General features: G+C 44.6%; 1 long non-coding RNA gene across 4 annotated transcripts; it reads left to right on the top strand.

Annotated features, from left to right (window-relative positions):
* The first annotated feature begins 32454 nt into the window (after positions 1-32454).
* LOC116658208 lies at positions 32455-303860 on the top strand. Of its 4 annotated transcripts, XR_004313434.1 has the most exons (6): positions 32475-32760; positions 91811-91955; positions 145115-145249; positions 147436-147592; positions 241680-241733; positions 268614-268900. It is a non-coding gene; the product is annotated as an uncharacterized LOC116658208 (long non-coding RNA). The 4 variants fall into 4 exon arrangements; XR_004313435.1 differs by lacking the exon at positions 145115-145249 and having other exon boundaries at positions 32455-32539; XR_004313436.1 differs by lacking the exons at positions 145115-145249; positions 268614-268900 and adding an exon at positions 303753-303860.
* The last annotated feature ends 214167 nt before the right edge of the window (positions 303861-518027 follow it).

Here is a 518027-nt window from a genome sequence, read left to right as displayed (position 1 = left end):
AAGGAATAAGTGGATACAGGATTGAAGATGCATTTAATAAAACCCCCTTGCTCCTTCCTTTCTCTTCCCTTAATCAATAGGAAGCCAAATTTTATCATGCGCAAACCCTGACCCAAGGATGTTTGAGACTTTAGAGTGAAAGGCATTCATCTCACATTGAGAGAAGGTATTTTACTTCCTCACTCACCTAGCTGGACAGGTCCAAGAACGAGGGTCTCCCTCAAGGTCAGAAGGAAACTGAGTGGACTCTTTTTTTAAAGAAGGGTTTATAGCCCACCATAGCTTTCACCACCTGCTGCCTAACACCTGGTTTCTATTTCAAAGGAGGCATGGAGTTGTGCAGGGCAAACGGTATCACTTCCTGTGCATCCCCAGTCTCTCGATAGAACTTATTTGCAGTTAAAACCTGCCGTGATTCAGATTTGTTGTGTTCCAACAATATCTTGCCTCTGCCGAGTAAGGACTGACTTTCCAGGTCCCGCTTTCTCTGTGTCAGTCTCTATATGACTGCAGCCAAGCTGGAAAAGAGCACACAGACCTCACGTCTGCAAACTGGCAGAGACGTGGAGGGGAGTGGAGCCTGCCCTGAGTGGCCAGAAAAAGCCTTCATTCACTCCTTCACATCACCATTTATTGAGTTTCTTCTGTGTGCCAGCTGCAGTATAATTACTGAGAATTAAAAGACGACTGTGGCATGATCCACAAGCTTAACCTAAAGGAGCCCACAGTCTACACATGTTATATTTCTTTTTTTTTTTTAATTTTGAAAACAACTTTATCTTGGTACCATTTCTGTACAGTAAACTACACATATTTCAGATGGACAATTTGATGAATTTTGATAGATGTCTACACCTCTGAAACCACCACCACAATCAAGACACCTAACATAGACGTGTTGGTATTCACAGACTATGAATTTAGAATCAAAAAGAAATCTCAAGATATGACTGTCTGCTTCTTAAAAAGCTGCTCTTATTCCAATTAGCAAAACTGAGCACGGTTAGCTAGACAGTAGCGATGTATAGATATCAATCTGTTAAGAATGGATCCATCAGTATGCATATCTTGAGAAACTATAAATTATCCTTTTAAAAAATTATTGTTTCCTTTTTCTCATTTCTAGTGGCATATGAATTTTGTTTTCCCTCTCATCAAAGGAATTAGTTGACAGGAGAACATTCATTTATTTGAGTCTGGAGAAAACTGCAAAAAACCAACCAACAACAATAAAAAACAACCTGCAGGAATGTCTTCTTATTTAAAGAGCACTGGTCCAGTTAGAAAGGCCATTGTTGGGATAATCGGAGAAATTTAACTATGGGCTATATGTGACGTAGTAGTGTTGTGTTTGTGTTAACTTTCCTGATGAGGCCATTGCACTATGGTTTTGTAGCAGGAGGCCCTTGTTCTTAGTAGTGCTGAAGTTTTTATGAGTGAAGTGTCATGTTGTCTGCAAGAAACTCTGAAATGACTCAGCTGAAAATAAATAAATAAAAATTTAAAATAAACAGAAATAACTAAAACCATGTGTGCGTGTATATACATCCAGACATATATACACACACACATAGGGAGGGAGAAGGTAAAGGGGGAGGGAAGCAAATATGCAAACTGGTAACAATCGGTGAATCTACATGAGGAACATGTGGGTGTTTGTTGTACTACTTTTGGAACTTTTCTGTAGGTTCAAAAGTTTTTAACATTAAACCTCAAGAGTGAGTAGAATAGAAAAGCCCAGATTCTGGCAGGGTGATGTATCCATCCCATCGATGGAACTTTCTCCAAATTTCTGGCACCTCTTGGACCTTTCACTATTGGGCACAGTGTGTGTCACCTCTAGAAAAAAAACTAGGAGGATCTCACAGATTCTGGACCAGGACCTTGCCTTCATTCTGACCTGCTCTGTTGGTTCTGTTCATTAGAACAGCTGATGCCTAGGTCACAATGGGAACTCTGGGGGTACCAGTTGGCTGTGGTTTATTCTGAGTTGCTACACTTGTCATAGCTAAGCACTATTGATTCCAGGATCACTTTTTTTTTTTTTTAAAGACAGATGACTACAAAAGAAAAGAATCTATCAATTATAAGATGCCATCAACTGTAAAATGCCTGGTGACATGGGAGATGCAAAAATTTGAAATATTGCATCTTCAGATTTGATGAGGTTTCGTTTATCACCAGAATTACAGGAAGGGGCAAGGCAAAGTGTGGGTGCAGAGAGGTAGGTGAGTGGGGATTACTGGACTCAGTATTCCCGGGGGGCGGGGGCTGGGAATATCCATCTTAAAACCTAAACACACAGAACGTGCTCCTAACAAGAGCTACCACTTGTGAGCCTTCGTTTGGCCACTCCTGTTCCTGCCAGGGGACTAAAAGTCAGGCACTTTGCATACATGATCTGATTTTACTTCACAACAAACCTGTGGGGAATTTATTATTATCTCCTCTTTGTAGACAGAGGAACCCAGGGCTAGAGATGGAACCCCTTGCCCAGTATCACACAGGAAGGAGGAAGTGGAACTATATCTCACAAGTCAGCAGACAACTGATGTCAAAATCCACACCCTAACCACTGCTCTGCACACATTTTGTTACAAATGCTTAAAAAAAAATGCACCAAAGGAAAGGGCTGTGGTTATATAAAATTAAAAAAAATAAGAACGTATATAGAAAGAAGCCTGGAAATCTGGGTCACATCATTGTGAAGCCTTCCCAGGTCATCCTGTATTGAAAAGCTCCCCACTTTCTGCCCCCACATGCCCATCCCCACTTCTTCCACTTGAGTTTTCTCCATAGCACTTACCACCATCCCCCCTATTGTGTGTTTATTTGTTTAGTGTCCCGTCCACTAAAATCTCAGCTCCAGAAGGGCTGTGTCTTTATTTCTGTGTTGCAGGAGCTCCAGCAGCGGTGTCTGTGAGAAACTCAGGATTTGCTGAATGAAAGGGTGAATGGGTTCTGGTCCTGCCTTCGTCACTCAGGCAGTCTGATTCTGAAGCTCTTGGTCTTACCCTTCCTCTAAACTGCCTAAGACCCTCCCATCTGTCCCAGCCCTTCTTGGCTTGATTCTTGGAGCCCTTTGCAACGCAGCTATGGACCTCTGCTTGCAGTATTAGTCCCTCTCTCCATTCTTATCTTGTCAAAATTCAAGTTAGGATTCCTCTTTTGTCTCCAGTAGCAATTCCCTTCCCTCCTCTCCTTTTCTGAAGCACTGTATAGATACTTAGATAATTCTCGATGGGTTCCTTGGCTGAAAGGTGGGCAAAACAAAGGAGGAGAGGGGAGGACATTGGCCGTCTTGGTGGAGGTTCTGCATGGACGAGGGTGGAGGGCATCCAGAGACTGTCTCTTCAACAGTCCTCAGTGCCAAGCAGAACTCATCCTGTGTCCTCTACAACTTCTCATCTCCCTTCAAAGCTTTTCTCCCAAGTTACTGACCCCTTATTCTCCAAAGATGTCCTGCCCCCTACTTCTCAGAGTAGGTAGGGCACCCAACCTTAGCCACCCAACTTAAGCCTCTCTCTGTGCAGCCCCTGCCCTGCCTCTCACTGTCAGGCCCAAGGGAGCAGGGGCCCAGCTTCCCCCTGAGCTGAGTCACTGCTTCTCCCCAGTCTGCCTTCTGCCCCTTTACTGCAGCTTTGCTCTGGCAGTTGTCTGCTCTTGTCCGTATCTCCAATGTTGGCCTTTCCAGTGTGTCCTTTCCATCAGAATTTAGTTTTGTGGGGTTTTTTTTTTTGTTTTTTGGCAGCGGAGGTAATCAGGTTTGTTTATTTATTTAATTATTTTTTTAAATGGAGGTACTGGGGATTGAACCTCCCATGAACTCACGCATGCCAAGCATGTGCTCTGTCACTTAAGCTATACCCTCCCCACTCCATCAGAATTTTTTTCTTAATTGTTATTTAATTTTTAAAAAAAATTTTCAGAGGGGGAGATAATTAGCTTTATCATCATTATTATTATTTTTTATGGAGGGCCTGGGGAATGAACCTGGGACCTTTTGCGTGTCTGGGACCTCGTGTTCGCTAGGCACACAACTCTACCACTGAGCTATACCCTCTTTCCCATCAGAATGTAAACCAACCTAAGTTACTAGTGTTTGGAAGGAAAAAAACAAGAGCCTTAGCATCACCTTCCAGCCAAGTTTCAAATTTTACATATGTACACATACATATGTATGTGTGTGTGTATGCATCTGCGTGTGTATATGTACATACATAGTTTCTCACTAATACACAGTTGTGATCGTATCATCATACAGTGCCTGAACATTTCATTTTGTACAGAGGCTGCTATTTTTGTTTTAATTGAAGTGTAGTCAGTTTACAATGCTGTGTCCATTTCTGGTGTAAAGCATGATGTTTCAGTCTTACATGGACAGACATATATTCCTTTTCATATTCTTTTTCATTATAGGCTACTACAAGATACTGAATCTAGTTCTCTGTACTGTACAGTAGAAGCTTGTTGTTTATCTGTTTCTATATAGTAATTAGTATCTGCAAATCTCCAACTCCCAATTTATCCCTCCCCACCCCTTTTCCCCCCTGGTATCCACGTTTGTTTTCTATGTCTGTGAGTCTGTGTTTGTTTTGCAAATAAGTTCATTTGTGTCATTTTTTTTTTTAAGATTCCACACATAAGTGATATCATATGGTATTTTTCTTTCTCTTTCTGGCTTACTTCACGTAGAATGACGATCTCCAAGTCTATTCATGTTGCTGCAAATGGCATTATTTTATTCTTTTTGATGGCTGAGTAGTAGCAGCTGCTATTTTTGCTAATACTAAATGGAGGCCCTTAAATTTCTTTTTTTTAATTGAAATATATTTGATTTACAATATTATGTTAGCTTCAAGTATATAGCAAAGTGATTCAGTTATAGATATATAGATATATATATTTTTCAGATCCTTTTCTTTTATAGGTTGTTACAAGATACTGAACGTAGCTCCCTGTGCTATACAGTAAATCCTTATTATCTATTGTATAAATAGTGGTGTGTATCTGTTGATCCCATATTCCTGATTAAATTTCTTGTGTTTCTTAACCTTAAATTTCTGAGAGGGGCTTTGAGGTTGATTGCTCTCTGGGAGGGAAGAGCTGGCCCTTTGCCTCTTTAGCAAGACAGTTGGTTTGGTCCAGAAGACCAGCCTCAGTGGTTCACTGACATCTCCTCCCAATCTACTCACCACTCTGCTGACAGAGGGAGCTCTCAAAAGAATCAGTGTGATCACCTAGCCTATAACTTTTCAATAAGTCATCATTGCCCACAGGATAAATCCCAACTATCTTGATGTCATTTGGAAGATGCGTCTTGATTAGGTTCTCCCCCGCCTCCTACCTCTTGGGGCAGACTCTATTATTGTTCTTAACCATCATCTGCTCTTCCTTCCTTGGGGAGGGGGGATATTAAACCTCCCCTGCCCCATTAATGTCAAGCTTGGCCACACAACTTGCTTTGGCCAGTGAAATGTGAGCAGCGACGGCACTTCCAGGCGGAAGTTAATAGCCAGTGCACGGTTCTCTTTCCCCCTCTCATGAGACCAGTAATGTTCCACACAGAGGTTATTCCTACCATCTACCAGCTCCTGGAGTGAAAGCAGAACACCCGCTGATTCGCAATGGATGAGTCACATTAGGGAGAACTCGACCTTTGTAAGCGACTGAGATTTGGGGGTCATTTGTCACTGCAGTATAACCTACTCAGTCCTGAGTGATCTACATTTTCAACTTTCTCTCTTGCCATTGCCTCTTTTCATCCTGGACTCTAATTCAGTGCCTTTCAAATGTTTTTTTAATCCACCCACACTAAGAAAATATTTTACATCATAACCTGTTACTCACTTCAGAGATACACATAGATACACACATAAATGAAACAGAAGCTCTACAAAAAGATCCTTTTTGCGTGCATTTCACTCTGATGCATTCCATTCTATTCCATTTAAGTGAAAATGCTGGTCAGGACGCCCTAAGTTGACTTTGTGACTCATCCATGAGTCACAGCTATGTTTGGAAGACGTTTCTCTACCCGACTGCGTGACCTGCACTCCCCTTTATATGCTCCTAAGTGCTCCTTGGGGCTCTGCTGGGAAGACATCTCTTCTAGGGAAACTCTTACTACTGTAGGTGGCCTAAGCGGTCCTATAGCACCCAGTGGTTTACAGTTTTGTGCTTGGCTCTTTTCTTTCTTTCCAAAAACATTTTTAGCAAAAAACACGTAACATAAATTTACAATCTTAGCCGTTTTTGAATGTGCCGTTCAGTAATAAGTATATTCACGTTGTTGTGAAATAGATCTCCAGAATTCTTTCATCTTGCAAATTAGAAATTCTATACTCACTGAACAGTAACTCCCCTCGATCCTTCCCCCCAGCCCCTGGCAATCCCCATTCTACTTTCTGTTTCTATGTATTTGACTGTCTTGGATAACTCATGTAAGTGAAATCATAACAGTATTTGTCTTTTTGTGACTGGCTTATTTCACTCAGAAAAGTGTCCTCAGGTTTCATCTATGCTGTAGCATGTAACAGGATTTCCTTCTTTTTAAAATCTGAATACCATGTCATCGATTATTTGTCCATCCATTGAGGAACATTTGGGTTGGTTTCACCTCTTGGTTATTTTCAGTAGTGCTGCTATCAACATGGATGGGTGTGCAAATAGCTCTTCGAGACCCTGCTTTCAACTCTTTTGAACATATATACAGAAGTAGGATTGCTAACTTACACAATTCTTTGTTTAATTTTGTAGGGAAACTCCACACTTTTCCAGAGCAGTTACATCATTTTATATTCCTGCCAACAGTGCACAAGGGTTCTCCACATCCTCACCAACACTTGTTATTTTCTGTTTTGTTTTTTTTAATAGTAGGCCTCCTAATTGGCCTGAGGGGTTTTGCTCTGTCTTATGTGTATTCTTCTAATGGCCTATAAGGTCCTCAAGGACAGTCCTAATTCTTATCCTCTGTGGTAAATCCAGTGTTAATGTGATGTTTGTCAAGCAGTCTGTGCACAGTAAATATGTACAGCATGAAGGAAGGTATCTCCTCTGACAATAAAATATGTCTGCAAATTCTTTGTCATGCTCCTTCCGAAAGATGGTGCTTGTTTTCCTTCCTCTCCAAGGTGGGTCAGGCTTGCTACTGTCTTCTAATGAATAGAAAGTGGCAGAAGTTATATAGCGTGACTTCCAAGGCTAGGTCATAAAACTGTTACGGCTTCCCTGTGGCTCTCTCTTTTGGATCACTCACTCTGGGGCAAACTAATTGCCATGTTATGAGGACACTCAGTCAGGCCTATAAAGTGGCCCATGTGTTCAGGAACTGCAGCGTCCCATTAACAGCCCAGGCAAGCCATTTCCGATGGGGATCCTCAATCCTTCACCCCAGTCAAGCCTTCAGATGACTACAGCCCCAGCCAACATCTGTCTGCAACCCCATAAACCATCCTGAGCCAGAAGTGCCCAGCTCTCAAAGTTCTGACCCAGAGCAACCCTGAGAGAGAATAAATATCTAGTATTAAGCTACTCAGTTTGGGGGTAATTTGTTGCACAGCAGTGAATAACTAATACACTCCCACTTTACAGATAATCAACTTGATGCTTATAGAAATGAAATAAGCTGCTCTGGATCACATAGCTAATAAGTGGAAGTACTGAATCACAAATGTACAGCTCCAAACTCCTAGACTCCATGACCTTAGATGGGGAATACTTGGCTCTAGGGGAATGTGTTATGGCCCCTCACTGTAAGAGTCCCTCTGGAATGGTACCATGCAGCAATCTCACAGTATCACTACTCTGGGATTCACATCTGGGGCTGAGTCTTGGGTCCCCTCCTCATTATTAATCTCAAAGAGTAATTTTGAAAAAAGAGTAATCGGAAATGTTAGCCCCCCCACCCCAAAGCTTCCTTTTGTGGATCTGATATCCTTGGCCCTTATCTTGCTTTCTTGCTTCTCTGGAGTCTTCTTTGCCCTAGTCAATCATTTGATAACAAACCTCTTCTCCTCCTGGCTGGAACATGTCAATGGTTTTGTAGAACAATTAAGCTTCATTTCAGGGTGAGCTAATTTCATGACAGCTTTCTGCAGCTGAGAACCATCATCTGTATGGGATCAGAGCACTTGGGCTGCTCAGCTGAGGTTTGCAAGCGCTCCCTGACAAGCGCTCCTTTTGTCTTCATGCTTTTGTGTCTAGATCTCCCTGCCCCCTAGTCTTCACTGAGGTTAGGCCACGGCATTTACATCCCTTCTCTTTCCCTTTGCGTTGCCTTCCTCCCTGTTCCAGTGTGTCACGTCACTGATGGGCTCCTATTTTAAGCTACATTATGTTCCTGGGAAGTCAGCCTCTTCTCCTCCAAAGATCAGTTTGCTTGTCTGTAAAATGGATATAACAATACCTATCTAGCAAGGCTGTTTGGAGGACTAAATGATAGGGCACAGGTAAACCCCTAGCCTGGTGTCTGGCAAAGGGTCAGTGTTCATGAATGAGAGCTTTATCATGCTTCTCCTTCTACTGTGAACTCTACTGATAATGGGATAATTCTCAGTCCATCACAGAGATCCTCCGCTATTTGTCATTTGGTCTAAAATTGCTTCTTCCTTCTGTCCCCCACCCTCCTCCTTTGTCACTGTAGCAGCTGCTGCATTTTTGACCTGCCATTTAGACCTGGGATTCATCTTCCTCTTTTGCTTCTCTCCCCAGCCCCTTGGCACCAAACTGCTCCCCTCCCCCACCTTTTGGTTTTGTCTGTCTTCTTGTCTAGGTTTTCATTGCCTTCCCCAAAGGGCCATGAACCCTCTGCCATCTGCCTTCCCCTGGTCCAGCTGTTTTTAGGTTACCTAATCCTTTTATATGATTCCCTTCCCACGTAACAAACCAATGGCCATATTTTCCAAGAAACTCCCACAGATGCCTCATCCGGCTCTTAAAAGTACTTGATGTTGATGATTTAATACAGCTTTAGCTCCTGCAGATGCCTCCTCCAAACTCTTAACCCCCACTCCCATCTGGGAGGAAAGGGATCTCTCTCACCAGCTCATCAAAGGGCATGCCCTCCTGAAGACACCCCAACCGCAGTCCTGTGCAATGCTAGAAATTTCAAAGTTCTAATCTATCTAAGCTTTTGATTATAGAGACAAGAAGCCCTCTCAAGTCCTCAGGGGCAGCCTGAAGGACACATCTGACCCCTTCTGAATTTTATCACTTGTTCGCTAATTACCTGGGAACAGAGCCCTTTCCATCCAGTTGACTGGAGGAGCTCATCCCTGACCTGCTAACATTTCAGACTGACTTCAGGAATATGTGCTTTTTCCTTTTTCAGTACATTCTCCATAGAATTAGTGTTAAGGATGACATCATAGAGCACAAAATATGTGTCTGTCCCCCTCTCTCCTGCTAAATTCTAGTTGAGAGACTTTCAAGCAAACAAAAGAGTCCTAGAAGGAACTATGGAAATAAAAGAAGACGAGTCTCTTTTGCTTTTTTGCCAGGAGTTTGCTCCAAATGCTCCAGTAACCCAAAAACCACATGCTTCGTTGGTGTTTTGAGGTGATCAGTGTGGATTAGTGGGCACAGGACTGGGATGAGGTATCACCAAACAGAAGTTTGTGTGCCCGACGCCCAGTGAGGCCAAACAAATTGAAACATCAGTTTGGAGCAGAGAAAGGTTTATTGCAGGGCCAAGCAAGGAGAACGGATGGCTAGTGCTCAAAAAACCCAAACTCCCCAAAGGTTTTCCAGGAAAAGCTTTTCCTAGGCAACATTTGGGGTGAGGGCTGCCAGGTGTGTGACTTTCTTCTGATTGGCTGGTGGTGAGGTAACAGGGTGGTGTTCCAGAAATCTTGTGTTCTGCCTGAAGTTGCCATCCTCCACCTGGGTGGGGGCCTTAGTTCCTGCAGAAGAACCCAAAGGTATCATTATATACATTTGTTAAGGAGGAAACAGGACCCTGCCCCAAGGCTGCACTCACTTCTTGACTCTTCCTTTCCTGGTTAGCAACTGTTTAAATCCCTTTGGAACTCAGGGAAGGTCAAGGAAGCTGAATGGAGTCCGTTTCTAACGGGGGACATGGAAAGGATTTGGACCAGGGAGGGCCCTATAGGGTCCTGCTCTATTTCAGAGGGATGCAAGGTTGCCATTGTCACAGAAAGAAAGTCAGCAGAGTCAGACTTCATTTCCTGCCTCTGCTCTTAACTAGTTATTTGATATTGGGCGAGTTTTTAAACTGGGCTAAGCTTTCATGTCTGCCTCTGAAAGGGTAATAATGATGCTTCCTTCACTGGGTTGTTTAGTTGGAATGATTTCACGCACAGGACCACGTGGTGCCCGGGGAATGGTGGGACCTCCATGGCAGTGAGGGTAGGTGAACTCTGAAGGGCAGGCAGAGTCCTTTTTTTGAATTGCCCGGCCTTTGCTGGTCGTGGATGCACTGTGTTTGATCACTCTAGTACTGGGGAAAACAGTGAATTTCAGGCAAGGTTATATGGTTCTGCAGGGCAAAGCTGAACAAAGCCCACTTTACTGCCTATTTTATAACCTGTGACTTGTAATGGCTCCTGCCGTTCGTTGATAGCACTTCTCCCTGAAGCCAAAGTGAACTTGTTATCCTGCAGTTTATTTTGCATTTAAATAGCACTTCGGTTTCCAAGGTGCTTAACAATCATTAATTCATTCTTTCTCCTGCTAGGTCCTACTCTTTTCTTCTCTTTATTTATTTACTTATTTTTGCAGAGTGGGGAGCTGGCTAAAACCCAGAGATTTGCCCAAGGTCACACAGACCTGGTCAGGGAGCTGCGAACCTGTTCTTTTTCACATTCTCATTCTGCAAAAAGTTCGATGTAGCACGTTATTTCTCACTGCTCAGGGGCCGTCGGGCGAGATCAAAGGACATTTGGGTCTTTGGGAAAGGACTCCCAAAGTAAGTGTCTGCTAGAACAGCTCTTCCTTCATTTGGGAAATTTTGGGAGAAATCTTCATATACTGGCCCTCAACCCTTAGGATTTTGAAACTCCATATTGATTCTAAGGAAAGTTACCCTTAGAAAGTTGAGGTCTTCTGTCTGATGTCACTTTGACTCAACTTGGCCATGGCTCAGATGTTGACCCAGCCATTTGGGCAAAACAGCTAAATTAGATTTCTCCCTTCTTTCATAGCAATAATCCATTTTATAAGAAACTCACTTTGTTCCTTTGAAGTCAGAAATGACCCACCCATTGCTCCCCAAATGCTTGTCCCTCCTAGCACCCACCCTGCCTTTTCCCTTCTTTCAGGTCTGCAGCCCTGCCAGCTCCCATTTCTCAGAACCTTGCACAAATCTGCCTAGGGACTTCCCATCCTTTTCCTCTGCCCTCTCCCGCCTACCCAGTGTCAAGGTATTGGTCTCTACTTTTAAAAAATTTAAGTTCATATCACAATCAAATTATTTGCCAGGAGCAGTCAGTTCGGAGGCTAATGTGTAGCCTGATCCACATGTCACTAAAAAAAAACAAAAAAACAAAAAAACAACCACCAAAAACTCTGTAGTTTCTGCTATGCAGTTTTGTTGAGTCATTAAGTTTTTCCTTTAGCTCCATTTACTCTTCTTATTCATTCTTGCTTTTTCTCTCTCACCCAAAAAAGGCCTAATTTAGAGACTTACTACTTCCATTTTAATAGTGAGTCTTCAGTGAGCAGCATGTCTTAGTTCCTGTGACAATCTGCGGCTGATGGGGAGGGGGTTGTAAGCCAGTCCTGTCCTCCAAGCAACCCTGTCTGTACATAGACCTAAAATGCCTGATTGAAGGACTCCAGCCCCTCCTCGAGCCTAGAACTGTGCCTTAACCTTTCCCCTGTCACTGCCATGTTCCCATGGTGCCTTGCAATGTCTATTTTTCCATTGATGTTTCCATTTCTGGAGATTATCTAGCTTCGTCTAGGAGAGTTGATCAATATCTCTCCCCAACAATGTCAGGGTCTTTGAATTGTTTTGGTCTTACTTATTTTTCTCTCTAAAGAGTGGTTTCCTTTAAGCTACTCGAGAGCAAACTCCCAAGGACAAAGGTGAACATTCAGAGAATGACAGGTGAATGGCTGGTAGAAAGATAGGTTGGAGGTTGGAGAGATAAATGCAATTGCTTTTTTGCCAAAGCACAGGGACACAGTCGTGTTGCGCCTGAACAAGGGATTAAATGTGAGGTCACTACCTCTAGAATTCCCAGGATTTCTATAAGATTTTAAAAAATTTGAGAATGTAAAAAATTTGGCCTGACACATTTGCAGGTTTCCTGAGCTATGTTTAAAACTAACTTCCAAGCAGACAAAATGAACTTGAGAAAGGCCAGGGTCGGGGGAGTGGGAGGCATTCAAATGAACAATTCATAATGATAAACATTTATCAAGCACTCACTCTGAGTCCAGCCTGGGGAACTCAGAGATGAATAAAACAGAATTCCTGCCCTCGAGTTCTCAAGTAAGTGGATTATAGAATGTGATGAAAATGACGATAGAAATATGAATAAAGTGCAGAGTAACTTTATCCAGAAAGGAAGGACTATGTAATTAAAGTTCCTAGGGGGATGAAAATTCTGAACTAGGTCTCCAAGAACAAATAGGAGGTCACCAGCTGGGCAAAGCAGGACATTGTAGGTATGGAATTTCACGTGGTATTTAGGAGACTCTAAGATTGGACTGCCCAATGGGAGATGACAGCAGAGCCTCCCTAAGAATTACGAACTTGATTCCTTTAGGTGAAGGAGAACTATGAAGGGTTTAAAGGGATGTAATTAAAATTGCCTTGCTTTAGTTTATAAAGCTGCTCTCTACCAATGCTAGAAATAGAACCCATTCACAGTTTTTGCCTAGTAACTCCTCATCCTGCTTTGTGTGAGGACGGTTCTGTTGTTATCAGTATATTTGAGTTTTTCTGTATACGTACACACCCACAATATCTTTATTATTCATGGACTGATTGAGGGCTCTGGGATTGCCTCAGCGTTGCTGAGGCATTTGGCTAATTCCTAGAAGCATAGACAGGTGAAGTAAATTATAGAACTTAATAGGAGTTTAAGCTGTATGTTAGGTAATAAAGGAGGGAGAGAAGAGACATAATATTTATTACATTACTAATAAGTACTTTCGATGGTAACTCTGAGTATGCTACAGAACAGACGATGGTTCCTTTATTATATTGTATCTCTGAAATTAAAAACTTCACCACTGCACTCTCTTTAAGGTCTTTGCAATACCATGCACAAGACGGAGCATGCTGCTGAGAAAATATTCTCTCATTTAAAAAAATTTCATTTAGGTTTATTACAGATCTCATAATCTGGAGGATTCAACATTACTCTGAGCATGTTCCAAAGGCACAGAATCAGAGGAATAATGTCATGTGGCCATCAACTGAGGAACACATGTATAAAGGCTAAAGATCATGAAGCAAATTCTTATCCTGGGCTTGCTTAATGCTGGACTGTCAGCAAAATTGACTGATAACGTAGATAAGTGCCCTAGATTTCTCTTTGATCAGATGCCAGGCGGTGGTAACTTGAAATAAAACCTGGGAAATGCTATTCTTATTTTGAAAGGACTCAAAATTCACCACCTTTTTCATGTCAAAAAATTGTAGTAATAAAGCTAATTGTTCCTAACCTAGAGGAGTAGACACAAATAAAATTACATTGATGTGTGCTAAATGCAATGATATCAAAAGCACACAGGTTATTAGGAAAGGACAGAGTAGAGGTTCCTAACCACCCCCCCACCCCGCTTAGAGCGCGTTCAGTGAAGGCAATTAGTGAGAAGGTGTTATTTGGTGGAAGGGTTGCTGCAGTTTTCATGTAAAATATGAGGAAGATGGTGGGATGGGACGGTAGATAAAGCAGCTGCTGTGAATATGTGATCTTGGATAGATTACCTCACCACTCAGATAAGCCCATCTGTAAAATGGGGATGAGAAAACCGAGCTCACTGGAGGGTTGTGAGGACTAAATACATTAGTGAGGTAGCTCTGTTGGAGTTTACAAGTGTGGGCTGTGGGATGAGATACTGTACTGGGTTAAACAGTGTCCCTCCAAAATTCATGTCTACTCAGAACCCCACAATGTGACCTTATCTGGAGATAGGATCTTTGCAGATGTAGTTAGTTGAGTAAAAATGGGGGTATACTATATTCCTCTTCCTCCTAAAACTGGAAAATAATTTGTGTTGACCAGGATGTGGAGAAATTAAAACCTTTGTGTATTGCTGGCAGGAATGTAAAATGGTGCAGCTGCTGTAAAAAATGGTATAGTGGTGCCTCAAAAAGTTACATGTAGAATCACCATTTGTCCCAGCAATTCTACTCTTAGATATACATCCAAAAGAATCAAAAAAAGAAACAGACCCTTCTACCCCAATGTTCATAACAGAATTATTCACAATGGCCAAAAGGTGGAAACAACCCAAGTGTCCATCAATATATGAATGGATAAACAACATGGTTTTATCCAGACAATGGAATACAAGTCTGCATTAAAAAGCAACGCGGTTCTGCTACATGCCGCAACATGGAGCAGCTTGAAGCATCAGGCTAGACACAAAAGGGCAAGTATCACATAGTTCCCGTTGCAGGAGAGACTTAGAATAAGTCAAATTCTAAAGGCAGAAATAGAGTAGAGGGTACCAGGGGCTGAGAGGAGGGGGAAATGAATGATTGCCTAATGGGAGTTTCTGTTTGGGGTGATGAAAGGGCTTTGGAAATAGTGGTGACAGTCATACAACACTGTGAATGTAATTAATGCCATTGAATTGTACACTTAAAAATGGCAAATTTTGTTATATACGTATTTTACCACAGTTTTAAAAAATGAGGTTACATTGAATGAAGTTGGGCCCTAAGTCCAATCAGTGGTGAACTTATAGGAAGAGACAGAGGGACATACGGAGAGAATGCCATGTGAAGGCAGAGACTCAGATTCTCTGATGTGTCTACAAGCCTAGGGACCCCAACGTTGCCAGCAGCTGCCAGAAGCCAGGAGAGAGGCTTGGGACCCATCCTCCTCAGGCTGCCACAAGGAAGCAGACGTACCAACATCTGGATTTCTGATGTCTCACCTCCAGCACTGTGAGAGAATACATTTCTGTCGTTTCAAGCTGCTAGTTTGTGATACTTTGTTACGGCGGCCACAGGAGACTAGTACAGATGATCTAGGCTTAAATCCTAGTTCTGCCACATCTAATTTGCATGAACTTGTGTAACTGACAGCTTATCTGAGCCCCAGTTTCCTCACCTGTAAAATGGAGATAAGGGTACCTAACTCTTCTGGTCATTAGGAAGATCCAATTGAGATGCAAACAGACTCTTAATATAGTGCCTGGTGTGTAGTAATCACTCAATAAATGCGAGTTATTAATGCCAATTATGATAATAGCAACACGGAGAAGTGAGGATGGACTCTCAGTAGAGGCTGGTTTGTCAAGCCCTTATGTCAACAGGATTTGTTTTAAAATCAAAAGGGTTTACTTCAAAGAAACTATACTTTGCCATCTTCATCACAGAAAAACGTGGGAGAAATGGGTGTTATTTGAGCTGGCGTCATTGAAATGGATATGGAAGTTGAACGGTTTGTTTCTCAGGATCTGAGAGGCTTAGAGAAATTAACAAGAGCATCGCCTTCCTTCTAACAACCCCGGAACACCTCCCCAGACACCCACGCGCACTGTTGCATTTAGCAGAGAGCTGTGTTCTTCTCAGTGCTCTCTCTGCCGAGCGGCCTGGGGGAGGTGTCTCCGTGGCACAGGGTGTGAGCCCGCTGTCCAGGTGCGCCACAAAATTACAGACTTTGCCACCGAGACCAGCAAAGCCAGAATCGCTTGCTGTCAAATTATAGGGGGAGGGTATTTGATTTCATTTGGTGATAAGAGAGAAATTTTCAAAAATCCATTTTTCAAACAGCAGTCTAACACCCCTGACGTGCTATAAAACGGAGCTACATCCACAGGCGAGTGGGAGGCTTTGGGAATAGGTGGGTGGGCAAGACAGCAATAGCTGTTGTCTGCGGCCTCCCCGTAGATTAGCTGTGATCTCCGCCCACACGTTCATTGTCGTCAGCAGCGTTAACACGCCCACCTCTTACCGGTGCGCGCTGGGCTGGTGCAGTCCGCGTGCTCCCTGGCACTTGCAACAACTGACAGAGATGAATCCACGAGTCAGTCCAGGCCCAGTGTAATAAGCTCAGTAACCCCTTTCATTATTGGGCTCTACCATTCATAAGGCGTTTTAACACAGACATCCAACACGGTCCTTGAAACAGCCCCAGAGCTGTGATAGGACTGGCCCCCTCCCACACTGCATGCAGGGACTCTGAGTCCCGGAGAGGTTAAAAGACTAGGCAAATTCAAAGCACGAGTCAGTGGTTGTCCACTGTATCCAGGAACAAGGTGGGCACCCCGTACCTCCTGGAGGCCAGAAGGCAGGTAACAAGAACCTCTCCTGAAGGAGAGCAGAGAGATGGAGCCACCAAATACAGGCCCTGGGGGTGAAGAGTGGAGGCTGAGATCTGGGCCCAGGGCAGGGAAAGGTGAAATTGCGGGTCAGAGCCGGCACACAGGTGAGGTGCTGTAGGGGAGAGAGCGGGACTGGTAGCGGAGCTTGGAAGGCAGCATTAATTCCTGAACCCTGTTTCTGACCCTTGGGGGGGTGCTTTTACCTTCCCCAGCATGGATCTGCAAGGGCAGGTTGAGTCCCCCATCAGGGGCTGACAGAGCTGATGTCGGCGCCTGCTGAGCCCTGGTCTTCGGATGACCCATAAAGTTCTGCTTCTCCCCGGCATCCTGCTGTGGCCCCCACCTTGGTCCACTGGCCTCTCCAGGACTTCTCAGGATCTAGATTCCCTGCCCCCAAATTCAAAATTATAAAGAGCAAGACGCAAAAATACAAATTGTAATAAAATTGTCTAAAAGTTAAAAAATCAAATTACTAAAATAAAGATAACTGGCTTCTGGTGGTTCCCAGCAACCCTTGATGTTTGTGGTGCACAGCTGCATCACTCCAGTCTCTGCCTCCGTCTTCATGTGGCCTTTTCCCCGAGTGTCCATGTGTCCTCTCCTCTTCTTAAAAGGACACCAGACATTGAATGTAGGACTTATAGGATGACTTTATATCAAGCTCCTCAGGGGAGGGTATAGGTCAGTGGTAGAGTGCTTGCTTAGTATGCATGAGGTCCTCGGTTCAATCCCCAGCACCTCCATTAAAAAATAAATTAAACCTAATCACTTCCCCTGCAAAAACAAAACAAACAAACGAAAAACAAGATCTTAACCAATTACTTTTGCAAAGACCCTATTTCCAAATAAGGTCGTATTCAGAAGTCCCAGAGGAACGTGAATTTTAGGGGGATACCATTCAACCTACTACAAAATGTGAAAACCATTCTTAGCTCTTGGCTGTACAAAAGAAGTTGGCAGAGTTTGCTAGATGAGTGTCCTGATCTAGCACACTCGCTTGATTGTGGTAAATGCTCTAAATCCTTGCTGAAGACATGAAGAGTACCTCCAACAGTAGCAGAAACATAGTAGGGCCTTCAGAAAGACGTGTAAAACCTTAAACAGATTCCATACATACAAAATTAACTAAGCATTGTCAATATCTACATAATACTTTACAGTATGATCTGATCTATTCCTGATATCAGCTCTATGAAGTAAATACTTGTATTCCCATTTGTAAGTTGAAACAGAGTTAACAAGTTTAAATGACTTCCATAGGGCCAGTGGATGAGGTAGGATTCGAACATTGAACTTTCATAGCAGCAAGTACTATAGTGCATTTAGGGGGGAGGATGAAACTGGTATTAAGCAAGTGGGGTGAGTCACAGTGGTGGGGAGGGGTAAGAGGAGGTCAGGAGTGGAGACATCCCCTTATAACTTATAAAGTTAAGAAAAACTTTGGGTGGTTGTTGGATGTGCAACAGATCCCAAGACAGGGAGGGCCCTGGCTGACCTGAGAGGGGCTGTCGAAGGTCCAGGTACATTATGAGAGAAAGCCAGGGCTTGAAGTAGGCTGACTGGACAAATCCATTCTGTCTGGGAGTGAGGGAAGGAGGCTGAGTCACCCTCGTAACCTGGGTAATGGCTTGAGGGTTTTGCACTTGAGTTATTTGGTACAGAGAAGATTTTAATGACTGAAAGGGGTTAGATTAAGCCACCCTCAAATATGCCACTTGGGCATAAGGATTATTTTGAGCAGATGGCAATTGAGAATCAGCAGACACAGGGAAAGCTCTTTGCCCTCCCCTATCTGCCTAAAAGCAAGACATAAATTTCCTGTGAGAAAGGGGCCCCCCTTGTACCAGAAAGGGGAGAGCAACTCTTATCACTGGAGAAGGAGGGTCAAGGCTGAGGTGAATCTACATAAACAGACCTTACTAAAATAACCCTTATCTTCCATTAGTTTCCCTCATATATTTCCTGGTCACCATCCCACAATTTATCACTACTAAAGGCCCAAACCCGTCTCTTTTGTCTACTCAGTTCTCCACAATTTATCATCCTTTGTTAAAATGGGGTTTTCACTTATTTTCTGTGAAGCCCCTATGTGCATAAAAATATCAACATCAATAAAAACTGTATTCCTTTTCTTCTGTTAACCTGTCATTTGTCAATTTAATTCACAGGCCCCATACACTGAACTTAAGAAGGTGGAGGAAAAGTTTTTTCCTCTCTTATGGGACTTTTTCTTAATTTAAAATTTTCATTTTTTAAAAATTTTCATTTAAATTGTCCAAATTAATTGGTTTAAACTTGCTTATAGTCATCATTCTACGGAGAAGTCCAAGTGTGAAATTCTCAAAGAAAGACTGGATATTTGATGAACTCTCATGACTAAAATGGAGACTGCAGACCCCACAGCGTTAGCTGGCAGGTAGTGATTGTAATTTACAAAGGCTTTATCAATGGGAGTCAAATGGAAAGTAGTCTAGCCTGGCTCTTGTGCATTTTAGTATATTGTTGTTTTCGGACATTCCAGTACTGACAGATCTTGCCCTACCATGGCGTGGGCTGGTATCGGCAACCAATGGCCCCACGCCAAAAGCTTGAGACAGTGCCAGGGGTGGTTTCCTCTCTCAGGGCTGGAGGCCAGCTTGCTGGGCCTTTAATCCTGCAGGGGCAGGGCTGCCTCTTGTTCATGTGAGCATCCCCAGGCCCTTGCCCAGTGCTTGGCAGACAGCAGTCTTCCTATTATTAAGATCTGTAATGTTGCAACTGGGTCAAATCTGAATTGGACTCTCCTCTACCCAGCAGCCTGCTCATACCTGTTGGTCTTTCTCCTGTGGGAGCAGGAAACCCTTTGCTGCCCTATTTCTCTCTAAGGTCCTCAGGGCACATCCTGTTCAGGCCCCCTTATTACCATTATCTCCTTCCCTCTAGTTAAAACTTCCACTATCTGGGTGGGGCTGAGTTTTGCCTAAGAAGATCGCAATCTGATTAAAATAAGTCACACTGAGGCTTCATCCTTCTGGGGAAATATTTGCATTTCGAAAGGGAGTTTGGTGGCCTAAAATTCTCTGCTTGGTAGACTGTCAGTAAGAGGGGTTTTTGAGTTTGAGGGGCTTCCTGGTACATTTGATCTAATCCAGGCTTCTAGGATTATAAACGAAGCCTCCAACCATACTTTGAGTACACCACTGGTGGTGGTGGCAGCTCCTGGGAGTTTATTAGACTTGCAGATGCTCCCTCCCACCTCAGGCTACTGGAGCAGAATCAACTAAGTCAGAACCTACATTTCCATTCAAGTTTGGGAAGCAGTGCATCTTCCGACAAGAGGATCGGAGTATGGAGGATATACTCCTACAGGTGAAAACAAAAGATGTCATGATTTCTCCTTGTGAGAACTCTGTGACCCTTGCCGTGGAGGAATATGCTTTTTATAACAGTACTTTTCAAATTGTATTATGCCCAAGACTCCTCCGAGGGCACTAGTTAAAAATGCAGAGCCTCCTGATAGTCACAGCCAGTAGGTCTGGGTTGTGGTCCAGAAATCTACACATTTTCATGAGCTGCTCAGGTGTTTCCAAAACAGGGGATCCTAGCTTCATATTCTGAGAGGACTAGTCCTTACTCCGTTTTAGCCTGGCGCAGCGTTTTATGAGAAGGGCTGCTAAGCATTCAAGATCAGAGCTGGCTTGTTCCACCACAAAGAGGAAATGCTGGGATAAAGGTAGAGTTTCACATAAAACCCCTAAATTTAAGAGTATAAAGTCCTCGTTATTTACAGACTAGATCCTCTGCCTGTTAGTCTGTTGAGGAAATACAGTAACTTTAAATTTCAGGGTTGGTTTGTGGCAAGTAATTGGAAGTTATGTTCATCACCTGAGCATCTGTTTCACTCTTTGCAAGAGAAATGTGATTCTTTTTCCCCCTCCGACCACCCTGACTCCCTCTTTCCATCACTTTCCTTCCTTCCCTTGGGACCCACCTGTGGGCTGCTCACACTTTCTGGAGTCTGGGGAACGGCTGCTGAGTACAACCGGTGAGAGTTTTGCAGGTGGTTGACGGAGAAGGAGATGAGATTGCATCACTTCCCTGGTCTCTTCAGAGTTATTAGAGAAAGTGAAGTCGTTTGCTGTAGGGAATTCATTGCATACGATGAACCCAGAACAGTTAAGAAAATACCTGTCCTGAGACTTCCTGGGAAAGAACACTCTGCGTTGCTTTTCCAGGTCGTTGTTCTTTCTCTAGGGTTTGGTCCGTGGGGCCGCTGAGACAGTCGGTGGAAACGTGGTCACGCACTGGGCTGCACCCGCAGACGTAGGCAAAACGTCTGTACAGATCGGCAAAAACGACTGTCGGCTGTTCCTCACAGAGGTTCATTGAAGAATCAACGTGTCAGGATTGTTCCTGCAGCAATTCTGAAGGTCGTGCTTGTTTCTTAGGCTTTGGATCTCTCTAGGAAGAGGACTGTTGACTATTCCAGAGCGTGTGTTTTCTTAGGAATATGATGATTGCAAGCATGTGCGATGTGGCAGTTCTCTTACCTGATGAGAGGACCTTGGAGGACAAAGAGCTCAGGGAGGACACGTGCGTTTGTTGTTCAAACTAATTAAGCAAATTCCCAGCCTTCTGTCAGGCCCCACGCTGGGCCGAAGTGCAGTCATCCTGTGCCTCTGGACGTCTGCCCTGGATGTCTTTTTCCCAGTGAGACAGGCAGTTACTCTTTTGTGAAAATGCCTGAAACGTTCGCATTTTGAGGTTTTCTCAAACAGCAGTGAAAATCTCTCCCAACCTCGTTTGTTTGGACCCCTCTGCCGCACTCTTGCCTGTGAGCCCCACATGGTTCCCTTGGCCTTCCCCTTGATGGATTCATTGTTTTGATTTAAGCCATTGTGGCAGAAAATCTGATGTCATTTGCAGCTGCTACACTGAGATTCAAAGAAGCAGTCATTAACCCTTGCAAAGATCTGCATGAAGGCACCGTGGCCTTCCCCACGGTCTGTCAATAACCGTGGTGTCAGTCAGGTTTCCCTCTCGTATTTAACATTTGCTGGGCATTGGCAAAAGAGTTTTTAGGTCTTTCATACATGCACATTTATTAGACCCTTCCAGTGTACCATGTGAAGGGGAGCAGGACACACCACTCCAAATACGCCACTTTGGCATAAGGATTATTTTGAGCTGAAGGCAATTGAGAATCAGCAGATGCAGGAAGCATTCTCTTCCCTCCCCCTTTCTGCCTAAAAGCAGCATAAATTTTCCTTTGTGAAGGTGTCCCCCTCTCTCATACCAGGAAGAGGAGAGCAACTTATCACTCAAGATGGAGCGTGGGCACTGAGATGGGTCTGTATAAACAAACTTTACTAAAATAACCCTTATCTTCCATTAGTTCCCCCTTATATTTCCTCGTCACCTTCCCACAATTTATCATCCCTTGAAGCCCAAACCCCCTTTTCTTGGTTAAAATGGTATGTCTGAGTCTCCTCACTTCTTTGAGTGAACTCTCATGCACATTAAATATTAATAAAATTTGTATTCCTTCCCTCCTGTGAATCTGTCTTTTGTTAAGTTAATTTGCAATATGTCTGAGTCTCCTTACTTCTTTGGGTTTCACTTCTATTTTGTGAGCTCTTGTGCACATAAAATATTAATAAAATTTGTATTCCTTCCCTCCTGTGAATCTGTCCTTTGTACGTTAATTTGCAAGCCTCCAGCTTACGAACTTAAGAGGGTAGAGGAAAAGTTTTTCCTTCCTGACACAGGCACGTACATGAGCCTGGTTATCTCCTCAGCCTCTTTAATCTCTAGGTGCCTTAAAGATTTCCAGCCTTTAGGAAAACTTTTGGTGCATGAGCCTTGGAGAAGGAATTCTGCTTCTGTAAAGGTGTTGGGAATTTGCAATGTTGCTGCTCGAGACTTTGAGAGGTTTCTGAGTGGAAAGCTCACTCTCAGATCCACAGGCCTGAGAGCCCTCAGAGGGTAGGAGGATTTGGTGTGGACACTGATGTCAGGAGGCAGTCCCCATGGTAACAGGAGTCTCCCTGAGAGATGCTGTTGGAAGAGTATCTGGCAAGTCCTTAGATGACAGGAGCGAGGCCTGCAATACTGATATTTTACATTTAAGTTTTTGGATATCCTCAAGGGCTATTTACTTTGTGTATGAAAGATAATTTCATAGTTTATTTCAGTTTTATGAAGTAGCATTTTATTAACTGAAGTTACAAATTCAAAAATCTAGATCCTTTTTAAGTTCTTAAGAATCTTAGTATTCATTCTAGCATGTTTTAACAGTCATTTTAAAATAGCCTTTGAATTACGTTTTTTCTATATCATAAGCTCAATGAATTGAATCTCTTTTATGTATTTTAAACTGCACTTATCAATTTAACATATCCCATTTCTTTGTTAAGTGCTTAAATTATCTGACAAATCTTTTCAAACATGTAATTTTTGTAAATCTAATAAATGTATAAGTATGGTGGAACTTAAATACTCTTAAATGTTCCAATAGGGTATCAACAGTAAGATTTCAACTTAAAATCACAAACCTGAATCAATTATTCAACTGTGCATTCTAAGTTTCAGCTACCAGGCTGAACTATTATGCTAATGGGCTTTATTATCTTAAACTTCGCAAAATATTAGAACACTGCTATGGTGTTTTGTGTGAATGTTTGTGTCCCCCAAAATCTATATGTTGAAGACCAACCCCCACTATGATGGTATTAGGAGGTGAGGTCTTTGGGAGGTGATTAGGCCATGAGGGTAAAGCCCTCATGAATGGGATTAGTGTCCTTATAAAAGAGACCCCAGAGAGCTTGCTCGTCCCTTCTACCTGTGAGGACACAGCCGGAAGACAGCTGTCTGTGGACCAGGAAGCAGGTTCTCAGCCAACACTGAATCTGCATATGCCTTGATCTTGGACTTTGCTTCCAGAACTGTGAGAAATGAATTTCTGTTGTAAATGTGCCTCTGTCTATGGCCATTTTTTTTTTTTTTTTTTACAGGAGTCTGAGTGAAGGAAGGAGGGTATAGCTCAGTGGTAGAGCATATGCTTGGCATGCACGAGGTCCTGGGTTCAATCCCTGGTACCTCCATATGTAAATAAACAAATAAATAAATATGGCAGCCTGAGCGGCATAAGACAAACATCAAAATATGTATCTTACTCCCTAACACAAAAATATTAGCACTTTCTCTACTAAATTCTCAGTCTTTCTGAGAAGCTTTGGAAGGTGCTGACCCACTAAAGAAAGTTTGGGAAAACGTTCTCAGACCCTTAAGTAACTTCTTTTTGTGACCCTGATGGAACATGTGGAGGCCTATTTACAATCCATGGACCCCACCATGGTGATCAATCGATCAGATTTTGTATTTCTTTAGCTTTATGGTAATAGAAATGTCTTTTCCATCTAATTCCAAGGGACCTTTGAACTGAAAATAAAGCTGCATTCTTTTTCACAAAATGTTTCTCTCTCTGGACCATGCCAGGTATGAAAATAATGAATGACTTCTTTCTGCATATCTCTTGGCTTTTCCTCATTGTTTGATACCTGATAATTTGGCCACAACTTCCATTCTGCTGACATTTTAATTCTACGATTAAAAATGGATTATTTCCATACATATAACAGCCTGATCTAGGACCTGGCACCCAGTCCATGCTCAGTTAATGGTAATTATTATTATTTGAGATTTATGGCCAGGGTCCCCCAACTATTAAGAGGACCCCCAGTGGTTACATGAGGTCTTCAACAGACACTGAAAACTAGATGAGGTATAAAAAAAAGAAGAGATAGCTCCTAAATGGTAGGTGTAAGAACTTGGCAAGAGAAAGGGAATGAATAAGAGGGAGAAAATAGGCAGAAAATAACCTACAACCATAGAGGAATATTTATATTTAGTGAAATATTTTCAGCTTCAGCTTACACAAAAAAACCAGCGAAGCATCCAGTTGAATCCACAAATGTGTCACTGCAGGGAGATGGTGATTCACAGAGATTTTCTTCCCAAAGAAATAGAGCTAGCCTATTCAAAAGCACTTCCATTTAATGCAACACTGCATTGAACAGGGCTCTTTTCAAGGGGCTACTATTAAAGGCAAGATTATTATCTTCAGCATTTAGATGGCGTGCAGACTGGGGCCATAACACCAGAGCACTTAGACTCTCCCATTATCAATGTACAGTATGGTCTTTGGAAGTTTAAAAATAGCTTTCCCCACCTTTTATGGCTTGCCTTGCACAGGCTGTGGCTGTGCGCTCTGGAGAATGCCGGGTACCCCGCAGGGAAGGCTGCCGTGTTGGAACCTTCCTAGCATGTCGACCTTAGGGGGTCCAGGCTGCAGGACCGCCTCGGATGTATGACCCCATCGTGACAACATCCTTTGAGACCGCAGGTAAGCTAGAGTTTAAGAGGAAAGCGATGTCCCAGGGACACGATTCTTGTTCCAACCATGGCATCTGGGCAGTTTATCCTCCCTAGGTTAGATAACCAGTTAGGGACATTGTGTGATTCAGAGTTTTCACTTTCTTTTTTCAAATCTCAGTTCAGTTTCATGAATATTTCACAAGTTCCTACTACGTTCCAGATTTTCTTCTAGGTGTTAGGATTATACAGAGGAGTAAGACTCTCTGCCCTCTGGTGGGCTGGGGGTGGGAGAGAGACACATAACGGGCCCTCTCACGATTCCTCAGTTCTTCCTCTCTGACGGAGGTCCCAAGCGCAGATGCTTCTGGGGGCCACGCCTATCTTGGGAATGAGGGGACAGGCCTGTGGGGGACCACAACACATGGGGATCATGTGGGGCAGTGACTCAGTTCCATCGGCTGCCGGGCAGGAAAGCAGGCCCAACATTGCTAGGACTTCCCTTTTCTGAAAGGGAGTCCGAGGTCTGGACTTTTCTGTGAAATCTCCCCATTTTTCAATGTTGGGAACTCTTCTGGTCAACCCCAGATACATCTGCAAGCCAAGTCTGGCTTGAAGTCACCAGTCACCTCACCTCACAGTCCAGAGAATGACAGAAGGACAGGAGACTTTGCTCTGGTCCTTTTGAATTTTGCCATTTGTCCAAGATCTTTTTTTTTTTTTTTTTTTTTTTGGCAAGTTTCAGTCACTCATGAGGGAAAGCCTTCCTCATAGAACAGTCCCATGGCTTAAACGTGCTGCTTTGTAAGTGATGAGTTGCTGGGTACGTAGACGGATTTGAGAAGATACTGGGAGACACTGGGTGGGCCTGCAATGAGCAGGAGATGGACAGTCATGAGAAGTGTCGGTGAGGCTGACTTCCACTATTCCACCTTCTGTCACTTTGGATTTGTTCTAGATACCTCGTATAAGTGGAATCACACCCAATATTCATCCATTCGTGGCCGGCTTATTCGCTTAGCAAAGTGTCATCAAGGTTATCCACGTTGTAACTTGTCTCAGAATTTCCTTCTTTCTTAAGGCTGAATAATACAGAATAATACTGTATTTCATGCATATATCACATTTTGTTTATGTATTCAATGGTCCATGGACGCTTGGGTTGCTTCCACCTCTTGGCTATTGTGAATAATGCTGCAATGAACATGGGTGTGCAGATATCTCTTCAGAATCCTGCTTTCAATTTCTGCGGATATCAACCCAGAAGTGGGGTTGCTGGATAATAAAGTAATTCTATGTTCCTCTTCAGAAATGAAGAAGTTTGAGACAAATTGGGCTAATGATCTAAAGTTTGTCTTCTTCATAGGTGGAAATAAATTTCTGCAGGTTTTTTTTTTCTCCTCCCCCTTTGGAAAATCTCTCCTCTCTTTGAGTTTGGGGAGGTCAGGGCTTAGACTTCTGGGGTTTGATGAGGAGAACTGACTCCTGAAAAATAAGCCTGAGACCAGCGATTAAGATCACGACTCTTGGCCCAGGGCCCAGCAGCCATAAGAAGACTCTAGTTTTAAGTTCTTGAAGTTGCAGTTATCTTTGGTCACGCCCTGGCCTTTCGTAAAGTCTCAAATGTTCTAGTCTGTTATTAACTGACACTGGGGAGAATTAAGAGAATGGTTTATGCCCAGGCTTGGGGTGAAGTAAAGGCAACAGCAGCTGCCTGGACAGTAGGTTTCGGGGCATTAGAGTAGTTCCCTGGGTCATTACTAGAGCCAGATGGTGGTTGGGGTGGCAAGTGATAATCAGGGCAGATTTGGGGAACATGGGGGCAGTCCCTGGGGGTTCCCAAAGAGATGTGGGGAAGGGAACCTGGAAAAATTCTTGCTTTCCTGTGGACAAGCACAGTGAGACTCCTGCCATGATGGTTTGGGTGGAAGAAGGAAGTACAGTCATTCCTCAGTATCCTTGGGGGACTGTGCCTCTCAAAACCCCTGGATACTCAAGTCTCTTCTATGAAATCGGGTAGTATTTGCATATAACCTATGGACAGCTCTCGTATACTTTAAATCACCACTAGACACCTTATACTGCCTAATACAACGTTAATGAGCTGTGAACTGTTGCGGGTGTGCAGCAAATTCAAGTTTTGCTTTTTGGAACTTCCTGAAAAAATTTTTTCTGTGTGTATTTTCGATCTGTGGTTGGTTGAATCCGCAGATGTGGAACCTGCAGACCTGGAGAGCTGACTGTATGACATTGTTTTGTGGTCACAGGCTGGTTAGGTCCGAGTCATGGGTTCCACATCTCTCCTGTGGTCTCCCCTGGGTCACTCACACGGAATTGCCATGTTCTGTGGCACTCTTCTCACCCACTCCTCCCCTCTGTGAATTCTTTTTGTGGCTTCAGCATCCTAGTGGATGGCCAAATATAGTCCCCACGGGTGGGAGTGGCTGTCACTCGGCTGACCTTGAAGTTGGCCCACCAAATATGTTGGTTGTGTGTGTGGGTGCATTCTTTGAGGTCCTGCAAGAGAAAGAACAGGGAGGGAAGCCCTGGAGCACAGGCACAGCTAGAAGAAAGACTGGGAGAAGTTAAAAAAGGAGAGGTTACAAAGAGGGCTTTTCATTCATTTCTTCATTTGTTGGTGTTAAAAATGCATGAGGAAATGTTGAATTTATTTCCAAATCTTCCTTTTGGTCTGAGCCTGGGCTCTCTCCTCTGCAAATGAAAGGACTGAGTCAGATCAGCTGTTTTCAATATGTCCTCCTTTAAGTGCTGGGGTTCGGAGAAGTTTCCTGGGGGGCTCAAAGGAGGAAGCTGAGCAAGTCTTTAACCAGAGGAACTTCACTTTCCTGACTTTCAGGAAAGGTTCCATTTTAATCAAGGGTTCTGCTGCTAAGAAAGGCTTACAAACCAGGCACCATAGGCCCTCTGGGCTCATCCCCGGGCTGCACTGCTTCTAGTGCACCATGAATTCATGTGTATGTTTTAGAAATGTTATAATTATGATGTGAATAATAGAATTATTTTGTATTTACTGTCTCTCTATGAACTGATCTGTAAAATGATATTTAAAAACCATCAACAAACATTTGAAATATACCTACAGTGTGGCTTCCCTTTTTTAGTATTTTCTCCCTCTCCTCTGTGCTGGGGGTACCCAAGACCACCCCAGGTTCAAGGATTCCCTAGGAGGACTCACAGGACCCAGGCCATCATTGTACTCAGGGATGTGACTTATTACAGTGAAAGGATATAAAGCAAACTCAGCAAAAGGAGAAGGTGTATGGAGTGACGTCTGGGGGAAACCAGGCACGTGCTCCTGAGAGTTTTCTCCTGGTGGAGTCGCACAGGACATGCTTAATTCCTCCAGCAACAAGTTGTGACAACCTTTGTGAAATGGTGTATGTCAGGGAAGCTTGTTTGAGACCCAGCGTCCCGGGTTATTACCGGGGGCTGGTCACGTAGGCACCTTTGACTGGTATGTTCCAAAATCCCAGCCTCCCAGAAGGAAAGCATAAACCATGTTGTTTCTATAATCAGTTCAGGCATAATGAGCCACTCTTCTCAGGGAATGGTGGGAGTTTCCAGAAATCCAAGTTCCTAGATGCCAGCCAGGGGCCAACCTTGCAAGTGGGCCTTTCTAGATATAGCAGTCAAGCTTGCTTTGCTCTTTTCTGTACATTCTCCTCCTTTTCTTTGTTGTCTCCTTCTCATTCTTCTTCCTCTTTTTAATAATATATTGGAAACTGTACAGAATGCAAGTGGTCCAGGCTTCTGGCCACCTCTGCGAGGCCCCGTCAGACTGGGTGCATACAGCACTAGTCCTTCTACAAGGAAGGATGGAGCAGCAAGCCTATGTGGGACCTGATGCTGTGGTTCAGGGGGGAGGCGATGGGCACACTTGATAGGGATGGTGAGGGAATGGAGGGGGACAATTTTAAGAGCCACCACCAAAGAAGGATGGATAGATACATTTCAGAGAATGGTTTTTGGCTGGTATTCCCTACAATTCAGTGTGCTTCTGGGCTGTATTCTTTGGCCTTGGGTTGATTAGATAAATGTCAGTTCCTCCCCTTTCTCCAAATAATAGCACATACAATAGAATCTTCAACTCAGAGAAATATTAATTTTCTATTATATTTTACTATTTATGTCATAGTTTAACTTCTTCATACAGATACTTCAAACATGGCTACCAAGTTTTACGTACTCAGGAATTAGGCATTAGTGTCTTATTGGATGCAGAAGAGCTAATTTCATTTATGAGAAAAAATTTAATTTTAATACAACCTTCACATACAGAAGCTGATAAAAAGTGACAGTGGTGAAAAGGTATTGCTTTCTTTCTGTTCCTCACACATTTTTTTGATCAGGTGAACTTTTCCTGACTAGAAATTATATATATATTTCTTTTTTAGCTCAAACTGAGGCCAACACAAGGTAGGTAAAGCAGAGAAATCTCAGTTACGGCGTGGATGAGCTCTTTGCTTTGAATTGGGTGAGTAATTATCCTGAGGTCTGAGTTAGGTTTGTTTCGGGGCTGGGGTGGGGGGTTGCTGATAAGCTGTTGGAAAAGCCCGTGTGTGTGCCTATCAGCGAGTCTCACTTGTTAGAGAACATTCTTCAGTGTGAGGAGCCTCAGACAAGGGAGGCTGAGAGCTGGAAACACCTGATTTTGATCGCTGAAGCTGGTCTCGTTGGCTGCTCACAGAGGGGCTTTCCACAAAAGGCACACCAAGGAGGAGAAAAGGGGAAATGAGAGAGGGAAATTGCATTAAAAGTCTAAATCAAGGGGACCCAGTTTAACGAATTATTCAGCTGTTAGGATCCTAAGAACAAAAACATGTTTTACATTTATCTTGTCTTGATCCTTTAAGCTAATTGATCAGTATAATCACTTCTAATTATTTTTGGGGCTTTTAACCCTCTCACTTCTATGGTATTAAAGTCTCTCTTTATTCAAATGCGATAAAGTCAAATCACTTTGAGAAACTGATTTTGAGAATTTGAGAAACTGACCAATGTTCAGGGATTCTTAATTTTTTTTTTTTAATACTATGGACCCTTTGTTAGGCGATTGAAATGTTTGTACCTCTTCTCAGAATAGTGTCTTTAAGTGCATAAAACAAAGGAAACCAATTATATTGTATATTTATAAAAATATTAAAAAAAATTTACCAAACAGTAATAATGTGCTTTTCTGTTAGTGCATCTGACAATATTTGGTGGCAGCTCTAATACCCACCATAATTCCAAAATAGTTATATGGAAACAATATTTTGTGATATCTGTATATGCCATGTGATTTTTATTGGTAACAAAGTCATATTTACCTCTCAAGCTACTGTGGTCTGTTGCTTACATTCAGAATAGGACAAAATGCTAAACTTCAGTTAGAAGCTAGTGAAAGTAAGAATAAAAAAAATCTTTTCCCCCAATTTTTGAATCCCCTGAATTCTGTCTGTGGACCCCCTGAAGGGTCCAAGGACCTCAGCTTTAGAAAATTGCAGATTCTTAGATCTTTAATGTCTGTTTTGATTAAAATATCTGCTTCTTCTGTTGGTATTTCTCTGAGGTTCTAAGCAGAGTGTCCTAAACATACATTGTACTCAATATTTATTTATTTTACTTTTACTATTAAAAAAGAAAAGACTTACATAGATTTTACTACGTGTCAGGTATTGTCCTAAATAACTTATGAATGCTAATTGTTTACAAATATTTACTGGTACAGCTGAATTAATATCTCCAGAGAATAACTCAGTATTAGCATGTTACTCAATGGTTGTGGCAGCCTTTTCTTGGGGGTTATTGCTCCTTGGTTTTCTTGGGGGTGGTTGCTCATCCTTTGGATTTAGCAGACAGTCCTAACACTTACTTCTTTTTCACCAGTCTGTACGTGTAATTAGGACACGCAAAACTTTATATATGTTTGCATAGCTTTTCACTATTTTCTTTGTATTTATTCTTCTTGGGATTCGTAGTGTTAAATTGTTTTTTCTTCATTGAATGAAAGATTCTTTAAATTCTATAGTGCTTTATAATTTTCAAAAGTTTCACACACATGATTGCAGATAATCTCATAAAAACTCTTTTCCCCACCCCTATATTCCTGCCCCCTCAGTTTCCTCTCCCTCCACCCCTTCCCCACTTTCCCCTCCCTCCACTTCCCTCTCCCCTGTTCCCTTCTCTCGTTTCCTTTTTCCCTGTTCCCTCTTTCCTCTCCCCTCTCCTCTGAGTCTGCTTCTTTTTTGTTACATTCACTAGTTTGTTGTATTTTTTGGATTGCACATATAAGTGATAATATACAATAATTGCCTTTCTCTGTCTGGCTTATTTCACTTAGCCATAATGCCCTCCAAGCCCATCTATGTTGCTGCAAATGGTAAGATTTCGTTCTTTTTTATAGTGAGTGGTATTCCATTGTATATATACCACATCTGCTTTGTCCATTCATCAGTTAATGGACACTCTGGTTGCTTCCATATCTTGGCAATTGTAAATACTGCCGAGAACATTGGGGTTTGTGTATCTTTTCAAATTAGTGTTTTTGTTTTTTTCGGATATATACCCAGGAGTGGAGTTGCTGGGTCATATGGTAGTTCTAGTTTTAGTTTTTTGAGAAAACTCCGTACTGATTTACACAGTGGCTGTACCAATTTACATTTCCACTAAAGTGTGGGAGGGTTCCCTTTTCTCTGTATCCTCGCCAGGATTCGTAGTTTTAATTTTTTTTGGATTGTATGACTTGATGTTTACTGATGGTTTGTAGAATTCTTTGCCATTATCTCTTCCACTATTGCTTCTGCCCCATTCTCCTCCTTTTGAGGACTCCAATTACATTAACTTTTTTGTAGTTAAATCTCTTTCGGGGACATAGGCCCACATGTGTCCTATTCCATCCATTTTGCTCCCTAAACTTGAGGCAAGATATTTTCTACTGATTTATCTTCCTGTTCACTAGTCCTCTCTACTCTGTACAACCTATTAGACGCATTTATTGAGTTCCTAATTTCAGCTGTACCTTTCAGTTCTAGAATTTCCATTAGTCTCTTTTTTAAAAATTCTAGTTCTCAGATGAAACACCGTCTTTTAAAAAAACTATTGAAGTACAGTTGAATTACCTCTGTCTTTTCTTGTATATATTACCACAGCTCTTCAGAAGTTTAAGTCTGATCATCACACAGTCAGATTATCAGGGTCATAAATGAGCCACCACCGGTGGGACTGTTTCTACTGTTTTTTTGCTCTTGGTCCCGGTTTCGGTTATGCCTGTATTGTCGAACCAGGTTTGTTTCCCCGATGCGCAGCCAGCCAAAATGCTGAGACGCGGAGGTTTGCAGCCAAGAGAGGGCTTAGTCACACGGCAGCCAAGGGAGGAGACGGGAAAACAAATCTCAGATACAGCTCCGGAAAGGCGAGGGGCTCAGAGTATTTGTGGCGTAAAGAATAAAAGAAGCTGAGTGGTCGGAAGTGTGGGACCTGAAGAGTGAAAAGCTCGGGGAAAGGCAATTGGAAAATGGTGCGTGATCCACATTCTGCGCATGCGTAATAAGCTACAGGCCTTCCAACGTTCAAACACGGGGGCGCTTAGCCTGCGCTGAGGGTGGAGTCTCCGGACGCTCGCGCATGCCCAGTTGGAGGGTCGGTGGTCCTAACCAGTCTTAACCGGCTCCACTCCCCGGAGGATGCAGCTGACTTCTGGAAAACACCTCAGGTGATGCCTTATTGTTTAGGCTTATTGTTTAGGAGGACCTGCAATCCTTGAAACGACTTTAATGAGCTAAGGCAGGTGAAATGGTTGTGACTAAAATTTACCCACATTTCACCTGGTCATCTCTAATTGCGGGACGTAATGGATAGAACGTTGTAGAGCTTCTGAACGATGCTCCCTTCTTCCTCAGAGGCTTAGCCTGTTCTGCTGGAAGGCAGCCACAGGTGAGTCACGTTACCTCAGTCAGTCAGCGTCCAGACAAATTTCGGGCTGGGCTGCATTCTTTGCAAAGTTTGTTCCACCTCTGGGTCCTCCGAGCACCCACGGTCCCGCCGATAGCCCGGGTTTCGTCACTGCCCTCCTCTTGGTGGACCCCACACTTTAATTTTTGTGTTCTCAGCACCTTGAGACTTGAAAGCTCCACTGAGCTTTTCCAGCTGCTTTTAGCTGGGTTTCTGAGCTTCTTGCCTTCATAGTTTAAGAATTATCAAAAAAAAAAAAAAAAAAAAGGCAGTGGGAAGGTAATAGCTCAGAGGTATGGCACACATGCAGGAGGTCCTCTGCTTCATCCCCAGGGCCTCCATTAGGAAAACAACAACAACAACAAAAAAACTATCAAATGACTGGAGGGCAAAACCAGAGAAGAGCCTTGGGCTCATTCCTCTTCATCTCTCTTCTCTCTGGCATTTGGGCCCCAATTGCATTGTTTGTTTCCCTAGTCCTTAGAGTTTGCCAAAAGCCTGTCTTGATTCTCAGCCTCTAGCTCAAAACTACTTAAAAACCAGCCAGCAAAGTGTTGGTTCCCCTCTATGAGCTTCCCTTTATTTTTGCATCCTGGCACTGCTGGAGAGTTTAACAGCTTTCCAGTGTCCTCAAATAGATGATTATTTTTCCGAGTTTTTAATTGTTCAGAGCCAGAGCAGAGAAATTTGCAATATAGAAAACGCTTTCTTGTAAGTTCCCTTTTTTTTTTTTTAATCTTCACAAAAACCCCGTGTGGGAGAAAAGGCATAGGTCACTACTCGCATCTGACACAGTGTTGACGAGCTGCGGTGGGGAGTCTGGAGGAAGAAGTCCATCTACCTAAAGGCAGGGCTGACATGAGAACCCACACCTCTTGGTTCCTAGTATGATATGTTCCTTCATGCGATCCTGCCTCTCATGTGTATCAGTTTGCTAGGGCTGCCATAACCAAATATTGCAGACTGAGTGGTTTAAGCACAGAAACATATTCCCCCACAGTTCTGGATGCTAGAAGTCTTAAGATCAAGATCTTGGCAGGGTTGGTGTCTTATGAAGTTCCTCTCCTTGGCTTGTAGATGCTGCCTTCTTGCTGGGTCCTCACACAGTCTTGTGTGTGTCAGTGTCCTAATCTCTTCTTGTAATGACACCAGTTCTATCAGATTAGGGCCCACCTGATGGCCTTGTTTTAATTTAATTTCCCCTGTAAAGGCTCTATCTCCAAGTAGAACCCCATTCTGAGGTGCTGAGGGGTTAGGGCTTCAACATACGAAATTGTTTAGGTGGGAGGCCCATTTCAGGTCATAACACTATATAAACAACTTACGAATGAAATGACCAGTTTTCTTAAAATCTCTATAAATTAAATGTGTAGGGGCCCTCTTTGTCTTAGCCCAGAGCTCTCAAAGTTTGGCACCAGTTCCCCAATGTCAGTATTAGCATGAACTGGTTAGAAATGCAAGTTCTCGCTCCCCACCCAGGACCTATTTAGTTAGAAGCTCTGGGGTGGGCCCAGTAAACCCTCCAGGTGATTCTGATGCAGACCCAATACCTTAGCAGCAGGGGAAAGGACAGCTCTGAGGCAGAGTTGGTTCAGCTGTAAATTCTGGTCATGTTACTCCCAAGTCCTTTTGTAAAGGATGACTCTCCAGAGATGTCAGATTATGATTGATGACCAGATCTGTCAGACAGCAGCATTTAAATCAATGCTCATCTGTCTTGCGGTATCATTCGGCATTCAAATATCACCTACTCTTTTGAGGATTTATAAGGGAGGCAATTTTCAGGGGAAAGCTTTCTTATTTGAGAAATGAGGTTCTTCACTAATCTGGGCCTCAGTTTTATTATCTCTAAGATGAGAAATCCAGATTCCTTTTCTAGCTCAGACAATCTGTGCATCCATATGAATGACTCAGAGCAGCTAATATCCGAGCAGTGGCAAGTGTTGTGATTTTCTGGGATTCCCTGGATGGTCAGACTAAACACCCAAAACTGCATCAGGCAAAGTGCTTCAAGTTAGAAGTTTCTAGAGATTCTCCTTCTGGGAGTCTCTAAATGAGGCTGGTCAGGGACAGATCAACAAGAGAAAAACAAACCAAAGTGTATTAACATGTGCAGTGGGCATGTACACATAGGCACATCCAGTGATGGGTAACCCAAGGCGGTGGTTAGAACTTGAGCTTCTGCACCATCTCAGACTAAAACAAAGAAAAAGTGGTTCTGGGCTTCTGGGTGGGAGAGGCAAGTTATGGGAAAGGAAGAGTAAAGTAAGCAAGGTTGTTTAGTAAGTTTCGTTGTGTGGAGGTGAGTTGGTTCCTTCTCCATTGTAAGAATTGTGAGGAGTCCTCTTGGTATGGGAGAAGGAGACATCTTTATAAAAAAGGAAATTTTCTTTATAAATGTAAATTTCCTTTACAAAAGGAAAACTTTGCCCTGTTTTTAGAGCTTTTCCTGAGCTTGCTGGTTCTCAAAGGCATTTAGCTCAAAATAATCCATATACCAGAGAGGCATATTTGGGCTTATTTTGGGGTGGTGTATTCTGGCACCCCTCTGTTTGCCTCCAGTCATTGCTGTGTTCCCCCAGCCCTGGCTGAGTGCATGCAGTGAGTGCTTGATGAATATGGGAGGATGTAAGTCAGAATTACCGTATTGCCCCAAAGATCCTAAACTTCCTCAGACCTAGGAAGCAGCCTTACCTTTGGGGTGTCCTCAGTAAAACTGTGGGCTCAGTGTTGCTGTGTCACCAGCAGCTGTCATCATTGTGTTTCAAATTTGCAGTGAGCAGCACGCTTTCTGCCTCATACATAAGCTCTTTTGATCTCCTTATCACAACTTCACAAAGTAGGCAAGGAAGGTTATTTGGCCCATTTTACTGCCTTGCAGAATTCTCAGAAGAGTTAAATATTTGCCCCAGGTGTTCCCCACTACCCCCCGTCTTTGTTTTGGGACTGGGAATAAGAAGAAATAATACACACAACAACCAAACTCTTGAAAAATGAGGCAGTGCCTTGGAGTTTCTGCTCTGAGTGGCCACGGAGCCCAGGGCAGCGTCTCTTTCCTGATATAATCAAATTTATTTTTAAACACGTTGAGTTGATTAAAGTGTCAGGTCTGGATGGAGTGGGTGAGAAGGCAGAATAAGACCTCTTTGGCTCCTATATTAATTTCCTCCTCGTAGCTGTGCAAAATCCAACTGACTGTATTTCTGGGGGAAATTTAGAAGCTACTGGTTATTCTTACCAAGGGGAATTGTGGTTTGGCCTGTGTGGAGGGAAATCAAGAGGGGGCTGAGGAAAGCTGTGGGCAAAGCTGGCTCTGAACATGAGATTCGTCTGAGCAAGTCTTCAGCATCATTCCGTGCCTGCTTCCAGGACAGCGGCGAATTTGCATAGTGTAATGATGTATCGCCTGTGCGTTCCTGTTAATTATTTTACAATGACCGTAACTACTATTAACATGTGACGGCGCCTCATTAGAATGTGTAATTGTGTCTGTCAGTGGTGATATTATTACGTGTCTTTTACTAGAATATGGGATGTGAATTCGAGTCCCTGAGACTCTCCATTTCTAGTTCTCCAGGTAGACTCCTACCTGGAGATTCATCTGTTCTCTTATGTCCGAGTGGTTGTACTTAAACTATTTTAGGGAGATGGCTATGTATTAAAGACGTACACAGACACACAGACCCTCATAACTCCAAAAAGTCTATAGCCATTCTTTGGCAATTTGCTATAGTGTTTTTTACAACTGACTCTAAAAGGTTTCTGCCCAGGCCAAACCTGAATTTGCTTGATGGGTGTAAATCTGTTCCTTTTCTTTCTCCCAGAGCACAGCTGTTCTCCCATTAGAAGGTCACCCTGTGGCATCTTGTTCCAGGCTCCTTTCAGAGCTGGTCCTCTGCCAGGAGGGCATTTAGAAACACATAGGGGATGGTTCTGATTTGTTGTTGTTGTCACAATGTCTGGGGCACCATAGGCACTTCCTAGGCTGCAGCCGGTGCTGCCAACACTGCCTGGTTCGGCCCCACCTGGTTCTGCTCCACATGCCAGTAGCACTCTGTCGAGAACCACTTCCCTGTGCCTCTCTGTATCTGGGCTGACTCAGACATCCTGGGTCTTTTCAGTTCCCTAGAGCAGTTGGGCCTCTTACCCAGAAGTGTTTCAGCTTTGTGGGCACACTCAGGAGATGGTGGGGGTGGGCGGGGGTTCCTGCTCCTGCAGAAAGTGTTCCTGCTTTTTGCCAGGCAAACTTGGGACTGTGGGTCTCAATTTGGTGTCCTAGGCCTTGAAATTACCAAGGGTCTCCTTCAAAAACCCAACCCAACCCTATGTCCTGTGGTCCTATAACGGGGCTTGTAACTAGTGACAAGATAGTATCATGCAGATTATATAAACAGGGAAGTGGTAAAGTAAATACAACCCAAGGGGCTTGCTCACTGTGATCTTTTCCCTCTTGTGTCTGCTTCTCAGGAAGCCTTCCCTACCGAGGACCACTTGAGTGGAAAAGGTCACGCTCATTCTATCTGGGGGGCACCTGGCTGGAAGACCTGGCCTGCCACCTGTAACTTGCATGGCTTGGTTCAAACAAATGAACTAAGTCATAGTCAGGTCATTTCCTGGAAGTTTGTGCTGAGATGTTCAGCGTGGCTATGGGCCCTAGAACTGAGAGGTTCTGGAGACGCAGGCCGGGGATGGCATTCTGGATTAGGATTAAGATGCGCAAACAGAGGAAACCTGTTTGGAGAGAAGAGATGGGAGTAGAAATGCAAAGAGACAGCGACCACCTGAGGACAAAAAGCGTGACTCTGTTCTCCAGTTCCCAGTGTGGGTCCCTCTGAGGCCTGATTGTACCTTAGTTGAATTATGTGAGTGGCTGTGATTCCCTGTTGAATTCTTATGACATCTCCTTACTTCTTCTTTTTTTTTTTTTTTTTTTTTTGAAGAATCTCAGTTTGCAACCTCAAACAGGCTAACTGGAGACACTGCTCCAAAAAGAGAATGGGTTTTTATTTAATTCTGAGGTCTTAACTTCTGAGAAATGTTGCCTGGGTTCTCGAGGACATTTTTAGGGGTTCTTTTTTTTTTTTTTTTTTTTTTTTTTAATGGAAGAGGGCAGCTCGAGAGGGTGTACCTGGGAAAGATTATTTTTGGTGCTTCCTAAGTTTCTAGTTTTTATGTTTGCCAGGGGTTACCTCTCAGCATCCATATCTCTCACAATTTAAGACTTCCAGTTGCCTCCCTGGAGCAACATCTCCTGTCTTCTGTGTTTTCTTTTCTTTAAAACCAATAAAGATTATTTTTGGTGCTTCCTAAGTTTCTAGTTTTTATGTTTGCCTGGGGTTCCTCTCAAGGCTGGGAGAGCTGTTTCTAAGAAGGAACTTGGTCCCTGGTCTCCTCGACACTCTCACGATATAAATGCAGAGCAGACACCTACTTGGAGAAGGAAAAATATGCCTGCTATGTGTTTAAACCCAGATGCACTTCAGATGTTGTTGTTATTATTACTCCACATTGATAGTCTTGCCAGCCATTATGGTAGGAAGTTAAAACACCTGGTCTACATTATCATAACTTGTCTTTAGGACTAGTTTGCAGGCATTTGGTCAGGGGATTGTGAGCATGCTCAGAAAGCCACTATCTGATCCTTCCTGGGGATTTTTTGATTTATGTTTCCCTTTTTTTCTTTCCTGTTGTATTTCCTTGAAGTCGGCTTCTCTCTTCATAGCTGCTGTTGCTGCTGGCCTGGGCTGGTGTGGTCTTCCTTCACCAAAGGGACACACAAAGCCAGATGCTTAAATCTTCTGAGGTATCCAGTGTCTGCCGTCTTCTCTTGGCCTTTTCTCCCTCTGCTGTGCCATTATATTTACTCTCTGAAAGTAATTAGTAATTTAGACGGGACAGGATGTGAGTGTGTGCAGGTGGGGGGATTCCCGCTCTCATCTCTCTCTCTGCTTCTGTGCTTTGATGTCCTTGTCTACGTGCAAAACAAGAGAGCAGACTCCGGATTCTGAAGTGACTTCTGGGGACAGATGGTTCACTTTTGGGAACGATTACTATCCTTTTGCTGCTGGTTATACTAATGGTGGGAGGGGGTGGTTGTTGAAGCGATCAGCTTAGTACACTTAGAAAGCTATAGTAGGTGACCGCCTCTGAATGAGGTGGGAACGTTTTATGAGAACAGTAGTGCTTGGGGGAACCTAAAACTTTTGAGCTGGGGGTTATGGAGGTCAGTTACTGTCTCCTACCAGCCTTGTGGTTCAGCATACCAAGGTCACAACTGAGGAATGTGAGTGTGGCATCCATTGACAAGCCTTTAGATCCCTGAAGTCTTTACGTGGATAATGAATAAGACTGCACTGAGCATGGGAAGGCCATTGGGTTTTTCTGCCTCTTCCCCAGCTGGATGAATTTGGAAACTGTTTCAGCGATGATGATCCTGAGAGGCTGATGCAATTGAACCTAACTCCCAACAGGGTGATGTAAGTCATAGATTGCTGAGGTGTTACTTTATGATGGGGCTACATTTATGACGTGACCAAGGGCCTCCTGGCCGCAGCCTTGCTCCTTCTGGGGAAGCACAGTTCCCCTCTGCTCTCATTCAGTGGCTCTACGTGCAGTCTGCACCAAGCTGGATGCAGAGTTTAGAACCTCTTCAGGCTTCTTCAAAAGAGCAGCAAAGACTTTATTGAACTCTTGGTAGGGGAGATGGAGGAGTAGACTGAAATCATATATTCAACAGCAAACAACTTAAACTTCCCATTAAATATTCTATTCTCTCCAGAGTCCCTTTAATCCACCTGTGGCCCAAGCCCTTTGGCTGGCCTCCTCTCCCCCAACCCCTATTTTCCTGTAATTTTCAAATTCTTTGCATTATAATCATGCAGAAATTCATTTGCAACCAAACTAAGTCAAGTTTATGAACTCAAACCCATTGAAGTGCTTACAAAATAAAGGACCTTCAGGTGTTAAGACCCAGCTTCTTTAGAAGGCAGATCAGCACTATTATTACTGCTTGGGATCTCGTTCCTTAACCCATGTGGCTAATCAATGGATTTCTTCCTGATAAGTATAGGACTGTCCCCAGGGGGAAGTCTTATTCCAGCTGCTAAAGAAGGAAAATTTCCTCCATCTCATTACACCAGAAGCTGGAAAGCAAAACCAGTCATTAGAACATTGCTCAGTCAGTGTTCAGGGAATCAGAAGGGAAATAGTTGGACGGCATTGGGGGTGATTTCAGTCTAAGTGAAGGGCAAGCCTGGCACTTTCCCCACTATGCGGGAGTGTGTCACTCTAATGATGGTGTGACTGTGGCCAGGTTCATGGTTGGGTAAACCCTAACCATCTCTTCCTTGCCAGCTCTCCTTCTGGGCTCCATTCAGACCTTCCGCTTTCCATCTGATGTCATTAAAACACTCTTTGTTACTTCAGTACTTTCCTTATGGAGTGTCCTTCTGAATTTTATTGATTTCATGGTGTACCGTGGTTGGTTGTTTCTTGATAGTAAAGAAAGAGGCACCTTCATCTCATAGGTTAGGTTCTGCCACATCTCTCTTCTAGGATACACTCCTTCAGAAAGCATGCTTGGTGATCACCAATCTGCTCGTAGACTCATTACAGCTATTAGAACCAGGAGGAACATTTAAAGCAGAATTTCACCAGAGTAATAGGAGAGGGAAAGTCTTGTTAGTTGCAGCTGGAGTAAACACTTGGAGGCTAGAGAGCACACAGCTGTGATGAGGAATGGCCCACAGGCCACTGCGGCTGACATGGGGGAGCTGCAGTTGGGAGGCTTAAGGTTGAAAAGGAAGGTAGAGGGCTTTGATCACGTATGGAGCAGTGCAATAGTGCATTTCTCTATCATCAGAGAGAGAACCTGGCCATGAACAGGCACTTTGCAAACGAGTGTGTTCGTAGAATAAATTATAAAGTTTCCTCTGGGTCCACTGACCCCAGACATTATGGTATCCAGAGGAGGTGTATTGTTTAAGAGCGTGGATTTTTGTTTAAATCGTAGCCTTCCCATCTACAAGCTGTGCAACCTGGGAAAGGGTCCTAACTTCTCTGGACCTCAGTCTTCTTATCTGTGAAATGTAGGTGACAATAATACCCACCGCATAGGTTTGTTATACTGATTAAATAAGATTGTATATACAAATTATACAGTAATAATTTAGAGTAGTGTCTGTTCTGTAGTAAGCCCTATACTTCTTAATTATTCATATTATTACATAATTACACTGGTTTTTTTATACCATCAAAATAGGGAAAAGCCTGTCTTTTTGAAAATGTCTCTCATTACATGACCTACTATTTGAAATTCTTCCATGAGTCTTTCTTTAAAAATTCAAAGGTCTTTACTAAAAAACATAAGTAATTAGAAGCCAATTGTAGGATATTAGTCATTAACGCTTTAGCAAGAATTCACTTACCTAGTTAAGCCTAAGGAAATGGGCTACATAATGCCAAATTAGGAGAATTAATAATAGTACAGCTAAGTACCTTATCTGGAGGGAAAGGGACTTATGGAAAATACAACTGCCAGACTCTAGCAGTGTTTTACAAACTTAATGTTCTAGAAAGGCTCTTAAGGTGTCCATAAATGTTTTATAACATTTTATTTAAAAATAATCTAAACTATTAAAAATATATGCTGAAAAACAATACACATACAATGCCAAATATTAAAAAATTGGTGATTACTAACATGTTATCATTCATTATCAAATGAATACATTTTTGTGTAGACTTTATAATGCAGCTTTTTCTGCATCCTCTATGTAGGATCTTGAGACTGTAAGGCTAACTGGGAAGTAGTTGCAAATGGTCTGTTTTTAAACAAATCTTTGTGAATCAAAGACTTCTTGATATTTGGTAACTAAAACAAAATACTGAAATAAACTGGATAATAAGGTTCATGGAAGATTCCCATTATTTTCCATGACTCCCAATTTCAAAATGTTACATTTACCAAAACATCACTGTTCTTACTGACCTCACATTAGGTAAATACCATTATTTTGAATTTATAAAAGGAAAAAAAGACCACTTTTGTCACTTTCATGTGTTAAAATTCTCTATATGATGACTTTATATGAAAAAAGGGCTTGACTGCTAAAAAAACAGTTGAAAACCCAACAATAGGGAAGAGGCTTTGAACTTGGAGATGGGATCAGTGAGAGCAGGGTGACATCCGTGGTGAGGCCTGAGCAGCTGGGTATAGGAGAGGCATGGTGTTGCCCTCATGCCCAAGGGTGTTGCCTCAGTGAGACACAGAACATGCCTGTCAGCTAGAATGGCTGGGAGGGCATGATGTTTTTGTACCTCTGAATTTAACATTTGTGGCTTTAGCTATTCTCAAACAATTCTAGACGAACCATGGTCCACAACAATTTTACTGTGGCATAAATTTAAAAAATAATTCTGTACAAATGCATTCATCAAAAAATGATAAAATATAAGATAGGAATTGACACATGAACTTGACTCGCACTTGTCAGTCTGGGGCTGGGGGTGTGGGCAGCAAAAAGCAGCCCAAAGGAGGGTGCCCTGCAGATGGATCATCCAGCTTTCATCAGCCTCTCCATTCAGCTTTGTTCTCTACTGGTCTTGTCTGCACTCTAACTCTTTTGAATTGTGATAGAAATTCAATTTCTTTGTCAAAAATGGCCCTGGAGCTCTTTGGAGAAATGGCTGATTCTAGGGCTGGAACAGAAGATATACAAGGTGAACCATGAGCATCTTGTAGTGCCAGTAAGTAAGGAAGTGCTAAACAAAAGAAAACAAAACACAAGAAGACACCAAAACCCACTGCAATGATGAGAGTGTGTTAAAGGAATAAGGGAGCCAGTTGAAAGATCTCCCAATGGCCACAGCTGAAACAATTTGAGCCACAAAATACATAAAGTAGTATTGGGTTGTAACCTAAAGTATAAAATAAATCCAGGAGTCCATACTGATATAAACACATGCTTTGATCAATCAATATGTGGGGGAGAAGAAACAAATCTCCTGTGCAGAAAAATTCCAAATAATTCTTGTAAACTGTGCCTTCAAGGAAGAGGATCTTAACTCCTCACTTGATAAGTGTGGGCTGGACATAGTGACCCCTGTCCAAAGAATATAGGATGGAAAAGGGAAAGAAAAAAGCAACTTTAAGTGGAGAAAGCTGATGAACACCACCTCAGCCAGTTGCTCAAGGTCTGTAATTCATGATGATCATATGTGCCACGGCGTGATGCGGTGAAGATGGCACTTCACCTCTGTGATCTTCTGCAGAACTCACAGCTCTAGTCTAATCTTAAGGAAAACGGCCAACAAATTCCAGCAAAAGAATGTCTTACAAAATCCCAACTGGTACTCTTCACAACTATCAAGGTTATCACAGACAAGAGAAACCTGAGAAGACATGACAACTAAATGTCATGTGGTTTCTTGGATGGAATCCTGGAACAGAAAAAGGACATTTGATAAAAACTAAGGAAATCTGAATAAAGTATGGGCTTTAGCTAATATTAATATATCACTCTTGCTTCATTAAGTATAACAAATGTACCATACTAATGCAAGATGTTAGTAATAGGGGAAGCTGTGTGTGGGGTGAGGGTGGGGGACATATGGAATTCTTTGAACCATTTGCTCAATTTTTCTATAAATCTAACCTGTTCTAAAAAATAAAGTCTGTTAATTAAAAAAAAAAAAAGCCCTTGGAAAGAAATGCAATTGCTAGTGCTACAAATGGGGTGAAGGGGTCTAAGGAATGTGGTTCTTAAGCAGACAGTAGAAATTTCATGGGAGAAATTATATCTGGGTCATGGAGATCTGGGAATATATATCCCTTCTGAATGTCAAGTGTTTACTGTTTTACAGTAAAAGTTCAGTAACTTTGACTTAAGTGCGTCAATACGTACTAGTATCTTATTAACTTTGATCATGGATAGTGGCTTTTTCTCCATATGTCCTTTCTCTGATTAGTCATGTCAGAGAGGAAAAACATTTCCTGTATCTTCTTAGGTTCAGGTCTTGGAGGTCTGCAGATTAAACTGACAAAAGGCAGACTAACGAGAGAAAAGACAGATTTTTATTCAAATAAATGGGCGTTTACAGAAAAATGTAACTCAAAATGGCAGTTACAGTTTGGGGCTTACATACCATCTTAATAGGAGAAGGGGAGGGGGAGAAAGGCATGTATAAGAAAACAAATGACTTTTAGGAGGAAGAAATGGGCCTAAGAGAATAGATGGGAGATAGGATAGTTTTGTGATAATGTTTGTTTAGGTAATTTCTTATCCCATCGCTGGGCCTCTTGTCTCCAGTGATAGGAGTCAATTTTCACTGGTTTTGAAACTACCAGGGAGGGGATTTAAGACAGTTGAACTCTTTTGGGAGGCTGTGCTTTTAGGCGGCTAAGAAAAGTTGGGAGCTGGGAGAGGGACAACAAAAACTCCAACTCCTTCTTCTCAGTGCTGAATTCTGGATGTCTTCAGTTGAAGGCAGGCTTCCCAAATTGTCACCAACAATCCTGTGATTCCCATGGTGAGGGAAACACGGTTTAGAGCTTTGACAGTGTCTCCAGAGGGAATGGCAAAGTTGAAATAAACTGCGAATTGGAAATTTAGTTTAAGGCATGTCTTTCAGTGCAGAGGCTTGGTTAAGATGGGGCAAGCATCATGGTCCTCCAGTCCAGGACTTGTGGAAAGAGTAAGGTGAGGGGTCCAAAATTTTAGGGCTCATACTGTCTGTTTTCCATTGAAGAGTTAATGGGTTTTTCAGGGTTTTTCACAGTCTGCAGGAATAGTGACATTATGCTAATGGAGACAGTGGAATAGCAAGGTCATGTTAATGGAGAATGTTAAATGGGGGTTGGTTGGTGTGTGTGTGTGTGGGGATAATTTTAGTCCTCACTGTCCAAAGCTGTGTGTAGGGGTACATGGTTTTGGTTCTCAGAATTTGTTGCAAGATTAAAAAAATACAGTTGACATATAGTCACCAAAAATGGGATTCATGCTCTCCTGACTTGTGCTGCTTTTTCCTTTAACTGAATGACCTGTCGTGGCTGCCCTTCTGAGTCCGACATTCAGACATCCGTTACTCCTCTTAATGGCAGAATCATTGCAAGACTTGGAGGCCCAGCTGGCTTTGTGGCCTGTGGCTCTGGCTTACTTGAGGCAGAAGTGGCATTGGGACAGATTGTTCTGCTCCAATCTCTACTGCCCTATCTTTATTTTTAAGTGAAACAACTACTACTCTCAGATGATAATGGGAACTTTCCCAAGGGGAAGAAAGTTCAAATTTTCCAAATTTTATAGATCTTAGATGGATCAGGACTTGGCTTGGGGAAGAGCTGGGGGGATGGGGGTGCGGCGGCTCTCAAAGCTGGGCGGGGCCCCTTTACAGCTTTGGGAGTACAGGATGAGAATGCTAGGGCACTTTGCAAGCCAGAAGCTGAAGGTGGCTTGGCCAGTACCAGCCAGGCAGCTCTCTAATTTAGAAGCAAATTGCCTGTCTGAAAAGTTGGATGAGGAGGATAGCTTTGGAGTTACTCCCTCCTGAGGAGTAACTAAATCAGCTCTGTTCTGCCTGAGCAATATTGCTGAGCAATATTTTAAATTTAATTTAATATATGTAATATATTATGATACAGTATATACATAATCTACATATACGGCTGCTCTCTGGTCACCCTGTTATGTATTTTAGCCAGCCTGGGTGTTATTTTTCCCTTCATCATGCCTAGGGGGCCTGGGATATACTGCCAGAGTTTTCCAAAAAGTTCAGGAGAGGCTTTTAAAATCCAGTCGCAGGCTCCATTGCTTTTCCTAAATTGCTTTGGAATACCAACCAGCCTGCCTTCCCTCCCCAACCCCTAACTCTGTTCTCCCCTTCTCTTAGCTCTTGGCAACCTTAAACCTTTCTCCCACCCGTATTTTTTTTTTTTTCTGAGAGGGACACAATATCTCTCTCCTAAGCAGGCTTTGCACGGCCTGTAGGAGCAGCTGACAAAGGGAACAAGTAGTTTCTTAGCCTCTCAGCGCCACAGTGCCTCTGTTTTTTGTGATTGGCTGGTGCACCTGTTGTGATAAGCAGTACTCGCTTCACAAGCAATTTGAAAAGAGGGCGAGCTCGGCGCCCCACTCCCGCCCCCTTTCTTTTAAGTGGATGTTAATAATTTTAAGAAGGAGTGAGGGGCAAAAAAGAGACAAGCCTTCTGGATAGATTCTTTCATCTGACACTGGCCAAGCTGATGGTGGAGGCCCCTGGAGAACGGGAGAGAAGGAAGCCTCACCCGCGTCATCCGGGCCTGCGCTGGGCTGGGCGCAGGCAGGCCTCAACTGGGTGGAAGCTGGCTCCATGTGCAACTTGGGGCTTTCCTACCCTTGTTCTCTGTGGGCTGTTTTGGTTTATTTGTTCTCTGGTTCTCTAAGCTTCTTTGTTTGTCCCTGGCTGGTAAAGAGCCTGGAGGCTTGGTGAAAAGAAGCTTCTCCTAGCAAAACAAATTTTGGCACAAGGAGAATAAAGGACTCCCACTTATCCTATGCTAGGTGGGAGGGCATGCATGTGGCCCCTTCAGTCTTTCTTTTCTTTTTTAAATTCTATTAAACTCATGCTGGCAAAAAGGTATTGGCTTGACAGACTGAAGAGCAGAAATTCTCTTATTTATAGCCTCGGACAAGGGGCCCACTGGGCTGGCCAGGCATGCATGTCTCTGAGGTGAATGGATGGCACCACCTCCTCAGAGAAGGGTGTCCCAACACTCTGTCCATCGAGTTCGAGTGGAGCCCTTTCCTTTCTATCGCCTCCATCCTTCCCTGCCCGTGTTCATCTATGGTTGTGGGTCCTGGAGGCCTTCGTGAGCCTGCAGTGACTGCAAGGTGCTGTGACCTGCAGTGTTCTCCTGTGTGCAGTATCCCAGGAGGTCTTTGTGAAAAGACTGAAGGTGGCCGTTGTCTGTCCTTCTTTGTACCAGCTGCCCTGTGTGGTTAGTGCCTGTATTGGGGAGGAAAAGCTTTTCCTCTACCCTGTTATATTCAGTGTTGGGGCTTGCAAATTAAACTGCCAACAGACAGATTAGTGAGAGAGAGGGAAAAAACTCATTTAATTATGTCTGTAAGCATGGAAATTCACAAAGAAATGGGACTCAAGGAGAGGATTAGAATTTGGGGCCTATACACCATCTTAACAGGGGACAGGGAGGGGCAGAGGAGCCCTTCTGGAGAAACACTGACTTCTTGGAAGGGAGAGAGGAGAAAGGTCACTTAGGCAAAAGCAAATGACTTTTTGGAAAGATAAACAAGCCCTTAGGAGAATAGGTGGGAGGTATCAGTTTGCGACAATGTCTGTCTAGGTGTGATACAGACTTCTGAGAAGATTAGGGTTGCTCTAGGGAGGGGATTTATGACAATTGAATTCTTTGGGAGGCTCTGCTTTTAGGTAGATAAGGGATTTCAGGAACTCAAATGCCTTCAGCTCAAAGTAATTTTTTATGTCACAGTGGGTTATTCTAGACCCCTTCACCTTACCAAGACCTCCCTGTAGCTTGGGAATTCTTTGAGGACACCAGCCAGCCCCAGGCACAGCCCCTGGCTCCCACAAGGCCTGCCAGAAAGACCTGGTGAATGAAAAGTGAGTTTGTTACTCTTAGTAACAGCATTTAAATAAATTTAAATGGTCCTAACCAGTTTGTGTCTTAGTCACGCAGGGCTTCAGCCGGGAGCTGCAGAGGGGGTGATGGGGTTTTGAGTAGGGTAAAGCGAAGTTTGGAGGTGGGGGTGAGTCTCTGTGCGCTGGTCTTGAATTGTGGGTTTGAGATAGGGGTGTGGGGTCAGGTTGATACATTAGCAGTTTATCTGAGGCACACCTCACTTTGTAATTCTAGGTGTGTCCCCTCTCACCTGGTGTTTCGTGGCTGACCAGAGGGCACTCAGACCTTTTCCTTATCTAGGACTGGGCACCAGGGAATTGTAAGCTTTCAAAGCCAAGTGCTAAGTTTCCAGTGTTTGGGCGTTCAGTTACGTCTGGGAGGCTGTGATTTGAATCTATTTCTGATCTGCTATTGATTCTGCCAGTGGCCATGCCCAGGAGGTAGGCTTTTGTCCTCATTCTAACTTTTCCTTATGGGTTTGTTCTGCTTAACTGCCTGCCAGTGTCAACTCCTTGATAATGCCTGCTTTCAGATATTCTGAAAAATGGGACTTTCATGGGGGTTTCTCCTCTCCTGCCCCAATTGATATATAATTAATTGACATATTCTCAAAGAATTAATAGCTGCAGGGGGTTGGAGATCATTTTCAAGGGAGATTTCTGGGGTTAAAATTTGACTTAGTACTTATTTTAAAGAATAAATGTCATTATTTCTGAATAGTTCTTGCATTTCATAAGAAAATGAAACTTTATAGCGGTTATTGTGGGTAATGACGCACGCTCCTTCTCTGAGTGATGGGGGTGGATTGCCTTTCCTCTATGAACAGTTCAAGTTCATTCTGCCTGATAGCACTGGGGGGGACAGGTGTTTCCTGAAGATGATTGTAGGTGGTACCCACACTTGGCATGAAATAATTTGTTGAATTGTATAGTGAGAAAGCAATGCCTTTTCATATCTGTTGTATGCCCACTGATTAAGACAAAGAGTTTCAGTTTGGTCCTAAAATGTCTTGAACCCTCTCTAACTCCAATTCTTCTCCCTCTTGGTTTTATTCCTCTTCCTCTTGTCAAACAAAGAGGGAGCAAGCCCCAGGCTCTCTGCCTTGCGTATCTTCAGGTGGAATTCATAACATTGCTTTCATTGTATTTATTTTCCTGGTTCTCTTCTGTTTATGGCAAGTGATACTGGTTTTCAATTCACGGTTGGTGTCAAAATTTTATTTAACATGAGAATATTTACAGATAAAATGTGACTTGTTTTTAAAGAAAGATATGAAGTGGCAGGTAGAACTTGGATGTGGCATAAATTCTGAAGGTGGTGTGCCGGTGACTGTGGGTGGGAAGCAGTAGCTGGGATTGTTTCTCTTCTTTTCTGATGGTCTCTTAACCCTTCCTGTTCTTGACGGGATATTTTCTACTGCTACCAGCTTCTCCACCCCCAGTTTCTGCTGCCAGGAGATTTCTTTTCAGGAGATGAATTATTACTTCATGGAGAAGTTCCTCTTCCTCCCCTTCCCAGCCCGTGCCCCTTCTCCCTGGAGTTCACTGTGGAGTGCTAGACTGGTCACCAGGAACAGGAATGTCGGTGGGGGCAGGTGGGCTGTTTCCTTTGTCTCAACGTTTTTAACATTTGTTTACACCTCCCCTTGGGCGCTGATTACCTGTCTGCCTTGTCCTCTCCCCTGGGGAGCCAGGCTGTGCAGGTTTGGGCCTGTTCTGCTCATCTCTGCATCTTGTACAGAACCTGGGCCATCATTAGCGCATAGGAGGTCCCTAACGGTGGAGGCATGCTGGTCATTGTGGCAGCTCACCTGCTGTCAGGTTCATCTGGGCGATATTGGCAGCCTCTGGCAGTTGGCCACAGGTGGGGGTTAGACAGCTTGTCCCCCACAGCCTCATCACCAGGGTGAAAGCCAAGTCTAAGACTGAACTTGGCTAGCAAGTCACCATAGGTGGGTGAAGGGGTACCCTCTGTCCTCAGGCACGTGGACAAACACCTCACATCACAGGTTCACTCTGAAGTGATACAGTTGCTCTGATTTTGGGTCAGGTGATGGTGTCTCCAGTGACTAGAGGGACACAGACCAAAGCAGAGTTGAAGATTCACTGGGCTGCTTGTAGAATAACTAAAATTAGGGCTTACAGGGTTTTTGTGCCTTATTCATACTGGGTGGTAATCATCTAAACAATTTTTCTTTCAACCAAAATATTGCACATTAAATTCTTCACCAAAAGAAAGACAAAATCTAATCTTTTGTGCTAATCATGAACCCTCTGGTATACATTTTCATTAGGTTTTTCAGTGCACACTTGCGGTACCTTTGGTGGATTCTTTTTGTTTTGTGGGGGAGGTAATTAGGTTCATTTATTTATTTTTAATGGAGGTACTGGGGATTAAACCCAGGACCTGGTGCATGCTAAGCACACGCTCTACCACTGAGCTATATCCTCCCCGAACCTTTGGTGGATTCTTGATTGAGGAAGATGAAATGGTGACTAAGCATCTCTAGACTACCATGAGCACACACGCACAAACACCACCCTGCTGATACTGAATTATTTTAGAGTAAATCACCACGCAGTCGGTGTAATCCTTCTGCAATTGAAGAATGTTGTCAGCAGAGGTGGACATCTGGGTTTTAGCCGCTGCCTCACCTCCCTGAACCCCGGAGGGTGAGGGAACCTCACCTTGGTGGTGTCCTCACAGTATTGCTCTGATGACTTGTGCCAGCCCAGCCAGTGACAGACAGGCTCTTCTCATTAATTTCCCGGATTGTTTCTTTATCTGTAAAATGGGGCTAGTCAGCTCACTTAAATTGTGGGTTTTCTCCTCCCCTTGAGGAGCCTGTGAAGAAACGTGTGTTAAATTGCCGTGTAAGCTGTAAAAAGCTGTACAAATGCCAGCTGCGTTTGTTGTTATTGCCATGAAGTCCCAGACAGAAGCCAAGGCTGTTGAGAACTGTCTCTTTCCTGGGACAGATGACTAAATCACCGTACCAGCTAAAATCACAGAGCGAATTTAGTCCTGTCTTTCCTTCAGTGGCATGAAGCAAGGTCTAAGAAAGTAATCAGAAATAGAATATTTTTGGGTTCCAATGAAGACCTTTGTTCTGCTCTGAGTTTTATGTGTTGTCCCAAGGTTTCATAGCCAGTGTTAGGAAGCACGGAAAAAAAGATGATTTATTAATGCTGGCATTGAGGATACGATGGTTGGTTGGCTTGTCAAAAGGAAGATCATAATTTTGTGATTTGCATTAGTCTGAAACGTGTCCTGATCCTGTTCAGCTTCCTCCATTCCAATGGGCTATCCTCTTTCTGCTTCAAATCCTTCTGCCCATGGCGCTTGGCTTGAGAAAACGCACGTTTGCCTGCCTTACACGAACTTGGGGTTGTCCTGTTGAATCGGTTTCTCATCGGAAGCAGGAAAGGGAGTCGGGGGAAGAGAGGTGGAACACGTTCTATTTCTTTTAGGCAAATGCTTATTTTCTTGGCTGGCAAATCCTTTTTTCCCCTCACCTTTTGACATAATCCTAATGGTCCCGTTAGAATACATTCAGCGTTCTCTCGCATCTCTATCTGCCAGTGCTCTATGTCATTTAGTGAACGGCAGGCAGGTTTTAAGTTCCGAAAAGCAGAGAACAGGCTAAGTATTGGAACAGGATCATATGTCTCCTGTTTTTATTTTCAAAACTATCCCCCCAGTTTATTGCAGAGTGTTGAGTTGCAGCTTGACGTAGAGAAGCTGGGACAGAGGAAGACCACTCTGACTCTGAGCTTCATATGATGCCGGTCTGGGTTTTCCAAGGAGATTAAGGCATCTCTTTTATTGGGAATCTTCTAGAGCAAAATATTCCAACTGTGTTGTTTTTTGGAAGTTCTGATTTAACCTGTTTAGATGACTCTCGACATTCCTTCCATTTCTTTGAGTGGGTGAGTTTTGTGGCTGTACCTTGGGTTCAAGTTCATAAATAAATGTGAGTGTGCTTCAGCCCCAGCAGAAGGGCTGGTGGTTGTGCATTCAGGGCAAGTATAGCTCACCAGCAGTGAAAGCGAGCCGTATTTACTCAGCCTCTTTCGGCTCCAGCTCTCGGCCTAACGGTGGGCAGCGGCAGCTGGGGTATGTAAGTGATACTGCACCGGGGAGCCTCTTAAACTCCCTCCTCTGTCACTGAGAGTGACATACAATCCCTTCCAGGAAACAACGTGAGCCCACCACAGCTGGCCAGGGGAAGCTGTCTCTTCTGGCCTGGAGGGCTGTGCTGTGGTTTTAGCAGCCCGGTGCAGCAGCCTTGTGGGAAGTTCTGTGTGCTGCCAGGCAGAGCCGGCGGGAGGAGTAGGTCCACTGCCCATCTTTTGCAGGGGAACTCCAGAGGCTCGGGAATTGAGTCCAGTTTCTGACTCAGGCATTCGGCTGGGGCTTGGGGAGCCTCAGAAAATGCCCATTATGTCAGACTACTGAGCAGAAGAGGAGGAAGGACTTACTGAGAGGTGGCTGGTCCTGGCCAGGGGGTGGGAGGGTGGTTACCAGATCAGAGGTAGGTAGTAGGGGCCAGAAGCTGCAGCTCTGACTGCCTCAGAACTGGGGATACTAACACACTGCCCTTTATGGCTTATAGAGCTGTATTTCCAATGCTGTTGCTTAACTGTACAGTTCAAGCTCTCGGTCCACAGTGACACTTGGTGGCACAGTTTCTCAACCTCGTAGTGCTGCTGACATTTGGGCAGGGTCGTTCTCTGTGGTGAGGGCTCTTCTATGCCTTGCAGGGTGTTCAGCAGCATCCCTGGCCTCTACCTCCTAGATGCCAGTAGTAAATATTCTCCCACCCCACTGTGACAGTTAAAACTGGCATTGCCAAACATCCCCTGGTGGGGCAAAGTCAACCCCCACTGAGAAGCATTGCATTTTGCAGAGAACGATAAACACTCCCCCACCCCCTCCAAATTAGTATGTACTGTTTAGAAAGAGAGCAGGTGGGAAGTCAGAGAATATGTTTTTAATATTTGAATACCAGTCTCCTTTATTAGATTGAAGCTCACGACGTCATTCTTTTTGGATGTCTACATGGTTGAGCACAACAATATCAAATCGTTGAACCTAATATTAGCCCCTGAAATCAGATTTGTACAAAGCTCGGTCACCAGAAGCCTCAGGACAGGGTCATGAGCCATGTTGTTTATTAAACACTCTATGAAGTGTTCTCTGCGAGGAGCTGCATTATTTGAGGCTGGTGAGTTGGGGGAGGAGAGCCGGAGAGTGAGGCAGAGGGAACCGAGAGTGTCAGACAGAAGAGTGGGGCCAGATAGTGTTACAGGCCTGGCTGCGGGACAGGAAGGGTCCCCCTGGGTCACATTCTGAAACTGAGGGCAAGAGGGGAAAGGAGCTCGTGAGGTGCAAGGGGGCTTGAGGGAGAAGGGGCCTGCTGGGAGGGAGGCTGACTGTAGGGGTCTTGAGGCAAAAATGACCACTCTTTTTACAGCCAATGGGCAGTGGTGAAGCACGGGTACAATTCTAGGGGCAGCTGGGGACTTGCCAGGGACTTGGGAATAAAATGAGTTTACTGCAGTTTGGAGGAAAGAAACTAGCTGAGGCCAGTCCTGCCCTAGACCATTTCCCTGGGCTGGTTGGTATCACAGGAGCCTGCCCATCTGGTTTGGTAGAAGTTATCACTCCCTGGGCACCTTCTTTCATCCCTCCCACTGGCCTCTTTGGGTGTTGGCTCCTTTGCCTTTTATTTTTGTTTTTTTTTGTACAATAGCTACTGTGGCACCAGCAGGACAAGTTCCTCAAAAGAGGAGGGCTCTTGGCCTTTTTTTTTTTTTTTTTTTTCTCATCTATTCCCTCATCCCTGCCTTTGTAGGATGTCTCCATATGCTCTTTTGCAGATTGGTGCACTGAAAGCTGTTTTCCCATTTCCAAACAAAATTATTTGTTTGCAGTTTGATCAGATAGAAGTCTTGTTTGGGGCAAGAGGAGGGATAGGGCAGTGGGAGCCTGGGGAGCTGGGACAAGTGAGGTAGAGGCCTTGGTGACTGTCTGAGGAATGTGATGGCTCAAATAAATAGAGCGAATTCCAAGATGCAAATCCTGTGAATTCACAAGATGAGAGGGGGGACCTCAGGCAAGCTTGTTTCTACAGCTCCATTTCACAGATGAAGCAACCGAGGCCCAGAACACAGAGTTCTGAATTGCCCACATCATATAGTTCTGGACACCTATGTCTTCTGTGGCCTAAGCTCATTAAGCCATGCTAAATTATGCCAGCATGATGTAGTGACCAAGGGTTGTGAGGTTCCATGGTCCCTGGTCCAAGAGTTTTAGCTCCCATGTGGAGGAAAGGCTAACCATTGCTTGTGCTTTTACTGTCCTTTCATAGCTCCTAGTGGGTGCAGTGCATTCAGAAGGGTCTGGATACATGCTTGTCCAAGGCCTGCCTGGGCTGGTGACTCAGCGTAGTGACTAGGCTGTCTTCTCCAGCCAGGAGCTCATCAGGAGGCTGGATTCATTTGCCTCCATCACCAGGCAGTGGGGACCCATTACAGCTTCTCCTCAGAGGGCTATCCTTGGCTCGGCCTCAGTAAATATCTACATGCATTTGTACAGCTTTTAAGGGGGAAGGAGGAAGCAAAATAAAGAAGGATTCTCAGAGGGTGATTTCTCCTGACTCTTCTGAGTGGTTCCCGAATACCCACTTGGTATTTGGGTCAGATTTACTTGGCCCCTTCTCAGGAACCTGAAACTTGAGAAGAGCATTCATGCACTTAGATCTACCCAGATGCTGATTTACCAGGAAGCAAAGGAAACTTAAGCTTTGGGTCCCCTCACTTGCACGGGCCTCTTTCAAGACCCCACACCTAATTTGTATTTATCATTTTCTATACACTTTGCATTTTAAAAATTGTACACACTTCAGGTCTTGCAGAATGTGGACCCACTTCCATTTGCCTCTGCACCAAAAACCAGAGCCCTGGGAAGACCAGTATCTCCTAGGTTTTCATTAAACCTGCCTGGGAAAAGGCACACAGCTTGGGCCTGCCTCATGGCACAGGTGGGTGGACGAAGAGGGAGAAGAAAATGTGCACATAGGAGAAGTTGTACATAGGACCTTCCTGCTCCCCACCACGCTTACTAACATCAGCTCTATCAGTGAAGGCAAAGAGGGTCCACTTGAATTGGGCTTCCTTTTTCCCTTCTTGTGTGTGTGTGTTTTAATATTTTATTATTTTATTGAAGTATAATTGATGTACAATATTATAAGTTTCAGGTGTATAATATAGTGATTCATAATTTTTAAAGGTTATGTTCTATTTATAGTTATAAAATATTGGGTATATTCCCTGTTTGTGCAATATATCCTTGTAACTTAATTTATTTTATACACGATAGTTTATATCTCTTAATCCCCTCTTCCTATCTTCCCCTCCTCCCTTCCTTTTCCCAGTGGTAACCACTAGTTTGTTCTCTGTATCTGTGAATCTGTTTCATTTTTGTTACATTCATTAGCTTGTTTAATTTTTTAGATTCCACATATAAATGGTATCACACGGTATTTGTCTTTCTCTGTCTGACTTATTTCACTTAGCAGAATACCCTCCAAGTCCATCCATGTTGTTGTAAATGGCAAATTTTTTTCCTTTTTTATAGCTAAGTAGTACCACATCTTCATCCATCCATCTGTTGATGGACACTTGGGTTGCTTCCATATCTTGGCTTTTGTAAATAATGCTGCTCTGAACACTGAGATGCATGTATTTTTTCAAGTTAGTGACTTTGTTTCCTTTTTCCTTCTTTCACTGGTGACATCTGGGATGTGGGGGGAGAAACTAGTGAGTGGGGCATCCAGGGGGAGCAGAGCCCAGGAAGAGGCTCCAGGCTGCGTGAGGCTTCTGTGGACGATGGAGATACATAGCACATGATAGTTCCCCAGAAGAGGGACAACTGAAGAAGCCTTGAGGAAGAGCTGGAGACTAGCCAGGACTGGGATGGTGTTCAATGAGTCACAGGTGGAGAGTTGATGTACCTAATCTCTGTGTTCAACTCACACGGGCCGCAGGTTGCAGTGTCCTTTAGGGGAGGGAGGGCCAAGCTAGGATGGCTTGGGAGTAGTTTTGAGCCCTTCCCCCCTATTACCCCACAACGAGTTTGTGTGTGTGTAATTAGAGTGCCCGGCTGCTGGCTGGCTTACGAGGGGAGGAAGTCCCTCCTCCCACTGCCTTTGTGGTTGTGTTAAGTGGACACTCTATTCTTCTGTGCTTCCTGCCTTGAAAGTCCTGACCAGGGTCACTTGCAGGGCTGTTAAACAGCTGCCGCGCCTCAGCCGGGCAGCAAACAAGGCCATTCCAGGCCCATCCATCAGCTTGGCCAGACAAGTGTTTTGGGACCTGCCTGGATGAAAGATGGGAAGTGAGCGTAGGCGTGGCCCGGGCTCACCCAACCTCCAGGTCTAATTTGTCTAGAGGCCCTGGGTCCCCAGTGCAGGAGTAACAATCTGTGCGCGGAAGCTCAGACGTCCTGTGTTGTCCTTTATGTGGTGGCCAGAGTGACTTTGTTCTTCCTCATTCACTCTTTAAATATTAATTGATTGCCTGCTTAGGACTAAACAAGTGACTGTGTCACCAACCTTTTTTACCTTTTTACTTCAATAGCCAACAGTGTTGTTGACAGATGTCAGGAAGATGGCTTGGTTCTGCCGAAAAGGGAAATTTTTTTGGGGGGTGGTGTCTTGTCCTTTGGGGGTAGCTAAAATCCAACTCAAAGCTTTGGCTTTTTCAGTAGATGTTGCCATCTATTCCTAGTTTTATAAATGAGGAGTCTCAGATTTCAGATGGTCATTCTCTTCTTGAGAAACTAACAGTGAAAATTCAAACCTTTTGTCTCCTAGGCCTTTTTGCCGTCACTCTCTTGATGGGTACCGGGAAACTGTGTGCTTTTGGAACTGACACCCCCAGCCCTGGTACCACTAGTGGCTGCTGTATTTCGGGATTTTGCTGTTAAGAAGAGGGGAGGAGGTGACACGTGGGGATGATTTATGGGTGAATTAATATTCTCCTCCCTTAAATCTGTCTGTCTGGAGAGCTAGTTCTGGGATTTGTGAGCTCTGGCCCGAGGACAACCTGTGAGGTTGACCCTTAAAGAGGGGCCAAGGGAACAGAGGGGTGGCGTGGGCACAGTGGAGACTGGGGGTGGTGAATGAATAATGTCTTCTACAGACGTTTTTCAAATGTCTGTAGAAGCTGTTGTGATATTATACATATCTATTATAAGAGTTATGTAATCTATAATAGCCTTTTGTCATCGTGTTTTCTCCATCAAAGGAAATTAAAATGCAATTATTAGTACATGGTAGTCAAGGACATTATTTGACCTAAAAGAGATTTTCATGGTTGAAAAGTTCACTCATCATTATAAAATAAAATATGGATGTGTATTCTGTTTGGAAAAAAATTTTTTTTTAATTAAAGAAAAAAATCCTAGGAGATAAAATAGAAGCCACAGAAGCTGGTTATGCTGTAAAAACTGCTCAGTCTGTCTTTCACGTTCAGATCATTTGCCTTTCAACAGTGTACACGAGCTCTCGGCTTGGTACGGAAGCAGTATTATCAGCACAATAGCTTTCAGAAGATCTCTCTGAGCCAGCGTTAGTGAGGCAGGACTCAGAAGGAGGAAAGACAGCGAGGGAAAGTTAATCTTCCAGCAGCTACTGAAGTGTAGAAAGCCCCTCGGATCCCTTAGCACACCTCAGCTGTTTGCCTTCTGGCCCAGCTGCCCCGGTTTGGTTGTCGGTTAAATATTTTCCTTGCTCTCCCTTAGGCGTGATGGATTGTGGACGTGTAAACACGGGCCCTTTCCCACCTGGGCCTGCCCTTCCTTTTTCCTGGGGACGTAAGGGGCTTATTTGAAGGGCCTGACCTGGCATGGATGCCGGGCAAACAGAAGCAGGGGCAAAAGCATCTTTATGTGCATAGCGTTTGGGTTAAGTAGGTGTTTCATTGCAGTAGTCGACACCTTTTGTTGCTGCCAGATCCTTCAGGATTGATCCAGTATTAGCTGTACTTTGAGGTGGGCTAGACAGGGGTAAATATCCCCAGAGCCACTTCCAGAAGGGACACGCTGAACACTGCTTCCTTTAGTTCCTTCCTTTAGGAGATCTGCTAAGGAAAACAGAAGCTTGTTAGTCTCAATTTTTGTGATAAGTAGAGTATCTAACCAGAGACAGTAAAAACCCTTTAGGAAGTTCCCACTTAACACATTTGCTTCTATGATTGTTCACATTTTTACATCCTGCCCTTGATTTCTATTTCCTTTCTATGGAATTTTCATGAGTTGGGGGTTCCTTTTGAAAAGAGAAATCTTAAATCACACGTAATTATATTTGCTCAGACTCTACTTAATGTATGAGCTCACTGGAAGTGGAGGGGGGACCGCTCTACTTGGAAACCCCAAATTCAATCAAATGTTCCAAATGGGGTATGTCAGAAGCAGAAGCCCACTGAGTCTGGGGTGTGTTTTTCCAAGTTGCGAAGTTGCGCTTGTGAGCTGTTTAGTGGATGGGTGGATTAAAAACATCACATGTAATGACTTGCAGGAGATGAAGCTAAAGTATGGAAACCCAAACTGTAAGGAAAATTCTTCTGTCCATTTTTCCTGTCCTCAAACTCTCTTCCTTTGCCAGCACTGTCACCATACTGTCTCCAGACTAAATGCAAATGAAATATGACAAACCCCAAGCACTTTTTCCTCCAAAACACCTATCTTGATTCCATGCGTCTTCCCTTATATTACTCACTTTGTGGGTTTTTTGCTTTGTTTTGTTCTGGTTTGTTTTTTTTAAGAATGGGAGATGAAAGAAGTACCAGGAGGAATTTTGCATAAAGAAATGCTTATGTTCAAACTATCAAACCCTTTAAAAAAATTCAGATATAATTGACATACAGTCTATTAGTTTCAGGTGTACAATGATTAGATATTTGCATATATTGTGAAATGATGGTGACAGTGGTTAACATCTGGCAGACTCTCAAACTCTTGAACTTTCATTCAAATTCTGAGACTTTAAAGTCCTTTTGTTAGTATATCCACTTTGTTACTGAATTTGCAGTGAAAACCAATGAATTCCTTATGTTGGGCCTGGCACTATCTCATGTGCAGAGGCATGGAAAGATACGCATAGAATCATCTTTAAGAAACTTACCCTATAGTGGTCCAGGCAAGATTAATAAATGACTCAATTGTAGAGCAATATTTGATGGACCTAACTCTAGTCCAGGGCTCTGCTTGTGAAAGCTCAATTGCTCTTAGTCCGATAAGTTGAGTGCTAAATTGTGGTGTTCAGACAATAGAGCATCTGGACCTCAGAGAAGGGGGAGAAGATGCGGGTTGCCAGTAGTTGGTGTAGTCTGTGTGCAGGAGGTAGGAGCATGAGCCAGGTCAGGAAGGAGGGTGGAAAGAGGTTGAATGGGTGAGAAGGATGTATCAGGCAGTTAATACATCTGGAGGAAAGACCCAGAGAACAAGGCCTTGGTTGGACCAAAGGCTATGCACTGAAAGAGGACCAGTAAGAGTTGAGATGAGATTAATTGTGGAAGGGATTGGAAATCAGCTGGTATTGAGACCTGGATTAAGCCAAGTTGATAAAGCTGTGAGGGCGTGATAGTGGATTTGAAGGGAGTGACATACTTACAGTCTTAGGATGAAGCAGAACTCATTGCCCTGGATCAAATATAGCAAGGCAGTTGGTTAAAAAAGTTAAATTAACATTTAAAAATTTTATTTAATTAATTTATTTTTTAAAACATCATGATGTTTTGTTTGTTTGTTTTTGTTTTTTTACATGAACTGTTTCTGGCTTCTCTTTTATTAAATTTTTTTTTATTTTTTGGGAGGGGGGTAATTAGGTTTACTTATTTATTTAGTTTTAGAGGAGGTCATAGAACCCAGGACTTTGTGTATGCTAGGCTTATGCTCTACCACTTGAGCTATATCCTCCCCTTAACATTTTTTTAAATTAAGAAATTTAACTGTGGTAAAATATACACAACATGAAATTTACCATCTTAATGATTTTTAAGTGCATAGTTCAGTAACATGAACTATATCCATATTGTGCAATGACAATCTCCATCTATCTCCAGAGTCCTTTTTACTTTCCCAAACTGAAACTCTATAACCATTAAACAACTCCTCATTCTTCTCCCTTAGACTCTGGTAACCACCATTCTACTTTCTGTTTCTATGAATTTTTACTACTGTAGTTACCTCATATAAGTAGAATCATACATTATTTGTCTTGTTGTGGCTCACTTATTCACTTAGCATAATATCCTCAGGTTCACTCACACTGTAGCCTGTGTTGGGATTTCCTTCTTGTTTAAGGCTACGTACATGCCATTGGAGGTGTATGCCACATTTTGTTTATCTATCTGCTCATCTATTAGTGGACATTTGGGTTGCTTCCTACTTCTTGGCTATTGTGAATAACGCTTGAATGTGGGTGTACAAACATCCTTTGTGACTCTGCCTTCAAATCTTTTGGATCTATACCCAGAAGTGGAATTACTGAATCATATGATAATTCTTTATTTTAAGGAAATATTCTGGATACTAATCCCTATCAGGTATGTGATTGGCAAATATTTTCTCCTACCTGAGCGTTGCCTTTTTATCTGTGGATAGTGTCCTTTGATGCAAAAATATGTCTAATATATCTATTACTTCTTTTGTTGTCTGTCTTTGGTGTTATATTCAAGAAATCACTGCCAAATCTGAAGTCATGGAGCTTTTCTCCTCTATGTTTTCTTCTTTTATAGTTTTAGGTCCTACAGTTAGGTATTTGATCCATTTTGAGTTATTTTTGTATTTGGTGTAAGGTAAGAGTTCAACTTTATTCTTTTGTATGTGGATATCCAGTTTTCCCATCATTGATGGCTGTCTTTCCCCTGTTAAATGGTCTTGGCACCCTTACTGAAAATAATTTAATTATATATGCAATATAGGTTTATTTCTGGATTCTCTATTCCATGGTATTGTAAGTCTGTCTTTATGCCAGTAACCACATTGTTTTAATTTTGTAGCTTTGTAATAAGTTTTGAAATCAGGAATTGTGAGACCTCCAACTTCTTTTTTTCAAGATTGTTTTGACTATTATGGGTCCCTTGAGATTCTATATACATTTTAGAGTGGAGTTTTCTTTTTCTTCAAAAAACTGCCATTGGGATTTGATAGGGGTTGCATTAAATCTGTAGGTTGCTTTGGGTAGTATTGGCAGCTTAACAATATTAAGTCTTCCAATTCATGAACACAGAATGTTTTCCCATCTATTTGTGTCTTCTTTAATTTTTTAGCAACACTTGGTTTTCAGTATACAAATCATTCACCTTCTCAGTTATTCTTTTTCCTAAGTACTTTATTATTTTTGAGGCTATTGTAAATAGAATTGTTTTTTTAATCAGAACAGACAGTTTTGCTGTCTGTGATGGTTCCTATGCCTCCACTCCACTCTCCTTTTCCCAAAGGCTGGCTGATTTCAATTAGGATGAGAGTGCAGGCCACCCAGAAGGTCACCTTTGCCCTAGGAAGTGGCTGCAACTCTGCATCTGCAGGAGGAGGGAGTCAGGGCTGATTTAGTGTAGACTGAGGTAGTTCAAGGTCTGAGCCTTATAGACGCATTATCTAATATGCGTTATTCAGAGCACAAGTGTCAATAACTCTTCTCCAAATGCTACTTCAAGCAAAGGGAAGAGAGATGGAGCAGCTGTTGGGAGGTTATTCAATTTTTAAAGTTTGACTCCAGCAAAAATCGCAAGAAGTAAACAGTATGTCCTTAGCTGTGCCATCTTTCCACGCTAAATCTGCTTTGATCTTTCTCTTCTTTTATCCTGTTTCCCTGTTACCCAGTTATCTCTCTGTCTCACTCTTTTTTCTGAAGTTCCCTCTCCTCAGTCTCCTTAACAAAAAGTACCCATCCCACTGTGATTCCTTCAGGTCTTTTCTGAGCATAAGCAAGCTCTTCCTGAAAAACTAACTCTTGCAAAGCAAGAACAGGTAATGTCTTTGCAGCTTTACAAGGTGACGATGTCTTAATCTGAGCACGGTGACGTGAATCTATCTAATCCTGAGTGACTACTGGAGTCCAAAGAGTGGGAGGAAAAATGTTGTTTGGTTTTTGTCTAGACCAGGACCTGATCTGGCAGTGGACAGAGAAGCAGGGTCAGATGACTTGGAGTCTGGCCTTTGGGACAAAGCACCTGCCCTAGTGTGCCCCGGAGGTCGAGCCTCCACCCTGCCTTTGAGGGGTCGTCACAAGGTCTCAGGGAGCCTGGATCTGTAATTGATACTGGTCCCTCAGTGACCCACTTCTAACCTTAGAGCTTCCTTCAAACTTGAGGTTGGGAGGGCTCTAACCTCGGGACTATGTGATTACGAGACCCCAGGGTGCTCCAGTGGCAATTTGTTAATTAAACTTTAGAAACGGGGAGGATTTGTAAACAGTTCAGTGCTGACTGAAAACTAGAGGGCCCACAACCTGCATGGGCCCCTGACCTGCTTGGGCTGGCCAATGACCATATGTGGGCCAGTGAAGGGGCAGGGGACCTACAGGCAACAGCCTTAGGCCACACCAATGGACCTCTGTCAGGGTGGGTAATGGGCCCCCATCTCCAGACCTTCGGGCGACTTTCTTTCTCTGGAGTGCCCCCAGAGGCCAGGGCGGCACAGTTCCTCCGCTCCACATTGGGAAACCAGCCTTGGCAGCAGGCAGGACTCAGGATTCTGCTTTGTGTCCGGCTGTCTGTGATGTGAATTTGATACAAAGTCTACAAACATTTTGCTGCAAAAGGCACATTTTATCTCCCTTTCCAGAACCTCTGAGAAAGCCAAGCTTGGTGGCTTGCCAGGCAGGCTCTCTTCTTCCTGTGTGATGTGGTGTGAGTGCTGTTGGTTGCCATGCACCTATTGAACCCCACGTCCAGAGCTCTGGATGGAAAAGGAGGGAGTGTGTAGTGGGGGAAGGTAGAGGAGGAAGAGATGCTAACAATACCCCTGGCTATGGGCAATGAGCTAAGCACACCAACAGGTCTAGGTCCGGAGGAAAATAAAGCACAGAGACCAAAAACAAAGGCAAACACTTCTCTCCTACTTTCTTCTTCCAGTACACCAAGTTTGTGTTGCTGGAGGCTGAAGATTGATTACTGTTTTGGGGCCTCTGATTATAAACCCGTAGGTGTTGCGATTCAGCTGTAAGATGAGGACCTTCTTTGTTGAACCAGCGGAATCTCATGTCATTAAACCTTCCCTCTTAACTTGCCACCTGTTCCTCTCCTTCCCTGGCCCTAAGACCCTGAGCCCATTTCTCCTTTTATCTTTGTTGCTTGTTAATTCCTTTTTCATCAGGTGGAAGACTTGTTCTGGAAATTAAGGTTTTGAAGGCAAGTTTCCTCAGCTTCCTCTCTTTGGGTAGAGCAGGGAGTCCTGACAATTTCAGTAATCACACCTTCCCTGTGCCCTTCTGCACTATTATCTCCAGCCTGCATCTGATGCCTTTAATTTACAGCCTTGAACTGCAAGGGATCTTTGCCCGTATGTGTATTTTGTGTCCAACCAGATTGTCAGGTTGGGTGAAATGAGCTCCGAGGCTACCAGAATTCTCCGATTCTCCATATTTTAAGTGCTCTGACAGAATCTTGGTGACTTCATCTTCATGTGCACCCAAGCTCCTAAAAGCATAGCAAGCATTCAGTATGTGTTTACAATGACCACCCTCTGGGGGCATTCAGAGAGATTATCTTAGAAGTTTTCCGGTCAAGCTTTGGGGTAGGCATGACATTCCTCTCCAGATAAAAGAGGCAGGCACCACAGTAACCAAGGCCTTCCCTCAAAGGCTTCGTAATAGGAGAGCCTAACTGCTACTTCTTAACTACTGTGAAGCCATGATAATAGGCCTAATAAATTTTCCTTGCAGTTTCAAGAGGATGTGGTATCTTTTGCTTCCTGTCCCAAACTGCCCTACATTGTTGCGCCATGCAGCAGCTGCTTCACATCAAGGCGTGGCCAAGTTCCAGCTGGGGAAGGAGGGGTGAAGTCTGGTAGGCAACTGTTGTAGGTGGTGTAGAAGCCAAGCCTTCACTCCCAAGCTGTCTGGACACTACTGTCTAATGGAGGATATTGAAATGTTAGATTGAGAAGAGACCAGAACCATCATTCCAATTTTACAAATGAAACCCAAATGTCCCATAAGATGGTGAGACCTCCTCGCTGCATGCTAATCCACTTGTATATCATGCATGCTTTCTTTGCTTCTTTCACAAATAGAGGACAGGGATGGAGAGGTGAAGGTATGGGAAGGAGAAGGGGAGAAAAGTTCAGAAATCTCCACTGTGCTCCCTTGGTACTTTGTATATACCTGCTTTATCACACTTTGCTTGCATAATGGGAAAACTTAAACACAGGCAAGTTGTACTGACCTCACTGTAATATGATGGGCTGTTAATAAAGCGGCTGATGGGACTTGAAGACAGTCCCTGCAATGCTGATGCGCACCTTTCTCTGAATGTACCTTTTTCACTTCCATTTTTCAGCAGTGCCGTAAATAAGTACCTAATTTGTGTCATGTCTGTATAACGGGAGAACAATGTACATCCATGAATCAGTTGATTGACTTTCTAAGCTTTTGAATTTTGAAATGATTTCAGATTTTAGGAAAGTTGTATGACTAGAATAGCAGGAAGAATTCCTATATACCCTCTTCAAAGATATCCTGAATATTGAAATTTTACCACATTTGCTTCATCGTTCTCACAGGGGTGTACTGGAGCCAGTTCTTTCTAGCTTGAAAGAGCCTATTGATAAAATTTCTGGAACTTTGTGAACTAGTTGTTTAACATGGCCGCTTTTAAACATTAAATTATTTTAGATTACAAATCAATATTAAAAGCAAAGGTCAAAGTAAAGAGGCAGATGCTGTAGTGAACAAAGCCTCTTCCAAATTCCAAACTCAAATAAATATACAATAAATCAATATTCAAAACTCATCTCTTTCTGATTATTTTACTACTATCTATGCTCTGGAGGTGATTTTCTTCTATTACATCTATGGTGGAAATAGGATATCATGGTCTACTACTGTTCATCTCTTCCCAACTCTGCATCAGTGAGCTCTCAGAGACAAATCAGGGCTTGAATTACCTTTTCTTTTTAACTTTTAAAATTTTTTTAATGATTTTTTTTTTTTTTAAAGTGGAGGTCCTGGGAATTGAACCCAGGACCTTATGCATGCTAAGCACGTGGTTTACCTCTGAGCCATACACCACCCCCGAATTACTTTTTTGTTGTTTATTTATTTAGATTTAAGGAAATGATGAGACTATGATAATAATGCAGATTAATGTGTGTTGTCTGCAGCTGTTCTATTGTGAGTAGCAGCCTCAGGTTGGCTATAGGTGTAAGAGATTGGCAAAAATCACCAAAAGCATTCTGTGAGAATCAATTGATTATATAGAATTTACAACAAAGTATACTGCCTATTTAATTTTTTTTGTGAATTGTATACTATACATTCTTTATATCAGTAAAATTTATACTAAACTTTTGTGTGTACATATATATGCACATATTTTTGGAAAGCTGGTTATTAAACAGCTGCACATTACTACATATATATACTATTTTTTTCTGAGAGCAAGGTGCATATATTGCCCTGTTACCACTAAATATTTTAGAATGTATTTCCTAAAAAAATAAGGATATTCTCATATACAACTACAGTAAGTTATCAGAACTGGAAAATTAACATTAATAATATTATTAAGTAATCTACTGATGTTATTCAGAATTTACTAATTGTCCCAATAATGTCCTTTTTTGTCCAGGGTGTAATGCAGTATACTCATTGCATTAAGTTCTCATGTCTTCTTATATCCTTTAATCTGGAACAGTTTTTCATTAAAAAAAACTTCTACTACTCTGACCTTTTTGAAGAGTACAGGCCAGTTATTTCACAGAATGTTCTTAATTTTTATTTGTCTGATGTTTTCTCGTGTTTCTATTTGGATTTTACATATTTGGTAGGAAAACCACAGAGTGACGTATTCTTCTTAAGTGTTTTACATTGGAAGTATAAGATGATAAATAAATGAGCCTGGCTGTGTTCCAATAAAACTTTATTTACAAAAACAGGCAGAGGGATGAATTTGGTCCTTGGGCCATCATTTTCCAACCTTTGGCTTAGGCTTCAGTGTCCAGTATTTGATAGGGTTCCTTCTGTGAAATGCAAGACTAAAATACAGAATAAAAGCTTATTTACTAGAATTATCTGGGAGCTAAGTCTGGACCACTTCGTTTAAAGCTCAGAATTATAGGATATATAGAGATAATTTCTACAGATATATTAGGCCATATATTTTCTAAGTTATTTTTAGTCTCCAGGAGCCAATAATTCCAAGGATGCACTTTGATATGGAATAAAATAGGTCACCAGAGGAGAGTGTCCTTTCTTGTTAGTTGTTCCTATATTTGGGTGGGCATAATACTCATTGGAGTTTCCCCACGTGTGTTCCTGGGCTCTTCTGCTGCAGTGGAATCTCAGGGATGGGTTGAGTTATATGTGCTTCTATTTTTAAAGCATTTTCCAGGTGTTTCAGATGAAACCAGATGAAGGACTAAGAGTAAGTGATGAATTGAGATTCTCAGGGTCTTATCTTAATGAAGAGATGAGAATAATCTCTAATTACTGCATTGATTTTATGTAAATAGATTCTTCTAAAGGGTTTACAATATTTTAAAAGTTAATAAGTGGTTAAAATACTCTTTCCTAAGCCCTCTCTCTAAACTTGATTGCTACTACTGAGCTTCTTATCAAACTATTTTTTCATGCATAGTGAAAAACAAACTTCAGAACAGCCTCTGCTGGATTTTCAAAAAATAGCAATTATTGGACTATAAAGAGTCTAAAAAATGTAGTGGAAATTCAAGCCCATTACCATTTATTCATAAGGACAAGTGACTCAATCAAAACAGTGCCTTTGATGGATTAAATGTGTTTAAACAAATAGTTAACTATAATACCAGAGGATTAGTGTTTTTGGAGGGCTCTGTTTTTGATAGAGCTTTAGCTGATATTCTTTGGTTAATCCCTGTTTTTCTCTGGTAAGTTGATGCCTCTATTTGCTTTGGAAATAGTCTTTTAATATGTTGCATTTTAACATTATACCTTCAGTACAGAATATGAAATTCTGTTTGCAGTGCAAACGTCTATCAGGTAAGCTTGGGAAATGAGAAAGTTGTTGTTTGCAAATTGCTTTAGACTTAAGAGAGAGAATCTGAAGATATCAATCTAATTGTGATTTGTCAATGTGAGATGCTAAGTTATTTTTGCATTAAAAATTACGTCAATTATTAAGAAAGATTAAAACTTTTCAATATTGTCCTGGGACATTGTCCAACAAGCCCATCCAAGGGTTATTTAATTCACTAGAGAATGTGCTTTTGCTTGAATTATTATGTACTCTTGATTATGGCTCAGATGCTGTGAAGTTAGATGTTAACTTAGAGAGACTCTAGTTCATTAGAGTACAAAGAGCTTCTGAATGGTAGAGACAATGACCCCAGTGCTTACAGTTTTATTATCCTGTGGGTCATTAACTGGTTTGGTCTCTAACTCAGAAAACTAATTTTGGCACATCTTTCTTGATTGATCATATAAACCTCTGTTCCTTGAATTCTCCTCTGAACCAGATCTACTGCCCTACTGGTCCCTCATTAATGGATTCTGTAAGTTTCTGATATATATTTCACATGTGTCAAAGTTTCATGTCTTTCATTTTTTCAAAATTATCTATCTTGGTTTTTTTTTTTTCCTTATTGATCCAAAGTTAGCCATGTTGTTTAGTCAGTCATTTGTAAATGGCTTTTGGTCCTGAATTTTGCCATTTTCTTTTCTTTTTTTCTTTTCCTTTTTTCTTTTTTAAATGAGTGTACTGGGGATTGAACCCAGGACCTTGTGCATGCTAAGCACGTGCTCTACCACTGAGCTATTCCCTCTCTCTCCCTCTATTCCCCCTCCCTAATTTTGCTGTTTGCTAATTGCAGTTGTCAATTATTCTGTCTTTAACCAGTGAAGGTAATTTTTCAAAGTGACCATCAGCAAGACATTTAGTTTAGGTAGTAAATGATCGTTGGGTTCATATTATACGTGCCAGGTATAGGAGATGCTGAGGCAACTGACTCATGCCACAGCCTTCCTGTGGGGCCTCCACAGTTTAGTGGGAGAGACAGGTAAGCAATGCCGTGTGCTGAGTGCTAGGACAGATTTGTACCAGGTGTACAGTCCAGGCCTGTCGAACTCAGCCTGGCCTTTAAGTTCTTTCTTCACTGAAAGGGAGAGCACGGAATTATTCACGAGCTTTATTCAGTCCCTCTTGAGACGGGTAGCATGTGAATAGGTCAGCAGCAGCATAAAGTGCGTGAGTGTGGGCTCTGAAGCCAGAGAGTCTTGAAGTGTAATCCTGGCTCCTCCATTTACTAGTGCGTGACCTTGCAATTCGGTTCAACTGTTTAAGCCCCAGTTTTCTCATCTGTCAAGTGAGAGTAATAGTACCGATACATAGGATTCCTGGGAAGATGAAATGGGACTTGCAGTAGAGGGTTGACTCTTCAGGTGTGGAGTGTTCAAACCTTGTCCAAAGAAACTGGACCTTGACCGGCTTCTGGCAGATGACCCCTAAGAATATCCTGTCAGTTGAAAGTGTGTTTACTTGGGGCCGTAGGCCATGCCAGACTGTTCATCCTAACAATGTGATTTCTGATGAAGGCCTTGGGGCACACCGTACCAGTTGGAATGCTGGAGGGGATAGAGGCTGAATGAGTAGGTTCAGCCGTGCTGGTCCTTCATGCCTATCTGATGACCACCAATAAAACCCTGGACACAAGGCTCGGGCAGCTTCCCTGGTTGACAGTACTCTTTATGTGCCATATGCTGTTGCTAGGATAATTAAACATTGTCTGTACAACTTTCAAGTGGGGGAGACAACTGGAGGCTGGTGCCTGGTCTGTCCTGGACTCTGCTCTACATACCTTTTACCTTTGCTGATTTTAACCTGTATCCTTCTTCAGGAATAAATGGTAACCGAGTAAAACAGCATTTCTGACTTGTAGGAGTCCTTCTGGAGAATCATTGACCCTCAGGACGGTTGTGGGGATCTCCAAACAGTGATAAAGAATATTAAATGCTTTGCTCAGTGCCTGAAATAGAGTAAGCTTGGTTCTGTCTTTACCTGACTTCTGATTCTTGGCTTGTCCATCCTTCCCAGCCCTGTGACGGTCCTTTAGACTCGCTGACAGCTGTGGCTTTCTCTGCTTGATCCAAGGATTGTGCTCTGGAGACTGTTCTGGTGAACAAGATATCCAACCTCAGATGATTGGCTGATGACAGCACTCCTCAGGGTACCTGCTTGTTTAGGCCAGTCTGTGGCCTTGGCTGATGTTTAACTTCTGATGCTTGTCTGTGTCTTACCTCCCCCGCTAGATTATAGTTCGTGTGAAATAAATAGTGCCTTTTATTTCCTTGCCATCTGCAGTGCCTCGTGCCTGAGATGACAGCATGGTGGCCTAATGGGAAGCCTGGGTTTTAGAATCTGAAAAAGCTGGGCTTGAATGCAGCTCGGCTCTTCACCTGCCACGTCAGCTTGGGCACGTTGCTCAACCTCTCTGAACTCCAGCCTCCACGTTTGCACAGTAGGACTCATATTACCTGTTCCACAAGGTTACTGGGAGTTTGATGGTGTCATGGCTGGCTCAGACCTAACACGTAGGAATCCCAGCATTTAGAGTTACGTGCCCACTCATGAAGGTTGTTTGTGTATGTTATGTAGATGAAACCTCCTTGTGGTATGGAATGTTGGGGGACAATTAGATGAAAGTTTGGCTCCATCCTCTGATTTGCATGGGCTCCTGGAATTTCTTAGGAAGGAGCATGAACTTCCCCTATAACCAGGGTTCTGAAATAAACAAACATGGCCGATGGAGCATAGGGCAGGACAAGAAAAAAAAGCCAGGTTGCGGGAAGGGACAAACGATCACTGTTGCTGAGATTGGTTGAAATCATCTTACTCTCTGCCAGATTCTAGTCTAAGCAGTTAACGTGGGTGAACCTTTTTAATCTTCCTAATCCTGACGAAGGAGGCCAGTTTTTGAATTCAGAGATTGAAGAACAGAGAATTTAAGTAATTTGTCTGAAGTGACACAGCTGTACATGGCAGCTGGGCTTGGGAGCCAGACCCTTAACCTTTATACCGTATGGCTCTCATTGAACTAACCTCCTGCTGCGGTGCCAGCACACCCGGGGCAGGAAAAGCGGTGGTGAAACCAGGGCTCTTTATTACTAGACTCCCCTGGGGAAAGCTTTCACAGAGTTGGCTGGCAAAACTGAAGTCACTGTAGCATGAGAGGTCCCCTGCCCCTGTATCAAGAGTTAGACATCCGAGGATGAAGGGGCTTCTCCCTACTGGATGGAGAGAGAGATTAAGTCCTGGAGACCGGCAGGCAGGGTGGTGGTGGGGAGGTCAAGCTTTCAGAAAGCAGCAGGAGGACCAGGCACAGGTAGACCAGGTGGCCCAAATGCAGTGTTGGCTCCTTATTAAAGCTCTGTAGATAGTGGTGAGGAACTCAGGATGCTGGGAGCCAAGACTTACAGCTAGATACCAGAATAACACATTCCCTTTTCTTCCTTCTAAGACTTCCTATCGGAGTATATCAAAGGAACAGGAAATGCACGTGTCATGTGAGGTCAGTGAACATTTATAAACCGATCCCAATCTGTGACCCGGATCAAGAATCAAAATGTAACCAGCACCCAGAAGTACCACTTTTGCCCCTGTCATCCCTCCCCAGCGAAGCCACTATCCTGACTTCTAAAGCTTTTGGTTCATTTTGCCTGATTTTCATCTCCTCCTCCCCCTATTATCCTAATTGTTTTATTAAGTTAAAAGTTTTATAAACTGATGAAATATGGATGAGAAAAGAGAGAGATGTGGTTTTTTTTAAATGACATTTAAGCTGAATTCTTTGGTAAAGGCTAGACAAAGGCAGCTGCAAAAAATTGCTGCCAGAGTTGAATCATACTGGTTTTGATCTTTATACAAATGGAGTCATTCCTGTATTTTCTTTTGTGTCTTCCTTCTTTTGCACAGCTCTGTGTTTGTGCTCCTTGTCCACATCGTTGTGAGTAGATGCTGTTCATTCACCCTCACTGTGGCTTCATCTCCCATTGAGTAGATCTACCACATCTTCACCCGTTCTACTGCTTGTAGGCATTGGGGCATAGTTCCCAACTTGGGGTCCCCTCCCCTTTTTAGGACTCATAGAAAGATGCAAGAAAGGGGAAGTTTGAGAACTTTCATGGGTGGAACTAGGGGCAGATTCTTATGGTCACTGTCTCAGGACTCACAGAAGGGGATTCTCAGAAATACTTGCAGATGAGGAAAGCACAAAGAAGGACCTGAGTACCGCAATGTGAGGGGTTGACTGTAAATTTGCCTTCGTTTGTGGTCACTATATGGAGAAGCCTGTTCCACGTGGGTTATGAGGATTGGAAATAACATATGAAACACCTAACTTGGCACCAAGTAGGCACCTGATAAATGGAAGCTGTAGATACTGTTATACACACACGGAATAGCTGCTGTTAACTTCATGATCAGTATTTATGTGCAATAAAAATGGGATATGCTAAGGAGAAAGAGAAAGTTATGTGAAAAGTTATATGCAATCCAAGTGGATACTGTTTTCATCCTTCCTGAAGGCCATGGAGACCTACAGCCAACTGGGTGGGCTTCAGGCATACAATATAGCCAAGACGAACTCTAGAAAGTTCCACTCAACCCCCTCATTTTAGTGCACAGAAGGCCTAGAGAGTTCTGGGACTTGTCTCTGGGAGCCTCTGAGTGACTGCCTCTGTTCAGAAAGACAGAACCAGGAGTCCTGGTCCAAGAAGAGGAAGAAGCGCCCCCCACCCAAGGATGCAGGGATGAGGGGCGGGGCATTTCATTTGTTCACAAAGTCAGTTTGTTGAAGGTTAGGTGACAGATGGTCTCGGGATCATTTGAAAACAGAATCTAGAATGTTCCAGGACTCTCCACTCATCTCTTAGTAGGGATTTTTTTCTCAGAAGACTTTCTTTACAAAGCTGGAAGCAGGGCCACTGGTGGCTCTCAGCGTCTCAGCATCACTACCAGAGAGGGGCCATCTCTCTTGGTCCCTGCAATTAGGGAAAGGCTCTGACTGGTCTGGTTGGGGCTTACACTTCCCCTTGTGGCTTGGGGAGAAATAGTAGGGTGTGCTTTAATCGGCAGCCTCCTTTAGAACTATGTGTTCTTGTGGGGAGAGATCATTCCCCGCAAAAAGGGAAGTAGTATTTACAGAAGAAGCAATGGGTGTAGGCAGAAAAAACACTAGGTATTCATGGTTTCAGCTAAGATGCTTTCTGTCGCAAGTAACAAATCCTAACTTGAACTAATTTGGACAGTGAAGGCCATTTGTTGTCTTACATGACTTAAAAAGTTCAAGGTAGATCCTGGCATCAGGAACACCTTGATTATGTTCAAGCTCCTTTTCTCTGTTACTTCTTTTTGTTGGATACTTCCTGCTGTGGGTGTTAGTTTCATCCTCAGGCTAGTGTCCAGGACAAAAAATATTCATGTCATCAGCTGAAGTTCTGAGATTCATTTTGATTGGATGGGGTTAGGTCACAAGTCTAGCCCCGACCTATTTTGTTGCGGTCAGGTGATGGAATACACTAATTGGCTTTTCCTAGGTCCTTGGTCCACCTAGGAGCCAAGGTAGAATTGGCTTCCCTGTCAGGGAAAAGCACGGATGGTGGGGTGGGGGAGAAAGCACCAGGGACCCACTTTGTCACTAAAAAGAAGAGAGGTTAACGAAATTACCTAAGGTCACACACCTAGTAAATGGTAGTTACAAGATTTGGGCTAAAGTCCATGTGATCCCTAAGATCATAAGCATTTGACTAGAATTCCTCTCACATGAAGCTGTTTCTATAACCAACTGCTGCATTATACGCTACCTCAAATAGTAACTTAAAACAATAGCACGTTATGATTTCTCAAAATTCTGCAGTCTGGGCTGAGCTCATCTGGGCATTCATTCGGCTCTGTGGGGCTGGGTCATCCAAGACGGTATTTTCGTCCACAGGTCTGGTGCTTCCGCTGGGATGGCTGGAAGAGCTGAGTGCTGTGAGGCATTCATCTCTCCACCTGAGCTCACCGGTAGGCTAGATAGACGTATTCATATGGTGGCTCAGGCCTCCAAGACGAAGCTTTCCTTCCCAAAGGATAAGCCTCTGCTTATGCCATCCTGGCCCATTTTCACCGGCTGAAACAAGTCACATGGCCAAGCCCAGCATCAGTGTGGGAGGACTCTGCACAAGGTTGTGAGTATCAGAAGGCTTAGGTGACTGGGGGCCACCAAGTGTAACGACCACAGTGGTATATTTTTCATCTCCATCCACCAAGGTGGAAACTGTTCTGCCCTACAGCAAGGAGGAGGAGCCTCTTTTTTAACTTCTCTGTTCTTTGAAGGAAATTATGGTTCACAGTGATTCCAACCAAGGATGAAGCTGCTGTCAGAGGTCCCGTCAGAGGACCACGGCGAGGTGAGGCTGCATGGCAGTCCCACAGCTGCGTCTGCCGGCGGCTCTGCTGCCAGTGGCGTCTGCAGTTTCGCTCATGTACTTGTCTTCACAGAATGAATTATCCCAGATGTGCACTTTGCAGTGTGGAGTTTTGTTTTTATTTGGTTTTATTTTTTAAACACAGGCTGAACTCGGAGTTGTTGGACTTGGTTTTTCCCCCTTAGGTTTTGTTTTGAGAGCTTCATGTGTCTCTAGCTGTGGTAGGACGCAGTACCGTTCGTCATCCTTTTCAGACACCAAAAGCATATGTTTTACTTTTGGCATTCTGCTGGGACAAAAAGAGGAGAGTATTTCAGAGAGGAGACCGTTTGTCACCCACCCAGTGGTCTCCTCTAAGGCTGCTGTATGTTGTTCCACTAATAATTGTCTAACCTCTGCTTTCCCGAGGACCTGGGTGATCTGTCTACTTTGGACTCTTGTGTGCATTCTGTTTCTTCTTTTGGTAAATAAAGCAGCTTTAAAATTGGTATCTTTTTCTGATAAAGCTTATCGTCCTGATTCCGTTTCTTTCCTTTTCCCCTTGTAATGTAAAGCCAGTTTGAATATATTCAAGTTTCTAAACTACAAGGTTAGAATTTGTCAAGCCTGGTATTCTTATCATATACATTTTTGTGAGAATGTTTATTTCTGTTTTCTGTTTCCCTTCCAGGGACAGGGCACAACAGTTTTTAAAATTCAACTCCACTTCTTCCCACATATGGATGCTGTTTAAAGCTCAGTATTTTACTATCTCTCTTCTCTTGTTTCAAATACCTGCATTTTGCTGTTTTGCATCCTAGCTTGGCATTTTTGGAGGAATGTTTTCTGTTGATGTGTCCACCCCACTTCAGCTGTTTCTCTAACTCTGGCTTCATGGATCATAAAGAAGAAACAATTTGAGAGCGTCACGTTCCTGGGGACTCCCAGGGGTAAATGTTTTGAAGTCAAACAATGGTTCCTTCCAGTGAATTTCCAGACTATTTGCAAATAGTGAGTCAGATTTCTATCCTAGTCTAGAAAATAAAAACTGGATATCAGTTTCCTTTTTTGAGATGCTGAAGCTTGGAGAATGCCATTAGAACACCTATAGCTTTTGGCATCTCTGAGTCTGCAGGATGAATTTCTCAAGTGTTCATTCAGGACTGAGCCTGTATACTGCTACCGACCTCAGTAGGTTGTAGGTTTCTGGCTCAGTGCTGCTGAGAATCACCGGAAGGGAGAAGATCACATGATGCTGTGAGGTTTGTTTTTTTTTTTTTTAGGATTCATTGCCGTATCACTTGAACAAACCAACCGGAGGGTATTCCACCTGCATGGAAGTAAGATATGGACACTCTCAGGGGTAAAAAGAATTTGAGATACCAAGTCTACTTTCATTTATTAATCGACCTTTCCCAGCTAAATAGGACTCTATCCTGGCTTACGACAATTTCCATGGATGATTTCTGACTTTGGTCCCCTTTTGACAGCTAAGCCAAATCCCATACATCAGAGTTGATTGAATCTCCATCTTGTTAGGGATTGTGGGAGGCCCTGGTCAGGCTCATTTTTATGGAAAATTTTGCACCAACCCTTCAGTAATTTGTGTTCCCATCCCACAGTATAGAGCTGGTGCTTTCCCAGCCCATATGGATCTAGGTGGGATAATCAGACTGACCAACTGAGTTCTGGCCAGTGGAATGTGGGCAGAAGTGATGAAACCACTTCTAGATCTGGCTCCTTCCCCTTCCAGAATGATCCCGTATATACGTTCTCTCTCTAGGGTTGCCACTGGATGCCAGCTCCCATGGCCAAGGGATGGGAGCCACGTGTGGAAGAGCCTCTTCCAACTGTGTCCACAGTGGCTGTGTGAACCGGGGTCTGACTCCCCTGTTCCCTACCATGTCCCCTGCCCCCACCACCAGTCTCTACCACTGGGCTTTGTATAAAGAAAAATCAAATAACTCTATATTGTGTTAAGCCTCTCTGGATTTGTAGCGCATTAGTGATGACAGGCAGCATTAGCTGAACTCATACTCAGGGAATTTCTTGTGCTTCGTGGGCAGCTGGCCATCACCTCCACCTTGGGCATCCCCCCATGAGGAGAAGTCAGGTGACCTCTCTTTGGTCTAAGCTGTTCTTTCCTTTTCAAACTTGCTAAAGCTTTGAGGAGAAATGATTGATATCCCTGAGTTTCATTTCTGTCTTCCCCTGAACCAAGGGCTGGTTCTTTCCAACCTAGGCCTAAGATAAAATTGCTTTTTGATGACGATTTGCTGTTCTCTATGTAAGTGACAAACATTAATTAAGCCCCTGTTATCTGTTTAGCCCCTGAACTGGGTCTGAGAGACACAGCAAATAGGTTACTCTTCTCAAACACTTTATAAATTAAATGGAGAAGCAGGAGATTCATACAAATCAACTAGAGGAGAACGTGATGCCACCTGTGAATAGATTCTGTGGGAATTCAGCGAAGGGGGAGGTGTGTGTGGCTGTGGTCAGAGAGGCTACTAGCGGATGTACGGATTGGCCTTGAAGGGAGCCTGGGCGCCTGAGTACAGTGAGTAAGAATGGGTTCTGATGCGAGGTTTCATATGCCCTTGCTTAGCACAGAAAGAACCCAGACTCCTCTCTGGAGCAGGGGAATTAGGTTTGGTCAAGCCAAACTGAGAATTGGAGGTGAGTGGAGAGGACCAGAGGACATGGAAAATCACTGGTATTTACACTGTGTTCTCTCTGGGGTCCTCCTGGAGGAGGAATGCAGGACGGAGACAGAAGGGCTCATGGGTTGGTTTCCCTTGTTCTAGGCCTCGGAGGGGACATAACTCCTCTGGGGGGCCCTGTCCTTAAGCATACACTCCTTTCAACCAGTGCTGTGCTGAAGTCAACTAGTATTGGCTTAAGAGGGTCGATTGGTAGATGTTTGGGAATTCTGCTAGCCTGTGTGAAGCACATCTATTATTACTATAAACCAAACCGTGTAGGTTTTATACACACTTACAACTTAACACTTTATATTAAAACAAAGCTAATCAGTACTCAAAACTGCTCCCTTCCCTGGTTTTGCTATAGCTTTCTATTACCTATGCCCTAGAGGTTCCTTACAACTGTTGTTGTATGGTGGTCTTGTGGGTTGAATCACGCCCCCACACATTTTTATGTGAAGCTCTAAATCCCCCAGTCTCAGAATGGGACCTTGCATGGACCTGGGGTTGTTGCCGATGTAACTAGCTAAGATGAGCTCATTAGGGTGGTCCCCTCATCCAGCGTGCCCAGTGGCCTTATAAGAAGGGCCAGTTTGGACCCAGACATACATGGAGAGAGAGCACTGTGTAAACATGAAGAGAGAGACGAGGGCAGCGCTGAAGAAGCCGGCGGATGCCTGGAAGGTAGGAGACAGCCTGGGACAGATTCCCCTTCACAGCCCTCGGAAGGAGTCAGCCCTGCTGACACCTGGATATGGGACTTCCAGCCTCCAGACCTCAGAGAGAGTAAGCTTCCGTTGCTGAAGGCCCCGCATCTGTGGTGTTCTGTGAGGCCGCCCCAGGACGCCAGGCCAGGTGGAAACACCCTGTTACGTAGGGATGAGCTGCGGCCCGACCTCACCTCCCTGCTTCCCATTCTCAGACTTTATGTCAAGAGCTTGAAATCCGCCACAGCGGGCTGATTTGTAAACAAACACCGCAAATCAGGGCTTGATTCATCGTTTCCTTGATTGTCTAGACAAGGGGTTGGCACGCTACAGCCTGTGGGCCAAATCCGGGCCCCCCTCCTGTTTTTGTAAAAGTTTTATTGGAACACAGCTGTGCTTATCCATTTACATATTGGCCATAGCTGCTTACACAAAAAAAGGGCAGAGTGGCTTGAGAGATTGGCAGTATTTATTATCTGACCCTTTAGAGGAAAAGTTGGCTGACCTTTGGCCTAGACTGAAGAAGGTGATGTTAAAAACACAGATAAAATTTTAAAGTGTGCCTGGCATGTAGCTGTTACATGGTGATCGCACAAAAAATTGAGAAAAATCTGCTTCCAGTATTTGAAAACTGTTACCTGATTCTACAAAGAAGTTACTCTTATTGTGGACAAATGAGTGAAGTTCTTTGTTTGCTTTGTTTGTTGTTTTGGTGGGGGAGGTAATTAGGTTTATTTATCTATTTTTGATGGAAGTACTGAGGACTGAGCCCAGGACTTCATGCATGCTAAGCACGTGCTCTACCACTGAGCTCTGCCCTCCCTGCAGCACGTGAAGTTCTGACATAGATCTTTGTTGTTTTGTTTTCTTCTTACTCGTGCATGTAAAGAAAAAGTCAGTCAACGTATGTGTCAGAAGTATCCTTGTTTGTTAGTTGCAACCATAGGTTGCCTACAGACATGAGAGTTTGTCAAAAACCACTGAAAGCATCTGTGGCAATCAGTTGGCTATAGGAATGTATTTACATACTTATAATAAATCTCCATATGTAAACATACACACATACATAGTCCCTGGAGAGCCTGTTGTTGAACGTTTACCAGCACATCCTGCCCCCAGCGTCCATGCAACACCCACAGACATATGGGCTTGTTGCCACATGTCTTTGGCCTTGGCTTGGTTTCACCACCGTGTAGATTTGGCTTGTCTGAGAGAGTCCTAGGGGTGGGAGCAACTGCAGTAGAAGAGCTCAGGGGCACCAAGGAGCTTGGCCTGGCTAAACCTGCTCTGGGTGAGGAACCAGCAGGTGCCCAGCATCCATGGGTGAAATGCGCCTGCTGATGGAGGGGCTCCAGAGGAAGTCTGTATGCAAGGGAGCCGTGGGTGAAAGTGCTGATTTAAGAATCTGGTATCAGTGTGAGGGCAGAACCAGCCCAAGGGCTACCGCAATCTGTGCCTTAGAAAAAGCCCCAGGATGCGGATGACTGTGCCCCAGGCAAGTTTTCTGGCATTTGTAAGGAAGGCTTGCAGACTGTTAAGAAATGGGATCCTTGCTTGATTGTGAAAGTCTCAATGGACCCTTCTACCCCCAACCCCCAACCCCCAAGAGCCTGCAAACAGAAAAATAGAAAAGTAGTTCTGAAAAGCTTCGCTAAATGATTGCCATGTGGCTTTCTACTTTCCCTCTGTTGCTTTCTGAATGGTTAAGGCAAATAAATAGTTTTTCAGTAACTTTTTCTCAGCCACAAATAGATACGCATGGAGGATCTCGCTTTAAAACTGAGCCCATGCATCTGCAGTAAGTTGGGAAGAACTGGGGCTCCATGGAGACTGTACTGGGGAGGGACTCCCATCACAGCACCTTGGGTTCACCCCTTGCCACAGCAGCCTTTGCCTGGCCTTCCCTGGCCTGTGAGGGCAGGTACTGGGGGCCGTTCCCCTTGGTGTAGCAGAGGCCCAGTAGCTGCCTGTGACTTTGCGAACCTCTCCCTGTCCCCCCGCAAGGCAGTGACCTCAACCAGCATCTTCTCAGAGCCCCCTTCCCCATCAGAAGCATCTCCCCCCCAGTGGCTGTCACTTACCTCTTTCTTCTGGGCCCAGGCTTGATTTTAGGCAGGAGGGATATAAGGAACTCTGGTCTGATGCTCTGGCACGAAGCCCCCAGACCTCAGTTCATTTCCTGCCTGCTGAGTTGGGTCCAGGACTGGTTACTGGGCTTGTGTCTTTCTCTCGATGCAGGATGGGACAGGTCTGTCCCCAGTGGCCCCGCTCAGTGCTCCAGATCCCTAAGAACTGGGGTGCAGGCTTGTTCGTGCCAGTCCCCCTGTGGCCTTCAGAAATGGATTCCTGCCTCTGCTTCCTAGCCCACTGGCCTTGGTTGCCTGCTGACAGACGTTTGTCTAGCTGTGTGCCTTCCCACATCTCCTAGCATGGCCTGTTGCTAGATTTTCCTTTTCTTCCCTCTAAACTGGACTTCAAGTATGCAGTGGAGAAGACAATAACTCTGAACCCAGAAGCCCCAGATTGGGGCTCAAATACATGATTTGTCACAAGGTAGCTGGGTGGTCCTCGGCAAATTATTTAACCTCTCTGAGCCATAGTTTCTTAGTCTGTAAAAAGGAGATAAGACATCAGATTGTTCTGAGGATTAAAAGAGAGAGCATAGACTGAGGGGCTGTTATTTAATACTGTCCTCTAGATCCCCACACCCAGTTGTTGTTCCGCAGAAATGTGGACTCTGGTTCAGTCACTCTGGGGCTGGTTCTGAGATCTGCCTGTTTAGGCAACTCCCAGGTGATGCTGGTGCGACCTTGACACCAGCTCCCTTCTAGCACCTGCAGCCCCCAACTCCTGCCTTATCCCAAAGAGGAGGCCCTCACTTCGGGCCAGAAACCCCTGGTCTGCCCCCCGCAGTGTCTCTGTCCTGCCCTGTTAGGAGATATGTCCCTGATTTTCATAGCCCAGGGGAACTAACACCAGAGAAGGACTCTTTGCAGAGGAAGAAAGGAAATGCGGCTGTGAATTTAAAATGAGAACAATGAACAGGACAGACACAGGAATAGCTGTTCTGCAGGAGCAGGTGTGTGAGCACTGGTACTTCTATTTAAAATGCTTTAAGAACTTTAACGGTCTTGAAATTTATGATGAATGAGCCCTAGAGAGCTGGGATATGGAAAAAAAATGGAGGGAGCTCTGTCCCTGAGCTGATATAAAGTATGGAAAATTGCAGGAAGGAAGACAAAGAACGGCAAGAATGCATGTGTATATTTGTGATCTAATTGGTTTTTATTCCTGGAATAAATGCACTTTTCTTCTCCTCCTTTTTTTTTCTCCCTCCCTGAATGTTTTTGAGTGAAACCTTTGCAGCGTGCCTCTCCTTGATCCAGATGTTCAAATCCCCCTCCTTCCCCAAGGCCCAGCTCCAATCCCACCTCCTTCAAGCAGGCCGTAGTTAACATGCTGATTTAGGGCTGACCAGGGTTTCTCGGAGCCAGCCAGCCCAGGGGTAAGGCTGTCCCAGGGGGAGGCCCGGCAGCGGCTGCCTGATTCCCCCAGCAGCGCACACCTGGAGCTCTGGTACTGCCAGGCTCTTCTGGTTGGAGGCGTGGGGACCGATGGGGAATCCCTCTGTGTTTGTGATGTGATGGTGATGCAGCTACCAAAACCAGAGCCTCCACAGCTGATCTGGCTGCTCTGGGTGTGTTCCATCTCCCTCAGGGAGGCCTTGTGAATGAAGAGCCCTGTGGTTTTCTTTCTGCCCCCTCCCTGAGGCTCTGGGTTAGAGTGGGCGGGTGAGTGGGTGGGGAGTTACCAACCTGCCCTCTCCCCACACTAGGCCACACCCTGCTAGGACAGTGACAGAGCTTCTCAACTGTTCTTGAGTTCATTTTCTCCTTCTCAGGAAGCTGGCAGTGGTCCAAAGGGAGCTGAACTGGAAGAGTTTATGTCAGTTCTCTGTGTGACCCTGTTCTGCTGTAAGAAGGTCTTTGTACAGGGGTTAGTTGGTGTCTGCATGGAGAGTCTTTGCCCTTCCCATGAGGCTTCTCAGCTGCTCTGACAGACAGAGCGGCTCTTCTGTCCTCGGCTTGGGCCGGCCTGTTGGAAACTCCCTCAGAGCATCTTCCTCCCTCTCCACATCCTGAAGCACATCTGTCCCCTGAATGTCTGTTACCACGTTTCTCACTCTACTTTCTAGCCTAGTTCTTCATAAACAGGTAGCATCTCCAAGGCTAGGATGCATTGTCCTTGAGGGCAGGAGTCATGCCTGATCTATCTTTACAGCATTTTCATCGATGGTGTTCAAAAGTACCTACTCAGTGGATGACTGGAAAATTGGAATGTTCTAAAATCGTAACAGTCTTGCTGGGCCAGTCTCATTTGGATCTGGAATTGATACTCTTGTGCCATCTTTGTCCCGTCCCAGCTACTATCTTGAATCTTTTCGTGCAGCTGTGATGAGCAGATACACCGTTTGCTGTACCACACAGATCCTAAGAAAAATATCACCAGGCCATTTTAAAGTCAAAAAGCCAAATAGTTTAGTATCTGGAAATACATAAGTTTTTGCAAATGCTAAGACTAGAAAAGAAAACTGGAATGCCACAGACTTGCTTTAACATTCTTTAAATGTTATAATTGATACTTCTTATTTTTCTTGCTTTGGGAGCAGCTCTTTCTCTGCAGAGTTCGAAAAGAGCTCCCTCTGATCCTGGCAGCGGACTCAGGCCATTGTGGCCTTTGAGTGTTGGAAGACTCATCCTGCCTGGGTCTGGGAGTTGTTCTATTCCTGTTCATCTATAGGGGAGGGGACAGAGGATGGGGGACAGAAGTATAGGCCTCCTATAGAACATTAAAAAAAAAAATCAACTCTGGCAGAAAAAAAGGGTGGTGAGGGAGGACAGTATGGATCATAAATGCAAGATCTCATTAATTCACTACTTCCTACTCCCTCCCCCCTCCCAGGCCAGCTCGCACACAGCGTCATCATCAAGAGTAGGTTTGAATTTGCTTTAGTTGGTGAGACCCCAGCTCCAGCGTGACTATAAATCATGGGTCTGGGGGTGCAGCCGCTGGACCTTAAGGGGATGACCCTGTGTTGGGACCCTGCCAAGCAAACCGGCTGGGGAGCAGTCTCTGTATCCTCTGCTGGGGACACTGAAATTGTCCTGTGCTCTGTAAGCTGCAAAGGTTTCTTATCACATGATGGCTTTCGTGTTGTCCTAGTGACTCCCAGAGTTCCTAATTCAGGGCAGTTGGCTGACCTTCTGGAGGAAAGAGTGGCTTCTCCAGGCTGCCTGCCCCTCCCCCTCCCGTCAAACTTTGCTTCTCCAAGTGGAGTTTAGGCAGCAGATTGAGTCAGTGGCTCTGTTTGCTTCCATCTGACCTTTCTGTGGCTGGGCTTCCTTCCCTAGCTCCTCCCTCAGTGCCTCTCTGACCCTCATTTTAAACAAATCTCTAGGCTTCTGTCCCTGGTGCCGTGATTCTGGCCAGAGCCACCTCTTAGATCAGTTGCCACATCTCCCAGCGTGGACTGTTGCTAGATTGCTAGATTTTCATTTACTCCCCTCCAAGTGGACTTCAAGTATGCAGTGGAAAAGACAGTAACTCTGAAATCCACCAGGTTGGGGTTCAAATACGTGATTTGTCACAAGGTCACTGTGTGGCCTTGGGCAAGTTATTTAACCTGTCAGGGCCACAGTTGGGGTGGACGTATGTGTAAGCGTCGTTGTTGTTTAAAGTTTTGGTCTCTAAAATAATTAATTAACATGCCCTTTGTACACAGAAAAGAAAAGAACTTTTTTTTTCTCTCCGAGTTTGCTGGCTCTTCTTGGCTAAGCAGCCCATTTTATTAAGTTTAAATACATCTGTTTTGTGAAGAAAAGAGAAATGGAGGCAATTTGCTAGTAGTAACTGAAAAGACCAGCCCCCTCCTGGGCCCCAGCATCATTCTGGGATTCATGGTTCCCCCTGCAGGCTTATTAATTTTTATTTCTCACCCTGGAGTTTTGTAATAATGCTGCTTTAGGGTCAGGGGACTGGGTTCCACAGTCACACGTCAGTGAGAAGCCTCTTGGTGTTTCAGCTGTTTATAGGCTCATGTAGACCAAGCACCTACTATGCACATGTGCTCTGTACCGAGAACAGAAAGATGAATAGCACTTTATGTTTGAGATGCCCCGGAGTGGGGAGGGAGGAAGTTACCTAAACTGCGGATTGTAACGATTGTAATGTAATGCGGTGTCTATTTGTAACAGACTGTTTCCAGGCCCTGCCAGCCTGTGGGTACAGGATGAGGCCAAATTCACTGTCAGAACTCAAATTTCACCAGCCTCTGCCCCTCCCTGGAACGTAGACCCTCAGCCAGTTTTTCCCTTGGGCCCTTGGAGTTTCTCTTATGCTCTTTGGCTCTGTCTCTGGGATGGTCTTTGCCTCCATCCCACTTCTGAACCTGGCCTTTCTGCTGCCAGTACTCTGCCCAAGGGGTGACCCTCCCAAGGGTCCAGTGGTGTCCCCTTCTCTACCGACTTCCTGAGCCAAGCCACGTGTTGTTCTGGGCTCCGGAGCAGAGAACATCACTCTCTATTTTGGGTTACATTTTGTCACCTGAGCACAAAGCAGCATGGCTGTGCTTTTGTGTCTCACATGGTCCCTTGGCTTCTGCCCTCAGCATCTCTCTCTGCAGAATTTGGGCATAAATCCATGGGGTGAGGTCCAGGGACCATCATCTCTGACAAACACAACAAGCACCTCCTTGCTGACATCACCCTCATTGCATAACTGCAGAAAGCAGCTCCTCTCTCTTTCCTGCCAAGAATCACCTCCTTAAACAGATGGCTTCTGCTGGCCACTTGTGGTCAGTTTCCAGACGTGCCCCGGCTGAATTCTTCTTGATTATGTCCTTTCCCTCCTTTTTATTGACCTCTTGACCTCACCTGGACCGCTGCCAGAGTTTCCTAATTGGCTTCACTGCCTCCGGGCTCTGCTTCTCTCCATCCTGTAGCCAGATTACTTCAGTAAATGACCGTCCTTGGATGGGATCCTGTTGGGATCAGCCTTCTACAGGATTCCTTTTGCTGGCTAGATCAAGGTCCCACAATATCATTGCAATCACACTCCTAGTTATTGGCCTATTAAATACTTTTACAAATACTGTTTTTACTTTATCCACTTTCAAACAGAGTCTGAAGCAGTTTCCATTCATCTTTCCAGTTAGTCCCAATCCATCAGTATCAAGGGAAATGGCCATTTAGAATCAACATCTTTACTTGTTCCACCTGGATATGCATGAAATTGGGAAGGATTAGAACTGTTACAGGGAAATGGATTCTTACCAAATTTCAAAAAGGTAGATTAGATTTAGGCCAACGATGACTTTATTCACCATGGGCTTATTTAAGGCCTGTATCTGAAATGGGTTTTCTGGAGAAGGCTACCTGCCCCGGTGGTATCATGTATATGGACTGATGGAAGCCATTGGACAAACAGAGCGGTAAGAGCAAGACATCGGGGTATCAGTTAGGCAGATCTGAATCAGACTGTGATGTAACAAGTCAGGAGACGTTCTCAAAGAGTTGGCTTTTTGCATTGACCAGTCCAAAAACCTACAGTACAAACATTTAAAAAATGTTTTTTGCTAAGACCAGAAAAGAGCCATAAGGACTTCTTAGGCATTAAGTTAACACTTAGGAAGATTTGACTATAATGCACACAATTTAGATTTTTCTCTTTGTTTTCATTTTGAAGGTAGAAATGAACTTCAGGAAGCATCTTTCTTAGCAGATGCTCCACAAGAGATGGGGACCCAGGTGTGACGACTCTGGTGGGAGACACTGGAGGCCTAGGTCTGGAGGGGACTCTGCCTTCAGAGCTGGAGGATATTTCTCCTGAGTCAGTCACCCCCAAACCCAGAGGACACTGATGCAGGGGAGGGAGAAGTTTTCCTCGGCCTTCTTAGGGTCCCTGGCTGGGTCTGATAATTAAACTGACAAAGAAAAATTAATAAGAGAAAAACACACAAATTTATTTATGTAAGTTTTATGTGATACAGGAGCCTTTGTAAGGAAATGAAGACTTGGAGAGACAATTAAAACTGGGTGTTTTTATGCCAGTTTGGATGAAGAGTGGATAGTTGTGGAGAAGCATTGTCAGACAGAGGGTATGAAGTAAGGGTAGTGAACTGGAGGAAGCAGCCAGGCCTGTGTGTTCAGATTCTTGGAGATTAGGATGCTCCTCTCTTCCAGGTGTGAGGAGGGCACCTCGCACCTGAGGCTTTTATGACCTGCTTCAGGGGAGAAAAGCAGGGGGATGGTCAGAGTCACCTTCCTGCTTTCACTGTTTTCTCAAACTTCTTCAGCTTAAAATACTCAATATGCTGAAGTGCCTTGTTTTGGGGTATGAGTACTGAACCCCATCACCAAGGAGATTATTACTAAAGGAGAGGGAAGCCAGGACCTGGGTAAGGGAGGCAGGCACCTCCATCCTCATTATCAAACAAAGAAGATGCCATCATTTTATCCTTACAGTATTTCGTTGTAAGGTCAGGACTGATTGTGGAAAGAGATCCAAGCAGGCAGGGTTAGACAAGGAAATCATGATGGGAAAAGAAATTGCCCCCATGTCTGAAGGCTGGGCAGGCTTTGGACAGCCAGCGCAAGCACATCCTTGATGGGAACGGGTGGAGTGGGGGTGGATAGGAGAATGGTGGGTTCCTGAGACTGTGAGGTCAGGGGCCTTGCTGCGGGGTCAGGGGGAGAAGGACTGGCTTGGGAACTGGAACCTGTGTGTGTGGGGGGCAGGGCTTTATTATGAGGGCCAGAGAGCCAGGAAGAGAAGTTTAGATTTAACCCTGCAGGAAGCTGGAAGCCTTGGAAACAATAATGAGACAGATTTGGAGAGGAAACCCTGGGTTTGGGGGTGTCATTCGAGACGGGAAGGTTAGGCCTAGATGAATGCGGCCCAAGTGGGAAGGACTGCGGGCAAAGGACAATTTACAGAGAAAAACTATTGAGACATGGAGACTGACCATCATGGGAAGGGAAAGAAAGTGATGTTAAACGTCCCATCAGGGTTGCGGCCCGTGGAGACTGGGTCCTGAAGATGCGAGGAGGAGCTGGCCGGGGAAGGCTTATGAGTTTTGCTTTGGCTGTTTAAGGAGATGAGGAGAACCGAGTGGAAGTCCTCCATGGGGCTGCTCCCTGAACCCTTGGAGACAGAGCTCTGCTCTGAGGTGATGACTGAATCCGTGAGCTTGGAAAAATGGCCTCGCAAAGAGAGCACGAGGAAGGAAGAGTGGAGGTGGAGACGGGGCCTGGGACTGGATGAAGAAGAGGGACCTACGTACGGAGCAAACAAAATGTCCCAGCCAACATGAGTCCTGAAGGATGTCTTGCTGCCTGCTGCTCAGGGCACGGCATCCCCTGCTGCCAGGACAGTGCCGCCCCAGCTTGCTCCTGAGCCAAGCAGTGCAGGCCTGGGAGCCAGAGAGATGAGGGTAATTTGCTGCATGATTTGACCTGCCCACTTTGGCGTCTAGTCCAGGGCACGGTTTTAAACATGGTGCTCTCTGTCAGTGTCAAGGCCATATTATCAGCTGCCTAAGCTGGTGCTTGAAAAAGGACCCTGTAATGAGCTGCTAGAACTAACAAATAAAAATATAGGATGCCCGATTGCATCTGAAATTTTCAGATAAACAATGCAAAAAATTTTGTACGTCTCCAGTATTGTATGGTATGGACAGACGTATAAGATAATGGTCATTATTTATCTGAAATTCAAATTTAACTTGGTATCCTGTATCTTATCTGCCAGTTCTGTCCTCTGAGGAATCTGACTTCAGCACGAAGGGGACCATAATCATTCCTTTTCTCAGCTGAGAGGCCCCTTCCCCAAGACACAGTTCGTTCTCTTTCTTTCTTCCCTCCCGTGGAAGCAGATGATGTAGTTCAGAACCAACGACCAATTGTTTCACACCCACCATGTTCCTGACAAGGCACAAGGCATTTTCACACATATGGTATTGGTGTTTTACAACTTGTTCGTGGGATACAGCACTTGGAAATCAGGTGTTTTTGGCAGAATATCCTGAACTTGAAATAATTTTACCAGCAGGCTAGAAGAGATGATGGTATTTGCAGGTGTGCAATAAACTATTGCTGTAGAAAAGCACACATATCCAAAGTCAAACCATTATGTTTCTAAGTCATTCCACTGATAACTGGGAGGCACAGTTTATTGAGATGTTTAATTTTATTCTCCTTGTTGTATTTTCACCTCCCCTATCCTGAGAAACCAAGCCTTTCTGTTACGAGGCCAAGGCACGTTTTGTTGGTACCCGGAAAACAATCCTTCCCAGTGCTTTCTTCTAGAGACCCTTTGGGCAGGGTTACACTGGCCAGTCCACCAGAGGAAAGGGGTGAAGGAAAACATCTGCAGCTGGGGATTGCACTGGCTCAGTGTTGGTGGGTGGGGAGTGGGTGAGTCCATAAAACTAAGAGGAAGGGCAGGCTTTGGGCTTTGGAGTTACCAAGTATGGAAGGGCCCAAGCCCCTCTCCTGCCAAGTACTTCATTAAGGACGGTGGTGATTGCCTATAGAGCAGTGGTGAGGGTCCCACGGATGGGTCTGTGAACACAGTGACTCTACTTGAGTCCTTACAGAATAGATTGTCCAGAGCTTGCCAGGAAACCAGTGACAGACTTTCTTCTTGACTAAACTATATTCAGGCTCCCCTAAGCCAAGTGGACTTTGACCTTGGGGTTTAGTGTCTATCCTTGTTGGCCTGCATTGTCCGGTTCTAGCAAGAGTCCTGTTAGGTCATTTTAGAGAGAACCCCCACCCTTAATATCATCTTCATCCTCCGTATCTGATCAAATTCCTTGTCCCCCATCCTTGGTATCCGATCATACTGGTCTGTCTTCAGCAAGAATCCTGTCAAGCTGTTTTGGCCAGAATCCTCCCTTATCCCAGTGTCTCCTCTTAGTAATTTTCCATCTCTCGCCCTCCTCATCCTGCTCCTTGGCTATAAACTCCCACTTTCCCTTACTGAATGCACTTGTCTCCTGAATAAAGTCTTCCTTATTGTCTTTAACAAGTGTCCGAATAACTTTTAACACCGGTACTTGACTGTAGCAGGAAGAGAAGGAGTGTTGGCTATGATGGTGGCCTCCATAGCTCTGCCCCCTGGCACCCTCCCTGCCCCTTCTTCCTCCCTCCATCCATTCCTGGTACCATACAGCACTCATGATGCCACAGGCGGCAAAGAAGCCCCAGGAATGACCGAGTTTGCATTTTCCACCATCCAGACAGGTAGGAACCAGAAACAGAATACATTTGACTCAGAAACACAAAGAAATCCTATTCTTCTTGCTTCTTTGAATTGCAGATTAATGTTCCATCCCAATTTCCCTTCTTGTTCGTTCTTTCAGTCTGATATCACAAGAACTACTCATTTAAGGATAATCTGGACAAAACCCGAAAGTCAAGAAAATTCTACTGATTGACTCTACCCTGCCCCCCAACACCAGAGTTATGAAAATATCACCACTTAAAAATTTTTTAGCAGCTGAATTCCTCAGTTAGTTCAGTGTCGCAGGAACGTAGTTAGAAAAACTGGATTTTTTCTCACCATGAAAGGCTGGGCACAGGGTGCTGACATTTAAAAACCCCATGTCCAGCATAACACAATGACGTTATTTATAGACCAACAAGGATCTCAGACAAATGGGATGCAGAGGGAGAAACACAAAGAAGGAAGGGGCGAGTCACAGAAATCTGAGGCTGAACTGAGAAGGAAACCCCCAGCCAAATCTGAGACACGTCGAGCTTTTGTCAGGTTCCCGTGATTAGCAGGAAGTTGAGATGACTCACCGCGTCCTGTCACCCTTGCTCTGGGGTCCTATGTATCCCTTCCCAGGATTTTAAAGCCCTGATTTGTGTAGAAAACCACACAATTGGTCAGAGAGTGACTGTGCTCTGTTTTTCAGATCTGTGTTTTTCAAAAGCACAGAATGGTTGTGCGGCTCAGTATCTAAGGCTGACCGGTCTCCCCACAATGGCCTCCCCGTGGAGGCTGGTGCCAGGGTGTGGGAGGGCACCAGGGTGAGCTTTGAGGGGCTTCTTCATGTCTCCCTGCGAAAACCTGGATGCGGGGGCGGGGGGCAGACCTTGGCCTCCAAGTCTTGCTGTGCACCTCTTATTGGAAGGAAGTGGCCTCAGCCAAATAGTCAAGACCAGTTTAAGTTTAGCTTCTTTAGCTTTTCTTGTAGGTCTTAAGTCGTGGGGGGTGGCGGGGAGATCTCCTAACATAACAGGGATAAGACCAGCCAGGGAAATTCTGTTTTGCTTTCTCTTTTGGTTTTCAGATTGCCGCTCACTGGGGTTATTCCTTTCCTAGATGGGCCTCCACTTCACTCTCACCACAAACTATTATGATTTAAAAATTAAAGCTTCATATCCTGGCTCATCCGTTTCCCTTTAATAGGATGACCTGCGGTAATCAATAGAGGAAGTGCGTGAATGTATGGTCCTGTCTGAGAGGATTGAATTAAGTGATGTGTGCAAAGTAGAGAGATGAGATCACTTAGAAATGAGTTTTTTAAAAAAAGTCTTTGGTCATTATCGCTTGCATTTAGAAAGCCAATTTGAAAAAAAAAATCAATCTGAACTGAATTTTTTTTTTCCATCCTTAAATCTTTGTCACTCCTTAGGTGACAGGATGTTGTGAATATAAAACTTGGGATTGGCTATTAAAAGGAAAAGAAAAAGAAAGGATAATCTGTTGGCTAAATTTATGGAAACAACCACAAAACCCCCATTATTCACCTGGCCCTTAGATTTATACAATTTTTCTTTTCTGTCCACCTGACAGTTGACTATTGGTTAGAAACATTTAATGATTACAAGTTCTGGTGAAACACCACAGGTGAATAAAGAGAGAATTTTGGCTGAGTTTAAGGGGCTTTCCTGGGAGACTGATGTATTTTGTGGCCCAATACTTCATTATTTAACCTACAGACCTGGTTTCTTTTGAAAACAAACCTTAAGTCTGGAACTTTCCACGCTTAGAGTCCACATCACTTTCAAGAAAGCCTAGAAGATGTAGCTGAGTAAAAACAGTACTCATTATGAACGGTTACTGCTGTTCTTTCTCACTGGGAAGGCTGGGGACGTCAAGGATCAAATGACCTTTTTATGCAGTGGTGCTGTTTCTCCGTGTCTCAGCCTTTTCATCAGAATGACTGTGGCTGAGCTAGGGGCAGAAAAGCTTTTATGGAAAACAGTGTCAGCGTCATAATTGGCGTCCAGTCATCTCAGAAGTCTTTACATAACTTCCCACAGTCATGTCAGAGGGCACGGGGATAGACGTGCATCTAATTTCTTTTTGGATTGTGCAAGGAAGCACGATCCAGAGAGAAGTCAGCTTCAGCAATTTTCAAAGAGTTTGAATTCATATCCCTGAATGTGGTCCTCGAGTCTACTTTCCCATCCTTTACTGCACCCACCCAAAAGAAGGGGCCTTCTGCTCTGTATTAGGACTCTCAGACATGCACACGGAATGTGAACCTCAGAGATGAATGCTCAAAAGCTGGGCATGTGATTACTTCCTCCAAACATCCATTTGTCCTCAGTGTTCTAGGCCTTGCTGTCCAGACGTCTGACAACCTCTCTTCTCCTTTGGTTTTCTAAGTCAAGTGTGGTAAGTGGTGGCAAAAAGGAAGGGCTTCTGCCCTCATTCAGGTTCCTAGGTGGCTTCAACTCTGAGACTCCCTGGAGTTTTACATCAACTCTTGGTTCAGTCCTAAAAGAAGTTGCGTCAGGCATGGCAACTTTTGCCTGCTTTGTTCCCATTCTCTCTGGTGAATCAAGTATTAATAAATGGCTCCCTGGGGGGAGTTTGGGCAACCCACACTAGAAAACAAATTGAAATACAAAATTCTTGGACTGGTGTAATGCGATACCATAGTCACTGATGGACATCTACTTTCCTTCCCATACGTTCAGGAGAAAATCAAGAAAAGTGTATGGCTAACATCATTCCCCATTTTTCCTTTACCCACAAACTCTTTGCTTTAAAACAGCAACCCAAACCACAGGTAGATACTTCAGTGTGCAGATTAAAACCTTTTCCAGGGAACACAAAGAAATTGAGAGGATAGCCAGTTGTTTGCCACTGAATGGGCAAAGGGGAGCACAGTTCCCACTCTGGTCACTGCCTCTCCCCCACCACTGGCCTGCCACCTTTGAGCTGGGAACCACGCACAGGCAGGACCATCTGTCTAGTTTGGGATGGTAGCATTTGTCCAGTTCACCTTCCTGGGTTAAAAGTGTGTGGGAGACAAAAGTGAAACTTTAACATTAAGAAACCCCTGAGTGTGCCAGATTTTGTCTTTGCCTTCATGTTTTTCTCCCAAACACGTGCAATCTCTGTAGAACTTCACTTAAAGAAAACTTTCCTCTCTACACAGCAGGGAATAGCTTGCAAGAGAGAGAGAGAGAGAAAATCCAAGATCTACTGTATTTTATTGATTTGTACCTGGTCTTGTTCCAGAATTGTTGTTAGAGGCACATGTGATTAAGTATGCCACTGACTGCTGTGTTATGTACTCCAAGTCTTTTTTTTTTCCTGCAATTTCATTGACGACCTTGGTGCAGTCAGAGATTAATGAAGATGGATCCAAGTCCTTACTACTAAGCAAAGAGGCTCTAAACAAAGGACAGTAGACCTCAGGGTTATCTTTGTAACCATAGGGAGTCTGTTTCAAATAAGAGGCATCAGATAAGGCAATGAATGGTGTGCTAGGTGCAGTCGATCATTAACGCTCTCTGAAGGTGCTGGACTTCCTCGCCATGTTACTTGTCAGTGAACATCGGGAAACTAGACAAGAAGAGAAGAAGTGTGTGATGCCAATCATATGGCCAGTGCATTTGGCCAGTTGGAGCTGGCCAGCCTCCAGCTATTACAGGCCATGAGAGTGGTATAGAGGGGTGGGCAATTCCAGGGCCGCACCCCCTCCTCAGGGGCTCTGCTGCCTGGTCCTCTGAGGATGATGCTAACCCACACACCAGAGTATTATAGTCTTGGTGACCCGTTTGCTGGGTGTCCACAAAGATGGCTGCAACCCATGACTACATGGCCGTGTGACTCTCAGGGAAGTTTAAGGCTGGATGGTGCTTTCCCCTCGCCCCGCATTGTGACTTAGTCTCCCTTTCTCTAAACACTTATTTTACTGTCCTTTCATAATTCATCCAAGGCTTCTCACAAAAATTGCTTTGGGTTGCAGTAGAGGAGTATTTTGGAATTTTCCTACTCATATGGCATTCTATTTTTTTTTTCTTTTCAGGGTACAGAGTGAAGAAGCAGTAACTGGTCAAGAGGAAATGTCACTGAAATGTGGAGATTCCCCAACAGTTTTTTTTTTCTTTGCTAATACTCTAAGAAGAATTTCCCCGCAGAGCTCCAATAACACAGGCCGTCAGAGAGAGCAGGTGAGTGTCCTTAACCAGTTTCTGTCGCTGGACAGCCTTGTGATCACTGTATTTCTTTCTCCAGACCGCTTGACTCATTTACCAGTCTCATTCCTGTCGACACGTGTGCTGGAAAAAGCAGCGAAGTGTTAGTGCCCATTGGGGTGACGGGCCAGCTCATCCCTGCGGGCAGCAGTTGTTTGCAGTACAGGGGACACCCTCGAGCCAGCACGAACAAGGTCCAAGGAAGCCTCCCAGGAGGGAGCCAGTCAGCAGATGGCAAAAGAGACTCAGGGTCCGACTTTCCACAGGGGTCTTCAAATAGCCAGAGGAGCTGTGCCCAGGACAACACACGTGCACACGCACACACACACGCGCGCGCACGTTACCTCGTGTGACTTTCACCCCTGTCTACCCAGCGATAACTTTTGACTCTAATTTTTTCCCCTTGGCTTTTGCAGGAAGTAGCTTGGTTTTGAGAAAAACCAGGAAAAGCACCATCACGTTGGGCTTCAACTAGCCTCTTGCTTTTTCTTGATTCTCTCTGTTCTTGCCCACAAGCCACACATCTCAGGTCTGAGTCCAGGGTGGTAAATGTATTTTGCAGGAGTTTCTGTGTATCTAGGGTACAGCTCTTCTTTCAGCATTCTTTGCCCTTTCTTTCGTCACTTTTCACTTTCTCTTTGGTCTGCTTTTATGTCTGTAGAGTTGTCTCAGCTGACAAGGTGGACTCTTCAAGTGAGAAGTTGCATTTCTCCCTTCTCCACTTAGACATGTAAAAGCCTGGACTGATGGGGCTATTGAAGAAGTGATAGGCAAAACTCTCCCACATCTTTCTTCCTGGAGGGGTATCTTTAGAGGAGGCAGGTCTGTTGTGTTTTAAAGAGTGATATTTATATGTGTGTAACAAAGAACATATTTTCCACCATATGAACAGGTGAACTTGCTGTGCAGACACTTCCTCAAATCTTTAATCTCTGATTACACGTGAAAATGTCTTTGCTTTCGTGTGTAATCAGTGCGGAGACTGGCAGCACTTGTAGGATGGGATGGCATGAGAAAACGTAGATGTTTTGGGGTGAAAAATAGTTGGTGTGCCAAGAGCCTGGGGGAAAAGAGAAGAGCGAAGGCTCAGAAGTGGTTTTGATCCAGACCTGGAAGGGCTTGAAGCCATGCAAAGCAGTTTGGGCTTTTTCTTGAAGGCTGAAGGGGAGCCCCTGAAAGATTTTAAGCAGGGACCAGATTCACATTTAAGAAAGTTATGGCAGCTGTAAAGGGTGGCTGTGAAGGGCACAGGTGGTGGGCAAGGAGTCTAATCAGGAGGCAATCGAAGGCATCCACAGAAATGATGAGGGTCTGAACCTAGCATATTAGGAGATAAATGTGAAAAATGTTAAGAAAGTGAAATAGGTGGCACTGATTTCTGTCTTGCCTTACTGATAGCCATTTTACCCTTCTCTTTATGGCTAATGAGATATGAGCCAAATGAAGTGCCTTAACTTTCTTCATTCTTTATCTTTTTTTCTGTCTGGAACTTGAGAATAGACAGCTTGTAACCATGATGTGCTCTGTAAGATGGGAGCCTTGTGCAAAGCATGGTAGTGAAGAAAGACAGGAGTCCAGGGTCGTTGTGCAAAGCATGGTAGTGAAGAAAGACAGGAGTCCAGGGTCTTGTTGACACGCTAGAGTCAGTGTACTAGCCTTGGATGATTTGAGTCCCATGCTTTATGAGAAAAATGAATAAATCTTTTCTTGTTTAAACCACTGTGATTTCCATCCATTTCCATCCAGCTGCCAAAAGCTGCTGGCAGACAAAATGTTGACAAACTGGGTTGTAAAGTGTGAGCAGAATGATGGGAGGATGAGCTCTAATTGGTTGCTTGACTGATGGGGTAGATGATGGTGCTGGTTGCAGAGATATGGAATGGAAGGGGACTTTAGGAACGGTATGGATTTCCCTTGTGCATGTGGAGTCTGAGAAAGCTCTGCGATGGCCGGGCTAGGTCCAGGAAATAATGGGATGTAAACCTTGGCTAGAGACATATATCTGGAAACCATCATTTTACAGACAGCAGTTGACGTCATGGGAGTGTTTTTAGTCACCGACGGAGCGCATAAAAGAAAAGGGCCAAGGACAGGGCCCAAGGTGCCCAGCACATGAGAGTAATGTTCCCATCAGTTGGACAGTGAAGAAACATATAGAAAGTTAGGCAGAAGATCTGGAAGGAATGGTACCATGGAAATCAAATACGTTCAGAGGACAGAGTGGTTACTAATGACACAGTTACAAAGAAAACTTAGAAAACAGGAGAGAGGGGTCAGGAAGAAAAATGGCCAGAGGGTTCCCTCCTTTTCCAGAAAGGGTATTTTCTGAGTGATCTTTCCACAGAAGGTGGTCACAGGGACGTTTGTGTCATGACACCACAGCACCTGTGATTCTTTAGGAGCCTTGCAATACCCTGTTTCTTTCTTTTTTTTTTTTTAAACCATCTCCTTCTCCACCAATGGCCAGAAACATCAAATGATTGATCTATCTATCTATAATTTCTTTTGTTTTGGGGAGGAGATTTAAATGATGTATTTTATTTAAGAACAAAGTGAATCCAAATGCATTAAATATTCATTTTAAGATATTTCTTCATAAAGAGTTTCGAGGGCTCCCCTGTTGCACACGGAGGTGAAATACAGTCGAGATTAGATTATGTGCTCTGTTAATTAAATATATCACTAAGGAGTCTCTACGAAGGGCTCTCCTATGAGAGGAAAAAAAGATTTTTAGAGAAGGTTAAAAAAGGAAGAAAGACAAGGCAGAGGGCAGGAGTGCTTTGGTTTGGCGTGTGTTTGTGGCAGTGTCATCAGCAGGACATACCCCCTACCACTGGTGGCATCCAGACGTTTTCATGGCCTCTGTGGTCTCTGCTGTGGGCTGAGCTGAGCTGTCACTGGCTAGAGCTGCCTTTTGTTTCTGAAGTCAATTAGTGCGGGGTATAGGGTTGTTTTCCTGAACTTTTAATTTATTTTCTTAAACTAAGAAGTAAAGAATATGTCTTCTGGGGAATGTCCTCAGATTGCATCAGCCAGGGGCTCTGAGGACCAGCTCGCTCCCTGGTCCAGGCCTCTCAAGGTTGCTCAGAGAACAAGTTCTGGCTCTAGGCAGCTTCTTGCTCACAATGATCAAAATAATTGTTTTCACCCTTAAAGGGCAGTTGTGAGGTGAACTCATTGCTTTGAGCTTTCTAACAGTGCCCTCCCTAAGGAGCAAGTAACAGTGCTCATCTGGAATATTTTAATTGGAAAGAGAAGATCTTTCTTGATCGTCCCAAGAAGGACCCCAGGCACCACTTTCATAAGGAGTGACCTGTCACTTAAGAGTTGTGGCTCTTCCTTGGCCCATTAGTCAGCTCTGGGAGAATCAGCAGCAACGGGGTGTTAAAAGATCACTCTGAACGTTTGCTGGGAACTTCTTGGGTGTAAAGTTTCTCTTCAGGATGCCACACAGTGACACAATAAAGATATGATGCTGGCTCTCAAATTGCCAAACAATCAGGGAAGACACTGTAGTTTGAGCTGTGGCTTTTAGGCTGGACAGCTATAGGTGTAGGCTTGTATAAACACATGATCCATCACACGTATGGAGATGCCCTCAAACTTTGCTTGTCTGGTGGTCCCTTCTTCAGCCAGCTCAGCTGGCCTGGAAAAAAGCTGAGGTCTCTGAGCAGACACATAGATGCTTAAAAAAAAAGTTATAATTCTATAGTTCATACATTTTACTTGCATTATTCCAAACTCGTTTCCCTTTATTTTGGGTATATTCTAGATAGCTTTTCCACAACACACAGGATTAGAGTTGTTGAGATGGGCTGTGCCAAACAATGGCTGTATGCCACCTGCAAGGAGAAGGGATTTTCTAGAACCTGACATTAAAGCAGTAGTTTTCAGACTTGTCCGACACACGTCAGCATCACCCCAGCATCTTTAATAATTTCTAAACCCATGCCACACCCAAGGTGGATAAATCACAGTCTTCAGAGGTGGGTACACAGGAGTTGATTCCAATGTGCAGACAAAGTTGGGAGGCACTGCACTGGAGGTTAAGGCAGAACAACAGATGTTTAATTGAGTGGGTTTCTGGGGCTATTTAGTATCAGGGTAGTATTCTTCACATTTGTATAAGTAGCCTATGTCTTTCGTGGGGTGCATGAAGGTGAGACAGTGTCCTGAACAGGTAGCAGGGGTATGCTTTTCTTTCCTGGTCATCGGTAGCCCTGAGAGGCATCATTGTATTACAGATACAACCCACATGAAAGGTCCCTTCTCTGTCTTGCAGGGTTTGTCCCCAAGGATGGTCTAGAAATGGAAAAGATGGGAAATTGTGACCCTTCGAGTTGGGGCATTTTATAGTCTCCACTTGGATGATACCCTTCAGAGATGTTCCTCCTCAGCTGGTACAGTGTACTTTCCAAGAGGCTATCTCCACTTTCTGCTAGTGACTGCGTAGGACAGTGGACACCCCCACTAGTTGGAGGGCATCCCACATGGATGCCCCCCCCCCGATCTCTTTGGGGCATCCTTTTTCTCTCCTGGTGGTAGGGGTCTGTTGGGGGGATGGAGAAGGCAGATGGGAGGGGAGGGGTCTCAGTTTATTCTGCCACAAGAGATTGTCCAACAAAGGATGCTTACTAGAAAACTGTCTATCCTGTAATGTGAACTTGTAAGACAGCAAGCGATGAACTTTTATATTCCATATATTATATTTTTATTAAGGCAAAACTCCCTACAAATGGATTGGGTAAAAGCCTAGAAAGAGATACACAAAGATATTAGCAGCAGTTGCTTTTTAGGTGGTTTGACCATGGGTGATTAAAAAAATCTTTTTCAACGTTCACAAGGAGCATATTGTTTTACTAATTAAAAAAGAAAAGCTATTCTTTTAAAACAGGATGTCCAATATGATACACCCGAATCAACAGAAATATTTTATATTTTGTTCATTCTTTTCTGCTAAAAAAAAAAAAGGCAGAGAAGAGGATAATACAGCTTAGCAAGATCTATCAAACAAGGCAGTGGAAGTAGTTAAGATGTGTATTTTCCACCCTCAAAAGGAGGCCCAGTCTTGCTCCTTGGTCTGTGCAAAGAATGCTTTCTCTTTGTTTACCTTCCTTTGTTTAAAACCTCTGTCACAGAGCACAGTGCCTGGCAGGTGCCAAGTAAGAGCTCAGTAAATACCAGTCCAGTTGAATGAATAGAATAAAGTCTTGATGCTTAGAGGTAGAGCTTTTGTTATCTAGGAAGAATCTTTCCCTAAACAATTTTGGCAAATGGAATGATTTCTGTAACAACAACAACAAAAAGAAGAGACCAAGTCTATAGCCAAAAGACATATGTTGAGTTCCTCCTCAGAAAATGAAGGGAAACTTCATGGGCTGGGTAGGACTTAAGCATGGCTTTGAAGAAATCAGTAGAAATTTTATAGAAAGAACAGGGATGTTGCAGGCATGTGGACCAGCTTGTGCCAAGATCTGATGGCTAGAGATAGGTGAACATAGAAGGTGGCCAAGTTGTTGACTGGAGCAGATGGTGTGCGCAGGAAGGGTCCTGGCAGGGATCACTGTCAGATAGAATGGGCTTAGCTGTGAGAAACCATAAACTAGGATTTTAGATTTCCTTCTGACGTTTGTAACGCAGAGCTTTTGCAAGGTTTTACAGGAAGGTGTTCCTGCAGACATACCGTGCTCACTGGTCCTTCATCCTGTTGCAGAGGAGGAGATGCTCCCCCATAGAGGGGTGCAGGAGAAAGCCATCATCCTCTTCCTTCTCTCTCTCACCCAGTCTCCCTTAGAAGAGTGAATGGTATAGGATGCGCGTGGATGAGAATGCTGCCCCCTTTAAAGATGCAATGTGGCCTTGAGCATCTTGGAGGAGGAAGAATTTGATCCCTTCCACGATTCATTGAAGGGCTCTCTCTCTCCTCCTTATCCCTACCTCCCTCACTCCCCATTGAAATGTCCTCTGTTGACCTCTTCTGTGTTCCAGGTACCCACTGCCTGTTTGGCTCTCCTGCACCGTCTCATTTCTCTCGTACGCCTCATTGCTTTCTCAGCTGAGTGCTCTTACAGTATTCCCATAGCTTCCCCTACAGCCCATACACTGATAGCTGCCAAGTCTATCTGGCTTGGCAGCCCAGTCTTCTCTCCTGAGCTTGGACTTCGATTTCCAGGCACTTGCTGGACACATCCTACTAGGTATCTTTCAGGCAACTCTGGCACAGCATATCCAAAACTAAACTCATTTTCTTCCCCCGCAAAACCTGTTCCTCTTTAGTTTCCAGTCTAAGTTATGTCCTCACCATTCACACAGAACACCTATTTGCCCTAGACTCCCTCCAGCTCACCCCATGTCTAGTCAACCACTGTGTCTTGATCATTACACCTGTGAAATGTCTGCTGAATCTCTTTACTTTTCTTCATGACCCTTGTACTAATTTTGTTTCTTAACCACTCTGTACTGGACCAGTTCGTTAACTCTTAACTGGCCCTCTTGCCTTTGATTTCTCTCTCTCTTTCCCCAGTGTATCCTCCTCATTTGCTGCCAGAGTGATCTTTCTGAAACAAATTGGATCCTGTGTGTTTTGCTCAAAAAGCATTAAAGTCTTGCCCTTGCCTAAGAATCGAGCGTGAGCTCCTGAGTGTGGCTGGCGAAGACTTCTCAGACTGGCCCAGCGTACCTTCCCAGCTTCATCTTACAGCACCTCTGACCCTACCTACCCCCTTCGCCCAGATCGTTGTCCACACAGAAATGTTTTCCAGGCCCGAAGCACAACCTGATTCCGTTCTTTACTTCTGCAACTGCTGTTTTTTTTGTTTTTTTTTTTTCCTGATACAGCCTTCCCTTGTGCCTACCCACAAACACCGTATGCAAAATAACATTGTGTACAAGGCTCCTCACTGCCCTACTCATCCTTCCTAGCACAGCTCAAGGCACCTTCTCTGTAAAGCCTTGTCTGGCCCTTTTTCCATGCTTCATTTAAAGTTTGTATAAGGATGAATTATTTGTGTGGTTCTCTCTCTTGCACGGTATCAACTCTATAGAAGGTGGGATCTGAGCTGTATTCACCTTCATGGTCTCAGATCTAAGCACAGAGTCTGTTACAAGGTAAATCCTCAATTAATATTTGTTGAATGATGCAATGAATGCATTATTCATTTTTCTCACATTAAAAAAAAATCCCCCCCGGAAGATCCCATTTCCTTTATAATTTAATCCCTAAAGATTAAACAGTTGGTAGAACATTCTTATCCCCTTCTCCTTACATTGCAGGGGTGTGAGAAATTCCTTGTCTCGGAAGGGGAGAGGTACCGGGGAGGGGCACTTCTGTGGCTGCATGTAACATGAGCGGCTGCTCTGGTTGAGTGGCCCACGTGGCTCAGCCTCCTGCAGGCTGTCCTCAGGAAGCCCACTCTCCTCCAGGGCCCCATAATAAGAGCCATGCTTGCAGGAGAGCCTGCCCTTGTCGAGGCCTGCCTGTGACTGGGTGGGCAGGTTTCATTATGGGTTGGGTTCTGTTTTTTTTTTTTTTTTGGTGGGGGTTTGGAAGGAGGTCCAGGGCAGATATTAGAACACCCATCTGTTTCCGGGTCTAAGCTTTAAACTCCAATCGGCTTTATCAGACATAAAGCAGATATTTTCATCTCCATCTGTCTGACTCCTGTGACTCCCTCTTGATTGGTCCCAACTTGAAGCTGAGTGGGATGGAGGTTGGGGAGAGAATTGGGACAGGAATATTATTTATTTGCTCTTCCAAAACCCCAGTAATTATCCTACTGTTCTATGTTGATGATGCCAGGAGTTGCTCACATCCTAGGTATCTGGTAGAATCTTAAGCCGCACACAATTTTGGAGAGACATCCTGCTTTATAGGGCAAAGGGAGGACCAGGAGAGAGCCTTATATGTGGTAAATGCCTTACACTGTTTAAATGAATGAATGAAGGGGTTTGTGGGCAGCAAGTTATAGTTTAAACTCAAGTAACCTGAGGCAAGAGAGGAAATGGATTTTCCATTTTCATCTATCAGATGGGCAAAGACCAGAAAGTTTAATAATCCACTGTGTTGGAGAGGGAAAATAAACTATCTCACACAATGCTGGTAGGCATGTGCTTTGTTGAAAATAATCTATGTAGGGCAATTTGGGAGTATCTATTGAAAATGCATATATATGCACATAGCTTGTGACTCTGTGATTCTGTTTCTGGGAATTTATACTACGGCAATACTAACATGCAAAATGACATTATGTCAAAGGTATTCATTGTCACATCATGTACAATAGCACACATTTAGAAATATTCTAATGTCCACCAGAGAATTGTTAACTAAGTGATAGTACATCGTAATGGATTACTTTTAACTTTAAAGAACAATGAGGACACTCCTTCTAGACCAGAATGGAATTATTTCCAAGGTGTATTGATAAATGGAAACAATCAAAGTGCCCAACATTGAGAATGTTCTGGTATCATTTAAAAGAAAGAGAGAAATGTATTTGCTTGAAATTCTTTTATCTGAAAGTAGACAATAGAAGCTGACAACGTTGTTTGCCTCTGGGAAGGGGTACCAGATGGCTGGGGGAACGAGGTTAGAAGGGAGACTTTGTGTTCTCTCATTTGTACCTTTTGAATTTTAAACAATCTGAATAGTTAAATCAGAAGGTGTGTACACACACATAGACACACACACAGGAACACACATAACACACTGACTTTTATTTTTAATTGAAAGGAAACATTATGTATTAGGAAGCAACCTAGAGTTAGTTTCCTTTGACAACAATCTCAGGAGGACAGTTGAGGAAGTGTGAATTAATGCAGGCTAAAAGGAATAATTGATTCGTATAGCACAGGGGCGTGTGTGCAGGCGCTGAGGTCAGACTACATAGATTCAGACTCAAGCTCTGGTGCTTTCTGTCTGACTGTGGCTGAGTTAACTCTTTAAACTTTGGCTTTCTCTTCAAACAAGGCATAATCATAGCATCCGACTCACAGGACTCCCGTAAGGATAAAATGAAAGAATGTGTGTGTAACCTGCGTGAAGGTGGCTTCTCATGGGGTCCTGTCTTTGCATGGAATCACATTTAAAAAAAAAAGTTAACAGAGAAGCTTCATCAAAAGCAATTCAAGTGTTTATTGTAATTTCTTGAAAAAATCCAGGAGGGTAGTATATGCCTAAGAAATGGCTAAACTTAAAAAAAAAATTCTCTGCCTTCAACTTGTCCACCTCTCACTTTCAACAGAGAGTAGCTGTTTTTGAAAATCTCTCTTTATTCCACTCTCAGCTGCCAACCAAAATTCTTCCTGCTCACCCTGCCATGCTTTCTTTTTTAGGGGGGTGATGGGAGGTAATTAGGTTTATTTATTTGTTTTATTTAATGGCGGTACTGGGGATTGAACCCGGGACCTCCTGCATGATAAGCATGGGCTCTACCACTGAGCTGTACCCTCCCCCACCCCCATGGTTTCTGAGAGCTGGTGTTTTTTTTTTTTTCCCCCCAGGGTTTCTCTTTATTTCAAATATAAATCTCCTTGCCTCTCAGGCTTACAGTATTTTTCCCCCAATCTGTGGATTAAAGCCCACAAGCTGAGGATGTGGGGAAATGCCAAGTGAACCAAATCAGAATTTTACTAGTGGAAGTAGGGGCGGGCAGATGTAGGAAGAGGTGGAAAAAAAGACTTTAAAAATATTCTTATAATAATAATTTTTTAGCCTCTTTTACACGTGTAAGAAATTTATAACATTACCTGGCATATTATAGGCACTCAATAAATTTTAGCTATGAATATTATTCACAATAACCACTTGCCTACAACCTGACAGTTTCCCACAGGGAACACTCACTGAGAGTCATTATGTGTCGATACTGTTCTAGCATTTTGCTTGCCTTAGCTCCTGTAAGCTTCACAGCACCCCCAGATGAGGAAGCCGATAGAGATTTAGTAACTGGGTTGGGGTGACAAGGGTAGGAAGGGGTGCATCAGGAAGCCAAGCAGTCTGACTTGAGTTCGCACGTTAACCACCAAATTGTGTTGCCTCTAAGTCAGGTTTTCTCTCTCAGTGTCATTATTAGGGACCCCGCCAGTCCGATCCTTCTGCACTGGAAGTTTTCCGAGGCTTTTCTTCTGCCAGTTTCCATAGCCCTTAGTGGTCCCAGATGAGACGTGAGCAGACAGTCGGGGTGGTGGTCACCTCATGTTCCTGGGAAGACAGTTGCTGTAACTGTCATTGCCTCCGCCCTTTGGATGCTGAAGGTTTCTGGCTGTGGACTTGAGAAAGCCCTGCCAGTGAATTCTTCATAAACAAATTTGATGATTTTTTGCATTACCTCCCTAGTTGTTCATCTACTAAGGAAAGTAATGCCAGTGCTCACCAGATCAATAAATGCCCTGAGCACGTCAGCTCCTTCTAGGGAATGTGCTAGAACGTTTGTTTCACAGTTACTAGTGCAACAGGAACTGTATTCCCGACATATCAGTGTATTTTCATTCCTTGCTATTGGGACGTCCTGGCGCTGAATCTATCAATTTGGGGGAAGGGTTTGGGGAGACCACCCAGAATAAAGAGTCTTGGCTCAGCCTTGGGTTTCATGTTAAAATTGTTATGTGAAAAGTAAGAGAGTCTTAAATCCATGTTTTGCTGAGAGAGAGAAGTGTTTTCCAAATTCCAAAAAGCTTCCATCTGTATGACAAGTGTAAACCTTGGAGGCCTGAGATAGAGTGTTATTATTTTGAACCGTGATGTTGAGAAGAGAGATTTTGACATAAGGAAGGTTCCCGTTCTGCTGGAAATGGAAAATCCTTCCCGTCCAGGGAGGTGGAGGTGAGGAGAGCGAGTGCGAGAAAGGGAATAGTAGGTGTGTTCTGGATTCTTCCTTGGAGTTCGAGCCCCTTGGTGAAGGGGGGCTGTGTGAGGTAGTTAACAGCGCAGGTAAGCTGAGGGGGAGTCGGCACAGGGGGCCGGGGCTCCCACTCCACGTTCAGAGCTCAAAGGCCCCTCTAGTGGTGCTGCCAGCTGAGGTGGGGCAGCCCCAGAGAGAAGGGAAGGACGTGTGGGGTGTTAGTCCAGGGAGCCTCAGGCCCTGGGGCCCTGCTGCTGTCATAGGGTGACTCAGTGGGAGACGAGGACAAAGGCTGAGGGGCTGACTCGGTGAGCCTGCTGAGGGCTGGCGCAGAAGGGGGCTGGAAACATGATTGATAGAGCTGAGGATCCAAAGGGAGCTGTCGCCAGACCACAGCGCATTGTGGGACCAGGGGGAGCTGAGGTGGGAGCAAAGCGGGGGAGGTCGCTGGGAGCAATGACAGCGTGGCAGCCCCTCAGGAGAACAGGCTTTGAGTCACACTGGTCTGGGGCACTTCAGCGACAATGGCTGTGGTGACGGAGGTCCAACCAGTGGAGAGCACACCCATCCTTTCACTGTTGCGAGGACACCATGCTTCCCCCCACACCTGGGAAAAGGGGTGGGCGAGTCCTTGAGGACGGGGAGACACTCTGTGAAACTGACAGTTACTGGACGAGGCTGGTTTACTCCATCAAGACTGTTCTGAGCCACAAGAAACTGAGTTTTCCCCCTGCCTCTCCCGGCTCCCACCATACCAGTTATAGTAGGAATTTCTGAGCAAGATATAAAAAAATGTAAAGTGTGTGTGTGTACCCACATATGTAAAAGCTGACCGTGGTGACATTAGGGGAAAAACAAGTGTTATGGGCTACATTGTGCCCACACCCAAATTTATATGTTGAAATCCTACCCCCTCACCCTGGTTCTTCAAATAGTGACCTTATTTGGAAGTAGGGTTTTAAAGAGGTAATTAAGGTACAGTGAAGTCATGTGGGTGGCCCCTTACCCAGTACAACTGGAGTCCTTTTAAGAAGAGATTGGGACACAGATAACATACCCCATGGATGACAGAGGGAGAAGATGGCCATCTTCAAGACGAGAGAGATCTCAGAAGGAGCCAACCATGCTGGCATCATCGTAGACTTCCAGCCTCCAGAACTGGAAATGAACGTGAGACAATAATTTCCGCTGCGTAAACCACCCAGTCAGTGGCAGCCGTAGCAAACTAACATGGTAAACAAGCCTTGTCTGGATTATTAAACATTAGGATGAAGCCAACAGTTGCAGAGGGCCACAGGTAAGTTATTGGTGTGCTGTGGGGCAGACACAAAGGAAGCAACACAGTAGGACAGAGAGGCTTGGCGTGCTGAATAATGGTCCACGTAGGGCTATGGGGCAGCTCAAATACAGGCGACTTGATTAACTTAGTGAACCTGGAATTTCTTCTCCATGATTTCCCCAAACCAGTACAGTGCCAGGAGGCAATATAAATCAGTCCTCCCTTCACAACTTTTTCTCCTATCTTTGGAGAGTAGTAATTCATGCTAGGCAAAAACAGTGATGTTGATTTTGTAAGTGGCACTGTCTGTGTCCCTATCAAGGGAGGTTGTGATGAGTGGTGCGGGTGTTTGGTTGGGAAGGGTAGATCGGATGATGGTGGAGGAAAGCCAGTGACAGCACCCACTCCCCCCACCCCCCCGCCCACACCCCAGTGAACAAGGGAATGTTGAAAGATTTTTGTGGCTAGGACTGTTTCCTCCAGCTCCCAGTAAGCCGTTTGCTCCAAAATATCTTTATAAACAGTCTTGTTTTTCTCTCTTCCTAAGATGCCAGTTGCTCTGGTCTTTGCACTGTGGCAGGCACCACCAGACTGAAAACACAGTGTGATTTATGATTCCATAAATCACAGAGCCAAACCTTATGATTATTTCTCGTACTTATAGCTAGGAAGTCAAAAGGGTCGGTAATCATTTTTAACGTAGGATTGTCAAAAACATATGATTTTGCACAAACTGAGACCAATGTCAATGCGTTAGTAAAACTGCACGCAGTGTCCACGTGTCACCCAGCAGGATCCTACCTGTGCTCCGTGTCTCTGGGCCTGCAGAGGTAGTGATGAAGCTCAGAGAATGTTCCTGTCACCTTAGCATTTTTCACCACTGTTCGCCTTCAAGTTGGGAACCATCTGGATAAAGCCAGTACCGCAGGTGTGCAGGGAATGTGGCATTGGATCAGTTACCTGTCAGGAGGTCATTCTTACTTTGTTTCAGAAAAGCCACATCTCAAGACACCATTAATTAAAACTTCTTCTGTTTTGTGATAATCCCTCTCTTCTTTTTTCTTTCCAGTCCCTGTCACACCAGCAGTTAGTTAAACTATGCCACAGCGGTGATGCTGCCGCTAATGAACTTCTCCTCACACTGATGGAGACCTTAGGCCAGTGGGGCAGATTCAAAATAAAAGACGCCCCAAACACAAGCCTTCCATCTGTCCCTGATGCTCTGGGATATCCTTCAGTCGCATTTTCTTTTCACTCTTCATTGATGGATAGGCTGACAGGCTTGTAAAAATGACATCTTTGAATAGATACAGCATGTGATTTTTTTTTTTTTTTTATAATGGAATCTCAGTTTGGTTCCTGGGGGCCATGCTCTACTCTGCTCCCATTTCTAACCTATGTGTCTCTTTGGTTGGGCTTTGTCAGCTGACTGAGTGGCCGGTATGAGCCTAAAGACATTGCATTAGGTACTTGTGAGGAAGGGACCAGGATCACACCCACAGTGTACTTTTTCCCCTAAAGGGATCAGGTCAAATGGACAAGTCTTTATTAAGCAATGCTGAGCCACACTGGCGCTAGGCTAGATCGTCAGGAGGATACAAAGAAAGGCGCGTTGAGGGGCCAAGGGGGTCTCTGCCTGCCTCAGGAAGTTCATCCTGATCCTGGGAATTAGTACTAGAAACAGGGTGTTAAGTAATTTTGCATTGGTTGTCTGACATAGATTATGTGAACAAAGAAGATTCAGAGAAAGGCAGAAGGTCTTGGAGCCCACATCAGCCATGAAGGCTTATAGATATCAACAATGAACTTGGAGGGGAGGGTATAGCTCAAGTGGTAGAGTGCATGCTTGAGGTCCTGGGTTCAATCCCCAGAACCTCTTCTAAAACAACAACAGTAAAAACCAAACTAATAACGTCCCCCCCAAAAAAAACTAAGAAGGAAAAAAGAAAAGAAATGTGGGGGAAAAAAACCAACAATGAACTTGGTAACCAAGTCACAACATCATACACTTGAATTCATTCATAGAAATAAATATTCTGACCTATTTTTTTCACCCTAGGTTTGAACTATTTGGTATGGTTCATATTTCCTTAGGGAATAAGCAAGTGAATTAGGCACATGTTTTGGCTAAACGGCAGCAAGATATTATTTAATCTCCTACGTAGAGGGACACAATTGAATTCCCAGTTCTGAGGGAAGCATCACCATGTTTTGAGTCTAATGAGCATATTTTCCCTCCAAATGCTAAAGCTTCCAGTGAGCATTTATTGGTTACTTCAAATTTAGCTCTCTTGTGGGGAAAAGAGGAGCAACTAATATTATTTCCATTTTACAGATTGGGGCTGAAGGAAGTTGCTGAACTAGGGAAAAGAAAAATTTGTCTTCTGAAGGCAAGGAAATATAGGATAGAATGAGTAATACAGAAGCATAGAACTTATTTTTCCCTTGCAATTAATGTGTTCCTTATAGAAAAACTGGAAATTTCAAACATGTTTAAAGAAGAAAATAAGAACCACTTATAATATCAGGTTGGATCCCTGTTTTTTTTCTAATAAGGATTTTCTTCATTTATACATACAAATATGAAATATCATAAATCTCTGAAATTAGACTGTGTTAAATACATAATTTTGTATTCCATTTTTCCCGCCATTACTTCCTAAGAATAGTGGTAGAAACTTTTAGTGCTGCCCCATACCTGGCTCACGTCTCCTCCTGGGCGCATAGTAGGACTACATTTTTCACCTATCTTGCAGGTAGGTGGAGCTACAACGAGCTCTGACCAATGGGCTGTCAGCAAAAGTGAGTTGTGTTCCTTCCGGACTGAGTGTGTATTTCCTGTTTGGGACCATGCCGTGTTCTCCTCCCGTGCTGAGAGGGTGGTCGTACGTTCCTCTGAGAACCACTTTCTGATTATAGAGAGAGCATCCCCATCCCTGCCTGCCTGATCTCATTTGGATGTGGAATGTGAGCAAGAAGAAGATTTTTTGTTGTGCGTAGCGACTGAAGTGTTGAAGTTGTTACTGTAGCATAACCTCGCCTGTTCCAATTAATGCGGTACTTCTGGTGTCAGGAATACTCTGACAACTTGCTTTCCAGTGATGACAATAATTTTTCATTATACGTGTATTCTAAGTTTAATTCAGTCATCTCCGTGCTGTTAGGCGTTAATTTGTTTCACGTTTTTTCCCCTTTTTTAAATAGTGCAGCTGTGAAAACTCTCAAGTGCTTATCTGATGTATTCTTACGGGAAATTTTTATAAATGGACTTAGGTCCAAAAACATGAGTGTTTTCAGGGCTCTGGAAATGAACTGACAAACTTCTCCCCAGAGATGTTTTTCAGGTTTACACTTCCTTTGGCAGCACACGAGAGTGCCCACGTCAATGCACTTTTCTTGCCAAAGTCTTACACGTTTAAACATATATTTTTTGCGATTTTAAAGGAAAAATAATTGCCATTTATTTGAATAACGAGTTTGAACGTTCTTTAAACGCCCTTTTGCCTACGTGCATGTTTTGGGAATGGTGTGAAGTATAGCCTGAGCTACTGGAGATCTTTTGTCGTCTTATCGACTTGCAACTACTCCTAACTCTTCTGGTTCTTGTTGATGTAAATATTTTGATTTTCAATATCACTCCAGGGAGAAAAATGAGACAGATTTGTATGGGGTAGACATTCCCTAATGAGAGTAAACGATCCTTCAGCACGAGGGGAGAGGGAAGGGAAGCGGTTCCGTGGTGGGCCTCCCTACCCTCAGCCACCACTCTCTGGAAAGCCTTCCTGCTGAGGGGGGAGGTGGAGGGAGGAGGCCCCCAGGGCTCCAGGTGACTAACCAACACAGAGGGAGGGGGAGTCGTGCAGCTGTGGGCAAGGTGTCCCATGCACCATCCCACCCCGGCTTGACATGACCCCCAGCACGTGAGGAAGGTCTAGGCTTCAGCAGGCAAAGATCAAATACCTTGGTGGATGAACGTGTGATTGTGGGGCACTCTTCTAAGACAGGGCTCTGTCGGTGAAGAGCTTTTGTTTTGTCTAGTAGAGAAGGTGTGACACAGACAGGCGGGACAGTCCTGTGCTGTGGGATAGAAAGAGAAAAGCAGTGCCAAGGTACCAATAAAGTCCAGCGGGGGCTCCGAGTAGGGGTGATTGAATCCACCTGTGGCCGGGGTGGGCCGAACGAGGGCATTTGGCTCAGTCATGAGAGGTGTAGGAATCTGCTGTTCTGAGACATGCATAGACTAAGCACGGGACATTATTAAAAATAATTCCCTGTTTATCTGAATTTCAAATTTAACTGGGCATCCTGTGTGTGCTGTATCTGGCCACCATGCGGGACGTCGATCGGGGTGAGGGCTCCAGGTGGCTCCTTGCTTTGGCCTCTCTTTTGCTCCATTGGAAGGGCATGGCTGGAGGAGGGCAGGATGGGGCCCCAGAATGCTGACCCCAGTTGCCAGGTCTAACCACTGTAATCCTTAAAGATGTTAGGAGGCTTAAGTTAGGGAACAAATGTAAAGTGACTTGATGAGGGCGGCTGTTTTTATTGTAAATCTCTCCTGGGTGAGATTGACAGTAGATTTATCCTAGAACCTGAAAAACAGTCAGTTGGTCCAGAAAAATATTTATTTTAAATTAGTTTTTAAATTCTTGAATAGACATTTGGATACACAACTTATAAATGCTTTTCAGAATTCTCTCATCTCTTGTTAACTTGATTTTTTTTTTTTGTCACATACTGCATGGTCTATTAACTTACTTGGAAATCTGGGCCTCAGATTCCCTAGTTCCATTGTCTGCATTCAATTGTTTACAACAGAGGAAGGAACAGTCTTCTGTAGCATCCTACATTCAAATCTGGACCCCCTGAAGGGCCTCTGCCAGCTTTTGTTTTATAGTTTTACAGCACTCCACACACTTACTCTTTCTCCAGTTGTTTTGTGGCTGTCCATAGACTTTGCATTATTCACCCTAGAAGGGCAGCAACCTTGTTTTCTTCTGCTCTCCCACAGGATTCAGCTCTGAGGTTGGCGAGTAGCTGGTATTTGTCATTTAACAAATTGTTGATTGATTAAGTGGATCTCCAGAGGAGCCAGGTTTTCTCCTTGGAACCTCTGCCTCCATCGCCAATGGTACTGTATGTGGAATTTGTACAGTGGATGTTTGAAGCTTTGCATGTGCCAAGCCTCCCCAACCATCATGTATTCACTTAATTAACAAACAGTTATTGAGCATGTCTTAAGTTCTAGCCATGGGGCTAGACCCTTGGGATACAAAGACAGTCCCTGCCTTCAAGGAGCTTGTTGTCCAGTCGGGAGAAGGAAGTCCAGATAACAAAGTTTCAATGAAATCGTGCAGTGGTGGAAGGATGGGTCAAGTAAGAGGGAGCTTGGAGGCTGGACTGGCAGAAAACACATCAGTGTCCCGGGGAGACTGATAAAGTGACATTCTTCAAACTGATGTTCCTTTAATGTATGTCCAACCAGATATCAGTGTGGATGTGGAGAGAAGGATTCTCTATTAATAAAAATGGTTTGCCTTTTTGTTCTTGTTCAAAATAAGGGATTTAGGGCAGACACTAAATGTATGAGAAGAGTTTACCCTCTGGGAACTGCAGTTTTTGAAATCGGACAACTTTGGGGAGGCGTATTAAAGCAGTTAAGCTTTACATAGCGATAGGACCCACCTGTTCCCAGTAAGTACTACCCTACCATGCATTGTGTTTCAGGGTTTCTGCAAATTCCTTGTATGACTTCAGGCAAGTGTCTCAGAGATGGCCTGTGTTTGTTTCAAGTGACTGCACACATCCAGGGCAAGCATGCTTTATGAGCGGTGGGCCAATATGAGGAAGTAGAGTGATTCCATTTATAAAAATTTTTTTAATTTAAAATTTTTACTTATTTAAATAAAAATTTGGGGGGAAGGTAATTAGGTTTATTTAGTTACTTTGATGGGGGTACTGGAGATTGAACCTAGGACCTACTGGAGATTGAACCTAGGACCTTTTACATGCTAAGCATGTGCTCTACCACTGAGCTATGTCCTCCCCTGCAGAGTGATTCCATTTCGGGTCAGCATGTACTTCAGAAATTGTTGCTAATTTCTGCTTCACCTGTTATGTAAAGAGTTGCCTGCAGAAACCTGAGTTAACTGGCACCACTTGTCTCATTCATTCCAGTGATGTTTCAGCCGAGGGCGTTTGTGAGTGTCCTGGGCGGGTGCCCAGCTGCTCTGCTCTTTACTCTGATTCTGCGAGTAGAGAGAAGCCCCAAAGGCACTCTTCCCTGGGGAGGGAAGGCTCCTGAGGGGGGAAGTCCCGAAACCAACACTTGAGGGCAAAATTAAATTTTTCCTGGAGCATGACACAGGGCGCAGGGGGAGAAAATAGCCTTGTGGCTCAGGGAGTCGCTCATGAAAAGAAGTGGGGACAGGAAAGGCTACAGCGTGTGCAGAGGCCTCCAAGCGGTCTGGGGTTCGCAGGTCACCGCAGGGCAGGAGAGGCGAGGCTGGACAGGGAGCTAGAGCTGGAACACAGTGGGCTGGGGCTAGTAGTTTCATCCTTCAGTTATGGCAACACAACATGACAACTGACAACTTTATTTATTTATTTTTTACATACACGCAAAACTTCCCCCACCCTAGCTTTCACTGTAAAAATTAAAAAAAAAAAAAAATAGAAAAGTTTAAAGCCTAGGACAGTGAACGCCAATACATGTACCGCCTTTTTTACAGTCGGTCTCTTGCTATCTTTGCTCCAGCAGTTTGCAGACGTGGCCCATGGGCCGGGAAGGGCCAAGACCCTTTCAGGGGATCTTGTCAGTGAAAACAAGTTTCATAATAATACTAAAAATGGTCTTTTCTTTCTTTTTCCTGCATTGATTTTGCACTGTTGGGGCAAAAGTGAGAGTAGGTAAAACTCTGGTGCCTCACCTTGACCTAGGGCAGTGACACCTGCCAAAGCGGTAGGAGGTCAAGTGTACCATGCACTTGCAGTTTAAAAAATGCCAGCTTCAACTGAGGGCATCCTTGATGAAGTGTTACAAGTGACTGGTTTTGTTAAATCTCATTTCTTGAGAACATCTTTTTTAGTATTTGGTATGATGAAATGAGAAATGTGCAGGAGGCCCTGAGGTCCGAATCGAAGCATCAGGACCATCTGGAGGAAAAGAACTTGTGCGATTAAATTGCCAGTCGAACTAACAGCCTTTTTCGTGGAACACTGATTATTACTTGCAAGAATGACTGTATTAGTTTGCTAGGGCTGCCTTGCCAAATGATCATAGCCTTGGTGGCTTAAAACCACAGAAACTTATTCTTTCACAGTTCTGGAGGCCAGAAGTCCAAAGGTTGGCAGGGCCACATTATTTCTGGAGGCCCCAGAGGAGAGTCTGTTCTTTGTCTCTTCTAGCTTCTGGCGGTGCCTTGATCGCCAGCCTTGGAGTGTTCCTGGCTTGTGGCAACATCACTCTGATCTCTGCCTCCATCTTCACACTGCTTTCTCCTCCCTGTGTCTCTATGTCATCTCTTCTGCTGTCTCCAATCTCTCTCTCCCTGTCTCTTCTAAGAGGCCTGTCATTGGTAAAGGGCTACTTGGATAACCCAGGATGAACCCTTCTTCTCAAGATCCTTAACTTAACCACATCTTTTGCTCGTACAAGGTAACAGTCACAGGTTCCAGGGATTGGAAAGGGAATATCCCTTTGGTGCAGGGAGGGCATTATTTCTTCCAGCTGCAGTGACTGACAGATAAACTGTGATTATTCAGACTTGGGTATTTACTGAACATTTTCTTGGAAATGAACAAAGTGAACCTATGGCTTCAAGGAAAGCAACTGACATTTTTGTTACCAATTAGAAAAGTTGAGCTTCCAAGTAAAAAGTAAAATTCTGGAAAATTTGTATTCGGTATCATGAGCTTGACAGTTTCTAAAATACTTGAAGGTTTTTCTGATGAGATCGGTGGTGATGTGAATGGGATTTAAAAAACGTTATATTCTTTAATGAAACGTGTCAGCATTTGGAAGTTCTGCATCACCCCATGAACCAGTATTTTCCAAATGGTCAGTGCTCTGATGTTACTAACTATGAGCAGGTAAAAGATCCATTCAAAGTGCAAGATAAACTGATGCGTTTTAATATAACGAAGTGGGAAAAGCTTACTGATAAGGTTGCAGATTCCACACTACAAGTTAGCATTCAAGAAACTACCACTTTCCCAGTTGTGATTAGTATGAAAAAGGGACATCCACAAGTATCTGAAAAGGCTATTAAAATTCTCCTCCGTGAACCCAGTACAATCTCTGTGAGGCTGGATTTTCTTCATGTGCTTCAACCAAAACAACATATCATAAAAGATTGAATGCAGAAGCAGACATGAGAAACTAGCTGCTCTTCTTTCCAGATATTGAAGAGATTTGCAAACATAAAAAGCACTGCCACCATTTTCACTATTTTTTCACTTAGGAAGATATAGTTATTTTTCATAAAATAGGCTTTTTATGATAACACGTAATGGTTTTTTAGAAATGATTGCTAAATAGTTTTAAACATTCTTGGTTTAATTTCTATTATGGTAAATTGACAGATATAATCCACAAAATAAAAACTGTTTGGGGTCCTTTACAATTTTAAGTATGTATAAGTGTCCTGAAACCAGAAAGTTTTTGAGAACTGCTGTTCTGGGAGTTTGACCAGAGCAGTGGGAGGTTAAGGATATGGGACTTGATGGACTTTGGATAGAGGTAGGGAATTCCAAACACGCTAAATGGTAGGAACAAGGAAGGAAGGATGGAGAGAGAATAGTGCATTTGGGGAAGGTCAAAGAAGACTCGTGTGGTGGGAGCAGAGGTTTGTGGTTGTGATGCAGTGGGAGATCCAAGTTTCAGGGCTGTGAACCCAGCACGTGGGATTCATCCTGAGGCAACAGTAAAGCACTGATGATCTCTGGGAGTGGGAGTGTCCCGGCTGGTGGTGATGCTCAGGACGGGGGAGTTGAGGGAGTGTCTGTCCTGGGGCTGTTGCGTGATTCAGGCCTGAGACAATGAGGATCACACTCAAGTCATGGAGATGAGAATACAAAAGATTGAACACATGGGGCAGACATTTTACAGAAAAAAAAAATCAAACCTACATGATATATAATGATTTATGGCAATGAATGAAAGCAATGAGACAAAGGTAAAGTCACAGTTATGTTCTGCATCAAAACAATAATATGACATCTGAAGCTATCTTCTCAAGTCTGAGACCAGAAAGAAATTTCCATTTATTTCCCCATCCTTCCATCTTCTTTAATTCTACAGACCAATTTTGATAAATGCACATTAATTTGCAAAATTCTTAGCTAAGACTAGAGTCCCACTCTTTGGAATAACTAGCAAATTATTTTCTTTGATCAATAAGATCTGGTATTTACACCAGAATTCAAAATTTATGCTCTGGTCTGGAGGGATGGAAAAGCCGGATGTGTTTGCTGAGGGAAGGAGTTTCTTAGGAAAGAATGCACACCACAGGAAGAAAAGAGAGTCCCAATGCTTTCAGAAAAGTGGAGGTCAGTAGCTTGGTTGAGTGACATGGTTACCACGTCAGAGGGGACGTGATTGAGTACTGTATGGTGTGTGCCATCCTGTCATTCTTCTCTTCTCCATCAACGATTTGTGCCAAAGACTCCTTGTGACCAATCACCTCCTCATTATATTCCCGCTTGTGGACTATACTTTTCTTGAAACTCTTCTCTTTCGGTTTCTGTGTCATTACTTTCTCTTGGTTCTCTTGCTGCCTCTCAGAATACTTCTGATCTCCCTCCAGGGTTCCTTTTCTCTTTACCCCTGAATCTTTTGATGTTTCTCAGAATTCTGCCTTTGGTTTTCTTTCTTACTTGCTCTATATTCTCTTCCTAAGTGACTTTACCACTTAATGTTTTAATTACTAGAACATAAAGTCCATATGGGTTGGAATTAATTCCTTCAAAGCTGTATTCCCAGCCCCTAGAAGAGTACCTGGCATATCCTGGGTGCTCCAAAAATGGTTAATCAGTGAGTGTATGAATTGCTAGTCACAGGCAAAATCTAAACGTAACCCTGATAAAACCTGGCTGCCTTGAGTCCATTTTAACACAATGAGCATTCAAAAGAAGTATAAACTTGACTCTAGAAAAAAGTATTTGTATGTGCAGATTGGCAGAGCCATTCTGGGAGGCAATCTGGCAACTTTTGCTTAAAATAAGTATGTGTGCACATCACGACTTAGTAGTCGCTTTTCTGGTTATATATCTCAGAAAAGAAAATCTCATCTGGGTCCATAGGAGAACATAAATAAGGATGTTTGTTCTAGCATTACTTGTGGTAAATCTAGATGTCCTTCATTGAGGAATGTTAAATAAAATGTGGCAGATGCACAAAGAGGATGCTCTGAAGGAGTTGGAAGCAAATATGTAAACACAGATGCATACATCAACCTTGAAAATATTGTGCTGTGAAATGAGGTACGAAACAGAATGATATCTATTATATGATGTCACTTATGTAAATTGAAAATATGTGCACAGAGCTGCAGAAAATATTCTCTGTCTTGGTCTGGGTGTTGGTTATACAGGTGTATACATGTGTGTGAATTCAACAAGCTGTCTAATTACGGTTATTTTTCTTTACTGTATGCAGTGATACCTCAATTTAAAAAATGCACACAAAATCAGGTAACTTATATAAGAACACTTACCAAAATAAAAGTACATTCGAGCATTTGAACACTGCTTATGGCAGGGAGGATGGGAATGAAAGGGAATGAATGAAATAATTAATTGAAAAAAATCAAACAAGGATGAGACTTTGCATGAGCCAGTGATGATAATGTTCTATGAACTGAGAAGTTTGGAGTCCATCCGTATATGTTATCTATTTATCTATCAGTCTGTCTATGGAATTATCATGACATTAACTGACACAGACGGTTCCCAAACATTATCAGCAGCCCTACTCTCTTCCTGAACTCCAGTTCTACATCTCAAGTTGCCTTCAAGCCACCCTTTCCTGGATGCTTTCATTTTTGTATCTTGAACACTCAAAAAACCCTTTATTTTCCTTCAGAGATGGTCTTTTCTAGCATGTTGAAATCCTAGTGCCTAAAAGAATCTATGTACCTCCCCAGATGTTTCAGATTGGAGCAGCATTTTGGACAAACAGCATTGGCATCACTGGAAGCTTATTTGAAATGCAGAATCTCAGGCCTCACCCCAGAACTATTGAATCACAACTTTCACTTTAATAAGATCCCAGGTAATCTGTTTGCGCATTAAAGCTTGAGAAGCGCTGCTCCATTTCTTGCTTACTTTGTTAACCTCGCCCAGATCATTGGGTAGAAATAAGTGGCAACCCCTCTCGGGAGTCCCCAAGTGAGGTTAAAGACAAACTCTATTCAGGCTTTGTGTGCCAGCATCTGTTAGATGAAGAGTGGGGCATCCAGAATTCTAGCCTCTCCTTCGGTGCGTGACCTTGAAGGGGCCACTGCTCATTATGCATTTCAGTAGCACTCTATATTAACAAAGCACTTCACCATCAATTTATCAGTGATTCTCTCGCAAACTCCCTGCATCATCTTTCTAAGCAATACACCTTGGTGAATTTTCTTTGTAACCCATAAGTGGTTGATAAATTGTAAACAAATGGGTTGAAAAGGTAACATAGCGGAAAAGTGTTTCAATTTTCCTCCATCCATCGTCCATGCATCACTTAGGGAGAAATCAAGTACTCACAGGCTTGATTGTGTATCACGAATATAATTCTAAACAGAGGGAGAGAGAGAGAGAGAACTTCCTATTACATGATATAAGCCATTAGTTCAATAACTGAGCAGGTTTGATGAGGTGGTCTGTCTATCCAAGAACACTGGCTGAGCTGAGGTCCAAAGTCAACAAAATTAAGCTAATGCCTTTTATTCTGTGTGCATAGCGACACTGAGCTACTGCGTTCACACAGAGATTAAGTATATTCTGCATTAGCTGATGCGCTGCCTCCGTTTGAGTTGGGAAATAAAGTAAAACAACAACTATGTAGTACAAATTTTCTCCAGTATAAATTGATTCTTGAAATAAGTTCCTCCGTGCTCAGAGTAAGGCAAGGGGAACTATAAAATGCCCTCTCCACCTGCCTGCACTTGTCTTGGGGAATCCCTTTAAGCTCTGCCTTTCTCCGTCTTGCCTCTCCTCAGTTCTGTGCCACAGACATCTGTCTTCACGTTTTAGACTTGGTTCTAGAGGCTCCTCTTTTCAGAGACACAGGCTTCAGTTCCCTATTGCTTCCTATCCACAGCCTCAGGCCACCCTCACCCACACTCATCCACAAACCAGGCTCCCCTCCAATCCCCAGACCCAGAATAACAGCCCAGGCAGGCAACACGACCAGTCCTGACTCCAACTCCCTCCTAGCAAGGGTTGGATGCTCCCTATTCATGCAGGTCATCCCCGTGCTTCTTAGGTTCACCCAAGATAAGCATCGGAATATGCAGACCTATGATTTCATGGCCAACCCATCAATTTCTGGGACAGTGATGCTCTCAGAATCAGTTTGTTTGATTTCCAGAATAAAAAGATTTCCATCAAGACAAAATAAGCAGTAACTGCTGGCCCATTGAGAAAGCTACGTATTTACTGTTAAGAAGAAAGGAATGGGCTGTGATACAAGTATGAAAACAAGTTTCAGTAGTGAAATAAAACTGGGGTGAGTGTGGATGAGAAAGAAAAGAAAGGTCAGAAAGAGACAGTCTTCTGTGGGCAACATCAAAGAACCTGCTGACCCTATCAGAATTTCCCTAGCACCATGCCAGCACTCAGTGGGGTAAAGCAATTATTTTAAGAAAATGTATTTGAGGGTAACATTGTCGTTATCCTTTTAACGGTGCTACTCCAACAATCCAGTGAAAGTAGGCTTTAAAAAATAAGAGATGCTCTTTTGCCAATACAATTAAGGCATTTTGGAGAGGCAGATGCTATCAGTTTAGCTTGTAGAGGCTTTTTGTAGAAAAGAACATTTTTGCAAGTGTAGTACATTGCGGTAACCGAGTCCAATATAGCTGTGCACAGCCAAATGATTGTAGGAGTCCACCAGGAAAAAAGACACACACACACACACACACACACACACACACACACACACACACACACACACACACACACACACACACACATACACACCCATTGCAAAATGGAGCTTCCTCTGAGTTAAACAACTCTGTTTTATATCAGTAGAGAATAAGTGGAAAATTACTGTGCTTTCCAAATAACAAGAAAAAAGATAACTTTTGGGAAGCTAACAAGAAGTTCCGCTGCATGTAATAAATCAATTGCCCCGAAAGTGGGTTACCTCATACTTCTCTTTCTCTGCACAGGGCAACTGCATTTGCCTGACATTAGGTGATTCAAAAGGGCTTAAAGTTGAGCTAATTAAAGTAACTTATAGAGGAAACTGGAGAAGCAGGAGCAGAAAATTGAAAAGGTTAAAAGGTTTGGTCTATATCCATTCATCACTTGAAATCCAAAATGAACCCATAGAATACTCTTCCTGAAAGTAAGCGGGGTCCTGAAAGCAAGTGTTCTTCTGGAAGCTCCGCTAGACGCCTGCTTCTGACAGGCCGGGAAAATCAGACACTGTCTCCCTCTAGCCACGTGAGATACTCCCATGGGCTGATACAAACAAAGTAGAGAGGTGACAGATAGGAATTAAGAAATGACATTGCCTGAAGATTTTATACCAACACATCAATTCCAGTTTTGGGGCATAGGTGGAAACTGGCTTTGCTGTACCCAGATACAGATGACCACACTGCTCTGAGACGCATAAGGAAATCCACGTGATCAGGGCTATCCTTTTGAGATGGTTCCCAGACTGGAATTTTCATACAACTGTGCTGGAAAGCAAAACCACCTTCCTTACTGCAAAACACAGTGTAAAGGGCCTGGGTGGTTCCTTACCAACTGCACTCTGCATGACCTTTCATGACTCACTGTCTTGACTTGAGTTCTTCAACCATAAGAGCAGGGGTTGTAGTAAACGATCTCTGGCACATTCACACTTTCACGTTCCGTTAGACTGTGAGGGCAGTACCTGGTCCATTTGTTCATGGAAGTTTACAGCTAACCAAGGAGGTAATATATATGCAAAGTGAAAGTCGTCAACTTCGGGGGAAGGTATAGCTCAGTGGTAGAGTATTTGCTTAGCACACACAAAGTCCTGGGTTCAGTCCCCAAGTACCTCCATTAAAAAAAAAAAAAGTTGTCAATGTAAGGCCACGTACTTCAGGTGTCAACTAAATACTACAGGCACTCATTTCTGTATGGTCAAGATGCTCCGCTCATGAGGCTGATCTTCCATGACCCACATCCTCTCCTCTAAGTGTGTGCGCCTTACCTCTGTCCTCTTCTCATGGCCAATATCCAGAATGACTAGTCTTTATGTACTGTTTCCATGACCTCGTCTTCCATTCAGTTCTCAACCCACTGAAATTTAGCTTCTATTTCCCTAGCTTTGCTGAAACTGTTTTCTGCCAAGGTCACCATCAACTTCCAAGTTGCCAAATCCCGTAGACTCTTCAGTGCCCTCATCTTTCTTGACTGTTCAGCATTTTGTACCATTGACAAGTTAAGTTTCCTTGAAATTTTCTCCTTCTCTTATCTTCAAGACCTCATCCTCCCTGTTCTTCTCTTTCCTCACCAACCACTTCTCAGTTTCTTTTATGGGCATCCCTCCCCTGCCTGCCCTTTAAATCCACATGCTGCCTTAAGCTCTGTTCTTGGCCCTGGCCACACACTCTCCTTCTCTACACAAAAGCTTTTCACACCACACAAACGTTACGGACCCTCCAGTCTGTCTCTCTAGCGGAGACCTCTCTGCCCTACTGTTCACCAGCTAAATTATCTGGGTGTCTCACAGGTATTCAAAAATTACATTCAGAATTCAACTTACAACTTTTCCCTCAAGAAATATTTCACCCTCCTAAAGTCAGTTCCTAACTGTTCTCAAGGCAGAAATTTGGGAGTTACCTTGAATTCCTCCCATTTCCTTATCTGGCCCTCCACATCTAATCAATTATCAAGAGCTGTCAGTTCTGCTGTCTTCTCTCTGCCCGCTCCTTCCCTGCTCTGGTCCAGGCCCTCATCATCTCTAGAAATTTGGCAAAGGCTCCCTGACTGTCCCCAGCCCTTCTCTAGCATGTCATATTCCCACTGACACCACTGAGTTTTTTCTCACCCCCAAATTTGATCGTGTGTTGAACTCAAGTTGATGCTATGCATGCTGATGTGTTCAGGGGTAAGTCTGCAACTTACTCTGAAATCCATCCAAAAAAATTAAAAAATGATGGATGGGTCAAGAGACTGATGGATGGATAGATGTGTGATAAATTAGAGTACTCACTGTCTTTTTCTTTTTCTTTTTTTTTTTTTTTTCGGTCTGCACTGTTAATAGTTGTTAAACAAATGCACATGTCATCTTAAATGACATTTAAGCTCTCAAGGGCTGGACCATCGTAATGTACTTCTGTATCTGTCATTGCTCCGAACACAGGTATGGGTCAGAGAGCTTCTCTGCCAATATTTTGGCAGAAACAAATGGAGGATATAATTTCTATTTAGCCTCTTATCTAAGCTCCAAATAATGACAGAAGAATACTAGAGACTGAATCAGAATATATTAACTGAACATATTGATCCCACTGAACATATCAATACTTTCAATTATATATGTTTTAAAACATCATTGATTGAAATATGCTTTTTGAGGCATTAAGGGTTCATCTGTATACCAGAAAGTATGTGTCTCCTCTCTGTTGTTTTTTTGTATATGAGATTAAGACAGAAGTTACCTTGAGGCAATTTTCATTTGGGTGGAGAGTAAAATGACAGATAATTTTGTCAGCAGTAAGCGGTTAACATTGAGTTCAGTAGATATTTGAAAGGAATTCACTGGAGCCCCAGTATGAAACACTACCTAGATTTTGTGCTTTGGAATCAACTAAGAGGCCACTTCACAGTAAGCCCTTTCTGCAACCCCAGTAAATAAATGCCTCTGGACAACGTCTAACATACCCTTTTATAGAAAAATCCTGCTCTTTAAGGAACAATAATATAGTGAAGGCTGAATAAAGTTAAGAACTTCTTTTGCAAATAGCACCATGCTAAGGGTATTTATAATATCTAAAAATAAGAAAGGATTTATTCCACATTGTGCACTTTGGTCATGATCTGGAACTCTTTTGTCACAAGAAATCGGAACCAAGCATACCCTAGTTCCAAGCATAATTTGGCATTATTTTATTATATGTGGTTCCAATTTCTTGGAATGAAATAAACCCAATTTGTTTCCCATGAATTCATTCAGATTAATCTTTCCAAAGGAGTTTGGCATCCGGGAGAAGGTTGAGGAATGCATGTGGCTGGGGTGTTGCAAAGGGGGATTGTTCATCGGTGCTGACTTCATTATAGTCAATACTCTGTAGGAGTAGCAAGTCGTTTTCATCACAACCTGACTTACAGGCACCTGTTTAACTTTGTGAAAATTCCTTCGTCAGTTGTTTAAAAATCATGAATCAAAAAGCAAAACCAAAAATAAGATGACTTTTTCCCCCTATCTTTTTTTTTTTAATTGAAGTATAGTCAGTTTACAATGTTATGTAAATTTCTGGTGTACAGCATAATGTTTCAGCCATGCATATACATACATATGTTTGTTTTCATATTCTTTTTCATTATAGGTTACTACAAGATACTGAATATAATTCACTGTGCTGTACAGATCCCCCTGTTTTTTTTTATGTCAGCATAAAATATGTATGGTAGGAACATTTGGGAAAAATACTATTAAGCAAGTCTTCTTAGGAGAATGTAGACAAAGATGCACTTTTACCAAATGCCAGAATTACATTGTCAGATTTGATATGCAATGCCACGAAAATGAATCTATTGCATAGATTTCCATGGTAGCAGTTCTCTGTGGGAAGGAGTATATTTGGTTAGGGAAATAGTTTGCAATCAAAGTATTATTGCTTTGAGGGCAAGGAGGATGTCATTCAGAATAATACAGCAGCAAAACATGCCGATAAATTTTTAGTTACTTACCTCATTGTTAATAGAAAGTTATGTGTGTTAGAGTGTCAACCCCAGTTAGTATTCTGTTAGAAACTGCAGCCTTTAAATTATGGACCTGGAAGGAAAGGCAAGAGTTGGGCAGGACCAAAGCAAAATCAAGGATTCATGGATCTTCTGGAAAATTAGCTCTATGAATACTGAGTTTTAGTTACTAAAGATGAACTAGCAACATTGAAAACTACTCTACCACTCTGGGTAAAACTGCCAGTCTTTACCCTCGGGCAACCTCTACCAGGCTACCTAAGCTAGAGTAAACCAAATCCCCCTTCCAACCTCTGGTTAGCACTTCTATCTGCTTCCAGAACTTTGTGCCAAGAGCATGGAATTGAACAGAGCTGGGGTTAAATCCCAGCTCTCCATATGGTGTTGGACTGGCTCCTTGATCTTTTGAAGCCTCTGTTTTTTTCATCTGTAGAAGGGAGATTCTCACTCTGTCCCTTCACACATTATTATCGAAGGTTTCATGACATAGTGTTCAGCAGCTTCTCAATAAACAGTAGTTGTTATTGCTATGATAATAGTAAATTTGCTTTTCATCTCGGGGTGATGGTGGCCATTTCCCCCAAATGACGTGGGAGTGAGTATGAATTTTGGGGGTGGAATTGTGTCACGAAGACCAGATGTTGTGATGTCCCCTCCCAGTCACTGCAGAGCAGCGTCACCTGGAAACTGCTCCCGGAGCCCTTTGGGGTTGCCCCATTTTTTCTGCTTTCCCCATCAGCCACCCTCGTGAGGCTGCATGTACAGAACCAGGAGAAAAAGTTTTAGCTACGAGCACAAAAGGGTGATGAGCATTTTTAAAACCCCATTTAGGGAGGACGCCAGGGCTAAGATTTAAAATATTAAATACTCCTCTGTGGGGTGGGGAATCGCTGCCTGAAATCCCCTGAGTGACCCCCCTTCCTACTGCCCCCACCCCCGCTGGTTAGTCTTACATGTCACTTTGGCTAGGTTTTCGTTAGTATCCAGATACTCAATCAAACATCCGTCTGGGTGTCGCTGTGAGGTGTTTTGTCGATGTGGCTAACATCTCCTCTCAGTTGATTTTAAGTAAAGGAGATTTCCCTGGATAATGTGATTGGGCTTCATCTAATCAGCTGAAAGTCTTAAGAGTGAAAACAGGCTCTCCGGAGAAGAAATTCTGCCTCAAGATTGCAGCATCAAATCCTGCCTGAGTTTCCAGCCTGGGGCCCGTCCAGTGCATTTCGGACAAGTCAGTGCCTCTAACTGCATGAGCCAGTTCCTTAAAATCCCAGTCTCTCTGTCTCTGTCTTTCTCTGTCTCACCATCTCTCTCTCTCTTTCTGTCTGTCTCTCTGTGTCTGTCTGTGTCTGTCTCTCTATATATAGCCATACCTCGGAGATATTGCAGGTTTTGTTTCAGACACTGCAATAAAGCAAGTATCGCAGTAAAGTGAGTCACATGAATTTCTTTGGTTTCTCAGTGCATATAAAAGTTATGTTTATGCTATACTGTAGCCTATTGGGTGTGCAGTAGCATTATGTCTAAAAAATGTGCATACCTTAATTAAAAAATACTTTACTGCTAAGAAATGCTAACCATCACCTGACAATACAGTGTTGCCACAAACCTTCAGTTTATAAAAAATGTACTATCTGCGAATTGCAATAAAGCAAAGCATGATAAAATAAGAGTATATACATATATATACACACATATATAGCCTGTTGGTGCTGTTTTTCTGGAGAACCCTGCATAATACACCCCTGCTGTGCTTTCCTAGAAATCCCCCCACCCAGTCCAGAGGTGAAAGGGTTAAAGCCTGCCTAGCAGGAATCCAGCCAGGGACGCTTGAGACCCTTTTCTGTTCTGATTGGTCAGATTCCAGGCTGCGCTGGTGGTTATGAGTTTTGAAAGCTCTCTTGGCTATTTCTCTGAAAGCACGTGGCCCAGGAAGGCACACAGAGGGGAGAGCTCCTGGAAAGTGGACCTCCCGTTCCCTTAAGCTTTTCTTGGTGTCTGCCTATCATCCCAGCCCTGGTGTTCTTTTCCTTTCTACATCAAGGGGGTTTCAATTTCTTGCAAAAGAAATTGCACTGCTGATAAACATTAGCTATGGAAAGGTTTTCTTTCAAACCCAAGGGAAGGAACAAGATAATTTCCCCTGGTTCAGGAAAGTCAGAGTAGAATAAAGCTTCTTGAAATATGAGCTTGATAAAAATAATATTGTCAGTATGAGATAAAAATGAGGACTTGGAGACAGTTTCATTCAAACTCACTTGATCATATATAATAAAGCCAAGAAAAACTGGGTATTGGGTGGGGGAGGGATTTTAACATGCTGAATTGAATCAAGCCGAGCTCTTAATTTGTAAGTTCAGCTTTCTCTGCCAGAATGTCAGAAGAGTCACTTGGGCAAGGCCCATTTTGTTGATCTCAGGGGTCTGGGTGGACAAAAGAATCTGTCAGGTCCCCAGTTGGAAATAGTTCTCTGAGTCTAGGTTAACTTTGCTCTCTCTCCCACCCCTCAAACAAAAAACATTTCTAATCTGTGTTAGTGGAGTTGGTCCCTACAACAGAGGACATTTATATAGATAAAATCTGTAGTGGCCAGAAGGGCCCACCTCACCAGTTTAGAGAATAAAGTAAGGTCACATTTCTTGTAATGTTCGATCCAAAATCATTCTGAGGGCCCCATTACATCTAGATGTAAGAAGTTCAGTGATTGTTTCAGGGGTCCCCTTGTGGATTGTGAGTAGCCCTGATGCATGCCAACATGTTCTACAAATTCTCCTGGTGGGGTCCTGTCATTTAAACCTGACACAGGAATCAATGCTTGTTAGTTCTGCTGCTCTGCTCTGCTGATCTTTCTATCATGGAGTTTTCCAGGTCTCGTCCTCACTTCTTTTCCTTTCACCCCAGCAGTGGGCTCTCTCAGGGTTCAGAGGTCCTGAACCTGGCTTCAGGTCAGATCCTTGCTTAGTTTCCAGCCGATCCCCACCTACCCCTTCCTTGTTGCCTCTGAGTGTGAAAGTGTTGGCGCCCCTTCACTGGGCCTTCTGCCGTGTAGAGCAGAGATGATCCTCCCGTGGCAAGGACCCCACCTTGACCAAACTAAATTTAGTGAGGCTCCTTTGAACACTCTTTTGGGCTAAGCCTTGTCCTTGGCTTGCTGAGCCCAGTTTAGCAAGAATCTCCCCAACCTTGACATCTAATCAAGTTTGTCTAATCAATTCTCTAACCATTGACCCCCTCACTCTGCCCACTGGCTATAAATCTCCAGCTGTCTTTGCTGTGTTCAGAGTTGAGCTCAGCTCTACACTGAAGTCTCTGTCCGCTACTACTGTGTGTTTTTGTGCGAGTAGAACAACTGTTGAATAAAGAGGAGGATGGCTTTTTGGCCACAGGGTCTGTGCCTGAACTCTCCAGCGCAGTCCTAGCAGGTCGTCCAGGGGAAGAAAGATAGACCGGCGTGCAGCTGGGATGTTAGCTCCTTGAATCCATGATGTCTCATCAGAACAACGCATTTCTTATTCTCCCCGTTGTAGGTGTTACCTGAACACTCTGAGACCTGTTTTCTTTAGAGAGGAAAAAAGATGAGGTGGTGGATCCATGTCTGTATTTTCCCTCCACTGTTTCAGGTTTCCTCCCAAGGTGGACTTGATGAGAAAGTGACTGGTGAACAGTTAGTTACAGTTTTAGACATCTCTGCATTTGGGGCTCGATGAGCTTGTGAGCGTTTGCATGAATTCTGGTTGTTGACAGTCTTATGAGTCTCTCTTTCCTGATGCTGGGAAACTTTGATCCTCCAAGAAGAGACAGGCGCTCTGTCTTTTCACTTCAGTTCCTTCCCTTTGCTCATCCCCAGGCCCGTGCTTGCCACCTCACGCTCGCAGTTCCGCTGGAACGTTTCTGGATGTCTTGCCCGTTACCACGATCCTCTTCCCTTCTGAGCCTGCAGCTTTAGGATGTGTGCATTTTGTTTTCCCCGGAGTCCTCCCTCTTTTCTGGTTCATCCCCATCTCTGATTAGTTACCATAGTTAGAAACTCACTCTGTCTTTTCATTCCTTTACCTATGGACAGTTTTATTAAGCTTCATTATGCTGTGTGCTGGGGATAAAGATAAATGAGACAAAGTTCTCATTCTGGAATCAAACAATGGCCAAAAAAAAAAAAATCAGGAAAATGAAATAATAGAAATTTGAACAAAATGCACAAAGGAAGAAGTAATTCCCTCCACTCGGGCTTTAGGGGAGCCTTCTCAGAGGAGGCAGCTCTTAGCCTCTTTTATGATGTAGGATCAGCCTGAGAGAGACTCCAGGAAGCTTCTCCACTCTCACCCCCATCCCAAGTCAAATTTATAGCAGCATTCATGCTTAGTTATTGGCGCTGCCTGGTTGAGTCCAAGATAGATCCCTCCCCTCCCCTGTTCACCTGTTTCTAAGCCTGAGGATGGAGATGGTAAGAGGCAGATGCTCAAATGAGTTGGTACTGAGGTTTTCTTTCTTGCATGTGATCTCAGAGCAGAACAGGAGGTTCAGCTCAAGTTTCAACCATGCCGATTCTCTGGGCTGCGTGGCCTCTCCTTCTCCCAAGACCTCTCCTGTATTGGCCCTGACCCATCCTCCGTGGATGGAACCACTCTCCTGTCCTTGGCTCTTGGCATCCAGGTACCTTTGTGCTTCTTGGCGTGGAGATCCCATGTCTGTCTGTTTGGCCTGAAGGGGTTGGTCAGGAAAAGTTTCCAATGAGCCATTCCTTTCTGCCCTACCCAGACCTATAAAATGCAACCGATGCCTCGTTAATTTTAAATGAAGCTCCCCATGTACCCACTCATCTCTGACGGCCACAATTAACCTCTGCTCCACACTCCTCTCCTTTTGTATTTGGCTGGCTGCTTCCTTGCTCAGTTGCCCTCTCTTAACTTGCACCCCAGGAGGTTGTAGGCCAGTCAGTAAAACTCCAGGAGGTACTCCAAGTTTATGGTCCCTTGTCTTTCCACAGCCCTTTGGACTCCCTCCCCCTTTCATTCTGTTCCCACTCCTTGCAGACCGTCTAAGAATGCTTTAAACCTGTCTAATCATTGGACTTCCCCAACTGGTCACTTTGACCTTGCAGTTTCCTCTCCTGCTGTCCTCCTTTGACTCTCAGACTGGCGTCTTCTGCTCTGTGATGTGGGTTGTGGGTGATGGAATGGGCTTCACCAGCTATGCCTTCCCACGGCAGGAAGGAGGAAATTCAAGAGTTGGTCCTGCTGGGGCCCCTGGGTTTCTTTGTCTTGCACTAGTCCTGGGTCCAGCTTACTTTATATTTATTGAGTAGGGGAAATCTGAACCTGTCACAAAGAGCAGAACATTCCCTGTGGCCTAGAGGAACTGAAGGCTGGGTTCTTTCGAATCGCCTTTGTCTGTGGTGTATTCATTTGTACTTTGCCCTTGCAAGGTTTCAAGGCCTTCTTCTGTGTGTCCTTCCAGCCCGTGCCTGTGGACCCTTGAGGGGAGACCTCGTTGCTCCATGTTATTTCCTTCGCCTCCCACACTTTCCTCAGCTTAGCCTGCAGGACAGGCTTTGGGGAAAGGGAATTGCTGCTGACAGCTTGCAGATGTGGCTTATATCTTGGAGGATCGGAGAATCAGCCTAGGACCCGATGAGGTTGGGGGCGGGGGGGGGGTGGTCTGCTTATATACTCAGGTGGGGGAAACATAGTAATTACAGCAAATGCAATAAGGTGTCTAGAGAAAAGCAATCATCTGAGTGCAGAAAGCCCAGGTTCTTGTTGTGGAACCTGAGCTGTGTCCCGGTTCCCTGAGAGGCTTAGCGATACTGCAATGATGATGAAACCTGGGTCCTTAACTCCCTGTGTGCTGGAAGGGACTAGTGGGAGACAGTCTTTCAAGTCCTCAGGCACTTGGTCCTGCCTGGGGATGGGGTGGGGGAGCGGGGTGACATTCTGGAGTCAATGTGTGTGAAGTGGATGGTGGGCCCCTGAATTTCTCATGGTCTGACTTTCCAAACAGTTTTCTGGATCTCTTTCCGAATTGCTTTGTTGGAACAATGCACTGGATGATCGGGGTTGCCAGATTTAACAAATAAAAATGCAAGTTGCCCAGATACATTTGGATTTCAGATAAATAGCAAATAAAGTTTTAGTACAAGTATATTTGGGATATAGTTATACTAAAAAAGTAATTCCTTGTTGACCTGTAATCCAAAGGGAATTGAGCATCCTGTGTTTTATGTGGCAACCCTGTCCGTGATCTAGGGCCCGTTGTTGGTGTGCTGCTGGGCTGTCAGCTCTTGTCCCCTCCCTTTATATGGTCAGTCTTCTTTATAGGTGACAGTCTATTTCTTTTTCTTAGATATTTTGTTTTCTTCTCAATTCTTAGCCTCAGCACAGCCAGTAGAGCCAATGGACCCTCAGACCTGTTTACCCCACAGAGTCACACCCCGGGGTTTGGGGTCATCCACTCAGGCACTGCAGCCCAGGAGGCACCCCCATGCACTGAGTTCCCGCTTAGTGGTGGCCTTGTGCCAGGCGCTTTGGATACATAGCCTCACGTCAGATCCACAGCATGTCCTTGTTGGAGTTATTTCAACCCCATTTAACAGATACGACTCAGAGTGTAGATTGCTTAAAGACAGATGGCATTTGAACCCTAGGTTTCATTTTGTTTCGAATTCCATCCTCTTTCACTCTGAGGTTATACACACACATGTCTCCTAAAAGAACTCTGGGAAGAAAATTGTTATCTACACTCATTTTTCTCTTCATATCCAGCCATGTCCCAGTAGTCCTAAAATGGACTAATTCCCAGCTCCCCTGGAGGGTATTTCCAGAGGTCAGTCCTTTTTGGATACCTCTTCTGTCTTAGGAAGGAAATGAGTCCTGAGCTTCTGCATCAGGGGCACCTGTTTTGATCGGAAAAACTAAGACAAACATGGAAGAAGTTCTCCAGGTTTGGGGAGGAGGCTCAGTGAGTTCCTGATCCAGTGAACTCTGTGAATATGCTGTCGGGGTGGGGACAGTGGCAAAGAAGGTTCCCACTGCCAGGGAGTGTTTCTTTTAGGCAGTTCCTCTGAAGGTCTGGTCCCTAGGTGAGTTTCTCTCTCTTCCAGACTCCTTTTCTGTCCGCCTACCCTTTTTATTTCCCAGACCCTCCTACGGTCTCCTTTAACCAGCCCCTCTCCTGGTAGCATCAGGGAAGTATACCCTTAGACGCCTGCCTATCTTGCAGTGTTGTTTCAGCTTTCATGCTCGACAGCTCTCTCAGATACAGGAGTTTAACACTGTTTTACACCGTCTGTCTCTGGCAAGGTTAGGTCATGTTGTGCTGTGACTTAAAATTGTATTAGCGTTTTCCTCACTGTGCAAGGGCTACCTTCCTGTAAGCCGTAAATCCCAGGCAGGAGATTTCAATGGATATGAAACTACTTAAGAGAAAACAAGAAAAAAGGGGGGAAAAAAGAAAGTGTTCAGTTTTTGTCCTTATCATGGTGCAAGTTTGTTTTCCTAATGGGGAATTTTCCAAGAACTCTCAGTGCTGTGACTTTATGGAATAAATGTGGTGGAAAAGGGCACACTTCCCATGCTGAATATCCTTTTTACTCTCTTCTGCTCCTCTGAGCTTTGCTTCTGAATACACAAAACCTGTATTTGTGACTGCCAAGAGGCCTTCTACTGTGAGGGAAAATGCATTGTAAATCACTCTTTCACAGCCAGTTAACAGGCAGTGTCTTTCTCACCAATAATTATGGTTTTGCTTTGAGTTGAGAAGGTTGTTTTTGGGGCAATAAATTGTGATGTCAGTTATCCTTCACTCTCTTTGCATGTGATTCCTCAGCCGGAAATTGGTGTTCTTAACAGTTGAACCTCTGGGGTCTCCAAGGCTTTGCAGCTGAAAATCTTGGAGCCCTCTGCTTTGGAAAGAAGAGAGAGATTGATCCAGAGAAGGCCTTTTTGTCTTTGATAGGAAATTTGAAAGTGGGGGAAGGGACCTTGGTTCCTTTTATTAAAACTATGTTATGTTAGCAAATTTTAACAAGACCTTAAATTAATAAGAAAAGTTTTTTAAAAAAATTTCATAACCGAGTACATCAAGGTTATGACCAGCTGATTGCTTACAGTGATGTGTTTTTTTGTGTCAAGGGTTTTGTGTACACACATCTCTTCTAAGAAGAACCCACATTGGGATTATCATTGGATTACAATGTGAAAGTTCATGAGCAGGAAAATTCCAACTAGAGTAAGAGAATCAAAGCTCTCCAATTCATGGAACTTGGTAGTGGAAACCTTCTTTCCACTCAATCTCACGTTTAAACTTACTGAGTGGCAGGTTATGATAAAAGTATTTGAACTCTTGAAAACAAAATGTTTCATAAGTCTGTGAGACTGTTTTGTGACTTTGTTATCCTGATCTCTAAGTCATCAGTGGGGAGGAATTGTGCAGCCATCTCTGCAAGAGAGAAGAACCGTTCACTCAGAGTTTTGGTGATCCTGGGGAATTGATCAGTCCTGGGGCCAAGAGCTTGTCCATATCCAAGAGCATGGCTCTGAGTCTTAGCTCACATAAAGGGAAGGGGGGAGGTTATTTAAGTCTCGAGGGCACAGTGCTTCTTCAGCAATCTGCTGAATGGCGCTAGGGTTTGGGCTCTTTCTATTTTCTGTGTGATGGGACGAGGTAGAATTGGGACCGTGTGACCCCTGGGATTTCTGACTTAGGAAGCTCAGAGGTTTTTAAAGTGAGGCAATGGGGCAGTGTGGTGAAGGGGATGAGCTCTGGAATCAAACCCTGCCTTGAGTCCTGGCTCTGTGGTTGTGAGCTGTATCATCTTGGGCAAGTTACTCTACCTTTAGTTCCCTCATTTGCAAAATGGGAGTAATAACACAAACAGTGATAGAGCTTGCTCTGCTTTCCAGATATTTCTGGAAAGTTGCTGTTTCTTACCACTTCCTCTGCTGCCACCTTGGTCCAAAGCACCATCATATCCCACCTGGATTATTAGCTTAGTCTTGTAACCAATCCCTCCTTCCCCTACCATATAGTAGACAGAGTGATTTGTTATAAAAATGTGATCTCAAAACTCTCCCATGCCTTCCCTGCTCCTGAAGCCGACGTCCTTGCCGTGGATTAGAAGGCGATACTTGATTTGTCTCCTTGGTACTTCTCTGGCCTCACCTTTAAATATTCTCTTCTTGATCCAGCCATTCAGACCTCTTTGCTATCCTTAGGGCACAATAAGTATGTTTCTAGCTCAGGGAATTGTCCAAGCCTCACATGTTCTTCCCTTATATCCATCCTCCTTTCCTGCTCACATATCGCTTGATCAGGAAGGTTCTTATTCTGCTTTATTTTTCTCCACAGTTTGTGTTTCTCAGCATCCTATACTTACTTAGTGCATCTATCCAAACCTGGAATGCAAGTTCCATGAGGGCAGAGTCTTTGTCTATGTCGTTTGTTTCTGTATCTCCCATACCTGAAACAGTACCTGGTTGATTAACATTTGATAAATAAGTGAATATAACCTGCTTCATAGAGTTGTTTAAAAAATTAAATGATGCACTGCTTCTGAAACTTGGCATGGTGCCTTGCACTTGGTGAGAATACAATAAATGTTAGCTATTATTATTTTTACTGCAGGGTTTAGTAACAAGAAATTCACTTAGGAGTAGAGAATGGGGATTTAACTATAGTGAATTGGCACAGCCAACTGGTGGGGGAGAAACTCACCCAAACATCTTTGTTGGAGACCAGGTTATCTTCATAATTCTTCCCTTATGTTATTTCTTATTTGCCATTTTAATGTTATACACAAGAGATAGAGAAGAGTAATAAAAATGAGCTCAAAGGGCAGCCTAAAGCAGTATCCTCAAAAGGTAAGGGTGTGCAGGGATAAGTAAATGCCTTTAAGCTGGAGTAGCTGAGATTACACGTTGGTAACTTCTCTGAGGTCACAGAATTGAGGGTTTACTGGGAAGAGGCATTGAGGTGGTGGGTCCTGTGTCCTGTGTTCTGAACACCATAGGAGACAGCTCATCTTTTGTATCAGTTACTTATTGCTCTGTAACAAACCATCCCCAAACTTAGTGACTTTAAACAACAACAACTTACTGTTTATTACAATTCTGTGGGTCAGCGAGGCAGTTCTGCCCCTTCGGATGTTAGCTGGGGCCACTGATGGTGCATTCATCTGAAGTTGGCTGGGGCGGGGACATCCCGGGGGTTGGGGAGTGGCCTGGGGACTTGATGCCGGCTGCTGGTTGGGAGGCCTTGGTTCTCTTCTACATGACCTCCCTCCAGGAGGTCTCTCATCACTCAGTAAGTAGTCTACCCTAAGCTTCTTCACTTGGTGGCTGGCTTTCAAGAGAGCAAACAGAAGCCGCAAGGTATCTTAAGGCCTAGGCCTGTAATTCACTAAATGCTACTCTGTTACATTCTATTGGTCAGAGCAAGTCACAGAGGGAGGCAAAAGTAGACTCTCCCTCTTGCTGTGAAGGGTGGGGTGCTCATGTGTGTATGGAGTTGAGAAGGGTGGTTGGCTGCATCTTTGCAGAAGACCTACTGTGTGTTTTAACTTGTACCAAATAATGGCCCCTGTCTTGGGCTCCTTACGAATCCTTGCTGCCTATGGGGGAGCTGAACTTCATAGCCTTAAAGCTGCAAGGCCAACAGCCTCAGTAACCAGCTCTGTACAGAAGATCTTGACACCTATTGGAAGGGTACAGTTTTTCTCCGCTTAAACGAGGAAATCGTTAATTATTGATTAAAAGTTGATTGCTTGGGAGCCATTTGCTCTGTGGTTAAGGTTTTTTTTTTTTTTTTAAGATTTCACAATCATTTATTAAGCCCTTCCAACATACCAGAAACTGGCTAGGCTCTTTAACATATTTCTATCATTAAATTCTCACAGTAACCCCAGTAGGGATTTTGAATGATTCAAATGGAAATTATTCACTCTGTTTTTTGAATACAGGATGTCATGTATTCAGGGTCACATGGCTAATATAGGGCAGAGATGAGCGTTAACTTCTCATACTGCACTTTGCATGCAGGTTCCATGACACCACTCAGCCTCTCTTTTATTTGGGTAAAGAAAGTCACAAAGGAACAAGGATGGGGAAAGGCAATAATACTATTTTAGACTATTTTGTTGAAATGGACCCATTTGAATACACAGAAAAAAAAAAAAACGAATTGGCAAGTACATGGTCTTTGGGAGCAAAGCTGTGTACATGTATATTGGTCAGAATTTTGTTTTGGAATTTCTGGAAATTATGACTTGAGTTACAGGTTTTGATTCTCAGGTTGGTATATCAGTTAAGATTAGGTCTAGTGGAGCATAACAGAAAACCCCAAATGACAGTGACTTAAATATAGTACATGTCTATTTCTATCTTGTAAAGTGAACTCTGGAGGTAGGTATGGCAGGGCTAGTATTTCTGCTCTGTAAAAATCAAGGACCAGGCTCCTTCTGTTTGGTTACTCCCCCACTCCCTACACATGCTTCCACTCATGGGCCAACAGGTTTGTAGGGTCCAAGTCATTCAAATGCATTTAATTATCAGGAAGGAAGGAAAGAGAAAGGGACACTCCTTTCCTTCAGTTACTTCCCAGAAGATGCGCATGACATTCCTGCTTATATCTTATGACACTCGGTCATGGCCATATCTAGCTGAAAAGCAGGCTGAGCAATGGCCAGCTGAAAATTGGGGATTTAACAGCTAAAGAATGGAGTGCACACTGGGGGATAATTAGCTGTTTCTGATACAGCAGATGTGGTTTGTAGAGTGATATTTGAATAAATGTGTGAAATAAGAATAAAGTTTTGGATTAAGTTATAAACAATTAAAGATGAATAAAAAAGATACTCTTTTCCTAGGTGCTTGCTTTCTCCAATAGTAAGCCCCATCAGTGTCATCTTTTAAAGACAGTGTTTGGTGTCATGTTACTGGATGTTTATATTTAGATGCTTTGACAAAATGCCTGGCTGTGTAAAATAGGAAAGATCTGCTTATCACCATTTCGGATAAACCACACTGATGGCATAAGCCATCCGTTTAGGCCGCATAGTCAAGTATGACGCAATGCCACTAGCTAATGACCACTTACCCTAATCCCAATAAGTGGGGAAAACAAATAGGTCTATTTAGTACTGAATTTTTCAACCTAAACCTGTGACATGATAACTGTAATGTATAGTGATAGACTTTATGATCACTAGTGTTTGCAAAGCAAGGAATAGTTGAATAAAAACTCTCATATTTTGCTTGTTGCTGTGATGGTCAAGAAAAATTGATATATAGATTAAGGATGTTTATTAAATAAATTGTTTAATACCTTTTATATGTTTGGCTTTGTTTGGCTTCCATATGTCTACCATAGGCTTTGAGGGGATAGGCAAGAGTATTAGACACCTTCCTGGTTTTCTGTGCGTTAATAATACAAGGGAGACAAGATGAAAGTTTAGCTAGACTTTGAAATAGGAGTAAAATTTGGACAGAGAGGAGGAATGTAGGAGGGATGTGGTCCAGGTAGAGCCTTGGACTTGATCAATGCCTGTGGTCTAGGGAGGAGGCCAGTAGCCTGGCTGGAGGTAATGTTGGCTGGGCAGGGTCGTGAGGAAGACCTCAAATGAGAGGATAACAAATCGGTACTTTGTCCCCTTAGCAGTGAGGATCAATGGGCTATTTCAGAGCAGACAGATGACGAGGAAAGTACAAGGATGAGGAATAGTATGAGCCTTGGGGATAGTTCATCCTCCTGCTCCCACCTTTGGAAGAGGACCCGTAAAGGAGGCAGTAGGGAAACACCCAGGTGTGGTTAAACCCAGGAGGGAAGAGTGCCACAGGAATCAAACGGGGACAGCTAGGGGGTGGACGTGGTTGTTAACCAAACTGCAAAATGTTTCAGAGAGTTAAAAGATGAATGAGAAGTGAGAAAAGGTTGTTGTTGGATGTGGTCTAGGATTACTGCTGACATTTCAGAGCTCACGGTTTCAGGGGTGCCACCTGGTGTGGGCAGGACTGCCTAGGTTGGGGAAGAAATGAGCATTAGGGAAACATAAGGTGGGTGAGATGACTTGAGGGAAGGTTGGCTGAGAGGAGAGAGGTGAAGCAGTTCAAAGGGAACTCCCCATGCCCATGCCCTGGAGTGGGGTGGGGAGAATTACACGTTTTAGGGCAGAAAGGCAGCAGCAGTAGAAAAGGCCGGAATAAAGATGTGGAAAAAGAATGGTTATGAATGCAAAGCCCCTTGGGTTTTAGTGGGCTGCAGTACAAGAGGAGGGGTGGCTGTCCTAGAGCGGAGGAAATCTGTACTTCTTGGGCTCAACTGGGAGCAGAGTCTGTGACTCTTCCTCAGGGCTCTTGGGCCTCTGCAGGAGTGGAGCAGATACGCCGTGGTAATGGCCTTTGGTGGTAACTAGATGCTGGACTTGGCAGGGGCCTGAAGGAGGCTAAGAGGTCCCCACCCCACCCCCCTTCTTTAGAAAGGATATTTAGCCATCATTTCATAGACAGCTCCAGGTGATCATTTTCTTTCACTCGAACAGATGGTGAAAGAGGGGTTCCCTTTGGCTACTGGACTCCTGGATTCTATGACACATGTTAAGAAGTAAAGAAGTTCTAAAGTACTAAATGTGGAGGAAGGAGGGGGCAACAGATAGCTTGCTCCTTCTTTAATGGTGTCCCTAGGAATCTGTGCGTTTGCGGGCAGTAACACACTGGTGTGTTACTGGGTGTACACACAGGGCAAACCTGCCACGGCGGGTAAGTCAGAGGTCGTGGCTTGCTCAACCGGCACCCTTTGGCCTGGAAACCAACAACAGCCCAGTCTGGGAGAGCTCCTCCCACTGGGTAGCGTTCTGACCCGTCTCCCTCTCCCTCCGCAGAGCCATACTCTTTGGGCAGAAGCTTCACTTTGGGTATTTGCAGAGCACACCGGTCATAAGTGGAGTGGAGGGTGCTGGAAGGGATCCTCATTATAATATCTCCCAAGTGAGCTGCCACAGTTCCCAGGGGCTCTTTGGAGCAAAGTACAGTTTCCTTGGCTGGAGACTTGCTCCTTGAGATCTGGAGTTACCCAAAAGCTGAGGGTTGATGGAGTCTCATTCATACTCCTTAGAAGCATATAACTCTCTGGTTTCTGTATCATGTTCAATTCATACTGTCTTCAAGATTCCAGAGTTAGTTTATTCCACATAGCTAAATAGTGGGATGTTAGAAACCTGAGTGAGTAGGTTTGGAAAATGTGACCTTTTTTTCTTAACCCCTGTGTTAGGTCTCCTGAGACCTCCAGGTTGGTCCCACAGAGGACAGCCTTGATTGCCCTTGGAAGCTGCAGGTTGAGATAAATAGTGCCGTGACAGATAAGACACAAGGTTAGGCTGAAATGTTACCCCAGGCTTGGCCTCCATCTGCTGGGTGACCTTGAATAAAACCTTTTTCCACTTACTCTGGAGTTGGAATGTGGGCTGATAGTACAGTCTGCCTGCCTGCTGGGGGGCTCATGGACTTGTGGGTTGAGGCTGATGGAGGTCACTGCTGGAAAGGGCTTTGGGCTCCTTGCACAGAAAAGCCTAATAAACGATGTCCAGTGATGAATACAGGCTGTTGTAATTGTTGTTTAGTCTCATGCCTAGTAGCACCTGAGTTCCAGTCACAGTACAGAGCTGCACACGAGATGGCCAGCCTCCCCACACCCAGAGAAGCTGTATTAGTCGCTCCCAGTATCACATGGGCTCACAAAACACATGGGTTTTGTGTCAGTGGACATTTAATTTGATTTATCTTGGTCTGGCTTAGGCCAGATGAAGTCAACTAGTCTGCACATCCCCAACTGACTCTAAGGAGGAGAGGCTCAAGGGCAGCTCTCTAACCACTTAATTGCTCTCAGTGGCAGGAAAAGCAGAGCCTGGGTTTGAATAGGGTATTTGCATATCTGCACAGCTTTCCTCCTGTTCAGTTTCTCCCCAGACTCTCTGAAGGCTTCTGCCTGCTGTCTAGCTCATCAGATTTCAGGAGCCCCTGCCCCCCCCGCCTTTGGCTCAAAAAGGGTGGTTATTAAGAAACCCAAACTTTATTTTTGTTTTAGTTATGTTCTGTGTTTAGTAACTGTTGGATCTGCCTTGCCATTTTCTTGAATTTTGTTTCTGTCTCTCACATGCACATTGTTGTTGTTGTTGTTGTTTTTAAAGCATCTGGTGCCTCAGATATCAACTGCTATTGGTAGTATTCAGTCTTGACCTAGAAAAAGATTAGGTTAAATAACTTGTTGCCCTGAGACCATTTCTCATTTGTAGAAGGAAAGCTGTATCTGGAGCAGGTTTCTGGGAGACTGTCTTCTCCATAGACAAAAAGAATTCTTTATATGGTCCTTTCTACAATCAGGAGTACTTGGCGAGTGGAAATCACGGACTGACTCCCAAGTCAACCAGTTACCTGTCTTATTTCAAACAATGATGGTCAGTTATTTTTCAGAGAGAAAGAATCCCGTGGCACTGATTTTGTCTCATCTTTCCTGCAGTTCTGACTCTGCGGCTGTGCAGAGTTCCATAATCTCCCTACACTAGTAGAAACAGTGCTAATAACACCACATCCTGATTTATTGCCCTTTGTTCACGATGCGGGAATGACTTCCAACAGTGATTTAGCCTTGTTCCCGACATTACTTTTCGGGTCACAAGGAGAGGGGATATTCTGTTTCTATATCCTCCGGATGTTTCTTCTCCTTCGAGCTTCTCCAAGCCTTTTCATTCTTTTGGCCACCAAAGCATCGGGAAAGAGGAACCTATAATCGTGGCTTCCCTCTTTTCTCTCCCCATTTATTTATCACTTAATTTTCAATCTGGCTTTTGCCCCTTTACTTCCCTGAAACTGCTTGTGCAAAGCAGCACGGACCTCATTGCCAATTTGGTAACTTGATTGGGGTCTGTGAATTTTGGTGGGGAAAGTACTAACCTTTAACGGAAGTTTAGCTTTTCTTTCAACTGTTAATGTAGGCAAGAAACCAGAGTGGTACTAATAGTATCCCGAGGTATTTCAGTTTCGCGTTACAGTTATGGGAGAGATCGTCGTGTCGTTTTCTTTCATCACTATCGAGAAATTGCAATGGTTTGTGGGCCTGCTGCTGGATCTTCTTACTTAGTGAATTAATAAAGAAGCACATATATGATCATAGTGTAATGTTTTAATATTTTGATAACTGTATTCCAATATAAGTAATTTATCATATGTATTATATTTTATATATTTAACAGTATTATTTTAAGAAGCGACCCATAGGTTTCACCAGATTGCCAAAGGGGTCCATGGCGCATTAAAAGGGCAAAGAACCCAGTTTTACTCATTAGCTACCTGATTTCTCTAGAGTGTTTCTCTTACAGGAAAAGCCTCCTACTGAAAGTTATCTTTTCCTTTACTCCCACGATACCACCCTTTCCCCCACCTTTCTCATTACTTTTCTCCTGGTTCTTAGTTCTTTCGTTTATTTCCTACATTTGAGATTTTTTTCAAGATTCTGTCTTCTCTCCCTCTCACCCTCCTTCCCTTCTTCCTTCTGCAAATATTTATTGAGTGCTTACTTTTCAGTAGCTGATAGTCCTGTGCGGGGTACAGACGAGCAAGTAGGCCATTAAATACAGTCTGATGTGTGCTGCAGGATACTCAGGGACACTGTGGAGAAACACCTAAACCACCTCGGGAGTTGAGAAAGACTTCTCAATGGAGGCACCCTTAAGCTAAGTCCTGAGGCTAAAGTGGAGTTAGCTAGGCTCAGGGGTGGGAACACAGTGGCAGCTACAAAGGGCTGGTTGGGTGATAAAGTTAAGGCTAGAGGCATAAGGAGTGGCCAGACTATGGAGTGCATCTTACACCATGCTAAGAGTAGCTGCCAAGGGGTTTTAAGAGAATTGCGTTTTAGAAAGATGACTAACTTGGAGTAAAGAATGGATTCGAGGTGGGGAGGCTGAGAAAGGATAACCTTTGCTTTTATTTGAATGCATCACACACATCCATCCCATGTTCATGCTTCTCTTCTTCCTGAGTTGCTTTTCCATGGTAGCTGATACTCCTGGAGAACTGTGCTTCACCTTCCTGGCAATATTTTCTCTTCAGAGGTCCTTGACTCCCATGCCACATTCTTGGAGGACATTTAGAGTTTTATTGGTGGAGGGAGTAATTAGGTTTGTTTGTTTTTTTTTAATGGAGATACCAAGGATTGAACCCAGGACCACCTGCATGCTAAGCATGTGCTCTACCACTGAGCTCTACCCTCCCGCTCTGGAGTTACTTGTTACGCATCTGTTTCCTCCTCCTTCTTTGAGTTACTTGAGGACAAGAACTGGGTCTTGTTCATCTTTACATCTCTAGCACCTAACATATTGCTGGGCCCCTAGAAGATTTCTAAACTGAGCCAAATTAAGGGAGAAAAATTTACAGAATTTGTCCATCATCATATAGCAAAGAGAGCCTGCAAAACCCCTCAGAGCTCTCCACAGAATCATGAGTTCTCAGAGTGAGAAGACCACCTAGCTATCCTTGACTTTTTGCATATAAGCACTTTGTTTTTGTATAGGAGGAATCTGCTGGGTTTATACCTCCCCAGCCACTCTCTGCCACCACCAGCCTATCAGTGGGTGTTGCCAGAATTCAGAGGTGTTTTAACAGAACTTGAGTTTTTACCATTAGATCCATTTTACCAAAAGTAAAAAAGTAAAATGGACCTAATGGTCTTCTTTCGTTTTCAGTGGAAAAGAGAGATTTTCACCCAGGAGGACAGAGTAGAGAGTAACTGAGTAAAGCGGGCTCAGTCTTAGTGAAGGGAGGTTGTAGTGCTGAGAGCCAGAATATCCAGAGACCAGAGCCCGTGGCCCACTCTCTTAGATGGTGGTGGGTTGAACGCAACGGCAGCCCTGATTGTGGAGATTTCCCCATGAACCTGGACAGAGCCCTTGAACCGCCTTGATAATTGGCAGAGGGTGTCCTTTCACATAGCTCCCACCTTGAATTCCAGGCCCTCAGTGAATGTTCTAGGGACAAACAGGGCACAGACTATTTATTTTTTTCGTGAAGGCACTTGCTATGTTTCCCAGCTTTTCCCCATGATCAAAATGGAAAAAATGTTAATGGTTTAGGTTCATTGCTCTTTATGCAGGCAGCAGCCAGATACCAGAGAAACCTGGGAGTTGGAAAGAACATTGTAAAGACTGCAGGTCTCTTTTTGAACTTACTGTGTCTGCAGATCAAGTGGAGAAAGGGCTGCTCGCTGGCAGGGATGATCATGTGATTGGCTTTCATTCCCTGACAGGGAGAATGTTGATCAGTATCAGAACCGGGCTCCCTTCTGTTTCTTCCAAAGGCAGGAATAAATGCTGGGAGGAAGAGGTAACCATTGAAGAGACAAACACAATAAGAACTTCTTCTAAAGACTTTAAAAAATAGAACATGTAGGTACTCCTGATGGCGAGTTAGGGAAGCCCAGTTTACATTTGACAAATACTTCAATGAAGTTTTCTCATAAACAAACCTTAGGCAAAATCTTGCCTTAGTCATATTTTGGCAGGGAAAGTTCATCTAGTTCTTGTCAGGCCTAATTGGTATTAGGATTTTTTTCAAGTAAGATGCTGAGCTCTGTGGATCAGAAAAATTGAGAGATACAATTTTTGAGGTAGAGAGAAAGAAAGGGACAGAAGTTGTACTTTAAGAAAATCTTGGAGTCACATCAGACACTTGCAATGGACTGAATGTTTGTATGTCCCCTCAACCCAAATTTATATGTTGAAACCCTAATTCCCAGTGCAATGGTATTTGGAAGTGGGCTTTGGAGAGATAATTAGGTCATGAGGGTGGAGCCCTCATAAGTGGGATTAGTGCCCTTGTAAGAAGAGACTCTAGAGAGCTCACTCACTCTGTCCAACATGTGAAGACAATATGAGAAGTCAGCCATCTGCAGCTTGGAAGAAGGCTGTCACCAGAACCAGACCATGCTGGCACCCTGATCTCAAACTTCCAGCCTCTAAAACTAGGAGAAGTACATTTCTATTGCTTATAAGTCACCCAGTCTATGAGCCCTTGTTAGAGCAGCCTGACTGGACTATGACAACACTACAGTTCTTGCTTCCAGTCACTGTTGAAAATTCGGCTTTGCAAAGATATGGCTTCATTGAAAGGAATGTAGCACTATCTAATGGTGAAGCTGGAAACTAGTCGTGGTGTATGAACTATTGGATAGATGTTGAGCTAGTAGTCATTTGAGCTAGTATAGACAGACAAATGTTGAGTATGGTGTGCTTTCTTCAAATTGAAAATACTCTCGCATCCCTTGAGTTTGTTGGGGCACCTTGGGTTGCCTCCCTGCCCAGTTTGGAATTTAACATTAGAATGGATATGGTCGGCTAGAGATATTGTAGAGAACCAGAGAAAAGAAAGTTGCTGCAGGCCAAAGTGGTCAATGAGGGCAGAATCTTCAAAGCCTGTCCATACCTGCCAGCTTCATAAAACAGAGCTCCTGAAGGCAGTCATCTGTGGGACTGTAAAATATTAGGGCCTGAAGAAATGGAGAAAAGGTCTGAAGCTCTGCTGAGGCACTAGCTTCATGTGCTGATTTCAATTTCAATTAATTAAAATGAAATAAGGGTAAACATTCAATTCCCCTGTCACCCTAGCCACATTTCAAGTGTTCTATAGCCATGGTGCAAATCAAGAACATCTCCATCAGCGCAGAAAGTTCTGCTGGACAGCACAGATCTGGTCTAAAGTCAGGTTGGAGAACTACATCCCAATGGCCAAGTCCAGTCTGCTGCCTGTTTTTGTACAGCCCGTGAGCTAAGAATGGTTTTTATATTTTAAAATGGTTGAAAAAAAATTGTAGACTTTAACTTTCTTTCTTAATATAACATGTACCTCTGAATGTCCTTGGTTTTGCCTTTTGGCCCCTGAAGCCTAAATATTTACTATCTGGAGCTTTCCAGAAAAGGTTTGCCAACTGCTGGTCTAAAGCATCTTCTAACTCTGGTTGAGGAAACTGAAGCCTGGAGACAGAAAGTGATTTGTGGTGGATCGCACAGCCCGAAAGGACAGTCTGCACTGTGGCTTTTGTTTAACCTGCTCCTTAACTGTGTCCTGACCTCTTTCCTTCCTAGGGTTTCTGTTGCTATTCACTCAGCAGATAAAACAATAGGTTTCTTTAACTGCCTTTATTCTGAATTAGAAAGAGAGTGATCGACTCCTTGAAGAGACCTGGATCATGTTAACTTATGAGCTGGTCACAGGGAGGATCAGGGAATCATCTGCTGGAGTCACATGTTCACAAAGGTTTTCCGATACAGACCTTGGGATTCCCTCCCAGTGAGGTTACAGACACAGAAAGACCAGGCGAAGTAAAAGACGACTGTCATATAACTGAAAACCTTTCTTTCTCCTCCAGACCATACTGCCTGGGATTATTAATGAATTAAATATTTTTTAAAAGTTTTAAAATTTCCTTGTGGTTAGTGCCAATTGCACTGCGTTATATTGGTGTTGTGAGTTTAAAGTATTAATTTGTCAAACATAACCATTTAAAAGTAGACTACATTTTTAAATAACCTGTTGATTTTTTCCTTCATTTTAAAATATGTTTTAAAAAATATACTAAATTCCCCCCTCCCCAGGAAAGTGATTTCAATGACTTTGAAGATGAACTTAAATGATGGTGTGTTTAAACATCTAGCCAGGATTCCGTGCAGAATAGCAGGGTTACAGGAAAGTTACAGTACAATCTACAGTTGGTCCTCATTATTCGTAGATCTATATGTGCAAATTCACCTACTAGATAAAATTTGTTTATAAACCCCAAACAATAATTACATTACTTTTACAGTCATTTGTGGACATCCACAGAGTGGTGAAAAATTTGAGTTGCCCAACACACACATTTTCAGCTGAGGTTGAACAAGGCCATGCTCTGCCTTCTGGTTTTGGCTCTCATACTGTGAACAAGTGTTTAGCGCCACGTTTCCCACTTGTTGGTGCTTTTTGTTGGTGATTTCACTCTTTAAAATGGACACCTAGTGTAGTGCTGAAGTGCTGTCTAGTGTTCCTAAACGTAAGAAAGCTGTGATGTGATGTAAATATGTGTGTTGGAGGATCTTCGTTTAGGCATGAGCTATAGGGGTGTTGGCCGTGAGTTTGATGTTAATGAATCAACAATATATATTCAATGAGATGTCTTTAAATAGAAACTTTAAACATAAAACAAGGTTATATGTTGATAGTTGGTGGATGTGTTGTGACCAGAGGCTCTCAGGAACCTCATTTCCCCTAGGAGCAATGGCTCAGAGACTTTATATAATATAACTATCACAAATAATGAGGATCAGCTAATATCTGTAACACACAAGGGCTTGTAAACCCTTCACTGTGCCTCTTCCTGTGCATCTCACCTGGTCTGGTCTTAGGGTCCAGTAATGCCTGTACGCACTGCCGTCTGCACAGGCATGGCTAGAACTCACTTCTCAAAGTGACAGGGGTTCCTGACCATTATAATTGGGGATACTTATTTTACAGCCAATTTGCTGTATCATCTCATGGAAGCTGCCTGTTCTCTCTGTGTCCCAGCCAGGAAGTAAAATGAGACTAATAGGACTGACCGAACTCCACTTACACCAGGTCTGGTGGAAGATCAATGTGATAGCAAAGATCCATGTGGCTGTGCTGCAACCATACATGTTTGGAATTTTCCTGGGCTTTATTTTCCACCTGGAAATTATAGTGTGCACCAGACAGGAGTGGATTCATTGAATCTGGGACAGATTAATTGATGTGAAGGTTTAGTAAGAATTGCTTGGTTCTTAGGGAAGCCAAGACGATAAGAAAAATACCTGAAGGGAAGGAGATCAGAAGGCAGTCAGTCTATTGATTGTTCAGGATTTCTTCAGAATTCAACAGGTAGCTGTCTGGTGGGACCATCGCTGTGTCTCAGAAGCCTGCTGGTGGTTCAGACTGAGCAACTGAGCAGAGACTAAGACTTTGATGATGTGAGCTTTTAAATCATTATTTAAATCATTATTCCTTTTCTTCTTTAAAGGGAGAAGAGGTTCCTTGAGGTTACTGAGAGCACTGGGGTTTCTTTCTGAGCTCTTTGGAACACATATGAGAAATGAAGCTTGAACATTTCTCCCTATTTGGAAGTCTTGCTGGAGTCTGCTTTGTCAGAACTAACTCATCAGTGTCATAGCCACTTTCTAATTGTGCACTGCTTTCCGTGGCATCTTCTGAATTAGCATCAGGTTTTCCTCAAACATGGAAATGTTCTTATCAGAGAGATGACACACCCGGAAATTTTTGGAAGGTGTGTATGGCTGTGTGATTGCATCAGACTATGGAAGAAAACCTCGTGCAAATCCCAGACCAGTAGAAATCCAACTTTTTAGGACAGATTTCCTGCCTGAGTGTTAGAACTCTAGGACCCACTCTGGATCGCTCCATCTGTCATGGCAAAAGGAAAATTCACCATGTGAAATTCATCATTTCCTTGCCCCCGCCTTCCTGGGCTCCTTTGTGTCCTGTCATGTTAGTGGAACCACCATCTCTCCAGTTACCCAAACCAGAAAGATGCAAGCCATTTAAACTTGTTCTCTCATCCTTTGTTGTCTAAGCTTTGTCTGCAGGTAGCCTACCTCCCAAACATCCCCATTAGTCATGCATCCCCTCTCACCCATAGCCAGGGCCTTAGTTCCAACCCCTCACGTCTTTCTGCTTGCCCATCTCCAAACCCTTTGAACGTGTCTTTTCTTGGACCTGTCTCTTCTTGGATCTGTCTATTTACTCATCAAAGTGGTTCAATCAGGTCTCTTTCTGACTGAAGACTTATGATGAGGGCTGCGTGCCTTTGCGTGGTATTTGAGGCGCCGCAGGATCCGGCTCCCATGTGTCAGCCCAGCCTCCCTCCTCAGCACTCTGCAACTTGTTTGGTATGTTTCAGGTTTCTTTGCCTTTGTCGGTCTTGCTCCTTCTGTCTGGAAAGCCCTTGCCGGTTTTTCTGTTTGGGAAAATTCTGTTTGGTCTTTAAGACTCAGCTTCAGGGTTTCATCTCTCTCCTTACAAATCATAATAAAAATATTTAACAATTAGTCTGCTTGGGTTCTGAGCAATTAGAACATGGAGAACTCCTGGTATGGCCTTGCTTCTAGGTACCAGGTAACTGTCCTCTGGGTAAACCCCACCCAAGCAGGGTTGATCATTGCTTCTTTGTGCCACTGCTGTACATGTGGAACGCCTGTTATTCACCCTGTGCTCATTCAACAAACATTTAATAATTGCGAACTCTGTTTAGACCCTGCCTGGATCATGAGAACACAAGAATGAAATGACAGCATTTTTGTGATCGGATGCTTATAGTGTAGTAGTATAGCATTTTTTTCTTGTTTGATTATTTTCTATAAGACTATGAGCTCCTTGGATGGTGGGGACCAGCTCTTTCATCTCAGCATCCTTGGTACCTGCCTAGCGCTGGGCGCACAGCATGCTCGTCAGTCTTTTCTGAATGAGGGTATCAGGCTGGGATCCCCAGTGTCTGGACTCAAGGGTCAGAATGTCAAGGTGTTAAAATGGTTCAAGGGATTGATTGGTCATGGGGTGAAGGGCTTCCAGCAAAAGGTGTTAGGTAACAACGTTTATTTATAACAGTATAGCCCAGAGAAAGTTCATGTGTCTTCTCTGTTCCTCCTAATTCAGCTTTTTTCCCTCTTCTTATAGTTCTTTTTTGAATGGAATAATGTCACCCACTCATTGGTTTTATATAACTCCTATTGAAGTAGAACTCAACAGAAATTGTGCCTATTAATTAAAAACACAGAATGTGGGCAGTTTTTGAACTGCTAATTAAAACTCTTACCAGTCAGGTTGCATTAGCAGTTCTAAACCTTTTTTTCCTTTTCCTGAACCTAGAACCTGCTTACCAGAGAAAATGACTTTAAAAAGGACAGTTGCCAGGAATGATAATACCTTGTCTCAAAAACTGTTTCCTATGCCTCCCGTGAAATCATAAGGTTGGAGATCTTCCCAGCACTTCGAAAGCTGTTGGTGAGTTGGAGTTGTTAGGGGACGGAGAGGGTACAAGTGGCCTCCTAGGGCCACTCCCTGCTGCCCTCAAATGATGGCTCCAGCTGTGGGTCTGTGGATGGCACAGCTGGTAGGTAAGGGCCTGAAAATGCTTTCCTCTTTGGGCTGATCGAGAAGAAAATATCATCAATTTCCAGGAGCTGCTGGGGCAACTGTGGCCTCTGAGTTTCATCTCATCCGCCGCTGATCGCCACAGCTGCCTGTGGTGGACTGAATCAATTCCACGAGGGCAGAAGGCAGAAGAATCTGAAGACTCAGGATCTGCTTCCTGTTTCGTGTCCTTTCAGGGACTGGAATTCTCTGCTGTGCCCACCAGTGCTGGTACCGGCAGAAGATGTGGCTTTCTGGGCATGGGGCCAAAGAGCTCACACAGGACTCCCTGTTCAGCCCCAGACTGCATCCTGTGCTGGTGTTTGGGGTGGGGCGGCCCAGCCGGGCTGCCCTCATGACTGGAGTCCAAGCTCACGTGGGCTCCCTCGAGGTGGTCATGGGCGAGGGCCATGAGGCTGCTCTGACAATTGGCCCCATTGTATCCTGAACCGGGAGGCTGCAGAGAGCGGCCCTGTGATGACTGCTGTGCGGTAGAGGACCCTGGGGTGTGTCAGTAGGGTTTGATTCCACTGAGCCAGCGGGAGAAGCCATGTGGTGAGCATGTGCTCGGGGCCATGTTTGGGTCCAAGGGCTGGCAATGTGCTTTGAGTTTGGGCTTCCTTTCTTTTTCAGAAGGTAGTTGATTCATGCAAAATGCTTAACCATGCCTGCAAAGCACGGAGCAGGGATCAGATCCCCCTTTGATGTGCAGGGTCTTTTTGGAGGTTCCAAAAAAATAGTTCAGAGATTTACTTTGGACACCACACCTCCAGCACATGTCAAAGTCAAGGCCTGACTCCCCAGGCAGCATGCCGGAGAAAACATTCTGTGCTGGCTTCTTCCCCTCTGCTTTGTCTTGTGCTGAGCACAGATTTCCAGATTTCACACTGGCCTGGTGGCAAAAAGGGAGGTTTAGCAAAGGAAAATAAGCACCTCTGAGCGTCCTGAGGGTCCAGAGAAGCAAGGGCGCACTGAGGTCTTCCAGTCCTGCTGAAGCTGAGCAGTGAGGTTTGTCTGCAGCAACTGGCCCTCTTACTGCCTTGGAGCTGGGAGCTATCTGATGGGAATATTGAACAAGAGCCCTCTGGCCACCCTCAGGGGTCAGATTGTGGTTCCCTCTGGGTTTGTTTTAGGTTGTTTGCTGCAGTGCTGTCTTCCCTCGTCTCTTCTCCTCCATGGGATGTGGGATTTAAGGACAGGCTTGGTGAGAATGGGGTACGGGAGGCTGGGTTGGGGGCAGGATTGGAGGCACATGAAAGGGAGGGCGGGTGTGTCCAGTTGGAGACCGGCTGGTAGGGAGACCACTCATCATGCTTCGTGTGCTGAGAGTTTCCTTGCTCGTGTGTCCCCAAGGTGGCATGGGTGTGGGGAAGGTGCCTCCAGCTCTGTTCACAGGCTGGACGCTGCGGGATTGATGGTGTACGATTTGCCCCTGCTTCTTGAGAGAAAGCAAAGTAGAATCATACCTTATGGTGGACGTGGCTGTGACCTTGAATTCAGGGGTTCGGGGAAGGATTTTCTTCCCTCTCTTCCTCTGTTTGTCAGGAACTCTCAAGGCCCTTGGGGGAGTCACTCCTCTGTTCTGTGGGCTATTTACCCACCGGCCAGTGGTGGATGTTTTTGCCACAACCTACCTGCTGTATATGGTTGAGGGCAGGACTGGCGAAACCTGGATAGCCCAGTCTTTTACTCTGTTAGAAAAAGGGATTTAAAATGTACAAGTCAAGTCATATCATAGGCCCAGGGTTCCCCGGAGAGCAGAATCTGGAGCATCACTGGAGAAGGGGTGAGACATGGAGTCATCCCATAGTGCCCCCCACCCTCCATGCCCTTGGAATTACTGTTCCTTTCTCTCATATAGTCTAGGTTACGGCCCCCAGCAACCCTCATGAAAGCTGGCATCTCTGAAACACCACACATGTTCAGTCAGTGTCCAAAGACCACAACATACGGAAGTCTCCTGGGTCAACTCTACAACAATTTGGCAAATTACAGGAATATAGAATCTTGTATTATTTTTAATGTCATTTAACTCAGGCTTTTCTATCTCTCTCCAGTTCCCTTTATAGGTTTTCCTTTTGCTTCGTTTCGACGTTGACCACAGGGGACATTCCACATGGCCCCTCCCTCATGCGTGGTTGAAAATAATCCCGATCCAGTCTCTGTTGGGGTCAGGCTGCTCCGGTGTCCTGCGCAGAGAACAATTTGGGTGAAGTATGCTTGTCCTTCCCTGGGTTCATGTCCTTGGAGATCCCCTCTGGTCTCAGAGCATTCCTACACATTTCTCTGTCACTTCATGCTGTGTCTTTGCCAGTTTTCTCATGTTTTCTGAACTCTTTCCTTTTCAGAGGATGTTGGTTTCCTCCCACAGATCAGTTTCTTAGTTTTTATGTTACCGTCTCCCTGCAGCCTTCCCTCTGTGACACTCAAGTTTCTTCCTTTCATTTTAGAACAAATGTTAGCATTTTTTGAATGCCCATTTCTGATTGAGCTAAACCTAATGATTAATTGCTCTGGGTCAGGCCGTGTGCTAGGCTCTTTCATTGATCGGTAACCTTCAGAGAAACCCTGCCTTGCCGTCCCATTTTTACACATGAAAATGCTGGTGGTGCTTGATAAGTTAGACTTGTAGCAAGTGGTCAAGCAGCTCTTTTAACACAAAACAAATTCTCTCTTCTCTGTGTTATAAATGGTTCCCCTCATAGCTTGACAGAGGTTGCTCCCAAATTCACTTAACATGTAGGAATCGTTTCAGTTCCCCCATGTAAGCAGCAGGGAGGTGTAATTAATCCAAAGCCATAGATGAAACTTCATTTCATGTGTGTGTATGAGTGTGTGTGTGTGTGTGTTAATGTTGATCAATATTGTGAGCAGTTGTTATCCTTGACTTCCATGAACAACAGAAGTATCTGATTAGTTTAAAAACAGCTCTAGCTTCACTCACCAATGGCGCATAGTGAGAGTCCGTCATAGCCTCCTCATTTCGTCAGTCCGTCTCCTGAATCTGTTCAGGCCTGTTTATCTTTTCCTTTTCTGGCCTTCATGCCTAGGCGTCCAGGCCAGCCACTGTTCTCTGGCTCCTGGAAAGCAGTCGTTCAGCAGGAGATAACTCAGTGGCCAATACAGCAGTGCTGTTTGGGTGGCAGGATAGGAGGTGCCGAGCGATGATCTCCAGCATTAATAGTGCATGACTTAGAGACGAAGTATGCAATGGCCCGGGCCCACTTCCATGTGCCTTAGGACAGAGAGAAGGCATATTGGAGCTGTCGGGAAGCCCAAGTTGTAAAGTCAAAGGGATGAGGACGTGGATAGTCACGCTGGGACTGTTTCATAATTGGAGAATTTGAGGTGGAGGAAAATGAAGTGATCTGGATTCACATACCACACTCATTTCAAATTGGGAGGCCCCTCAGGCCAAGAAGAGCGTGACTAGTGCAGGTGGAAGAAGCAGGGCTCTCCGCACACTGTTGGTGCCACCTGTGTGGAGAACACAGCTTGTGGAATATTTGTGTCTGTTGGGTCTTTGTGTCCAGATGCTAAACTGCTTGAAGGCTGGATAACATCATTTGTATATGTGGTACCAAGCAGAATGCTTTGAATAGAGCACATGCTCAGAAATAGTAACTGATCAGTAAGTCGACGATGAGTAAGTCGATTGATGTAAAACTGAAAGCTCACTTGAACAGGAGACCCAAGTAGATCACAGTTTGGGTGTATGCACTGCGAAGTCTGGTAAGATGAAGGTCCTGAGCCCCTGTAATGGGTAATGTTAGGGCACAGGCTGGATATTAAAACAGAAAGATCCCAAAATACACTGACGTAAATAGGATCGAAATTTCTTTTCCTCTTTTGTTACAGTCCAGAGGTCAGCAAGCTGAGGCTGGAGGCAAGGCAGCAGCTACAGCTGCAGTCAGCAGGAGGGAGGAACAGAGCTAGGAGGGTGACCTGGAAGTGACACTTACCCTTCTGCTCAGTTCCCATTGGCTATGATTTGATCACTTGCCCACACCAAGCTGCAGGGGAAGATGGGAAATGTAGTCTCTAGCTGAGGGTACAACTTAGAAGTTCCATTATTAAAAATGGGCAGAATGAATATTGGTGGATAATCAGCCTCTGATATAGTACCTAAGCTAAATTTTCCCTAAGAGGCTTCCCTTCCTTTTTGCAAGGAGGTTACAGGGAACAGAAGCAGCAGTTGCTGAATCCTATTTGCCAACCACCTATAACCCTATAAATGTTGACAGTATAGAGCTCTACCCAGACCCTGCAGTTTCCTCCTCTACAGGCATATTAGAGATGGCGATGGAGTGAGATGATGAAACACCCTACGGGATGCAGGAGAGATGCAACTGTTGGGAGAGCCAAAACATTTTTGCCCCAGAGAACTGAAGTAATTTTGGTTGGTAGTTGGGAAAACGTTACAAATGGGCAAGACATTATGCAAAGTGTTATAGCTTAAGGAGAACTGCTGAATACGTCATGTTCAGTACTTAATCCTCTTGTTTTTATGATAGTGTTTTACCCATTGAAAAATTAGTGCATGTACAATTTCAAAAATGAAGAATTATTCTTTATTCAACCTGTAATTTCCCAATATGTATTGTGAATTGACCTGGCACTGCTGAGATTTATTTGGGCTAAAATGAAAGGAGCTTTAGATTTTGATTTAGAACACTTGGTTATGAATCCCATATTTGAGCTTTTTTGGCCACAGTGTTAATTTACGAAAGGAAGATAATAGTAGCCAGTTTAGAGAGGTGGTGGGGATGAAATGTGCTAGGTGTGAAAGCAGTTGATCAATTCTCATGCATGGTACTGATGCTAGATTTCATTATGACTATTATTACTAATTGCCAGTTTACTTTTAAATAACTTTGAGTGGCCTGATATCAATTTGAGTGTTTTGAAGCTCAACTACTAATTGTGTAAAACTAAAAAATTTCCTGTAATGGTTAAATTGGGGCCCTAAAAATCTCAACCTAGGCTCCTTTTGATATAGCACAAGTTTTCTAAAGTATTTGAAATTGTCTTTAGATGTTTTCATGGTTCATTTTCTTTCTTAAGGTATAAGACTTATGTAGTTGTTTTGGTAGTAAAATACATTTTATAACTGAAATGGAAAAAAAAATTTCTTCCTAGTGATGGTGAAAGCGTGAGGGAAGATTCCTGGCTAACAGTGCCTGTGTGTGACTTTTTCCTTCTCCCTCAATGAGAAACCAACCTGAAGTCTTGTATCTGGATGGCAGTGTTTCAAATCGGATTATCATGTTATCTAGGTTCATTTATTGAGAGGAGGTGCCCAGGGCATTATTATGTTATCTACAGAGTAATTCCAAGATGAAAGGAAATCTATGATCAATGCAAAGGGCTCTTCTTTTGGTTCTTACAGCTGTCACCCAGAGCAGGTGGTACAGAGGTAGAAAGCCTGAAGTTAAAAAGCCATGAGTATTTCTCTGGACAAATGTGATCTGGACAAATGACTCATCTCTTTTCTATATGAGGTTCTTTATCTATCAAATAGGAAGCCCGCTGCTGGATTTCTCCCTTGGCAGGTTGCTCTGTGGGGATGCTACGTGGCATTTGAGGGTGGAGTTTGTTTAAAACTACCCTGTCTTGGTTTAGTATGTCCTCTGTGAGCTGAAAGAGATGTAATCAAACACTGGACTACACAGGCAAGAGTTCCTTTGTAGCCCACACTTTCTAGGAAGTAATATGGACTAAAACCCAAAGATCCATATCCCACTATGCCCTGGGAACCAGATGAGAACTCTTTCTGACACTAAAGTATGATTTATTACCTTATAGAACACCCAGTTTTTTCCCAAAGACCTGGCCCATTAAATCAAATAAAATGAAATCAGCTCTGTTATTTTTGTAAATGAATCTGTTCTGATGACAAGAGACCATGATAGAGAATAATTTCTTTGAGCTGTGAATGTTCTAGTTATTTTAGATGGAGGAGTATGGTTTTCATGGGATTGCTGAATGAAGGCATCGTTCTCATTGTAGAGCCTGGACATCAAGCCAGTCCTACTTCTATTGAATGCCACAGATTACAGTTTAAACAGTTGGGACCTTTAATACTCCACTGGTAGACTGCCAGTGAAGACCTGCTGTGTTCTGAGTTGCAGAATGGCGGGAGCTGGGGAGAAGGGGAGGATGCTAGAGACAGCACTGGATGTGGGGCCCATTCCTGCTGAGGGCACTAGCCCATCTGGTTGAAGGTGGAGGTTGTATGAATCTCGAGAAAGACGCCACAGTTGGCTTGGGATCAAGCTAGTCATAGTCCAGGTATTCGGTTTCTGACCTGCTTGGTGAAACAAAACCATTTGCTCTTAGTTCCAAGAAGACCAACCACTAAACAGAATCAACCCCCGGTGAAGCCATCTGAAAGTTGTGCAGGGGCTAGTGAGACTGACCTAGTTTTGCGTTTCTGCTCCCTGACTTGCTGCGTTGGCTTCTGCTCTCTCACTCTGGTATAAGAGTGGGTAATATCCTCTGGCTTTGAGGTCACACCACCCATGTTTTGACACATTTGTACCTAGTACTTGAAAATGCAAAACTCTTGTAATAAAACATGGCAAAGGGGCAGGGGTACCATAGACTGAAGGCTCCAGAAGCATGGGTCCTAGTGTCTTTTGCCAATAACAGTTCATCTCTGCCACCTGCACCCAGGGGACACATGTAGAAGGTCAACTCTGAAGGGAATCTTGGGTTCATTGTCTGGTCCACCCTCCTTTCTTTTAAAGATGAGAAAAGGGAGGCCCAAGAATTAAAGTGACTCGCCAGGACCAGGGCTGGTCAATGGCTGAGCTGATAGAACTCGTGTCTTCTGTGGAGCACAGCTGGAATGCATTGTGCGTGGTACCCCGAGCCACGTTAGAGCTCTTAGTCCACGGCCCTTTCTAGGCCATGTGCCTGGGATTGTGGCCTTTGTCTTCTTTTCCTTTTTGGGATTGTCACCTAATGTCACTGAGCCTGTTTCCTCAAACCCTCAAAATAAGAATTCCCTCACAGATTTATGAGGTTGGCCTGACTTCATATGAACTAATGGATGGGAAGTATCATTTGCAATTTTAAAGCAATCTGCTGCTGTAAGATGCGATTGTGTAACTATCTACCACATAACATCATCAGTCCACTTTTTCCTTTTTTGGCTTGGAGCACCTTAATCCCTAGGTTGGCCTTAATTAATTTCAGGTATGTGATTAATATGTTAATGGTATCCTTATTCAGCCCTCAGCACTTAATTGTTCTACGGTTTCTCGGACTCCAAGCATCCTCCGTACTCTCAAGCTCAGCAGGGCTTTTGTGGAGAGGGTCTGTCTTTCCCACATTTTGAAAATCCTCTTTCCAGCAAAAGATAAACCAAAGGATTGACAATTATTGTTGCAAATCAATTCCAAAGAACTATGAATAGGGAGCTGTGCTACAGAGGCCCGTATGGAAAATGAATCAAATTATAAAAAGTCAGACAAGCATGCAACGTCCCAGAATTCCAACTATTGCTTAAAATCAGGAGAAACATGGTTTTAACCTAGTGTTGTGGGGAATCTTAGCAATGGCTGAGGGTGAGCAGCGGTCTTTGGCAGGAGTAGGGAAAGAGTCCCCAGTGGCCTTTGCACTAGGAGCCAGGACCAAGTGCGGTCTTTGACATTTGCAGTCAGTTCCTGCAACTGGGCTTCCATGTCCTCGTCCAGCCTTTCCCTCTCCTTTACATCTCTTCTTCCTGTCAACTCCACGGCTGAGTGGAGTAGCTTGCTGTCCCTGCAGCGATCTGCCAGGGCATCTACAGGCGAAAGCAAACAAGGACATGAGTAAAAGTTCTTGTTTCAAGAGATTCGTTCAGAATGCAGCCCCAAATGTCTGCTGCTGCCGTGGTTATTTTGCTCTGTGTGGATTTTCTCTGTCTCTGCATGTCTGGCTTGATAGATAATCTTTCCAAGGTGGAGGAATTGTTCAGACTGGATACAACAGGATCTTAAACAAAAGAAAACCTTGAAGAATTCATTTTTCATACCTGGAGCAATGTGTTAATGACCAAAAGTTACACATAACACTAAGTATTTGAATCTCTTGATACGGAAAGTTAGCGAAAATGCCTCGTGCTGTCTTCCATTGCTCTTCCAAGACCACATCTGTTTGGAACTGAACCGTAGCATGTGTGCTGGGGAACCTGTATGAAATTAACTTTTATAGCTGCCTTTACAAGCAGGATCTTTTATTGTCTACAACTTGGCTGGGATTCAGGAAGTTCCCCAAATGATTTATTGTCATATGTGCCTATTCTATGGCGGCTGATGAAACTGATATATTATTGAACATATGCAGTCATTCTGGCTAGAGACAACAGATCATCTAAGCCTTTTATCCAAAAAGACTGAAGAATTCACATCGTGGAAGAGGAAAAAAAAGTTGAGCACTTTGTTTTAAGTGAAATAATTACTTGCAGGAGCAAAACATTTGTTACCAATCCTATAGTTCTTTCCTGTTTGCCAACATAATGAAAACATTAGAATCTAGAATACCTTAATTAACCAAACACTTAAGGTAATATTTCTCCAATAAATGTTGGATCACATTCTTATAATATCTGTGATGGTTAATTCTGTTTGTTAGACTATGATATTAAGAATCAAAGATCATGAATTTAAATTTCTTTCATATTACTTAATGCAAAAAAAAAAAAAAAAAGAAAACAAAAACCAAACCCAAACCCTCTCTTCTAATTTAACAGATGAACCCCTTTGTCCAACCAGTCGTCTTTTATACGGTTGCAAGAGGAATTCGATGAAATGGCAGATGATAACAACAGAAACTCTCTTTACTAGGTGAAGAAATCAAGAGCATGCTTTTCTATTGATGAATCAGAACTTCCATTCATGAAAGACAGCACCATTAACTAATCAAAACCAACAACACTGCGTTTGACTGAATTAGAGTATAGGAAAGAAAAAGATTAAGTATAATGCTAGAATCTACATTTATAGTGTATAAAATATTTAATCCTGTGGCAAAATCTGGGATTTCTGGATTCAATGTGTACTCTTTCAGCCAGATAGCTAACTGACATGTTCATATTTCAATTGGAAATGGGTAGTCAAAGATCTGGAAGTTTCAGGTGGTTTTGGACATGAAGCCAGATCATATAAAGCTATGTTAAGCAGAGAGAAGATTTAGATGCAATTTTCCAGTTACAGTGCCAATTGAAAGCATTTGATTTATAGTGTCTGTGGAAAACAAACAGACAAACCTGTAGGTATTGTATAAACATTGTCTACAGAGTCGTTTATAAGACAAAGGTGGGGATAGTTACTCCAAAGGGAATTAGAGATTTTTTTTTTTTTTTCTCTTGACAATGTAGATGCCAACTTTCTGGGAACAGAATTTGGATACTGGCTTTCGGATTCTCTCTGGTTGACACTAATCTCCTTTCTTTCAAAAGCATTTTTTTTCCTTTAAATTGAAAGTGATTCATACTGTTACCAACTCACTCATCTTCATAAGAAATTTAGGTATCAACAGATGTCATTAACTTTCTACAAATAGAAAAATAGAAACTGAATTTAAAGGACTTAACAGCAATGATTACAAAACTATTGAATCCCTAAAATTCTGATGTTACGTTTCTGTGTACCAGCTGACCACGGAACCAGAACGAGTCTTGGCTGAGTTAGTGCCTCGGTTATATTGGGAGTTTGCTTTCCCTCACTTTGATTTGTTAGGCTTGCTGACTTGACTGAGTTACATGTTAATAAATTTATGTCCCAGGCAGGTGAGTTAGCTTCACATAGTGAAATATTCTTTCATAGCTGTGGACGATTGCTAACAGTGCCAGGACACTATGGTCCTGTACCAAAATAGGCCATACACCCCACACCCTTAACTCGAGGCTGGAAGCAAACAATGCAAAGTGCACATCTCACTATCAGGCACATCGTCTTTGCTTACGAGGAGGGATAGCACATTTTCAAGGGGCTTGGAAACAGTTGAATGTGGGTAATGTTAATTTGGTGTAAAACTTCAAGTGGCATATTACTAATGCCAGAGAACAAAGCAACTGAGGATCTGGTAACTAATTACTAACAGCACTGTCACTGTTTTATGTAAGTGTGAACAAGAATCATATGTTTCTTATAGTTCATCCTTGTCGATGTACTTGGCGTTACTGGTAAAAGTGTGATAATGAGCAGCTAGTTGATTACAGAGGATGGCAGTGGACTGCTCTTGAGAGCAGTATTTTGTGCCCATGCCCAGAGGCCCTGGGGGCAGTAGACATTCTTTAAATAATTGAAACAATTTAGTAGTTGTTGTCATTTAAAGGCACTATCACAGACCTGAATTAGGAGACCCAGCCAGAACTATCTGTATCTATTGACGCTGTGATTCAGTGTTGCAGAAAGCTGCTGAGACCCACGTGGAGTTGTCTAGACTTCACAGTGTGGCTCTGCCTTCCCTGGGAACTGTAGGTCTTGCAGTGGAAAGAGAAGGAGCAGATATTGGTGAGTGTGGGTGAACTACATTAATTTAGTGTTCTGGGAAGAGATAGGGGTGTTAATATTTACTCAAGATCTATTAGCAGCTGTGGATACCTGGTTTCTTTGTTTTGTTTTTTTTTTTAAAGCCTTTTATCTAAGAATCTTAAGATGATTTATTTAGTGACCATGATAAGACAAAAAGGATCCACTCTTCAAACTGGATGATTGTGAATCAAAAGACACTTGGACCAAGGGCTGGAGGTGTGTGTGTTAATGTATAAAAAGGGATGCTGATGCTACAAAGGCAGAGTAATTGAAAGCAAAGAGCTCAGATTCACAGAATCTTAAAATGTGGAGCTAGAAGGGACCTAAAGGTAATTGTCTAATCTCCTGCCATTTAGTTGATGATGAAACTGGAGCCAAATGACATTAAGATCTTGCAGGGGGAGAATTAGAATCAGTCTCCTCACTCCCAGTCCAGTATTCTCCCCAGTACATCAGTTCCTAAAGAAAATCTAAGTCTTAATCCTCTAAGCCCACACTTATCAAGGAAGCATCCAACTGTAATTTACTCACTGGGTAGATCTCTCTCTAGATAACTGGTCTTGTGTCAGACACATGTCACTCCTCATTGCAAATTAGTAAATTTACTCTCTGGAATGACTCCATCTCAGGTGCCTCTGGGAAGCTTGAGCCACTTCCTAGGGCTGCTTGACTGGGGATCAGAAAATCTGGGCTCCTGTCTTATTTCTCTCAAGTCAATTAACCTCTCAGATCTGTTCTCTTATAAAGTTAGAGGAATGATTGGGGGATCCCTAAAGCCCTCTCAGCTCCAAATTGCTAAGACTCTATTTAAACCCATTTGAAAAAGAGACAGTGAGGGCTATTTCCTGGACAGGATGATGACTGCCTTTTTATATGCAAATGTGCATTGTGAGTTCCAAAAGGGAGGGTGGAATATGAACTGCTGGTGGAAAAGAGTGGACCCAGGTGGCTTGACAACACCAGCTAGCAAAATTGGGAAAGACCTAAGATGTTTATGTGAAAGGAATGACCAATGAAGCTGGGAAACAGAGAATCTAGGAGAAACTCATTTAGAGTCCATTGACTGAGAATGTGGTAGAAACCAGCTCTTTGATTTCTCTAAGTGTTATTTTCTAATAATGTCATAGGAACAAAATTATTCTATGATCTCATAAATTTTAAAAATATTGGGAAAACAAACGTAAGTTGATTTCTTTATGAAGGAATTCTCAGTGGCTTTAACATGAGAGTGCTTTGGGAGTGCCAACGTGCAGAATTTCCCAGATTTATTTGGCCACGGAACACATTGTTTGCTGGTACTTTCCAGGGGAAATGCTGTTCCTAGAACCGACCTGGAGAGGGGGAGAGGACAGTTCAGGGTGTGCTTTAGAACCTCTCCAGGGATGTGGATGGATTGCTGAAAGGTGAGAACCCAGCATGGAAGCAGGGGTCCTTCTCTACACACCAAAGCAGGCTCAGAGCAGATCTGAGCCTGGGATTACAAACTATAAGGAGGTCCATGGACACATATCAGAGGAACATTGGATGCATGTGTACAGTTTTGTGGGGATGTGTACACCTGGTATGTTGGGAACAGTGTGAATGGTTTTCATCAAATTCTCAAACAAGTCTATAATCTCATAAGCAGTCAGCAGTGCCTTCCTGAGACCCATTTTGCAAGGGAAGAAACTGAGGCTCAGAGAGATGAAATAATTTGCTGGACATCAGCGTATTGTTTTTATTTTGGTTGCTGGCAGTGAAGTTACCCTGAGAGCTGGTAAGCAGTAGGTGGAATGGAAAATCCACTGGGGGAGCACTGATCATTGGTCTTGGGGTGGCCCTTGCCTCTAGACTGTAGTAGGCTTTGCAGTACACATTACATTTCCCACTTTACAGGTAGAACACAGACAATACAAATGGTTCAGAGTGACCTACAACTTGAACATTTGCATTAGAAGCCCTAAGCCTTGACTCTCATAAGAAATTACTCATAATTAATTTGTCACATCTAAAAAAACCCAAAAAACAAAAATGAACTTTCATTTTAAACATGCAATAATCATGAAAGGTTTTCTCTGTGTTCAGTATCACACTGTGCTTTTGCCTCAAATATCACAAAGATTTTGAAATCAAAAGGGTTTTCATTTTACCTCTTAGAAACATGGTATAATTTATCTGCATGATTGCATTTTAATTAGCACTCCCATTGCCTATTTAAACATGCAGAGATATAAAAACGAGCCAACCAAATAGGAAGATGTATAGCCAAGGTGTTTGCTACGGTCTGTTATTGAGCACTGCCTGGGGATAAACCCCGTACCAGACTCAAGTTTAATAGTGTGAACTGGTTCAAAATAAACCCATTTGTATGCATCGCATTTTACATAAGGGTTAAGCTGCCTTAGCAGTTGTTGATAATTATGGATCCTTGCATAGCTCTGAGAATCTCCAAAGGTTCTTGGGGAGTAAATTAGCCATTCCCACAATTTCAAAACAAATGCGTAAAGAAGTTTATAGGGGGCATTTTTACACAAGTCTTGAATGGTCAGGTGACGACCCTTGGAAACCTAAAACCACATCAGAGTTCTGCTGTGTGCGTGTTGCTGTGGGCGGGGAGGGCAGGCCGAGGGAAGCAAACCACAAGAATGGACTTGATTTTGGCGGGAGGTTTTCACTCTGTAGCACATCATGAGGTGGTTTGGCACGGTGCCTACTGCTGTTCTGGGAGCCTCCACTGTTCAAATTGCGAACTAGGCCATCATGATCAGACATAAAAGTGAAGTAAAGGAAATTTGACCTTCCAGACCCAACCTTGGAAGCGTGGCTTCCAACACCTAAGACGTCTGTGTGCTGAGCAGCTTGGTCCTGATTCCCCCAGCCTTTCCAGCTGTGACTGTAGGTGGTCAGGTGAGCTGTAGCTCAGGCTAGTGGTCAGATCCCCATGGTTACCCCCCAGCAATCAGCTCTCAAAATTAGACTGAGAATTGGTTTAAGTAGTAGTACATAAATATTTCACAAAAGACTTCTCTATGATAAAGCGAAATACTTATTGTAATGTGGCTTGTTCAACTACCAGCTAGTCAATTAAATCTAGGATTCCTTAGAAGGAAATACCTAAATAAATCCTCCTAAGTCACACTGTGACCAAAAGTCTCTGGAGGAAAATTTCATATCTAGCACTTTGAAAGAAAACCTAAAGCAAACTTAGAACTCGTAGCTTTAGGGTAACACCAGTTCTTTGGCAGCCCTGGAAGCGTTTTCTTGTGATGTCTCATTGAATGGAACTGTTCACGAGAGAGAACTGTTGTTTTTGGTGGAATTCCAAACCATGCTTCTTGTGGAGCAGGTCACTGCCATCCTTGTAATAACAGATCATTATGAGGTTCATTGAAAATAATTTGGTAATGAAATCTCAGTTAATAATTGTAGATGTCTAGGGCATTCTGGGCCAGAGGTGTAATAAACAGTCAGAGAGACTTGACCTCTGAACTCTTAATGCCCAAACAATGCACCTCCAACTCAATAACTGACATCGCTGATGGTCAGGGCCCCCGCTGATGCCTGGCTTTTCCTCTCCCATCAAATTCCTCATACAAAGAAGGAGGGTTGTGTGCACAGCAAAACGAGGGCGGCAAGCCGGACTCCTCATCCATCCAGACTCCTCACCGTGGCGCTGGCCGGTGAGAGCAAGAGCCCGGACTTCCTGCTCTTTCTCTCTGAGCCCATTAAGCCTTTGCTGGTAAACAGGCCTGCTGTTGCTTTTGTGTAGTTCTCCCTCTTTCCCCGCTTTGTTTAACGCAGTGCAAGTCCTACAACCGCTGTGGCCATCATTCTCCCTGAATGCAGCCTGCACAATGGCAGGGTCACAATGGGAGAGGGAGGCTGGCAGCAAGTCCTTTGTGCCTTGGAGGGTTTCAGTGGATGCGTGAGGCTGAAGCCGCCATCCTCGTAGAGGTACTGACAGCTGCCAGGTGGAGCAGGCTCCTCTGAGCTGAGCTGCAGGAGCACACTCTCATCTTTCCAAGTGTCTTCAAGGGTGGTGGGTTAAGGAGGCTCTGGTGGAGTCGTCCTCAGTTCCCCTCGTTCTGATGTAGGCCTTGAGCACGTGCAGAGTGCTTGGAGACACAGTGCTAAGTACTACCTGCCTCTCTGACTTGTAGGAATCAGTGCCTGCCTCCCCCTCCTTTATTGCTGGTGAACCCCCTCTCCCCCTCCAGTATGTGGTGGCACTTCTCGGGCTTGGATGAAGGGGGAAGGAAGAAGGTGTAAGAACCAGATAAGATGTCTCACACGTACCCGTGAGCCACTAACTGCGATGGCCTTCCTTCAGAAGTCTCTGTAGCTCTTGGGAGCTTGTTTGGGGAGCGCAGCTACTCGTACGCCCTTGACCGAGAAGAACGGTCTTCCTCTATCGGGGATGGTCATCTTCTTCGACCAAGCGCGCAGCTTCAGGAGGGACGCACCTGGAGCAGTGAGGGAGGAAGGGGACACCCGCCTGTCAAATCTCTGTAGCTCTTTACCTCTCACTCAATATATCCTCTTCAGACCTGGGCTGGGTCGCCAAGGATTTGTATGATCTTACATAAGCCACTTGCTGTGAGATAACAGGAAATGTTTACATTAGTTTCCCTCCAGCTCTTTGCACAGAGTTTCTAAAACCCTTTTAATTTCCTAAGTGATAAGAGCACCAGGAGCATCTTTTGTTCTAATATTTGGTCTTTGACCTGGTTTCTGAGGCAGAGTTCCTAAATCTCTTGGAATTTCCTGAGTGTTAGCAGTATCTTTTGTTCTAATGAGAGGACTCTTGGTGGGCTCCTGATAGGGGGCTGATCACCAGAAAGACTAAACCGTGACTGGAAGCTGCAAATATTCAGCCCCATCCCCCATTCTCCAGAGAGGGGAGAGGAGTTGGAAATAGAGCTAATGATTGATCATGCCTGTGTGAAGAAGCCTCCATCAAAATCCCCAGAGTGTGGGGTTCAGAGGACTTCCAGCTTGGTGCATGCGCAGAGATGCTGGGGGAGTGGTGCCCTGGGAGAGAACTTGGAAGCTCCGAGCCCTTCCCGCATACTTTGCTCTGTGCATCTCTTTCGTCTGGATGTTCATCTGTATCCTTTATCCTATCCTTTCATAATAAACTGGTCAACTGTAAGTAGACATTTTTCTTGAATTCCATGAGCTGCTCTAGTCAGTTAACTAAACCTGAGGAGGGAATTATGGGAACCTCAGGTTTGTAGCTGATGGGTCAGAAAGCACAGGTGGCCTTGCGGTTGTCATTTCAAGTGGGGAAGGGAGGGCCAGTCTTACGGGACTGAGACCTTAACCTGTGGGATCTGATGCTAACACCAGGTTGTGAGAGTGTCAGAATTGAGTCAAATTGTAGGACACTCAGCTGGTGGTGCAGAGTTGCTTGGTGTGGGAAAAGCCTCCACACTTCTGGTTGTCAGAGTGTGGTGAGTGTGGTAGTCGTGTAAGAGCAAAGGAGAAGCACTGGAGGGAAGTGTATGTTTTCTTCCCCCTGCATTCTCTGGGTTTCAATTTCTTCATCAGTAAAATTAGAATAGTGCAGTGGTTCTCAAAGTGGTCCCCAGACCAGCAGCGTCAGCTTGCCTGGGAACTTGTTAGAAATGCGAGTTCTCAAACCCCAACTGAGATCTGCTGAACCCGCCGCGCTGGGTGGGGTCCGGCCGTGTGCATGGTTTGGCAAGCTCTGCAGGGGCTGCTGGTGCGATTCAGCCCCTGGAATACTTTCCAGCACTGGCATTTGTACACCTCTTAGTTTCAGCTCAGCAAGCCGGCACAGACCCAAAGCCTTCCATACACATGACAACGTTTCCAGAATGTGATTTGTCAAGTGTACCAGCTGTGAACATCCTTGCTGATATACAAATGAAGAATTAACAATCATGTGATGAGAGGAAAACTCTAGAAAGGTGAACTGGCTTGGCAGGTTGAAAGCCTTTCGGTTCAGAATTCTCTCTCTCTCTCAAGTCAAATTGAGATGATTTCACAAGACAGTGATAAGTGTTCGACTCCTGGTGGATGGCTCTAGGCAAAATCAACTTGGCTGTGCACAATTGCTTGCACTCAAAAGAGAACTAAAGCCCCCCCCCTTACCCAGGATCAGTTCTTTGTTTGATAAAGATGCCTCGGGAACATTGATAAGCACTGCACAGGCTCACCTGTTAACGCAGCTGCTGTGTTACATCTTCGGGGTGGGAAGACAGGCCCTTCTGGGGTAGATATCAGAGTTGTAGTGAAGTTCTGACCCCAGGCCCCCTGCTTGCGTGACTTCTCCTGCCTCTCACGCACCCCTCCCTCCCTCCTCCTTGCTTGTGTAACTCTTACTTATCTTTTGGGGCTCAGTACAGGCATTGGTCTCTTCTGAGGTGCTCTTCCTGAACTTCCACTATTGGGGCGGGAGCCCCTCTTTGCTCACCCCAGGGACCCTGTGCAGATCTGTATCGTAGCACAGTGTCATCACTGCTGCCGACTCAGCCACTTCCCTGGCTCAGCGGAGCTGCAGGAGGATGGGGGCCTGCCTCCTTCTTCATTCATTTCGTTCCCAGGGCCTAGCATGGTTCTTGCCATGTAGAGAGCATCCGTCATTCTTTATTTACTCAAAGTGGCTCCATGTCGCCTGGCCACCCTCCATTAGATTGTTTGTGCCTTTTATTCCCCCATTTGTTTATATATCTTTCAGTCAGATATCTATTGTCCAAAGAGTAGCCGTTGTCCAAAGATAGGACCTGGCACTGGCTGCTGTCGGGGATCCAGGAGGGAGCCCACTGCAAGCTCTGTTCAAGGGCCTGAGGAGCCGGTGCCTTCCCTGCCCCGTTTCTGTTTATTTTTGCACCTCAGGTGCAGAAGACCCATTCACAGCACACTGTGGGCCTTGATCTCTTCAGGGCCTTTCTCTGATTGATGGGTGCTTTTCTTTTCCCCATTCCCTGCCCTACTCTTGTCCTCTCTGTAGGCCATCAGTTTAATGCATTTGTATGTATTACTTTCTTTGCTTGTGCTCTTGTAAGACACGTATTTGTGTCCTGTGAACAAGTGTTTTACGTTCACATAAATGGCATATGAGAAACCTCTCTCTGCTTCTTACCCTTCCTACTTGGCATGTTAACAGGCATTCTCATTGCTGTGTGCAGTCCCTGTTTCAATCCTCTGTTCCCACAGTGATCATCACCTAGACTGCCTCCCACTCCCCATGACCACAAACACCGCGATGAACATCCTCAAACACGTTCCCTTATTGACTGATGGGAGAATCCCCAAGAATTTGTGGCATATGTGCCCTAGGACTCAGGGGAAGGACTGCTGGGTCACAGCATGTAAATGTCCTTACGTTGCCTGAGTACTGACAGATTCTCCAGAATGGCTGCCTGGATTTTGTAGGTTGGCAGGAGTTCCTTTAATATATTCTGAATTGTAGTCCCCTGTTGGTTTTGACATTGCAAATATCTCCTTTCAATTTGTTGTTTGTTAGCTTTGTCTATGGTGTCTTTTGCTTAAAAAATTATTTTTCTTCTCCAAAATGTATTACACAGATTGGTTTTGAATGGCTCTAAATGATCCTCTGATATGAGCAAAAGTGGGTAGCTTTTACCCTAACAGAAATTCTGCTGTTTTCAGACGTAGCTGTAGATAGCATCACACAGACGTGGGCCTCGGCATGCCTGAACGAGGTACCCTGGTGGGCTTTAATGCACAGAAACCCTTAAGTATTAATCATAAAACTACCCAAATGTCAATCTGTTTTGGAAATAGGGCTACAAGGGTTGTAAATAGGAAGCCATGCACACTTGTAATAACCCCTGTAACAACCAAGACAAGAGAGAAAGAAAAATGTATGAAAAAATACTTGTGACCTTGGGGCTTGGGGCCCAGGACTCAGAAGAGCTGAGAGAAGGAGCCATACTGGCTTCCCACTGGGTACTGCTTACACTCCTTATGAGAATTCAGACACGACCCTCTTAACGATTCCTTTTGGCTCTGCACATTTTACCTTGGCTGGTAGGTAGCCTGTTAGAGTTGCAAAGTTCCAGGGCTGTGTGTATCAACAAAACAGTCAGCGTTTCTTCGTATGTGTTAAGAGCCCTTATAATGCAGCCCCAGTAATCTCAATCTCATCTGCGCCTTCCATCCCCTCCCCACGTCTGTTTGATGGAAAGCCACGGCATATTCCACGCTGCAGGTGTGCACATGCTTGTGCCTCTGCCCGATGGACTTCTGCTGTACTCAAGACCCAGCCCCAGCTGCTTGTCACCAGTGAGACTCCACGCTGCCCCCATCCCATCCCAGGTGCTATTATTGTGTGAAGTACGGCACCTCAATTACTGCGTGCATCTCGATGTCTTGTACTTGTTATGCGTACGCCTGCTCCAGCTCCCACTTAACTGGAAGCGTCTTAAGGAAGGGGCAGGTCATATTCATTACGTGTCAGCAACAGAATCTCAGCTATATGGTGGAGGCTTGATAGTTCTCTCCAACATCAGGGAAATCTGCTTTCTCGCCCATTAAAGATTACCGTCTGATAGCCCAGATCTTCAAGCTTAAAAATACCAGCCATCCAATCTGAAGAGTAAATCCGTGCTATTACGTTACTAGTTTAGTGTGTAAAACCTTCCAATGCTATTTACACCAGACGAGGGAATTTCTATATTGTAATATAGAGGAATGATGATAATGATGGAATTGGCAGGTAGCAGCGTGGCAGCTAGAAAGGGTGGGGGATATTTGGGATCAACCATTCCTTCCAGTGTCACTCAGGTGACCTTACTTTTGTAAATATCAATATTTGGGGATGTCTTGGGTATGTTCACAAAAAAGCTATCCTTTCCTCCTAGGCTTTATATTTGTAGGTTTCTCAGTAAAAGTGGAGAGGTAAGTATATAGCACACGGAATTTCTAAGTAGTTATTTTAATATGGGTTAAATTTCATCATAATGAAAATACACTGATACTTTCACCCAGAGTAAGATGTGTTTGATGATATGTTTTGTAGCCAGAAGCTCATTGCTAGAGGAGGTGGAAATAACAGAGGAGACAAAGGAAAGTTTCTCCCAGGAAGATTCCCTTCTAAGGATCTGCAGGGGGTTTTTCTTTCCTGGTCCTGAACATCAGTGGAGGGACCCTCACTTCATGAGTTCAGAAGTCACCCTGACAGGTCAGTCCCAGAGACAGGATGCTCTGGGTTGTTGGACACCTAGGCCGTAGTCTCCATCTTGCTTTTCCATTTCTTTGTGTACACTTGTTTTATTTTCCTCCTTCTTTCAGCAGGATAGTTTCATCATCTCCTCAGTCCACATGGTGGAAAACAGCCACACTGTGCTCTCTACCCCTTAATTCCTATTCCAGAAGTCCCAGGGTGTAGAATTTGAGATTCCTTCTGGTCTGGAATGGGTCTGGTGCTTAGTTTTGTCTCAGTCAACTTGTCTGGGAGTAAAGGACCATGTTGAACAGACATGGCAATTGAGAGCTCCCTGTGACCAGGGCAGGAAGGTGGAGGGCAGTTCCAGAAAGAGGATAGCGAGACAATCTAACAGGTGTCTGCTGTCCCTGCAATCTTTATCGAAGAAGGAGTTTGCTAGGCACAAACCTAAGACCCACTTTTATGAAATAGCCATTTTTTTTCATCCTAGCACCGAAAAAAAAGAGAGAAAAGGAAAGAAAAAAAAGAAATGGCCAGAACTCGGTGTGTTATGAGTCCTGGTTCTGTTGTAACACACACACGTCTGTCTCACGCCACATGTGCATATGTGTGCCCGTGCACAGAAGTGCATGTTGTCAGAGACACTAGTGCAAGCATATGCTCTCCTGAGGATCCAGCATATGAGCTTTTCAACACACACCCCACACAAAAATTTCCCAAGAAAAGCAAATAATTTCAGGTTTTAGGAAAGAGCAGAGATCTGTTATGATAATAGTGTTCAACAAGTGTAGCATTCTGCCCTCCAAGCAATGCCTTGTGGGGAAAAAAGGTGCTAAAATGGCTTGATTGGGGTTTTAATGAGAAATTTTTCTCTTCAACTCCACCCCCCACCCCCCTTCCCACCCCCGGTTATTTTCTCCAGCAGTTCCGTCAAGAGCCCTGCGCTGGGAACACGGAGAGAATGTTAACAATTCAACTCTCCCAATTAATTGCCCGCACTTTCTCCATCCTGCTCAGCAGGGCCTCTCCCGTGCAGGCTGCTGAACACATAACAATGCGCCTCTCCGTGAATGCGTAATGGTTGGTTCATCAGGGGCTTAAAAATCCTTGGGGCTACAATATCCGCTCCCTGGGCACACGTTACAGGGCTGGAGCATGTCTCCCCCTTACACTTGGATGTGAGTAAATCCTTAAGTGACAGTAAAATGTGTAATAGGAATCCCCTCTTCAAAGAGAAAAGGCAAAACCCAGGGGATACAGAAATGCACAGACGCTCACTTAAAATCCACACGAATACTGGTTCCTCCCTGCCCGCTAATGAAATGCCTCGCTCATGAAACCAGATTTGAGTGCTGGGGTCACCACCATACCCTAGATCTGCATGGAAGTTTTAGAAATTGAGTCAGCCTGTTAGTTGGGTATATATCGAGAACTCCTGAGGCTGGACCTCTGTATGGGGAGAGACCAGGAGAAATCTACCAGGTATACATCCTCTGTGTGGAGCTCACCGTTGGGTTTTGGACCGAAGTGCAGAGGTGAAGTGTGAGCAGATTTAAGGGAAGCCATGAGGCTGAGGATAATTAAATACCAAATAGGAACTACTAATAGTGAATGCTGTGTTCAGCCACAGTTCAGTGTAAGAGAGGAAGAAAGGAGAAGAGAATTGGATTTCCTCAAGAGTCCTGGCTTTGTCTAATTGGGTATGATGGGTGTGCTTGCCCGGGAGTAGCACAGTGATTTAGGAGAGGAAGTGGTGAATTCTGTTGTGAAAACGGGGGCATGTAAAGGGCCCTGAAGGAGTTGGCTTTTTAAAGCCTGTTGAATTTGACTGTAAATTTTACAATTTGAAGTTGTGTGTCTGATTCAGCGGTTCTCAAATCAGGAATGGATGGTTGAGAGTTGCTGGCTAAAGGAGGGGAAAATGGGGAGAAAATTCTGGTTGAAGGCACAGGAGCACTGAGCAGCTGTGGGAGTGAATGGAGCTAATGTCTTCAGCAAGTGGAATGTTCTCCAAATTTAGAGTGACCCCAGCTTACATGTGAGTACCTGGGAATTTGAAAAAACTGTAAATAAGAAAATTTCCTTGCAATTAAACCTCATTTTGACATCTTGGCCTAGAATGTTTTGTATTCTCACCAGTGTCCCCTGGAAGCCTGTAGAAGTTTATCTATAGGATGTAGTCTTTCCTAGGTTGATCTTGGAATAAAGTACGTTTTGGATCTCATAGTGTTACTAGGTTCAGGAGAGAGGTTCTGGTAGGTTAAACTCTTTCTGCTGCTTAACACTCACCACACCTATTAGAGGACTCTGGGACATCAAAATGAAACAAACCAGGAAACTTAATCAGAGCTGGTGCTGTCCATTGAGGATGATGGGAAGAGAGGCATTTCTAGCTGCTGTGCTGATGGTTGCGTTTTATGCAGGCCCAGGAGAGAGGAAAAGTCTCCATCGTACCATCGTGCCTGAGCTCATTATTTTGAAAGGCGCAAGGTCAAAGTCATGTTTACTATGGGGATGCCCTTTCTTCACTTGAAATTACATTGTGGTGTCTCCAGTGTTGACTTGGCAAGGTGTTCTTTGCAATTACTAAGGAAATTGGCTGGGGGTTAGCCAATTTTGTTCTCCTTAACAGAACTGGAGCTCATGCCCCACCCCACTCATGCCCCCAGCCTCCACTTGTGTCAGCTGAAGTTGAGCACTTGCAAGAAGGAAGGATGAATCGAGGGGTAGAAGCCGTCTTCCGGAGAGGGCTGGACTTTCTGGAGAGAAGGAGTGAATGAATGCCCCATGTTGGGATTCTTGCAGACGAGGACTGTGGAAAAGAAGGGGGATTAAAGAGAGCGTGAGAACTGCGAGAGGAGGACTTTCTGGATGGGGCACCCTCCTTGCAGAGGCTTGGCTCCCGTAGACCTCCTTCCCTCCCTACCTGGAAGGAATAATTTTGTTAGACAAAGTTACAGTTTCAGTTCCTGCTATGGCTATTCTGGTCTTTTCACATTTAACTCATCCAGAAAATATATCTAAAAATTTAGATGCCATTCCAATAGTAACAAAAACAACATAATACTTAGAAATTAATTTAACCAAAATTACATCAGACCTCCATGCGGAAAAGCTTTAATACACTAATAAAAGACATAGAAAATGATATCAGTAAATATCATGTTCTTGAGTGAACAGTTTATTATTATATAGATTGAAGTCCTCTCCAAATTAATTTATAATTTCAATGCACTCTTAATCAAAATTCCAGCTGGATTCTTTCCAGGATCTCAATAAATGTATGAAAGAAGAAAGACTCACAAATAGCTAAGGGAATATTGGGAAAAAAAAAAAAAACCCACAAAAGTAAAAGGGAGACTTACGTACTCAGATATTAAAACATTCAACAAAGCCGTAGTAATACACATAATACTTACAAACAGATGTATAGACCAAATGGAACAGAAGAGAAAGCTCAGAGATAGACACAGGCTCAAGTGGAAGAGGTTATTTGCAATGTCTGGAACTGACAAATGATGTAGAATATGCAGAGAAGGCCTGCAAATCAACCCCATTGGAAAACAAAAAAGCTATGAACAGGCATTAAAATGCCTAAAGGAAAGAGAAAACCTAAACAGAAAGAAACACCAAGAAATGCTCATATGTATTAATAAGCAGAGAAATGCAAATAACAATGAGATTTCACTTTCCATCAACTTAGACAGCAAAAAAAGAAAGAAAAAATGGATGATGTTGACTAATGGTGGAGAATGGGATTTGGGTGATGGAGGATTTCCCTTGCATCTCCAGCTGAGTCTAGACTGATGGGTAGCCGTGTTCATGAGTAATCTGACACTGCTTAGGCAAGTTAAATATCTGCATAAACTCTAACCCAGGTTATTCCATGACTAGGAACATACCCCAGAGAAAATTTCACACTTCTCTGGACAGGGAATATAAAGGACATTCATATTAATATGTTGCCATACTATTGTGTTGACCAAGAGTTAGAGACCATCTGTTTAGTACCAGGAGAACTACCAGATAAAACGTCGTAGATGTACGTCACCTAAGTGCTATGCAGTGATTAGGGTCAGTGGACTCAATGTACAATAGAAACACAGATTCTCTTAAAAACATAATGCTGGTTGGAAAAAAGTAAAAAACGGATAAACAATGCAACACAAACCATTTCTGCAAGTTAAAAATACACGTACACCAAAAAAGCAATAAATACTTCGAGGAAGCATATGGACAGAAAGGTGGATGTTAAACACTTTAGAATAATTGCCTAGGGGAAGGAGTTAATGTGGGTAGTAAGTGGTGACAAAGGAGATAGATAAAACAAAAAGCAGAGAGACAGACAGACAAGAGAAGGGCTCCGTATGGACCGAAGATGAAGTTGTGCCCAGAGCTATGAAGCATGACTGTATCCATCAGCATTCCACATCGAAGGTTAAAGGCAGGTTTCACTGACTCGCCCGCCAGTCAGGAATTCCTTAAAGAGCATCCATCAGAGTTGGGTGCTGAAGATTAATCAGTCAGCAAGTACCTGGGGACAAATGACCATCACTTCAGTCATCTTTGGAGGCAAAGAGAAGTGGGTCTGTAGAGCACTCAGGTTATCTTGGAGGCAGAAACATGGCCACTCTTGCATATTAAAAAAAAACAAACCCAGAATACAGAGGAGAGAACAGGAAGACAAGGATGGGTTTGGGGGTGCCACAGAGAAGGGGGAACTGAGAGCACCCAAGAGCCATAGCATTGGGAAGTCTGGATATGGGGCTGTAGGTACAAAACAAGCAGGGCATGGTCCCTGCCCTGGAGGTCGTGCCCTACTTTTACTTTCCTGTTACACAAGATGTGAGCAATTCCCAGTAGATCTGACCTGATAAAACCATCCTAACTGGACACTCTTAAGGCCTGTCTGGACAGCAGGACATAGCCTTTGGGCCTTATGTCCCAGCACAGGACTATCTAGAAGATGCAGTAAATGTTTCCATATCTGTGGAATTACGTCCTCTCTCTTATCTCTCCTGTGTGCATTCCAGAAACTTGTGATGGCCCAGTCCACTTAGGGGTGTTTTTAATCTTCCCCCAGGCTCCCCATCTGCCCAGCAAGCCGCCTTCTTTCTTTCGCTGGAGGGCTGAGGTCCACACACACTCCACATTCCTCAGCACTTAGCTCTTCTTCAGAATTCTCTCAACTTCCATCTCTAGCACAGCACAACCTCCTTCTTACATATCTACCTTCTACTGCAGGTGTGGGGGCCATGGCAACTGTGGTTTCATTATAGTAACATCCTTCACGATGCTCTTGACCTTGAGAAAGCTTGGGAAAACCAAGGCTTAATACCTGGTGTAGCCTAGAACTACAGCCTCCAGGTTGTGTGGAAATGGGTCTTATTTAGGGACGGGTAGGGGGAACATAGTGTGAAAATTGCAGCTCAGCTTGGACTCTCCTTTGCTGTCCGCCCTGCCAGCTCTCAACTTCAGTGAAACATAACTGCATTGTCAAGTTCAAGAGTTTTGTGCGTCTGGTTGTACCCAGACTTTGTGTATTTTTTGTGGCTCCGTGTTTCAAAAACATCTCACTTCAACAACAAAGAGGCTTGTTGTGGCTGGGAGGTTTCGAAAATAGATCACTGATGGAGACAAGCTCAACCAATGCCCTCTTGTCTCCGCCGATGTGAATCAGGATGACCTTTTCACCCTCTTTAAGAGGATATTTATAAGAACCAGACACAGCGCACATGTTAGAAAGATAACTCGAGAGGAGGCCAAGCACAGTTGGAAAGAGGCTGAGAGCGTACCTCTCTCCGGAGTGATGTTCATGGCAACCCGCCTGTAGCTGTTATGTTTTTCTAGTCGGTCTTTGAAAGAGAGTGTGTTCTCTGCCCAGTGTACACGCACACACACACAAACACACACTCTTTTTGTTTCTGTATTTCCCTCCCAGAAGTCAGAAGCTTAATCCTGTGACCTTCAGAAGGAAGGAAGTGATGATCAGTTGGGCCTGGTTAAGGCCAGGATTATTCATAGCAGTGGAGGAAGGTGACCTCCTGGAGTAGCTGCCTAGGGGGGGTGGGGGGGGGTGGGGACAGAGTGTCTTAGCTCGGGCTGCACCACAGTACCACAGACTTGGGCTTAAACAACAGATGTTTCTTTCTCATGGTTCTGGAGGCTGAAAGTCCAAGGTCAAGATGCCAGCAGATCTGGGTTCTGGTGACTTGTAGACAGCCGCCACCTTCTAGCTGTGTCTTCACTTGGTCTTTTCTTTGGTGGCCAAGGGACAAGGGCAGGGAGGGAGGGAGAGAGAGAAAGAGGGAGGGGGAGGGAGTCTGTCTTACTTTTTTTATAAAACCACTAATCCCATCATGAGGGTCCTGCTCTCATGACCTCATATAATTACCTCCCCAAGGCCCCAGCTCCAAATATCAACACTCTGGGGGTTAGGGCTTCAACTTAAGATCTTTAAGGGACACAAACACTCAGCCCAAATCACCCTGGTAGGCTGGGAAGTGCTCAGAGTCCAGCCTGCTCCTGCTCAGTAAAGTCTAGCCTCAGGAAATTCGGGGCCTGTAGAATCCCCTTCCTGCTGGGGCCGGCACCCCTGGGGAGGGTGACAGTCATGTGAACTGAATGGAAAGGGAGGCAGAAGTGTTTTCTGAGAAATCTAGCTCAAGGGCCCTACTGTTCTACACCACATTATTGGCCTTTAATTTTGAACCAGACAGCGGGTATTGGAGCTTTCCAGTTAGCCAAACCCACCCCCACCCCAAAATTAAAAAAAAAAAAAAAGCACACTACTTAAACACTTTAAAAACGAGGCTTTAAAAAAATTATATTAACTTAATAATTAGATGTTATATCTAATGATATAATGTGATATGGATTTAAAATTCTCGTATCGTTTCTGTTTTCAAAATTTAACTTTCTAGTTTCATCAAGGTATTTTCCTTGATGCCATCTGGAAAACTTAACCTGTCCATTTAAGCACATCCCTGTGTCTTTCTTGTATCTTCCCCGTCCCCGTTACCTGGTGGTACAAAGCATTCATTGTATGGGATTGGCGATTCCTTCACAAGGACCATTTTGTTGTAAATGATCTCAGCTTCAATTTCTCTTTAGCCCTATATTTGGAAACACAAAACCGGACTGTGCTTGTAGCAGGTGTTGTTCCCCAACTCTTGAGTATTGGAGAGGACATGGTGCTGAGGTTGTGTGGCTCCTTGGTGGCAGCAGCACACCTTGGCTTGATTACCTCTTTGTTTGGAGAGCTTACCCCACTGACACTGGCCAATGTGAGGAGGGGAAGAAGGCCAGGAACAGGGACCGTTTTTTTTTTTTTTAGCAGCTGGAAAAAAAGTTTTGTTTTTTTCTTTCCCCTTTTTTGGCTTCATATAAAAGTTTCAAGTTGCCTGTGACTGAGTGTGCACAGTAACTTCATTCTGTGTCCCAGTAGCTTGAACTTGAAGACCAAACCTCATCATTTCAGGAGACACTCTAGCTGTGTGACAGAGGCCATCCATGCTCCTTCTCCTTGGAGACTTCCTGTGTCACAGCCCACAAGGCTCTTTGCAGCATTAATGCCTCATTTGTTTGAAGAGGATACAGGGATTTGCAGTTTTTGAGAACAAATTCAATTAATATCCTTTTCTTTGGGGGTGTCCTTTTTCTCCCCTTCAGAAGTCATTCACCCCCCTGTCTGTTGTAACAGATTCTTACACAGTGGCAGCTGGGGAGTGTTTCCTGCAGCCCCATCCATGCTGAAAGAGGCAGTAAAAGCAAGCCCTCTTCTCGCTGCATGTTCAGACTTACAGGAGGAAAGGGCCAAGTTATTTTTCGGAATGTTGTAAGATCTGATTTGACCCCAAATTGTACTGTGAGAAGAAACAGATGGGAAAAGAAAAGATGTCCTTTTTAAAAGAAATCCTTTCTAAAATCAAGAGGCTTCTAGAGAAGACTGTCCCGTCATTCCCAAGGATGAGTTCATGAACCACCCCCCACAACTGCCTTGTTGGTGTGAGCAGTCTCAGGGCAGAGCGGGATGCGGCATTTTAATGGATGTTGAAGACATGTTTGCATAATGGCAGTGAGCCAGACACTCCCTTCTCCAGGTTGCCTTCTATTTCAGAAGGCTGATTCCTCACTTGAAGTATTTTTCCTCTCTGTGTCCCGCAGACTTCTTCTGAAGAGACAAATTATGCCAGATCTTTAGAACCGGATCCTGGCCACAGTCGGCCTGTCCATTCTGAAAAAAAGACTTTGTGCTCAGGTATGCTGATTTCTGTAGCAGGATGGACCTCGCCAACAACTCACCTGTGTTGCCTGGAGCCAGGTCAGATATGAAGCAGATAAGAACACCATCAGACTTCCAGCGTTGCGGTGCTGGATTCAAAGTTCAAAAAAATAGAGGAAGTTTGAAGGCACAGGAAACACGTGGGGGCACAAGCATGTGTGTGTGTGTGTGTGTCCCCTTTTAAGCTGTCATTGCAGTGAGTGAAGCAGTCACTTTGGGGTTTTGCTTCCATCCTGAAGCTTTTTTCCCCCCTGAGTATTCTAATCCAGGAGCCACGCTTAACATCTCTGTCTGATGAGGGGGAGTCCACTGTGGGAATGGGGCTCACTTTCAGTCTCAGTGGCAGAGATTGTTGTCTGGGGGAGGCCTGGCACCGTGTTAATGTTGTGTAGGTGCAGAAGAGGTATAGTGTGGTGGTGGTTTGTGTGTGTGTGGGGGGGGGGGGAGAAGGGAAAGCAACAGAATTCAGATTCCCCTGGGGTATTTTTCTTATTTGGCCTTTGTTTTAGACTGTGTTATGAAGAGTTGTACTTGGCTATAAATATGAACATGATTGGCAAAGTGTGCAGATTAAATAAACTCTGTGAAGGGTGTAGAGTGCTTCGTACATCGCACATTGGCAGTGTCTATTCATAGGATGCACGTTCTAGAATTTGTTCTTTCTCCCACTCTCTTTAAACTTACTCATTCTACTTGTATATGTACCCTCCTCCTCTGTCTCCTTTCAGAATGCTTCTGAGCAGCCTAACCGGAGATGTGTAAGCAGGGTAACTCTCAAGATCATGTCTGTTTAGATCAGAGGGCAGGGCTATTCTCCTATGTTGGCAAAGGAATTATTTTATAAGAAATCCTTGTCAGTGTCAGTGTGACACATGGGGTGATATCACACTTGGGAAAAAGAAAGATTGAAGTCAGTATTCTCTCACCAGCTTCAAAGCTGGAAATGCTTTTATAGAAGACGATCCTTATTTCTTGTCTGTTACTCTCTGATGGGAGCCGACACCTGAAAACTCTCTCCTATTTTTCAATTGTGATTTTTCAGCATGCCTGCTCATTAGAAAACCGTGGCTGCAAGGCTGCCTCTTCTGAGCAGTGCAACCATCCACGTCTTATTGGTGCCCTACGACTCCCCCCTTTTCAGCAAATTTTGGAAGGAGATTTGCTTTGCTACAGAATTTGGCAAGTTCAAAATATTTAAATCCTGCCTGCTGTTTGTACTTTTTTGATTCAGAAGGGGCTGGAAATATTGGAAATCTACGTCCCATTGGATTTGCAAAACCCAGCCTTTTATAAGAGTTCTCATGAGTCTGTCACAGACGACAGCCAGCCTGAGGAGAAAGGACCAAACCACAGGTGCTCTGGAACCAACTGTGGAAAATGAACATGTCTGCTCCGAAGTGTTTAGAAGACTGTAAATCTTACTCAGTCTTTGCAGTCTCTGATTTGTCTTCTTCCCTGGGCCTGGAAGAGAGGTGGTGATTGAAGGAGGTGGACTTACAAAGAAACATTTCCAGTGTTCTCCACATCGTTGCTTCTCAGACTTGAGTGTCCATTTAAATCATTTGTGCACTTGTTAAAGTGCAGATTCTGATCCCTTAGGTTTGGGGCTGGGGCCCAAGATTCTTCATCTTTAACAGTTTCTGGTGGTGCCCGTGAGCCACATTTGAGGCCCATGAGACCGGCTCACCCTTCCTCACTTGCAGTGGAGGCGGGTGGGCTTGGGGCAGGCATGGAGCAGAAGTCCTGGAGAATTCACTGTGACTGCTCCTGGCCCCACCAGTGTTCTGCTCATTTCCAGGCCTTCCTCAGAGGTGTTTAGAGTAAAGGAAATAGCGCTGTGCTCTTTCAGGAGCCTGCATGTGGGAGGCAGAGTGGAGATGGAGAAAAGAGTGGGATCAGGCAGATGCAGAGAAAGACGGAGACACACAGCGGCAGACGGTGGGGAGGTCCCTCCTGTAATTTCTGTCTGTCTCTTCCATCCTTTCCTCTCTGTTTCACTTTCTTTCTTTTTTTTCTATCTTACTTCCCTCATTGCTTTTCTGTTTGTTGTAAGATAACTGAATCATTTCACTCATATTCAGAGGCAAGTAGGGGCTTGTGAGGAAAGTGGGCTGGACTGGGAGCCAGGAAGGTAACATCTGAGCCCCAGCTCTGCCGCTGGGCATAGTCAGGTTAGTCACTTGGGATTTCTGGGCCTCAGTTTCCTTTTCTGTAACGTGAGCCAGTTTGATTAGGTAATCTCTAGACCCTTCCCAGATCTGCAGCGCTGTGATTTACAAATCCATGTCAATATGTAACAGTATCTGTCACTTGGGGCAAATCTGTTCAACTTCCAATGTAAATGAGTCAACTCTGTGATCCCCATTCCCACCTGTGCTCAGGAAGCTCTTCTGTGAGACTAGCATCCCCTGGGCATCATTGGAGCATGTGTGCACTAGGCTGTCTGAACCAGCCACCCTCCAAATTTCTCATAATTGAAAATCTGTTCTTCTGTAGGGCTTTTAACAGCCTTTTAAAAAGATTACCATTATTATTATTCATATCATTTGAGGGGCAGATTCTTATCTTACATGCCCCAGAGTCAAAAAAACTCACTTGGAAGGTTGTAAAGCTTGACACTGTGGAAGCTGTTTTGTAAATCATGTCATTATTATTTCTTGAGGGAGGAGGAAGGAAGAAGAGAAGGGGGCGGGGATTTGTTGGTTGAGATGGAGCAAGGTGGAGGGGAGAGTGATTGACCCATTAACTTGCTTTTGTTTTTCCTTGAAGTTGTTTGATTTACAAGCATTTAAAAACCAGCAAGTAATCAGATACGAAAAACTCGGCAGAAGGGAAAACAAAGAGGAGCCATTCAGCATTGCAGAGAATAGGAGTTGTCCTCAGCTCAGCGGGGGACTGTGCTGGACACACCAGCGTGCAAAAACAAGAGTCTGTCACTTCCCAGAGTAGCGTTCACTGGCTTCTGCTCAGTGTAACCAGTTGGGAGAGAAGTAGAAGTTGTTTTGGACCGTTTGATATCAATGCAGAGAACAGGGTTCACCTAAGGTAGGGAACTTGTTATCTTTTGAGATTGCTTCTTAGGGCAGGAAGGCCAACACTTCAGAAAGTCTACATGGACCCGGTATTGTCAGATTCACAGGATGGTGCCCACCCAGGTCACTTAGCCGGTGAGGGTCTCTCCACTGGGCTGCTCATGGTAAAGAACATGTGATTGCGTCAGCAGCCTAAACCTGAAAGGCCTAAAACTCATCACCTTTTCATGTCCTAATAGCTGCCTGATGCAGATGGCAGCCTTCTATTAACTGGGGGAAGCATTCCTGCGAGAATGGGTATCGAAATCATCACTTGCCTTTGCTGGACTCTAGCCTTGACCCTTGTGCCTCAAACTGCATCCACAGATGAGTGGCTGGCCAAAGTAAACATGCCAGTTGGGAAATCAGTTTCTCAGAATTGGTACTTCAGAGAATTTTCAGTACATTTGTGGCAGTGGGAGGGAGATACAATACAAGTGAGGGGACAAAACTGCTCTGGGAGGGTTGGCGCTGTTGTTCGAGTATAGTTTTGTTGTGATTTTCTCTTATTTATTTTTCCAGGAGAGAAGAGGGTTTTCTATGATCTCCCCTAAGCTAGCTGGCCTTGCTGATAATGCTTTTAATGGTCTCCAAATCCTCACCCAGATGTGGTCTATGTTTATTCATCTGATAACACGTTTTCTAATGGGAAAGGCTTGGAGATCTGTTGGTTAAAGGCACTCTCCTGATTTATTTTCTTGTCCATCTGCCTTTACTACCGTCCCTCTCATGGAGTGTTGAGTTGCCGTTTCTTTAATATTGACACTTTAAATGTAAAAATGGACAAGTCAGTTTGAGTGAAGGGACAACACTGCCGTCTCTGCCTCAGACCGTTTCCCTGGTCTGAGGCTAGTCTTGTTGCCCGTTTACAGTGGCTTCTTGCCTGGTCCGCCTGCTTCCACTCTTGCCCTGTTCCGAGGAAGTCTCCTCAGTGCATCCAGAGAGATTGCTTGAATTACAAATCGGACCATGTCACCTTCTGTTATGAATTGCTTTAATGACTTCTCATTGCAATTACATTTCTAAAGAATATTATAAATACCTATGAATCCATTGCCCACAGAACTGGAACAAGAACATTCGTCTCCTTATGCATTGAGCCCTTTCCCATGGTGCTGCCAGCTCTCGAGCCTGATCCTTGTGTTTAATTTTTCCTTTGCTTTATTTAAATGCAGTTTTATTACCTAAATGTATTACTAAAAAGTGCCCTGTTAAATTTCAGTTACCCTTAAACATTACGAAAAGTGTATTATTCTCTGTGTTATCTTCTGGGACTTGCTTTTTTCATTTAATGATACATTGCTGAGATTCATCCACACCGTTGCATGTAGTTGTGGTAGATCTGTTTTAATTCCTTTACAGCATTCCATTTTGTGAATATGCCATAATTTCTCTATTTTCCAATGGATAGATCTTTTGGTTGCTTCTAAAGTTTTGCTAATAGGGACAGTGCTACTGAGAACATTCTTGTACAACTTCCCACTGCTGTTAGGGAAAAGACAAAATCCTTCATGTGACCTTGAAGTTTCTGCATTGTCTGGCCCTCCCAATCTCTGTATCCTCACCTCTTTCTCACTCCCCTGGGTGGAAGAAAGGAAGAGGAGTGTGTTCAGGAAATGGAAATAGGTGAACTTTCTCTTTCCCTTCTCCTTGTCAACTTCAGCATTTCCTCCAAATGCCAAATCAGTCGTTCATTTATACTTAGCCATGTCTTACTTGCTATCCCAAAACAGGAGGTCAGTTCACCTATTTTGTGTTTTTATAGCGCCATACACCTCCTGTTCAGAACATTTTCGGTCCACTGCTCTTCTACCAGACTGTGAGCTCTGAGAGCAGAGACTGGTATTGTCCCCAGATGTACCCCCAGGACCTAGCTCGGAGACTGGCACGTAGTAGGAGCTCAATGTATATTTTCAAATGAATAAAACAATAGTTCTCAAAGAGTTAGGAGAGTGCTTGAAAATGTAGGAAGACCACACAGCAGGATCCAGTAGGCTGCTTCCTCAAACCTCTAGAGCAGGAGCTGGCAAATCTTTTCTATAAAAGCCTGGAGTCAAAATTTTCAACTTGTGGCTATGTGGGCACTGACAAAGTTACTCAGCTTTGCTGTTGTGTCACAAAAGCAGTCATGGTTAATATGGAAACAAGTGAGTATGGCTGTGTTTCCATAAAACTTTATTTACAGACACTGAAAGTTGAATTTCATAGAATTTTAATTTTCATGTGTCATACAATGTGATTTGTGTGTTACAAAATATGATTCTTTTGATTTTTTTGCAACCACTTAAAAGTAAGGGAACTATTCTTATCTCGCAGGCTGTGCAAAAGCAGGTGGTGGCTAGAATTGACCTGTGGGCCGTGGTTGGCTGACCCTAACTTTCGAGTAGTCCTGTACTGTCCAGTGATGTGGAGTCCAGTGATGTCATGTCAAGGTTAGCCATCGATCACTCTTTGTAAACAGAAGCCACTGGCAGTGGAGAGTGAGAAAAGGTCCAGAGTTAGTGCCTTATTTAAAGAATTAAAAGATACCTTAGGAAAAAACTTTCCTTGAAAAGTTGCCCAATAGTTCTCCTAGCCCTCAGCTCTTCCATCGCCACCTTCCTCCTTTAATACTGAAATTAAAATTCAGGCACTTAAAAGTGCATCTTATGACAGGTTAGGTTGTCATTCTGAAACAGCCATGTCATCACCCCAAATTGCATAATAAAGAAACTACACGTCCTCTCACCTGGCTGTTGCCCTCTGGGCTGATTCATTTGGCTCCAGTGAGGCACTGACTGGTGACATCCGCCAGCACCATCAAAATGACTTGTCCAAGTCATTATCTGGTCTCTACATGGAGGCTGATGGTCTTCTGGTTCCGATTTACCTCTTTGGGTAGACTGTCCCCAGATAGCTTTCCTTCCCTGAGCAGAAGTTCTCCAGTTAAATGTGAGTCCAGTTCCTGGTCAGTTCTTTGAGAGGCCACACCTAGCCCAATGCTGTAGCTACTTGAGCACAGGTATTAGGACACTTCTGACCCAGCATCATCTCTGGCCTGAATTTCTGAACTAACTGGTGCCTCTGCTTCTCCTGTCCCAAATAAGTCACTCTCCGAATATGAACCCAAGTGATCTTTTGAAAGCAGAAGTCAGATCACACCGCTCCCTTGTTTAAAATCTTCCAGGGGGTTACTTTTAGCACAAAATCCAGACTCTGCCCTGGGTTATGGGTTGCACTGTGTCCTTCCCCAAAAGATGTTGAAGTCCTGAGTACTCGGGAATGTGAACCTATTTGGAAATAGTCTTTGCAGATGATCAAGTTCAAATGGGGTAATTGAATGGGCCCTAATCTAGTATGATTGGTGTTCTTATAAAAAGGGAAATTGGGATACAGAGACAGACATGCATTGGGGAAAGATGATGTGACAACATAAGGAGAATGTCAGCTGCAAGCCCAGGAGTGCCTGAGGCCACTGGAAGGAGGAGAGAGCCCTGGAACACTCTCCCTCATGGCCTCAGTTGGAAGGAACCCAGCTCTGCAGACACTTGGATTTTGGATTTCCGGCCTCCAGAACAGTGAGAGGTTTCTGTTCTTTTAGGTACCTGTGGTCCCTGAAGGCAGCCTGAGGAAACTAACACACCTGCTAACAAAGACGAGTGAGCTGGGCCCACCTTCCTGCCTGGCCTCCCCTTGGATTATGCTTGTTCCCAAGTCCCTGTGCTTCTTGCCTGGGGCAGCACTGCGGCTGCTCACGTGGCACCGGGAAAAATGTGTGTGTGGGGGGGGGTGAGGGTAGGTGGTCAAAACCAGGGCTTCACTAACATTTAAGTGGAGGGGAGGCCAAGGGTGCTAGAAATCCCCAGATGACTGGAAGAGCCTCACACAATATTGCTGCTGACGGCCCCACCGAGAGTCCCTGGCCTCCATCCAATTCCGTGAAACTGCCTCCTTCCCCCTGGCCCAGGGCCTTTGCAAGAGCTGCTCCCTTTGTTTGGAATGCTCCATCCACCGCTCCCTACTCTTCACATGGTTGAGACCCCACCTCCAACGTGATCTCCTTAGAGAGGCTCTCCAGACTGTAGAGTGTGCCCTCATTCACTCACTTTCACATCGGTCTTTACAAAGTACTCCTGCATAGGCAGCAGCATCATTATTTGACTTTTAAAAAGCTGTTAGTTTATCTGTTTGTCTCCTTCCACTAGGACGTAAGTTTCACGAGAGCGAGGACTGGGTTGGTTAGCCCGGGATCTAGAGCAGAGCCTGGCGCAGAGTAGGTGCTCATGTAAATGTTGGCTGGATGAATGAATCCTGTGCCCTGAAGCTGGAAATCCATGGAAGCCTGGGGTAAGGGATGGGGAGGGGAGGAAACGGGGAAGAGACAGGGCAGAAGGAAGATGGAGTTGATGAGATGTGGTGGGAAAGGTGACAGGGCGCTGGTAAGGCAGCGAATTCAACAGCAGCTGCACTTCCCAGATTGTTCTGGGGCCAAGAAACAATAGTGCTCGGGGGTCCTAGAGGGGCTTTTGGAGGATCACCCTTTCTCCTTCTTCAAACGGTGCCGAGTTCCTTATCCCCAGAGTGGTAGAGGCTGGGAAATAGAACTGCTACCCCTGGTTTAAGAGGAACTCATGGATGACAGATGACAGATGACAGGTTGCCTTTTAATGAGCTGTTGGATAATTGGGAGCCAGGAGGGGAAAACTCGACTAGAAAGTGGACGGTAAGAAGGACAAGTCCACCTTCCATGGACTGCCCTTCTGTGTCCCTGTGAGAGCCAGACATTGGGCTGGGTGGGACGTGGACTTCCCCATCCTTGCTTTTTAGAGGCTTGTGTCTCCCTTGAAAAGACGCAGGATAAACATTCCTCAAGCTTCTGCAGGGACCTTGAAACTGAGTTATTTCAAAGGACACACAGTAATAAAAACAGGGTTAAGGTTTTTCAAGCCGATTGCGACCTTCATTTTTTCCTTAGAAGTCGTCTGTTTTACTTAGTTTGCTCTACACACAGTTTCATTTTTCATCTTGCTGCACACTTAGAACGTTGGAGGCGAGAGGCACTGTTCTCAGCTGGGTGCGAGACGGCCCCCACCAACCTCTGGTGCTAATCTGCGGGGTGACCTCTAGTGTTTTGCTCAACCTTGTAAGGGCCTCAGTTATTCTATAGAAAATTCAAGGAGAATACATCACCCACCAGGGGACTGGTGATGGTGAAAGAAGGAAACAATACAGGTGAAAGCACATTAAGGGACTTGCTGTCTACTTTCTTTACTTTCGTTTTGTTATTTCTGCTCTTTGCCTGAGACCCCTCCCTCTCAGGCAGGCCCTCGTCTTTCTCGTCACCTTCCCTCAAAAGGTTTCCCAAACTTCAGTCATTCACGTACTGAATTCACAATTTGTTGTACATTTGAGTACCAATTGAGCTATTATTTGCTTACTATTTTCTTTAAATCGACTCACTTTTTAATTTGAATTGGTTTACCTGAAAAGGAAACGTGTGCATCTGTATATATGAAAATGAGACTGTAGTTTGTCACGATTATTTTGTCTAATACACATTGTATTACTACATGATCATTAAAGTTAAAAAAAAATTCCTGGAGTCCTGGTTTAAGCACCCCTTCCTCAGTGACCCCTTCACTAGCCCCCCAGACTAAGTCTGTCCCCCGGTCATATACCCCTGCTTCCTCTATTGTCATACTCTTGTCATTATCACAGCCTCTTGTAATTATCCCCTCATATCTGCCTCTTCCACTAGAATGTAATCTCTAATGGCAGGAGCGGTGCTTGTATATCCAGGGTACAGCATAGTACCTGGAACATAAAAGATATTCACAAAATTTTTGTGGAATTAGGTAAAAAGTTCATCTGTTTCCTGACCTCAGACGGTCCCGAGACCACCAGTGGAAAGCTGCGGTGCACGGCACCCTGCCCCTCTCTGTCTTCTATCTGAGTGCTTTCCAACTTGGGGACATTTGGGGTCCTGTGAGCAGCCAGGTGACAGTGGACTCGCGGGAAGCTGTAGGATACGTAGTTAGGAGTCTAGGCTCTGTCTCTATTGATCTGAATTTTAACAACTGATACGTGCAGAGAGGACAGAGCTGAGGGCTATGGAATTTTCAAAGCAATGCGTTCTTGGGATGTGTAAGTAATGGGGAACTGGCAACTCATTCTTCTGTCCCCGCAGACTTCTTCCCACATGAAGTCTGTTCCCACTGGGAGTGTTCTGTTGCTGTTGATGATGCTGGGCAGTACTTAAGTCTCCATGGGGCTCCCAGAGGAGGCCCTAAACATTGTTTGTACCTGTTGTTCCCTTGACCTCTTACCTCTGGTTCTGTTCTAAGTTCCCACAAGTTTCTGAGCATCTGAGAAAGCGATTGTACACACATGGTAGATATCTCGGCAGGTGCCTGGTTCTGCATGGGTACTGAGTCCTTGACAGTGGTTTTCTAGAAAAATGATATGCTCCTTATCTATTTGCTAATTCCTTCCACAAATCACAAGACTTTTCTGTAAATTCCCATCAGTCTTGACAAAGTTATCTTGTCGACTTACGTAGTGATTTTGATGGCTGCACAGAGCTGTTTGTCTTGTTCAGAACTAAATTAATAACACCATGATGGCACCTACTTTAGCACCAACTTCTTAAACTCTCCTAATATACTAATCAGCATGTCAGTGAAATATTTTTTTTCTGGATAAAGACAAGCCTGGTGAAATGGATTAGACACTCACATGGCATTGCATAATTCAGCATGCCAGTACGGTGCATATGATTTGCATTAATAGCCTGCACTGGAAGCTGCTGCTCATAGGTTCCTCTCATTAGGTCGAATATGGAAGATTCCAGACTGTCAATCAATTACAGTAATTTCCTTTTCCATATTTATTCCATCACGATCATTGACAGCTACCATTAAGTGACATTATTACAATACAGTATCATCTTGCATTTCTACAGAGCATCTCAGGGTGCCTAACAGTTCCTCTCCAGCCAAGAAATCACATTACAAAGGGAAAGTGCCTTCATTCTCTAGGTAGAAAACAGGCTGCCAGCTCTCTGGGGTACTGTGGAAGCTGCCCAGAATCTCTGGAGTTGTTCCTGACTTCTGGGCTCGGGTGTTTATTTTCCTGTTGTCTGAAAATACCTGAGGCTGCAGCTCTGGGGAGTGGGATGACTTAGTGGATGGTGCTGACTTTCCAGGGAGCCCACTGGACCACACTCATCACCTCCACTGAACATGGATTTAAGACATGTTTAAAAGGCAGAGCCAGTGGGAACTTGTGGAAGAAATTGCTTCCTTACAAGGGCAGCGGTCGCTGTACATCACTCTTCCGCAGTCATTTCTGCCTCCACACCTCCCTGCTTAACCCATCTTGCACCATCACGTAAAATGTCACTGGCTACCTTGACTCAGTAGAGTGGGACAAAGCCCCCTCCTTTTCCAGACAGATTATTCGTGTATGTGAAGTTGCTAGACAGCTCTGGTATATCCTGTCTTCTCCTTCTGTCTTTCCTGGAGTCAGGGATTATGAGTTTTGCTGCACAGAAGCCATCTCTGTTGTCCAGGTGTCACCAGCTTTATATATATATATACTACTCCCTTGCTCAGTTTTGGGTGACACACCAGGAGGGCTTCCAGATAAAATACAGGATGCCCAGTTCAATTTGAATTTCAGATAGGCAATGAATTTTTAAAATATAAAATATGCTCCAAATATTGCATGGAATGTACAAAAATTTCCATCGTGTATCTGAAATTCAAATTGAACTGGGCATCCTGTGTTTTTTTATTTTGCGAAATCTTGCAGCCCTTCTCACCAGGTGGGTCAAAGACCTGAGAACCAAGCCAATGTATCTACTTGAGATCCTAGAAGAAATTAAAGCAATGAGCTCAAGTACTTGCTCAGCACTTTGCTCGCAGCCATGGGGGATGCAAACTAGAGTCAGATCTGGTGAGAAAGCAGAGCAAGAGAGGAATGGCCACAGGCCAGAGAGAGCCTATGGTGCCAGTGCAGAGTTTGGCTCAAGAACTATAGAAAAGCAAGAGAGTATTAAAAAATTGTTTCTTGTGGTTTTCTTTATCCACAACCTCTTGTGCTGGCTTCTTGCAGTCGGGGCTTCTGCCACACAGCCAGGGAGAAGGCTGGAGAGACTGGAAAAGAAAGCTTTCTGACAGGCGCGGAGCCTCGTGGGCACAGCACTTGCCTTGGTCTTCTGTTGCTGGGGTAAAGCGAACATCGTCTTGATTGACGACTGAGGGAGAGTCTGGGAGAGACAGTCAACAGGTATTTCAGGATTGGATGACTGACAAATTTTTGAGCAGAGAATGCACGATGAAAGAAACTTTACCAAGAGGATTTTGGAGGTGTTATGCAGGAGAACAAGGAGAATAAGGCCCCTTTGATAACTGGAAAATAACCAGCTCTCTACCCTGATGGGGCTGCCTCTGCCTCAGTGTCCACACTGGGTAACACCCGACACTGCCGTCCCACCTCACCCAACAACCTAGCATCTTGATGCTCAGGGTACCTCGGACACTCCTGATTATTATAGCAAATTATTGCAGCTCTGTTTCTTCTGAGGACTGGGAGAACAATTATATCCTGGAAGAGGGCAGTATGGAAAAAAACAAGAGGCAGAATTGTGGCAAAGAAAGGACAGAGTTAAAAAAAGGTGACTTAGAGAAATACTATATGAGTTGGGGGAGCAGGGTGTCATTAATTTTTTTTTTCTGATCAATTAATATTTGTGTGGTTGGGGATAAAGAACTATGTGCCTTGCATTTTCCTTCCTGTTATCTGTAAGGCAGACTTCATTCTTATTTTTCATGAGATTTCAAGCTGTTCAGAAACTTTCTCAAGAGTGTACAGCAGCAAGGGCAATGCTAGGATTGGAGAACAGGTCTTTCTTGCTCTAAGACTTGTTCTAATTCCACTTCCCAGGCTGCTATCTCCCTGCTGAGAAGCCACTCTGCCTCTCCAGTTTCACAGATGGGCATATGGATGAAGCCAGCTCTGCTATCTCACAATCTATTGCTTTCATATGCATGTATTGTATTTTATTTTACCATTTGGAACAAAAAGAAACTTACAGTCTGTATTCAGCATAAAGACATAGACTCACTTCCATTTTCTGACTTGCCTGAATGGCCAACCCTTCTGGAAAAAGTAGTATTTAAGGCAACGTCAAAGAGATTATCTGGTGATTTGGTAAAACAGCTCACCATAATATTTTACAAAAAGAAGAGCTGTAATCAGATGATAGCCCATAGGAATAAGCAGCAACAGAACAACAAAATATGTGTAATCTCTTTAAAGATGCATAGATTTGTTTCTGAGGAGGATGGGAAGGCTTTTGAGATAGTGGAAAGGTAAAAGGCTGTCAGAGCAGAGAAGGTCTTTGTCACACTTAAAGCTGCTTGAGCTGCTGGAGGGAATGAATGAGATGACACCCACGCAGTAAACCTCAGACGGTCACACCTCTCCTACAGAACTTGTTTGGAGACCAAGAGAGTAGATGACTCAAGAGTTTAAAAACTTAGTAAAAGAGGAAGGTACTCAATCTACAATCTCCCTGCTCCTTCCATCCTGTACTTTGTTTCCTCTGGTCCTTCATACATTTAATTGAATCATAGTTGATAAACAGGTAACTGCTACAGCCTATGTTCTTGCCCTGGTGCCAGCCTTGATGCAGGGCTCTGCTCTTCTTCACGTTTCCCTCAATGAAAATTCACTCCATAAGGCTGAGGATGCAGATTTCACTGAAGGTTTTGTAAGGAAGACTGAAGAGGGATTTACATCTCACAGTGCTCAGACTTCATTCCCCAAATTGCCGTGAAAGGTCTCTCCCCAAGTCTAGTCTCTGCTGTTGGCCTTTGTGTCTTTTAAACTTTCTACCATGTAGCTTCTCAAATTCTCCGTTTTAAATAATTCTTCCCCTCTACCCACCCTGATTCTTTTTCAGAAACACTTAACTGTTCCTCACTTCTCTCAGTCCCTGGCGCTAGCCACTCACAGCCCTTGGGCACCCAGGCGTGGATCACGCTTATCAAAGCATTCCTCCAAAAATTACATGTTTCTGCTTCTTGCAAGAAATTCATGTAAAACTGCTAAGAAAAATGAAATTTTCTTTGTATTGCCACAGGAACATAATATATCAGGGAATAATATCTGGCAATAATTACCATATGCTTCAGGTTCTTAATTTCTAGGTTATTTGCTGACTTCTTATCCAAGGCTTAGACGTTGGGCTTAGTGGCAGTAGAGAAAAATGGATTCCTGTCCAACTGCATTTTCAGGATGACATCAATTCTTTCCCCACTGTTGAGTGAGTGCGTCCAAAGAATTCTGAGTTGATATTTACCCAGTAGCCAGGAGGGAAACTGGTATTTTGTTTTTTAGCTTCTCCATGCATGGAGAATGGCCAGCAATCATTCTCCCTTCTCTTTCCTTAGAAACTGCCCTCCTTGGAATTTCCCATTGTCTCTTGTGGACATCGGAAACTTCACGTTTCCCTGTATGATAAGAAGTCCTTAATGACCTCACTAAATGTCAGAGATCTTAGAATTACTATATTAATTTCTTAATTTTAATATTATTGGTTGCTTATGTTCTTGCGGACACTGAAGTTCAGTGATCCTGGTCCATAGCCCTGGGAGATTCCCAAGATATTTGCCCAAAAGTTGGCTTGTAAACTCTTTCCTCCCATGCAGAATTCACCCTCCTGCAGCTTAGTGTTATTTTACATGAATGGTGCTCATTGAAGTTTATATTTTCTGAGATGAAAATCAGGCATGATGTATGCTTGACATACACTAGGCTATCAAATATATTCGTTAAATAAATCTAGGAAATTCAGAATGTGGTGTTGTTGGCTTTAAACTCACGTAGAGAACACCTTTCCAGAGGTCATTGTGTTTTGCTGCTCATCGTTTGTCTTCCTTGAAGATCTGATTTCTGTCATTTTTCCCAAATAGAGGGAGCTCTTTTCTCCTTCTCACGCACCTACCTATGATATTCTTCGATCACTTCAGTATTACTTGATCACTAATCCTGCTCAAGCTCAATAATTTTGCCTCCTCTTTATCAACTTACTGATTTCTGTGGCTCATCTTCCTTCCAGTACTTCTTTCTAGGTCAGACATTTCCTCCAATCATTCTTCTTCCTCTCATTTGCTATTTGTCACATCTGAGGGAGTATCAGCTGCTACAGCCACCCGCCCACCCCGCCCCACCTCCCTTCCCACCGGACCTTCCTGTAGCTACTGCTGCCACAGTAACTGCAGTCTTCTTACTCACTGTGCTTCAGTTCTGTCCTTGTCATTCAAAAGTAACAGTTCAGTGATCTTTCCCCTTCTCTGTCCACTGAGTTCATTTACAATTTATAGTCCAGTTTCTGGTTGTCAACTTGCCTGACTGTAACCTCTGATATTTACTCTTACTGTCCCATCTTCCAAATATCCCTGTGACCTTTCATCTCTGGAGTTGTCAGTATTCATCCCAAGTCGATTCTTTCTCTTTCTTTCTTTATTCCTCTTCCTTCCTTGTTCCTTTTTGCTCTCTCTTTACTTTTTTATTTTGAATAATTATAGATTTGCAAAAAATGCAGAGTATCCTGTGTACCCTTTACTCAGTTTCCACCAAGGTCACCTCTTATGTAGTAATAGTACTAGATCAAAACTGGGAAACTGACATTGGTACAATGTATGTGGAGAGTTGTAAACCTCTCTATCACATGTGTAGATTCGTGTAACTATCAAGATACAGACTATTCCATCACCATGGAGATCCCCCTCGTGCTACATGTTTGTGTTCATATTCACTCACCATCCTTAACCCACGACAACCACTAATCTGTTCCCCAATTCTGTAATTTTGTCACTTTGAGAACACCATACAAATGATATTGTACAGTGTCTGATCTGTTGAGACTGTCTTTTTATTTTCATCAGCGTAATGCCCTTGAGGTCCATCCAAGTTGCTGGGTGTGTTGATAGTTGATTCCTGTTTATTGCTGAGTGGTGTACCAAACATTTACTTATCTGAGGACGTTTTGGTTGTTTCCAGTTTGGGGGCTTGCAGATAATCTTTGCTCTCTCTTCATATTTTTTTCATGTTGCTACTTTGTAGCAGATGTTTGCAGAAAGAGAAAATCTTTTGAAAGAGGAAGACTCGCCCACTAGTTCCTTCACCCAGCCCAGGCTTAGATTCAACCCAGAGTGATTGACAAGGTAGCTAAACTTTTCTTTTCAGAAACAGCCTTGGTTTTTCTTTTGGCATTTGGACTTAAATGTCCAGTTCCAATTCTTGTTTGTCAGTAGGTACCCTGCGTGGTGTGAATGCACTGGATTTCACCTCCACAGAAGTGTTCCAATATAAATTTTGATCGCAAGCAAAAATCAGGTTTAGTTATTTTAAGTTCAGGTGTTAATTTAGAATGACTGCATCATTACAAGGGCTCTGGTGCCTGTTCAGGGAAGTCTTCACGTTATTTCTGGCAAAATGTATTGAAACTAGTGGCCTTTAGAACTCAGTACTCAAGGGAAACAAGACAAGCTGAGTTTCAGCTGTTTGACTTGGAGGCGAGTTCACCCAGTGGCAACTGCTAACGGAAAAAATTCACAAGTTCATTTTCCAAATGAGTTTAAGGTTCAGTACTTTGTTAGCACTGCACGTGTTTGAGAGGGAACTCCTGAGCACTGGTGGGCTAGTTTTGTCTTGGTTTTAGTAAATTAGTGCATTTGTGTGACATTTTTGGCATGTGGTAATGAAGGTTGACACAAGGCTTCCCTTCTGTGAGTAACTTGGCTTCATTTTACATTTGAAGATTTCCCATATTTGCATTAAGTCAAAGTTGAGGTGATTTTATGGCGGAGAAATAAAATTGTAAATATTAAAATATTACCAGGTACTTCACAGTCTTTCAGGGAGAAGAGGGTTTTAACATATGTGACAGAGAAGTTTGGACTGGCTCATCAAGATTTTGTTTTCTCAAAGTTTGCAGGAAATTTAGAATTTTGATAGTTAAAGCAGTAATCAGAATCTTCTCAATTTTAGGTAGTTTCTAAGTCTTGGCTTTTTGGGGGCATTCGGTTTTAGCTGACACTTCTGTGGAAAAAAAGATCCTACCCCTGTCCTCCCCTGCTCCCTCCCTGATGTGTGAGTGTGCCCTAACACCTGGGGGGTGATAATGCCTTTCCCTCGGAAAACTGAAAGCACTTTGTACGCTGTATCTAATGAATCCGAAATTTCCCCCCAGACAGGCAGAGGAAGGTGAGCTCCTGCAGATCTGGTGACAAGCCCTGAGCCACCAGAGTGAGTCCCTGGCAAGGTGAGGAGGGCACTTTCCACCCAGGCTGGGATTCCCAGACCAGTGTTTCAGCACTTGTTTTCATGATATCTCAAGGACTCTTAAAGTGTTTTACGAGAGTACTGTAAGATTCACATATCAAGTTCAAGTGATCTTTAACCAAAAAATCCCCCAAAGGACAAAAACAGAACCATTCTTGGAAGGTGTCTTAGAATGTTATAGAACAGACCATTCTAAGGCAGTGTTGTAGCTCAGGAAAGTTTGAGACACGCCTGTGAATGAGGATTTATACAACTTCTCATGGGCCCAAATCCCAGAACTAAGACATTCAGGGTAAAGGGAGGGGAAATCCGGAGGTTTTTTTTTTTTTTTCAAAAGAAGTTACTGGTCAGAGTCTTGGCCTTCTCCTTTAGTGATACTGTGAACATCATAGTAATCAGAATTTTTTTTTATTAATCAGTCTTTCTGCACATCTGCAACATGAGGACTGATACTGGCAGTGATGACTCAGGTGTGAACATCCTGAACTCTCTGTGAATGACGAGAAATCAAATTTTACTGAGCTTCTCATGGTATTGGTGTTCATGCTGCCCCACCAGATTCGAATCCCTTGAAAAGAAAGAATCTGTGACTAGTCACAGTGGCCATCAATGTGGAAGGCAGCTCATTCCCTGCTGTGTCTGGGGCATGGAGGTCCCAGGGACAGTCCTCCCAGGTAGCAGGGCTTCTAACCACTCAACTGTCCAGACGCCTGCTGGGACCTGGCTCCTGGCACACAAAGCATTTCAGAAGCAGTGGTGGGGATCTGGGGAAGATAGTGCTCAAAGCTGAAAAGCAAGCCAAAGTGACAGGAGCTGACACTTACCAGTGCCTCATGTGTGCTACGTTCCATGCTAGGGGCTTTAACCCGTGTTGTCTCATTTGTCACCGGAAAATGGCAACTGACAAGTGACAGGGGCTTCGTCAGAGGGGCCTAGGGTAGGGCGATCGGAAGGCACTTGTGTAGGTTAGGCCGCTGGCATTGGCACTTACTAGAAAGTGTGAAAGCGGCCTAAGTGATTGGGACACCTGTTGAGTGAGGTCGATCCAGTGGTTCAGTGATGATCGCAAGAACCCAGGTTATCTCCATCTCTGTGTGTGTGGTGCTGACTTGACCCCGAGGCTGGGTCTCCTCACGGGCAGAGGATGATTGCCACTAGCATTAGTGGTAGTGCTCCCTTGTCGTGTCCAGAGAGCGCGAGTTAGTGAGAAGGAGCTGGTTTCCAGTGCTTGCAGGAAAGCAGCGAACCTCCCTTCCCAGAAAGCCTTTAATCCTTCCATCATGTTAGCTAGAACTGAGTCACATGGCCCATCTTTAACTCGTAACAAGAAGGATGGAATTAACCTTAGAGGTTTAGACTAATGAGGATGCACTCTGGGATCTAGGAACTGGGTCAGTTGGCTGCATGGGAGCAAGGTAAATTCAAATGGAAGTCTTGCTTTTGGTAAGAAGGAGCAAACCTGGAGCTACGTAGAAGGGAAATTAGGTTCTATGTTTGATTTTTATAAATTAATGTTATTTAGAAAGAGATACATCCAAAAATTCTTTTTTTTCTTTTATAGGGGAAAACAGTCATCTGAAATGTTCTCTTAAACTGTACTCTTAAGCACAGACATATTTAAAACTGCTTACCAGAAATCTAAACCTTGTGACCTCAGGCATCTTACATCCAACACGGTCAAAACGGCAGCACTGGATCTCTGTCGCACCTCATCAATCTTGCTCTTACTGCTGGGCTGCCTTGTTTGTTCAGTGGTACCACCATGTACACAGACAGCCAAGCAATAGATTGGAACGTTTTCTGGCAATCTCTTGTATCCCTGTATGCTAGAGTGTCTCAGAAGCTCCTTCCCATAAAGGGAAGAAGCTTGGTTGGTAAAGTGAAAGTTGGCAAACACATTTGGTATCACTTCGAAGCATGTTTCAAAATGGCTATGATGTCCTGTCTTTAATGCAGATTTTATTTCATTTGGCTCAGCTGCAGCACCCAGGGTATGTGACATCAAATAAGCAAGTGTAGCTGCTGTGTTTTTCCTCTGGGACAAACATTCTAGCAGCTGAAGTTAAAGGCACTCCTTGGGTTGAGTGCTGAACTGAGCCAAAGTTTCATCTGGTGGTTTGGCAAGATGGCTTTGGGCACAGGTGACGATGAGTGTTGGTGAATGGCACAAGTTTTCTGTAGGTAAGCTGGCTTCACCCGGTTGTGCCTTGAATATTGCACATCTGCACATCTGGGGGTGCAAACAAGGAATTTTAAAATTTTGCTACCTGGCTTCAGTCAACCTGAAGCATTTACTTTTTCAACCAGGCACTACCTTCACTCACCAAACATGACTGACACAGGAAAAAAATGAAGTTGATACTCAGCCTCTTTCCAAGTATAGCCCAGACGTCACGCCAGCAGAATATGGTTTTCTTTGGTTCATTGATGTATTTGTCTGCTAGGGCTACCATAGAAAATTACCACCAACTGGACAGCTTAAACAACAGAAATTTATTCTCTCACAGTTCCGGGGGCTGCACATCTGAAAGCAAGGTGTCTGAAGTCTCCAGGGGAGAATGCTTCCTGACCCTTTCCAGCTTTTTGTAGCTCTGGGTGTTCCTTGTCTTGTGGCTATTTAACACCAGTCTCTGCCCCTGTCTTCACGCGGCCTTCTTTTCTCTGTGTCTCCATGTCTTCTCCTTTTCTGTCTCTCATAAGGACACTTGTCATTGGATTTAGGGCCCACCAGGCAATCCAGGATGATCTCATCTTGAAATCCTTAAGTAAATGACATCTGCAAAGATCATTTTCCTAAATAAAATCACACCACAAGCCCTAGGATGTGGACATGATCTTTTTAAGGGCCACCACTCAGCCCACTGCAGTCACCATGTTTCTTCTCAGATTGTGGATATTAGGATATTTGACAAGGATGAAACCACTTAAGGTTTTGGCTTTCAAATCTAAGGTGTGGTACCACCACCAAAATCAACAGCTTGAAGAAAGACAGATCTCAGACATCAGAAATAACAAGCTGTATCCCACAGAGTTATCTGGTTTCTTTGCTGTTTTATTTATTGCCTGATGTGCTGTGGACGTATGAGAAAGAACTTTTGAGACATTTCAGCGAGTAACCATCAAAGTTCTTTGGACTGTACCTTGTAAACATTCTTGGAATCCATTGCACCCCTTCCTTGCTGCTGCCACTGCCGTGTCAAATCCCCATCATTTCTCACCTGGATTATGTCTTACTTCCCCTCTTCTCTCCCAGATCCCTTTCTCCAGGCTGTTGCCTGATGAGCTTCATGAAGTCCCAATGTAGTGTCACTTACCCAGCGCTAGGCAGCTTTCACCTGTCCCTCCGGAGCCCTACTTCTCACTTTGCCCTCTTCCGCCAAAGCTGCTTTGCTCTCTGGCTTCAGGCTGGGTTTGGCCCATGGGAGGCACTGGTGAGATGGGAGCGTTGGGAGCAATGAGAAGTGTCACTTACTTCCCTGGAGGTCCCCACACACTGACTGCGCCCGTCAGCTGATGCTCACAGCTCCTATTAGATGGCCTTCTCCACACGACTCTCTCCTCCAAGTTTCAGTAACTGTTTATTGGCAACAGGACCGCTTGTGGCTTCCCTACACCCCGCCCACACCTTTGAACATAACCCGTTGTAAACTCTTCTTAGACTCCCAGTTTCAGTGTGCCACGTATTTCTTGCCTGGACCATGACTAGTATAGCCATGCTTAAAGTGTGTTGCTGGCCCTGTTCTGCCCATAGAACAAGTGTGATGTCCAGCAGCAGGGGGACAAGTCTTCAGCCTCGCCCCTTCCTGACACACCCTTTGCACTCCCACACCCTGACGGACTACCATTCTCTGAATATGCTCTGTTCTTTTGCTTCTTGGGGATTTTGTGAGTGATGTGTTCTTTCCTGATTTATCTGCCTGGACATTGTCTTTTCATCCTTCAAGACAGCTGCAGCATCACCTGTTGGCTTTTGCTGACTTTCCCCAGGCAGGGTTAGTGGCCGCCTCCGCTGTGCCCCTCATCACCTTATGCACACGTCCATGGAGGTGCTTCTCATCACTGTGGGTACTGGTTTCCCACTAGACTCTGAACCCCTTGACTACCTGAACTGGACTCTGTTTTTCTTGGTTCTCCAAGTGCCTGCTGTTATCCCTGGTGGGCTTAATACATTTTTTGAATGAATACATTTTCGTTATGGACTGTATTATTTCTTGCTCCATTCATATAAATGAGATCACTATGATAAAATACAGCCAGCCCTCTGTGTTAGCAGATGTGAAACCCACAGATACGGCGAGTCGACTGTATTACCCCATTTTATTGGAGAATTTTGGTATTTACAGGGGATCCTGGAACCAACCCCCCACAGATACTGAGGGACAACTGTACCAACTTCATCAAGGCAAATGTGTGCATTGTTTTCTGTTTTGACGAGTACTACTTTGTTTTGTCCTCATGATAACTCTGAGAGACAGGTAGATGGGAGGCAGATTCCTCTTCGTCACTTGGATTGTTGGTGACGGAACTATGCCAAGAAGCTAGACCTCTTGATACGAGTTTGGTCCTCTTCTCAGTTAGAGCACTTTGCCTCCTGAGATGCCAGATTAAAAAAACAAGAAAACCAGGAGCAGGCTGGATGAGTGAGCACTATCCAAGAGCCACTTCAGATGGAAGGCAATTCAAGTGCCATAGAGATAGCTCCAAGTGATTATAAACACATGTCAGGAAGGCTCTTTAGAGAGAGCTTGTTGTTGGAAGGGTCCTAATGAACAGAACTGGTCACATTACCGGAACCTCACTTCCTGTTGCCTGAGAATTATGTCTCATGTAAGCTCCAGGGGCCGTGAACAGAACATAACAGTTGGATTAAAATTAGGATATGAACATCAAAAAGAAGTATTCTGTAACCCTGGGGAAGGGCTGGCAACCAATGGGGAAGGAATGGATTGTTTCTGTAATTCAAACCATGTCCCATGAGAAAGTAATTTATAGGCAGCAGCACAAATAAAGATAAATTTGAGAGCATTTGGGACAATTTCTGTTATGTCAATAGAAGGCTTACAGGTTCTCCCTTCTGTCTGCCTAGGAGAAGGATCAGCATGTTGAAAGCTCTGCTAATAGTGGAGCTCGCTAGTAAGGAATATCCACAGAGATAAAATCCGAGAATTTCAGTGGGAAAAGGAAACTTAAAGGTCAGCTAGGCTTTGGATCTTTGGATCTTTTCAGGAAAACCTGAAATCTGAACACTCCAATTGGTTGAGAGGCAGGATGGATTTGAGTTTTAGACGTGGCACACAGCCACTACCCCGCGGGGTCTCTGCACTGCCGGTAGTATCAGGGCACGAGTGTGCTCCCTGTGGGTTCGTGTCTCTGTTCCTTCAAGTCTTAAGCTTTCAGGGGAAGCTCCCCATGTGGCAAGGTTTCCTGTCTTCCACTGGCCAGGTGACTTCAGCTCAGTGGTGCAACAATAACAATCCCACAGACCTGAAATCATAGTCTCTACCCAAGACCTGTCGACTTGCAAAAATAGTGATATTTTAATCTCTATCTGTCTTATCCTTAGGCCTCTTAATTGTTGCAGAACTTGGACAGGAAAGAGGGGTCCTATTTATTGGGCTCCCTAAACCCTCAACATCAGAGAGGGCTCCTCTGCTTGGCCTTCAACAATTGCCTGATGGAAATAAAGGCCTCCTCTTGGCGGGCAGCCAAGGATCTGGGGCAGAGATTTGGAATGGGAACACAGACGAACTCAGCTAAGAGGCTCACTGGGCCAGCGTGTCCTAGCTACAGTCTGAGTGACTCAGGGACGACCCTGACTCACCTGGGGCTTATGAAGAGAGAAGAGGGGGCTTCCCAGTAAGTCATCCTCTGTCAATGACAAGGTAGTCATGGAACAAACAAGTTTCCTGCCAGGGCTCCTTCCTGTTCCCACAGACTTCCAAGTTGAAGCAACTGTGTGAGCAAGGGACTCGCTTGCTAGAATACTTCCTTTCTGCGTACTGAAATCCAGTTCATGTCTGAGCTCCCCAGCCAGAAGTAATCTCCCTCCTCCAGACTTCTACACTCATTGTCTCGGGCTTGCATTTGAGACTTACTACTCCTGACTGATTTTATTACTTGCCTAGTTGTTGTGGTAGTTGTTCTTGCTCTTTGTGCATTTTATCTCAAATCCCAGAGCTTTAAAATTTATTAAGTATAAGAACCACATCTTACACCTCCTTGTATTTTTCTCTACCTGCCAGGAGTCTAGCATAGAATTTTTTTGCACTTGGTACTGTGGAAGTAAATGAAGACCAACGAAATAAGAATAAGCAAAGTTTATTCAGAACTTGTTTGAGCAGGGGAGTCAGCCACCATCACTTATGTTGTGGCAGAGACTCAGAGGCAGGCAGAAGAGTGGGGAAGATTTATAGTGGAAAAAAGGACTCAGGTGTATATTGATTGGAGGATGTTGGCATGGGGAAGGTGGAAGCAGGCTAAGTAGAGGCAAGGCATCCCACGGCATCGGTTAGGGGTGTGTATTTGACTTCCGCTGGCTGGTCCTGAGTTGGAAGTGGGGACAAAAATTAGAAAAGCTGTCAGTTAGAGTCTGACTCTCTATAAGCCTGACTTACAGCAGGCTGGCTTCCTGGGCAGCTTACTGTAGATAATGGGTTGTTTTCCAGGCTGGTAACTGCAGATTGTAGGTCAGAACTCTATTTTTATATATGATCTGGCCATTGTTCATTTGTATACACAGTCTCTCAGTAGGCACACATGATGGTTGATTAATTGATAGCTCTGACAATGGTTTGAAACATTTCCTTTGAACTGATATCCTTTCTCTTCCTCTTGCTATTTGCTAAATAGTTTATTCAACAAATATCTTCAATTTAATTCTTGTAACAAGATCTTAGAGATAGCACAGGGAGGAGGAGACTTCCCCAGTTTTGCTCCCTTTCTTATGCCTCATCTTAGGTCTGAAATAGTGATGAAGAAAAAGAAAGGCCATGGTCTCCAGTGTTGCAGACTAGAAATAACTATAGTTCAGGTCCTTCATTTTATAATGAAGAGACGAAGTTCTACAGACTTCCCCAAGGCCATGAAGGTGAGTGATAAGCCAAGATTACAAAAGAAGTCATCACTGAAAACAGGTAGACGATCTGTCTCCAGCTCTGATCTTTTTGTGCAACTTGTTGGCACAAGAGGGTGGAAGACAAATAAGGTCTTGTATGGTTTTTAAAAACTGGAAAAAAGCCAAGTTCCTGAAAGTGGAGGCCTTTGGAAGAGTATAAGATTTGAAGTCATGGAGCAGGAGAACACCTGGAACAGACCCCGTGGGGTTCACCGCAGCGCGTGAAGTGCTGTGTTCGTTTCCTGTGGCTGCCGGGTAACAAAGGACCACAAAGTGGATGCCTTAAATAACACAAAGTGATTCCCTCACAGTTGTGGAGGCCAGAGGTCTGAAATTGAGGTGTCAGCAGGGCCACGCTCCTTCTGAAACCTGTAGGGGAGAATCCTTCCTGCTTCTCCCAGCTTTTGGTACTTTCTGGCAATCCTTGGAATTCCTTGACTTGTAGATGCCTCATTCCAACCTTTGTATCTGTTGTCACGTAACGTTCTTTCTGTCTACCTCTGTTTCTGTGTCCAAATTTAGCCTCTTATAAGGTTGCTAGCCATAGTGGATTGAAGGCCCACCCTACTGTAGTATGACTTCATCTTAACTAATTATATCTGCAAAGACCCTATTTCCAAATAAGGTTCCATTCAGAGGTATTGGGGGCAAGGTCTTCAACATATCTTTTTGGGAGACACAAATCAACCCGATGCACAGGCCTTTGTGCAGAGCTCCATCTTCTCCCTGGAACTCTGTAGTCGTGAGCTGCTGGCCCTCCCATCACTTCTCAGCCACTGCCAGCACACGGCTCATGACTGATCAAGTGCTGCTCCAAGAGCCCTGGTGACGAGCAGCGCTGCACACGGGCAGTGATGAGTAAGATGTCATTTAAATAAAGCCACCCAGCTTCTTTGTAAATATGTGTCACAGGGTGTTTAGAATCATCAAACCCAACCCACTGCTGCACGAGGGTGGAATTATTAAGTAAGTCACACACACACACGTCTTTTTTTGGGAGCCTCTTAGTCACAGTCCCCCCCCCGCCCCACCGAGCCTTAGTCCTCTGGGGGACTGAGCTCACCCACCTTCTCTCCGTCATTTAACCTCTCCTGTTTCCAAAATCTGTGCTGTCCCGAAGCTCTTTGCGCCAGCCTAGTCACCTCTGTTAGTCATCTCCTGTCACTTTTTTCTCTTCTCACTCTTCGAGGAGTAATGTTTTTACTCAGTTTAAAGAGTCATAGGAAGAGTGTTCTGCCTGCTGGATGATTCATTCCTTTGCTCTTTGCCGTCTCTAAATGTTAGAGGAAAAAAACCCTTTTGTTCAGGGCTTTGGTGAATGGGCCTTGTCAATGAGGGTGAGAAAATGCAGTCATAAAACACTTTCAACTTAGAGCGGAAGTAATCTCGTTTATTGGTCTTCTGAGAGGTGGCATCACGATGCTCACAGGCCCTGGAGTCCGTGAGATGGACGCCCCGCTTTCAGAAGACGTGCCCCTCCGTGCTGCTTCCTTCATGTTTTGCTGTGAGTGAATCACGGCAAGCTGAGTGCCATCCGAGTGCCCCACTCGCCTCGTGTGTGGGTCCAGGCCGTGGGCACAGAGTGGGTCAGAGGGGAGTAGAGCTGAGCTTATTCAGTTAACAGTCCCTCAGAGGGTATTGTGGGCTGAGTTGTGTTCCTCCCTCAAGTTCATATGTTGAAGTCCTGACCCCCAGTACCTCAGAATGTATTTGGAGATTGGGTCTTTAAAGAGCTAATTAGGTTAAAATGAAGTCATTAAGATGGGCCCTAATCCAGTATGACTGGTGCCCTTAAAGAAGAGATGAGGACTCAGACACAGAGACAAGACCATGTGAGGGCACAGGGGGACGACGGCCGCCTACAAGCCCAGGAGAGAGGCCTCAGGAGAAACCAGCCCTGCCCACACCTTCATGTTGGACTTGCAGCCTCCAGAGCTGTGAGGCAACACATTGTGCTGGTTAAGTCACCTAGTCGGTAGTACTTTGTTACAGCAGCCCCAGCAAACGAACCCAGAGGGGGACAGGTTCAGACCTGGGGAGCGGGCCTTCAAAGGTAGCACGTCCACCAGTGGGGCTCCCAGTCCAGGCCCCAGAGACCCTCCCTGCTGGTCCAGTCCTCATCCCACTTCATGATGAGAAACTGCATTTGTTATGAAAAACCTGTAGCAGGTTACCTCACCTATGAATTCAGCTCGACTGGCATCTCAGTGGTGATGTCAGTTCTTTTGCCATCTTCTGCGATGCCGAGGGTGAGTTTTTCTAAGCTAATTTATTTTTTTTAGCTGCAAAGATGACAAATGCTATCAACGATATCCAACCAGAGTGTATTTTCATCCCTTCCCTTCCCGTCAAGATAAGCCAAAAGTATTTGTTGCCAGAAATGGAAAACAGCTTGCTCCTCAGCCAGATGATCACAGCGTTCAAAAGTTCCTCTCGTTTGCCGTGTGTGAGAAGTTAGGAATTGAAAACAGACAGGCTTACTCTGCTTCAGCTGTGGGTTCCGTGAAGCAAGAAGAAGAGGTATGTGGATACTTAGAGAAGAGTGGTGGAGATGGCTTTGATGGCAGAGTGAACAGGGTCCTTTCACACCGCCCTGAGGTGCGACGCCCTCGGTGGATTTAACAGTGGATATGACGCTCTATCAACTAGATGAAAGGCGAGCCTCAGGTTACAGCTGTTGCAGGAGACCTTCGTGTTCCAGAGCAAACCCAGCGTCCTACACAGACATGGCTCCTGGGACGTTTGCTGTGATACCTGAAACAAAAATTTCTAGGGATTTCAGTTAGACTTTTTCCTGACTCTCATGGAGATCTCTCACGAGTTCATAGGAGAAGTCAGAAGTGTACGGTGGACCCTGGGCTTCATTACAGACAGTGAGACCTTGGACGCTAGGCTCGAATTGTTCCAGTATGTTTCCAAACTCATGAGGAAACCAGAGATATTTGTTGAATTTTTGTGAGATTGGGTTAAATTATCCAGTTATCACCCCATTATTATGTTACAAGGCTGTGTGTTTGCGGAGGGATTTCTGATCATTTTTATTAGTCTCTCTTTGCAACTACTTAAGGGACTTTCTGACAACTGAGAGAGCCATTTTAAGACATAGAAATGCAGGCTTACAGGGGTCAGTGATTAACTCAAGACTGACAACCCACCCCTCCAAAAAAAAGTCCTGAAGGAAAATCAGGGTTCTCACTCAGGTCTGTAATTACCCCTGCATAGGTTTCTGGAAGCACCCATAATCACTTATATTTTATGTTGTTAGAAATTATTTGCCTCTCAACACTCAGATTTTCCTCCTGTACATGGTTCTCAAGGTCTTGGAAGTTAACTTGAACTCAAGGATTTGGCTACCTAAGAGAGGGGGAACAAAACCAAAACCAAAAAAAAAAAAAAAAAAAAAAAAAACCCAACCAAACCCCCAAAAACCCCAAAACAAAAACCCAAACACCTGCCCTGATTCTTCTTTGTTAAGGCCTGTTCAAAATAGGGCAGAATAAATAACTTCTCACGGAAAGACAATGCTGCATTGAGTTCCACTTCCTATCGGTAAATTCATGACTGCCAATTTGTTTTCAGGGTGGGTGTTTTAGCAGCAGGGAATTCTGGCTGGAGGCACAAGAATAAAAAGGAGGAGGAGGGGGGAGGAGAGAGACGAGCTTTCAGGTGCACACGAAACATGCTGCTTTCGGTCCACTTTCTCGTCCTCGGCTGAGTCAGCCCAGTCCCACCCCACCCACCGCTGGCCTTTCCCCGGGGCCTGGGCCTGAGCTGGCTGTGCGCTCGGCAGTGGGCCACCCCCTTCCTCAGATGAAAGGCCGAGTCAGAAGGTACCTATTAGGAGTCTGTGAGCGGAGAAACAAAGGCCCCGCCGCCGGCACCCTCCCACTAACTTGGGTCTTAATGTTAGGTTTAATTTCCTCACGCTCCCTCAAAGGAGAGGAAAAGCTGAGCGGAAAGAGCCCGGGTGTGGGTAGCGGCCGCGATGGGGAAACGACAGCTGTCGTATTCATGGTTAATCAGGTGTGTCTGTCTTTGTGTGGCATCTGTCTGCTACTGTTGCCGGGCCACATGTGAAAGGAGCGGAGGGGAAGGGGCCATTCATGTTCAAAGGCAGCAGCACTGACCTCTGCTTCGTGCTCCTCGGGGCAGGAGAGCTTGTCTATTTAACTTTCCCCATTATAGGAAGCTGTAATTCTCCTCTGTTAGCCCACCCTACCCATTTTGGCCTGACAGACGCAAGCTGCATCCCGGATGCCGTAAATCTGCCTGGAGAAGGAGGCCTCTTCCCTCCGCCCCTGCTTTTCCTGTGGGACTCCATCTGACATGTCAGACCAGAGAAAACCAGAGTGAGAGAGGAACACGAGAACCGCGGGCATCTTGGTTCCCCTTCCACCTGAAACGGCCCCGATGCTGAATGTACATTTTCCCACACGAGCTTCAGGGGCCGTAGGGCTTCCTCCTGCCCTGGCGAGAACACCCGTTTGCTCCACATCTGTTGGTCTCACGAGTCCCACACACGTGTGGTGTTTGCATCAGACCTTAGTCATCGCCCTGGCACCACCTCCTCCTCCCGCTGCCGCCTTCCATCCCAGGCCTCCCTCCCGGCCATGCACAGAGGGGCAGCGGCAGAGCGTGTGGGAGGCTCCCAGCTGCTCCTGGGGCCAGGCCTGCACGTTAGATATTATCAGCCCAGCCCTGCCAAGCAGGGAGGGCTCTGCTCCCTGGCACGTGGACAAAGAGCTGAAATGGAAAGAACCCCACGTCCCACCTCCCAGTGCACGAGACTGTGTTCAGACTTAGTGCTGAAGAGTCCAGAGGTCTCAGGCTGGAGGCTCAGACGGACCCCCTCCTGCCAGTGGTTCTGGGGGCTCCATCTCACCCCTTTGAAAGTCCTTTGCTTCCAACCGTTCTGCTTCCGGGCCAGCCCTTGTGTTTCTCAGAGTACATGGTAGTCATCAGCCTTTTCAAGACCAAGGAACTCTCACTCAAACTTTGACTTTCTTTGAGACTCAGCCTTCATGGACTTATTGCAGGGTTCAACAGAGCTTGCAGATCTATTTTAGTTTAAGCCACTTCTCAGTACAGGCACTGCCTTTCACCCCATCATGTCAATTTTTCTTTTGGGAAGGCTGGATTCAGGCTCTGCTGACACTGTGCTTTTGGGGTGTGTGTGCACGTGCATGTGTGCATACATATGTATGTATCTTTTTTTTTTTTTTTAAAGATACAGCTGAGTTTCCTCTATCTGATTCTGTTTGGCCTGCCCTGGCTGTATTATTAACCTGCAGCTTTGCGGTCAGGAAGCTTTTGTTTCCCTGATGTTGAAGGAGTTTGAAAAACCATTCTACTGCTTTGTGCACCGCCTCTTCTCTCTGATACCCTCTGGGTCTCCAAATTTCAAAGTCAGTAGGCAAATATGAAGCTCTTACTAGAAGCCCAGCATTCTGGTAGGCTCTTGTGAGACTTTCGAGAACATATCTTGTGAGAGATACAGGATTGGATGAATAAAGCAAGCAATAACAAAGTAGAATTGAAAAAAATTTTTTTAATGACTTAAAAGAAATTAAAGTCTAACTTTCTTAAAAATGCACAATCCTAAGTGTACAGCTTGATGAATTATCACAAAGTGAACACACTTGTAACCACCACCCAGATCAAGAAACAGAACATTAGTGCAACTGGAAGCTTCTTAAAGTTCTGTGCATGTGGGGACCTCATTACATCTAAAACCATCTTCTACAACACAGTTTGGGACTGAGATTTAGTCCGTAATTATGTGGCTACAGAAGTTCAGCCTGGAAAGGTTTCTTTTGGCTGGAAGGGATTTGCTCATGGTAGGATTTGAATGTGACTTAGGTTGACCTTCTGAGGTTGGACTTTAGAGGGCCCAGGTGGGCCGATGTGTGGTGCTAATGGCTCTGGGGGAGGACATAGAAGATTCTGGCTTCTTTTTAAAAAAATAATTGTGATAAAATATACATAATATAAAATTTACTATCTTAACCGTTTTTAAGGGTACAGCTCAGCAGTGTTAAATACATTCAGATAGTTGTGCAACCAGTCAGTCTCCAGAACTCTTTTCATCTTGCAAATTGAAACGCTATATCCATTAAACAATAATCCCCCACTCCTCACCTCCCCTCAGCCCCCTGGCAACCACCATTCTGCTCTCTGTCTCTATGAATTTGACTGCTCTAGTTACCTCATATAAGTGGAATCATACAGTATTTGTCATCTTGTGGCTGGCTAATTTCACTCAACATACTGTCCTTAAGGTTCATCCATGTTGTAGCCTGTGTCAGACTGTCCTGCCTTTTTAAGGCTGAATAATATTCCATCATATGTAAAGACCACATTTTGTTTATCTGCTCATCGGTCAATGGGCTCCTGAGTTCTTCTACCTTTTGACTATTGTAACTGATGCTGCTGTGAACATGGGGGTACAAATAATCAAGACCTTGTTTTCAGTCATTTTGGGTGAATGCTCAAAACCAGAATTACTACACCATATGGTAGTTTTGTTTTTAGTTTTTTGAGGAACCGCTGTGCTGTCTTTCATAGCAGCAGCACCATACTGGCACCATTTTCACCAGGCCCTGGGTGGACTTGAGGGAAGATGAGGTATGGATTGAGGTGGTGGCTGATGTTAGGATGGTGCTCTGGACTCCATAGGGGCCTGTCCTGGGGAACTGAGAGCATGTGAGGCAGGAGAAGCTGGAGCCACTGCCATCCCTGGTGGACACTTGGAGAAGCCAGTGAATAGAGTGGGAGTCATTTACTTTGCATAAAGATAAATAATTTTGCCTTAATTTGTGGGAGAGTGGAGGGCAAAGGGGTTCTTGATTACTAGGTATTATTCAGAGGCCTAGCACCTGCTCAGTGTATCACCTCTAAATTTTCTGTGGGGCTTTTTAGGTAGAAGTGTCAGGGTATTTGTATAGCAGATGGTGAAGAAGAGGGAGGGAAATAGCAGCCAATCACACAGTGGTGGAGGCCACACACTGCTTTCCAGTAGAGACTGTGCAGATGGGGATGCTACCTGAATAAAAAGGTGGTCCTTGGAAAAGTGGGTGCTGTGCCCTGGGTTTAGTGCTGGCCCCTAATGTCAGAAAAACCCCTGTGTTAAATAGTCAGGGGCTTCTTCTGGCAATTTTAAGTGTTTCTGTTTTCTAAATCTTGATACTTTCTTGCTAGGGTCAACCTGGCATTGACATGCATTTGAGCCGGCGTTGTGTAAATCACATGGGTGGGGGGGGACCTTCAGAACTGTAGCTCTGGGGACTCAACATTATCACTAAAGAAACCTAAATAAAAGATTTGCTTCCTCCAAATCCCTTAGCTTTGGCCCTCTCCCATTTCATCATGGAAAAAAATGCCCCCTCTGTCATGGTACATGTTTTTTTCTTAATTTTGAAAGTAATGTATGGCTACCACCTAAAAGAAAAAAATAAATACCCTACCCCAGAGGGGAACCGTGATTTAACAGTCAGGTTTCTTTTCTCCTGGAATGTTCTGTGTATGTTAAGCCCGCACGTATCCATGTATAACACATACACATGCTTGAGGTGGCACTGTTTAGTTTCTACTACTTGGAGCCCAAATATTACTAATACAGATGGACAGATAACACATTTATGCAATGCTTCGCCCTTATAAACTGCTTTCACTTCTTGTTGAGTCTCATCACAATTATTTAAAGTTGGTGTTACTCTCATTTAACAGAAAAGAGGCTGAAGAGATTGTCCATATTTACACTATGTGTTGGAAATGGAATTGGGACAAGAATCCAGGTCTTTGAAGTAAACTCTGGGTCCATCAGTCTTTCTCCTCCACCATAAGATTTGTAGTGGACTTTGGTGACCAGACATCATCTTGCAGGAGAATTCAACGAAGCTAACAATTCACCGTCTTCATAAAATTTGCTAATCTTGATCTCTCCATGGTGTCAATTTAGAAGTCTCTTTATCTTATACTTGTGTGCACTGAATTCATTTAAATATAAATAAAATAAGAATTGAGGTTATTGGAATAGGCATAAAAATCTATTAGAATCTTAGGGAAGACAACTATTAGTCTGGAAAACATGTTTAGTATTCATGGGTGTGTGTGCACCGGCTTATTTATAAAGTTCTTTTTGCTAATGTATGTGCCCTGAACTTCTACTGTAGGGGTTTATAAGAAGTAAAATAGAGTAATCTCCTTGTCCAACTGAGTTTTAGTTCAGATGGCAAAGAGGTCTTGATCTGCCTCTTTGACACAGAACAATAACTATTTTTTTTCCTGCTGAGTTTATTTTTTTTTAAAGTACTTTAGTTAATTAATTAAGAACCATTTGCTAGAGGTGTGTTCTCTTCCTTATCAAGTACACACTGAGAGCAGGGCTACAGATGCTATATAGCAACGGAAGTGCTTCTGTGATTTTGAAGGTGAGTTCCTTTAATTTTTTTATCTCACATTAGCTGTACAGGGAATTGTTGATGGTTCATGTTTTATTTCCCTTTGTTATAAAATCTTCATAGTTTGCAAAAATAAAAGTTATGACCTATGTGTCCTTTATTTCCTACTCCCTGTGAGAAAGATTAAGATAGAGAAAGAAGATTCAATGATAGCTATTGTTGGTGGAGGAAATGCTGCTGGAAACTGGTAGATAGGAATGGGAAGGAAAAAAATTCTTTAGTACTGTACTAGATTCAGCATTATGGGAGACAGAAATAGAACTATGGACAGAAATATAACTATAGTGTAACTATATTAATTTCTCTCTCACATAAAAGATGTTCAGAGTTGGCAGTCTAGGGCTGGTCTGGTTTCTCGATAAGGTTTTCAGATATTCAGGTTTCTTCTAGTTCATTAGCCTGTTGTTCTTAGAAGGTAGCTTTTGTCCTTATGTTCTTTATGGTCCAGTATAGCTGCTAGAGCTCCAGCCATCATATCTTTGTTCCTTTACAGGGGAAGAACTTCCCAGAACTTCTTACAAACTTCTGCTTTTATCTTACTGTAATAACTTAAGTTATATGAGCACACTTAGCTGCAGGGTAGGCTGGGGAATATAGTATTTATTGTGGATGGCAGTAAGCTAGAATAAAAATTGAGATTCGTTATTTAAAAGGGGAGAAATGGACATTGAGAGGAAAATTGCATTCTTTGACACAGTTCATCCATTTTACTCCCTGAATACCTATGCATACCTGTCTTCTACCTTCTCGTGACCTGGATTGTGATGATAACACCTGGAGCTTCAGAACCATCTTGCACCAAGATACAAACTTGGGAATGAAAGCCACACACAGCAGAGCAATAAGATTCAAGACACACAAGTCCCTGTCACTGTGGAGCTGTGGACCGACCACCCCTAGACCTTTGTGTAGGAGAGGAATACACAACTGTTTAATTTGATTAAACCATTTTTGTTAGGGGTTTTGATACAAGTATAGTATAAACTTATAAAAGAACTTTCTTTTTATGGTTGTATCTTATTTTGCCTACCAGTGCTAATGGACTGACCATACACCCATCCATCCTGGCCCACTCTGTGCCAAGCATCAGGTATACAAAAATGGCTAAGGTGCAGATCTTAACCTGTAGGAGCTCACATTCCAGTGAGGGACAAACAAACTGATGCAAACCGATGCAATAAAAGGACTCCAGTTGCTTTAGCAGAAATCTGTGTAAAGTAGAGTGGAGCCCAGGGATGTCTGTAATATTCGCTGCTGCCATCTTTAAAATAAAATTTAAAAAATTCCCAAAACTCCTTATAAATAAATTTGGTTTACTTGTAGATGTTGGTGTTGATAAGGTTGATGTTGACTCTGCTGTATTTTTCTTTATCATTAACATCATCATCATGTTCATCACCTGTAATTATTTCTTGGACATAAAAATTTTGTTTGTTTTGTTTTGTTTGTTTGTTTTGCTTATAGTGGGTGGATGGTGTTATCAGGCTAATTTATCCCTTAAAAATTTTTTAGTATACTTGGCACGGACTATTTTTACATAAAGCTAAAGATAGACTGGCTACTTCTAATCTGCTCAAGAAGTAGTGAGTAGTTTAGGTGAGAAGAAACGTACTTTTCCTTTAGAGTAAGCCAAACCCTTATTTACTTGCTATTATTGGCGTCACAGTGAATCATCACAGCACCTTTGTGTTCCAAAGAGTTCTTACTTGATTTCTCACAGCAATTTCTGTTTTATAGCTGAAGAAGCTGAGGTTCATTAATGACGCGATTTGTCTAGGATCATGTCACGGGTCAGTGGTGGAGTCAGGATTTGAATTCAGGTCTGGGACTCTTTTTGTATTCATTCGCATGTCAATAACAACCTTCCCGTGGAGACCCAGCCATGAAGGCAGGAGAGGTGGAAGGTGAGTGGAAGCTGGAGAGGGAAAAAGGTTAAGCTCTTTTGAAGTTTCCCTGCTCAGCTAGGAGAACATGGCTGCAGTTATCAGGTAATTGAAGTGTCAACGTGATGCTGTCAGAAGGGCTGGATGAGTTTGTTCCTGTTGGCCTGTTTGTGCTAAGTGAGCTGCACAATGGCAGTTTTCAGGTGAACAACCTCTCTGGCAGTCGGGGGAGTTCCTCTTCAGAAGCAACTCTACTAACATGCAAAATCAATGTCACTGAAGTTTTGCTTACGGTACTGCCTCTGACACCGTTTGATCCTTACATAAAAGAGGCACTTGTCATTTGACAGGACCGAGACTGTAAGATTGTGGAGGCTTCTCTCAGCTTTGTTGCACAAATGTCCGTGAACTCTGCCTCCTTGGTGTGTTTTCGTGGCAAAGTCTTGGCCACTGGGGGGCCTCCCCTATCCTTTGACTTTTGTAAGTTACTGTTCCCGCTCCGGATGGGTCTGAAGAACAGACCTAGAGCATCTTCCCAGCATTGGTAATGAGGAACGCTTAACTTCTTGGCTTCATTTTTATCTCTGTCCTCCTCCTTCCTCTTTTTCTTTCTCTTGATTCTTGTTCTTCTTCCCAGAGAGACTACCTGCCTCTGTGTACCTGTCTCCCCCCTTTCCTGGTGCCCTCCCCCTTCTGTCTTGGCCACCACCCGATCTCAGTGCTCCCAGCTCTAGCACGAGAAATGGTGAGTTACGTGGAAAAGCCGTTCAGTGGTCCTCTGATTGTCAGCATCTTAATCCCCAGATTGTGATTCAGCTGCTGCCCAGACAATTGGAAGGAAATTACCTGAGCTTTTGTTTCCTCAGTGACCACACGGGTCTTGGTGTTGGTTGGTGGCATAGGTACCTTTGGTCGACTTTCATTTCCAATTCTGGGACAAAGTTTTTCTAGAAAATTGTTTCTTTCACTCATAGAAGCTTAGCTGATAGATGACTTGTAAACACGTGTTTGAAATACTAGACCCTACAGGTCATGTCTCATATTACAGACACTTAGAGAGGGGTGTCTTTTGTTTGTTGAGAGGGTAGAGGTGTTGTCATGATATCTAGCACACTGGGAGGCAGTCAAGGAATCTTTTAATAAAGAGGGAGTGAGCTTTTCCCCCCTTCTTTGGAGATATTTTTATTTATTTATTTTTATTTTAATGAAGTATAGTCCGTTTACAGTGTTGTGTCAATCTCTGGTGCACAGCATGATGTTTCACTCATGCATATACATACATATATTCATTTTCATATTCTTTTTCATTATAGGTTACTACAGATATTAATTATAGTTCCCTGTGCTGTACAGAAGAAACGTTGTTTATCTATTTTATATACAGTAGTTAGAATCTGCGAACCTCGAACTCCCAATTTATCCCTTCCCAAACCCTTCCCCCACCACCCCGTAACCGTAAGTTTTTTTATGTTGGTAAGTCTGTTTCTGTTCTGTAAACAAGTTCATTTGTGTCTTTTTTTTTAGTGGTATTTTTTAAATGTCCCCTCTTCGCACTGGCTGATAGCATCCCCTCACATCATGACTTTCCAATCCTAGTCTTGAAAATATTTCATTTTTTTACATAACATTTTAAACAATATTCCATTAAAGTAATGGATGTTCATTTTAAGGGAATTAGAAAGTTTACAGACCTACAGAAAATAAAAATAGACATCATCCATAATGATGGTAAAGCTGCATGATTTATCCTGTTTCCTTTGTTTAGAGGTAGATGGAGCCTTCACTGGGTAATCACACACTTGCTGTTGTCACTGGAGATTATGTAGTTTTTGTGACCGTGTTGTGAGAAAGAGAGAGGTGTCTTGATTCCCTCTAAAGTGCTAGGGTCTTCTACGACTCAGTTAACAGTAGCATTTATTCTTTTTGCTCAATAGTCAGATATCAGCAGTTCTAATGGGAGGCATCTCAGGATTTCTAAAAGGTCACTGTTCTCAACCACAGTGCCCATACTGGATGTGGGAAGGAATTTATTCATGAGTAATTATTGAAATATCAAAGTTTTGAGCAATTTACTTTGTTGATAAATTACAGTGCACCCCAGAGTGAGCCTCCTTAAAAATGCTGTTCTTAGATCCTTGCATTCTCATGTAGTTTCTTGAGTGGGAGGGGAAGGGGTAGGTATATATCCGGCCCACAGGCATACCTGTGGGGCCATATTGGTGTGAGCATCACCTGGGTTGTTAGCCAGCTCAGAAGAAACACAGATGTCTGCATGGGAGTTGATGCCTCCACAGCTCACACCTTTGGAGGGTATGGTTGGCTTCCACTGGGGAGTGGCCTGCCGGACCCGTCCGGTTAATGGTGAGCAGGGAATGAGGGTGGTGGTAGAGTGTGGGTCTCTGTACTTTAATCCCACTATAATAATCTGAATTTCTGAAGTTTCATTGTGTATATAGATGCCATGTGATATGACCCTGCATAGGCTGTATTCAAACACTGGTTATCAACAGAGTCAGAAATTTTCAGCAGGAAAACAGAGAAGAAAGGTCTCTTTCAGAGCTAATAGCTGAAATCTGTTCATTCGCTCCATGGAGCCATTTCTGACCGAAGGCAATAGACGGGCACCTTCTCTTTGGCAGAAGCCCCATTCGGTGGAGAGTCACCTGCGGTCTTCCTGTTGCCTGCTGCACAGCTTTCTTCAGTTCATCTTCTTCCTCTCCGAGTTTTGCAGAATCTGCTTCTCCAGAGGTTTTGTCGGGGCAGTGGCTCTGGCACTTCACACCTGGCTTGAGGACTTTGAAGCCTGATCTTTCTACTGTTCCTCTGAGCACGGAAGAACCCAGTAACCCCTGACTCTCCAGTTTACTGTGCCACTGACGGGATGGCTGCCCGCATGTGCGGGGGAAGGAATCACAGCGTTTGTTTTTACAGCAAGGTCTAGTTCAGTGTTCTTTCTTTGGGAACCAGTTGGTATTTTAGTTGAAACTACCCCTTGCCGTGTGTTTGTCAACCTGGAGGAGGAAAGTTGGAGATCTTATATTTGGGCATATATTTTTATACGGTGTTCACTTTTGCCTAATGACATACGAGGAATGATAGGAAAGTAGGGTAACATTATAGGCATAATGTAGAGGGCTGGACTGGAAGGAAATCAAACTCTGAAGATAGCTCTGTGCTAGAGGCTGTGAACACAAGAGATGAATTTGAGTGAGTAAGCAGATCCCTGCTCCAAAGGGCGGGGGGCGGGCAGATGGCATGCTTGGACACTGGCAAGCAGAGTGTGCACACAACCCACCATTCTAGGTTTTAAGGCGCAGAGAACTCCTCGGGTCGCCCGAGGCAGTGAGGATTGATTGTATCCTACACAGGGAAGTCAGCCAGCAGAGGACACGGTCTGTAGCCCTGCAGTGGATAACTGCGGCAGCTTGGGGAACACGGTGCCTCCTTCCTGCCAGAGCACCTTGCCTGGTCTTACGGGATAGTCCCTCTCCTTCCCTGCTTCAGCCGCCGCTGCCTGCCACCACCTTTCCTGTCTCTCATTCCACAGCTTGTGATTTTGGCTTCCTCGGGCGTCTGGGCTTCCCTGGCTTCTGCTCACCGCCTCCCCTGGTGCCGCCTCCTGGCTTGCTTGCTGCTCTACCAGCAGCTTCACTGGCTACTGTTGGCTGTGAGTGACCCTCGCATCCCAGTTTCCTGCGAGAAGATCTGATAGAACCAGATTGGTTACCACTCCTGCCCCTGGGCAGCTCTTGTTTGATTCGGGGGCTGCTCCTCACATCAGATGAGGGAATGGAGGCAGAACCCTCCTAGAGGAAACTGGCCTTTGAATAAGGAAGTGCCTGAGGTGAGCCCATTCCTCTGAGAAAGGCCGTGGACCGTTGTTAAGGGGAGATCTTTGTGCTGGGCGCTCTGTCTGCAGGGTTTTCCTGAGCTGCTCTACATAATGGAGGGAAGAAGATTCAAGTTCTGGGGGAAATCCTGGCGACAGCGGGGTGCTGGGTCAGAGGAGGGCAGAGAAAGAGATTGTGGGGTCACCAAGAGGAATTGGAGAATACAACCTGGATTCTTTATTTGTGCCTGATGGAGACCTTCCCTCTCGGTTTCCTCTCTTTGGTACTTGTTAGTTATTTCGCAGGCGTGATGTTGAGTGCAGGGGTTCAATAGGGGGCATCCCAGAGACAGTATGTGAAGCTGGGAACCAGAAGCAGGGAGGCTAGTCCCCCATACTGGCTGGGTTTGCAGGGAAGATTTTGGACATTCAGTGGCCTAGAGTTGGGTGGCCAAGTGGTTATAGGGAGGTCTTCCTTAGCCCTTAGATGTCATATAAAAGGCAGTCTCTGGGTATAAAGATGATATCAGACACCAAAGTCCAAATGGCTGGATGAAAGGAAAAGCCAGGAGGTCAGAGTGGAAGGGCCAAGACTATGTCCCCACAGTGGGCAGGGCCAAGAGGTCCCTGGAGCTGCTGGAATGTGGGTCAGGGCTTCTTGTACAGGGGTGGACTCGCCAGTGGGTGGAAGGCATCCTTTAGAGACACTGTGATGATTGGGGAAAAGGAAGCCAGAGTGATGGAGGGAGAACCATTACCCAAACTCAGCACACGTCCCTTCGTAGCAGAGCTGGCTCTGGTAGATGAGATAAAATGCTGAAGAAAAACGGTGTGCAGACCTGCTCTCCTTCTGTTCTCTCTCCAAGCTCAGTGTCTCTGCCCTCCTCTTGCCCTGGTCCCGTGAAAGATAGACCCATCCTCAGAGAAGCCTTTGTGAACACCCAACCTTGATATGGGCCGTGAAAACGAATGAATGAAGCTGAGGAAGTACGCTGCTGTGGGGATTTTTGAGACTGCATCCATGTTGGTCACCTGCCTCCTTTTGACTGTAATAGAAGTCCTGCAGCTTAAAAACTCTGACTGCTGATTTGAAAATTTACCCCATGCAGTGATTGATAATAGAAGCTTTCAAGAATGAATAAAAAAAGAGGAGGAGGGGACAGCACCCAAGTGCGGGGGAAACACGTGTAAATAAGATTCCGTTTGAAAAGGAGGATGATTAAAACTCTTAGCTGCTCATCTTCCCTGAGTGGTGCTCAGATGTCCATATTGCCTGTGTCAGTGTGACAAGCAGGGACACAGAGGCACAGAGAAGGGGACAGACTGGCTCTCCAGTCCAGCTTGGCATCACTGTTTAAAGAATTGCAGTGACCAGGTCACCGCTGGTGGCTTATTTTGAACCAACCAGGGGCAGAAAAATGAAGCCTGGCCTTTAACACAGATCTGTCTCCAGTTTCTTGCTGCAGCTCTGTCTCTGCCTGCACTTATGGTGGCCATTTGACTGTTCCTAAGACGATGTTGCTGTGGTTAAAAAAAAAAAAAAAAGACATTCTGTCTGACGGGGCAAACTCTGAAGAGGGAAGTTGTTGCCTTGTCTTTCCCTGTTTGCCTTTGAAGCAAGCGGCCTCTTTCCTCACCCGGAGTCTTTCATCAGATTAGAGCCCTTTTCCAGGTCCTCAGCTTTATTAGCGATTTTCTTAGGAGCAACCCGGTGGTTCAGATTTTAATGGAAGGATGTTAGAAGGAACTTAACTTGTTTTATGCTCAGTTTGAGGCTGAGATGAGGGCTGTGATCTGTCCATTGTTTTCAAGGAAGGAAGGGTGGAAAGGAGGGAGGCAGGGAAGGAAGTGACACCAAGTATCATGCATGATGTATTCTTAGAGGAACAGTCTTAAGGGTCAGCTTTGGTCTTAGCTGACTGGAAGGAATCTATCATCTAGAACAGCGAATTCTAAAATGCAGCTGTGTAGTCAAAGCGCTTGAAGAACTGTAATAAATACCGAAGCTGAGCCTCCTTCCCAGAGATTCGGACTCAGCTGGTCTGCTGGTTTCCCGGGGCTGCCATAGAAAAGGGCCACAGGCCACCGGCTTAAACCATAGAGGTTTATTGTCTCGCGGCTCTGCAGCCTAGACGACCAAAGGGTTGGCAGTGTCGCTTCCTCTGAGGCCTCTCTCCTCCCTGTGTGCTCATCTGGTCTTCCCTCTGTACATGTCTGTGCCCTAACCTCCTTTTCTTAGGACACCAGTCATATTGGACTACAGCCCATCCTAGCGACCTCATTTTACCTTTAACCCCCTCTTTAAAGACCCTGTCTCAAGTAGCGTTACATCCTGAGGCATGAGGGGTTAGGATGTCAACCTGTGCGTTTGTGGGGATGCACTGCAGCCCAGAGCATTTGGCCTGGGTGGGGCCTGGGCATCAGCACTGTTCCAGTCTCCCCTGGAGACTTCAGCTGCAGCCGAGGCTGAGAGTCGCTGCTCCAGATGGATCTGTCCTCGCATCCAGGAACAGCTGTTTGGAATATAATCCCTGGACAGTTGCGTTCTTTGCATTGTGAGAGTGTTGGGAACTTGTGCGGGGAAAGGCTGCTGTAAGCAGAACAGTATGAAGAGCGTTTGATACCAAGCGAGGTGACCGTGGACAGACTTTGTTGGAAGGTCTATCCTGTCTTCCCGGAGGGAGGGAGCTCTGAGCTCACACTGGGGGTCCAGCAGGCAGGGTGCTCACTACCCTTGAAGAAGGCAGCCCCTTTCTCTCCACGGCTGGATTTTTCTGAGCTTTGTGATCTGCGGTTGGGTTTCCTGAGTTGACCTACCCCCTAGGAAGGGAGCGCCCTTTGCAAGCAGCTGGTCTCAGTTCTTGGGCCAGGAATACAGTAGAACCTTACATAACCCTGCGGCGGAGCTCTTGGAAAGAAACACCTGCCTCATGTGAAAATGCTTACTGAGAGGTGAACAATTAGCAGGAGGACGGGGCTCCGTTCCCAGGCAGATCTGGAGCGAGTGGGGACTGGTGCGTGGGGGTTGCCGTCGTGATGCCTGTGCTCAGCCTGACTCACCCCCAGCTCCACCGGCTCACGACGGGCTCACGCTGATGTCTCAAGAGTTCATCCTGCGGCAGGGTTTCTGTTTCTGTGTTGCATTTGCCCTGCAAACTCAGTTTTGACATTTTAGAGGATTGCTAATTTTGTCTTTGTTTTTGAAGGAGTCCTTTTGTGAATCTTTTTCCCGTATCTGTTGGTTGTCTAGCGTCTCTCACTCTCTGGCCAGTTATTCACGAGTAGGAGGAGCTGTTCTTCCAACCTCGTGCCCAGGAGGCACTCAAGTTCCTCTCCTGACCTCCTTTGTCCTCAGTTTTCTCACTGAGGAGGACAGACTGCTCCCTCATTCTCCAGCTTAGAATGCGCGTCAGGCGCTGGTGTAAGGGCTTCCCTTACTTTGCTGCATTGAATCCTCACACGGGGCGGAGGCAGTCAGTATGATTATCGTCCCCATTGAGGGAATGAAGACTTAAGCTGGTGAGGAACTGCTGGGGACTACGCAGTGGTGGTAGAACTGGGTTCGAATCCACATCATCCTGACTCCAAATCCTGTTCCTAGCGCAGTGCGTTGTGAGCCGTGCTGACACATCGCTGCTGATCTCATCCCAGCACACGGCTTTAAAATCCATCCATACGGTGGGGGGTGAATCTCGCATTCATGTCCCTGACCTTGACCCTCCCTGAGCTCCAGGCTTGGGGACCCAGCTGCCTCCTGACATTGTCACTTGGATTTGTAACAGCCTCCTCGAAGCTAACCTGCCCCCAGCAGAGCTCCAGATCGCCCTCTCTGTTCATAAGCACATTCTCACTCAACCTCCCCCTCCTTCTGTGAATTTGTCTCCATTTGGTGACTCAGGCCAAATGTGGGCGTCACCCTTGACTCCTCTCTTTCGCTCACAGCCCGCACACACGTCATCAGCAAATCCAACGGGACTAACAATATCCAGAATCCAGCCACCTCCTCCCACCTCTACTGTCATTGCCTTCCCCTGTCTGTCCTGTCTGTCCTGCCGGCAGAGTGACTCAGCTTCTGTCACCCCTGCTTAAAATCCTTTGGTGCCTTCCTGTCTCATTCAGGGGGTGTCAGTTATTAAGTTATTGCCTCTCAGCTTCCACCTCATCCTTCCATGCTTGATTGTGTGTTGCCGAGGCTGGACCCCAGAAAACCACCTTTCTCCTTGGTCAGCTGGCTCCCTGTTGGGCTTGGCCAGTAGGAGATGCTAGAGGGGGACCACACCCCTGGAGAAGAGACGGGACTTGCTTCCTCCTGTTCTGTTTTCTGCGAGTATCCCTTCAGCTTGCGTCTCCTGTGACTGGGACCCCAGCCCCGCTGCTTCATCCCTGCAGAGGTAATTCCTTCTCACAGCAGCGGTTAAATCTACTTTGCAACTTTTCTCACACTCAGGACTGATCTCACGGTGCCCCCTCAGGGACATCAGAGCCAGTTGCCATTTCCCCTTCTTCAGAGGTCTGGGCTCCAGCCCTACGGGACCCTCTCCTGAACTTGCAAGTTTTCTCTCTCTCTTTTATGAGGGGGAGGTAATTGGATTTGTTTGTTTATATTTTGTAGAGGTGCTGGGGATTGACCCCAGGACCCTGTGCCTGCTAAGCATGTGCTCTACCACTGAGCTATACTCTCCCCATCACTGAACTTCCAAGTTTTAATAACTTGCACTTTGTTCTCCCAGCCTTAGGGGTGGAGACACTTCCCACAGTAGTTATCTTTTTTTACCCTTTCAGTTACCTGGTCAGTGAGTTTATTTCTAAATAATGTTTGTTGAAATAACTGATAGGGCTTCTGTCGCCTATCTGGGCCCCGACTGATATGTTGAGTCAAAGCTAAAGTCCTGAAAATGGCTGCTGGGGTCATAGTTGAGCTGGCTTCCCGCCACTGCTCTGTCTCAGCACCTTTCACTGTTGGCCTTGCTGTTCACTGCCAGCCCCTCGGGCCCCCTGCTCTTCTGCAAACTCACCAGCCCTTCTCCAGCCTCAGGATCCCTTTGCCTGAAAAACTCTTGCTACAGTTCTGCATGGCTTCTCCTGCACTTCCCCAGGGTCTCTCTGAAATGTCCCCTCTTCAGGGAGACCTTCCTTGACTACCCACATGGCCCACATTCCCCCATCCTGGGAACCCCTGGCCTTTTCCATCTGCCTTGTTTCCCCATGGCACCTAGCCCCAGCTGACAGTCTGTATAGTCACTTGTTTGTTGATGGCCTGTCTCCTCCTAACTAGAATAAAGGATCCAGGAGGGCAAAGACTTTTCTGAATTTAATGATTGCATATCCCAAACTTCAGAGCACGTGCCTGACACAGAGTAAATGCTTGATAAATACGGTTTGCGTGAATTAATGAATTGCAGTTATGGACTCTCAGGACTGAGATTGAGATGCCCCAGACCCGAGTGACTGTCCTCACGCCTTGGGGAGGATCCTAAAGAGGGTGCTGTCATCATAGGAGAATGAATATAGGTGCTTCCTCCACTGATAAGAGAGAGCAGCAGAACCGGCAGAGTCAGCATTCCCGCTGTGCAGTGGCTTGGGTGTGCTTTTGACAAGTGAGTTATATTTTCTCTCTCCTTTTTCCCAATTGCTATTCTAGACCTTAAAAAAACCCAAAAAACCCCAAATCCCCCCAAAAAACTAACAAAATTTAGAAACTGCTGAGTCTATGGCATCTCAGCTTTACCCTCACTTTCCGCTCTGTCTTTTGAACTGATGCACACGGAGGGGCTGCCTTCCTGGAATAGTGTCCTGAGGATTCTATGGAACATTCTAAGTGGTTACCAACTCCTGTGAGCTCAGTTCATAATGGAAGAGCCTGGAAGCTGGCTGTTGGCTGGTTGTCATTTGTGTGCAGACTGTGTCTGTGAGGCTGGGTCTGCTGTGGGGATCGCCACGCTTCACTTCTGACCTGCAGCGCAGCTCCTTAATCCAGGAGGGCTAACACCATTTTCAGACCAGGGAGAGGCACGCAAATTTCTTCACATTAGCAGTTAGTGGAGACCCAGCTTCCAGGGTTGACGGTTGAATTGACCCTAAATCCAGCCGTTCGCAGGCACCCGGGCCCTGCAGCATGGCTGGTAAGCTCCCTGGATCACAGTGGCACGTTACAGTTCTCACTGCTGCAGTCTATCCGTTCAGTCTTGTTTGCCCTGGATTTCAGCCACCCGGGTTTCAGAAGGTGCTGAGCTGGCCACCGTTCTTGGCCCCAGAATGCAGGTGTGATTCGTATCATGTTAAATGCTAGTGGCAGTTATGGTTGCTGATTTGAAAGGGAGCTGAACACACTGGCTTTCATCAGGTTGGCTTTGCTTGGCTACGTGCACCTTTCCACCTGGGCAAATGAGAGCTGAATTCTTGATTCGCTCAGACTCTTTCAAGGTGTTATATTTCTGGGCTCGAAGAACTAAATAAGACAACCATGGGAAGTTGGGTGTTGTCTACAGTGTCGCTGAACTTGGTGTCCTGTGAAAGGAGATCATTAAGCATATAAAACCCCTCAGCTCACTCCAAGGGCTTAGATTCTGCTCAATTTTGGCTTCAGAGTTTGCTCAGTTTAGAGCTACTACAGCCTTAGCTTACTGTGCCGTATTTGAAACAAACAAACGAATGAAAACCCTGAGCTATAGTTTAACTTTTGAAATGTAGGATGAATGTGGGCAGGAGGTAATTGAGAAATACCCTCAGAGTATGTGGCACTGTGCTGGGTACTATGTGGGGAATCTAAAATCTAAGACTTGAGTTACTGTCCTCAGGAAGCTCCCCATTTATTTAGGGAAATAGAAGCTACACATTCATAGACCCAATAAAATAAGAATATGCATAACCATTAAAATGTTTGCATAGACAGGAGTGCTATAGGAATGCAGGGAAGGAATAGATAATTGTGGATCTGGGTTTGCTGCAGAAGGCTTCTTTGGAATTTGAAGTGGCCTTGAGAAAGGAGTATGTGTTTAGATTGCTAAGGAGAAGAGGACAGGACCCTTGGGCCAGGGGCAGCCCAAGTAGGGGCTTGGTGGCACGAACGTGTGTCGCGCACATGGCGTTTCACAAGTGGATCAGCTCTCTCCCAGGATGTTGTTAGAGAGGGAGGTGAGCAGATGGGAAAGGACAGAGCTTTGGAGGACACCCAATCCAGTGGGGTAGATGGAACATGTACACAAAAAAAGATAAGGCAGACTGTTGCTTGTGCAATTTAAAGTATTAAAAGAAGATTCAATGGAAAAAAGATAAGAAATACTTGGCAGCTGTACCTTAAAAGTCAAGTGAGAGGTACAAATAAGACGTGCTTCAGGACTCCAGAGGAGGGAGGAGTGTTGGGTTTGTAGAGGGGTGTTGAAGTGGACTGGGTCTTAGGAAAGGGAAGAGGATGGGAAAGAGGCAGAATAAAGGGATTATTATGATAGGTGAATGGGGGCTCAAAGGCAAAGCTGACTCTCGAGGGTATCCAGCTGCTTGGTGAAGAAGGAGGTGGGTATTTGGTGAGCATGTGGGTCTTAAGACGTGAAGAGAAGATCTGTAACAGTTATACTGGGGGAAGGAGCCAGTGGGAGAAGGAGGGACAAATTGCAGGATTACTAAGCATGTGCCAGGGCCAAGCTGTACTTGGATGTTTGAGCCTGTGGTGGGCCAGTTTTGGGGGTTATGGGCCCTTCTCCTGTTGTGTTTTGTGATTCACGAGGTCAGGAGTGGGAGTCAGTTGCTGATGAAGGCAGCTTTTACACAGTTAAGTATAAGATTCAACAGGCTTGGGTGGTTGGATTCTGAGGAACAGGAGGAGAGCCTGCTGGGTTAGGAGACAAGGAGGTAGAGGCAATCTAGTGCTGATGAGGTCCTGGGGAGACCTTCTTGGCCAGCATAGCAATGAGTTGAGAAGAAGATGAGTAAAGGAAGCTGAAAGGAGGTTATTTAAGAAGAAAGCAGAGCACTGAGTGCTTTTCTGCATAAAGGAAGTTAGGCTGGATTAAGTTGTCAACAGTAGCATGAATAACATGATGATGATCAGATAACTAACTTAGGAGATCTTGGAACAAACCGTTTTCCAAATTTCTTTAGATTTTTTTCCCTCCAAATTTATTTTATTAAACACTCTTTGTTTAATATTTCTGTCTGATTTTACAGATTGGAAGATTCAACCTAGTTTGGAAACTCAGCTCCATCATTTCTTAATTATGAGATCTTTGGGCAGCTCACCCAACTTTCCACTCTTGATTTTATCATCTGTAAAATGAGAACAACAACACCTTTCCTTGGGGCTGTTATGAAGGTAAATGTTGGGTTGCAACAAGTGGGGAGTATTGTTATTTTAAAATTAGAATTTCAGAAGAGTTTGTGTGTTTCAGCACCAGTTGTTATTCAACTCGGCCAGTTTCCCCTACATCTTTCCTTTCTTTCTCACTCCTCACTCACTTAGTAAATACGTCTACTTAGATTTGTGATTTGGAATATGGTGTCCCAAGCTCAGATAACTGAAAGGAAGCCAGTATTTTTTGACAAGTTACAAATCATGCCACCTTTAAGCACAGTAAGGGAAGGAGAGGGAATTAACCTGTGAGTGGAGCTATGGCAAGACCCAACAGTCTTCAGAGGCCATTTGGAATCTCTCTCTCCTGGACTCACACCGGCTTGGATGACAGTCTCCTCCCATGTTGACTGAGTCAGGGGTCACTCTGTGCTGAGTAATGTGGCCCTTTGCTGGGAAGGAAGTGGGCAGCACTAGTAAGGGACACTGACAGTGAATGACGTCGCTGCTGTGAGAATCATTGGAGGAGTTCATGAACCCAATGTGTGGGTCAGAACCACGCAGTCCTGAGTTGTGTTTCCAAGTGTAACTCACATCTGTGAACTGTATCGAAGAAATTAAATGAGTCCAAGCAGGAAACAAGTTCAAATACATTTGGAAGATATTAAAGAAAGGGAAAAAATTCTTTAATGGGTCTGCTCTCCCCTTTTGCTTTTTATATAAAACATTTTGAATCTCTGGTTGCATCTTTTCTTGAGGTATATGAGCAATACTGTGTTCATTTGACAACTGTGAGATTTCCTTTTTAGTACTGTATGTAGGGTGAAGCCCTAGCTCCTAGCTCCTAGTGCCTGTTGACTTCTACTTCCTTGGCATAGAAAGTCTGTAACAGTCATGAGTTTGGCTAGGATTTTGTTCTCTCTTATTTAATTTGTCCAGAGCACAAGTGAAGACTTTGTGCTCTGGACAAAGAAATCATACTTCATATTTGCCTAACACATTTTGCCTATGGATCTCAGATCTTTAGCTCATTGACAAAGTAGTTGAGAACACACAGACTTACATTAAAACATAATCCTTACTCAAGTATTTCCATTATGTGAATTTGGCAGAGAAACTTACCTTACCTGTGTCATTTTTGATTTCTTTGCTTCTATGATTCACCTTAGAAACATCCTTTCTTTAAGAAGCAACCAAAATGTGTATGATAAAACTTTTGCACAGACAGACATTGCAGAATTGCCCATTGGGGCAGACTTTTGGTGCTTACGTGTGGAAAGGGATGGGAAAGGGTTGTCTCTTCAAAGTTCAATGTAGGTATCTATTGCTGTTTGACCTCTGGCCATCCAAAATTTCCCTCTCAGAACTCAGGAAGCAAGTTGATTCAGGTAAATCCATCACTCTCTGAAATCTCAGTTCTTATTTTCTGAAACTCAGGAGCCAAATAGATTTCTTCCTCTCCAAATTCACTGGCCAGATACTCACTGTCAGAATTTAGGAATCAAATAAATTTAGATAATGAAGGGTGCTTTCCCCACTTCTTGCTTATTAGAAAGTACTCATTTATGGTGGAAAATTAGGAAATGAAAGAACAGAGATAACAAAAATGACTCAGTGTCAGAGATACAATCACGAATACTTACTTCCTGATATTGGCTTATGTCAGGGAATGAGGAATACATTTCTTTTATCTCTTCCATTTCCTCCTCATTCTCCTCAGCTCAGAAATATTCAGAATCCATGAGAATTAAAAACAAAACAAAATAAAATAAAACCACAAAACCAGTTCGTTGAGAGATCTGCAGGTTGGTTGGCTTGGATGACTGACTGTGTTTGGCCAGCACGTACTATGTGTGAGATTTCTCTTATCGCTAGCCTCCTGCAGTTGAATTTAGATGAAGCCACTGGACCTTCTGCTGGTGACCAGCTTCTTGTTGCTCTCGGCACTGGAGCCCTTGCCCGGGCACTGGAGTATAGTCCCCTACTAGCCTGGTTTTCCAGGGTCACGTTTGCAGCCACAGGGTCTGTGGAAGTATGTGATCCATCCTAACAGTACCTCATTTCCCTACTGATAGACAAGAATGAAGATGCCTCATTGAAATACAGTTTGAAATCCAAGTATAAAGAGAGTCAAGAATGCAAATGTTGTAGAACTGCTGGCACCCATTGACTTAAAAAACCCATTTTCCCCCAACTGCTCAAAAAATAGCCATCACTGTTGTCTGGTGTCCAACTGAGTGTGTGAGCAAAACAAAGCCAGATACAGCCCCTTCACTCCCACGCATTCTTACGCAACACCGCCACGGCCAGCTTGCCTCCTGCACTTACTTTCTCTAAGTGAGTTTCATCTGCACTGCTGCGTGGGGCTGCGGCCGCGCGAAGGAGCGGGACATGGAGAATCTGGCCCAATGCTTGGTAGTGTGGCCACGGTGCAAGGGTGGCTCTCAGTCCACTGTCTATGCTTGTTTCCAGCCTTCTGACCACAAATGTTCATTGTGAATATGACTCCCACCAGAGCAGCTTTGTTTGTAAATGATTCCTCCGCCCAGCTTTCTGCAAAATGACACCAGCTTTGATAGTTGCTCCATTCCCAGTTAGGGCTTAGGCCACTATCAGTTGGGTGTCTTTAAGGGAATTAGAAAAAGTCAGCCCCTCTGTGACTGGGCCTGGAAGCAGAGAGCACTATGTGTGAAGATAAGGTAGTTTCCTCCAGCTGGACGAAGCCCTGCTCAAGGTGGAAAGAGGACTTGGCTTTAGTCCCCCCTGGGCCACAGACCCCACACTCATGCACGGCAGCCCAGGTAGGGCAACAGGGCACTTGGATGAATTTCACGCATAGACACCCTTCTCGCAAGGAGCTCTGAGCACCCTGCCTACCTTCTCACCTTGCTGTTGGTTCCTTTGCACTCAGAGCAGAATGTGGGCTTCATAGGCAGGCAAACAGAAGCCCAGTGAGAGAAATTTGTTACCTGGGGGGCGATGTAAGCCAGAGGTCCTGCCAAGACCAGAACCCTGGTCTTTAACTGGTTCTGTAAATCCCCCAGTGGGACTTGACTTACATTTAATTTAGTTTTTAAGTCTTGGCAAACTGGATGCTGTATGTTTGTGTAGACTTGCACCATTTAAAAGGTTCTTGGAGTTTAGATCTTGCATGTAATTTGCTACATTAGTTTTGGGCAAAACTATTTGCTTTTTGGTCCTTTGTGGTTTAAGTTCCTTCTCAGCATTAATGTGGCCTGTTAGAGCTGTCCTGTGGAACGCAGTGGGGGCCCGGGTTCAGGGCAGGGTGAAGGCGGGTGGGCTATTACTGCCGGCAGCCTTTGGGTTGCAGGAGCTCATGTAAGACCCTCCCAGTCTGGTTGGTTGTTTGTTCATGTATTTTGGATGTTACTGAGTTGAGATTAGGAAGCTGAAGCAGTTGGGATGAAACCTTTTCAATTTTGATTAAGGTCGGGATAAACCGCCCAATGCGTTGAATGAAGTATGAACATCCCTGTGATGTTTGTCATGCAAAGTGACACTCCCACTGTTATAATTGTCCTAACATCTCACAATGCGGCCCTCTTGGAGGTGAACAGAATCAGGAAGAGTTGTTATTGCAACCAAAATTTGGTTGTCTTCTTAGACTCTCTGGAGTGTGAAATGCTTCAGCATCGGTGACTAGATTACCTAGAAATTAGACTAATCGTGGTATTTTCTTTTGTGACAATAAGCAAGAAGCAGGTATTAAGCCCCATTTCCCAGGAGAGATCGCTGAGGCAGAGAAGAGGAAGTGACTGGTTTGGTCCTGCATTGAAACTCAAAGTAGCACCTGGACGTCCTGGGGACGGCCTCTGAGGATAAATTCTGAAGCTGTTGATACTAATTTTCCACAGTGCTTTTTTCCCCTCTTCTTTCTTTTTGAAGCTAAGGCTAGTGCTCTTGTTTTGGTGCACTGAAGCTCCCGCTCCCTTGCCAACCTCTCAACTGAATTTTCGATCCCAGTGTATATGCACTGGACTCACACCATGTGGGAGGGTTAGGTTCCAAGGTCAGCATGGAGGGTAGGAAGCTATTATATTTTTAAAAATTCGCCCTTAACTTGCCCATCTTCATGCAGTATACACAGCTCACAGCATTGGTATGTGTAGTATATACACAAATACATATACAGTTAAAGATTATGCACACAATGTTTAATTTTTCAGTGCTAGATCTTTAAACATTAGCATCTTGGCAAGAGGCTCTGAGATAAGCAGGAGCAGAGACTGATTTGGGGCAGAGAAGATTCACATCTCTCATCTCCTGCTCTCTCCAGGGCATCTGCTCACTGAGAGAGACGGTAGGTAGCATTGCCCATGTTGTTGGAAAATTTCCTCTTTCTCCTCCTCTCCTTACCCCCACCCTGTGTGACCCCGTCTCTTTCTCACGTTGCTTTTTCCCCCTGGAATGGATATAGTTGAATACATATAAGTTAAATATGCACATGATGTCATTTTACTGCAGGCCTCACAAATGCCAGCTGTAAGTCAATGAATGTCACTGTGAAATATAAGAAAAAGAAAAAGGAAAGCCTGTGGCTTCATAGTTCTCATTCGCAGGAAAACACACTGGTGGGTTTTATGTTTCTGTTGAAAGGATCAGCCTGTTGTTGAATCATGGGTTTATTGTTAATGTTAAATTAGCAGGTTACATGGGGATGTTACGTTGTCTCAGCCGAGGAGATCAACTGTGTTCTATTCTGGCATATACTGCATGGGGAAGCCTTAGTTCTGAGCAAGTGTAACACATGCTGGAAAGCAACTAGGGAAGAATTCATATACAACTGAGTGTTATATAACAGGGTCTTCACATTAAAACATCATGTTATCAGATTATCTGCCAGCAGCTTTCTTCTTAGTTACCCCAAAGCATCAATACTTTACATACTTTACATACAGACATCAATACTTTCCCTTGCTGTATACAAGAGAGCAAACTGTAAGTAGCATATGAGGGGTGCAAACAAAGTATAATGCGATGTGGATGAGAAGGAAAGTTCCTTCTGGCTGGGCAGTGTTAGTGAAAAGTTCATGGAGCAAGGGAGTATTTAAAATGGAAAAGCATGGATAATATTTGACCACACAGCTGGAGGGAAAGCCATTCAGGAGACAGTGAGTGGTTCAGTGTAGCTGGAAAGTTGATGGCCTTTAGGGGGGTTGATGATGATCACCATCGCTAACTTTGAGCAGACTCCTGCCATGTACCCATACACTGTGCTGGGTGCTTTACATGCTTTGTCTCAATATATGAGATGGGTGTTGTCATTTCTATCTTGCAGATAAGGAAACTGGGGCTCAGGAAGTTTAATAACTTGTCTGAACGGCTAACCCAGTTAGTAAATGATGGAGCCAGGATCCCACGTAGGTCTGCCTGATCCTAGGCAGTTTGTTAACCCCGAAGCCAAATGGGTAGGCTATAAAGGAAAGTAAGGAATTTACATTTAGGTGAAAAGGCATGAATAGTAAATTTAGTACTGAGTTCTCAGAGCAGTCATTAGGAAAAATGAAAAGACCTAGATTCCTGGAAAAAAGAAAAATCCTGCTATCACATTCTCACTAGAGCAGAGATCTATAAACCTTCTTGATTCAACATGACCATTACTACATTTTTGAGCATATTCTCTCAACAGAAGTATGTTGAGTCTCACGTTTGTATATGTTTGTGCACACACGCATGTGCTGTGGTCTTTATATTATGCATTTTATAAAACATACATAAAATAAATTTAAAATGGATGAAGTGAAGATAAAAATATTTCAGCAACATTTTATTTATTAGCAATTCAAAGAATCATTTTTGCCTTCACGAAAACAGAGGCTTTTAAATATCATTAAGCTTAGTCATGTTTTTATAAATCCTGACTGGGTTTCACATAACTTTAAACCTACCCGTCAAAACAATATAGACATTTGCTCTCTAGTTCTGCATGCTTTTCTTGTAATGTCTTGCTAATCATCAAGATTTCATACCATCCCTGGCTAATACCTCAAGTCATAGTAGGTACTTAGTGCAAGATTCATCATTAATGATTGTAGATGTCAGTCCTATTTTAAATACTTAAAAAAATTTTTTTAGGCTTTTTAAAAATTGGTTAACCTTTTGGAAATAAAAGCTTCAGCGTGTTTCACCTCATGGTGTGACTGTGAAGAGCTTGTCAAAGTGCGAGAGAAACGTGGGCTCTGCCGTTTTCTCGTTTGCTGGGGCTTGTGTTGTTGGCAGGACTTTCAACTTGTGGTTCCTTTCTGTGAATCTTTTACAGTTTTTTCGCTTATTTGAAGGTTAAGTTGAAATTACATATTGTGTTGCATACAGCCACTTAACCAGGCACAAGAAGACAGCAAAATGTTCTCAAGTGCTGAACGCAAACTGAGGGTCGAAGATACCTCTCTCAGCCCCTCGGGAAATCTCACTCAATCTTGAGTATCGCAGATTGGGTGAAAGCTCTAGGATAATCTGGGTAAATACATATTTGTTAAGCTTAATTAATTTATTTTTAAATAAAAACATGTAATGACAGCCCAATGGTCTAAAATGTAGGATTCCATTATGGTTGAATTATCAGAACTGTGTACCTTGTCCATTTCTTCATGATTTAGGCTTCTGGAGAAAAACATGAAAGAAGGAGGGGACGAAAGCATTCAGGTGCATCATTTTCTCTAGAAAAACCTAAGGTGTGTCTCAGAATCCCTGATAAAATTCTCTTGGAGTTCTTCTGGGTGTGAGTGAGTGACTCAGTGCTGCTCTAACTAGGAGGAAGGTATGTTTTACATGCATAAATATTCATTATTTCTATATATTAGGGTTGAAGAACTCAAACATTTACAGGAAATTAAATCCCATTTTCATTAAAACTCCCCTGTTTGGAATCTTAAAAGTGGATAGCCTTGACATTTAAATTGGAATCCACTCCCTTCTTCATTCTGTTGACCAAAGTAATACTAGAAAAATAAGGGAATTATCTGTTTACCAAAGTGATACCATCTATACCCAAGCATGCTAAACCAAACTCCAGAGCCTAGTGGATGAAATATCTGTCTTCTGTGTGAGGGCCACCAGGTTCAATTCCTGCTGGGATGGTAGTTTTTTCAATTAAATTTCCATTAACTTTTCACCTCTGTGTCATTAGACACTAATTCTTATGTATGGCAAAGATGAAAGCGTAAAGGGAAATATCTGATTCATGCATCACGTTGCTGACAAGTGAAATGTGACGATGACAACTTTTTAATGTGGGAGATAGGGAAGCCAGTGAGGGGACAGGTCTTTTAGACCCGACACTGGCCATGGCAGAGGAGTGGTGGCAGCTGCAGCTCAGGAAGGCAAGTTGGAAGATAGCGGTCTCGCGGCAGGAGCCAGGAGCGTCCAGGATGATGACCTCCGGGGTGTGAGGAAGAGGCTGGGTGGAGAGAACAGGCTGCAGTAAGCCTGAAACACAGCGCGGGGGGGGAGGTCCACGGGGCTCGGCGCTAAGGAGAGGAGATGGAGGGAGTGGCTGGTACGAAGTGGGAAAGACAGACCTCTTTCACTAAAGAAAAGAAAGGCTGGGAACCTCAGAGGTGACCCACGTGATTAACACTTGTATTCTTAGATGACCTAAATTCAAGAAACAATAGTTAACATATTAAGAAGAGCATATGACTAAGAGGTACAAGAGCACAGTCATGCACTTAAACTTAGGAATGGAAAGGGTTCCCAGGGCACAGATGAAGACCATGAGAAACAGAGGTTACAACAATTTTGCAAGAAGGAGAAAGATAAAAAGACAAAATCCAACCATACACAACCCAAAACATGTTTGCTTATGGGTGTTGTGGGGAGACAGTAATAGGTGACGCCCAAGAAGGCTTTTAAAGAAATACTCGTATTCTTTCAGGTTTTTCATGGAAGTAAGAGTAAATGAATTTTAGAATTTCATTACACAAATTTTAACCAAATGAGCTTAGACACAGAACTTAAAAAAAAGAGGCAAAAGATTAAGAACAGTTTATTCATTTGGGCTTATCTAGGCTTATATTTGGAGGGGGACTAAAGGAATGGGTGATCTAATTTTTAAATTATTCTGTGCTTTATTTGAGCATACAAAGTAAAACACAAAGGATTGCACTTACATGTACTTACACATGTACAAATACATACATTCATAGTCTGTATGAAAGTAGAATCAATTTTTAAACACCTATAATTATGCCTAAACTTATTGAGTGCTTACTATTCCATGCAATTTTTAAAACATTGTACGTCTCAGTAATTCATCCCACTCTGTTAAAGAGGATCTCTTTCTGTCCATTTTACAGATGAGAAAACTAAGGTACAGAAGTTCAAATCCAAGTTCATAGGATTTGTATGTGGTAGAGCTAGGACTGGGAGCCAGGCATTCCAATTCTAGAACCTGTCTTTATTACCACAACTTCATGGAATTGCAGTTAATAATAAAAAAATTCATCTGGAATAGGTTTAACATTTATATTTGAATATAGCTTTGCCTGATGTTCTGAGACTATTTACTTCAGAATAAAATAGTGGAGTCCAAATTGAAGTTAAAAGGCCAAATTGATTTGAGGGGGAACTTTTTTTATGGCTGGAAAGAAACCACATCACTTCTTAGAAGGATGCAAAACATCCGTTTAAAGTAAAATAGGCTTATTTCAGGAAGTTTCTGTTGAATTCCTGACCCTAGCTGGTGCTCAGCTCCTTGCTCTGTGTGTGTGTGTGTGTGTGTGTATGTAGTTCTGGAGTCTGCTTTGGAGTCAGCCTCATTACTTCCATGTGTGCATTGACAGTTTGAAGGCATCTCATGACCTCTGTTCTCAGTTTTGCTTTTGCTTCTCCTGTGTAGGCACTGACATCTCTTAGGAACTTGGTCTCCCTGAGCCCTTGTGTTGGGTAGGCATGCATTTGGCCCCAAGTAACAGGACATTCAGCTCACAGTAGCTTAAACAAATGCAGGTTTATTTCTCTCATGTAGCATAAAGTTTGGAGCGAGGCAGCTGCATATATTGGTTTAGCTGCTCTGTGTTATCAGAGTTGGAGTCTCTGCAGGACTCTTAGCTTTTCTTTCATGTTTACGAGATGCAGTTGCACCTCCAAACATCTAAGGCATGCAGCATGGGGAGTAGGTAGCTCTGGCCATGTCTGTTTCCTTTTTCAGGAGAGCAAATCTTCTTAGAAGACCTTGTGCCTTTCGCTTCCGCCTCTACCCTCCAGGGTCTTGGCTAGGATAGGGCCACCACTGGCTGCAAAGCAGGCTGGGAATGTATTTGGGCTGCAAAGAAGGAAGTTGGATTTGGGTGTTGAGTAGCTAATCTGTGGCGTTTGTCCTTGCATCTCAATAGACCTTCTAGTTTAAGGAATAGCCTGAGTTACAGAATTGTGTAGTAGATAATCAAAGAATTTTCAGGCTCATGCTTTAAGTCAAATTAGGCTAAATCATGTATTTTTCTTTTATAACCCTTTTATAACATGCAGTTTGATTCCTTAAACATTTGGCCCTGAAGTCTTATTTAAAATACTCATTTTCATTGTCATGAAGAAATGACTTCTTAAGTAAGAATGAACCTCAGTTCAGCTCCAGTCCAAATGATCTCAAATTTCCAATTGTTGGACTCCAAACTAGTGAGATTTTACTAGTCTTTGCTTATTTGAATAATGTTTATTTCTGCATCTAGGCTACTTGGATGAGATTTACAGAGCAGAACTCAAAATTACCTTTTTCATGGAACTTCTAAAAAGTCAGCATTAACTATTACTGTGTTTCATTTTTGCTCACTAGCTTGCATTCTTGGATATACAAAATGAATTTTAAAAAAATTATGCAGTCAGATTTCAAATAGGAAAATTAACACGTATGGAAGTTATGTTTCTACAAGATCTCAGTCTGTAAAATAAGAGAAAAAGTTAAAATAAATTGTGCAAAACAAGCAAATAATGCTTTTTAAGGGTGACTAATAATGGAGAAAGCAGAGAGGTGGAGTGCACAGCACCCAGCTGTTGGTGGTGGCTCTTTTTGGAAGGCAGGTTACGGGTCAAGGGAACGATCCATCCTGAGACAATTTTAACATGAAAGGGACACCGTTAATAATTATTCCAGGATGAGAGGCATAAAATGACAGAGTTTCAGGCAAAACAGGATGGATAGTCACTCTGACTGGACCTGGGTTTGAATCCAGGCTCCAAAATTATGGATTCATTAATTATGAGTAGCTTTTACTATTAGTATCATGTTTTTCTGAAATGTTTTATTTTGTCCAGTTTTGTATTACATGTGTAATTTGAAAAAAAAGTCAGTCAAGATTTTAAAAATGTGGACAATGTGAGGCTTGACTTGAAAAATATTTAGAAACGAAATCAATTTTGGTTTCTTATCAGTGCTGCCACTTCATGTAGCAAACTGCCAGGTGATGGCAGTTTCAGCATTTACATTTGTAGCTCATTTTTAGTCATTCATCCAATTCGAGTAATACTTGTAATACTTGCAAACCCGTATTGTATATCAGATATTATGTTACTATACCCCTGTATCCTTGTAATAACCCCACAAAGTAAGTATTCTTCGTCTAATTAAAAAAAAAAAAAGAAAAACCACTCTGTGAGGGTAGATGACTTGCCTGAAGTCACATGGCTGGTGAGTGTTGGGGCTCAGATTCAAACCTAAGTCACGTGCTTTCCCCTCAGTGTGTGGCTATTTTGATTGTTATTTAACACAGGTTATCTTTGCTCATTTAAACATGTGCTTAAAGTACACGTTGGATTCCTAAGTGTGCTTCTGATTACATTTCAGGGCCAAATTATTCCCATAGAAATGCACCTCTGATTTTATAATGGTATCCACAGGAAAATAAAAGAGGCTGCATGGAATTCTGCTTTGCTGCCAGCTCCATGGGAGCGATGGAAGAACTGTAAGCTTGGAATCTGAAGGCAGAAAATAAGATAGCAGTATCAAAGGACTGTTGTTATCAATATAAGGTATTTGAAGTAGGAAAGCACCTTTATTTCTAACGAGATTTCTGAGAACCCTGAACTTTGTCACGAAGCAGTTCACTGTAAAGTAGATGTGATAGAAGACAAGAAACATCCTGTACCTGCCAGAGCAGTTTAGCTCATTACTCAAGTCCCAAAGATACTGTTGTCAGTGACCTAACTTATAAAGAAAGCACGGAGTGAAATTGTTTGATAAAGATCTCATGTCTTGTCTTTTTTCACACCTTTACATATAAAATAATTTTGAAAAATTCTAGGTCAATTTATCCAGAACTAACATAAAGATGCCAGAAATAAATAGCAGCTGTTTAACCATGTACAACAACATGGCGCAACTGTTCAGGACAGGAGGCAAAGATGAGTTATGCTGATGGGCTGTGAGGTGGCAACATTATTTGTGCCTTTTTTTCTTTTTTTTTTTTTTAGTCATCAGCATTGAGTTCTCCTTTACCCACTCCTTTTAAATGATTCTACTGAAAAATGCCATACAGCTCAATTCATTCATTTTCCTTAATTTCCCTTAAAATGAAACACCAGAACTGTAATTTGTGAATCATATTTCATCATTCATGACAATCGCTGCATGGAGTTACGGTGGGTGAAATCGCTGAGCGTCTGTGTGGCTGTTACTGTAGGAAGGAGGACCGTTTTGGCGATGGGAAAATGTGTTGATCAAGAGCAATTCATAGCATCACAGATTCCATACAGAAATGTGGGTCTGGAGGGAGATTTATTTTTATCCTGAAGCAGCTCTCAATTTCCGATGACAACAATGAAGACTATTGACCTCGATGTTCAAAACAGTAGCTTAATCCACCCAGTTGGGTGAAGGCCATGGTAGTTGGATAAAAAGGGAACTCCTCAGCATGGTGGCTCCAGTTCCAGTGGGAAATGCCTCTGTTGGTCAGCTGACCGGCATGCATGCTGAGTAGTCAGGGCCGTGTGATTCTTGACACATTAACCTAAGATGCTGATGGTGTGGTTGAGGGTCACCAAGAATTCGTTCCCTTATTCAGAAGAACAAGTAGTATTTGTGAGCCAACCCAGCTTGCTAAGTGTTTCAAAAACATAGGATATATTTCATTTCATCTCCCAACAACTTTAAGAGGTGGATATTATTATTGCAATATTATAAGAGAAGGAAAGGCCCACAGATGTGAGAGTCTCTTGCCAAAGTAATTCAACTAATGAATAGCTCCACCAGGCTTGATCTCAGGTCATTGGCTTCCAAGTTCATTGTTATCTTCTTCAGATTACTCCGCTTCTCAGTTGCTGCGTAGATAAAAGATACTCTTATGGACGGATGGTAGGCTCAGAGGCAGCCAGCAGATGTAAACATAATTAACTTAGCAGGCATGAGGAAGTATAGGGTCAGTGATCTTTTGGTCAACAAGTAGTCTGTGTCTGATCCTAGAATTTCTATAAAAAGTCTGAGATCTTGGTGGCAGCTTGTCCAAACCTCTCGCTAGGGGTTCCCCAACGTTTGGCCTTCCCCAGCTTCTGCCACTCACTGGTGCACCAAAAACCTTTGCCCCCATTGTAGTTTGGGAGACTTCCTTGTCAGGCAGGGATCTTTACAGAGCATGCATTTCAGATCCTGACTTCGCTGTGTAGACAACCATGAGGTTGGCTGGCTCAAAGTCTCCTTTTCAGAGCTTTAGTTTCTCCTCCTTCTTCCTCCTGTGACTCTGCTCTCACATAGTAGTAGAAACTGTGAACGTTACGAGTGAAAACATGAGCCACTACTCACAGAGAAGTCCTTTCTGCAACATCTCTGGTACGACATCAGATTCTCCCCTCAGCCCCTGAACCTGTGTCTCTTCTGTGAATCTGTGTTGTGTCTCTTCCCTGTCTCTCATTAGCTGAGGGGGCTTTGTCAGCCCATGTCATTTCTCGGAGCCTTGCTGAAAAGTAGCCAAGCTTGTGGGTGTCATGTGAGAGTGAACTGGAATGGTGTAGATGACTGGAAACTCAAATGCTCCTCAGACTGAAGATACCAACTACCCTACAGACACTCACTCCCCACTGAGTTGCCTAAAATAGATAAAGATGAAGTAACAAAAGAATCTGAAATTACTTGAGGAATTATAATTCCAGTGATAGTGGAAATTCCTGCCCTGGCGGAATAGGGAATCTCTCTTCTTTGCTCCCACAGTATCTTGTTATCTCCCTTCCTTTCAGAACTTAACAACTGAACTGTGAGTGTGTTTACATGTCTGTTTTCCCTACTCAAGAACAAGGAATCAGTCGTAGTCATCTTTTTATCCACAGTGCTTAACATTCAACTTGGCACACAACAAGCACTCAATAAATGTTTAATAATAATATGGGTAATATTTACTAAGCATTTACTCTGTGCCACATTTTAAACGCCTTACAGACAGGCATACCCTGGAGATATTGTGGGTTCAGTTCCAGACCACAGCAATAAACTGGATCACACTTTTTTTTTTTGGTTTCCCAGTGCACATAAAAGTTATGTTTACACTATACTATAGTCTATTAAGTGTGCCATTGCATTATGTCTGTAAAAACAATGTGCATTCCTTAATTAAAAAATGCTTTTGCTAAAAAATGCTACTCATCGTCTGAGCCTTGAGCAAATCGTTATCTTTTTGCAGTAGTCACATCAAAAATCACTGATCACAGATCACCATCACAAATATAATACTAATGAAAAAGTTTGAAATACTGTGTGAATTACCAAAATTTGATACAGAGACTCAGAGTGAGAAACTGCTTTTGGAAAAATGTCACCAACAGACTTCTAGGCACAGGATTGCCACAAACTTTCACTTAAAAATAAAGCACAATATTTACGAAGAACAATAAAGCAAAGTGCAATAAATGAGGTACATCTGTATATTAATTCATTTGATTCTCACAACAATAAAATTATCCTCATTTTATTAATGAGGAAACTGAAGTTCAGGGATATTAAATAATCTGCTTAAAGTCATGCAGCCCCACGGGTGGTGGACCTGGGCTGTGAACCCAGATTTTCTGACTTGAGACCTCTCTTAACCACTGTGCTTTCCTGCCTTTAAGACGTTAATACTCATTGCAGAAAACTTGGACAATAAAGGAAAACATAGCCGAGAGAAAAGAGATTATTTCCTTTATTATTTTATTTATAATCTTAATCCCACCATCTAGATGTAACAACACTTGGCGTTCCTCCTTATTCTGTGGGTGGTATTTTGTATAGCTAAGTTTATACTGTAAATAAATGTATAACTATTTTTAACTTTTATTATATCATAGTCATTTTACTGATAAAAATATCCTTACATTAATGGGTGGGTCATTATTTACCAAGCTTTCTCCCATATCGGGCACTCTATTTTCCCTCTCTGTTTTAGAGGATTCTGTAACATTTTTTGTGCATACATTTTTTTGTATGGATTGTATTTTTGTGTGGTTCACAGAAAAAAGGCATTCTTGAGGTTTTGGATACATACTGCCAAATTGCTTGCTACAAAGATGGTACTAATTTATACCCCCACCAGCAGGACCTGAGCCGGCCTTAGACATTGGAGAGGTTTTGAAAATGGAAAATACAGAGACATGAAGATTCTGAGTAAGGAGGAGACAGCCCAGGAAACAGCGAGTTGCCTACTTCAAAGTGTTAAGCGTGACTGGCCTTTAACACTCCTGCTCTTTCCCCACTTAGACGAAATGGCATGAAACAAAAGCTGCCCAAAGAGGAAGTGGAATGCTATTGTCTTAGGCTGCACCTCCATTGTCTAAGGATTTGAATGGCTTGTTCTTGCTAAGTGTGGCAGGTCATTAGGCCCTAGTTTGTCAGCAGGATGATGACATGCCTTAAATTTCACTAAAGAATAATGAAACACATTTCAAAGGCAAAGCAACCCATCCAGACACTACTCTTAGAATTGTACGTGCATGCACATGCGCGTGCATGTCTGTGTGTATGCGGGATGGTGTGGGGGGGGTCAGCTTGAGAATGGTTGTTGTTAAGAAAAATCAACTGATCAAAGGAATCGACGTTGCCATTTTTGCGGGTTTTCCGAGCTTGTTTTGTTAGGCTTGGCACACTGCGGTGAATTTAGAGCACCACGCTGAGGCCTTTTCATTAATACCTGGGAGGCTGTCTCTAGCCCGTGGTGCTTCAGTAGAGGAATTAGAAATGTGTAACTCACCCAGTGTCTAACTTTGTATCTTGTAAGATCCCAGTTTTAATTATCCAAGAAAAGCGTTTACTTTTCTCTGCCTTTGTCTTGTGCTCTGAGTGGGTCTCTTGTCTTCCGCACCCCACCGCCGCCCCCGCCCTTTCTCCTGCCTCCTCTTTATCTTCTCTTTAACTCTCTAGCAATTATGTCTTGACTGCAGGGCAGTCATATTTCCATTCAGGGGCTCCGCTTTTATTGTTTGTCTTCTCAATAGCTATACTCACCTGTTTATATCTGTTGGCTATTTTTTTTTTTTAATCTCAGAGACCAAGTGTTCTTTGCTTACCTTGGGTAGTAAAAACAAAATGACCTCTCTTAGTGTCAGAAAAGCAGACCTGGCCACAGTGGGAATGCCACCCATGGAATCTACAGATTATTTATGCTAAAAAATTGCATCCTTTAACAAAAAGAATAAGAATCCCCTGGAGAGAACTGGTAGCATTTTCCTTGGGCTTGTGGAAACTTTCATTTTGGCAGAGAGCATTGTAATTAACACTGTGGATTTTGGAATCAGATAAACCTAAATCGGAGGGCTAGCTCCACTTAAGAGCTTATGAATTTGGCAGTGGTCTCAGTTGATTTGTCTGTGAAATGGGTATAATAACATTTAGCCCCATAGGGTGGCTGGAAGGATTAAATGAGATAAATCATATAGACCATTCAGAGCATAGCCTGTCCTGTGTGCTCCGCAAATGTCGACTGCAATTATTTTAATAATTATTCTTAACACCACCATTATTTGTTTGACTCATAAAATTTCTCATTGCTCCATCCTATAGTAAGAACTCTTTTTTTTCTTTTTCTACTTGTAGCCTTGATTTGACTGATACCCTTGACAGATGAAAGGGAAGGGACATCCTTTCCTAGCAATCAGTTACTACTGTGATGAGAATTGAACATTTGATGTATTTTTCCTCTTTTTGCAGTTGTTTGAGAAACAGCTGTCTGTTTCCATGGCTCGCCCAGTAGTGTTTGATTATGGGGTTAACTGATCCCTAGATGGATAGGGGAGACCATGGAGACATGGGAGAAAATATTTATGAGGAAGAAAGCATCGCAGGCATAAATATGTATCTAGCTTGTAATAGAATCGTTCAAACCAGTGCTTTGCCTCGCCACCTGGTTGCCTGGCTGATACATTTACACTCTTACATACTCTCTCCTAGGGTGCATACTATAAAAACAATAAAATATTAATACTAAAAAAGGGCCTTCCTGAAGATGCGGCATGTTATGACAAGTTGTAGGGCATTAACAGCAATTCTGTGAAATGTAATTTGAGGCATCTGTTTTCAAAAGAGCCTGCCCCAAATCTATGGCATGCTTGATTCAAATCGGCTGCTGTGGTCTTATGTGTCTCCTTGAATTTTTTCTTTCATTGCTCGAGTTCGCTTGCACAATTTTTTCCTTTCCTTTCCTCACATGATCAATTTCCCACTTGCACAAAGCATCAGATCTCTCAAACCCTGGTTTCTCAATACTTAGCAAAGCTTTCTGTCTTTCTATTCTGTAATTCTGTGGGGTGGGGTGAAAAGCAAGAGGCCTTTAAAGCCGGCAAGTAATTTTCTGCTGGTTTCTTTATCCCCTGAAATTAAGACCTTAATTCTTAGTTCTTATGGGTCTTGCACTATTTTAATAAATTGATAACCCACCCACTAGGGCTTTCTTCTCTTGGAATGAGCTGAGTACAGGACAGTAAACTCATTTGATTATGGAACCCAGAGCCCTGGGTTAGGTATCTGATTTCCATGCAAGTAACCCACCTTCTGCCATCACAGGCTACAGAAACACTGGTTAGCAGCAGGTGGAGAGAGTCTGAATGGGTCCCATAAGTCATCCTTCCTCATGGGCCACCCCAACCCCCGAAAGGGAGGACTGAAAAATGCTTGACCTTAGGTAGTGGAGAAATGAGTCCATTTTTATATGTAGCCTCTTAGTGGGATGGAAATAATTATCATTTGCATACATTTGTTTGCTGCTAAGTTTTGAATACTTGGTGGTAGGGGTGGTAGGTGGGTGGGAGGTGCCATTCATCTTGTGGGTGAGAAACTCTGGGGAAGATGAGCTGATGGGTCAGGCTGTGTGCAGAGAGAAGACCGATCAGACTTAGTACTCACACAGCTTGGTCTGGTAGGAGAGGGCACAAATGCTCTGCGTAAAGAGGAAACAGGTTTGGGGGATTAGCTGCTGCTCATTATTTGATGGTAAGAGGTGGGGAGTTTGGAGAGAGACTATTGAAAATAGTATATTATCTAACCTTTACTGAGTGATGACTATGTCTCAGGGACTGTTCTAAATGCTTCCTATGTGTTGACTCATTGACTGTTCACATCCATGATAGGTGTTACTGTACTTGTGTGTGTGTGTGGAGGTGAAATTCACATACCATAAAATTAAGCATTTTAAAGTGAACAATTCAGTGACACTCAGTCCACTCACAGTGTTGTACAGCCGCTGCCTCCGTCCAGTTGCACAAGTCTAATACTTGCCTCCATCTTCAAACGCATTCTTCCCGTGTGTCTTCATGTTGCCTTTCCTTTCATTTGCATGTGGAGGACCGCATCTCTCTGGCTGGGCACAGAGACGTCTCTGTCTCTGTGTCCAAATTTCCCCTTTTTATAAGGACCCCAGTCATATATGGCATTAGCCCCACTCTAATAACATTGCTTTAACTTGATTACTTCTATAAAAACTCTCTTTCCAAATAAGGTCATATTCTGAGGTACTTGGGGTTAGGACTTCAATATATCTTTTTGAGGGAACACAGCTCAACCTATGTATAATACCTGGTAAGCAGTTACTGCTCATTCCTCTGCTCCAGCCCCTGGCAGCTCCCAGTCTCCTTCCTGTTTCTGTGGATTTACCTACTCGGGCATTTCTTATGCATGAAATCGTACAATCTGTAAACTTTCGGGTCTGGCTTCTTTTACATAGCTTAATGCTTTTGAGGTCCATCCATGATGTAGCCTGTATCAATACTTATTTCCTTTTATGGGTGAATAATATTATGCTTGTTTTTCATCTAAAGAAACTGAGGCACATAAAGGTTCCAATAAATTCATAATAATAAATAAACAAATGCATAAATGCATCCAAGATGGCACAAGGAGGAGCTATCAAAGGTGGAAACTGGACCCAGAAGGCTACTTGAAAAGCCTGTGTGTCCTTAAGGAGCATTGCCTCTAAGGAGCACAGAGGAAGATGAGCACTAGAAAGAGAGTGGACCAGTAGCCAGGAGAGGAAGATGGCAGGCATGACCTTCTGAACAGCAGGAAGGTGTACAAGGGCCTCTTAAGAATGGTGCCTCGGATTCAGTTTCAAGTTGTTTCCTATTCTGTGCTGTGCAGACACTTTCTCCATTCTTCCCAAACCTTCAATAAACTCTTCCTCACTTTACTCTTTGGTATTAAGTATGCTTTGAGGATATAATGAAAGGTAGCATCCAGAGTGGAGACGGGAATTTAGATTAAAAGATGACCTGCAAAATGTAAGCCCAGGACATTTTACAAATACATGGATGTCTGACTAAGCCATTTTATTGAAGTATTAAGGGAAAGTGGGCTCCCCATGGGGCTGCAGGATTTAAAGACAGCCTCCATAGCTTTGTGCAATTATCTTGATAGGCTTTGACATATCAAAAGTAAGCCTCACCACCACATCACATCCTTTCAGCCTCCTCTTGGATGAGTGGACAGTAACGTGGTATGTGCCACGAGAGAAGGTGTATGAATTGTTCCTGTGTCAGGTCAGTTCCAGAACAGCTCAGAAGTTTTAAAAATGGCAAGGGTCAGTTTGCCAAGCCAGAGAGATGTGGTTCTCCACATGCAAATGAATCCTGGATCTGAGGACTTCGAGGAGCAAAGGCAGTGGTGTGCTAGGGCTACTGTAACAAGTACCACAGAGTCAGTGGCTTCAAAGGATAGAAATTTAACCTCTCACAGTTCTGGAGGCCAGGCAAGGTATCTTGCTGGCAAGATTGCTTCCTTCTGGAGGGATCTGAGGGAAAGCCTGATCCCCTCAGACACTAGCGACCAGGGACTATTAACTCCTTCTAATCTAAGTGGTGAGGGGTGGGAGAATCACAGCCATCCCTTGGTATCTACAGGGGATTGTTTCCAGGACCCCCAGATACCAAAATCTGCAGATGCTCAAATCCTTTACATAAAATGGGATAGTGATTGCATATAACCTACGCACATCTTCCTGTATACTTTAAATCATCTCTAGATTACCTAGTACAATGTAAATACTAAGTAAGTAACTGCAAATTCAATGCAGATACTATGTAAATATTTACCAGAGTGCAGCAAGTTCAAGTTTTGCTTTTTGGAAGTTTCTGGATTTTTTTTTTCCTGAATATTTTTGATCAGTGGTTAGTTGAATTTTGGATGTAAAACCTGTGGATGCAGAAGGGTGACCACATTCAACTGCTGCTGCCCCTGCTGGCAGCTTGGGCTACAAGCCTCGCTGGCGAGACCCTGGGGCCACCAGGATGTAGAGTCATTGCAGTCAGAAGGACGCGTGAGATGTGTGTGGTCGGGTGGATGTGAAATGTGTGCTGGAAACAGAGTTGACTCCACCACGGAGTGTAGATAGAATGGTCTGAATGCTCTTGCAGTTACTGCCTCAGTGGCTTGTCATCTGTTGCTTTGTGTAAATCTATATATTTTTATCTTGTGATAATACTGTCTTTTTCTTGTTTTATTCTTATTTTTTAAAGCCCAGCAGTATTGAGCTTTAAAAAAAAAAGTTCACGTTTAACAGAAAACTCAGTACTAAATATCCTTTGCTCAAGAATACTGATGAATGTGAAACTTGCACAAATGCTTGTTAACCTTTGCTGTATGCTCTGGGGGCTGTGGTAATATCACTGACCACAGGTAAACCCAGAGGACAAACTCTTATGAAAAAGCATCACCATCTATTTTAAAAATTAGTAATAACTATTCTGAGACAAATATGCCTGGTGACGACGATTTCACACGTGCAGTCCTCTTTTTATGTCACTCTGGGAAGTATGACTTTTCAGTTAGGTAACATGATGAGTTTTCCAAGTTAATTTTGCTTAATTTTGATTTCTTTTTTTTGTGTGTGTGTGAATGGAAAAAGTGAAGGGATATTTATTAATGGTATGGCTCCACTGGCAAAAGAATGTCACAAACAGTTAAATGATGCCATTTATGTCAGCTTTTTCAAGAGAAAGCCAGTTAATTTAAATAATGGTTTGGTTTTTTTTTTTCCAATCCAATTCATGGACTCAAAGTAAAGCTTTTGAAAGTTCATTCTGTCAAAGATATGTAACATCTGACATTATTGTAGTTCATCACTTCATCTAAAAACAATTCAGCAAGGAAGATGGTGGTGGTACTACAAATACAGATTTGGGTGGAACAGAGCATCCTGGGCAAAACAGTGTTATTACTAAATTAGGAAATCGTGGAGCAGCAATGTATTTGGAATTAGATGTAGTGCATTCATAGTTCAAAACTGCATCCAAACAAGCTGTGATAGTCTACCAACAAAATAGAAGCCATAGTTGACAGACATTATAAATATTTTTATTTATACACAGAGAAACTGAGCTACAAAATATTTGTGATAGAGATGATGTTGAATTCAAAAGTGCTCAGCCTGGCAGTATGTGCTTTTTTTTTCTCCTCTGCACGTTCTTAGATTTTAGAAATGTTTGAGCCTTTGAAGTGCTACTTTGTAAATCAACTCAAGTGTAATACAATACATACTGACTTTTTACTTAAAATTTTTTTTTTAACAAATGAGTCCTCTAAATTTTGTTTGCATTTTGTTTAAAATCAGTTGGTAGTCTTTAATCAAGTATTCAAGGAACGGTGAGCCAAAAGAGTTCAGCTCTGGAAGCTTTTAGGAAAATGTAATTATTGAAAACAGAATTTGTACCTACAAAATCGAAGAAGGATTTGAAGAAATTAAATAATTTAAATTAGGGAGTAAATAATTATACATTGAAATATCTTACTGATGGGAAAAATATTTTGATGGAGCTTTTATATTTAACTGGATGAGTTCATATCCTGTATTGGAATGGAGTAAAATGGTGAGGGTCTGTGATTTTGCAGCATCTAAATTTGGCAAAACATTTTTAAAAATCATAAATAGAGACAACTTACCTGATGAGTTCTGTCTCATAAAATATTTGCCACAGTTTCCCTGAATGACAAAAGGATGGCACCTGTGAAACAATTTGGACTGAAGTGATAACACATTTCAATAAGAAAAAAAATCAGAATTAAGAATATTTTCCGTTTATCAGGATTACTCCTTCATTTACAAGTATCTCAGCACCCGTAGAAAGAATATTTTCTTAATTAAAAATTCTGTGGTCATCATGGTCATTCTCTCCCTTGCCTTCCAAGACCGCCTGCACTGTGTCTGTGAAGAGTGTATCTACCTTTACTTTAACCACTGCCCCCACCACCCCCATGAACATCTCTCTAAATAAATCTACTTCTACTAAAAAAAATTTTTTTTGGTCAATTAAGAATCAATTGACGGTATCAACAATTTTAAGTCTATAAACTGTGAAATGCAATTTTGAAAAAGATTGCAGGCAATTTTATGAAAAATAGAAATATATATATTAAAAATACATTCTTTAGAAAAATACCTGTTACATGGCATTTGGTAAAGATAGAACTCCAGACTGGTTACAGTAAATGTCTATGAAATAAGAATACCATTCTGCTTATGTTATTTTTAGCTGTTTAGACTGCTCAATCTAATTTTAAATGTTTAGCTTTCATGGATACTAATTGTTTTTTGTTTTTAGATACGATTTTATTTTTGAAAACAATTTTTGACTGGAACTGTTTTATAGGTCTACTATCATAATAAAACCAACCTGTCAATCCATGAGTGCGTACTTAAAAACTATTTTTCTGTCTTTCATTTTCAAAATTGTCTCCAGTATAGATAATGAATTATATAGTTATATAGTTAAAGCAGATGCCTATTTGAGTGTTTTTTTTTTTTTTTTTCAAATCTTACTGCCTCATTTAAGACTTTGGACGATGATCCAGTCTTCCTTTCATTTCCAGCTTCCTGGAGGCCAGCAAGAGAAGAGTGCCCCCTAATTCCTTGACTAGGAAATAGATGCACGTTGGGTGTTTGGTGATTGCACTCACTTCTTCCCCGGCTCACGCTGACTTCTCTTTCCCCACAGCACAGCCGTGCGACACAGTGACTTCCCCCTCTTACCCGGGGAGCTCTACATTGAGTAAGTAAGCATTTAAAAATTGTTTATTTTACTTTGGTAGTTATATTTGCCCTCATTATGTATCTTTAACAAATCGTTTTATTGTTTATTTACATTACAGTGTATAGTTCCTTTCCAAGTAGAAGGAAAATATAATTCTTTTCCAGTATTGTAGCATACTGCACACAAGCGTATTCACTAATGAGTTTATTAAGAGTCAAATAATTAGGTAATTAGTGTTTTAAATGCCTTATATCCTGCAGAAATCCACAGTGTGTCGTTTTATAGGCGATGAAGGAATACATGTGATGGAGGGAACACCTTATTATTTTTCCCTTTAATGTCATAGAATATGGGCTTCTGCTGTCCACACATCCCCCACCCAGTGGAGTTTCAGATACAGATTAGATTCAGATAACAAGGGCCACCTGTATATGTTGAATGACATTATTTTTTCCAGCTTTATTGAGATATAACTGACATATAGCCCTATATAAGCTTAAGGTGTATAACATGTTGATTTGCTACCCTTATACATTGCAAAATGGTTGCCACCATTGTGCTAGCTAACACCTCCATCACACTGAGTGACTGTTTAAAATGCCAGGCACTCTTTTAGCCCTGGGGGCTCAGCAGTGAGTGAACACACAGTCTTTGTCCTTACAGACCTTACCTTTGGTAGGGGGAGAAGGACACAAAAAATAAACAAACAATGTAAACCACATCAGGCGGAGATGCGGGTTAAAGAGACAAATAACCCAGGCTAGGGGGACACAGACAGATGAGAGAGGTGCTATTTTATTTCTCAGAGAAACGGTTCAGTGGAGAGACTGAAGTGAGGTGTTGAAGCAAGCCATTCAGATACCTGGGGGAAGGGCAGCCGGGCCAGGGTGGCGCCAGGGGGATGCCTGGTGTGCTGGGGGGAGGGCGGGGGACCAGAGAGGAGAGGGATTGGGGGTGGGGGAGATCTTGGAGGGCCTTGGAGGTCAGGGTAAGGGCTTTGGATTTTACTCTCAGTGAGATGGGAAGCCCCTGAAAGTTTTGAACAGAGGAATAAATATCACTTACATTTGCAAAGGATCATTCTGGCTACAGTGTGGAAAAAATACTGTGTGTGTGCGTGTGTGTGTGCATGTATGTGTGCACGTGATGGGGAACAGAAGGGTAGAAACCAGTAAGAAGCCTCCTGCAGTGGTCCAGACAACACACGGTGAAGGCTTAGACTCAGGTAGTCGCACTGGGAGTGGTAAGAAACAGTGGATTCCAAATACATTTTGCTGGCATAGCTGACATGATTTGTGATGAATTGGAGGTGGGAGAAACTTGAAACCTTTTGGCCTCGGATATTAGAAAGGAAGGAGTTGCCATCTGCTGAGCAGGGGAAGATTGAGAGAAGCAGGTTTGGGTGAGGTGGAGTGGGGGAGTCATAAGTTCATCTTCCAATGCATTAAATTGGACATGTGTCTCAGGCATCCCAGTGGAAATGTAGAGGATGATTACTTATCTCCCTGTGCCTGGTTCCTTCATCAGTAGATTGGAGCTGTTAATAATACCTGCCTACGCCACGAGAGGACTGCTGTGAGGATTGACTTACCAGGTGAAAGTACTTTGCCAGAGCTCATGGTAACCATCAAATGTTATTGTCATGAATGTCCGTGATCAGTTTACATTTGCTGAGAAAATTCATACAAAAAGGAAATACCACATACTTGAATGCAATATTGTCCATCCCTAGAGTCATAGAATAAGGGCCAGAAGTGCTCTTTAGTACCCACTGATTCCAGCCCTCATCTTACGGATGAGAAGACTGATGGATGCCCAGGGACCAGGCAGGCTCATTGCGAGCCTGGAATCCAGGGCCGCTGCCCCTACACCCCAAGATCCTTCCATTACGTAGTACTTCCCATGGAACATTTTCCCCCACAGGGTCTCAGTTTTAAAGGGTGTTTGCTAAAAACCCAAGATGACTTAATGTTTAGCAAGGCTTCTTAGAGGTTTAACCTTCAGAAAGCAGGGAGGCCCCAGGAGAAGGCATGGGGGTGAGGGGTGAGGGTCACATCACGCCTCGTTGAGAAGTGTGAGATGTGGGAGGAGTGATTCAGCTTGTTATAACCTCCAGGGAACCAGGCCTCAGCATCCAGCCCTGCAGGGAAGGCTCTCTTCTTTTGTAAAAAGATCACATGATCCAGCTTCCTCGGCCACATGGGCCTGTTCAGCCAGAGGGACCAGAGGGCAAGATAGATGTATCTGGAAAAGTCAGTGCCCCTGAGAGTTTCCTTTTCTTCCTGTCTCACCACGTCTCCTCTTGCCCTCCATCCTCCAACTTCCAGGTTAATGCTGCTCAGAAATTACATATGTCTGATCTTTTCCATTCATCTTGAGATTGTGATTAATGCATAATTTATTCTTGAGCCCTTTTGAGGGTCTGAAGTTTCTGCAGAAGGGCTTTGTGGCAGGCCTGGAAATGAGCACGTCAGCTCCTCTTCCATTAAGGCCCGCAGCAGCTGTGAGTGCTGGGAAGTTGAGGGCCGGTGTATTCCCAGGGCTTTCTGACTCTTCCCAAAGTGGGGACTGAACCAAAGGAAACAACCAGCCTCTCCCTTGGCCCAAGGGAGCATGCACTCAGCAGATCATGCTGATGATCAAGAGAGGCTTCCTCCCTCCAGAAGCTCTAAGCTCCGCCTTGTGGTTCAGCCCTGCACCTCTTCGGGGTTGGAGGTGCAGGAAGCAGGTGCCTCAGGCTGTCCAGATGGAGCACGAGGCCGGTGGGGCTGGACCCGCTCAGAGCCTGCACTGCAGCTTCCCTGCCCGGCATCCGTTCTCCCCTCTCCATTGGTTACAGATGCCAATTTTGTTTGCAGTAGGAAAGTTACAAATTCCTAATGAACCAATGAAATGGAGAAGAAGCCTACTGAATGGGGCTTCTGGGAGAGCTGTTGCTTTTCTGATGAAAAAAAGAAAAAGCACAGGGTCTGGAGTAGGAATTTTGATCACAAAACTGAAAGTCCCTGACTAAGGATGGCAAACTGGGAGACACAAGGAGCTTGGGACTCGGCTGTCACTGAGGGTGTGCAGTACCAGTTCCTCTCTTGGCCCTCTTGTTAGGAGAGAAAACCCATCCCCTTCTGACAGTGATGGATGATATTTGGCAGTTTGGTTCATGCCACTGAGAGTAGTCCCAACGGCTGCCTGCGTCTCTGAGCTTCAGGTGGCAGCTCGGCTCTGATACTCACCTGCTGTATAGCCTTAGGGACAGCGCATGAACTCTTTGAGCCTCAGTCTCCCCATTGCTAAGACAAGGACAGTATATCTTCCCTGTCCATGGGGTTTGCGACAATTCCGGGGACTTCTGTAAGCGTGACACTGCCCTGCCCCTTTTGGGGATGGGGGAGCTGGACGTTTGACAGGGCAGGGGAGGAAGGAAGGAGCATTTGGAGGGGGAGAGAGTTGACTCTCAGAGGGAAGGAACCGACCAAGAGGTAGACAGTCTTGGAGGACAGATCAACCGAGCCCAACCACCAGAAGGCAGAACCAAAAGGTGTGAATTTGCTGGAAGCAAGGCCGGCTCCATTGAGCTTCCTCAGGGGTTTCCTGCGGAGGCAGGAAACCCGAGCCTGCGTGGGGGTGGGCGGGGTGCGCGCGAGAGGCTGCGGCTTGGGGAAGAGGGGCCCTGGGATGCAGGTGGGTCCTCATACTTCCGTCATGAGCTTGACCTTGGGCTGTGGTAGGTCAGGGAGTGATCTTTTAAAAATGGAAGTCGAACTTTTCACTCCCCTGTTTTAAAAACCCTTCACTGCTTCTAGGCACGTACCCAGGAGGAGGACAGCTAGGGAGGCTGGGGTTCTTTTTGTGGTAACGAGAAGGCTCCCAAACTGAATGTGGTGACGGATACAAAACTACGTGAATATACAAGAAGACATTGAATGATACAGTTTAAATGGATGAGTTGCGTGGTATTTGAATCTTAGCTCAATGAAGTGTTAAAAAAAAAAAAAGTAGTGCTTTGTTGGTTCCTCCTTGCCGACAGGATGCAGGCCCTTCTGGAATTGGTCCTCTTGCCCCAGAGCATCCTTACCTCCCACCAAGGGAACTGTTGTACCTGCCTGCGGTGCTGTGTGGCGCTGCGCCCCGGGGTGGTGGCGCTCATTCGTCCCTCTTCCTTGTCTGGTGGAGTTCTTGCTCTGGCCCTGCAAAATGGAGTGCTGTTACTGAGTGCCTCCTGTGGCTCTAGCACCTGCTGTATGTCAGGCACAGAACCAGGCTCCGTAAATATACTTCCTCATTCCATCTGTTAATGAAATCCATGCGTGTGTTAGATAGGGTCAGTAGCATTAACTTCTGTGACAGACTACCTTCAAATCTCAGTGGGTTAACACAGATGGTTATATTTTGTTCATATTACAGACAATGTGGTGTGTGTGTGTGTGTGTGTGTGTGTGTGTGTGTGTGTGTGTGTGTGTGTGTGTTGGGCTGGGGAGCTCTGCTCTTTGTAGTCTCTGAGGGACCCAGGACCCTTCATCTAGTGGCTTCAATTCCTGTAGGGCCTCTGAGTCCTTTGCTGGGTTTTTGCATCCAACTGGCTAACGAGGGAGAGACAATACAGGAAAGACTGTGAGACAGGTTTCAGAGGCCAGTCCTGGAAGTGACATTCAATCCTCCTACCCACCTTCCGTTAGCCAGAGCTCACTCCTCTGGGCACTGCAGAGGATGCTGGGAGATGTCTAGTTGTGTGCCCAGAGAGGCAATGAGCTAGATTTGGTGAGGACAGCATTATACCTGTCACATAGAGATGGTTATTATTGCCACTGTTTTACTGATTAGCTAATTTTAGCCATCTCATAGCCAAACAGTGAGCTTTTCCCTAAGAGAAAGCTTGTCTCTGCTGTTCTGAAATCCCCCATGCCTTGCACAGCGTCTGACACGGAGTACTCAGCACATCTCTCTTGTGCTGGATGAAATTGGAGAAGCTAAAGTTTGGAGCTCAGTGATGAGTGATTCCTAAATACGTCCTCACTTCTATGCGACGTTCTGGCTTTCTACTTTCTCCACCAGCCCTTCCCCTCTATTGGAAGGGTGACAGTGGAATCCTGGCTCCCACCCAAGGCTGTTGTTGCCTAGTGAGATTCTTCCTTGCCATGTGGGCAGCCCAGGGTCCTTTGGAATGCTGCCTTTTTGAATTTCATCAATGGGATAAGACAAATCTAATGATGCAGAAATACAAGGGAAGTCGGATGGAAGAGAAGGAGGGATGACTCTGTTGAACCTGGTATTTCTATCCTTCTCCTTAAGGAGGAGGAATTGGTGGTTATGCAAAAGCAGAGGATTATTGATTTATGATGAACAACTTGTTCAAGAGGGATATGTTTCCCCCCTCATGCTGGGCAAGCTCCAGCCCAGGTTCAAGTGCTGGTCCTGGTGGGCGTCACCCTCGCCCTCTCTTTCCTTTGCCATCTGCTGAATGTGATGAATGGCCCTTCAGGGACATTCCACCCTCTTCCTCCTCCTGGGTCCTTCCACTGGGATTTCATGTTGTTCCCGACCCAAACCCTCAACTCAGCAACATCGAAATGGCTACTTCTTTCTTTTTCTTGTGTCTCCTTTTTCTTTTCCTAGTGATCTAATCACTGATATCATGGTGGGTATCTGAGAATGGAGACAAATGAAGGAGAGAGGGGTAAAGGGCTACCGGTGGGGCAGAAAAAGGCCCCAGAGAACAGAAATCATCAAAAACAAAGACTGGAGAGACGGCTTAAAGAGCTTCATCATTATTAATTTAGGAAGCTTAAAGAGGGTTGGCGACAAGAAAAGGGCAGTGAAAAAAATCCCAGTGATAAGCCTGCCAAGCACACGAAGGTTGTCCAGCCCTCCGAGAGCCAGGGTGAGCGTAGGCCTCTCACTTCCTTTGTTCTCCCCACCGGGACCCGGGGGTGCTTGTGCCGCCAGCAGGCCCTGCAAAGCGGACAGCGGCAGGCGGGCCTGCAGCAGGGGCCCAGCCCTGTGGGTTGCTGGCAGGGTCTGGGGAGGCTCAGTAGTGCTGGGCGGTACCGTGGGCACGTCTCATCGAGTGTGGAGGCTGTTTGACCGTGGTCTGGCCTGGACATTGACCAGCAGACTGGAAGTCACCTACCATGCTGAATCAGGGTGGGGGCAGGCTCCCCCTGTGCCAAGCCTTGCCCGTTTAGTAAAGTTGCTGCATTGTTGGGGTGGACCAGGGGTTTTAGGAGAGGGGTGGGGCCTGCTGAGACAGGGTGGGAGACGGGTCAACCAGGATGCAGTATTTCAGCCTCCTAGCGACGAGCCCAGCTGACCTGGTGCGCTCCAGCTGAACTCCTGCCTTGGAGCGTCACGCCCATGATTGCACTGCTGTGGGATTGAGCTACGTTTGAGCCACCGCATAGCACTGGATCTCTTTGATGGAATCCGTCGTTGGCTCTGTTGGAGAAAGTTAATCAGGCATTGTAGCTGACCGCTTCCGAGAGTGCCAGTTTCAAGCAACACCGCTCTGACTTTCCCAAATGCGTTTTTCCTTGGAGGCCTCCTCCTGCCCTCCATGCAGTCCTCTTTGGTCTCTTTCCCTCTGGGGGCTCGTGCTCTCAATTCCTTGGGCAGGTTCCGTGTATTTTAATCAAAGGCAAGGAGCAGGCAGCTCATGGGTTGTCATTAGGATGATGGGATGTGAAATGACCACTGGATTGTTTTCATTTCTCCAAGACAGCAGCCTGGTGTTCTGCGTTGTCAGCTCATTAGAGGATGTCACCGAGAAATGCAAAATAGTCCAACTCCAGCGCCATTGGCTTCCAATTCCCTCAGCACAGGACATCAGAGCTGGGGCATGCTAATCTGATTTCAGCACTTGGGCAGTGGAGTTTTTTATTGGGCTCACTCAGAGGTGGCTGCAGGGCTTAAAAAAAAATTCCGGCCCTTTTTTTTTTTTTTGCAGACAGCAGGTGTGTTTCCACAATCTTAATATATGTCCACAAGATATCTACCTATATCCATACCCGTATCTTTATCTCTGCCATTTCCTACCTTGTTCTGGAAAGGACTTAAGGCTCAACCTGGTATGTTTCCGCTTAAACCTGAGATAGGTAGTGCTGAGATATTAAACTTTTTAAGAAAAGAGACATTAGGAGATAGTAATTCCCTTCATAAAAGAATTCTTGATGAAACAAATGACCTACCTTCTGACTTTTCAATATAATTTAAGCTACCTAAATTTATAATAAAGTGAGAGGCCCTTTATTGTAGCAGAGTATGTTCAGAATTATCTCCCAATGCTTCCCACTCTTTCTCCTAAAATCCCCCGATGCCAGAGGACAAGGGGGTCTCTGCGCCCTGGGGTCTAAAGGTAGTTCAGAGGGACCCGCAGCAAGTAGAAACCTCTTCAAAGTCACATATTCTAAATGTGAGTGGTACTCTGGCATGCTAGTTCACAGTCTGTTTTTTAATATGAAATGTGCTGTACCTGGCCTGTGATGTTAGAGAAGTTCCTCTCATTTGCCTAGACTTTCAGTGAGACTGACGCTCCGTGGGGTCTCCCCTACCCGCCCGCAGCCTCTGCCTGTGCTTGTTTGTGCAGCCGAGAGAAGGGGCCCAGGGAAGCCCTCGCCTTGGAAAACCCGGGGGCCGCAGTTCAGACCAGCTCTGGCATTTCCAGGCCTTCTTGGCCCCAAGATCCAGCCTATTTTATTGCTTTATCCTCATTATCAGGCTTTCGGGGCAGTCTGCTCCATTCCCAGGCCTGCTGATTAAAAGAGAGGATCTGGAAATGGGGGTGGGTGCACTGCCAGCTTTCCAGCATTTTCGTTTGCTTTAAGTTTGAGTTGGGGGAAAACCACTCTCTTGGGTACGCTTGACCCTGGACAACACGAGTTTGAACTGTGCGGATCCACTGATACACGGATTTCTTTCCGTAAACACCTATTACAGTAAGTACTGCAGGATCGGGGGTGGTTGGGTCTACAGATGTGAGACCATGCATACAGAGGGCCGACTGTCAAGTTATATGTGGATTTTCGATTACACAGAGGTTGGCACCCCTAACCCTCACGCTGTTCAGGGGTCAACTGTGTGAGTTTTCCTATGTGTAAAATATAGCTCAGAAAAGTTCATCCTTAGAGAGAAGTAAAATATTATGAGGGCTTATTTATGTCTTAACATACATGAGTCCCCCTAGGACCCAGATGATGATTGCTAAATGCCACTGAAAGAAAGGGACCAGGCTCCTCGGGGCAGTGGCAGACTCCAGTCCGGGAGAGTAAATACACAAGATGACCCTGGAGGATCTTGTTATCCTGAAGTGCAAGCAGACTTTTGAAGATGACAAGGGTGTGTTGTAAAGACTCAGGAACACACCTGAATAAGCTCCAGATGTCCAAAGGCAGACGCTTTAGGCATCAGTAATCACTGCAGTGGTTGGAACACATCCAATACCTTTATACTCTCATGTTTATAAATGATTCTTGTAAGAAGAAAAATCTTATAGGTCATCTTTGGAGGAGTCTAGGAAACTACCTTATTATTTTGAAAACTGGTAAATGAAAGAATCAAACGTTTACTTGCATTTACTATATGAATTCTGTATCAGGGAAACTGAATAGTTGATTAGGAAGTTTGCCTTTATAGCAGTATTAAAAAAAAAACTGAATGACGAAATTAGAAATATAACATTTTGCAATCCCAAATGAATAAATGAATTCAGGCCAGGGTTTCTCAACTTTGGACTCTTGACATTTTGGGACAGATAATTCTTTGTGGTGGGCGACCATCCTGTGCTTGGTAGCAGCCTCCCTGGCATGCACCCCCTAGATTCCAGGAGCATCCCTTCCCCCAGCTGTGATGACCAGAGATGTCTTGAGACACTGCCCCCTGTTCCCTGGGAGGACAAAATCACCCGGGTCAAGAATCACTGCTCTAGGCAATAATCACCAATGGCTGTGATGACATCACTAAAGGAGCCACAGCTAGATTTTATGTGTCTCCTGGTGGATGTTCACTACCGCTTTTGAAATTCTTGCCAAACCAGAACAGAAACAAACTGATCTGAACTAAGTCTCTGTATCTAACTTCCATAGAGATATGAGACACACACACACACAAACTAGCATCACAATGATGCAATCAGCAAAATCCTGGCTGTGTCAAATGCTAAGGACACATAACAAGGTTCATTCAGCAAAAGATCATAAGGAATAAGCAGAGATAGAGGAGGAACCTATAGATTAAAAGAGTATTCTGTCTCTGAGTTGTCAATAAAAAAATAAATTAAATTTTTTTTTAAATAAGAAAAGAGTATTATAACTTAGGGTTGTATCAGCCAGTTACACTGTCAAGCTCTTATTTGTATCACAATTTAAACAAACTTAAAAATTATAAGATTCAATGAGAAAGTTTAATGACATTGAGGAATTATCATTCTTTTTTTTGGAGAGGGGTGTGATAATGGTATTATGGATATGTTTTTAAAACTCCTTCTCATAAGTCATCTTATAGATGAAATAATAGGAAGCCTGGGATTTACTTTAAAATAATCCAGAGAGGGGTGCATAGATGAAATAAAACTGGCCTTGTATTGATCATTGTTGAAGGTGGTTGATGGGGAGGTACCTCAGGTTTGTTGTGCTTTTCATGTTTGACTATCTTCATAATAAAAAGTTTTTTTTTAAGTTAAAAAAAATGCATGAGCCCTCAGGGGAAGTTCCAGCATTAAGAGAAGGTTGCATTGAGTCTGTCCCATGTCGGGGTGCCTCCGGGATCTGACGGGAACACACAGCAGGCAGGCAGGCAATGTGAGTTCCATTCTCTGCCTTGGAGCCTGTGTGTGCATGTGGGTGCTCAGGGCTGAGTGTCCTGAGATGAATAGAAGGGTCAGCCCTGTCCTCATGTTAATTAGCTCTTAATTGTTCTAAGTAGTGGATGAACTGATTCACGATTTTCATAAATTTATTGGCCCTCCAGTTAATGAAGAGCCTAATGCAGTACCTTTTGGCATATATCATTCCTTTGCTCGACTGGCATGTCCTTTTCGCCAAACTACTGAGCTGGGCTGTGGAGGGAATGACAGCTGCTCAAATTTTGGGTTCGAGGAGACTGGTGTGTCCTGTACAGAAGGCGGAGAGGAAAAATGCAGGAATACAGGCTGGAAAGGATAAAAACGTCCAGGTGAATTAATAATGCATATATGCACATTCAGCGTGCACATCTGCTGCCCAGATAATGGTGTTGAAAAGTTAACCTCTGTCCTGTCCCCTCCCTCCTCCAGCCCATCATTCTCCCTCTGCCAGCCCCTCCCTCCTCCAAAGCAGCCAGGCCATCTAATGCTCCTTGCCTTGGGGGGAGGATGTGGCAGAATGGAGAGCAAATGGCCTACCTGCTTTTTGCCGTCTTACACTGTGTCAAGGAACCATGCCCTTAGGGAGAAATGTCAGGAGAGGAGGCAGGCTCCCTACACCCCTCATTCCCCCCAAATCTAGGGAAGGTTTTCCCTGAGGTTAAGGAAACAGTGAAGACAGTGGGTAAGTGATGATCATATGGAGAGGGGCGCCCTGCATCCTACTTCTGGGGGTTGGCTGCAAAGCAAGGCCAGGCTGGTGGCCTCAGCAGACCTTGCGGAGACTTCCATGGCCCTGTGTGACAAGGGGCGGGCCAGGATGATCCCCCTGCCCTTTCCCGGGAAGCACCTGGTGGGCAGTAGTGAAGGTGGTCTCAGTGGACCTCTGGGCCGATGGCTGCCTTAGCGCACCTGCATCCGGGACTGGTGTCGACCCCCTTTACAAGATCTTGCTCCATGTAACTGCTTCACTCAGGGGAAAGGGAGCTCCAGAGTTGACCAAGACCAGGTTTCTGCCCCTCAGGCAGGAGGGGGGCTCCAGTAGGCCCTCTGGGGCGGAGGTTCGTGTGCAGCACAGCAAACACACCCCAGACGAAGGTAGCAGCAATAGCAAGTTGAACATGATCATCTTTCTTTTTTGCCCCTACTTTTTCTCATCAGCACCACACACACACACAGTCTTTTCTTGTGGTGCACATTGTTTCTGGGTGCACACAGAAGGGTCGATTGTCCACAAGCCCCCTGTCTCTTAGGCACTCATGCAAAAAATTGCTTACAAATTCTGAGCTTGTTAGAACTCTGTGGTTGCAGGTGATTAGACCACAGTTTGAAATGGTTGCCACAGAGAGGGCCTCCATGATGAAGTCTGGGATGCAGACCACAATAGTAAGGAGCTGCAGGCAGGCCTGGAGGGCAGCTGGCACTGGCTCTCATCTCTTCTTCCCGCCCCGTCTCCTCTCTCGCTGCAGTCTCCTTTCTCCCCGGCCCCTGGCAGTGTCCGAGTTTGATCCAGAACTGCAGGGTCAAGACCAGGCCTGTGACCCACCCTACACCCACTGAGTCAGGGTCTCTGGAGAAGTGACCTGGGAATCTGAATTTTAAGACTCCTTGTGTAGTTCATTCTTACCCACTCTAAAGCTTGAGGCCCCCTGAATGACAGCTTTAGCCATTGGAAAGAGACCGAAATGATGGTGTCTTTGAAGAAAAATCCTAGGGAAAGGACCTTGTAGGTCTGGCTTGGAACAGGTGCCCTTGTGCCTGGACCTGTCCACTGGATTACGGGGTGAGATCAGGTTACAACACGACCTCTCCTCTGGAAGCACGTGGGTGATGTGAGGAGGGATCCCAGAAGCAGGAGAGCTCTCCAGGGAGAGAGGATGGTGCTGGCTGGCCAAAGCTGCCGACACCTACCCCTCATTTTGGGGCTCCATAGAGAGTGATGATTTGGGTCTCTGTGGTTCCCAACCAGGGGTTCTAGGATTCCTTCCCTAAATGCTTTCTCGCTTGACCTCAGTGACCCTGCGCCCGCTCCATTTCCCTTACACTTCATGACTCCTCATTGGATGCCCACCGTGTTTGTTTCTCTTTCCTCATGTTCTCTGTTCTCTTCAAGCCGGCACAACCCAGCGTTCTTCCCTGAACCCTCCTACTTTTTTACCTTTTTCCTCCGAAAGCATCCCAGTCTCCTGTACGCAGGTGACTGTCAAGAGCTCCACACCCTTCCAGTATCTGAGGGGCTTGTCCTCCTTCTCCTGAAAGCAACTCTGCCCCAGCATGGTGCAGAGAAACCAGAGACTCACGTGGTCCATCTAGCAGGGAAAACTAAAGTCCCAGAAGCTGCCTGGCCTCCAAAGGAGCATAAAGACAATGCAAAGCCTATATTCACATTTTCAAAGATATCAACAAAGGAATCCAACGACAGAGTAAACAGCAAGCAGTTGGTTCTTCTCCTCTTTGATTCTCTATCCCAGCCTCCTCCCAAATTGTTCAGACTCTTACTCTCCAAATTCTAGAAAGCTCTTCATCCCTCTCCTTTATTCTTTACTCTGAATGTTTGTCTGCACCCCCACACCAAAATTTATATATTGAAACCTAATCCCAGTGGTTTGGTGATGGTACTTGGAGGTGGGGCATTTGGGGTCATTAGGTCACAAGGGTGGAGCCCTCATGAATGAGATTAGTGCCCTGATAGAAGAGACCCCCAAGAGCGTCCTCTCCCTTTCTGCCGTGTGAGGTTATAGTGAGAAGATGGACATCTGTGAACTAGGAAGCAGCTTCTTACCAGACACCTAGTCTGCTGGCCCCTTGACCTTGGACTTCTTGGCCTCCGGAAGCATGAGAAATGCATTTCTGTTGTTTGTAAGCTACCTGTATGGTATTTTGTTATAGGGGCCCAAATGACCTAAGGCGGAAACTCTAGATGCTCCTCTTTCTTTCCCAGCTGACACCGTGTTGGTCATCAACTTTTGTAGATCTGATTGCAGAAATGTCTCTTGGCCTTGCTCCTTTTCTCTCCATTGCCACTGCCAAATCCTTGGTTCAGCCCTTCCTCAGGTCTTAGTAGGGCTGTTTCAGAGTCTGTTAGCTGGTGTCCCTGACACTCATCTCTCTCACCTCCAGTCTACCGCTACCATGCTGCTGCTGAGAAGCAGATCTGGTCACTTTTCTCTGTGGTTGACGGTCGTCCATGCCGCCCCTTCCCCATCGTGTCCATGGCTCCCCTTTCCTTGGCGCTCACAGCCCTTCCTATTGTCCTTCCTTCAGGCTGCCTCTCACTCTCCCCAGTGACCCTGTGCACTCAGGCTGGATCACACAGTCTGTTTACTGTTCCTCAACCTTCTGTTCCCTTCCACACTTTGACATTTTTGTTCATGTTGTTTTTATTCCCTGGAATGCATGCCTGCACCTGTCTAGTGGAGCAGCTCCTACCAGTTCATCCAGGTTGAGCCTCCCTGCTGTCTGGAGCCTGAGAACCCTGTCACTGTGTCCCCCCCTAGCCCGGGCTCATCACATGTGCCCTGCACTTCATGCTCAGGAGAGTTTGTCCACACCATTCCTATGTCCCTTGTCACACTCTGTCTTTTCTCTTCCATGGTGAGCTCAGGAGCAGGGCATTAGTCATAGTGGAAAATCTCTGCTAGCTATCGCGCAGAAGTTGTGACATAAATGACGTCTTATCCCCATGGAACAAGGTAGTGTTTGTGCCCCTTCATCTCGCCCCCTCATCATACCACAGTGAGAAGAGTAGAAGGGCTTCTGACTCCTGCTTAAGAGGACTGCAGGGGAAGAACTTCACTCTGATCTCAAGTATCCAGCCTGGCCGCTAGGCTATCTGATAAGACAGTAGAAGGAATTTATTGGTATAAAAAACTCGGTTGAGTCAAATCTGCACACCTGATATTTACTCAGTTGTAAACAAGCCTGCTCCGTGTGAAGACAGAGACTGAGAAAGCAGATGTATTAGTGTATTGTTAGTCGCTTTGTGAAATAAATCACCTTCCCACCTGTTCCTCCTCCCTATTCAGTGCTATAACCCGGAAGGTAGAGGAGACAGTCCTACCAACTCTTGTAGATTCTTTCTCCTAAAACCTCACTAATTTGATGACTTTTCTGCATCTTCCCTGCCAGTGGGCTGCTCAGGTCACTTTCATCTCGCTTCTAGATTATTCTAGACAACTCCCTCTGACTAACACCACGCATCGGCTTAGACAGCACCTCCTTTCAGACCTTCTCTCTGCTCCAAGACTGGGTTAAGTGATTTGCCTGCATGTTCCACTGCATTATCCCATGACTGTCTTAACTCTTCTGTTTCCCCGTCAGACTGCAGGTTATTTTCACTGCCACACATAAGAAGTACTCCATAAATTTTTATTGCACAACAGAATCTACCAAGGTAGGTATCAAAATATTTTGAACACTTACCTTTTTTGATCACGTCTACTAACTGGTGCAAAGCATTTTTATATCCTGGTATGAAAAAACCAGGCTATTGAGAGAAGTAACTGAATTGGATTAGGAAAGAGGTCTTTTCTTTTCATCTTTGCCTTTGGCTTCTCAACACGGATCAGGCTTTGCCTAACCTAACATATGTTGAGAGTTATGTCTCAGTTGAGGGGGCCAGGTGCGTGTACGTACTTTGTCTTTCTCACAAGTTTTCATCAGTTAATTGGGGATAATAATTGGGTCTGCTAGCAAATAGCGCTGTGAAGAGTGGGTTTCCATCTTGAAGGAGTGTGTGTTTCCTTAAGCACCTGGGTTTTCACTGGAAATGTGTCGGTTCCCTGGAAAGACTTAAGCCAGGTCTTCCCAATGGTTTTGAAGTCTCCTGTTCTCCTCATCAATGTGCTTCTGTCAAGCCCTCCATTCACAGAGGCTTCAAGGTGCTCGGAAGAAATGCTCAAGCTTTATATTTTTAAAGAAATAAGGTCAAATGTTTTATTTTTAAATACAAGTCATTCCCAACAGCATGTCTTTTCCTTTCTGTCCACGTGGATGACTTCTAGCAACTTGATTCTGCTTTCAAAGTGAGCGGGAGGAACTCTTACGAGATTTGGAGGGGATGAAGTGGCTTCTTGAAATTAAAAGTCACTTTGAAAGAAAAGACTTCATGAAAAATAGCGCTGGAGACAAAACAGGATTTCTAGAAAGTGATATTTCCATACAGGAAAGTGAAAATCGAGTACTGACTCTCTCCTCTCTTTTAACCGTGGGTGAAGTCGCCTGGGTGTTTGTCTCACCTGCGAAAGGGGCTGCCTGAGATCTGTGCCATCAAGCTGTTCAGTCTTTGCTTGCCTGGCAGCAGCTTCAAAGGTAGAACACCTGGAAGAGGAATCCGTGGCCCCAGGAAACCAAGACATGGAATGAGGATGTCAGTGACAGCTCCTGTGAGTTACTGAGACATTGTGGATAGAATGAGAAATGTCCCTCCTTCTTCCTTCATCAAATCATGTAAAGCCAGCTAGAACAACGATTCTGTCTGTTCGGATGATGTGAGTGAGAAGCACCTGTCACAGAAGACATGAATTGAATGAGATCTTAAAAGAGTTTTGTTCTTGAGGCAGAGAAAGAGGAGAAAGGAGCTGGAGGAACATCAGCAAAGGGAGGGAAGGATGAGCTTGCATGGAGTGATGAGAGAGGCCCGGTGGCAAGACCAGCAGGCGAGTGAAAGGGGTGGGGGAGACCGAACCAGAAGTTATATGGGCATCCCTGACTCCTTTGACCTCAGGCGACCCTGACAACCAGAGCATCATTTCCTGTGGTGATAAGATAATAGAAGGCCACAAAGAAATTGGAGCTGGTGCCACGTCAAGTTCACCTGTCTTCTTTTCAATACACTTATGTGGTTGGGGCCAGAGCACACAGAGTCTGGACCCTAGAGACCCTGGGGAGGGCTGAACTGATCGTGCACTGGGAAGAGACAAAGACACTTTCGTAAAAGTCAGTGTTATGGGTTGAGTTGGGTGTCCCCTACATTTCATATGTTGAAGTCTTAACCCCTGGTTAGTCACTTCAGAGTGTGACCTTTTTTGAGGTAGGGTCTTTACAGAGGCAGTCATGTTAAAGTGAGGTCATTAGGGTGGGTCCTAATCCAGAGTGATTAGTCTCCTTATAAAAAGGGGACATTTGGATACAGAGACACGCACACAGGGAGAATGCCATGACTGGAGCATAAAAATGGTCGTAGACAAACCAAGAGGCATGAAACACATCCTTTCCTCGTGATCCTCAGAAGGAAGCAACTCGGCCAACACCTGGGTTTTGGACTTCTGGGCTCTGAACTGTGAGATGATACCTTTCTGTCGTTCAGGCCACATTGGTAGTGCTTTGTTGCAGTGGCCATGGCAAACCAGTACAGTTGGCCAGTGCCGTGGCCTCTTCTCTCCGTCAGGGGAGAGCAGAGAAGAGAAGGTTTCTTGAGACTCTGCAAAGCAAGGTGGTTTTCTTCTGGAATAGTACTTGGAAACCCCAATGTTGTCTACATCAATGAAACAACTGGCCTGTATCTCAGCTGATTCAGTGATTTCTGTCATATTAACAAGCAGTGCTCACTGGCCCACGCTCATTGTGCATTCACTGCATGATCAGTTGTAAACTGGCCAAATAATCTAGCAGACACGTGTCAATTCTGTGCCCATTTTTAGAAAAACACCAGTGAACTTGGCTGAGAGGCAGTGAGAGCTGTGTTGAAAGTCTTCCTTGAGGCTCCAGTAAGTTCTATGTCTGGTCTCCCTGTGTCTCTAGCCATGGTCACTTCTGATTATGAGGTTTGAGAGGGATCTAGAACTTGGGCCGGAAAACATTGCTTAAGCTGCTCTCTCTCCCCACTGGCCTGCGTGGCACCGCGTCATTGGATTCCCCTCCATTTGAAGAGGATAAACTATTAGAGAGAGAGGAAGCATTCCTGTTTCCTTTATTGTGAAGTGATTCTTTGAAAGTGTTATTTTTGTTTCTTTCCTTTTCCCTTCCTCCTAAAAACCACGTAGAGAGTATGAATGCCAGTTAGGACGCAATTATCGTAATAATGAATCAGTTCACTGGGTGTGCCAAATTGATACCATAGGAATGTCCTGGCAACAGCTTAGTGAACTATTTGTAGGAGGAAAACGAGAGAGGGGAGGAGAGTGAGTGAACACATGGTTTAGAGAGTGCACACAAATGTGTGCACATACACACTGAATTTGGATGTGCCCCATACCCTCTTTTGCTAACATACCCATCAAAGCCTTCACCTTTTTTGCGGCTGATTCTCTAAGTATGTATCTTACATTCAGTGGTGTGTTTCCTGTCTCTGCAACTCAGTCAAATTCCACAATGCTTGAGATCTCAATAGGACTACTGAAACAGTCAATCAAAGTAATAAAAAAGGGAGACAGTGTTGGGAAGCAAAGGTAAAGAGACGTGCCCAGGGCAATGAGCTCTGTAGAGATGGGTGGCTATCCACCATATTGTGTTACTCAAATATCTTCTTCCAGTTGGCCTCCCAAATTACTTAACACAAAAGACCTTTCCATCTGTCAGAGATAGGTCCCTGCACACCTAGCTTTTCTGGAAGGCAGTACAGCATGGGCTTTGGCGTCAAGCCAGCCCAGGTTAGAATCCCAGGTCCACCATTCTAGCTTCATGAACTTGGACAAGTTATTTTTAACCTCTTGAATCTCAGTGTTCTTTGTCTTTAACCTTAACCTTCAACGTTAACCTCCACCTTGAAATGGACATGAAACTCATCAACAGCTGAGTTAAAAAATAAATTGTGGCATATTCACGTAATGGAATACTCTGCAGCCTTGAGGATGAGAAATCTACAGCTACACGTGATACACAGCTACACAAAACGAGATGGACGCATCTCACAGATGTAACATCGAAGGAAAGAAGCCAGAAAGAAAAGGGTACATATTGTGTATCTCCACTTAGATAAAGTTCAGAGAGTGGTGAAACTGATTTCTGTTATTCGAGGTTGGGCTAATGGTGTGACCTGTTGGGCAGAAGAGGGCTGGCGGTGTCCTGTCGCTTGTCCTGGGTGGCAGTTACTTGGGTATGTCCAGTTTGTGAAGTGCACTGAGTTCCATACTTACAATGTGTATAATTTGCTGCATATAGGTTCTACTTTAATAAGTTAATTAAAGAAGGCAGATGATTATAATAGTACAATAGTATAATAGAGAGGTGAGGATTAAATGAAACAACAGATGAAAAATACCGAGCCATAGTAAGTGCCTGACAGATGTTAGCGATCGGTTATTGTTAGCATTCTTGTGATCCTGTTGAAGGCGTTCCTGTCACATCTGGGTACGCCAGTGACACTCCAAGGTTTTTAAATAGGAAGGCATGTAAAATGCCTGGTTCTTCATCAGAGGTGAACCCCTTAACATCATGTCTCATCCAGAGGCATGCATCCCGGGGGAAGAAAATAAAGAAAAAAGTCACTCCCGAGTGCCCTGACTTGGGATTGAATTTTCCAAATATATATATTTTTTAACATTGATTAAAAAAACAATACAGGACAAAATCCCACCCTTCATCCTCCCAAGTGTGCAAAATAACTTGGCAGAAAAGACTAGGCTGTTTTCTGCTGTTCTTAAACCGGTTTACTTCCTCTCATTTCCTCCTTAGATAAAAATAGCAGTTTAATCTATTGACAGATGAAAGCCTTTCAAAGTACTAACTCCGTTTGGAGCTGTTGCTCCTCATTGTTGATTTTCTGTAATACAGATGTTTTTGGCGTAATGTATGCTCCGGAATGTCCCCTGTCAGCTCAGTAAAGAAGACAAACAGCAGCCAGGTCTTGAAAACAGAGCCTCTCCAAAAATCAGCTGACATAAGCTCAGTTGGGCTTCACCCCACACACAGATTTTAATAAACAAACCTCGCTGGTCAGCATAGTACGCCGGCCTATTGAAACATGTCACATGCTTCCTGCTCCTCTCCACGGCTCTGCAGCTCTTGCACAAAACAAGTTCTGGGTTAACAGAATGTAATGAGTCGGAACGGGGGAAAATGCCTCTTCTCTACAGGCCATGAGAGAGCCATGGTGTGAAAGCATTAAGCAGTGGGGCTGCCGTGTGACCCCAAGTTCAAGTCCAAGGGCTCAGAACTGCAACTTCTGCAGCTGAGTCAGCACCAAGAACCGTGAGGGCATATGTGGAACTATTCCTGCCCCGCTGGGTCTCCCCACGTGCGCCTCTACCCTGTGCCCCACTCTCTTCTTTCCTTCTCACGCTGTGTTGGGACCTCACCTGCTGTCCTGGCTTTTCATGCGTCTACCAAGTCTGTTCATCCGGCTGCCGAGTCAGGCTCCCTCTATTCCAGTCCTGGCTCGGCACTTAAGACCTCTGTGACTTCGAACATCTCACTTAATGCTTCTTAGCTTCAGATGTCTCATCTATGAAATGAGGATCACAGTGGACTCACCTGCTAGCGCTCTTACGAGGACTGAATGTGGTCGTGTATGCAAAGCGCTCAGAGTAGCACATGGCCAGTGCACAGAGGGCGCTCAGCAAATGTTGAATGCCGTTCAGTTCTGCTCCAGCCCCACCTCCAGCCGTACGTGCAGTCAGTCCCCACACACAAGTTAGAGAGGAAAACCCATCATCCAGAGAGGGTTACAGGCATACCTCGTTTTATTGTGCTTTGTGATACTCTTTGTTTGTTTTTAAACAAATTGAAGGTTTGTGGCAACCCTGCATTGTCAGATGATGGTTAGTAATTTTTAACAGTATTTTTAATTAAGGTATGTACATTGTTTTTTTTTTTAGACATGATGAGATTGTGCACTTAATAGGCTACAGTGTAGCGTAGACATAACTTTTATGTGCACCAAGAAACCAAAAATACTTGTGTAACTCACTTTATTGTGATATTCACTTTATTGTGGTGGTCTGGAACCAAACCTGCAAAATCTCTGAGCTTTGCCTGTAGTTAATTGGATTCAGGGAGTTTTAGAATAAAAAGATTAATTCTTAAATTAAGAGCAGAGTTGAGAAGCTAGTGGTGTTTTCAGCTTTGGCAGCCCTATTTGAAATTCTGGGCCAGATAATCATTGTGGTGGGGAGCTGTCCTGTGTAGAATGTTTAGCAGTATCCCTGAGTTCTACTCACCACCTGCCTCTCCCCCTAGACAATCAAAAATATCTTCAGACGTTGCTAAATGTCTCCTGGGGGGCAAAAGTCTGATCCCTGGTTGAGAACCACTGGGCTAGATCAAGACTCCAACTGTGAGCTTTGGCAAGAAGGCATAATGAATGAACAGTGAAAGGGCGGGCAGGGTGTGTTAACCTGAGACAAGTGCTCTTCTTCCCTTCCATGGAGCCTCTTAGAAAACAGATAGGAGTGGAAGCTGGAGTCCAGGCACTACTGACACCTACCTGTGTTGGTCCACAGGCAGTTTCCTGCTTTCATCAGCAAAGCCTTCCTGAAAACTTCCGTCTCACAGGGATGTGTGAAAGTAGAATAGAGGAGGGGGTTCCATTCCCAACATCTGTAAAAAGGACCAACTCTAATCGTACCTCAGCTTCAGATGCACTCTGTGAAGATATAGTACAGCATTTCATGAAAGCCCCTTAGTTTTGCTGTCTTCCTTCACCAGTTTAAACCCAGTGAGTGTTTCACCACATTGGGCTGCCCTCTTTCCAGCTTCGTCTTGATGTGTTCAGTTTATGAGAATGCTGTTTAAATGCTTTCATTTTTCCATTTCCCTGTTTATTTTTATAAAACCATAGGGGCAAAATGCAATAAAAATTTTCAAATAATTGCAGAGACATTGCTGTGCAGATAAAAGTGGCAACACTGCCAAAACTCAACTCTTGGCTGACAGCACCGCAGTTCAGTAAGCTCAAAATGTTCATTTTCTGCTGATTTATAAAGATCTAGTTTTGGCATCCAAAAACTGGTAAGAGGTGTCAGTGTAAAATGTGTGAATGGACAGGGTATAGAGTTTTTGATTTATGAAAGCTGAAAACTACTAGTATTTATGACAAGGTGAGATATGGGCACTAGGTCACAGTGTTTGTTTTATCGTCTTAATTAGATCATAAGCACTTCAAGGGGAAGAAAGGATTTTCCAAAAAATTCTGCAGAATCCTCTTTAGTATGCGTGCAATAAACACTTATTAAATTCTAATTTAATGAGTAATGGGTGGAATAAATTAATAGTTTCTTTAAGACAGGGATACGAGGCTTAAGGATTTAAAAAATTTTTAGATTCAAAAGTACTTTGTGCCTGGTTAAGAAATGTTGTATGTGTTGTATATAGATAAAGATATATAGATAGCTATTTATGGATAGATAGATGAATAGATAGATAGATATCTACATAGATCCATTGTGAAATGTTAATCTTTATTCATTAATTTCATTTGTTGGTGCTTGTTTTGGTTTTAATCAAGTTTCTCCCAAGTATTAACAACAGAAATCAGCTTGAATTGGTTTAAGCAAAAAAGAAGGTGCAAGACGTTGGAACGTTGCACAGCATCCAAGGGCTATGGGCCTCCCAGAGAGAACATGAGGTCTTGGGGAGCCAGGAGGAACCCCAGAGAGGACCCTCTTTGTGTCTCTGATCTTTGTTTTTCTCTGGCATCTGTCCCATTTTTGCATCTCCAGACTGACCTCCATCTGTAAAAACGCAGGAAGGTGGTCTCCTGGTGGCTGTTGAGTTTACTCCTCCTCCAGCACCCAGCCAGCCCAGTTAGCCTGGCTGTTTTCATCTCAGTTTCAAATCCCCATGGGCGACAGTGTGACTGGTCCAGCTGGGGTCAAGTTTCGTCCCTGCTCCAGTCAATTATAACCAGTCTACTGGGGCGGTGGAAAGGAGTCATGTAATTCAGATGTGTTTTGGAGCTCAAGTCTGTGGATGTGGGGTGTGATTTTCAGAGAAAGAAGATTAAATTGTCCAGGACACAATCTCAAAGATGTATCACATGTGTGTTTATAAAGTATTGCAGTGAAAATCTTAAGTGAATGTCTAGCAATGTTTTCTAGTTCAATTGTCTTTTTCTTGCTACAACAAATTAGTAGATTTTAAGTGTGTTTGTTGACTAATTGTTTAGTCTGAAAGATATGGCGAATTATCAAAAGAAAGGAATTTATGAGGTTTCAAATTTCAAACCTGTGAGTTTGATAATAGTGTGACTCAACCTTCTGGATCATGAGAATGTCATTTGTCCTTGAAAATTAAGTAAGGTGTATGAGTTTCCTATGACTGTAGTAATGAATCACCACAATTTTGGGCAGCTTAAAACAACAGAAATGTATCATCTCACAGCTCTGGAGGCCGAACGTCCACAGTCAAGATGTTGGCAGGGACCAGTGCTCCCGTGAAAGGTCCTGAGGGAGAATCCTTCCTACGCTGTTCCAGCTGCTGGTGGTCCCAGGCACTCTCTGGCTGGAGCTGCGTCACTCCAATCTCTCCCTCCATCTTCCCAGGGCCTTTCTCTTCTTCTCCATGTGTCTCTCCTCTCTGTGTCTCTCAGGAGGACACTTGTCCTTGGATTTAGGGCCCATTTGGATCACCCAGGATGATACCATCTCCAGATTCCTAGCAGTCACATCTGCAAAGAGCCTTTCTCCAAATAAGATTCCATTCACAGGGTCCACAACCAGACCTGTCGTCATGGAGGCCTCCAGTTAACCTGTGACCTAAGATGACAGTGGACCGACCAATAGAACTTCTTGCAACTTTGGTGTTGCGGGGTCCACGTCTTACTTAGTGCAGTGCTAGACGGCACTAGCTGGTGGCAGCTGCACTGGTGAATCTGAGGTTTGGAACCCCTGTCCTGGCGCAGGAGTGGAAGGTGGAGGGGAAGTGGGCACAGGCTAGGGCAGCAGGAGCTGACAGGCTGGTCCCCCTCAGCTGGTGAGCAGTACATTATGCTGACGTTTTTCTAAATGAGATCTGCAGACAGAATTCACCACCTGCATTTCTCTGTGTTCTTTGAAGGATGAAATTTCTTGCTTTTTCTGGTAGACTGAATTAGGAAGGAGAAATGGATTAGGACCAATTTTTGTGGCAAACTCACTTGCATAATGGGACCCAGTTTCTGGCTGGGGTCACCCTGATCTTTAAAAGCTAGATAGGGTCAGCATAAATCATCTCCTTTCAGCTGAAGTGTAAGCTGAGAGAAACTGGGAGTTAGCCAGGTCAGCCCCCTTCGTAATATTTCTCAGCTGTGCGAGCAGGTGTGTGGAGGTAGTCTCCTTTGTAGCACTGAGGATATTACAACAATTATTTTTATTTGTCAAAATATTACACTCAGGACTTAACATGAGCTTTTTTTTTTTTTTTTTTTTTTAAAAGCAAAGATTGGAATCTGTAACAGAGTGTTTTCTAACTGCCGCTTATCCCAGGTAGAAAAAGTTCTTTGCTGGGCAGAGTCACCAAAGCATAGCTTTCTAGAAAATTTCAGTCGTGCTCTCAGCTTTCTTTGGACAGCTACTGGATCTTTGCCAATTTTCTTAGAAATCCTCTTCCAGGACATAATTCTTTTTTCGAAGATAATAGCAGGGGACTGAAGATAGGGCTGGTTTAGAATGATTATCTATGTCTTATTCATTGAGTCTCAGCTATGAAAAAAGTCAGGAGAGTCACTTTACAATAAGATACTACATGTTTTTAAAAAATACAGAGCAAAGGAGTCACTCTAGCACACAAAATTGCGTTTTATTTCTGAATCACAATATTCCAGCCAATTTGCACATTGCCTACTCGCCTGTCTCCTTTATATCTGTATGTTTCAGCTCTCAAGGGTAAATATTATCCACCATTTGCCTCCTAAATTGTGGAAGGCTTTGCTGCTGATAGGAATATCTGCTGTGAGGTAGAAACCTTCTAGAGTCACTTAACAAGGTGTGTGTTTGATTTCTCTCCATCTGGCCTCATCACCCTGAATAATCTTGCACCCCTCGCCCCTCAGGAAATTTAGGAGAGGGCTCTAGGGTTCTCTGTTTTGAAGTGGAGGGAAGCACTTGCCTTGTTTCTCTGTCTATAAGCCAGGCCATCTCCTGTCTAGAGGACTAAGCGTGGGAGGCTTCACATGGGCGCTCAGACACGGCCCCGCATAGCTAAGGTCTTAAAATGCTTAAACAACTCAACAGTGAAAGAGTGAGCTTGCTTCTTGGCATTCATCCAAGTTGTCGATTTGTGCACAAATATGTAGAAGCCGTATTCAGGGAGCCATCACTTCTGTCCGCGGGTGAGCCCTTTCCGCCACTGAGATGCTCTCTGCGCAGACTTCAGAAACGTTACACCCACCGTGGACTGTTTTACCAGATGTCTGCCCTTCTTTTTAATATTCAGACAGACATATCTGTGGCCGAGAGAAATTTCTCCAGGGAAGACATCTCCCTTGTTCCCCTTGACATTCCCCTTCCTCCATCAGTTTTCATTTTTCTGGTTAAGCAGATTCAGTGGCACATGAACAAAAAGAGAGTGACACTGCTTGGAATATGGGAATTATCAGGGAAATGGGCCATGGAATCCTTGAGTGATGGGATGTTTCCAATTTTTTTCGTGTTGTAATGACCTATTTGCTTTTCTGATTTATAAGATTAAGAACTTTTAGAGGGCAGGAACCATTCATCTTGTATCTTTAGCGCCAAACTGATATCCAGCATCAAGTGCTGAAGCAAACTCAGGACTTCATGGTTGAATCATTCATTAAGTCCGAAGTACAGTGTTTCAACTCTGATCTAGGGTGAGCCCCAGTACTAGGAGAGGGTGTGGCGGGGTGACTGCTGACATCCAAAGGGCTGTGTCCATATCCTAACGCCAAGAACCTGGGGATGCAGCCTTCTTTGGGAAAAGGATCTTTTCAGAGGTAATTATGTTAAAGATCTCAAGATGAGATCACCCTGGATAATCCAGGTGGGTCCAAAACCCCATGACAAGTGTCCTTAAAGAGGTAGAAGAGAAGGCACAGAGAGAAGAGGAGAGGGCCACACGAAGAGCAAGGCAGAGACTGGAATCATTCAGCCACGAGCCATGGAGCGCCTGGAGCCACCAGCAGCTGGAAGGGGCGAGGAAGGGTCTCCCCTAAAGCCTCCAGCAGGAGAGGGGCCCTGCAGACACCTCGATTCTGTACTTGTGGCCTCTGGAGCTGTGAGGGAGCACACCGCCTTTGTTTTTAAGCCCCCGGTTTATGGTAATTTTTGTCACGGCAGCTCTGGGAAAGCTAACACAGAGGGTAACCTGCCTTCAAGAAAAACCATTAGAACCAACAGACAGAGCTGGGCTTATATGGGAAAGAGGAGGCAGAGGAGAGGCTGGCTGAAGGATTCCTGGTGGCAGAGCCTTGGGGACAGGGATTGGATTGTCATGAGAGGCTGGCAGAGGCCTTGAGGAGTGAAAGAAGTTTCAGCCTGGTTCACAGAGTTGGAGAGGCACTGCAGTTGCGGGTTAAGACCCGGATCGCGCTGCCCCGGGCACTCAAACTGACCAGAAAACTGTTTCAGGGCTTTGCACACCGGGAGAGAGGAAGCCTCTGTGAGAAACAGAGTGTGGGTGTGGGGAGGATTGCCGTTTCTCTGAGTCAGGGCCCTGAGAATCCTCCTGACACTATCAGGGCTTGAAAGAAAAGGACCCAGAGTGGGAGGGTTTGGTTGTCCTGAGCAAGCAACGAGAGCTGGCCAGTTTGCCCGTCTGTTCCCCCGAGTGTCCTGTGCTGTCCTACCTGGGTCACCCTGCACACGGGTGGCGGGGGCCTGGTTGGCTTTTTGGAGAGCCCAGCATCCTTCTCCAGAGACCAGAGTGGCACACAGCAGGGACATGTCAGAGCTGTGCTCGGACCAGGGCCATATCGGAGAGAGCGGCCTGTGTTTCTTGTTATTGAAGACAAACCTGGGGCATTGGAATTTTAGACAATTGGGGAGGTTGGCAGAGGGAGGGGAAAGTGTGCAGGACTGACCATCAGGGGACCTGGCCAATTGCTGCAACCCGCCACGCAGTGACTCAGTTACTTTGCAGAAGAAACTTAACTTCCTTGTCTTCACTGTGAGAAGGTTGGCTAGATCACCTTCAGGGTCCGTGACCCTAAGAGTCTGTGATTGCTGACTTGGTTGTTGAGTGGAACTGATTCAGCCTGCGGAAAGGTTTCCTTACCGAGATAGTCAAACCAATATGAAATGTTTTCTGATATATACACTTCCTATCCAAAAATGGAATAGAATAGATTTAAATAAAATAAAATAAACACGGAACGTTTATTCCTAAGAAAAGGGCTGCAGGATTATAGTAGGGCACAATGTGGGCATCGGTGAATGAATGTTGGAGAAACGAATGAGTGAGGTTTGTAAAAGGATCTTAAGGACGTTTACTGTCTCATACCCTGCATCTCATTGCAGTCAGTTATCTGCACAATAACTGTATTTTATTTTGTTTGGCTGTGTCTATCCTCTTTAGGTCAAATTCTTGTAGATAAGGCTCATGTAACTTCCTTTCTTGTTCCCCAAATCAGCGAAAGCGGTCCTTTGCCCCAGCTGATGCTCAGTTAGTATTGATGTCCGTCATCTGTGCCATCAACTCATCAGGAAAACAAAGAGAAAACACTGCTAGAACCCATCGAGGGGTCACTGTGTTCTGCTCTTCAGTGTTTTCCGCCTTCTTTCTTCAGACCGTGGTACCACCTGACCTAACTATTCATGTCTTGTTTATTTCATGGAAAGAGATGAGAGGGACAAATTGTTTCCAAGCTCTCCTTCTTTCTGGTGTAACAGACCTTTATTTCACTTGAAGAACAGGCAAAAATTGTGACCTTAGGCATCTTTTTTGGGGAGATTGCTAGCCTTTTCTTAAAAGAGTCAGATTATAAAACAGAGCCAGCAGGAGGCTAGACCAGGTAGCTGCAGAACCCCCGTCCACCTGGCCTGACGTCGTGATGGTACTTGGTAGAAGCTGGCTTGGAGCCAGGCCTGCCTTGCTGTGCTGGTAGCCAGTGTCATTTCTGTGTAAAATCCTCAACAATCACATTAACAAGCCATTTAACAGACGCTATAACCACCCTGACATTCGGGTGTTCATCAGATCTCTCCTCCTGTGACAGGCCCTGAATGAGCATTAAGATTTAATGTGATTGGTTTTGGCAGGCGGTGTCTCCCCATCTTCCTGGCACACCCCTCCATGCCCTCCGTCACCGCTGAGCCCTCCAGGAGGAACACCTGTTATTGAGGATGCTACCCGATTACGTGCAGGACCGACGCACACCCTACCCATACGCGCTCACACAGACTCAGCTGTGCCCCTCTGCGCCTGGAGAAACACAAACAAAGACAAGAAAATTGTGCTTTTGGCTGAGTGAGAGAAGACTTCCACTTCTCCAAATCCTGCGAGTTTGTGTAATGAACTGGAAATAAACAGTTCATGAGGAAATTTACTGGTTATTTGAATTGGTGGACACACATTTGGGTGTAGGAAATTTAGAGGACAAGAGAGCTTGGAAAATCATTCATTCATTCATCTATTTACCCATTCATTCATTCATCTGAAAAGTCCCAGATACTGTGGGGTTCTGAGATTTTCCTCTTTTCATCCCTCCACCTTCCCCCTTTCACTCACAATCTAAGGAATGATGTGCATAGAAATAATTTGAGCAATATGAGAAATTCTGGAGTCAAGGAATAATCCAAATATTATCAGAGCACAAAAGGAAAAGCACATTACTGCCTGCAGATGCCCAGGAAGAGGGCAATGTCTGATCTGAGTCTTAAAAAGAGGCGTTTGTCGATCTGGGTGTAAATTAAACTTGGCTCTCTGTCATTTGTCCCTTTTTCTCTAATTGTCACATTAGCTTGTCACGAGCAAGAGTTGTGTGTCTGGTTTCTTTATATAGCACAAGTTTGGCCCAAGGCCTGGTGCCCAGTAACCACTTGCCATATTTCAGCTGAACAAATATATAAATGGCTGGTACTGAGATTCTTTATGTGGTATCTATCCATTGGCAAGTTAAGGTCAAGATCTTATTTTTGTTTTAGGTGAGAGCAGGCAGGGCAGTGTGGCAAATATATAGGTACACAATGACTAGGGGGCCAAGATGCTGTCCACATTGGGCCTGGAGGAAGGTGACCCCAGATCTAACCACGGGGGGGCAGAGTCAACTGTTGGCTAATAGAAAACCACCAGAAATTCACCCTGCTGGCTTGGGAAGTCGACTTCCACTGGGAAACTTCTCTGTGGCCCTGCCTCTCTCTCTCTCTAGGTCCTGGACAGTGTGTGGATAACCAGGGATCAATCACAGTTACATGGATCAGAATGGAAAGGAAAAGGCAGCAATGATGAATGATTGCTTCTTCCTAGGTTTTCCTTTCTTGTGTGTTTCCCTTCTGTCTGCAGAGCATGGTCTAATCATAGAGAAGGCTCAGGAGAGTCAGAAATGAGGTGTTTGCTCACTCAGCCTCATTTCTTAGCCTACTTGCCAAGAATTCCCCAAAAGGAAGGGAGAGAACATTAGGACGTTCAGGCTGAAGTTTCCCATTGGCAATGAGGTAGTCTGATTTTCTGGGACTTACATTAGGTGGGTGGGGGGATGATGTATTGAAACAAGAAGTCAAGCTAGGAATCAGAAACCTTTTCTTATTCAAGCCCAACCTAGACCAATGAATAACCTGGAGCAAGTTATTTAACTTCTTTGGGATACAGTTTCCTCATCTGTTCCCAAAATGCAGCACCCCAAAACATTACTTATTTTCCTTCATCAGGCACTTAATATTCGTACTTAACGTATAAGTTTGGCAAATATGATTTCTAAGTAAGAATAAAGAATATAGCTTTTCAAAAGCCTGGGGCCTGTGACTGTTTTCCAGACTGCATGTTGTTTCAACCAAGCCCACATTTAGCAGTCTCCCTAGAGTGTGTGCTGCTTTTAAAAGGCTAGAGATGCTAAACGGTGACATTCTGTAGCTAACGTGGAACCATTAATTGCAGTCAGTCAGAGTGTTTAAAGTAACAGTAAAGAAAAACCCAGAGCAAAACAGGGAAAGTGATGGGAACTGTGAGGTTGGCAAGGACTTGGGGAGAGGGTTAAGAACATGGAAAAGGAAGAATAAAGTTCCCGAAGGTAAATTCGCTGTTACTTCTTTCCCACTAAAGTTAGACAGAAACCAGTGGTGTAGGATCCAGTTTCAGAGAATGTCATAGTCTCCTTGTTTTATGACCCAGGCTAATTTTCAAGACCTGAACAGCACTTCCACAAAAATCAGATAAAGCTGCCAAAGCAAACCTCAGGATCTGGAGAGATTTTATGAAATGAAAATAGTTTGTTTTTACCTCATGTTTTTTTTCCCTCGAATATAAAACATACACCCTCACCATAGAACGCTCAGATACCACAACAAAGCATAAAGAAAAAAACTCCCACAATTCCACCACTGTTAGCATCGCGACACTTTTTTTTTTTTTTCTTTTCATTTTAAAGGGAGTTTGCAGACTGCATTCATGGCAGTTTAGACTGAAACCACCACAACAAAAACAGACATGGGGCCTGGTCATGCCATGTCAGCAGAACCGGGGACCAGCTTTCTAGGGGAAAAATAAAACCACCTACCCCGTGTGTATTCAGTGAGGTGTGTATCAGGCAGAGAGCTTCCATGTTCACTCACTACTTCCTTTTTCCATCTTATATTCCTAGGAGGTAGGGGCCTGAAGAGTCCATTTGCTGCATTCAAACTGGAACTGACTTTTAAATTCGGTGAAGATTGGGAGTGATGCAGATCAGAGAAACTCTTGTGTGTGTGTGCGCGTGTGTGCGTGTGCGTGCGTGTGTGCGTGAGTGTGTGGTGCTTCCCAGCGTGAGTGGGTGTGTGCATATGTTTTTGTACCTGCGTAGACCTCAAGTAACCAAATTAGGAACAGAGTGGGTTGAGAAAAGCTTTTTATCTGCTTGCATTCTTGTTCCCATACTTACGACTTATAAACGATGTCTTTCTTCAAAAACTAAGTCATGCTCAAAAAATCTGAAAGACTGGGGGTAGTTTTTCCAACACTTCAGGCTCAGCCCCAGAGAAGAGGGAGTGTGGCTGGCTGTGCCCTCTGGACTCCAGGTGAGGCCTCGTTTTCCTGGTGGCTTTAGAAAGGGGCTGATGGCGATAATAAATATCATTTGCTGACACAGAGGCCTGGAGCTGCGCTGACCACAGGAGTCGCGGTCCCCAGGACGCTGGGACCGCTCACAAAGCAGGCATTTATGAAGTGGTTGGCTGTGCATTAATTAATTCCCCAGCCATTCACTAACAGTAACAATCCCTTCAATTAGAGTCCAGGCCCGGGAAAGCCCTGGTGTTTATTGGAAGTGACATCTGCATAGCAAAGTGTGACTATGTTAATACGGGAGTGCACAAAGGGACCCCAAGCCCCCATCCTGCCTGGCGCCTTCCTTCTTGTGTCGCTTGTGAGGAAGAAAGAGGACTCTTGTAGGAGTGTTCAGTTCGTGCTTTTCCTCTTTGGTGGGTAGCTTGTCAGCTGAAAGTTTTCTCATCTGCTTCTCCTCCGGGGATGGGTTAGTCCTGATGTGGTGAGTTCTGTCGTGTGTCAGTGGAGTATTTAGGGGACCTTAAACAACCCGGGGCCTGGCAGGCTGAGGGGGGTTGACGGACCAGGGCTGACACGCATAGGGATGTGGAACCCACTGGGAGGCCAGGCAAGGCTTGGCAAATTCTCTCCTCGTAAAGATAAGAATTTGGGGGCCAACAAATGACTCGGTGTCCCATGGGTCTTAGCATTATAAAAGCTGAAAGGGTGAGGGAAGATGTAGAAAATGGAGCTGATTGTTAATTCTGGAAGGCGAGGAAAACATCTGTTCTTTTTTTGGAAATCCTGTGTTACTGAGATATAACTGACATAAAGAACTGTATAAATTGAAGGTGTACAGCATCGTGATTTGATGACATACATTATGAAATGATAACCATAATAAGTTTAGTGAACATCTGTCATTTTACATAAATACAAAACTGAAGAAATAGAAAAAAATTTTTTGTCCTTGTGATGAGTGAGAACTCTTAAGTCTCTACTCTCTTAACAATTTCCATATGTAATGTACACCAGGATGAATTATATTAATCATGTTATACATTATTTCCCAAGGATTTGTCTCATAATTGGAGATTTGCACCTTTTGACCACCTTCATCCAGTTCCCCTGCTTCCACCCCTGCCTCTGGTGACCGCAGATCTGATTTCCTTTTCTGTGAGTTTGTTTGCTTGAAAACATCTCCTCGTTAAGGGTAGTCCTACGTCATGTACGTCATAGGCAGGCTCTTAATGAATGTTTGAGGGCAGCTGACTGATGGGTTCATTAGATGCTTGGCCCTTTTCTCCCCCAGCTTGTTTAACTGCCGGGTTGCCCAGTTATTTAGCCTCTTCCAGTTCCAGTTCTCTCAGTACCTTGCAAGCACCCACGTCTGTCGTTAGCACAGAGGATGCGCCCGTTTGCCAGGTGGACGTCCCTCAGGTAGCCTCCTGAGGGATGTCCTGGGCTGGTGCAAACTGCCTGGACCCATTATAGGTTCTGCTGGTTATTTACACATCTCAGCAAATATTCACTAGTTGATACTGTCATTTATCATTTTCAAAGTCTTTGTTTTTGTTTCTGCTTGCCCATTTAGAAAGCAGGCTTTTTAAATGTTTCACCCTTTTCTGGATATTCGCTATGTCAGCTACCAACATGGCTGAGAAAGAGTTCCCCTTACCGCTAGGAGAGAGGATGAGATGCAAGCACGTGCACAGAAGTGTAAAGCGGGAGAGAGACAGGCCAGCGCTGAAAGAGGCAGGCAAATGAGGGTAATGGGGATGCCGTGGAGAGGACGTCACCGCTGCCTCATCAGTCAGCAGAGGCTTCCTTCCTCGGGCTTGAAGGATGGTCAGGGTTCTGTAATGAAAGGGAGGGCATCCTTGTCAAAGGCAATGAGAAATTGTCTCAGAGTTTATGTTCTGGGAGGAACAAGGAGTCCACTTTGGATTAAAGCATAGATTTGGACCAGTAACCGAGGATGCTGTCAGCCAGCGTGAGAAGTCTGTAGTTATTCTGGCAAACACAGAACCAATGAATGGGTTTTTATTCTGGGCGGGGGAGCAGGGTGGGGACTAGGGTGAAGCAAGCGGAGCACCCGGAGGCACACGTTTAAGAAGATGTTCACTCCTGGGTGTGGGTCCTGCACTCAGGGCCGGAGAGTAATGCCTCCTGGCTGTCGTTCCAGCCTGGCGGGGAGATGGGGGAGCAGGTGGGCAGCAGTTTTATGATTGGAGCTGTATGTTTAAAGATTGCTCTGCAAGCTCTGTTCAGGGTAGACAGAAAAAAGAGGGGGTGGGGAGGTGAGCTTGTGTCCATGTTGTAATTGAGAGTCAGAGAAGACATGGGACATGGAGGGTGGGGAGCAGTATGAATTCCTCTTAAAGATTTAATACACAGAGACTAGCAGTCAAAAGAACTGGATGATGATCACCACGCCCATAATTGCTAGCACCAAGGGCCAGGGATGGCACCAAACACTTTACGTATTTTAATTAATTTAATGATGATGGGAGAAGCTCCCTGCCCAGGGCCCAGAGATCGGGCTTCTAGCCTGATTCTCCACTGACTAGTTGCGGGAGCCTCTTTGGCTCAACTCTGAGACCTATACAATGACAGAGTTACATTAGACAATCCCAAAGGCCCATTGGAGCTCTGACGTCCCACGTGACTCCAGGCATACGTTGCTGTCAGTTCACCTGGGAGAGCACCCAAGCCTTGGGGGCCCCAGTGTAGGACTATTCAAGGTCTCTCCAATCCACTCATGCCTGCTATTGATTCCCTTGTAACTGACTTCTGGCATTTCTAGGCTTTCGGGTTCTCCTTGCAAAAGGATTTCAACAATCTGCTTTTTCCTTCCAACCCCCTCCCCACCTTTATCCAACACCCAGTCTGGCCCACATCCCCCCGCCCCTCTATTGCTGTTGTGTTGTTAATAAAACTCCCCAGACCCTTGCAAAAAACCCTCCAGCAGAACCATCTTGTGAGAGAAACAGTGGGTTTAATAAGCTTCTCCTTAAATGTCCCCAAGTCCCTTCCAGTGATTAGGGGGGAAAACAGCTACACGCAGGTCAGAGTCTCCCAGTGCAGGAGCTGAGGGAGGGAAAGAAGAAAGAAAGCTTCCGAGACCCTGGGCCTCAGGGACCAAATTAAAAAAGCAGCACCACTTATTCCAAGTCAGATGAATGTCGGTGGGATGTTTGTCAAACAAACTTGTCACTATTTGTCACGATTTGAGGAAGCACCAGTCAGTAGGCACACTTAAGCATGTAACAGAGTTATTTATAGCTGCCAGTTTACAGTTTTAACTACTGCAGGGCCAAGGTTCGATGTTATAAACAGCTTTATTTATAATGATTGTGTGGCTATAAATAGTTTGGTTCGCTGGGTGTAGCAGAATAGCTTCCCGCTGTTCTGCCAGAGCCAGAGCCAGAGCCGGGGGCCCGGAGCCTGGAGGAATGTGATGGCGGGAGGTGAATCCTGTTTTTCCCTCTTCTGGGCAAACTAAGTCTCTGAGTCCTTGGCCAGGGTATTTCATCCTCTTCCTCAGCGTCCGTTTTGGAACGAGGTGTTGTGCTCCACCGTGTTCCCAGGAGATGGTAGAAGTTACTCACCTAATTGAGTTACTCACCTAATTGATTAACATCTGCCAGAGATCTCCCTGGAAAGGTTGAAAGGGAGCCTGTATGCGAGCCCCGCCCCTCTTGTGCCTGTTCAGGGACAATGAGCTAATTACAGTCTCTTTCTCAGGCTGGAGGGTGGAGGGAGATATCCTGTTATTCTCTGAGATCAGGCAAAGCTCTAAAGGTTTGTTTATAGCTTCAGATTTAATTTGACCGACAGTGATAGTCTCTTCTAAAAATAAGCGGTTGTCAGAAATTTAGAAATTTACTCGTTTCTTGTGTCAGCAGAACCTTGTCTAGGGAGTGGGGAGGTAGGGGGTGGTAGCAGAAGAGAGGAAGGGGAATATGTATACATAAATTTTACATGTAAAATACATAGTGTGTCAGCTCGGAAACTGATCATTATACTGTTTGGCACACGGGCTGTATTCTTTCTATCGGCCAGACAACCTCCATCCCCTCTACCCTCCAAAATGCTAATCTATTTGTCATACTGAAATTTCTGGTTCTATTCATATTCCTACCTCACCCCCGCCCTGCCCTTACACTCAGTTTTAATACTGCTTGGCTCAATCTTATTTTGCTTTTTTTTTTTTTTAAAGGAAAGGTGTGGCTATGAAAAAAATTTATTGGATCTTAATTTGCAAAATTAGTTCTGGTTCATTTTATTGCTGTAATTTAATACTCATAATGATTTTCTGACACATATGTTTTAGCAGCAAGATCTACTTCCTATTCATTTTTCATCCCGATATAGCTGAATTACATTAGTCAGGATGGTACAAAACAGAGAGCAGTGCCCTGCAAGACACTGACATCGGGCTGCCGTCTTGGCATCCTCTCAGACGCACGCTGAGCCCCCATGAGCGTGCAAGTAGGCACATCCAGGGATCTGGGGCACAAGGAGATAGGCAAGCAGTACTTCTAGAAAAGGAGACTACATTTTTTCATTATATTCTTATCAACATCTTCATCTTTGTTATCATCATTATTGCAATTCTTTGTCCGGGATGCTGGGAGATGCGTTCTATTTGAAGCTCTCCCACTGGACCTGCAGCAAGGGGAGTCTACCTCATACTCCAGGGGATCAGGTCATGACTGTGAAGGACTCAGTGCCATGGGGTACTGAGGAGGTGCTTCTCTGTCTTGACTTGGGTGCCAGGGAAGGCATCCTGGAGGAGGTGGTCCCCAGGTTGAGTCCTACAGGTGGTTCCTTGAGGCAGCGAGTGTGTCTTTTTTCTTTCTGTGTGGATACCTCCTGACATAGTAGGCATATGGTAAATATTTGTAGAGAGAACAAATGAAGGTTTACTCTCTTTTGGAATTTGACTGACCCCATGGGAGCACTTCTGTTGTGCGTTTGTGATGCATAAATACATGAATGAATTAAAGATGGTTGAAAATGAAAAAATTAAAGAGAAAAGAGATTTCTGGAGTGTGTGCATTGCCTTCTGATGGATGTCCTGGCACTCCTAATCAATGTGATAAACTCCTTGTCGAGTTTCGGCAAAGGTGTCCAAGGCCAAGGTGTAGGGAATAAAATGGAAAAATGTGTGTGTTGGGGTGAATTGATTTCAATGGGCTGACAGGCATCCCTGACACTCCCTCCCAGTTTATGGTAGGAAGTGCCTTCTCCCACACAGAGGCTAAGATTTCATCTGCCTGTGTTCCAACTCTGTGCTGAAGGAGGGGGCATTAAGCCAGAAGGAACAGGCTGAGTCCAAGGAGGTTGGTCTCACATCAAGTTCTCCCTCATTCTTTTTCACTTCTTCTCCAAGGCTCTTTTTGGTTATACTTACTGCCATGATTATTTTCACCATTTTAAAAAGAAAGATTCTCAATGTTTATTTTAAAATAAAAAAGATAAATGTTTTTCTATATTGCTTATTGGGTGAAGGGATTCAATTGAGATTATTTTTTGAGATTCAGTATTCGCGTCATCAAGCATGTGATTTCAGAGAGGATTCTTGGAATTGGGACTGTGCACGGTCAGTCAGTAGTAACTCCCATCTCAGCAGTATTACGATGACACATCCTAGACCTGCATGTTCCCATTCAAAGGGAAAAAGAGCACAGTAAATTCTGCAGCATGATTTGTAAATCTGGCAGATGGCTTATACCTGTTATTTTTGGTTATTTCTGTTTCTAAGAATTTTCCCCAATGCCGAGTACCAGCTGAGGAGGACATGGTAGAAATGTATTAGTTTAGGCTCTCCGGTGATTAATTCTTAGAACTGTAAATGTTTGGAGCTTTAAGACATTATTTGTTTCTTCGATTCCACTTCTCTCCATTGATTGATGAGGAAACTGAGCCTGAAGGACTGAGTGACTTATTTAAAGCCATTTGACTTCTAAGAGACAGAGCTGGGTTAGAACTAATGTTTCTTGCCTCCCAAGAAAGTAACCAGTATTTGTTGGAAACAGATGGACGGATCTGTTATACAGGTGCAGTGTAGAGGTTAAAGATGAGGGTTCTGGAACCAGACAAGCCTAGGCTCTGGCACTATTTTTGAGGCGCTGGCATGTTGCCTCTCTCCTTTGATCCTCAGTTTTCTCATCCAAAAAGTGGGAACAATAGTGATTCAACAGAAAGGTTGGGAGGATTAAATGAGAATATGCAGGTCAAGAATTTTGCCATGGAGTATCTCCAAGATAGGACAGAAACAAGCAGGGAAAAGCAAAAAGCAAACAACCACAACAACCCCCACCCCCAAACTGGGGTCCTTGTTCTTTCAGGCTGGCAGGGTCTGTCTCAGAAACTTTACTAGTGAGTTTCCTCTTCCTGTACATCCTTTTGTACATGTGTGTTTCCCCCGAGAGAGAAATGCATGAGCCCTGTTCCCCACTAGGCTTTGGGCTTGCAGAGACAGACTGGATAGACTGGTGGGTAGGGCCAGGGACAGGGAGGGAAGGGCCCCAGGTGAGCAGTTCCCACGAGCAAGAGGAGCCTGATGTGTTTAACTGGCCCAGCAGGAAGCTCGTGGAGGAAGGCGAGTGAGAGTCTGAGACAGTTGACCCGGCGTTGGAACCCAGCCTGGCCCTGCAGTAGGTACAGCTGCGCTGTGCGTGTTAGCTGCTTTGATCAGAGGTACTGACGCAAGGTGGGAGTGACCTCTACCAGTGGGAATCGCACCCTAGAGATGGACACAGGAAAGGGGCTTTGAGGAACTGAAACACACTTGGGAGAGAGTTCATTATAGGAGACTATAACTCCCGTAAGTCAAGCAAGGGTGGGCTTAAAACATGAGTTTGGAGCCCTTGTCTAATCACACGATCTATGTGATTTCACTCACATACCGGAAGCACTGTTTGCATAAAAAATTACCCCATTTAATCCCTTAATAACCTTGCAGAGTTTTCATGGCACTTTGCAGATCAGGAAAATGGAGGCCCAGAGAGATTTTCATCCCATGATAAAAGCCACAGACATTAAAATGAAGCCTAGATTGGAAACAAACCTCAGTGATTTCAAAGTCTGTCCTGTTCATGGCCACTGACCTAGCTGCATTTTACTTGAATGCATTTTTCACTCCATTTCCCTCCCCACTTTAGTTTGGTGATGGAGACTGTCACTTCCTGTGGCTGAGAGAAGCAGCAATTTTGGGGAAGGGAGAGTATTTGGGAGCCAGGCTGCATGCATTCTAATTTTGTCTGCTCCACTCACTGGCCTTGAGACCTTGGGCAGGGAAACTTAACTTCTCTGTGCCTCAGTCCCCTCGTCTATAAAGTGAGGTGGTTTTGTCAGGGCTCTCCAGAGAAACAGAACCAGTAGGGTGTGTGTGTGTGTGTGTGTGTGTGTGTGTGTAGAGAAAGTGAGAGAAATTAATTAAGGAATGGATTCAAGTGTTGTGGAGGTTGACAAGTCTGAAATCTGCAAAGCAGGCTGGCAGGCTGGAGATCCAGGGAAGAGCCAGTATTGCAGCCTGAGTCCTAAGGTCATCTGAAGGCAGAATTCCCCTTTCCTGGGAGGACCTCAGTCCTTTTTCTAAGACCTTCAACTGCTTGAATGAGGCCCACCCACATTATGAAGGGTAATCTGCTTTATTCAAAGTCTAACTTATTTAAATGTTAATCATCTAAAAAATACCTTCACAGCAATATCTAGTCTGGTGTCTGACCAAATACCTGGGTACTGTGGTCTTGCTGAGTTGACTCCAGAAATTAAGCATCACATGGGGCTACTGAGATCTGCCTCAGAAGGTAGATGTGAGGAGTGAATGAGCTGATGTAGATACAGAGCTTAGAACTTGCCCGGTGCGAGTGAGCTCTGGTGAAGTGTTACCTGTCATCCTTCCCCAGAAATGGTCATGCTCTCTGTTGTTGGCTGGGACACATCATTTCTGTCACTGGGCCGACGCTCCTGCAGCTGCAGCTTTTGCTTTTCTTCCATTTACTTCTCCTGGGGTGCAATAAAGTCCGTGGGCCTCCTTTGTGACCACCGAGTCTGGGAGGAGGTTGATCTTTCCTGGTCCCAAGGATAAACTAGGGTGCTAGGTGTGGACACCCTCAACAGAGGCCCAAGAAGAGAAACCACTGCGGGAGGGGGCAGCTGAGGACAGCTGACTGAAATCGCAAGGCACGAATTCCACCGAGAGAATCTTTGTTGTTGTTTATCCTTGTGGCAAGAAGCAAACACACTGCTCTTTAATTTTCCTTGGCAAGGTCTGCAGTGCCGGGTGGCTGCCAGCCCGTCTGCTGCGCCCCCACCTCTGCCAGCCTCAGGTGGAGGCCCCCCAGCCCCTGCCTTTCCTGGAGAAGGGAAATCTCCGCAGCCCCTCCCACCTGACTCGAGTTCCATTCAAACCTCTGCCCTATCTCTTCTGTGCAGCCGCCCCGTCAGTGGCCCTGCCCTACCTGGCAAAGGGAGATACCTTTTATGGTCCAGCAGCACCAGCACCGCTAGCTGAGCGCACACTCTGTTTGGAAACAGAATTTCCCATTTTGCTTTGGTTTATGGAGGAAGGTGGAATTAAAACTGGGATCAATGCAAAAGATCCTGGAGGACAATGGGAAAGGCAAACTCTGGGAGGGAGAAGCCAGGAAGCCGGTGTGGAAGGAGATGGGAGGGGGCCGCCAGGACCAGTGAAAGAATAAACTAAGCTTTCATCTTGGATCTGATCTGTTTCTGAACCCTGATGGGAAAGGTCATGAATTTTAAAATGTGTCTCTCCAGCCGACAGCTCCAGTCATAAAATCAACACTCTCTGAAGCTCCTGCTGCTGCGGGAGACCCAGGCCAGGGGAGCCGGGCCAGGGAGGCGGGCGCTGGCAGGAAGCAGTGATCAGGTGGAGTCTGAACACACTGTCCTGGGACGGCTCCTGAGGTCGAGTGCTTCTCCCTGCCAGCTTCCTGAGGTTTCCAAGAGGCCTGGCACCAACGGATAGCTTTCTGTGCGGGCCTCCCTGTACTGTGGCTGCATGCGTCACATGCCACCCACTGTGGTTCTTGTTCACCTGCTGGGGGACTGTGTGTCCCTGGGTCCAGGTGGGGTATTGGTGCCTTTCTCACCTGGGCTTTCAGAGCTGTTCCAGAACGGGGTGCCAGGTGGCTCTAAGTGTCCCCAAGGAGGGTTAGAGCCTGCAGGTTGCAGGCTGGGTTCCTGTCGGGGTCGCTGCCTGGCTGAGGGAGGGAGATGGAGATGGCTGCTGTCTTTTCTGGGCTGGGGTAGGTGATGGTGACCATCATCCTTGGAGCCCTGGAAGAGCTGTTAGTGTGTCTTCCTTCACGAGAAGTGTGTGCTCTTGAGAAATGGAGTCTGGGTGTTCTGAAGAATTTATTGTCGTAGCTTAAATAGAAGATAGGCTCATTTTCAGGGGAAAAACTCCGAGGAACTGCAATCAGGGTTTATCTGTTTGTGAACTGAGAGCTGGGAATATTGAGTTTTTTGAGGGCAGAGTTGGTGGTAATGGAAACAAGATTGCAGAGATTTCTGGAGCTGTAAAGTCGCCAAGAGAAGTTCCCTGACAACCTCCAAGAACACAGCTCCTTAGCTGAGTGGCTGAGCCAGGGAGGCAGGAGCTTGTGGTCCTGGGAAGTGGGGAGATGTGTGCAGTCCATCCCATAGAGACACAGGGGCTTCTGGAGCCCCAAGAGAGCCCCAGGGGCCTCTCTTGGCCTGTGTCCTGCCTGGCCCTACCCTTCCATCCCTCGGGAATCAGGAAGCCCTTCCCAGAGGTTGGAGGCGTGTGGAGGGGAATCACCAGTGTTTCAGTACTGGGACTCCTGGATCTCTTGAATTATGGGGAGACTCCTTTAGAGGGTGTTCTGGCTAAACCAGCTTCCCTCTCATTTAAGAAAAAATTTCAATAACAAAAAAGTAAGCAACACAATCAAAAAATGGGCAGAAGACCTAAATAAACATTTCTCCAATGAAGACATACAAATGGCCAATAGGCACATGAAAAATGCTCAATATCATTGAGAAATGCAAGTCAAAACTGCAGTGAGATATCACTAGTCAGAATGGCCATCATTAAAAAGTCCATGAACGATAAATACTGGAGAGGGTGTGGAGAAAAAGGAACCCTCCTACACTGTTGGTGGGAATGTAGTTTGGTGCAGACATTATGGAAAACAGTATCGAGAGTCCTTAAAAAACTAAAAATAGACTTACCCTATGATCCAGCAACCCCACTCCTGGGCATATATCCAGAGAAAACTAATTTGAAAAGGTAACATGCACCCCAATGTTCACAGCAGCACTATTTGCAGTAGCCAAGATATGGAAGCAACTAAAATGTCCATTGATAGATGACTGGATAAAGAAGTTGTGGTGTATTTATACAATGGAATACTACTCAGCCATAAAAAAGAATAAATTAAAGCCATTTGCGGCAACATGGATGGACCTGGAGATTGTCATACTAAGTGAAGTTAGACAGGGAAAGAAAAATACCATATGGTATCACTTATATGTGGAATCTAAAAAAAATGACAGAAATGAACTTATTTACAAAACAGAAACAGACAGAAAAAAAATTTGTGATTACCAGTGGGGAAAGGGAGTGTGGAGAGATAAATTGGGAGTTTGAGACTTGCAGATATTAACTACTATCTATAAAAATAGATAAACAGCAAGGTCCTATTGAATAGCACAGGGAACTATATTCAACACCTTGTAATAGCCTATAATGAAAAAGAATATGAAAAGGAATATGTGTATATATATATATATATAACTGAATGCTTATGCTGTACACCAGAAATTAACACAACATTGTAAACTGACTATACTTCAATAAAAAAAATTGAAAAAAGAAAAAAACTTTTTATTGTGATAAAATATGTGAAAAATTTACCAGTTTAACCATTTTGAAGTGTGCAGTTCAGTGACATTAAGTACATGCACATTGTTGTGCAGCCATCATCACTATCCATCTCCAAAACCTTTTCATCTTCCTCAGCTGAAACTCTGTCGCCTTTAAATGATAACCCCATTCCCGCCGCCTCCCGGCCCCTGGCAGCTGCCATTCTGCCTTCTGTCCCTGCGTTTGACGACTCTAGCTGCCTCATGTAAAGGAGTCACACAGGATTTTTTCGTTTGTGTGTGGCTTATTTCACTTTACATATCTTCATCCATGTTGTACCACACATTAGAATTTCATCTCTTTTCCTTTTTTTTTATTGTGGTGAAATATACATAGTATTGATCATTTTAACCATTCTCAAGTATACAACTCAGTGGCATTAAATATATTCCGAGTGTTGTGTAACCATCACCACGATCTGTACCTCAAACTTGTCATCATCCTCAACATAAACTCTGTGCCCGTTAAACACTAACTCCCCCCACCCCTGCCCCTGGTGACCACTGTTCTGTTTTCTGTCCATGAATTGGCCCATTATGGTGCTTCATATGAGAGGAATTGTACAGTAGCTCCCCCAGTCTTGGCACAGGTTACTTTAGCACACAGATTTGCGAAGACTCGTGAGAGAGACAGAAGGGCAGCAGACAACAGGATCACAGCCTGCACGTGCCTGTGTCAGCGGCCGGTTCCTCAGAAGCAGGTGGCAACCCTCAAAGGGAAAACAGAAAAGGGAGCCTCACAAGGCGGCCTAGAGAGGACTTCCTGAGCCCAGAGAGGGTGATGCTGTGTTGGGGGTGGCCTGGCAGGCACCCCCAGTGTGGAGAGGGCTGTGGCAATGGAGGGAGGCTTGAAATTCTCAAATTGCAGGGCTTCCCCTGTTTTGTTTCATCTGTGGTGAGCAACCTTCTAAAAATCCACAGAGCTGGCCTGCAGGCGGGAGGACATGGGGCACAGTGGCTGGGGTATCTCTTGGGCGTGGACTTTACACTTGTCTTGACCACAGAGAGGAGTGGTCAAAACTTGGATGTAGGAGTTGTTTGTGAGTTTGAAGACCAGCTCTTCCATTTACGGTAGCTGAGACCCGGAGCAAGTTCACGTACTCTGGGAAGTTCAGTATCCACTTGAGAAAGACAGGGATAAGCATCCCATCTCATAGATGTGAGCTGAGGAGCAAGGAAAGCAATACAGAGGAGGGATCTGCTAACTGCCTCCCCACAGGAAGTGTTTGGTAATGATAGTGATTATAATTCATGTTGATGTTACATCTCAGTTTCTCGTAAGTTTTGTTAGTATGACTCACTCTCCTAAGTCCAGACAAGGAAATTGAGTTTGGGGGTATGCATGGCCGAGGGCCCGGCATTTCTGTGAATTTACTGGGATGGATAATACCTCGTGAGTCTTGAGAAATCAGCAGTTCTCTCCTTGTCAACATCTCAGTCTCAACACTGGTTTTCCTTTTTAAGTGTTGGTGAAAATAGAGGATTTGGAAGTGTGAGCTCATATGTGGTGGAAAAATATGAAGCTGAAACCTCATTTTATCGCAGGGGCTGTGCAGTGGTAGACGGGAGACTTGGTAGAATGGTGTAGACAAAACAGCCTCAACTCACCCCTACACCAGCCAGTTCCCCTGTGGCGGGCTCCATGGCAGAGGGACGGAGTGGGCCTGGCGGGGAATTCGGCTCAAACACCCCCGTCTGTCTGGGGCGTCTTCCCTGGGTGCCTTCAGCGGTTGTGCTCACGGTGGACCCGGCTCCTGTAAGGCTCCTGGTGGGACCGCATCAGTGGTTGGTCCTCACGATTCGGTAGGCGTCTCCTTCCCTGGAGGGATGCAGGGCAAGCACTCAGATACTCTTGTGGGGGCAGCCTCCTTGCAGACAAAGGGCCATCACCCCCTTGACTCCTGGCCTTTGGAGTGGAAGCCTACCCACTGGTTCTATTTCTCCAGCCTTAGGGTGAATTCTTTCTCAAAAGCCCCTGGCCCCTTTTTGTCACCTCACTCAAGTTACCCAAAGGTTATTATTAACAGCAAATCTCGAAGCCAGAGCATCGTGGACTTGATCCATGCCCTTTCCCCAGGACCCCGTCAGGTGCACGTCAGCTCCTGGTGCCTTTGCTCAGCCCCTAGGCTCCATTTAGCGATGGGTGCGTCAAGACAGTTGGGGAGCATCCATCTGCCCACGGATCCTGGCTAGGTGGATTAATGAATGATTATAGAGCACTTTGAAGGTTGGAGGGCTAATTATTTAGCCAGTTCCCTCCCTTCCCCCACATACCCCTGACGACCTTTTGTCTCTTTCTCTCATGGGGCATCCTTTGAAGTGAAGAGGAGAGGATGAATCAGGGGTCAGTAAATAAAGCTGGCCATTCCAGATGGCCGGACCGGAGAGCCCCGTCTGGGCGTTTCTCCACCGCAGGAGCCGAGATTTCCTACGGGATCCACAACCCCAAGTAGCTTTCTCGATATCCAAGCTGGCCCAGCTTCCAGAAGACACTCAGCTGGGCGTGACAAAGAGCAGGTCTGCACTTGCTAAGGTGTAACCCAATGCCCACATGTGTCCAGGGTGGGCTCCCAGTTTTGATGTGAAGTCCTTTATCTATGAACTCATCCTCTCCTCGCCCTCTTACTGCTCTTTTGCCAGGGCATGGCCCCACAGGAAGAGCACGGCGGCTTCTGCTCCCGTTCCTGGGTTAGGACCAGGTTGGGGACTGGCAGTTCTGAGCTGTACGGTGGGAGCAGGGAGTTCACGGCCCTGAGTGAGGAGATCATTTGCTTTCTCTGCAGCCCTGTCTCCCACTGACCCAGATTTTGAAGTAAAATGTATTTTATTATTTAAAAAAATCTTGAATTGTATATAGTTTTTAGTCTGGGAAACCCAAGAATAAAATAAATGTTCTAGGTAGTGGGATTCCACTTACATATCCCCTACCTGAGCCCAAGAGTGGGTCTTTGGTGCATCTCTGTGTATTAAAGGGAGAGAAGTTTGGGGCTGACAAGTCCTGAGTTGCTTTAATTCACGCATTCATTCGTCTGTATGCACAGTGTTTATTGAGAGCAACTGTGATGCAGAGATACTAGAAAGACAGAGAGGAGACGACAGCCACTTGTAAAGGGACATCCAGTCTAGTAGGGAGGAAAATATGAAAACACGTCAGTATGGCAAAAGAAACTTTGAATGGCTATTCTGTATTTTGTTCTTTTTTTATGTTCCCTCCGATCAACAGGTAGATGGGCCCGTTGCCTGTCCTTGCCTCGGGATATTTTCAGGGCAGAAAACAAGCTGCTTGAAGTTAAAGGCTTTTGTAGAACTCCCAGGCTCTTTGAAGAAAGGATGCCAGGCGTCCTGGGGTGGCATGGAGAGAGAGGAGGTCTTTGAGGGCATCAGGAGAAAAGAGACATGACTCTGGGGGCAAGAGGCTCAGAGAGAGAGGGCTTTGAGGAAGGAGAGGAAGGAAGACGGAGGTGAGGACATGTGGACAGATCGTGAGGGTGTGGGTGCAGCAGACCTAGAGGGGCCACTTAGGCACAGGGGATCCCAGCCTCATGCTGAACTCCCAGATGAGACCCTGATGCAGAAGAGCTGCTGGCCCTGGAGGCCCAGGTGGGCAGCGGGGGGCTCTGAGGGCCAGGAAGGGCTGACCAGTGAATGGAGGGGGTTCCCCAGTGCTTTGGTGGTGGCAGAGGCCTGATCACTGCACAACCCCCCTGGGCCCAGTAATGCCTGTGCTGGAATTTCTGCCACCCTCAGGAGGAACCCACCCTGCTCACACCTTGGTTCTGGACTTCCAGCCCCTAGCAACTAGAGACAAGGAATTCTGTTGTTTTAAGCCACGCAGTTTGGGGCACTTTGTTATCACAGCCTTAGGAAACAGATACACTCCTCAGTGCCCGCAGAAACCAGAGAGACTTTTCAGCATGGTATTCGAGGTCCAGTATGCTTTCCAGACACACACACACATACACACACAATATGCTTTGACTACATACTATGCCACCAGACTATTTGTAATTCAACAAGTAAACATGACTGAAACATTTATTTGTCACAGGAAGAAATTATTTTATGTTTCAACTTACTCCTCCCAGTCTGCTAAGATCCTAATGCCTGGAGCTCCTTTCTGTCTGTGGGACACCTGTACCCCAAAAAGCAATTGAGGTGAGGGAGTGAAAGTTTGTAAGAAAAGAAGAAGAGGGAGAAAGTAAAACGTGTCTGGTTGTGAAAGGGAGTGTGTGACAGGCCTGGGGATATCTGCAGGGCTGGGGATTTGGGCCTCGGAGGCTGTGTGATCCAGGGAAAGAGTCATCTGGGTTGGTTTCCAAGGGACTTCAGATGGGGAAGACAAAGTGTTGAGGGGAGATTTTTGCAGAGAAATGCTGCCTGCTATGTGATGTGACTCATCCCTGTGCTCTCTCCCGACGAAATCTTTGGTAAAATCATTGCTCCCTCCGTGCTTGTAACACTCATTCCTTCCCACCCCTTCCCTCTTTTTCTCCCCCCTCCTCTCCCCTCTCCTTTCAATGGGTGGCAGTGGAGGACCTGCCTACAGATGGCTTAGGGTGAAATCAGAGGCTGAGTAATCCAAGGCCGAGCCTACATGCCCCTGTTCGCGCTGTTCCCTATGCCTGCGACGCCCTTTCCCTCTTTTTCTGCCAGGCGAGCACCACCCCACTCATCTGTCAAGTGTCCTTACATCTGTGAAAACTTCTGTGACGCCTCCCCTCTCCCGACCCCTGGGGAGAATGAGGACCAGCCACCACCTCTGAATTCCCACAGAGCCTCTCGAATCCTCCCATTGCTGCACTTATCTCGTCCTCTTGGAGGATGGAGCCTGGGCTCTGGCTTGTCTGTTACCCTCTCCCCTGCCCGCTCGGGCACAGAGCCTGGCCGGCAGTAGGCGCGCAAGACTGACCTGGAATTAGCCAGCGAGTAAAGGGAGGGGCTGTGGGGTGACAGGATTAGATGGGGAGAGGACAAGGTATCAAGAAGAAAATGAGATTTAAAAATGAGGAGTTGGAGCAGAGAGAGAGGAGTTAAATGACAGCCTTCCTTGAAGCACCCCTCAGAGAAGACTAATTTACATAATTAAATTCCATATAACTGGAAGACTGAATGGGGAGTGGAGTGGTAGATAGAATCCTGGAGATGGAAGGAAGGAAGGAAGCTCACAGCTGAAGATGAGATGAAGAAAGGGGTTGAGCAGTGTCTTTATGCTGGAGCCATAAAAAGAGACAAAGCTGGGGGTGAGGGAAATACCACAGGAACAGGACGGGATGAAAGGGGGCGGGGGAGAGCGAGGTCAGAACTGAGTGAGTGAAAGGTGGGGAGTTGGGGGTCCTGGGCCTGGAGAGAAACAGAGACAATCCAGGCCTTGTGCTGAGGTTACAGACAAATGGGGTGCTACTTTGCAGCCAGCTGGGTCTCAGATCTAAAGAGGGGTGTGCATGGCTGTCAAACTCCGGGGGCTTAGGCTGAATTAGGAAACCGGGGGGACTGGCCCAGAAAGGACTGGGAACACAACACAGAAGCTCACCGGCCGTTTTGGTGGGGAGGGAAGAGACGGTGGATAATAACCTACTGTAGAGATAAATTAATAATACTAAGCTACCTCGCCAGGGTGTGATGAGTGTTAATTAATTAATTATTGTTTGCAAAGCACTTTGAAGGTGGAAAGGCTCTGTAATTATTATGAATAAAATGTCAGAGATAATAATCCGGCAGAAGGCAGTGACCTCGGCACCTCATTTGCATGGACAAAGTCGAGCAGATTCCAGGATCTTCTGCCAAGGCGAGAGCTGCCGGGACCACAGATGCCGATCCCGGCGCACCTCTTCCTGGCCGTGTCTTTCTATCAGCCCCAGGGCCCTGGCCTCTGCTCCCTTGGCAGCAGATTCCTGAGAAGTGGGGTGGGGTGATGTTTCCAGGAGTCCAAACTCTGCTGCATCTGCAGTAGACTGATGGCTGGGCCACTTTCGGGCGCAGAGCCCAGGTTTGCGGAGCACTCCCTCCACCAGGCAGCTGTCCATCCTGCCCCTTGCTTTGTGTCAGAGGAGAGTAAAATATGGTGTCGGTTTGGGTCTGCTCTTCAGGAGCTGGCCGGGCAGGGACTGTAGGGGAGGGAACATGGCCTCGGCGGGAAGATGGGGCTCCTACACGTGCCCACTCTGGTTTGGGGACAAATGGCCATGAACCAACCACGTCACTGCCTCGTGGAGCTGACATTCTAAGTGAGGGAGACACACTACACTACAGACAGCCCCCGTTTGTACCTGTAATGGGTCTGGTAGCAGCAAAGGCAAAGAAGAAAATCATAATGGAGTGAGGCAAACAGAGAGGGAAAGGTACACGGGGCCCTGTGCTGGGCGGGGCTGTCTGACTGGTGTGAGGCCTTCCCCGTATCAGTCCTGGAGAAAAGATGTTTGAGGACAGTTGGTTTCAACTGATTCACTACACCCCATCCCAGGCTTGGGCGATGAGAACTGTGAGTGTTCTGTGTTTGGGAAACAAACAGTCTTGCCAACGAGTCCCCTTCCCACCAACACGGAAGAGAGAGGCGTGGCGTCTAACCCTAGGCGAGCGTCCTCAGGGTTACATGCCCAGAGGGAGCAAGCACCAACGTGGCCGCGGAGTCTGGACAGAATTTCACACCAATTTATACCAGCAGAATAGGACTTCTTTCATCTCCACGAGACGGGAGGACTCCCGTTTGTCTCCTGTGTACCCTGTGAGAGACCCCCGAGCTCACTTCTGAGCTGAGCGGTGGCAGTGCAAGTCTCATAGGACCCACGGCCTTGCTTGTAAAATCAGGTCAGACCTTCTTACTGGGCCTAGTACGGTCCTCGAGGAGACTCGCTGAAGAGGGGACGGTGGGAAGGCCCCCACCTCCCTCCTCAGAGGAAACGCCGTCATTTTGCCCTTCCATCCCTGCTGCTGTTTATCAGTCTCCTTAAACCTCAGCTAGATGAACTGTTGGAATATTGTCGTGGAAATGCCCACGTCTGTACAAACAGTTGGTTCCTGACTCCAGCGTACACCGACTGTGATCTTAGGATAAACAACAGCCCGCTGCAGGCTGCTTTCCTAAACAGTGATTCTCGAACAGGAGAATGCCGTGGGGGTCTCCATACAACAGCTTGCTGGGCCCCATCCCCAGAGCTTTGCATTCAGAAGGTTGTGAGTGGGGCCCAGGAATTTGCATTTCTGCAGCTTCCCAGGTGTGGGCCCAAGGCCCACCCTTTGAAAACCACTGATTTGGAGGACTAACGAACCTACTTTTGGAGAGAGGTACTGGGGTGAAGGTGGTGCATAAAGATGAAAGGAGATGGAAGTCAGGGTCAGGGGTGATGAGGGAGGCATCTGGTGAAGAGGGACTTGATGGGACACAGCAGGCTGGTGGGGACACAGGCATGACCAGGGGCTGCCAAGTGGGGGCTACCCCAGGTGAGGGACACAACTCTTCTCTCCACCCTGGGTGTGGGCAGCCCTCCCCACCTTATCGGAAGGAGCACCGGCTTCAGGGATACCCTCGCCAGCCTCCAGCCTCCAGGACCCTCGGAAGTTTCTCCTGCTAAACTGCGCAGGGGTTTCCAGGGCGGGAAGGTGCGTTTGTTTGCTAGAGCTGCCATCAAAAGGTACCACAACCCGAGCGGCTTAAACAACACAAATTTACTCTCTTAAGGTCTGGAGGGTAGAAGTCTGAGGTCCAGGAGTCAGCATGGCCAGCTCCTTCTGGGGCCGTGAGGGAGAGTCTGTTCAGGCCTGTCTCCTGCCCCTGGCGGCTGCAGGCATCTGTAGGTGGTGTCCTGCCGGTGTCTCCTCTTCCTCTTCCTTCTGTGCCTGTCTGTCTCTCTGTCCAGATTCCCCGTTTTTATAGGAACAGTGCTTGTACTGGATGAAGGCCTGTCCGTCCGACTTCATCTTCACTCGATCACCTGCAGAGATCCTGTTTCCAAAGCAGGCTGCCCACCCAGGTACTGGGCGGCAGGACTCCAACCCTTCACCCTTTGGGGGGACACAATTCAACTCACAGGAGTAGGTTTTCCTCTCCTACATTAAGGGTTTTGGTCTGTGCCTTTAGTGGCCTGAGGTCCACGTGGGTGTGGAGAGACGGAGGCAGGGCCCCTCTCTGTGTCCCCAGGCCAGGCCTGTGTGGAGGAACCGCATAGTGTAAACTGAGAGGCTGCTAAGAACCCGTGCTGTCACTTTTTCTCTCCACCCTGACCTTCGACCCTGCAGCTCCGTGCTGCCAGCGACAGCGCAGTTGTCCCTCAGGGTTCCTATGGTACAGTGATGAGAGTGGCCTTCCCTGGACTAGAGGATGAGCCTGGCTTGAAATCAGACTGAGAGCTGGGGACTTGGCCCCCATTTCCTCACCTGTCAGAGGGGTGACAGTATCTACCTCCCCGGGTTGTCGGTGTCAAATGAAAGAGTCTGCAGACAGTGCTCGGTCGGTGGGGGGGGGGGTGGTTATTAATAATTGGGATCTCAACAGGAAATCGAACCCCAAACTTGTCCCAGAGCCCCGAGGTATGTGTTTGTACTGAGAGTTTGCTCAGTTCCTCCCGACTTCTCTCTCCCCGGCCACCCCCACCGGGGCTGGGAACCCTACAAGTCAACGGCTTTGAGGCTTTGAACTGGGACTTCAAAGGGAAGCCAGCTCTGTTCTTCAAACAGGTTTATAAAGAGATTTTGATACAAGACAACAATACTTGTCAGCAGTGCCCAGTTATCGTCCTTCCCTTTGTAGTTTTATTAGGAAATAATTTCCCAGCCGGTGAGGCTCCTGCTGGCACGCCTTGTTTCTCTGTTTGCGATTGGATCTGCCCACCGGAGGGGCTGCCCCTCGCACTGCAGCGGTCTTGCCAGCTGGGGGCCCAGAGAAGGACGTCAGGAAGGGTCTCCAAGGCCGATTTACCATCTGCCCCTCCTCTTCCCCTCCCCCTCTTTGTAGCAAAAATGCAATTTGTTTGACCTCTGGGGAGGTTTAAAACCTCGGCTTCTTAATTGCCCCTCCCCTTGTTTCTTTGTTTTATTTAGAAGGAGGAAAAAGAGGAAACCATGACCAGAAAATAAAGAGCAATTTAAGCCTTCCTTTCTATCCTGCCCTGCATTCTAGGCCGGCAGTAAGGCTTCCCGATAGATTAAAACTTAGGAGCCCAGCTCATGGTGAGGGGATAAAAAAGCAGGACCTTTTGGCAGGGGCCAGCGTGCCCACGCAGAGGTGACGTGTGGTTTTCAGGAAGTGATGATCGCTGATTCTTTCCTTGGTGTGGTTGTTTTCCTACAACTTGGAACTCGTGACAGGGAGTCTCCTGTACGCCAAGGCACGGGGGCTAGTTCTCAGGTTCAGAAATGAGGAACACGCGATCCCCCCAGGCACGTTTGTTGGCAGGGCTGGGGGAGCTGGGTTGAGAAGCAGACTTCCTAGGAATCCTTCCTCAAAGGGCTCCGTGCACAGCAGAGGCCGTCCCCAGGCCCAGGAGCACTTCCCATAACTGCTGGGGGCCCGCTCTTGACCATTAATTAGAAGGGGAAGCAGGGGCCATGGGGGGTTTCGTGGTGGTGGTTTAAGAATGGGGCTACTGGGATGCATTTCCACACTGAGGAAAGGGGACAGATAGAGAGGGAGAGTGGAGAAGCAGGTGGGAAGAACATGATCCTGAGGCTACTGGGACAGCGTGGAACAGGGGCCAGAGGGGACACAGCCACAGAGGAAAAGATGCCTCACTTTCCTTTTTATGAAATTGGAGAGGAAACATGAGAGAGGATGTCCATCGTTTAGAGGAGGGGAGAGCAGAGGGTGTGGGCAGGCTCAGCTCTCCTGCCCTTTATTATTGGCAAGTAGGAACTTTACTGAGAGGTAGGAATTAATGGCGTCTACTGGTGGTGGGAGGGATTGGCTTAGTGGGACTTAGAAAGTTAGAGGCAGATGTTTCTTAGAGACCACTTAGTTTAAAGCCCTTATTTTAACCAATGAGGTTCAGAAGGATTGAGAAATCTCCTAAGGGGGTATGTGGATGGGGGATGGAACTGGGACTTGAATCCAGGTCTGCTGGCTCCCAGGTCAAGGACCACTGCTCTGCAGGATGCTTCCTGCATCCCTGAGGATGCATCACTGCTCTGTATCCACCTGGGAGCGTGGAGTTGCTGTGGCAGACTTGGGAGAGACCCTCTGGGATTCCTCACCAATTGGATGATGAGATTGGTTCCCTTGGTCTGTTTAGAGGAGAAGAGTCAGTGCAGAGGGAAGCCTGCTGTGTTAAGGGTCATCCAGGGTCAATCCAGGTCACTGCACAATGAGCAGAGCCCTCCGGGGATGGGAGTAGCAGGGCCGATGCCATTCCTCAGACTTGAAAGTATTTTTGCTGACCCAGGATTATTCACCTTCCCATCAACAATTTCCTTCTCTTGCCAAAGGAAATGGTAAATGCTTCCACTAAAAAGCCACAGAGTAGAAACTGACCTAAAAACTTGTAGTTTCTGAGCAGAAATGTGCCAGACCACAGGAACACAAGTAACCTATTGGTTACCGGCCAGGATCTATGCCAATGTTATTACACTCATTGTACAGATGGGGAAACCTAAGTGGAAAGATGGAGGATTTCCAGAGATTCATCGAAAGGCAATAATAAAACTCACAGTTTTATGTGTGTTACACTTATTCCTAAATCTTTTCTGTTGATTACTTCATATTTCCATGGAATGTACAGGAAGCACTGACTAGGATGTTAAGAACAGACTGTAGACCTTTTTCCATGAGGTCTGGCTGGGGTCTGGTGGACCTCAACCCCAGGCACTTATATAATTTTTTGAAGCATCCAGTGAAAAAAAGAGAAAGTATCATAAAATGGTTGTAATATATTTTATATGTTTGAATTTAGGGGATGGCAAACTATGGCTTGCAGGCCAGATCTGGCCGGCAGCCTGTTTTTGAACAGTCTGTGAATTGAGAATGGTTTTTACATTTTAAAAGGGTCATAAAAAAAAACCCCAAAACAAAGAAAATAAGCCACAGAGACTGTGCCCAGAAAGCCTAAAATGTTGACTAACTGTTCCTACAGAAAAAGTTTGCTGACCCCTGATAAGGAGTGAATGCTCTTAGCTCCCAAAGCCAATGATGTGCACTTGCATTAAAAACAAGATAATCATAGGATTTCTTAAAACTATTCATTTATTGTATGCTAAAAGTAGTGTGACCTTGTAATGAGGTATAAATACCAAGCTGTTGGACCACTGCCATTTGTTCTAATCATGTTGCCTAATCTCATTATATTCACTTGGTCAGGAGACCAAAAGTGAACCTTGGAGGCCTTTGTGACCCCCAAGGCTTGGCCACGCACCCCTCATGACCCATGGTCCAGGGTAACATGCTCTAGGTTTTCTTTGAGCTGGTGAGAAGCACCCAGGCATCCTCTGTGCAAGCATTTGGCAACTTAGTTTGCCTACCCTGCATTACAATGCTCATCCATCTGTGGGGGAGGGTCCTTCCTTAGACCTGGGGCAGCTGAGCTATGGGGTGCAGGACACGTCACAGATGGACACCCCAACTCCCTGACCAGCAAGTGTACCCAGCACTTCACGGTGTCTGTTATAAATTAACTGGAGTGCTGTGTCACTGCAGACAGGGAGAGCTGTGTTTCTGAGTGGCCAAGCCTGCTGGGCAGAGGCCCTTGTGTGCTGGAACCTCCCCGTAGAGACGGGCCAGCAAGCTAACACCTCATGACACCCAGCAGCTGGCCGGGAGGAGCCCAGGACGAGCACCTGGCATCAGGGTCAGGCAGGCCGCCAGGTCGGGGAGGGTGTGCACCCAGCTCTCCTCTTCTGGGAGCCAGAAAGCCAGTGGTAGAGGTAAGAGAATGTGGGTGGTGAAGTCACACTGAAGGGGGTTCAAATCCTGCCTCTGCCATGAATTCATCCTGCAACCTCAGACAGATGACGTCTTGCATCTTCACTTCCCTCATTTGTAAAATGATATAATAATAGTCCTACCTTATGGGTTATTGGGAAGCTGAAAAGAGGTATTTGATACAAAGAAATCAGATGAGAAGGCAAAAAAAAAGCGCAACAGTCGTTGAGGTCTTTATTCTGTTCCATCCTCTGAGCACTGGGCTTACTTCTGTGTCAGTGCTTCGCTTATAGGTCGGAAGGTGGTCTCCAATGAGGACGGGGGCTTGGGGGTGGAGAGATTTCGCTTTGCAGTGCAGAAATGGCACAGAAAAGACACATTTTGGAAGGAGAAGTTGTAGCTAAGGAAGTAAAGTTTACAAATTAGAAGGATCAGAGAGAAACAGCTGACAGCTGCCTTGGCGATCGTGAAGTCCAACCTTCCTTAGACATTTTCCAGGGAATAGCGCTCGTGGTTACGTCTCCTGAGGCAGGCAGTCCTGGGCTCAAACCTCAGCTCTGTTATTTACCAGCTGGGACTGAGCAAGGGATTGGATTCATTAAGCCGCAACTTCCTTGTCTGTAAATAGGGATAATAATAATAGTTCTAACCCACAAAGTTGTCGTGAACATATCTGTTGACCTCAAGACAGCCATATGTGCCTCCACGTAGTGACCATCCACACAGAGACCAGGTGTGACTGTGAATGGGGGACTGGGTGATGGGTCTCCAGTGGTGTCCCTCATAATCCAGGTCTCCACTTACTGGTGTTGTATGGAGATCTGAACAAGGTCTTTCTTTGTGCACAGCCAACAGACCTGGAGAGATTGGGGTCCATTGAATGATATGTACAACAGCTCAGAACCTTCTAGCCTACGTCATTGAAGTCAAATTCATGCACTTAATTTCCTGTTTCTCTTACGGGGTTAATTTCCCTTGCTTTTGGTTGGGCAAAAGTCCGTTTTGAAAACACCCCTTGTAATAGGTGTCTCAAAACACTTGAGCGTCGGTATGAGCCTATTAAATTCTAACAGCTCTGCTGGCAGGTAAAGCACATTTATAGGCTTAAAAAAAATAACCACGCTGTTTGCCTTTCAGACTGCTGGGGCCATTCTGGAGCGATTTTGTGCTTCAGGTCAGGAATTTTGAGGGATGGATTTTGTTTCCCCAATTCGCTCTCCTCACATTGTCCTTCTATGGAGTGGTGTAAATTGCATGATTGTCTGCCTCTGGCTGAAGCTGGTCTTGCCAGAAATCTACTGCTCCTCTTTAACCAAATAGATCTGCTTTTTAGTTGTCAGTACCTCAAAGGGATTATGCTACCTCTGGGTTTTTTCTATTCTAACTTTCCCCAAATATTTGAGTGTCCAAAAGCTGCTGTTAAAAAACATTCAACCCTGAGATTCTACAGGCTGGGATTCTGGCCCCAAGTAAGGCTATTTGATTGTGCAAATAAATATCCCAGGCCCTGAAGTTTTTGCTGAGGGAGAAGGATCTGGAAAAGAGGAGAGGGTGAAGCAAGGTATAGCTTTCTGAGAGACAGGGGAAAAGCAGGAGAGAATATATCGAGAATAAAAATGGGCCTTAAGGGGAGTCCAGGTTAGGAGTCTAGGAAGGCAGGGGTAACCATGGCTGTCAGTGCTCAGGGTAATCTGCGGTGTTGAGCAGGAGGATCCTCTGGGGTAAAGTACTTGGGAACCAATGCATTCCAGAGCCAGAGAGAGTGACAGCAGTGATATGAGAAATGGGAAGTGTTGGGTCTTAGGGAGCTTCATCCTTCAAGACTTAAACTGTTTCAGCTCGGTTTTGCGACCACAAGGCAGCAATGAATGGGCCACCTGAGTACCAGCTAAAGTTTTCAACACGATGTAGAGTCATAAAATGATGTCAGAGCGTCAGAAATGTGTTTAGACTAGATTCTGTTTTACTTTGTTGGGAATTCAACTCAAAGAATCGGTAATTTTTTCGTACGGCTAATGTCATTGATTTACAAAGAATTCTTCTCCCAGGCAAACGTAAAAAGGCATAAGGCCTCATAATTAAATGCCTGGTCTGACCACAAAGTCAGACTGTCTTAAACCCTTCCTTTCATGCACCTGGAAAGACGCATCTCTCAACATCCATGGAAACTTGCAAAGTAGATTTTCTCCCTTTATCCCTTCTTGGAACCCCTGTCAAACCAGGCTCCATCTCAGAAGACAAGAAGCAACAGAAGAAATTTTGAGTCAACTCTTCTTGCTCTGGGAGTGTCCTCTGCTGATTTGTAAAGTAGACTAGTAACCTTTTCTCCTCTTTCATCCGTGTCAGGTGTGTCCAGAACAAGCTAAAAGTGTAACATGGCCAGTGTAAGTGAACGATGAGGCTGGAGGTGGGGTTTCTTTCCCAACTCCACTTCTTGGAGTCAAGCAGCAACCGCGATCATTTTCGTGTTTGTGACTCTGAGGGTTATAGAGGTTTCAGCCCTGTGAGATGGGGTGGAGCCAGGGTGGCTGCCCACATGTGCTCTTCCAGGTAATAGAGGGGCAAGCTCTTGCTCTGGCTGCTTCTCAGAAACTGCTGACACTTACCTTCTTCAACCCCAACAAGCCCATTCTTCAGTTATAACATACGTCAAATCTGGTTGTGATAGCACATCAATTCTAACTCCAGTGAAATAATTAACTCGGGGCTTGGACAGTCTGGAGGGGGGTCATGGGGCCGAGGGGCCCACAGTTATAAGTCATGCCCCAGGCAATTCTGGGATATGTGGCATGTAGGCTACTCTTGGAGAAATGCTGGCTGGATTGGGAAGCCAATGGAGTGAGTAGAGGCAAGCAGTTGGGACCTTAGTTTTTGGAACAAGTTTTTCGTGACAACCGCTCTCGTGTCACTTTCTCTTTGTTCCTGTAGAAGTAGTAACTGTTCTGATCTGCCCCTGCTGGCTTGTGCTAGACAAGCTGTGCTGTGGTTGGGTTTGCTAAACCTGGGACCCATGGGAAACCCGGTTGCCCACGGGACTTGGACAAAGGCTGCTAAATTGCAACAACGCTTCCCTGGGATGCCGGGCTCTCTGGGACAGGAATAAGCAATCAGGCAAATCAGAAAGGTCCATTTAACCAACTTAGAAGATGGGCATTTTTGATGAGAGCATTAACCTTCTCTGGGCTGGCTGTCACTTCCAAATGACAGCTGCGTGCCTGGCATTTCCAAGAAGTCTTTCATCTCTAAGAGAAGAAGGGGAAACAGGGGTCACATCTAATATATTAAAAGCAGAAAGGAAACCTTTAAGCAATTTGGTACCCTTTGGCCTGTGGATTTTTTTCCCCCACTGAGGTGGTGCATATTTTCAAGGCCTAACCTAGGAGATGTTTTGAAAGAACAGGTTAAAAAAAAAAACTATCTTAGACTTGCCTCTAGAATGTCCTGGTGGTTTGGCAGGAGATAAATTCTTCTGGGAGCTGAGGCCTGAATCATTTAGAATTCTTTTGGCTGCAAGTGATAGAAAGCCAAATTTATATTTCCTTCACTAGAAAAAAAAAGTGTATATCTCAGGTATCTGAACAGTCTTGTTGCAGACGTGGCTTTAGGCCCCCGTGAAGTCAGGCTCCATGACGTCATTGAGGGTCTAGCTGGTCATTCTCCTTCCTCTGGGTGGACTTGATTTTCCTGTGTCTTCTCCCTTACTGCTTGCCAGAGCGCTGCCAGCCACGGGAAAATACACACTTCTCGGTTCAAATCCAGTCGCCATGAGAAGCTGCTTCCCTGACTAATAACATAGAAGTTGGGGAATTGGATCCCCTTGGTCCTAATTGGCCTAATTTGTCAGCCCTGAGACAGTTGCTGTAAAGTGGGCACTGACCCCTGCCCCTCAGACTTTAATGTGCACATGAATCATCCGGGAATTTTGCTGAAAGGCAGATGCTGACTCAGAGGGCCCAGGTGGGGACCTGAGATTCTGCATTTCTGACAAGCTTCCAGGCAATGCTGGGACTCCTGATACAAGGACCATACTTGGGCTAGCAAGGATAGCGACCAGGCTTGGCTTAACCTAGGTGGCATTTTCCATCCATGTAGGCTGAGTGTAGACTTGGGGTCAACTGAGGACAAGACCTGAGAGTCGGGTGGGGAGGAGGGAAGCGCATTCCCTAAAAGCAAAATGTAATATTGTTGCCACATGAAGGACAAATCCAGTTCTGATGACAAAATGACACATTTCCACCACGGGCTCTCTGGGCTTTTTGTTAACTGCAACGTAAAATTCAGGCAATGATGTTTGGGGAGGTCTGAATTTCATCTGTGCCTCAGTGGTACCCACTGAAGCAAAGAAAGAAGGGCCCCTTAGATGAAAGACAGAAGATAACCACTCTGAGAAAGTTTGTCCTGATTATCATCATTGCTATTAATTATTAATTGAGGATGGACTAGCACGTGCTTGATGTGGGTAGAGATTTTGTTTAAGCACCAGCCCAGAGAGACCTGGAAAGGAAACCAGAGGAGAAGCATGAATTATAAATACAGATCCTGCCATAGGAAGGTGGTGGAAGCATGGACGCCTGCAATGGAGAAAGAGTCTGGAGGCTGCGGGCTCCGGAACTGCAGAGTGGAGTTAATGTGCAGCCCAGGAACCTGCGCGCCGCGGCGTGTTAATGCCCGTTAGGGGACCGGCACTCATGCTGCTTATGACAGAGGATCAATGCAGAGGCAGGAACCACAGCTCTGAGAGTCTTTGGAGGAACTTACATTTCTTTGACTCCTATTATATGGGAAGAAATGATACCTAGAGTTGTTTTCCTTTAAATTTAATTGCTTTGAATATTATGATAAAGAGGTAGGTGGACCTGGGGTACTACATAATTAGTTGATAAACTATGATAACAAGAGATGGTGTTCTGGCCAGCATTTATTTAGAACGTGGCGTTTAAGGAGATTAGTTACATAATTTAGGTATTTGAACACCACCACGTAATAAATAATAATAATAACCACAATAATCCCAGCTTGATGGGGGCCCTGCTGGTTAGAGAATGTTCTAGCTAGGTTACCAGATGGAGGACTGTAATTATGCTCATTCTCTGGTAATTTAAGAAATGAAGGCAGCATCCCTTTAGCCTCTCATCACCTTTCCCTTCCCTTCCCATCTCAGCATCCTGATGCCTTCTGGCTGTGGGAAACCATCTCTCTCTCCCTCCCCCCTTCCCTCCCTCTCCCTCCTTCCTCCCACACCCCAATTTTTATCTCTCCTGGAGTCTGAGCTGTTAGTGGTTTGCTGCTGGGAATCCCGGCATTGTGCAAGGCCTTTACATGTGTCGCATCGGGTGAGCCCTGCACCAGCTCTTAAATCCCCGAGCGAGGAGGATGTCAGGACATTAGCGATGGCAGGTGAGTTGTCAAGGAAATTTCTAATGCTGTAGACATGTTTTTGGAATGATCATCTTCCATCCCCAAACATATCCTGGTTTCCATAGTAGAAGAGTTAAGTCAGAGTAATTTTTCTCTTATTTGAATTCAGCCACAGGTGGTTCTAGAACTTACCATCTACAGGTCCTGAGTGCTTACAGACCCAAGCCCTGGGAGGCCACTGGCCACCATCCTCAGGCTGCTGCCCTCTGACTTTCTTCAGCAAAGATGTTTCTTGCTTCTTCTTGTGTCTCAGCAATGTCCCCCTGTCTTTTCTATTGGAAACTCTCTTTCTCAGTGGCTGTTCCTTCCCACTTCCTCCTCCCTCCCCTCAGCAGGTATTTTAAAGGGTCTAATTCTGGCCCAGAATTAAGTCCAATGGGAGATACCCAATCAGACCAGTTCCCTATGTGCCATTTGAGGTGACAGGTTAGCAACAGGGAACAACCAGAGAACTATCATGAATCATCACACTCTGGGGTATTAACTGTAAGTGCAACTGGCCTTCAAAAGTAGGGGAGTGACATGTGGTCCCAGAGGCGTGAGAAGAGACACCTGCCCTGCTGTGTGGCCCCCTGGCACCCTGACCTTCATTCACCATGGCATTTAATACACTCTGACAGCTACTTTCAACTGTGGATTTTCCCTGTTAGACAGTGAACTCCCCCAGTGAAAAGTATCTGCCCCTTTCACTCGTCCCTTTCCAGAGCCAAGTTCAGTGCCTGGCCCAGGTAGGTGCTCAAAACCCACATACTGAGTAAGTTTATTAACTCATCTTCTCAGGGCAGGGGTCCAAGGGTGAGGAGAGTCAGCTCTTTTGCTTTTAGAGTAACAATCCATTAGAATAGAACTTTTTGAAAAGTAGTGAACAAACTTTAAATTGATCCAGATTTTAGAAAATAGAACTGAGAAAAAAGTGTGTGGGGAGTAGGGAGGAGTGGGTAGGTTAACAGAAATACTGAGACAGTAAAGTAATAGTAGTAAAGGATCTTAAAATTCTACATAATTAAAAATTACATTTCATATTATTCTTCTTCTCAAGTTAATTTCTTATTGAAATACAACAGATTGAGTGTATGAATCACAAAATATCTAGAGTACATATACCTTGATGCATTTTCATATTGGGAACAAACTTGGGTGACAGCCCCCAGATCAAGAAATAACATTGCCAGTACACCAGAATCCCCCTATGTGCACCCCCAGACTCCTCTACAAAGACAGCTCTTATCCTGACTTCCATTCCTATAGTTTTGCCTATTTTGAACATTATGTAAGTGAAATCATACAATATCTCTTCTTCAAACTTAACTTCTTTTCTTCCATGCTATTTTATCTAGCAGTAGTGCATTCCTTTTCGTGGCTGTATAGCTTTCCATTGTATGACTATGCCACTATTCAGTTGTCTACCTAATTGTTTTTTTCCCCTAGTTTTTTCACATTAATGATAGTGCTATTATACACTTTCTTCAGTGTCTCCTGGTGCCCGTATATTGGGTATATATGCTTAGGAGTACAAATACAGGGTTGTTGGGTACGTGCATTCTCAGCTTCGGTAGACACTGCTGTTTTCTGATTGGTTATACAATTTCACACCCACCAGCATTCAGTGAAAGTTCCCGTTTTCCATTTTCTGACCAGCAATTTAATATTGCCATCTTTTTAATTTAGCCAGGGGTGTGTAATGGCATCATTTTTGGCTTTGATTTGCAATTTTCCTGACATCTGATGGAGTCAAACACTTTTTATATGCCTGCTGGTCATTTGGGTATCCTCTTTTATGAAATGTCTGTTCATGTCTCTGTATGTTATTTTGCATATATTTTTGGCATGTTCATTTTAAAGGGACTTCAGACATTCTGACCTTGGCTTTCTTACTTAAAAAATGTGTCTTTTATAGCACTAGAGCCCATTCTTCAGATGAATTCTTAGGGAGAAGATTAACATGCAAACTAGGTCAAACTAGAGAAGTTCTCATAGAAGGAAGGTGAAGGAAATCAGTTCCTCTCCCACCCATGACCTCTAATATATTCCAGTGACCCTTAAAATACTGCCTTATGGCAAAGACAGTTTTTAAGAACCAAGATAACAAGTGAGCCAATAAAAGTCCTCATAAGTGGTTTATGGAAGATTTGCTAACACTAAACAGTAAAGATAACAGGAGAAATAAGAATACGAAAGGCATTTTCACAACTTGAATGGGTTTTAATGGACATTATACTATTAATTTCCATTTCTGCTCTCTTGCTCAATGGAGACTTTGCACGATCTCTTCTCCCCACAGTTACAAGATGCTTTCAGATTTACTTTGATTCATTGCAGAACACACGCACACCAACAGACAGTGTGTGTGTGTATGTGTGTGTGCATGTGCATGCATGGGTACTTGCACACTCCTTTCTTCCAGATGCTCAATGCTCTTCTGATTTTATCACTTAGATTTGGTTATTCCCATGTCCTCAATCCAGCCTTGCTCTCATAGACACCAAATTACTTGGATTTTTCAAATGGAAAAATTTTGTGGTAAGCTTTATTTAACACAGCTGGGTAGGCTTTTTTTTTTTTTTTTTGTCTCCAGTGCCAGAGCCCAACACTCTCACACTGAGGAACATTCCACTAGTCCCTTTAATGCTCACCTCGGCTCCCCGCCCCACCGGACCCTAGAGGGCAATGCAGGCACCCCGTCTTTCTCCCCCACCTTTATCTCTCCCAGAGCTTCATGCCCAAACTTCCATTTCTTTGCTGCCATCTGTTTTACCTCCCTTTTCTTTTTCCCAGTCCCCAGTTTCCTTTTTAAAAATTATCCCCAACAGGAGAGACTTGCAATCTGTAGATAGAAAAATCTAAAAGAAATATGGAAATAAATTTGCATACAATGGAATTTGGCAAAATGAAGGAACTCGAAGGGAGGGAAGGATTATCATTGTCTTTTCAAACGTGAGCCGTGAGGTTTTAGGGTAGTTTTAGGTAGCACACTTGGTGAAAGTTTCTTTAAAGATTTGAGTCATAATATATTTCCTTTAAGGGTATTAATATATTTCTTCTATTTGTGGTAAGATAGCATACCTATCTTTGTTTTTAGGTGGATAAAAGTTCCCTTTAAATATGTAAGTTTAAAAAGTGAGTATGTTTCTCTGGCAAAACTTGTGAATTAGCGACATTTGGGAAAAATTGGATGAGTCATGCTCAGTAAATTGAAAGAGTAATTTTATTAGAGGACTCCCTTCTCCCATCAGATCTAGGTAAGCAGAAGTGAGTACACAGGATCTTGAATTCTGCTTCTTCCACGTACTAATGAGCGTTAGGATTAAAAAGCAATAATGAACAGTCTGTAGTAATGGTTTTCAAGGTAGAGTGCATGCATCCCTGGGAATTCCCACAGCACTTTCAACGTGTCCATGAAGACAAAACTATTTTCACAATCATACTAAGATGTTACTTGCTCTTTGTAATATACTGACATTTGCACTGTTGATGCAAAAACAATGGCTGGTAAAATATTGGCGTCTTCAGAAGATTTCCAGGTGGTGGTACCAGACATGATTTCTAGTGACTTGTGAAAATGTAGACAACTTTGGGTGAAACCGATAGTTAAGACAGAAACAGAGACTATAAATGTTGACTCAGAAATAAGGAAGTACAATGAAAGACTTGGATCCTCTCCCTCTTCACAGCATCTTGTGGTGGGAGCCTCCAGGATGGCCTCGGGTGCGCTCACCTCCTGACTTTCACCCCATGTGTAATCGCCTCCTGTTGAGGATGTGCTGGACCTAGCGACACGCCTCTAATGAACAGAATACAGCAAAGGGGATGGGATGTCACTATTGAGGTTAGATTACAAAAGACTGTGACATGTGTATTGCTCGCCCTCTCTTTCTCCCATTGACTGGTTCTGAGGGAAGCCAGCGGCCATGTTGTTAGCTGCCCTGTGAGAGACCCGTGTGGGAAGGTATTGGTAGGTACCCAGCTTAGAACCCTTGAGAAATTCAATCCTGTCAACAGTCATGAGTGAGCTTAGAAATGTATTTTCCTTTTCCAGGTCTTCAGATCCCTGACTGACACACCTTGATCTCTGCGTTGTGCGAGGCACAGGGGCCCAGCTAAGCTACATCTGGATTTCTGACCCACGGAAACTGTGAGTTAATAAGTGCTTATTGTTTTAAGCTGCTAAATTATGGGGTAAATTGTTACACAGCAGTTAATAACGCATGCACATGTGCGTATTCATGCAAAACTTGCATATAATTTGAAGAGACTTTGAGAAATCCCTGAAGCCCATTGATGTGTGCTGTGTGGCTCTTGTTAAGAACCCCAGCTCTAGGAAGACATTAAAGGAAAAGACAGCAAAGGAAGAAAGAAAATAAGAACAGCAGAGTAAGTAGTGGAAGGGAAAATCTAGAGAGTATAATTAGAGCTGGTATATCAAGGAGGTGAAGCAAGAACCCAATACCTTAATGGGAAGAAGATTTCACTAAAACTTTTCAGGAGGACAGATCCCTGAGGATAGCAGCCAAATTGGTGAGAAACACTTCCATCATGAAATAAAATTGGCTGGGTATGTAACCAAAAGAAGAAAAGACCAATGTTCTGTATTTAGATTTGTGGGAAGAACATTTTCAACCCAGTCTGGTAGGTAGGAGAAGTGTTGAGTAACAACTGAGGATCCTAAAATTGGGATCTGTGGCCTAAAAAAAATGTACACGTTGCAGAAAGAACTCTAAGTTACCGAAGATCTCGTGATGGCCCATGTCATTTCAAAGTACAGAGGTTGAGCTGGCCTCAGGCATGACTGGATCCAAGGGTTTAGATGATGCATCGTGTCTCTCTGCTTATCTTTTTGGTGGACCTTCAAATAGCCAAGGGTTGGAGGTGGGGTGGGCAAGTCTGCAGAGGGAGCTCTAAGCCGCAGACAGGGGCACGCAAAGAAAAAGATGGTCTTCCCTCAGTGTCCACATATAAAATACACAGATGGTCTCTGATGGCTGTGCTTGGGAAGCCATTCTCTCCCCAGGTATCCCAGCAATCTGTGGAATGGCGGAAAGATAATTACCTGAAAAAAAAAAGAGGGTGCTTTTGTCAGAAAAGGAGAAATAGTATGGGGCAGATAATATGACATACATCTGCCGTGGTGAGTGACAACAACCAGAGGCTGGGAGGATTGTTTAATATTTAAAGTTATGCCAGCACGGTACAATAACCTGAGACTTCGCGCAGCTGTGTAGTGCTTGTGTCTCAGCAGTCCCTCATTACAGGAAATTCGAGTTGTGTATTTGGAATTGACTTGGAATGATGGAGGCTAATGAATGGAGTTCTGGCAGGGGTGGCACCGGAGAAGGGGCTTGGGGATGAAACCATGCATTCAGAGGCTCAGAAATTTAAGGGAAAATTCAGTCCTCTCTCCTTCTTGTGCGTCAGCATCTGTTGTTTTTCTTCTGGAACAAAGTGGCTTGCATAGCCCATCTCCATTTGAGGAAAAACTGAACAACCACTGCAGCAAACGCCGAGCCGCCAGATGCCCTGCCCTGTGGCTCAGAGGAATTTCTGCCCCTCTCTGAAGTCCCCGGGTGATGCCTTGGCTTATCTAGGGGCTCCCAATATTTTTGAAATTAAGAATTTGATTCCAAATGGCAGAGATTTAATTCCAGAATACACAGAAAGAGATAATGCCAACTATTCAATTTAGATATTCTTAGGCTGTAAATAAAGACTTAATGGTTGGGTAAATTAAGAATCACTGTTAAAAAAATGACAGTTCATCTGAGACCAACAGGAATGTGGAACTTGGCAGGAGAGATCTCTTTGGTGGGCCATCTTTTTTCCCCAATTTTCCTGCAAAAAAGTGTCACAGTGGGGTTTGGTTGGACATGAGAAAACTAAATAATTTGCTAAACAATCAACATATGATAGGTAACACATTCCTAACCTCTGTAAAGTTTTTCAAATTTTAATTACCACCATTGTGACATGTGGGCCATACAAATGTTAATAGCTTAAAAAATTACATTGTATTGAATTTGCTTACTTTTAAGAAGTGAAAATACAATTTTTAATTAGAAAGACACACTCTTGGTTACATTCTGTGCCCCTGTTCTAAGGCCTGTCCCTTCAGCAAGTACGTGACATTTTCTTACTAGCCCCGTATATGGGTGCACTGCCTTTTCCTTGACGGCTGTGGCACATTGTAGCGACCCAGCGTTTTGTTTATCCTCTCAACACTTGAACTCAGTGGAAGCCCACGGTGTATGCCTGATCCAGACTCAAGGGGTCAAATTGTGGTATTTCCTACTTGATGTGTTTATTTTGAGAATCACATCAGGATATTAATGAGGTTCTTTGTTTAAGCTCTGCCCATTCTCCAATATCTACATGCTATACTCTGTTTTTGTGTTTTCACCAACAGTCTACCCAGACTCATATTTTATAGCTCATAAGTCAGTATTTGGGATACCCACCGTTTTCATTCCAGGTGCTGCCTGACATTTTCCATGCATGAATATTCCCAAAATTACCAAAAAAAAGAGGTCAAAGAAGTGGAAGAGAGAATTTTTTTTTCAATGCAGGAAATTACAGGAGGGATTTCCTTCAGCTCTTCTAGAATATTTCCTCTGATCTCTGGAAATGACTGCCTCAGAGTCTGTCCAATGCTGACTTCTGGGAAGGAGAGTAAAGAAACATTCACATGGCCCCCAAATATCCTTTTGCTGGCTTTTCTGGCGTTAATTTTGGCTCAGTAATGATTTGTTGAGTCAAGTATGTGCCACCGCAGTGCCAGGCACTGAAGACAAAGGTGCAGGTCCTGCTTTCTGGAACCTCATGGTCTGTAGAACCAACATGAAGGGAAGAGGCCAAGGGAGCTAGCACGTACGGACTGTCTGACTCTAGGAAGATTTGGTCTCAAGCCCTCACAGGTATCCCTTCGTATCACCTTTAGAACTATGACCTTGGGTGCTACTGTCCTCTGGAAGCTCAGAGACGTCAAATATCGTCCAGGCCACACATGTTGTCAATTCGGATTTAAGCAAGATTTGATCCCATGCTTACTTTTACTGTTTTATACTATTCTTTGCTCCAGTGCTGTTCCATTCGCCCTGTGATTAAGTTCTAGGAATCCCATTTCTCTCTCACTACTTAAGTCTAAAGCTGATAATGTTAAGAATGGTTGGAAAAACATGCTTTCTTAGAGCCTAAGAACTGATCTGTCCTTATAGGTTGTGAATTTCAAATCTCAAGTGAACCTTTTGGGATCTGAGTTCATTTAAAACTTAGTTTCTATTTCTTAGAAAAAAATATAATGATCATATGCCTGCATGTTGTGGCTTCTTAGCAAAATGTCTTTTTTAAAGGAGATTATGATGAGATTGAAAGCGCTTATGGGGCAGTAAATAGCTTTTTTTTTTTTTTTTTTTTTTTGCAAGGTAACATTTGGAAGCATAAAGAGTCAGGAATTAAGGGCCTAGTTGCTGGAAATATTTTCAATATATTCCACAAATCTTAAATCACATCTGGGTTTGCCCAGCATTATCAGCAGAATCTTCATTCCAGCCTGGTTTATCCAATAAGATTTTGTCAAATTAAAGGGCTCAATCACATGCCTTAGAATTAGCATCATAGAAACGTTTCCTAGATTGAGGTAGGCAAGCTGATGTAGTACAGTATTTCGAAGAGTTCATGTAAGGCACTGTTTGGTTTGAATATAGATTAATCAGCAATTTGTGTTATAAACACAAACTTAACATTCATTATTTGAACACACAGGAATAATTGTATGAGTACAAGTATGTAGCATGATGGGCAATTGGGCTATTTCATGAATAATATATTAGTGGGTGTTTAGTTTTATTTATCGTTCAAGCCTAGGGATATTGGTCTGCTTCTCTGGGTCAGCCTGCAGCTGGGACACACCTGTAACTGCCACAGAGTCGATGAGAAGTGTGTCCAGGCTGCACGGTGCAGCCTGTGTGTGTTTAAGGAGTCTGGTGATATCACGTCGGCCTCATTCTCCAGAAGGCTCGGGAACCCGTGAAACAGCACAGCCTCCCAGCCTAGTAAATGCAGACCTGCTGCAAAGTTTTCTGTCTCTGGGTCTGATTTCAAGGTGAGCCAGGTTGGAGAATTCAAGGGGAGATTATAGATTTTTTTTTTTTGCTTCCTACATTGGTTGATTAGCCCCATATGTGGTATGTGATTAATGCCTGAGAGCTGTAATTAGCAATGGCTAATCGGGCCCACATACACCAGGATATTGATTCCTGCCTCCAGAAAACTGTTCTAATTGTGCTCCCTATCATTAGCGTATAGTTGGTGAATTGAAAGGATACTTTATATGGGAAGGCTACTCCATTATGACAGCTTCGGAATGGGGTGGTGGGGGGAACGGAGGTGAGTCTAGAAACTGCCATCCAGTGGTGTCAGGAAAAACATCATGTTTTATCTCTTTCAGACTGTTTTGATCCCCAGAGGGGGAAAAGCCATAAATATTCAGGATGAAATTTTCTTTTTAACTTTTCCAAAAGGGGAAAACTGGCATAAGACTCAGCGGTGTCATTTGGACCCCAGAGTGGGTGGAAGAAAAGCAGAGGCTTTGCTGGCGCCTCTTGGTTCCCGGGACAGGTGTCTGTCGATCTGCGCCCGCCTTCCTGCCCGCTCTCAAAATGACAGCTCATGTACTACAGTAATTAAGGCACCTCCACTGCTCCCTTTGCTGCTCTCTGGTTTCCAGGGATTGTAATGAAAAACATACCTCCCCCCAAAGGAAATAATATTCATAATATTGGCACAGCACTAAAAATGTACTCAGAAAACATAGCTCAGCTTACACGGGTTCTCTTCTCTTCTCTAAAAATTGCAAACTCCTGTTTTTCAGTGGTGCTTTTAAATCATCACCACCTAAAGCACCATCTAATAAAGATGGGTCTCCTTTGTCTCTCTAAACATAGCACTTGTCTTTTTTTTTTCCTGAAAATATTGACATCTAAAAATCTGATCATTTGGAAATTTTCTCTGGAAAAGCCCAAAGGGCCCATAACTCGAGCCACCGTGGAATAATCCTCTGATAGCCGTGTCTGCTTAGTGCCACCCTGGAGCGAGTGTTACCCGCTGCTACCTCTGTGCCATCATTCTCACTAGCATCTGTTCCTGTGGGAGCACTTATCACACTGTATTGCAATTATTTGTTTATCTGTCTGTCTCTCCTGCTAGGCTGAAAAGTCCTGGAGGGCAGAGGCTCTATCTGATTCACTGGTGCAAAAACTGAATGTCTTAGGTGCTTGTTACCAAGTGGTGAGGTCACCTTTCTATTAATACTGTAGGTTACAGTGGGTAGGAGTCCTGCCTCGTTGGGAGCAGCCTCGCCCCTTCATCTGATATCCCCGGCCTCTCCAGTGCTCTTGGAGCATCTCATGTGTCCCGCGCTCCAGGCACTCAGCAGAGATGAGGCTGTGACGCTGCCTGTCTCCCTCTTGTCAGGACCTCCTCTGTGTTCTGGCTGTCATCTCCCAACAGGTCAGGCCCACCCCCTCCCCTTGGGACAGTGCTGCTGCCACTATTCTGCCATGGAGTGGGGTGGTGCAATGGTAAGGCTTTCTTTCCCCTAAATGGAGGGTATTATGGCAGAAATGAGGGGGAGAGTGGTATAAAATGGAAACAAATTTGGAGAGTCAGGTGGGACTAGGTAATGTAGAGACTTGTAGACATGGAAAGGAGTTTGGTTTTTAGTACAAATGCTGTGGGAGATAAAAGAGGGCCATAATTTGATAAATTTTATTTAAAAGATTGCTGAAAGACTAGTGGAGTGGTGTAGCAATATGTTTTCTTTCTTTCTTTCTTCTTCTCTTCTTTTCTTTTCTTTTTCTTCTTTCTTTCTTCTTCCTTCCTGATTCCTTCTTCTTCCTTCCTTTCTTTCTCCTTTCTTGTGAGGCTTTCTTGCTTGCTTTCTTTCTCTAGCATATATTAAGACACTTCGACTTACTTCTCCTTCCTTCCTTCCTTCTTTCTTCCTTTCTTTCTTAGTTCGAGCATATGTTAAGCGCACCGTAGGGAAGTTGCCAGTCTTGTGGGATGATGGTGGAAGTAGAGATGAAACAGGGTGTGTGTGTGTTGGAGACGGAACTGATGCAACTTTTTGATCAGTTATGGATGCAGAAGAAGAGGGAAGAATTTAATTTGACTCCCAGTTTTCAATTGAGCTAATGAGTGGTAAAGGGATCATTTCCTTAGGAAGGGGATATTGGCGAAGGAATAAGTTTGGGGCCAAATCAAAGGTTCTTTTTTGTTTGTTTTTTTGCGGGGGGTAGGCAATTACATTTTTTTTTTTTTAATTTTTAAATGGAGGTACTAGGGATTGAACCCAGGGCCTCATGCACGCTAAGCACTGCGTTCTGCCGCTGAACTGTACCCTTCCCCTGAAGGGCTCTTTTCAGACCTTCAGTTTGAGATGCCTATGTGGCCATGTTGAGAAGGCAGCGGTTAGGAAGGTTTTGAGTTTAAGGAAATGGTGAGGTAGAGATATAAATTTAGGAGTCATCAAAACCTAGGTGGTAGTGAAAGCCCCTGTACCGGGGGAGAGTGCAGAGGGAGAAGGTGCAGCCGCAGAGGAGAGGAAGCTCTGCAGCCAGGTCCTGGTGTAACTGAGCTTGGGTGGAGGTTGAGGGCCAGAAGAGAAGTTTGAACAAGACCATCTAGTGACGTGGGAGGAGAACCAAGGAAGAGTGGCATTTTAGAACCCATGAGAGGCGAGAACTCCAAGAGAGGGGAAGTCCTGAAGTGGAATGTTGGAACCTTGAATAAGAAAACAGAGAAATGTGCATTGTTCTCCTCTTCACTCTGGCTTGGGACTGCTTCCCAAGCTGTCACTTTTATGTTTTAAGGTGGTGGGAATAGACCCAGCAGGGCGGGTACATTGGAACACAGCATTCTAGCACTGATGAATTTCCCAAGGTGTGTTTTATTTGGTCTTATACAACACAGTGTGCAGGACACCCACATCCTAGTACAGCCTGCGCCACAAAGAGCCTGTTCACAGTCCTCCGCCTGTATCCTAATGCTAGGATCATGCCTGGACGTCCTCTCCTGAAGAGAAACAAAGACTCATTGGCACAGGGTACACCAGATCCGTATAGAGAAAAGGCATATTCCTGCCACTCAAGTCTCTTTTAAAAAAATGAAAAGAACAATCACAAAAGAAAAAAATCAACAAAAGCTTTGGCTCAACCAGAGGTAAAAATTTACAATTAGAGGAGGCTTTTGTTCTCATTCTAAAACGTGGCATTACTGTCATTTCACAGCTTTAGTGCTGAATAATGGATGGGTGTTTGCTTTGCATTTGGGTAATTAAAGAGTCCCCCCTGGTTGTTTATTCCAAACATGGAAACAGTTGGACCCAAAGGTGACTGAATTCAGGTCTCCGACTCTTCTGCTGAGTTTCAAAATGACAGTTTCTGCAGCTTCAAGCCAAGTTATTTCACCAAGGCCTAAAGTAGCGCCTGGAGTCTGTTATGTGAGCAGTTGCTCTTTGTGGGTGAATGAGTGAACGAGGAGGCCCAGTGATAGAAGTGGGAAAACACTTGATTTAATCAGAAGATCTGGACTTGTGGGAAGGTCATTTTATACTCTCTGCACCTGAACTTTCTCAAATGTGCCACCTTAAAACCCGGGAGTTTTAAAGTGATGTGCTGAAAAAGCACAGTTCAACAGGCAAACATAATTAAAACAAATTCTATTAATTTCTCACATCTCTCAGATGAGGTCAAAGGAGCTCCAGATACGCTGTCCGTAAATATCCCTCTTCCCTCACACACCACAGCTGCTCCAGTGTCTCTCTCCTTAACATCTTCCTCCTCCAAGGGCTTCTCTTCCATCCTCCTAACTGGAGCTGCTGAGACTTTTTCACCCCACCTTACCTATCCCCAGCACTTCAGTGTGTACCTCTTTCCTGAAGCGATGCTACATCTTTAAGAGGGGAAAGGAAAGGCGAATTGGGGCTTACATATGTAGGGCTGTCTTTGGTGATCTGGAAGAAGAGGTCAGTCCTCGATGATTCTCGCATTAGTAATACTTGCACCATCACATATGCAAAATGAGAAAAATAATGCCTGCTCTCCAGGGTTGTTGAGAAGATTAAGTAAGTGCATGTAATTGTAAACTCCCCACAGATATATGGGGTCCTGATTGTCTGTGATGAGTACGTATTTTTAACATTCTAAGTGCAACTTCTTTGATCTTATTCTCACAAAAGGTAAGGTTTATCTATACAACAAACATGCATCTGCTTTTCTTAAAGAAATAAGTTCCTAAACAAATAAAAAGCCAGTGTATGCCCTTATAAAAAGGAGCCAATACAAGAAACGTCTAGAAGTAGCTTTAGTTGCATTGTTAAGAAGTTTCTTAGTGTCAGCCATGTACATAGCACACTTCAGAGTAGTGGATATCTGTGCTTTTACCATCCACTTAAAAATAATTTTAATTACCGTGTGAATTTGTTGTGTATACACAGTACCAACAATGAGCAACTGGTTTAAAAGGACCGGATTCAAGAATCGTTTACTGAGTAGAACTTCAGTGATAAAAATCTAGAAATGCTATTTTTTTCCCATTCAGAATGAGAAGTATGTTTGTTTTTAAATCACTATTTCATGAGTATTGCTGATTCTCATAATAGACAGAATGGAAAATATGGTCAATTCTGGATTATTTCTCTATTGTTGCACAACATATTCCTTTAAAATGTAGGGGGTTAAAACAACAGACATTTGCTAACCCACAGTGGGTCAGGTATGTGGGAGTGGCTAAGCTGGGTGGTTCTGGCTTGGAGTCTCTTACGGGGTTGCCATAGCAACTGTCAACCGAGGTTTCTTTCATCTGAAGGCTTGACTGGGGCTGGAGGGTCTGCTTACTCTCACATGGCTGTTAGCATGAGGCCTCAGTTTCTCACAAGTTGACCTCTCCATGGACTGCTTCAGTGACCTCAGGACATGGCAGCTGGTTTCTTCCAGAGGGAGTGATCAGAGAGAAAGAAAAAAGCCACAGTGCCTTTTATGTCCTAATCTTGGAGGTCATACACTGTCACTTCTTCCACATTCTATTGGCGAGAAGTAAGTTGCTGAGTACAGCTCACGCTTAACGGGAGGAGAATTAGACTCCACTTTTTAAAGGGAAGAGGACCAAAGAAATTTGTGGACAGAGTGTAAAACCGACACAAATTCTTTGGCATGCATTTCATTTTTTATTGTTTATATTCCAAACAAAATATGAGTTTTTCACAATAGGGGTAACTACTTACATGATTGGATTCTCAGAACACAGTACATAAATCTTTTTATTGGTTATGGAGAAATTGAATTCAGAAGCATAAGGTATAGGAAAGTTCAGTGTCCAAATCTAGATTTGGATCCAGATTTTCTGATATATAATTCCATGTGCAGTCAGATCACATCTAAATAATGATAGCAAAAAACAAGGCTCTTTTGCTATCCTGTAATTTACTATTCCAACTTTTGGCTACTTGCATGATCTCAAACATCTGGATTTAAATTGGAAACATTTCATCAAAAATCCAGATGTTTCCAAATATAGTTTAAAAAAAAAAAGAAAAGAAAAGCTACCCAAGCCCCTTGGAGAATTGAGTAATTTTGTGTATTGAATGGCCATCTTGTTAAAGACTTAACTCCCCACCCCAACATGTATTATTCTATGTGGAAAGTTTCTAATGTAATCAAATGTTAAATTGGAAGTTTGGACCAAGGCAAAAGATATCATAGGTATCAGATAACAAAGCAAGGTGTGCGACAGGGCACTGAGATACAAATGTGGAAAGAAAGAACCTGGAAGCTTTTGCACAACATTTGTGCCCTTCCAGAATCCTCCCACCCAGGTCATGATTAAGTCAGGGGTATCTTATAAGGAGGATTTTAGAATAAGGTAACCAATGCCCCCAAATCAAGGAAGAACTTCCATGGAATCACTGAGTGTTGATAAGTGTCTGCTGCTAGCAGAAGTCACAAGGAACTGGTTCCTGTCTCCTGTCTATAAGACTTCACCTGAGAGGACCAGAACAGTCCTGGAGATTTCCTGAAGTTTCATCCAGGAACAGTGAAATCATTACCCCGCAGAGCAGGTTTAAAGGGATGGTGGGAAATAAAAAATAAAGAAGCTTTTATAATTAACTACCCCTCATGCATCTTCTGTGTTTAACATAAGGTTCCATTCAACTATATCACAGGCTTTTTCTGCCTTTTAAACAAAGCATGTTGAGTTGTTAAGAAAGGGTTTAGTTTCAGTGTTATCTTGATAAATGCAATAATGAAAGAAACTTGGACTTGTATACTACAGTATCTTAAAAGAAATCAATACAATGACATCTCTAAGGTTGATGGAGATGTATAGACGTATTTACCCCAAACTCATAATTCTTATACATTTGTTTCCAACTTTCCTGTCGCCTCTCTTGGTTGCTATATTGTCAGTTGTCACTTCTCACTGCTTTCTGTATGCTTCTCTTTCTAGTCCCTTCTCTTCTACTAAGGGATGGTGGTGCTCAGCAAAGTTCTACGTAGAGAAAGTTGATGGAGAACTGACTTATGGATAAAAGATTCAACTTATACATTAGGTGAACAATAAAGGCATGGTACACATTAGGTATTCACTGATACTAAGTATTTGCTGCATAAATTTGCCTTTATTTCTAGTAAGATTTTTCTCTACATATTTTTTTATTGATTAATTGATTCAGCAAGTGTAGACCGAGTGCCTACTGTGTGCCAGTTACCGTGTTTGTATCATTCAGCGCTGGCGTGGAGTGAGTTATTTAGTCAGCTGCTTCCAGTCAAGTTCCCATGTTCAGTGCTAAACGTTGTGCTCTGTAACTTGGACCAAGAAATGGATGTTCTGTGTCTTTTGAGAATGGCAGATCTCGTATGCCACTTAAACAGATGAAGAAGTGATGGATTTAGCACCAGATGGGGAATGAACTCTAATTCCTCAAAAGGCAGAGAATTTGCCATCTGGCCTATTAGTAATACAACTAAAACACTTTACCTAAATATGATGTTTTAATTCCCCTGATTACTTTAGTAACTATCTTTATGTTGTACTTTCACAACAACCTTCTGAGCACGGTGGACAACCAGTCTGAACTCTGTCAGAAGAGAGGGTGAAGGTCCTAGTGGCTCATGGCTAGTGGCTGAGCAGGACTAGAGCCCATCTTTAGTCTTTGAAATCAAGTCTTTTCCCTGCTAAATCAGGGCTCTGGGCTCCATTTCTTTGTAGCTTGATTTCTTCTTCTGTAGTATTGGGCTGATTTTGATGCAGTGCAGATTAAGTGTTTGGAGATGTGATTGGACATCCTGGCAGGTAGCAAAATGGTTTCCCCAGAGCTTGAAAGGTGTCATCAGAATATCTGTTTGTAGTCTATGCATTTCTGACGTGCTCTGCTTAATAAAGGAGTTGAGATACCAGAAATGGAATTGGAGCTCAAGAGTGGTTTTCATGCACCGAGTCCTTGGTATAGGGTCCCCGGCAGCAAAACTCTGTCCTTTATATGTGAAGAAGCTGAGGGAGAGGTCTGCTACCAAAGGCTAGATTAGGATTTATTCCTCACCACTGGGTGCCCGGAGGGGCCTCTGCACAGGTGACAGGGAAGGCGTGCAGCTGGTGGGGTCCCAGGGAGTCCTGACTTCCACAGCTTTACCTGCCCCAGCTTCCACAGCAGAGGGAAGCCCACGGAAGGGAGAATTTCCTAAATAAATTGTAGCGCATCCAGACAATGGAATTCTCCAGTGCTGAAAAGAAATAAGCTATCAAGCCATGAGAAGACATGAAGGAAACTTAAACGCATATTACGAAGTGAAAGAAGCAAATCCGAAAAGGTTCCATGCTGTGTGAGTCCAACTATATGACATTCTGGAAAAGGCAAAACTATGGAGGGAGTAAAAAGATGACTGGTTGCCAGGGGTTGGGGGAGGAGGGGGAGGGAGACATGAATAGGCAGAGAACTAAGGATTTTTAGGGCAGTGAGAACACCCTGTATGATACCATAGTGGTGGATACACGTCTTCATGCTTTGTCCAAACCCTGGACTGTACCACACCAAGAGTGGACCGCAGTGTAAACTATGGACATATGAACCATGGTGATACTGATGTGTCAGTGTAGGTTCCTCAGTTGTAACAAATGTCCCGCTCTGGTCCTACCCTGTTGGGGATGCTCATAGTGGCAGGGAGCTATGCATGCAGGGGGGCAGAGGATAGATGGGGAACCTCTGTACCCTCCTCTCAATTGTCCTCTGACCCTGGAACTGCTCTAAAAATACAAACTCTTTCAAGGAGAGAGAGAGAAAGTTTGCCTGCCCCAGTGGTGCTCCTCACTTTTCAGAAGCTTGGATTCTGCCCACAGAGCTGTCGGGCTCCCCTTTCTGGTCAGCACAGGAGGAGCAAGCCGTTGAGACTGAAACACATTTAGGGTTTGCAGCCAACTCCAGCATTTCCCTCATTGCACATATTGTGTCGGGACAATGGTCTGATCAAACGTTTCCTAATTTCATTGTGGATTTCCTCTCTAATGAGCCTCTTTCTCCCAGCTCTAAATAAAGAAGATGCTAAAAACGTGACATACACTACAGATGGGTCACCCACATCTGGGCTTTTCATTTTAAAAGGCGGGTATGGGGGTGGGGAGGACAGTTAAGCAAGATGTGGCTGGCTTTTCTTGTAAAATGGGTGAGTGGGAGAAGGGGGCAGAGAGATGGGGGAGCGAGACCAAATCATCCACCATTGTTACCGAATGGCAGACGCATCCATTGGGACTAATTACAATGACGATCCCAGTCCATAACTGACTCAAAGCTTGAGAGCTCCTCTCTATGCCAAGTTGTCAAATCTGGGCACCTGGGTTGCACCTATGAAGTCGGCATTTACCAAAGAAACCATGTGCAGGTGGGTATTTGCCTGTGAAAACCGGTTAATCGTGTGCGTGTGAGGAGGAGCTTCTGCAAACGGTTCTTAGCCTCTCCTCGAGATGTGGAGAGCAGTTTCTGGGCCTTTGGAAAATTGGCCTTCAATTTGCTGGTGCAGATTTGAGTTCTGTTCGTGTGAGACGCTTGCACAGGTTTCAGAGAAGTAGCTCTGATGCGCCGTTACGAATGTGCTGGCCATCTGTGATGTGCCCAGCACTGTCACATAGTCAGAGCTCAGATGGTGCCATCAAGTGGACTTGGATTCCACCTCCTGCTGTGGGCATCCTCCAGGGCGATGCGGCGGGAAAGGGTGGAGTTTGTTTGAGGAGCTGCAAACAACCAGATGCGTGTGAGCGTTGGGTGTGCGTGAGTCCTGTTGGTCTCTAAGGAAGCTGAGACTTGGGGGTGTGATGTTCATTCTGTGACGGAGCAAGATTTGAACCAGGACTGTCCCTGTGAAATGTCCTACACTCGGCCGTCTCCCGAGGGTACTCAGGGAGCACTTGGTGAAAGCAGAGGGGACCCCAGGACAGAGATGTCCATCGGTCGTCACTCTTCTGTGCACGAGTTTCCCTCCTCTGCTGGTGAGCCACACGGGGTCCTGGGAGAGGAGCGCCTCCAGCCCAGGTTAGAGCGCGTGCGCAGTTTCCACAGCCCGACCCCCAGTGCTCCGCAAGGAGGGCCCCACAGGCCCCGCGATGCCCCGGCGGGTCTGTCACTTTCCTCCCTCAGGTTCCACGGCGCCCGTGGCTGACCCCTCTGTCTGCGGTGCTCCTGCGTTTCTCCTCACTCTTGTGTGTTCTGCACTGCCTTCAGGCTCAGGTCAAGGTGCACCTCTTCCTAAAAAACTTCCCCAGGGGGACGTACTAGTCGTATCTGTTGTTTGGATGAGGAGCTGGGTCACCGACAGGTTGAGAAACTAATCAAAAATCACAGCGTCAGTACGTGACAGAGCTGCGGTTTGAACACTGGCAGCCCGGCTCCCACACCCAGCGCTCCGAACCTTTACACCATGCAGCTGCCCAGTTAGAACAGTCTATCTTTTATATATAAAAAAAAGTCTCCAGGCCCGCTTGTAGTCTTAGAACCCGTGTGGAGCTGGACGTTCAGTGTAGTCAGCGAATTTTCCGTGAAGATGAGGAGTGTGTTCTGGCCCTGCACGGATCACCACCAGCCTTAGGTTTAACGTGCGTTTTGATGGTTTTACAGCAGCAGCAGAGGAATGCGGTCAGCACCTGGGAGGGGTGGGGGACTGTGGGTCTTGCAGCATTTTTATGCCACCAACGGGCTTCAGACAATCTACCAGCCAAAAGCAGTTCTCATCAGAGGCGCAGGAAGACCCAAGGGGGAAGTGATAGTATTCGAGCTGTGCTGTGAGGGACGCTGCAGAGCCATGTGTTCTGTTGTCGGTTCTGCTGGAACTCCATGATGTATTTTCGATTGCAGCTCTGGGTTTCTCCTAAAATCCCGTTCAGCTCCCCCTGGTCTCCTTTTTCCTCCGTCTGCAGAGGCTCCAGGAAATCAGTCCGCTTCCCTCTCCTTCAGAAGCTGCCACCATCCTTTGGTGTTTGTTTCCTTAATACCTTCCAAAGACAAACACAAAAGACCTTTTTTTCTTAGGGCTTTTACTGCTGATCGCAAAGGGAAAACAGCATCAGAAAGATGACAATGATGGAGAAGCAGTAAATAGTTCAGCATCTTACAAAGTTCTTCTTGTCTTGTTCCCTTGTATATAGTTCTAAGCAACCTCTGGGATCATGAGTGGAAGCCTCGAAGGTATTTTGTCCTCTTCTGAGTGGACTCACTGAATCATCCCACTGTCTTCTGATTCCTCCTTTAGCCACGTTTCCTTCCCTCGGTTTGATCCCAGACTGAACATGCAGCCTGTCTCTTGGTTTCCAGTAGGTATGTGACTTTTCTGAAGACCTCTAGAGTGAGTTACGATGACTGATGTAATTGACTGTTGCCTCTCTGGGTCTTTTCCTGAACTCACACAAGGCCCTCAAGGGCAGGAACCGTCCTGCTCTTCTGTCTCTCATGCAAGTTGATGGGTTTATTGCCCAGACCTTGTTGTCTACACAGCAAAGTAGAGATAGTTTATGGCTTGACTTGGGACGTTGCCATTGAAAGGTGCCTAATTGTCTGGTAATAAATTAACACTTTTATCCTTATTGTGACCCAGGGGCCTTTAGAGAGATGTATTTTTGTATTTTAGAATCATCTAATAGATGTTAGCAAATACAGGAATAGGCGAGTGGGTTGAGCCATCCTGTCTGGGACAAGTGTCTGCTTGGAAATGGCAAACTAGGATCTGCTGGCTTGAGTAATGAAATGAGGAATTCCTAGAATCAAAGGAGACCTGGGGACGGGTGTGGAGGTCCAGGAAGAGGACATCCAAATGTTTTTATTGTATTTACACAGTTGGATGTTCTTTGATGATTTGGTGCCAGAAAAGCAGAGAGACCCAGCTGAAAAGAGGCAAGAAAGAAGAAAGTAGGGTCAGAGAAGTGGGAGAAGGGGCAGCCAGATCTGAGAGGCAGGGTTAGAGACCGAGTACCACACGTGCGTTGGGAAAGGCAGGATTTACGGAGATAAGAGAGGGGGGGAATGACTATACTATGACCAGAGACTAAAGTGAAAGCCAAGAGCTGTGTGAAGCAAACATGGAATAGCATCCCCAAGATTTGCTCTGCCCTCTGTCTGGGTGGCCTTTTCCCCATTCCCCTGTCTGCACTTCCTCAGGCAGTCATGAGTGATGAGGCCACCAACGGAAGCGTGAGTCTTCGAAACCTCAGTATCGTTACCCTCTTTTTCCAGCTAAGCAACTTCTTCATGATATGGGGCTGGGGGTTGTAGGCACTGTTCCCAGCAGACCACCATGAGTCTCTCATGGAAGAGGATGCTCTGGCAAGATGCAAGATTTAGAGCACATTACGATAATAATGATCAGCATCTTGGCAATCATGGAAGATCGCACATAGAAGACACTAAAAATCTTATGGGGCTGGTGATTCATTTTATGGGAATCTGGCATTGATTCAGAAGACAGTGCTTCTGAGCATTTAGCAATGAATTCCAAGACTTTTTTCAACAATTGAAAAATGCATCTCTGTTCTAAAACGATATCGAGACTGCACTTACAGGATAACAACAACAACAACAACAACAACAACAACAACAATAATAATGTCAACTCGTAATTTGAAGGTGAATTTCTTAAAGTAATCTGCTCAGCACAGAGTCTTCAGTGAAGGAAGTGCATTAACGTCATCTATTATACAGATGATAATGCAGTAATGCGATACTACAAGAGCCACTTTGTGGATTTGTCATTAGTTACATTAGCTGTCCAATAAGTATATGTAAAACTAGTTAAGTGTTTCTCCAGCGCCCTTCTCCTTAAGATAGTCCATATTTTAAATTGGCCCAGTTCTGCTTCTTTAGTATCAACCTTCTCTCTCTCTCCATTCACCATACGCCAACATACATCCTCCTCTTATCCTCTGAATTTAATCATATGTCTGATATTTACTACTGGATAACAAGTTACTACAGAAGTTAGTGCCATTATATAATAAATATTTATTTTCTCACAGTTTTCATGGGTCATGGATTTGGGGGTTCTGGCTCAAGATCTCTCATAAAGTTGTAGTAATCTGATCTGATTTCAGATCTGATTTCAAGATCCCTCATGTGGACGGTCAGTTGATGTTGGTTGTTGGACAGAGCCCTTAGTTCTTCCCCACTTGGACCTTTCTCCAGGTTCCTTCGAGTCTTCATGACATGACAAGTGGCTTCCCCAAGCGTGGGCCAGCTAAGAAAGTGCAGCAGAAACTCTTTCGTGACCTAACCTCAGAAGTCACACACCATTGCTTCTAGTACTCCCTAGTCATTAGAAGCGAATCACAAAAGGGAAACAATTGGGCCTTTATGAGAAGAGGAATGTACAAGAACTTGTGGAGATATTTTAACCCATCACAGATCCTTCATAATTTATAAATTAAATAATATTTGACTATATTACAATGGGTATTGTATTAGTTTTGTACGGTTGCTGTAACAAATTACTGCAAACTTAGTGGCTTAAAACAACACAAATTTCTTTTCTGATAGTTCTGGAGGTCAGAAGTCTGAAATGGGTCCTCCTGGGCTAAATGCAAGGCGTTGGCAGGACTACCTTCCTTCTGGAGGCCATAGGGAAGAATATGTTTCTCATCTCTTCCACCTTTCAGAAGCTGCCCATGGACCTCAGCTTGGAGCCCCTTCCCATCTTCCAAGCCAGAAATGGCAGGTTGAGTTTTTCTCGAGGTGGATCACCCTGACCTCTGCTTTCAACATCATATCTCCTCTGACTCTGACCCTTTGGCCTCCTTTCCCACCTGTGATTACGTTGGGCCCAGCCAGATCCTCCAGGATCTTCTCTATATCTCAGGATTAACTTGATCACATCTGCAAATTCCTTTTGCCATGCTGATAGCACCCACAACTTCTAAGAATTAGGACTTGAACATCTTTGGTGGCCATTATCCTACCTACCACAGCTTTGTAAATGTTGTTCGCTGCTTTACACTGCAGTGTATGTTGTAGCGAATCATCATTGTATTTCCTTTCTATACAACAACTTTTAAAATTTTGTTTGGAGCTAAGAATTGCCTTGTTTCCCCCAGTCGCTTATTTTTAAAAATGTGTCTGTCATGAACTCATCCCTACCTGTCTGGTGGAGCTGACCATCTTCTCCTGGCTCCTGAACATGCCAACCGCTCTTCATCTTTCTCTTCCTGGCACCACCCTCCAGAGCACGCTGTCCTCCCCAGTGTGGAACTTCGCTCTTCGGGGGACTGCCTGGGTATGTTCTGACACTCCCTTCGCTATTATCCTGGATTTCTGCCCTCCCCGCCCTTTTTGGTTCTAGAGTCTCTGTTTCTAGGATCCCGGATCTTTTGTTTCTTTGATTGACCCCCCCCCCCCCCCATGTTACTGAGTCCCGTCTTTCAGTGGACTCTTGAGCAAGAGTACGTGGAGGGGCTCTGGGGAGTTCTCCAGCTGTCCCTCCAGGGCACCCCTCCCGCTCTGGGCCCTAGGGGACTGGCATTCATGGAGGCTGCGTCAGAAGGCTCCTTGCCTTCTGGCTGCCCATCGATTTTGGTCAGTGGGAGGCAGGGAGGTTGAGTGGGAGGAAGAGGAAGTAGGGTGCTTGTTCTTTACCTCACTTCTGTTTGAGCTGTGGGTTGGTAGTGGCCAAGCTTCTGGCAGGTGGCTGTCTCCTCGAGCTGTAGCTCTCTGCAGTTTGGGGAAGTTAGCTTTGTAACAGCTCCCTGCTCTGACCAGCTTCAGGGTACCTCACCATTCATTCCTGTTGTATTCCCTTGACCTTGACCATATGTTTGTAAATAGTGAATTCTCCCCAGTCTAAGCAAGCCTTCTGTTTTCCACACTGACTGACACAAGGAGTCTATTTTTGATCCATTGCAAATCTGAAAGTGTCCTTATTCCACCCTTACCCTTGGGTATAGAATTTTAGGTGGAAAGTCATTTTTCCTTAGCACTTTAAAGGTGTTCCTCTGTCTTCTAGCTCTCAGTGTCACTTTTCATGATGCTAGTGTGGTCCTGACACCCGATCCTTCGTGTGGGACTTATTTTTGCTCTCAGGAAGACTGAGGAGTCTTCTCTTTATCTCCAGTGTTCAAAATTTCATGATGGTGTGCCTTGGAATATGCCTATTTTTGCCTCACTCGTAGTGCTGTACACTCAGTGGCCCCTTTCAATCTGGAAAGTTCTGAGAATTTCACTTTATTTTTTCTTTGATAATTTTCTTCCTCCCCCTATTTTCTAGTTCTCTTTTTCTGGAAGTCCTTTTAGTTGAAAGATAGGTTCATTATCTTAAGTTTTCTCTCTTATTTTTTCACTCTTTTTTGTTTGGTATTTCCAAAAGACTTTACCATCTGACCCATTTCATTTTATTTGCCTATCATATTTTTATACTTTCTTGTTTTTCTTTCATAGATGCAACTTACTTTATATTATCTCCTTTTGTCTGTCATGGTTGGGACTTTCCTCAAATTTTTGGTCATTCAGATTTGCCTTCTATGTTTAAGGATGAGTTACCAAATTTCTGATAGGAAACTCTGTTTGCATGAGTGGAACTTGTTAACTGTTGGGTTTCACTTCGGGTGATGAACACATGTCAGTTTCTGTAGGTCTTTTCTCAGCCTGGTCAGTTTTCTCAGAGAGGGATTCTCTCATCCAGTGCTGTCCCACTTGTGTGGGGATGAAATGTTCAGGATCAGTGCTGTTCAGTATGGTAGCCTTTAGCCCCATGTGGCTATTCAGTGCTAGCGATGTGGTTAGTATGGCCGAAAAAGTGAGTTTTTAATTTTGTTTGCTTTTACTTAATTTAAACTTAAATAGTCACTTGTGGCTAGTGGCTGCCATATAGACAGTTCAACTGTGACCTTCTACCTTGGCTGCTAATCTCCTTCCCACCAAGCTGGAGGAAAAGTTGGGGATCTCATTGTTCAGGGTACAGACTTTCACCTAAATTTCCTTCTTGCAGTAAGGCTCTCTGTCTGCCCTCAGCTATTTGTAGTCCACAGTCTTATCTCTTTGAAGCTCTTAAACTTCCAGTCTCCTGAGGCAATGGGGAGGGACAGTCATCTGACCACATGGGGACAGAATCTGGGGATCTCGGTGCTACCTACAAAGCCTTTCAACCAGTCCCTTTATTTTCCTTGCCTTCTGGGGGACCTGTCACTCAAACAGTTAGGTTTTTCCAGGAGTCCTGAGGTTGGTTTTTGTGGCTCTCTGCTGCAGGTTTATGTTCCAGCTTTCCCCAGGCTGCTAAGTCAGCTGCAGTCTACCTGCCAGCTCTCAGTTTTTGTTGACATCAATTGTGCGCTGTCATCTGCTCTCCAAGTCTCTTTGGCCATGTGGGTTCGAGCCACTTTTCTTTCTTGCCTGTATGTTAGTGAGGTTTCAGCTGGGGGGAGGAGAAGAATGAGCGTGTCAACGCCTCCAAGCCGGCAGCTTGGATTACTTGCTTTCCAGACTCATTTGGTCCAACTCTTTTTGCCAAAGGCATGGGAGTGATTATTTTCCCTACAGATGTTTCTGTGCTGTTCTGAAATGGAAGCGATTGTGCTAGTTGCCATTGCATTATTTACTTTAGCGAGTAGTGGGATATCTGGTGAGGCAGCCAGGATTTGTTGCTCTGTTTTCATGGCACTGTCCTCAGACTTCGTCTCGTGGCTCTCACAGGACAGTCCCGGGTGCTTAACAGGAGCATCTCAGTCTTACTTGCCTGCTCAGACAAGCGAAACCACGGCTGTAAACATACCCTTCCTGGCTGCAGAAAAATGAATTGCTTCCAGGATTCTTTTCTCAGTTTTTTCCTAAGAATCCCCGGGGGTGCTCACATGTGTCCAGAAATCAGTTCTGGTCATTTATGAACCCATTGCTGAAGCCAGGACCACACAATCATCTTGGGCTGGAAATTTCCACTAGGTTGTCACTCCGAAGTTAGACTATTTCTCCCATGGCTGGTGCGGCTAGAGATACCATTGTTGGTGAAAACAGGCTCGCCCTCTCCCAAAGGCAGAGAAACTGGGGCGTGTCTCTTAGCTCCAACGGCAGTCACCCTTGGGAGGTGAGAAACAAGTTCCAGTGTTGGAATACTTGGAACTGGAGGTACTCAGACCTTCCTGTCTTACGACTTAGCTCCTAACCTGGTATGGCTGAGCGTTGACTTTCCAGCTCAAGCCCTAACAGACCCGCAGGGATGGGGCTACCATCAAGGGGAGCCTCCACCCACTCTCGTTAGATCTTTGTCACTCTGTCCACACAACGTCTCCACAGTGAGAGAGAGAATATTCCCCTAGCTCTACATTATATCAGCAGCAGTTTCACAGTAAAATTGCCTGGAGCTGATGTAGGCCGGTCCTACCAACTCACACTTACACCTCCACGCCAGCACCCACCTCCTCTCTAACATTCTAACCCTATAGTGTGAGTTCCCTCTCCGAAACCCACTGCTCTCTTTTTCCACCCAGCCTCCATCCAGGATACTTCTGTTCATCAGACATGCTTCTGCAGTCTAGAAACCCAAGGGATATTAGAATTCAATCCACTTTTTCCTCCACTGAGTTCCTATGTAGATGTCTAAGTTTGGATTAGATCTTGGGGAGAATCAGGCTCCCCCATCCCCTCTGTCTCAGCTTCACTAGTTAGCCATGTCCCACAGGCAAGTCCAGCTGTATAAGTGGAGGCTAATTTTGTCTAAGGCAGTGGTCTCCAGGGTGAGCTTAGCAGGATGGTATGGAAATTTAAAAAATGGAATTTCTATATGATTTTAAATTTCACGCTTTAAAATTTTTTGCACGCATGTTTTACATACATATATAAATGTTACAGTCTAAGCTCAAATGTTTTTTGTAAATGGAGTAAGCAAACTAGGAGTGTCCACAGTATGGACCTGTGGGACCCAGCGGCCCCAGACACCTCATTATGTTAGTGTATTTAATAATTTACATTTGGCGGTTCACCGCGGTGCAGTTTTATTTGGATGTTATGCCTGTGTACTGTTTTTATTTATTTATCAAGAGGGTGGCAAAACTTTTTTTGCTTTCAGCTTTCAAGAAACTCATACATTTGCCTATCAAGTCTTTTAGGTCTGTCTAAACATATTAAAATTGGAAACAGATGACATTTGAACTTCTGTTATTACCGAATCTTGTTGCCTTTGTTGAGATAAATTTCAGTAGTTTTTCAACTTGTGAAACAGCTGTTTTCTTTACGTTTGTTTACAACTGCTGTGTGGTTAATTGCAGAAAACTTAGATGTGTGCAGGCTCTGCTTTCAGAATTTCTTCCAAATCTTCAAAAATATGAAAAAACCCTGATAAGTGAATCCGTTCACCACAGTAAACCGAACAGCATTTATCCATATCAGCCAGGATGCTGACTCACCAGATTTGGGGGCTGGCTTATCGAGATGGGCTCGTGAGGTCATGCTGAAGCAGGCAAGACGTGACCGACAGCAGAAACACCAAAGCTGCAGTCAGTGTGACAGGAGGACCTGCGTGGAGAGAACGGGAAAGGCTGGACTCTGCTAGTTGCGTAGGATCTTAAAGTCAATGACTTATGGGTCATCGAGGCCTGAATTCAGGGTTTCCACTGTCCAGTAGTGGTGTGTTGCATTCCTCACCATCCTCCAAGGTGGCCCTGAGGATCCCCACCTCCCGTACTCACACCTTGTGTAGTTTCCTCCCACACTGGGCCAGGGGTGACCTGTGTGACCAAGAGAATATGGCAGAGGTGATGACGTGTCACTTCCAAGGTTAAGTTCTAAAAGACACCGGGACTCTTGTCCTGGACGTGCTACTTCATTTTCTGGCTCTCTCAGACCATCCACTCTGGGGGAACGAGGCTGCCATGTTAAGAGCAACTTTTTGCCGGGTCCTGTGCTGAGTGTGAGGTGTCCAGAGATAAGACACATCCCTCTTTTTAAAATAATTCAGTCTCTTAGGGGAGACAAAATGTTCTCAAGCAAAGGCAGTGCACTCTGCAAGGTACAATGGCAGTGGAATGAATGAACCGTCCATGGAGTCTCAAGGAGGCCACATTCGCTTCCGTTTTGGTTCCCCGAAGAATTGTCTTTTGAACTGAAGAACAAAATAGGTGCCCTTAAGGCAAATAGAGAAAGACAAAGGCAGACAACTGGGTATATAAAGATAGGAAATTGGGTTCGGTACAGATTTATTAGAAAAAGGAAGAGTTTATTGGACGTTTCATGGACCCCACTGTAAAAATAAAAGATCTATAAGAGGAAACGTCTGTTCTCTAAAATCACACACCCTCCCAAGACCTGAAGCTGTAACAGATCCCTTGAAACACTTAGACCAGTGCTGTCCAGTATGGTAGCCACCAGACACAAGAACCCATTCTGTTCTTGAGATTGTGGGTGGTCCAAATTGAGTGTGCTGTAAGTGTGAAATACACACCAAAATATGAAGACTTAACCGAAACAAGTAAACTATCCCATTAATAACTTTTTATATTGATTACAATTATGTTTTTTTAACATTTTTTATTGATTTATAATCATTTTACAATGTTGTGTCAAATTCCAGTGTTCAGCACAATTTTTCAGTTATTCATGGACATATACACACTCATTGTCACATTTTTTTCTCTGTGAGTTATCATAACATTTTGTGTATATTTCCCTGTGCTATATACAGTTGTAGTCTATTCTACAATTTTGAAATCCCAGTCTATCCCTTCCCACCCTCCACCCCCCTGGTAACCACAAGTCTGTATTCTCTGTCTGTGAGTCTATTTCTGTCCTTTATTTACGCTTTGTTTTTGTTTGTTTTTGTTTTTGTGTTTTAGATTCCACATATGAGCGATCTCATATGGTATTTTTCTTTCTCTTTCTGGCTTACTTCACTTAGAATGACATTCTCCAGGAGCATCCACTGTTGCTGCAAATGGCATTATGTTGTCGGTTTTTGTGGCTGAGTAGTATTCCATTGTATAAATATACCACCTCTTCTTTATCCAGTCACCTGTTGATGGACATTTAGGCTGTTTCCATGTTTTGGCTATTGTAAATAGTGCTGCTATGAACATTGGGGTGCAGGTGTCATCCTGAAGTAGATTTCCTTCTGGATACAAGCCCAGGAGTGGGATTCCTGGGTCATATGGTAAGTCTATTCCTAGTCTTTTGAGGAATCTCCACACTGTTTTCCATAGTGGCTGCACCAAACTGCATTCCCACCAGCAGTGTAGGAGGGTTCCCCTTTCTCCACAGCCTCTCCAGCATTTATCATTTGTGGATTTTTGAATGACGGCCATTCTGACTGGTGTGAGGTGATACCTCATTGTAGTTTTGATTTGCATTTCTCTGATAATTAGTGATATTGAGCATTTTTTCATGTGCTTTTTGATCATTTGTATGTCTTCCTTGGAGAATTGCTTGTTTAGGTCTTCTGCCCATTTTTGGATTGGGTTGTTAATTTTTTTCTTATTGAGTCGTATGAACTGCTTATATATTCTGGAGATCAAGCCTTTGTCGGTTGCACTTGCAAAAATTTTCTCCCATTCCGTAGGTTTTCTTCTTGTTTTATTTCTGGTTTCCTTTGCTGTGCAGAAGCTTGTAAGTTTCATTAGGTCCCATTTGTTTATTCTTGCTTTTATTTCTTCTAGGAGAAAATTTTTTAAATGTATGTCAGATAATGTTTTGCCTATGTTTTCCTCTAGGAGGTTTATTGTATCTTGTCTTATGTTTAAGTCTTTAATCCATTTTGAGTTGATTTTTGTATATGGTGTAAGGGAGTGTTCTAGCTTCATTGTTTTACATGCTGCTGTCCAGTTTTCCCAACACCATTTGCTGAAGAGACTGTCTTTATTCCAATGTATATTCTTGCCTCCTTTGTCAAAGATGAGTTGACCAAAAGTTTGTGGGTTCATTTCTGGGCTCTCTATTCTGTTCCATTGGTCTATATGTCTGTTTTGGTACCAATACCATGCTGTCTTGATGACCATAGCTCTATAGTATTGTCTGAAGTCTGGGAGAGTTATTCCTCCAGCCTCTTTCTTTCTCTTCAGTAATGCTTTGGCAATTCTAGGTCTTTGATGGTTCCATATGAATTTTATTATGATTTTTTCTAGTTCTGTGAAATATGTCCTGGGCAATTGGATAGGGATTGCATTAAATCTGTAGATTGCCTTGGGCAGTGTGACCATTTTAACAATATTGATTCTTCCAATCCAAGAGCATGGAATATCTTTCCATTTTTTAAAGTCTTCTTTAATTTCCTTCATCAATGGTTTATAGTTTTCTGTGTATAATTCTTTCACCTCCTTGGTTAGATTTATTCCCAGATATTTTATTACTTTGGGTGCTATTTTAAAGGGGATTGTTTCTTTACTTTCTTCTTCTGTTGATTTATAGTTAGTGTAAAGAAATGCAACTGATTTTTGAACGTTAATTTTGTAACCTGCTACCTTGCTGAATTCTTCAATCAGCTCTAGTAGCTTTTGTGTGGACCTTTTAGGGTTTTCTATATATAGTAACATGTCATCAGCATATAATGACACTTTTACCTCTTCTTTTCCAATTTGGATCCCTTTTATTTCTTTCTCTTGCCTGACTGCTGTGGCTAGGACTTCCAGGACTATGTTGAATAGGAGTGGTGATAGTGGGCATCCTTGTCTTGTCCCAGATTTTAGTGGGAAGCTTTTGAGTTTTTCACCATTGAGTACTATGCTGGCTGTAGATTTGTCATATATAGCTTTTATTATGTTGAGATATGTTCCCTCTATACCCACTTTGGTGAGAGTTTTTATCATAAATGGGTGTTGAATTTTATCAAATGCTTTTTCTGCATCGATTGAGATGATCATGTGGTTTTTGTCCTTTCTCTTGTTGATGTGATGTATTACACTGATTGATTTGCGTATGTTGAACCAGCCTTGTGTCCCTGGGATGAACCCCACTTGGTCATGATGTATAATCTTTTTTATGTGTTGTTGGATTCTATTTGCTAAAATTTTGGTGAGGATTTTGGCGTCTATGTTCATCAGTGATATTGGCCTATAATTCTCTTTTTTTGTAGTGTCTTTGCTTGGTTTTGGTATCAGGGTGATGGTGGCTTCATAGAATGAGTTTGGGAGTAATCCCTCCTTTTCAATCGTCTGGAAGAGTTTGAGAAGGACTGGTATGAGTTCTTCTTTGTATGTTTGGTAGAATTCCCCGGTGAAGCCGTCCGGTCCTGGACTTTTATTTGTAGGGAGGTTTTTAATTGCTATTTCTATTTCCTTTCTAGTGATTGGATTGTTCAAGTGTTCTGATTCTTCTTGATTCAGTTTTGGTGGACAGTATGTTTCCAGAAACTTGTCCATCTCCTCTAGGTTATCCAGTTTGGTTCCATATAGTTTTTCATAATATTCTCGTATGATATTCTGTATTTCTATTTTGTTTGTTGTAATTTCTCCATTTTCCTTTCTTATTTTGCTAATTTGTGCTCTCTCTTTTTTCTTCTTTGTGAGTTTGGCCAGAGGTTTGTCGATTTTATTTACTTTTTCAAAAAACCAGCTTTTGGTTTGGTTGATTTTTCCTATGGTCTTGTTAATCTCTATTGTATTTAATTCCTCTCTGATCTTTATTATTTCCTTCCTTCTGCTGCTTTTTGGGGCTTTTTGTTCTTCTTTTTCTAATTCATTCAGGTGGTGGGTTAAATTGTTTATTTGAGATTGTTCTTCTTTTTTGAGGAAGGCCTGTATCGCTATAAACTTCCCTCTTAGCACTGCCTTTGCTGTGTCCCATAGGTTTTGAGTGGTTGTGCTTTCATTATCATTTGTCTCAAGGTATTTTTTAATTTCAGCTTTGATTTCCTCATTGATCCATTGTTTTTTCAATAACATATTGTTTAATCTCCATGCTTTCCTTTTTTTACTCCTTTGTTTCTCTGTTGTTGATTTCCAGTTTCATAGCATTGTGGTCAGTAAAGATGCTTGAGATAATTTCTATCTTCTTAAAATTGTTGAGGTTTCTTTTGTGCCCAAGTACATGATCGATCCTGGAAAATGTTCCATGTGCACTTGAAAAGAATGTATATCCTATTTTTTGGGGGTGTAATGCTCTGAAAATATCCACCAAATCTAGTTTTTCTATTGTAGTATTTAATTTCTCTGTTGCCTTGTTTATTTTCTGTCTGGAAGATCTGTCTAGTGATGTTAATACAGTGTTAAAATCTCCAACTATGATTGTATTCCCATCAATATCCCCCTTTATCTCTGTTAGTAATTCTTGTATGTACTTAGGTGCTCCTATATTGGGTGCATATATATTAACGAGTGTAATATCCTCATCATGTATCACTCCTTTAATCATTATAAAATGTCCTTCTTTATCTTTATTTATGACCTTTGTTTTAAAGTCTATTTTGTCTGAAATCAGTACTGCAACACCTGCTTTTTTGGCTTTTCCATTTGCATGGAATATCCTTTTCCATCCTTTCACTCTCAATCTATATGTGTCCTTCTCCCTAAAGTGGGTCTCTTGTATGCAGCATATTGAAGGTTCTTGCTTTATTATCCAGTCTGCCACTCTGTGTCTTTTGACTGGAGCATTTAGTCCATTAACATTTACAGTAATTAATGATAGATGTGTGTTTATTGCCATTTTGAACTTATCTTTGCAGTTGAATTGGTATATCCTCTTTGTTCCTTTCTTCTTCCTTTTGTGGTTTGGTAATTTTCCTTTGTATTATCATGGATTTTATTTAATTTTTGTGACTCCTTTGTAAATTTTTGGCTTGTGGTTACCCTTTTTTGTAAATCTATCAACCCATTACTATAACTGTTTTTATTAAACTGATAGTAACATGATCTCAAACCCATCCTACTGTTAAAAAAATTTAAAAAAGAAAAGAAAAAAATATTCTATATTTCCCTGCCTCCCTCTCCCACTCTCAGTGATTTGTGTGTCTTCTTTTATAATTTCATGTTTACTTTATTTGTAGTTCATGAGTTATCACCTTTCCAGTTGTGTGTTTCTCATTTCTGTAGCATCCTGCTGCTTTTCTATTTAGAATAGCCCTTTCAATATTTCTTTTAGCATGGGTTTAGTGTTGCTAAACTCCTGCAGCTTTTTTTTGTCTGTGAAACTCTTTATTTCTCCTTCTATCCTCAAGGATAGCCTTGCTGGATAAAGGATCCTAGGCTGCATCTTTTTTTCATTCAGGGCTTTGAATATATCTTGCCACTCCCTTCTGGCCTGTAGTGTTTGTGTAGAGAAATCAGCTGAGAGCCTTATGGGGGTTCCCTTGTAACTTACTCTTTGCTTTTTCTCTTGCTGCCTTTAGAATCATTTCTTTATCCTTGACTCTGGCCATCTTGATTATGATATGTCTTGGTGTGGGTCTATTTGGGTTCTTCCTGTTTGGGACCCTCTGAGCTTCCTGTACTTGGATATCTGATTCCTTCTTTAAGTTTGGGAAGTTTTCAGTCATGATTTCTTCAAAAACCTTTTCAATCCCCTTTGATCTTTCTTCTCCTTCTGGGACCCCTATTATGCGAAGATTGGGACGCTTTATATTATCCCATAGGTCCCTTATGCTATTTTCATTATTTTTTATTTGGTTCTCTTGTAGTTCTTCTGAATGGGTGCTTTCTATTGCCCTGTCTTCTAGATCACTAATTCGTTCTTCTGCATTATCTAGTCGGCTTTGCACAGCTATTAGATCATTCCTCATCTCTGTCAATGAGTTTACCCATTCTACTTGGCTCTTCTTTATAGCTTCAATTTCATTTTTGACATATTTTATATCTCTAAACACTATCTCTTTTAATTCCTTCAGCAATTCGATCACTCCTTTTTTGAAATCTTGATCTAGTAGGCTATCGATGTCTATTTCGTTGATCTTTCTTTCAGGGGATTTCTCTTGTTCTTTTAATTGGGAAAGGTTTTTCTGCTTCTTCATCTTGCTCATACCTCTTTGGCACTGTGGTTTATGGAGTATCAGTTGTTTATTTTGGTCCTTAAGGATTTTATCTATCTGATGCCTATTTAGGAATAGAACTTAGGAAAAAAAGAAAAAAAAATAAGAGAGAGAGAGAAAGAATTTTAAAAGAAGGGAGAAAGAGGGTTTGAAAACAGTGTATAATGAATAATAGAAGAGTGAGTTGAAGCAGAGTATTAATCGGGTTGAGACGTCCTTTTAAAACCTTGACAAAAAAGGGGGGGGAGATGAATAGATGTATTTGAAACCTGTGTCTAATCAATAGCAGGACATCAAAACCCCAGAGAAATAGAAATGAATTAAGAAGTAAAGATTAAGAGAGTAATAGAAAATAGAACAGGTAAAAACATTTAAAAAAAAGGGGGGGGGGGTTGTCGGTGTTCTCCTGGAGTCTGTGTGCTTTTAATGTGAAGTCTTTCTGTCTTCGTCCTGTTTTGGAAGCTCAGCTTGCTGTTTTCAGAGGCCCTCCGTTGGCGCCCTCTTCTGTGCTGCTCCCAGCACCCGTCGGCAAGCAGATCGCGCCTCCTCCTAACACTGGGTCAGGTGCCGCTCTCTGCTGTGGGCGGGCGGGTCGCTGCCCCTCCGGATGCCGCAGTCAGATGTTGCAGACTGGCCGGGTAGGAGGGCGGGTTGTGCCCCCTCCCAGCACCTCGGTCAGGGGCTGTGTTCCTGACCTAAAGGCGGGGGGCCGCTCTCACTCTACCTGCGCCGCCGGTAGTTCCGCTCTCTGTGCGGCTGCGCGCTCTGCCCTGGTCGGCGCTCCGCGGGTGGGCTCGGGGAAGACCTGTCCCTGCTCCGAGCCAGAACCCAGCTCCTTGTTTGTCTTTGTGGAGCAAGTTCTATGAGGGACCAGGATGGAAGGATCCTATCTGCCCCAGGCTGCAGGCCAGTCTCAGTCTGGCCTTTGAGGCTGCTAAACTCTTCGGTGTGGATGCAGGTTTTGTCCCTGCCCCCGCCTGAGTGCTCAGCGCGGAGGATATGGCGGCTGTGCCTGAGCGCCGCCTCTCTTCCCCCAAAACTTTCCGCGGGTTTTCAGAGATGGGGGTGTGCACCCTTCCCCCGAGAGCACATCAACCTTGCTGTTTTATGGAGGGGCCAGGTTGTTCTGCCCTGTGCACCCACAGCCACGGCGCGCAGCCCCTTGCGTTCCCCCGGGGCTGCCTCCGTGCAGCCGCCCCCATCCTCCGGCCCGTTTGTGCAGCCTGGCCCTGCCCGCCGCTGCCGGCCGCGTTTCAGGCTGGGTGTCGGGGGGACGCTCTGTGCCCGTTTAACTTAGTTCTGTTAGTCAAGGGCTGCTCTGTACAGATCCGAGCCTCGGAGGCTCCCCCTCCGTCCCGCTGGCCTCTCAGTTGGAGAGGGGAGACCCACCGAGCGAGCGCCAGTCCTCCTTTGCCGCTCCCTCCCCAGCGGGACCCGTCCCGCGCTGCTTTGCCTCTTGTTCTTTCTTTTTTCCTTTTCTCCTACCAGATTTTTGGCGTCTTTGTCTTTTGAAGAGGGCGATGTTCTGTCGGAGTTCCACAGGTGCTCTGGTTGGCTGAGTGGGTCTGTAGGTGTGGGTCTTGGTGTATTTGTGGGAGAGGGTGACCTACGAGTGTCCTTCTACTCTGCCATCTTCTCCCGGAAGCCGCACAATTATGTTTTTGATATATTGAATTAAATAAAATGCATTATTAAAATTGATTTCACCTTTTTTTCCCAATGTTTTTAAAGGGGCTAACCAAGTTTAAAATTCTGTGGTCTGTCTTTGTGACTCACCTGGTCTCCCTCTTGGACAGCGCTGGTTTGGAGGCTGCTCTGGCATCAGCACTATGGAAGAGAAAGAAGGAATGGGGTCAAGGGATGTTGGGAGGACCACAACCAATGTGCTTTCCTCTGTACACACTGTGCTGAGAAAGTCTAGCGTGAGGCCTGGGGAAAGCTTGGTTGGTGAAGAGGTGATGCCAGAGTTCAGGTCCCAGAGGAGGGTGCATGTGTGCCAAGCAGCCCGAGGACATGTGGGGTCGACATGAATTCTCGGTGAATAGTGTGTGATAATGCTTTAATTACACCCTCCCCCATCTGAAGATTTTCTGTTCAGGATTCTCTGGAGCATCTGCTTCCCTTTTGCCTCTAATGCTGTAGCACAGATGGGATGGAGTGGGATGGAGGAGAGCTGCTGGGAGAAATGGACGGCTTACACATACCTGACAACAGGGAAAAGGTCTATCTTATTTCTTTAGGAAAGTTGATTCTGGTTCTGGACATGTTCCATTTGCTCTGCTGGAGGGTCTGGGACTCTAGCAAGTCTCTACACTCTGCATGATTTTAGGCCCTTGCTAGGTGAACTGGAGGTAACCCTTACCTTGTTTATCTTTTTAACTTGCGAGAGAATGGAACTGGGCTTTACTGTCTAACTGGAGCTTTCCGGTCTGAAGACCCTACCCATTGGCCCGCAGCCTCAGGGACTGACAGAGTCAATTGTTGGAGATTATCCAGGCCCTTGACCATGCTCGCAATGGAGCATTGATTCTCTTCTCATCTCTGGCACAGACTGCTCTGCGACCTTGCCAAAGCATCTCTCTGCGTCTTTATATCCTTATTGGTTAACCAGTTTCCGGATCAGAATACCCAGCGTGCCCTGGAGATTTACTTCAGAACGTCTTTCAGGTGCAGCCTCAGTAAGAACATCGTGCGTTTTCAGGTAGAGAGCGCTCTGAAGGAGATAATTGGTGATAGTCCAGGCCCTCTCTGTGACACCGAAACACTGATAGAAGAGGACATTGCCCAGTTCAGGGAATGTTGCAGAAGGTGTCAGTGAACCTTTTGCCCCCTCCGGGTTACTCTAGACTGTTAAAGAATGTGTGGTCTGGACCTGCTCCACACTGCAGACTAGGTGGGCTGTCCCCCCTGGAAGACATCACGTGGAGTCTTAGGGGGTAACTGTTTTAGTTTGTTAGGGCTGACGTAACAGAGTGCCCCAGGTTGGGTGGCTTGAACAGCAGAAACTTATGGCCTCACAGTTCTAGAGGCTGAAAGTCTGAGATGAAGACGTGGAAGGGGCCGGTTCCTTCTGAGGACGGAGGGAAAACCTTCTCCACGCCCCTCTTCTGGCTTCTGGTGGGCTGCTGTTCCTCGGGTGGGAGGTGCCTCTCCCCGATTCCTGCCTTCATCTGCATGTGACATGCATGTGTCTGTGCCCACATTTCCCCTTTTAGAAGAATGCCAGTCATTTGGATTAGGACCCACTCTAATGACCTCATTTTAACCTGATTACCTCTGTAAAGACCTTGTCTCCAAATAAGGTCACATTCCGAGGTACGGGGTGTGAGGTATTAAGGATATAAATTTGGCAAGCGGGGCGGTGGGCGGGGGGCGGGGGAACATAACTCAATCCATGACAAACTCTATTCAAGAAAAGTATTATTCTATTTTGCCTTACGTGATTTTTATGTACATGTAGCAGGTTTGACTGAGTAACCTGCTTTTGTTCAGGAAGGAATGTGAACTGATCTTACTCTTCTGTAATTGCTACCATTTGTGTTCTCTCAGATGTCTCTCCCCTCGGGGTCCTGGTTACTCACGCACCCCCCACTCTGATTCCGTAGCATTCCATTGATTAAAATGGCCTCATTTGGTTATTGTGATTCTGATCTCTTCTCCCCCAGGGGGCTTTGTTTCCGGTGGTTATGGCAGGGAGGGACAGTTTTTTAAGGGTTCTTCTGAGCTGGAATGGCAGCAAGACATCATCAAAGGTTCCTTTTTAAATAAGCTGCTTGTTTTGGAGTAATTTTCGATTTATAGAAAAGTTGGAAAGCTGATACAGAGTCCCAGTGTCAGTTTTCTCTCAGGTTATCCTCTTCCTTACGGTACATTTGTCACAACTAAGTTAGTAACATTGGTACATCGCTATGCGCCAGACTCCAGGCTTCATGCGGCGTGGACCAGCTCCTCCCGTTCCAGAATCCAGTCCAGGTAATGCGGTGCATTAAGTTGTCATGTCACTTTAGTCTCCTCTGGACCAGAACGTTTCTCAGTCTTCCCTTGTCTTTCATCAGCTTGGACTGTTTTGAAGAATGCTGGTCAGGTATGTTGTAGAATGCCCTTCATGTTGGGTTTCTTTGAGGATTTTCCTCAGGTTGTAGAGTTTTAAACAAAATAAAAGAATTGACACTAGAAAGTAGGTGAGTAACAAATCTCCCAGGACCTACCGCTAAGCCTCGATGACCTGTGATCTTAAGGGTTGGCTTTCGTGGCCTTACAGGGTGAGTGGGGCAGGACATAAAATCTAGGGCTTTCTCATGGTGAGGAGTAGAATAGAAAAACACCGTCAACCCCCGCCAAGTCTTCCCCATCCGTGGTAAGCTGGGATCCCAAAGTACTACCCCTGTTAGACTGATGGGAAATAGACTCCACACACAGAACGGGACAGCTAGCAAACTTGTCTGTCTCGACCCTAGGTGCTGGGTGGAGGACCCAGGTCCTGCGCTCCCCATGAGACCCCATAACCAGAAGCCAACCCTCATGTGCACTTTCAGTCTGAACTCACGCTACATTTGTGGGCTAAAAAAATTCCACACACACAAAAATGTAATTTGAAGAAATGCTGTGTTAGAATCACCACTAGGTATATTTGCTATTATGTTTAGCATTTATATAGTATTTATGTATTACAGAACAGCGGTATGTGAGATGGGAGAGCCTTGATCACTGTTACAGAAAGATAAGGTTCTTGTCTTATTTAAAAGGAAAAGTAAACACTAAAGAACAGAAAGCCTTTAGCTTTCAAGCAAGTAGAGTCCATAAGTGGAAGAGAAAAACAAATAAATAATAACTCATTCAGAAGAAGGGATGTAGAAGATTTGATCAGCACAATTAGCAACCTTGATCAAATGGACCTGCTTAGAACGTGGCACCAAGCTGTAGGAGAAAATAACCTTATTTTTCAAAACACACAAAACAGTAATGCAGATTGTTCAAATGCTGGGCCATAAAACTCAGTTCCAAAATATTGTACTCACCCACATTATGGTCTCGAACCACAAATAAGTTAAGTTATAAATAATATGTTAAATAAAATACAGAAAATCTCCATTCACTTGGATATTAAACATATACATGTAGCATACACACATGCTTCCAAATAACTTATGGGTTAAAACAGAAATCCTAATGAAAATTTGAAAATACCTGGGACTGAATATACTTAAATTAATGCCTGTATTAGAAAAGCGAGATCAAAATTATTGAGCCAAGAATCACACTTAAGACGTAAAAAAGAACAGCAGAATGAAACCCCCAAGAAAGTAGGAAGGGGAAAAAAAACCCCAATATCTAACAGTATAGTATGATATGGCTAGGACCCTTGTTTATTCATTCAACCAGTATGGATTGAGCACCTAGTACATCCTAGGAGAAGATAAAGTCCCTAACCCTCAAACTTTTCCTCTAATGGGGGAGCAGACAGTACACAAGAAAATGAATGAATGAATGAATGACTAACTGTTTCAAGGGGTGAGAGGCACCCTGAAGCTGAAGAACGTACAGCACAATAAAGGAGCAGAGAGTGAGGAGAGGTGGCGAGCTGGGGGCGGCTATTTTAGACTTCAGGATTTCTTCCAAGGACAGGAACCCATGCAGCTATCAGGAAATGGAAAAAGCCCACATCCTAAATAATAGAGTGATGACAGGCTCCCAGGCTGATGCCTTCTGCGTGTGGCCATTTGTGGCCGGGCCAAGGGGGTGGGTAGGGAGGTTGCAAAATTACGGACAACAGGATGAGGCAAGTAGATAATTGCTCTCCAGGACTTTGGCTCTGGAAACTCTGCTGAGCCCTTTGCCTGATTTGTCTTCCCTCCCTTGGACCCATGTCCTCATGTTGCCCTGGCTATACTGCCCTCCTGGCAGCCCCACCAGCCTTTGGAAACCCTCCATGCTCAGGCCATTGTCCCTCAACCTGCCTCCACTGGGCTTCGTCCTAATTTTCTAGGAGCCTGGCAGTGTGGACGGAACATCGGGCAGGTAGTCGCAGCATCCTGGTTCTAAGTCCAGCCACGTGACGTTTGCAAAGTGGCTCCCTAGGCCTCAGTTTCGTTATCCGTGGAAGGTGCAGGTCAGTACATGGCCTCTAGGAGCCCTTCCAGTGCTCTGATCCCCCCATGCTGGGAACTGACTGAAGATGCAGCCACGTGGGAAAATGTGAATCCCTCTCCGCACACATTTACATTTGTAACTATGCTTTCGTACACCTGAGCCCGAAGAAGTGGAGATCTATCCACCTTTTGGGGAAAGTGAAGAAGATGGGGTGGGGAAAGGTGGGGTTGCCATCTGAGTCACCCAGTGGCCTCTCAGATAGCAAAGAAGTTGAAGTTTAACTGTAACTGGGAGGAGCAGCAAAGATTCCACGTAGCAGCAGTGTTGGAGTAGGGTTTTGAAGAACATATAGGACTTCAATAGATAGAGAGAGGCCTTCCAGAATGAGGGAGTGATGTGAGCAACATCGAGGAGGTGGGGTGGTGAGTGGCACTTACACCATTTATCTTATTCCTGGACAGGGGCAGGCAGCCCCCGGGAGTTAGTGTCCAGAGTTGCTTGTCGAGAGAGTGTGGAACAGTGGCCACCTCTGCTTTCACGCCAGGGACTGCTGCGTGCTTTACGTACATCTAAAAGTTCAATCCTCAAACCATGTCTGTGCGGTTGAGTGTTACCACAATCCCCATTTTATAGATGATGAGGGAACGCTATAGAGATGAAGCCAGGATTCGATGTGGGTCTAAGTCTAACTCTAACTCTGACACCAGGAACAGAGACTTCATCCGGACTAGGAGGGATGAAAGAGCTTGGGAGCTGGGAGCTGAGAATTCGGGGCAGGAGCCAGCAGACGTGAAGAAATGCTGGATCTGTCTGTGTGCGACGTGACCACAGAGTTGTGCGTCAGCTGACTTTGGCAGTTTAGTGCCTCTTTGGAGTGAAAATGTTCATAATGAAAGTTCTGCTTGACAGATGATAATGACTCTGGAGGGAATCATGAGGGAAGACAAGTATGTGCTGTGCCTTATCCTAAATACAGTTACTGGAGAGAGGGGAAGGGCATGAGGCTTGTCATTCCATCTCTCGTCTCTTGGGGAGGCGGCCAGTGGCCAGTGGTATGTGGAATGGTGGGCTGGTAAGCCTCTACACACACACACACACACACACACACACACACATCTCCCTTTGATTTGTAGCATCTGCTGACTTCATGATGTAAATACTCCCCCAGTGGCTGATTTCCAGGTCCTGCCCTGATGTTGCTGAACTCAGAGTTGGGAAGAGATGTATGCAGTCACATCTGGGCACAGCTCTGGGATTTGTCATCAGAGTGAGTTGGGTCTGAGGGGAGACTCCAGAAGAATGCGATATCCAATTCACAGCTCTTCACTCCTGCATCTTCTTGTCTGGAAAAAAAGAAAGAAAGAAAGCAGAATAAATGGTAGAGAAAAATGGATACAGGAAAGTATTTAGACGTGGTGGTGGCAGGAGTTCTGAAACCTGGACAGAGACCTGTTGAGAGGAAGTAAGGCATGTGATGATCTGGGTAAGAGAGAGCAGCAAGTGCAAAGGCCTGGCAGTAGGGAGCATGACATGCTGAAGGCCAGCAAGGCTGGAGCAGAGTGGATGAGCAGAGATGGTTAGGGGTTCAGCCAGAGGACCTGGAGCTGCAGGCAGGGTCTAGAATATGTAATGTGGGTGGGCATGGAGACAGCTTGGATTTTATTCTAAGCGTGACTGAAGGATCTGGGGAGCGATGAGTTCTGATACATATTTTGGCAAATTCCCTCTGGCTGTTGTGTAGAGACTAAGACTAAAGAAGGATAAAGAGGAATCAGGGAGATAAGTTGGTTGGTTGTTTTAAGGGCACCCAGGATTTGTTGTAACCAGATTGGTAAGATACACAGAGACATGGAAGTAACAGTCTTGAAGGAAGAAGTTTATATTCACAGTTACTTAGAAACCAGAGGCACAGCATGCCTGCAGGGCCACATGCGGAAGCACCAGGGTTGGCAGGAGGCAGAGGGAATGGGAGAAACATAGGCATAGCCTTTATAGTGGTTTCACAAGAAGGAGTGAGCAAAGCAGGTAAGCAGACTTAAGAGTGGATGCTTTGAATAATTTTGATGGGCTCTGGGGCCCTAGTTGTCTGGGACCTGGCCCTGGGATAATTAGGGTAGATGGATAGTGGACCAGAGTATGAGAGCCCAATAAAGGCTGTAGTCAGAGGTCTGGGCTCTGGACTGGTTGGGTTGCATTTGAAAAGTGGGGTTGCCTTGAGTTGTTTACTATCTCTAGGAACTGGTTAATCATGCAAAGAGCAGTGCCTCCATGATCAGAAAGGCCCCAGATGTTACAGCATCAGAATACAGAAAATAAGACATGCTTAATACAGTGAGAGATGATGGTTTTTAAAGACCCCCAGCAGAAAAGAGGCAAATGAGTAATAATATAAAATAAGGCCAGAACCATTATTTTTCAAGGAATGGGTCAGAGGCATGTCTGTAGGAGATATATGCACTCCTACCTTTGAATCTGTGGTCTTTAGGAGATAATTTGATTCTTGATCTACAAGTCTATTCTGTATTCTTAGCACCATGATATATCAGGATCTAAATGTCCTCCAAGGTCATTCAGTTTTCTCTGATGTCTGATTTTTCTGTAAAACATCCCTGGTAGTGAGCACTCAGCTTCTGCCCTAATATAACCAGTGATGGAGAACTCAGCTTCCTGAGGAAGCTGCTTCCATTTTTGGATAGCTTATTGCTAATGTTTGGTTCTACATACGGAAAGCCTTTCAGCCTTCCCAAGGCTTCCAGATACTTGTTCTAGTTTAAGCACTTTGGAACACACAAGTTAAGTTTAATTTCTTTTCCATAAGACAGTCCTTCAATTATCTGAAGACAGACATCTCATCCTTCTGTCTTTTCTTAGTAAGCAAGGTGATTCCTACATTTGTTCTTTGAATAGCTTGGTTTTATGTTCCTTCACCTTGCTGGTGGTTCTCCCTGAAATATATTTCAGATTATATATCTCACCTTTAAAATGTGGAGCCCAGAAATGATTGCAAAATTTCAGGTATGATCAGAGCAGCACACAGTACAGACTGAAAATCCACCCCCACCCCGACTTTGTTATAGGTTCTCTACTTTTATTAGAGTCAGAGTTGGTCACTTTCAGTTTTTTGCAGCCACATCACTTTTAACTGGTATTGGGTTAATTGTTGACTCAAGCTTTCAAGACTCTTAAAAAATTTCAGCTGCCTCTATATCAAATTTCTCCTCTACATGTACTGTAAGATTTTAGGACTCAAGTGCTGGATTATTAACCTTATTAAATGTAGTTATTTTTAGATTTTGCATATCTTTCCAACCCATCAAAAATATTGAGGCATACACAGGGCTGTGAACTATTTCTCTGGCAGATCACCAGGACACTAGGAATAACTCACTAGGTTTGACATCAATCCATTAGTGAGTATTCTTTGGATATGATTTCTGAACAGTTAATAACCCACTAAAATGTTCTAGCATCCGACCCATTTTTCTCTATCTTAAGCACAAGTATGTCATTAGAGACATCACCAATTGTTTTGCTATCGTCCAGATGCCTGAAGGAAATGAGTGAACAGTGTCTTTATCTGCCAACCCCCCACTGATGGGTGGAAATGGGCCGGACTAACGGGATGTGTTCTTGTAAACCCATGCTGGGTCCTATAATCACTTCTTTGTCATTTGGGTGCCTATTATAACATCGCTTTAGTAATACATTCTGGAATCTTGTCTGAGATCCATATCAAGCTCAATCATCCGTAGTTTACAGAATCCATTTTCTATCCATTTTAGAAAATTGGAAGGATATTTACTCATTTCCAGCCTTCTGAGATCTCTTGACTTCTTCCCAAACAGCCTGCCTGTCCTGTCCCTGATCACCCACTAGTCCCAAAAAGAGCTGAAAGGTTTTTTTTGTTTGTTTGTTTTTTGAGTTTTTGTTTGTTTGCCCGCCTTAGGCCATTTGGATAAAATTCTGTCTGTGTCTTTCTTACAGACTTCTTAAGTTTGTGTCCTTCTTCCCATCCTGTCCTTTAAAATCTGAGCTTCCAGAGTGCAATGTTTTGCAACCATAAGTGAATATTGGGATCACTTGGTGAGATTAAAAAAATGATTTCTGCTGGTTACTCACCCTAGACAAATTGAATCACAACTTCAGGGAGTGATGAAGCATTTATATATTTTTGAAGTCTCCCAATGGACAGCCCAAGTTGGAACTACAATGGAGTGGCATATTCATTTTGTTTGTTTCTGGTTATGTGTGCTAGCTTTTGTTGTTTGTTTTAGATTTGTTTTTTTCTCTTTATCATTGGTCTCAACTGTATCTGCATTGTGAGATTTGAATGTTTGAGAAATTTCTGAAACATTTTGAGTGCAATGGACCTTCCTTCCTCATGCCTCAGAATTTTGCTTTTCTTTACCTTCGAATCTTATCTGTGAGTCATGCTGTCTTCTTGCCTGTTGGCACACACTATGCGAACTCAGTGACCTTTGCCCTAAGACGCCTTTCTCATTCTTTCTGATAAACATTGCTTTATCCTAGTAGGTCAAAATTAAATTGAGGCCAGTATTTTTTCCTTTTGCATGCTTGATCTTTTTGGATATTTAGCAAGGCACGTTTTAGACTACTCTGCTTTGGGCCAAATGAGGCTTTTCGTAGATGTTTATAGAGTTGAAATCCCCCATCATTACCAAATCGTGCTCAGAGTCATTTAAAAAAATACGTTGGGAACCTACTGCCTTTTTAACTTATCTGGCTCAGTGGCCCTGTCTGGGTATTAGGGATTCACAAACCTAACTGATCCTCAGAACTGCTTAAGGAGTTGTAAACATGCGTATTTTAGACTCCAATCCTAGAATTCATGATTTACTAGGGGCTTAAGAAATTACATCCTGAAGGTCCCCTAAACAGTTTTGATGATTGGCCAGGTTTAAGAAGTACTGGCCTGTACCACAACCATACGCCTTCTATTCTATCCCCTTGTCTCTTGGCTCTTCAGCTCACATCCACCCACAGGTCCATGGATTTGCACAAAGATATCTGTCCTTTTGGCCTAGAGTTCTAGTCAGTCTCTTCCTCTAACAGGCTTATTTGTCTTGAATAGAGCATATGCTTCCATCAACATATTTCTCCTCTCCCAAGCTTGATGAAACAAGTTCATATTTATTGCCCTATCTTGTAAGGATTTCTTTCAAATTTCCCCCAATTCACTTTGTTACTCATGCTCTGCTGACTGGCATGAAAATAAGACTTCTAAGATTAGAACAATTTTTTTTTTCTGTTCCCCACTGCTCAGTTGCTTTCTGGTTAAAAAAAAAAAATCACCAGACACGTTACTCACTCTTACTTATTTTTTCTATGTTATGTCTTCTGATTTTCAGAGCAATTAGTTTTATGGATTTATCTGGGCATTTTTATTTCTCCTCATCTATACTTCATGTTTAAAGCATTCCTTTCCCCCATTTCAGTTCTCTTTTCTTTTAAGAAACATTTTATTGTGAAAATGCTCAAAAATACTTTAGAGAGACTAATACAGTGAGATTTAACACTACTCACTACTGATACACCGGAATCACTTGGCTTCAGCGGTATGTCAGTTGATTCCTTCAGGAAGCAGGTGCTGAGATGGAGCTGGGAGAGCAGAGGTCTTATTGGGGAGAGACACCACAGAAGGGAATGGAATGAAACAGGACCGGGCAGAGGGAGCTGTCAGACGGTGGTGCACATCCGACAGTTTGTCACGGTTCAACAAGGAGCCCAGGGCCAAGACTGTCTCCAGAGGAGTCTTCTGTTGGCAGAAATGGCTGGGCCCTTGGACCAGCGTCTAACTTAGTCATTGTCTGAGGCCATCCTGAGGAGACTGGGATCTCTTGTTTTCCTGAAGGAATTAACAGTTAAAAGATACCAGCTGACCACACACCTCAAAGCTGGCGGAGTCCCCTGTTAAACACACCCTTCTCAAGCCAAACTTGCTGCACTTTTCCATTCATAGTCGCAATTGAGTGAGGTTGGCCCAGGAGGCACTCAAGTGGGTCTCCTGGGTCCACACGTGTTCCCTTCTGCCTCCATTGTGTAACAGCAACTCTGTTTCTTCCTGCTGAGCAAGGTCAGTTACGAGTGCCAAGGTGGTGGCCACTCTGCTTGCCTGCTGGTCACTGGACACTGGAGTTCAAAGTGCCAAGTGGTCGCCGTGGATTGTGGTTGAATCGGACCTTTGGGATCCTGCCTTTTAACCCTGGAAAGCCCACAATTCCATGGACAGAAAGCATAAAGATTCCCAGTGGATCATTGGGAATGAAGGTAAAGGGGGCACTCCTGATTGCATCCCTTGGCTCACGCATTTCCCCTGTTGGGGACTCAGCATCGTAGAGATGTCTGATTCAGTGCACACGCTGCAGCCGGAGGGGCTTGTGGGTGGCACGTCAGCTGCTTCAGCAGCCCACTCAGTTTCTGCAGGGGTCAGACTGGGGAGTTAAGCCAAGCTACGTTAGGGACCACCACTCCTGCGTGTTTAGAGCTTTAAGAGGGGCGCTGATCTTTAGGGGGTAGAGTCGCCTTTCCCCTTTATCAGACCCAGTATGTCCCCAGCTGGGATATGCTGAGAGTGACCTGACTACTTAAGAGGGGTGGCAGGGGCAGATTCTGGGGTGTGAGAAGTGTAGAGGGGGCTATTGCCCTGACAGAGGAGCCCTCCTTCGTGTCTTCCCACCCGGAGGAAGTGCTAGCTCTTAGATGAAGGATGGGCCTCTCTGCAGGTTTGGAGAGGTTGGAGGAGGCTGACGAGCCAAATGCTGGGGGCATCCGCCCAGCTGTCCCCGTCCCCTGAGTCGGAGCCCCAAGTTATCCTGATCGGGACCTTGATCTTGGCATATCAGATATTTCTAGACTTAGCACTCTGTGTCTTTGAAGCTGAGGCTCCACTTATTAAAACCTGAACTTGGTCTTCAGCTTTTCTGCTCTCCTGCTGCAGGAGAGGAAGGCCTCTTTGTCGGGGACCTGGGCATCCCTCTGGCCTTCACACTTAGATTTCAGTTGTTTGTTACCTGCCCTGCCTTACCACGATCCCTCTGGAGGATGGCAGTGAAACTTAGTAGCAGGCAGCCTGTATTGGACTTGTAAGCATTGTTTCCTTGACCCCCATACTGTACTCGCCCACACACACACACACATACACACACACACACACACACACACACACACACACACACTTCCAACATCAGAATGACTGCACCATCCAGGGCTTTCCCATCCACTGCAGTATTCTCTCAAGTTATCCCTGGTAAAAATGTTAGCAGTTGGGCTATAACTTTGTTTCAAAGAATATCCATGACCCATATACCTGGGGTGTGGTCAGTTATCAGTCAGTTGTGAGTGATCCAGTCCCTAAACCATATCTTTTAAAAATTACTTATTTATCTTTAATCGTCGTAAAATATACATAACATAAAATTTGCCATTTTAAAGTATATTTCATATATTTTTATATATATTTGCCATATTTTAGAGTATATTTCAGTGGTATTAAGAACATTCATACTGTTGTGCAACCATCCATCCATCTCCAGAACTCTTTTCACCTGCGAAACTGTAATTCTGTACTCATTAAACAATAACCCCCCCACCCCCATTCCCCGCTTCTCTTAGCCCACAGCAACCACCATTCGGCTTTCTATCTCTGTGGATTTGACTGCTCCATTTATATCATATAAGTGGAATCATACAGTATTTGTCATTTTGTGACTGGCTTATTTCATTGAGCATAATGTCTTCCAGGTTCGTCTGTGTTGTAGCATATATCAGAATTTCCTTCCTTCTCAAGGCTGAATAATATTCCATTGTATGGATATATCACATATTTTAGTCCATTCATCTGCGGATGGGGACTTTGTGCAAACCTCAACTTACTGCCTGCTTTCTTGGGTTGCTCCCTGTACCACTTCTGGGATGTGGATGCTGAGGTGGAGTTAAGAAGGAAACACACTTGTGAAAGGAAAAGAGGGGAAGCAGGATTGGGTAGAAGTGCTGTCAGAATTCTGCGCACATCTGATAGTCTCTGCTAGCCCAAAGGAGAGGTCTGGAGCAAACCCATGTTTGGTTTAAATGGCTAAGCCCTTAAACCACAGTCACTGGCTGGGGCTACTCTGAGAAGAACATGGCTTTGACTCAAAAGCTGGGGTTGACCTGAAGGAGTTAACAGGAGGAGCTGTCTGTAACCACCCTCTTTGCAGCTGGGCCCAGCATCCTTTCTTAGAGGCAATCAGCGTGTCTCTGTGTCTACTCTAAAAAGATCATCAACATTTTGCCAGTCTTGAATTATTAAAGCACTCTTGATTGAATCAGTGAGTTTCCGGGCAAATTCTTTCTTTCCTGTCTTCATGCAATGCATTCTATTCTCAGCTGAGATTCCATCATCTTGGCATCCTAAACCATGGTCCAGCAATCTAGATCCTGCCCCCCAACACTACCTGCAGTCAACTGCTCACCTCCTCGACGTCTGTCTCTCTTCCTAAATCCCAGATACCGATTTGCAGGAGCAGTGAGAACACTACCTGGGCTTCCAAATCCTTCAGTTTCTTGCTTCAAATTTTATAACCCTTAAAAGTGTATTTATGGTCACTTCAAGTGACATTATTTACACCCCTATGAATAGTAAAGATGGATGTGGTTTCTGAATTTTAAAACTCTGTAAGAATTCCTGTTACATCCCAAACACTTCATCTGAGAAATTGTCACGGCCATTCTACAAGGACTCCCCTCCACTTCTCAGCAGAGAGTCCCAGCACCATAGCATGCACACCTTTCATCTTAAGCCATTAGGGAATTCGCTCTCATTCACCAGGGATAGGTCACACTCCTCATCATTCCATGTTTTTCTCTGGAAGCTTGGGCTTCACCTTCACTGAACAAGTCTCATATTACCTGTGAAGCTCTGAGGATGAAGAATTTCTTCCCCTTGGCTTGTTTTGTGACACATTTTCTTGATCTCTTTCTCTTGACCCTAGTTTTAATTTTTTCCCCTCACATTTTGAACTTCCTGGTTTTCTTTTTGCGTCATCCTTTGCATTTTCTCCAAAGTTACCCCGCATATGTGACGTACACAGAGACAGTCCTTGTGCCCTTCATCTAGTTCTCAGTTACGAACGGTGGTTTGCACTTGCAATGAATGCTTCCACTTGTAAACATCTCCCATGCAGCGCGGGTCATGGGCATTATTCCTGCTGGCTTCTGTTCTTCCTGGTTAGGGTTGGGAGTCCAAAGGGAAGAATGCCCATCCCAGACTCTGGTAAACCTTGTTCTCAGGGCTACTGTTTATAGCCAACCCATCATCCAACACCTCCCACAATTCCCCTGGACGGAGAGAATCACTTGGTGATTTTGCACCATCAAATTACCACCAATTACAAATGTTGATTTAATGTTTATTGAATTGTCAATAATTAACACCACTCTGCCACAGCTACCAGAATGCAAAACGCCAAGGAACCAAAGGGAAAAACTCTAAGGATTTCAGTGATTCATTCGCTTCCCCCACATGCCAGCCTCTGCTGCAGTGTCAAATTTAATTTCTGTCTCCCCAGGCTCAAGCCAGCAAGAACAATTCCTCTAAATTGACTATCTCCACATGCAAAATGGGATCAACATTTTTGTCCACGTGGAACAATCAATTCTTACAAAAAAGTAAAACAATCAGTTTGAGTCCTTTTCTTCCCACTTAATTGTTGAGCTGAATTGACTGATCAAATAGCGACAGATTCTAAGGTAATGAAAAATACCTCTGGCCCCTAGTCACACAATGCAGGAAGCTCTTGTATAGGAATCCCGACAGATTCTTTATCGTCCCGCCTGGGCTGTAGGGTGGTTGAATACTTCCAGTGATGGGGAGAACTCTCCCTCATTGACACTCTGCTGAGTCTGTTTATTAATAATTCGTCAGGGTCAAGTTGCCCTGGAGTTGGCCTGGAGACACTTAATGGACACACCCCTTAGTTTCACCAAGAAGTGTTCCCTTCAGCTTAGTACCCTTCGAGCCCAGAAATAAGCTTCATACCTATCTGGGACACTTCCTTCAGGGTCCACAGTTTTGCTCTGTAGTCCCTCCCCTAGTGCCCCACAGCACCCCCTACTTCTATCTCAACAGTGCCTAGGACCCTTCCACTCTTTCTCCCAGTACCATCTGGACTCCGTGCAGGCAAGTCTTCTTCTGTGCCAGATATCTGGGAAAGGGCCTTTGAATTGGCCACCCAACCCTCTCTACACTTATGAGAAAGAGAGGGCCAAGGAGTGATGCTATCTTCATGTTACAGAAGAGGGTGATGGGGTCCCATGACGTGACAGCATCATTGCACCACCAGCACCAGCACCCACTGTCAGGCTTATCTTACTGATTCGTTCATTCACCCACCTAGTCTCTGTCTTAGAATTTAAGGCAACATATATGACACATACGAAAAGAAAAGAAAAATTAGAAGTGGTTATCAGAAAAGAAAACAACAGCATTAAGATCTGATGCTAAAGGAATAATAAATTTTAAAAAAAGATGGGACTAAAATCCAAACAAGTAGAAGACTTAAAAAAAAAAAAGACAATACCATATACCTCTGCATATAATAAAACCACAGGTTTCTTCTCAGCTTTCCCTTACATGCTCAGCCTGGTAATTAACAGGGCCCATGGAAATTAATGAGTACTTACTGCATGTCACATGTCTGCTAGGCGTCGTGTTAGCCAATGAATGATATTTGAGTCATAAGAGTCAGTTACAAAAATAAAGGTTCCTACTTTTCGACCATTTGATTGGCAAAGATAAAGAAGAACAATAACGCCTAGAGATGACACCCTAGGAATGGGCACCTGCAGGGTCGGCTGTCGGGACCTGGAAGGACGGCAGCCTTGCTGTAGGCTGTGTGTCATCTTGCATCAGAAATGCACAGAACTTTTGGCCCAGGAATTAAAAGGAATCCTAAAGAAATAAAAGGACAAGTGGACAAAGATATATGTCAAATGGTATTTATCGATGTTATTTTTAATAGTGAAAATTGAAAGCAATCTAAATGGATTTGCTCAGTAAAAAGCTATGTAGTCATTGAAAATGAAACATCACTGTATCTACACTCACCTGGACAGACAACCACAATATATATGATTTTGAAGGGTTAATAGATTATGTAAAATACAGTCACATTTTTGTAAAAAAGGGGAAAAACTATTTGCAAAAGTATCTCAAAGAATATACATATTAAAGTTAATAGTGGCTATTTCTAGATGGCAGGATCTTGGAAGAATTTTCCTTTTTTTTTAATACTTTTCTGTATTGTCTTAATTATTTTACAATGAGAATCTACATTACCTTTTATTGTCAGAAACAAAAAGAAAACCTTTTTCATGGCTCTGAGACATCATAGGGTTTACCTAGTTCCGTCTCCTTATGTTACAGATGAGGAAATGCTGATGCAGAAAGGTGATCATAATGTTTTTAAAAAATTTCTGTAGGACGTCCTAATTACTATTGAAATAAAGGGACATACTGGAGGGAACGCTGGATTATACTCATCAGTGTTCACTCCACCACAGATTATATTCAGCTTTGGCTTTTGTGCTTAGTACAGGGACACAGAAGATTTGTTGGAGTGTTGCCTTTGCATATGTAACTTGGCCTCCGTCCGGTAACTAATGATCACAGGAGGGAAGTTTTCCTAGCAGTGGTCACTCCCACCTATGAACCCCCTCAACAGTCATTGCTTCTTCCACCCATTTGGAACTCAGCCCTGTCTCCGGGTTGCTATTCATCTCTGGGTTGATCCTGTATCCCCCTGACTATAACGTTTGCTGAAAGAAGACCAGACCTTTCTTTTGTATCTCTCTGGCCTCATCAGTGTGCCAATGCTTGTGCAATAGACAGAACACTGGCCTGTCTAATAGATAACCCCAAACAGGAATCCTGTCCCAAGTTGTGAGTGTAAAATAAAAGTCAGCATGGTGTCCCCATGCAGTGTGGTCGACTGGGAAGCTGGCTTCTGGGAAATGGTGTGACTGCTCAGACTCAGGCAACTGTTCTGATCCGGATGCTAGAAAATTGTGCTGTGTTGTGGGGAGGAGGGGTGGTGGGGAAATTCTTAGGCTTCCATAAACCTTGGCTTGGAGATACAAGCAATTCTTTTTTTACTCTTGTAACACTGGTAAATCATTTATTAGGGCAGGCTTTTCATTCTCTCGCCCTTTTGAAAAACATATCTCCATAAAGCATTTACAACAGAATGAACTGTTCTAGGTGGGCTGGTACCGGCACTGGGCTCCACTCATAATGCACCTTCTTCTGCCTGGGCTTGGCCTTGGGAAGCTTAAGGCTAAAGAGAGTTCGTGGTAATTGGCAAAGACCTCTGCTAAGACTAATGTTCTGAGAAGCCGACTGATCATCTGTGAGCTTGCAGGATGGGGCCCAGGGTGTGGGGTTGACTGTCTGGCTTGGGTTAAGGTCTGAAGATCGGGTCTAGTCTCTGGAGGGGTGAGAGAGACCCATCTGGAATATTGCTTATCTACGTTCTGAAGGGTGCCTGTGAATTGAGCCTGTCTATGTGCAATATCCAGCGTTTGAAGAAAATCTGGAGAGTCCTCTGAGCTTGTCTAGACCCTTGAAGCCCAAAGTCCATTCCTTCTTCTGCTCCCTAGAACAGCAGAAGCATGGGCAGGGTTGGGCCTCAGCCAGGCTTGTATCTTCTTTGCCCCTACTCTTCCCATGCCTGGGCTTTGGAAATGCAAACCATTGTTTCTACGAATACCCCCACAAATTATCCTTAACCAGTAGAGACAGAGGAGCGATGAGGCCAGGAGCTGAATGCGCTGGAGGAGGGAGGAGAAGGGAGTGGAAGATCCTTTCCCCTTCTCTCCACAAGTCCCAGCAGTACAAGAGCCAGGGTCCTGAGAAAGGCCATATCCAGAAAATGCCTCCTCCCACACCTGGCTGCCAGCACTCGGCACGTCCCTCCCTCCTTCCCTTGCCGCATTACATCGCTGGGGATATGATAGAAACAGACCTGATCTCAGCCCTCATGAAACTTACACAGGCTGGCAGAGAAGCAGATATTAACTGAAGGATTGTAGCAATAAACACATAGTTTAAAAATGCTGTAAGTGCACAGTGGAGAGGGACATAGTGCCTTGGGTTATAAAATAAGGGTATTGGCCTCCTCATGGAGATCCAGGGAAGAACTGATCATTAGTACTCGCTCCCTTTAGTTCAAGGAACTGACTCCAGTTAAAACTGACAAGACCCACTCAGGGGACGCTCGGAAACGAGGGAGAAAGGTCTGTAATTTGCTGGGTGCTGTATTAGAAAAACCCCATTCCTTTCTCCTGTGAGTCTTTCTCCGGTGTCTCCTTTACTATTTACATAAAACAATCACACTTCTGACTCTTTTGGTCACCAAATATGTGGAAGATTTCCCCCCACACAAAGCAGTTCTCTGTGACAGCAGCAGAGCGTCCTGCAGTTTAACTCAGTTCTGACAGTCTCCCTGGGGGTGGTGTCCGATCCCGCAAGTGGAGGGCTCAGTCTCGCAGGTGCTGCCACCCCACTTCAAGTGACAGCCGCCAGCCCAGGTTGTCACCTGTGCTTCAGACCAACTGGCCGTAGAGGGGAGGTTCCCACAATCCTCTGCTTGGGTTTGGTTATCTTGCTATAGCAGCTCCCAGAACTCAGGGAAATGCTTACTTACATTTACATTATTAAAGGATATGATAAAGGCCACAGAGAACAGCCAGGTGAAGAAATACACAGGGCAACGAGGTCTGGGAGGTCCTGAGGGCAGGAGCGCCTGTCCCTGTGGAGTTGGAGTGCGTCACCCTCCTGCTGTGGGTGTGTTCGCCCACCTGGAAGATCTCTGAACCCCAGACTGTTGGAATTTTATGGTGATTTCCTCATGTAGACATGATCAATTAGCCCATCTTTCCTCTCTGGACAAGTGAGGGGTCTAGGTGAAAACTCCAAGCTTCCAATCATGGCTTGGTCATTCGATGACTAGCGCTCCTCCAGGAGCCTCCCAGCATTGTCTCTTTAGGACAAAAAATGCTCCCAGTGCTCTTATCACGTAGGAGATGGCGAAGGTTTTAAAACGGACCTCTGTGCCAGGAGCTGGGGCCAGAGACCAACTTATATTTTCTATAATCTCACTCTGTGCACGCGCTTCACACACCTGGTCCACTAGGGTCTCAGAAAGCCCTGTGGATTTGGGCCCACTACTCCTGACTGACAGATGAAAACCTGAGTTCGGAAAGAAGTGACTCACCCACGGCCACGTGCTCGTGGGTAACAGAGCTCAGACTGAAGTCCAGCGCGTTAGAGCAGGTGGGATTCGTTTACTGCGTTGTGAAGAGGAGGCCTCGGGCGTGACATGTTTCTTTTGGAGCTTTAGGGAGGACTTGGAAGCCTGAGGGAGAGAGAAGAGAACAGAGTCCCAAAAAAAGGGAGAGGGAGAGAAAGGATGTGGAATCAGGACTCTGGTCAATTTAAAGTCAACTCCGGGTGGCACAGCCCAGTCAGCCCTGCCCTCTCCAGCCAGCTCTGAGGGCAAATGGAAAAGCCAAAGCTCTGGCCACAGGTAGAACCTGTGACTAGTACAGGGTTAGAGTAAATAATCTGCCCACCTGGAGGGCACGGGCACCAGCTATCCTGGATGGCAGGGCCAGAGCCAGAAGGGGTTGCTGCTGCCCCAGGGGCCTCTGGAAGTGGGCGCGGGGGAGTCCTCTGGGTCCCGGGGAAGGGAGTAGGCAGTGGGGACAGGGGGGACCTGGGGGTGGGGATGGGGCAAGGGGCAGTGTCTGTTTAACCAACTGGCACAGATATATTTCAACATTTCACAGCTGTACCCAGGCCCTTCTGTGGAATAACAGCCCTGGATCTTCCTACTTTTTTTTATTACTATTTTAATTACAGCTTAGCCAGGGGCAACGAATATAAAAATGAAAACCAAAAAATGTATCAGTGTCTCTTGGATGGAATCTGGCCTGAAGTCTCGCCTTGTTTAACCCATGGGTAATAATAATAATAAAAAAAATACCTTCAAAATGAGGAGATTCAAAAGTCTGTTTCCTTTTAAAAACAGATCACAAGGCCTGGCATCCAGGGCCCCCGAGGCCCACAATTTCCACCTGGCGATAGTTGCTTGGAGCTGAGTGAAGGCTGCCCCCTGTATACAGGGTAGGCTCCCCAAGGTGACCCCTGCTCGCCCCCCGTCGGCCCAGCCCTGAGGCCTAGTGTGGTGGCCATTCAGCCTGCTCTCTGGCCTCATTGTCAAACCTGAGTTCCCTGTGTCTATGTCTGTACACAGTGAAAAGCCAAAGAGGTGCGAGAGTGGCCTGTTTCAGGAAATACAGACAAGAGCACATCTGCTCATAGAACACTCTTCCTACTTATTCTTAATATCACAAAATTGCATGTGTGCCAAAATGACAGATCTGTCCTGCTTATTCGAGTCCCCTGCCTGGCTGCAGTGGGCGCTGAGTTTGTGCCCCATCACAGGTGGAGTTCCTGTGGCCCCCTGCGGTGCAGCATGGTCGAGGCTGGGGGTGAGAATCTGCACCCCAACGTCTCGTGCAGGCACCCCAGATGTAACATCTCGGAGCAGGGGCTGGCGGACTTTTTCTGTAAAAGGCCGGATCGTAAATATGTGAGGCTCTGTGGACCGTACACTCTCTGTCACAGCCCCTCAACCCGCCGTTGTGGTCTGTGAGCCGCCGTAGACAGTAGAGAATGAATGAGCCTGGCTGTGTTCCAAGAGCACACTTCATTTACACAGTAGGAGGCGGAGGGGCAGGATTGGGCCCCCAGGTCTTACTTGCCGACCCCTCTAGAGGATAAAATGCGGTAGCTTGTGACAGTGCCTGGCACATGGTGGTTCCTTGGCCCAAGCTCCCCAAAAGAAGGGCCTGAGACAGGCCTGGTGAGTGGTTTATTCAGCGGCAGGTCCCAGGAAACAGGGCTGAGACAGGGAGGGAGGGAGATTCCATACAAAGATGCATTGATTCGGCCTCAAGCGGAGCAGCTGGAGACTTACTTCCCAGAACTCCCTGCCAGGCTGATGGAACATGTCTCAGACCTGCTCGCTGAAGGGACGTCCATTTATCAGATAGCTCCCATCCCTCATTGGCCAAGGTTTGTCCCATAAGTTCTCCACTGTCCTGCACCGCTGGGTTGTGTGTGGTACAAGGTGGGTTCTGCAGACTTCATAGAGTCAGAGGTGTCCAGGGATGGACGTGAAGGGCTTGAGGAACGTGCCTAAGGTGAGGCACGGTGATGAGGTTGTGCCGGCAGAAACCTGCACAGGTGGGTTGTTGAGAAAGTGACTAGGATTACGAGTTGAGGCCAAAAGGATTTGAAACAGTGGACAGGCAGTGTATGACTCAGTGAGCATTCACTTAACCTGAGAGCAATCAGTATCTTAGTTCATCATTCTCAGGAGGGGACCTAAGAGGACAGCAGTGACTTCCAGGCTTATTGCGCCCAGAAATGGTGATGAGCTACGAGGCTTGATCGAAATCTCTGGTGTAGGATCCACTTTTAAGGGTCTCAAAGCATTAGTTGATTAAAACAGTAGACATTTCTTGTTTCTTTTTCAATTCTGCTGTATCGTTTATTTACAAAAATATCTATTAAGTGTGGATCATTGCAACAACCCTGGAATGACAGTAATTGTCTTTCCATTTTACAGATAAGACGTGAGCACAGAAAAGCGAAATCACTTATACAATTTAACAAGTATTTCTTGACCTTTCACGTGCAGAGGGAGATTTAAATCCAGGCCTCAGACTCTAGCTTCTTGTTCTCCGTAGATTTGGAAGGGAATGAAGAGGCAATTTTCTTCAGGTTTTTACCCAATAAAATAATTCCCCTTGGAGCACCCCTGGTGTTGAGGAGAACAGTAACTCACCTGCCAGCTTAGTTTTCTTTTAAAATGTATTTTGTGTCTGTTTACATGTTCTGTCAAAGGGTTAGAACCAGTCTAGACACAGGAGAGGATGTTGAGGTAGCTGTCTGCACAGCCTGCATGGGGGCCCGGGAGCGTGGCCACCGTGTAAAGGAGCCCGGGTGCCGAAGGAAGGTGAAGGAGTGCGCAGGCCTCCAGTCTGACGTCTCGGGCTGTGGTCGGTCTGAAGGGCCTGTGATCCCTTTGAAAGTCACCTGTGTTGGGCGTGGAACAGTCCCCGAGAAGAGAGCTCTCCTGGAGTCACCCCACCGAGCCCTCCGACCCACACTTAGCCTTAGACGGGGCAGCGAAGGGGCCACTCCTGGGCACTCTCTGAGCATCATCAGCGCCGGCCTTGCTGGAATGACTCGGCTCCTCGGTGTGCGCAGCTGTGGGGTCCCCAGGGAGTTGTCTGGCTACATGTGATTTTACATATCTGACAGCTAAATCAGAGATCCAAATGCCAGATCCGGCAGTCAGGAACATTATGTGGATTTGTGACACTCCCAAGGGGACTCTGGATCCATAAAGCAATGAATGGATTACAATGAGGCATAAATATAGCATTTTCATCTGTGACATACGTACCCGCTCTATTATTTCTCACATTGTTCTGCGAAAGAAATCTATACTCACTCTTTCAGGTCTGTTCTCAGAAATTAAAAGAAAAACAGAAAGAGCTTTAAGATAGAAAGAGGGGGGAAAAGCTCTTAATGCATCAGGAATAAACTAAGAACAAAATGGGATAAGTGTGACATTCCATTGAGTTGATTTGCAACGAGGGGTCAACTCCAGGGTCCCACACGTTGTCAGGAAGCGGCAGTCCCGCTTGGACCGGTGTGTCAGCTGTGTCACCAATTAGCTGTGTGGCTCCGAGCAAATCACTCCATCTCTCTGAGCCTCAGTTTCCTTTTCTGTCCAGGGAATTGCAGAGTTCCGGGCACATACTCTCATGCGATGGGCAAAATGGATCCGCTTTGTACTACAGGAAGAGCCTGTTAGAACTTTCTTTGAACTTTTAAGATTTCTAACTGTGTGTATGTTTTTACAATACGTGTTATATATTAGCATTAGTACATGTCTGTCGTTTATAAGTGAATCAGTATGCATGTATTGAAAAGGTGTGCTGGAAAATTACTGCTTGAAGTATGTGAACAAAAGTTTGGAGGCCACAGAGTTAACCCATACTGGTCATTCCACCGATAATGGGAAGGCCCCTTCGGGTCTAACTGTCCACGATTCTGTATATTTGAGGAGCAGCCGTGGTTGCCGTCCTTAGATTCACCCATGAAGGCTGAGTGCATCAGCTGTCCAGGGAAAAGAGTTTGTACCCATTTGTGTCAGGCCGCAGGTATGTGGGCTCAGAAACCACAAGATGCAATTAATGGACCCCTTAGAACTGTGCCTTCCATGGTCAAGGGCAGCGCTGCTCTATCTTTGCTAATAATTTAAAATCCCTCCTATTGCTTCACACTTTATAGTGCACAAAACAATTAGAAAAGACAATTCTATAGGTCTATCCTGAGAGGCAGGGAACAGGTATTACATTTGAGGAAAGAAATTCAGAAAGGCTGAATGACTTCCCCACGGCCACCCAGCCGGTGTGTGACAGTCACCACCAAAACCTCCATTTCCAGGTAGGGACTCCAGGGCTCTTTGCACGTATAACCAAGTGCAAACGTGCTCCCTGGACCCAGGGAGAATGCAGTGACAGTGGGTGAGCAGGCTAGTGTAAATGCAAACCCCAGCTATTAAAAAAAAAAAAAAAAAGGACCCAGAGCTTGGGGCCCAGTGTTGGCAGATCAGTAGCGTCATGCTTGTGTACACAAGACCTCACATTATTCAGGGAGGCCCGGCAGAGAGCAAAAGGCAGATGCCTGGGCTCCTCGCGCCACCAGCTGTCATGGCTTGCTCCACTGCAGTTCCTGACAAGTGCTGTTGTGACAGTCTCTACACACACAGTTGCAGGGAGCAGCTGGGTGGGACAGGAGCAAAAAGCCGTGTTTACAGAGGTGTGAGGGAACAAAGAACATATATATACTTAGACGAATGTAATTTTGAGGAGGCCTTTGGTCCTGCCAGGTGTGTTAGCACTAGAGGATGCCAGGTATGGCCGCAACCCTGAACTGGCCACCCCCCTTGGAACTGGGACCTGACACCTGGGGAGACACTTTCCCCATTGCTCTTCTTCCTTCAATCATGGATAATGACCCCCAGAAACATTTTATCCCTTTTAACCTCAAGTGGCACCACTGTAGTAAGACATGTAGTGTTTTGCTAACCATGATGGTACTGATAGGCTTGTAAGAGAATTTAGGTGGTAATTTGTCTGTGTCCTCCTTCAGGCTGCACATCCCTTAAAAGTAGAGATTCTATCTTACTTATTTCCATATCCCTAGACTCTCCCCACAGAGTCTAATCCATCTAAGATATGCAGTATTTGTCTATGGAATGAATTGTAACCCACATGTCGACTGTTTCTCTGGGAAACCTCTCTTTTTGCCCTGCATCAGCCTTTCATCAGGACCCAGAATCTCCTAAAATTCACTATAAAAGATTACTTTAATTAATATTTGCCATGATGCATATCACCAATAAAGGATTACTATCAAAATATGTAAAGAAGGACTACCGATTGATAGAAGAGAGATAAATATCCAATTGAGAAATAGATGGATGGACCAACAACTGAACAGGAAATTCACAATGAGGGGAACCCAAATGGTCCATGAAAATAAGAAAAGAAAGCTTTTTCTTCTAAGTAATCATGGAAATGCAAGTTCAAAGCACTGAGATACTATTTTACTCCCTTTAGAGTAACAAGCGTTTAAAACCTCTGTGCCATTGGTTGGCACCACTGTGGAGCAGTGGATCTCACATTGTTGGTATGAGTATGAACTGGCACAACCACTTCAAAGAGCACTTTGGCACCATCAAGTAAATTCGAAATTGTACAAACCCAGCAGAAGTTCCTCTCCTACAATATATCCCAGCAGTTTTTCTCAACCATTTATTCAGAGAATTAAGCTCTAATGTTCTCAGGCATCATTGTATGGAATGAATTAACTTCTTGTTTGAGACTCTAGAGTGGTGCTGGTTATATGTCATCCATGGGAGCTTGAGAGTTACTCTGATTATCTTCTCTGTTCTGCTGTTCAGAGGAGGAGCCCTGGTTGAGAAAGGCTGTCCATGTGGCAGGTACACAAGAAGACATGAAGACTGTCCTAACAGCATTGTTTGTAAAACAAAAAATTCCAAAACAACCAAAATGTCCATCAAGAAGAGAAAAACAATGTTCATAGCAGCACTATTTACAATAGCCAAGACATGGAAACAGCCTAAATGTCCATCAACAGATGACTGGATAAAGAAGATGTGGTATATTTATACAATGGAATACTACTCAGCCATAAAAACCGACAACATAACGCCATTTGCAGCAACATGGTTGCTCCTGGAGAATGTCATTCTAAGTGAAGTAAGCCAGAAAGAGAAAGAAAAATACCATATGAGATCGCTTATATGTGGAATCTAAAAAACAAAAACAAAAACAACAACAACAAAAAAACAAAGCATAAATACAAAACAGAAATAGACTAATAGACATAGAATACAAACTTGTGGTTGCCAAGGGGGCGGAGGGTGGGAAGGGATAGACAGGATTTCAAAATTGTAGAATAGATAAACAAGATTATACTGTATAACACAGGGAAATATACACAAAATCTTATGGTAGCTCATAGAGAAAAAAATGTGACAATGAATATATATATGTTCATGTATAACTGAAAAATTGTGCTGAACACTGGAATTTGACACAACATTGTAAAATGATTATAGATCAATAAAAATGTTTAAAAAAAAAGAAGAGAAAAACATGGATCCTAGTATATTTCTGCAGTGGAATACTATACAACAGTAAAAAAGAGACAGTTTAGAACCACATTCATTAATTAATCAAGACAAAAATAAAAAACTTCATGGTGGATGAAGAATCAAATTTCGGTAAAATACAGAGTATGTCTCTATTTGAATGAAATTTAAAAATAGGCAACAAACCATTATCTATTGCTCATATATACTTATATACATAATAAAAGTATTAAAAAAAAGTGCATGAGGAGGATAAATTCCAGAGTCAAATGAGTGGTTACCCTTTATATTATTCTTTATGATATATTATTAATATGTAAAAATATGTAATTATATATTAAATATATTTTATATAATAGATTACACATAAATACATAATATAAAATATATAATACAGAATTGTTACATGTTATTAATATATTATATTATTATTTGTATTATTCCCTATATTTTTCTATATGTTAAAATAGGTGATTTCAGGAATGCACCATGTTAAAAAACTAAGTAAAAAATATATATTACTTCCTAACCTCCTCCCTCAATCCATCTGCACTGAATGGTAATAAATGACTCCTCTTTCAGAAGAGAGAGGAAGTTATTTTTGAAATTATTTTAGACAGAATCTGATTATTTCACTCCCCAGTTCAGAAACGGATGCTGGTTTTTGAGTGCTGCTTAACAGAATCTACATTCCACAGTAAGGCATTTGAAGCTCTCCACAGGCTGGCTGCAGACCACTTTAGAGGGAGCCCTTCAGCCTCTTGCCTTCAAACACTTGACATTCCGTTCAGATTGGAGTATTTGCCATATTCCAGACATACGCGATGCTTTTCCATTTCATGCTTTTGCTGATCACATTTTCTCTTCCTGAGAACTCCTTCCCTCGTTCTTGCAACTGGACATTATGTACCAAAGCCTTGATAGCATGCCTACTCTTTGACACAGCCACTCTCCTGCAAGGAAAACAGTTCAGGGTGTGCACAAAGATTTAGCTTAAGAACATTTGCTGCAGCATTGTCTGTAATGTCAAAAAGTTAAAGATAATCTTAATGTCCAAGGAAAGTTCAAATGCACCCATTTCACATGGAACACTGCACAGAAGAGCACAGACTCCTCCTGTCAAGTCCCAGCTCCAGGCTGTCCTGGCCTGTTCCAGCTCTGCGATCGTGGCCTCTCTGTGCCCACATATGCTAGTGGGTAAACTGGTACCTCCTCCTCAGAGGTGTCAGGGGGATTAAATGTGTTGATATTTGTTAAATCGCTTAGTATCTACCACACTGCAAATTTGTCTATGGATGTATGTCATCAGCAAGCTCTCGAAGTGACGGAATGTCATGGTCTACTCTGGTGTCCTAAACCCAGCATGATACTTGCTTCTCAAAGCCAGTGTGGTACTTAGCACGATGAAGGACTTGTGACACGTGTGTTAAATGTAAGGCTCAGTACTATTGCAGCTGGGCCATTCTACATTTCAGGTCCTAGATCAGTGAACACAATTTGAGAGATGAACCCAAGGGTTGGAAAGCGAGTCTTTTAAGGAAAGTAGGAAGGAACTAGATTATGATGTAAAATGAAGTCATTCTAGACGGAGTGTGGAAAAATGGGCTAAAGGAAGTACATGGGTTCTGACTCCACCCCTTGTTAGCTGGGTGTCCTTAGGCCAGTTTCCCCACCCTTCAGTCCGGGTTTCCTCTCCTGTCAAAGAAGGACAGTAATGCCCACACTTATAAGCTTGTTGTAAATTTAGAAATAGTACTAATAGTCTGTGTTACTGTGTGCCGAGCACTGCTTATGCTCTTTGCACATTATCTCATTTAATCCTCAGAACAACCCCATGAAGTACTGTGGCAGGCTGAATTGTGTTTCCCAGAAAGATGTGTTGAAGTTCTAACCTCAGGTGCCTGTGAATGTGACTTGGCTTGGAAATAGGGGCTTTGTAGATGTAGTTGGTTAAGATGGGATCATACTGGATCAGGGTGGGTGTTACAAAGTGGTCCTTATGAAGAGGAGATTAGGATACAGACACAGGGAGAAAGCCACGTGATGACAGAGATGGAGACTCAGTGATGAACCTACAGCCAAGAAACACCAAGCATTGCTGGCAGACATCAGAAGCTGAAAGAAGCAAGGAAGGATCTTCCCTTAGAGCCCTCAGGGGGAGCATGGCCCCGCTGACAGATTGACCTTGGACTTCCAGCCTCCAGAACTGTGAGAGAATAAATTTCTGTTGTTTTAAGACACCGAATGTGTGCTAACTTGTTATAGCATCCCCAGGAACTCACAGAGGCACCTGACGGAGGTGAAAACCGAGGCACAGAATTGGTAAGAAGCCTGACTGAGCGCCCACGCAGCTAGTGGGCTGGTTAGGGTTTGAAACCAGGGCTGACTCTGGAGTCTGCTGTTAATTGTTAGATGGTATTCAGCTGGGTTCTGGGTAGAATCATCGTTTTCTTAGGGAATACGACAGCTGTTCTTTTCAACTTTTACCTTTTGAAATACTTCCCCATCCTCCGATCCCAAAAGGCATCAGCATGACTTTATCACATGGCTATAGGAAGTTTTGTCCTCATAGCCCTGCTGAGTCTGTGTTCATGTCACGCCATTTTCACATGCGTCACATAGCAAGACCCCAGCCTGGCTGGGGCCAGCCGTCTGGCACTGGGGTTCTTCCTCCATGGCTCCTGGAGAGATCATCCAAACAGCTAACGCTCTCCAGACCCCAGCAGAGGGAAGCTGCTAGATGCACAGCACTTTATAGCTACTCTTAGAGGGCCCTGCTGATGTGGAGAGAGAACAAGGAAGTGAATACATGAAATCTGAATTACTCGCCAAATTCCATTTTGCCCAAACTTTACCTTCCTCTCCCATCAAAATGATTTTTCTCATTTGCAAATAGTAGAAAAGATTTTCAGATTTAATCATCATCTTCGTTTACTCCACATTCTCTGTGTATGTCTCTGTGTCTGTCTGTCTCTCACTCTCTCTTTGTCTCTGGAGATAATGCAGGGAAATGCATGCCTGAGGAAGGAGACTGGAAGAGCAGAGGCTATCCAACAATGGATTTCCAGCCCTGGCCTAACCTAGGCTTTGTTTAATTAGTCATACCTTCTAAGACAGGCGAAAGCACTTACTTCCTTGGTTCTTTTTACCTTACCCCATGACCTACAACTTTACCGGGAGCCTCCCCGACCCGATTCCCCAGAGAATATAGCAATCTGAGCCATGCTGCTGATCGGACTTGTGGTTTCCAGATGCAGGGCAAAGAGAAACCTATTCATCGACCTCCGTGGGCTCCAGGCTGCAGCAGGTTATTATTCAGGTTGATAAAAGCTTCCATCCCTGGGGGAAGACTCCTCCATTCTAGCAGCCATGACCCTGGCTCCAGAGTGTAAGCGGAGCCCAGGCACACCTGTACGTCTGACAGACGAGCCAGGCGCAGGATAGCCTTTGCTGACAAGCTTATCGGACGGCAGACACCTGCAGAGGGGCCCATGCCTTTTTCCGTGAGGTCTCCGACAGCAGTCTTGATCCAACAGGTCTGTGCGCACGGTCAGAGAGACAACGTGGGGGTGCACAAAGGAGCTGCATTATGCCAAGCCCGAACAGCTTGCCTGGAAGGAAGTACAGCCCCCCATTCATAACACAGGCTCTGTTCGATGGAATTTGTTGTACACTCCTCACTGCTTTTGTTCCAAATAAAATCCTTTCTCTGTCTTGGGGAGAAAAGGGTGAAGACAAAGACAGTTTTGATTTGTGAGGCCTACTATGTGCCTGCACAGGAGTAGGAACTTTATATTGAACATCCTGTTTGATCCCCCTAAGAACCCGTGTGACGAAAGTGCCTTCCCGTTGCCCTGATTTTACAGACAAGAAAACTGAGCTTAGAGAGGTTAAATCACTTCACAAGACTTCACATCTAATTAACATCCAAGCAGGAATGGAGAAGGGTTCCCCCAGGGTTTTATGTCCACTACCAGCTGTTCCCAAGCAAATCAACTCAGGAAACCCAAGGTCCAGGAGTTAGGGGCCCATTTGTTCTATTTTGGGTCTTTTCATTAGTGGGACTCATATTGTTACACGTCGGCTTTATGAAGGGTCAACTTGCAGGCATGACCCTGTTTCCCAGAACTCTGGGCAGATGTGCAGAACGGCCCAGGATGACCTAAGTCCACGCTGACGGGAGTTGCCTTCAGACTCCGCGCTAGCCTGAACTAGAGGCACGTGTCCCACTGTGTCAGTTCAGAGGCATATCAGTTTATACCTTAAAACAGTGGTCCTTGCCTGGGGGCAGTTTTGTTACCCAGGAGACATCTGGCCATGTCTGGAGACAGTTTTGGTTGTCGTAACTGGGAGACGGTGTGCTACTGGCACCTAGAGGGGAGAGGCCAGGGCTGCCACTGGGCATCTTCCATGCACCGGACAGCCCCTCGGGAATGAATGATCTGGCACAAAATGTCAGTAGTGCCAGGGCTGAGAAACTGCTTTGAAATCTTGTGCCACCGTGCATGGGAGGTTCTTAGCCCAGTGGCTGGCACACAGCGATCAACAAATGTTAGCTTACTTACCATCAGTGATCAGTTTCCAAGCGTTACTGCGTGATGGCTGTCGGCGACCCTCGGTAGGTGATCATTCCTCCTTCCCGTGGCTGCGCAGGCCGCTGGAGCCAGCCCACTCTGGAATGCGGCCATCACACCAGTGTGCCTTCACACCAGCTGTCGCCATTGCGTGTATAGCTCCATATGAATCCCTGCAGTCATTGAAGAGTTTTTGTTCTTGTTTCTTAAATAGAGGAGGCAAGCTAGGTGACCGCAGTGGGTGGCATGAACTGATCTCTGAAAAGATGTTTATTGAGTCTGAACTCTTAAGACTTTGGCAGACGTGGGGGTGAGGGTACGGCTCTAAGGGCGGGGTTGCCGAGGGGAAAGAGCAGTCACTGGGGTCCGAACTGGTTTTTGATCCACAGCTCAACCCCTTCTCAGAGCCGCCATTTCCTAATGTATAAAACAAGAGTCATAACTCTTACTTTCATGGGTTGGCATGAGAATAATTGGAATGATGAACGCAAAGTGCCTAACACAGCAGGTGGCATCATAGACCCTTAGGTGGTCCTGTGATTAGGGAAGATTAGGAGAGGCTGGCCTTGGGAGAGTGTCTGGGATACAGCCTGTTTGCTAAAAGAGTGGCCTGAGTGCTCTTTGGAGGGCTTTGCCCACCTTCCCACTGGTCACCACACACCCAGGCACTTCTGTTTGGTGCCATGGGTTGGGATGTCTCCAGGGCCACCTGGGTGTTCTCAGTCGGGGAGTCGAGCCAGCCTTTGCCAAGGCATGTCTTGAGGATGGGAAAAGTACCTCCATCGCCTGAGGGGGTTCTGAGAGCATGTTGGTCGTGACCTTGTTCTGCTCCTGTCCAGGGAGGCAGCTGTAGAAGACAGAGTCCCACCCCATACCAGTCACCAGGGTGACCCTGGGTGAGAGACTTACACTGTTTGAACCTGAATTTCCTTCCCTCTAAAATAGATATTAGCCACTTCCCAGTAGTCATGTGAGGATTCAGTGATGAAGATGAAGGCGATGACAACAATGATAAATCATCAGTAGGAAAGTAACTGGCCATAGTGGGAATGTGAAAAAGTTAATTTGTTTTGGTTCTGTTGTTTTCTTAAGGAACAGCTAAATTCCCCATGCAGGTGAGGACCTGCCTTGATGGTTCCATCTCACGCACCTGAACACCGTCTCACAAGGATGTGATCCTTCTGCCCACGCAGGCTAGCCACCCGCTTTCCATCCATCCTCATCACCACCTCTGCTCCTTGGCCACCAGAGCAGCCTTCTTTCTCTTTCCATGCAAATCCTCTTCCTCTCTTGAGGCACGGCTCTGGGCCCATCTCTCCTGGTCACCCATCTTCCCTAAAAGCTTTGGTCACTCTCCCCTGAGCACCTGAGACTGACCACTGTGCCAAGTGGGACCACCATGCCTCATGAAGGGCTGAGATGAAGAACTTACGGACTTGCCACTTAGCCTAGAATGCTGTTTCTGGGGAGAGCTGTTTCCCACAGGCAGTTCATGCTCTTCCTTCACCTGCCATATGCTTTCAGTACTATTTCCTGAACTGCAACTAATACATTTTCTTGCTATAAAATCCTACTTAATATAACTAAGTGCACCACATAGATTTTTCCTTCTCTAAGCCTCAAGGGCCATGTGACACTGGACCCTGTATCTCCAGACTGTAACAAAGAATCCAAAATAGGGTGGACAAGCTTAGCAAACACCAATGAATGAATGAACCAGTTCCCTCCCTCCTTTGGTTTTTGCCCTGACAAACTTACCTCCCCTCTCCACCACCAGTTTCCTTATTTCATGAAGGTCTGAGAAGATGACTAAAGTTGTGGGCAGGCAGATAGTCAGCTTCCTCGTGGCAGTCCTGGAATTGCACTTGGATCTCTGACATCTGTAGTCCTCTCAGCAGAGTCCTGATCACAGGCACACACCACGGTTTTCCCCTGAGTACTCCCTGGGTGGGGAGGTGCTCTGCCTTCTATATATGCATTCTTTTAAATTGAAGCATAATTGGTTTATAATGTTGTGTTAATTTCTGGTGTACAGCATAGTGATTCCATTACATATATATATTTCTTTTCATATTATTTTTCATTATAGGCTATTACAAGGCATTACTGTATTACTGTGCTATACGGTAGGACCTTGTTGTGTGTCTATTTTATATATAGTAGTTAGTGTCTCCAAACCCCAAACTCCCTGTTTATCCCTCTTCCTCCCCCAATTTCCCCTCTGGTATATATGCATTTTTTTTTTTTACCAGCCAATCTACAGGCTATGGTCCACATTAAATGTCCCGCAGTGCCGCTGACCTCCAGGGACTTGTTCTGGTTGTCTTGCCCCCCATCTTGGCCCCTCACCTACTCAGTGGAGGCCTTCACACTGGTTTCTGTGATGCTCCAGCTGGTTCTGTTTATCTGTCGTTTTGTTCTTCTTTTTCTTTCTTTTTTTTTTTAAGTATTCCTCCTGATCGACGATAAATTCTCAGAAGGAGGCATTGACTTTGCCACCATCTTCTTCCAAGTGGAACCCAGGCCCAGGCACACTTGGAGCAGGTGCTCTGTCAAGTGTTGCTGAATCCAGCGGAATCAAACAAATCTGACCTTTCTAAGTCATCTTTCTCCAAGCGTACCCTGATGACTAAGACCAGAGCGTAGCAAGATAACCTGGAGTGGAGATTTTCAAGAAAAAAAAAAAAATCAGGTGAATTGAAAAGGAGAAGCGGATGGCGGGCATAGGATGAAAACACCGAGGCTGACAACCACCCCACCTGCCCCTTCGGCTCCCGATGACAAGAGGCCGAAGCCGTCGGATTCACTTCAATTGCTCTCCTGGCCTGAAACGGTCCCCTCCCCCGAGGCCCATAGGAAAATTCAATTAAAGGGTCCATCTGTGAGGCAGCAGCTGAAGAGGGATGACTGTGGGGAGGCCCACATTTTCATCAAAAAGAGCCCGTGTCCTTCTGCCCACCCCCTCCCTCCTGCTCCCCTCTCCCTCTTACTTACTAGGCCCACCCCTCACCCCTAAACCGCAATTCTCTCCAATTAGGCTGACTCAGAGAAGCGGCTTTCATCTGCTCCTTTCAAATGTGTACGCGCTGAAGACGTGGTACGTCCCACAGACACGGGACTTGCTGGGAGAGAGCTCGAAAACCCACAAAAAAGCCCATGGAGGTTGGGGATCAGAAGCCTCGTGCCCCAATTAATCTGATCTCGTCAGCTGGCTTAGTGGCCAGGCACGGCTGTGCCTGAGTTCCGCAGGCTACTCCAGGCCAAAAGGCAGGCTGCGATTTAAATAAATAAACAAAAGTCACCACTGGGCAGCCTTTCTGGGCCACAGTGAGAAACAAAGGCAGAAGAGAAGGGCTAAATGGAGCGACCTCCAGAACGGCCTTGACCCTCCGAGCCTTCTCACACAGCAGGCTGCTGTCCTGCCTTAGTGTTTGTTTGGGATAAAATGGGTGAGTGGGCCACGCTGCTGGCTGCAGGGACCACGGGGCGTGGTGGCCCAGGGGCAGGTAAGAAACCCACCACCCCTGGCCGTGGGCTGTCCTACCAGGGTCCGCTGAGGCCATGTGAGCAGGAAGGACATCCCTCCAGGGACAGGTACCTCTTCCTTCTCCCCACATGCCCTTCATAATAAGCAATGCTTATGACAGTGTCTTGAGGCAGGTCTGAGCATAGAGACCACAAAGGCTCTCAGCCCTGCACCCAGTAGTGTCGTCTGTTCCTTCAGAGGACCCTTTCTTTACCGGGGGGTCTTCTCCAGCCACATTTCTGCCTCCTCCTGCTCCCTCGTGGGATTATGTTTGGTTGGAGGACACAGGGAAGAGGGCAGCTCACTGCTCCCCTCTGTCACCTCGAGTGAGTGGAATAGGAATCACTTTGGTGTGAGAGAGTTGCTTTATTAACGCAGGCCCTGCATGACGCAGGCCTCCTGGAGTCCTGATGTGTGGCTGGGAAACCGTATCTGTCTTGGTCTGAGAGGAACAACAGCCTGGGGATAAAACAGCAGAAAGGTATTTCCTCCCAGTCCTAGAGGCTGGAAGTCTGGGACCTAGCTGTGGGCAGGGCTGGTTTCGTCCCGAGGCCTCTCTCCTCGGCTTGAAGATGCCACGGCCTCCCTGTGTCCCCATCCCTTCCTGCCTGGATACCAGTCATGTGGAATTAGGGCTCCCCCCCAACCCCGACTTAATTACCTCTCTAAATATGGTCACATTCTGAGGAATTGGGGGTTAGGACTTCAACATAAGAATTTAGGGAAACATAATTCAGCCCTTAACAGTATGTCTTGGAAGTTCTGTGTGAAAATGGACACGTTATTGGCCAATTTAATTGGTTCATCTCAGGACTTTTAGGGCTGTAAGGAGACATTAACTTTATAAAGGGCAGGAACTTCTCAGGACAGTCCTTCATTAGTTGATGTTAGCGTGCTACTGTTTTATTACGTGTAATACAAGTAATAAAAGTTGGGGACACTACTTGTTGGGGACACTGCTGATGACTATTATGTGGAGAGATTCTATTACACAGACACTGTGAGTTTGATCGAGACCAAGTCCGGGAAACCTATTCTTACCCTGAAGTGTTTACCGCCTCTCACACACACACATACAAATTGAGTGTCCTCGCCTTCCTGACTCAGTTCACATCCATCAGGTCCCACCAACCTCACCAGACGCCCGTCATTCTGCAAGCATGGCCTCCCTCGACTTTCCTTTCTCCAAACCTGCAGGGGTTCTTCCCGCTTCTTGAAATGCCCTTTGCCTTGTTCATCCAGTGGAGCATCATGGAAGGAAAGGAGAACAATTAGTTTTATCAACATCCTTTGACTTCTTTCCTGGGGGAGATGATGCACATACAGATATGAGCCATCGGATGTTGCTGGACCAGGTCCTTCCCCGTTCCCTCTTCCCTGCTCCCGGTCACAGAGGATGCCTTCAGCAGGAGGAGGACGCAGGCTGCATCTCACGCTGTAGACACACGTGCAGTGCTCTGTGTGCTTTAGTCACTGTCTCCTGGGCATAGCTCTTCTCGGGCATCTCAGTAAAGCTCTTCTGCGTCCAGCTTCTTTTAAGAGCTAAAACCACACAAGCCTTAAATCAAATTAAGTGCACGTGTTCAGTCATCTGCTATACTTTCAATCAGATGTTGGACTGAGCAGAATTAAACCCTTTCATTCTTCCAAGAGTGTGGATGTCACAGTGTCCCAGGGAATGCCTGCCTGGTCCATCCGTCCTTCCGCACACCACCTTCTCTCTTTTGGGTTAGGCAGAGGGGGTGGTTTGCATACAGGCCTCTGATGACCTTGAACCTCAGCATCTTGTTCATTTCCTCTTCCCATACCCTGGCTGTCAGGCTCCTTCCTATGAACCAGAGCAGTAGAATGGCTAAAAACTCAGGCTGTCTTTCCGATCTCCTGGGTTCAAACCTGATTCCGCACTTTTTAACGGTAGGAGCCTTATTCTTTCATGTAACCTCAGCTCCTCGTCTATAAAATGGGGCTGATGAGAGCCTACTTCCTGTAAGGGATGGAATAGGGATTGGAATCAGATATATGTTCTATGAGTTCTGGTGAGACTCCTAGGTCTCAGATGACTTTGATGCCTTTTGAATTTCAACAAATCGTAATTTGGATTGTGTAGGGGTGGCATCCAGAAAGAGGCCACCTTCCAAGTTCTCTGAGGTTATGTTTGATTTGTTTGCCTTCCAGCAAAGCAAACCTAGGAAACCGTTTTCTCTGGATGAGAGTAGACAGCCTCCTCGGCTCTGCTGTGGGAGACACCCGGAGCCCCAGGTGCAGCCGGGGTCCCAGCTGTGCCCACCGGGGAGTTAGTTGGCTTATTGGCTGGTCAGTCAGGGATCTTTGGGGAGTGTGTTTGCGTGACTGATGCTCTGAGTGGCTTTTGGTGGGGGACAGGAGGGAGAGAAATGGGGGTGTTGTGTGAATTGTATGAGACAGGGGGCTGGGGTGAGGGAAGCGTGGCATCTGTCCCTTATCCCCGACATGTGACTAGCTTGGGGACTTGATGAGGAAAGGGCGTAGCATCTGACGGAGCTGTTTCCATGCAGGACTTTATGCTTTAGGCCCAAAACAGCCAGAAGTTGGGAAGGAAGCTCTTCCGGCTATGTGGTGTGGACACCCACATAGCAGAGGCTGCTCAGAGATGACCAGCTCTGAGAGTGTGAGGAGGTGGGAGCCTTGACAAGGACATCAGGGGTCTGCTGATGGCCACAGCGCAGTGAGGGTGGGGTGATCCTTTGAGACACTGTGGGAGGCGAAGTTGTGCAGAGCCCGGGGTTGGTGGCAGACAGGCAGGTTCGTAAGGGACCCCCAGGGGTATGTGGTGAGCGGGAGGAATACTGGATAGAAACCCCATCAAGGCTGGCACTCCTGCCTGCAGCAGTCAGAGGTCTGGGTTAACAAAACCTAACGTGCCGTATTTTAAACCCGGAAGCTCTGGAATCCTAGGATACTTGAGTGACAGGTATTCCTGGTGACACAGTCTACCAACCCCCATGTTAGTGACTCGTCCAGGGAAGGCTGCTTGACATGACTGAGAGTTTAGAATAAGAAGAAAAGAGGACGGGTGTGCTAACTGCTAAATCCATTACCCCAAGGACAGGGTTCACAAACGTTGCTCTCTCTGTCATCTGTGACCCTGACCTTCAGTGTCCTGTGTTCGTTGTTCTTCATCCCTCCTTCCTCCTCTATAGTCGGAACAAAGGATGTATCCAGGTAAGGAGGAGGGACTCTCACCACCATTTAGAATCAACATTTTACCTAATGGAAAACGAGACACAGGGCTCCTATTTATTTACCTCTAGCGTTTGGGGTTAGCTGTACAATGACTTTTAAATGCAGTAGGTAATGAAAATACACTAGTAAGTCCAAAACATGCTGGACCTACGGTTTTGTTCTATGTGTTCAACCTCCATTCACCGATTTTCCTCTGCACTTTCAAGTCGTTTGTTTCAGGAAACTCATAGTGATCACTCACTGCAGGCCAGGAACTGTGCTGAGCTGGGTTTTTTTGAAAAAGCAATTTATTTAACCAGGTTGAGTTTCTCCATCACTAGCTGCCATTGCATTCAACCCAGCAGAAGCATTAATAGGTACAAAATGACAGAGAAGCAGGTGTTAACTTTATAAAATGTGTAGGAAAAAAATAAGCATGTAAGTAAGCAAGAAATGTGGACTACCCCTGGTAAGTTCACGGGCCCTGCGTAGGGGAGAGTTTTGAGAGTGAGAGCTGACTATGTTTTTTTAAAATCGATGTATAATTTACATATAATGAAAGGTACAGGTCTTAAGGGTAGAAGGATACAAGTTTTGACAAATGACCCAGCCAAGTAACCCACTTCCCTATCAAGCTTTCAAACCTGTCTCTCACCCCAGAAAGTTTCCCAGTACCCCTTCTCAATCAACACTCACCCCATGTTTATTGTTAAATTTCTAAAATATCCTTATGTTTCAATTGAGAAATTTCCTGGATACTGACAGAGTGACCCTAAGCTTGTGTATTTTTGTTTGTTTGGTTGTGTTTACGTGGCTTGTGCAGCACCTACTTTGGACATTTTGAGTGAGAGCCTCACTAAGCGCTGCCAGGGACTTCTCAGGGCGGGCGTCCGTAACACGGGCCTGTGAGGGCTCAGGGAGGAGCCGCCTGTCTCCTCTTGGGTCCGTTCAGCAATAATCCCTCAGCTGGTCTGGAAATTCTGTCAACTCATAAACAGACACACTTGGTCACTGCTAAATTCTGGCCCTCAGGCCTGCTCCGCTCTTGTATGTGAGAACAGGGAAATCGTAGCCAACAGTGGCTTCCATGGATTTTGTTCCAGACCATCCTCTTAAAGGTATTTGTGAAGTGGACAGCCTTAGCAGACGGAGGTGGTGTCTCGTTCCAAAGCAAACGGCAGCTTTGTCTAATACAATAAAAATGATGTCTCGCGCCAGGGCAGAGAGCAGGTTGGCAGCCTATCAGAAAAGATTCGGGTTTCCTACATTGGAGCTTCTCTCCTGTCATGCAGCCCCCATGTGTGTGGGCATCACCGGTCCTCAGCACAGCATCCCACGGGAACTGGAACTCAGGGAACTGGCTGAGAAAATGGTGATCGTCTGGATATGAGCAGCACTCTGAGAAAGAAACTGTGTTCTGTCTGACTTAGCCAGGGTCTCGAGTCTTAGCCAGCATGCAGGAAATTGTTGCAGGTCAGGATGCTCGGTTCACTTACAGTCAGAGTGAGATCTCAGATTCTTTGCAGTTCTCGAAGCTGCAAGGCAAAACTGTGTCTTCAGCAAGTTCTCTTCTACTTAGAGCATAACTCTGTTTTAACAGTTGCCCAGAGGGGATGGCTCAGGGGCTAAGAACATTCACTTTGAGTTCAAGTCTCCGCACAGGTACAAGTGTTCCTTCTGAAGCAGAAGGAAGCCGAGCTCTTGGCTGCAGAGATAAGGAGGAAAAGACCTGGATGCTTGGTTATTTCCCAACTAAGCTAAGCTCTAAATCCGCCTGCCCCATTCACTTGCCATCTTGCTTTACTTCTGCGAGCTGAGCAGCCCTGACACTGCCCTCACCGTGTTCCCCACTCTCCCGGCCACTCGGTCTCCGGGGAAGGCAGATCAGCCTACTGTGACCTGCACAAGGACTGCACAGAGACTATTGATTGAATTTTTAATTTGCACAATTGTTGTAGTTTTATGGTTTTATATACTTATAAATGTAACACATCATGATTGTAAAAAAAAAAAAAAAAAGCAAAATCACAAAAAAGTAATATAGACTATTCATAATCACACCCCACAGGAAGCACTGCTAACATTTGGTTATGTCTTTCCAGACTCTTTACATTCATACACAGGTTGTATTTTTCTCCTTGGTTTGTTTTCTTCACCTTTTTTTCCCCTTTTCTTAAACACAACTTTCTTTCTTTTAGCAGTATAGTGTGGATGTCTTTCTATCTCAACAGGTAAAAAAATATGTAGCATCATTTTTAAAAATGTTTTTTCATATTTTATTTTAAATTTTTTTCATTTTTAAAACCTTTTTATTGAAGCATAACAGAGACATGAATTCTAATGTGCACGTCTCCATGAATTTTCTTACTATAAGAAATTGAATATCGTTCCCTGTGCTGTATAGTAGGTTTAACATGTTTAATGATTGTGTAATAACATGTATCAGTAGCCTTACTTATCTAACCATCATCTTTAGTGGGCATGTGGGTTGTTCATTATTTTTCACTATCATAAATAATGCTTTATGACCTTCTCTCTCTATTGCTCTATCTCTCCGTCTATTTACTTATCTTTGCTTTTTGAAGTTTGAAGTATTTCTTTAGGATTAATTCCCCAAAGTGGAGCTATCCAGTCAGTTGCATCCAAATTTTTCCTTTCTCCAGACTTGTTTTCCTTCTACCCCGATAAACTTTTCTTAAAATTACAGGGTTGTGATGATTTGCGTGGAGAGAACAGGCAGAAGTGCAGAAACCAGTTCATACGAGCTTGCAGAAAGGAGGCAGCATTAGCAGACCCCCAGTGGGCTTCCCTGGCCTGACCACGGGGCGTGGCCGGGCCATCAGAATGGAGAGTTCTGACACCGCCAGGCTCTTACTTCACATCTCTGTTCCTCTTGATTTTGATGATCCGGTTCCTCTGTTTCTGTAAGTGGGAAACACGGAAACAAGTGGCTCCCATGGTTTATATTGTGTAGCCTCAGTTTCAAAAATCCTGGGGAGGGGGCTTCGTTGACCTTGCCTGATTCTAGCACCCACCACTGGCCCCGTCCACCATGGCCGTGGGGTCAGTCCCATTGCGGCTCTCTCACCCAGATCCCATGACAACCACAGGGATGAGGGAGACAGTCTTAAGGAAAAAGAGGTGCTGGGCAGACACTTCCTTAGATTCTGCTGAATCTTCCATGGACATGTGCAAAACCAAAATGTAGTTGAAAATCTATTTAGATTTCATTGCTTTCTCAGATTGGAGATCACTTTTCAAGTGAAAGTTTTGGTGGCTTTAAGATGATTTTTTTTTTAAAGTCATGTCTGAAACTACAGCAGAACATGAGATAATATAAAGAGACAGTGTAGAGAAGAACACTGTAATTACGTGTATGAAATAACACATATGGTTACATGTATGAAATTATAGAGATGAATGAAACAATGGGAAGTGATGTTGTCTGTTGATAGGACCGTGTGAGAATACAGTCTTTATATTTTGACTTTTGTAAGTGTTCTGTATACTCAGTAGTGCTATTAATTATGTTGAAGAACACAGGTCAGGGAGATAGTCTTCTGGTAACATTTTGACAGTATGATTCTAGAACAAAGTATACTGAATTACAAAAAACAACAAAGTCTGTTCTCTTCTAGTCCCTGCGGCTCTGCAGTCATGGGAAGTCAGGCTCTACCAGGATGTGTGCATTTTTGGCCTATCACTCTTTTCTGCTTTCCAAGGCTGTCACCTGCCAGTCTTCTTCATCAAAATCTCACTCTCAGGAAGCACTGTAGTCTTTGAACAAACCTTGTTCATCTGTCTCCATATCCCTATTTTAGAAAATAATTTGTCCTCTCTTTTCTGGAGACATCATAGAATTTAAAAAGATTTCAAGTTCAGTCCTGGTTCAGTCGTTTAACTGGGCAACGTTTGGCTGGTGTTTATACTACCCTAATTCTGTTTCATGAACTGGACATATCAAGGGCCCCCCCTACAATTGTTGTGTACCAGCCATCTCTGCAGATTGCTAAAAATTCACCTCCCCTCTTCACCCCAGTGTAATAGTGCTCCTGCCCTCACCCTTTGAACCTGTTCAACACCTGGCATCTCTGTTACTCATTTAGAAACTAAAGTTTATTGCTTTGCCTCCAGGCTGATTGTAGAAACATTTGACAAGCTGTACTTCATGGTCACTGACCCATCAACTGCAGGCAGGGCGGTGATGGACATGTTCTGGAGGAGCCCGCAGTGCAAACCATTACTGCTTCCAGGACTCATCCAGAGAGTTTGGGAGAGGTCTGGAGCCCAGAGGAGGAGGCAGGAGCACTGGAGCAAGGGAAGGGGGTTCTCAGGGGACAGGAGGAAATTCCTAGGGAAGTATTTCGGTTATTTAACAACTGATATGACTAGAGCTGTTTAAACAAACACTGAGTTCTATTGATTCATTTTCTTACGACTATGTGATCTTTCTTCTCATTTGGAATGGAAATTCCTTGGGGTCTAAAATTATGCCTTAAATTTCTTGTTGTCCCATGAGACCCAGCCCATAGTCATCCTTAGAGTAAGAACAGTATTTCTGCGCCATGTGATTCAGGAAGATGCTGGGGGGAAAACCCTTGGTGCTCAGAGATGAGCAGTACCTAACTTAGAAGATTGCAACTGAAGATCCACCCTTCCCATCCCCAACATCAATAAGAATCAATTTCTTCTTCTCTTTGAGATCTGGGTCCTTTGGGACCAAGCACCTGACCAGCTCTTCATTTCAGACCATCTGGAAGGATACTTCTTTAATGCAGATTAGGACTTGTGAAGACTTTTTGAAAATTCAGATAGAAAGTTAAATTCTAGTGGCTAAGAGTAACTACGGTACATTCTCCTTCCCTCCTTCCCCACTTGCGCTGGTGTTGGTACTGTTAAGGAGTAAGGTGGAAAGCATAAACCTGTCATGCAGTATTAAGACCAAGAATGCATCCTTTAGATGTGAAGTGGTTCTGGGGAGGAGTTGAAAGAGGACCATTTATCTGCCTTCAGGAATACTGAGGGCTTTTCTGGAGCTGGCCTGGAAATCTCACCGAGTAGAACACGACTTTCTCAGTTGTTTCATCTCTAAAAGGAAGAAGCTGGGCTGTGTTTCAGTTATCCTACTGCTGTGTTATCAACCACCTCAAACGTCAGCGGCTAACACCAACATTTATCTGTTCACAGTTCTGCCATTGAGCTGGGGTTAGCTGGGTAGTGTTTCCACTGGTCGCACTGGTGCTCACTCATGTGGAGGCAGTCTTTTAGATGTGGTCCAAGATGGACCACAGCCAACCAGGGTGCCTCAGTTCTCCCTCATGTTGTCTTTCCAGCAGAATATCCGGGGTTTCTAACACAGTGCAGCAGAGTTCTGAAAGGAGAATGCCCCACTGCATAAGCACTTATCAATTTTTGAATCATGTTTGTTGATATCTTATTGGTCAAAGCAAGACCCATAGCTGAGCCTAGAGTCAGCTACACAGAGGGGGAGGTGACTACACAGAGGTGCATCGTGGAGGCCACAGCATCACAACCATGTGATTTCTAAGGTCCCTTCAGCCCCAACGTTCTGTGTTTTCCTGGGGATGTGCACTTCTATTTTTTAATATCAAATTTAGAAACTTACTGCTGGAACACAAACAGCCTACAAATTCCCTAGTATCACCAAGAGGACAAAATGCAAACTGATCTCTTCCCGTGACAGGCAGCCCTGCCGTACACACTGACACTTAAAATTATTTATTCATTAATAATTTTATTTTATTTTTTGCATACTTTTTCTCTTTTCATTTATTTTTCATACAATGCATGTGTATCAATGTGACGAGGTTCCAGCTCTCCCGGGATTGTGCCTCAGTTTGCTGTAATTACACGGTAGCATAACGGCGAAAAAGACTTTGCATGAGTCAGTTAGTGACCTTGATCACTGATTTAAAATTGTAAATTTTTTGCCCTTTTAGATTGCACTATGCATTCATCTTAGTCAGACAGCAGTTGCACAAAAGTTAAAGGAAGAGAAGAGTTAAAGAATGAAATGTGAACCTGAGTGTTCAGGAAAGGTTTGCACGTCAGTCTGGACCCAGAGTGTATTAACAAAGTCATGGGATCTATCTTCTCATTCACGATAGCAGACTGACCTCATGCATCTACTTGAACTCCACCACCAAATCTCACTGAAATTACAGAAATATGTTTTAAAAGAATGAACGTTGGGAAACAGGAAAAGGTACACTCAAGTGGAAGGCAGATGGGACTAGATCAGGGTTTCTCTAACTCAGCGCTGTTGACACTTCGGACTGGACACTTCCCTGTTGTGGGACTCTCCCGTGCGCTGTAGGACATTTATCAGCACTCCTGGCCTTTGTCAACTAGGTGCCAGCGGTACTGCCTCTAACTCGTGGCAACCAAATGTCTCTAGACATTGCCAAGTGCCCCTTGAGGGATGGAGAGCAAATTGTTCCAAGTTGAGAGCAGTTTGATTGGGTGGATTGGAGCCCAAAATGCACGAAGAGGAGGCTGCTTCAGAGGTCAGAGCTTTTCAGAAAGTTCTGGGTCAACACTAGCTGAGCAGGAGCGGGCCGTACAGGCGGCACTCAGGGCAAAGAGCCTGTCTGCGGAGCAGCTGGGACCATCACAGCTTCCTCCCTCCTGGCCCGCAGAGACTGGCTAGCTTCAGGGCATTTGCTCCCAAACCGAAGCTCCTAGAGCTACTATTTTAATAAATTGAAGGATCTGGGCAGGAGACCATCTAGTTTAGACGTTGAGACTGGAGAGAGAAGCGGAAATTCAAATGTCTACAACAGCATGGAAAAATAAAAACAGAAAGGCAGCATGCAACCGTCTCTCCTTGGAAATGATGAAACCTCTAGCGTTTGTACCAGCTTCCTATCATGTATGTTTCAGCAAAGCTCTCCAACTCAGGGCAAGGGCTCACCGTGGAAGGGAAGGTTGAATCATTGCACAAGAAATGCAATCCAGCTACCAATCCTGCTGCATTTATTAATTTTTTCAAAACAAGAATGATCAACAGGATTCTGATATTTGATTAAATCAGTATGTACAAAAGAGGAAAAAACCAAAAATCAATACTAATAATTTTTTTCACCTTAATAATAATGCAAATTAAAACATCTCATTTTTACCTGTTAGGCAAAAAAAATAAAGAGAATGATAACATTCAGTGTTGGTAAAGCTCTGAAGAAATGGACACTTTCATATCCCATCAGTGAGAAGACACAACCTTTAGGAAGTTAATTTGGAAAAACTCATTAAAATTAAAAGTACACAAACTCTGACCCAGAAATTCTTCTGAAAACTGTCCTGCAGATATATTCATGTACACATCAAAGATATATGTGCAGGGATGTTCATAGAAGCACTGCATGCAAATCCAAAAAATAAAATGCAACTTCAGTGGCATTCAATACAGAGGAGTAACAGATACAACGATTGTGTAGAATATTATGCAGCCCGTTAATAGGATGAAACAGATCTGAACATACCAATAAGGAAAGATGTCAGTTATTAAGTGGAAAGAGTAATGCTCCCCACAGTGTGTGTATTATGATGTCATTTATGTACCCCCCCCCCCAAATCCCTGCATGTTCACAGGGGCACATGCACACGGGTGTGGTGTACAGACAAGCAGAAGGGGAGTGGCAGGGAGGAGTAACAGGAAGGGTGATTTTTAATGGGGACATAGACCACCTTTGCAAGCTTAGGAACAACTTTTACAAAGACAAGTAAACAGAGCATGTTTACAGAGTTCATAAAGATCACATCCACTCCCTTTGTTTAAGACAAGGAAACCGAAGCCCCAGCCTGAATCAAGAACAGTAGTGCCCTGATCCCTCATCTTGTGCTCTTTCCATGTATCACATTCCTTTTAAAATTCTAAGAATGTTAGTGTTCATTTTAAGCCACTTATCACAGCCATTGTCTTAACTGTAGTTTTGATTATTTAACAGCCACTGGGCTTACACTGTATTTATCTAATATATCGTATAGAATGAACATGCTGCCTTTACATGAGATTTCAGGTATTATGAAAAAAAAAATCTTATATAATTTATTTCTTCAGGCATAAAATTTTCACCAGATTTTAGATCACGGTTTCCCTGAAGCAGATCAATTCATTTTGGCGATTAGTGCAAATATTCAGAGTGAGAGAGGTGGATGACAGGAATGGTGTGAAGCAGGGGAGGGTGTTTTGTCCCACATGCTCTGGGGAGACTGTGCTGCCCTCAGAAACTGCATTCCAGCAAAGGTGAATAACGTGTATACTGGAGAGAAAAATGCAAAGATTTGTATGAACCAAAGAATGCTTTAGAACAAACAAATATAATCCTGTCTGAGAATGTTTAAGAGAATAGAATGGACAAGGTGACAATTTTATTTCACGGGGGTAGGATATATATTCAAAACTCACTTCCATGCAGGTAAAATTCAAGCCAGATTCTGAAGGGGCTGAAACAGGTTCAGGATGATAGACGTTCTTTCAAGCGAAGACTGAAGAATGTCAGATAATTTGGCCAGGATCTCAGGTCTGATTTCTCTCACCTCCGCTTCAAATACCCAACATGATGGATCCCCCAAATCTTGTGAATCTGAGCAGAAACAAACAAGTATAAAAACCATAGTTGACCCACTATGGAGATGTTAAAACTTTGTAAATGATCTTTTCCCTAAGATATTGACCAAATTTTTTTTCAAGGCTAAAAAATGGACCTTCCTTGGCTTTGAAAAAAATTACTCAATATTTTGAAGTGGATGCAGCGTCACATAATTACTGAGAATTTGACCAAAATGTCTCTTACTTATTACCTTTGATCTATCTTTAAAATTGACATTTCTATTTTTAATATGAGTCGACTGAAAGAACTCAAAGACAGACCAAAGTTGGGTGTAGTTCAGGGACAATACCCATTTCTCCCAGTGATGACTTCTGCTCTCCATCTAGTTCAAGGTTTGATATAAACACAGGTGAAGTGTGCTCACACAAGCATGTTGTTTAGAGCTGGAAACTTCTATAAGAAAGGGTCAGTATAATCCATGGCTGTCAGAATAGCACCAGGTTGCTCCGTAGGGGACATCTGTACAAGGAGGGGCTTTCCATTTTCTCCTGTCTTTACATTACATGGAAAAGCTGTCTAGACACTTTCTTCAAAGGAGCGAGGCGTCTGCTTCCTTCGCGAGCATGCTGTTTATCTGGGGGTCCAGAGTCTTTGCTAACTGGTGCTTGTTGCCCTCAGAAGCACTTTCTGGGTTCACAGGAGGAGAGGGAATGGATGGCAGCGCTGATGTCCCCGGCTGATAAAGCCAGGCAGCAGCCCAAACCTCAGATCAATGGGGCTGCAGGCGGCTGCCGCTGCCTGGGCAGACAGCCTGGTGTCTGCACTGGTTTCACTTCCTCCCGGGTCACAGCCCATCGCTGTAGTCATGCAGGTCAAAGGTGGGAGCATGCCTGGGTTTCAGATACATAACAGCTCTTGTCCCTGTGGAGGTGACCACGATGAGAATTTCTAATGAAATGAAAAATGCAGGCCTCCACCCCAATCCAGAGAGCTTTTTTATCAGAGTGTGTATCCAACAGCTTTGCTGTTCTGGGGAGTTGATGCTGCCTCTGGGCCAGCTGCATGGGCGTGAGACCCCGTGCAGTCACACTGGGCTCTGTGCTTGGTTTAATGCCCTGCTGTCGCCATCTTGAAATCCTTACTAATTCTTTAACCAGGGGTCCTGCGTCATCACCTTGTGGAAGCTGTGTTCTGGTGTTGTGTATCCAGTCCTGCCTGCACACTCGGATTCCTCACTCTGGTTGGGGAACCGGCATGTTTGGAGGCTTTGTCTGATGCTTTGTCAGAGCTTGCGCCAGGCGTTCATGGAAAAGAAAGCCCAGGTTCTCCCACTGCAACTCACCTTCATGTCAAAAGAGAGTTCTCCAGAAGGCCTTTTTGCATTGCATCTACCAATGAAAAGTATTGAACAGGAGCTTCAGAGGGCAGATTTGGAGGCCCACGGCTGCCTTGGAAGTAGGATCCCTCTGAGCACTGGACCTTCCTTGGCTGGACACTGTCAAAAGCCCAGAGTGGAGGCACATAAGAAAATGGACCTGTGTTGACTGACTCCTCTGATAGGCAGTGTGATAAGTGTTTTGCTGTGTAGCAGGATGCTGTCCTGGAGGGTAAACTTGTATCTCCTTCTCTGTTCCAGTTAGTGAGGTACCAGGAAGTCACCACCATCGCTGCTCAAAAGGAAAGTTGTCACTGAAGCAGTGAATAGAGCTGCCTATGGGGAGCCCACTACTGTTGCTGTCCAGGAAAGAGGATGTGAACAGATCTTCTGTAGTTTAAGGATTCTGTATTTGTTTTCTAGGGCTGTCATAACACAATATCACTGACTGGTTGGCTTACGCAACAGAAATTTATCTTCTCACGGTTCTGGAGGCTGGAAGTCCAAGATCAAGGTATCGGCAGGGTTGGTGTCTCCTAAGGCCTCTGTTTGGCTTGCAGACGGCTGCCTGTCTCTCTGTGTATCCAAGTTTCCTCTTCTTATAAGGACACCACCTGACGACCTCATTTTTATTTAATCATCTTTTAACAGACCCTGTCTCCCCAAACAGTCACATTCTGAGGATTTCTGGGAGTTAGGATTTCAACATAGAAATTTTGGAGAGATACTATTCGACCATAACACTGTGTGATCATAACAGATCCAGAGAAGTCTTCCAGACCCTAGGAAGAGACGTCGGGGGAGAAGATTTGGGATGTCCTGAGTCTGGGGATTTGCTGGACAGTTCTGACAAAGTCCTCCAGGGTCAGCATGCAACCCAACAGGTGAACAAGGACAAGTGAGCATGTGAACGAGAGTGGCTGGATGCAGGAGCAGCCACTGGCCAGGCCTCCAGGTCTCTAGTCCTTTGCTACCAATGCTCCTATCGTAGTCACAGTAGCAGAAAATGGACCCTAATTTCCCAAGTCCTACATGGATGGGGGCCAGGGGCTCCAACGCTAGACTTTTCCATGGACTGGGGCATGCTGGCTGCACCTGGGACCACACACAACAAACACGATGCGCAGATAGTTATTATCTACGGTGGCCATAATATAACTGAGTCTTAGTGAGGTCACGTGACTCTCCAGGGACCCAGACCTAGGAGGCAGAGGAAGCAGGATTTAATATAGATATGCCTGACTCCAAATCCATACCCTCTCCATGACACGCAGCAGAGGCAGTGCTGCACATATCTCGTAAGATTACCTTAGACTCTGTGACCATGAATTTTATGTGTCAACTTCACTGGGCCACAGGGTGTCCGAATATTTGGTCAAACATCATTCTGTATGCATCCATGCGGGCGTTTCTGGGTGAGATTAACATCTGAATCGGCAGCCTGGGGAAAGCAGAGTGTCCTTCTTAATGGGGACGGGCCCCATCCAATCCGCCCAGGCCTGAGTGGAGCAAAAAAGTTGAGGAAGGAGGAATTCTCTCCTTCTGTCTGACTGCCTCCGAGCCTGCCTGTCGGTCTTCTCCGGCGTTCAGATTCAGACCCGGACTGGAACTCACCCCATTAGCTCTCCTGGGTCTCCAGCTTGCCGACCGCACATGGTGGGACTTCTCAGTCTCCATGTCACATGAGCCAGTTCCTTAAAAGAATATTATATGTGCATATCTCCTCGCAGTCTTGTTTCTCTGGAGAACCTAACCAAATACAGACTCCCAAATGCTCTACAAATGCTTTCCCACAAGGATTGATAAGCTATTTACAAATTGTTCTTGTTAGCTCAATAGAAAATAAACAAAATGTAATTTAATTAGTCATTTCTAATTACTGTCTCTAATTGAACATAACAATGGTGCACTTAAAAACTATTCAGTATTCCAGACTTTGATGGTTTAAGACTGGCTTTTCCCTAGACACAGCTGAACGGAAGAGTTTTTCCTTTTCCTTTTAATTCTTTGTATCAAACTTGTGCTTCTCGGGTAAGAAAATGAGAATGATGTTTGCTGAGCAACTACTCGGTGCCACGGTTGTACGAAGTCCTTACACCGTGTCTGTCACACGCGATCTTCACAAGCATCACCTTATTGACCGTCTTTCTTGCACCCATGGGGGACAGATGGCACCCTGGGAGCAGGAGGTTACAGAGGGAACCAGCTCCTTTGCCGGGAAGTTGCTCCGGTTGGTCAGAATTTTAGAACACCACTGAGTATCTTTAGCAGGTAAAGAGCAGGATTCCAAATAGGGCCAGATCCGGACGAACTTCTGAGAGTCTTAACAATCGGAGACGTGGGAGACAGCAGCGCATGACCTACGAAAGATTCCCCGGCCGAGTGAGGCCTCCCAAATGCCCCCTCCCCGCTCTGCCGAGTTGTCTGGTTTGGAGAGCGACACGCCTGTTAAGAACCTCCAGCTTCAGATGACAAACCAGTAACTACCTGCGCCAGCCCCATGGCTGTCAAAGCCCCAAGGTGTGCAGTCAGCCTTAATCACAGCTCTCCTCCGTAGCACTTAAAAATGTAGTTGATGAATTTAACAAGAAACACATGTTTTCATTTAAATTACATTTAGCAATTAGAGAGTTAAGTGTGCCCTAGACAGAATATATAATCACTGTCGAGTTTGTGGCATAGCTACTTTACTGTTGCCATTCTCCTTTTATGTTTTGCTTTATGATTTTATAGTAAATTTATGCAGAAACTATGAGAGAGTCCCAAGTTAAATAAAGCTGCTCTGCTGGAGTTATTTGGCTTCTAAAAAAAAGGTGACCAGTCAAGGCCCACTGCAGACCCCTTGCCTAGTGTGATTCTCTTTGTTTTAGGAAGTGTGGGAAGAGCATTCCTTTCACCTGTCCCCTAGCAATCCAAGGCGGAGAATTTGTCAGAGTCGCAATGTAAACTACATGTTTCTGAGCAGGGAAAGATTGGTGATAGCTACTTCTCGATAGGATTTCCTGAAAGTACAGAAAAGGAAAACCAAGCTCTCTTCTCCTTTGCATTCTCTGGAATGTTTCCCAGAGAAATTAATGTTCACTTCTGCTTTCCAGTGGAGATTATTTTTAAAAAGAAAAAAAAGAAAGAGGCCAGGAAAAGGTGCCAAAACATACAACTGGGGGGACAAGTCAGGTGCATTCCAGATGGCGGGGAACCTGGCCGATGGACTTGCCAGGGTGAAATCCATGGGGCCAAACAGCCGTGGCACAACCACTTCTGATCCGTAAAAGGTTTCCGTAGCAAAGCAAGCCGATGCTTGTAATGAAGCCATCTAATGAGAAAGTAATTCCTGGTGAGGAGCCCCTCCCTCCAAATAAAATACAATAAAAGGAGAGAGACCTGGTTTATGGTGAAATTACCACTGGGGCTGGGTACAGTACTGATCATAGCCAAGACAAGTAATTGTAGGTGGCTTGGAGACCTGAATATATAACTCGTTGGCACCAGCTAAGGAACCACAGCAGTTTCTAAATTTTAACAAAACCAGACACAGAGGTGAGGGGAGATGGCTCCTTGGGGATGCTGTTAGGAATCTGAGACTTTTGGCAGTGTTTGCTGTAACTGGCAAAAGTGTAGATGGCCACATGTGACTGGTAGACACTGGAGAATCGTTTCTGGCTTTCTTTAAAGTAGGAGGCAAGTTATATAGGCTGAAGAGAACAGAAATAATCTCTAGTTTCTACAGAGCAACAGTATTTTATTTTAGCTTCTCTTGTGGCTGCATAGAACCTGTCACTCAAAAAAACAAAAACAAACAAAAACCCCAAATGCAGCCTTTCCTTGTTTCCCAGGGTTCAGTGAACATTTCCAGGTCAAAACACTAGGACTGGAAAGAAGTTTCCCTGTCTTTTGCTGCAGGGGAGAAAAATGGCTCATCGGGCACCGCTGTTGTCCAAGTCACCATTCCCCACGCAGAGTTAAACTTCGAGGGAAGACAGAAAGCCTGGTTCGCCTTTCTCCTCCCGTGTTGTTTTTCATCTCGTGGAATTGTTTGTCTTGAGCATCAGAGACAGGGAGTAAATTCTCCCCGACACGCTGACAGCCCTCGTGGAACATCTGCATAACGACGGGGTTATTTTGTTCATTACGCCCGTCGCACAGCGCACGGCCCTATTTCACCCCTGCAGACGACTTGCGTGTCCATAAATTCTCCATGTAAACGGCCGGCAGTCGTGGGAGAACTGGCAAATAATCTCTGAGTTGTCTCAGCTTCTTCATTTTGGTTATTTCTGTGTCATAAAAGTTATAGCATATCAGACAGAAGAAGGATCAAGAAGGCTTCTAATAAATACTTCTCAACAAGCTCGAGACAAATCTAATAACAGAGCGACCGACGCTTCAAAAAAACCTCTAAACACTTTCCCAGCCCGGAGAGCCCCAAGGCGAACGCACCTGTCTGTGGGCATCGGCGCCCTTCTCTGCCTGCGTGCTTTGCCGCGTGTAGAGGTGGGAACTTCATAGTGCTCACTTCATAAACTGTGCAGCTCAGAGGCGATTCCCATATTCCTCCCCATTAGTCTCCCCTTTGATTTTTGGAAATGGGACTGATGTAAACAGAAGCAGTCTGTAAGTGTGAACACAAACAGGGACCACGGGTTTCTGGACAGAAGATGACTCACCCCGGAGCACCTTCAGATGTGTGCCATCAGTAAAGGTCTCACATGCTATTCCCCTCAGCCCCACCCACCCCCTCACCGCCACTCTCATCCATCTTTTTCTTAGAATTTGGCTCAAAAACCACAGGCCTGGAACTGGAATTGTAATTTCAAGCAGCTGATGTTCAGGCTGCTCTCTCTGAAGGGTTTCCCAGTGTTGCATTACCGAGATCTGTGCAGTCCCACAGATGAACTGAGAACATTTGACCAGGAGGGAGATGGACTTTGGGAAGTGGATAAGAGAAGACGTGTAAGTCGGGTTCTCCAGAGAAGTAGAAGCAACAGGATGTATCTACATCTATATCTGTATCTATAGCTCTATCTAGATAGATGAACACATCTATATACAGAGAGAGATTTATTATTTTAAAAATGGCTCATTGAATCATGGAGGCAGGTGAGTCTCAAGATCTGCAGGTGAGCTGGCAAGCTGTATCCCAGGAGAGCTGGTGGTGGAATTCTAGCTTGAGTGCAAAGGTCTGAGAACCAAGAAAACCAAGGGTGTTGTTCCATTCTGAAGGGCAGCAGACTCAAGACCCAGGAAGAGGCAATGTTTCAATTTGAGTCTGAAGGCAGAAGAAAGGCCTGTGTCCCAGTTTGAAGGCAGTCAGACAGGAAAGACTTCTTTCTTACTCAGAGGAGGGCCCACCTTTTGGTTCTATTCAGGCCTTCAACTGATTGGATGAGGCCCACCTACATCAGGAAGAGCAATCTGCTTTAGCTAGTCTATCAATTCAGAAGCTAATCTGTGTCTCCAGTGCTCCACTGGACCTTTTTTCTAAAGTGACTCACACACCCTCAGCCCAATTCTGTGATGAGAATGTGTGTGACTTTGTGGTGGGTTGGCAGGTGCTGCACTTCAGTTTTAGCCCATTTCAAGGAGGTAGGGCCTCGAAAGGCTGCTCTCTTCCTGGTGGGGGAGCCTTTTGTGGGGAATGTAGGGGTCCAAGTGTGGGGGTCTGAATGGAAGAAACAAAGGAATTAAAAACAGGGAAAAAAAAAAAAAGCTAATCTCATTCCCAAAGCACTCATAGAAACACCTCCCCCCAAAAATGTTTGGCCAAATATCTGAGCACGCAGGGGCCCAGTCAAGCTGCATCACAGGGATGATGTGAAATTAGGCCCCAGGGAACATGCTCTGTGTCTTGCTTACCTGAGACACCTTGGGAACAGAACCAATGTCAGGATGAATTGGAGAGACTGTTGTCTGGATTGTCCACTCTCTCCTGGGTATTCTTCTGGAAGTTTCTCTGAATCAATACAATAGCCCTCGTATCTTCCAATGTATGGGGGTTATTTGGAAGGAAAGAAGGAAGGTAAGCGAGGAGGGAAGATTAACTTCTCCATAAACCAGAGACACAGTGCTTATTCAGTAGACACAACTAGAAGGCAAATGAATGCTGAATGAGAAATTTTGTTTTTAGTTCTCACTTCTGTCTGCTGGACCACTCTGCCCTACCTGTGGTGCAGCAGTGATAATACATATGTTAAAAACAACTGCATAATTTCTTTCATCGTCACCGAACACTATTTATTGAGCATCTAAGTGGATGTGCCACTTGCTGTGGAAAGTCACATTATCTACAAATTGACGAATTCATAACACATGCTTGAGTCTGGGGCCTCCGCGCGCCTGGGTGCAAAGCCACATATTTTAAAATAACAAGTATTTAGGAATTCCTTTCCTGGTGCACCAAGCTGAACCGTCTGTCCCTTGCCAACCCAAAAGGTGAACTGAACAGAGCACCTCCCCCTTCCCAGTTAGCACTCCCCTCCCCTCCCCCTCTTCAGGTCCGAGGCCAAACACTGGACTATTTGTTTCTCCAAAACCACAGTGTCAACTTTTCCAGCAATGGCAGGAAAAGGTTTCCTGTTCTGTGCCTCCCCACCCCATCCCCTTCTCCAATTAAAACCAAAGGTTTCAATTATCCTGGAAACCTGAGCTCTGGTATGTTATTAGCATCCTGTTTCAGGAAAACACATTCCCAAGCCCTAGTGTCCTGTGGAGACTTTTCTCTCCTCCAGGAGCTGCTAGGGTGGGACTGTCACCTGCGGTGATTCTCTGGAGGTGCTTTCCCAGGCAAGGGCAGGGTCCCAGTGTGATGGGTCTGGGCTGTCTGGTGGTTAGGAAGTATGAGGAACTTGAGATTTCCTCTTGCTGCTGGAAGCCATGAACTTGGACTTGAAGAGGCCCTACTTCACCAGACGGTCCTCTGACACTGCTCACCTCCCACCAGTGGGTGTGCTGCTCTGGGGCTGCATCTTGACAAAAGTAGAATTTTCCTTTTTTTTGTCTTCTTATCCATAGTATAAATTCCTTAAGGGAAAGATCAAATACTTCATTCATTTTTAAGAAGAGTAATCAAGAACTAAGCATAAGAGATATGAACTGAAAGAAATCACGAGCTCCAGACTAGAAAAAAAAAACACTCATTTGTCAAACAAGGGACTGAACTTGAGTGAACACTTACAGGAGATTTACTTAGCTAGTCACAGCTCAGCACTGGGCAAAGTTTTTCTTTTCTTTTCTTTTTTCTTCTCCAAATAACTGATAATCAGCTTTGCTTCTCAGGCCCCACCATTATGGATAGACCAGGAAACTTGGAAAGTTCCTTAGTTTAAGGCATAATAGTCTCTTCATCTGAACTTCAGACCCATCCAGGAACTTTCCAGTCTCTTCTGGTTAAAGTCAATCACTTTGCTGGTGGTTATTTGCTCAATTCAGAAAGAAACTCCTGACTGGGGTAGCCAGCCTTCATGGCCTCCAGGCCTCCTCACCTCCTCGTGTTCGCACTCCTGTGTAGTCCCCTTCTGCCCGCACCCGGGCTGTTCTTTGGGACCAGTGGAGTATGACAGAAGTCCCAGTGTGTGGCTTCTGAAGCAAAGCCACTTAAAACATGGCTGCTTCTGCCTCGCTGTTCTGGATCCCTCTCTCCGGAGGGATGCCCATGGCCACGCCATGAACATCCCCAAGCCGCCCAAGAAACTGTGGCTTCCCATCAACAACCAGCACCAACTTTCCAGACAAGCCATCTTGCAAGTGGATCCTCTAGTCTCAGTCAAGCCCCCAGATAACACTCTGGCCAACATCTTGACCATAACTGCGTGAGGGACCCCAAGCCCGGACCATCCAGTGAAACCACTCTCCAATTCCTGGCTCACAGGAATTGTGAGAAATGATAACATTTTATCATTTTTAAAGCCTCAGAAAAATGAAAATGTATTGTTTTTTAAGTCTCCAGATTTTGAAGTACTTTGTTACGCAATAACAGCTAACTAGCACATCTTCTGGCCTCTTCCTAATTCTCTTCTTTCCCTGGTGTCTGGTGTGTAGGACCAGGAGCTGGTGTGACCTTGCTGGCGAAGGAGAGGAGTCCTGGGCCAATGGGGTATCTTTGGGGTCCTTCTGGTCTCTTTGATGATCAGGGTAGGGATGGCATACTGGTTAGATCTGGTCTCTGCTGACAGAGACTCTTTAAGTGACTTCTGTGTGGTCTGTTCTCCTGGCTCAGGCAGGGTCAGGGGCTCTCTGTGATTTGTTCTGCTCTTTTAGCTCCAGCCAGCACTGCAAACAGACCCCTCCCTGGGGGTCATCTTGTCCTTCCTGATCACTCTCTGGCCCAGAAGTTCTGCCAGGCAGCACCAGGGGCTTCTGATCATTTTGCTGTGGCAATGACAACCTTCCTGGCAGATTGTCAGGCAGCTCCTTTGGCTCCGTTTTCTTCTGGATCCTTACATGATGCATGAGCGCTGAGGGAGGCTCAGAAACATTACCTCTGGCTTTCGCTCTAATGGCACCACACCACCTTTGTCACTTTTATTCAGCAGGCTTGTGTGGCCACAGGCTCATTCCGTGCGACAGTCCCTGGTGGAATTCCAGAGATGGAGCAGGGAGCCAGACGCTCTGGTTGGGGCCTCCGCACAGGCCCTGGCTGGTGAGTCGGGACGTACCCCTCGACCCTCTGCTCCGGCCCCTCTGCCTCTCTTCTTCCTGCACCAGGGGATCGGATGGAATTTCCACCTCCATCTGGAACTCCTTTTTGGCCACATCTGCTTCCTTCCCTAGGACAGTAAACCTCCTGGCCATAGGTGGGAGTAACTTCTCTATCCAGTGGAAGACACCTGGTGTGTGCCTGCCAGACCGTGCTCTGGATTTGGGAGCCGTGGTGCAGCGAGGAGCTAGGCTCCTGCAGATGAAAATACATGGACTTCATATGCTCGAGTGATCGTGCTCATCATCCATTAATTTTGATTGAATCATAAAATATAATCTTTCCCCCCAGTAAACAAACCACACACACGTGTGTGTGCAGGCATGCACACATGGAACCAGTTCAAACTGGAACTATTACCAACGCATTTTCTTTAACCAATTTTGTCCAAAAGAACTAAATTTAGAACCACAATAATCTCTCAATTGAACCTGAGCTTAACTGTAATTCATTCAGTTCCAAACCTCGTGTGTCTCAAGTCAGACTTGCACGGGGACCTGGAGAGGCAGGATGCATACGGCTCATGGCAGAAGAACATACCTCTGCTGTCTTTCGCCCAGTGTGTTCTAACATATTTGATCGCAACCACCTCTTAAAAAACTACCCTGGTTTCTATACATGGCACAATTTTTTTTCATGGCACACGCTTCAGGAAGTGTTTCCCTGGACCCCTCTGCTCACAGCACTCCCCAGGGAAAAATTAGCACCTCTGACTAATCTTTTGGACTCTTAGTTTCCACCTTTTGTTTTTTTTTGTTTTTGTTTTTGTCTTTGTTTTTTTATGGACTTCATGAAATTTTTAATTGGTAACATCCCCCCCTTTTGAGTTTTATTATGTAGAATTATTACAGTTTGACTGCACATACACATTATACTGCATGTAGATACATATATACAGTGTTCTGCGCTTTTTTTTAGTTTTCATATATGTACTAATTATTGTTTCTAAGAACAGATTAGATCTCTAGCTTTTTAAACTTACAAAGTTATCAAAGGAATAAAGCCAACGGTTCCACCTTTTGAATGACGCCATGCCTACTCCGAACTGTTGTGGACACGTTCTTCTAGCTCAGGGGGTGCGAATCAGCAACCTGACGGCGAAGACTGGCCTGAGTGTGTCGTGCTCAGCTTGCGCACAGTTGTTTTCACTTCTGTGCATTTGCGAGCATCTGGATTGTACAAGTATCCTCCAGTCGTTTCCATCAAGGGGCTTAAAGATGCAGTCCGTGGTGTATTATGGGATTCTAGGAAGTCTGCGCTGAGTGATGGGAGGGAGGAAGTGGCCATTGTTATCTGGAAGGATCAGGAAAGAATTTGATAGGATACCTGACCTGAATGTGGAGAGATAAGGCAGGATTTGCCTGGAAGCAAGAGTCTGAAGGACATTGCAGGAGAGAACAGCATTATGGAAGTCAAATTTTAAAAAGTACAAAGAAAGGGGGAATTTCATTTTTTTTAAATGGATATGTGTGTTGGGACGTAGATAGTTAACAGAGCCAAATATTTCAGAAAGAAAAAGTAAAATGTGCCCTGAAAAAGCATTCCGTTGGATTTATAATACAAAGTTTACCCCCAATAACCTTTGTCTGAGCAAGGTGGGTTCCGCTGAGGGTAGGGGGTGGGCCAGGACTGCAGAATGCCACGGTCAGAGGTGAGGAGGTGCGATGCAGGCTGACTTTCTGATGGGCTTGGGCATTAAGGGAAGAAGCGATATAAGCTGCAGCTAATGGTAAGTTGATGATTTTCTTAAAAAGGGAGAGTTCTGAGCATGTTTGTCGACTGTGGGATAGGAGCCGCTGGAGAGGGAAGGGTTGAAAACACAGAATGACTAGAGGAGCCACTTTCTGGGAGGAAAGAGGGGCGTGGACTCAAGGAGAGCCCAGCAGTGCAGCCACAGGCTCGGAAGTGATGGACGGCTAGGTTGGTCTCAGGGTTGTGTCTGCTGAGCAGGACTCACGGAAGTGGGGGAGATGGGGGGACATTAGAGGCAGTTGGAGCCGTAGACCTTAGATCCTAGATTGGGCAGGAAAGCGAGTGAATCCATGAAGGGAACATTGTGGCCTCAGTAAAAACCTATATTTTGAGGTCCGTATGTGGAAGCCTGTTCAAGGTCAGATGCACCTAAATCAAATCTGGGGACCCCTACAGCTCATTTACACCTGTTGGGGTTCATTAGAACCGATTTGAGCAAGACAGAAGAAACAGGCCATTTCCCAAGTGGGATGTAGTTCTCTGATGTTTCTCTGCCTTTTTGATTAATCAAAACACAGTCTCCTTAACCCAAGGCATGAGTAATGTCGTGTATGTATTACTGTACAAGCCTCTGAAAGGCGTCACTGGGACAGCAGCAGAGGAACATCCCAACTCATAGCGATACTGTCACCCGGATGTTCAACACGAGCTGAACCTGAGGGCCTGGATGTCTTCAGGTGGCACCAACGTTTTGTGAAATCCCAGCAGCACCCGGGACTCCGCTGGCACCGCTACGACAGACAGCCTGTGTGTGCCCTCTGGAGCTCCAGCCTCCCCAGCCACCCCTGCCTGGCGTAGCGCCCTCGCCACCGCCCTCGTGAGCCTATGAACTTCCACGGGTTCTTCCAGATTCCGCCCCAGGTACTGTCTCCTGGAATCCTCACAGCTGGAATCCCGGGCTCTGCCGAGGTGGCACTGTTGCTCTCAGTCCTGCCACAGCAGAGATGGGGAAACTGCACCCTGGCGGCCACCTGTCACCTGGGCTCTGAAACTGAGTCCCTCAGGGAGCCATTCCGCTGCCCCCGACCCATCTCTCTACAGAAGTTCAGATGAATGTGGTGTCAGACCCCCTCTGCTCCTCCTGTGTTTTCTCTCTTCCCACGGATACCCACGTACAAAGCCTCCTTCTCACACGTCTCCCTTCCCTCCAGACAATCTAACCCTCAAAGAGACTCCACAGCCCCTGGCCCATGGGGTCATCCCACATAATGACTCTGATCTCATCCAGGCTTATCCGGAGACCAGTGCTAAATTCGTAGGGAAAGTAGCTTGGATAAGCCTCCAGGGCCTTTTCAGTTGGCCATTCCCTGCTCCAACAGCAAATCCCCCTTATGGGAAGTTCTAGCAGGTGTGGATTTTTTTTTCCCTAATATTCCTTTTTCATGTCTGAGGATTTTAATTTGATTATCCTCAAATATCTGGTTGTTCCTGCTAAAATCCATCTGAAGAAGGAGCTGGGGGCAGGGGAAGGCCAGGGCAGGCTAAGTCAAGAGCAGGGCCGAGGAGAGAGGATTCTGTGACCTGGTTGTCTTCATCTGCTGACGCTGCCGTAACAAAGTGCCCCAGACCTGGGGGCTCAAGCAACAGAAATCGATTCCCTTCGGTTCTGGAGGTCAGAAGCCTGAGATCACGGCGCCTCCTAAGGCTGCTCTCCTTGGCTTGTAGACGTCTGTCTTCACCCTGTGTCTTCACATGGTCTTCCCTGTGTGTGTGTCTGTATCCTAATCTCTTCCTGTAAAGACACCAGACGTAAAGGATTGAGGCCCACCCACCTGACCTCGTTTACCTTACTTACTTCTGTAAAGGCTCTTTCTCCAAAGAGAGTTACATTCCTAAGTACTGAGCATAGGACTTACGAGTCTGCAGGAGACATAGCTCAGCGCATCACACCGGCACTGGGGGAGGCAGCAGAGGGTGAGGGCGGTGAACCGGGGCCTCCACGTGAGACTCCGAGGTCTTCTGGGCTGGAGGCTCCTCCATGGAGCAGCGGCGGGCAGAGCTGGGTGAAGTGTTCCGCCATCCTCCGCCGTGACCGAGTGCCAGGTTGTCATGGGCACAGCTGAGGCCCTGGAACTCCGTGTTCCAAGGCGGGGTTGGAAAACCCCTCTGTGGAATCATGAGCTGTTATTAATTAAAGGCTTCGCAAAATGTATCCACCTTGATCAAGCAGATGACTTTCTGTTTGTGACCACAGTGAGCCCTGAGGGACGGGAACTGGCTGGTGGACATCCACAGCCTCAAGACTCAAGGTCAGAAAGATGAAGTGTTTGGGCAGATACAGAACAAAAGCAACTTTCGTGGCGATGGCATCGCTGAAACTGTGAGACGTGAAAATTATGCAGGGTTTGGAGTGAGTGAGGAAGTGTAATAAAAATTTGAAAATTGTATCTGGACCATATTCTCATTTAAGAACTGAAAACACCAACCACAACCTACTGACTTATTGTGCTATCTTTATTGTTTTATTTTACTAAAAAGTTGTATAAGGTTTTAGTATGTTCACCTGAGACCTTGCTGCCCAAACTCTAAACTCTGTTTTCTTTATGAAGGCTTTAGTTCCAAAACGGCACTTTGGCTGGGAAAGAGCTACCTGGCACGTTTTGAGACCTAAGTCCAAGATACTGTTTAGGGGGAGAGGGAGTCACAGGCTTGAGATATTATGTGTCTTTCCTGGGTTATGGCTCAGCCTTTAAGATACACATATTTCATTTTAATTTCAGGATCAATGCAAAAACGTCTTTCAATCACATTGAGTACTTTGAAGGGATGTACGACATTCTTACTGTTGGTAGTAGTGACACATTAGTAATATATGCACTTCTCATGGCCCTAGGGCACCACCCCAGAATTCACTCATCACTCATTCATTCAATGAGTCTTTATTAAGTACCCTGTATATACTATATAAGTACTGCGTCCTTAGCTATGAACACAGGAGACAGTCCCCTCCCCTCAGGGGTGTATAGAGAGTTAAGTGCCAGGGTGACACAATAGGAAGGAACTGAGGGGAGGTGACAGGGGCAGCCATGGGAGATGTGATGGAAAGGTCAGCAGAAACCGACTCGTGCAAGGGGAAGCCCCGGAGCGCTTTAACACAGCAGAGTGAGACGTCCCAGTTCACGTTTTTCAAAGATCGTCTGGACTGCTCGTGCACAGATGGTTGTACGAGGTCCGTGTTGAGCAGAGGACTGAGTCAGGAGGCTGCTGCGGTCCAGGTGAGAGGTGGTGAAGTCTGGAATAGAGCGGTGGAGGCGGTGGGTTTGAGAAGGGACAGCTGATAGAGGAGAATGGGGTTGGCACCAAGAATATGGCCCAGAGGCAGGAAGGACTGCTTGGAAGAGCGACTACACTAGGGGAAACGGGCTCACATTTAACAGGTAAAATTTAGTTCAGGCTAGGAGGGACCTCCTATACAGCAAGGGCTGTCATGTTCTGGAAAGGGCTCTAGAGGGAAAATGGGCACATCTTCCCAGGAGGGCCCCAGGAAGGGGGTGAGAAAGCCAGGCCCGTGTGGAATGAGTTAGGGTGGCCCTGCGTGGAGACGGAGCGCTGGGATGGAAAACCTGAAGTTGTCCCAGGCATTGATGCATTGATACCAATCTGCGGTGTTTCACATGCACACTGGCCAAGCATCTTCCTCTCCCCAAGGCATTGTCCCCTGTGGCAGCCACTAGCCACACGGGGCCATTTAAATGTCAATGTATTACATTTAATATTCAGTCCTTCAGTCACACAAGCCACGTTTTGCGTCCTTAATTGCCATATGTGGCTGGTGGCCACCTCACAGGCTAGCGTAGCTGTAGAACGTTTTCATCATCACAGAAAGTTCTGTGAGACCATCTTGCTACAGAAAATTCTCCCTCTCTTGGGTCAGATTCCTCTAGGAATATTTCTAGGTACTATCTTTTCATCCCGGCTCCTTCCTGCTGGATCTCTGTTGCTGACTCTTTCGTTTTGGGTGCTGATATGGTCTGAATGTTTATGTCCCTTCCCAAATCATATGTTGAAATCCTAACCTCCAAGGTGATGGTATTAAGAGGTGGGGGGGTTAGGAGGTGATTAGGTCATGAGAGCGGAGCCCTCTTAAGTGGAATTAGTGCCCTACAAGAAAGCGACCGAAGAGAGCAGCCTCACCTCCTCCAACACGTGAGGACACAAGGAACAGACAGCTATCTGCGAGCCAGACAGTCAGTAGGCTTTCCCAGGCACCCAATCTGCCAACACCTTGATCTTGGACTTCCCACCCTTTAGAACTGTGAGAAGTAAATTTCTGCTGTTTATAATGCACCCAATCTGTGGTATTTTTATTAGAGCAGCCTGAATAGACTCTGGGTGCCTGCCTGCTCTCTCGGACCCGCCTTTGACCTTCCCCAGTGCTTGGTTTGCCCTCACTGGGATTGTCCTCACGGGATGTGGGTTCCTGGCCCCCTACCCCATGTCTCACAGCCACACCCCAGCCCTACTCACTCCCAGGCCAAAAGCCATCTCTTGGACCCCCTGGGGCTCAGCCTTGGGCCCCTTTTGCTAAGTTGGGCAAGCTGTATATTCCAGTAGAGTCTGGGACCCAGGAAGCAGAGCTCCTGGACTTCGAGTGGAACCACATGCTCTGTGCTCAGTCTCCAGAGAGACCAGCTGGGTTTCTTAAGGTGGGGGTATTGACACACTCTTTGGAGGTAGCGGCCCAGAGGAGCAAATGGCGGGGGAGAAAGTGTAAGTCCCCAGGCAGTAGAGGAGTTAGGGGGCCTCAGAAGAGAAACAATAAATTAAAGAAAAGGTGCAAGAATTTCATGCTTTCCCTGGGCTTCAGAGAGCAGGTTTCATATATATTTCAACACCCGGCGTGTTCAAGAATGGAGCAGACATGCACGTGCCTGCAAAACCAAAACACAGCTGGTAGGTCTAATTTTAGGTCCCTAAGCATTGGCAGTGTCCCTCTATCCCATGAGCGCTGTCTGATCTCCCAGAGTCTGTGCCAGGAGCTGGACTCAGCTGAACTCCCTGACCACCCTGTGTGCCAGTGGTGGGTGGCACCTTTCTGAGCCCGGGTTCCCCGGGAGGGGACAAGATGCTGTGTCTGCTCCAGTGTGGCCCTTTAGGACTAGGGGATAGGGCAGCCCTTCTCACAGGCTCACTCCTGGGCCCCAGTTTGTTTGGGGAAACTCTTAAAAAAGCAGTTTGAAAGGAAGCCTTGGAAATAAAAATATAATCGTCCCTGGGTGGTCTGGTGGGCTGAGTGGGCCCATTCAGGAATAAAATATTTGCCTGGAATAATGGTTCCGTGGAATATTGTTTTCCATCTTGCCAGGAATGACCAGAGAAATGGGGGGATCCTGGCTGACAGAAGCTTCTAGAACCATGCTGCTTGGGTTTGACTCTGGTTCTGTCATTTAGTAGTTACAGGACTTTGAGTGAGTTACTTAAACTCTCCGCATCTCAGTTTCCTCATCTGTAAACTGACGCTAACAGTAGCACCCACCTCCAAGTACAGCCCTGAAGGAGTGTCGTGAAGGGGAAGTGAGTCAGAATGGGGCCTGGCACGTAGCAAACACTGAGTAGCTGTTGGCTGTTGTAATTAGCAGATTATTCTGGTTTGGGGCACTTAGCATTGATGGTAAAACAAGACAGCTGAAAGTAAAATGTGTCTGCCTGGATTCACAGCCCTGTCTTTCCACTAACCAGCTTTGTGAACCTAAGCAAGTTAGTTAAGCTCTTGTGTCTCAGTATTTCCACGGATAAAATAAAGTTAACAACACGAACATATTATTAGCATCTTCTCCAGATGACAGTTGTGGGGATTAAAGGAGCTATTATGTGGGAAACACTCGGAAGAATGCCTGGTGTTACACAGTAAGAACTTGAGAAGAGCCAGCTGCTGTTACGATTGTTGTTGTTATTACTGTTGTGTTATTATTACTGTATGGCTTCTCAACTTTCAAAGGCAGTGAAGTTCTCTGAAAGCTGAAGTTTACTCTTCTTTGAAGGATCAGAGGGAACGGTGGGATCTTATGGGCACCAACTCAGTTAATCAGCAAATATTTGCAGAACACGTACAGTGTGTCCAGAACTGGTCATGGTTGTAAACGTCCAGTAGCATTGTGCTGGCCAGTTCCTGGGTCATGAGGGTGTAGACATTGCTGCCAACACAGAGGTCAGTCTGGTCCTGTCTGCTTTGTTAAGGCAGAGCATTCCCAAGGCCACAAGTATCATGGTGTCTCTAAAACATCGCCTGTCTCAAAACCAAGAAGAACCAAAGAAGGAAAATCTTGTCTTAGACCCTTAGACAGCCCTAGTGTGGGTCCAAGTGTAGTCAAGGCCCAGACCAAGGAGATGGAATCAAGTTGAGGCCTTGGGACATTTCCCAGGCCCCCCTCCACCACCCCTGGGCTAATACCTTCCCAGGCCCCCCTCCACCACCCCTGGGCTGCCTTTTCTTGTCACACGCCTCACCATTGCTGGCCTGTATCGCAGAGAGGACAAAAGGAAGGCAGAAGATTGAGGGGCTGATGACAATGGTGGCCTTCACCCTCCTGTGGCACCTGTAACTACAGGTCCTTGGGCGTCCTTGTCTCCGTCTACCCTCAGGAAGCATCAGTGGCGAGAGAAGCAGCCGTGTGACAGAGGAGGCTACAAAGGGCCCTTCTTGCTTCAGAATGCAGGGCTGCCTCTCTGGCCCGTGCCCCCTCCAGCCTGGCTAAGGCTCAGCAAGAGGCCTGGAAGTCACGATACTGCCTTCGGGTAGGTCTGTGACACCTACTCTTTGGCAAAGTGAAAGCTGAAGTCAAGGATGTGTGTGTGGACTCTCTGCAAGGGCCTGGTCTGCTTCTGGCTGCCCTGTCCCCAGATTCACCTTCCTTCTGCTCCTTTCTCTGGGGACAGGGCTCTGAGCTGGCTCCATCCCCTGGACAGGATGCCTGAGAGAGGGGAGGATGGGAAAGGAGCTTGCCAGGTAAACAGTGGGAATGAATGGGGACGCTGGCACTTCTGAGGGAGATCAGACCCTGGAGAATGCTGTCCTCTGCCCGTCTTTTGTCACCTGGTGAGAATTCAGCCTCCCTCCCCAGCGAGGCCAGCCCCACTTTTTAGGACTGGCAATGCCTTCGCATTTCCCAGAGCTGAGAGCCTCAGCTCCAAGGAGCCAGACTGAGCAGCCAGAAAGTGGTCGCCAGGCTTAGAGACCTGTTAGATTGCCCAGCCCATCCTCTGCAGGAGTTAGGGAAAACCGGGGCATGGATTTAGGATTTCCCTTTCTGGTTCAGAGTGGGAAAGGAAGGCCATTTCTCAGGCTCAGGAATAACCCAGAAATAGCATCCTTTTCACTCCTTTTCTCCTTTGGTTGCTTTCAATTTAAGGCAATTAGACAGAAAACGCAAAATTAGACAGAGATCGCAAAACCTACAGCTGAACACACCTGGGGTTCTTATTTATCTACTTATTTATTTATTTGCCTCCCCCCACCCCCATCTCCCCCCAGTACCTTGTTCTTGAAACTTGTCTGGTTCAACATTTCACCGGCTTGGTTAAGTATCTTGTAAGGAAATCATTTATAATAAAGCTGGTATGCTTGGGTTTATCATTTCTAAGTGTGGGTCAGGGTTTAGTTCGCTATGTTAAACTCTCCATGCTGCATGTGATTTGTCAAGCTTTGTCAGGAACAAAAAGTTCCGGGATGTGCAAAGCAGGACTGCTTGGTTTCCATGGAGATACTGCTAGTTAGGCTATGGAAATCCTGAAAAGGCCAGAGGATGAGTGACAATACAAGGATTTAGCGGCTGATCTGAAGAGCCAGACTGAATTAATGAGATTTTTCACAGAGCGTTATTAACAAGGCTAGCGCCGGATGGCTCTTAGGCCCTCGTTTTCTCAGCTGCAGTCTTGGAAAACAGACATGGAAAGATTTAATTGCTGTTTTTTAAACCCTTTAAGATTATTTTAACCTGTAACATTTTAAGGTTGTAATAAAAAAAAATAACAGAGTTCTTCTTTTTTCTCCCCCTCATCACTCAGTTACTGTTATTACTTTATTTTTGGTGGCAGTTGCCCTTTATCTGCATGGAGATGGGAAATTCAATAGTACTTATTATATTGAGCAGTTAATTCCCACATACTGTGAACACATTACTGTTCAAAGTAGGTTATCTGGAGTTCCATTTAGAGCCAAGGGAGAGATACCATGTCACTGGTTTTATCCCTCCTAGGGCCATATTCATTATTTATTATAGGCTGCTATATGTAAACTGTTAACTCTGGCAGGTCAGAGTTTGTACACATATCTATCCAGCGCTCGGGCTTTGGGGAGTTTGGGTGCAGATTTCTGAGAACGAGCAATTTGCCTGGTTTTTCGAGTTTAATTCCATGTGCCATTGCTGGGGCAGTTAACACCGAAAGGAAAGCAGCTTAGAAAGGATGCTTCTCAACCATCATCAGGTAGCAGTTTTCTCTGAAGCTGGGGAGCCTTTTCTTCGCAAAGATGTTGCCAGAACTCCTAATTCCAGCTGCTGTTTTCCCTCCCTCGGCCATCAGGAACCAGGCTCCACTGGTTCGTAGAAATGTGGGGTGTGACTAGCCTGGCTGCATTCTCATTTCCCAAGTGTTCCCCGCACAGACCGTTGGTAAAGGCACAGTATCCTCCCGCCCTGAAACCAGCCAGCGTGGGGCGGGGCCAGCAGCAGGCCGGGCGCTGTCCTTCCTTGCCAGTCTGCGGACGGGCACGGGCCCACATGTGTCTGGGAGATGCAGAACCATAATGTTACTGCTGAGCAACCCACAGCAAGAGCACACGCAGCCGCATTCCCCGGATTCCCGTACAGTAAACTAATCCACTTAATCTCACTGTTAGCTTCCCCGGGCGGGAATTTCACAGTCTCTTTTGATTTAGTGGTTTGTAAAATCTCCGATTAAGTGCCTTTGCCTTCCTATTGTTGTCTCTCTGTTCCCTAAATGATTTGGGGAGGAAGAAGCCAGGGAAGTTGAAATAGGGGTCAACAAGCCCTTGTCCTTCTCTAGCTGGTTTTTCTTTGGTATTGTTATTTTTAACATTTAAGCTTTTCTCCCCTCCTTGATTCTACTGCCAGGTAACACCATTTTATCTTTTAAGCTATCAAATGTGCCCCTTTACTTTGCCAATCTACGTGGGGTCCTCCCAGCTAAGCTTACCTTAAATTGATACCTGTCGAGGATTTGTATGTTAGCAATTCCACTTGGCGTCTAAGGAGCCACTGTGTGTCCTCACAAGGGCAGTGATAGGAGCAAAGGTGATGGGGTCAGACTTGGCTTTGAGACCTGGTTCTGTCATTTGCTAGCTGGGGGCAAGTCACTTAACCTCTCTGGTCTTGAGTTCTTCATCTGAAAGTGAAGATTAAATGCCATACAATACATAAAGTACCTAGGTGTCGACACATAGTAGATACTCCATAAATTGCAATAGTGACTATCATTCATATGAGTGTACATGTTTTTGCACAGCAATAATTTGTTTGGGGACATTTTGTTAAGCCCTTAGAGGTGTGTCTTTCTGGTACCTCTGCTTAGATTAAGCCTCTCAAAGTCAAGAAACTGTTTTCCTTTTTTTTTTTTTGTAAGCACTAATTGCATTGAGTTTGAGCTATTGTCTGCCCGATTCTCTGCCTCTTAAAAATGCTGATCAAAATATTTGGGGAAATTTGCCTTGGATAGTATAAATTATAGAAATAATAGATGCTGAGTTGAAAATCTGCCTAAATTTTAAATTGAGTAGCAAAGCAGTTGAATTTGTGTCCATCCCAAAGGAGAAAATTCAAATTGAAAAAAAAATTAAGGGGTTTTTAATGTTGTCTTTGTTGTTTGTTTCTTGGTTTTATTTTTTTCTTCATGGAATTCTCTGTAACACCTTTCAGACTGATGAAAACATTTCTTCTGCCACTGGGAGAGAGAGCTGCTTTCTCTTTTTTTCCATACTTTTCAGGGAAGGGGAATTTGAAGGTTTTTCTCTGTAGACACCTCTGAGTATGAGCGGTCCTGTTATCATGATAGCTGTGCTCAAACTCTGTGTCCTCTAGGTATAAAGGTCTTATTTTCTCTCTCATTTCGTGAGGCTATCATAATCTCAATATTAAAACTTAATAAGGATATGACAACTAAAAATTTCACAAGATAATCCCTTTCATAAACACAGGCATAAAAACCTTAAACAGAATAGGAACAAATTGAATACTTCAGTGTATAAAAAGAATAATGCCTTATGACTAAATTGGCTTTATTCAAAATCACAAGGTTTGCTTAATGTTCCAAAATCAATGAGTGAAACTCCCTACATTGGTAGATAAAGGCAAAAGATCATATTATCATTTCCATAGATGCATTAAAATCATTTGATAAAATGCAGCACTCAGGATTAAAAAAAACTCTCAGTAAATTGGGGATTAAAAAAAGTTCTTTATGGTAATACAGGATATACATGAGAGACCTATGGTGAATACTGTACTTGCTGATATAGTAACTGAAATCTTTCCCTCTGATTTTGGGACTAAGAGAAGAATTCCAGCTATCACCATTGCTACTCAACATTTTACTGGAGGGCCTACTACAGTAAGGAATGAAAAAATATTAGAGTCATCAGGATTGTAAAAGTATCTTCAAAAGATTTATTATTGTATACAGAAAACATACATATAAAGAAATAAAAAAGAATATACTGATAAACTATGATATTTAATAAGTGAGTTTATTAGGGCCATTGGATATTAGGGCAGGATACCAAAATCATTTGTCTTCTTGGTTCAGTAAAATAGCTAGAAAACAAAATTTTGAAATTATATCCTTTATCTAGAAATTGTTTATCAAGACCACTACCCAGAAAACTACAAGACTTTACCAAGGAAAATTAAAGGAGACCTTAAAAAATCAAGGGATATACCATGTGCATTGACTAGGAGACAGTGCTCGCAAAGGTGCCATTTTGTATATATAGTCGATGTAATCCCAGTCAAAATCCCAGCAGGTTTTTTTCTCTAATGTGTGTGGGAATTTACAATCTAATTATAAAATTTATATGGAAATGCAAGTGGCAAAAAATGATTAAGATAATCCTGAAGAAATACAGTTAAAATAAAGTACAAGATATTAGGAAGTGTTATAAAGCTATAGTAACTAAAGCAGTGTGGTATTTGTGGCCATTTAAACAAAATAAAGAGTCTAGAAATAGACCTACACATTTAAACCATCTGATTTACAACAAAGCTGACACTGCAATATAGAGTAGAAAGGATAGTCTTTCTTGATAAATGACACTGGGTCAATATGGATAAAAAAAAATGAATTTTAACCAATATGTTTCCCAATATACTAAAACCAGTTTTATAAGGATTGTAGACCTAAGTGTTAAAGGTAAAATAATAAATCTGGAAAATAAAATAGTAGACTCTTTTGATAATCTTGGGTAGGCAAAGTTTTCATAAACAGGACATAGGAAGTACACAAAGGAAAAAAATTGTTAAATTAGCCTTTGTAAAATTTGAAAATTTCCTTTCATCAAGACACTCGTAAGAGAATGAAAAAGTAAGCTACAGTGTAGCAGAAGGTATTTACAATACATAAATCAGACAAAGGACTTACATCCAGAATATATAAATAACTCAAAATTTAATTTTTTTACAATGAAAGAGTCACCCAATAGTAAATGGGTAGAAGAGCAGGCACTTTACAAAAGTGATGTCCAAATGGCTGATTCATATATATGAAAAATTGTTTAAAATTATTAGCTATGTGAGAAATTTTTTAAAAAAAACTACAAGGGGATACCATTATATACCAACCAGAAAGGCTACAATATAAAAAATGAAATAAACAGAAACAAGTATTTGTGAGAGTATGAAGAGATGGGCACTTCATATATAACTGAGAGTTTAAATTGATCCAAACACTTTGGAAAACTGGTATTATTTACTAAAGATGAACATATATCAACCCTGTAACTCAGCAATTTCATTTACAGGTGTATGCCCAAGAGAAATCTGGGCACCAAACTGTATGTACAAAAATGCTTAACGCAACACTATTTGTAATAATCTCAAACTTAAACTAAAAGCCTGTCAAAAGTAGAGTGGACGTATTTATATGGCAGACTACTACAATAAAATAGTCACATTCGACAGCAGTGGCAAACTCTTCCATGCAATACCATGGATGAATCTCACAGACAAAATATTGAGCAAAAGAAATGAGACTCAAAAAAGTACTTACGTATGATACCATTTATATAAAGTTGGAAATAAGAAAAACCGATCTGTGATGATTCAAGTCAAAAGAATGGCCACCTTAGAGGGGGAAGTGGTTAATAACTAGGCATTATTAGAAGGTTCTGGCATGCTAGTGATGTTCTGTATCTTTAGGTAGTGAGCCCACAGGTGTGTTTACTTTGTAAAAATTTATTCAATAAAAACACAGTTCAAAAGCTAATTCAAATATTTTGCTTATGGAACTGATTTTCATGCTTGTTGGAATGGGTAAAAAAGTTGCTATGACCCAACTACTTACTACATGTTCTTCTGCACATAAGATGAAGCTAACCTGAGACAGTGGCTGAGAACTTTAAACCCAATTGCTGTTTGCGGCTCTGTTTAAAACTGCCCTGTTCCAACTCCTTTGGCTGCACAGTAGGCAAGTTTTTGCATTAATTGTAGCATCCTTTCACCTAGCCTCATTGCTTAAGGCTGTCAACCAACATTAATACCAGCTTAAATGTGCCACTTCTTTCTTGTACAAATCTATAGTGAGGAAGAGCTACCTCCTCAATACAGGTCTTTATGGTGAAGGTAAAATGGAAGCCACCAGAATTTCCAGCTTTCGTGGGAACCTGCTCCAAGTTATCATATTAAAACTAACCGTTGTTGTGTGCACCTGTGCTCTAGGCTCTATTCTAAGTACTTGAAATGTATTAACTTATTTAATAGCATAACAATTGCACGAGGTAGTGTTATGGAACGAATGTTTGTGTCCCTCTGCCAAAACTCATACTTTGAAACCCTAAGCTCCAATGGGATAGTATGAGGAGACGAGGCCTTTGGAAGTAATTAAGTCATAAGTGTGGAGCCCTTGTGATGGGATTAGTGCCCTTATAAGAAGAGACCTGAGAGAGCTCGCTTCTCTCTCTCTGCTCCTCTCCACACGAAGACACGGCTAGAAGGCAGCTGTCTGCAAACTGGGAAGAGGCTCTCACCAGAAGCTGGCCATGTTGCCACCCTCATCTCAGACTTCCAGCCTCCAGGACTATGAAAGATAAACGTCTGTTGTTTAAGGCCACCCACTCTGTGGCATTTTGCGGTAACAGCCCGAACTGACTGACAGGTGGGAAATATTATCTGTTCCCCGTTACTGGCAAGGAAACAGGCAGAGAGCAGTTGAGTAACCTGTCAAAGAACACACAGCTTGCAAACAGGGAAGCCAGGTAGTAAGATTCTTTCTAGAACCCTCGCTCTTTACACACACACACTACACAAGACACAGGCAGCTTCCTGCAATACACAGCCTTTGTGTCTTCAGGTTCAGAAGGAGACCTATAGCATAAAGATTTCTCAACAGAGCCCAGCTCTTTGTGAGGTGTTGGCTGAACAACAGAAGGCAGCCCCTGGGATTCAGGCCCGAGGATGATGAGGGACTGTGAGGATTGTCTCTTCTTTATCCCATGGTGATAGTGGCTGGTGAGCAGAGTTGTAGATTTTGTTGGCTTGTGTGAAAAATAAAAAGCATCACAGAGCAATGTAAATATAGGTAAATCAACGTTCTGAGCAACAATGACAAACACATTTTTGAAAAATGAAGCACAGCTCTTCTCACGGCCTGGCGCCCCTCCTGCTCCCACCCCGTGCCTCCGAACTGCCATGTGCGGAGCTCTCAGCAGCCAACTTAATAAAGATTGATATCAGCGACGAATTCTGTCAACTTCCATGCTGCAAAACTTAGTCACTGTGCAAAGTGGACCAAGGAAAATAAATAACCCGAGGAATGATGGAGTGTGTAAATATTGATGTGGACGCCAGGCACAGGGAGGTTGGATGAAGCGAAAAAAAAAAAGAGTGAGTGAAGGCAAGTTCCCATGCCCTGACTGAATGCAGAGAGGTCTTTTCACGTTGAGTTTCATTCTCTGGCATTATTTTCAGGCTGGGAGTGTGTGTTGTAGGCAAAATTGTAAATTCTTGGATTCTGAAAACAATCATTCTAGAAAAAGCTTTTTTTAATTAGATAAAAAAATTACTATTACAAAAATAGTACTGTATACAGGAAAATTTAGAAATACATGTATAGGAAAAACAGACTAATAAAGATTACCCATAATTCCGCCACCCAAGATACTAGCTGCGAGCAGCCCTCAGCTTTTCCCTCACACTTAGGTATACATTTCCTAATTTCTAAGATGCAAGTTTTTGGAAGTTTGGTATTTCTGAAATCAGATTGATTCTATGGGTACATATGCTGTGACAGCATTTTTTTTTTTGGTCCTAAATGGCTGTTACTAAGTTAATGTTCTTTCCTACAAATGATGACATCTTAAATCCAAAGATATATATGGGTATCCTATATTAGTAGGAAATATTATATTGTATATACTATTTTTTCTCTTTTTTTAACCTTGCTTGTTTCTTTTTTTTCATAAGGTGTAATTGACATAACATTATATTAGTTTCAGGTGTACAATGTAATGATTCAATACTGGTATATATTGCAAAATGATCTCCGCAGTAAGTCCAGTCAACATCCATCACCACCCGTAATTACAAATTATTTTCCTTGTGACGAGAAATTTCAAAATCCATTCTCCTAGCTACTTTCAAATATGCAACACAGTATTATTAACTGTAGTCTCCATGCTGTACATACATCCATAACTTACACATTTTATAGCTGAAAATGTGTGTTTTTTGACCCTTTTCACCCATTTCACCCACTCCACTCCCCTATCTTTTTTATTGTAGTCAAATGAACATCACATAAAACTGATCATTTTCGTCGTTTTTAAGATTACAATTCAGTGGCATTAAGAATATTCACAATGTTATGTAACTATCACCACTGTCTATTTTCTGAACTTTCACAATATCCCAAACAGAAGCCTCTACCCATGAAACAATAACTCCACGTTCGCCTCTCCCAGCCCCAGGTAACCACTATTCTACTTTCTGTCTCTGTGAATTGCCTATTCATCATATAAGTGGAATCATACAAAATTCGTCCTTTTGCATCTGGCTTATTTCATTGAGCATAACGTCTTCAAGGTTCATCCATGTCGCAGCATGTATCAGAATCCCACTTCTTTTTATGGCCGAATTATATACCACCTTGTGTTTATCTGTTGATGGACACTTGGATCGTTTCCACCTTTGGGCTGTTGTTCAATGAATGCTATGAACATTGGTCTGTATACAGTATCAATTTGAAACCTCTTCTCAATTCTTTGGAATTGAACACCTAGGAGTGGAATTGCTGAGTCACATGATAATTTTGTTCCATTTTTTGAGGAACTGCCAAACTATTTTCTACAGTGGCTGTATCATTGTGTTCCTGCTAGTGATGCATGAGGATTTTAGTTTTTCCACATTCTCACCAATACTTGTTATTTTCTGTCATATATATATATATGACATAAAATTTATCATAGCCATCCTAATGGGTGCAAAGTGGCTGCACATACTATTTTGAAGTCTGCTTTTTCCTATTAATGATGTATCCTGAACATCTTTCCATGTCAGTTAATATTCTTCTATGATCCATATCAATTGCTATTTTGATGGCTGTAGGTTTTCAGTTCCACGTATGCACATTTACACTTTTTTAAACAACCCTCTATTGTTGAATATTTAGATTGTTCTCAGCTTTTTTCCCATTATAAATTATGATGAAATGAGTACTTTATGGCTATTTTTTGCACGCATTCTTAATTATTTCATTGGTATAAATTCCTGGATATGCTATTGTTGAATCAAAGATATGAATGTGTAAGGCATTTAATTCATAATTCTAAATTGCCTCCACTTAGTTTTAAAAGGAGAAAATCAAACAGCCCTTCAGTGAAGAACCACCCACACTGCCACTGCCAACCCCAAAGATTTAACTGGAAAATATTTACACTCATGAGGAGAAGAGGAAGTAGATATGAGGATCTGGTCAATGAAATAGAAATTGTTTCAGTCAGCTCTTTTGCCAGATGGCTTGACAATTCTGGAAGGATAAAGTTGTTTACAATATTCATCTTGGGTCTAGGAATAAACTTTTTTTCAAAAAAGTATGATTACTTTTCTTTCTGACCCGATTTTCAGATTTCTCATCTACCACTCTTGTTTGTAATGTGGAAGGGAAAAAATAGAGTAAAAGTAGACTCTCCACCAAAGAGTTCCTCTGGCAGTTACTTAAACTTGAAATTCTGAGCATCTGTATGAAATTTCCATAGAAGAGGAATAAAAAGAAGTTTTTGATTGGCGTGTCTAAATTGGTACACATAACATGTTAAATCTACACCACAGAAATTCTCTGGAGAATTTTCTCACCTCTGAAAAATTGGATGATTTTACCAAAAACATTATATTTCTTCCCTTATTGCTTGTGAGGGTGGATGCTGCAACAGTGACCAGAGGGCAGGTGGGTGAGCGGTCCTCCTGTAATTAGAATTACCTGCTCTAGCTAAGTCACCTGCTTGGGTCTGTTCAGGCTGCTGTAACAGAGTGCCATAGACCTCTCGGTTCCAGAGGCTGAGAGGTCCAAGAGTAAGGCACCGGCAGACTTAGTGTCTGGTGAGAATCTGCTCCGGCTCATGGACGGCTGTCTTATCACTGTAACCTCACTTGGTGGAAGGGACAAGGGAGCTCTCTGGGGTCTCTCTTATAAGGGCACTAATCTCGTTCATGAGGCTTCCACCCTCCTGCCTAATCATCTCCCAAGGCCCCACCTCCAAATACCATCATGCTGGGGAATAATTTTCAACATATGAATTTTGGGGAAATACATTCAGTGTACGGCATAAGCACATTAAAACCTGTAGCCAAGCAGTGATTCTCATACTTCCAGCAGTGATTCTCATACTTCCATGGGCATCAGAATCACTGAGGGCTGTTAAAACACAGGTTGCTGGGCCCCACCTCCAGAATTTCTGATTCAGTAGGTCTGGGAGGGTCCTGAGAACCCGTATTTCTAACCACTTCCAAGGTGCTGCTGATTAAGGACCAAACTGTGAGAACCACTGCCTTCAGTGTGTTGCCTCTCACTTATCTCCCTCAGGGAGGCTTTGAGTGATCATTTAGGTGGGTGATGAAGAGCAAGGAAGCTCAATGCTGAATAAAGTAACTATAGAGATTGTGTTAATCATGGCAAAGAGCTCCCACTGTGCATCTTTTACTCTAAGAGAATTATTGGAGTCCTCGTACTTAGAATTGGCATCCATGGACAACAGACTTCCCTCATGGAAACAGAAGTGTCAACCTGGATCATGTATTAACTCTGGTAATTCAGGTTTTCACTGTGCTTATTACTGAAGTGGCTCTAGCGACTAACGTATTTATGATACATATAAAAAACACTAGTGGGTGGCTTAAAATCTTTCCAAAGATGTAGCTTATAGGTCTCCAAATAAAATATGTATTCCTTGAGGCCAGGACCCTATTTCCTATCACTCCAGGGCACTTGGCCTCTAGTCAGTGTTCAATACATGTAGTTGATCAACTCAAGGGCAACCAACCTGCAGGATGCATTAGGACCACCAGAATAAGAGACAAAAACGTATTTAGGAAGGATGGGAGGTGTGTTTGACTGGGACATGTCCTTGTGTGGTCCCTTCCACACTGACTCTAGACTTGGCCATGTGAGTTGCTTTGGCTAATGGAACAGCTGCAAATATGATGAAACAGAGAGTCATGCAGCCCTTGTACATTGCAGCTTGTCCTCTTGAAGTGCTTCCTCTTGAATCCATCTGCCATGCTGCAAAGGAGCTTGGGCTGACTCACTGAATGACGAGCCACCCCATGGAGAAAGACCTCAGAGGACAGAGGCCATCTCAGATGTCCCAGCTGCAGCTCCCAGGTGAATGCAGCCTTGTGAGTAACCTCAGCCACTACGCTCGGTGCCGAAGAACCGCCCACAAATCTCTGTCAACTGCAGACCCCTAAGAAATGATGGGAGGAGTTTGGTTCAAAGTCATAGGAAGTCAAAACAGAAGCACAGCAAAAGCAGTGTATTTTAAAATCTAAAAAAATAATTCAGTAATCACGTATGAGATATCCCTCGGGTCACTTCTGCTTTTTTGATACTTGTGTGGTAGACCTTTGTTGAAATTTGAGAAAAAAACTAGATGTCATGAAAATTTCATTTATTTGTTTATCCACTCAACAGTTTTTTGTTGACCTTCTATCACAAGCCAGACTCTGTGTGAACAGAGGAAACAGGGAGGGAGGGAGGGAGAGACAAGGAAGCCAATAGTCCCAGCGCAGGATGGGAAGAGTGCCAAGGATGGTACACGAGAGGGGGGAGGATGAGGAGGAAGGCAGAGCTGAGGCAGCTTCCCAAGACAGGCAACCCCAGACAGAAAGCCGGTGCTGGCTGGTGACTTCTGTGCAACTCTGTCTTGGGATGACTTAATTCCAGTTATCTTTATGAAACTCAGGCTAAAAAAAAATTCAGTTAAAAAAAAAAAACTGGAGAGGTAAACAAGGAGAGACAAGCTTTTGTTATTTATGTAAAGGTTTCAAACAGAGCTCTTCACGAGACATGAGCAGTCCTTCTTGGCTGCCTTAAATCACATCCTGGACGCATGACCAAGAAACTGTTTGCTTCAGTCATCATGACAGAATGTCTCCTGCAACAACACAGTGCGTACCCTCAGCCCCGCCCCGTCCCCTCCACGTGCTGGGAGTCAGAGCTCAGACTCACACACCCCGCCCCCGCCCCGACACTAACAGCTTGGGAATTAGTAGGAGCAAAGCCCGGCGTGTGCGGGAGCTCCCATGAGACAGAGTGTCCCAGAAGAGACGTGCTAACTAGGTGAAGACGTATGACTCTGAGCACGATTTCCTAACTCTAATGGAAGGAGAGTCTGGCATGGAGCCAGGAAACAGGAAAGGCATGAAAGGAAGAACTAATTTGGAGCTGGCGAAGTGAGTGCCCTCTTTCTGGCTTATTTAAACCCATAGATATGGAATTCAGACAGGGAGGAGGAAGCTGACTACCAGGTGGAGCTGCTGAGGGAGGCAGAAGGTCAACAATGGAGTCAGCGATGCCCAACCCTGAACAGATCCATTCTGACAGCGGGGAAGCCGTGGAAGGAGTGATGCTTGGTGGACTGGGTGGGTTCACCTTACACTCTGTGTTTTATTTCCATTTAAATCCCTGGGAGGCAGAGGTTGAGGTCATTGGCTTGACCATATTAAAGAAAAGCACAATACAGCCCTTTAAAGACTACTACGGGAACAAGTCAAGTAGGTAGCACACAGGCAGAGGTAAGGACCATCACTGAGCACGGACTTATCGAGTGCCTACTATGAGACAGGCGGTTTGCTAGAGTCCAGGGATGCATCGAGGTGCGTGATGGACAGGTTCCCTGCTCTCAGGGAGCATCATTTCTAATTGCCATTTAATATGCCGGAAGTATGGAGGGCTGCGGAGCACGGGGGAGGTCAGAAGGGTAGCTGGCATGCAGTGGGAAGCTCACAGAAAACCTGGCTAGGGGGCCTCTCAGCAGCTTGCTTGCTCTAGGACCTTAGGTAAATCTCCAAACTCTCCTTTTCCCATCTGTAAATCGGTGGTGCCTTACAGGGTCATGTTGAAGAGTCACTGAGGCCGTGTGAAGTAGTGACAATCTGCTGGAGCATGGAGGGAGGGCAAGGCTTTGTAGAGGAGTCAGGCTCTGAGGTTTATGCTGTCAGCCAATTGGGGACATAGACCCTGTGTGTGGTAGCTCTCAGGGGATGTGGTTGCCCATAAGTAAAAATGTGGGAATTAGAAAGACAGACAGAGCCAACAGGAAAACCTAGAGGCAAGGATCAGAGAGAACAAGTGTGTGTCCATCTCTAGCATAATTTTGTAGAGTCTGGAATTCATTGCTTCTCCTTCAACGTGATTTCGTGATTCATGCTTCTCTGGAGTGATGTCATGGGCTCTGTGATGTTTATTGCACTGCATTCCACGGATGGCGTAGGGAGCCATGGCCAATGTCAGAAAGCTTGGAAAATAGTCCTTGGTTTCATTTTAACTCTATATAAACAGTGACCTAATTGGAGGAAAGCTCCGTCTGGCCAGGCATCCCAGCCCCCACAGCTCTTCCTCCCATTCACCCCCTTCTTGTGCCCTCAGTCAGACTGTCTCGCGTTTATCGCACATCTGGACTTTGCAAATAAGCACGGGGTGATTTGTGTGCTCAGCTAACCTGAGAAGAGAAAAAGTGTGTCAGCAAAACAGCACTCCAGCCAAGTCATGAACCTCTGCAGGAGGGAGCCGCCGCCTCCCCTCCGGCTGGAAGCCGTTATCCCAGCAGGCGGGATGGAGTCCAGGCAAGGCGACCAGACTGGCCAGAGAAGGCCCCCTGCCCTCCCTCCCTGCCCCAGCTCCAGCTTTTTCTATAATAAAATATGTGGCTTTTTGGTTTTTTACTTTTTCTAATACAACTTTTTTTTTCTCTTTTGAGAAAATAATTGTTTTTTTTTTTCCCTCAAGCAGTAGGTCAGGTTCTCTCTCTCTCTGTGTAAATTGAGTGAACTTGTGGCTGAGGGAACTGGCCCTTTGTTGTTTATGGCTCTTCCTCCTCCTCTTCACCCACCATCAAGGAGGCTCAGCCCCGCCTGAATTACAGGTGGGCAGCACCTTGCTGAGGACTAGAAACCACGCTTTTCATTGCTCAGGTACAAACAGAGGAGCTAAACTTCCCACTGGGAGCCCTCAGGGGAGGGCTGAATCCCAGTTGTCCAGCCTATGGAGGATGGGGACGGGACAGGGAGAGGAGAGTGGAAGAGTTGTGTGAGGGCGGGATGGAGGGATGGCGGACAAGCAAGGGTTAAAATGTCCTGCCATGTTTTGACTGGGAAGCACTAACCTAGGTCAGGGGTCAGCAAACTTTTTCTGTAAAGGGCCAGAGAGTAAATAATTTGTTCTCTTCGTGGGCCATCCGGTCTCTGTTCCAACTACTCAGCTCTGCGGCTGGAGGGCAAAGTGGGCTGCAGACAGTTGGTAAACGAATGGGCGTGCCTGCGTCCCCAATAAAAGGTGGCTCACAACACAAGGCGGCAGGCGGGACTGGCCGTGGGCTGTAGTCTTCCGACCCCTGATCTGGAAGCAGGCCCTTCCACATTTCTATTTAGTGAGCTATGTCCAGGGGAGGAGGCCAGTATTTCTCCTTCAGTTGACTGCTTTCTCCACCCTGTGTCTCCCTCAGTACCAACCCCGGGTGCAGGACTTGGACAGGGTGACCCCCTAAGTGAAAGCCAGCAGGGATGGTGACGTCAGGGTTCAGGGTGTTGTTGATAAGATCCCCACCACTGGCAGGTGCAGGACAGGCAGAGATTGTAGGCACTGAAACTCACCCCCCCTGCCAGTTCAGGAGAGTGTCAGGACCTTCCTTAAGCAGCTAGGTTTAGAAATCCTAGAATTCTCCTCTTCTCCACTTCTTTCCCTCTTTCCGGGTCTCTTATAATCCGAGTGTTGGCACTTTTGACTTCATCCTCTTGGCTTTCTTGGCTTTCCTGTTACATTTTCCATCCTTTATCCATTCCTTGTACTTTCGGGAAGAACTCTTTAGCTTAATATCCCAGCCCGTAGGTTCATTCCTTAGCTGCCCTCATTCTACCGTTTTTCCTCCTTGGGCTCCTCAGTCCAGCCTGAGAGCGCTACAGTGTTAAGGGCTGGACTCAGGGATAGTCTGGGGTTCCAGTCCCAGCTCTGCCTGTAATCGCAAGCCAGTTGCTTAACCAATCTGTGCCTCCATTTCCTCATCTGTAAAGTGGGCTTAATAATAGCACCCACCTCATGTTGTTCTGGGAAATAAACGAGTAACATGTGTAAGGCACTTGGAACGTCAGGCTGCTTGAACCCAAAGTGTTTCTGTATATATTGCATCAACATCCTTATTTTTCTTCACAATTTTTTCACAGAATCTTATATTGATAATAGCTTCCTTTATTTCTTCACTTATATTTTTCATGATCGGTTTAAATCCTTGCCCTTGCAATATGTCAGATGGTATTTGTTGTGCAAAGACAATTTTTCAGCATCAGAATGCCTGGGGGTCTAGTTGTATTCAGATGAGCTCCCCTGGGAATCCCTACCACCGTTTTCCAGCGCTGGGCTTTGGGGAAGGGTCAGAGGTCTGCTGGGTGAGTTTAAGGAGAGAGGTCATGAGCCTCTGGTGGAAGCCCCGGTCACTCAGGACCGCAGTCCATCATTCTGTCTGGCTTTCTGTCCTAGGCATGAATCTGCCATGATTGTCCCAGTAAGATGTCATCTGGGATCCACTTCAACAGCTCCATACCATCAAACAATGGAGAGATGGGCCTGTTCATTTTTACTCTTACCTGAAAAATAACATATGTACAGAAAAGTGCTTACATCATAAGTACCTAGCTTGATAAACTTTTGCAAAAAGAACACATCCAAATAATCTGCACCCAGATTTTAAAACTTTACAAGTAGTTTTGTTAATAATATCACTGTTAGGAAAGTCTCCTTTATTTTAGGCAAGAGCTCCTGTCCTATAATTTCCACCAACAGCTTCAGCTTTACGGAGTTACACAAAAGAAGTGCAGTATTTTCTTGCTTTTAAGCACTTAAAGTTAAATATTTGGCTTTACATAAAATTCTTTCCCCTCCCCACCAAGTTATACAGTCTTACTTCTTTGAACTAATTTTGCTAGAACAAGCTGGTATGATGTAAGGAGATGTGCAGGTTTGAAGGACTCATTTAGGCAAAGAGATGCTTGGAGAACAGATGTTTGGGGGACCAGAAGTGACTAGCTGGTCTGGACAGTAGCAACAGAAGGAGAAAAACAGAAGCAGGACTGTGTCTGCCAGCAAAAGGAATGAAATGCCTCTCTGCTGGGTCACACTGGGACGTTTGGTGGCTCTGGGCCCCCCAGGTGGGTGGGCGTGGGGTGGAGAGAAAGCAAGATGGACCAGCCATGGTGCAGGCCGGGGTCTTTCTGGAGGCCTGACGCAAGGCAGTTGCAGCCCAAGAAACTAGGGAGGTGTAATCAGGACTGACAGCCAGGAGATGACAGCTCAGCCGAGGTGGAGCTGAGAAAGAGTTTTGGCTGCTTCCAGGACTCGGCAGGCACTCATCTGGGAGCTAAATATAGAAGCAAGTGCACTCCAAGGTCTCCCTGAACAGCCCAGCGGGGGGAATAAAGCACTTGGGGTTGCGGGGTGACACAGATTAGATTTGCAGACTAAGGCATCCAAGGAATTAGTTCTCGATGTCAAGATACAGTCTAAATGCTTATGTGGAAAACGTGAAGCCTGGTTCTGGGTCTCCTCCGACAACTGGGCCCCCACAGTCGGGCCCTGGAGCCACAAACAGGGACTGGGTCAAGCGCGTGTGCAAAGGGAAGCTGTTAAGCCTGGGCAGCTCGGATTTGCTCACTTTTCCAGTTTCTTCCGTAGACCACTGGCCGACCTTTTAGCCTCTCTTTGTGTGGGCCTGGGTGGGAGAGCATGAGGTTATCTCGTCCACAAGAGCCTTAGGAAAAGCGGACCACCTTCTTTTCCTCCTCTTCCTCCTCCTCCTCATTTTAAAAATACTGAGTCTATTACAAGGAATGGAAAAAGTGAAAAATGAGCCCTCTAACTTGTGCGTGCCCAGTTACCCCTTCTATCTGTGCATACAGTTAGGTACGTATTTGCTATGTTCCTTTTTATACATTTCTCCTTAAATTTAACTGCCGCTCTTTCTGGGTGCAGGGAATGATGGAAAATAAAAGTGATGTGAATAGTCTCTCCCAGGAGAGAAACTGCCCATGTGTTTGCCACCAGAGTATGTGCTTATGTCTTCTCCTGTGTGTAGACTTCTGGTCTTTGGCCTCCTGAGTTATAGCCATTTTTGCTCAGAGGGAACTCATCCATTTCCTGTGGCCACATCTTAACTTGCTGCGTGGCTGTTTTCCCCCAGGATTCCACAGCCAGACCATATAGTACCAAAAGGTATTGGCTGTGGCATATCCAAAAAGACTGCCAGAAAAAAAATTGCTGGCTAAGATAAGCTAGGGTTTTTTTTTTGACTTATGGCAATAAGGGGGAGTATCCCCTTGATGAAATCTAGAAGCTTCTGAGAAGGGAAAAGTCAGGGGAAGATTATTTAAGGTTTAGAGTCCGCACTGAGTGATTTTAGTGGGTCTTGCAGGGAATTAATTGGGGTTGGGCAGAATTTAATGCACAATAGTTGTGGATAAGTAGGCACTGAGATGTGGGGGTCTAAATGTGAGCTTTGATGAGCAAACTGTTAGTCTTTGATTAGTTAGCTATTTTACTTTAATTTTACTTACTTATTTGAAGTATAATTCATTTACAATGTTATATTAGTTTCAGGTATATTACACAGTGATTCCATGCTATTATAGATTATAGTCCATTTATAGTTATTACAAAGTATTGACTGTAGTCTCCATGCATGATCATCTTCATAGACATGGAGAAAGCATTTGACAAAATTCAACATCCGTTCATGATAAAAACTGTCAACAAAGTTGGTGTAGAGGGAACGTATTTCAATATAATGAAGGTCAATTATGACAAGCCACAGCTAACATACTCAATTGTGAAAAGCTGAAAGCTTTTCCTCTAAAATTAGGAACAAGACAAGGATGCCCACTCTTTCCATTCCTACTTACTACAGTATTAGAAATCCTAGCCACAGCAACCGTACAAGAAAAAGAAATAAAAGGCATCCAATTTGGAAGGGAGAAAGTAAAACTGTCACTATTTACAGATGACATGATACTGTATATAGGAAACCCTAAAGTCTCTACCAAAAACTATTAGAACTAATCAATGAATTCAGCAGAGTTGCAGGATAGGTGATTAATATTTCAGTGGTTCCACAATCTAATCTCCCAGGAGCAAGTATTTATTGGAGCAAGTAGATTAGTTATTTTTGCCTGGTCTCAGCATTGTTCAGCTCAAAACCAGGAAATTATGCTTGATTCCAAAATTGTTTAGCACAGGAATGGAAAAATATGTTAGCTTTGGTTCTGTTGAGTTTGCCGATTTTGCTTATACTACACTTTTAAAATGCAGAGAAAATATCGTTTTAATATTTTGCCTATAACTGATCTGCTTTTCTGGGTGAGTCAGTTATTGGGGAAATAACAACAGAGTCAGTGATGCAGTCATTTAAACAGTCCCTTTAGCTAATACTCAGCCTCTCAGTACAAATGCCCAATTTTCTCCCCAGTTTTTCACACTTCCATTCTTCTTTCCAGTTCCTCTCCAAGATCATGTCTGGGTGTATAAAGGAAGAGCTGTGGCTTGTGTGTCTTCTCAGTGGCAAGAAAAGGGACAGCTGAGGGCCTGCTGGTTCCTGGGGTCTCCAGAACAGTGTTCCTTGACCACCTGCTTGCTGCCTGCCATGCTGGCTCTTACAGCCAAGGCTGATGCCCAGGGTGACACTCACTGTGGACCCCTCACTTAGCTCAGGCCTGGCAGGTCTCTCTGGGTGACTTGATCTCCCCAGAGCATTAGCCATTTGTAACAATTATAACTGATTTCTCATTCTATTCCCCAGGGTAGGGGGTTTATACCCTGTGTTTTAGTCCGTGCTGGCTACTATTATAAAATACCACAGACTGGGTAACTTATAAACAACATTTATTTCTCACAGTTCTGGAGGCTGGGAGTCTAAGGTCAGCATGCCAGTGTGATTGGGTTCTGGTGAAGGTCTTCTGGGTAGCAGACTGCCTACTCTTGCTGTGTTCTCACAAGGGAGCAGAGGTGAGGGATCTCTGCAGGGGGTCTCTTATAAAGGCACTAATCCCATTCATGGACGTTCCACCATCATGACCTGAGTACTTCTCAAAGACCCCGTCTCCTAGTACCATCACATTGGTCATTAGGATTTCAACATATGAATTTTAGGGAGACACAAACATTCAGACCAAAGCACCCTGCCATAGGACCCCCAGATTAGATCAACTGGCTCCGGTCTAAGCTGCTCTACTGTGGAAATAAATGAAGTCCAACCAAATGAGAAAAGCAAAGGCAATTTATTTTGAGCTTGCTGTAGCAAGGGAGTCAGCCACCATCACTTGCTTTTTGGCAGACTCAAAAGCAGGCAGAGAAATGAGAAAGCTTTATAGCGGGAAAAAGGGGAGACAGGGGAGGTGTGCCCTGATGGGAGGCTGTTGGCGTGGGGAAGCTGCAGACAGACTATAACTAGAGGCAAGGTACGCTATGTGATTGGGGTATGTATGTATTTTATTTTCTCTTGTTGATCCTAAGATGGAAGCAGGGACAAAGATTAGGAAAGATGTCAGTTATTAGTCAAGTCCTGGTCATCTGGGGCTGATTATTGCAGAAGTTTTTGTTTGGCTTCCTGAATTCTCAGTAGCGATAGCAATCTCACTTCCGACAAGACTGACTTATAAAAGGCTGCCTTCCTAGGCTGATTATTGTAGATAAGGGGTTGGCTCTCTGGGCAGATTGTTGCAGATTATAGGTCAGGCTTCTATTTTTTAAGCATGGCCTGGCTATTTTCTATTTGTATATTCCATTTCTCACTACCATCTAGGGTCCGACCTAGTCTCCCAGAAGTGCAAATTAGACCCTGTCTCCAGCTCCACCCCATCCTCTTAACAATGCGGGGCTGCTCTATTTTGTCTCAGTGCTTCCCGGCCCTTTTGGATATTCCGAAGTCATTCCACACCCCCCAACCCCCCCACCCCCGGCTCTCTTCATCCTCCCCTCATCTCCTGGGACAGGAAGGGCAGGGCTTATCTGCCTTCCCTTGTCGTGTCTCCTCCTCTCCTGGAGCAGCAAGCCTCAAGGCCCAGCTGTACCTCCAGGGAAACCACTTTGCTACCTGCAGGAGAACACCAAGGTTCTGGCTGCTTCTGGTTGATGCTTAATAGGCCAAAGCAGGAGAAAGAAATTCCAATGGATCTTAGGAAAAAGTAGTCTTTTGCAAGACTATTGTCTTGCCTCAAAAAAAAAAAAAAAAAAGTCTTTGATTTTTGAATCTCAAAAGCGAATATCAACTCTTTTCTTCTCTTTGCATACCATAGATAGCACAGCCACGGACCTCTGGACAGATGACCCTGGAGGCAATTAGGGAGAAGGACCTAGACGTGCAACCCAAAAGAGAAAATTACATTAATATTTTTTTCGAAACGTGGCTCTCATTACAGAAGACATACTTCATTGTGTTCTAATAGAATTCTTTTGTCGTGCTTTGCTTCAACTGGCTTTCTTTGGGGGAACAGAGGTTAATAGGGAGAAGTGAAGCTATTTCTTGTGCCCTGTTTAGCAGTGATCTCTTCCTCTTCATTTTAAGTGCTGGAATATAAAGTCTCTTTTATTCTCTCAGCACAGGGCTCCATCTTCTCAAAAGGGTCTCCACTGGCTTTTCTATTTCTTCCCCTAATTTGAGCTCCCCACCCCCTCCTGCTTGAATCTTAATGGAAAATAGATCTGCAGCCCTTTAAGTATCTTGCTCATAGGGCTCCCCACCTACCTCCCCCTTTACCACAGGCTCTCCTTAAAGTTTGTGTGCGCGTGTGTGCATGTAATAATAGGCCTTCTATCCCTTCCTTGTCTTGATCGCTCTTACAGACTGTGTAATAATAATTTTATATCTGACTTTGGCTGTTACTTCATTCCCTCTCATTCTAACCCATTATTTTACATTTTCAGAGGCTCATTATGACTCATTGGGCAGCCGAAGAAACATAATGAGTCCAAGATGATTGCACGTGGCGGTGCTCCACAAATAGATATTAAACAGCTCATGAAATCTATAAATGTCCTTACTATCCTGGGTGCATTATAAAGCTATGAATCAATAATTCAGGCAAGTTTTTTTTTTTTTAATCTTCTCTTAAAAATCTGGCTTCCTGGACTTTTTTCCTTCTGGAAGTGGAAGCTATATACATATATTGGGGAAAGAATGCTAGAAAGAGAGAGGGGGAGAGAAGGATAGAAAGATAGATGGAGACGAAGAAGAATACAAAGGAGAATAAGGAAGCATAAATTATTTTAATAGTCTAAGCCCTTTCTCATATCTTCTTGACAGCTGTCCACGTAAGGAATAAACAAGAGGAGGCACAACAGAGGCTCAGAGAGTATTTGCTGAGTGAGCAAGTTAGTTTCCTGATGCTTTTGGATTGAGTTTAGACATTGGTTTTGACAGTGATCTTTAGTGGGTATTCATCCTGTGCCTGGAACAGTGCATGTATCCATTCATTAATTCTTAAATATGAGGAAGGAACTGCTATTATCCCCATTAGCTGGGTAATAAAACCAGAAGCTACCGAGGGAAGAGCAGTATTCAAGCTGAATGCTTGATAAAAGCTAATAATCAGAGGGAATTCATCAGAGCATTGGGGGGGGGGGGACAAAAGAGTGAATTGAATTTGGATCCCCCTTTAGGATTTCCTTTATTGACGAATGATTCCGCCATCTACCAACCTGCCAAACCAAAAAACCTGGGCATCCTTGTAGACACACCACCATACATGATTCCTCACCAAATGCTCCCTGTTCCTCCCGAGTTCTCATATATGCCCCCCTTTGGCCCTGCCTCCAGTGACAAATCCAAAATCGTCATTGATTGTTGCCTCGGTCATTGAATGAACCTGCCAACCAGTCTTCCATTCCCAGTCCTGCTTTCTTCCACGCTGCTCACCGGAGCAATCTTCTGAGACCCAAACCTGCTCATGTTACTCTTCTGCTTAAAAATCTTTCAGTGATATCTCGTTGTTTTCAGGACAGACTCAGACGGAACTCATCAATTGGACAGTGTCCTTCACCATCTTGCCCATCCCTCCCCATCCAGCCTCATCATTTACCATCCCTCCTCACCAGTTCTTCCCTCCAGTCATTGACCATTGTACCTTCCACAGGACACTCTCATGTCTCTGAACATCCACACGATGCCCTCTGAAGTGATCTCTCCCTTCTCATCATTTCCTTAGTTGGAAGTTCCTTACTTGCAAGATTATCTTTCAAGACTTAGCTTTGTTTTGCTCTGGGACACTCTCCTGTCCTCCTGTCCTGCCCCTTTGTTCATCTCACTATTCCCCTGACTACCTCTGATGCACACACGTCTCCAAAGTGGGTTTCAGGCCTGTATCAGCCAGGGTCCTGGCAGGAAACAGATGGCACCTGTTATCAGTCTAGATTAAAGGAGAATTTATTTATAAGGGTCTAATTATGACCTTGTGGGCAGAATCACGGGAACTGGTGTTGAAATTGGGGTTAGCAGCCGCAAAGCTGTCACCAAGGAGAAGGGGAAGCAGAGGCCAGGTCAGTTGAGGATGAGCAGGGGCTTTCAGTTGAGCCATCCTCCCATGGAGGGAAATAAATACCCCTGAACTCCCTTCCTCTCGCTCTGATCTCCTGAACTGCCAGCCTCCCAGGGAAGAGCAGAGAGTGGTATAGAGGAGGGAAGACTGTTCCTCTACCCTCTTAAGTTCTTGGATGGGGCCTGAGAATTAAACTGACAAAGGCAGATTAATAGGAGAAAAGCAACACATTTTATTTGACATTACTATTTTTACATGACACAGGAGCCCTCATAAAAAAGAAGATCCAAAGAAGTAGACAGGCCTGAGAGCTCATGTACCATTTCCGCAAAGAGCGATACATTGTGGAGATGTGACAAGACAAAGGAGAAGGGGGTCTGGACAAGGAGCAGTAAAATGTGGGCAAGTGACTAGGAAATATATGGGGGAAACTAATGGAAGATAAGTTATTTTAGTAGGTTTGTTTTACAGATTCATCTCGGGTGTCAAATCCCCATCTTGGATGTAAGAATATCCACCTCTTTCCGGCCCATGGAGGGCACCTTCGTCATGGAAAACTTGTGCCCTACCTTCAGGTAGAAGCGGGGAGGTTGGAGAGCCCTTCCTGCATCTGCTGTCTCTCAAGTGCTTTTAGCTCAAAACACTGCGCCATTGTGACCTGTGTTGGGGTGGCGTGTTCTGCCCCTGTTCATTGGAGAAGGGTCAGAGTGGGTCGGAAGGAACACGGTACCACTCCTCCTCTGTGCCCCACAGCCTCCGTGCGTGCTTCTGTGATCCCCTGCCTCTTGCTGAATCCTGATGAACTGCTTGGCTCTTCAGGGAGTCTGTCTGCCACTTGTTAGGGGGCCGGGACTTTCATCTTTTCATCCCAGTGCCCACCACAGTGACCGGCATGTAACACACACTCGGTAAGTGTTCCCTAAAATGAAGTAACGGAGCACCAGGATTGTTAGAAACCTTAGAGGTCATTTTAATAAGTGGTAGATTCAGGGTCAGATCCTAGTTCTCGTGGTCCCCAGCCTTCCTCTCCTACTTAATTTTAGCCGCAGTCTCAGGTTATTTGTTCACATGAATTCCCCATAAAGCCAAGAATCTTATATTTTGGCAATAAGAGAGAGACAGTGAGAAGGGTTGGATCTGCCTACTTTGAGTCCTTTGCCAGAAGCAATCTCTGAGCTTTCTGGATAAGCAACACTTTCAAACCGAACAAAGTGCCAGGAGCTGGAGTCCTAAAACCAAGCGCAGGGCTCAGGAATAACACATTTATACAAACGACCTCTGGGGGTGGGTGGTGAGGGTGGCTTTGCTTTAACATCCTATTAGCACACGAGCTTCAGTTTCCAAGGCCTATCTAGGTTCCAGACCTACAGGCGGTGATGGAGCGTGGGAGGCGGGGAGGGTCAGATGCTCCTGAGCTGGGAGGCGGAGCTGCGGGCGCCTCCTCACTCGATGGCCCAGCGAGTGAGGGGCTGCTGCTGCTGCTGCCGTCTCCCCAGGAGGAGCGACCGTTGCTGCGGAAGCGATTGCATGGCCGCAGCCAGAGCAGCATCTGTCATACTTGACTGGAGTCACCTGTTTATTTATCTACCCTCAGGGGACTCTGTGCTCTTTGGAGGCAGAGATCATGTACTTTGTCTAGTCAAGTGTCTTAACGCGTAGTTGGTGCCCAGCAAAGAACAAAGAAAGTTTGTTGGACTTGAGGACATGGATTTAGTGATGGAGGCTAGATCCTAAGACGTGGCATTCTTCTCGGCACTCATCTGTCCCCTCGCCTGTCTAACAGTGGTTCTATCACTGTCACATGGTTGATGTGATGATCCAGGAAGATCAGGTGCTTGAAACTCCCTGTGACATGAGCTGTAAAAGTGAGATATAGCTTAGCTGTCCAAAAGCCATTGGCTAGGTGTATGACTTAGCACAAGGTAAACCACCTGTGTGAACCTCAGCATTAAAATAAGAAGGTTGGAAACTATCACTTATAGGGTCTTTTTCTTCTTTGAAATTCTTTACAATTTCCCAGCTGTCAAACATCTCAACTTTCTTCTTTAACAAGGTAGAAGCCAGTAGCTCCCACTACAAAGGATAAAGCAAGGAACTCAGTGGATTTACGATCATAACCTGTTTTGCTACTGCCAAAAGAAAAGCAGCACTGAATTTTTTAGTTTCTCAGAGGACACACAATGTTTGAAAATCATCTTCCTTTTTGGATTTTCCAAAAAGAAGAAGAAAAGTGGAGGAACCATCACATTCTGTGCATAACTTTTCTACTTATAAACAGAATTTCTCATGCATCTTTTTTTTCTTTTCTGGAGGTGTAAGGGAGAATTCCCATAGCTGGAGGAGTGTGGAAGTCAGGGGGGCTGTGGGAGAATGCAAGTGTGATTGTGGGGCTACCCTTAATTCATTACAATGTGTGGTTCATGAAAATTGTTTTTGCCAAAAATGAACTTTGTGGGAAGAAGGAGGCAGCAGGGATATGGAGGGGGGCCGTGGGGAGGAGAGGTAAGAAGTGCCAGGAGAGGAGGAAGTCTTATTTGTTGCTAAATGTTGAATCCCACATGAGAATGTGTCGTGAGCCAATCCCAGGAAATTAAAATGCCGAATGGGGGAGTGTAAATCTATTAGGCACAAATGTTATGTGTTGACATGATCCTTGTCCTATTTTGATACTAATTGTGAACATTCTCCAATGACTCAACATAAGCTTGAAGAAAGTTCTTTTGAGTTAGCCCTCTCACTTTTTATCTTTTCCCAAATGAAATGGCAGTAATATAATAACGCTGTGCTTTTGTTCCTTTCTGTCGATACTGTGAATTATTTCAGAAGCCACTTGCATTCGTTAGAGTAACCCTTGCTCTGTAACAAATCAACCCAAACTTTAATGACTTAACACGATAGGAGTCTAGATCTCACTCGCAGAACAGTCCAATGCAGGTGTTCCTGGTGGGCTCACAAGCTTCCTCAGTGAGATAAATCAGGGATGGAGGAGCCTGACATCTCGTGGCTTTGCTCTCTCGTAGGAAAGAGAAGTCCTTAGTAGCCAGCCGTGGAAAGAAAAATTGAGGGCAGAGAAGCCACACCTTCTTCTTAATTGTTGTGGCTCAGAGTGAGAAATGCTAATCCTATACATATTCTATTGGCCCAACCAATAGACACAAGAGAGTGCTGCAAATAGTCTCTGATAGGATTCACTTGGGAAGGGGGAGCATGGATTTTGACAAACAGCCATTGCTCTTCTGCCCACTTACCTTCATCACTTTTAGACTGTAAGGAAAATGGCAGCACTTCCTTGTCCATTGAGTGTGACTTTAAAGTCCTTCAGAGCAGAGCCCTCATTCATCTCTTCTGTGAAACGCGTGATTCAAAGGGAAGTTCCCACAGAAGCACTACCAGCTTCACATCCACCTCCCTGCTTGCCCATCATCCTTCTTCCTCTCTGTTTGTAATCCCCTTCCTTTCGGGTACCACAGCTCAGCCCCTGGGGTTTCTTCTTACATTCTTTATGCCTCTGCTTGTTTTTACTTCAGGGATCTCCTCTCTTAGAGATAGTTTTTTGAAAGGCTTTGTCTCCATCATAGGCATTCCAAGCACTGACAAACCAGTCTGGAGATAACTTTAGGAAATATCATGACAGTCAGAGGCTCCAAATCATACCTAAGACATCCCTGACTGTACCTAGAGTCATGGGTAACCAAAGGGTTCCTCTTCCTCACTTGTAAGTCAGAGAAGAACTATTTGTAATAGCCTCAAACTGTAAACAATCTAAATGTCCATTAAATGAACATTAGAATGGATAAATGTATTATGGTACATTTGTAGAATGGAATACTATATAACAATGAAAATAAATAAACTCTTATTACACATATGTACATGAAACTGTGGTGCCCTGAGTCAAGATAATGTTTACATTTGGAGAGAAGAGGAGGAACAATAATTGATGGGGGTCCATGGGGCTTTTCTTGGGTGCTGATAATGTTCTATTCTTTGACCTGGGTGGTACTTAACACACGTCTGTTCATTATGTGACAGCTTATTGAGTTTTACTTTTGATCTGTGTACTTTTCCATATGTATGCAATATTTCATTCTAAAGGTTTTAAAAATCTACCAGTACTCTTCTTCCAACTACATATTTCAACCCCCAGAGCAAGGCAAGACAGAGTAGCTGACAGATGCCTGGGTACAACTGCAAAGCAGGTGGACAAAGAAACGTGACTCGGAAATGCACACACACTCAGAGACCCGGGTGGCTCCAATATGTTAAACTTCAAAGGTCATCTGGGCTAGCAACCAACGCACAGAAGGAATAGTTTCTGGGTACGTCCAGGGAGGTTCATCTCAGAATTATCAGGTCGAGAGATCGAGGTCACAAAGGCAGAAGAACTGTAATACAATTGTAGTTTGTCTAGCAACTGTCCCACATCAGTCTCCCTCCTTCCTGCCAGCCTCCATGGTTCAGTCTTAAGGGAAGTGGTTTTACTCACAGAACACGTGGCTTCCTCTACCGGGTGGCTCAGACTTAGGTTTCTCTAGAGACGAGATGGACTGATTGGATTTAGTTGGAAATCTGTTGTTTTTTCATATGCAGTAGCTGAGAACTCCATTCCTGAGTCCTGGAAACTTAATCTTCCCAAGATAAAGGGAATTTGATCTTCCCAATCAGAGAGGAAGAATAATTATTCCATTTCCTTCATATTTTTCTCCTTTATTCCTTGAAATCTTAGGCGGTCTCTTACCGAGACGTCCTAAATTCACTCCCCCTGAGTATTCCGCTGTAGCTAGAGCCATGATTGGCGCTGAGACTGCTCTTTGACAGAGATACACCTGCTCTTCTGTGTCCGGTGGAAGCTGACCTCAGCGCTGTGTTTTCATGAGCTTTGGTGGTTGGGAGAGTGTGGACAGGATGACAGGCAGTGGAAGTTGCAAACGTGTCACTCTGAGTGTCAGTTAATAGAAACAGCACAGACTTTGGCGTCAGACAGATCTAGGTTCAAATACAACATCCACGGACGATGGACAGATTACTTGGTCTCGCTTAGATTCAGTTTTTTCAATTATAAAATAAATAAAACAGTGTTTATTTCTATCAAGATGTTATATGTGAAATATAAAACCAGCCATGTAAAGTTCCTATAAGAATAATTAATAATAGTAAAAACAGCTAGATAGCACTCACTATGTACCAGGCGTTGTTGTACGTGCTGTGCGTACGCGGACTCATTTAACTGTCACCACAGCCCTATGAGCTAGATCCCGTTAATATCACCAATTTATAAATGAGGAAGCCGAAGCACAGAGAGGTGCAGTCACTTGCCCGAGGTGAGACAGCCACCCAAGGGCAGCACCAAGACGCTGCCCCGGGGCAGCCCGGCCGCAGGGTCCACATTCTCATCCCCAGCACCAAGCCGGTTTCTTACCCCAAAGTGGAGTGATAAAACACGGGTTACTTCCTTAAAGAAACTCTTCTTTTCTCCCCTTTCTCACAGAGCTTAATGACACATCTAATTTTTACAGTTGGAAAGAGAGAAATTTAAGGCCATCCCTTTAGTTCCCCCTGAGATCTTGTTTTCCCCTCTTGAGAGATTAGGACTGCTTTGATAAGTTTCCCCATCACCCGCAAGCACACGTTGAGCACCTGTGGCTTGCCAAGTGCAGTGCTGGGCAATAGGGAAGCAGAGGGGTAAGTCCATGTCCTCTGTCCTCCTCCCCTCCTTGCGTTGGGATTCTCGGTCCACGGGGGAGCACGGAGGAGCACAGACCAAAGACTAATGCTGTGGACCGTCAATAGGCCGTCGCTCACGCAGCCCTGCCTCCTCCTCCAGTTTTCAGAGAGGCTTGTATGAATCCCTGACCCAACCCAACGCTGAGTGATGCCAGGAGGGCCTTCTCCAGCCTGGATTTGCTTTGCTGGTTTGCTCTCGAAACAGCAAGTATGTTGTTTCTAACTCCTAGACACACTTGCCAGAGCAGCTCGTGTCCTTCGAGAAACGGCTTTGCTTTTTATACAGCAGGTTTTAATTTGAATTCCCTTCCACCCTCCCTTTTTTTTTTTCATCAAAAATTAATTAAAACACCATTGCAAACACAGGGTTCACTCACTCTGGCCAGAAAGGAAAGAGAAAGGAAACAAAAAGAAAAAACACCTTTCATTGTTTGCCACACCAGGGTTGGCAGAGTCTTCAAGGGTCTTGCTGAGGTTGGAATTCAAGACAATCCCTTCCCAACCCAGACACTCCTGCTGAGGGTGAATGTGCCTCACTGGGCTCCCTCGGTCTGAGGGCTAGGGGGCAAGGCCAGGCCCTGATGGCCACTCTTGGCACCACTTAAATAACTACATACACAAGGCATGTTTTATTGCTGCCTGTGGCCCCCTTCTGTCCTCTTCTGCACCCACCTCTCTCCTTCCCATGTAGCTTCTCCTTCCCTTGATGAACTGAGGAAGCATCCTCTCTAAGAATAAAACCTTCACGAATATCCAGGTCCCAGTCCACCATGACGAGGCCATTAGGCCCTGGCAGGTGAAGGAACTGGGCCTTGGAGAGCTTCCTCGATATCTCTCTTCCTATTCCTTTGTCCCCCACCCCCAAACCCAAGACAGAATCACCCACAGGACTTCGGAGTATTTGCCTATAGTTCTTCTGGCCCAAGCTTGTATCTTGAGAATGTTTCCGGGGTTGGTCCACAAGCAGCGGTGATCCCAGCAAGCCCAAATCTGCTTAGCGATGTAGTGGGAAGTTTCCTGGGATGCATGTCATGTTGAAACCAATGTTGACGTTTCTCCTAAACCAGATGAGTTTACAGAAAGGGAAACCAGGACAAGTCTGAGGAACTGGCGTTCCCCTAGTCTGCACCGTTCTCTTCCCTGGCTGCCTGGCATCCACGGCTGCCTGCTCTGCGGAGAAGAAGGAGTTAATTCCAAGGCTCAAAGGGCCAGGAGGGAGGGGAGGGGTGACAGTGCCCAGTAGGGGAGCACCGGGGGGAGGTTTCTGTACAGCTTTCTTGAGCTACAGGATTGATTTTCTGCTGGAGTCCTTGAGTATCAATGAATCTACAGTCCTCCTTCCAGGAATGATCAGACTCTGGGGAGATAAGAAGAAAGGAACTGAAACTATTTTTGAAAAGTTTTCCAAAGTTGGTGAATGCCGTATAAGGCCCCCATTGCCTTTCATTTTTGCTGGACTAAAGGGAGAGGGAAACACGAGGTGACTGTGTGGTTGGAAGCTTTGGCCAAGGCCCACGTTACTCTGAATTAAGACTTAGGAAGCAGAATTTCCCCGGGGGCCCTGGTGCTGACTTGGAGTTGAGATCTTACAGAAGACTCTGTGGAGTGGGAGAACAGTTGCCTATTATGCCTGTGAAGCAGCGTGGTAGATTCTTTCGCTGCAAGAATCTTTATGGGATGATGTAGGAAGCCCGAACTTTAAAGAGATGAGAAACCCTCTGAGGTGAGGGGAAACTGGGCTGATTCTGCGTCTTCGAGCAAACATTGCCTCCAGGGCCTTACTTAGAAGCAGACCCTGTATGATTCGTTTAAGGGCTGTTCCCCAAATCTGGTAGAAGGTCCGCAGAGTCAGCCACAGAAAGGAAGGATGCTGGGTAAGGGTGCAATGCCACGTCAAGGCCCAGGGAGAGAAGTGGCGAGGTGTGACTTGCACTCTCTCCAGGTCCTCCCCGGGATCTCACTGTGGTCCTGATGAGGGCTCGGGGAAGCTGGAGTGTTTACGTCCTTCTCCCATCTGTCATCCACTGGTTGGAGGCTGTCATCCCTGGAAGGATGCAAATCCCCATCCTTACTTTCTTTAAGCAGGCAAAGTAGCTCCAGAATCCGGAGGGCAGCCCCCTGGCAAAGACACGGGGGCTGCTTGGCACACCTGGAGCTGGTGTGCATGAAAATGATAAAGGCGTCCCGAGAGGGGTGGACAGAGCACTGACTGCATCGGCTATGTCTTGTCTGGACCCAGGGGCCCTGGGCTGGCAGGTGATCACAGAGAGGGGCAATCGTCCGTAAGAGAAGCTCTGTGGAAGCACTCCATGGTGGCACAGGAACAGAAGGATCTGGGTGGTCACTGGTGGTTTGTGAGTGCCCCAGACCCTGCCACCATCCCAGAGTTACTGTCAGCCAGTGGTCCCCTGGGGGTGTGCCTGTCATCCCTCCTCAGCTTGTTCTGGGTCACACGCCCCCTGCTTAACTGCATAGAAGTGGGGATCGTGGAGGTGGTGCCAGAGCACTAGCTGGAGGTCAGGCGGGTGCCTCTCAGTTTCTCCTCTATTACCTACGTCTACAAAGAATGCATAAAGCCAGGTGCCAAAGAACCGGCATATCTTCCTAAACTTCCTGGCCATCCCTCAGCCTGGAGCTGGGACAGCGAAGTAGGAACCACCCGGATTATAGATGTCCGGACAGCCTGCTCACGTCACCCCAAAGTGCGACTCGAGCTCACAGTGGTTAGCAACTGAGCAAGCGCTCAGCAGAGATGTCAGAGGCACGGCCCTCGTCACTCAACAGCGGGAAAGCTTGTGGAAGCCTGAAGCTCAGCTGTTGGCCTCTCAGGAGTGGCACCTCACGGCGGCCGGCCAGCCTGGAGAGAAACAGAGACATGAGATGCAAAGGCAGCTCTGGGATCAGCTTTACCCCACCCTGAAGCTCCAGGAGACCCGGAGGGAGTACGGGAAATGAGGCAACGAATCGGAAGCAGAAACGCCCAGACCACTGGTTTTCTGCAGGTGCAAATCCTGCTGGTTAAGCCACGCCACCGCGGGGCCTCCAGATCCCTGTCAGGCCTCTTCCTCAGACTAAAAATAATCCCTCGTGTCTAAACAAGCAGAAATATATTTTTAACACGCCTCAGAAAGCCACCTTCCTGTTGGGTTTCAGGGCTCTATCTCCAAGTCAACGGGCAGATCACAAAAGCAACTGCAACTGCTTGGAACTTTCCACCACAGACGGGGCGACTGTGACCCCAGGTGACATCGGATGGTGGGGGCCAAAGGGACTTTGTGTGGAGAGATTACAATCTCTAACTGCTCTGCGGTTTCAGGAGGTGAGAGAGGCCAGAGCCCAAGAGAGGGGTGAGAGCTGAAAAATTCAGGGTGACTCGCTCCAGGAAGACCCACTCATCTTGAGGGTCATTCGTGTGGCTTCCTGGGGAAAGTTTTCGAAGCCAGAGCACGGCACCATTGAAACGTTGGGCAGCGGAAACCGAGGAAGCCTGTCACTCAGCCAGGCAGCTGGCTGGCGGCTGCTCCCAGATGGGGACAGCATCTCACCCCATGAGGGCGGGCAGGGATGGAAGAGAAAGCGGCCAACTGACACCCGTTGGAAGGCCTTTGACATTATAAAAACTGTATTTTCTTTTAAAGGCGTGCACACAGCAGACGAGCCCCAAGTCACAACTTACAGCTAATAAAATAATGCCGCACTTCTGCCAAGGTAGCCTCTTGTAACTCACTTATCAGGCAGCGGACACCTCCTCCTTCTCCTTGGCACTCACCATCATTCCGTGAAAGGAAGAGATTGGGTCAAATAAGGCTTTACGTTGAGAAGATGTTGTGTGCTCTTAGAGAGCTGCCCACATCCCAGGAGGCGAGGATGGGAATCATTAGAGAAAGTAGCAGATACAGAAACACAGACAGGAGTGTGACATGTGGCCACAGTCGGTGGCTGGGTCAGGGGCAGAGGTGTTTGCTGGGCACCGAAGTTCAGGTCGTTTGACGCTAAGGCACTACTTTGGTGATGACCTAACGTGTCCTCCTGTTCTTCTGATGAACTGGTGGAGGCTCTTTCAATGAAATAGGCACAAAGTCTGCTCAGCAGGACAGGGCCCGACCTCCCAACTCCAAGACCACGGCCGCCTCCGACCTCCGCCAGGAGAATGCTTTGGGAGGTTCCTTCGCTTGGGCCTTCAGCCCCCGACCATGTAACTCCTCTGTTTGTGGGTGAAAAGAGGAATTCCTCCCCTGGTGCCCACATCACCCCGAGGAGTGAGCAGAGATGGGGCAAGACGGAGCCTGCCCAGAGTCGGAGTTTTGAGACGTGAGGTAATGGCTCCCCATCTATGGCAGGAACCAGAAGGAGCCTGGCGGGGCCGTGAGGGAGAAGAGGGCCAGCTCAGAGCTTTTCTTTATGTTTGGCCTGGATATGTTCCAACCTTCAACTCAAAGGAAAACTTGAGAAATGTTATAGTACCAAAGTGTGCATGTGCATGTTTGGAGGGTAGAGGGGAGGCCGGGAGGGGAGGCAGCTGCGATGCTGCTAAACTAAACACCTAAAGCTTACCTGCCACATTCAGAGCGTCAGGACCCCCACCAAGGCGGTGAGGGCTTACTACCCAAATTCTCGGACTTTGTGTTTCAGTCGTACACCAGTCCAGGTGTGTGACTGGAACACCTGGGTCCCCACTGTCCGCTTGCCCCTAGCGAGGTTGCTAACCTCCCTGAAATCTCACTTCTCTGACCCTCAGCTTCTTCAGTTGTAAACTAGAGGTCCGAAGCGGACAGTGGGCATCTTCCCATTCAGAGCGTGGTTCCAGCGTCATCAACGGGGCAGGTGACGTTGAAGTGTCAGTCACCCGTGCTTCCAAGGTGGAGCTGAAAAATGGGAAATGTGAAGTGACTCAAAGTGTTTTGTTTCTGTCTTTTTCAAAAGACCCTTCCTATTTCAGGCACTGCCTCCGCGGTGAGTATGTGTGTGTGAGAGCATATGCTTGCAAAACAGACGAAGCATTTGCGTATAATAGTATTTTCACAGCAATGAGTACAAACAGGGAGAAACTTGTCTTCTGTAAGTGATTAGGAGCAGCTTTCCGTGAGTGTCTGGGAAATGACAGATTGTACAATTTTTAGAAAAAAAAATGTGTAGGAAAAAACCCTACAGGCAATAATATCTTGACCTGGAGGAGGGGGAAATACGCTGGGTTTTTTATAGAAAATAAACTCCCTCCAAAGTTGACGTTCGGAAGAACCTTGATGGGCTGCTCGTAAATAAATTGAGAACCCAACTGCTGATGACTGAGGTTAAAGTTCTTTTACTAAAGTGAGAATATTGTGCATAATTAGATTAAGAAGAGATTCCAGGAGAAAGGGTGATGATCTGAGTAATTGTGGAGTCAGCACGGGCGCGCTTTGGTTGTATTAGCCAGCGATCGGCGCGGTCTCTGGTTTGTGTGCGAGGCCCAGGGTGCATCGGAGCTGCGCGAGTCACTTGTGCCCGCTGTCTGGACTAATTGAGCGACAACAATAAAACGCTGTCTTTAGATAAACAATGGGTGGCGGAGCTCCATCGGTCCCTGCAGGGAGCTCGTCTCTGCCTCCCAGAGAGCCACCGGCTGAGCTCACGTGTCGCCGTCATTCCGCAGAGCAGAGTCAAGTCGTTTAAATCAACTAAACTGAACGCCGTTTTGAAATGGAAGTCAGTGACCCCGATCTGGAGCGGCGGGCTGACCGTGGGGAGCTGGAGGCACTGGGCCTCTGGCCCCTCCCAGGTCTCGTTCAAAGGAAGGAGGCCCCTGCGCCGTGTGAGCAGCGCAGGGGAATCAGATGTCACACGTCCTGTGCATTGTGTTGTGCGTGGCAGTGAGTGCCAGACAGGCTGACATGGAAGCAGCGTCGTAACACCCGCTGCCTACTTCCACGTCCCCCCTCCTTTACGGGAACGAAATGGGCCCAAGACAGCAGGCAACCTGAAGGCGCCAAGGACTTAAGTGGTGGCCGCTGCTGCCCTCGCCCAGCAGGAGGGCATTTCTCTTCAGGGACAGGACTTCTCCTTTCGTTGTCTCCCCCTCCAAAGGCCCCCTTCCTTTCTTCTCCCGCCGTGCCCCGCAGACCAGAGAACGTCTAGACGCGAACCTCTACTTGGTGTAGAGATTAAGATCTCTGGTTACTGACTAAGAACAGAAGGGCACTGGCAGACTGGTCTCCTTCGAGTCACTTTATCTTAAGGCAGGCTCACACCACCGCCGGGCTTTTGTAGGCGCCAGGGGGCGGCTGGGAGAGCTTTAACACCTCTCTTTTCAGCCATCCGCCTTCCCCAAGCCAACTCAAACAACTGCACCTTCCAGGGAAAAGCAGCGGCTTGCCTGGCAAACCCAGCTTCACGATAGGTTTGCCGTGCCCCCCAAACTAAACTGTATCCCCTTCCACTACATAAAATTTGGTTGCCAGCGCTGAGCTTTAAGGCACCGGGTGAGGTCCCCTGTCGCTATCATTCTACAGCTCCTGCTGGACACCGGGTCTTGTGCTGGTTGCTGAGCAGATATCGTCTTGTAAGACCAGCCCAGGGAAGTTGAGGCGGGGAGACAGACAGGCAGATAGTGCAATACAGCAGAACACTGCCCCAGTGAAGCAGTTCGGGAGCAGGAGTGGCTTCCTCTGTGTCTTGGTCAGCTCATGCTGCTGCGACAAAGCACCATAGACCAAGTGGCTTAAATAGCACACCATTGTTTCTCTTGGCTCTGGGGGGCACGAGTCCAAGAGAAAGGGGCAGGCAGGTTCAGCTCTCGGTGTCATCCGGTTCGTAGCTGCCTTCTCACTCCCTTACTCACGTGGCAGAGAAAGGATTCTCTGGTGTTTCTTCCTTTTTTTTTTTTTTAATAAAAGCACTAATTCCATCATGGGGGCTCCATCCTCAGGATCTCATCTAAACAATCACCTCCCCAAGGTCCCACCTCCAATTACCACCGTGTTGGGGAGCAAGGCCCCAACGCATGAATTTGGGGGAGACATAAACAGCCAGCCCAGAATCCCCTGCCACTGGACCCAGCCCCAGACAAGCCAGTTCTCTTTTAGAGCGAGCCAAACCATTGGGACAGATTAAAACTCCTCCTCATACAGCCTCTGAGTCCTGCCCCCCTGGGACATCACCCATGTGAAACAGCCTGAAAGTCTCCACCTTCTCTTCCTGACCTTCCCCCATCTTGGACACATTATAGTACTGTTCTCAAAAAAAAAATCTGCAATGGCTCATTTTATGTGTCGACTTGCCTAGGCTATGGTGCCCAGTTGTTCGGTTAAACATCAGTCTAGACACTGCTGGGAAAGCCTTTTTTCAGGTGGGATTAACAGTTAAATCACTAGACTCTGAGTGAAACAGACCACCCTTCGTGACGTGGGTGAACTCAAGGGACAAAGCCCTGAGCCAAAGAGGACTATTCTCGAGCCTTAAAATCTAATGGAATTTACTCCACTCAGTTTCAAACTTTGTGGGGACCCATGACCCTTTTTCCTTTCTGATTTCTTCCTTTTGGAATGGGAAGGTGTATCTGTTTTGGAAGCGGGTAACTTGTGGTCTGGTTTCCTAAGTTTTCAGGTGGAGAGGAATTTAGCCCCGGGGTGAATCCTACTCCTGGTCTCACTCATACCTTACTTAGGTGAGATTTAGGACTTAGAGTTGATCCTGGAATAGGTTAAGCCTTTCAGGGCTGTTGGAATAAAGTGAATGTATTTTGCATGTGGGAAGGACCTGAATTTGGGAAGGACCTGAATTTGGGGGGAACCAGAGGGTGGGCTTTATGAGTTAAAATGTGTCCCCCAGAATCCATGTGTTGAATGTATGAATCACCTCAGAACATGACTGTATTTGGAAATAGGATCATTGAAGATACAGTTCGTTAAGATGAAGTCATACTGAAGTGGAGTGGCCCCTAATCCAGTATGACTTATGTCCTTATAAAAAGGGGTCATTTGGACATAGACACACACATGTTCCAGGGAACACCAAGTGAGGCCTGGAGCTACCCCGCCACAGTCTAAGGGACTCCAGGAGGTCAACAGAGCCGCCTGGGACAGACGCCTCTCTGGTGCTTTCTGAGGGAGTGTGGCCCCACTAACCTTCACGTCAGAATTCTAATTTTCAGAACAGTGAGACAATAAGCTCCTAAGTCACCTGTCTGTAGTAGTTTGTGACAGCAGCCCTGCCAAACTAGCCGTGTCTCTTCCTTACCACCTCCGCACTGCTCACCCAGAATCACCTCCTGTTGGATGCTCCTGTGTCACAGAGGGGTGACGAGGAGACCCTGCCTCTCAGCCCCACGCCCTGTGGCGTCCCCGGCCTCTGTCTTGCCTCAAGCACAAATACTGACGTGTGCGGGCTGCAGTCACCCTGCGATGGCTCTGGCCCCAAGTCGTGCAGTCCTCTTAGTAACTAAGCCAAACGTTGTTCAGCAGCATAAGCGCATTCGCATCTGAAGCGTGGGAATCCCATTCCTACTGAAGCACACATTAGTGTGAAAAAAAAAAAATGAAAGGAGAGAACATGGCCTCAAAAGTTGTCTCTTTCCTGAAAACGCTGGGAACGTGAGGCCCTGGTTTCTCAAAAAGGCCCACGTGCGTCTTTGGTTCACTGGCTCCGACAAGAAAGACCCAGTTTCTTTCCTTCTTTGGGCGAATGAATGCCTCTGATGGGTTAGGACGATGGAATAGAGGCGGAAACACCAGTTAAGGAGTCACAGACCTGGGTTCAGGCTCTAGCCGGGTCTCTAACCAGCTCTGTGATGTTAGATACTTTACTCTTTAAGCTCTTTGAGCATCACCTTTCTCATCCATAAGTGAAAGCAAAAATGCCTAATTCAGAGCTATGGAGACTTTCCTGTAAGTCACTTATTTTCTCTGGCCTGACTCCAGGAAGGCAGGGAGCATGTTAGCATAAAATACTCAAGTTATGTAGTGAGAAGCCATCATTAACAGTATGACAGAGGTATGCGTTGCAGGTGCTCCACCAGGAAGTATGTGGAAAACTTAAGACAAAAGGGAGCCCCCACTGGTCGCCAGGTTGGGGCCAGGAATGCCTGTCAGCTCCCAGAGAGTGTTCAGGTTTTGTGGGGCCTGGAACTCAATCAATTTGGGGGGACTTTTTGAAGGAGTAGAAATCCTAAATATAAATACGAAAGTAGACACAGGGACACGAAAGAGGGTTGGTGAATCCAACCATCTGGGACACCAGGAGGTTAGAGCCAGGACCTTGGGCAGTGCAGAGAGAAGGGGAAAGGAGGGAGAGTGAAATAACAGAGGATTCTGGAACAGCTGGTTCAGTATAGCTGGAGCGTCCATAGACATCCCCGTCCAGTGTTTGGGACTGACTACTAGCAAGGGTAAATTCATCATTTCGTTGTTGTTTTGTTTTTGTTTTTTTCTATTAACTGGCTGGACTCAAGTGCCTGCTCAGATCTGAAAATATTCCGTTTTTCTCTTGTTTTTCTTCAAGTGATGTTAAAGATGAGTTGGTTTTGTGTCATGAAACTCCCAATCAGGGCTCAGCTCTGGACCACGCAGATTGTCCCCGCTGGCCATCCTGAGCCCGCGCAGATCCACCAGAGCCTGTTTGCATGAAGCCGGGGGACAGCTGCCACTGCAGGGGTAGGAGACAGCACCAAGAACTTGACCTATAGGAAAAGCCGTGTGTGGGAAGGAAGGAACGAGTCAGATGTTCACTCAGCATATACTGCCCGGAACGTGCGAAGCCCACAGTCACATATCTGAAGCCCTTGAGGCCAGATGGGTTTCAGGTTTCAGAATGTTTCAGATTTTAGCAAGACACTCGGGTGCATAAAGCAAATACTCCATACCATCCCAGAGAGGTCTGAGGCAGCACCCTGGGACTTAAACGCATTCATATTTCCACAGGCTTGTATCAGCAAACATAAATATGTACAGTAAGTGGGATACATGGAACCTTAGATCACGTCAGAGTTTGCCACCAAAGCGGTTATAAAAATCTTTCTGTTTTCAGAGCTTTCTGGATTTTAGATTTATGGAGACAGGGCTGTGGACTTGGGCCATGTGCCAAGCGGTGTTCGAAGTGCCCTGAGGACCGCAGACCAGATGCCTGCAGGAGCTGGGGGTTCCGAATGGGAACCAGATCCCCCTCCAGGCTGCATCAGAGGCAGGTCTGAACCCCATGGGGAGAAGCAGGTTTTAAAGGGAAGAAAACAAAGCAACACAATAGAAACAGTGTGCTTAAAAATAAAATCTCTGCTAGAAAATCACACAGGGAATAGAGGACCTCCCCACCCCTAGATCCTGCAGACAGTATAAGGCTCAGTGGCTCTGGTGTCCTGGAGGCCAGGGGACTCAGCTGTGGTCAGAGATGGGAGCGCCCAGCAGACCGGCAGGCACAGCTGATCCCGCCAGACAGGAGTGGAGCCGGATGGGAGGGGCCCCACTTCTAGTGCTTTGTGTGCCTGCGTATCAGGTGGGGGTGACAGGGCACTGTGGGGCCAGAAGCCCCGGTATTCAGATCTGGGAGGGCCCACAGGTACTGTCAGTTAGGAGAGAGAGAGAGAGAGAGAGAGTGAGAGAGAGAGTGTGTGTGTGTGTGTGTGTGTGTGTGTGTGTGTGTGTGTGTGTGTACACAAATTCTCCGAGATGGGTGTGGGGGACCCTTCTCCCCCTCACTTAGGCTGACCGGTCAGGGCCTGCAAATTAACTGACAATAGACAGATTAACAAGGGAAAAGACAAGGTTTATTTGCACGTGCCCCTGGGAGTTCTCAGTAATGAGTAACTTGCTGAATACTCAGAGGTCAAAGTTCATATACCAGCTCAACAAAAAGGGGAGGGTGGGGCTTCTGAGGGAAAGTGTACAAGGTTCTGTTGGGTTTTTCTTGATTCTGTTGGAAACAAGCTATCAGTCTCCTTCCTGGAATTTGCAGGAAAGCCCCGTGAGGGCGGGGAGTTGGGAGAGGGGGGCGGTGGCAGGGGGCAGGGGAAGCTGTATTTTTTGGAAGGCTCCGCTTTAGTCAGATAAGGGAAATTCAGCTAAGATTTAAAATATTTTCACTTTAAAATAATTTTTTATGCCAAAACCATGATGCTATATTTACACATACATATATATACATACATATACATTGATTCATATAAAATGCATAAATATAAAAAGTATGCATATGTATTTAGAAAGAAAGGAAAAGAGTAAAAGAAAGAAATGTTTCTAGTAATCGATCATGAGCTCATCGATTCTCAGGGATGGTTATAGCATCACTACCCCTGCTGGGTCCATATTGAATCAGCTTCCATGGTTGTTCTCTCTCACTCTTTGCTGTTCCGTTTTCAATCTCCCTCTGTTATTTGTCCACTGCCTGCTTCCCAGGGGCCTGCAGGATCCGGACTGGGAGACAGCTCGGGGGTGGGAGGGCAGGTTGTGTGTTGGGGTGGTTTGCTGAGGGCTCTTAGATCCACCAGGAATGTCAGAGGAAATCAGTTCTGTGTGGCTTAAGGTCTTAACCCTCTAAGCAGATTTCCAGGGAATCTCCGAAATGCCAGTGGGGCGGGGACACTCTCCGGGGGGTGTGTGCTACTGCGTCAGCAGGTATGGGCAGGAGCCAGAGGAATTTGTGCTCCAACACTCACTGGGATCTGACAGGCTGGGAAGTGTGGGTATAGACTCCCTGATGAAGATCCTCCCGGAGTTTCAGAACCCCCCGCCTCTTCCTGTACTGTGCAGCTCCTGTCTCCTCATCCCCAGGGCTCCCAGAGGGCATTATGGACTTGGCCAGGAAATAGCTTAGGGATGTTTATCTCTTCTTTCTCTCATCCTTTGGGGTGGCAAAGGGTGTCAAAGCTTGTGACCCCAAAATGTCTCTTTGGCATGTGGGTTATTTCAAGCTGAAAACAATTAAGGCCCACAAGACTTGGGAAGAAACTTTGACCTTGCTCCTAACTGCCTAAAAGAATTTAGATAGAGAGCCTGTTCCTGGAATAGAGCTATCACCAGAAATAGCCTCAGAGAGTACGGGCTAGATCTGGTGGGGGAAAATCTAGGCAGTGCCTAAAGGTCAGAGTCAGTCTGTGTCCCATTGTCTCTGCAGGGTCCGGCACATGTTTATTTACCAAACATTTGCTTTTCCATCTCCATGTCAGTTACCTTCCTCCCTTTTGAAGTCCCAAACCATCTCTTTTTGTCTTTAGCTTAAGATGGTATTTAAGGTGAGGACTTTGGCCATTTTGGAGAGTGACTCTCCTGGGTCTCTCTCATAGATACATGTTATGAAACACTTATTTTGTTTTCTCCTGTTAGTCTCACGTCAATTTAATTCTTATACCAGAAGGATAACCTAGAAGGACAGAGGAAAATTTCTTCCTGACAGCATCAACAGGTGTGGACCACCCCCCAGTGCCCTGTACCTCACCCCACATCCTTTGCCTCGTTTCCCAGTGGCCCCACACTTCCCCCAGCACCTACCTGGCGTCCCCCATCCATTCAGGGCTCCCTGCATTTAGCAGGTATTTCACTGGCAAAAGGAAACTCTCTGCCTGGAGGCTGATTTGTTACTAAAGAAAAGGTGAAGACATTTCTGAAGGATGGTTCCATTTAAGAAGGGAAAAGCAGCCCTGGTCAAACTTGGAGCAAGTCTCTGGCGAGTGTTTGGGTTCTCTTGGTAGCACTGCTCCTGCTACTGTCTGTCCAGCACAGGGGAAGTGCTTTGAATAGATGTCTTGGCTGACAGGGATCCCTTTGCTCTGTGAATAGGGCGATTACTAAACAATGAAGCTGTTACATAAGGAGCGAGGAGCTGGCTGGAGCCAACCCATCTTGTACTCTAGGTTTACAGAGCTGTAATTATCCAAAGTTTTAAAACACAATGGTATCTGCTGAAAGGGAACATCTGGGAAGGGACCAAGCCGTCCCGATTAAATGAATGATGCACATCCTGGGGACTGCATGACTCCACGTTAATGGGGTGGTGCTTTTTTTTCAATGTCATTCAAGTTAACAAACGTGCTGAAAGATTTAAGCAGAACAAATGCACGGGGCGGGGGCGAGGGCTAGAGGAGGAATCAGATCAAGAAGAGAGATCTGTTTTATAAGATCAACGACAAATTGGCTGGAAAAGCATTCCGGGCTGCTGTTGTGAACACTAATCAGGAGAAATAAATGCTTTATGAGGTTTTTCCCATGTGAAAATAAAAGCTTTTTCCAGTTGCCATTTCATTTCAAAATAAACTCTTTTAACCTCGGGGGGACCCTGTGTGGAAGAATAGGGTGGGGTGGGGCAGGGTTAGCAGGGAGGTCGGCATGGTTTTGTGTTCTGAGGCTGGGCTGGGCACTCGGGCACATGTACAGGTTAGTGGAAATCGTTGGTCACGAGAGATTGGAGCCTTTACCCTAAAAATAGATTTGGCCCAGATAGTAGCATTGGACTCTACTTTGAGAATGAAGGTTACAGTCTGTTCTCTTCTCTCCAGCAATGATCTGTCCCCACCCGGAGTGTGGACCAGGAGCTTAGGGCTCTTGGGCACTTTTTCAAGATCTATGAACTAAATAAAAGTCTCTACCCTACCTATTCCTTATGTGGGGGGAAATTCTTTCAGGTAAAAAAAAAAAACAAAGAACAGTTAGGAGAACAACAAAAACAGACTAAGAGGAATCTTTCATTCAGCATCTCCTACGTAACAGAGCGTTTCTTGGAGTGCGAGCTCTGCTGCGGCTGGGGGCGGGGGCTGTGTGGTCGGGGGTTAGTCCTTCCAGGGTTCTTCCTTCCCAGCTGCTTGTGGGGTGTGGCAGCCGCGACACACAGAAGCTTGGCTCAGTTTTGAGGGCAGAGCCTGGAAGTGATTTGGGTCATTACGGGCTGATGATACAGCGGGTTTGACAGTTGGCAGATCAGGGACGCGCTAGATTTTCCGGGTTTTCCCTAGCTGCCCTTTCTGGATTTTGCTGAGCCCCCTGCTGAAGCGGGTCCCCTCCCTGCCTCAGTGCCCCATTGGTCCCCTCTTCTGATTGCCCGACCCGGAAGCACCAGAACACGCTGGCGGAATGCCTGCTAGCTTTCACTTACTCCACGGGGCAAAAACTTTAAGTCTGTTTATCCCACTTTCCCACAGGTATTTGTGTTTTCCTTCCTGCAAAAACAATATTATAAAAACATGAAAAAATAAATAATTAAAAACAGTTCCTAGTTAACCCACAACCCTGATACCACCTGAGCCAGCCCTGGGCCCTCCTGTCCTCTGAGCTGTCTCAGGAGAGTAGCCTTTTCTACTCTGCTTTTGATACTTGCCTATTTCTAAGTTCTACTATTAAAGTAGATCAACATGTGAAATACTTTTATTTTCTGTGAAAGATCTCTCTAGAAATCTTGGACCCTGATGCACAGTGTTACGGGCTGAATTACGTCCCCCCAAATTCGTATGTTAAAGCCCTAACCCCCAGTATGGCTATGTTGAAGATAAGGCCTTTAAGGAGGTAATTAAGGTTAAATGAGGTGCTACAGTTAGGGCCTTAGTCCAATAAGACTGGTGTCCTTGTAAGAGGAGGAAGAGGCACCAGAGATCCTCTATCTCTGTGCACAGAGGAAAGGCCATGTGAGGACTCAGAGAAGGCGGTTGTCTGCAAACCTAGGAGAGAGGCCTCACCAGAAACCAACCCTGTAAGCACCTTGATCTTGAACTTCCAACCTCCAGAGCTATGAGAATTAAATTTCTGTTGTTTGAATCAGCCAGTCTGTGGTGCTTTGTTAGGGCAGCCCCAGCTGACCGATATACACTGGGTTTGGGTTGAAAGGTAAGAAAGAGAAAAGCGCCTCTGGCATCTAGGAGCTGGCCTGGCACATAGAGTTAAGAGTTCTCCTGCTGAACATGAGCAGTTTCACAGAACATGGCCGTCAGACCAGAGTGGCCACAATGGAGCAGGACAGAAACGAGACCACTCCAGAGTCACGTCTGAGCCCAGACACACCATGAACCTTGCCCAGATCACACAGGGGAAAGTAACCAGACATCTTCCTGTCCTGGATGATGCGAGTGACTTCTGTTCTTTACCAGTTTTAGCTGAAGTCTCACCCTGCTCTTTTCGCCTTCTAGCCAAGATTTTTTTCATAGAATTACCTTCATTTCCTGACGGTATCCAATCCAGAACAAGGCTCCACCTCTTTAAATTGTACCCCCAAACACCTGACACCAACCAAAATCTTATCATAAGTCCTGCCGGACTCTTACTGAACCTCCCCAGGGCCCCCCATGAGCATTAAACCCAACTTGGTCAAACACTGGTGTGTTGTTCCTGGTGGTCATTGGCTAGAGGGCACTGACAAAGGTGTGAGCATTTTTATGGTTTTTCATAAGGATTTAACACTGCTTATTGTTATCAGCTGAATGTTTGTGTGCCCCCCAAATTCGTATGTTGAACCCTTAATTCCCAGTAAGATGGTAACTGGAGGTGGGGACTCTGAGAATTAATTAGGTTGAGATGCGGTCATGAGGGTGGGACCCTTAAGGTGGGGTTCATGCTCTTACAAGAGGAAGACAGAGAGATCTCACTGCCTCCATGCACACGTACCCAGGGAAGGCCATGTGGGGACACAGAAAGAATGTGGCCACCTATAAGCCGGGAAGAGAGCTTTCCCCAGGAACCAAATCTGTCAGCATCTATTTTTTTGTTTTTGGACTTTCCAGCCTCCAGAACTGTGAGAAATAAATGGCTGTTATTTAAGACACCCAGTCCATGATGTTTTGTTCCAGCAGCCCAAGCACATTAATACTTATCAAAGGAGTTGATAAATTTTTCTTGCTCTCAGAAATGTTAGCACAACTGGCACTAACAATCTGAATGTTAGGATCTCTTAAAATCAGTTTGATAGTGTGAAGTGTGTCTTGTTGAAATCTGCATGCTTTATTAGTTCTTAGACTGATCATTTTCTCAGGTATTTTTTTCTACTATCATTCCTAATTTGTCAGCAGGTTGACATTCAATTATGGAAAAATAATTTCTGTCTCATACTAAAGGGATTTCCAGAGTCTGGAAGGGAAGAGAGGCATTTGAGAGGTTGGGATAGTGTAAGAATGTCTTCCACTCCTACTTCTGGAATCAGCCCATGGCCCAGATTTGGAGGTCCTCATAATAGAAACAGTATTACTCACTCCTACACACTGTCAGTTGGGATGATTTTGACTTAAACTATAAGACAACCTTGGCCTAAGCAATGTGGTTATTTCTTTCACTTAATAAGAAGTCCAGGGGTCTGGCAGACTGTGGAGCTGGTTGACTCAGCCACTCAAAGACATCCTTATGGGTCCAGGTTTCAGTCTCTTGGGTCCGTTCCCCTTAATTTATGTAACTAACCATGGCTGGTATTTATAAGTACCTTCTTCCACTACCCATTCTGTCTTTCCTTGGCCTTCAGTAGGTGCGTCAGCTGGTTGTGGTTCTTTACATGGTAGAGTAACCCACACCATCATTCCAGAACCTGGGCCACTGGTGATCCTTCCTGGGTTGGGTTGTTGTAGTTTTTCATTGACCTTAATCACAGGGCCTGGGAATACTAAGAGATTCCCTTCTTTGCCTGTTGATTCAGAGGCATAAAGAATCCAGAGGAGCCAGGCAACAGTTTTTACTTCCAATTCAATAGACTCCTTGGGTAGAAGCATTCCTCCCTTTGGAACTAAGACCTGTAAGCCAGCACAGCATACACCTGAGGAAAGAGGAAGCAAAAATTTTGCTGGTTGAGGACTCGGGGTAATGGTGAGTGGTGCCACTGCCAGTTCCACTCCTGGATTCCTATACCTGGCTGTGGGAGAAACAGCATCATATATTAGACACTGATTCAGAGCACACCCAGCCTCCCGGAGAGCCTTGTCCCAGCCCTGAACAGAACTGCCACCTACATGGTGCTGTGACTGAGCCTGCACATTTTATCAAGCCAGCTGCTTCAGGGTGGTGGAGAACGTGGTAAGACTAATGAATTCCATGAGCATGAGCTCATTGTGCACTCGTTTACTATGAAGTGATTTCCCTGATGAGCAGCACTGCAGTGTGGAATGCCATGACCAAGGGTAAGGCATTCTGTAAGCCCACGGATGGTTGTTTTGGCAGAAGCATTGCGTGGAGGGAAGGCAAATCTGTATCCTGAGTGTCTGTTGTATTAAGAACAAAATGCTGCCCCTTCCCTGATGAAAGTGATGTAATCAATGTACCTACCACCTGGCAGCTGCTGATCATAGGTATTGGGGCCATATTGGAGATTCGACATCAATCTCCACGTTTGGCAGATTGGGTGATCATCAGCGGCTTAGCCAGGTAGACCTCAGTGAGTGCAAGTCTTTGCTGAGCCCAGGCATGACCTCTATCCCTGCCACCATGACCACTTTTTCCATGAGCCCAGTGTGGTAATGACAGTGGTAACCAGAGAAAGAGGCCACCTGGTGTCCACAGAACAGGATAGCCTATCCATATGATGGTTAAATCCTCCTCTACTGAGGTCACTCTTAGGTGAGCATTTACATGAGCTACAAATACCTTTGTGTTTTTTGCCCCTTCAGAGACAGCTATCCACGTCCCTCTGTCCCACATCTCCTCATCACCAAGTTTCCCATCATATTCCTTCCGAGTTCCTGGCCACCCAGACAAACCATGGGCCACAGCCCATGAATCAGTATATAATCATATAATCATACATCTGGCCATTTCTCCTTCAAAGCAAAGTAAACAACCAGGTGCATTGCTCGGATTTCTGCCCACTGAGAGGATTTCCCTTCACCACTGTCCTTCAGGGATGTTCCAGAAAGAAGGGCTGTGGTGCTGCAGCTGTCCGCTTTCGGGTGGTGCCTGCATACCGTGCAGGACTGCCTGTAAACCAGACCCCAGTCTGCTCTTGCTCTAGGAGACGGAAGGCAGTGTAGCGGAAGTGGGCTCCAGAGGCGTGTGGGCCACCTCATCTAACTTACCTGTGCCTTCACCACTGAAAAGAGAATCGTGAGCATTTTAAAATCTAATTATATTAAAGAGTCAGTTTCCAGAACCAATTCAGAAAACTCATCTTTAAAGTTCTGTTCCACTCTCAGTAGTGGTGATGGTTGTACACAACATTGTTCATATACTTAATGCCACTGAATTGCACACCTGAAGATAGTTAAAATGGTAGATGTTACGTGTAGCTTATAAAAAATATATACTTACAAAAAAGGAAAAAAAGAAAAGAAATAACCCAGGCCTGAATTAAAGCAGAAAAGTGGCAGAAAAGACTTGAATTCAGAGTTTAAATCAACTGATCGAGTGCTGATCAATTTGATGGCTGAAATGACGGTAAAAACGTTGAGTTTTAGAGTTTTAAGAAAATTAAGTGTAAGTCTAAGGTTTTCTGGTTTTAATTTTACTTTAATCCTTCTTCTCCCTCGCTTTTCAATAATTTGGTTTCTTACTAGGACTTAGTCCAAAGTTTTTTCAGCCTTTGGACCTATGACTCTATGCTAATTTGCACTTTAACATTTAAAATAATTTTTTCCTTGGTAAAATTTAAAATAAAGATTCAATATTAACCTACTTCTCCAGGTATAATTATAGAGAATAACACACACAGTGCTCAAAGACGTTGCTAATGTACGTTCTAATGCAGTTTCTAAACTGTGCCAAAGAATTAGCTTCACCACGTGCCTATAGGGTTGTGATTTAGGCTGAAATTTCTCCTCTGCCCCCATCTCACCAGACATCTTTTGCCCACTTTTCCAGAGATCGTAGAAGTAATCCTAGGTGGTAATTAGAAGTCTCACAGCCCTTGGTATTACTGTTCTGCTTTTTGCTGTCTCTTTGGGGCTCCGTCTAAGGGGCTGGAAGGAGTTACGGGGCCACTGGCCATTGAAATGCTCTGACCTTTTGTTCTGACATCCAGGAATCTGCAAAGTGAGTTTGTAGAGAGTTTTTCCCAGCTTCATGTTGAGTGTGCTTTCTGTCTTAACGTACAGTGGTTCCCAAATGCTTGGGGGTTGCAATATGATTTTCCCATCCTGAAAATCTATTAAAAAGAAAGAGATTCATCACTCCTTTCCACCCCTCCTCCAGGCACTGCAGATGGCAATTAGCACCCAACACAGCCCCTCCCTATAACATCATCAGTTTTTTGCCTGCATTGCATCTACTTCACAGCTCAAGACATGCCAAATCACACACGTTCTAAGTACTTGTTGCTAGCAACAGATCTATCTTCCTAAGTGGCCAAGCACAGGCTATATTTGGAATGTCAGAGCACCTCACTCATCCCTGGCCCACTTCCTTTAGCTGAGACATCTCCAAGCCTTAAAGTAAGTTCCTCTATGTTTCTTGGTTCTGCTTCTTGAGGGAGATACTCTGGATCAGCTCTGCAAAATGCAAAGTGACACAAAAGCAGAGAAATGATCAAGTTCTTTCCCATGAACTCCCTTCTCCTCTGTGAAAACAAATATTATTAGTAAAATCCCTACCTTATGGGACAACTGGGAATATTTGATGAGATTGTGAAAATATTAAAAATTGTCGGGGCGTGGCAGCTGTAGGTCTGGCACAGGGTCTGCACTCCACGCCTAAATGCCACCAGGTAGTTCTGCTCCTTTCTCATCCTCTCTCTTTATTTTTTTAATTGATGTAAACTTCACATATCGACTTAGCCATTTCAAACAGAGTATTTAGTGTTATTTTGAATGTTCCCAGGTTGCGCAATCACATTTCTATCAAATTCCAAAATATTTTTATCATCCCAAAAGGAAACCCTGACCCCATTAAGCAGTCACTCCCTGTTCCCCTCCCCTCCCCCAGGCCCTTGCAAGCAACAGTTTTCTTTCTGTCTCCACCAATTTACCTATTCTGAAGATTTCATAGAAATGAAACCATACAGTACATGGTGTTTTGTGTCTGGCTTTATTCCCTTAACATAATGTTTTTAAGGCTCATCCAGATTGTATCGTGTATCAGTACTTCATTCCTTTTCATGGCTGAGTAATATTCTGTTGTATGGATATACCACAACTTGTTTGTCCATTCAACCACTGATGGGAATTGGGGTTGTGACCACCTTTTGGCTTTTGTGAATATTGCTGCTAAGAACATGCATGTACGTGTGTGTGTTTGAGGAACTGTTTTCAATTCTTTTAAGTAGATACCTAGGCCTGGAATTGCTACTTGTTCTCTCTTCTGTCTGTTTCCTCTCAATGATCTCACGTGTGTGGAATCTGTAATGATATCCTGTTTTTAAATTCCTGACATTATTTATTTGTACCTCTTCTCTATTCTAATTGACATCCAAACAGTAATATAAAATTATTTTTAGTATTTTAATGAACCAATCCATAGTTTTGTGGATCTCATCTATCCACACATTTGAATTTGTTTTAATTCTTGCATTCTCTTTGAGTTTGTCTGCTGCTCTTTTTGTAACTTCTGGAGAGGGCTGCTAAGCAGACACCGTTGGAGCTCTGCTCACATGCCCTGGGCCCCCCTTGTCATTCTCATGCACACTAGCCGGACTTCCAAGGGCCAACATCTGATTCTCTGTCAGGGCCATGGTCAAGCTGCCTGAATCCACTTTGTGGACACGGTGGACTAGAAGTGCCTGGGAACTGACATCCGTGGGAGAAACCCACCAAAGACCAGAGGCTGTCAGAGTATAAATACACTAGCTTCTTGTCCTTTGGCCAGAATAATTCTTAGGCATCTTTTGTATAGTTTTCTTACCCTTGGCAATCAAGCCTCCGTCACCTGTTGTGATGGTGGCCTTAATAGTGTACCCTTTATTGACTGCTTTCCTTTTCCTGTCTCACTATCTATTTGTGTTTCTACCTTTCTTCCCCAAACTTCCCTGTTATTGGCTAAATTGTGGTCCCCCCAAAATTCGTATGTTGAGATCCTAAGCCCCAGTCTCTCAGAATGTGACTATATTTGGACAGCGGACCTTTAAATGAGGTGATTGAGTTAAAATGAGGTCATTAATTCACTCTGACTGATGTCAGTGTAAGAAAAGGAGGTTAGGGCACAGACACTCACAGAGAGATGACCTCGTGAGAACCCAGGAGGAAGGCAGATGTTTACAAGCCAAGGAGAGAAGCCTCAGAAGAAATCAACTCCACCAACACTTCGATCTCAGACTTTCAGCCTCCAAAACCGTGAAGAAGTTAATTTCTGTTGTTTAACCATATAGCCTCCGGTGCTTTGTTACGGCAGCCCAGGCAAACCAATTTACTTCTAATAAACTGTTTGCCCTTGAATCATTGGCTTGGGATCTGCTTCTGAGGAACCCAACCTAAGATTCAAAGTTTACTGATTTTTTTTGCAGACTTTCTTCTTTCCTGATATGCCCTTGAAGCTATAATTACCTTTTAAGCATGGCTATGGCTTTGCTATGTAGTATTTGATAGTATAATGATAAATTTTGATATGTAGTGTTATTATTTAACTTGAAATATTTTCTATTGTCCACTGTAATTTCTTCTGAGTCTGTGGGTTGCTATAACTTGGAACTGTCTCATGTTGGCCTTATAAACACTCCAGCCATGACACATGTCACTTCTGCTCACAACTCAGTGTCTGAAACTAGCCAGGGGACTCCACCCAGCCACAAGGGAGCTGGAAGCACAGTCTACCCCGTGCCTGGAAGGGAGGGGAAAACCATTAACTCACAGCATCAGTTAACCACAGAAACCAGGCTATGTGGAACATCCTTCTATGTGCTTCCTCTTGTGTATGTGCTAGAATTTCTTCAGAATAGAGGATACATCTGGGAATGGACTCATAGGTCATCTTGTGAACATGTCTCCCATTGCACTAGAAACTGCCAAGCCACTCTCCAGAGCGCTCGCGCCAGTTTTCATTTCCACCAGCAGCGTCCATGCAACGCGTTGTTCTGCGCCCTCATGACATCGACTTAGACTTTCTCTACAAATTGGTAGGTGTGAAACAGTATCTTGTTGTGGTTTTAGTTTGTGTTTCCCTGACTACTAGTCAAGCTTGGTCCAGTCTCTTTTGTACCCCTTGTCCCATGTCAGTTTCTATTTTATAAAAATTAATGGCTCGTTCCCTGACAGATTACATAATGATCCTCTAAAAAGAATCCATGCATTTGAGCAACACGTCAGGCATCTATTTAAGTAACAGGTTTGAATTTAAGAATTACATTTATCAGGGGTCAGAAAAATGTTTTGTAAAGGTTTTTGGTTATTGGTTTTTTTTTTTTCTTTGCTGGCCATATGGTCTCTGTTGCAACAACTCAGCTCTGTTTAGCACAAAAGCAGTCTTCATCAATATGGTGTAACTTTGCTGTATAAACTGCTTATAGACACTAATATGGGATTTTTGATATCATTTTCAGGTGTCACAAAATGTTATTCTTCTGTTGATTTTTTCCCCCCAAATTTAGAAATATAAAAATCATTCTTGATTTGCAAGCATATAAAAACAGACCATGGGCCATATTTGACACCAGGGACCTGGCTTTTTGACCCCTGAACTACCCAAGCTTGACCCCAAAAGACTAAGAATAGACTGGAAGGCATCTGCCTCCTGTTAATGCAACTCTCTTTGCAGTCAATGTGGAGGGTTAAGATCTTAGCTGGGTCTTTTAAACCTCTTTCCTCCACTTTTGTCCCTTACAAGGATTTTCTTAGATGAGTTTCATAAGCACAGCTGGGTCTAGTGGTCCCGAAAGGTCCATTCTGCATTCTGGCTACACAGCTGCTTCACACAGCAAAGGCCAAAGGCGCAAGCCTCGAAGTCTCTGGATAACCTGACCTAGTTCATCTCTCATCAGTTGTTCAAAAACTCCCATATTACCCATCATCTGAATACACTTGTAAAGTGCCTTACAAAATGATTTGTCCCAAAACAGTGAATACCAGGTACTATCTTGTGTGGAAGAAGAGAAGATCCAATGATGACATTGAAAAGATTCAGTGAATCTTTTATCAGAAAAAAAGGGGCAGACTTAAGAAGGTCATGAGATTCTTCTTTGGCAGGTTGTCATGTGTTGACAGGGACAGAGTCATCTAGGAGACAACAGAGAATTGAAAACATCTGAAAACATCTGATTGTGAATAAGTCCCCAGAGCTGATTTTGGACACATGTGTGTTATGTAAACGTTACGCAAGAGCTGACTGAGCCACAGGATCTGACTTTGCAAGGCTGATATAACGGTGCCTCAACATCACTATACTTGAGCTTCCCTGAAATGCTCTGAAGTCTGTGTTGGGTGTCACTGGACGTTTGCTGCTGTCTCATTCTGGTCAAGCAGAAACCCACATGTAGGTCAAGTGAGTCTAGTTTCTTCCAGGCCTGGAATACCCTGCACTCTCCAAATGCTCTCACGTGTGGGGATTCAGATGAGTACTGTGTGGTGCCCTAGCCTTCTCTCTCAATAGCTGGGCCTTTACTTCTAGTCTATCCTAGAACGGTTTGGTTTGTGTGCAGTATATTTACTGATATTGTCAACACAGATCATTGCAGGACACAGACTTAGGTACGGCATTCTTCCTAAGGCTGAGCAGAACCTTCTTTCTGGGAACATTTTCAGTAGACTATTTTGAAGGCAATTCTGAGAAACAGGAAGAACAAGGGGACGAGCATCAAGGCAAATTTTTTCTTTCTTCTTTCACTTTTGTTGGCGGGAACATTTCTGTCAGGGAAGACAGTTCCCTTTCATTTTACCAGATCCAGATGAGCTACAGAACCTCTGTTACCAATTCTTTGTCCGTAATTTATATTAGCAACACGGGACCTGATGATAGAAGTTATTGACGAAAATAAAAGCTGGTGGCTTTCTGAAAGAAGCGGGCAGATGCTCTCAAGAGAATTGCGTCGTACTGATGCTTCTCTGTCTAAAATTTCTAACTGCCTTTTTGAGGATTTTCCTTCCTTTCGTGTCTCAGTTATTCTCACACTTACTGGCCACCAAGTGTGAAAGAAAGAGGGGAAGAAGAGGAGGATGCCACAGTGCGTCTGTGATGTTGAGGTGAATCTAGAAATTAAAGTCGTCCCTTTTTCTCATCTGTGTTTGATCCCAATTCATATTTTTTAAGGTAGGTAATTTCAGGTTTCATTAACCCACTCTGGCATACAATACCCAGGCTGTTAAAGAGGCAGAAGTCATTGCTGTAGTAACTGCTGGAGACAGAGTCAGACAAGCATTGGAAGGCTAGAAGTCAATGAGAAAAATCCATTCATCCATGGAACGTTTATTGAATACCTACTATTTTAAAGGCATGGGTTCACCTCTCCAAGGGATGAATAAAAAAAAATAGAGGAAAGAGATGAATACACAAAAATATGGTAACTGATTGGATAAGAACTGAAGAAGGGTAATCAAGGATTCTATGTTTCAGGCAACTTCAGAGGCACATAGAACCTGCCAATCAATTTCAAAAACTTTTGTTCTGTCTCTAGTTTAGCCTCACTGTGGCTCCACCTTGCCGCTTAGAGACTCAAGTTTGTATTTCAGAGAGGAGACCAAAACGGATTCTTGCACAGACCCAAAACTGGGGACATGTATCCTATTCTAATTCCTCGTTTAGGGAGATGATTTGGCTTCTCCCGTGTTAAGGTTAAGTATTTTCTATGGGGCTATGATTAACACTTCCTGAAAAGCAGAAATCTAAGCGTGTGTGTGTGTGTGTGTGTGTGTGTGTGTGTCTGTGTGTGTGTATGGGGGAGTGCAGGTTTCTTTCTAGGATTAAATTGCAAATTTTCTTTTTTAATGTAATCACCTTCACATTTGCTAAATTCTGAATGAATCTACACTATTTTGCCACAGAGTTTATTTTTCTCATCATCATCAATTTTCTGCTCTAGAAGATTTTGAAGGTAAGGTAGGTTTTGAACCTAGCACACTAACTACCAACAATAATTGTTTATTTGGAAAATGGAGCAATGAAAAAGCTATTTGCGTCAGAATTGACTCCATCATTAAAATATTCCCCACTAATCCATTTGCAGTAGAGGATTTTTGCACCATTTCATTTTATTTAGGGCATCTCCTATAGTGTGTTTGGCCATTTGCACATAGCTACGGAGTCATTGTCTCTTAGGATAGTCCTTCCTCTTTCCCAAGCTGGTGAAACCTAAGGGAATCGCTGGAATCAACTCGACTCTATTTACTTGGATGTGTTTCACAGGGAATCCTTTGTATCAGCCGAGTTGCTTCCATCAAAATATCCATGGGAAGTTCACATAACCTCATTTCCCTCTGTTAATGTTACTGAGTTAAGCACAAGACAGAAATATTCTTAGAAGATATATTGCTTCCTCTTAATCAGAGCTAGCCTAGAGTGGAGAAACAGAGCCCCTGGGGACAAAGTAAGACACTCATGAACTCTGGCCACTGTAAGACAAACAATGGGGACCTTATTCTTAACTTAGTTTCTAAGCAAAGGTTTTCCTGGTGACCTCGTTCCTCTGGAGAAATCACACCGCTCCACGGATGGATTAGCAACTCGCCCTGGTACCATGAGTTGCCACTCTGCCCTTGTCTCCCCATCTTCCTTCCGGATATCTGGATTTTTCTTCTAATTATATGTTTCCTCCATAATTCTGCACAGTAGTAAAATATAAATATCACTCTCATCCTCTTAAAACCTGATAATCATTCATCTAGAAGAAGGGCTACAGTTTGCCATAGATAAAAATAGTCTTCATGTTGTGTCCTGCCTAGAAATAATCCCAAACTTGAACTTACAGCGAGGACAACCCGAGGTCTCTTATGCTTAGGAAACCACCAAGCTGTGATAATGGTTAGCTGGATATAGCTGTTGTACTGCACTGGGGCTTATCTGGAGTGAGAGTTCCCACCAAATGTGCACAACACCAACTTCTCCTTTCAATGAAACCTTCAGTGCATCACTCCCCCTGCCCCAGGTTGTGAACTGAGGGAAGTTCTCTGATAAGAGAAATGGAAAAAAAGGGAAGAAGGAGGAGTGTGCAGGATAGAAAAGTAGGGGAAGGTGGTTTCCATGGAGACCTAGCCTTCCTCGTGCTCTCATCTGCTGACGGTCTAGAAGAGCGGTCTCTGATAGCCACTGGCCTAATTCCACAGCTTCCTATGGAAGCCCCAGGAGCACTGAGACATCAGCTTTTTCCCACCCAAGAAGGTCCCTTCAACCACCCACAAAAAACAGTATGCATGCTTTGCAAATATCACACCATCTTTCAGTGTAACCAACACAGCCAATTTTTTTCCATTATTGAAACACAACTCTGTTTCTTTTATTGAGCATCAGATAAAATATTTGGCGTGCATTTAAGGGCCATGTTGTGTGAGAAATATGTTTGTTGTGGTTGTTGTTTTCCAAAAATGTGGTCGAGTGTGTGTAAGTTGAATGTGAGTGTGACACGTCTCCATTATGGGGCAACAGAAGTATGAGGGTATTCTGAATTCGATGTGGTCATGACATTAGTTGATGGGCGGAATGACACTTCCCTCCTGCCCCAGGAAAGGCCTGGTATTCATTCTGTGTTAAATCACTTGAATCCAAAGATGTACTGGTTTACTCGTGGCTCCTCTTTGCTTCTTTTATCCAAATGCCCTCCCACTCTGCTTACTTGCCCAGGAGGGGTGAACATTTGAGGATGTAGTAAATCAGGTGAGGTTTGGATTTCTGTTACCACTCTGCCATCCAATATGAGCCCTTTATATCAGAGAAGGAAGACAGAGGACAGGACAGAGACAGCTCAGACAGGTTTCCATTGATGTCATATTTCCCCACACAACTTGGAGAGGCATGATACAGGCTAGAAAAAAACAAATGCGTGCAAGTACAACAGAGTAATGTTTTGCATATTGTGACTTGTCAGTATGTGTTGATTGAACTGAGTGAGATAAAGATAAATACCATAAATATTTGTCTTTTGCTAATATGCTTAGAAGTGGAATTTTGTTTCCTTTTCCCTGTTGTCTTGCAACATCTCCGATATTAATCAAAATTTTGCATAACTCCTTATATTTTTATATTTTTTATGTTGTTATAAGCTGGTGTTGTGTTGAGAAGATTGTCACAATTTTCTGACCAATTACAAGGCTGATATAATTACTGAAAGTTGCTTTTGAATGAAAGAGTAGATATAGATGGGTGACATAATCAAAGTTGGAGGTTGAGATAGTTTTGCCCAGTCCAGATCCTGTTTTCAATCAAGATTTGGGATATTGTTTCAGGGAATTCCCAACCAAGATAATATGAAATAAAAGCCAGCTGAGTGAAACAAATAAAGAGCTATGGGAAAGCCAAGGAAGAGAGGGTCATGTTTGTGAGAAAGTTCTGGGAACATTTTCACAGAGAAGACAATATGGGAGCAAAGGGCATGGATCTTACTGGTTTTGCCTTACATGGTACCTAGAGCCAAGCTTAACAATGAGTAGATTCTCAATAAGTAGTTATTGAATTTATAATGGAAGGAAAGACGAGGCGATAAGAACCAAGGGTTTAATCTTGGAACATATCCCTATTTAGAGGGCAGGGAGGGGAAAGGGAAGAAGACACAAAGATTTTAAAGAAGTAAAAGAGGACGAGGAATAGACAATCACACAAAGCATGAAAGCATGTCAAGGAGAACTTGCTGCGCGGTATTTTCTCATGCTGTAGAGCAACAGTATTTAAAGTGTGGTTCTCAGACCAGCAGCATAAATAGCGCTTTGGAACTCGCTAGAAATGTGAGTCTTTGTGCCTACTCCAGATCTGCAAAACAAGTTCTTCCAGGGGGAGGCCCAGAAATCTGCTTAATAAACTCCCGAAGTGATCTTGATGCACACTAAAGCTTGCGAAACGCCGTTGTAGCATATTTCTGGACGATAAGTTGCTGCTGGCAAAACGAAATTTCTGATTCTGAGGCAATTTCACGAGTTTGGTTCTAGGATCTTCCTAGAATTATATTGCAGAGAAATTGTTATACTAAATTGCTAATGTTTAAATTATACTTAAACAGTTCAAGGTAAACATTTTATGCCATGATTGGTTTCTTAAAATCTGTCTTGCAACGCCTCGCTTCAGTTAGTGAGGAGGAAACAATATGACATCACTCAGTTAGGAGGGACACCAGGGGTGCGTGTGCACAGGGGGCACACTAGTGAGGACACAGGGAGAAGACAGCCATCCACAAGACAAGGACACCAATCCTGATCTTGGACTTCCAGCCCCCAGACTGTGAGAAAATACACTTCTGTTGTCTAAGCCAAAAAAATTAAAAAACTCAGTTAACAGTACCTAAAGACCACTCACTCAGATTTATCATTAGACAACTCAGTTTGCTTCTGTCAGCTATAGTCTCAAGGAAACTTAGAAAATATTTTGAATTGAACAAAAATTGAAAGTACAGCATCTCTAAATTTGTCAGATGAAGATAAAGCAGTGCCTGGAGGGACAATCGTGACATTAAATGCTTTTACTAGGAAAGAAGAAAGTCATCAATTCAAAAATCTAAGCTCTACTTTAAGAAACTAGAAAGAAGAGTAAAAGAAACCCAGAAGGATGTAATAAAGATAAGAACAAAAATCAATGAAACTTATAAAGAAGAACAATAAAGAAAATTAATGAAATAAAACGTTGGTTCTTTGAAGAGATCAATAATATTGATAAGCCTTTAGCCAGTCTGACAAAAGAAAAAAGAGAGAAAATGCAAATTATTATTAGGAAGGCATATAATTACAGACCCCAGAGACATTAAAAAGATAATAAAGGGATAATACAAAGAAACATGAATTCAGCAAGTTAGATAAAATGGACCAATTATTTGAAAGACATAAACTACCAAAACTCACTCAAGAAGAAAAGGATAACCTGAATAGCTCCGTATTTACTAAAGAAACGGAATTCATAATTTAAAATTTCCTAACAAAAGAAATCTTTAGACTCAGATGGTTTTATACATTAATTCTACCAATATTTAAGAATGAAATAATACCAATTCTATACAATCTCTGACCGAAAATTAAAAGGAGTCTACCACCCAAGTCATTTTTTAGGTCAGCAATACCCTGATATAAAAAAACAAAGACAGTTAAAAAATAAAAAAAGGCAACTGCAAAAGAATACCCACCCCTATAAACAAGGATTAAAAAAATTTTTAAATCTTCAAAAAAAATCTAGCAAATCAAACCCAACAATATATCAAATAAAAAACACATCACAATCAAGTGGAATATATCCTGGTAATCCAAGACTGATTCAATACTAGAAAGCCAGTCAAAACAATCTATCAGTAATAGATCAAAAAAGAACAATCACATTATCATATCAATTGATGCAGAAAAGTCATTTGACAAAACTCAATATTCACTCCATGTAAAAACTCTCAGTAAAGTAGGAAAGGAAGGGAACTTTCTTAACTTTATAATGGACTTTTCCTTAAGATTAAAAACAAAATAAAGATATCTACTGTTACAAGTCCTATTCAGCATCATACTAGAAATTCTAGCCAGTGTAACAAGACAGGAAAAAGAAATAAAAGTCATACAGTATTTTAAAATTGCCTTTTTTTGAACACAAGATAATTATCTACATAGAAATATCCATGAAGTCTACTAAAAAGCTTTTACAATTAATAAGAGAATTTTTAAAACTTGCATATCCACAAGCAACAATCAATTGTATTTCTTTAAGACTAGCAAGCAAGGGAAAAAAATAAAACAATATCATTTATAGTAATTTCCCCAAAAAGAAATATTTAGGTGAAAATCTAACACAGCATGTGCAGAATCTTCATGCTAAGAACTACAAAATGCTAGTGAAAGAAATAAAAAAAAAAAAAGACCTAAATAAATAGACATACCATGTTCAGAGACTGGAAGACACAATACAGTTAAAATGTCAGTCCCCCACCACTTAGCTGCAGAGTTACATAATGTCTAGCAGGTTCGGTTTTGTTTTGTTTGTAGGTTCAAAAATATTTTAATGTTTATATGGAAATGCAAAGGAACTAGCATAGCCAGAACAATTTTTTAAAATGCAGAGAAGAGAAAGTTGGCAGACTCACAGGACCTGATGTTAAAAAATAATGTGCCTGTTGTGTTGCAGATATTGTGTGCGAGGTGCTGATGCTGGGAAAAGAAGGAATAACAATTACCCTTCCCCCGAAGCGGCTCGGTTTGGTGTCTACTCATCCTTCGTTTCCCACTGTACTTCTCTTCCTCTTATGTTTACATTTTGTGCCCCTGCTATCCAGCAGGTAAAACTTACAACCATATATATATAGTGTTTGAAAGATTTAGAAAGACGTATGCCTTGGGAAGTCTCCATCCTGTCAGTGCTAGTGCTTCCCAGGTCTGCCTGCTCTGGGCACTAGAACCTTGACCAAATGTGAACTGGATACCCTATGTTTTGCTTAAATGATGCATTAATGCAGCACTTACTACGCACATTTTCCTATGTTTACTTCTGGATTGGAATATGATGTGATCTCTGCCTTCAAGGGGCTCCCAGCTCAGTGGAGAAGTCGAACTACAAATAAAGAGATTAATGAAAAGTGAGATGGAAGTGGAAAACAGGACCAAGAGCAGACACTAAAAGGCCTCACCTTGTTAGCCTGAAGAGCTGTAATTTTATCATACAGGTGACGGTGAGCCATTGAAGATGTTAAGCAGGGGAGAGCTCTCCCTGATGCTTCGATTCATTTATTCACTCACTCATTCAATAAACAGTTTTTGAGTATCTATGATACATTAGGCTACTCAGAATTCAGAGAATACGAAGATAACTAGGCTGTGACCCTGCCTCCAGCAAGCACCCGATACCAAGAAGCACTCTACTGTGTGACGCTGATTGGTCTACAAGTGAAGCAGGATATTACTTGAGGAAATAATCCATGACATTTTTTTTTTCTTTTTCCACTACCTCTCTCCCCTCCCCTTCCATTCAAGCAGGCTTCAAGTTAACATCCTCAGGTGAGACAGATGGCTGGGTTGAAAGGAGAAATAGGCTGGTATATGTCCTGCATTTTGTTTTCAAAAGCCTAAGCCCCAGAGGGGAGAAAATAATACAGGAATAGACAAATACCGGTGTCCTTGGGCTAAAAGGTAAATGCTTTCTTCCCCTGCCTCCTCCCTACTGGACTGGATCCTCCTCCTATTGCAGGAAGGAGGAGGAGGAGGGGAAGAGACTGAGGTCCGTGAGTCTGGCTCCAGGGTCCTTCGCTGCAACAGTGGAAAGACCACAGAGAGAAGTGGATGCATGGCTCGTCTAGGTTGCAGACGAGACCCTAGGCGGGTTTGCAAAGATGCTTATGTCCCCAAGCATAGCACAAAGGCAGCAAAATGCCAGAGCACCCCAGGGAGCGGTACCTGGGGCACGCTGTGCGAACTGAGGACTGCCAGACAGAGGGGCTCCCTCCCTACCCAACCCCAGCCCTGTGCGGCTGCAGACCCGTGGCACAGCCCAGGGTGTTGACGGCAGGTCTCAAGTGTGACTGCCTTGCTAGGGCTTGCTAGCCTGCCACGGCAACACTGGCAGTCAGAAAATGGTGTGTTCTCATGAGTACAGTGAAATGTCCCGCCAGCTAAGGAGGTAGACTGAGATTCAGTTCTGCTACACACGTTAAATTGCGCTGCTCAGGAGAGGGAACCAGTTCTGCTCGACGGGTGAAGTCTGAGATGAGCTTTGAAGAGTAAGATGGGAGTGTGTGAGTTGGGAGGAGATTTTCAGATCAATGGAAAATTAGTGCAAAAGCAGACAGGCACGGTGCCCGCCTGGAAATTTAAGAAGTTTGGTTTTGTTTTCATATAGGTATATTTTGGAGATGTGCTGAGAAAAAAAGTTGTAAAATCAGGCACAGAAATCAGTACGAAGGGCTTTGTAAGGATTTTGTACTTGAAGATCAAAGGATTTTAAGCAGAAAAGTAACATGATTAGAATGTCATATAGATTTTTAAAATATTTAAATGACAATGATTTAATCTAGGCTACGTGGTATAAAGCCACATATTATTTTGAACCGTTAACTTAAGCATATATATTTATCTAATACCAGAATCATTCCTGCTTTGATTACTGTTTCAGCTTCTAGCACAGCTCCTGAAATACCAAGGTGCTTTATAAATATTTGTTTAAATGAATAGGAAAGATATTATCTGTCTCATATACTAAAAGGTGTCTTGATTATTCAACATTGTATTCTTAGTGGCATGTATAGCATTTAACACATAGGTGCTCAGTAATATTTGAATGAAGAAAAGATTTATTCTCTAAGTGTGTGGGGGGGAAACCAAAATAATGACTGCATAAAGAACATCAATTAATGTAGAGCTGCAACCACTGTAGGTTTCTCATGTGAATCTCATTGCTTTTGACAGGAATTAGGAAAACCCCTTAATGAAGGGGGACTAATGTAAACATCTCTACTTTAGTCTGAGTCCTTAGAGCGTGGTCAACCTGACGGCAGTCATTTCCTGCATTGAACACCACTTCGTGCACCGTGGTGGTCCGTGCCAGGCTCGTTGTTCCCAGATCAGGGCTGTGCTCCCAACAGCAAAGAATTCTTTCTCACTCTTTGCTAATGGTTGTTCACAATTCAGACTTAAGGGTCCAGGGTCTGCATCAGCCGTATTTGTGTAGCCCAGATAGCTGTCTCCATGTGCTTCTGCACAGATCTGTATGCCGTGTATAATGCAATTTTAAGAGGTCATTCTCTGTACTGTAGGGCCTGCAAAACCGTCTGCTGTTGCAGTGGTTAGAACCTGGGGTGGCTTCTCTGTGATGCTGTGCAGGGAGGTTTTAGAAATCATCCTGGCTTTGGGAAGGAAGAAAAAACTCCCTAGGCTAAGAGTTAACAAAAAGGCTTTACTTTACCTCTATAGTTTCCTGTCCCTCCATCAATGGAATATTACTCAGTCCCAGAAAGGAAAGACTTTCTGACACGTGCTACAAGATGGGTGAACTTTGCAGACATTATGCTAAGTCAGATAACATAATTCCACTTACATGAGGACCTAGAACAGCCAAATTCGTACAGACAGAAAGTAGAGTTTACCAGGGACTGAGGGGAAGGGGTAATGGGGAGTAGTTCTTGTTTAATGGGTACGTTTCCTTTTGGGATGATGAAGACGTCCTGGAGATGGATGGTGGTGATGACTGCATAACAGTGTGAATGTACTTAATGCCACTGAACTGTACACTTACAAATAGTTAAATTGGTAAAATTATATCTTGTGTATATTTAACTACAATGAATGAGGGAAAATTTTTTTTTAAATTTTAAAGCCAATTGGAAGCTCTGAGCTCATGGGTAGAGTTTACACGCTGTGGAGCCAGTCATTTCTTTGGGGAGCCCTCCGTGTCGATTTCCTAAGTCCTTCCCCTTGGACTAGTTGGATTCTCCAGAGAAACACTTTCCCAGCTCTTGCTTGAAGGATAGAGATAAGCTATCAACACTGTGGAAGGAGAGTGAGGGAAGAGGGCATGGGTCTTGACATCAGCATGTAAATATTTATTTAATCCTCCTCCAATTCTATTTAGCCCTTCTTTCATTAAGATATCCCTGCCCCAAACTGTGTCTGGTGTAACCCCTGTCCAGAGACCCTCTCTATTACTCCTGGGAGAATAGACACTTCAGTGTCTGCTGGGGTAAAGGAAGGCTGCACAGAGGAGATTTCAAGTCTTAAACAGATTTTTGACCAACCCTCCTGTTTTGACCCTGCGCATTAAGCCCTCCTTCTAGAGATAACTAATGCCACCAATTTCTGAAAACTTTGAGATTCTTTAGCATCACCTGATCCTCCTGTTGGCTTACGATTCATCTTTCTTAGGTCAGATAAGTCAGTTACCATTTGTTCATCCACTTTCCAGCTTCCAAAACATTATTACTATTTCCTTCGCTCTCATTACCTTTGTCCTCAGGGGTTTATGCAAGCAAAAAAAAAAAAAAAAACTACTATTGTTTTAGTTGGAATTAGGATAGAGCAATAGTTAATGTGTGGTAACTATGGCTCTATCAGCCCACCATCTTTGCTAGTAAGTCTCTTCTGTAGTTTTTGCAGTGCCATTTAAAAGATTGTTAGAATTTCTTAGGCTCCATTAAAAGAAGGAAATCATCTGAAACAAGGAAAGGGACAGTGGTCAGTGAACTCTGGAGTACTGTTTTCAGTTCTGGACACACCTGTGAAAACTAGAAAAACTGGAAATATTTAGAGGAAGTCACTAGAATATTAATGGAACAATTGAAGGGACTAGGAATTCTTTCAACAGAGAGTGGAAATTTCCAGCAGTTGACCTCAAATATTTGAAAGGCTGATGTTCATTCATTCATTCATTTGATAAATATTTAGTGAATTCCTGTTGTGTGCCAGGAGGTATTTTTCCAACCTGGGGACACAGTAGTGAACATGGCCAATTCTTAATTCTTATGGAGCTTACAGCCTAGTGGAAGAGAGGGTGAATTGCTCTGGATGGGCCCATTGTAGAAACAGAAGACATGGATAAAAGATAAATTTCAAATGAAGATAAAGGAGATCTTTAAAGGGTTTGAGTGTTGAGATGTGAGGACAACCTGTCCCACGACCACAGAAAGCAGTGAGAGCTGCGATACACCTGATACGAATTTAGCAGAGAGGTTAAATGGCGTGGGCTCCAGCTGGAATCCTAGCTCTACTCCTCACTGGCTGTTGACCTTAGTCAAATCACTTAACCTCTCTGGGCCTCTACTGTGTCATGTGTAAAAGGCAGCCAATAATAATATACCATATAGGGTGTTATGAAGGTTGAATGAATTAATCTGTGCAAAGTGCTTAGAAGAGCATTTGTAGCACGACGTAAGTGCCACGTAAGTATTGCTGGGAGTATTTAGTTTTTTCCAACCAACTTTTAATTTTGAATAAATTTAATACCTATAGAAAAGTTGAAAAAACATCTGTATACTCTTGAAGTTCCCCAGTTGCTAACATTGGCCGCATTTGCTGTAACTCTCTCTGAGAGTGATTGGTTGGTTGGTTGGTTGCTGGAACATTTGAGTATTAGTTGCAGCTCTCAGGACACTTCACGCCTACATACCTCTCTGTTAAAGTTTCCCTAGAATGAGGGTGTTCTCCCACATAACCGTAATCTAATTATCATACTCATGAAAGTTATTATTGACATAATTCTATTTTCCAATATGTAGTCCCTATTCCGTTTTCCCTACTCGTCCCCATATTGTCCTGTATAGCTTTTAGGAAAATCGTAATCCAATTAAGGATCAGACTTCACACTTAATTATCGTATCTCTTCTCCCTCTTTAATCTGGAACCATGCACTGAACTTTTGTGGTCTTTTATGGCACTGGCATTTTTGAGGAGTCTAGGTCGTTTTTTGGTATAATGTATCTCAGTTTGGATTTGGCTGATTCTTTCCTCATTAGACTCAACATTTTCGATATACACGTGATGTGGTTTTCTCACTGCACCACATCAGGAGACACTTGATGCCAGTTTGTCCCTTTGTTCCCATTTGGTTAAGATGGTGGCTGCCACCTTCCCCCTTGATATTAGGAAATCATCTGTGGTGTCAAATTTAATACTGTAAATATCCTATTCTCTGGACAGTTTCTCCCCCAGGGATTCTGGCATTCTGCTGATGATTCTGTTATTCCACAACGGGCACGGCATGATCCACAAGATGAACAAAGATGATAAACTTTGGTTCAGGGAAAAGATTGCCATGGGGTCCAGTGGGGGGTTTATAGCAGGCAGTTAGCCCCACTTAGTAGAGGACAGCATAAGCTTTGGTATAAATGCACATTTCTCTGACAATGACTAGCCAAATGATACATCCCTCTGTAAAGTGGAAGTTTTAATTTCCATGTCACAAGGTTCTTCTGTGGATTGAATACAAAGGGACTCTCAGTGATAATGATGATGATGGTGTTGATGATGATGGATGCAGTATTACAGGATGAAGATGATTAAATTATCAACTAACTTAGTGGCAGTTAGAGAAAGAAAGAATGAAATGGACACAAGAGACAGGATGTAGGGGAAAGGCCTTGCCTCACAGCTAATCAGACATGAGAAACAAAAGGCACAGTGATTAAACATTGGTTGAATGCTCCCTACGTAGCAGCCATGCTACAGCTGGTACGGTTGAATCAAAGAGCCAGGAGGTATCTGATGATAAGGACTGACAACAAGTTAGGTCATGGACATCATGGCCTAACCACCCGGGCTTGGACAAAGCGAACAGGGCAGACGTCAGGAGAAGGAGATGAAGAGTTTGATCTTCGTCATATTCAGCCTGAATTGGTGGCGATACCTCCAGTGTGAAATGCAGGGCAGAGGTGGCCATAATCAATGTTGGACTGTGTGCATAACAATCTCTGGGAAAGCTTATTAAAATTGTAAATTTCTAAGCTGAGCCGGCCCTTTAGAGCTTCTGATTCAGTATGTGCTGGGTGAGGTTTTGGCCCACTGCCAAGGTAGATAAAGTGTTATATGAACCAAGAAGGTCAGCTCAGGGGTTGAAAGTCGATTTTTGTGTCATCAGATTATAGACAGTACTCGCACACTTGGGTGTGATAGCGCTGGCCTGAATCCTGATTTATAATAAGAAGAATAAAAGCACCAAGGTCTTTTACAGATAAGTTGAGGCTTTTTGATGTGCGCGTTGCTGGGAGCTGACCCAGGAATAGCCAGGAGGGCTGCTGCCATCTCTAAGAGTTGTACTTCAGGTCCGTGCTGTCCCGCAGGCGGCCGCTAGCCACCCGGGATTCAACCAGAATGAAAGAAGCAAGAGTTGATGGACTTTTAGGACACATTTCCCTGAGTACTCAGGGTCATTAAAAAGAAAGAAAGAAAAAGAAACTCTTCTTATGGAAATTGTACGTTGAATTGAATTTACATTTAATTTTAAATGAATTAAGATCATAGAAAAGTAAAAATGTAGCTCCTTAGTTAGACTAGCCCATTCCAAGTGTTCCACGGCCACCTCTCAACGAGTGGCTACGAGACAGGACAGCAGACGGAGAACGTTCCCTCCACTGCAGACAGTTCTGAGGGACGGCACCGCTGAAGAAGTGTTCATGACTTGCCAAAAGCCCACTCATCTTACAAAATAGTTGTCACTGGACTCACTCTAGAGAGACCAGAAAGACTCGATGTTTAGTGAATAAAGGACTATTTTAGTGGGTCTGATTGCCCACTAAGGGAAGAAAGACAGTAACAAGCCAGGAGGTATCTGATGAAGTAAAGAAATGGCATCCATGTCCATCCATTCCGCCTCTTCGGTGTGGGGAGGGCGAGGCAGGGACTGAGCTTCTAAACCCCACGACCCCAGGAGCAAACTGCCTAGAACATCTCTCAGGGGAGTGTTCTGTGAGCCGTTGTTGGATCCTACTGTCCTCCTGGCCCACGCCTTCCCGTTCCCCAGGCAGCCTGACTGCCAAGACGGTTGGCGGTGCCCAGGTGTGGTGCCAGGGAGCCGCACGTCCTCTCCTCGCACGCTCTTCTGGTCTTCTCTCAGTCTGGTTTGCATCCATCTGCTCCTCTCGCCCTTCCGTGCTGCAGAGTTAGGTGTTGTTTTGTCCCCTGGAGGATGCCCATATTGTTCTATTCTTACCAGAGAAGAAACAAATCAAGAGCAACAAGGAAAACTATGGAGTGCAAGCATGTGTTTCCAGGTCATCAACATGCAAGCAAACGTGCATGGAAATGAGTGTTAATTTCCTGCATGATTCAGTGTTTGCAAGACTATCAAGTCATTTCCCATGGGCAGCCCAACAGCCATCACATGGTAATGAATTTCTATTCCAACCATGTATGATGGTTGAACCAGAAAACTAACGATCGAAGAAAAGAACAAAATAATAACAATGGTGATAACAATAATGACGGCGTAATAGTGAGCTGGCAAAGGCTTTTACAACCGGGGTCAGTTGGGTAATAGAGTTATTTGGGGCAGTTACAGCAAGCCTGATTTTCTCATTTCAACATTTGTGGTTTCTGTGGACTTTATTTTAAAAATAATAATAAAAATTTTCAACTATGAAAACAGACCTAGCCTAATGATCAAAATAGAAGCAAGTTACATGGAGGGAAGTTTGTGCTTTTATTTGTTTTTCTTATTGGGTCTTGGCAGTCTTTGAAAATTTCTCTGGACTGTTCTGCAGAAATTAAAACAGAAAAAGATGCCAGCATTTTGGAATTTGTGTGTTCAGTATTGAACTATATTTTTCATTACCGATTTCCTCATTCAGACGTGTGTATCTCATGGCTTTGCTTTAGTTATCTGAGACGCTCAGGGGGGACTTACACTTTAACATAGACCAAACCATTTGAAAACAAGACTACTTTAAAGATAAACAGGTCTTTCAAAAATTCATTTTAGCCTTTTTTTTAAATCACTCTTTTTTCTTCGCACTTTTTCTTTCTCTTGGTTGTCATCATGTATATTGTAGTATCGGATTGGAAGGAGAACTGATCTGAGTTTTACAAGGTAAAAAGTACATGATAAATTTAAAACATCCAAAAAGGAATTCTAAATGATGTAAATCGAGTTTAAAGTTTAGTTTGCCCTTTTTCTTGACAAGTTGTCTCAGTTCATGCTCATTTTCTCTAACAGAGTGTGGTTACTTATCTCATTTTAAGTAAAGATCCTCTAGCTGATTTCAGCCAGAACAAATATTTACAGTTAAGCCCTAAACTCCAGAAAATGGCTTTAGATGAGTGCTGGAGGTGGGGTGGGGGGTTAAATGGAAAGGCTGACTTTGTCTCGGCTTTAGACAAGCCACCACAATAAATCATTCAGACACCCAAACGGATGTGTGTTGGAAGAATGCTTCTGTCGGTTAAGCTAAGGTAGAGGGTTAAAAGGCTATGCGGGCTGTGATCCCACATAACGAATGGGCACACTTTCCACAGACAGAAGGGCCATGCTTTAGTCATCGTGGTAAATCTGTAGTGACAGACGTTTGTTCTATATTTGTGAATGACCTGATTTGGCATGCATGCAGCTCGTTCTACTGACAATAATGGTAACATGGTGTGAGGGAGAGAGGAAAGGAGAAGGAATTGGGGGAGGAGGCGCGGTGGAGGGAGGAGAGAAACCCAGGCAGACAGAGAGGGAGAAGGGGAAAGAAGTATTAAACAGCTGAAGGTCATGCACATCTAAGGGTGACTCTAAGGAAAGCTGCCTTCAGGAGACGGCTATTTTAATTTGGAAGCAAGTCTTACATTCATTCCTAATTGATTTGGAGAGGATCACCTTCCCACCCTCTAAGCCCCCTCCCTCTTGTCTCATTCCCTTCCCCTGCAGTCTCTGGGGAGGATGGAGAGTGAGACAGCTGTCAGATGGCAGCGCCGGGATGCTTCTGCACCAAGGAGTCCGTTGTAATTTACAAAACGTGCCTGGCCCTCCACCCTTTGCTGCAGTCCTGCTACCCCTTCAGGTAGGAAAGAAACTGGCCTCTAGTGATGAAAAGAATGAAGGGCTGCCAATAATTATCGACATCTTCCCTGACCAGCCTATCTGAAGTCTTGCCGGCCCCATCCTTCTCCAACACAGCACTCACCCTCATCTGAAACCATCTTGGTGATTTCTTCACAGTCGTTTGATTCACCAACTAGGACGCAAGCTCTATGCAAGCAGGGCCCCTGTCTGTCTTACTCACCACTTCTTCCCGAGTGGGGAACATGTATGTTCTTCACCTTATTTATATTCTCATTATGAAATAAATACTGGAGGAGGATTCAGTGAATCTACCCAGCTCTTTTTCTCTGTTGAGCTCTTTTAGTTTGCCCACAAGAGAGACATCCTGGGGTTGCCTCGGTGAGTGGGCACTGAGAAGGGACGGCCAGGCAAGGAGGGGCTCAGGGAATGCTCTGCTCACTTCTGCTCAGACCAGGCATGCCTTGCTCTCTGCCCCAGGGCACTGCCATCTCAGTGAGACAGCCTCCCTGGCTCACCGCTTTCCTAATTCTGGACTCTTCAGCATCACCAAGTCTCTGTGAATTCTGAGGTCAAACTCCTCCAGAAAGGGTTTGATTGATTTGCCTAATCATTATCCAGTCTAGGGCACCCCTTTGGGGAAAAACTGTCTTGAAACCAGCACACAGGGGTTCCTTCCCAGGGGAGCACATCAGAACCAACCATACAGCTTTTTCAAGATACACTTCCGGGGACCCATTGATAAGTAATTAATCAGAATCTCCATCCGACATTGAATTGGACATCTGGTATTTTGAAAAGTCTTCGCAGATAATTCTGTTGTTTGTCTGTGGACCATAGTCACTGCCACTGAGGACTGCCTTTGGACCAGGTCCTCATCCTTGGTCCAGTCAGCTGTGCTCAGGGAGGTGGCATTCCCGGTACAAAGCAGGGAGTGAGCGTGGCAGGCGCTCAGAACTTCCTAGCTATGCATTTATCTTCCCAGATGTGATGTCTAGATATTGAATCTTGAGTCTAATATCCTTCTCCTTTTCCTTCAGAAACACTTGTAAGAATTGATTAAGACAAGTTAGAGTGGTTCTAAAACCTGGTAACGGAACTGTTGTGATTATAGAGAACAGAGCACATAACTCTAGATTCCATTTCAGAACTAGAATTTGGCTTCTTAAAATAATGATCCTTTATTCTGTAGTCTTTCTTATTCACAGTACTTCTGAGGTAGGAAAACCTAGAAAGAAATTTATTCTTCTGCATCACAGGAGAGCAGCTCACTGAATGACTTACGCACTATAACCGCTGCTTATTCCCTTCCTTATTTCCAACAACAAGCACAAACAAAGGTAAAAAAGGAGGAGGAGGAGGAGGAGGAAAATGACATTGAGCGTGGGCCAGTGTCCATGGCTGACATCAGGAGGCCCCTTGGGGAAAAAATGGACTAGCAGGAAGTGAGGAACACTGGGTAGAAATTTATCCAACATCATGTGTACTGAGCTCTAACTTGTAAGGTGTATAAAAGACATAGAAGATACAGTCCTGCCTTCACTGAGCTGATAACCCAATAGGGGTGCCACATGGAGAGGATCTACAATATTAAATAAAATAATGTATGCAAAGAACCTACTAAGTGCCAAGACTACTGTATAATCCAAAAGATGCTAGTTCCCTTGCATCTGAAACAAAGAAGCCGATTAAACAGTAGCTGTGTGTACCAGACTTACCCAGCCCCCTTTCCAATCCCCTCCTCCCTCGTCTACCTCTGCATGATTTTCCAGGCTCCCTTGCAGCTAAGGTGGCCATGGAACACAGGAGAAGTCTGCTGATATTGTCTCTGCCCTTTTGTACTGAGTTAAATGGTATCTCCAAATAATTCATGTCTACCTGTAAATAGGGCCGTATTTGGAAATAGGGTCTTTACAGGTGTAATCAAGTTAAGATGAGGTTCTACTGAATTAAGATGGGCCCTAGATTTAACATGACTCATGTCCTTATAAGAAGACGGAAACTTGGACACAGAGGTGCAGACACACAGGCGAGAAGACCATTTGAAGATGGAGGGAGAGACTGGCATGATGTATGTACAAGCCAAGGAAAGCCAAGGATTTCTGGCAATGTCAGAAGCTGGGAGAAGCAAAGGATTCCTCTCTATTTCAGAGGGAGGGTGGCCCTGCTCACACCTTGATTTTGGACTTGCAGCCTCCAGAACTGTGAGAAAATAAATCCCTTATTTTAAGCCATCCAGTTTATGTCACTTTGTTATAGCAGTCCTAGAAATGTCCCTCTTTCTTCTTCCTAGAGGGAAGCTTGAGTATGAGGGACGGATGACATGTGCTAAATGAGGCTGGTAGACCAGGAAGACCAAAGCCTGCTTCCTTGGGGGCAAGTTCCCCAGGCTTGAGGTAAACAAATCCTACGTGTTTCAGTTATTGTCACTCAGGTGTTCTGTTAAGGATGGCACATTTCTGACTAATGCTCTCTGGTCGAGAGGAAAAGACACGAGAGCAACTTGAGTTCATGTCTCAGTCATGTTGTTATGCAGATGGGTGGCCCTGGGCAAGTCGTAAAAACTTCTTGAACTTCATTTTATTCCTCTATAAAATAGAAACGCTAATACGTTACCTGGGTTTTAAATGAGATATTTTATGAGAAAGCCAGGGGTCATTGACAGGGCAGGGGAAGCTAATACAAATTACCAAGACTGCGGAATCCCAAGGGGGCTGGATCCTGTCTGTTGCTTATCAATACAAATGCTATATAAGGACCATTTCCACTCCCCCTCTATCCTTGCTGTGGGCAATGCCCCCCCACCACCCACCCCGCCATACACACACCCTTTTTTTAGGCAGGAAACAGCTCTTGACAGCTCTGGTGAAATACAAATAGAGAACTTTGTAAAACATAAAGAACCATACCAACACTGAGGGTTGTTTAAGCACAAATTAAAGAGCTCCATCACACAGTTTATGTAAGAAGTGTCTCTGCCATGAAGGGCTCCAAAGGATGACAGCCAACCGAAGGGAGCAGAGGTGAGTTTCTTCAAGTTCTATCTGGGGGAGTCCCGCCCCACAAACTTCCTGAACCAGCCCTTTATTGCCCAAAGTATGTCCTTCCCATCCTAGAATGCTTCCTTTAGTTATGAGGAAACACAAGATAGGAGCCCGTCGCCTATGGTGGCGACACCTCCCAGACAGAAAGCTGCAGAAAGATAAGAATGGAAACTTGTTCCAAAGGCCCATGAGCCCTCATGTAACTGAACGGCTGAGTCAGAGGAGACCACAGAAACCTGCCCCTGTTCCCTGGACATCTGAGGTGGCAGCTGGCCTTCCTCAGCAGGACACATGAAAGACTCTATCTTTACCCACGTCCCACTTGGCAGAAGGGGCCCTACACGGGCAAGCTCAGCTTTCTAAAGGGCTGGAGTTTCCCAAGGTTCAGAGCATCAAGATACAGGTCCATGCTGGCCTGGTGTCCCAGCTCCCTTCCTGCCTCCGTCCTCGCAGAATTCAATTCCAGTCACCTGTTTGCAGATTCAAGTCTAATCAGAGACCAGCCCTGGTCTGTCTTTCCCTCTCCCTTCCACCCTCTCACACCCTCTCACCACTTCAGAGCTAAGTGAATACGGTTTTCCAAATATAGTTTTGCAGCCAGTGTGTTAGGCCTTCTAATGAGCCACGGTAATTGCTTCTGCTATTTTCCAAAATGGAAATCAACCTCGGAAGAGCAGCTGGTTCGTTGTAATGTTCTCCTCCCTCCGATTACATCCCCCCTTCCGACAAGTCAGTCAAGCTCCAGCCTTGACTGCTTCATCTGTGAGCGGGGCCTGTGGGACAGGCAGGAGGAATGTGCTGATGGCAGGGAAACAATAAGCCAGCTATTGCGTGCTTTATTATATTTGAGGGAATAGGGGAGGAGGAGGAGGAGGGAGGGGAAAGATCTGTTTTTACTTTGGATTTCTAAGATGTCCTATTACGCGTTGTGCTTTTCGATCTATCTGAAGAGATAACCAGGCTTTTAGACGACAGTGCAGAGACGTGTCCTCCCTCCTCCTCTTTTTGAGAATCGCTCCCCAACAACAAAGAGAAGGAGAAACAGAAACACAAGCCCCGTATTCTTTAAGAGCAGGAGACATCTGTAATCCGGAGCCACAATATATGGAGATGAGAAACAGATGGGGGAATGGTAAGGCACTTAGGATATCTAGGGAAAGTCAAAACTAAAAGCCCAAGGGGGTTACCACTGCAAACCAAGTCGATTCATTCTGCAGAACCCCGGGCGCATCCCAGGGGTGGGAGGCCCATGACCTGCAGCGGACATGCGTGAACGCAGCGCAGCAGACGCCCCTGTGGGAGCAAGGTCACAACCAGCTACCATTTGTGACGCGCTTGCTGGTGTCCGGGTCTTTGCAAACATTCTCTCCTGCAGTCCTCACGACAGGAAGGAAAAGATTGTTTTCCCCGTTTTACAGATACAAAAACTAAGGCTCAGAGGGAGAAAATCATTTGTCCCAGACAACAGAGAGAAAGACACTAAACCAATGTATTCCTTTTCTTTTTTAATTGAAACATAGTTGGTTTACAATGTTGTGTTAGTTTCTGGTATACGGCATAGTGATTCAGTTACATACATATATATATACAATATTCTTTTTCAGATTCTTTTTCATTATAGGCTATTACAAGTTACTGAATATAGTTCCCTGTGCCATACAGTAAGATCGTGTTGTTTATCTATTCCGTATATAGTAGTTTGTGTCTGCTAATCCCAAACTGCCAATTTATCCTTCCCCCCTCCTTTCCCCCTTGGTTTCCATAGTATATTTTCTATGTCTATGAGTCTCTTTCTGTTTTGTAAATAAGTTTCTGTGTGTCATTTTTTTTTTAGATTCCACATATAAGTGATATATATTTGCCTTTATCTGACTTACTTCACTTAGTTTGATAATCTCTAGAGCCATCTATGTTGCAGCAAATGGCATTATTTCATTATTTTTTATGGCTGGGTAATAGTCCATTACACACACACACACACACACACACACACACACACACACCCCACATTGTCTTTATCCAGTCACCTTGCGATGGACATTTAGGTTGCTTCCACGTCTTGGCTATTAAACCAATGTATTCTTAATTCCAAAGCCTTACCATCAGACCCCACCGCGTCTCCATGTGAAACCGAGGCATGAGTCCCGGCTGTGCCTACATTGACTGTGTGGTCAGGTTGTCATGTGGTTGGCAGGCATGAGAGCAGGGGTTAAGTAGGGCCCTGCTGTCTGAGATCCCACCTCACTGCTTGGCTCAGCCTCTTCACTCAAGCTACTCTGCTGTTTTGAAAATTCCTATAGAAACTGAAGTGTAACCTCCCCCTTAACAGGATCTGGTCTGGGGGGGCCCTCCTCCTGGGATGGGGGTATACCTAGAAATTGAGTTCTTTGAGGTCCAAGGGTTCACCAAACACATGGGCCTATGTCCTGAGGAGGAGGATGAGCAGACCCCTTCCTCATCCTCTCCTGTGTGCCATCACCCTGCTACCTCCCTGCACCACTGGTGCTTCCTGCCCTACCCCCCACCGTCTGGCCCACTGGTCACCAGCAGCACACATGTCTGGGTGAAGGTACATCATTAAGGAACAAAGCATCCAGTGTCAAAACCGTAACGTAAAGTCTGCAGACATTTGATGAGAGTCTCCTATGTAAGTGGTCACTGTGTTAGGCACTTCAGAGGTAAAAAAGACAAAGGGCACGGTGTCTGCCCTCAAGAATCCATAACCGGTCGGAAGCCGTAGCATTAGTTTCGGGAAAGGGACCTGAAGGTACCGGGCTGTGTGTGTTCAAGAGCTGGTGGAGAGGTTCTCAGTGTTAGGGAAGTTGTTCTCATTGTCTGTTTGTATCTGGCTCTTCCATTAAATTGTGAACTCTTTGAAGGGAAGTGTTTTTTCCTCCACGAGTCCAGAGCAGTGGGTGGGTATGCAGTAAGTATCCATTGAATGGATGAATGAAGGAATGAATGAAGGAATCCAGATGTTCAGAGGAAGGAGGACCGCACAGACCTGGGGTTGTCAAGGAGGGTGTCAGTGAGGAGGTGGGTCCACAGCCAGGCAGAAAGTTTGTCTCCAGTGCCTCCATATTACCAGTGGAAACTTCCAAACAGAGACAGTCCCAGAAGGACACTAACTTGAGAGGAAGCCCAGAAAGCAGACTTGTTGCAATGAACTTGGGTGAGACTGTTAGAGACAAACGGATGTCACGGGGACACCAAAACAGAGCCTTCCTGGGAACCAAGTAAAAAGGCAGCTGTGAGTAAAAGAAGTATCTAGAAACAGATATATGTTCTGATCCAGATGGTGCCACTGACTCAAGATTCCTGTCTTTTAAGGACAAGGCCACTTGTATAATGCACTTGCTTTCACTCTAGCTAGTCAGTCGGGTCATTATTGGCCTGAATTTGTCCCCCAGGTGGGTGCAACTGTCTTCACCTGCAATCAAAGACTATTCAAAAAAGTGTGAAATTCTTGCTGGCATTGGACACATCGGAGACGTGGGTTTCTATCTGCCAATTACACTGACATATCCAGTGATCAGGACCAGTACAAACTAAATTCTGCCCTTGCTACGACAGGTAAATGAAATGGGTGGTTATCGCTTCATTCAATAAATATTGATGAGATGTACTATATAGTTTGGCACAGTCCTAGGCAGCAAACTGAGCTCTGGAGGTTGAATGGGGGATAAACAGACAGGGTTTCTTCTCTGTGATCTCTGGGCTTGGTATCTGCAGAGGCGTTCAGTTCCTTTACTGCCTAATTCTGCTTCTAATCCAGGGATCGGGGACCTACAACCTGCAGCTCAGACTCAGCTCACCACCTGTTTGTGTACAGCCCTCAAGCTAAGCAGTTTTTTTTTTTTCTTCATTTTTAAGTGGTTGGAAAAACCCAAAAGAAAAATAATATTTTGTGACACATGAAAATAATGTGAAATTTAAACTTCAGTGTCCATAACCAAAGTCGTATTGGCACACAGCCACGCTCACTGGTTTACGCGTTGTCTATGGCTGCTTTCCTGCAGAGTGATTGCCACAATCGTGTGGCTGCAAAGCTGGAAGCTTTGACTAGTTGATTTTTTTCTGGAAGAAGTTTTCTGACTCCTGTTGTAAGCTAACTTTCTCAAAATGCACTCCAGAAAACATTACTCTAGAGATATTAACGCATTAGATTTAAAAAAAAAAAAAGGTCCATTGTAAATTTGAAAACACTGTGAGTTATAAAAAGTTAGAAGTTTCTTTACTCAGTATTTCTCTATCTGGAGTATGCCAAAGTACATCGGGTGAAGACATAGGATGTGTCTTGCCCAGACTTGGTCATACGTTTGTTTATTTCCAGAGAATCTCATAGCACAGGCAGCTGTGCACACCACTCTTTGGGAAATTCTGGTCTAAACAGAGTTCTTAGTCATAAGCTTTATTTGTGTTATTTCTGAAACCAGTTGCCAAAAACCAAAGCCGTGTCATTGCTGGTGAAGGAGACTTTCCTACCCAGCTCTGAAGCCGCCCCCTCCTAAGCAGAGCATGACTGTTCTCAAGGCTCCCGGTTTGAATCCAGCTAAAGATTCAAGTAGTTAATATCCACTGATGACACTGAGAATCTCCGCACGTGTCCTGGGATGAGAACTTGTGGGAGAGGATCCAAATCCCCGGCCGTCAGGTGCCTCATGACAAGCTGCTCTTGATTCACTCTGTGATCACACGTTGATTCATCCACACGCGTATAAAGGTGTCAGAAAGGGCCCAGGCCGGGTCAGCTGGGGTTCAGGCACGCCGGGGCACAGCCAGAGGGCTGAGAACAGAGAACTTGCCCAGGGGCGAAGAAGCCTCCTGGGAGAGCGTCAGGGGAGAAGTAAGCCAGGCACGGTGACTGACTCAGCCAGGAAGTGTTAACCATTCTAGGGCGGGGGCCGTTCTGAGAACAGTGAGATCTCTGTCACGTGGGTGTGTCACGTGCTTCAGTACCCACCTGTCTGAGTCCTGTGAAGAGGTGGCAATGGGGGAAGGGTGTAAATAAAGACTGAAAGAGGTGTTGCCTGAAATTTTAAAAATCTTGAGACCTGAGTGACACGGTCTCTTAACTGCTGGAGGCATCCGTCCCGCCATACTGCGAGGCGGCGGTGGGGTGAGTGCCCATGGCACGGGGGGTGCCGCTGCCCCGGAGAGAAGGCCAAGCAGTGGCACGGCCTCCCGGGGGCACTGCTGGCGATGGAACAGCTGCGGCACCCCACCTGCTCCGCAGAACAGCTGTGGCATGGAGCCATCAGCCAGCAGGGACAGCCTTGCCTGGGCGAGCAGTGGCCGTGATGGCCACCAGCAGGGTCCTGGTGTCCAGTGGGAGAGGCAATGGGGCCAGGCGGAGCAGCGGGGGAAGGGCAGCTGCATCTCCTAGAGCACAAATGAGGCCATCTACTGTCCCCCTGAGGAGGGCGGGTACCAGAAATCCTTGGCAGTGGTGGGCATGGGACTGCCATTCTGTGTCAGACTTGTGACCAGAAGAGCTAGTGACCTTTGACTTCATTCCTAGTCCGGGATAGAAGGTTCTTGGGGGAAATTTGGATTCCTTCTGTCTACTCATAGAAACACAAAGTCACACACATGCACATATATCCTGTCGCAGACATGTGCCGTGAATGTAAACGCTCACACGTGCCCAAGCTGTGCTTGGAGATGAAACTATAAATTGTTAAAATGTGATGGGAAGTTGGGTGGGAATTTTAAGTGGGTGAGTCTTGAGGTCTCACCATCCTGGCTTCAACCAGAGAGCTCCGCTTCTATCTATTGTATGCATTATGCTGCTTCTTTTAAAGAAAGGTTTCTATGCCTTAAAAAAAAAAATCCCCCAAACTTTGGAAAACCCACTTGATATAATCCTACCCTGTTCTTTTGTAAATGAGGAAACGGGGACACAGAGGGGTTAAATGACTCATCTGAGTTCATGAAGACAAAAGTATTAGATTCAGGGCTCAAGTCCAATGTTTTTGTTTTATTTTGCTTTCCTAGTACACCATGCAGAGAAGGAAAGAATATACACTAAAACAATGAAGTCTGGAAATCTTACAGAACTTTGTGCGTTTCTCAGTTTTAGTAGTTAGAAGTTTGAGAACTGGAGGCTTGTTAGATCTTTTCACTTTTCCAGCTATGATTTTATAGCAAGAAAAAATATTAGCTATGGGGGCAGTAATGTAGATTAAATTAATACAGTTATGTATCAAATGACCACAGTTAATAGAATTTTCAATTCAACTCTAAAGTTGAATTAGAGTTTACTCAGACATGTTGTACTAATCAGAAATATATAACAAAATGAGATCATTGTATTTTAGAAAGGGCCTTGAAAAACATTGGCCCAAGTTTCTAAGCACAGAAGGAGACAAAGATGACAAGAATGTTTTGAGAAGACGTTCATGAATAAATGTTAAGAGAAGCGAATTATTCACTCTGGAGAACAAAAAGCAGGAGAGGCTAACCGTTTCCCAGGGCACAAAGGGTCTCTTAACTGAGATGCACTCCTTTTCTCATCCACAAGGACAGATTAAGAGTGGCCCTATAGAAGGACCAGTGGGAGATTGGAGGCAGTGGGGTCTGTGGAGCTGAGCAGGTAATACATACCTTCGGGGTTCTCCAGACCCCGCAGAGCTGGAAGGGTCAGAGGTAGAGCACAGTGAGTGACCAGTCCAGCTGCGTGGCTCGTGGTCTCTGTGCCTATTTCAGAAAATACCAAGCATCATCATATAGGAGAAGCTAAAAGTAATTCACCAACAAGGCATAAGGGTAGGAAGGAGGAGGCTGAGGGCACCACCTTCCATGTGTATATAAGATGCTCACTTCAAAAGCCCGCCCACCCTGCATAGTTGCCTCCCTGACCAGGTCTGAGTGCCCTCTGTACCCTGCCCCGCCCCTTCTCCTGCAGTAAGAGAGTCCCAGCTGCCTGGTGGGCCCGTGGCTGAAGCCTCTGGAAATAAGGCAAAATACTTCTTAAAAAAAACTTAGGTTGCATCTTCTTAAGATGCTGTCATAAACATCTGAAACTTGATAGAGTACCGGACACAAATGATTACCACACATTCCATTCCCTGTGTCACCGTTTCCCCTTTCTTACCAGAGAAGGGATTTGATGCTGGCTCCAGTGGGACATATAAGCAGTTGGGAGGAGGATGCAGGCACAGCTCCCCAGAGCAGGTTGTGATGAGATGTACACTTGCATGAAAAGCGATGGAGATGGTACCCGTAGGAATTGCTAGCCTAACGCTCAGTACCTTGGCAGTGCCCTCATCAGGGGAACAGGCCACCTCCAACTGTCCACGTGACCATCTTTCAAGTTCCCTTTCTTCCAGAGTCCAGGTGTAATGGTGCTATATTGTATCTGTATCTAAACTTGCAGCCCCAGGGCCCAGAGGTGGTAGATATTTGTAATGGAGAAAAAAAAAGATTCAGAAATACAGTGATCGTTCACTTAAATTTTACCAGACCAAGCAGATGTATTAGAATCCTGCAGCATGAAAGGGTTATTTGTGACTGGCGAAAGATTTTTGTTCAGTTAACCCCAAGTCATCAGCATAATTAGAAAGTGAAATCCAAGATTTCAGAAAGGTATATTTGCAAGTTTTTAATTATGAAAACAACCAAATAAGTCAACTCAACAAGTAAACTTCAAGGCACTAGCCTGCCAGATGCTCTGAGACTCTTGGAGGACTTGGACGTCGAGTGTCACATTCACTTTTAGGAGGAAGGAAATCTGCAGCTGAGACCGTCTCCCCAGCACAGACCCTGGCTAATTCTCTTGTTCGTACCTTTCTCAGTCTGGACAAAGTCGTTAGCTGGAAAACTCAGCTTCAGCTGAAGAGGCACTCTCTTGCAAATTCCCAGGATTTAACAGGATGGATATTAATATTTTGCAAAGTCTGGCAGTGACTCAGGTCCCTGCAGACTGGCTATTTAATTTGCAGCCAAGCCCCATTTCTCTGACTGTAGCCTGGTCCCCACACGCCCCTTCTAGGATTCCTCGTTTCACATGAGTCTTTGAGGTCGTAGACATGCCTCTGTCTTCACGCCTCTAGAATTAAGAGATGCCCGGGAGGCAGTGCGAGGCCCTCTGAGTGTAAGTGCTTGAATCTGCCTGCTTTGACCCATCCTCTGTCACGAGTCCGCTGTTGAGAGCAGCTGTGTCCCAGATAACGCAGGCTGAGAAAACACCAGCTTCTACCGATTTACTGAGGAAAGTCACTGGAAAGCATCTGAGTGTCCCCCGCACTTTGGCTTGTGGACGGGGCGTAGGAGACGCTTTGTATTCTGCTAAATTTGGAGGGTCCGGTTAATTACAGCAATTTTCTATGGATTTTTAAAGATTGATATTTGAGGGATTGACCTGAGTGATTATTTCACCGGGTATTAATGTGAAATGGAAGAGAGAAGAAAGAGTGGCAAGATCTTAGGTTAAAGACAGTGTGGGAATCGTGACTGTGGAATGAAACAATTAAACTGGTACAAGATGGTTCTTTTTTTTTAAGTAAGCTTCTAAAATAAGGAAGAATGGTGGTGACTAAAATTTACTTAAAAGCTAATTAAAACTGTACTCCCTTCAGATGGGCTTTGATTTCTAGTGCACTGCAGATGTCCTTGGGGCCTTTCTCTCTTACGCGCCCAGCAACTGTCCTCTTCTTTTCCAAACTCCTTGAATAGCTGCAGTCTAGTTACCACTCAGCTCAGACCCTGCCTCCAGCCCCCTCCTTTTCTCACCTCCTTGCTGAATTCTGTTCCACTCCAAACACTGTCATTTCCAACATGCGTCACTCCGGCCAATCTTGGTTTCTGTCAGTGCTGCCCCACATCCCGAGTCTACAAAGAAAGGCCTAGAAGAGCAGCACAGAACCCTTCTGTTCAAGTGGGAAGGGGATGAGGCTCGGAATAATTGCCGATTTTTTTTTTTTTCTATTTCACATGAAAAGGCCTAGTTACAAGGCCTGGTCCAAAGCAAGGGAAATGATCAATAAGTAATTCATTAATGTTATCTGATAATTAACAGGGGGAAGTAGAGTGAGGTTAGAAAAGCAAAAAAGAAAAAAAAGGGAAGAAAAAGAAAATAGCAGTTTCTTGGCAAAATTTTGTTTGAAGTCCCGCATTTAAAGTTCTAACTCTGATCACAACAGTCTAGACACGGCCTCATTCTTAACAAAAGTTGTAAATAAAGGTGAGGAACTGTGACAAAGCCATGCCCAGAATACAGCCTGGGAAGAAATACATGTTAAAATGATAACGGTGGTTGCTTGGGGAGGTAGATATAAAAGAAATGTAATTTTGAAAAGAAGAGATTAACTGATAATACACACTGAGTCAAGCTGTAACGTCTCCCCAGCTACACGTGCCTCCAATGTCGTCATCACTGAAACTCCATTGACGGGGCTTCTTCACATTTGCTCCTCTCCTCCTTTCCGCCCTCCCTTTTATCTTCTTGTCACCGTCTTAACCCATTTGAGCAGCTGTAGCAAACTTCAGAGACTGAGCGGCTTATAAACAGCAGCAATTTCTTTCTCACAGTTCTGGAGACTTGGGTGGTCCAAGATCAAGGCGCCAGCAGATTTGGTGTCTGATGAGAACCCGCTTCCCGGGTCACAGTCTTCTCACTGTTTCCTGACTTGATGGAAGAAGTAAGGGGGTCTCCAGGGTCTCTTCTAGAAAGATACTAAGCCCATCCATGAGCGCCCCACCCTCACGACCTCATCACTCCCAGAAGCCCCACCTCCTAATACCGTCACCTTGGGGCCGGGATTGCAACCTGTGAATTTTAGGGGGATGCAATTGTTCAGTCCGTCGCAGTCATCTTCCCCTTCAAGGTCATTCAAGGATAAAGATGTCGATGAGGTGGGGTTCCCAGACAGTGTGATTTGTCTGATTCTCTTCAAAAATAATCATAAACTGGGCTTCTTCAAATGTGAAGGAGGAATGCAGTGTTTTGTATGGACTGAACACATACCACGTCTTACACTGTGCCCTTAACGAGCACTAAGCCTCTCACTGTTCTGTTTTGTTTTACATCATGTGAAATGTGTATGTAATTGCAGTGGGTTGTATGACGCGTGCGTTTGACTTACTCAACCTAGACAAATACAGCAGTGTCTACTTCACAGAGAAGGGAGGAGCTAGGAGGGAAGAGAGAGGGGAGGAATTTAATATAATCGTTGCAAGTGATTTTGCTCCCGCTTTCACTCCATGCACTCAGGCCCCAAAGTGCACTGAGATGTGGGTTCCTTCAAACTGCCTCTGTTCCCAGGGAGCCTCCCTTGGTGTTCAGCATCTCACAGCACCAAGACTGATTTCGGTGATTAAATTTATATTTTTTTTCTTCCAAAATAGCCCATAAACTGTGGCCAAGAATTTTATCTGTTCCACTGCTGGAGGACAATCACGCTGCCTTAGACCCACCAAGAGATGGCCTGGGAGATGATCTTGAGAGAGAAACTCTATAGATGCATTTTGGGGCATTATCAAGAATACATTATGATATGTGCAATACTTTACTTCAGCTGTTTATTTTTAATTGCATATATGAGACTCCACTTTACAGATGGGAAAACTGAGGCTCAGAGAATTAAGTAACTTGCCTCTAGCCATACATAGGGGGTTGAGATGAGATCTCAGCCAAGTCAGCCCGGCTCCTAAGCACATACTCTTCCAACTCAGCTTCAATCCAGCTCCGCTCTCTCCTTGCATCCAGAGACACCGATGGCATCGGGACCCCTTCAGGGCTGTGTGTCCACCTGGTTTTGATCCATCTTACTGCTCCTGCTGACTACACTGGCCGTGTGGGTGGCCCAGATGCTCCTCTCGCAGGAGGACCTCCTAGAGAGGAGCAAGATGTCCTGCCACCACGTCCGATGTCACCCTGTAGGATATTAAAACCGACTCAAGATTGTGTCGAAAATGTTTTCCTCTCCAGTATGCTAATAAGAACAAGATCATATCAGTGGACGTGCATCGTGGCAGGATTTTTCTGTGGCTGAGTCTTTTAACGAGCTGTTCCATAATGAGGATTAGGTCGGCAAACAGTATCTGGGTGCTAGTCAAAGTTGAAAGACCTCTATTTTCCCGCAACACGCACCCTCTTCTACGCCACGGCTTTAATTCTTTTAAACCATAACATTAATTGGCTGTTAAGTAAAACAGGAGTGAACACAATAGATTTATGATATGTCGAGAAGCTATACCAGTTCTCAGGCATTCAGAGAAACAGGCTTGGCTTTTACGAGGTAATTATGATTTAGTGTTTTCTCTCCCCCCGGTTGAGTCCGTGGGCTGCTTCCAAAATGGAGCTGGGATGCATGTCAAAATCAGGATTTACAGTCAAACCTTTTGAACATAGAAAGCACAGGAGAAGTTTATTGTTTTATTTTTTTTCTCTCCTAAGCAATATTTCCTTCTGCATTTCTGTGCTGTTCGGTTTTGTAAGATTTCCTCTCCCCCCACCCTTTGAAATGGTATCTATAAATTACTCCTCCTGATATGTCTGCTGTATCATCAAAAAGTGATTGTTTTTGCAAGCAATCACGAGAGAGCATCTCAATTTAAATAATTTCCTTTTTTTCCCTTCTCGCCCCTTTTCTCCCTTACCCTCTCCAGGAGAAATGCTATCATCTTAGTTTTTTCACCCTTTCAGAAATGAGCGGAAACTGATGAAGTCTGATGAACAAGAGATCCTCTTTCTTTCTGTGTCTTTCTTTCTTTCTTTTTTTTTTTCCTGGGCTCTCTTTTGAAATGAGAGCTGTGCTTCAGGACAGCAGATCCTGGGACCATCAGGCTCCAAGGGTTTCGGCCTTGTCTCCCCACTAACATGACAAGATCTGAGGCAGTTACTGCTCCTCCGGGAGCCTCCCTTCTCTTTCTTAATTTATCAAATAAGGCAGGGGGTGGTTTCTAAGGGCTCTTCCAACTCTAAAACATTAACATTACCTATATGTGGCCCAAGAGTTATGTATTAGGCCATCTTGGTATATGTCGTTTGAGGGGGACATGCCACCCCAAAGTATGCCACTTTGGCATAAGAATTATTTTGAGCTGAAGGCATTTGAGTTCCTGAAATCCCTTATCTGCCAAAAACCAGAGCCTCCCAAAAGAACTCAATGGTTATATCTCCTTTCTGAGAGCCACTCTTACCTCCTCTGCTCGGAGACCTTCTGGTCAGCACCACACGCAGACAGGCATTGTCACAAAACTGTCACACCTCCCAACTAGTCATTTGTTTTCTCATAAGGCATGGAGTCTTGGGGGGTAGAGTGGGGAGAGGAGGAGAGAAGAAGGAGCAGATGCCAGTTCAAGGGCAGCAGCTTTCACTATGGGCTCAGACCACAGTTGTTTAATTGTAAAGTTGTGTGTGTATGTGTGTTGTTTTGTTTTTTGCTCTGTTTTATTTTGGTTTCTGTCTTAGTGGACAGTTCTTGGTGGTGGTTCTGGAAAGGTGAGAGGAGGAAATTGCACCTCTGATGTCTTCATAGAAGAGACCATTCGGGGACTTAAACCAGAGTCTAGAAATAGCCTCCGAACATTTGATTGGATTACATATTACATGCAATATATAATGTATTATATATAGCACCGTCCACTGTGTAATGCACCCAAGCTGTCGCCATGTAGTATATACAGCTTTATAATGTGACATAGTTTATTGCAGCTACAATTTATTGAATATTAACTATGTGCCAGGCATGCTATTAAGCCAGTTTCTTATGTTTTCTCATTTACTTTAGATGATATAGTTTATAAACCCTAATTCCAAATAACATTTGGTGTTAGTAATTTCTTCCAAGCCTTTCTCCCATCTTCAGGATAAAGAAGACGCATGGAAAAGGACCCAACAATAAGGGTGGTCTTGCAAATAGATAAGAATAATAAAATAGGAATTATTAGAGGTCCTAACCCTTCCTCCTCCCCACTCCCAGCCCCCACCCACTCTACCAAACACACACACACACACACACACACATCCTTAAAGGTCTAGCACAGAATAATTCAAGGGTCCCATTATATTCTAAGATCTTCCCAGCTGGGATAATTGGCTTCAGAACCTCCCTTATCCCCATGACTCTCTCATATGCCAATATCTCTAACACATAGATAATTTATGAAAACAGAGTAGACACTTTTTAATAATTAAGTGACAGATAATAGGAGCTTTTAAAATAAGCTGTAAGAGCTTGGAAAAGGAGGGGAGACTGAGATGGTTAGTCATCCACATATTTATGGGGAATGACTCACAAAGGCTTTCCACCTTGTACCCCATTATCCAAGACTGGGGGCCCCCCAAAGTTTGCTCTCTTTGCTGGCCACGCCTTTTCCAGCAGGCGTTCGGAAGCTGCAGTCATTCCGAGGGAGACCCAGATGCCCGCCCCAAGTCTCCATCACCCGGCATCACCCACCCTATTCTCACCAAATTACAGCGCAAACAATAACACAGGTAAAATTAGCCAAGACACTCATTATGTCACTCAAACGTGTAAAGGATATAGAATGACAAATGGCAAACGCAGAGCATTTGTGTCGTATCATGTAATCTCTCTGGCTGCTGAGCCCAGGAACAAAGGGAGAATTGTGCCCGTTTGTCTAACATGCTCCATATCACAAATTGGAAATCCTTTCTAATTAAGATATTGTTAAATGTCCTTTGTTAGCAGATTTTAACAATGTTAATTAGGAGGTTAGAGTGATCATTGTTCATCTAGCAAACAATTAGGGTGATTTGCGCTGTAGCTTTTGAGAAACTTCGGAGCAAAACAGAGGAGTTTCCTTTCTGCAGGGAGGGGAGCGGTGGCGAGGAGGAGAGACCGGGATGGGGGAGAGGGCTACGCTGCCCCTGACATTTTTAGGCTACGGGCCAAGGCAAAGCGCGAGGAAGTGCTAGCTGTGGGCCGCGCAGCTGTCAGAAAGCAGTGTCGGGCTTGACCTTGGGGAATAACAGTATTTGCAGATGTAAAGTCTACCCCCGCGACGGCTCTTGTCTTGACAGTTCAGAAGATGTGGTTAGAGAAAGCAGCCTCTTGCTGTCTCTTAATCATGTGGTCAAGTAAGGGTGTTGATGGAGTTCAGGACACGCTATCTCAAAATAGAACACTTTGGCATAGTGGATATTTTAAGCTAAAGAAGTTTGGGGAAACAGCAGAGGCAGGAAGGTCACACTGACCTCTCCTCTGATTTTCTTCCCTGAAACACGTGGTAAAGCCCTCCCGTGCGAGGTGCCCTCCCTGGAGCATCCTTATCTCCAAAGACAAAGGGATGCCAAGAAGAGTCCAAACACACCGGCCTGGCTAAGTCTCCCCCAGTTCACTACCCTGACCTCATACCTGTCGTCCTGTGGTTCTCCTCCACGACCGCGCCGTAGTCTGCTTCAAACCTGGCATAGAAATAGCCACATCTGACTTTCTTCAGGTCTTCTTTTCCTTAGGAGGATCCCGTGTCACGTGAAACTTAGATTGAATACACTTGTATGCTTATCTCCTCAATCTGTCTTTGTCCATTATAACGTTCAGATCCAGTCAGCCACCCTAAGAGCCTCCAGGAAAACTTTGTCCTCCTCTGCAGTGTCTTCTTAAGGAAACAAAAACAATGCTGTGCCAGCCATATTTCAGACTAAAATTAGAATTGATGATTTTAGCATCAGATGAGTCTGTGCTCCTCCTGTAGAGCTCCCCCAACTCCAACCACCTTTGTGCCCCAATACACACACACACACAATATGAAGCCATTGGCAGAGCTTTTCTTTTCTTTTCTTTTCTTTTGAAGGGTAGTAGAATTTGCCACCCCAAAATATGACTGTAGGAGTTCAGGACATCCCCAGATATGCCACTTTGGCATATTGACTATTGTAAACTGCTGGCACTTGAAAAACGGCAAATGCAGAGAGAGACTTTCTCTGAAGTCCCCTTATCTGCCTTTAAAAACAGAGCCTCCAAAAGGAACCCAGTTGTCTAAGTGCCCCCTCCCCTCCTCAGGAGTTTGATCAGCCAGGAAAGATTGGCTCTCATGACAGGAGGGAAGACTGGACATTGACACAATACCCAGACTTTGTCACCATCAGTCACACCTCTCACCCATTCTTCTCAGAGCCCATTCATCTCTCCTAAAAATCATTTACTCCCCCTAAGAGACCTGCATCTCCCCCCACCTTTCCCTGTTAAGATGGTATTTAAGCCTGAATTCTAAGCCACCTCTTTGAGTTACTCATTCTCCTCTGGTATCTCCCAGGTATACATGAGGTACCCATGTTAATAAACTGTTTTTCTGTTGTTAACCTGTCTTTTATTACAGAGGTCTCAGCTAAGAGCAGAGGGCAGAGGGAAAATTGTTTTTTCTCCCCTATACTTTCTTTCTTTCCTCCCCACCCCCCTGCCCAACTCCCAGCCTGATATTGGAGGTGACAGGATTAAAACAAAAGAAGGAAGGAAGAAAAGAAGAGAGGGAGAGAAGGATGAAGGAAGGAAGGAAAGCCTCTGTATTTAGCTACTTTGAAACCACAAATATGAAAGCAAGTATATTTGGAGAGGAGGCAAGAACTGGTTGTTTGAAAACTACCAAAGCAGAGTTTCCTTGAGAATCTCATTCTCGGCAAAGGTGTTTGCAGAGGAGGGCAGACATCCCAGCGAGAGGAGGTATTGATTGGAAATTGAACACAAAGGCTCTGAGCTCTATTTTTGGCTTCATCAATGATTTCTCGGTACAAACTCAGGATGAGTCACCGAACTAAAAGTCACACCTGCTTGGAGATGACACCAGTATCTCAACGTAGCGATTTTCTAACCGTGCACACCCAACTCTAAGGGAAAAAACATCTTACAGATGTCCAGCAGCTACTCTGTGCCAGGCACTGTGCTAGATACTTTACATAAATTTAATCACAGCTGGCACTTAGCTTCAATCACAAACGGCCCTGAGGCCCATTTAAGTGGCTCTCGGGTCTCTTTTATCCTTGGGGGACCCCATCTGCTGGGGGGATAAAAAGCCCTTTTATGTTCTACAGCCTCACAGACCACCCACCCCAACAGTTTGTGCTTTGTCACAAAAACCCTCCATCTAATTAACAGGGTACAATTTTGATGAAATACTAGTGAAATAAATTATTCATACGTGTCAGAAATCAAATATAGATCGGATCATCTTGTAAACTATTCCGATGCCTGTAATTTGCTTTAAAGTGCTTTAGCATAGATAATGGGACAGCGTGTATGCTTCATTCACAACTTGAGTGTAGCAGTTACTGTACTAGGAATTTACCTGTGAGGGGTGGAAAGACAGAGTTCCCACTGGGAAGTCCAGCTACTACAAATGCACTTCTCTGATTTTTTTTCTTGATAGATACCGAACAGTTTTTGAAAGAGCGTGGCCAAGGTCAGAGATGGGTCTTCACTGGTGACTTAGTGGCTTGTTACTTAGCATACTGGCTGTTATAAATGGGCTCCCATTGGTGAAGTTTGATCTGAGAGTCACATGACAATGACGTGTGGCAATGAACTCAGTTTTGTGTTTCCTTGCGCTGGCATAAATACGAATCCGTGTGTGCCTTTGTTCTCCCTGCCTGCCATGGCTGTTTGTCCCCTGGGCCTGTCTTTGCCTGGCACAGAGCAGACACTCAACACACACCCCTCGAATGAACTCTGAAAACTGTTGTATCACGACTGGGGAAAATTCATCTCAGGTAGAAGACCCGTCTGCCTTTTTCAAGACCCAACAGGAAAACCTGGCAAGTGCATACTTTACTCTTCAAATTTCCAGATGGGGCTTTCCTGAGTTGGTATGTGTCGCCATGTGAATCCTTCAAAACCATCAGTAAACCGTTTCCTTCCGCTTAAAACGGGTCAACTTTCCCAGCTGTCTTTATCCAGGGACAGGGCACCAAGGAGACCAGAAACTCATCCAAATGTAGGCACTCAATGCACAGGAGGAGTGGAGCGAATATTCAGGCTATGAAATGCTGATGGTTCATTACCATGACAAAGGTTGTAACAACTTGGACAGGAAGCTGAACAAAAGGCATCCACCGTTCTATTTGCAATTCTAGGATTGTATTTGTAATCTCTCTTTGCAGGAGAAAGAGACTGCCAGTAAAAAGCGGAAACACAATAGGAAGAGAGAACTCACAATGCAGAGAGAGACCAAAGGGATCAGTGCCCGGGCTCAGTCGCCCGCATGCTCCACGTGCGCACCTCGCTGTGTCTGTACACACTAGCGAAGAGTAAATTATTGTCATGGGTAAGAGTTTAACATTATTGACCTGTAAGATGGCTTTTAAAATATATATATATGCAACCTGGCCGAAATGCCAATTTGAAGTGGAGAAGCATTTAGGGAGGATGAATAGGCTGAGTGAATAGGCATGGAGCGGAGCGAGCCTCCTTAATTCGTTCGCTGCAGAGAGTCCAGCAGTCGGCTAACATTGTAACCTGCTAAGTAAGGCATCGTGAACGTGATTAATAATGCAGAGGGGGAAGGCTCAAGAGTTATTGTGCTGTGTAGGTTTTTGGTGTCAGGGAGGCAGTAATTGTTCCAAAAGTCACTGACAATTTTAGTTAACAAGTGACACAAATGGAACGGGTCACTCTGCCGTTCTTTGGAGAGCCCTCCCTCGCCCCAGATCCACTAAACTGTGCAAATTCTGATTCATTACCATTTGCTCCCCTTTTGTTACCTGTCTAGCCGCTGACTATAGTGGGAAGTGTGTGGTGGCAGGGACCATTCAAAAAAGGCTCATTGTCCCTGGAGCTCGAGAAGCAAAGCCATTGCTTTTGTTCCGTTGGGAAAGAATGAAACCCATGTTCTATCCTATTGTCCCACTGCAAACTAGGTTTTTAATTGGCACATTGGCGATAGTATTTAAAAAGGTGTGCAAAGACAGCTTAGAAGTAAGGCGTCACGGGGGCAGAAGTCACTTCACCTCCAGGCGAGTCCTGCCTTGAAATCGCTGTGTGCGCTGTGACTGTTCCCGACTCCCAGGAAATGCGTGCGGTTGCTGAGTGGAGGGCAGACAGGGCTGCAGTTCATAAGCTGCGCTAGCCGTCTGCTCGGATACATCGATCTCTTTTTTTCCCTCCTCCCCTCTGGCCCCCTGATGGACATTAACAAAGTTGGCACCTAACCACACTTTTCTTTCTGCTTCCTTTGGTTTCCATCTTGTTAGGTAACCATGAATAAAAATGTCAGTTTGTCAATCCCATTTATGCTTACAAAGTGAGCACCTAAGGATGAGACAGACAATTAACATTGAGCGATTCAGTGCAACAAACATTTATCGAGCTTCTGACTGTCATTGATCAAAAGTGCTGAGTCATTAACAAAATCACTTTTGTGACTTTCGCGACAAAGTCAAGGTGATCCTTCCAGTTAGCCACGTGGTGTGTGTTTCCGCTGGCCGGTGGAGGCTGGGAAGTTCGGTGTTGACAATATCTAGCTGCGAGAACGGTATTCATGTCAACTCGAGTGAGTGCCAGCCTGGTGTAAGAGTGACGGTGGCGTTTCTATGATCTGGGTTGACAGAAGTCTGCAGTACGGGTGACTGCGGAGAATCTATACTGAAAAAGTACTGAATGTGTGGATTCCAGAACTGAGGTATCTAGTTATCCTATCTCTGCACTTCACTCAGCCTGCCAGTCCTCAAACATTAAGGACATCGACTCTTTTTATATACATGTAAGAGGGGGAAATGTCTTTTCCTCCTTCCCTCCTAGATTCTCCAGCTGGGGACTTGTAAATTAGACCAACAAAAGAAAGATTGGAAGAGAAAAACATACAAATGTATTCCATATGAGTTTTATATGACACAGGAGCCTTCATAAGGAGATGAAGACCTGAAAAAATGGTTAGACCAGCGAGGGTTTATTCTAGGTTTGATGAAGAGGGGGTAGTTGTGGGAAAACATTATAGGAGAAGAGAGTATGAGCTACAGGTAGTAAACAGGGGTAAACTTAGCAAGGCCTTTTCATTTGGGTTCCCTTCACTGGTCCCTCCATCTTTGGAGATAAGGATGCTCTTTACTTCAGGTACAGAGAGAGCAGCTACCACCTGAGGGTCTTATGACCTGCTTCGGGGGGGGGGGGGAGAAGTCAGAGAAGTGCTTCCAGCATTTGCTGTTTCTATGACCTTCAGCTTAAAATGCTCAGCATGCCAAGCTGCCATATTTGGGGGTAGTGTGTTCTGAACCCCATCAACATACATATATTCTTTAAGAAATCATCTGCTTCTTATATCTCTTTACTCTTAGGTAATGCAGTGTCCATTGTATAGTAGACTGGAGCATCAGTGAAGAGAAATAATCTTACTTTAAAAAAAAGGTCCATAAAGAGCATTTTCCTCAAAGCCAAGGGGATAGGATTAAGCTGTTTTTTAATTCTTCTTACTGTCACAGAATTAACAACATTTTTCTTCCAAGCTTAATTTTGGAAATAGAGAATTCTGAGGTATTTACTAACATACGGAACCAATACAAGCTGATAAATATGTGCTATTAAAATAATAGCACTTGTGTTAATTGGTATATTTTTCTGAAAAGCAGCTTATCAATAGGCATCAAAGGCCTTTTAAACATGTGGACACCTATTGACCTAGTAACTCCCTTCCTAGGAATTTATCAGACGGAAATATTTGGACAAATGGACAAAGATGTATAACTAAAGACGTTTAGTGTAGACTTGTTTATAATGCGGATACTTAGGAAACTCTTTCAATGTCATCAACAGAGGATTGGTTGAAAAACAATGGTATATTCAGGCAACAGAATATGATATAACAATTAAGAATGCTGTTATAGAGAAATATATGCACATATATTATCTTGGAATAATTCATGCAGTATGTGACCAAGTGCAAATATCAAGTTAACAAAATATTATCTGCAGTATGACTCTACTGTAAGAAAAACATTGGAAATTTGCACATAAAAAGTGAACAGCAGTACTGCTGAACAACCAGTGAGTCAAGAAATTTTAAAAATCTTGAAACAAATGAAAGTGAAAACATAACATGCCAAAATGTATGGAATATAGCAAAAGCAGCTCTAAGAAGGAAGCTTATAGTGATTAACACTTACATTAAGAAAAAAGAGATCGCAAATAAACAACCTAATTTTACACCTCAAGGAACTAGAGAAAGAAAAACAAACTAAGTTCAAAGTTACAAGAAGGAAGGGGGATAATAAAGATCAGAGCAGAAATAAATTAAATAAGGAATAGAAAACAATAGAAAAGATCAACAAAACTAAGAGTTTATTTTTTGAAAAGATAAAATTGACAGATCTTTAGCTAGACTTATCAAGAAAAAAGAGAGAGGACTCAAATGAATAAGTTCATAAGTCAAAAATGAAACATTACAACTGACAATCACAGAAGTAGAAAGAATTATAAGAAACTAAGAACAGTTTTATCCCCCAAAATTGGACAACCTAAAGGAAATGGATAAATTCCTAGAAACATACAATCTACCAAGACTGAATCATGAAGAAACAGAAAATCTGAGCAGATCAATAGTGAGCAAGAAGATTGAAACAAAAACTTTTCAATGAAGAAAAGCCCAGGACTAGATACCTTCACTGGTGAATTCTGCCAAAGATTTAAAGAAGAATTAATGTCAATACTTCTTTAACTCTTCTGAAAAATTAAAGAGAAAGGGACACTCCCAAACTCATTTTACAAGGCCAGCACTGTGCTGATACCAAAGCCAGATAAGGAAACTACAAGAAAAGAAAACTACAGGTCAATATCCCTGATGAATATAGATGCAAAAATTCTCCAAAACACTAGCAAAACAAATTCAACAGCATATTAAAAGGATCAAACACTATGAACAAGTGGGATTTATTCCTGGGATGCAAGAATGGTTCAACATATATAAATCAATAAATGTGTTGCACCACATTAATAGAATAAAAGATAAAAATCATGTGATCATCTCAATAGATGCAGAAAAAGAATTTGACAGAATTCAACATTACTTCATGATAACAGCTCTCCATAAATTGAGGATACAAGGAACATACGTCAACATAAGAAAGGCCATATATGACAAGCCCCAGCTAACATCATACTCAGTGGTCAAAGGTTGAAAAATTTCCAAGATCAGGAACAAGAAAAAGGTACCCACTCTCACCACTACTATTCAACATACTACAAGAAGTCCTAGCCAAAGCAATGAGGCAAGAAAAAGAAATAAGACACTCAAATCTGAAAGGAAGACGTACAGTTATCTCTGATTGCAGGTAACATACATAGAAACTTCTAAAAACTCCACCAAAAAAACTCTTAGAATTAATATTCTACTTCAGTCTAATAAGTATTCACCAACCAATAGAACTGGAAGCCTCATGAGGAGGCAAGGATGCTGTTTACCTCTCCATCACTTCCCTGGTGTCTAGCACCGTGCCTAGCACCTGTGGACCCTGAGTTAACTACTGTCCAGGAAATGGATGAAAGAATGAATGGGAGCTCTTCGACTTAATGGACGTCAGCACAAGTTCAGAAATGAAAATCCAGCTTCAGAGGCTGTCAGGTAATATCATGCAAGGATACAGGTACCGCTGCTTTAATTAGCACTTGCCGTTTCCTCCCTAGCCTGGTGCAGCGGGCTGCTCCAGCCGCATTGTCTTCACCCCCGCACTGTGTCACATACGTCACCTCGGATGGTCCCTGGAATCGACCCATCCCGGTTACTCTCTCTCTATAAACCACAAGTAAAGCAACCGAGGAAAAAAATCAGCTGTGAAACGGCAGACGTTTCTACGATTCGGCATCATTTTGTTAAGAAGCCAAGCAGAGGAATCCATAAAAGTTGGGGAGGAAATTGAAGCAGATGCGATGAATACTATTTCTGTGTGTTCTTAAGTAAGGTAATTGAAGAGATGGCAATTGGCAAAGAGGAAATGCACATTTTCAATGAATTCTCCAATAAGCAAAAGCAAATATGAGACAAACGCCAGTGTGTGTTTTTCTGTTCCTCTGCTTCCCTGTCTGGTGTCTTCCCAATCCACTGCTTGCAAAAAGCACTTGGGAGATACTCTATTTAACAAAACATCCAAATCTGACATTGCCACATTTTTTAGAAAGACAGTTTCCTTTATGTGTCTACTATCTGTGACCCCACATTTCTCTTGGTCTTTGACCTTCCTTTTATTTCTCTTTTTACACTATATTTCTTCAACTTCTTTTCCTCCCACTCAAGTGTTAGAAGATACTGTGGCTCTTATGAATCATGCCCAGGTTTTCTAAAATAAAAATGAGGCTATAGTCTGGAAAGTGTAAATGAAGCCTGGTACTGTGTGGTTGGCTTCTTCAGGAAGTAGAGGGTCCAGTGGAGTTAGAGTCCAAGAGATTTTGGGGGGTAACACATGAAAGATAAAGGGCAGAGGGGGCAGGAGTGAGTAGAGAGAGCCTTCCAAATATAGGTCTGGTACTTGTTTAAGAAGAGAGTCAGGGTTCTCCAGAGAAACAGAACGAATTTTTTTTTTTACATATATATATCCTTTGTATATATTTAAAGAGACTTATTTTTAAGGAATTGACTCACGTGATTTGGGGAGGACTGACAAGTCTGAAATCTGTAGGACAGGCCAGCAAGCTGGAAGCACTAGCAGAAATTGATGCTGTAGTCTTGAGGCAGAATTCCTTCTTTTCCGGGACACCAGTTTTTCCTCTTTAAGGTGCTCAACTGATTGTATGAGGCTCAAACCATATTGCAGAAGGTCATCTTCTTTGCTTAAAGTCAACTCATTATAGATCATTAACCTCATGTACCAAGTACCTTCACAGCACCATCTAGATGAGTGTTTGATCACGTAACTGGATACTATGACCCGGCCAGGTTGACAAATAAAACAAACCACCATAGTGGGAAGGAAGACAGATCGGGTAGGAAGAGTCTCCATGGAAAGGCACCTCTGAGAAAGTGTCAGCCAGCCCAGCGGGGAGCTCTGGGGCAGGGTTCACGCTGGGCAAAAACCCTAGACCCCGCCATTGGCTGGGAGCTGTTCAGGCAGAGCCTCAGTTCAAACGTTGTGACAGGTGCAAAGTTCCCGCAGCTGGAGGTATCAAGCAACTGCATCCTTGACCAGAGAAGACAAAGGGATCTGAAACACTCCCATCTTCCATCCTCTTCTCACTCCTTATTCTGACATCCAGTTTCTCCCTTTCATGCTGTCTGTGAAACAGCCGTTACAACCATGACCTTCTCTGCTTCCTCCTCTTAATTCTTTTCCAGTGTTTCTAACAGTTCTTCTCTTTCACTCTCTTTATTTTTCTCTCCAACTCTCCCCCAGCTTCCTTTCGCCGTTTATAAGTCTGCTGTGACACCTCACTTTCCTGACCCTTCGAGAGTGGCAGGGTTTACGGGAGCCCTGGACCTGCCGGTGTGCAACGTGGTGTCTCAGCACCCCTTCCTCGCCACGGTGAAAAGGGGCAGGCTGGCACCAGCTCAAATGCATGCTTAAATAATGGGCACACCAGTGCCAGAAAATTAAAACACAGCATGGAATTGCTGAATTCACAATTTTATTGTCACTGATTGCCTGATGGCTCTGCATATTGAGAAAATCTTCACAGCTTCTTCTATTTTCCATGGCTTGGTTAATGTGCAGATAATTCGAGTGGTAAACTTTTTATTCCCCCTTCAACCTCTTCATCCCTTTCTCCACCCCCAACCAGGCAAGACAGAAAAAAATTAACTCATAATCATTGCAAAATGTGCTCTGTATTTCACCGCATCACTCACTTTTAGTGGAATAATGATATTTCATAGCCGAAAGGTCTTACAAATCACGCACACTTTGCAGATAAGGAAAGGGACTTGTTAGAGGTCACCCAGGGAAGTTGTGGGAAAGGCAGAGCTGAGGCCGAGTTCTCCAGCCCAGCTCACTGTGTGTTCATGACTCCACGGGGTTAAGTGGAGAGGTAGGCAGGACAGAGGCCATTCTGCCCCATTTACAGATAAGGAAACTGAGTCTCAGCCCTCCCCAGGCAGGAAAGGGCATAATCTCCCGATCCGTTAATACCTATTTTTGACACATGATGCTGTCTGTTGCTAAGTACCAGGGTAGTCTGCTTCCCATGTGAGAATCAGAGTTGGGGCCTGACAGTTCACACTGGGAAACACAGCCCCCATGCGATCTTCCTCTCGTGGAATACTGACGCAGATGGAGCGACACCTGTCGTGTGTCTAGTGCTGCACCGTTTTCAGAATCACCTCTTATTTGCTATTCCAGCGGGCACTGTGATCGCTGCAGGAGGTCGTGAGGCCATGTCGCAATAGCCGCATTTTGACGGCTGAGGAAACAAAGGCGCAGGATGTAAACAATTTGCCCAAGTCACACATCAGGTGAGGAAGCCAGGACTTCACGCCTGGGTCTTCTGACATCCGGTGCTCTTTAGACTCCTGCCCTGCCCACTGGCTTGTGGGCACTAAGGGTTCTGACGGAACAGTGTCACACGGGTAGGCACGAGGTGACGCTGCCGCCCGCTACATCCTTAGACACTTCCTTCCATCCTCAGTGCCGTGATTCCGGTTCACGCCATTGTCATTTCTACTTCCATCAGCACAACAGCTTCTTTACTAGTCTCCTTGCCTCCACCCTTGCTGCCCTCCAGTCCATGTCTCATGCTGTCATATGCTGCAGCCGGGGTGACCTTTCTAAAGCAATTGTCCCTGCACTCTCAAATATGCATATATTTACAAGTGACAGGCATGTACTATTGCTACCATATTGAGCTCATGTGTAAACTGCACAGGGAACTAGAAAAATTTAAAGTGTGCGGTTTTTAACAACATGATGAAAGGATCTAGTATTTTCCTCCTCCTTCTCCTCCATTGTAAATTAACTAAACTACAATTTAAAAAATTAAATCAAAGAAAAAAAAAACTGAAGAAAGGTAAATGAAGATCTTATCTGCCAGGTCTTCTCTAGAATGGACGTTTCCAAAATTGCAGATAATTCCTCTAAATTTCCAACTCAAGCACTGACATGGAGAGGCTGTGAATCTGGGTGACCTGCATCTTATTTATTAATGCTAGCTAGATCTTTTGCTTATTTAAAAGGTGAAATTTTCCATAGTGATCAGATTGACTTTTAAAAATTCAGTTAATGAAATTTAAAAATACCGTCATCTTAAATTGACTGCTTTGTCCCCTTAATGCTGGCATTTATTATTCCATTCCTCAGAACGTGTTGCAAGATAACAGTTTGTTGTGGAACCCCTCTAAGGCAGCCGTAGCCAGTTGAGACTTCCTGCAGCCTTTTAGAGTAGGGGAAAAAATATTTAGGGGCATTGCATAATTGGCAGTTTTAAAAGACCCAAAGAAAGTCATAAAATGCATGCATGGCTGTAAAAGTATGTTCATGAAACTATCCTCAAAAGGCCTGACTAGAAAATACTTATAGTCTAGAGTTGGAAAAATGAAGGCATTTTCTCCTTGAAGCAGCAGAGCATTCTTTGTTTCTCAATTTAATGGAATTCTAGTACAAAAACACCCGATGATCCATTTAAATAACAATGCCAGGTCTGCTTCAAAAATTCACAGAAACAAGGAAATCAACACTTACAGCTGAAAACTTAGCACAGCCAGGCTGCCCTCAGCTCAGACTATTGAGTCAACAAATTAAAGAGAGAGAGGGCCCAAGGTACAAGGTACACCAAAAACGTGTCACTGTGCCTTCTAGACACAAGTGTAAAAGTCCTGGCTTTGGTGGTAATTCACATTTTTACTCCTTAAGGAACTGTTGTGGAGTTCGAAATGCAATTCCTTCGTTTTCTTTGAGGGGAAGGGGTGTGTGTGTGTGTGTGTGTGTGTAAAACTAAACAGCGTTTGAAGGCTTAAGTGTTTGAGTCCACAGAAGTGAATAGGCCATATGGTCTACTGCGGAATAAGTAATTACAGACTTATTAAAAATACATGTTAATTTTACTCACTGACACCCCATGGTAATGGCTTCCTCAGGATCTAATCTGCTCTGCCCATTATACTCATCTATTTCGGGGGCAGGAACCTCTCGTCCTGAACGAATGGCTGCAGCAAGATTTGAGCTGACCCAGTCCCATCCCGAAAGATGAAACCACTACTTTCCAGGGATGTAGATCATTGAAGATTATTTTCTCTGTTGCCCTCTCTTTATGTTCTCATTTTGAGTCAGAGGCAGCTAAAGCAGAAAAGAGGTTTCTCCTCCTCTCAATCCCTCAATCTGAAGGGGGAAAAAAAATACAAAAAAAATTTTTTTATAGAGGGTAAGACAGAGATTTCCCTGAGTTGCCTCCTTAAGGAATACAGTACTCATCTAGGTTAAGAACCCCGGAGTAAATCACCGATACTTGAAAATGAATTATAAACTTTATCCCCATCTGTTTTGGGGGAAACAGCCACGACATTTCTTCTAGCTCTTAATGACCCAGTTATTTATCCGAACTTCCCCAACTTCAATATGCGTATGAATCACCGGGTGGGGAGGGATCTTGTAAAATGCAGATTCTGATGCAGTAGGTGTGGATGGGGCCTGAGATTCTGCCTGTCTAACAAGCTCCCTGGTGATGCGGATGCTGCTGGTCTGGGGATCCATTCTTTGAGTGGCAAAGACACGGCTAACTACAAGATGCTCTGGAGCTGGCCACACACACTCAGGCTGTGAATGGACCAGGTGTCTGTGTTACTAGATTATTAATTGAATACAGATTAAAATGCAGGCCTTCATTCAGAATATTAAACTTTATTTTCTCAGACTTTCTTTCTTTAACCATTGAAGTTTCTTTAGAGTTGGTCAGTTCCACACCCAAAGATCCTGACCGTCCATGGACTACCATTGGAGACTATAACCACAGAAGACATTTCTCTCTCTTATAACCTGGCCCTGCTAGTCATTCCTTTGAGACACATAAATCACCAAAGCTTCCTTGCCTATCAGCCTATATAATTCAAATCAAAGCCATGTGTTTTTCTAAATGGAGATAGATTTATTTATGTTCAGTGATCACAGATGATATATGCTCCTTGTTTAAAAAAAAATCAAACAATTAAGAAATAATCTGATATGTATTCCTCCAAAGGTAATTTAAATTTGTATCCCAGCAAAATATGACACATGATGGACATCTGGAGCGTCAGCATCAAACGCGAAATCCCAGATGCCGAGGACGGTGACAGGCGATTAGGCTAAAAACAGCAATAGGTATCATGTATGGAGTGTCTGCTGTGATGAGCGTCCTCCTGTGCGCTCTGGCTGTATTGTGCCCTTCACGCCTGTAATGGTCAGGGTTCCTGGATTCAAGCAAAGTCACCAACTTATTAACTCTGAGCAGAAAAGTACTGAAACAGTGTGTGTCTGCAGTTCACTGAATGGGAGGCTAGAAAGCTGAGCTCTGGAAATGGGCAGGAACCAAGGAAGGCTGAGCAGTGGGGATGAGGTCTAGACCTTGTCACAGGATCACTCCGGTTAGGGCCGCACCACTGTCAGACGCTGGCCCCTGACGCAGCCCACGCGAGTGGCTTTGCAGCTGTCCCCACACCATTGAAAGGTTCCGCTTCCCTGTGGGGCCGGAATCGTGCCTCCTCACCAGGACTCACATAACTGAGGATCCCCCCAGGGTCGTCACCAAACAAAACAGACTCTACGGCTTTTCATGATCTTGTTTAATCCACACAGCACATGGGTGACACGTGGGTGACGACGTTCAGGACATGCTGCCCCCCAAACCTGGCACCTTGGCCTACTGAATACTTTAAGCTGAGGGAATTTGACAAATGGCCAGTGCAGGGGGGGCTTTCTGACTTTCCCTTGAAGTAGATTGTAAAAGCCCTCATGGGAGAGGTGCCCTCCCTAAACCAGGCAGAGAGGGGCATCCTTGTTTCCTGAGACAAAGGGACACAGAGAGGAACACCAGGCCTTGCCAAGTCTCCCCCAGTTTGCTAAACTCACACCCTGTGTCCCAGCCCATCTTCCTACTACTGCCCTCTCTTCAGCAAACTTAGAGCAAAAACACCCAGGGACAGCTGTTTCTTCCAGTCTTCATTTCCTTATAAAGGCCCGCACGTGGCATAAAACTTACACTAAATAAACATACATGCTTTTCTCAGTTAATCTGTCTTCTGATACCGGGGCCCTCGTCAAGGACTTTGAACATTAGAGGGAAAGACGTCTGTCCTCGTCTGCACTGCAGCTGATGTGACTGTTGCCGTTTCCAAGAGGAGGATGCTGGGTCCTGGAGAGGAGGCAACTTACCCAAGAAGCAAAGTTCCTGCCGCTTAAGCCCAGCAACCCCTTCCCCCAAAGCCACGCTTCCTGCTGCCTGCCCTGGGACTTCACGCCTCACCCTGAGGTGGAGGGAGCAGCGTATCATTCATCTGTTGTATCTTTTGGATCACAATCATACTAGTTTTCTAAGGAGGAGCAGGAAGAGAGAAAAACAAAACAAATAATGGAGGTGACTTTTCTCCCCTCCAGCTGTTATCACGCTCTTCATCTCTAAGAGAAGCTGCAGCAGGACGTCAGAGCTACAACAGAACCCGCGGACCGCCTCTCCCTGTGCTTCTTGCCTGACCCGCCTTAGCACACCCCGGCGCTGCCAATTTCACGCTGAGAATTAGGCGTGCTCAGTTCAGACTCCTCTCCAGTAGAAATCGTCCTTCCTTCTCTACTTGTGGAGGTTCACCACCAGTTTCCTAGGATGAAATATACTCACAGGTGAAAGCTGTCAGTACCTAAAACCTGTCCCTTCGCCATGCCAGGCTGCAGGACGGTCACTGTGGGGCAGGAGCAGGGCAGTTCCCTGGAGAGCATGGCTTGTTGTTCCAGTGGAACTTCCAGCCTTTACCTGGAGGGATGGCTTTGTCTTGAGGGGTTCGAACAAAACTAAGGTAGAGGGTGCTCGTGGTGAGCTGAAGCCCGTGGCTCTGAGACAGCCAGGGCACTGCATCAAGATGTCTTAGTGAGGCTAGAAAAAGAGAAATACGTAGTGTATTTTCTGAAGCCCGGAAATGAAATTTCCCCCCCATTACTTTCATAGTGGTCTAGATTTCACTTCTTCCCCGAGCCCTAGCCCCACTTTGGTAGGAGAAAAATGCTTAGATCAGCAGAAAAGATGAATCCATCAGCAGTTCTGTTTCTGTGTGTATTGATTCTCAAGGGGCCAGAACAGAACTCAAAGGTGAGGGTAAGTGGAAAATACACATAGGCAATATTCCACCAGCTGTATTTATGAGCCATTTAGAGCGTCCCAGGGGTGCTACGGCTTAAACTCTATCAAAGCTTTGGGTACTTTCTCTCTTCTTCCCAAGGAGATGCCAACAGTTGTTCATTTTGCAAGTTTCTGTAAGATCTGAATGCTTCCCATGAATGGTACCTAGAAGGAAAACAGTGATTGTCCTGCCAATAAGTGAGAAATCCTGGGGTTGAGGGAGAGAAAAAACCCTGCAGTGTTTCTGTTTTCCATTTTGCACCTATCATGTTAATGTAGGGACTGTGCACGTCTGGCCTGTGAGACAGCCAGTTACCTCTTGTTTTTCATGTAGTAAGTTAGGTCGTCATCCACGGGCATGGGGCATTTTAAGGACCCAGATATTGAATCCAGTTTCTTTATTCCTTCTTTTCCTTTTTTCTAATTTCCTTATTGTTTAGAGGAGTCTCTAAGCTCAAAGAGGTCTCAAGAAACAAGTTCGCTGCATGGCGTGCGAAACAAGCCAGGCTATTTCAAGATGGGTCTAGTGCTTCTCATTGATTGACTGATTCATCCATCCAAAAAGCATTTATGTAATGTCCCCTCTGTGCCAGGTCCAGGAATAGAGAAATAGCTTCTAAAAAAGCTCACAGTCCTGAGGAGGTTATGGACAGGTGAACATTGTCATGCTCAGAACAGTGTGGGAAGTGCTATCATAATTTTCACAAAAGCGACCATTTTTGCTTATTTTCTATTCTGGTACCATGCATGTTAGTGCATATTATCCCTAATCATCCCACTACTCTCCAGTAAGTTTTTTTTTTGTCCCCTCTGTTTAAGGAAATAGATTGAAAGTGGCTCAGAGACACACTGCTGAAAATATTAGCACTGGGGTCCAATCTTGGGCTGTGATGCTCTGAAACTCCCGTTCTTTGCATGTTGCTCCTAAGTGCAGTAAGAGAGCAAAGGCAACCACTCCAGACCCAGAGAGGGCTCCAGGAAAGCTTCCCAGAGGAGGTGAGCAGGAGGGGAGATTCCAGATGAGGGACAAGCTTTCCTTTACACCCCCCTTTACACAAAGCCTCATCAAAATGTGCCTTGACCCTTGAGTGGTGGGAAAAGAGTGACAGTCCCGCGTTTTTTGGGGAAAAGTAATATCTGGGCCAGGAAGGGAACACACGCAATAATCAAGGGGCGGCTGTAGTCTGCAGAAAAGCCGAAGCGACGCTTGGCCGTGGTAGGTCCGAGAGAAGAGATGGTACCCACCAAGCAGCATCCTGATGTGCGTAGCCTCAGCTTTGTTCCTTTGAATCACCGCGCCTCCTCCCCAAGGCGCTCGGCTTATTTCTCACACGCATAAAGAACACTGCTGAGGAACTGGAATTAAATAGAGTAAAATCTTATTATTTTGAGAAATGGGAGATTGTGAGGCTCGTTTGAATTAATTTTTAAAAAACATCCTTACTCCAGGATTTGTTTAAAGAAATACTGATAATTACGTTACAGTATTTCTTTTTTTTTCTTTTTTGCTATAAACTCAGAAATGAATGGGATACTAATAAGGAAAATTAGCTAAATGAATCTAGGATTACAGTTCCGCAAACACTGGGTAATAAGTGTGGATCTCATAAAAGTACAGATTTCTAAATTACAACCCTTCATGCAAACTTCTCACCCAATAAGATCACTGTGTCTTAATTAATATAAATCCCCAAATGCTGGGCCCAATTAAAGAAATTTTACCGTTATAGCAAATCATGAGGCGGGTAGTTGCGATTCTGTACTTATATCAAGAAAGCACTCTCAGAGTAATGATATCAAGAAATGTTCGAAGCCACTCAAAGGGGTGGGAGAGATCCCACAGGTAGATGCTGTATTGTGTCAGAAGCCCCGCAAATTCCCCGGAACGTTTAGCTTTTTACTTAGTGGTCACTGAGTGCCTGCCATGTGACCGGGTCCCCATAAATACAAGCGTGACCCGGTCAGTAAGGTGCACACGTGCCGAGGGTATGTCCTGGCTCTCACGTGCATAAGCATCGTGTGTGATAGATCCAGTACGCACTCACCATTCCCATCCTCCCGTGGCCTCACTTCCCTGGAGAGGGGCTTGAGTCCTTTGGTAGGTAAACTTGCTACTGAAACAAAGGTCACTCTGGCTGAGAACTGTCACAGCATCTCTCCGGCACCCAAGTTACAGGCGAAACACCAAGGAAGGGAAAAATCAGGCTTTTGTTAACCAGGTAACCTTTCCCGTGGCTGGTAGGGTCTGTGCCTCCAAAGCCTATTTTTTGAATTTTCAACTTTGCAAAAATGAAAGATGTTTCTATCTTCCTCTTCCTCCTCCTGCTCCTCCTTCATCTTCATCTTTGTGTTATTATTATTACTACTACTACTACTATTATTATTTACCATTATTAATCAAAACCTGAACGTCACACATTGATGGTAGTTTAAGCAGAGACCCAGAAGAGCCAAAGAAAGCAGAGGAGACAGAGAATCTCAGAGTCAGCAGACAGTCCCAGGCACAAGTTATCAGATGGGCAGCCAAGTTATTAGAAGTGAGTGCCTCTAAGATAAGACGACTTGAACCTTCTTGGGGACAATTTAGTAACAATCAGAATGATGCATTACTTCTGCCCTGGCTTGCCGCCAGACCAGCTCTGGAAGCGCGGTCACACTCTAACTGACTTGGCATGTGGAAATCAAGCTAAACCTCTTCAACCGTAAGAAGCGTTTCCATCTGCCCACCTAACTTTGCAGAAGAAAAGAGAGAGTGAGAAGTACAAATATTTGAAGATCTTAAAATAAACACTGCCATCCTCTTGTGGTCACCAGCCACGCCAACCTTCTGAGACCCCCCCCCCCCGTCACCCACAGCCACCCCTTCCTTGGACCCCCACCCTTCCCCAGCCGTCGAGTAGTGATGTGCAGTTTGTTCCCTATGCCAGCGTCCCCTATGTGAGGGGTGAGAGGTCACCCCTTCTGCACCCAACAAGCCATTGGCATTTGGGGGTGCACCTGCAGGAGGGGGTACCTTTTCCTAATTCACATAAAGGCACACTTGGTGTGAGCTGAGATTAGCCCGCTCTTCCTCTTCATTTTGTGGAGAAAGCCTTACAGAAGCCACTTTCTCCTTGCTTATTTCTGGACAACCATCTGGATGGATATTGGTCCATTTTTCTTCTCTTCCAGGTGGAGAAAGTGTAACCATTTGGATTTAGACTGAACTTGATTTGAATCCCGCACTGTATCTGCCACTTTCCATTCAAATGACCTTGCATCGATGACATACCTTCCCTTGACTCCAGTGTCCCCATCCACAAAGTGGGCATAGTAATAGCTGTTCTTAAAAGATTGTTTAAGGATTAGAAATGGCATAATATACAGAGTTGGCAGAGAAGGAGGATAGCCGTTGACAGCCAACAAATCACCAGGAAAGGGAAAATGACTTTCTTGAAGTTTCTAGGAAAAAAAAAAGTTTGTGTCTGGCCCGCATCTTAAATAAACTCTGCCAACTTCAGTAGGCTTTTCTACACTGTTCTTGCATCTCACGTGAAAATAATCTAATTATATAAAAATGTAGATTTTCCAAACAAAAATGTGTTGCATCCACTTTTTATTCTCTCTTTAAAATAATGCAAGCAGTTCTGCTACTTTGAAAAAAGGACTCAATTTGCAGTTTTTGATTTGTTTATTGCTTTTCGAGGGAAACATATAGCTCATAATTAAGTACACCTCAAGATTTTGGGTGTGCACCTGCCTCTTGCAGAAGCGAACATTATGAACCACGACAAAGATAAAGCATCTGCAAATGACAAATGAATCAGAGGTGCAGAAATGAAAGCAACTGATGAAGCCGTATGTCACCCAGGAGAAGCCAGGGCTTAGGACGAGAAAAATAAGCCAACACTTCCAATTTTCAAAATGAGCCTCAGGATTCATTCGCCTGGACAATGGACTAAAGTAGAGAACTCAGTTAAATTGGTGGCATGTTAGAGCTGAGAAGGACATAGTGATCAGGTGGTCCAACTCCCTGGTTGGACAAATGGGGAAACCGAGGCCCAGGGAGCCACACAGCTTCCTTTTGTGGCCAGGCTAGTGCCACGACCCAGGTTTTCTCACACTCTAGCCACTGAGGAATCTCTACTTCATCCAGGTGTGTTCCTATAAAATCCACTGGATTCTGTTGGTACAGGAAAGGAACTTTGGGTCTACATCTGCCTGGCCTACACTTGTTCAGATTCTGCCTGCTGTCCTAACGGGAGAGGCAGATCAGAAGATTGGGAGGAGACGTGACCTGGGAGATGGGCTCTCCCTCAGGTTCCGTGTATGGCTCCTGCGTCTCCAGGCTAGTGTGGTGCCTGGCTCGTGGCAGGAATTCCACAGGTCTTTACCGAATGAAAAGACTTCGAGTGTGCACTCTAAATCTTATTAGTTTAAGAAATACAGTGATGATCATCATGACCCCTTGCCAATTAGCAAGGAAAGAGAGAAAAGGAGGGGCAATATATATAAGTAGAAAGATCAGGGACTCAGGAAAAAGAGGTTCCAATCCTGGCTTGGCCCCCTGCCTGCCCAGGACAGCGACCTTTCCTGAACTTGATTTTTCTCAACTGCTAACGAATGGGGTAAAAATGTCTATTTCACAAGGTTTTATGACGGTTTTACATGATAATATTTATGAACTGCTGGGCACTGTATCTGGCACAGACTGGGAGCGCCATAAATAATCAATGAGACAGAGAGAGAGGAAAATACTGTGGCAATGGGTGTTTTCCTCACTCTCTCTCTTCTTTTGCCAATAGGCACAGACAGAAACTGCAGGGACAGAAAGACCTTCCCTGCAAGTGAAAATGGAAAAAAGCGAGGGGAGCTAGGCACTTCAGGCAAAACGGACTTTAAGCCCCGACTGTACTGAGAGAGACAGTCACTACATGGTGATGAAGGGGTCCGTCCAACAAGAGCATGTAACGTTGGTAACATTTATGCACCCAACATAATAGCACCTGAATGTGTAAAGCAAGTATTAGTTTTAGACCTGAAGGGAGAAGTAGGCAGCAATACAATAACTGAAAAGTGGGAGCAAGGGTGTTTCATGCTCTTCTCTGCGCAGCTGGGAGATCGCCCCTCCCCCATTCAGTAAATCGGCCAGCGCAGGGCTCCTCGCAGCAGCTATCGCGGGCAGGGTGCAGGTGCGGGTGCCGGGTCTAGGTGGCACCGGCAGGGAGCCAGGGGCTCTCTGCAGGTGTGCGATCAGGGTTCTTACGGCTGGAAAGAACCCAAGGTGTCAGCAGACTGAACCCTCTCGCCTTATGGTTGAGATACCTTGGGAGATGAAGGGACTTACCCAAGGTCACACAGAGACCTTACACTTCCCCTAATTCAAGGGCAGCCTCCCTATACACACACCCTAAGGGGCTGATTCAGGCTGCAGTGCAGGGACTACTAGGGGACTGCATCTTTGTAAAGGGAAGTAGGGGGGACAGAGGAGGGGATGAGTAAAGAGTGGGGAGACAGGTGGTCCAGGCAGAGAACTCTACTCCCGGGGAAGCGCCCAAGGAGCTGAATCCCTCCCTCTTCCTCCCTGACAACAAAGGAAGAATGTTACTAGGTATATTGTTTTGTTAGAACTGTCCTAATGAAGTACCACAGGTTGGGTGGCTTAAAGCACGGAAATCTATTCTCTCACACTCTGAATCAAGGTGCCGGCAAGACTGACTCTCCTGAGGCCCCGCTCCTTGGCGTGCAGATGGCCGCCTTCTCTCTGTGTCTTCCCATGGCCCTCCTTCTGTGTGCACCTGTGTTCTCATCTCCACTCCTTATAAGGACACCAGTTACGTCAGGTTAGAGCCACCCTCACCACCTCATTTTATCTCAACTATCTCTTTAAAGACCCTACCTCCAAATGCAGTCACCGGCTGCCATCCTTGGGGTTAGGACTTTGACATATGAATTTTAGGGGGACACAGACAGGGTGATTTGAGGCCAGGACAAGGGGCAAAAACACACACAGAAGGTGACAGAATATGGAGATGAAGAATGGAGTGATGTGGCCACAAGTCAGGGGACGCCTGGAGCCACCTGCGGTTAGAAGAGGCGGGCGAGGATGCTCCCCTCCAGCCTCCAGAGGGAGCGAGACCCTGCTCACACTGATCTGGGACTTCTGGCCTCCAGCGCTGTGAGAGAACACATTTCTGTCGCTTTAAGCCATCCGGTTTGTGGTACTTTGCTCTGGCAGCCACAGGACACTCGTACCAATGGGGAAACTCAGGGTCTGCCCCTCCCTGTATTATACACGCTCTGGACAGCTTGGCTTTCTCAGCTGCAGCCCAGGAATGGAGGGCGGGGTCCCCCTGGGCCATCAGCATCTAGACTCAGGCTGATCCCCTGAGCCCCGCGGTGTTGTCACAGGCAATGCTGCCTGGGGACCAGGCTCTGTAGCCGGGGCTGGATGGTCCATAGTTGCACAGGGTCCTCAGGCCCAAGAAACCGGAGGAAGGGAGAGAGGGAGACAGCACAGGACGGTGAGCAAAAGCCTGGATCCTTCTCAGGAATCCCAAGCCCTTCCCCTCCTGGGGTTTGTGCTCCGGATAGGCCCTCATCTCTGTTACTCGGTGGGGAGTTCACAGCAGCAAAGCCAGGCTTTCCCTGCAGGAGAACAGCTCAGGAACCACGGAGCTGCCTCAGTTGCTGGTGGCATCCTTGCTGGAAGGATTCACAGCTCCTGACAGAGGAGCACTGGAAACCCCTGCGGGAAGGAGGCCCTGTAAAGCCAGGGCTTTGTTATTTCTCAAAACCCACCCGGGAGCCTTGTTTCCAGACATGGGGCTCAAGTCCCCACTACGCCTGAGCGCAGCCCAGTCCCCCGGCAACCCCAGCTTGGTGCCCGAGTCTCTCTGTAACGTGTGCGCTTTATATGACGCTATTAGTCCTGAGCTCTTCCGTGCGCTGATAAGCGGGAAGCACCCCCTCCTGTATTTGGACTCGTCTTTCCCTTTTAAAGGTCTCCCCTCAGCCTCGCGTGCTCCTCATTCAGGCTGACAATAGCCCTGGCAGTAACGAGGCACCAGCGGGGAAGAGCTACAGCTTCGTAAAGCCCAGGCCCAGCGGCCTCCCACTGCCCACACTTAGGCTCTAATAAAGCCCTTTCATCGCTTCAGGGCTGCCGTTTTCCACCCGGCACCTGAAACTGAAAGGATGTTTTATTTGTACCTGGGACGCGGTCGAGAGCAGTCACGGATTTCAGCCACCCTGCGTGGGCTGAGAAGGGGAGTCAGGTCCAGGTAGCTTCAGGCCTGATCAGGTGACAAGACTCCCCAGGAATCGTGAAGCTTCTAGAAGTTTCTAGAATGGCTCCCATCCAGTGTAGATGCAGGTGGGCTGCATCACTGTCTTTAAACACACAGCTAACTTGTCTCCCCGACTTTCTTTTCGTGTAGAGGAACAATCTTTTCACTCTCCCCTCTGAAATCACTTACCAGACTGGAAAAGAGCCCCCGCTTTCTCCAAACCCCACCCTTTCACAGCACTTCATGGAATGTGAGCCAAGAGCTTTCATCACCCTTGTATATTTACTCAGTGAGTCTCTTGTGCTATTACTATGTGTTTTTACAAAGTGTTTTTATGCTGTTTTCATAAAGTGTTACTTTTTTTAATTACAAAGTCATTCATGATGTTGGTTAAAAATGCAGCATTCATGAAATGTGTGACTTAGAGACTGAGAGACCCCCTGTAGCCGAACCCTCCTGAGATCTGCGTGATGTGAGGTTTTAAATTTTGATTCTCCATCTTAGTTGTGGAGAAAACAAAAGGATGGCTGCTCGGATGGGAAATTGATGGGAAATCCACAACAGAAGTGGGCAGTTCTCCTTAGGGCACCAGGCTGAGCCGCCTTCCCTGCAAGGGGGATGGTTCTAATTTCTCTAACCACTCTCTCCACCCAGCTCACACCTGCTTTCAGCTCGCAGGGCTCCATGAGTCTTGGTTAGTATGAAGGAAGGACAGGTGGGTCCATGTAGAGTAAGCGTATGTGCTGAAATAGGGGTGCTATAGACTGAATTATGTGCCCCCCAACTCATATGTTGAAGCTCTAACACCAATGTGACTATGTTTGGGGATACAGCTTTATAGAAGTAATTAAGGCTAAAGGAGGTCATGAGGGTGGGGCTTTGATCTGATAGGATTAGCGTCCTTATAAGAAAAGACAACAGAGAGCATGCTCACTCTCCACCACGTGAGCACTCAGGAGGGAGGCGGCCGTCTGCAAGCCGGGAAGCGGGCTCTCACCAGCCCCTGACCACGCTGGCACCCTGACCTCAGACCTCCAGCCTCCAGAGCTGTGAGAAAATAAATGTCTGCATTTTAAGCCACACAGTCCATGGTATTTCGTTATGGCAGCCTAAGCCAGTCACATCAATTTAGTTCCCAGCCAACGTTTTTAGTGAAATAGGCTAGACTAGATAATATCAGAGCGCGTCTCAGGCAATAAAGGGAGTTACTGTTTTGTGGAACAGTTGTTTCGTGTGTGTGTGTGTGTGTGTGTGTGTGTACATGTACTACTGGGTGGCGACATAAAGTCTGTTTATTGTGGGTCATAAAGAAAAGCCCGAGAAGCACTGATTCAGGGTCCCCTCTGCCCCTCAACTTCCTTAAGCTAAGACAGAGGGAGGGAAAGTATGCACCCGGCCTAGCTGTTCCTCCACCCCTGCCCCTGCCCATGACTGCTATATTCACATTTCTTTCCCTGTGCCACCACTGGGGCTCCCTCCTCCCAGTGGGACCTTCTGCTTCCTTCTCTGCTGCAGCCCAGGGGCCAGGTGGTCCCCAAGTACCACTAAACTTGCCTATGGTGAGAGAGCCAGCTTCGGGGCACACTCGACACACCTTTGAATCATATTCACAGTGTGTTTCATGCTCTTCGCTGGCTTAGCTCGGATATAAATTCACTCAGCAAAGCCAGTGGCCCTGATGGCTTTGGTTTAGGGATTTAAAAGTTCTCTTTCCACTCCTGCCAGTTCCAAGCCTGCTCCAAGCCTCAGTTTTTGAATTATTAATTATTTAGCCTCTCCTGCTCCCTCTTGTCCTCACAAGACCCGCTGACGGACTCCAGGTTTGCCTCACCCTACAAACCTACAACGGGAGACACACACGTAATTCAAAAAATGAAATCAACTAAAACCCAGGAGGCATGTGGAGTCCAAAGGAGGAGTTTTGGTTTTTGCCTTTGGCAGACACGTCACCGATACCACCAAGGTGTGTTCTAAGATGCAAGTGTCTTTTTGAACTGGCTGTGAGTGGGGAGAAGGGAAGCTCAAGGAAGCTGGGGGGCAGAGGGGACCCTGAATCGGTGCTTCTTTGGCTTTTCTTTGTGACCCACAATAAACAGACTTTACGTCGCCACCCAGTAGTACGTGTACACACACACTCAGACACACACACACACACACACACACGAAACAAATGTTCCACCTAACAGTGCCTACCTTTATTGCCTGAGATGTGCTGTGATATGATCTAGTCTAGTCTAGTCTGTTTCACTAAAAATGTTGGCTGGGAAATAAATTGACGTGGTTAATTTTATGTGTTATCTTAACTGGGCTCAGGGATGCCCAGAGAGAGCTGGTAAAACATGATTTCTGGGTGTGTCTGTCAGGGTGCCTCCCATTCGAGTGGGTGGACAGTAAAGCAGATCGCCCTCACCGATGTGGGTGGGCGCCGTGATCCAGCCCACCCAGGACTCAACAACAGAAGGTGGAGGATGGGCAGATTCACTTTCTCTGCTTACACTGAGGCATCCATCTTGTCCTGCCCTTGGACATCTGACCTCTTGGTTCTGGGGCTTTTTGGACTCAGACTAGGACTTACACCATTGGCTCCCCTGTTTCTCATGCCTTTGGACTCGGACTGAATTACACCACTGCTTTCCTGGTTCTGTTAAGTCTGTTTCTCTGGAGAACTCTGACTAATACAACTGATTTCACTCAGAGAGAGCAGCATTTGTTAGCACTTGCAAGGATGTGGAGAGGATGTAAATTTTAGGGACATACGTTGGTCAGAGGGAGCACAGCAGAGTGGTTCCGACCCCTGTCTTTGGAGTCCAGCAGCGCCTCTGAGTTTGAGTCTCAGCTCTGCCCTCTTTGGGTGGGTCCTCTAACGTCTATGTTCAATGGAGACAATGATACTTTCCTCACAAGGTCGGGATGAGAGTTTTGAAAGATGAAAATCTTAGCACAGTTCCCCCCAAACAGTAAACTCCTGATGAAACAGTCATGGTTACTAATGAGTAAATATCCAGTCAGTTATTCCGGCATTTGTTGTATGATGACCCTGGAAGCTCTGACCCCGGCCCCGCCTGCTTCTGCTGGAAGCTGGTCTGTCCTGTGACGTGGGAACGGGGATGTTTATCCACAATGGGAAGTGGAGCATCATGCATTTCAGCTGCTAGGCATGGTCATCCCAGACAGACTCGTGTGCAGCGTGTGTCTGCAATCCTGGCTTCTGCTCTTCCATTTTGGGTCACTTTCCAGCAACACGATCTTGCCTGGAATGGGCATCGGGAGGCTGAATTCTGCTTTCTAGCAGACGCTAATGTGTTACATGAGCTTACGCAAGGCATTTCGTTTTTCTGCATCAGTTTTGTAATAATGGGAATTGTAATACCAGCCCAGCCGCCCTCACAGGCACTCCCCCCCACCTTTTTTTTAATGTATTGCAAAATGTACAGCATTTATTCACAGACAGACAAAAAGGCACAAATTCTACTAAATAGTTCAACAACAACAAAAAAATACAGCTGTCTTCAACTAGTCTTATAAAAACTTTCAAAAAGGGGGTAAAATAAATACAGGATTGGGCCATATAATATCAAATAGTCATCTCTACATATACTTGGTTTATTTTTAAATGAGCACTTTAAAAAATACAGAAAGCGGCTTTGGACCCCTCACAGAGTGGCATATTACCAGTACAGAGGGTTTACTGGTGTCACTACTGTCTCCCTGCCCTGGGTATTCCACTCTTAAGGCTGGTGGTTGGCAATTGATCTTTTTTTTTCCCTTCCTTTTTAAAGGATAAAATTCATTTCTAACTACCTTTTGAAAGCCAATTTATGCTTTGGCCATTTGATTAATAGGAGTGGGGAAAACCAGCCTCCCAATCAAAGCGCTTTTGAATAATTCAATGCTCGATATTAAAAGAGGAGGGCGGCTGCCTGCCACAGTTCTCTCTCTACATTGTGGGGAAGATACGGGCTGCCCTTCCACCCAGACGAACACCTGGGCCTCAGCTCGCGCCTGTGCCCTCTCCCTCGTCCAGAGCCCTGCCGGTCCCCAAGACACTTAGCACATAAACATCGGAGCGCAGCCCCGGCAACCCCGGCCCTGTGTCCTGCCTGGGGCTAAGGTCGCAGACTCCAAGGAGGGAAGGCATGTCTTTTTCAAATTGGTCCACCCAGGAGGGTGACTTTCAAATTTGTCCAAAGCTCACTGTACAGACTAGCAGAGGCCTTGCTCCTAAGTGAAAGCCTCTGGGGAAACACCAGGCCTGGCAGTGTCCCCGCGGATGCTCCACGGGTCCCGCGCACGAGTCCCTTGCAGACTCCCCACTGGAGCTGACCCTGGCCTGCAGAGTTCTCCCCCCAGGCCCCAGGGAAGGAGGGCTGAGGGGCGTCCTCTCTGCCTTTCAGCAGGGCAGCGCTGCGGTGGTTCGGGCTGGGGCCTGAGGTCCGGAGCACACCCGAGGGTGCGTCCCCAGGGGCCGGGAGGCTCAGCCTTCAGTGCTCCCATCACAACGCCTGTGGTCCAGATGAAGCGAGAGGTGTGGCGCGTGACTTGCCACGTGACTGCATTGCTCACGGAGCGTTCCCAGTGCTCCCTTCCCCCCGCCACTCTGGTCCATCTTTAACCCTTTCCACTCCAGCCCCTTTGCCCCTCCCCTGCCTTCCTCCTTCTGTTCTCCCCTCCTCCCTTCTCTCCTTCCCCCACCCAGACTCCAGCTACATCCTGCATCTGTAATGATCTCCCCTCTCCGTGTGCTGATTTGCTTTACCCTCCCTTAGTTTTCTGGCCTTCTTTTCTGTTTACCAGCTTCCTCCAGTCTTAGGGGCATGATGAATGAAAGTGCAGGTGATGGGTTTTCTGCTACTACTCTAAGTGCTTTAAAGGCAAAAGTCCCTGTGTATTCAGTGTGTTCTCCCAAACTGAGGCTGGGGGTCCCCAAAGCCACACATACGATGTTGCTGGTAATGGTACCAGCAGACGCTCTGTGGTCATGAGGGCCCCAAATCCAGCTGGGCCGTTCTGGAAGCTGGTGATGAGGTTCAGACGGCACTACCCCAACTTGGAAACAGGAGGGTTAGTGTTGGTATCACAGGTGGTCGAAATCTCCATCTTCAGTGTAGTATGTTTCAAGGAATACCTAGACGTCTGCTCTTGTAATGGAGTCCGTCCATGTGAAACACTGGCACAGAGGTGTCTTATTTTACAACTGAAATAACTGACCAGCTTTACTGTGACTTCACGCATCAGGTTGCAGAGACTGGGAGGGACAATTCGGGCCAACTATCAATGACCCGTCTCATTAAGGGCAAAAGCCGTTCCCTTTCACAGCTGCCTTACCGGTACTCGGCAGGATGCTCAGCACACAACAGCCTCTCAACAAATGCCCGGAGAATAAGTGAATGAATGGGTGAATGAATGAGTGAAGAATGTGCTCAATATGGTGCCAAGCACCGTTGCTTACCGAGATGAGGAGACCCAGCGTCCTCTCAAGCCAGGAGCAGAGGCCCCATAAACACACACCTGCAATTGGTTACAATGACTCTTGTGATGGAGGGCGTGCCCTCAGGGAACACAGACTTGGGACAATAAACGGAGTGGTGCGCTGAGTAGGGGGATGGGAGGGGACCTAACCGTGCCATCTTGTCAGGTCACCCGTAAACATTCTAACTGAAAGAAAACCATTTTAATTGGGGGGATAAATTATGTATAAAACGGTTCTCAAAATACAGTTAAAAGCCAGAGACCCAACCATATGCCAGACTGTGGTGATGGGGAGGGGAGAGCTGCTCCTTTGTGCTGTTGGCTGGCCGCGCTCATCAGGCCCTGAGGCCAGCTCTCGGGAGGCCAGCCTCGCACAGAGTTCTGCTCTCCCGGACCAGCCCCCGCCCCGCGGTGGAAGCACCTCCACGCCACCTCTCCCCGTTCCCTCCTCCTCCATGCAAACTGTGGAACGACTTTAAGAATCAACTTTGGGAACCCAGTGGGTATGGCTGGATTTACTTTGGGTTGTGTTCTAGCCTGTGGTAACTCCAAGCACCAGAAACACCCAACAATAAGGTCCCTACAGGACCTCACTCTTCAATAGCCTGTAATCACCTACAATGAAGAAGAATATGAAAAAGAATATATATACATATAACTGAATCACAGTGCTGTACACCAGAAGCTAACAACACTGTAAGTCAACTATACTTCAGTTTAAAAAAAAGGAAAAAAAAAAGAGATACTTAATAGGAAAGAAAATTACTAGGCTTCACCCTAGACCAGCTGGATTAGAATCTCAGGAGCTGGAACTGAGGAATCTCCATTCCTCTAACTCAAGTGCCCTAGATGAGGTTTTATTAATTAACTGATTTTAGATCTTACAGAAAAACTGAACAGACATTACGGAGTTCCCATATAAAGCCTGCACATGGTTTCCCCCAATATTAACATCAGTGGTGCATTTATCATAATGAACCAATATAGAGACACTGTTATTAACTAAAGCCCACAGTTTACTCAGATTTCCTTAGTTTCTACCTAATGTTCTGTTTCTGTTCCAGGATCCCGCATCACATTCCCTTGATGATTTTTGCTTGTTTTTATTCATTTTTAATTTCAAAGGAAATTTGTGAATATATTCTTTTATTAAAAGTTAAATATTACTGATGAAAAGTTCCTTTAGCAACGCTCCCCCCCCCCCAGGTCCTTACCCTTCCCTCAGGGGAAAACAATGTCAAAAGTCTACAGAGTGTCCTTCTAGTCCTTTTTGTATTCATATTCATGGACAAATGTATAAAAGGCTAGAGGATTCTTCTGTATTTCTTCCACATAAATTAAGAGGTTTTGTTCTCTGCATGTATTCAGCTCCTGTTTTTACTCACAACAGTGATTGCTGACAATTTTGTGTCAGTATAATGAAACCTACCAAATGTAAGTTTTTTTAATTTTATTTTTTAGTGTTCCAAAAGGTAATTTTTTTAAAATTTTTTATCGAAGTGTTGATTTACAATACTAGTTTCAGGTGCACAGCAAAGGGATTCAGTTGTACATAGACATACCTATATACTTTTTCTTTTCAGATTCTTTTCCATGATAGCTTATTACAAGAAACTGAATACAGTTCCCTGTGCTCTACAGTAGGTCCCTGTTGCTTATCTGTTTTATAGATGGTAATGTGTACTACATTCTTTTAAACTGAGGCTAAATGTCCATAACATAAATATGCTATATTTTATTCATAATTAGTTACTGATGAGCGTTTACGCTGTTTTTGTTTTTATTTTTTTCTGCTTTGCTATTACGAACTTGCAAAGACTACATCCCTATGCGTATTTGGACTGTTTCTCTCAGGCACTGCATTCATTTGCTAGGACCGCCGTAACAAAAAACCCCCACAAATTGAGTGTTTTTTAAAAAGCAGAGCCTTATTATCTCACAATTCCAGAGGCAAGAAGTCCAAGATCAAGGTGTGACGGTGCTGGGGAAGGACCTTCCCCAGGCCTCTCTTTCTTCTAGACGCTGGTAGTTGCTTGGCGTGTGGTAGCATTGCTCCGATGTCCACGTGTATGTCTCTCAGACTAAATGTCTTTTTTATGAGGACACCAGTACTTTTTTATAAGGTCCACCCTACTCCAGTATGACCTCATCTTAACTAATTACATCCACAATGATCCTATAAGATATTATGTGGACACAACTCACCTCATAACAGACACTGTTCTCTAAACTTCTCTGATCATGCAACCCTCTCAGTAAAGCACAATTTTGTGCACGGACCAAAATAAATGTGTATTTAAATATCTGTAAATTATATGTGAGCTTTGGTACCCATGTGTGCACATGATAAAACTTCCTTAGGTCAATTTCCCAGGAAACAGACACCCAGGCTCTGAGATGTCATGTAGGGATGTTAAAGAAGAGGACATGAGCTCAAAGCAGCTGCCAGTGAGGGCTCAGCTGGTCCCTGGAGTTCAGGGCTGGATGGCCCCTTAGTGCTGCCTAGGATTGAGGCAAGGGGCTAGGCTGTCTACCCCCGCATTGACCAGTCGTCGGACACAGGCTGCCCAGGATGGGCAAGGCAGCTCCCTGGGGCTGAGGGCACTTCCCTAGGAGGAACCAGCTAGAAAGGGTGCCTAGGCGGTGCACTACAGCGCCCTTCACACAAACAGACCCTCAACAATAAATTTAAAAGGATGGTGTAAAGCTAAACACAAACATCGGATTTTCCCCGATACTGAATGCGTCTGGCGTATCCCCCGAGATAGACAGAACCCACCTTCTAGACCACGGCTGGCTCACAGAGAATATGCATTTTAAATGTGAATAGAGGCTGACAGCTGTCTTCCTAAGTGGCTAGACCACATTACACTCCCATCAGGAGTGCACAGTGGTACCCATTTCATTTCTTTCTATTCCCACCAACACTTGAAGTGATCAAACTTCTTAAATTTTTCCCAATATTGGGTGTAAGAACATCTCACCCATCTAATCTGCATTTCCCTGATTCCTAGAAAGGCTGAGAATCTTTCTGTATCATGAATGACACGTTCATATCTTCTCCCCTCCTTCTCTTGAGTTCTGTGCCTTTTTCTCATTGGTTTGTAGGCATCACTTACTTCTTTGACTACTGACCCTTCATTCATTCTTAAGCACAGTGAAATGTGATAACCACACTCCTGTTTTTTCCCTCTCTGGCTCTCTTTCCATCTTTCTGTGATGAGTTTCTCCATGAGACCAACCAGACAGCTCTGATAACATCTACCTGGAACCAAAAGACGGGACCTCAGCCCCCGTGGTGTCACTCGTGTGTGCACTTCGTTGGTTAATTTGATCTCTCTGATCCTCAGTTTTCTCATAAGAAAAAAAAAAAAAAAGAAGAATTTTCCTTTCCAGGATTGTTTTGAAGATTTAATGACCTTATGTATGTGAAAGTCTTATATCATTATGGCTTATTATTTGGCCCTTATTATAAAAATACAGACATCTATGTGCATTCTCTCCTCTCTGCCTGGGATTCATTCATCATTCATATATTCATTTGTTTATTACTCACTAAAGGGAGATTTATTATTGCTAACCACCTGCTGTATTAAGCCTTGATGGATGACATGGTTCCCATCTTGGAGGAGAGCAATGGGGAAAAAAGATATAAAGAAAATAGAGTCCACTTACTGAAGATAACAGAGAAACTCTACATCCTTTCTCCTCGTGTTTCAAAGGAAGGTACTTTCACCCTGAATTCACAGATGCCCTCTACACTGTGCTGAATCAGAACCTAACATTCCCTGAGCCATGCCTTAGCCCTGGGCAGGGTGACTGTGCTGGAGAAGACATGGAGGGAAGCCCCGAGTCCTCCTGCGCAGCCGAGGCAGCCTGGCCGTCTTCCTCTTTCCGCCAGTGAGAAGGTAAAGCCGGCCACTGGCCGCGCCGGGCAGCTGGCTGCCTAAGGGGATGTGGCATCTCTTTGCAGGTCCGGCCGTATCCTCCTCTCTCTCAAGTGCCCCTGGGTATTTAAGCCACAAGTCAGGTATCTGTGATGAAAGGGGGGACAGATTCAGCCCTGAAAGGAGACCATGTTTTCCAATCACACTGTTATCAGAGAGCCCTGCCTTTTTGGTAAGCCGGGTTTTGTCCAGCTCTTAATAAAGGATTACTTTCCTATTTCTCTTTTGGTCTCACGTTAGCGCTTCACTGCTTATAAAAGCATGATCTGTACAAGAAGTGGTGAGAAATGCCGTGACACTGAAGATTCAATAAGGTCCACGGAGTGAAAGTCCTGGAAAGGTAGGATCCAGCTCAGTCGTGGATGCCTTTTATATGCTACACAGGGTAGCAGTGGAAAGCTAAGTGTTTACAATAGGAGAGTAGCATGCTTAGATTTGATTCTTCAGAAGATGAAGACAGTGTTAGTGTAACGGAGCAACAAGTAGCAGGAAGCTTCCATTGTCAGCAGATTCTTCGACCCTCCACTGGGGTCCCTCCTCCAGCCCAGCACCACCCTCTCTTTACCCTAGAGACTGCAGGGATATCTGAAAGACAGTGCAGATAAGCCCACCAACTCTCTCGCCAGCATCCTGACTGCAAGGTTAGGAGACAGAAATGTACTTAAAAGGAAAACACATGTGCCAAACTGTAAGGCAAGAAAAGAAGTACAAAAGCTGAATTTGCCTCTGCAGCCAAGTTGCATTTTTCATTTTCTTTTCTCCATTTCCCCTCCTTTCCCAGTCACAAAGTTAATTCTCTTTTAGAGTCTCTTTACAACCAACTCATGATTTCCATCTCTGTGCCGTCTCTTGTGTTGAATGTCTCACGTACATCTGTTTATCATTGTATTTAGGAAGCATTTTTAATGAATCTCCCTCTCCGTAGACTGAGGGCAGAAGCCATGACTTTTTGATTTTGGTAACTTCAGCAGTCTTCACGATACCTCACGTGCAGTCGGGGTTCAATACATGTCTCAGAATAAGCGTTAAGTGATATGTCATGACCCAGTATCAGGCCACAGTTCTCTTTTAACTAACCATCGAGCTGTAACATTGAAAATCTCCTGGAGAAACACCTCGCTCAATATTGCACAGCAGGCTATGAGAGTCATTTGTAGAACCCATCTCTTTTGGAGATTAAAGATTGGAGTGACATTAAAGGTGATCATTATGACAGTTTATTTGGGTATGTTGATAATGTTTGGGCCAGAAATTTTTAGAATATGCAAATTCTGTCCTCTGGTAGTCTTACCTCTCCACAAGGCTCGCGGAGTAAATGCAAGGTTGAGCAACATTTTGCTTTTGGCTGGCATTTCAGCCCCTAAACTGCAGGGCACGTCTGTGGGCTGGGCCAGACCCTGTCTAAGTGAGCGCTGCCTGTAGTCACAGCAGGCAGATGCCTGATGTCGTTTGTTCTTTTCCCCCAAACATAGGCCTTCAGACCGTATCACTCTGAAAGGAAGAAAAGCCAATCCAAATTGCCAGAGAGAGCCAGAGAGTCAGCAAGAACCCTGGCCAACACTTGAACAGTGCTGGCCTAGGCCTCTGGCCCCAGGCTTTCTTAAGCCAGCCCAGGGTCCACTCCACGGGGGAAGAAAGAACATCTAAAATTGATGGTAAGAGAGGGATCGCTTCAGAGGAGTTGAACCAGGGACAAACCCATCTTTTTAACATGTAGTGCCTCCAGCCACTATATCCACCACCATGTCGGCCAACGAAGTATCGCAAAATGTGACCAATGACAGCAACACCCTCTTTTGAGGGTGAAGTTCTCTCACCCCACCCCCAACCCAAGGAAAGCAAGGACAAGAAAGGGAGGGTCTTGAGTTCTTTTTTTCTAGAAGCCAAGGACCCAGTGCACCTTCCAGCTCTCCCCACCAAACTCCACCACATTGCCCTAGGTTACAAGTTTTAATTTCACTTCTGCCATAACCTTACCCAGCACTCAGATTACCTCCCTTTGGAATCAAGTCTGTCTGTTGATCAAAACAGGTGACAGCATTAAGGTTTCCATCTCCACAAAGAATGGAAAGTGTGTGCAGAAAAGCTGATTGTAAAATTAACCGTAATGCATACAACATGGGACTGAAATTCTTAAGCAACTACTCATTCTGTTAGGCAGAAAATGGCCTTAGATCTTGGAAATTAAAGTCTACTCTAGTTTATGTATTTGGATCCACACTTTATATAAAAACACATCTGTCCTTAATTCCTAAAGGCATTGGAAAGATATATTTGTTTTAGTTTAGAGCACCTTCTGGGTTTTTTTTTCCTACAAAGCTAACTTTTAGTCATTTCCTTTGGTTTTAAATCCCCCTGCCCTTTCCAGTGCTTTGTCTACCAGACTTCCCCAGAAAACCTTTTTTGACCCACTCCATCAGTCTCAGTTCATAGAGCTGTGATGATCTCTTCCCTTTGACTGTTTACTTTTCTCCTTTTCTGACTCTTAACTCTTAAAACTAACGTATCTGTGTCCTTTTATCCCAGTATAGGAAGTCAAGTAGCTGATTCCAGCTTTCAGTCCTCTGTCTTCATACCCCATGCAATTTAGTTCTCTTCTTGCTTTCTTCTTAGAGTGGATGCTTCTTGAGGCAGGGATAATTTGGGGGGCTTTCATTGGAATCACCTGGTCAAAAGCAATTCTCTGCACAGAAAGAGCATTCAGTAAATATTAACTGACTCACGGTGACAAAGAAAATGAAGATGTACATACAGTTGATGGAAAAAATGAATCTTTTGTCTCCTTCTCTACATGTTCTAGATACTGAAATCCTAGTTGCTTAGGTTATTTTTCTCCCAAGTTATATTAATCTTCCCTTAGGCAACATACTTCACAGCTTAGATACTTTCTTCAGATGTTAGAAATTATTAGACATGCAAAAACATATGACCCTGATCTGATTTTAAAAACCCATTATAATACAAAGCCATTTATTCTGCCCAATACAAATGCATATTAATTTTGTATTATGTGCAAATATTTAGGTTTGGGTCCATGTAAACATACATCCATTAAGCAGTCAAATACCTAAATTAAAAATGGCAAGCTGAAAAAAAAATTCTGAGTGCAAAGGTGTGATTGCTTTGAAAATAGCCAATTTAGAAAAGAGTTCAGCCTTTAATTGGCCAAGTTAAATAAGGCACAATTACTACTAACTTGGTCCCCAAAGACTGGCTCTAATCGTGTCATGTTTAACTTGGCTGGCTAAATTGCAAATAGCGCTCTCCTTTTCTGACTTGGTTCATTGGCCTAATATAATGCCTTTCTATCGCCGACTTTTCCTCTCCTGACTTAGCCCTTTCTGTGAATGGAAACTCCATGGACTAGGAAATATTGTACTTTTTTTTTTTCCCCAGAAAAACAGCAAAATGTATGTGTGGTTGTTTTTTTTAAAGAGTTTCTGATACAATTTTATGAGTGTGTAGCTGTACAAATGTCAAAGGTTCACCATAAAATGGGTACGTGTATGTCAAAATTCTTTATAAATCTGCCGTCTCAAGATACTCTTGCAGATTTTTGTTCTGCTTTATGTTACAGATGCGGAAGAAGAATGTTCTTTTTGTATTAACTTTATCCTCCTCTGTTACTGAGAGATGAGGTGCTTAACTTGTATGTACATTTAATGTTCAATTAGCCAGCTCAAGGATTCCACACACATCCAGGAGGGCCCAGGGAAGGGTGGTTAAATATTTATCTCAATTTCTGTCTAAAAGCATCAGAATTCAGAGAAGGCCAATTTCTTTTTGTTCAGGATGGTCCGTTTTATGCAGAGTGGATTCAAAGGGCATCTCACTTCGTATGTAATACCATGGACTGTATCAACCTAAAAAATATAAGA

Source organism: Camelus ferus, chromosome 20 (assembly GCF_009834535.1).
Source record: "Camelus ferus isolate YT-003-E chromosome 20, BCGSAC_Cfer_1.0, whole genome shotgun sequence".
NCBI lineage: Eukaryota > Metazoa > Chordata > Mammalia > Artiodactyla > Camelidae > Camelus > Camelus ferus.
The sequence above is the reverse complement of the archived record's forward strand: the minus strand, read 5'-3'. Positions and strand labels throughout refer to the sequence as shown.